Consider the following 476,481-nt stretch of genomic DNA (forward strand, 5'->3'; position numbering starts at 1 on the left):
TCCGACTACTGCTCGACATAGGTGAAAAGCTAGACAGCAGGAAATTCCCAGAGAATTGGAAGTTGCAACAGTTAAGCTCAGAAGTACAATAAAGATATTATCACTAATGGTATCAAGTCCCTGTCAGATAAGAGTCTTTGATATGTTGATCTTCAGAGAACTTGTGGAATGAAAAAGGACAGAAGTCAGAGCAGTAAAGAAGGAAAAATATGTTATGAATAGACAGCTTTGAAAAAAGGATGCAGAGATAATAAGACTTCATCCTGTAATGAATGAGTCACAGAAATAATAAATAAAAATAAGACTGAAAACTTCTTAAAAAAACTCAGAAAAAGTTTTTTCAAGTTCCTCTTTCTGTATTACATTTGAAATAAGGGAAATTTAAAATTACAGCGCATCTTATATTGAAAGTGCTAAGAGATGGCTTTTGTAAAAGAACAAAATTCTTTTGTAAAATTCTCTACAAAACTGTGAGAATCACAAAACCATCTTCACTTGTGCATCTGCAGTTACATGCTAAAATGTCATGCACATAGATGCACATCAATATCCACTGCTTGTCCACCTTTCATCAGTTTATTGGGATGGAACCCATCTGACACAGAGAATATAAAATAGAAAAAAAACGTTATTTGAATTATAGAAACCAAGCTTGTAAGGAGTCAGGAGTAGGCAGCTCTTTAAAGTTCATTTTATGCAGAGTGCAGTAAGGAAGGAACAAGGGACAATGTAAATGAGACCAGTGACTAATTTTCCCACTGATGGAACTCCTACACATTTTAACTGCAGATCAGTAAGAATATACTTAGAAGAAAAGATACCCATGTTAAATAATGCCAATGGAGAGGAAAAAGTCCAACTGTCTTCAGAAGCAGTTATGGGAATACACAAGCTAAAGGGAACAAGCAGGTAAGAGGGAAAACAGAGCTGCTAGCATTAGTCCAAAACAGGAGATGCAGACACAGAGGGAGTCAGTAATGAGAGACTCATATTCCCCTATTTAGGTTGTCTTATAATGCCAGCAATAATTATTGAGTCCATCCTCCACTTCTTTTCATTTTTAATAGCCAGTAAACTTTTTTTGTCTGTGTGTGTGTATTTAGTTACTATTTTATGGAGATATTCACTTTTCCCTTAATATATCACCCTTCTATATATAAAAATTAAAATATTTAAATTGAATATCAGTCTTGAGCCATGATAGCATAAAATGTATTGCCCCAGCTGATAGAGCAGGCCCCTGGATCAGTTTTGGGTAAACAATCATCTCTTTTCTGATCTAAAACAAGAGCAGCAAAACTGAAGCTGCTTTTCAAGGTTAGGAATATTTCTTAAAGATGAACCTAATTAGGCAATCATTTAAGAAAAACTGACCAAAATGGCCACAATTACAGTGCAGGAGTATGTGTCTCTATGAAACGTTTTGTAGCCACTAACACCAACATTGAAGACAGTGTAAGAAAGCTTTTGTTCAATGTAGATTGACCATATTTAAGAGGTAAGAAGGACCCAGATTGAACACTCCCATAGAGGTGAACGATGTAGCTCTTCCTCCTGAAGAAATGTTTTTATTTTGGGAAATGCCTGCTTCCTTAATTCCTTCTTCTTGCTGCAGAAATGAGATACTAATCCATTTTATTATTATCACAAGTATCACATGGGGTCACATGAAGTTCCCTCTAGTCCTATTTGAGGAAATGTGAGTAGCCCAGTGTGCATCTGGTTAGAGCTCTTCATATTTCATTGAACAAGCGTATCGTGCACAGCTAAAAGGAATTTTTACTTAGTAAGTGATGCTTCTCATGTAATTGCTCTTGATAGATCCATGCAAGTTCAGTCTCCTGTGCTAAACAAAGCCCTGTTGCAGCAATCACAGTACATTTATAATTAGCTTAATAAAGTCCCTTTGTTATATTGTTCTGCAGATAGAAATACTGTCCTGCAAAATGACAGACGGTTTTGAGTTGCAATTAAGAATTTAGCAAAATCTTGATAGAGCAGATGGAGGACATTAATATGAATTTACTGTGAAAGAGTAGCACAGTGATGGTGACCACATGGAGAAACAATTAGCCATAAACTGAGAGGGCAGTGACATATATCCTTTGGAAAGCATTTGCACATGCTGCACTGCACGTTTACATTTTTGTTGGGTGCTGATAAAAATGTAGTTTATTGTGAAATACGTGGTATAACTCCCTCCCCCCCCATGACTATTATAAGGCCATCTTCTTTTGTGAACCTGCAGTTATGTACAAAAAAATTCACAAGCATATACACACAATGTCTATCATTTGTCCAGCTATCATCGATTTATATTTTCCAACTATGATGACAAACACAAATTTTCAAAAATAAGACCAGCCCTCAGATCAGATGAGGAACCATGTACATCCATCTTTAGTATGTGCTTAAGAAATTCTTTTGTGAAATAGTCTTGCATTATAGACAAAGCAATGTAGTCCTAGAGTCTAGGTTACATGAAAAAGAGAACCCAAACCCTCTAATGATTCACCTCCTACTTCACCCCCTCATCGCTTTGCTTTACACAAGTCAGCAAGAGCTATTTCCAGAGTGCTGGCAGACACATCAAAGTGACATCAGCAAACACTTCATTATCACTCTAAATGTAAATTGTAAAACAGAACAATGGTTTGGGTTGGAAGGAACCTTGAATACCATCTAGTTCCAACCCCACTGCCACGGACAGGGCACCTTCTACTAAAACAGGTTCCTCAAAGCCCCATCCAGCCTGAACTTGAACGCTTCCTGGGATGGCACATCCACAACATCTCTGGGCAACCTGTTCCAGTGTCTCACCACCCTCACAGTAAGGAATTCCTTCCTAACATTTAATCTAAACCCATCATCTTTCAGTTAGAACTCATTCTCCCCTGCCCGGTCACTGCACGCGCTTGCAAAAAGTCCCTCGCTATCTTTCTAGCAGTCTCCCTTCCGTACTGGGATGAATAAATCGTTCCCTGGAGTAGCTCAAGGCTATGTCTCTCATCCTGTCACCGGTTAGTTGCTGGAGAGAAGAAGCGGGCCCCACGAGGCTACACCCCCCGCAGGAAGGTGCACACACTTGCAGCTTCAGGTCCCTCTGCCGCCCCCCGCCGCCATCCCGCCCGGCAGGCCCGGCACCCGCGGCGGGGCGGGAGGCGCGGGGCCTCATGGGAACTGTAGTTCTCTGTGCTCCCGCCGGCGGGCCGCGGGGCGATGAGAGTTCCCGGCGTGCTTCGCGCGCAGCGCGGGGCGGCGGGCCCGGGGCGGAAGCGGGCGGACTACATTTCCCGAGGTGCTCGGCGGGCGGCTCCAGCCGGACGGGCGGGCCGGCGCGGCGGTTGAATGCGGCGGGCGGAGCGGCGCGATGGAGCTGGCGGCGCTCGTCAGGAAGCTCGGTAATGATGGCTCCTCTCCCTCCCGGGCCCGCCGCCTGCGGCCCAGCAACGCTCTGCGGGAGCCCTGCCTCCCCTGCCCGGCCTCCGCCGCCCCTCGCCGCTCGTCTGCCCGCTGCTCTTCCACTCCGCTCCCCGCGGCAGGCGCGGAGGGGGCGGCGGCGCTGCCCTAGTGGGACACGCTTCCATAAGGAAATGCCAAGGGCTTCCCCTTCAGACACGCTGTCTTTCCATTCAGGGGGCTTGGGTAACTTTTTGTTCGGTTGGTGGGTTCGGGGCAGCTTTCCGTACCCACCACATACCCTGGTAGAGGTTCCGGTTCCAGGGTAAATCCGTAGAGGCGCATTTGGCACCGGATTGTATCAGTATATCTTATAATGTGTCACTGCTTTATAATCATACAAACACTTCATGAGGTTGTTGCTGACGAGTGCTAATCGTATTTGTTTTCCTGGTAGGGATAATACTGGCAGCTTGTAAGCTGGCTGTTTTTCACTGCATTTCTGGCAGCATTCTGTTTCTCCAAATAAGAAAAAAGTTATGTCAAATAATTTTATGGGTTTCTTAATCACTTTTTTTTTGGGGCAGGTCATGAACTGACAGAGATAAGAGAGCGATCTTTGAAGGCTATTCTGTTTAAACTTGACCACAACTTGATTTCCTATGCTGATCTGGTCCACGAAAAAGCACTTTTTCGTAACCTTTTGGAGTGGTTCAATTTCCCAGTCGTACCAATAAAAGAGGAAGTGTTAAATTTTGTGAACAGTTTGATCAAGGTATGACATACTAGCATTCATTTATTTTTAAACTGTATGTTTTTAGAAGGCTGAAGCTACTTGGATATTACTTGACTTTGTATCTCCATGTAACGAGATTTTCAATGTTTTACAAAGACAGGAATAATGAAGCCCCTGTGTGTAGACCAAAATTAAAACAATTACAGTGACTTCAAATGGATGAGAGAGCTGAGAAAAACGTTTTTTCTGGATCTCTGCTTCAATTTCTCAGCTTCTTCAGTTTCTCATCTAGTGCTTCATTTTAAACTTGGAGCATGATTTGCAGCTAAGCATTTGCATTGTTCCTGGAAAGTAAAGATTTGAACATTGTTGCAACTAATTTGAGAAAATATTACAGAAACTTCAGATAGCTCAGATTTTTACATGCTTGTGTTTTAATCGCTAAACTGCAACTATGCAGAGTTAAAAAAACAACTCTTCCTTGATACTGACGGACAGATGTCAGGATTTAACCCCAGCCAGCAGCCAAGCCCCACACAGCTGCTTGCTCACACCCCACCAGTGGCACTGGGTTGGGAGAGAATGGGATTGGTAAAAGGGAGAAGACTCATGGGTTGAGACAAAGGCAGTTTCATAGAAAAAGCAAAAGCTGCACGCACAAGGAAAGCAAAACAAGGGATTCATTCACCACTTCCCATGGGCAGGCAGGTGTTCAGCCATCTCCAGGGGAGATGGCACCCTCACATGGAATAGTGACTTGAGAAGAAAAAGACCATCACTCCACATGTTCCCCCTTCCTCTTCATTTCACCCCCTTTATAGACTGATCTGCTGTTGGAACAGCTGATCTTTAAGGTTGCTGACAGATGTTCTTTAACCTTCCAACCCAGGCCTTTTTGTGATTGTGTAATATCCCTCCGCTCAGCTGGGGTCACCTGTCCTGGCTGTGTCCCCTTCCAAACTCCCCTGTACTCCCAGATCCCTTGTCAGGACAGCAAAAAAGCCTTTGGTTCTGTGTAAGCCCTGCTTAGCATTAACAAAAATATCTCTTTATTATCAACCCTGTGTTCAGCACAAGTCCAAAACACATCCCTGTGCCAGCCACTGGGAAGAAAATGAACTCTACCTCAGCACAATGGTCTAAATGAATGAAGGCAAAATATAACTTAAGAATTTCAATTTTTTTTCTTTCTTCCCCCTGCTGTTCTCTATTCCCTGCCCCCCCCATCCAAAGACCTTAAGACTCTTCAAACTAACTTGGTCAGTTATTTATCTTAATGTAGCATCCACCTGCTGCCCAGAAAATGATTGGAATTGGTGCAGTGGAATTCTTCTCTCAGCTTCGCTCCGACGTGGATCCAAATTTGCAGGCCATAATTGATGGGATTGTGGACAGACTGTTCTTTCTTTCTTCTGAACTCCCTTCTAGTTCTTCAGTATGTTATCAAGCTCAGTCTCAGACTTCAGTAGATCAACCAGGTAAATTACCTCTTTTAAACTGTAATTTATTTTATATTAAAATAAAGCAAATGAAAAGACTTTGAGAAGCTGATGTTTTCTGGCATAGCAGGCGAATTATTCCTGAGAGATCAGTGAAGTGTGTGCTAATCAGATTCTGCCAGAGACAGTGTGACCTTAGCTAAATCACCTGGTGGCATTCCTGTAATGGAATTCCATATCCATTTCCTCAGTGTAGAATATCTGTTTTCTATAATGTACAAAGAGCATGACACAACTTTCAAGGACAGCTTTATGGCAGCAAGTCTGTAGCAACTTCAAATAAATCTGTAATTTAGCTGGTGTGCTTTGCTGCCGTTCTTTGTATAGTGGGCTCTAGCTTGGAAAGCAATTCAAGTCCTATGACCAAAGAAAAAGAAAAAAAACAATAGTTGATCCTAATAGAATGATTTTTGAACCTACAGTAGCTGTATGCTCTATGTACTTAGTATTGGATAAGCATTTGTCATAGAAGAATACATAAACTTTCTTTAAAATGTCACATTATGTGTGAAGTGCTATTGCTTGCATCTGTTACCTAGCTCATTATCTGTCTGTTACAATGATTTACATTTCCTTCTAGATGCAGTCTAACCCATTTGGCTCTCCTCTTCTGCCTTAAAAATTTTGGAACACAGTTTGGAGGAGAAAATTACATGTCATATTACATTACCTCCTGCTTATTGTGGGAAAGAGAGTGCTGTTACACAGTGTGTGTAGCACTAATGACCACACCCCTGTCACTCATCTCTGCAGTCACAGAGATAAAAGTAATTTTTTGGTGGTTTCTGCCACCTCTCTAATGCTTGGAGATTTAGTTCACTAGACTTATGTGCCTGGTGATTAATTTTTAGTATTTTTTCCCTCCTATGCCCACACAGGGGCAGATTATAACTTAATTTTTCTACTGTATGGAGAAGAATAATCTTCTACATGTGCATTCTTAAATTATATCCTTCTGAAACTACTCAGTTGAAGTTATTTATACTGTAAATTGTGTGCATGTGTGGATGGAATAATCCTAATGGTTCCTAGCAGGAGTGTTGTATTTTTCTTTCTGATTCAACTTAAGTTACTGGAAAAAATTACTGTAAACTAATAACCTGGCATTATCTAGTTTGATCCTTTGAACCAAATATTATGGTCTGGAGAGATTGCTTTTAGTGTTAACATTTCTTGTGTATTTCTTTATACAGTTTGCATATGAATGACATGGGGCAAAATACATTTATACAAGAGGGCAACTTTCTAGGTGACCTAAGAAGACAGCAGTTTGGTAGAAAAAGATTTTAAGTAATTAATTTAAAAAGTTAATTTTATTACTACATAGGTAGATTAAAGGAAAGCCATTTATTTGGCTGTCAGTCCTCTATCAGGCTGTGTAATTGTTTCTGCTATTGTTTGGATGGTATGCTAGTTAGTATAAAAAATGGAGAAAAATGCACCCTTTACAGTTGCAGAATATGATTTTAAAAAAAACAAACATGGACACACTCTTTTTGCTCCATTTTTCTGATCATCTGAGACCATTTTAACCTATTAAGGAAACTGCTTTAAAACTCAAGGGCAAGAGGGAGGTAGTTATGGAAAAGCATGAAAATAAATTCAGGAGTTTTTTTGTGCATGTGCATTTTTTAAATTTACCCCTTTTTTTATTTTAGTTCTGCCTCAAGAGGAATTATTCACTGGATATTTTTGTCAAAGTAGAAGTCATCTGCCGCAGTTAGAAATATCTCCCAAAAGAACAGTTGGTATGTGTAGTTATAAAAGAGTATGGTAATTACAGAAAGAACTTGGAGTTGTAATTCAGATGGAATTCCATTACAAATGTGGATAGCAAAATTGGCTCTTCTTTTTCCTTTTGTTATTCTGTGAAATCTAACACCACAGAAGCTACAATTATAATGCTTTTAAAAATGACATTCATCTTAATAGATATTTCCCTTTTCCAGTAAATACTGTAACTCTTTGGAATATCTAAAGTACATTAGAAAGTGCTGCAGTTTTAAAAATTACTTAAATTGCCACTGTTTTCCAGATGATCTGTGTTTCATAATCAGAAGTGGCTTAAAGGATTAAGTACGTTTTATCGTTTTATTTCAACAAAACTTAGTCTGAAATACCTTTCTATTTTTAGAAAACTGGTTTAGGTGCTAGGGGAATCTTTGCTTTGTATTTAAATGAAAACCAGTGTTATGTTTTGATTTTTGGTTTGTTTTTTTTTTGTCAAATGATATGGAGTGTTTCACTGACAACCACAGATCAATAATATTTTGGCAAGTCTTTGCCTGTACCAGTATACTAGTAGCAGCTCACAGGAGAGTTTCTTATTCAGAATACAGTATGGTGCTGAGATCTAGATTTTAAAATGTGGCTTTGCAGTTACTGTAGGTAAATCACCAGTTGAGTTTTTAGTAGTGTATCAACTATCTTAGGAACTGCACAATAATTATTACAAACTTTTAGGTTAGAAATAGCTTTAAAGATATTTTCATTACAAAGTTATTATGTGTCATAATTTTGTAAGAAAAATAATTTCTACTGCTTGAAGAGTATAACCATGAGGTGAATTTTCCATTTTTAGAGATCATGCTAATGGATAAAATATTCTTTAGTAGCAGATAAAAAACTTATGATTTGATTGAAAGCATGATGTGGCAGATTGAGTATTCTTCCACTAATGTGTTCATTATTTGGTAAAGCTTTCCCCAGTAAACATATTTCATTAGGATTTGGTATGACCTTGGTGATGTTTCGGTATTTCTGAAAAGTCTAAAAGCATTTGAATTTCTGCAAGCCTGTGCTTACTAAAAGATATCTCTGTATAAGATAGTATATTGTTTATAGGTTTTTTATTTTGCCTTGAATGTATACAATATAATATTTCTATAAAATATATTTCAAGACATCTGCTCTGGTTTTTTTTGCAGTGAAATGTTTGAAATTTTCCACCTTTCCTTGGCTAACTCTGACTTCAACAGATAGACATGTTCTTTCATCAAATGAAAGGTGCAGTAATAGAAACATTACAATTTCCTTGTAGTTTTTCTTTTTCAGGATTAATGGCTATAAGTTTCTGTCCTTCTGCATCGTGAGCTTGTTCTTGTAAATAGCCCAGTGAGCTAATTTTTGATAAATGGTCATAAAATCTGGGCTGAAGCTGGGCAATATCACTCTCCATTTTTTGTGTTTAAATCAGAGTGTCTTTGGGTCTTTTGTTCATGACGCTTCAGTCTGTATTTTAAATTTCTTAAGTGGATCAAAGATTTCCTTCAGCTGAAATAAAATAATTACTTACTTTACCCCCATGACCAGTTGGTAGGAAAATCCCTACTTTTAGTAGTAGCTTTAGGCCAATAAGTTTAGGTACAGGGCCTTATCCAAGCATTGAGTCATTCCAACTGACTTTCTGCAGTGACTTTTTTTTTTCTTTAATTTAGAAAAAGTGTTTCAAGTCCCCCAAGGGAGAGTTCTGTAGTTGGGATTCCTTATGCGTTGTCACAGAACTCTGATAGATTTCTAGCATAGTTTTTTTTTGTGTGTTTGTTTTTTCCTTTTGAAAGATCTCTGAAGCTGGAGAACCTGTTTAATATTTAATTTCCTTTATGCTGGAGTATAGAAGAGGAACACAGATCTGTAACACTGGACATATTTGATTTTTTACAGTGATTTCAGAAACAATGGTTTCTGAAACAATTGGAAAAAGTGAAATAGACTGTCCTAAAGATTCTTATAATTAACTAATATTCATCTTAGAGAATAGCTAATAAATTTCTCCCTTTTATGGAATTTCCCACTTATGTAATGCAAGTGCTTTGAAGTTATACATGAACCTTAGTAATGAAAGAAACTTTCTTACTGGTATGAGTTATATTACTTGCTATATACCATTGAGATAATCACTAGCTTCACAGGGAATTTCCAGTAGATCTTATTTTAATTTCTAATTCAGAATCAATAAAGTTATTTCTCCTCTTGTAACCAAATTTTACTTGTGGGAATTGAGTTTGTTCTTTATTGTATATATAGCTAAGGAATAATTCAACTGAAAAAATGATATGACAATAGAATTACAGAGATTTTTTTCTTTAGATTCTCCAGTGTTGTGATGATAACTTTCTTGTAAAGACTTGTTCAGGCTAATAATTACTGGTTGGTTTTCTTTTCATTTTAATACATATTTAAATATGAACTTGTAGCTCTTTGAGAAGTAACAACCAAAGTTTAATTTGGAGTACATGTGAGCTTCTTCAGGATGTGATTATGCAAGATTTTCCTGCAGAGATCTTCCTTCAAAGGCCAAAGATTGTACAGGCAAGAATTCACATAAAGTTTTTATTGGTATAAGCTGTGCCAAGGATGAATTGATGCAAATGATTCAATTTGGTTTTAAACAAAATAGTTAAACAGAAGTACCTTCATGCTAACTCCAGGTGCATAGGAAAGGACATTGTCTATATATTGCAGTTTTAAAGTTTTTTGCTTCTAACAATGTATATTGCTAATCACTAATTAAGTGCTTTCTGAAGGAATACTTTGTTTCTTCTGAATAAGATAAATGGTGTGGCTGTTGTCTGCACACCCTCTAATGGGCTCCCATAATGAAAGTGGTGACTTTATTGGAAATATAATGTGAAACTTGGCTTCTTCCTTAGGCCTGGTAGTCTTGCATTCAGTAATGAAACAGTAGTTGAGCCTATTTATTCTTTGCTGTGATTTTGAAAAACACTTGGAAACATTTTTGAACTATATTTAGTGTAAGACTTGCTGGCATGGTTGTTCATGATGATGATTAATGTTCAGGTCTTGATGTTGGTGGTTTTGTCTTTGCAGAGCCTTTTATCTCTTCTAAACTTGGCTTTTGGAGGAGATGGGAGACACCAGTTGGCTTTGCAGGCTGTGTCATGCTTGCAACAGCTCTGCATCTTTTTGAGAACTAGGCTTAACTTCCATAGGGATCCAAGTTTTTCTTCCTCAGAGCAAGGTAGGTATTTTTAAGTATTTGAGATACTGTTGTTTTTACTACAGATAAGATTGTCTAAAATGACAGAAAAAACCAAAACCAGAACCTTATGGCAAATGTAATCTTGTGAAATTGTTTTGGTGTTCAGTGCTATTAATATTAATTTAAAAACTTGGAATACTTGCATTGTTTTAATGTACTTATTCAGTTTTACTTTCCTGTGATTCCCCATTCATCAACTTCTCCCAGTATCCAATTGTTTGTATGTCAGCAGGGAAGGGATTTTTAACTAAAACGAAATTGAATCTGTAAAATCAAAGTGGGCAAAGTTTCAGAAAAGCTTTCAAGCTATTAGTACTTAACAATGTAGTTACTAATTTCATGAGCTCTGTGAACTTTCTTTTTTTTTATGCTGATGGCTAAAAATAGTTTAATCATTGTTTTTAATTTTGCAGTCATGAGGGATGTTTCACAATGCTCTTAATGCTTAAATGTTGTAGCTTTAATGGTGTAGATTACTTATAATGGTCTTCTTGTTTCTATTCTGTCATCTGAATTGAGTCAAAGCTTCGTTTCTATAAATTGGTAGTCTGGTTCTCTTCATAAGATTGCCCCTATATTTGGTGTCTTAATAAATGGTACTGGCTGCTAATTCAGTTATAACATCAAGTCCAATAGCCTTACCCAGACACTGTGTTTCTATTTTTAAAACTCAAGATTGATGATTCCGCTGGAATCTTCAGTGGTGTTTGCCTTGGAATTTGGTTTCCAAACTCTGCTACTTGCCAGTTCCAAGTCATCAGTATTTACCTGGTGTTTTTTTCCATATCCTGCCTTAGTTACTTTTACTGTTTACTACGTAGTATCTTTCAGAATTATGGATACTTCTAAGGGAAACTATGTTCTTTATGTTACATAAAGGCACAGCTTCCCAGAATTCATCTATATCTTACTGTCAAGAAGCGAGGGGTGCTCCTGGTTCTCAGAATCCGTCACCTGGAAGCAGCAGTCCTCGGCCCTCTGTAATTGGACGGACAGTTCAGCGTCCTAGAGGAGATGGTCAAGATTGGGATGCAGTATCTTCTAGGTGAATGAAACAGGAAATAACTTACCCTTCAGTTAAAAACATTTTAATATAGGATTATATTATCAGCTCCTTGTCAGTATGTGGATTGATGCAATGGTTTTGGTAACTTGTGAAGATTGAACCCATGTTTATGAATTAAACCTTTCTTGAAGTGGTGTTCAGAATACATAAAAACATTGCCACATTTTGTACCCAACCACCATTTTAAACAAAGTCTCTTCCTATCAACTGTTATTACTTGTGCATGTATTTGTAAGACACAGAAAAGCATATATTCAGTCTATTGCTGGAGAGTCAGGGATTTTTCTTTTTTTCAGCAGATGACCTCATAAGTTCTTTTAAGTGGAATGGCCATCCTGTAGGTAACAGTATATAGTATTGTCAAAAATGCTCTACTGTATAAAGATTTCTATTGAAGTCTTTAAAATTTGTTGTTAATTGTGGCAACAAATTTCAGTTCTATAATATTTGTGTAAATATTTGATTCTTATATGAAATTATAAATAATCTGTATACCCTCAAAATGTAGAAGTTTTTGTGTGTGGTTTTGTTGCTTGTCTTTGCCCAACTTAAAGACTTAAAGCTGCTGTTCAAGTACCAATGTCTTCTAGTATGTGGGATTTTGAAAGTCCTTGTAAATCTGTGTGCTTGTTGGTAGTTCATTTGAGTCTCTGTGATGTATGGGCTTAGTGATTGAGCACCTCCTAGGTATTCAAATAGGCTGTGATGAGAATAGCTCAATTGTAAATACGTCTTGACAGTCATATTAAAAAGTTACTTTTATTGAAGTCTAATATATTAATTTTTATCATGTAACTAATATGGCACTGCCAATGAATTCCAGGCTTTATGTCTTCTAGGCCCTGGCCATTTTCTGAAGCTGAACAGTTAACAGTTTAATAGCAGCTGGTGTATATTGTACAAGAGAGAGTGATGGCCTGGCTGTCAGTCTAGAAATGAAAGCTGCATAAGAATAAGTACCAGTTCAGGTAGTGATGAGACTTCTAGAAACCAGGGAGTGCTAGCTAATAGGGGCATTTTATGAGCTGTTTATGACTGCACACCTTTATCTTCTTGCATCCTGTGTGCTGCAGTAGACCTACTCACTGCCCAGAAATCTCATTTCTTACAAAAATATAATTTAGCCTAGAGGTAGCATAAAGAACAACATGATGTTGAATAGAAGATTTGATAGAGAGAAGTGACAGTAGTGTTGTTGTTCAGACATTTCTTTTTGATAAGGAAGAGCTGCTTTTAGTGAATCTTGTCTTTTCTTACAAAATTGTTATGTAAATTTGTTTATTGCTATTTATTTCTATATTGTTATTCTATATGTAACTCTTCTTTTCCTTCTTCTTTAATCTTGAGACTCTTCAATCTATCTGTTTGTCTGTTTCAAATTCTGCCTGGAAACTTAACCTTTCCTCTTCTGAATTGTTTTTGTGATTGATACCTCTCCTTCCTTTTCCTCTGGTAAGTTCAGCCAAACCCAAACTACATATTGGTGAACTCTTCTGTTTTGATTGCAGGTTTTCTGTTGACTTCTTAATCAGTCGGGATTTAACTTCTTACACATTTTTACATCTTTTACATTTAATTAGACAATAGAATGTAACACAGTCATACTACAGTTTCTTCAGCTTGTTTAAAAATAAAAAAGGGAACCAACCAAACCCCAGTTATTAGTCATACAGGTTTTTAAAGGATATCAAAATTGCTAAACATTATTTGGGATAAGAAAACTTTAAAAGTATGTTCTGATTTTTTTAATTATAATGCTGATAGTGTAATTAGATTATTGTTAAAAATTAATACAGTTATGAACTATATATTGTTCATAATATATGAACCATATATACTATATTTAATGATATATTCATATACTATAGATCAAATATTTCATAATTTAAAAAATGTCTATAATTTAATAGCATTCCATATACTTTGTAGTATATACTTGATTACATTTAAGGATTTCTTGGACAAGGAAATACTTCCTGTTTTACAGTGGATGCGGTAGTCCTAAGGAGTAAACAGAGCTCATGCTTCTTAATTTTTCTTCTAAGGATTCTTGTGGCTAGCTATATAGAATGGTTTTAATATAGTAAGTATAATTCAGGCTGAAATTTGATTTAGTAACTTGTATTGCTTCAAGCAAGTGATAGATTTTGTTCATAAAAAAAAAAAAGAAAAAATAATTTCAAATCAACTGATAATTCTCGTTATATTGTGTTCATTGCATGTGTATTTCTTCCAGTACACAGTGCTAAGTGATTTTGAAGATGATTGCCAAAACATTTGGCATTCACTTGTTGTGATGCTACCTGTTCTGACATTTAAAAAACCAATGAAACAAAATCTCCCTCTTCTTGCAACACTGGTAGATAGCAGAGAAAGTTTGGGATGGGAGGAAGGATATGCTTAAGGCAGGAGTCATGAAAACACTAAATGCTGGTTGTAACATCTGTACATATGTGTTTTCTCTTTGCAAGAGTTTATTATGTTTCTTTTTTTTTTAAATTTCTGTTTTAAGTGGAAACAGTACTCAAGCAAATGCAAACTCCAGAGTCTCTCTGCATTCCCCATTTGACGTAGGACGTACTGACTTACCAGATATTGAAAATGAGGACACTTTGGAATTACAGATGAAGCAGCTTAGCCTTCCTCAGTTTTGTGTTTCCATCTTGGAAAATGCAGTACCTCTTCTAAGAACAGGTAAGAAAGTTTTGAGTTAAGTGTTTAACTTGCATCTCTTTCCCATCCTTCATACAAGATACTCTTGAGAAGTTGGTCAATGAGGTGACTACCTCAAATAAATAAGGCACAGATGACTACTGATGTACTGTGGCTAGTTGCAACAGATCTTTTCTGGAGACTTTGTTCAGGTCACAAAGCTTGAATCTTCTGATTGATTTCCAGAATTGCTGCAGAAATTTTAAGTGTTTTTTACTGACAGTGGCAGGAAGTCAGTGTTTGGTGGAAAAATGGTGTGTCAGGATAAAATGTCATTTAGGAAGATGGAAAAATAACCACTTTTAACCAGAGGCATTCTCCAAAGGATTTGTTTAGGCATAGAGTTTTCCTCCTGTTCAAGAAATAATAAACAAAAATTCTGGTGAATGTCTTTTTTTTATTCTTATGATGCAGTAACAAGTGGTTTAAGGAACATAAGTAATGATAGTCTAATTGTAAATTTTAATTTATAGAGGTTCTAAATTGCAAAGCCCTTTTGGAGGACAATCTTTTTGCTCCAAGGTTGTCTAAAATTGTATTTAACTGTAAAATGTTATGTAATTCAAAACAGGTATTGGTAAATGCGGTCAGGGTTTCAAATGTAGGAGCTGGAAATGTGCATCTGTCTATGGCTAGAATACTAAAAGCTAGAGGCTTCGACTTATATATATATATATATATAAAATTCTATGAAATGTGTGTGAAAATTATTCAATTCTTTTTGTTTTGTTATAAACCAACTAAAATGAATTAAAGTTTTGTTTTTCCCTTTCATAATAATGGTATTTAAATATTAATTAGTCACAAGCACATTCATGACTTCTAGCATCTTTTATTTATAATGTAAAACTGCAGAAAATGTATTTTCTATCTTTTCCATTTCTGGTGCCTGTCACTTCAAATCTGCAGAGTTAAAAGACAGTTTTTCTACATTTCAAGGTTCTTTCTTTCAATCTTATAATAGAATTAAAATAGTTTTACTTTCTGGAAAGGTGGACCTGTCTTTGTTTATCTTCTCCTTAGGTTTTTTACACTTCTTAAACTCTCCTTGGTGATATTTCTTCATTCTTCCACTATGCTGTAATGAGACACAGATTGTAGAGAAGCTAATATTTTTATCCTGTTCCTGTTGATCTGAAAGCCTGTGATCTGAAGGCACACTGTGAGACAGTGTGATACTGTGAGACAGTAACACACAGTTTCTCATGTGGTTATATTTTCGGTTGTTATCTTTAGTGAAATCAACAGGCGTTTTTATGAAGATTATTATCAACTTATATGGTAGAGTGTAGATTTTAATCTAGATGTTTAAATTACTGGGTAAAGGAAAAACCAGTAAGCTTATTGTAAAATTTGCTGCCTTTTATTTTGCAAAATGATGTGTATTTTAGTTAAGCTTAAATTCTGCTCCTTGTGGAGATGTTCATTGAAATTTTTCTTCCTTTGTGCTGATCTGCCTTGTAAGCAAAGTCATTGCAGAAATCAGTAGTGGTGTGGGCTTGTTTTGGTTTTGTGGGGGGTTTTTTGGGGATTTTTGGTTAAAATGGAGAGATTTATTAAGTTAAATTGGCCTAAAACAATGGAAAACAGAACTTCCGTGAGAAAAGTAACACCAAGCTTTCAAAAAGACTTTGTGCCATTTTCTGTCATTTCTCACCCAAAGCAGATCACTGAAGCTACAAATTGCAGAAGCTGTGGTCATAATCGCTACACATCTAGTCACATACAGAGATAAATTTTTTTTCCTCAAGTATATCAGCAAGGTTTCTGCAGTGTGTAAAATTTACAAGAGATAGAAAAATCCACAAAGAAGTTAATGTTAAATTATAACAAACAAGTAGAACTTTATCTTTTTTAAACAGATTTTGTTTTGAGCATTTTGAAGGATGCAGAATTTTTCATCTTAGTTAGAAGATACATTGAAAATTCAATGCTGTTGTGTGAAATCCATCTATGATTTTAAATAGAAACATACCATCAACAAGTAACTAAGCCAACAGTTGCACTACATTGATTATTTAAGGGAAACTGTCACCGTATGGTTCCTTAAGATGTCAGACAGTTTTGGCATCTTCACTTGTGTGAGGTTGAAAATATTTGGTCTGGCTCCAGATATTCTGCCTTGTTCTTCATAAAACCTTCTAACTCCTCTGTTTTCTCATTATGTGGGTACATTAGGAGGAGGTTTATATTTGTAGTAAATGTAGGCTGTAGATTTCTAAGCTCAGGCCAAGTTTCTTTGTGGCCACATATTCAAGCTTAAAATTGTACAAAGGATAAAAGTTGCTAATGGACCAGATTAGCCTTGTTATTAAGAGACACTCAGAAGAAGAAATGAAAATTAATAAATACCAGCCTACAAGCAAAGGGGAAACTGTTACAGAGAATTGTGCAAATAGCTCAAGTGAGTATTCATCTCTTTGTTCTTTAAAAGATCTCAAACAAAATAATCTGTGAAGAAAGTCACTCCTATACCAAAAATGCAGATCAATGGGAATAGGTAATATATAAAGAAGATTTGTAACACTGCTGTCTGGATCGGGGAAATTAGTGACTTTATTATGAACTTTAAAAAGTTCAGTAATCAGATTTACAGCTGTAGTAAAGTTCATTATTATTTTCTTAAATAATTTTGCAATAGGTTTTAAGGAAATTAATATTTTTTCTAAGTATATAATTGTTTTAATTTGTTGTGACTTGGCTAGTTGTTTTCTTCTCTGATTCAGAGCTATTAGTTGTTGAGGATAGTTAGCATTAGTTTTGTAGAAGCATGTAGGAAAATTAAAATACCAGAATTCTATATAGGAATAATCTCTTGTTTACAGTGGTGTCTTCTGAATATCAAAACATAATATTTTGTCTATATTTGAATTTATCCTCTCATTTGTGTAGGCAGTAGGAGAGTGACAATGGAAGTTCTTGAATTGCTTGTTGAAGATATGTCCCTTATTGGTGATGCTATTTCTGAAAATGTTTGGGAAGATGACAGCCTTTTTGCATTGGAATTGGTAAGATTCTTCAGGTTTTGATCAGCCATATTTGTCTCCTTTGATAAGCTTCTGACACCTTCTGCAGCAATTCATGTAGCTAAACTTCTGCTGAGCAGTGCATTTGAAAATTTTAAGTAGTTTTTTACTAGTTGAGATGGCACTTTTTAAAATGTAAGTTCTTTTACCAGACAATACTTGGAGTTTCACCTCAAGAAAGTAAGCAGCCATTGAGAGAAACACATGTAGGGAAGGGAAACTGAGGGAAAAGCACTGGCTACAAATGTTGGACACCAATTTGATGTACATAACAACTTTCCCTTTCTTTACTCCTTATAAACTATCTGTTTAAATTAGGGAGATAACTGTTCAGATCCAAGACTGGAGTTCTAAGATACATGGTATCCATTTCCTACACAGGAGTTGTAGATCCCTGCACAAATTTTAGATATCTTAACAATTTTGCTTAGGTGGGAAAGAAAGGAGAGGCCTTTTTGGCCCAGCAGAGATTCAAAGCATTAAGGTGCTGTTGACTAAATATTTTAAGTTGCTGAGCACAGTTGAGAGTTGTTATGTACATGAAATATAAAATTAGTGAAAACAGATAAAATTATTATGACTTGCTCTTTTGAAGACAAGTGAAAGCTGAAGCATAAGCTGGCATGGCTCAGGCATGTAACAAACATACCAGAGTTGCAGACTGAAACTTGTCTAAAGGCTTGAATTAAATGTACTCTTAAATGCAGTTGACTTGTTAGAATTTGTGGAAAATACCGCTGAATATGAAACAATAACAGCTGCAATATTAATTAATTAAAGTATTGCTTTAGGCTTTCCTGTTCTCTATTTTATAATTGTTAATATTTAAATTTATAAGACCTATTAGGGAATGAGAATTTTTTCTTTTAATTTAATCTTCCAATCTGTGAAAATCTATTATAATTGATCAGCATCACATCAGTGCTCAAGATTACTTGCAGAACATTTAATCTCAGAAGCTTAATATCTCTTCATCTACTTGTACTATGATCTGAATCAGTATATTTCATTGCTTATAAATATGTATACCATACTGATTATTATTAGTAGGATAATGTTTGTTTCCAGGCTACTAATAAACAAACTCCTGCAAATAAGGTGAGTAATAGTACACAGTTATATTGATTTTTTTTTAAATAGGGGAGAGACAGAAAAAGGTTTTGCTGTTTCCTTTGAAAATCAATAGGGATAAAAACTTCATTGATGTTTTCAAAGTTACTGTGAATTGGTTTGGGAAGTTTGGTTTTTTTTTAATTTTAAGGTAAAGCTTTATTAGCAGGTTCAAAACAGGACTTAATATTTCGTTATTAAGACTGAACTTCAAAACAGGCAAAATTTCAGAAGGTAAAAAGTGTAGTGAGCAGAAATAAAGGTGGTGGGGGGAGAGAGAAAAGTGGGAGAGGAAAGGGGAAGGAGCAACCAGGAATGGGTAATTATTGAGCAAAGTATTCAGAACTAATAGTGAAAGTAGGCTGAGGTCTAGGACTAATGCATAGGTGACAAAAACATTGCTATGTATTTTGCAGGATTTATCCAGTTTTAGCTTATGTGGCATAATTGTGCTGATGATGCTGCAGGTGCTGTGTAAACACTGTAAACAAACAGTGATGTTTCATTTTTTTCTAATTATTGTATTTCTGATTTTGTTTTCAGAGAGACAAATTGCTTCTGGTCTTGGGTTTGCTTGGAGAAACTATATTATATCACAAAAGCAATATAAGTGCAGAACAGCCTAAGGTGATGCTGGTGCATCACAGGATGGCATTTATTAGTATTTCACTCTTCACTGTTAGGTTGCTCCAAGTACTTCTCCCTGTAGAAAAGGTATGTCATCACTAATTGTGAGTGATTGTCTCTTGGTTTTGCATTTTAAGAGGGCAGTAAGAGATACTTTCCTCAGGGATGAATACTGAGAAAATAGGCGCTTGGACAGAGAAATTAATCTGATTTGCACTGGGTGATATATGATCACAGATGGCAACTTTGTCCATTCTTCAGTTACCAGTGTATTCTGCAGATTACAAATATTAAAAAAAAAAAAAAAACAGAACATTTTTAATACAGTTTTTAAATGAATTTTTGAAATTCAGTATTCTTTTTCCTCTTGTAGTGTTTTTTTCTGATATGATGTTTGGTTTGCAAGGCTTTGCTGCCCCCTGCTTTTTTGTAGTATGCATGCAAGTAAGAGTAGCATTATGTAACATGTAAAAGTCATTACTCTTATTCTGATGGAATGTAGTAATCAATTACATTTTGTAAATTGGAGTGATTATAACTATTCTTTGCTTCCAGTGCTCTTTTAAAATTCTGTTGTAGCTCTTGGAGTTCAGGGGTTTTTGTTGTTTTTTAGTGGGGAGGTTTTTGTTTATTTTAATTTCAGTTGGGAAGGTCTGATGAAGTTTTTGTGAGATGGAAAGTGTTAGATGTGTAAACCTGAATCAGTTTTAATTTTTTGGACCAGTTTTTAGTGGAATGTAGCTTTTTGTAGACATTAGTTAATCGGATTAGACAATTAATTTTCAGTTACAGGGTTTTTGTCACAAATATTAAGTCTTGTACCTGAAAATAAGTGTAGATGTACGAATCTAATGACTTTTCAGAGTTTTTGTCTTTTATGTTCTTGTGTACCTAATACAAAGTTCCCATACTGTGTATAACAGTTCGAACAAAGTTACTGTATTTGAGGTCAAAATACAAGTTGAAAGCATGTACACTTGCAATTAAAAATAAAAGAAAAAAATCAAAAACAACGAGAAAAATCCCAGTCCTTAGTTTGCAATATGACCATGTGGAATTGTAGACAGCTTTTTTAAATGCAGAAATCATTTTGCTTTGTGTACTCTCTGCCATCTCGTGGTCAGACAGTGAATTGACTCCGGCCAGCAGTGTGCCGTGCCTGGCTCATACACAACTTTTGTGACTGGTTATCAGACTGCAGGTCTGATATAAGAAGTGACATCTAAATAACTATCACTTTTAATAAAGAAAAAACAATTCTTCCGATAAAACTCATTTAATGAAATGTGTTTTCTAAATTTTAAGTAGCAGCAATAATGATTGTACTTGTTGAATGACTGGAAGTGCTACTGTTGGTTTTACTGTATTTTCTGGCTCTTATTCTGACAGTTGCTTTTTTTTCCAAAGGCGAGTAAAGTTACACAAAAGAGTTTGCTGAATGCTTTGTTCCTTCTCTCACTGGATATGTCATTCTCCTTGGAATATCCAAGCATGCATGAATCCATTGCAGCCTATCTGGAGCAGATGAGTACTGAGAACTACAGTATTTATAAGCAAGTTTCAGAAGCTGCATATTCGATTGAATGCACTTGTAGCTTTATGGTTGAAGTTCATAAGGAGGTGTGAAACTTTATTATATAAAATATTTCCTGTAGGCAAATTTCTTTCCTTACTTTGTTTTCTCTCTAGTAAAAATTAAAGTCTGTCATAGCAGAGGAAGATCCCCAAGTATAAGTATTCTGTATGATGCAAGGTGTAGTTAATTTATATTTGTTTTCATTAATACTAGTCAGGATATTGGTAAAAAATCTTATCTGAAGTAAAAACAAAGAAATAAACAATTGGAAATTGGAAATGGGCGCAGGACCTCTGATGGGCAGAGAAAGAAGCAGCAGCAAATACTCTGCTTATTTATACAAACAGATACATATATATCGATTTATATCTTGACATATAATACATGTTTATTCATATAATACACTATTTAATAAAATATAATAATATTTTTATATCTATTAAAATTCATAGTATGGTTGTATGTATGTTATCCAGGAGTTAAATATATCCTTCTGAAAATTTTAAATCCCAAGTACTTTGGCAATTGCAGCTTTAATAAACAACTACTAGACCGGCTGAGGTTTGTATTTCACTTTGTTATGAAGACAACTGCTTTATTAGTTAAGAGATTCTAGCACAGTACTGAAATATTCTTCTCCATTATCCAAATGGATAAGCAATTTTGCACAATACTGGTTACATTGATACTAATACAAATGAATAACATACAGAATATAAATATAGTGCTGTCTTAAATCAGAATTAATCTATCCTTTGTCTAGGCAGGTTATGAAATTAATAGAAGCAATACTTTGCTCAGAAAATGCTCTTTACAATGAAATTAACTCCATCAAATTTAAATGGCTCATGTTTAATGTATTTGGTAACCAATATGATGAAGACATATGTACTCAAATTAAAAAAAAAAATCTAACTTGTTTATTAACAGTGGTATGTTTAAAGTTTAATAGTTACATCTTCTTTATGCTTCTCTCACATAAAATGCATATTGATTAAAAAATAGTGATTTGAATAGTGTTAAAGTGTTCGTGCTGTGAAATGTTGGACACATTATTCCTACTGAGTTTAATAGAAGTTTATCTGGACTCAGCGGCTGAAGGGCTTTCAGCTCCCCAGAAGAGATTCTAAATTTTTTTTTGTTGGAATGTATTGGATTAGTTAATTATAAACTTCTCTGTGAAAGACTGAACAAAAACCTACTTAGTATTCAATTATGATAAATTTGGAAATATTATGCAGTAAAATTGGATACTCTTAATTTTTACTAATTTTGTTAGTTTCATTCTTTCTCTTCATTTTACTTCACAGGGGGACAAGAATCTTTCTGAATTACTAGAATTGGCAGATCAGGCTTTGAGTAGTCTGCCCTTCCACCTACACTTTCCCTTGCTTCAAGAATGCATTCACATATGCTCAAATATGTGAGTACATAACTATTTAAAACTCTGCTTGAGAAAATGTGATTTTTCTTTCTTTTTTTTGTGGATAAAGTTTCTCAAATAGGACCTCACTTCTTTATTCCTTGTAGGAACAGTTATTTTCTTTTAGCCATTGAACAGGCTGATTTGTGCCGTTCTCTGGTGGTTTTCTTGAAAACTAAATTTCAGTTGCTAAAAAGTTAATTGTATTCTATGTATAAGCTTTTATGATTTTGTGTGTAAAGTATGTGATTTATAAGGAAGCAATCTTAAACACTTCAACTTGTCTTTCAGTTTTCTTGAAAATCCTTTGCCCTGAGTATATTTGTATCATTTACTTTTATTTTACTTTGAGAAATCCTAAAGGACTTCCTTTATTGTAGATGCTTTATATTGCAGCATGGCATCTCATTTATTAAACAGCCTATTTTTATTGCTTTTGTGATTTTTCCATGTCTCCAGTTAGACAATATGTTACCTTATGGTGCCTGAAAAAGTTCTTGAAGAACAAAAATTTAATTATATACTGATTCAGAACTTGACTGTAAGGTTTTTTTCCAAAGGAGACTGCATTTGAGAGCTGTCCAGTAAATGTTCTAAATGATGAAATTTATAGATGTTTTTCAATGTTCTAATACTTTTAGAGTTTATCATCGTTTGGTTGATGTTTCAGGCAACAGGAAATTAAATTTTTTGACTAATATCAATTCCCTTCACAATAGTGAGATGGACTTTAACCTCTATACTGAAAAAATTCTAAAACCACAGGTGGTTTTTATAATCATATATATGGTCAAATATGTCTACTGAAGCTCAATAGAATTTTATGTTTTCAGATGAACATTAATGTATTTTAGGCTCTTAATTTTGATGAGAGAGTTTTGAAAAACTATCATCTTTTATTACCTACATGCTTAAAAGAATAAAAATAAAAATATACAAACACAAAGATCGATACTATGATTTTGGCAAATATGTTGTCATCTCTGAACTTTTTACTGTTTTCCAAAATGTATACCATTACAGGAAGTATTTTTCAGAGATTATCCTGAAATGTAACAAGAAAATTTCTGTAGGCATCCTTACATACTGTAAAATAAATTGGTTTAATTAACTATTTTTCATTTTTAGTTGGAAGTCTGCTGAAGCCAACTCATTGCTTCAGGTGGAGGGTCAGAAGTTGCTTCTCCATTTATTGTCTCATCCTTTGTTGAATATAAAAGCTGAAGCCTATCACTGCTGTTTGGAAGTGGTTAAGGTTTGAATTAATGCTTACTTAACACTCTTGGTGTTGCACTCAATAATGCATGTTATATGGTTTTGTCATTAAAAACTTTTTTAATACAAATTCTCTTTACTGTCTTATATGCTGAAAAATCAGTGTAAGCCTGGGCTTGTAGTTTGCTGTTACATTGTTGGTATTAAATCTACTTGTTTAGGTTAGACTTCAGGTACTGCACTTAAAAATGGTATGTAAAGAACATGTAAATCCTTTTATATATTCCTAATATTGTTTGCTGTTTTGTTTTCTTTGGGGTTTTTCCCCTGTTCTGGAGCTGTATTGTGTGTATCTTGGATTTTTTTTTTACATGGGTATTTTTTCATGGCCTTAGTTTTGTGTAATGATAGCCCAAGGGATAAAGAGCATGAACTTCCTAGAAGTATGGCATGAACTTCCTAAAAGTGTGGCTGTACCCTATGCTGGGAATGGCAATGTCATATTTATCAGGTCATTTTGTGTATTCCATAATATTGGCTCACGAAATAAAAATTATTTTTGTATTTTGATATAATACTTGAATTAAACTTTAATTTCCTATAACGGATATAATCTATACCTAGTGTGCTTGTAGCACAATCCACAAATGTATAAATATGCCAGAGCAAGTCTCTCTGGAAAAAACCCTATCTCCACTGAATGGCACTTGTCTCTTTTTACAAGATTTTTACCAGCCTGTTTTACATTTTTCTTATTCTAATCTAATGCCAAACATTGTCTTATTTAATGTAATATACAGGTTTTCAAATTTATTTTCACAATTATTCAAAATAAAACCAAAATTATTTTCTATTTCTTAGTCCTGTGTAGTAACAGGAGTTTTCAATCAGTGATCCAAACAGATTGTGTTTGTTCCAGGGTTGTCACATTTAGCTTTCAAAACTAGTCTTCCAAAGTGCATGGAAAAAGTTGTTTACTGCATGACAACTTCAGTCTGTCTGTAAAACAAGATGTGGTAGTGGAGACTGACTTGAATTTTTAACTAACCATCTTTATTTTTACTGAAGGACTGTCTAGGTATCCATAACATTGCAAAGCCCGTGCCGTCAATCTGCCAGGGAGTGCATTTTCTTCTGCACCCTAAAGTGTTGTATGAAATCTGCACATTTGGCCTTCAGGAAGATAAGAGTGAGGTACGGTGTTTGCTGGCTGCGTTTGTAAGTTGGTGTGCACGCAGAGTAGGTGTTGGTATTCTCCATAGTGGTCTAATGCTTACCTGAAGTTTTGACCAAATATGGTTTCTTGCATACAGAAAAGATACGCAAATAGTAAGGTTGTAGTAAATGGAAGGATTTTTTTTATACAATTAATTCAGAGACAAGATAATATTATGTGAATAGGATGCTATTGACTGTAATAAAGACCAATGAAAATTTAAATAAGATATGTTTTTTTTATTTTTCCTGTATTATTCAGCCCTAGTAAAATGGGTATATGATGAAAATGTATGTATGGTGCTTCACATTTATGGGAAACATGAACTTTGAAGTCTCAAGTTTTGTAAAAGTGGGGTAGCTTCTGAAATAGCTGAGGAACAAAAAGACAGTTTAAATCTGCAAGTCTTTGCTATGAAATTATATTTCACCACCACAAACATCTGTGTTTAAATATAGTTACTGGAGCATTATAGAAGTGTTCTATAATGTTGTAGAATAGGACCAAATTTCCATTGAGTTCATTTATATGCATGACTGCTTAACATATGTCCACTAGCCTATAGAGCTAAGTAGGGAGTTGTGAGAGGACAATAAAGTTACTTATGTTCTTTATGACAACTACTTTATAGCTGATCTATAACATCCCTACAGTCAGAAAGAACATTGACTACCAAATTATTTATATATTTTTAGCTTCTCTTCTGGAATGAGATTTTTTTTAATTCAGTACTATGCACAGTTCCGTTTAAAAGTGATTTTTTTAGATGTGAGCATTTTAAAGAGAGAAGTAAAATGTCTTTGAGAATGTGCTTTATGTTTATGCTTTGAATGTAATTTATCTTTTGCAAGGAAGGCATTTATTTTGGCTAGTCTATCGGATATGTTATTAAAAAGACTGGGAGTTTTCTGTATTAGTGGTTGTTCAAGCAAAAGAAATAGATTTCAATTGATGCTGAATTAAAAGAATCAGAGCTAGTGCCTATTTACAAATTTGTCACATTTTGTTTTCTACCTTATAGTGTATTTTTATTATATTTCTAACAAAATAGATAACGAACATTGTATCCAAGTATTTTTAAATTTATATTACTTCTTGCTGTGTAACTGCTGCTTAAGTGTTCATAAAGTATCAGTTCAATCTTTTAGGCATGTGACATGGAGAAAAAAATTGACAAGAACCTTGTATTTCAAGTTAGGCTTGATATTTGCTATATGATTCTATAAAGCCAGTCTCTCTCTAAAGATAGGCTAAAGCGATATTATTAAAGGCTGTCCTTGTTTCCTGGGGGGAGAGGATTTTTAGCTCTGGCATAAAATGCAGGGTTTTAGCTGCTGAAGGTAGGTGTTTTCACAATATATAAGAGTTAATTCTGATAAGCTGGGCTTTTTTCCTATGTTCCCATTGCGTTAATAATCTTAGCTTGTAAATACTCTAGTATTACATGTTATGTAGATTATATACTGGATATGTTAATGCAGTGTAAATGCTGTATCATATGGCTTTTTTGGTTTTGATAGAGAACTTCAGATGAGTTATGATACAGCTTGAAATATTCAGTAGCCTTTTTAGCTTGATTCTTTGCTTCAAGAAAGTGAATTTGCCACATAACAGGCTTTAAGTCTCTTGTCTTTCTGTGTCTTCAGAAGCATATCATAGACTGGGAATAAAATGCCCCAGAAAGTCAAGGTTGGGAAAGAAAAGAAACAGAATTTCTTTTACCTGCTGGATAGAAGGACTGATGGGTGTAGAAGTTTTAAGTAATGATTTATTTTATTTCAGAAAAGACAAACCAGTGTTCTAAGGAGAAAATTATTATGTGCTCTTTAGGCAGAACTATTTGTGTGTTTTTGCTTGGAGGCTTTTTGAACAACTTAATATGGAGTTGAACTGATAATTTAAGTGTAGCATTCTGCAGTAGCAATATTTTTTCTTTGAGACATTTTTGTATAACATCTCCAATTTTAGCATTGACAAACTAACTTAGACACATCGGTGGTTGCATTAGTGGTTTTGTTCTTTTTGTTATTGAGCAGGTGAACTCTACAGCCAAGGCCATTCTAATACATCTGTTGCAAGGACGGTTAATGATGGAAGTATTGACTTGGAACAAATTTATTGAGGCTCTCTGTCCCGTAATTCCTGTTTTACAGGTACTTCCAAGTGCTTTAATCTGAATTTGATATATGCAATCATGTATATCAGGTTAAGTAGCAGATGGAAAATAGATAAACAGTAGCATACCAACAGATTTGTTCTGTTGGGTGTCAAATGGAGAAATGTTTTATAGTACACATATAAAATGTACTAAAGTTTGTTAGTACATTGAATTTGTAGACACATTTTAGCCTGGTATCACTTGTGCATGAAATTTGAAATGCTGTAGCATAAATGAACCAATACTGACTGGGGCTTAAAACGTTTGAAGATATGAGGGGATAATGCAAGTACAGATGAAAGTATTCATAATTACTGAAATGTCCCCCATGTCTTTAAATTTGAAAACTGTAGCTTCTCTGTAATAATAGTTTTCTGATCAAATACACACTCAAAAAATAGCAATCAGCCTAAGCTATTTTTTTAGTATATGTAGATATTTGTTTTTGGTGGTTTTGTTTCCAATATTATAGAAGTATTCCTTAAGCCTTAATCTTCATGTTTCCAGCAATGTACAGATTTAATTTTCATTATTTTTACTCTCAGCTTGATCTAAATGGAGCTTTTGCCTTTCTCAGTTGGATTTTCAGCATAATTGCTTCATCTGGATTCTTTACTGTTCTTTTACTAGTACTTGGAATTTCCTTATTGTGGTCTGCCCTTAGTCTTCCAGATTAGACATTTTGCTGCGTTTGCCTAGTATCTGTTTTTTTGCCTTATTTCTCTCTTAGTTAATAAATTCAAGTATACCTTTTGTCTTCATTTTCACCAAAAAATCACACTCAATAATTATACCAACTTCCTTGTTTCCCTGCTGTGTGTTCATTAATTGCCTGCACCTCAGTATTACCCTAAGTTGAAAAAGAGGCTTATATAACTTTATTCTGTATGCAAGTTGCACAAAAATCAAGGCAAAAATGGGGAGAAATTGCAAATAAGATGGGCCTTGAAATAGAGGGCTTAGAAAGAAAAAATATGTAGAGGAAATACACTGAGAATTTGAACGAGAAGGGAGAAGGGTTATTTCAGAGCTTTCTCAACCAGTCATTAGAGCTTTTTTATGTTACCTGCGTATATATCTTACAAACAATTGATAGTCAAGATTAAATAGTTAATAGATTTAATAGGGGTTTTACTATAAGATGTAGGGTAAACATGTGAGAAATCTTTGTGAGTAGAATTTCCCTCTATTCTGTAGCCTATAGTGGCTTTGTACAATAGATACCAGAGTAGGGTATGCCAGAGGTCTGTGTTTACCAGATGCATAGAAAATGCATTGTATTGTGCTCTACTTGTAAAATGTTTGCAATATCATTACTTGATATAACTGATTCCCTTTTGTCTGTGTGTGAAAATGCTTTGATGAAGATCTGAAAATAGGTAGAATTTAGTGTTTTAAAATAATTTTCTTGTAGGGACTAAATTTTGTTTATTGAAATGGAAACTGGTCTTACAGAGCAGAATCATGTTAACAGATTGAACGGTGAAGCTTTGAGTCAAAGCACCTCTGAACCATGTAAAGAAATCTTTAATTTATATGAAGGATCTTTTTTTTTTTCACAGAGGAATATTAATCTGCAGAATTTGAATGTTTTCTTAAAAATAACTGCATAGTTGTTTTTTTATGTTGCTCCTTCCTCACCCTCCCTTAGACCCTAAAATGGAATTAATTATCTTGTCTAATTTGCTAAATTAATAAGTGGATTTTTATAATTCTGGAAATTTTTGTTTGTTGTTTGTTTCACTTAGGGTTATGCTGACACAAAAGATACTTTAGGTAAATGCATCCTCTCTTTGAGTGAAACAACCTCTGACAAAGGAGAGGGCATTCTTCCAGGAACTCCCAGACTACAGGCTGCTCTGCGCCTTCTCTTCTCAAAAAAGCAGCTGTAAGCAATGCTTTGTAGCTTTTCAGCACATCTTCTCATCTTGATGACAATAATGTCTTCTCCTAAAGGTTATGCTTGCTGTGTCTTGATTTGAAAGGTTAATTAATCAAGTCTGAATTGAATTACACCCCATATTAACTTTTGAATTACACCCCATATTAACTTTTAAAACAAATTAATTTCTAACTATACTGCTCAAATTTTCCAGTATGAGTGCTTTATATATTTACTTTAAGTATTTGTTCCTTTAGGGTTCGTTCTGTAGCTGCTAAACATTTAGCATTCCATGTTCTTAATGAGGAAGGGGCAAACCTGAAACGCCCGTGCCTGAATGGTAATGTCCTTTCCAGCATTTCAAACTTATTTATTATAGAGGGAGCTATGGAGCTAAAATTGGACGATAAAATGAACTCAATAATTAAGGTTAGTAAACTCTTTCTAAATATTGCTCTTCTACCTGTCCAGTCTCTGAGTTTCCACTTTCAGAAGGTTGCAATATTTGATACAAATTGCCTTGCTTCATGAAAAGAAGTCTGTTGATGTATTCTTTCTGTGTGCACTGAAACAGTAATTCTTGTGCTACCATTTGCAACACTAAGAAAAAAAATCATTCCTTTTTTCCTTCTCTGCAGAAAAGATTTTATTGCAGAGAACACAGGCCTGGTCTGTTCATAGCAATTTCATTCTGCATGGATAGAGTCTGATTTTTTTCTAGATTTTTTTTTTCTATATTTTTTCCCCACAAAAACAATTTTTACTAAAACAGGCACAAATAATTTGTAATATGAAATATTTTAAAGCAGATTGCAAACTTATGTCTGTGTTTACTTAATATTGCTGCTGTTGCAAAGTGTAAAACAAATCATGAGTGTATGACTCAAGGGAATGCCTCTCTTTTTTTTCTTTCTGATTTCTCATCTCCCTTTTATTATCCTTTCTTCATTCCCCTCAATACTTTCAGATTAACAATATGATAAGCAAATGCTTAGATGCTTGACTCTATTGCCATTAAAAAGTCAGTCCCCTTTATAGACTTTAAAGCATGTTCTAGCATTTCTGTATAGTGTTAAGATTCTGTAGTCCTACATAAATTAGGCATTATTTGTTAGAAGTCTGCAGTTACGATGCACTAGAAACTGTTTGGTTTTCATATTCCATAGATGTTATTAGAGATTTGTTGCAAAAAGATTGTAACCTAATCCGTTCCTCTTACATGTATGTAGGATCTAACCAAATACATTCTAATAAAGAATTAAGATTTTTCTTTTACTTCCTGTTAGGAAATTTGGCTGGTATCCTTGTATCCTTGTTTTGCATCCTGAATACGGGATGCAAATCTAATATTGTTTTACTTTTAGGCAGAAACTGTTGAAAAGCTGTATGATATTTTGACTTCTGATGCTGTTGACCTAGTTTTACGGAAGTCTGCAGCTGAGCAGCTGGTTGTTATTTTAGAAGGTAAAATTCTTCAGAAAATTTGTATTCATGTGCTGGTCATTTGGGAGCTTCGGGTTTTGCTAAGTTGTCTGTATGCTTGTGCTAAGGGTCCTTTTTGTAATTTTTATTTTATTAATTTTAGTAAAAAGAAGTGATTGAATTGCAATGCAAGTAAGCAATCTTAGAGCATTATTTCATTTGGTGCATAACTGTAGAATTTCTAAGACAGCTTGATGTTTTTATATACTCAAACTCTAATTCAATAAGTTTTCTCCAAGGAATGTGGATTCTAATGAGAGCACATAAGTTCTTTACCATGGGAGGGTGAAATCTTAGATAATATTAAAAATACTGTTGGAAAAATTGCCACAAAAATGAGGAAGTATATCTACTTTATCTCATAAAATATATATACTTATGACTGCAAAAATTTTCATATGTTTCAGAATTGAAGCAAAGCATAGGATGAAATTGTGAAGGAAAAAATAAAGTTTTATCAGGATAAATTTCATATGAAGGATCACTTTTTAGCTATTAAAAAACAAACCAACCATCCCAACCAATTCAAATGTCTTACCTTTTTGCTGTTTATGTTGTTGAATATTCTTAAACCAGTTACTCTAAAGGGTGATATCAGTGGAAAATGCTCTCATGGTGATTAAGTAAATACTATTTTCAATTCCATATTATACTGTTAAAGTGTTTTAAAATATTTGAAGTGACATCTTTGTTTGACTAAAATTGAGTTACAGTGGGATTACTGTAATTTTTCAGTGTAAAATTCTTGTGGGAATTTATGGAATGTATTTAAGAATGTGGTAATCAAGAGGCTGCTATAGTCAGGTAAAAATACTTGGAGAAGGCTTGCCTTGCTAGAGATCTATATTACTGTTGATTGATTGGCAATATTAGAAATTTACTGTAGATAGCAAGAGTTTGTAATCTTATAAAACAATATTAATATTAAGCATTTTTATATTAAATTTGTGTGAAACCTGTTATTTTTGCTATCTTTTGCTTTTCCTACAGATACCAAAATGCATGACATTCTGAAAAAGTTAGGTGTGATAGAAAAGATATTGGCCTACCTTAATGAGTGTGTACACGTGGATGGCAAGGTAAAAGTATTGTTAGAGGTTCTTGTGCAAGCATTGCACAGCATGACAGCAACAGAGTCTGCCTTTTTCTAGACTTGCAACACTGGTCTTTGTGCATTAATGCTGCACTGAATACAAGTGTTTAATAACAATTATAATTCAAATGTGTATTTTGCTCTAGTTTTGATAATGCTAAGATTCTCTTAATGAGAGAAGATTGGCTTCCCTACCTGTGAGAAAACATATCCAGAGAATTGTGTACGGTGAGGTTCTGGAATGTACCAAAACTTCCCTGAAAGCTTTCTCAGTAGAGTACAAAAAAATTTTAATGACCATTAAAAAGCAAAATGTTAGCATAATTGTCTCTAAACTTAAATTCTGAAGCAAATTATAATTAAAAATGAAAAGTAATTGCATGACATGCTATTGTAAACATGTCAGATTGAATTTCAGGTATAAATAATTTTCTGACCAATAGAAGATCACTTCACCAGGGAGGGTCTCTTGGTGTAGATGATGGAGCTTTCTGTTTTTCTAATATATGAGTAATCTGATGATTGATTTTTTTTTTTAATTCATTCTTTGAAATCCTTTCATGCAAGCACATTTAAACTATAGTAGGTGCTCAATATAACGTCAGTCGATAAAGTTTTATGGCTTCTTGCATAGTATTGTTACTGCATTCCAGCAGTTGAAATCTTGAGTTTTTTAAGAAATCATGAGAATTTTCGTGTAGTAATGACTTTTTTCCCAAAATGTTCTAGAGAAAAGAGCTGCTTGATATTTAGTGGACTTCCTTTTTTTTTGTCAAACTAATGAAAATTACTTCTTCAGAAATAGCAGTTTCTTCCCCCAGATTATCAGTATCTAAGATTATCTCTATAGCATTAAAGAATGTTTTGTCCAATTTATGATCTCTTGTATAGAAGTACTTCAGTAAACTGTTCTAATACAGTTGAAGAAATTGAAATATTGGGTTCCTCAGGTTTCTGAATGTTGGGTTGGTTTTTTTTATGTCAGTTTTGTTGTACCTTCTTTAGAGAGAGAAAGTAATGAAACTGTTGTTTTGGTTTGGGTAGTGAGTAGATATTGCTCAATAATAAAGAAGGACAAACATGGGAAATACATTGCCAGGAGCAGATTCTTCATAATCAAGTAAGGGTCTAGGGTGAACTTTATAAAGGGCTAAAAATATTATTTTAAAGTTTAATTTAATCAGGAAGGGCTCAGGCAACAACTCCCTAGGGCCTGTGACATTAGGACACTATCCTGAGGGAATCTAGTCCAGATCCTTGGTTCTCCCCTTAAATGATTTTTTTTTATTTAATCATAAAATCGATATCAAAGAAAAATCAACAAAAAATCTTACATGTTCTTAGAAAAGTGGCCATTGAGGAAAGAAAATAAGAAGTAGTAGAAATAGAAATCAGCATCTAAATAAGGCTTTATATATAACTGTGCAAAAGATATTTTTTCCATACTAAATAAGTAGGGGCTTTCATTCATGTGGAATGAAAATAAAATGTATTTGTTGATGCTGTTTACAAAATAAATTTTAAAGGCAGAGGCTCATAGGCAAAGTAATGATACTGTGAAAGAAATACTCTCTTCTCATTCTTAGGAGCTGTGACTTTGGTTGTATTTTTGGCCATTCATTGACACTTTAAGTTTTAGCAAACTGCTTTCCATTCTCATGATCTGACAGGCTGGGACCCAGAAAACTAGTATGATATGATAAACTATTACATTTTTTCGAATGTAAATAAACTTAGAATAAACTTAGATGGTTGTAAATACTTGGTGTTTTTTAAATCCTTCAGCTTACATATATACTTTCTAAAATTCTGTAATTTGAAAGCAAATGTTATAATTCTGTTATGAAGCCAGCCACCAATAAAATTACCATCAATTAATAATAAAATGAATCAACAAGTAAATAATTTTTTTAAAGAATATGAGATTGTCATCTGGCTGAAATGTGCTATTCTGAGGAAGTTCTAGACTTCTCTTTTACAAATGATTGAATATATTGCTTAATAGTGGGACAGTCTGTGTTAAGTGCATCATAATAAATTGTACTGATAGTTGTATTTATTCAATCTCTTTCTCTGTTCCTGTAGCTTATGGAATCCTTAGTGGTACCATGTCTGGCACTCCTACGCAAAATTGTGTGTGCTGACCCAGTTGCTCGCCTGTCCCTAGCACAGCAACCCTCTCTACTGCTTTTGCTGTTCAGAGGTGAGAATTGTATTTGCACTATAATACCCCTGTCAAAAGATGGCTAGATACCTTCTTAAGAACTTTGGATCACTTCATGGTATCAGATTCTGATGTTTAAAACATAAATAACTGTGTGCTAGTTTTCCCATATTGTGGCATGTGTTGAAAGTGTTGGCAGGAAACTGTGGAAAGCAGTTGCTTTTAACTAGTGTTCTTCTATGTATTATTAGTTATCAGTTTTTTCTAACATGTTTTTAAATATCTTTATTTTATTCAGTTTCCCTGATACTCCAAAGCGATCGTGCTGTTTTAATTGAAGCTGCAGTATTGCTTTGTCTTCTGTTGTTTGATGAAGTAGCAAGAACAGAAACATGGTATGAAAATCCACTTATATAATAGCATATTGTCTAGACAAATTTTAAGTTTTTAATAGAAATAAATTTTTATGTATCTCCAGACAAGTTATGCCCCAAACTTTTATAGATCCAAAATTGCATACTTATAGTCCAGATTGTTTCAATAACTGGGTTACGTGCTCTGGAGGCCTACATGGCATATTTTTGCACTCTGAATACCTTAGTGTTAATTTTATTTTTCAAAAAACCTTGATTGGTCTGTAATCTATCTTTTCCATGAATGGAAACTACACAAATCAAATAGCTAGCTGTAGACAGGGTTTTTTAACTTAATTAGAATTCTTCTATTTACTTTTGATTTTAACTGTCGCAGTTGTTTTTAAAGCAACAGACCTCAGCTTACAGTATTTTATTATTTAAAAGCTGCATGTGTGTGCAAAAATGTGCTTTTAGAATTCACACATGTGAAATATACTGAAAATACTTATAATGTGTGGTTTTTCTCCAACAGAAAAAAGGAAACAAGTATGTGGAGTTTTTAATGTACAGTACATCTGCAATAAGTACTCCATATGTGTGTGATTTAAGAAATATCTTAATATTGGATAATTATGAAGAAATATTGTTTATTAATGCAAATTATTCACCAGTGGGTTACCTAAAGATCTAGCTAAAGAGAGAAATAAGTAAATAATGTGTGTAGTACTAGGAGAAAATCAAATCTTAAAATAGAGCATAATAGCTATGACTTAATCTCTTGCAGGGCTGATGGCATAACCAGTAATAATACTGAGGCACCTGCCTTCAGTTTACCTGTTGCTGTTGTTAGAAGGTAGGTGTGGGTGCTGGCTGATTGGTTGGGTCATTGGTTTTGATTGTTTTGCGGTTAACTGCTGATTTCAATTGTGTGTCCTTCCTGAAGTATGGAAGTGGTAGAATGAAGGGAAACCTTGATCAAAGCATTTTTATGGTGATGAAATCAGTGTTTTTAAATAGGGAATTTTTCTCTCCATGTCTTTGTTCTCTGTAAAAGAGTTTCAAAAACTTTATTTGCAAACTTACAAGCTGATCATAATAGAGCATTTTTAAATAATGCAATTTAAAATTAATGAGCAAACAAATTTTCACCAACCACTTTCAAAAAATTGTTATTGTTTTTTGTGTATTTTTAGGTACCATCTCCCAGTCAGGATCACTGCTCATCACGTAGTAAGCCCTAATACTGTCGTGGTGCCATTGTCTTCTGAGTGCTTGGCTATGAAACCTGTGGCAGATATGCTTAAGACAGCTTGGAACCTGTCATGGTACCATGGGATTGAAAACCTACTGCAGCTGGTAAATTATGAGAAGGAAACAGAAACGTGAGCCATTTTATCTTCCATTTTAAGTCCCAATATATCTCAATTAAATTAGTGTTTCATGAAGTTTAAATAGGTTTGCAACTTCAAACAGCAGTTCAAGCTGTTAGTTGTTTGAGAATGCTGTCATTTAAATGTAAAGGATCACATCCCAAGAGGATGAAGGTATGTTGTCACAGCTAATGTTTTACCTAAATTGCATTTTTACATGAAGTCTAGAGCTCAATCTAACTTTTATTGATAGTCAGGCTAATTCCAAACAATTTTAAATGAGCTCTGTGGCTGTTTTTCTTTATAGTCATTAGGGTTGCTAAGGGAACTGACTCTTTTTTCCTACTATGTAGACCCCCAGCTATGAAGTTGCATGACTTTCTCTTGGTTTTCTTGAAGGTTTAAATTTCAAATAAATATTCTTCTTAATGATAATATTAAGAATTGGTATTTAGGTATCATTTTTCCAAAGAACTCAAAACATCTCATGATTTACGTGTGGTGGTGTTGTTTTTGGTTTTGTTTGAATTTTTTGTGTGGTTTGGTTTTTTTGAAGGGTGAGCCAAGAAAGAATTGGCTAACAAAAATAATGTTTTAAGCCAATTTCTGTTTTGTCTTCTCAGTTAAGCAGGAAGGGGAAGAAGTCAACACTCTCTGAAACAGTTTGTAAAGATACTGTTTGTTAATAATGTTTCCCTATGCCTTTTCAGATTTTTAGACTCACTAAAACTTTCCTCAGAAGACATTCTTATATTGAAAATAACTCACACAAACTATGGACTGCAGGATTGTCTTAGTTTGATAATTCAGGCAGCATCCCACAGGGATGTTAGAACTGCTCTCACTAGGCTTAGCTTCTATGTCCTGAATGACAGACTTGCATTAAAATGCAGTTCTGGGCCTTGTGGAACCACTTTGAAAAGCTTTGTTTGGCAGAAAGCAATGAACAGGTAAGATATTGACTACAATAATCCATTAAAGGTTGTTATACTTAAATGGTAACATTTCTATTTTTCATATTTTAACTTTAGGGAATTGATTGTCAATGCATCTCTGATTCTGATATATACACACACACACATCTATCTACCTATCATATGTCTATATATTTATATATTCGATGTCTATGTATCTGTATCTGGGCTGACAGAAACCTTAAGCAGATCAACAAGGGGAAGTGCAGAGTCCTGCACCTGGGGAAGAGCAAGCCCATGCCTCTGGGGTGAACCAAGCTGAAAAGCAACTTTGCAGAAAAGGGCCTGGGGGTCCTGTGGGACATCAAGGTGAAAATGAACCAGCAGCTTGCACTTGCAGTAAAAAAGGCAAATGTTATCCTAGGCTGCTTTAGGAGGAGTGTTAGCAGCAAGTTGAGGCAGGTGATCCTTCTGTTCTGTTCAGCACTGGTCTGGAGCTCTGGGTCCAGCTTTGGACTTGCTAGTAAAAGAGAGAATCATATGGAGCACACATACTGGAAAGAGTCCAATGAAGAACCATAAAGATGATGAAAGACTGGAATATTTTTCATTTGAGTTAAGGATGAGAGGGCTAGGACTGATAAATGTGGAGGAAAGAATACTCAAAGTGAGGATGTTGTCAGTGTGTATGAGTCCCAGAAGAGAAGCTGGGGCTAGGCTCTTTCCAGTGGTGTCCAGTGAGAGAAAGAATGGCCACAAACTGAAACACAAGAGGATCTCTGTGAATGTCAGGAAATACTTTTTTACTGTGAAGGTGACGAAACACCTGTGACCCACACAGTTGCCCAGAGATGTTGTAGCATCTCTATCCTTGGAGTTACTCAAAAGCTTTCTGGACACTTGTCCTGAGCAACCAGCTGCACGTGTCCCTTCATAAGCAGGGTGGCATGACCAGGTGACCCCTGCAAGTCCATTGCAATCTCAGAGATTATGTGATCTTGCAACTTACATAAACAAAGCCATCAAATATTTAAAATTTTATATTTAAAATAAGGGCTATTTGAAATGCATAGGTAAGCTTTCCTAATATTATCAAATAGTAGATTTAATAGATAATTAACTCTTTATTTCCTGTGTGACCTTGCTCAGATTTCTCTACAGTTTACTAAACAGAATTACATTATTACCATATGCAAATAGATTTTTAAATATGCATAACTATTCTGCATAATAACAACAACAGCATTAACAGTATATTGTATATATTTGTGTATCATGGGCTAATACAGTGCCATATTTACTATAAATGTAATAGACATACTTACTCCATATAATTTAACATTTGCAGGTGACTCCAGTCCTATTAGCCTGAAGTTTTAAATGCTCTTTTAAGAAGGTACAAGTATGAAAGCTTTTATTTGTATTGCAGGTTTCTACAAGTGCTTCCAGCTTCAGTGGAGGATGAAAAGCTTTTGGTAGATGTCCTAAGATTTTTAAACAAATTGTTTAGAGAGCAGAAATCAAATCTGGAGTCAGACCATCTAAAGTGGATCTTGAAATCATTGCTTAAAAATGTAAGAATGGGGTTGTTGTACGTACTTAAATGATTTGATTGACCACATAACTGCAGTTGCACACACGTGTGCGTACCTGCAGAGCTGCATGAGGGTGGGCTTAGCTACACAGCTACGAATATTTTACCTCTGTAACATGGAAGAGCATCCATTGTCTTACAAAGGGTGTCCTATGTTAAATACAGTCTGCATGCACTTGCATTTTCCCATTTGCAAATAAAATCTAAGCATTTGTGGAAAAATGCTCGTAGACTTAATTTCAATTACTTATAGACTACTGGTACTTCAATTTATATTGCTACCTGGGAAATCTATAAACTTTTTAAAGTATGACCCATTCAATACATTGATATAAAAAAGCCATTTGATATGAAGTCTTTCAAGCAGCTGAGGAGTCCAAAATGCAGCCTGAACTAATTTTTTTACTATGTTTTCTGGTTTTTTTGTGATCTATTTTTTATTGCTGGTTATTGCTGTAATACTTTGAGTTTTCTTTCATCCTTCATAATACACTGTCTTCTTAATGCCAGGATATTTGAAAGGCCTTAACGGTAGATTCTTTTATGGCATTTAATAGATTCAAGATTCAAGTTAGTGCTAGGATTTATAGGAATTTTTCACTGAACTTTTTGCAGTTACTTCTTAGTTAAGTAATGGAATTTCTGGTTTATAATGTGTGTGATTTGCAAGTTTTCAACAGAAAAAATGGCTTTAATGAAGGCAGTAAAAGAGGATTTAAACAATGCATTATGTGACTGTATTTTTTATTCTTTTCTTTTAGCAGCCAAAATCCCTTGTGGGCCTTCTGGTGCGACCAGAATCCCACGTGCAGGATGAAATGGATGAAACACAGGCTGCTGTCAGGCAACGACTGGATAAAGAACTCATTCGTCTTTTTAACCTGTTGTTAGTTTGTTCCATGTCTGTGACTGACAGGTACAGTGCAAATGGACCTGCCTCTGTCATTCTGAGCAGGCATCATATCACCTATTGCTGCTGAATTTTGGTCAGAATTTGAATGTTGTTACGTCATGGCTCAATTGCTCTGAACCGTGAATATACACTCTTGAAATGAAGATCAACATTGGATATTCCTTTTGACTGTAAAATCAGGAAATTAACCAGGAAATTTGAAAGAGAATGTGCTAGTGGTCACTTAGCAAATGGGTAATTAAATTGATTGCATGGAGGAGAAGGGCTGTTTCTTTTTTGCTGCTGCAAATTTGCATGAGCAAATGGTAACTTCATTGATTTTGTGACATGTATTTATAGCAAAGTAAAACATTGGAATATTGGAAATAGCAATAAATGTTTCTTTTCATTGAACTCTTTTTTGTCCTATTTGCAACAGCTACTTTTAGCATGAAGCTCCAACCTTTTTCTTTCAATTGAGCAAACACAGAAATTAATTTACATTATTTTTTCTTCAAATTTCTCATAAAACCTTTCCCACACTAAATCTCTCCATCCAAATGTATCCTAAGAGTTAATAAAATTTCAGTTTAAGATAATACTTGATTATTTAGTTTCACAATATACCTTTGTAAAAATATTTTCAAAATATTATCTTTTTCATTATTTCCACTTGGTTATTTTCTAAAAGTTTTGACAATGGCAAAGGGCATGTTATAGACATCCATGTTATTTATGTGTCTCATATTCCTGTATTATTTATCTACTTAATTCTAGATTTATTGTTTTTTGCAGGAAATATTTTTAAATATGTCTCTTGAATCAGAACAAACATAAGTGTAACAGGCCATACATTTAAGAGTTGGACTTGATAATCCTTGTTGGTCCCTTCCAGCTTAGAATATTCTCGACACTGTGTGGTTCTGGAGCTACTGAGTTTTGCAGCTCTTCTCAATGTGTCATCCATTGTTTTCAAGCTCTTGCTCTTTGTTTAGCATGCTCCTTAATAATGAGTTATATCTCATTTGTCTTTTATTAGTTAAGCTACTTCATTGTAATCAGATGCAATGTTTTCAGAACCAGGGAAAAGGTAGAAATATCAAATTTGATTTCATATTACTCTTTGCATAATGTAATATTAAATAATTGAGATGCTGAGCCTTACAGGCTAATAGTAAGAAGAACGAGGCATTGGCCATTTTCAAAATGATTCTTTGTAACAGCTTCATATTGATGGTTCATCTGTTTTGTTTTTTACAATTAAACCAGGGAGGGCTTGGAACTTGCTGGCTCATTCAGAACAGAGCTGGCTCTGAAGCTGCTTCAGTGCTTAAGGCTAACAGATGCACCACATTTTTATGGACTCCCATCACTGGAGAGAACGTTACAAGGAATGGTTCATGTTACTGCACTTCCAGGCTGGAGTACCTATTCTGCTGCAGTTGAACCTGTCACAATTTGTAAGAAGTATTTAACAGGTCTTCTTGAGGTGAGTAGCTTGTGCTCTTACTTATCTTTTGGTTTGAATTCTGGTAAAGAACTGTGGAACTAATGACAGTAGGCTTTTTACAATGCACTTTTAGTGAATGTTGTCAGTAGCAATAGGTGTGGGAAAGATGCTTTTTCCTTTTAAGTAAATAGGAATGATATAGAGACTATATTGAGTGATGTGTGTCTGTAGTTGTGAAGATTGGTTGTATTGCATGTGCTTTCATCATTGATTTAAGAGGTAATACAAAGTGACTGTAGTTTTAAGCAAGATAAAAAAGATATGTGGTGTTTTTAATAACTGAAACCCCAAGAGGAAAAATCCAAGATAACTTCCCCCAGGCAAAATCCACATATGAAAGGTGGTCTGGGAGGAGATTAGCATGTTGGTAGGTTGTTAACACAGAGAAAGCAGAAAAGAGGTAATTCAAGCTGCTGCAGTTGTTTGAAAGACAAAATTTCATTCTTATTTTCAGTGTTTTTCTATGTTTTCCAAATGCATGGACATGGTAGACAGCTAGCTTCTGCTCCTAAAATGATGTCTTTTGAAAACTCCAGTCTTCTTAAAAGGAAAAGCATAATGCTGTCTTTCTGTTTAACAGAATTAACATATTCAGTAGTACGCTTTTAAAAGTTTTTAGTTCAAATACCAATACATCTGATGAAGAAAAGATATAGTGTTTTAGGGGCCTTAACTTGCCAAGATGTCTTGAGTAGAAGGAAGTAAGCATTTTAGACCTGATTGATTAGATGAGCTCTGTCACTTGAAGTCTAAACTAAAAATGGCACTAAGATTATAGATTTTGTCATGCAAATGAAAGAATATTACTGGAAAAAATAATAATAAATATTTTGGCATGCAATGAGCTTGTGTGTGTAAGCTCTTGTTCAGAAGAATTAGGCAGTTTTATTTGGCCTAAATATGAAAGGAAATGTGGGTTTCTTTTGGAGAAGAATGGAGAAGGTGGGTATTAAAAAAAACTTCTGTAGGCTGGGACACTGAAAGAAAGAACAAGAACAAAAATGCAGAGGTTTAAATCACTGTGTTTTTGTGGAGAAAAATAAGTCTAGAAGTGTATCTTCTAAGAGGATTTTTTTTAAAAAGTATTTTGGGGCATATTTTGTTGAAAGCAGCATGCCTTTTAATATGCTTTTAATACCTTTAATATGGTTACTTATTTGGTCAGACACTTTATTTTATGTTAGGATCCACTGACCTTTATTTCTGTTTATTAGTATTTGATATAGAAAATGATAAATTTCTTCAAATCACAATGAAGCATATAAATGACACTTTCTCTTGAACACTGAATTTTGAAATGAAAGTTTATTTTTAGTACCAAACATAGCAAAAGAAAACCTGGGTACAATAAATGAACTTTCAGCTCCTTGAAAAGAAACCTTCAGGTTTCTATTCAACTTAGAGCTTACTATTAAGCTTGACTATATTCTTCATTTGAATAAATCAAAAGCTACAGTTGTTCAGAAGTTTAAACATATAGGAACTCATGACATGACCAAATGACTCAGAAATAAAGAAATTCTTACAATTCAGCTAGTAATCTATCAACTTTCATGAGTTTAAATCATGATTTAGTGTGTAAACAGTTTGTACTCTGTGTGCTGTTTACAGTAATGCTGTTATGAACTTGTACCCTCACTCTTAGGTCATCTCATCATTTTATGTTGAGTGGGGGGGAAATGCCATGTCCTTCATGGGAAAAGGTGTGACAAAAAGCACAGTCCTTTGCTTGCTTCACTTATCTCACGAAATGATGGCTCAAGCCAAGGATATGGTGAGTGCATTCCAATTGTCCTTATCTCATCACTGGTAAGGGCTATGCAGAGAGATTTTAACTGCTAAGTTCAAAGATAACTTTCTGTCATGGTTTAGGAATGGTACTCTCCAACTGAGAGTTTAGTCCTGCTAAAACCAGACCACTGCTTACTCTTCCTTCCCCTCCAACTGGAAGCAGAAAATAAAAAAAAAACCCACATTGATCTCATTTGGTCTATAATCTTAGATAAATGTACAGGATAGACTATAGTATACAAAATGAAATTGGTTTGTAAATAATTCTGTGGGTTTTGAAAGGCCTTCTTTCAGAATAAGTGTCATTTCCTTTTTATAAAAAATGAAACATCGGGATTTTCTATAGGATGAATAAATTTAGGAATTTATAACATCGTTATTTCTTCAGCCTCACAGACAACAGGCTTTCTAACCTGTGTTTAAACATTTATGTACATAGGACTTTCACAATTGTGTGTGTATATATTTGAAAGAATGTGTACATACATGGAAAAAGGATTGCCAGATAAAAGGAGCTATCATTATATACTAGCAAAATTCATTTTGTGCTTTGTGTTCATGTACATGTTTGAGGGCTAGATTTGCCAGTTTAGTAAGATAGCCTTTATCATGAAGCAGTTGAAGCAAATTCAACTATTAAGTATTATTTTAAAGAATTAAAATCCAGTCTTCCTAATATCTGTGATAGCCACAAATGAAAACCTTTCTTTATGATCAAGCACACATGTAACTAGAAATTGCAGTATACCTGCTTCTCCAAATTCCAGGTGTCTCTTTCTTCAGCTCCCTACTCCTTTTTCAAGATACTAGGTACTGGAAGAGTTTATTAAAATTGGGAGGGGACAGAGCTTTAAGTACACTGCAGGGAGACAGCAGCCTCCAAAGACTTAGATCATAAATGCATAGATGAAGGTGTGGACTTGATTTTTTTAGTATCATTGCTAGCATAATGATAAGTTTTATTTTCTTGTGTTTCTAAGTCATACTCTGTGTTTATGACAGTTTTACTGTTTGGACTGTACTAATAATTTTTAGTCTCAAAGAAATTTTAAAACCTGGCTGTTGTTTACCATCATGAGAATTAGTGTCAAATCCTTATGGAAAGAGAAATACAAAATTATCCTTCCTCTGTGCAATTAGAGTTACATCAAGCTGTTTTAGTAGTTGTTGGTAGCTCACACTGTTAGTACACTGGTATGGATTGAAAGATTTATAAAATAATTTCTTAATTTGTTTTCTGTTTGCTAATCAGGACTGGATATCTCTTTGGTCTTTGCCGTATGATAGTGGTGAAGAACAAGTTCTGTCTCATCTAGGTCTGGCATGGCTGGTTCCTTTATGGGTAGATAGAGATCCTGAGGTTTGTTACTGTGATATTAACTTCATATCTTATTTTGACCCTTAAACGTTTGAAAATTTTTGATTCATTAATGTACTTAATAGTGGAACTGCTATTCCGAATTATTTAAGATGTTACTAACTCTATCCTAAATAGCAGTAATAATACAGTAGGGAGAGTGTGTTTCCATATAAACATCATCTAAGAAATTCTTCCTTATATCTTGTGTCCTCTATGCTTTCATTAGTCACTCACTATCATAATTTATAGGCAGTTTTCCTTGTCATTGCTGTAACTTAGCTGCAAAGCAGAAACATTTACATGAACTAAAAATTTAGAGCAAATGTATTTAATGGAATCTGTTAAATTATGAGTTTGCTAAATGGACCTATTTTCAAGTGGTAAAATATGAAGAATATTTAAGATTATCTTGCGTACTTTTGAATGCTTAAAAATAATTTTGTTTATTCACTTTGTGAATAAACACAAAGTGAATTTAGTTGTGATTGTGAGTAGAGAGCAAGAGACATATAGGAAAAGAGGTTGTTACTTTTGAAATTATTCCCTTAAGCTCCAGATCCTGTTGATACAACTTAATAATAAAAGTATTGCTAATTACTGTAAGAAATACCACTTTCTGTTGTGCTTATATGTACTAGGTCAGATTTACAGCACTTGGAATAGGATCAGCTCTTACATCTCTTGAAATAGGATGTATTGCTTTAGCAGAAAGCTGCCAGAATATTTCAGGAGGCCTGTGGGGAACGGTGATAAACATCCTTCTGGATCAATCTGAATGTAGCATGGTACGCAGGGAGGTATGTTTCTTGTGTCCTTCTGCTGTGTTAGATTGTCAATTTGTAGATTTTGATTATGGAGAAAAAAGATTTTTTATTTTTTTATTGTATATATCTATTATCTGACAATGCACAACATCTGCTGCTTTGTAAGTTAAACACTACCTGATTAATATAAAAATTTAGCTGCTTATTTAGGAATTGCATAAGAAGGAGCAAATACAGATTACTTATTTCAAAACAGAAATTACATAAACAATACAAGTGAACTCATAAAAGCTTCTAAGGCTTACTCAGTAAGATAAATAACTTGCTAAAGCATAACTAATCAGCCTGATTTTAATTGCTGCTTTGTAGCATTTATGAATGCTTTGGTACAAACTCATCACCTGATCTGCAGTAAATATGTGTTCATTGCAGACATGAAATATCTAATTTGTCTAGGCACTAAGGTTTACTGGTGAGAACTGAAGGTCTGTACTATGGTAGAACTACACATAGCATTGTATATTGATGAATTTAAGATCTGTACATTTTATTTGTGATTTTTTACAGCTCTAGTTGTAAAGTTTTCCTTCTGTTCTAATCAATAAGAAATAAAAGCTCTTACACTTGGTGACTTGTTTTTTTCCCAGCTCTACTGCTTAACTAATTTTATTTTCCAAAGTAATATTTGAAATTATGTCTCAAAATGCCTTTGATAATGTGTCCTTCATTATTTTATTTAACTCCAAATTATTGTCTCTTAATGATATTCTCTTAAGATTCACGTCATTGACAAAATATTGACAAAATATAAAACAAGGAATTTCAATCCATGCACAGACATGTGAAGTGTGTGTAATATAAATTAGAAAAACAAACATGCTATGTATTTGTAGAAAAGAAAATATTTTAAACATGTCTCTGTCCTAATGGGTTCACATTGTCCCAATTATTTTTTAATAATTAAAAACCCCAAAACATAAGGACAATGGAGTGACTAATTATAAACAATTATCTAGGTTTTTCTGTTCAGGAATTTTTCCCCTGGTACTTGTAATGCTTGTTCTGTACAATTGACTTGCTGGAACAGTGATGAAAGTATTTTATAAATAAATTTGTTTCCTTGTGGTTTCCATCCCATCTTTTCCTTGTCTTTTTTATACCAGCCTGCTCTTGGGCCATGCTCTACTGACATCTCTTGTAAGTGAAGTTTGAGGGCTTTGAAGTTATATCCTTCTAACTATTTTTTCCCAGCATGAACATGAGAATTCTGTGTATTTCAACATATATCTGAAGCAGTGGAATAATATGTAGACAGTACTCTTCAATCTAATGTGGCTTTTTGAACTGTGATGGCTAGATGGCAATATTGATGCTTTAATTTCTTTCAGGCTGCTTTTATTCTACAAAATCTGCTTGTGATTCCAATCCCTACAGAAGACATGAAAGATTGTATTTGGCAAGTGAGTGACTATTAAATTTGTTAACAAAAGTCATGGTGTCGTAGAGAGATGTCATTTGATATGAAAAGTTGTGTCAGAATACCTATAAAATATGAACTTAAAAAATTACATGTCTAAGGTTACATTTTGGAAAGAGAAATAAATGAATAGACAAACTTCTCTCAAACTTTCAGCAAGCTCAATAAAACAACCAAATTTAGATTGCATATATGTTGCATTGCATGAATTAGTATCTTTGGGTTGCTAGGATACTTGCTTACTTATATGGTATATATCATTAATGTTTTAGGATAGAAATTGATAATTTTTTTTACTCACACTTGAAATGCAGGTAAAACATGATTTGAGGTGCATGAGGAAGAGGAAATTCTGTTAATGTCATGTTTATAAAGTGTTTTGAAAGAAACATGAAGCATTTTGTCTCTTAGGTCAATTTAAATGCTTCTTGAAGACAACCACTTTCTCAAAGCAAAGGGAACTCTAGACCAGGTTGCTCAGGGCTGTTTCCAGTTGGATTTTGAGTTTCACAAAGAGTGGAGACTCCACAGTCTCTCTGTGCAACTTGTTCTCATGTTTGGCTACCCTCAGATAGCGAGTTTTTTTTCTTAGGTTTAAGTAGAATTTATTTTAGTTTTTGCTCAATGCCTTTACTTCTGTCACTGGATACCAGTGAGAGGAGTCTATCTCTCTTTACCTTCTCTTTTCAGATATTTTTTAAATTTTTAAGATGCCCTGGAGACTTTTACAGTTCTGTTCTGGAGTCAGTCATCTTATTTTACTCTCAGCAAGTCTGGTTCATTGTACATCAGGATATTTGGATCTTAGCTTGCAATTTTTAAATTTTTTTGTGACCTTCATATCTGTTTTTAATGTCTGTCTTGCTCCTTTCAGTGTGTGAGATTACCTATATGGGAACAGTGTATATTAGTTTTTGAAGAAATTTGCAGACACAGCAATATTATTTTTAATCTGTTCCTTTCTGCAAAAGATCAAGTTAGTGCTGAAAGGCATTCCAGCTGTTTTACTAGGATAAGTTATCTATGATTCAGCTGCACCCAAAATTGATTATGCTATTTCTTGGAGTTGAATTGTACAGAATGTCTCATCTTTTCTTTACATGTAATCATAAAAGAAGATGTGGAAGCAATTTTACAAATCTGGCCCTTGTTTCAGTCTTACTACTTCTAATTTATCAAAATAAATAGTAATTGTCTAAATTCATAATCGTAGGGGGTATCAAGAGGGCAGCCATTGTAGCTTTTCAATATAGACTCTATTAAAAGTTGCTTTTTAGCCTTTTATAAAAAAATTCAATTACTATGGTGAGGTGACAAAAATTGAATCCAGTTGCACAATTCTGGATGAATTCCAGTGCAATTAAAAGAAGCTATGAGTCAATGTGATTCTTATTAAGAACTGCATTTAATGGAAATTGCTCATCACTTAAAAAGTGTTCATGCTGAAAGATGTTATCAAACAACACTTCATACTTACTGGTAAATTAAAACTGTTCAAAATAAAAACTGTAACATACCACCAGGATAAAATTTTATATTTCAGAGTAACTTTTTTCCTTTGTATGAATAACATGATTTGTCTGTTTCCTTTAGTGCCAGGAAGAAAAGGAGGGCTATTAAATGGATCTTGGTGAATAGTAGGAATACAGTGCTATAGCCAAATTAGAACATTACTATTTTATTCCTTAGGCAAATAGGACTGGAAAAAGAAATATAAATAGAGTTTGCAGGCCAGTATCTTCATGAGAATGTCTCTAGTGTTACTTTTGTCTAGTTGATCTGCTTCATAATATTTCATTTTGCTATGTCACTTTAAAAATTTCCTACACCGCTCTTTAGTCATGAGTAAAGTCAACCTGTGTAAAGCACTCTAAGAGTGCAGCAGACTGTTGTATAAAGATTGCTGAAGTCAGAGCACTCTGTCAGTGTAATCGATGAGTAACTCTTTCAAGGCCCCCCATTGTACAATAAAGGATCTGGCATGGCTTTTGAAACTGGCAAAGACAATCCTGGGCAGTAAAATGTGGACTAAATTTCTCAGTATTTCCTAAGTTTGCACTTGTCATAGTCAATACATTCTAAGTCTGTTGCTGACAGTGTATGAGTAGAGTTTTATAATTCATCATAAATAGTTTACTTGAAATGCTACATTCTGCCTCAAACTGTTCATCATATCTCATTCTCCACTAGCTGGTGTAAAAGGCAAGTAGTGAAAATAGTTTTTGTATTACAGAAACCAAAGAGAATGAGATTAACAATCTAAGATTTTGGTGATACCTTGTAATACAAAACGGTAATACTGCTTCTATTGTATCTGGTTTTGGGTTTCATTTTTTTTACTGGGAAATAAACTTGTATCCAGTGTAAATGAAGGGTTTGAGGAAGAGTCCCTTAAGGATAAGTGGTGTTTTCAAATTACTTATTTTCAGTTGATCCAGCTCTGTTCTCTCCTGACTGCCAAAGAAAGTTTCTAAGTAGCACTGCAAGTTTTTCTTTCCATAATTTTAACTAATGTATTTTTGAACTACTGCAGGATGCCCTCTAAAACTGCCTTCCTGAATGTAATTGATTTGAATTTTTGAGTTCTTCTGCCTTCTTTGCATTTCTAATTTTTATGGTCAGTCTAAACCAGATTATGTGTAGCTTAATGAAACTTTTTGGGTTTTGTGTTAACATGGAAAACACTGAAGAAATATTTAACAAAGGTAGTCAACTTAAACTGTTTAGTTGAAATATGACTAGAATCCATTATCTTAAGGTATAAATCCACTGCTCTAGCAAGTTTTTCCTGATGTCAGTATTCAAAAAGAAATAATTGAAAACCATACTTCAAAGTGAATTTTTTTTGGTTATGTCTTGTTTTCTACAGTAATCTTTTTTCACAGAAGATTGACATAGCTAGATGTAATATAATGACAGTATACTTTAGGGCAGGAGGACTTGAGGACTTTTTCAGGATATTTAGTCTTATCTAAGTGTTGTTTTTGCCTAAGGAAAACTTTTTCATTGCTTAGTACCTGTAAGTAGAAATAAATGAGACATTAAAATTGTAAAGTCTACTGATACATTTACTGTCTTGAAGCCACTCATTTACAGCTTTTCATGAGTTCTTACTTAACTGTTAGCACACTTATCAGGACATAAATAGCTGTTTGATTTTGCTAAGTCATGACAGCTTTTGTAAAATATAATGATTTAGCTCAACGTTAAAATCTTAATTTCATTTTTGGAATTTATTAGTTACAGTCTGTAAACCAGTGTACACACATATACACAGCATTAGCCTTAGTTAGGGTGGGTTTTTCTGACAGTTCATTCTACATAAAACATTTCTTTAAAGTAATGATGTCTGTGAATTTAATGTCTTCAGGGTCCTTGTGTGCATGATGAAGAATCTGGCCTCTCTCAGACAGGAATACCTGCTCTTAAAGCCCTTTTGTATCACTGCCAGTTCTATGAACATGTGAATCAGATGGTGAAACACTGTTACCTGGGATGTTACATGTTCGATTTGAATTCTTACAAGGAAGACAAGCTCAGCATTGAAAAAGGTGGTATAACTGGTAAGTGATGTTGATGTAATCTTCTGGTATTTGAAACCTTCTTAAATAAAGTTGTTTTGAGTAAATTACCTCCAATAATTCTGTTCTCCTCTTAAGGGAACAGAATGTATATAAACCTTGCACTTAAGTATGTTGTGAAGTCAAAAGATTGCTGTGAGGATTTAAGTAGATAAGTCTCTAATTTAACATAGCTCGGAAGAAGTTCTGAGCTGTTATTTACGTCTTCAGAAAGTTGAAAATGGAAAAGACGTAATTGGTTCTGCAGTAAATTTTCTTGCAAAATATTGGGGATAAAATACTTTTAACAATTTCCACTTTATGACATCCAGTCAACTTTCATACAAGGAAAATTTGGGAAAAATAAATAGATTAACTTTCCTTAGATTCCTGTTTCTTCATGTGTTCAGCTTCAAAGTTACATGAGTAGGAATGGACTCTAATAACCCGCATTCTAAGACATTCAGATATAATTTAATTCCTAGACTGATGAAATGTAATACTCAGATTGGAGTATTATTTGTGTATTTTTAACCTGTATTCCCTTGGAATATCTCAGCTCTAACTTTTATGTTTACTAATAATTTATTGAACAATATTTCTAAGGCTCATTATGATGCATTGCGGAGACAGACTTCCTTGTCCAAATATATCTGATGATTGTAAGTTTAGAAAGCTAGGGGATTTTTCAGAGATCAATTAGTAAAAGCTGTCACAGGGCAGAAAATTAATGAGCGTTTTTTTTTCTTTTCTTACCTATTTTTGTGGGCCTAAGTTTCCATAATTCCATCTTTTAAGGCTGCTGATTTAAATAGTTCTTTTTAAGTCTGTGTCATGGGTGGAGAGGGAGCTTCAGACAAAGTTGTTTAGAGAAGCCCTGCCACTGAGTCACAAGGTGCAGGAAGGACCCCTTTGCTCTTTAAATGTCTTCTTAGAGAGGAACCTAGACCCAGATGTTTTCAGTGGTTTAAATCTAAGGAATTGTAGAGATGTGTTTGAACCTTTGTCTGACTTTATGTTGGGGGATTAAGGGTAGCAAACCAAATATATTTATATAAAAATTAATGACTTACTATGATAAATGACTAGACAAAAAGATCATAATCAGAATTATTTACTCCACAGTATAGAAGGTAAAACTGCTAGTGTAGTATAATGTACTATATGAAAGGAATTATGTTAAAGCAACTGTATTAAAGCTGGCAAAAAAGAAACAATTATTAAGTAGAGATTGATGTTACTCACCCATGCCAATGACCCTGGCAAATCTTTTGCTCAGCCTGGAGTGACTGTGAGCAGCATCCCCAGCCCAGGGAGGAATCTCCACGCACACTCCAAAGGGTATTCTAGAAAAACCTGCTGTTTGTAAGTGGGACTAGACTTATCCAGAGTTTAAAGTGATTGACTGTCAGTCATATGTCTCAGGCCAGCTGGGCCTTAGGATTTTTAAATAAGAAGTGGCAGACATGATAAAGTATCCTTCAATTCTCTATTAGGAGTTTAACTTTTGGGATTGATGAGTCAGGCTGGTTTAGTGTAATTCAACACCAAAAGCAGCATGACACCCCCTTTCGGTTCACCACCTTCAGCATTGCAAAATAAAATATTGTTTGAGTTGTTTTGCACATTCCAGGCCGAGCATCCTGCTGGATTCTGCATTTATAAAGCTGTTCAGAGGCATGAACAGAAGAGGAATGTTACTTCCCCAGCTAAGTTAGGACTTTATGACAGACCCAAGGAAAAGGAGCATTCTTAGTTAACTAACTGAGAGAAATACCTCACCAGTACACAAAATTCCAGCCATAAAAGTCCTCAATTTCTTCAGTGTCTGCTTTTTTTATCTATAAGTGTAATTTTTCAATCCAACCCATTTTACTGCTCCCATGGTCCTCTAATATGTGCCTTTTGGTAGTTCTCTTAGCTCCTGTAATGTCATATCTAATAGTAACTGAAAATGTAGAATGGTACAATTTTTCAGTGAGCAGTTGAGATACATTTTATTCAGTCTTTGCAAAGCAAAGCCAGAAAATACAGTATTTCAGGAATAAGAAACAGTATTTTTGTTTCTTAGAAAGGGGACAACAGGACCTAAACCTTATTGGGTTTTTCCCTATGTAGTTTTCTCATATTTTTTAGGAATGTATAAAAGTCATCTTCAATGTAATGTTAAAAATAAGATAGTTCAGTTTAGTAATTATTGAGGATACATAAAGTACATCTACTTTTGCAGGTTTGCACTCTGTGTAGTCTAACTTTATTCTTTGTTACTTTCTTTTCTAAATATACGACAGCTTCAAAAGTATTACTGACAGATTTGTGCTATAACATTTTTGGCACTTTTTATTCTGAAACAGATTTACATAGTAATTCTGTCTTTGTTGTATTTATGAATATGGGTCCTCTTGAAACTATTTCTCTTGAAATGGGAATTTGAAGTTTTTTGAAGACAAGGACATCAGTTTATTATGTGTTCTTGAGACCCTAGTAGAGTACTTCAATATTTTGTACTCTTCCATTTTAACTAAAATGAAATCTGAACTATTTGAAATGACTGAAGGCTATGCAACTGCAGTTTGAGTGTAGTTTTTTTCTAGACTACTGTAGCTTGGACTGAAAATTTTTTATTTCTGTTTATTCAGGGAATTTGATGTGTAAGATTTCATAGATACAATGTGTGAAAACTTGTGTTCTGAGATCTTCAGAAGGATAGCTGTGGTTGGCGATTTTTTTCACTGAAACAGTCCTTTAGAAAACTTGTTACAGTAATTTTGATTATTATTTTTTTGCCCTACAGATTTTGATGATTCTCTCAATCTTTGGAAGGCTCCACCTAGTCAGAGAAAGTCTTCACATTCTCACTCAACATCTGAAACTATGGTAACTCGCAGAGTAATTATTCGTTTGAAATATAAAGTTGTTTGTGAACCGCTTTCAAGAAAATTAGCACTCTTAAAATTGTTAAAAAAAATTCCAGCAAAACTCAAAACCTGAAATCAGTCAGAAATTAGCTGTGAAATTAAGTTGAAATGTACTCCAATATAGTTTTAATATGCTGAAAAAACCCTTTTGTGATTCTTAACCTGAGCAAAAATAAATAAGGTAGCTTGCCTTGACTAGCTAAATGCATAAGGCAGTATTGAATTCTATAGCTTCCCACAACAAGACATATTCTCTAGAGATTACTCTGTAATTGGCTTTATTGACAAAATGCAGTTGTCTCCATTTCTGGTTGTCACTTCTGTTGCTTTTATCCAAATTGTCTATTCAGAGTGAACCTGTGTTTACACAACACAGCTATAGAACTGGATCAATCAAAGCCACATAAATACATTAGGTATTCTGTGCCACAATGAGCTCTGGATTCTGAAAATGCTTTTGTAGAATTTAAAAGTGGCACAAGTGCTTGCAGACATGGAAAACAGAAAGCAGGTGGCTGCTTGAAAAATTCATTTCTGACTATGGCAATGTAAAGCTGTACACATGTGCTGTCTTTCAAGATGGCAAATGCAGAGGAGAAATTGAAAGACATTCTTTCAGATCCAGAGTAGATTTGCAATATTAGTTCAGGCTGTGAAGGAAACTTTTGTAACATTCATTAGTTACCTGATAAAAATAATGTATTTTTCAAAGACTGCAGTATACATCCAAGAACACTGACATGTTAGACTGACATTTATTTCTTAGTTTCATATTCAAAAATTTTTCATTTATGAATGACCATCTAATCTATTACTGAATCCAGAATATCATTGTTTAGAAGCTTCTTTTCTCTTAAACAAATGCATGTGTAGATATGACAAAAGTTGATAAATCACAAGATCCTGTATTTTTTCTTGACAAAAATTTCTATGCTCAATTTTGCTGTGGAACATGATAAAAATAAAAACAGAAAAACCAGTATTGAAATTTTGTCTCAAAAGTATTACACAAGTATAATTTCCATGTTCTTGTGATTCTCTGTTATAAATTCATTGCTGTCTAGTACTGATAATGCTATCTTCCATGTTTTTAGCAATTGAGGGAAAAGTGTACTTTAGTTGTAAACTTATTTCTCATTTTCAGAAATTTTAATTAATTAATTAATTTTATTTTCTATAATGAAGAACAACAACCCCCCAGCCCCTTAGGGTTATTTTATAAACAAATATTCAAATTTGAAGATCAAAACTAAAATAAATGGAAGTGCATGTAAATCAGGAAGTACATGCAATCATGATTGCTCCTTAAAAACTATTTACATAAGAATCTCAGATTTTTTAAAAGCAGTTGTTCCTAGATCACTTTTTACTGAATAAATTGAGTGGCACTTACTTAGAGGAATGAAAGTTGACCAAATTTCATCTTGTTTTGTTCACATTACTTGAAGACAAAATTAAACTGCAGCAGTTCTTACTGTGCTTGAGTTTTTATGAAGAATTGGAAAAGTTCATAACGTTAAATTTCTTCAGCTTCAGTAGTTAAAAAAAGATAAAAGAAAAAAATAATTTGGAATCTACTCGATCAAATTAATATATCATACTTTTTTATATGTAAAGTGGCAACATAGTTTAACACAAAGACTTTAGCTCTACTATTCCATTCACCAGACACATAACTAATTATTAACAGTGGAAGGTACAGTGTAGTACTAAGCTACACTAATTTATATTAGTCTTCCACATATTGTAGACTTCATACTTGCTAAGTTTAGGGTCTTACAGCTAACCATGTGAGTTTTATAGAAGTTTGTATTTTGTTTTGTTTTCCTTCTTTCCCTGACATGTATGAAGATTCTTTGTCACACTAAGACTTTGATTGTCATTTCTGGAAGTTAGTTTTATTTCCCTTTATCCTTCAGTCCTTCATGGGCATTTTTAGCAGCTGTAAACTTCATTTAGTTTTTTTTATTTACTAAGTTTCTTACCTTTAAAAAATGCCAGTACTGACTTGATATATTGAAAATGTCCAAGCTGCAAGATGTAGAGGTCTGATGTCCCAATGCACTATTAATTAGGAGAAAAAAAGGTGGATGAGCATAACTTTGATGGAGGCTGATTGTAAACTCTATTTCAGAGGGCAGTTAACTAAGTGTGTATCTAGTGAAATTAGGAAATACTTCTGAAAACTTGTCCTGAAATCTCAAGCATTTGTAATTTACTCCTACATAACTTCAAACTTTTGGGTCACAGTTTGGCCAATGAATAAAGAAATATATTTATGAAGGCAATACAAAAAAAAGTTTGTAGAAGTTTATTGCTATATGTTGGATGTTGATGGTGCTGGGAAGAAACTGTTATTCCAAGCCCACCAGATGGCATGCTTTCCCCATCACAGATGGAAAGGAATCTGCAGGCCTCACTGAAGAGACAAATGTGTTTTAGGTGTGTGGCACAGATTTGATGAAAACACCTGCAAATACTTGAGAACAATTTTTTTATGTTATTAAAACATGAGAGAAGAGTTTTCAATAGAAACAATTCTACTTGGTTTGATTGATTGATCTAGATATGTCCATATTGTTTCCTATTCCTAACATTCTATTAGTTTTCTCTTCTTCTGTAACCAGTACTTTATTTGAGCTGTCTGCTATCATGAGCTGATTTCACAGAGAGCCATATGACCGTAACTGAAAGTTGCAACTAAATTACTTTTCAGCTTTATCTTTTTTCCTCCATCCCCAATTATTTTTCCCAAATTTGCAGAAAAAAAATTGATAGTCAGAAATTTTGCAGAGACCATAAGTAAAATTTTGATCATTTTATAGAGTAAAGAATAGTCATGTAGGGATGAAATCAATGGTTCAGTGTAATAGAAAAAGACAGAACTGGATTGTCTGTATGGTGTTAACTCGTATGCACTGTATTTTGTGTCTTTAATATCCCAGTGGATTACAGATTTTTTGTCAAATTTACCTTTATTTTTCTGTGAACTGGAATGTGGATACTGCAAAAAGGCTATCACTCTGAGATTATTAATAATCTTGGTCTTTTATGGAATGAATAGTTTAAATGTTAACTCAGGTTATCATTAGAGAAGACAAATCCTTACTCTTGTTTTAACCAACATATTTGGTTTATGTTTCATAGATATGATAAGAGATCACCAATGTGCATGGAGATACAAACTTGCTTTACACTGCATAAATATGCTAGGGCTGTTCTGTGTCCAGGAAATCTTAGCAAAATGAGCAGTTATTTAAAAACTTGAGCTAAAAATGATGTGGGCTAAAGATCTACAGACATCTCCCAGACAGCTTTAAGTCATGGCCATTCTTTCCTGTGAAATCTTCTTGCTATTTTCTATAAAAATGTGTGCTTTATTTTCTGGAACTGTGGTTACCAGAGTGCTATACAGTTAAGTGATTTAAACCTTTGAAAAGGGAACTGAATAGAATTAATCACTGCAAGCCTATTAAAGCAATGCCAGAGGGATTTTTGTACTAGAGGTTAAGAAAAGACCTTTTATTCCTATCTAGCAGATAAATGGCAAAACCCTCAGATTTCTCCTGTGTTTCCACTCTGACAATTTTTGTATTCTTTTGAATTAGTTCTAATCTGCACTTGTCATCTCCCTCTCCACACACACACAACCTTTTCCCCTATTACACCCCTTCCAAAGTTTCACTGTTAAGCAACACAATGCTTCATTGCTCCCAGGAACAATATGGTAGCAGTAGTAAATATCCTTTACTAAATACTGTGTGCCAGACTTCCAGTTTATCCTTATCAAAGGTGACTTATAGAAGTGGCAATTTTTTTTTTTTTCCCCTGGAAGGCAGAATAGTATGGAAACAACTTCATTGTGTTACTGTATGTTTTCTGTTATGACAGCAGAAAATGTTGGGGTTTAACCTATTTCCCACTGTGATGCAATTAACAATAAATGTTCCTTTGGTGCAAGAAGATGATATTTTTCTAACCAGCTAAAGCTTTTGCTGATTTTTTTTAATTTTTTTTTTTTTTACGTAACTGAGAACTATTTGTTTTCTTGCCCAAAGTATTTGGAGAGTCTTAGAGAAAGAACAGTTGTATGAGGTAGCTGGTGCTTTTTACTAATATGTGAAAGGTTGTATAATTCATAATTGTATTTCTAAGATGACTCTCAATATAGTTAGTATAGTTACTTGTTTCAGAAAAACCATATGGACTGATAGAAATTGCATTTTGGGTTTGTATTATTTAAGGAAAAGTGTTATGGTTTTTCTCACCTATTAGAATGCTTGGAATTGATGTGTAGTGCTGAAAAAATGCAGAATTTGCCATGTGTCATGATAGATTAGCTTAATAGAAATAATGGATTTTAGTAATTATTTAAATTACCAAGCATAGAACTTCAAGTAACTTTTTTTGAATTGGCAAATATGCTTTTTAGTTGTGCAGTCAAAATTGGATTTGAATTTCAATCACTCAGTACAGTTTGGTGCTGCATTTTGCTAATAAGAAAATAATTTAGCCAAGCATTGTCCTAGTGTTTATGTGATCCAAGCTCTATGTGTTTTGGACATTCTATGTGCTCTATATGCTCTATCTATGTGCTCTATATTTTGGACACTCTATGTGCTCACTCTGTGAGCTCTATGTGCTCCCTGTGTTTTGGATACACCCCCAGATCTTACTGTAGCTTTTTTATGTGTTACAATAATCCTCTGACTTTTCTTGAGGAATGACTGAGCAGACTTAAGAAGAAAGACTCATGGTTGTAGGATGAACAATAGTGAGACCAGAGGAAAATGCAGGAGAAAAGGAAGTTGCAACGTGGAGGTTGCAAGGATACAATAGCTAGGAACAGAGTGATCTGTGATTTCCTTCCCTGCACCCTTTTTGTCTGTTAAGTCACTTTTAACATTTCCTTGCGTAAAAATATATTCCAAGTGTCGGAAACCTTTTGATATTTCAGTCTTCCTTAGAAAGCTCACTGTGAGGAAAATTCTAATAGCACCCTTCTTCAAGTTGTAACTCTGTTAGGATTTCGTTGGATTCTCCTACATTCTGTATTCTCTTCTTTATATAGTTACACTCTTGAAGAATATTGTCTGATGTGACTATTCCATCTAGAAAATAAAAACCAGAAGTGAAAGAGTGACTTGACATGATAGATACTTGTCCTGTGCTCTGAAACAAGTTACAGGTTTTGTTGTGTCACAAAACCACATCATCTAGGTGGATTCTGGGTCTTCTGATCTCAGGCTTGTGGTTTTAAACACAGTAGCAAGAACGTTAGGAGCTTTTGAAAACACACAAAATTAATATTGTAAATAATGCAAAATGGTAGGGGGAGTGTAATATTCTGTCAGTAAAGTTGTCTACTGTCATTTAAACATCTCATAGCTGCACTATGAAATGAATACATTTAAGGATCACAGGATTAAGGTTAAGAGAAGTACCCAGAGTTCAGAAGACTCAGGGACATCAACTTTGACTGATGACAAATGCACTTGTGATATTTTTATCTGAGTGTGTTCTGGTACAAAGGGACAAGCGCTGATGTTCTCAGTAGAGCAAATAGTCCATGAAAAATTTGAGTTTAAATGCTTCAGTAATGTCTTGCTATCTTTATCCAAATGTAGGTTGAGTCAATTATATGGATGAAAAAGAAGGATGGAGAGAAGGAATTTCCAGTAACATGGGCATTGATCAGTTTTTGAGTGAAATGTTTCAGACTGTTCATATTGCCCATCTTTTAATAGTTTCAGTTATTGGGGTTTTTATCATATATATATACACACATAGTGGACAAAATATAATCAAATTGATTTTGAACGGTAATGTTTACATTGTATTTGGTTTTGTTGGTTATGATGTAACCTAAGCAGAATATAAATAAAAGACTAGTCTGTAAAAGCTGGAATCAACTGGTTTCCTTTTTATGGCTTTCTAGATTCTGTCTGCATCACCATCACTGGGGAGTGTTACTGAGCTTCAGGCAACAGTTCCAAGCTCAGCCAGTTTTATTCCGGAAGCTGTGGTTGATCGGCTTACAGCACAAGGTAAGTCAGGCTTGAGTCTTGTACCTGATGTAAATACAGTGTATTAACCTGCCCATAATTCAATGTTTGTCCATGCTGTGCATTGTACAGCTTGCATGTTGCTGGAGCAGTTGATGCTTCTAGTGGTTGTTTTAGAAGACAAATATTAAACACTTCCTTTAATATGAGATTTCACAGAAGCAAGTGAAAATGGTACTGCTTGAAATGCAGCTCAAGACTTCGGTTCTCTTCCTGGCATCTAGTCATGCTTTCAACACATCAGTCATGGTAGAGCTGTCATATACATACATAGGAGTGTGTATGCACATACATGCACAAAGATCTGTATATAATTCTCTTTATATGTAGAAGCATAAAAATTAATATAATATTAAAAATATGTTTATAATCATGTATGTAGAGAGAGCTGTGTACAAATAAAAATAATATTTTTCTTTTAAAGAAGGGACTGGTAATTTGTGTCTTTCCAAATTTGCTAGTTATCTTTATTTAATGCCTGGTAGAGGGAACATTTTATTTGGGAACCATTTCCTGTATCTGATTTCGTGGAGTTTTTTTGTTTTGTTTTGGTTTTTTTTTGCCATTCATTCTTGAATATACAATTTAAATACAGGGAGGACTTGGATATTTTATGAAAAATACAAGTAAGCTCAGTTGATGTAACTGCTGTAATTTAACATTTTGGTTGTTTTCGGGGTTTTTTTTTTCAATACACTCTAGGTCAGAGTGATACAACCATAACAGAATCTCCAAGTCAACATGATTCTGCCATGTCTGCTGCTCTGTCTAAACAATGCACTGTAGTCACACCTGCCCTTTTGTCAGCTGTTTGCAGCCTTCTGCACAATCTGCTGTTTGTCATGCCAAAAGATACTGGAATTGCCCTTCAACAAACACATTTGCTAACAACTCTCAGCAGGTATGAAATCAATAACTGTTGAACTACAAACAAGTTGTAGCAATAGATGCTTAAAAAATCTTCGAATGAGATCTACCCATGTTTCTTACTAAAACTGTTAAACATATTGGTCACTTCTTGCTCCTGAAATGTTCAATTTTTTTTTTTTATTAAAAAGATACAATCAATTGAAGAAATTAATCAGAATTACTTCTTTTTTTTTTTTTCATAGAATAGGTAGTCATATTGGTGATTCCATTTGTGGTGTATGTCTTATATAGGACTACTGTGTTCCTCTCATGATGGTTTAGGGTTTTGTCAGGTAGTTGGAATTGCATATCATTTCAGCTCATTTTGTTTTTCTTCCTTGAATTGTATCAAATATTTTGAAGATGAGCCAAGGATTTTCACACTGAAAGAGAGTAAATAGAACTTGCCAAATTTGGATGATGGATCCTAGTATTTTACTTCCTTTTAAAAGGAGGAACCACTTCAAAGAAGTCTTCAGATTGTATGCCATGTTTCCATTTCCATTGTAGCAAATTCTTTCGTCTATAAAAAATGTTTGGAAGTCCTGAAGTGTAGCATGAAAAATTAGTTCAGTTTTTGGTAAAAATTTTCAAGAGCATTTGAAGTTGCTCTTCATAGTGCAATTAATAGAAAAAACGAAACACAGACAAACATAAAACCCCAACAACCCTGGTATGAATACAGCTTATATTATTGCAGAGCTGTTTATTCTTCTAGAGGAAAGAAAATAAGAAATCAAATAGAAAAAATTGATTTTTGCCAGTGCAGTAGCAGCTATTGGAATTTATATTAGTCTAGCTATTTTGAAACAACGTTCTGCTGCTATAGTTGCCATTGCACTAGACTTCTTTAAAATAGTGGGGTTTAGCAGTAAGGGCATCTTACTTTATTTCTGCTTGGTTTGTTTATATTATTCTCTTCTATGGAATGTTAAGTTAATAGACTGTTTAATTACTTAACCATATTTCTAACCAATATATTTTGTTTTAGTCTTGTTGGTGCTAATCTGGTTGAAAGATACATCTCGGAACTGAAAGCTCCATTGGGTCATCAATGTCATATGGAACATGTAAAAGCTCAGGTCAGAGAAGCATTTGTTACTTCCTAATTTTTTGAAGTTTTGAATTCATTTATGTTAGCATAATTTATCTTCATTAACATAGTCCAGACACACTGTAATAGGCTACATTCATGTGAATCTTTGTGCTTTTGACAAAGCTTAAATGAAAATAAACTATTTTATTCAACACAGAAGAATTAATTTCTGTGTTAGGACTGTAATTGGAATGACCAAACCGAAAATGAATTGTCTTTTAAAAGTATAAGTTAAATTTAGCCATTGAAGAAATTATGTAATAGAATTTTTTGTATGTTACTGAAGTATGAGCCAGATAGAGTTACTGACACATTGGATATTGTCTGTAACAAACCTGGCTGCTTTGCTTTGTCTCTGATCCTGCAGACACTTACATAGTTCTCAGCTAATTTTGATGTATGCAAACCATATAGGGTTACTGCTGATAGAACTACCTTTTTATCAAACTTGACTCTGTATATACAATCTATAGAATATGCTGTTTCGTGACACAGCCATTTTGTAGCTTCTGCTGCTCTGCATTCACATTTACTTAGAAGTAAATTACTCTTCTAATTAAAGAAATGTGTTTCTACAGAAAACTTATGAGAATAAATATATAAATATGTCAGCTTCTTTTTTTAGGAAGACACATGTATTCTTCAGTATTAATGACCATTTTTGTGTTTTCCTTTGTGACCTTCCAATGAGTATGCTGCTGTAAATGTAGCAATAGTCATGACCTTCTCACAAGGATCTTTTGTTTTGCTTCTAGAAAATTGATTGCACATATGTGTTTCCAGTCTAGGGATTCTGTTTCATCTTCTACAGTAAAAATTAAGAGAAACATTTTAAATTCATGTCCTATTATTTAAATGGTGTTTATTAAAACATTATTAATCAGTTAAATGAATGTGAGTAAACTTAAAATAATGTGGAAGGTGTAAATATATGGCTTTATTTCATATCTCTCTACAAATATTTACAGGTCTTGTTACTACTTCAGTACTTGTCATCTGTGTCCAGGCTTCTAAAATCTTGTTTGTTGGTGGACTCTGATCTTGTAAGCCAGGATGAACTGCTGAAACCCCTCTTAGGGAATACCTTCAGGATTCTCACCATACGTCCCAAAGCTGGCTTAGGTAATGAGGTACTTTGTTTCCTTTTTAACCAGACAGAGGCAAGTCTTCATTTAGGTACCACCTTGAGGTAAATGGACAGGTATGGTCAGGCTCAGCTTTCCAGGTCTGTGCACATTTTTAAGTGGTTTGATTTTTTCCTGTGTTATCTTTGCAGATCCCGAGTTAATGTCTGTGCTTCATGAGACGTGGGTAGACTCTTTCAGCCTTCTAGCTACATTACTGTGGAAAAATGGCCAAATATCTTTTCCATCTGTGACAGCAGCCCTTGCAAATCACTGTACAGCAATAATTGGTAATGACTATTCCTGCATGTTTTTTTTCCTAGCAACTAATAAACAAATAGAAAAGAGAGTCATTGCTCTTTAGATGCTATTAAGTAATTACTAATGAGATACCCACAATGAAAACCAATGTGTCCAGAGCTTGACTGACTTGCTTTGTTTTCTTCACATGTATGGATGAATGATTTTAGTTGTAAACCTTAACCAAATGTGGCATTTGTTAAATGATCCATTAGCACTTCATTTTTTTCCCCCTTCTTTGTTTTTAAATATCATGCATGAAAGGAAAGCAAAATTTTGCAGGAAGATGAGAGATCTAGAAATCCAAGATTATTATACAGGAGGGTTTTTTTTGTATTTTAATTATTCTAACATTATTTACTTGCATAGTTAGGCAAGATTCTGTGACATGCTTCAATACTCAAGTATGAACATAGTCCAGACAAGCTTGTGCATGTTAAGAGATCTACTGAACCCAAATCCAATTGCAAATAAAGCAGCTAATGCATACTGTTGGTTTTATGATGTAAGCTGTTGATAAAATAAGGAGAGTTCAAAAAATTACTGGACAAATAAGGGATTTGAGTGAAATGGAGATTGCTTTTTTGTTTTATAGTCAAATGAATGCAGAGCAATTAATTCATTCAACCATTATAAAACTCAAACTTTTCTTTCTTAGATTATTTTGAAGACTTACAAGCTGCACAGAATTTGTAGAATTCCTTGTACAGTGCACAGTACAACTGCTTCTGGTTTCATGTGCTTTCTTTGATAAGTCTTTCTGTGTTCTAAAGATTACTTGAGCTTTATTCATAATGAAATGTAAAAATTTTCATTTTTTTGTTTAACCTTTTAGATACCATTTCTGATTGTATTCATCTGTCTACCACATATCCTGCTTTATATGTGGGTAGTTTACAGTTCCTCTCTGTCCTTTTGAATGAGGAAGGAAGAAGACAGCTCCAGGATAAACAGAGTGTGTGTCAAAATCCAACTATTAGCTTTCTTCTGGATCACACTGAAGAATGCCAGGCGCCAGTAACTCAACTTACTGCTTTAATTATTCAGGTATTTAAAATTTGGCAATGTGATTGCAGGATATACTTTTGCATTTTTGATTCTTTTACTTTCTTTATATTTAATCCTTCCCTTATTTACAGGTTGGTAGAAGTAAGCAAATTATAAATGAAATTTGTGTCTTATTTTTTTTCCCTCCAACTTAGTTCTTTTATCTATATTCTGTAATTTATGTGCAGTTTGTCACTGTAACAATTATAATGATCTATGATTAGAAGTGTAGGGTTTTTTTCTGAATGATGCACATTATATAAAATGTCACTTATGATTTCTGTTGTTCTGAAGTCATTGCCTTACAACTATTTTTAATAAGTATCTTATTACTATTTTACTATGTAAAGCGTATTTTTTTGACATTTATTGGTCATATATTGGATGGTGTGACCAAAAGAATGGTCTCTTAGTATTCATCTCCTCTCTTCCTATGGATGCTGAATTCTTGTTGAATAACCTTACTCCTACCAAGACTTGTCCTGGTATCTGTCACAAGCTTTGTGCTTCTTTCCTGCTCTGTTGCAGCACTGTGGCTCTATTGTATCTATTGGGGGATGGTGTTCTGTCCACTGAGAGCCTGATGTCTTTCAGGGAGGAAAAACTTCCCAGTAGGGTCTTTCTTGGTCATTCTACAGGCCACATAACCAGAATTCTCTACATTTTTGGCAACTAACTTCAGATAATTTTAGGGCACAGTGTGAGGACGTGATTTTCAGGGACTCAAGCAAAACAGGGGCATTTTGTTCAAACCCCATAGTTTGCTAAATATCCTGTTGGGTTTTTGTGTTAATGCTTGCATATGTGCCTGAAACAAAACTCCTTGGCTCTGGCACAAAAAGTATGGTTGCATGAGAGCACGTCTGATAAAGACATGTTGTAACATTCCTCTAATTTCATACAAGTGTACATAACTGCATAACCATTCTTATGCTGAGAGCAGAAAAAGTTGATACAATGAAGAATGAACTGCAGCCAGTCAATGAAAGGACATGAGACATAGTTTGAATATTGTAAGAGGCATCAGCTTTTAACATGCTTTTTGACTGTTCAGAGATGTAGACAGACATTGCATTTTGTTCATAAGAGTTCAAAAGACAGACTATGCTCTCTGGGTCCTTACAGGGCTGCTATGATCTCCCCAAAATGATAACAGAATTAGGAAAGAAACAGCTTCAGTTTCTTAGGTCAAAGTACATGTATTTACACCCCCTTACAGTGGTCATTGAGAGGTCAGTGGAATGAGCCCATGGGATGTAAAGTAACCTATTGAAACAACAAACACCTAAACAAAATTGCCATTAAAAATGAAAAAAACAACCAAAAAGGTTTTGGACTTTCTTCAGGAGAAGCACTTTCAAAGAGAAGCAGTCAGGCAAATAATTGGCTAACATAGAAAGGGATGGGAGACTTTTCAAACAAACAGTCATCTCCATTAATCATCCTAAATACATAAAATCTGCAGAATACCTGATATATGCAGTGGCAAATGCTAATTTAGTACCCAGTGTACAGGTGTGAATATTAGAAGACCAGGTCTCAACTTGGAATTCATTATCACATACAAGAAATCTAGTAAGTGCACATGCTGACTTTGAAAGGTTTTGATTGTTTTGTGTATATAAATGTTATTCTTTCTGTTTGTGTGCTTAAGATCAGAAATAAAATTAAGAAGAGAATCATAATCTATATATAAACTCTCAAATTTTGGCCCTAACATTTTTTTCCTAGGTGTAAAGCTTACAGTATAATAGACTGTGACCTCCCCTGCAACTAACTTGCAGTAGGTGAAGACTAACATAGCCAGATTTATGGGACATCTTAAATTTATTATTGAACATAATTTCAGAAAATAATTCAGTATCTATTCTCATTTTAATACTTCTATTATAGTTTTAAACTATAGAATCTTTTGGCACAAGGCATTATAAATTTCTGGAGTTATTTTTTCCATTCAACTGGTAGTTAATCATTAATTAATTCTTAATTACTTGTGCTCCCTATGCTTGACATAAATTTTCTTTTTTTATTATCAACTGCAGTTCTTGATGGCAGAGTAAGAAAAAATGCATAGAAGAGCATGCTTCAAGAAAGAACAGAATTTTGCTAGTGTTCAAGATAAAATTTAGAAAACGTAACATGAAATTAAAACTTTTGAAAAAGATACAGATATAAGACAACTCACCTTAATTATTGGATCAGTTCTAGTTTGCCACATAATACTTACAGGAAAATACCCAAGAAGCTGATAGGGAAATATGTTTGTATTATTAAAGTATTAATGAATATTAAGAAAAAGTAAAAACATTTAGAAATTTACTAGGGCAAAAGCCTTTCAGGGGATAAGTGACACAACCTATATCTTAGGCTATGCAAGATCGCTGGAATTCAACAATTTTTTCTTTCCTGGCTTGTGTCAATTAGTTTAAAGTTTAAGCTTTTAAGTACTCAAACATCTAAATTTTTTAATTTGAAAAGAAACTATGTCCTATGAGAACAGAAAAACAGTTAATTGACTTCTTATTGACTTCAAACATTCTTGTGTTGCTGTTAGATTTGAGATTTCACACCAGATCTAATAAAAACTGTTGTAGTCTAAATGTAAATTTCTTTTTTGTTGGTTATGAACACAGAACCCAGTCCATGCTTCAGTGCTTTTATTTGGTGCCAGTTGTCCTTATCAATGAGGTGTTGGGATTTTTCTAGTTATTAACTTACTATTCTATATCCTTTGACCTTCTCACCCCTAGTTACAGTGAACAGTTCAATAAATTATGACCTTAGAGTGTACATTGATATTTTATTGCATATGAAAATCTGAAAAAATTATTAGTCCATTAATACATGGTGTATGTAGAATTAAAATCTGTGAGATATAGGTAGATATGAGGATAGGTACTCATGAGATTTCTGTCTAAAGTATTAAGGTTTTCTTAAGATGTTATATTTTTGGCTAGCTTCAAAATATGTTTTTCTCTTTACTATGATCCAGCAACTGTTCTTGTTTTCCTATATTTTTCTGATTGCAGTGGATGGTGTTTTCTATTATCTTGGATGTCAGAACTGGCATGGTGTTTTAGGAAAATTGCTAGATAGACAAAATTCTGTAGTGAATAATATATGAAGCACAGAGTGCTCCTTGTCTTTCAACTATCTTGTTATATGACTCCAAATAAATATTCCTTTGAAAACAGAGATTATACTTAGGTTATTAGAAATGTGGTGATGCTCACAAAGGCCTCACCAAACTAAGACAAGCTACCATTTTTCACTGGTTAGTAAGAGTATCTAAAATAACTCTCAATGATTTTTTTTGAAGGAATTTCACTGTATTTGATCTCTTCATCATCATTGTGTAGAAGGAAGGTGAGATTGCACTAAAGGCATATCAGTGAGTTGTCTGCAATACCAAGCCTATTCCTGAATATTAAGAAAATAATGAAATGCCAGGATTTGGAATCTAGGCCTTAAAAAAGTAGAATATTAAGAAAAGAATAAGAGGAGTGGGCTTAGGAGAAAAAGAAGAAAGAATTAATTTTAAAAAATGAGTTTAAAAAAACCTCGAAACACTTCAATGCAGACTGACTATAAACATGAATATAGAGAGGGAGAACTCTATTTAGAAATAGAGTGATAAATCATCCAAATGAAAATATAGACTCTGACAATCTACTTATAGCTGTGAATACTACTTTTAATATGGTCACTTCATTTCAGTAATGAAATTGCATTTTTGTAGGTCTATGAAAGAAAATCTTCAAAGGATGTGCTGAAAGAAGTTGCTACAAATGCACTGTTGTCTCTGTTAGCTGTCAGTAAAAATGCCCAGAAATGTGCTTTGGAAGGTGAGCATTTCAAAATGTATGTTTAATTGTATGTGAATCAAATGCTTGCAGGTGTTTTACGTAGTACCTTTAGATTGTAATTTTTTTTCAAAGCAGAAGACCTAGGTTTCAGTGGCAGGGTTTTTTTTCAGATTTTCACTAAGAAATCTTATTAATAATTTAAGTTTTCAGCTACAGATGAACTATTATGTTATAACCAGTTTAAAACCCTGTGGTGAAGTCACAGGTCTGTGTTGGAGTAAGAGACCTGTTAGCTTTTTGCTACTAAAGTTATATTCATCCATTAGAAACTGGAGATTTTTCACTGGCAGTATCTTCCAATACTTGGGTAGGTGAAAGTATGCCCTGTGTTCTTAGTTCTGGCTGTACCTGGACAAGAGGAGACTTCTTTTTCTCAGCTTTGTTCTTCCCTGGTTCTTTGCTCGCATTTTACAGTTTAAGTAGGACTTTCTTCCCTTCACAGTAGTAAGCCAGCTTCTAATCACAGGCTTCTTGTGCCCTCTAGAACATGGGAGAATTGTGAATTTGCATTTCTCATGCATCATGTGTTTTACACCTTTTGATCTGTCCAAGTGCACTTTGTCTTGGGTGCTTTCCTGTAACTTACATCTCTGTTTTTTCCACTCTGTAACCTCCAGTACACTGACATTGATTGCTTAGACAGATCTGTGCAGTGTCTGATCCCTATAGTGGTAGAAAACTCAACTTCAGGTCTTACCCTTTCTGCTCTTTCCCAGTGTATTTGTTCTGTACTCAGCCCTTACTTCAGTCAGGCTGCTTCTTCTGTTGATGACTTACTAGATCATCTAAGTTCCAGCTTCCTGTGGAGGCACTTCCACTGCAGGAAGTGCATCATTCTGTGCTAGAGCAGCCATCAAGTCATCCTTGCTGTTGTGCAGCACAGACCTTAGAAAAGAGAAGACAACTTCTGGGGCTCAAAGCAGTGTTCTAAAGATACCTGCAGCTCTAGCATCACCCGTTCAGCTCTTAAGGGCTACTTTAAGTTAAAAATGCAAAGTCCTGCACCTCAAAAGGTACAAGCCCTTACAGCAGTTGAGGCTGACTGGAGAGCTGAAAAGAGGGCCTGGTAGGCAGCAAACTGAATGTGAGAAGACTAACAGCATCCTGGGGTCTATTAGCAGGAACACAGCCATCAGATCAAGGGGAAAAGTTTCTTTCCTCTACTTACCACTTGTTAGACTAAATCTAGAATTGTGCATCCAGTTTTGGCCCAGTACAATAAATGTCAACAAACTGGAACAGGTTCCCCAGAGGTCCATCAGGGTGGTTGTATTCGCTTGTCATTAGAGAAGAAGCTGATGGAGTTGACTTATGTTCTACCTGGAGAAAAGAAGGCTTTGGGAGGACCTATGAGATTTTGAAGAAGTTGGAGATGGGTTTCTTACAGCAGTCCATGGTATGGGAGGATGGAAAGAATGGGCATAAATTGAACCATGAGAGTCAAACTGCCTGTAAATAAACATTTGCCCTTTGGAGGCAGTAAAGTACTGCTAGACATAGTCTGCTGTCTCTGTTCTTGGACATTTTCAAGACCCAGCAGGGTAAAGCTGCAGGCAAACCTTGCCTGCTTAGAGCTTGCTCTGCTTTGAGGAGAAGATTGGGTGTGTGACCTCTGGAGGCCATCTCTTCCAACTCGAATTATCCCAATATCATGGAATCATTGAATGCGTTGGAAAGGGCCTTTAAACACCATCTAGGTAGGTCAAGCCCCCTGCAATAATCAGGGACAGCTTCAACTTTATCACATTATGCAGAGCCCTATCCAAGTGTTTGCAGGGGTAGGACATCCACCATGTCTCTGGACAACGTGTTCCAGTGTTTCACCATCCTCATTGTAAAAGATTTCTTTCTCATATCTAGTCTAAGTTTGTCCTCTTTTAGTTTAAAACCATTACCCCTTAAAACAGGCCCTGCTAAAATGTTTGTCCCCATCTTTCTTAAGCTTTTCCTTTTAAGTGGAAGGCTGCAACCAGGTCTTTCATCAGACTTCTCCTCTTCAGGCTGAACAATACCAACCCTCTCAGCTGTCCTCATAGTTGTATTAGATCCTTCTCAGGATTATTGTGATCTGCCTCTGGACTTGCTCCAACAGGTCTTTCCTGTGCTGTGGACCCCACAGCTGGATGCAGTGTTCCAGGTGGGGTCTCACCAGAGCAGAGCAGAAGGGCAGAATCTCCTCCCTTGCCCTGCTGGCCACTCTGCTTTGGATGCAGTCCATGATGCACTTGGCCTTCTAGACTGTGAGCTCACATTACCTGGCCATGTCCAACCTTTCATTCACCAGTGCCCTAATTACATCTTGGCAGGGATGTTCTCAATTCTTTGATCTCCCAATCTGTATTGATAATTGGGATTCTCCCAACCCAAGTGCAGCACCTTGCACATGACCTTGTTGAACTTCAGGAGGTCCATTTGGACCTTGAGCTTGTCCAGGTCCCTCTGGGTGGCATCCAAGACCTCAGGTGTGTCAATTGCCCTGCTCAGTTTGGTGTCACCTGCAAATTTGCTGCAGATGCACTCAATCCCACTATGTTATTGATGAAGACATTAAACAATATTGGTCCCAATATGGATCCCTGAGGGACACCACTTGCCACCACTCTCCATCTAGACATTGATCCATTGACTGCTGCCCTCTAGGTGTGACCTCATCCCTATCCAGTCCACCTGTCAATTCCTTAACTCTCCAATTTGGAAGGATGTTGTAAAGGACCGTGTCAAAATCCTTACAGACGCCCAGACAGATAATATCTGTAGGTCTTACCTTCTCCACTTACATAGTCACTCCATCATCTTATAGTGACTTAAAGACTCTAGATCCAAAGAAAAGAGCCTAACTCGACATTTTGCCCTTGAAGTCACCTGAATGGTTGCTTTGCTTTGTCTCACAAAGAATGCAGCAGATCTGCTGTTGTTAGGGAAAGCTTAGGTAAAATCAATGGATGCCTTAATCTCTTGAAGTTTCACGCTTCTAAGGAGCATTGTTGAAGATATCCTGAAGAGTTATGAGTTATTAGCTGCTCCACCCAAATCATCTTCCCCTCTCAATCTTACTAGTCCTTCCTTTGGGCATTCCTCTCGTGGGACTTTGTTGCAAGAGGACTCAAATATGTTCTTGCTTCTTGAGAGCATTCAGCTAGATGCACTTAATCTCAGAAAGTGTTTGCTACTTCCTGATATCAAGTAGAGAACAAGAAGATCATTGCCAGAAAGATATTTTGGTTTTCAAAATAACATTTTTGATTGTGAATGTAATTATAAATGTTACTGGTTTTTGTCTTCCAGCTGACCTGATAGACAGCTGTATAGAAAACATGAAGAACATCCACACACAGCTGAATTTGGATTCCCTAAAGCCTGGGAAAGCACAGAGAAAAAAGGTAGCTATAAAAACCAGAAGACTGATAGGATAAGGCACTTCCCAGCTTTCTTTTGTTTGTTTGTTTTCTTGAGGCAGGTGCTGCTTGTCTGCGTCCTGGATGAGACAAAGTAAATGACAGCTTGTAGTGGATCCAGATACTGGAGTTTCTTTAAAATTCAATGATTTTAGAACTTTTACCAACTTAATTATCTCACACACTCTTCCACCCAGAGGTCTCACCAGGTCTCAACTACCTTTTCCAACACAGAGATGGCTGCTACTTCAGGAATGTCAGACAGAAAATCACTTTGGTTCGTACTTTGCAGCTGCCCAGTCTTGGTTGCTCACTGGACAAAGCCCCTGGGCATATCCTGGTAGTGTTTTTCCATGCATCTCTCTGGTCCTCAGGATCTTCTCCCATTTGCCAGATTGTTCCTCCAACTAGATCTTCACATTCTTCTTTTGGGGCCCATTTCTTTCCGTGAGGGGCAATCTCTTTTCAGGAATCCTTCTTTTTTCCACTGACTTTTCTTTCCAGAACTCCAAGCTTCTGTTTGCCTAAACTCAGTAGCCTACATGCAAAGTACAACATGATCAGCCTCTGAATTACTGGTTTTGATTCAAGATTTCCCACTTTTCATCCAGGTTATCAGAATTAGCAACTAGTCCATCCTGGCTGAAAGCAGCAAATAGCAGGCTGATTGAGAGTTCAAAATTCACTTTCAGACATCCACTCACATACACATCTCATCCTTTTGTAATCTGTCATGTTTGTAATTTATTATATTTATCTTATAGCAATATCAGAGTATTGTTTTCAAACTTAGTTGGACTTTCAGTCTTGACTTTATGGCCCTATCTAATCCAGCTAATTTTTTCCATCTTGTTTCCACAATAATATTTTTTGGTTTTCTTAAGTTGTTTTTTTCAGTGTCTTTCAACCAGTGCTAGCTATTTTGGTTTTGTCTGTTCTTGCATCAGTCAATCTCCCTCCCATCCCAAAATTTGTTTCATTCTGCTCGTGCATGTAAATAATAGCTTTTTTACTTTCCTACTATCTGGATTTCAGTTTTATTTCTATTTCTTTTGTCCTTCAAACTTGGTCTGGACATCTCAGTTTCTTGTCATCAGACTCAATTGTCCCTGGTTTTTTAACTTCTTGTCAGTTTTGGGTCTTTTTAACTTCATGCTTGTAGTCCTTCCACTGCCTGCATTCCCAGTAGTTTCTCTCCATTCACAGTTTATTTATTTAGCCTTTGTTTTTCAACCTGCCTTCCAGTTCTTCCAGACTCTCAGGTCCCCCAAGCCTTCTTTACCACATATAGATATAAATTATGTCTTGCCATCATACAACAATTTCATAAGATTTTTGTTGCAATTTGCTTGTTCTCTGCCACTTCATCTAAGAGAATTAATAAAATACAGACAGTAACCTCTGCTGTCAAGTTTGATATCTTGTCCACTCCCACATAAATCAGAAATTGCAGAACACACCTTCCTGTAGGGTATTTCTGCATTGCTGTAGTGTCAGCTAAGTAGTATTTTTCTCTGAGGTTTTGATACAGACATTAGCCTTGGTTTGTGAGAGTATGGAATTGTGTTTTATGACAATGAACTCTTAAAAAAAATTTGAGTTTGACCCTGAGATTTGAAGGCTACCGTATTTTTTCTTGAGATCTCCTAAAAACATTCATTTTGCTTTTTCAAGTGTTGGAGGCTGAAAGGTGTCTTGCCCTAAATATGTCCTATAAGGTTGAAGTCAGCTGGTTCTTTGTAGTTTTTGGGTTGAGGAGAAATTTAAAACTTGAATGAAATTGGAGGAAAGGAGCCTCTGAGAAAGTTCATAAAAACAGTTTATGTTTAATTGAAAATTCTTTGAAAGATTTGCCAAAGACTTTGTGACAGATTTCCTGCTTAGCTGGGACTGTAGGTTGCTGCATCATATGTAAGTGTGCTGTTCATCATATGTGGTACATAATGACAGTTTCATGTGGGGGACACTGAGACATTGCTCTCATGGTAGATTTACCTGATCATTCACAAAACTGCCCCTTTGCCCACTTCAGGGCACAACCCTCAGAGGAAAGTTACGACAGCTTCTTTTCTTTTTTCCTTTCTCTAACTCTTAACTATTGGGAAAAGCGTGTTTTACCTAGCTTCATTCTCAGGTCAACTGAGGTGTTTTACTTGATATTCCTTTTCTTTCACAATAATTAGTGTGATGCTAATAAAGACCATGAAAAGTATTTAGAAGTAGTCAAACTTTCAAAAAATCGTGTCAAAATATTATTGTAGTAAAAAGCAAGATATCCTAAAATAAATAAATCTAAACAGTGCTATCAATGCAACCCATAACTTTTTCAACCTCCTAGAAGTTTGTACACTAAATATGAGTTGTAGGTTGTGGCATTTTAATGCTATTTTACTTATTAACTAAATTAATACACACAGAATTCCTTGAAAGAATTCTTGTCTTAAGAGTCTTGTCTTAGTGTTAGCATTTTATTTGACTAGAGGTGAGACAAACCACTTATAAAATGTATTTGTAATAATGACTTGTATGTTTCTTCCTGACCTACTACACCTGGCTTTCATTAACCTTTTTGCAGTGGGCTGTACTGCAGAGTACTTCATCTCTAAATGGCATCAAATATATGATTTATGATATATAAGCGCATTAGGATTTATAAGCATGCATTGTTTCTTCACCTTGTCTGGGATTAAGTATGAATTCTGTTTTACATTTTTGTTCCTTTATGCTTGATAAGACAGGAATAGTATCCTGTGGTGAACAAGCTTGTTGACATTTGATAATCTTTCAGAAGTGGTTTAGTGTGTCACCCTTAAAGGAGTTAGGGCAGCCATCACTGCCCTGTAGTGTCACAGCTCTGTCAAGAAGATAGATTCTTTGTTCACTTGTAATTTGAATCTCAGGGTAACACCTCACTGTCCAAAGGTCTGTATTTATTTTTGTAATATTCTTATCAGGTTGGAAGTTATTTATAGCTTCTATATTTATAGTTAAGGATAGGAAATTAAGATCCCGGGAATATAAGGATGGATTGGCCTGACCTGCTGTAGAGATCACAGAATAGTCTGAGTTGGAAGGGTCTCCCAAGGATCATCAAATCCAGTTCTTAAATGAATAGTCCGTATAGAGGTCAAACCCACAACCTTAACATTATTAGCACCATGCTCCAACTGAGCTCATCTCAGGGTCTGAAGACAAAACTAATTTAACCTTGTTTTTATCCAAGGAAGAAAAATAAATTCTTCTAGGCAATGATTCATTTGACTTGTTTTAGATGTGTGCTTTAGGATGGAACAAATACTCAGGAGGGTTTCACCCGTTCTTTATTAGTCGCAAGAGAAATGGAGCTCAACATTACAGATTTCTGCATTTGGTCACATTGGTGCCCCTAGAAGTAGTTTCTGTGGGTTATAAAGAGAGATAAGGATAATAAGTTAAAAGAGAGATAAGGATAATAAGTTACTGGTTTTAAATGTCTTTTGTAAACGTGCTTGAAGCTAGCTGAGATGAATTCTACGTGAAATCAGAAAAAAACTGCTGAGCAGATGTGATCCAAACACTGATACATTAGATTTGCACTTCTTTTGAAATATCTTTCCTCCTTGTACAAAATTCATTCTGTCTTACATTGATGATCTTCAATTGTTTTTCCCTGGATAGGAGGATAACCTTATCAAGGAGTTAAGGTGTTCAATGCAGCTCCTTAGAAACTGCCTCTTTCAAAATGAAGAATGCAAAGTAAGTATTTTTATACTGAAGTAATATGAGCACATTTAGTTACTGAATGAAGATAATTTTTTTTTCTGCTTTGAAGTTATTTTCAAACTGGCTAAATTTAAGTTTGATATTAATGGCAAGAAATACTTCATATTTCATTGTTATTCCCACTTCCTAAGAATACTTCACCCATCTATTAGGAACATAGTGTTCATATGGAAACATGTTCTGGTAGAACTCCTGGTAGCTACCAATGTTTTCAGATGTCTGTTATTTTTTTATCCACTTCTGCTTTTTATAAGTCAATAATTCTAATTTTCAAAGCATACAACATGAAAAATGAATGTGGAGAAAAGTGTGGGGCCACCAGAAAGGTGCATAAAGATACATTTCAGATATTAGAAAGTTACTTCCTCTCCTTACCTTTTTTGCCTTTCTGAAAGACAAGAAAACCCCCAAACCACCCCAACAAAACAAGCAAAACAAAATAAAACTCAAAATCTAAAAAATAATTTGATACTTATTTTTCTTTATCTGAGTGAAATTGTATTAATCCTCCAAAAGACAATTTTGTTTTCATATCCATTTATTATAAAATCATTTTTCTTGTTAAAATCTTGAAAGTCTTTTCATTTTATTCTTGTTTTTTTCTCTGTTCTTTTCGATTTCTTTTCAACTTCCATTCTGCCTACTTGTTTTTAACTTGGGGAAAATATAACATTACTTGTTTTCACTTTTTCCTGTGTTCATTTGTTCTGATCACTGCTCTTTGTTATTGCTGATACCATTCAGACATTTATTTCCACTTTCACAGTTTAATTTTTCTTGGCATTGTTTTACTTGTGCTGTTTATACAACAGGCTACTTTTAGCAAATGCAGTGGTAAAACTACAAGATTTCTTGACTTTCCAGGAGTACCCCTTTTCCAGGGTTTGTATTAACATCCTTTTTGTATTCAGAACCCTTGGGGCTGAATAGGGCACCTGAAGTCCCCATAACTTGTTTGTGCCATATCTCAGCTAAGATCTCAGCTAAGATTATTGTGGAAATTTTTCTTCTTTTGATCAGGATCTGCAAAAAGAATTACTTTGAGGATTGAAGGAGGTTGATAACTGAAGATTTCTATCATTTGCTCTGTATACAACTGCACTCTTGTATTTCCATGCTTTTTGAGTTCCAATAATTACTGTAGAAGGAGTTGAATAAAACTTTAGAGAGCTCTTGAAAAAGAACACTTGGAGTGAATAAAACTTTACTTTTGTTTGCATATCTTTCAGTAATTAAGATATGTGCTGATTTTGACTGGCGTAGAGTTAAATTCATTGGTGGTTGAAATGATGGTGTCAGTTCTCCGTACAGTCTTTTAAACCGTAAGATAAAACATAAGATAAAAATGGTTTTCTCATTCTACATTTCATTTTCAAAGGACTGATTGCATTTGAAATTCTTCCTCATGTTGTTGTAGATGGCAGCACTCAAAGCTCATCTTGTTCCTGTTCTGCATTCTCTGTGGCCGTGGCTTTTAGCAGATGATTCCTCAATGGAAATAGCTCTGCATTTGCTTTGTGTCTACACTGCAAACTATCCTGCAGGTATGAAAGTCACTCTATGGTGGAATACATCAAAATATTTTACCAGAATAATTAAGACAGAAAAGCATAATAAAGGGAAAAGAATGTTTATTGCTACCATGAGAGGAAAGTGTAAAAGCACTAGTCCATCGAGAGTTTTGATTTTAATACATTCCAGACTTTTGTTGAGATCTGGTTCAAGCTGTTGGGTTTAGCAAGAGTGTAATTGTACTAAAGGATTAAATAGCATTTAATTCAAACCATTACATTTGAAGGTTTTGCTGAATGTCCTGCCAAACTGAGTAGTACATTATAGAAGTACTGTTCTAGGAATTCTTTAATAGAGAACAGTGTATCAGCACTTTGTATGGGCTGTACATCCTTATTGAGAACAATTCTGGTTTTGAAATAGTCAATCAAATTCAATTTTGTATTACGTTTCTTCAGTTTATTTATGCCTTGGACTCAGTAGTTTGCCTCTGTATATTTTTCATAAGCAATCTCCTTTTTATTTGATCAAACCTTTTATTTCCATTGATAATTGTCCCCACTACTAGAAGCCTGAACTTTCTTCTAGGATGGATTTTTTTCTTTCCATATCCTGGTTATTTAGATTTAGCAAATCATAAATAATGATTTGCAAGTAGCTTGAAAAGACAGAAAAGTGTCTATTCCTTTCTCCCTGTCAGGATACCATAACCATTAAAATAAATAGTTAATGGTTAAAATATGACTCTTTTTTTAAGTTAATGTCTCCAGACCTTAAATGAACTTGCAATTACTTTTTCATAAAGAATTTTTTTTTTAATATGGGCTGAAGAAGAGTATTAGTCAGCTACAGAGTTAAAAATAAAAATGTAGTGTCCTGTCCATGTGCAAGAAATCAAGCTGACGTGACTCTAGGCTGCATTTTTATTTTCCTTGCTGATAAGAGCACGTGCTCTCTGATCAATCATGTTTTTTCTTTCTGTTCGGAACAGCTGGCTTATGAGGTGTCCCAAATTTACCTATTCTGAACTGGTTAACCACTCCTGCTTAGTGTAGTCAGAGAAACACATGTAAATATTTGTCACAGTTAAACATTGTCTTGTTTTTGTTTACTTTTGCCATGTAAGAAATTACCTGCTGTTGCTGATGGCCAGTGCCACTAAAGAACAGGACATATATCTATATTTGTGCAGAAGGCATTTATCTGTATTAGGTCAGTAACATGGCTGTTCCCTGCTGCTGTATTAATTCAAACTTGTAGCTCTGTAGCATAGGATTGTGCATTCTTCTGTTGTACAATGTAATGACAGCTGCAGACAGTGCTTATATTTCTCAGGAAAATATTCTAAGAAACTTATATTAATCCTTTCAAATTATACAGAGACCTCTTTTTCTGAGCCAGTTTCAGAGGATCCCTTCAGATTCAACCTCCAAATAATTGTATAATTAGATATATGTTCTGGTTTTTAAGGAGACTTTCTGAGATGGAGCAATGGCTTCTATTTAACAGCAGAATTACCTCTTACATTCTAGAACAATAGAACAGTAGATGCCTATTCCAGTAAAGTGCTACGTTCAGCCACAATTCTATTCATAGCATGTCTGATTGACTTCATTGGGGTTCAAAGAAAAGATACCTAACAAATTCTTTGAAAAGTTCCATCTCAATGTTTGAGCAGTTGCACTGTTCTTTCTATAGATTTTTCTTTTAAATATATATCTGCATTTCTAATATGATAAATATCTCATTGCTTTAAGGTTGTGCTTCACTTTGTTGGGCCAGTGGTGGACAATCATCACTTCCCTCTGCACGAAGTGCAGCTGGCAATTCATTAATGCATTACATCTTGAAATTGGCTTCCCATGTGTCAAATGATAACAGCCCAGTTCAGCAAGTGGTCTTTTGTCTACTATCTAACCTTGCTCTGTCTCATGACTGTAAAGGCATTATTCAGAAGGTAAGTAAATTGTAACCTGTATTTTAGCAATGGATGCAGTTTCCTTTTTCATAAACCCTCATATTTTAATATGGAGTGTCCTGTGATCATATATGCATCTGCGGGAATCAAATCCATTGTATCTTCTCAGTTGTGTTACTGTTGCCTAAGAGCAGAGTGTAATTCAGTTATATTCATAGTCTGGACAATTTTTACTAGAGCTTTTTGTAACCTCTCTGTTTCAGTGGGTTGTACCATTTTTAATACCCACATATATTGATAGCGATCACTAGTGGACCAAGCTGTAGAACAAACTGCATGTGAATGAACAAGAAATTAAACATTGTGTAAATCATTAGGTATGCTGTGGGAAATATAACCTTTGTAAAAGTTCTAAGAAAAAAAGCAATGATTGGATGTTGAATAAAAATCTATTCTTATTACACAAACATATGTAATGTCTTTTCCTTTTTATATTTTGTATATAGAATGATCCTTACTCTGTTTTATGAAATGTGCTTTGAAAAATCTGTTTCCCTTCAACTTTGATCATTTAAATACATTCAAACCTTGAGAAAGTCAACTGTAGTAGTGATGTGATAAGATGAGCTAATTCAGTAGAAATTATAAAAAGTGAGTTTATTTCTAGCAACTTTTATAGTAGTTGATTAATTGCAAAAATTTGTTTTGATCTCTATTAACAATGTTCTGTTCTTGGACCTAATTACCTGTTAGAAATGCAGGGAGAAATAGGTCTTTTTGGGATGCTAATTATGTAAAGCATGGTTATACCATTGCAAAGTGGCTAATACTCAAACTTTTTGATAGAAACAGAGTTTGAGATCTCTTCTGTAATAGCTGTTGTATTCTGTGAATTGTTTTTGCTTTTAGACTCTTCAGAGTTTCACTCTAGTGTGATAGTACTTCCTTCTCTCTCTTGGGCTCTGCTTTCATAAGTGTAAGCAATACTGAATAACCAATTCCCTCTGTGAAAATTAAATTACCAATATTATATTCACATGAATAAAACCACAATGAGTTTGTATGCTGGGTTGCTTGCTTTCAACCAGATGCTTGTATATATTGTCAAGATTCAGTGAGGCTGGGAATATTTAGTAAAGGACTTTTTCATTAGAGGAATTAATGTCAGAACGTCTCCCTCTTGCAACATGGGAATTGATTTTCATCTTCTCACAATCTCCTTAAAGTGGAGGCAAAGCTGAGATAGTTTGTCATATCCAGGCACAGTTCTTTTTCTTCAAAGCTTACAAAAATAGAGGACATTCCTCTGGCTGGCAGTGAAGGGAGGAGTGGTGCTGTAGGTTCTTACAAGTCACTTCCAACTCTAGACATTCTGTGATACCTTTAACATTTGTCCATAGCATGCAATAATAACTAAGGAATCAAGAATACATTAACAATAGTGCATTGATTCACTTAAAATGTCACTAGCTTATTTTTGGGTATAAACAATGAGTACAAAGCAAAAAGCTTATGTAGTGTGGGAATTAGTCTTTAAAGAAATATATTGTCTTGGATCAACTTTTATGTATCTACACTGCATAAATTATTATAGAAGAAACTGTATGTTACCATACTAAGTTTTTAACCATGCAGCAGATTCTTTTTCATATGTAATTTTTTTCAAAAGCGTTGACTTATAATGGGTTGCCTTTAATGTACAAATCTAGTAATACTAGGTCAAGTATGTGGATTGGAGGGTCAGACAACAGCAAACAAGCCATGGAATACTATAAATTCTGAAACCCTTTTTCTTTTTGACAGAGTAACTTCCTGCAGAACTTTTTATCTCTTTCATTGCCAAAAGGAAGTAATAAAAATTCTGGTAACGTGTCTACTCTCTGGCTAAAGCTGCTACTGAACATATCTTTTGGAGAAGATGGACAACAGATGGTTATGAAGATAAATGGCTTTTTAGACCAGATCATTGAAATGTGTAAATACAAGCACAAAAGCAGCCAACATCTAGCACTTCTTATTCTACATAACATATGTTTTAGTCCAGCTAATAAACCAAAGATATTAGGTAATGGTAAGTATCTGAAGGGTGTGCAAACTGTTGTTCTCTGAGAATATCATGGCTTCCAGAAGACTATATTTTCATGGCAGTTTGGGTTACTGACCAAGAACTCAATGTTGTATTTTAGAAGAGCATTTTTATAAAAAATTAATTTTTAGAATTACAGAATACATATTTTGGCAGAGAGACAATTACAGTAATACATAATAAAAGGAAAACCAAATAAATAGTTTTCAAAAGCAAATCAAGATTCATTGTTAGGCAGATAATTTGGATATAATAACAGATTATGCATGAAAGGATTGTTACAGTTTTCTCAAACAGCTAGTTTTTCAGGGAGGGTTGAAGGATTTTTTGTATCAGTCAGTTTGAAATAATTGAAGTTCCTATCTTTCAACTGGACAAAACTTTCTTGGCTTATGCAAATCATTAATGTTGAGACAAACTATTTTATATCCTGTCATGTACAAAAAATGTTTATGATAGTGATAAAGTTATGTCATGGCATATATATTTAATGTAACAATATTCAGAATTTTTTTCTTGGTTGTTTGTAGAAGGTATTAAATTCCCTCATTTAATTGCAGAGAGAGTGCTTCTGTCTTTGTTTCAAATTCTCAGCAGGTTTTCCGTAGTGTCCATGCTTTTTATTTTTCTTAAGATGTGGATTTACTGCCTTAATTAAATATACATTATTTAGTTACATAATCTATGAATTTTTGTTCTGAAGTGAAGAACCAAAGTGGAAGAGTTTGGCTTCAGAGCAATTCTAGAAAATTAAAGCATTTAAAGTGGGGTGGCAAATATTTCTCATTGGTTGCAAATCATGTGCATAATAAGTATGAAGGGAAATAGAAACATCTTAATATCCATCCTGATGTGGCTCTAATTGTGGCTACTGGGAGTTATAAAACAGTTTCACAGCTTACTTAGTCCCTAAGCATAGCTGATAGCTATACATAATGTTCATGTTTTATTACTGGTGGCTTAACTTTTTAGCATTACTTGGTTTTGTTTTGCTATATTGTTTTTAACACTTCTTTCAATGTACTGTGCTGATTTTATGAGCATATTGAAATTTAATCGATAATAAAGTTTCTGTAATTCCTCTGCCATACCAGTACTAGTCATAAAAATAAGTATACTCCAAGCATCAGTCTACTGAAGCATGTAAATATATTTGCATTGCTCTTGATTATATTTTCTAGATGCATTTGGTTTCATGTTTTTTTATTTGTCTCATTAGATCAAGCAATTGCAGTACTGTCTGCCTGTTTGGAAAGTAACAGTCCCACTGTTCAGAGAATAGGAGCAGCTTCACTTTGGGCTTTGCTTCACAACTATCAGAAGGTTAGTATTTAAGAAATCTGTGAAAAAACTGTAATGTTATACTTTTATGCTGTAAACAATACAGTAATCTCTAAGTAAATAATAATAAAATTTACAGTAGTCATTCTGTTTTATTTTAATTGCGTAGCTGCCGAGGCTGAGAGATTTAAACAACATGGTATAGAAGCAGTTTGTCCTTCATAATTTGTGACTACTTATATAAATGCAGTCTATATGGTGATACAGTTATATTAATTCTAAAAATTCCTACATCTCATGCTCTGATGAATTATTGTAATTTTTTAAACTTTGCTATTAAGGAGTGATCATGCGGGCAAGAAAGCTCATTGTGTTTTGTGTGTTTGTGTGTGCTACAGGCAAAAGTGACTTTGAAGAATCCATCCATAAGGAGAAGAATAGATGAAGCTTATTCTTTAGTGAAGAAAAGTAGGTCCTATTTCTACTTAATGCCAATTCTTAATTTTTCCATCATTAAAGCATTTCAATTTATATCATCACAGTAAGCTTTTGTTGTGCTACAAGTTTTTGAAAGGATACTTTTGTCCCTAAAATCACAATTAGCAATGTGGCTTATGGTTAGGCATCTTATAAATAGAGATGGAGAAAAATGCCTTAGGTGAAAACCTTAGATAATTACCAAGGTTAGTTTTGAAGTATAGGTCTGATCATGCTTGCAATAAAAAGCCTTTTCACAGTACAGTTGTGTGAATCTTTAAATCTTAAATTTAGTGATAAGAAAAATTGTTCTTTTAGCAATGACTTTGCCTAACCGTGCTCAGCCTCAGAGCTGAGCCACACAGAGAAGGGATCAGAACAGAGCATTGTTCCCACATTAAAGTATTCTGGCATGGGTTAGTGACATTCTGAAAGCTTCACATTTTTGCTTAAGTAACTGAACATAGCTCTTGTTTGAATGGCTGCACTACAATAGATTCAGCTGAAGAACATTCAGTATGGAAAGTGTTCAAACACTGATCTGGAGTTTCGGTAGCTAATAATGGGTTTATTGGTTGTTAGTCACATCAAGTTAGTCTAATCTTGAAAGGACATGATAATGTCTTTTTAAGCTAATGAGCTTTACTACTAATTTAAATTGTTCTATGGATGTACTCAAATAGGTTTATTGATTAAGGGGCTTATAATACAAGGTTTCCATAGTATTTGCATAACATATTTGCCACAAACTTTCTCTCTACATTGACCATTGTTGGTATCCTAATAAGGAGGAGGTGTATTTTTGATAGAATATCTCATCATTTTTCCTGTGCTGTCACCCAAATTCATTAATTTTGTGAATGTACTGTTGTTTCAAATTCAGCCATTACTAAGTCAATCCTTACACATAACAATACCACATTTCATATACTGATAATATATTAACAAGTTTGTATTGTTCCTTACAGCAGAACTACCACGGATCAGAGACTTTGCTACCTTGTTGAATCAACAAGGTAGAAATATGTACCTTTTACAGATTAGCACCTCATAACATTAATCCCCATTTATTTATGTACTGCTATAGAACATGAAGTCCCAGACTGAACTATTGATTTTTAATTCAATAAAAATGTACGTATCAAAATAAGGAATAGAAAAGATTTTACACAACTGTCATTATTATGGTTTACAGTTCTGTAATATGTCATCAATATTGTCACTAAAACATTCCTGCATTAAGGATCCCATCTAGTCTGTACTTGTAAAGCTTTGATCACTCAACAGCGATAATAGGGCTAAAATGGTAGATTGTTATTCTGAGCACACGTGGGGAAATATTTCAACATGGCTATTGTTATTTTACATTACCCAAGGGTAAAACCAAAACAGACTTTGCAACATAAAGTAAAAGTATTTGATTTGCTACTCATTAATACAGAGGTTAGGGTCATAAACCAGCATGAATTCTTGCAAAGCGTTTAATGCAATCTTTGGAAAAGGAATTTTGTATTAAGAATCAACTAGAAATTCAAATCTTGGGTTTTTTTTTCCTTTTAGGTTCTCCCCAGCCAGAAGAAAATGAACTACATGCCTACCATTTAAAATGCTTAGAGAATGTAGTGCAGCTTCTTGATTGTTAATGGTCATCAGTCGATTTCTCATGTTGAAATTGAAAAGCTTGTTCAATGAGAGCCTGAAATTTGAAGAAAGCACTTCTGATTCACAGATTTGTGACAGCAGCAGATTTGCTGTGGAAGAAATTTATGAAGCCTTTGAGGAAGGAGTTCATCTCTTTGAACCAAAGAAATTGCACTGTTTCTGGTTCAAACTGTTTGTACTGTAATCCCAATGGGAAATTATAATTATGCTACTATGTAAAGTATGTACACAGAAGAAGGAATGTACAGGGGAAAAGATTTGAAAAATGAGTAATTTTCTTAAATTATGCATTGAAATTGTCACTGTAAAGTATTAGAATTTCTGGTTTGGATTGTTCTTAATAAAGGGGTTTTTAACTGAGATCAGCATTTGCTGTGAGTGAAGTGGAATTTTTAAGATCACAGGTGTGCACAGTGTATGCTCATTCAAAAACTGAAAATGTTGGCAATTGTGGTGTGTTACACATATTAGATGCAAAACAGCAAGGTGTGTGTTGTGGTTTTGAAGCAGATTTCAGTTCAAATTGCTGCATGTTTTTTAAGATGCTAACAATTGAAAAAGAGCTCTCAATTGCTGATATTAGAGGTGACAGTTATGTAAACGTAGCAGTTTTTTCAGGGTATGGGGTGTGTGCATCCATTTTAGTTACATTACAACAATGTAGAAAATATTTGAGTCAAAATCTGTTGGTTTCTAAAGACTTTGAATCTTTTGCTTGGGGCAAATTCTCCCCTCTCTTTCCCCCCCCCCATTATCCAGGCTGTGTTGCCTTTGAAGTGCTACTATGTAACTATTGCTCTAACTTTTTCAGTATTCTATGCTGAAAGAGTTTGAGAAAAAAAATACATTGCTGTCTGAGCACTACTGTTTTTCTGGCTGTGCTTATGGAGTATCTAACAGGGTGTTTTAATTTCCCTCAACACTTAGGCCATGTCTACCTGTAATTAGTCTTTCCTTCTTAACCAGGTGATGAAAGTATTTTCTGCTGACAGAAGGGATTGTGGTTTATTCGTTTAGCGGTGCTTGTAAATTATCTGTGACTTGATATAATTCAGCTGACCATAAGTGTGTTGCTTATGGGTTAAGTCATTACTAGAAATGTAATTATTGGCTGATCTCCTGTCCCTCCACCAAACAAAGAGCAAGGATGGACCACCAAAACTTGATTCTTTTCCACTTACTGTATTGTGTAATTACTGTGTTTTGCAAAGCAGTTGTTAAATGCTGACGTGCTCATCCCATGGTATTTATTGCAGAACACTCAGCTGCAGGGCAGGAGACAGCTCTGCAAGTCAGCATTTGCTGACTGGGCTTGAAAGTGTGAGGTCTTTTTCCCTCAGATACCAAGTGCTGAGTCTCTTCAGAGACTTATGTTTCAGCATACTCACCCCAATGATCTTTCTCATAAATCAGTCACTAAGTCAAAATGCAGATTGTTTGCTATTTTTTCTGTTTCAAAAGGACAAAAAATGAGAGCACTCAATGCCAAATGAATTCTAACAGAAGTAACCACTCCTGCAAGGATGGCAAGATCTCATTCAAAGCATGGATACACATGGATCTCATGAGGAGAATGAGGACTTCAGTTTCACGACTTCCATGAAGTGCAAGTACAATATAATAAGGCCATAGAAGATCTGGATGCTTGTTTACTATTAAACATTTCTATTTTACTAAGCTGTGCTTGTTCTTGAAGAAACTATTCACATTGAAAAATCTGGGCAAATTGCTAATACATTTGTTACAGTAAGCCTTAGTGCTGTGCTTATCCCAAAATGAGTTATTTTCTCAGTATTCTGCAACAATTTATAGTTGTGCGAAGCAATTGTAGCAATGTCATAAGTAAATACTTATATTTGGTGTTGCTATTCTGGAAAATCAAAACAATTTTTAAACTCTGAGGGCTAAAATCTATATTCATATTGTGAATAAGCTTTCCTCCTTCAAGATTAAGGAAAGGGCTTTATGTCTTTATTTAAAGGACAGCACTTCCTTCCATCAAATTTTCTCTTGAAAACTGGGAGCATAGAGTGGCTGCATCCTGCCTTCCTGCATGTTAACAAAGTGAGTTATAAAATGTAAATGACCCTATATTTCCTATTCACTGGCACTTAAGACTACCATAAATAGCCTCACAATAACCTTTAGTCTTAATTAATTTCATGAAAAAAGATTTACATATTTAGACTTCATTCACAGTTAATTTCCAAATTTTAGAGATCCATCTATCTTGAAGGATGGGGTATTTGTCATGTTTGTGTTTTCAAAGAAAATTAAACCCTTAAATACCTTCAAATTCTAAGAACTGTAAAATAATTTTTTATCTTGCAGAGGAAAGTGCAATTAAAGTGGAGATGGATTTCCTGAATAAGCTACAGAATTTAAAAGGCAATATTCAACTTTCATCTAGTTTCCCTAATAAAAGGCACAGCTATGCAAGCTAGGAGTCTCTTGAAAATCCTTATCCAGGAAAATTCAATTACCATTTGTGCTAACTGCAGATATATCATGCTCTTCCTTGGTTGCTTTATCTTTTATGATAAGCTTGTAATCAAGAAAGAAGTTATTAAATTCAAAAGAGGTAAGGGCATAAAATCTACTAATAATGAGGCTTTCAGATTCTTTTAAGATGGATGTGTCATCCAGTGCATGTTCAAAACTTTCACAGAAATAATTTTCACTTAAGAGGTATAGTATTGTAGATTAGGCTTAAATAATTTCGTTTTGATTGTGTGTGTTCATGCAAATAGAGACATTTAGTCATGACTTACTGATGAAGTTTTCAAACCTTTGAGTAATAGGTTTTCAAGCCTACTTGAAAATCCTCAGGAAAAATACTTCATTTATGAGAAAGGGACTATTTTTTGCTCTTCCAGCAATTAGGACTTACAGATTCTCCTCACACAGCAACTATGCATCCCTGGATGATGTTTTTCATTGATTCCCCTCCATACCAAACTTGCAAATTACAGCAATTACGGGCTTGTGGCAGCAGTACTGGCCAGACTGGGGAGGGGAGTTTTCTATACTCGAGACTTCAGCCCAGCTTTTTTAGGCTTTCCCTTCACAGTAAGGTAGAAGCTGCTGTGACAGCTTCTCAAATCTGCTTTTCCTTCAGAGAAATGTTTTAATGTCTTCTAGGGGAGAAAAAAAGTGGTTAATAGCCACACAAAGATTGCTGTCCACTGGGGAGTCTGAGGCCACTCCGCACTTCACTTGAGTTTTCTTCTGGTTCAGCTCTCCAAGGTGGCTCCTAAAGTAATCATTTACAGCTCCACTGCTGAGATAACATCATGCTGCCATTGCTTTAGGATAGAGAAGGAGTTGTGGTAAATACAATTTCACAACACTGCAGTCCTTGTAGGCTCCTCTTTTGGCTCCTGGGCTGCCCTGTGGAAGATGTGCATTCTACATTTATCACTTCATCATCATCATCTTTTTGTGATTACCTGACCTCATTCAGGACTTCTGTGTGGTCTCTGAGCTTCCTAAGATCTGATTAGTGTCCCTGTGTTGTAACCCATAACAATTTGGCCCCATGACTGAGGGTCAGCGTGTGCCCTCTGGCCTCAGTTCCAGCTATTCTTGGGCACATCTTTATTTTTATAACTGGTATTTTAGGTGCTGAACATTAGGTAGTAGGAATTTTATAATTAAGTTTGGTATTCAGGATACGTTCCCCTCCACTCCTCCTCCAATCAGCCACCACAGCCTTGAAAAAAAAAAAAAAAAAAAGAGAAAATGGGAAAATTGGTTGCATTTTCAATGGAAGAGGAGAATTCTTACAGCACCCACTTTCATGCATCCAAAATGGAGTATCAGTCTGTGTTGAATTTACAGTCAGCCTACAGGCTTAGGCTCACAAATGTCCTCATTCCTCATAAACAAAACACATAGACCTGCTTTGAATGGTCAGTCTGGATGTTATGTCATCATTCCAGCTTCTTGATTGCTTGCCAACAGGCCTATAATATAAATCTGTATGTTTTTAGATCCCAGTCCTTAGCATTTACTATGTGCATGTAAATATTTGCTGAGCAGAACACAGGATGGCAATTCCCAGTGCTTCACATACAGTAGGTAATACATTATTTAGTTCACATATGTGACTTGCAAATTTCCACTGTTGTTGCAGATGTTTCTTTAAAAAACTCAGTTTTAGTGATGCTTTCTAATTGAGAATATCTTCAGAATACTGACCTGGAGTTGAAATACTAATGAGGTCAGCCGCAACGGAGGGAATGCATTTAAACCCAAATACTCTCCCTCACCAAAATATACTCCACTAACCCTAAGAGGCAGTGCAGAGCTTCAGAGAGACAGAGCAGAACAGGAGACTGGGAGGATGTCAGCCTGTGGCCCTCTATCTTAAACATACTGGGAGTTACAGGATCACCTGTGTCTGTGTTTTAGATCCAGGGGGTAAAAAAATGCATGTTATTGAGAGCTTTCTGGCCAATCTAGCTATGTCTGCTAACTGAGTTTAACAACAAGGTAATAGTTCCTCAGTTTATTTTCAGTGTTATGCTGCATCACAGGCTGCCACTGACTTCAGACACCAGTTAGTTATCTGAATAAAAAAAAAAAAAACAACAAAACAAACAAATGAATCCACAAAATATCTCTTTTGAGAGAATACCTTGTCATCTGTCATTGTCACCTTGACATCTAGGTGAGTTGACTCTCAGCTGGGGCAACACCAATTGAGGTGCAAGCGTCAGCATAGTAGTGCTCATCACATAAATACAAGCTTAGTCTTGTAGGCAAGCTCCAAGTGATTACACTTCTGAGGTGGATTTCACCAAATCAGGATAAGGAAAATTGTCTTTCTTCTTGGTTTCCATTCTAGGACTCTGTAACTGAGGATTTGCAGAAGGACTTTCTCGCATTGCTGTGGCAGCTGGAGAGTGACTCACTCCTTCTCAGCCAGAGTTTTTCTTGCCCATTAGGATATTTTTCCAGAAAGATGTCTTTCACAGTTGAGCAACAGTACCTGAATAAAAACTTTTAGCTGCTTCCAATTAAAACTACTTTATCTGAACTTCAGAGCCTTCCTGAATCTGGAGTTACATGAATGGGGGTTGGACTGCATGATCTTCAGAGGTCCCTTCCAACCCTAACAATTTCATGATTCTGTGAGTCCTGTAGATCTACTAACAGGCTTTAGTGCCTGTATGATTAAGTGCTCTGCAGTTTCAAAGTTTTCCATAAAATGGCAAATGACTGTGAAGTTTCAAGGGCTAACACAAGCTGCTCTTGCTGCTCTTGCAGGTAGCAGCAGTGTTACTGGAATTCTCATATTTTCTGAAAGTTTTGGTGAGATTTTTCATCTGTTTGTGTAAATTCAGACATCAGCTGCTCATTAGTCCACAGCTCAGGAGATTGTTCCTTAGAACCTCTGGTGTTGTTGCTTCATGCCTGCAAGATGCACCATTTCCAGCATTAAAAATAAGTTTAAAAAAAGAATATTAAATTCACCTGCATGCTGGTTTCTGACCTAATAACTGCTACTCTAGAGTGAAAAATCTTGCATTGTCCAAAATTATTCTGCAATAATTAAAGGTTGGCAAAGCATCCCTGAAAAAAAATGCTTATTAATACAAGAGAAGGAGTGGAGCCATACAGCAGGAGGTTGCTAGCAGCTGGCACAGCCTGTGGGGAGCTTTTGGGGTTCTGTGCAGCCTGTCGCTGTCTCTCTGTCTCAGGAGATTTATAGGAGAAAAATTCTCTCTGCTCACTTTGGGTGTTTGTTGACAGTAATTTGGCATTGTATTTTTTCTATTTATTACATTTATCATATAATGGCAGCAATCCTCCCTCTCTATTTTGAATAAAACATTTTTACACAGTTTTATGGGGCAATATGATTGAGTTGTCACAAGAACACCCTAAATACTGTTTCTAAAGCTAACTTTCTTAGCTACAGAAATTTTCATACTGTAAAAATAAAATTATAAAAAAATGTAGCGCAGCAATGGATTATAAGGTTTTGTATTCTTCTATGAGTATTACTGAGTCTCTATGTGGTTAAACATGCAGTTTAACATTGTGAGATTTCTCCAATATGCTTTTCAAAATATAGTATGACAAACAGTGTGAGTGGAATTATTTTTTTTTGGAAGTAACAACAACTGATTTTAAGAAGCAAATGACCATAAAAATCAATAGAAAAATCTAATTTTAGGTGGTGTTCGACTAGGTCCCAGCAGGGGAAACATTATTGTATGGACAAAGTCACTAGGGAATATAACAGGAATTGAGGTCAAAATGTAATCACTCAGAACACAGTTCTTTGGGGTGGATTATTTTATTCTCTCTCTGACCTGAAATACCTTTTAATGGTAACAAATCTCCTTATCCTGTGCTGGGAGTGTATTTGCCATAATGTATTAGAAGAAAGATCCTTAACAGCCTACGCACTTTTTCATATGATTATCAAAAATGTACCGTGCTTTCTCTCCAACGTGCTGGAATAACTTTCTTTTCAGTTAGAGACAAAATGGCCACTTGGAAGGAGTGGTAGGTGGTAAGTGCTAAACTAAGGCTTTGAAATCTAACTAAAACTGAACATTTAAAGAAACAGAAAAGAAGAAGTAAGGGAGACAAAGAGAGAAAAAGAAACATTAAAACAGGTAAAATAGCCTGGTACTGGAGAAAATCAGTTCAAAGGGCCATAGTTATAAACACCTGTAAAAACAGCAGTTCACTGTGCTATCATTGCTTCCTTGAATTTCAATTATTTAATCTTTACTGTCCTTTTTTTTTTGTGTGTGTGTGTGTGTTTAGCAACAACGTAAGAGATGTTCCACTGCTGCTGTTCTATAAACTTTTGTTGCCTCTTATTCTAAGAATGCCAGTTTTGTGCCAACCCCTTGAATGTTGCATCTTTTTATACCAATGTGGTTATAGTAAGTTAAGGTGGGTTTTTTTTAGGACCAGTGTAGCATTATTAATAATGACACTTGTAAGAGCCTAAATGAGAGATGTGAGACTCCAGGCGTCTCTTCAAAATGCAGTTTATTCCATCCAAGACTTTACAACAGGGTCGCGGGTGACAGAGCCTGTGCCTTCAGCTGGCAGCTCCAGCTGCAGGCAGGCCTGGAGACCCTTTGGTTTTGGTTATATTGCATTATATAATTTTTTTTTGCTTAGCATCTTAATACAGTAGAACCAATCTATATCTTAACTATTATCTATAGCCGATCGTAACTACTATAATTACCATATTCATATTACTATTCTCCAGTCACTAAAAGTTAGTATATTACAGTTTAAGCTAGAAGTTGTTTTTCAGTTTTCTTGCAGTGGAAAATTCTGAGACCTTTTTTCTACTTGCCACATTTGCTGACTTGTTTGCCTGTGCTATCTTTCTGCTTGGTAGAAATATCTTGTTTGGGGTGGGTTTATCCTTTGCTCTAGGTCAAAAACCCCATCTAACTAACATACCCTTTGCCTTCTTGGTTATCCAGTAAGACTGGCTCAGGAATTCTTTTCTTCTATATCAAAACTTGCTTCCATCTCTATTCCTTCATCTGACTCTACATTTAAAATCTTTCTGTCATGCATACATAGCTGTGAGACTTACTTGTCAAACTTTCATCCTTCCCAACAGACACTCTTACAAACGTACCACAAAGAGGTGACTTCCATGTGTGTGTTCAGCTTCTCATACATGAATGAAACAGTGAGCCAGGCTGGCTCCTCATGGCTGGTTCTCTCTTGTCGTGAGTGCATGTTATTGCTGCATTCCAAAGTAGTTCATTTCTTCATACAGAAATCCCCCCTCCCCCACCAAAAGAAGTATAATCTATGTTTTGGTGAAGTCATTGGAAATTCTTACTTGTTAATGTTAAGGGTAAGATTTTTTTAGTTTCATTTAATTTTGATTCCTGGGATTTTCCTTGCATACATCAGTACACCTACCATGACAGCCTTTTTCAAATGCAGTAGAAGGTCATGTAAGTGTCAGAAATTTCTGTTAGCAGAAGTAATTAACACTGTCAAAATCATTTCAGAAAAGCAAACTGAGCTATTTAAGATGCTTTTAATGCTACCCATCCTGTACTAAGAAAGACTAATAACAGAATGCCAGAAAATTGTGTCTGTGTTCTTGGAAGTACTTATTCACCATTTGCAGAATTCATTCAGCAGCCATTTTCTATATATTATTTTATATGTATATATTTGAAGCAGTAGAATTTCTGCTTCACTGAAAGGGGGACACATATGCATTCGTCTCAGGCTTGGTAAAAAATGCAGTTGATTCAGTTGTGTAAAAAGAGGTCCATGGAGACTGAGAAATAATGTCCAAGAAATATAATTTACTGTTATCTACAACAGAAACAACAAAAACAGTGTACAAAACTTTCAATCCCAGGAATCCAGGAAAAAAATTCAGCTATAAAAGTACAATGTATCTTTCATTTTATGTTTTGAAAAATAATAAAACAAAATAGTAATTCTGTATAGTCACGTTTCCCATTACAAAAGAGATATGGGTTGCAATGGATACAAACACTGATGCAAGTAAGCTGAAAAATGCAATTTTGATCTTGGACCTTTGGATCCGGGATGTTAATTTGAATGAACCAAATACCTGAATATGTGTGAGTAACAGCCCACCATGTGCATGAATAGCCCTCCCCATAAGATATTTAGGAATTAACTGCCTGCTAAGTCAAGGTCTCTGGTTATTTCTGATCAAACTAAATGCAGACAACCAGCTCTTTATCCTAGCAAGGTTTACCTCAGATTATCTGTTGAAATTCCTGTCTGTCTAATGCATCAGATTATTCTGGTAAGCCTTTGAACACTCATACATTATAAATTCAGATCACTACCTTTTAAAAAAAATCTCTTTCACTTTAATAAAAAAAAATACAAAATCCACTAAAAATAGAAATATTAAATTGTACAAAAAGAAATATCTGCAATTTTTCCACTTTGAGTGATTCAAAAGCACAGAATCATTTAGGCTGGAGAATACCTCAAAATAATCAAGCCCAACCTCTGACCCATCACCACGCTGTCGATTAGACCATGGCAAGTAAGTGCCATGTCCAGCCAGTTCTTGAACACTTCCTGAGATGGTGACTCCACCACTTCCCTGGGCCATCTGTTCCAATGCTTAACAAGCTTTTCCATGAAGAAATTCTTCCTAATATCCAACCTGAACCTCCCCTGGTGCAGTTTGAGGCCATGTCCTCTCATCCTGTCACTTGTTACCTGGGAGAAGGGGACGACCCCCACCTGGCTACATCCTCTTTTCAGGCAGCTGTAGGAAGTGATAAGGTCTCCCCTGAGCCTCCTTTCCTCCAGGATAAACACACACAGCTCCCTCAGCCTCTCCTTGTTTGGTTTAGTCTCTGGAAGTCCTGTGTGTTGTATTTAAACTGACAGGGGCTTCACACATGATTTTGACTTAGGGGAATTCAATTCAACCATCAAAATAAGAACATAATACATTTGACTGATGGCAGCATCAATATGTTAGGATAGTTATGTTGGGATAGTTGATAAGCACTTTTTGAGCAGAGATGCTACTTCACAGGAATTTTATGATTCCTATGGATCGTAGAAGTAATTTCAAAAAAATCTGTTGCAGATCAGTGCCTCTTGTTATGAACATACCAATGAAACAAAAGATCTATGCTGTCACAGTAATTCAATTTAAAAGTTAAATCTGCCTAAAATAACTTGTGATGATTTTTCAAGGGGTGCTCTGAAGCCCTATAGCTGTAATTAAACTTTCAGCTTCTTAGAAATCGGTGAACAAAATTACAGGCTAAATTTTGGAAAATCAAGAAAAATCTCTGATATTCCTTCTCAAACTGAAGACACTAATTGAGCATATGACTCACCACAGCTTTATGTCAGTATAAATATCATTGATTTCTTTGGAACTACATTAGCATAAAACAGATGTAATGTGTTGCAGTGGATAAGGCAGGAGTTTATGGCAAAATTATGCTACTTCTACTAAAACAAATGATTGCAGCAGATATTCCTTGGCTCCGTTTATTCACAGTTGACTGTGATACCTTTCTTGTAAAAGCTCTACTGTTTTGTTTGGCTTTGTCTAAACAAATGAAGTTCTGCAAAGCAACAACACGCATAAGAAATATCTGTTCTGGATTTTAGTAGGAAAGGGAATTTTACTTGAGGATTGTTATTTAGCAGTGTTTTGGGGGTGGAAAGATAAAGAAAAAGCCCAAACTAAAGCCAAAAATATCTAGTTTAATTCATTACGATACAACAGAATTTTGATTTCTTCTTTAGATTTTCTTGTTTGTTTTTTTTTCATTTCATTGCATACATAAAGATTTGGTAGGATATAGTTGTTTTTACATACTTTCTGTGTCATTCTTAAACCTTTTCCAAGGTTTAGATTGGGCAGCATTTAGTTCATGATTAATTCAAAAGTTTCCTAGCAAATGTTTTTTTGTGTTCTGTTTTGAATATCTCTAAGCAGGACAGTTTTAGGAGAAGAGTTCACTTGTTCTGAAGAATGCCTTTTTCAAAGAGTGGTTTGAGTGGTTGGTTTTGTACCTCTTTCAACACTTAAAGCTAGTCCAAGATGAAAAAGTGGAAAAGAAAGAAGTGGCCATGCATTCTGCCAGGGCATTTGCCTGGAAACCAGGATATTTGTGTTTGGCAATTGGTGTTTGGGGTGGTCTTATTTGCTTTTCATTTTCTCTTTGTGTGTGTGTTTGTGTGCGTAGAGGGGAGATTTTAGACAGCATTGCCTGCTTGAGTTGATCTTGTAGGGAGATGGGCACTATCAGAAAATGATTAACTGTCACTTTGCTGTTTACCAAGCTTCTTCCCAATAAAGATCCACAAAAAAGGCTTAAGAAAAAGAAGATGCAAGACATAACTTTGCTAGAAAGGTAACTTGTCAGGTCCTGGATGCATCAACAAAAAAGAGTTAAGGATGCCATATAGGAAAGATGCATTTTTTGCTCTCTTTAACTTTCTGCCTCAATTTTGAAGGCCATTTAAAAACTCATAAGCTTCTTTGCCTTATAAAAGTTAGAGGTCTTTCTTGGAGAAATTTTTGAGCTGACAACATCCTATAATTAAGGACAGCCTCAACCTTAAGTGAACTGCCTCGGCAGGAAGTTTTCACATTCAGGCTGTGTTTGAGGGCATTGTTTAGGAAACAGCTCTGTAAGCCTCTGCCAGAAAGAGAAAAAAAATCCAGCAACATTCATTTCCTTAAACAGACCTTTAGCAGGGTTTTTTAGCAGCACGATGGACATAGAAATAAGAGCTGAACTAGGAAAAGAATAATTCAGGAAAAATAGTAGGTGTACGAGGATGGCTGTACTCTGAAACAGAAAGTTCCTGTACCAAAACCACATTTTTGTGAGAACCTTGAAGTCTTTCTGCTTTGATTTTTCTTTCATTAAAATTAAACTTTCATGTCACCGCAAAAAACATCACTTTTTGCAAACTAATAAAATGAAAGATTTCAGCAAGAATACAAAAATTCAAGTGAAAGAAATAAACAGTCAACTACACAGAATTAGTACATTAAATACTTTGAGACCCAAATGTACTTTACTTTCTTTTGTGAATTAGGTTTTTTCATGTTTTTCAAATGTTTTCTTTCATATTATAACTGGATAGAAATTCTTAGATGACTTGTCAATAGATTTTGAATAAAAATCCAGTAGTATCTTCCTATTAAAAATAGAAAAGTTCATAAAATGTTTCTAAGGAAATTTCTGATACCATATTGACCTAATCAGTAGCAAATATTTACAGCCAAGATCATTGAAGAGAAAAGGCTTAGACTGAAGAAAAAAGAGTTGTGATAATTTTTAACATTAGAAAATCATGTAAATAAAAATATAAACAAAATAAATTAAGAGTATATTTTATTTGTTTGATTTGTTGGGATTTTCTCTCTCTTTTCTAAGTAGATCAACTTGGCTTTGTTAATTGTCTTCACAAGTATCTTCACTTTTCCATCCTATTTTTCACTATTGTTTTATATAAACGCAGAGGAATAATCCGAATGGCTGCTTTAAAGGTTTCCCCTTCACACTCAGACACATGAACTTCCCTCAAGTTTGACAAGTTCTCACAGGCAGACACTGCGGCCATGAACACATCAAAGGAACTTTCAAAATGAATTTGAAAGTTCCATGAACTTCCTTATCTCCTACCAACACTCCTTTCACTCGAGAATTGGTAGCCGTAGTGCTTCAGGGTGTTCAAAAATTGCTCAGCAGTGGTGCTTCTTCCACTGCTCAAATCAGATGTTTATACCGTTGGAACATCTCACCATTAGCCACCTGTCACTAAATGTATCTTTTACAGGTTCAGAAGACACTCATTACATAAATATAATCTCCCTGAAAAAGCTGTGAAAATGCTCTTCTCTTAGTGCCCTCTAACCTTGACATCACAGTGTCATAGCTTAACCCCATCCCGGAGCTCATCCCCACACAACCTCTTGCTCACTCCCCAGCCAGTGGGATCAGGGAGAGAATTGGAAGGGTAGAAAAGCTGGAAAACTCATGGATTGAGATTAGAGAGTTTAATAGGAAAAGCAACAGATGTGTATGTGAGCAAAGGAAATCAAGGAGTCCATTCCCCACTTCCCATAGCAGGCGTGTTCAGCCATCTCCAGGTGCATTGGGTCTGGCTGAGATGGAGGCAGTTCTTCCATAGCAGCACTCACAGAGCTCTGAGGGACTGATGGTGCCTCCACCCACCAAACCACACCCTCTGGATAGATCTCTGGGGATACCTGGAACTGTGAGCTCCCTGCCGTGACAGGAACTAGAGGTGACATAAAGGCGCTGCTATTGTCTGAGTGCTACCTCAGACCTAGGGGGAGGCGCACTGGTGAGCATTTGCACGTGAATTGCTCACCTCTCTTGTACACTTTTGCTATTAATATTGTTACTGCTACTGTTTGTTTTCTTATCTCATTGCTGGTTCCAGTAAACTGTTCTTATCTCAACCTGTGATCTTTACCTCTTATGCCTTCAATTCTCTCCAGCCCAATGCAGGGGAGGGGGGGGGGGATGAGAACACATTCTTGAACACTAAATTGGAGAACACATTCCTAAACCACAACACTGACACATTGAGGTATTTATTCAGTGTTATGCTATGATGAATAGCAAAAAATATAAGTAATTTTCCAGTTTCAAAAATGCAGAAGAATCTACATTTATTTAAGATTCCTGAATTCATATCTTCCTGCAAATGTGTGGGGTTTTTTTTTTGTTGAAATATATTATCATAAAACTATGATTTATATAACATTACCTCTTGCAGGCCAGTATGTTTAGGAATAAAAAAAATATTGAGAAGTTGAGCAGGTAGATTCTCTTTCTTTATTTTTCTACATTTGGAAAAGTCTTTAAGATTCAATTTTTTCCCTCTCTGAATCATCTTTTTCAAGATATCCCCAAAATGTGACCATATTTAATTTACAAATATTTTCTTTCTCTTTGTAGGAATGTTTTTTGTCCATTTAACTTGTCCTTTGAGATGAAAGAATACATACTGAAGAATCCTATCCCTTATGTTACTGAATAAGGGTGCCTATAGGTTAATCCTGTTTGGGGTGTTTGATTGTTCAATTAAATTAGATGCAGAATAGGAAAAGGCAAATTGAATTATTGTGCCTTTATCCATCTGTACCACTCAGCCATCCCACTTAAAGGAACAGAGAATGCTGCATGGAAAAATATTTTTCTTGACTGTGGACCCTTATCCATAGAGAAAAAGTAACATCCCTTGTCACTGAATTTTTGCTCTGGATTAGTTAACCTGGCTTCTGCAGGGTCAGGGCTAAACTACAGGGGTGCTCACAGCAGGTGTGAAATTGCTAAATCCTCCCTTCTCCCAGCCCACTCGCTTCATTACCTTCACTGAAAAGTCAGTGCAACTAAAGAGCTTTTTAGCCCTGGCCATTTTCCAGTTGGTCATATTTGCTGGTAAAGAAATGGTAGCTGGGGTGGTTTGTTGCCCTTCAGGGTGTCTCCTACTTCACTGCACTGCCACACTCAAGGCCTTTCTTTCTGGTGGTAACATTCTTCTGCAAGAATATTCACCACTCTTTCTGCATTATTGCTACAGGCCTATCTGTTAAATCTTAAATACTAATGAATCATTAAAAAGGGTATTAACATATTTGCTGCCCTTATATGTGTGTCTTATTCTTCACAGTTTTATAGCAATTTCTATTAAAAACCTCATTACAGAGATTATTGTGACATGCTTTGAAACAGCAACATTCATTACATATTATCTATGTATTGGAATTTGGGAAATTAATGCACCAGGAAATGAAATTACTCACCCAGGGTCTCTGAAGATATATGTAGAACTCATGATTAAAATCCAAGCTGTATATCTGCATTGTGTTTGCTGCACAATCTTTTTTGCTGTTTCTCTTTTTTTCTTTAAACCACATCAGTTTTACATTTAGCTGGAAAATTCCACTGTGCTGCTTCTGTTGTCAAACAATAATTGGCATTTAGCCAATTACTTTAGTTAAATGTGGCTTGTTTGTGAGCATTCCCTCCTTCTACTTGGGAGTTCAAAGCATGGAGAGAAAATGGGATAACTGGGAAAGAAGAGCCAGGCTGTGGGGAAGGATGGGCAGAGAAATGGAGAGGCAGAGACCAAAGAACTGTTCAGGTGATGGATTGACTGTGAGATGTGCTGCTGCTGCTGTTGTGAGTCTTGTATCCACAAATGGTCAGGGTGACGTGGATTTTCCAGCCTTTCTGTTTGGGTGGGGTAGGGAGAAAAGAGGGTTAGAGGTAAGGGAGGAACGAAGAGAAGCTGTGAGGCAGCTGCACATTGGGTTTTTCCTTACATTACCCGCTCTGGTGTGTCCACTGTCCAGGTGGAGATGGTAAATACTTATTTTCACAGGCTACACCCTCTGTAAAAATGATGTTTTATGTGTCTGCTTCCAAACTGTATGAGTGGAATCAACTCTCACAATGCCTACAGCTTTCTGATTTGTGTCTTGCAGATGTGTCGTCCTTGTCTCTCCAGGGGACTTGTAATGGTGTCTAGAGGGGATTTCAATTGCAGCCTTTAGTGGGGAGACACAGCAATCCCCTGGTTACAGGGTATTTTTTTATCAGGTATGATGAGGGATCCTGTCCTTGGGGCCAGCTGCCCAAGAATTCTTGACATTTTCAGTAATTTTGTCTGTTGTAGAGCAAATAGATGTCCTTAGACATCAACGTATCATCAATACTTAGTCATCATAAGGAGTTAGAAATTTATTTCTTAACTTCTGTTTTCCTTTCAATGCCAGATGGAGAGAAATGAACAAGAAATTCAGAGCAATAAAATTGCAATTTTCTATATAGACAGATAAGTGAAGAATAATTTTCATTTAAGGGAATATGTCTTCATTTTGGAGATATCCTGAATATATCTTAGCTTTGGTTTGAGGAAACAGATGTGTGGAAAAAATTCATTTGTAATAATAATCGTAAAGAAATTAACATATGCTTATATTTTTCATTCCACTTTAGATTTTGTGGAACACCACTCATCTGTAAACTACTATATGCACATGTATTATTGCATAAAGAATAATATTTCAGGTTAGAGATGTACTTTCTTTTTTTTTGCCTCTTCTGCATCTGCAATGTGAGAACTGCTAGCCAGAAGGTTGAAGATTTAAATGTGGGATCCATATAGTTCCAATGTAGCAGATTTAAAGGCTGTAATGCCACAGAGCATCCAGGAGTCTGACCAATTTGACTCATAAATCCTTTCAAATACCAAATCTGCACTATAGTATCTCAAGCTTCCCATTTCCTGCTTTTCTTATCAGTAATGCTTCTGTGTTTCCTGAGACAAGCTAAATGTAAGTTAATCTTTTGATCTGTTTGAAAAGATAACTTTGTCATGCAAATAAAATGAGGCTCAGTCTCCAGTTCTATTCTCATCCATTTAGATTTTTATACTGAGAATCAGAGGAACTACTGACTATCTAGGTGTATCTTGTGAATCCAGATTTTGGATTGCCCATGACAATTTCAATTGCTCAATTAAAATGTAAGTAAGTATTACTCTTAGGAAATAGGAAACTGCTTTAAAAAAATTGTGTCCTATCATAAGACTTTCTTAATCCTCAAAGCCTGCACTGCTGCGAAGTTCCTGTACTTGAGAAAATTCCCAAAATATTGAAGTAGCAATAAAAACAATATACAAATGAAGAACAAAGTCTGTGAAAATTTTAATAAGGTGGTTGTGTTTAAAATAATTTGGAAAACTAAGCTCATGAGTATAACAAAATATTTTGCATAAAATACTTTTCTGTATTTTAAGAATTTTTTTTTTATTTGTAACATATCTGGTGAATCTGTGAGTGTGGTGAGGCACAGGAGTAGTTCTCCCTGAAAAGTTGTGGATGTCCCATCCCTGTAAACATTCAAAGACAGCTTGGAGGAGGCTCTGAGCAACCTGGTCCAGTGGAAGGTGTCCCTGCCCATGGCGAGTGGGTCAGAACCAGATGGTCTGTAAGGTCCCTTCCAGCCCAAAGCATTGTATGATTCTGTGGTTCTATGATTCTATGAATTCAAAGTATACCACTTCCTCATAAAACAGAATCCCAATCCTGTTTAGACAAATACAGTATCTGCCACAATTTCACTTACTACAACAGTGAACATGATTTCCCACACAGGGAAAAATAGAAAATCACTTGCAAAAGCAAATAAAATCACAAGGAAAAAAAAAAGGAAAAAAAAAAAAAGTCAAGGTTTATTGACATCTCACACTGAAATTCAGATTTCTTCTTCCCCACAGAGTCACTCTCTGTAAGAAGACAATTTAAAAAATACTTGAAATTTCTGTGAAAATTGTTGCAGATAACAAGAAGACAAGAATCGTGACAGCTTAAGAGATTGAGAAAAGTAACCTTTATAAGTTTTTTCTAAATTTTCTAATAATATATTTATATAAGTATATTAGCTTTTATTTGTTTCTAAAAGTAAATTCAGGTAGTACAGCTTTTTGAGTTAAAAAGTTGCACAGAGTAGAATTTCCTTATTCATCGTTTGGTGGATTCTGTTTGTTGGTAAGGTGAAGTAGAAATAAGTGCAACTGTAATAATGTGGAATTACAGTTGCAAAATGAAGTAATTGGAAAAATGAAAATCATAGAATCATTTAGGTTGGAAAAGAACAGTCTGTTGTATTATCCTAAAAGAGGCCTAATTTTGTACAGATAAATATATGCACATTCTGATTTCCAGTTAGGTTGTTGCATTGTGGAAGGTGTTTTGAGCAGCTGGGATGATGAGTCCTTCTCTAGCTTGTGCAGGCTATTATTCACCTGAAATATTAACTTCTGTTGTCAGCTTTTGTTCAGATTACACTTATTTATTCATTTAAGAATTTTAATGGGTTGATTCAACCTTACTTTTGAACTTCAAATTAGTCATATTGTTCCAATTTCAAGCAGCTCCATAAAAATGTGGTTTGCCGAAGTGCAAAAAATACTTGCAGTTGTCCCAGGAAAAATCCATTAAAAATGTAAGAGTGAGGCTTGTTTTGACAAATTTCAACATGAGTCATGAATACTCAGGATTCTTACACCTTTGAACACGAATTTTCAAGCTGCATAATTTTGATCCCAAAATAATACCTCATGACATATTATCACAAATAAATCCTCCGACCTTAAGATGTTACTTTTTATAACTAGTCACCAATTTATGACCTATAGAAACTGTTTTATCTTTTCTTTAGATTATTTTAATCCCTGAAGAATAGATAAATGTTGAACTGTGGTGTCTGAAAAAAAAAACCCAGTCCATTTTGGATACATAGCCTGGAAAATTTGTGTTTTCTTCTGGTGATAAACCCTGAAGATCTCTGCTTCATCACTTATTATAGTATCCATGCATATTGCAATAGATTCATTGGTAATGAAAACTTTATTCTGAGATCGATTTTGGTGGGAATTAGACAATTTCTGATGCAACTGCACTGAGGCCTCCAACTTGGTGTTTCTCAGAATGTGAAAGTAAGAAGTACATGGTGTTTTTCATATTCCAAAAGTGAAAATATCCTGTCGGGGGGCACTAGATGTGCAGAGATTGAATAAAATCATGTCACACTGTAGTCACTGATTCCACATTCTTTGAAAGGGACTACACAGTTCTTTTTATTATTGGCCTGCAGCTTTGTGGAAGTAAGGTTGCTTTCTTATTCCTAGTTTGCATCTTTTTTTTTTTTTTTATCATATCACAGCAGATATAATCAAAATTCACTAGTGGGGCTTGGACAAATTTTAACAGTTCAGTCACATTCACAAATTAAAAGTAATAATAATTCGTAGGTTTTGGGGTTTTTTTCAGCAAATTTTTTTTTGCAGAGTTTTGCTTGTAGTGGTACCAAAGTTTTTTCTGGGTTTCTCTATGAATCTAATTTTCAGTTATGTTAATACTGAAACTGAATTTCTGTGTGTGCTTTAGCCAACATGGAAGCATAGTTTGCAGATTCATCTGCAAAGCTTACTGAGAAAGTGAAAATGCAGCGCATATATCCAGAAAAAAAGAGCTGTGATAATCCAGACATCCTGGATGAAACTTAATGTAACTCTTAGAGAAAATACAGCTGTCTTGAATCCAATCTATGGCATACATATCAAAGACAAATACAATAGAAGAATTTATTTTGAAAATAATGCCCTTCATCAAGAGCACTTTGGAAGATGATGGTCTCCATTATACCCAACATTTTCTCCATTGTAACTAATCCAGATGGAATTTTGAAAAAGGTAATAGAAACTACTCAGGTCATCAAATATCTCATTTTTTTAAAATTTCAGATATATGCAAGACAGAAATCTATGCCAATTCAAGGAGCATCTGGCATTGCAACTTTTTCTTTAAGAGATTTTTTTTTAAAAAACGGAAAAGGGAAGAAGGAAGAAAAAGATCTCTCTATGCCCATGTATGTTCTGTGTAGCTGTCCATGTACTTTCCAAAAACCCTGTAATTACCTAACCACTCATCCCATTTGGTTTCCCTTTCACTCCTATGACTAAGAGGAGAAAGAACTCTTTTCTAGTAATTTTCCATGCATGCCTAATCAACATGGGTCAACTGAAAACTTAGAAGAATCATTATGTACATATGACAGAATAACCTTTAAAAAATAAGCAATTGGCCTTATTGTTTTGTTGATTTGGTTGTCACAATGTAGAAAATTTATACTCTTCTTTCCCATTCCCCTGAGTGAAAAGAGATGCCATTCAACATTTGATTGTATTTCCCAGCTAGGAAATAAGGATCAAAAGGAAATTTCTGTTCCTAGCATTTGAAAGGCAGGTAAAACAGATCTCTTTGGTTCAACCCCACCTGACTTCTGGCAATGCAAAGCCCTTATACTCAATTGGGTCCATTTTCTATATAATTCTGGAAGTTAGATGCAGTAGAGGTCTGGAAGTTCTTGTAGTCTTTTTTCTGGCCAAGGCAGCACTGATACCAGCTGTTTGTTCCTGGATGCCTCTGCTAGAGTTAATCTGAAATGATGCAAGAAACAAGGCAGTCACCTTCATGTGGAATGATCCTCTTCTGTCCAGCACCTCTATTAGGCAATCACCTTACAGATTTGAGTACCCTGTAAATCACACAAAAAGTGGATTTAATAGCAGAGGTAAGTTTTCTTGGAAATGATTCTGTAGGTTTTAGTATTCTCAGCATGTGGGATTTCTCTCCTGGTTTTAGCACGCTAAAAATGAAACCTTAATCAACAGCAAACCCCTCATGTTTCAAGTATGTCTATTTAAATCAACTACAAAGGTAGGCAATGATTTTGAATAGAAATTAATCCTTTTCCATTTAAAGAATCAAGATTTCTGAGAACAATCCTGTTCAGCTCCTGGTAGATATGTATAAACATGATCTGATCTGAGGAAAATGGAGTGTATTGCCAGTAAAGATAAATATTACAGCTTTAATCTACACTGCAAATGAAATATGTTATTAAAACCAGAGTCTATAGAATGTATTTATTTATGAAGTAGTCATAGTAGAACTGTTTTCAGTCAGACTTTATCTTACTTTACCAGCACCTTTGTCAGTACCAAGTATTTTAACTCCTGGACAACATGTTGCTGAGACTAAATAAACAGTAAAATTCATATCCATGCAGACAGTATTTTAGCTTGCTGCTGACACCAGATACCTATTTTTTCTTGTCTTCCAAACTGTAAAATTAGGACATTGATGTTCATCTTTAAAGTCTTTTTTTTTATCTGCACCAGGGTAAGAGTATTGAGAAAGCTGAGTGTTAGTCTCATATTTTAATGTGTATCAATCTTGTTCTAAAAGATTCACATAAAAAATAATTGGGGTCCTGGTATAGTAAATGCTTTTTAAGGTATCTTTTTTCATGGAATAAAGAAATCTGGCCAACATACAATAATGATCCTTTTATAGGTAATTAAACTTTTTCCAATTACAGTGTGGGTTTTTTTGTTTGGAGTTATACGTTGATTATTGATTCCCAATAGACATTACTTTTCTAAAAGCGTTAATTTATCTACAGTTCTCCAGACAAATAAACAACTCACTGCAAAATCCATTTCTTCTTCTTCAATTAATCAACAAAAATTTAATAGACTAATTTCTTTTTCTTGTGATTTGCATGTGTCTAATGCTTTGTAATTCATGTTTTCAGTTTTAAATATAGATTGGCTGAGCTAAAGTTGTGAAGTGTGTGCCTGAAAAACCATGCAACTGTGTGTGTAACTTTTTCATATATTCAAGATGAAACTTAAGCTTGCTCTATGAATTGGCACAGTGAAGTTAAGTAAGTATTATTAAGGTTTTTGTGTCAATCAAAACTGAAGCCTGGTTTATAATTTAAAGCATGCCAGCAAGGCATTGAAAATTGTTAGGATTTATTTATAATGACCTGTTACTGTTGGACACAGAGACATTCCAGCACCAACTTAGGCAGGTAACTATGCCATTGAGGAATCTGCAGTGCATACTTCAATGAAAGCTGACAGCAGCCTATAGATGTAGAATATATGACTGGCTTTCAAAATTTCCATTGAAAGGAAATAGCAGAAATAAATGAAATAATGCCATATGGCATTATGCTTATGATGGAGACTTCTTAACTAGACTAAATGTGAAATGTTCTTCACATGTCAATCATATCTGCTGGCATTTACATAAATTTGAATAAAGTATCTTGGGTTAACTTTTACTGTCTTGCAAAACAATGAATGTTTCTGCACTCAATCTTTTCCAAGTTGCTCTAATGCTTCATTCCTGGTAATCAACAGAGTTCAGGAGTCTGATTCTGCTTTCCCTTGTTCTTTGTAGAGTTTTTAAAAGTTCTAATACAAAGTGAGTAAATTTAGCGTGAGTCTAAGTAAAGATTTCAAGCTGTATCCAGTGGTGACAGCAGTGCCTCTAAATCCAGAAACTCACGTGGTAACAAAACCCTGACACTACAAGATCAAGACATTAAAAAAGGCTGGGGATCATGACTTGGTTTTCAAAACCAAAGCAGAAAGAGAAGAAAGAAATCAGGTTTTTGAAAACCATTTAGCATGTTTTTCTTAGTATTTTGACAATATCTCTATTTTCCTTTAAAGTAAAGGTGTCTTCATAAAAAGAATGTCTGTGGTGGTTGCACTCTTTCATGTGGAGTAAAGATATATTGAATGAATAAGAGACCACAACAGATTTATAGTGTCTGAGGTTTCAAAACAGTACTGGAGAAACTCTCCTTAGGACTCTTCTTGTGGCTCAGTCTCTGGTCTCAGAACAGCAATTCACCCCACCATGGTCTTGGTGGGGTGAACACAGCTCTTTTTCAATCAAGGAAAAAAGTGAGGAAAAAAAAAGAAAAATGATGGCTGAACTGGCATAAGGATCTGAGATCCTAGGAGACACAGGAGACTATAACTCTCATTACAGAGATCTCTTGATGTACTGTCCTCCTTGTTGGTAGATGGAAGACCCTAGAATTGGTGATAAATCACCACTTATATTAAATTTTTTGATGCAATAATTCTAGTGATAGATTTTTTATTTTTGTTTTTACTAGATGAGGTCTTAACTTATTCCTGGAGATTTATCAGAATATATAATAAAATCATAGACATATATTGTTCTTTTGCCATGAATTTCGGCTGAAGGTTTCCTATGGAATTTGTGACATAGGTGAGAGAGAACTCTTGCAGACTGCACAATGTTATCCATGCTTTCTTTATGCCCAGTGACTGAAGCAGTTACTGGAACAGACTGACAGAAAAGAAATAATATTCAGGATATTATATCAGAAACTTGACAGGTTATGTAGCTACAGGATATTCTTACATGTGGATGCAGTGCTGAAATCCTGCACCATAAAGGAAGAACTTGAGAGTTCGTGCTGCCTCTTTTACACATGAATGTATGGGTAAAGAACACTCTAGTTATCCCACAGGAAGATGCTTGCCAGCTGGGTGAATCTGAGGCTTCTTTTTTTTTTTTCTTTTTCCTCCTTGCAGAGTGAGCATATATCCAACAGTTTTCAGAACTGAATTCAAGGGACTTTTTTTATCTTCAATGTTCCCACATTATATGAGTCACAATCACAAATCCTCCTGCACTAAGCAGACAAAACACTTACTTTCAGAGAAAATTCTTTACATATTTTCTAAGATACACTGATTATGTAAGAATAGTCAGTATCTTTATTCCATCATTCTTAATGAACAGTTTAAAAGTGATCTGTAGTTTCTTAGGTACAATGCTTAGGGATGTATGTCTGAAGACTGATTTCAAGTTCAGTATAAAATGTGAGAAGCAGAGATTGAAGTCACTATTAAGAGAAGAAGCATTACAATTGAAGACATCACACAGGAATCGTTGATCATTGAAGAGATGTTAATTCATGCACTTGTTGACTGGAAGAAAAGGTATTTGAAGCTGCAGATGTTGAAACTAATTTTTTTAAAATTTCAAATGGAAGAGAGCAGTGCACGGGGACAGTCCATTGGACAGGGCTGTATGGAGGTACATCTTTTACTTTTCATCCCAGGTGACCACTCAAAACACATTAAACAACAGTGACATTTCACCAGTTGCCAGACACATATCTAACAGCAGCAAAGCAGCAGCAGGAATTCCTGCAATCCTTCTTTCTTTTGTTTTAAACTATTAACTTTTGCAAAGAAAGGTATACAGTGAAAAAATATTTCTACCGTCTTTAGAACATAAAAAGAAAACATTGAATGACTTTAATTTATAAAAGTGTTGGAAGAAGTATTGGGAAATTTCCTTTATTCTTTACATCATGTGCATTGTCTTTTTCTGGTTTGTCCGGTATTTGATTACCTCTGTCCACTTGAGGTATGGATACATTTATTTACTTTATCCTTTTCCAGACCTGTCCTTAATCCTTTGGTTCCCTTCTGCTCTGTTAAAGCCATCAGTACAAAAGTCACTCATCTGTGATGGTTTTTTAAAAAGTACGAATAAAGTATCAATTTACAGAAAAAGAGTTTAAGGAATTATTCTGGCCAGGAAATTCAGTTTTTTTCATGTCATCTACATATCTGCCTTAAACATCTTAGTCTGTTGTTTTTCAGCTGTACTTGACTTCATGGAGCATTATAATAAGGGCATATAAACAGAAAAGCTAAGATGTCAACAGACAAATATTGGGTTTAAAATATGATTTCCATCAATATCTGTGCATCTAGAACTTAAGAATTCTCAAACCTGAAGTGTATTCCTGTCTTGTTCCCAATCTGGCAAAATAAATTAGTGATAATTTACATGCGAAATATCTTCCAGGTCCAGGGCTCTGTTGAACTTGACAGATATATTTTAAGCTCCCTGTACAGAAACTACACAAAACTTTCTTCCTCTTGCACTCTCATATCTGTGATGATACATTATGTACCATTACTGCTTGGTTAGAACTTCCTATTGTCATTGCCCATAATGATAATCTTACCCTTTTCTACCTTGCCCTTATTGAAAGCATGAAGATTTTCTTTGTCAGCTGCTGTTCAGTGCAATAATTTTCCCATTTCCAGACCACGACATTAATGCCTCCTACACAACCACAAACTATCCTCTGACTCATGCTGCATTGAGAAGTACTGGTAAGTTCATCTGGCTTCATGTGCTTCACACCTCCTTCCAGAACCTCTTGGCCTTATTAATAGTTAGCTCTCTAGGCTGCATTGCTTCAAAATGCAGTAGGCCCTGAGTTTAAGGTTTTAAAGATTTCATTGAAGTGTAATTGGGATGTTGATTATTTCAAATTTAACAGAAGCAGAAATGATTGAACAACTTGCAAAGATCTTTGTGATGCACAACTCAATCAGCTAAAATTGGATCAGAAATCTTAAAATGGACGATGAGCAAATTTGCAATACAAATTTAACTTAAAATATAAAATATAATAAATATCATTAGAGAGATCATAAACTGATATTGATCTACTATGTACCATGCATTTGCTACACATCTAGATAGAAAGTTGGAAGTCTTCAGTAGTGAAAAATTATATGATATATAAACTGATTAAAAACTGTCCTTTATGGCAGAACAGTGTTGCATGTTTATTTACATTAAAACAAATGAAGTTATAATTACCTGCAATATTTTTGTCCTGTGTTTGTGTTTGCCTTTTCAGAACTGTTAATTTTAACAAGAATTTCTATATATTTGGAAAACTATGTTTATTTTCTCAGGAATTTTATTTTGGTTAGGTGTTAAAATAGTGTTAGTTTGACTCTAAAATTTCCATGCTATGCTCTGAGTAGAATCAGAAAAAAATATTTAGATGTAGTGGCTTTTATATCCACAGTGTGAATTAATCAGACTTGCATAATTCATTGGGGTTTTTTGTTGATTTTGGGGGACTGGGGGATGGGTTCTGCCCCCTTTTTTTTTTTTTTTTTTTTTTTTTTCCCCTGTTCTTTAATTGGGAATTGTCGGGTTTGGGGTTTTGGGTTTTTAATTTGTGGGTCAATTGTTGTTTCTGTCAATCAGTGAAAATGGACCATTTTCTCAGGGGATGTGTTTTGCTAGGAACTCAGAATAAGAATGGAAGTTCATTAATAGAGTATTTAAATGCCAGATGTACCATGAAGTACTCCAAATTTTTAAATAGAGTGATCAACCTCTTCTGTGATAGCAGAGACAGAGCTTTTCTATTCTTGGCTAGTGTGATGATATCCATGCCACTCAGCACTTACTTCTATATTAATGCTCTTCTGCCTGCCAAAAGCAGCACGTTGCATAGCTTTTTTTCAAGTCCCTATTCACCTGAAATAACTTGCTTTCTATTTATCTCTGTCTCAATTTAGAATGTGATTCATAGGTCTACAGTGAAAAATTATCAGACTTTTAAAGCACATGGAAGCAAGAACTAATCCAGAGGGGCCTTCATTCTTTGGCTCTTAGATGCTGAGCTCCCCAGAGCCAGAATTATCTCTGTATCTTACACGGTGTCAGCCACATTGTCAGCACCTAATTAGAAAGCAAGAAGATGGAGACAAGTGAAGATGCCTTTTTCACACTTCTGCTGTGATTATTGACCTGTTAAATGCTGCTTTTCTTACCTTTAATCTTTTATGATGAACTAAAGATTGGATGCCCCTTCACTATAAAACGCTAAAAGGACAGAAACCAAGCCAGCCCTGTTGGGAGTACAAGAGATATCTCCTCTTCCTTTCCTAAGGAAAAGCTTAGATCAAAAGCAGTTATGGAATTGTGGAAAACTCAGGCTGGAAGAGACATTCCAAATTTGTCTCATCCATCTATGCCTTCTGAGGCAGGAGAAGCATATCCTTAATGTGTCTGAGAAATTCCCATGTTGGAAATGCATGCATAAAACTCTTGTGAGGTCATACTATAGCATGTAACCAGCCTTACAAGGAGATTTTTTCCCATTATATCTAACCTAGATATCTCTTGGCTAATAGTGACTTTATTAATCGTTGTTCTCTGAAAAAAAAAAAAAAAGAGAAAGAAAGTGTCATGTTACCAGCCTTCATCCTTCATTTTTTTGCCCAGAGAAGTTGTGGATGTCCCATCTCTGGAAATGTTCAATGTCAGGCTGGAAGGAGCTCTGAGCTACTTGGTTCAGTGGAATTTGTCTCTGCCCACTGCAAGGGGGTTGGAATGAAACCATTTTTAAGGTCCTTTCCTACCCAAGACATTTATGATTCTGTGCTTCTGTAATACCTCTGTGCTAAACAAACACAGTTCTCTCAGCTTTTCTTCTCAGTTCATGATTCTAAATTTAATCAGTTCTTGTTCTCATCTGAATTTTCTCCCATTTGTGTAAAACCTTATTTTAATAAGAGAAATAGTATGAAGGCATACTCCATTTAAGGTCTTACCACTTCTAAAGGAAGCAGAAAAATATCTCCTTTGTCTTGTATGTAACTCTCTGTTGACATACCTGAGAAAATTTGTCTTTTGGAAACAGAAAACATGATAACATTTTCAATATTATCTGGCTAGCAATCAGAGCATCCAGATCCTTTTATTCATCTCTGGGGAGATTTTTTTACTTTTTCTCCTTTTTTTATTTTAATTCTTTTCTTCTTTTAATTCTTAACATTCTGAACATTCAGTTAGTTACTAAGAATAATGATGCTATTAGGTACTCTTGGTTACTTTGTTTGCATTGGAATGTGCTGTGTTAAAGAAAAAATTTTAGTATTCAGTACCCATGAGGACTGCTGTGCTTTTACCAAAGTAAGATAAAATGAGAAGGTGTGTTTTTTATGTTCCATACGAGCACTGCTTTGATGAACATGTGTCAGATGGCTGCTATGGCTATGACCTGACCTTTATCTGTTTTGTGATAGTTTGGGGATGACCCTCACGTCTTGTCTGTTCATCTGCTGGCACATCCTGCTCTCTGGGGAGATCTGCTGCTGCCAGGGTAGACCTCAGAGTGCTGCAGTGAGACTGCTGAGGCTTGCCCTGCTTCTTTTTCTCATGGACACCAAAGATCAGCCCAGGAGAGATCTGAAGCACATCATGGTGATCAAGGACACAGGCACCTTAGGTGGTGTCTTCTTCATTCTGCTAAGGAAGGGAAAAGTCCTGGGAAGAAAAGGACAAGTCCATGGGCCAGGACTGAGTTGCATGGCTGGTGTTAAGAACAAGTTGCCTTTTATCACCATGGGCTCTTTTATTGATCAAGGAATCCTAGAAAGAGACAGGATCCGCCTGAGGACAGAGGAGAAAAGCATCCTTGACAACAGACTGGTGAGGGGAGCTCCAACAGGAAAGCGAGATGACGACCCACTGTGAGCGAGCAGTGGACTGGGCTGACAGGAAAAACGTGTGCAATTAGATGGACAGGAAACACCTTGAAAACAAGAAAACAGGGTACGAGGGTCATCATTCCAATTATGCCTACACAAGCAGGGAAATGCCAAGGGGGCACAAGTGGAATCTAATGGGTTAAACACTTTTTTTGAGGGCAAGTATTCTGCTACCTCCATAAACCAAAAATACTTCATCTTCTCAGCTACTCCTCCATAATTTTATGCCACTGCAGCCACCACTTGGAAATTCAATTTCAATAAAGTATGGTATTATCTCTATTATCCAACATAACTGCTCTGACACCCAGTAGCTAAATCCAGATCCAAGAGTTTTGTAACTTTGTTTTTTGTTCCCCACATAGTAAATGTAATGGATGAAATTTTGAGAATAATGCAATTTGGAAATCATCCCAGGATGGAATTCCATGGGAAAATAGAAAGTCTACAGTGACAGCTTTAAAGTGTTCACAGTTAAGGAGATAGTTTTGTCTAGGACAGATGGAATAATATTTTATTTGGGGAAATACAAGTTAACTTATTGAATTAACATAGGCAGATAAAAAGCAGAGGATAAAAGGAGTTACAGATTCAGATATTTAAACTTCCAAATACTCCAAAGGAAATCACTAACAGGTGATTACTATGTAGATGTAGATGTCTGAAATGTTCCTATCTTCAAAAGCTTCTGCAGCTGCATATATTTCTAATGATGAACCTCTCTTTCAGCTGGCCTGTAAGACAGGAATAGAATTTATAACTTAATAAGGACAAAAAGAAATGTGAAGAAAACTTTTACTAAAAAATACTGATGATTTATTGATTTTTTTCTGTTTTCCTACCAGGTACCAAGCTGCATAACAAACTTATTATGAAACAAATTAGGCATTTCTTTCTTCACCAGTATATTTTCAACCCATAAAACAATCCATTCAATGAATCTGAGAAGTGAGACAGCAAATTCCCCATAGTGTGTCCCCATGCTCAACTCCTGTCCTATAACACTTCTGGGGCTGGGCAGACTGGGTTTGTACCCTGCCCTTGGCACTTTGGACCCTTTGCCTTGGTACCTGTAGCTTTCACTCTTGAGAAACATTGGTTCCGATAGTCACCCTTAGGATCCAGCCTGATTTTTCACACCCCTTCTCTTCCCCTCTCCCCTCCCTGTTTTCTTCTCTGTGGCTTCAACTGTGCCATCCTCTGCTCTGCCTGTTGGACAGCCCTGAAGAGCCTTGTGGCAGGTGCGAGTAGCTGGGCACAAATGCACACAGACACACACAGACACACAGACACAGACACACACACACACACACACGTGCAGGCTGTGACATGCAGTGTCTCAGCACAGCATTTCTCTCCCTTTTGCCCCTGTGAGACAGCACAGCCGATCAGCAGTAGGTGAAGGCTGAGCACAGTGGCCGGCGTTAACTCCTGTCTGCTCACTGAACTCCTGTTGCTGCTAAAATTCTCTTCATCCTGAACCAATGAAATTCCTGGACAGGATGAAAATCTGGAAATCTGACCTCTCAGATCTTCAAGACCCTTCTGCAGGTAAATCTTGTCATAGTGCTCTATATGATTTTAAGAGATAACTTCTTCCCCAGCAACCAAATTCTCCTTGCTGGAAGTTCATAACTGTTTGTACCTGAAGAAAGAATGATTTTTTCATTCTTATTAGAACTGTACTTTCTCCCTCCCTCTCTTTGACTTCTCCCTTTTCTTGCATTCTAGGCAACTAAAGTTCAGCTTGCAACAGGAAAAAATCAACAAAAATAGAATATATACAAATAACTGCAGTTGGCAAGTGAATTACAATTTTGTGCTCAATGTTTAGTTTATAATGCAGAATTAATAATTTGTAGAAAAAGAGTCACCAAATTTTTCACAATATGATTTAATGTATATTTAAAGGTATGTTTTAAGGATACAGGAGTATAAATACTTTCATTTCAACTTTCATGATCTGAACAGCTGTTATTAGTAAAATGCAGTACTGCTGGTTTCTGGTCTAATTGTAGAACTGGTGTCAGTAACTCATTTAAACTGAAAAAAAAAGGTGGACCTGTGTTTTTAGAAACTTAACAAAATCGTAGTATGTGCTAATACAGTTGGAAGACATTAGTTTAGGAGCAAAATATAATGTCTTATTTAGTCTATTCAGGAAGGGTGAAAAGGTCACTCAAAATATTTTCTCTTCTGAAAATTGATTTTATGGTGAAAAGAAGAGCCCCAGAGAAAGTTTGTCCTCCTAAAATTTTAAGCCTCCTTTTCGTGTGCAATTATTTTCTTTTGTCACTGCTTATTACAAGCAGAAGAAGAAAACTCTGTTTGTGTGTGGAGCTTCAGCAAACCGAGTGGCACCTAGGAACCTCTCTGCTGTAGAGCTGAGATAGCTTTGCAGTTTTGAAAAGTTTGCTAAAGTCATTAGTTATTTCTGATAGAGAGCATTACTTTTTAAGGGAATGAAAGAATCTCTGAAGAAACAGTATCAACTAAACAGTGGAGGCCAAAACAACAGCAACAACAACAAAAACAAAACCCCAAACCAAACAAAAATGAAAAAACTGAGAAAGTCTGAAAATCTCTACCAATGAATGGGGACTAAACTCACATAAGAGTTATTTTGACTTCTAAGTGTTTGTAGCAGGGGTAGGAGGGGATGGGGAGAAATTATACCATTATTTTATTATTCCTTCAGAAGATTTTCTCAACTTCGAATATTTCCCTGCTGTAGAATTTCAGTTTAGTTGCTTGATTTTTTAAATCTTGGACAGTTTCTTTACACTCTTCTATGCTTCTATATTCCTGATATTTGCTTTCCAAGAAAAATATTGGAAGATAACATATTTTAAAAATATGAAATCTTGTAGTTTTTTCTCCTCTAAATACCTTATATCAGATAGGCATAGGCAAAATATGATGAGCTAACATGCTGCCAAAAGAGGCTGGTGGAGGATAACAAGCATGTGAGCACTTCCCTTCTAAGGAGAGGCTTATGGACCTATCCTGAGTGCTGCCACCTCCTCCTACTTTCTGTTCAGGAAGCGAGATGATGTGACCATGGGCAGAGCAGACAGCAGTGGCAGTGTCTGGCATGAGCAGCAGAAGGCAGAGTCTATTTTTATCAAATGCAACGATAAATTTTTATTTAACATTTCTGAAAAGCTCACACGTGGCGTGTCACCCGGAGCCATGCAGGGGTGAAGGAGTGTGGGTGTGATTTTTTTCCCGTAGAAGGGCTTCTGGGAGAGGGAGGTTTTCATCCCACACATACCAGGCTGAAAGCAAAGAAACTGTGTTTAGAAAGGTGCTAAATAAAGTAAGTGATTGAACAGAGGAGAAGGAGGATGAAAGAACTATGCTGAAGCTGCTGTCAAAATAAAATGGGACAATTGCTTAAAACAAAAGCCTGGAATACTGTAGCGTACTTAGATGATTTAATTAGAACTACGTAGGCCTGATTTGCCATTGTTTGTACCTTATATAATCATATGAATTGTTTGAGGTACCATATTGTAATAAGGGGAGATATTTACATTATTCATCAAGAGTGAAAATACATTAATGTTGCTGCACATATTCAAGTAAAATATATATGCAAACAAATAAAGAAACAAAAAAAAGTCATGATGTCTGTGTTTGAAAATGGTCATGATAGAATGTAGAGCAGCCAAGAATCTCCAAACTTTCTATTTTAATTTGGCTGTTTGTACCTTGTTCTCATTATTAACATAACATTTATTATTTGTATGCTTGCAAGTTATACAGTTGTATCAAGATTTCTATATGGAAAATCCTCACTGAATTTGCAAGGCCATGTTAGCTTTGTAATGTACCTGTTATAGTATATGACAATGTTGTAATATTATATACTATCAAGCAACTGGGATATGTTGTTTGGCAAATATAACACAGGATAATTTTAACACAGAATAAATTTTAAGACAGAAGGGATTTTCATCTGTTTGGTGGAAATGTTTTATCTCTTTGTTCCCAGTTGACCGTATGTGCAATGTACAATTTTCTAGCAAATATATGGCAAAGCAGCAGGGAAGAAGGCTGGTTGTTCTAAGGTCCTATCATTTGGGTCAGGGGGAAATGCTCTGCAAGGTGGGCAGCAGCATCATCATACACAAAATTCCCTCTATTGCATGTTTACATAGGAGAAACACCTGGAGTTCAGGGTGACACTGTAATGAAACAATTAGGACAGCAGGGATGTACCCAGGAGAAGATGGGGAGATGTCAACGCTCCAGAGGGGAATGTGGGCAGCAGTAAGGGTTGCTCTACTGGTGGAAAACCAGAGCAAAGACTGCACAATGAAGGGCAAGACTTCTTTGGCAGGAATATTTGGTCTATTGTAAAGCAAGCTGTTGCTGGAAGTTAGTGGTCTGAGGAAAGAATCTGACCTTTAAGAATACAGTGTTCCAGGGAGAGGATGGGTTTAATTGCTTTTTCATTTACCCCTCTTTGCTAGCAAATCTGAATGAATCTGCTGATCTGTATCTGCAAGGTATATGAAAAAAAAATTAACCTGATTTAATGTAGTAAATTTTGAGGGAATGCACTTTAAGGAATCTATTTTATAAGTGTAGAGTCCCATCATAGCAGTCATTCAGTCTAATAATACTTAGACTTTCAAGAGTAAATTCTTGCTGGAATTTTCATGATAACTTAAATGATTATCCAGCCTTTGCAGTCAACTTCAGTAATAGAGATTTAGCTGTCTTTGGCAAGCTGTGTAAAGAGTTAATTAGCTTCACTGTGTTATACCTTCTGTTTGGTTTAGTGAATTTATCTCTCTTCTGTCCTTGGCTGTCATTAACTTTCAATCTCCTTGATTGCAGTCTACATGGATTTTCAAGTTCTTCATTAATTATTTTAGGTAAACTCATTAGACAGTGTTCCTTTTGTCTTTCTACATTTCAACATTTTAATCATATTTCAGGTCTCCAAAGGCAGAGGGAATGTAATTTTTCTGTGCTGTATTCCATTGATAAAAAATTGCAGGCTAGACTTTTTCACTCTCTGTTTCACAGAGACTGAGAGGCTCTCTGAAGCTACAGACTCCCACAATGGAGTCTCCATCCTGTCTACAGGAATCACTTATTCCTAGGTAGCCTACTTACATTCCAGTTGTTGCCACGGAGAGAGAAAAACACATTAAAAATATATTGCAGTGACTTTTCACTTAAAAACATCTAATTTAAAAAATCTCATTGAAGAACTTGAAAGATTGATCCTTTTATGGTGTAAGAAAAACAGAGTGATCATTAGTCTTTTCCAACATTGAAGTCTTCAGCAAGGCGACAGTGCTCATCCTAGATGATGGGATACAGGCATTACAAAGCTGACTTTAGAAATCAAGTGGCTGTGAATGCCAGAGAAATTGACAATCTTTCTATGGCAGACTTTTAAACATTTATTTTCTTAAGTAGAAAACAGTAAATTATCTTAATAAAAACAGTAACTCAAAGGGATTTAACTCAAAATTATTTAAGATATATCTAATGTTTCTGTGTGGTTGAAGTCTTGAATTTGTCTGGAAGTCTTGTTTCATACCACAGACAGGCAGGCAGACAGACCATACATATTTTTCCCAAGTAGAGTGTATGAATAGGTAAGTTTTTGGTTTTTTTTAATTTAGGTGATAAGAGTTTTGTGAATGGGAGAATTGCAGCTCTTAGGTTGGAATGTCTTTTAACATAACTTACTAAAGCATGTCCTGAGGGTCACATCAAACCTTTTTCTTATTATAAGTAGTGTGAAAGAAGAACAAGATTACACCAAGTTTAATTAGATTGGCCCCATGATTTATGCTGCTGAATATTTGCTGAAACTGTTAACAGAACATTCATGTGCTCAAAGTTTACAGAAATAGACTGCTTGCCATGTCATCACAGACTCAGAGTTCCATAAAGACTGTTTTGTCTAAACGTGCACAAAAATAAAGTCATAGATAAGTAAAAAATATATTTTCCAGCATTTCAAATTATTTCAATATCATTCTGCAGTAAGTCAATTTCATTAATATTTGCTGTAATGGAATTGTGGATACTAAACTTCCCTTGAATTAATTATAAGCAGGTTTTTGCTGGGTTTTGTGTTTTTCAACAGATGCTTTTGAAGTGTCTGAGAAACAAAATAATCCCATGTTTACCAAGCCAGGAGGAAATGTTGCTTTTACTTGCACTGATAAAATTGGAGATTCAGTGTAGCGAGCGGTGTGGGAAAGGATTAAAGCAGATTGGGTAGATTTTGTCATTCTGTGCAACTCATCAGGAAAGCAAAGTTCTTTTTGGTTTAGATTTCAAAGAATGTACACCAGTGGATTGCTCTGATCAGGAAAACTCCAGGATTATCTTTCAATACATTACAGCCTCTGACTTTGTGATATACTTCTGTGTAGCTGCTGGGAGAAACAAAAACTATATGATGAATTTTACTGTGGCTGGTAAAGTACAGGAGAAAATGGTAAATGTTTTCAAAATAGGACCTTCTGAGGCATTAGCACTTTTAAACAAATAAAATAACTCTTCAGTAACAAGTGAGGATTTATTTGAATACCACATTCCAAGTAGCAGCATGTAAAAGATAGCAAAGTTAATGATAAATCTTTTCTCAAAAGTAAGCTGGGTTTAAGCTTGTCTGATCTCATTGCAGGACTTTAGACCTGTTTGTGAGAAACTGGTTTGATATTAACAATCACAGAATAGAATAGACTCATGGAATTATTTAGACTGGAAAAGACCTCCAGGATCATCAAGCCCAAACTCTGACTGGGCACCATCTTGTGAACTAAATCATTCCCATTGTTTCTTGAACACTTCCAGGGACAGTGGCTTCATTGCCTGCCTGGGCAGACTGTTTCAATGCCTGACCACCTTTTTCTGGTGTCCAACCAAAACATCCCCTGGTGAAGCTTTAGGGAGTCTCTTGTCCTGTCACTGGATGCCTGGGAAAAGAGACCAACCCCCACCTGGCTACAGCCTTTTCAGGAGATTGTAGAGAGTGATAAGGTCTCCTCTGATCCTTCTTTTCTCCAGGCTAAACAACCCCAGTTCCTTCAGCTGCTTCTCTCATGTCTTACAAGAAGGAGATGCTTTGGAAGGGGAGCCTGAGCTTGCAGGAAGAGGTGGGCATTCTCCCAGAGAAGGCTCAAGGAGAATTCCCCATCAGCACATTATACTGCAGGGTCTTGGGGATGAGACCTGTCCTCCAAAAAAGGCGAAGACCACACTCATAGTTGTATTTGTCGTGTAGAAATTTGTAAACTGGGCTCCACCTTATTCAGGTAAGGGGTTTCCTCATGGAGAGCTGAGAAGCTCTCTAGGTTTTGCTGTTACTATTGTCACAGCTTGCTTATAATGGGACCTACATGTCCCAAGACAAGAGACTCTTGAAATTTCTCAAACTGTGGGTTTAATTCCACCTTTACTTCTATTTTTTGTTATGATCCTCCCTCCCCATCTAGAAAAAAAGAAGACTTGGTTTTGCTTCTTCTCTATAGAAATAGAATGCATTTTGAAGATCTAATCCTCACACCACCCCAGACCTTCTTCTGTTGCAGCATTTGGTCCAGCTTTTATTGCTCTATCCTTGTTCCTGGTGATACATGAGTGTTTGGCAGTGCTGTGGTATGGTCTAAAACTCCAGAATAAAACTCCAGTTTAAATTCTGATATGGTTAATTGAGAAGAGGAGAATATGCTTGGGAAAAAAACCATGATGACCTGCTTTACTTTGAACACTTGACACAAAAATCCATGAAAATGAGCAGAATGTGATAAAAATACAGAAAACAGGACAAAAAGTCCTCACCTCTAACAATTTTAAACATTCAAATTTCAATATTTTGACTATATTGATATAATCAAGCATGTCTTATTTGTGGAACAATGTAGGTATTTCCTTCTAACTCCTAAGTGCAGCACTCCTAACACCAAAATGAAAACATATAGTTGCAAAAAAACCAGTAACCTTCAGAATTATCAGTTCTACCTATACAAAATATTTCTTCTCCAAAAGTAGAAAGTTTAGTTTCCATGCTTGAAACAACTTCAGTTTCTGATTTTATTCCTAGCAACAGTAGCATAGTTGTGGCTGTTTATTGGAGAAAAGAAAATGAAAACATTGAAGAATATGAAGTACAATATGATTCAGAAAACACTCCATTGTATCCTTTTTAAGCCTTCACCCTCTATTATTGAGTGCAGTTTGTTAAGTCTTCATTAATTTCAAAGAAAGTGAAATATCAAGGATTTACTATTTTTTCTCTTCAACGTTTGGAACTTTTTCATAAGATACAATCAATATTTTTGATGTGATATGGAAAAAACAGTAAGTGGAGAGAAACAGCAGGTCAGGCATGAGCTCCCACTGCACCCTGTGGCACAGACAGTGAAGACTCTCACAAACTCTTGAGTGACTTACTCTACTTGATCCAACAGTTGTGGCTAGAATAAACAATCTGCTGCCAGAAACTTGCTGCACAATTTTTTTTTTTTTTTGTGTATGTTCTACCAGCTCAGTCATGCCATTTTCTTTGGCTTAGCATTAGAGCTAAGCCACGCTCCAGCTCGGATTTTCTACCAAACTCTTCCAACGCTTTAAGCCTGTTGGTGTGATTCTGCATGGGTGAAGTGATTCTTCTCGCCTTATCCAGTTCCAGAGTTATTTTGAAGTACTGAGTCTAGAAGGTGGGAGGAGAGCAGGAGAGCTGCTGTTTAGGTTTTAGGTTGAGAGAGTAAGAAAAAAGATAAGAACCCCTCTTTTTTTTTTTTTTAAGCTGTTGCTGAGAGGAGCTCAAGAACTTTTGAAGAGCAGGAATCTTAGGTGAAAGGCTGTATTAAGAGCACAGGATTATTTTCAGAAGAGCTGGCAGTCCAACAACTGCTGATTCTGAGAGGTGGTATGGTAGAAAGAAGCAGTATGCTTCTTGTCTAGAGGTGAATGAATTTTTACAAAGAAAACAGCATGGAATTCTTGTTAAGAAAAAAGGGAGAGAAGAAGGAATAGATATTCAAGTCCATCATGAAAACACTTCTTGTATCAGTAAAAGTCAGCAAGCTGCATTTAATGTTTTTGAATGCTAGCAAAAATGAAACCATGAGATTAATTCAGTATCACTAAGTTTATCCACTCTATCCCACTAATATTGTGACTGTTGTTTTCCAGAAACAGGAATTTACAGGTTAAATTGGACTTCTGCATATACTTTTTGACCTCAAAACCTGGAACATTAAAAGGAGTGTATTTGTAAAATAGTGTAGTTCTTGTTGGACGACTCTTACAGAAACAGCCAAATATTACATATTTATACAATGTGTTCAAGAGATTTTGGATTAATTTCTGATGCGTTCTTCACCATATCTCTCCTTCTAAAAATTCTTTCAATTTGGAGATCAGTCACGATACCAGATTCCACATCTGAACCCATTTTTCGTGCTTTTCTTACCACGCTTTTTCCTTTGAGACAGTCTTTGAAAAAAAGGAAGCAGACTTGCAATCCACATATTGTTTTGGTTGATGATTGGGAAAGAATGGGACATGTCATATGAAAAGAATGAAAAATTAGCAGGGCTGAAGAGAAGTACTAAGTAGTACTAAGAAGTACTAAGAGAAGTACTTATTCCCTCCTGAAGACACAGATGTTTTCAGAGATTTAATAAATTTTTTCTCACTTAGCAGAAAACAGAGTAGCAAGTTCTCTTAGGCAAAGTAAAACAGAAAGATGTTTTTGTGTGGTCCCACTAGATCTGAAAAATGGGTTAGTGGTTGTATTTACATGCATGTTTAGGGGGTTACATTACAGGCTGTACTAGTCCTTTCCCTAGCTTTGTTGCCCTCCTCTGGACACATTCAAATACCTCCACCTCCTTCTAAATTTATGAGGCTCAGAACTGCACATAGTGCTCAGGGTGAGATCACAGCCTGGATGAATACAGTAGGATAATCTTCATTAGCATCCAGATGAAAAGCAGGGAAGTACTTGTACCGTCACTGGGGTTTATCATACATTCCTTGAGAGCTGGAAGGAGACAGCAGGGCTTCTGGGCCACGGGACACAGACAGAAAATAAGAACTGAACTAAGGGGTGAGGAGAACAAGGATAGGAGTGAAATTATCTTCCTTCTTCCTTCACGAAGTCATTGAATATAAATACTAGGTATCAAACCATCTCTGTGGGTCTCCACACAACCAACCACCATTCCCTGGGCTCGAATGCATTCGTGCTGGATTTCTGCCTTTCAGCAATGGGGTAAACTATTTCAGTGATACCCAGTTAGGATATCATACATGCCAGTCCAGCAAGGCATGTGACAAAATACACAAAGGTCTTGACAGAGCAGTTCAAATGTCTTGCTAAGACAACTCTCTGGCCCATCAGTGCTTCCTCCTCCAAAACCAAAGTTAGTACACTGAAGGTTGAAATGTGTCCTGCAAAAAAATTTCCCAAACTTGCAGGGAAATACTAATACTTGACAGAAATTGTACTGATGCTGAAAATATACTTAATAACCTCCTGTCAGCAGAACACCTTTGTTGAGAACATAAGAACTAAAGAGACACATGACAAGCCTCTGACATGTTTCTGCAAAATCTTGACTGGGATGTTAAAAGTCAGTAATTACAAAAGGTTTTGTGTAGTTAAAGAAAACAAATGCCTAAGGGAGGTTTTCCTCACTTCAAATGAGAAAAGGCACATGGGCTTTCAGTTGTTGTTAGTTAAAAGAAAAATAATCTAGTGATTTTTCTCATCCATATTTAATTGACAGTGGATAATCTCAGCTCTCAAACTCATTAACTCAGAGATTATAACCGTAACCTGATAAAACTGAAGGTGAAACTTCGGAAAAAAAATTAAAAGTCTGGAGCAGTTAAACTGAAGGGTGGGCATGCTGCTGAAATCCACAACTGTATCCAGAGTCACCCATCCTTGATGACAATCAAATAAAATATTTAATTTTTTTTCCCCTTGTTACTTATAGGATGGGGTTTGTTTGATTTACTGTAAGTACTCCCTGGCACAGACAGCAGCTTTCTCTGGTGGGTAGCATAACAGCTGGTCAAAAAAGACATTATAATTTTTCCTGAATTTGGAGGTAGGTATATGAACCATCCTGTCATTTAAAGTACTCATGAGCTGAAAACATTCTGCAGTAGAGTGATTTCATACATGGTTATAACACAAAAGGTGTTGGTTTGTGTTATCAGGCAGTCTTCTCTAATAGTGTCACATACCTTCACTAGTGTAAACTTCTGAGAGAATTTTCTTTCTTTGTTCTTTCCAGTAAAATAGCATTGGATTCAAGGATAAGACTCTTCCGTAATCAGTATTTTTTGTTATCCTTTTCAATGAACACATGAATACTAAAGAGGCATGCCTGAGCAAGTCTCATGTGGAATTCAGGACAGCCAGATAAGAAGATGTGAACCTTTTTGATCCTGGAGAGGAAAGCCATCTGGTGATGGCTCAGCAGTTGGTTGGCTGGGATTACTGTCATTAGTGACACTGATTGCTTTGCTTTGCCTGTGAACTAAGCACATAACTTATCTACCCCAATGGAAACACTTCAGGGCAGCTGTGGTTTCATTGTAGAGTAAGGAGAACATTAAAGAGAGAATACACCTGAAGACAGAATTCAGCTCCCATTCACCAGTGAATAGCTGAGAGCTTGAGCTGTGGATTACCTGTGTGACTTTGATAATATTACCTCTGTTCTTTTCTCCAATGCTTTTCACCTAAAAAATTAGTATTACCTCACCACAGACTTGAGCACTATAAGAATAAATCGGCTTATACCTCGAAGCCATTTTCTTGTCTGTCTCTACCTTTAGTTATTACAGGTTGTTATTTAGTTTCATTTGAAGATATGACTCCATTCCAAAGAAATCAATGCATTTCAAGCAAAGTTACTATAACTTTAACTTTTCCTGCCTAGGTTGCAGTTTTCAAAGAAAGCCTTTTTACTTAGGCTAGAACAAATGGGGCAGGTTTCCTGATATCTGTCATTGATACTAGGTGATTAAAAAAAGGTGGATGATAACAGGAGAAATTTTTGTGAAAATTTTTTGTTAAAAACAGATTTTTTTTTTTTAATTAGAGCAGAAAATAACTGATACCATTGCGTGCAGTACTGAACAGAAAATCTCTTGAGCATTGAGATGATCTTCTTGATACTCTGAAAAATAACTCGCTGCGCATGGAAATACTGAATGATTGTTCGGTGTCTCCTATGGGACTGACTTTACAATCACAGAACCAACAGGGTCAGGTTGGAAGAAACCACAGTGCTCAACTGGTTCAACCTCCCCACTCATGCAGGGTCATCCTGGAGCACATGGTACAGCACTGTGAATATCTCCAGTGAGGAAAACTCCACAGCCTCCCTGAGCAATCTGTCCCAGTGCTTGGGCACTCACACAGTAAAGAAGTTCTTCCTCACATTCAGGTGGATCTTTCTGTGCATAAGTTTCTGCCCATTGCCTCTTGTTCTATTGTTTAACACCACTGAGAAAAGCCTGGATTCGTTAATTTTCTTGGCACCCTCCCTTCAGATACTTACGGACTTACAGGTTGGACTTGATGATCTCAAAGGTTTTTCCCAACCTAGCTGATTCTGTGATGCCATGACATTGATGATGTCTCCTTCTCAGTCATCCCTTCTCGAGGCTGAAAAGGCCCAGCTTCCCCAGCCTTTCCTCATAAAAGGGACTCTGCAGCCCCTAGATCTCCTTTGTTGCCCTGTGCTGGACCCACACCACGAGCTCCATGTCTCTCTTGCATTGAGGAGTCCAGAGCTGGACACAGCACTCCAAATGTGGCCTCACTAGGGCTGAGTAGAGGGGCAGGATCACCTCCCTTTACCTGCTGGAATGCTCTTCCCAATGCACCCCAGGATCCCATTGGCCTTCTCAGCCAAAAGATCACATTTCTGGCTCATGCACAGCTTGTTGTCCACCAAGACCCCCACGTCCTTCTCTGCAGAGTTGCTTTCCAGCACATCAGCCCCAGCCTGTACTGGCGTGTTGAACTATTTCTCTCCAGGTGCCTTTCTCTCCAGGACCCTGCATTTGCCCTCATTGAATTCCAGACAGTTCTGTGCCCATCTCTCCAACCCACTGAGGTCCTTCTGTAGGGCAGCTTTCAGACAACCCTCTGGGGTGTCAGCCACTCCTCACAGCTTTTTGTTAGCCAAGAACATTCTGTTAAGTAGACTGAGAACTTTCATTAACCATATATTGAGTAATTTACGTATGAACTGCTTTCTCACTGGGGAGGGAAGGAGATAGAAAAGGATTATTCAAAGTATAGCATTTTTTTTTTCATATCACTGTGCTGTGTTCACTCACCTTTGGTCATCCGAGTCACAACTTTGTTAAGAGCTGCTTCGGCATAACAAAGGCTTTTTAGAAATGAGGAAATTGCTGTAAAGTCTGAATATTGACATGAGCTGTCATGGAATAATGTCTTTATATAATCATTGATTTTTCAGCTTAGTTTGTAACAAAAAGTTCATGCTGATTTATATTTTTACAAATTACCAATTCTATTTATTGAAATCATATTTTAGCAGCTTGGGATCACAAATGGTTTATTACCTACCTAGCTGAAAGGATTTCTGCTGCTGTTTTGGTGTTAGATTTCTTATTGATCTTCTGCATCACCACTGCTTATCACAAAAAAATGAGTAACAAATCGATTTGCATAATATACTGAAGCAGGTAAGGATGGATGTGTTAACAGCTCATCCTACTATCCCGCTCAGAACCAAAAAAAAAAGGTATACGTAAAAAATTTAATTTTCTCACCAATATTTTAAACTTGAAAAAACCTATCACTTCTACAGCCTGTGAAAAAGTAACATTTACTGGGGTTTTTTTCCATTTTTTCACACTGGGGAAACAAATGGCATACTCAAGTTCCCTTGTCAGCTAAATGCTTACTGTGGTATTAGCTCAAACAGCATGTTAAGGGTGATTTGTCAGGAACAACATCAAGTTAGGCATTGCTATGCCTATTTTGTGCACAGAGGACAGGTGATATCTTCAAGTTTTCTAAATCTTCTAACATTTTTTGTCTTCTGATTTAATGTTCCAGATTTACAGCTGGATCCAAATTAATGGTTTAAACCATTATGTAAGTTTGCTGTATTCCCTGCCGAATATCTCTGGTGGTCTGATCAAGAATCTCTCTTCTTCCAAAGGAAATAAGTAGTGAGCAGAAAATGTATTCCTTCCGCTACCACAATGTATGATGTAGCTGGAATTTCAGGCAACATATTAGGGTTTCCCCAAACCAAAGGGTGTTTTCAGGCTTTTATGATACAGTGCTAATCTCATGCGTATTGCAGTTTGCAAGTCTACCTGTATTTTTATTGTATTTATTGGTTTCAATGAAAAAGTCAGCAATATCAGCAGATTATACTAGAATTATACTAGAATTATACTAGATTATACTAGAATTAGATATTTTAGACTATACTATCATGTATGGTGCAGTTTCCTCCACTATGTTTCTGACTAAATGTATGTCTTCAGAAAGAAGAGGAGGATCACAGATACTTTATCAAAAGTACTCTACTCAGATCTGGGTAAGGTCACCTGTTGAGATGAAGCTTCCTCATGGTTTGCCCTGTTAATATTTATTAACCTCTTTCTCTTCTGTGTCTACTCTTCATATCCCCTGAATCTTATAGTCTAATCTTAAACTATATAGACAGGAAAAATTGACGATTTTAAAATATGATTACTACCATTTATTATTTTTTGATTAATACCCCTTAGTGCTTTACAGCTACATTTAGAGACTACTCTGGTAGTCTCTAAATGCTATTAACAAGTTACCTCTTTTGGTTTGACAGCCCTCCTTAGGCGCAGTCCCAAAGACCGAGGGTGGGACAGTGCCCCCCGGGCTGCGCGCGGTGCTGGCCAGCTTGCCGGGACGCTCGAGAAGGCCGACCCTGCTGCCCTCTCGCCTCGCAGCTTCAGCGCCGGGCACTCCAGGCCCTCCACAGAAGTTTCCAGAGAAAAAGGGGGTGGCAGAGAGTGACTGGCAGGCCACCGGGGAGGGGTTTGGAAAAACACACATTGGTCTCCAGGGAAACCGGGGAGGAACTGGGGTAAGTGACAGTAGCAGGGAGGGGAGGGAGAACCAGGGCAGAATCATCACAAAACATGGGGGAACAGAACATACCAACACAACACAACAATAGCCTTTTTATTAATTGTGTCTTTGTTTTTTTCCTCAAGTCATCATTTGTAAAACTAAGGCAAAAAATCATATTGTATGATGCTCTTTGTCTAATCTGTTTTTTCCAGTTCCACTTCACTACAATTCTTTAGGATAGATGTTTCAGTATATCTCCTTTTTTTTGTGTGTGTGTGTATTGTAGCAGTCTATGTTTTGGAACACTGAGTATTTTTTTTTCCCCCTTAATAATCCTATTCAAGCCCTGAAGTTTAGAAGTGGAAATTTCACTGCTTCTGTCTTGTCCCTTCACACCCTTAATCAGGGGTGTGTTTAGGGAAGTGAGTGTTTCACGGTGGATGTGAGACCCCGTTTTCACAGTGGATGTGAGACTCTGCCTTTCCACCTATCTCCTCTCAGATCTCACTCCTGTATGATCCAGTGACAAGCTCCACTGTCAATGTCACTGTCAATGTGTCCTGATAAAGCAGATTTCTCTCATTCTGACTGTTGGGTCACTGTTTGTACTGGGATGAAGCTCTTCCTAGAGTGACCAGGGTTAGGGACCAGTCTTTTGCTTCAGAAACCACCTTTCCTCCATATCAGTTTACGCAGGCGCTGTAAAATTCACTTGTCTTAATGAAATGACTAATTCTTAGCATAGTCAATAGCTTCAGAATAATTCATGTTTTAAGATGGGTATAGGAGAGACTGCATCAGTACTTGGGAAGTGTGTGTGAGGGGAAGGGAGCATTTCACTGGTGCTTTATCAGGGGCCAGATGTGAGAGAGCTGGGAAGCATATTCAAGCTGCAACTTCTTTTTTTCATATGACTTGGATCTGAAATGTATTCACAGAAAACAAGAAGACAAAACCCCATTTTTATTGATGGTTTCAAACTTCTGAATAATAAATCAGCATCTGAAGAAAAATTTTTCTGCTTCTTCAAAGCAGTAGCTGCTTTGAGAAAAGTCCTTCAACATTTTTTTTTCTTTTTTTTTCTTTTCTTTTTCTTCCTTTTAATGTTCTTCTAGCCTCCTTCTAACAGTTATGGAAGATCCAATTTTCATGGCATACAGAGCAGAGAAAGAAGAGGAGAAGAATCATCACTCAGGCAGACAGAGGAGATTTATGTCAACTGCAAAAACGTCTCACACAAACATAAGAAAAGATCATTAAGTTCTTTCTTAAGAATGAAGCAATCAAAGCACACGCCTTTTATTTACAGAATAGACTTTATTTTCTCTGTGCTGGCAAGATGTGGAAGGTCAAACTGGCTGTGCTGGTACGGCCTGAGCTGCTTTGGCAGGACAGTGACGAGACCCCGGCTGTGCTGGTGTTGTATTGCAGCCTGCAGAGTTACCCTATCCCTTAATTCATATGCAGGATTAGAGACTATTTGTCCTTCTGCAATAGAAACACTTTTTCCTAGTAGGTGGACTCTTAAGGATCAATTTTAAAACAGCTCTAATATGCAGAATGGAGCTGCATATGTTTACATAAAGTTAATTTGGTCTGAGAAATCTATGTGTATGAGAAGCCTATGTGACAGGGTGAGAAAGAAAATGTGTTTGATGTTGTCTATGTTCATGGTTTTTGCATCTCAAATTGAGAGCTCTATGGAATAATAAATACCCATGATTTTCCACACAGGAGGTGTTATTTTGCTGCCGGGCAAACAGTGCTATTCAGCTGACAAAAGCAAATGTATCAGGGCTCCTTGAACCTAGATTTAAAAGTATGAACAGCAGCTTGGTATCTGACAGCTTTGTGGTTTTACAGGCTTCTTGCCACTCACCACAGCAATTTCAGTGTTTTCCTTTTGGGGATGCAATTGAAGTGTAGCCCCTGCTTTCCTCCCCAACTCCTTCATCCCCTTCATTCCCCCCCCCCCCCCCCCCCCCCATGCCCAGAAGAAAACAAAACAGGAAGACTCTGTCACTGTCAGGTTATATTTAATAATTTATTATAAGGTTTAGTTGCGCAAAAAATAAATGAGAACATGGAAGGTATATGAGTAAATGGTGCAAAGCAGAAGAAAGCATGACTGAGAACATTTACAAAACAATACACATACATATGTGGTTGTATGTGTGCATACGTATATATTCTGCTGAAACCTACAAAAGAAATCACACAGAAATTGAACAAACAGACAAAAAACTAAATCCTTAAACAAACAGAACTAGAAGGCAGACCTGAGAATTAGGATCTATGCATCTTTTGACCTTTTACAAATCTGCTGAATTACTGAGGACAGAATCCCAGTAAATGAAGGTGTTACCATGACAGCTGATAATCATGTCAGCTTACTGCAAACTGTGTGCCTGGCCCATCTATACCTGATTCCACTTTTCTCGTGAAGCATATGTAAAAATGTTGCTGGATACGGTATTTGGGGTTTTTGTTTGGTTTTTTTTTTTGAAAGGGTTTAGTGGTAGAGGCATCATGAGCCTGCCTACAAATCAGGTACTGGTTCTGCTTGGCTGGCTAGGAAGAGCATCACAGCCTGACAGCGAAAAGCACATTTTGCACAGCCTTCTCCAGTGGAAAGCTTTCTTCACGTGCACAGGAAAATAGGAACCTAGTTTCTTCTGAGAATAACATGGACACAAGGCTTCTCTTCACTATCTGAGCAATAACAGCATCATGTAGTTATCCTAAACTTCAGCTAAAAATCTAAAATCCTAAACTAAATGTCCTTTCAACTTATGCTGAAGACTTAACTTGTTTACAATGTCATATACCATTAAAAACATCTTGTTTTGGTTTTCTGTACTCCTGAACAAGGACACGTTGCAATGGATGTTTGGTTTTTTTTAAATTTCACTTGCTGAAGGTTTTCAGATATACAAATGCTTGAATGTGAAATTCATGAGGATACACAGAACTGTACTACTAACAAGTTGGTTTATTTCCTGAGTTATCAAATGTCATAGCAGATAATTCTAAGTTGTGCACAGCCTTACAAATGAAATCTTGTAGCATTAGGTCATTTCTTATGGTCCCCCTGATAGTAAAATGCCAAAATAACAATGTAATGGACTTGATTACACAGAAGGTCTCATTTGGAGAGACAAACTGGAGGTACACAAACATCCATAAGCTGAGAAGATGGTATTGTTTTACTGCTTTTAGAGACCATCAGAATACATCCCTGCTTTACTGAGGGGGAAAAAAAAAAGGGAGAGGTTGAGGTTAAATATCTGGAATACAAGATTGTTTTGACTATTTGTGGTATTGCCCTTATTTCTTTTCTCTCTTGGTATTTTCAGCTTGTCTTTTTGAAATAATTGCTTATTTTTGAGATTTGAAGACAAAACAAAATCTATAGTGCACTCCTTTGCAGGTATGTAATCTGTTTTAATTCAAATACCGTAAACATATTAGTTCTACCAGTAGGATAATCCACAGGGAAAATCACATCACACATAGCATAATAAGAACAATATGTTATTTTTTTTTCAAAAAACAATCTCAAAACAACAGCTTCATTTTTGTACCATAGTAATATCAGTGAACAGCAGCTGAACAAGTGACAAGATAAAACCAAAAAGAAAACAACCCCAAACTTATCAATATTCTTATTGGTTTAAAAACTAGCAAGCTACACAAAAGAGAAACTTCCAAAAGCTCAATTTGAAATGCAATATTAGAACTCTTTAAATATTTTATGAGTCTGGCAGGTTGGGACCCAATATTTGTTATTTGGATTATGTAAATAGACTTTCCAGTGTAAACAAACCATTGTTTATTGCTGCTTAGTTTCAATATTTCCCATAGATTTGTCCTTTCCTTTTGGAATTTTAAAAAATTCTTTTGAATAAACTCCATCAACTGTAATTTGGAAATTTTATGTTGAACAGTTACTGTGCTATTTCAAGCTGTATCACTTGCTCAAATAGTTAAGAGGGAGGAAAAAAGAATCAATGAAGCAAAATGACACAACCATGGATAGTAACAAGCTCAGCATACCATCTAAACTGTAAAGTAGTTCTGTGGGTTTTTTAAGGTCTTAGAAACTTTGCTGAAAGGAAATAAATGTAGTAAAATATATTGTCATTAAAAAAATGAGTTTTGAGTACCTTGAAGGGTATTCTAGGGTAACTACCATCTGTGTGATTTGAAAATGAATATATGAGATTAAAGAAAAGTAAAACCTTTTCCATAATAATAAAAATAATCTTTTTCATTGGGTCAAAAAGGGAAATGTTTAAATTCAATGTTCAAAGGAATATTCAATGATCAATAGTACAAAGTCTTTCAAGGGTGTAAACTCACATCTCTTTGAAAAAGACTTCTGAATGTAGGAAAGGCAGTCACCAGAGTTTGAATCAACAGGACGAAAAAGAAACAGTATACGAAAGAAGGTGAAAGTTAGAACCTATTATTTTCCTTATTCATTTCAGACACATTCATTTACCTGAAAGAACTTCTCTGACTGTAATATGTTCATGACACTGCTCCTTCTGCTAGTCTTCTGCTCTCCCATGGCTGTGTGTCTCGGGGTAAAAAAATGATTCAGTGAGGAAACAGGCTGTTCTAAGGGCTGGACCCACCAAGGAACACAAGAAGCTGGGCACCCCCTCCTTTGGCAGGGTAGTTCAGCAATTAACCTTCTTTATGACCTCCACCTACCTAAATTCCCACCCACCTTCTCTGTTAGGCACCTAAATGTTTTGGAGAATGCTCAGAAATAGCTTGTTCTAACGATACTGTGCAACTTAACCGCCTGCCTCCTCTCCAGGTCTTATCCCAGGACTAGGGGACAGGAGGAGAGGACCAAGGAAACACAGCAGGCAGAACAGGTGAAGTACAGCTGCTACCAGCATTTGCTAGTTTACTCCTGAGAGCTCCAAATAAGAAACCTTACTTCAGAAAAAGGAAAGATTTAATATTCAGAGGATTGTTCAGAGGATTGATCTCACTACTGGTTTCAATTCTAGGGGTGGTTTTTTTGTTTTGTTTCTTTGTTTGTGTGCTTTTTTGTGTGTTTTTTTTTTTTTTTTTTAAGAATGATGATTATTATTTTTGTAATCATAAAGATATCAGGGCACCAGGACTCTGGTTTTTCAAATTTACTTTTAAATCTTATGTGCATCATGCTCCTTTAAATATGCTCAGTTACAGAGCTCTGTGAAAGCCCAAATCAATGGTATTTATTTACAGAAGCTGAAACTCTGCCTCCGTGAGTACTCCCTAGTGCAATTTCCTTCAAAGCTGAGATGCTCAATAGGAGTTAATCCTCTGAACAGCTTTGTAAGTCTGACACTAAAGGTTATTTCCAAAACCAGCCCGTCTGTCTGCAAGATAGGTGCTAAAATGTTCTTTTAGGCTGCAGACCCCAGGAGTAGAAGCTGTTTGCCAAGCTCTCAGACTGTATTGTTCAAGGTGTAAGGAAGGCAACATAAAATACATTTCCCAAACACACACATTCCTGGAGAACCTTGTTGGGCTAGAGCACAAGGCACACCTTCACAGCTGTGCCTTGCTGGGGTGTGGTGGCAGGGTAAGTGTGGGCTCAGGGTGAGCACTGCTCCTTTGACATCTCAGGCAAATGGTTCCACCCCCAGGCTAGAGACCCACAGCAGTCTTCCAAACACTAAACTGGACCAGGCTTTTCACTGCCACCTGAAATGCTGGCTCATCCAGCATCCTTCCTGCCAAATCACTCAGGAAATGGGAGACCCTTCCCAGTTCTTTCCCGGCCTGCATCAGACAAGTAAGCACACTCTCTCCCCTGCCCTCTGAAGCTGGGCTCCTGCACAGAAACAACTCATATTTTTAGGATGAAGAAGAGCCTGCAGGCCTTGGTAGGACACTCTTCTACCAAGAGGGTCCTTGTCTCTGCTTTTGTCCATACTTTTTTTTTATGTTGTTATTCTTTTCTAATAGTAAAATGCACTGGGAGTTATGAGAAGAGGACAAGCATCTGGATAACCATGGCATAAATGAGTGATGAGTTTGCCTACATCTCCTTTAAATCAGGGGAGTCTCAGGAACTGTGATATAGCCTCAGCTGTGTGTCAGATACTACTGGGGTAGGCTGCCACCATGCCTCAGGACCGACTAGTGCCACTGCTCTGACTCATTTCTTGGCCCTGATAAGGCTTGATTTATAAAGCTGCAGATTTACCTTACTATCTGTGCTATAGTCTTATATATCCCTACATATAACTTAGGATATAATGTTTGAGCTAGAAATATCAAAGGAAATGTACAAAGCTATCTAACACACATTTCAAAAGATTATTTCCACACTATCCAAATTTTTAGCCTGTATAGTTAGATAAAATAATTAATATGAATTACTAGCCGTGGCTGACACATTTCTTCTAACCTTATGCTTATTTAAAAAGACAACTTTGTAATTTTACAAAAAAAGCATCTCAGTGGCTCTAAAGGGTATTTAACACCTGTCTTAACAGTTTATTCAATTAGATTGTTACACTAAATAATTAATTTGTAGCATTAACCAGTAAGTTTTATAAAATTATTTAAGTGATCAATAGCTTATCATACTAAGATATAAACAAAAGCACAGTATCTTTCTTTTTTCTTCAATACTTTTCTTTGTTTGTGCTGATGTCTACATATGTATTTGAAAAGAGGAATGTATGTTTGAAATATTTGCATGTATTAAAATTAATCTCTTTTATTACTCTTTTTTTCCCTCTGAAATAAAACTGTCTTAAGCAGACATTTATTATTTTCTTTGAAATGTCTATAATTTACCCAACGGTGTTAGAATGGGAGGAACCTTCCGACAGAACTCTGTCAGAACATTTTGAAATTAGAAGAAAAAAGGTTGAGCACCTCTGCATGTATTTTTATGGATCATAAAGGAAGATATCACCCAGAACTCAATGAGCTGTGAAATATTCTAAATTCTACTTTTGACAATACCTGGCTGCAGTGAGTTCCACAAAGCTGTGTGATAGCATTGGTGGTGCATTATGCAAAATACTGGTTTTTCTATATTGCATAATGGGTGTCAGGCAGACTGGTACTCTGTTCTTGCAGCCAGGCTAGGGAAAATGAGCCCATCATGCTTTGTAAAGAAGGTAATGTAGAGCAGTGAATCAGACTGAGCACACGACATCGTTTCCAGCTCCTGATGAAGGAGAAGTTGAATGCCATGGGGAAGTGTTTTGTGCTCAACATGGCCCACTGCTGTGTGCTTAAGTGTTTGCCAATTTCTCCTAATCCTTTTAGAGATTACAGAATCTGGTTTTATTTTTGTTGGTTTCTTACCCCATTCTTCACTTCCTTTCATAAATTTCTCTACCTTTTTGTAGTGATGATTTTCAAAGAAATAAAAAGTTAGCATGTATCATTCTTTGGTAAGAAGTCATAGCACTATTTTTTTTCATGTATTTTCTGTTTTTCCTTGCAACCATCTCAAATCAGAACAATTTCAAAAAAGTAGTTCTGGATATCTCCTGCCACAGCCCATCATCTATGGAAACTCAGGAAATGCAACAATTAACATCCACAAGGAAAATTTTATTTTATGTAATTTATTCTGTTTTAAGTATTGGAGCAGTGATGAGAATAAATGTTTAACTGAAACCCTTATTTTGGTTACTGGTATGGAATTGCCAAATCAGCCAATTAATTTTGTGCTATTTTCTATTCCATTCTCACTTGCTATCATACAATTTTTAAAAAGACTGAAAACAATGTGTCAGCTGATTAAAAATTAACTTCATTCATGTCAAATATTCTCACTGGAAAAAATCTCCTGTAAAATATATTAATGCACTTGACAATCTCAGGATTGTAAGAGAACGTAGTAAATCTGTTGAACCTCATGAAGATTTCTGTATCAAAGCAACAAAAAACCCCAATGAAATTCATTCTTTGGGACTTTAAATGTGATGTTTAAAAGATTAACTTTTTCCTATTAGAAGAAGCCTATTACTTTCTGAGCTTGCATTCAATTTAAAAGGAAATATTGTCTCCATTACAGCTAGCAATATTTATAAGAATATGGCCATTGTCAAATGCTTTAATGATATTTAATAATACTTAAACCTCAGTTACTTTCATGTGTGTTTTACATGTGTCTGTAAAAATCTGTCGAGCTGCATAAGCTTGTAAAAATCTGTGCAAAGTGAAACTTCCATTTTCTTCAATAGCACCACTTCGCCAGCGGATACTAATATTTAGGTTTCTAAGCACAATGCAATTTAATAATTGCTGAAAACACAGGACCTTCACCCATCACCTTTTACTGTCTTTTAACGACCTGAAGAGGGAGATAAACTTTTTGTTACAACAAAGGAGTCAATATTCTTTGAGGTTTTTTTCATTCCACCATAAGCTTATCCTTGTTTCCAATATACCTCACCTTTTTATCTAAAATAAAAAGTGAAGAGCATTTATTTATAATATCAAGAACAAACACAACACCCTTCATGTAGAACAAGATTTTATAACTGCAGAATTCATATATCCAGCCCTTTGATTTTAAAATTATGTCACTACAGTGGTGTTGCACAGTCATTATCTTCTACTTACAAAACACAGGCAGGCATTTTGACCAGTTCTCTATGGTTAAAACTGTAAAATTCTAATATATCCTGTTGTGTAATAAGTGTGTTTGGAAAGAGTCACAAGTATTTGAATGATGTATGGAAAAATGAAATTTTCCAGTGCTATTGGATCTATTCTCGTAATCAAAGAGCAGCTTTTCACACTTTTTCCACTGTTCACTCCATTCCATGTGTGGATAAAAGCCACACTTACTCCTTTGCAGTAGGTTTAAAAAAGAGCCAAAATACACTGATATTAAACACTAAAGCAGAGATTAATTGGAACTCATTACTCCTTCCTTTTTAGCATTTTGTAAATAATTCTTTATTTCATGCTAAAATGCACAGCCATTCAAGACAGTTGTATTTTCTAATGGAAAACCACCCTGCAGTTTCTAGGTTACCAGATGAAAACTAGCACATGTGGCTGGTGAGCTAGTCTGGGTAGAGGTTTATATGCTACAGGCTGATGGTATTTGTCTGTTCTAGAGATCAAATATCTCAAAAAACCCTACTCCTCATAGTATTGCCTTTTAGACTGGAAAGCTGAGCAAGCATGAAGTTAATTCCTTTTCTGATAAATGCAGTACATAGATATGATTAACGATTGACCTTTTTTTCTCTTTGCCGTAAGCAGGTAAGGGTCGTCACAGATTGTCTGCACTTTAGCAGCTTCTAAATAAATGGGTGCCTGAAGGCTGTATTTTGTACTTAAATTATTGCTATAGAGAGCACTTTAAAACACTTTTGCCCTCAGACACTCAATTTCAACCCTTCTTCCAGCAAAGTCTTATTAACTTAGAACAAAACTTGATTATAGTTTTCTGCATCCCAACAGGATTTCTATACGTGTGTTGTGGAATGAAGTATTTTTCCTGAAATATCATGGTAGACTTCTGACAAAACAAAAGAGAGCAGCTATTGTCAATATCTTGACACACTCCTTTGGTTTGTCAATACATTTTCAAGTTTTACTTGTAGCTCTTGTGGAACCAAAAAAGAAGAAAACAAACACATCAAAACCTCCCAAGGACAGAACTTGATACATGTGACCACCTGTCTGCCACAAAAAGTAATGTCTGAATATTTACTCAGTAAAACAGCAAAGTCCCTGCTACAAGAGATTCTCCTTTTTCTTTTACATGGGCAGATGAAATTGTTTCAAAGGAGTGTGCTCACAGACAGTTTAAACTATAAATAATGACATGTGGCTGTTTAAAAAATGGGACTATTCAAGTTCCTTAGCACCATTTGATGATTTATTAGCAGTCTCTTTCAATTTCACCTTTTCTCCACCGACTGACTTCAAAATCAAAAGTACCAGCATGCATCAATCTATAATATTCACAGTAAAGATATATTAGTAACTATATTTAGTAATGCCATGTGTTATTGGTTCATAGGGGTGAATATATTGTTATCAAAGGGTGATTTCAAAAAAATGTAAATCACAGTTACAATTATATATTCATATCACATCCTCTGATACAGAAATAAAAGCAGAAGCTTTATTTTATTTGTTTTATTTTATCATGTACTAATGCAATTCCATTTGTACCAGCTGTACCTGGTTACCACTGAAGACATTTTGTTGCCCTCCATCCCTTAACAGCTCATTAGCTGAAAACAGAGAGCAACTCTCGGGTCAGGAGTAGTCTGTGTGCCTTGCACAGGAGGAAAGCCGAGACTGGAACAGGGTCCCATGGGGTCCCTGGGTCTATTTAAAAGCCACTGTAGTCTCTAGGCAGGCAGCTCTACCATGTGCTCCAAAAGAGAGTTTTCCTTCTGGAGGAAGCACTAGGAGCTGTACAAAGTAGTCTCAGTGGCCATCACTTAGGTTATCAACAGGCATGTGCCAGGAATTAAAGCAACTCTGTGAAAACAGAATTTTCTGGCACACTGCTGTGACAGTGTCTGCCTGGTTCTCATGGAGCTTTTCTGAGGAACATTTGTGGAAGCTGTGTGAATACATCAGTGTTACAGTGGTATCATCTGCTGTTCTGGAGTGGCACTAATGGCAGCGTCCACTGGCTCCTGAATACTTTTGTGCTTCAGGTTACCAGTTGTCTTAGACTGTGTTACAGTACATTGTAAAGTTGCATCCTCATTTTCAAATTCTAGTGTGCTTGTGTTTAGTCACTACAAGAAATAGGTTCCCAACAGGTCAGATTTGCTCTAGATTGGTTGTGTTCTGAAGCTTTGTTCAATTTTCTGTGTATTGTATGAGACCTCACAGGTATTTTATAAATGTATGAGTTGAGAGGATGGTTGCATTATGCAATGAAAGCAAAATATTTAGTAAAACTGCTAGATATGGCCATATATATAGCCAAAACTGCTATAATGCCCTCTTCCCTCCTTTTTTTGGTGTGTTTTCTTTGAAAATAGCATCTACATTTTCATTAACTTGACAATACTCAGGTACTTCATTGGAAGACAAAGCCACAGACAGCAACTGCTCCCCAGGAAACAAAAAGAACATTATCTAGATCTTATGCTTTTTATAGAAATACTAGTTGAAGTACTTCTAGTTGAAGTACTAGGTTGAGGATTTAGATAGGTTATTAAAGTATATGGACCCTGGACCTATAAAGCATATTCTGCTGATTTGCTTTTTCCCCACTTTTGGGCTATGCAGAATATGTAATTATTAAATGACTCGTATTTAAGTCACAGAGGAAGAAAGTTACTTGGACACAGCATTGAAAACTGTAGAACATATTGAAAACTTAATTTAAGGAGTTTCAAAGAAAATATATTTAATTTTAGGGCAAATGGAAGAATCCCAGTTGCAAATGAGTAAAAATAACTGACCATTTCCCCAAAAGGCAAATATTTGGCAAAGCTGCACTGAGTAACAAAATTACATCATCATCGTTTTGTATCAAATTTCACCTTTAAAGTTTGCCAATTGGAAATTTTCCCTAAGCAAAATGTCAACTGAATCTTTTTCTTAAATGAAAGTGTGAATGAAGCTTCCTTGATGGGTACAGCTCTGAGAGCACCCTAGGTACAGTGCCCTGACAGCGTGGGAGAGCAGTTTTACATTTTAGCTCATCAAAATACTCTCTGCAGGGAGCCATTCTATTCCTGAGTATGGCACCACTGTGAGAAGGAAAAGAGGTAGTGAATGAGACCAGGAAAAACAGAAAAAATAAATAAAGATGATTTTGGTGGGGTAGAACTGTTTCATTCAAGTGGATCGCAAAGCTTTTCTTATTCAGCAGCCGTTCACTGAAAGCTGTAAGTCTGCAAGGTCTCTTAGCCAGGAAGATGGTTGGAGAAAAGCTGACCATACTGTATCAGTAAATGTTTAATCAAAAGCAGAAGTTTCTTCCATACCTTTTAATACATATATATATATATATAATGTGCATATATAAAACAACCCAACAGCACTTTTTCCGTTAAATTATAGTACATAAAACCAATTGTTTCATTGGAAAAGAGTCTATGTGTCTCCTCCTTGATACATTTCCTCAACCTGTCCTGAGAAACAACCAATGAACTGAATCCCTCTGGTAATCATGGCAATAGTTTCACACTGGGAACAGAACACAAGGCTCCTCAGATCATACAAGAGGGCAAATTTTTCTCCTCACAATTTCAAACATTTCAGGGCATCACGAGAAGTACATAAATATTTGATAACAGTTACAAAAATCTAAATGTTCAGGATAGATAAAATTCATTCCCCACCTACAGGTATGCCTTCCAACTTATTCCCTCATTACTGATTACAAACATCTACTACAGTTCGTTTTTTAAAGACGTCTTCCAAAGACAGAAAATCTCCATTGAGAGGTACTCATCCTCCTTTTGAGAGTAAACAGATGCTTGACACATGATCATACAAGATACAATGTGCATCTAGAACAGAAATCTGAGAGGAAAACACAGAAAATAAAAGTAACACTGACCAGAAAGACAAGACCAGAGCTCAGTTCTACCATGTCTGGCCCAGCCGTGGCACAGGCAGTTGCCAGCGGGGCAAGTGGCCCACGTTTTTCTGTTTGAAGAACAGTTTTCCCACTTTTTAAAGTTAGGCTTGCAGGGATGGCTACCTAAATAATTTGCAAAAAAAGAGGATTTTACAGCAGTTCTGAGGACTAGACTGTGCTGCTGATAGGGATGTTCACAGCTCTTAGGGGCATGGTGAAAATTGTACGTGTAAGGGATGAATTTGTGCCCCAGGAATTTAAGATTAGAGCTGGACCAGGCAATAACCTTACCTTGATGCACCAAACCCAATTCCCAACAAAACATATCAGTCTGCTGCTCCAGTATTTGTTGGTGCCTGGCTCAAAAAACACCCAAACACCCTCTAGGGCAGTGGGTGAACCCACTTGTATCTGGAGGTGACCCTCACAGCACTGATGCCACATCTTGAGTAGGTGACATTTCAGTGCCTCCAGCGGGAATTGTAGGCTGTGGCAAGGACCTACAGAGGTTGTGGGTGAAGACAGGCTGTCCTGCTGGTGGGGGCGGGAAGGAAGGCCCCCAGTGTCAAACGCGCCATTGCAATGGAGCCCCAGAAGGGACCTTCTCCGGTCATGCAGAAACCTTCACACCAACCAACACAGTTTCATTTGTTTCCACCACTTTCTTACAACACAGACGTGTCCCCCTTCCTCCCTCCCCCCAACCCCCCAACCCCCTCCTTTCTGAACATATCGACAAAAGGAACGGCAAAATAAATAAATAAAGACTTAGCCTCTGCTTCGGGGAAGCCGCCTCTCCAGGTTCCCGCATCGGCGGCGCCCCGGCTGGAGCTGGTCGGCATCAGTTTTCACGGCAAATGGTGGGTGCAGAGGGGGCCAGCGGCTCCCCGGTCCTGGCGGGAGGCTCCAGGCTCAGCTGTCCATGTCCAGCCCCCGGCTGTCATTGCACCAGCCCCGAGCCGTAGCTGAAGGCGTAGCTGCTGGCCAGCGACAGCGGCTGCTGGTGCTCCTCACCCTGCTCCGAAGGGTAGCTGGGAAATGTCTGCGCCCGGGACACCTTCGCTGAGCCGAGGTTGTGACCTGGAGCAAGGAGAGACATGAACACACAGGATGTAAGTGGGCTTTGAGGATTTTCACCACAGACACAGACTCCAGTAGATTAGCTTCCTACTGTCCCACAGTGCCAAGGTGCCTGGAGAGCAGAGTTGCTTCATTGGGTCCTTTTGGGGCTGCAGAAGAGGGTATTCCCTGTGGCTAAGGGCACAAGTGGCTGACAGATTCCCAGCCAAGGCAAAAGGCCCCAGACCCAACTCAGATATAATTTAGGGTCAGAATTACTTTTCAAAATTTCAGTGTCGTATTTGTGCATTTTCTACTTAACAAGTCTTTTAGGGCTGTCTCTCTGTCTGTCTGTTAGGGCTCACAAATAACTAGTGCACATCTTTTTTACCTGAAGCGCTTCCCATGAAGGTAATGCCAGGGGTTTCAAAGGGATTAGTTCCACAAATCCCACTTCATTTTCTTACTGTCTTTTGAACATGATGCCAGTTTGTCAGGTAAGCACAGCACCACTGTAATTCCAAAAGGAACTGGCAGTGGGATATGGTGCACACGGCAGAATACTGTTTGGGATGAGGATGTGCCAGGATGTGCTCTTTTCCAGATGGCCTTGTGAATCTCATATAACCATTGCTTTAATCAGTAAGATGGGAAACCACATGTGAAAAGCCAGTGATGAAACTCAGGTAACCCTGATGACCCAATTCTGTAACCTGATAGTTTTCCTAACTTATATTTCCTTTCAAAATTGTAATTCAATAAGTAACAAAACCAAAACTTCCAAAATGCATATCTTCATGCATTTTTATTTTTTGTTGTTGTTTTTGGAAATGTATATTGGAATTTGGATTTAAAATGGTTTTGCATAATGCTTTAAAAACTATCTTAATACACTTATTACCTGTAAGAATGCAAAATCATATTTTTATGCCAACCACAGAGATATTAAAGAATAGCTGCAATGGTATAGACTCAAATACTAAAGAATTCAGCTCATGCTGACACGTTTCAGAACAGTTAGCAGCTGGCCCAGTAGTGTTGAAACCAAGGATGATGTTCACTGGACTTGGGAAAACTTTTCCTCACTTGCATTTGGAAAAGTTTGATCATAACACGTTACTGACTTTGTCATGAAAAAAACTCCATGGCTCCCCCTGAACATGATACTATCAGACCAATGCTGGGACCAAGAGAGAAAAAAAAATCCAACTAAATGAAAAATAGAATAGAAGGTACACCTTAGTGACACTGAAGACAGTAAAACCAGAATCTGAATTCCCAGTGGCATGTTAATGATCATAAAATCAGTTTCAAAGCACAAGCAAGCAGGATGAATTTTTTATGTGTATTTTTACTCTTTATTCATGGGGTTAAATTGACATTGGCTACCAAAACTTGACTGAGATGAAAAGTTTAGATGTTTTCTGCTTCAAGAAGCTTTTGCATCAAACTGAACTAAAGCTTATGGTGACTGTGAGCTCTGAGCTACACAGTAGCTGATAATGTTTGTGAATAGTCTTAAAGGTTTTATTGCTTTAACCAACTTTCAATCATGATATTATATAAGGCCTTTATTAGTTTTTTTTTACTTTCATTTGGGATTACATCACAATTACTGGTACTCTATTTCTTAATCTAATGCAAACCTAACCATGAGCAGATGCGTGATTCTAGATTTTAACTTTTTGTTGCAAATCTGCTGCATTTCCTTCTCAGGATGTAAGATCTTGCTTTCCCTTTACCCAGAAGCAGAATTATATGTCTTTAAATGCCATAAGGAGTTGCTAAACCAGGCCCATGATTTCCATGTAAAATTTGTCTCTTTCCTACTAATAAAGATAAATAAAGTATGTCAAGGTATAACTTTCCTTCATTTTCTTAATGTATTTTATCCAAAGAGTATAAAACAATCCCTGTGACAATGACCACTTAGTAAAGAGACTTACTAACCACAGAGTTCCCTAAACTCAGACCTATTTGTGTCATCTGCTGTATCTTGTATAATTAATTTTAAATCCACTTTTGTAGAATAGTGTAGCTTTAATACAGTGATGAAGAATGCCCCTAATGCACTAATTTCTAGTTAAGGAATTTAGCCAGTGTCTTGGAATGTAGAAAATGAATTTGAATCTATGAGAGTTAAAAAGGAAATTAAATTCAGGTCTTTCATTTCCAACAGCCAACACATCCCTTGCTGTTCTTTAAAGGAAAATTTGTAGATGCTAAATGTCACAACAGGGCTAGTTTTTGCCATTCTGTAGCCAAAGATTTTAAGAGGAGAGTTCTTCTCTCCTAACTGCTAGGATATGTAGTGAAATAGAAGAGAGACAGACAGGTTGAAAAGATTAAGGTACACTTAGCAGAGCCAAGAGGTCTAAGATGTCTGGTTGAGGTTCAAGCTGAGCACTATGATATCAATCTATGAAAATAATAACAAAAAGAGTAGAGGACATTGGTTCAAATGAAATGGGAGAGCTATGGGTAAGAGAAAAGTTACAAGTTTGGAAAGAATGGATCTAGGCAATATATTTACCTTCAACTTATATTAAAAAAAAACCAAACCAATTAGCTATATATACTTCAACAAATGAATAAGAAAATGATGGTGGCAAAATAAAAAAATAGTCCAAAAGGTTCCAAGTTGACTTAAGACTGATAAATAGTAAATTTCCAAAATTTAGGGCACTTATCAGCTTTTTGTTAAAATTCAGCATATCACATACCGGAAATTCTATATTATAATAGACTCTTTTATTTTCATTCCCAAATATTATTTTAAGATTCATACAGCTGATCAGTCTTACGGAGCCCTAGGTACTGCAGTCTCCAAGATTACACTTTATGTCAGCAGTCAGGATTTTGAAACTAAAGATACAGGTAAAGTTTTTGCAGTGAAGGATTAAAGTTCCACAGCTTTCTAAGTTTCCTGCTTCAGTCATATTTGGCCCTTAAAAGGCTAAGAGAGAAGAAGAAGAAGAAGAAGAAGAAGAAGAAGAATACTGTTTGTGGATTTTGCAGCTCTTTGATACCACAGCTGCTTTTAAGAACACAAAACTAACTCTTCCCTACAATTCGTCTGAAGTCAGCACAAGATGAATTTGATTCACCCAGATTTCATGACCTGAAGACAACAGTGGAGCTGGGGGAGTTTTTTTCCCCCCATGGCTTACAGAGGAAAAGTTGCTTTTTTTTCTGTTCCAGGACAGGACCTTGGAAACATAAGTATTACTCAGCCTGCTTCATCCTTTATTCAAATTTACTCTCAGGATTATAGAATGCAATGAAGCTGCAGTCCAAAGCAATTAGGTATGAATGATCCATCAAGAAAATTTAATGTAACCCAGTAAATTACATTAAATTAGATTTTTCCTGATCTTAATTATGTTGGAAGCAGAGGAAGTATACACAAGGATCTTATTTCATGGCATGGTGCTTATTTATAACAATTCTTTAGAGGAAAAACCCAATGGTTTCCTAGTAACAGCAGTGACTGATGTACATATAAGTAGATCGATTACAACTTCTGAGAAAAAACTTGCAGCACTAAGCTAAATGAAAAGGAAAAAAAAATAAGAAGAGAAGAGATCCAGGGATAAGCTTTAAAAGCTCCCTTACTGCTGCTTACTGGGAGATGTTTCTGTTTTAGATTCAGAATTCAAATTCTTAACCAGAAGGCAGGTGCCAACCATTTTTCTTTTTTAAATGAAATAAAGGTCAGTCTTTTCTTTTCAAATACAAGAATTCAAGGGATTCTCATCTGATGTTCATTGGTTAGAGCACTCATCTCTGATGTACAAGTCCTGCGTTAAAATTCCCCTTTGCCTGTGGGTGAGGTTCAACATTACACTTTCTGTGGAAAATCAGCTGAAAATGTTCCCTTTCTGCTCTGTACTGACACTGCTGCTCACTGCCCCTCAGTTGAGCCATTGAGACCGCAAAGCTGCTTTGTAGACGGAAGCACTTTGGTCATCTGGTTTGCAAGAGCCCTACAAATCTCTGCACTGGCAACGCTGAGGAGCAGCAACAAGCAGCCAAGGGGAAGAGATGGCAGGTTTTTTCTCAGGCTGGTTTCCATGCCAGATGGTTTGTTTGGCAAATGATGACCCATGAGCAATGTGCCACCATCGCCACCAGACTGCTCACAGCTCTGATGCGGGAGCACTTTTGAAACCCCGTGACTAAGCTTTTCCCATCCAAGATCTAATATAAGTTTATGTTTCTGCAGTACAGTGATTAAAAATTAATAGAACCAGAGGCTCCTGTGTTTCAGCTTCTGTTGCAGGCCTTTAATTACTTTATATGAGATCGCCATTAGGTAAAAATAAAGACATTTGCAGCTGCACAGCAAGCTTTCATCTGGGATTTCTTAACCTCTGAACAGATGACTTTACAAACAAAAGGATGTACTTCTAATGCATTTCTATTTTTCTGGGTAAGAATAATAAATTTATTTTTGAAAATAAAATTTTGTATTTCCATTTCCAAGATTATGAGCACAAAATTGAAGTAATTAAATTAAAGCCACTTGGATATCTTTATTACTATTGTGTTTTGTATTTGGGAGTCTCTGAGACTTTACGATTCCAAGAGTTCTGCAATTGCTATAAATATTTCTATAAATGCTACAGAAAAACTTGTGCTCAAAAGAAATTTCTATGAATCAATCAGTGCAAGCTAAGAATAAATAAAGTGAATCAATTGCTCCATTGTAAAGCAGTTTTTTCTTTTTAGAAATATTAATTGGAAAATTCTATTGTTCACAATAAACAGAACAGTCTGGGAAGCAGGGAAACAGAGACAGATGAGATTTTATCATTGCAAAACAGGATAGTGCAAGAAGGTGGAAAAAACCCAATTAGCTAACAGATGTTTCAAGAATGAAACGTTAGTAAGAAGGAGTTAGCTCTGTGTTGTTTCCTCACACAATTCTCACTGGACTAAATGCAACTCTTGAGCCAGAAAAGTTCCCAAAACTAGTACCAGTCTTTAATCTAGATGTGCATTCTCCAAGGACTTTCCCAACAGCAGTGAAAGCTCCTATTTATACCAGAGGAGGCCCAGAGATTGTACTGAGGATATTGTTTGAATGGGGAAGCTTGTCTCAAAGTGCTTCAACCTCTGATATTCTTTGCAGCATTTTTGTTAGGACAGAGGACAGAGTGGGAAAGGCACTGTAGCTATGCAGTGAAATCCCACCAGGGAAAATTAAACTCTTACTGAAAAGAACTAAATTTTTATGCTGCTTATTTCAGATGGAAGCTTTTATCCTCTAAGAGCTTTTGTTGCAAAGAAAGAGGCTTCATATTTTATTCTGGATAAAGAAAAAAAAATTCTCCAAAAAACCCCCCTACTTCGGTCTCAAATCAGTTAAGTGGCTATTATTTCATCAAAAAGGATACGTTCATTTAAGGCAGAAAATAAATGATTGCTGCTATCCTATTTATAAATTGATACTGGTTAAAATTCTGCCAAGTCTCTGTATTGAATATACAGTGTCTTCTATTGAGCTACTGATGACAAAGCAGCTTTTCCTTTTCTGCTGTTAGATGATTGGAATAACTAAAGCAAAGTTTCATAGCAGGACAAACTGCTACAAAGCAAAACATTTATTTTGCAGTAATGATGCAGTTGGATTGGAAGGGCATTAATTGGTACAGCAATTATTATGCTGTCACTCACAAAAAGATGCAATGGAAGGCAGCAGATGGAAACTGAAAAACAGCATAAACTACATTACAGCATATTGATTTCCATATACTTATTGAAAGTGAAACTCTGGGCCTGTTTCAGTTCCAAATAAAGAAAAACAAATTTTCCTTTGAATTTAACTGCAGTTGGAATAAAAACTCCAGGGAACACAGCTGGGCTCCAACTTTCATGTATTCTAAAATAATTTTGGATTTAATTCCATTAGATACATATATCTTTGTGAAGGGAGAAAGAATATCAAAAACCTAATTTTTGGGACAGATTTTTAAGACAATGGTTTAGTTTGTTTATTATAAATACTTTTGAAGAAAACTAATTTAAATTGAGAATAAAATACATAGGAAATATATGAAGAGAATGAATGACAAACTCTTACCCTCCCCCCTTTCAAAATATTTATTTTCCATTCTTAATTGAAAAATAGTTTCATTTTCCTCAGAATTTGAGGAAAACTTTTTAACTGTAGTAAGTAGTAGTAACTTTTAAACTGTACAGCATCAAGATTAGTAAGTACCTGAGTAGATACATATTTGTTAAAGAGCCATATCACTTCCCAGAATTGGAAAACTATTATTTAACTTAAAAGTCTTTGGCATTGTCATCAAGTCCTCCTCTAGAGAAGAAGGAGCTTTACTATGCATGCAGAAGAGACTGCAGGATTGCCAGTTTAAGACCAGTACATTTACAATATCCTGATTTTCAACATTCCAATTTTGACACAAAAATGCCGGAGTTTTGTGAAGACCATGTCTACATGTCAATATTTTGAAACACAGAAAAATTGTTTCAATACCTACAATGTGAATTGCTTGTAAATATTATGCACAGGGAAAACAAGCATTATTTCATCTGTATCCCTACCTAAAATAGCAGCTGTTTAAAAGCAGTATATTGAAAGGTGTAATTAAAGCCAGCATATTGACTGAAGGCCAGGTTGGCTTAATTGCTGCTGTTTTTTTCTGGGAAGTGTTTTTAAATACCTGCTGTCCTGCTGCACTTAACCTGTGAATCACCTACCTAGACTATCACAAGTTGGTGTAGCTCCTGTGGTAGAAATATTAGAACATCAATCACATCTTTCTCAAGAACGAGCAGGTTTATCTACTTTAAGTTGGTTTCCATTGAGATTTTTTTTTTCCTAATAATGCATTTAGGCGTGTTTATAAAGGGAGGAGACATATTTAAATTCTAATACCTAACATCTCCACCCAGGGCAGGGAAAAGAAAATTATTTACACATCTCACATTACCCAATAGTCTTTTCTGTTTTTGCTCATGTTTCTGCTGCCAAAATCTGACACATATTTGGAAAAACTGATCTATTTTACATATGATATCTCTTTGACTGCTACTCTTCTATTTATTATCTGTAACTGTAGGCCTGTGTGCCTGAACTTCAAGGAGATTAAGTAAAAGAAATTGGAGCAGCAATTTTTGTAGTTTTGTGCTCTGAGCCAATGTAAGGTAAGCATAATAAGCTTGTTGTTAGCTTTCTTATATTGTCTTCCATATAAAGACTACACCAGTCCTTGCAGAGATTAATTCCTTTTGTCTTTGCAGCTTTTTGCACTTGTGCTAATGTTGGAGTACTAAACCAGCCCTCTCTCACCCTCTGTCCTGAGTCCAGCTCTTCAACTATGCCAACACAGTCAAAAATGGTTCAATCATGTTCCCACTTGACACTAAATTAGGCTTAGGTCCAAATTTGCTACAAAACAAACATCATTTACCAGCTGAAGACTCTCAAAAAGAAGGATTTCTTAGTTTGGTTTCATGGATTCTATAGAAGAGAAACTTTCTGCAGTGATAATTTGAATTTTTAGTTTATTGATTTTAAAGTTTTTTACAGGGAACCCTGATAGCCTGGCATTGAGCAGCCTCATCTTGCAACCCAAACCATTCTGTAATACAATGAAATCCTTTATTCTCAGTAATTTTACTTGTAAGAGAAAAAAAATCCCCTATTTAAAAAAAAAAAACAAACAATTAAAGAAAGTGTTGAGCTGCTCTTCCCGACTTGCACTAAGTTAGGAGAGTTGCAGGTTTCTCTGAACCATTACACAGATGATCCAAAATTTGTGTGTATGGAGAAGTTACCATGGTCAAGGCTTTTGTTTTGTACTGAAAGATACATCACGACCTTGAGGAAAAGCTTTTGAGAGGAAATGTGCGCAGTTTAGCACTAAAATGTATCAAAATGCCAGCAAGTTAATTAACAGCAAATAAAATCTTGAATGAGTGCCCTAACAAAGGTACCTGAAAAGGCTGAGTACTTTGTCCAAGGTGGCCTAATTCATTCTTTAAACCACAGGCTCAGTCAACCAGAAACTAATATAAAACCTAATATAAAACATCTCCACATAAGCTGTAAAATCAAGGTTCATAATGAGAATACTAGCTGTTTCTGAACTTGTGCCTGTGCCAAGTAAATTTATTTCATTCACCACAAAAGTAAACAAAGACTAAGCATTTTTATACATAATGCATATAGTTTCACTTTCCTATTCAAGCTCAAAACTCAATGAACTTTTTAAACAGAAACTTCACAAAGCAGACTTCACAAATACATACATAATGTATGTATTACCTATGTATGTTGGTAATACTAAGGAAAAAAAAAAGGTAGAGGAGAAATTTCTGCTAGTGACAATTTCCTTCACTCCAAGGAACATTTGAATGAGATTCAATTGCAAAATGCAAGAAATAACAAGAAAAGAATGCTCTGATCCTAAGTGCATATGGGAAAGGCTAAAGTAGGAGGAAGAGACAACAGCTAGGGAAAACTCCAGCAAGGAAATTATTTTAGTGTTTATTTTGTATCATGGAGACATAACAAACCAACAAAAGAAAATACTCTGAAAAATTAACCTGCTCCTGGAATAATTAAAAAGCAGGAAGAATATAAAGCTAGTAAAAAACCCAAATGTGAAGGATAGATAAAATTGTGTGGGCTGAGTTACTTTTTCTTAAATAATTTTCTGCAGTGTCTAAGTAAGTAGAGCTCCACACTTGGCTATCTGCTTTTGACTCCTGGGTAGAGCATGAAGTCATTAGGACTGCCAACTGATGGTAGATGTCTGGGCAGAAATTGGAGTATAATTTTATTTTACATCTTTGCAATGTACATGTACCAGAATAATTTAAAGCTGGTAGCTATGTATGTAGTGTCATCATCCTGGTTTACCAGTTTGTTAGCTCAGTGTTCACTTTTCCCTTCCTCAAAATGCTGTGTTTTTATTACAGCCAAACTAAATGCCCCTTCAAAAGAGAGATTTTATCAGATAGATTGTTAAAAAAAATCAATGCCTAAATTTATCACTGATGTAACAGAAAGCATCTTACTGAAAAATTCAACGTAAAAATGCAAATTTATACATTGCCTATCACTTTGATGATAGGAATATGTCACTGTTAAATATTTATTGCATTTCAAATCATGTTGACATTTCCCCTTGGATACACTATTCCAGAAAACTCTATACAGGCGTGATGAAATTCAACTGATACTACAGAGGTGGAGTGAAACAGTGAAATTCTAATTTAATATTAGAAAATCTAAAGCAAAATGAAGGAAAAAATTACTTACATCCATAAAAAGTGTGTAGTGTGGAGACAGTATACTGCCTCTGAAAAGGGGGTACTATTGCATGTACTATTGATTGATCAGTACTGTTTAATCTTGTGGCTGTTATAATTCTGCTGATCTTTATAATGACCAATATTTCCTGGCTGGTAGTATTTTCATTATAAACACTCCATTCACAAAGATTCATCACTAGCCTATAAAAAATATTGCCATAAAATGAAATTCAGCACATGAGGTCTGAGAACACAGTCAGAGAGCAAATTTGGTCTGACAGGATGGAGGGAATATGTTTTTCACCACAATTTATGTAAGTAAAATACAGCCTTGATTGGAAAAAAAAAAATAGAGAAAAATTGGCAGGCAGTATTGCTTACATTGCTTAACACAGGGAAAAATGGGGATAAAGGATTTATGCCAGTTGAAATGGGTATTTATTCTACAAAAACTATATTTAAAAGACAATTTTATTATGTGAGTAGAACATGAGAACTAAACACATCTAAAACAAAGTCTAAGACATGCAGGTGGTACCTCTGAGCCCTTCCTTTTGCACTCCCAACCAGTTTCTTTGCACACCTGAAGAGCCAGGGAAATAGGGAGATTACTGTCAGCAAAACTAACCCTTATCAAAAACAAAGACACAAAAAAGGCAAATCAAATTGCAAATCATGTTTTTTGAATGTTTGGTTTCCACAGTGGAGTCAGATCTGCTCCACTTCTGGGCTGTTCAGAGAGGCAGGAAATGGATATGAGATGTAATGGGACCATCAATTTAGCATCAGCTGGGTGTGAGATTACCTCAGCAAATGGTTGCACTGCAGATTCAGTCCTGTTTGAGCCATGCTAGAGCTTCTCACTGCACAAAAGCAGCAGAATTCATCATCTGCTTTTGATCATTTTCCTCTACCTCTGCTATAAAACTCAAGAGTCATCCCATTACTGTGCTTCCATTGAAGGAAGTTCCCTGAGGACAAAGTGCCATTCAAACTGTAGACAATGGTGTCCAAGAACAGGAAAAAGTCTTGGACTCTGGTAAAATGCCTCTCCTTCAAGGAACTTTGGATTTATGTTGTAACACAGGGAATTAGCCTTGCTTGTGTGTATTTTGCTGGGAATAGAAGGAGGAGGGTGGTTTGTGGGAGATAAAAAGTACCTGTCCCAGTTTGATAAAATGAGCTATTTAAACTGACTAAAGATTTTCCTTTTTTTTTTTCTGCCACCAATGAGAAAATTTCAGAGAAGTTCTCACATTAATATATGCAGGGATGAAACACAGCTTTCAGAACTTCTACCTTTCCCCTTTCACTTTTTTACCCATATATTAAAAACATTTATTAAACCATTTGTTATTCAGATTTGGGGTCTCTGTGAAATAATTTTCTATGAAATTGTCCTTAGAAGTATTCTCTAGAAGATCTTAATGTTATTTCAAGCTGCAGCTAGATAGTAATAGTAGATGCCATGCAAAAGTGAAATATTGTATTAGCTGATAATTAGCTCTCTGGAAATATTAAAAAGTTTCCTGAAACACTTGAAGGCAGGAAGACATACCTCTCCATCAATTCTAAAGGAGAAAGGGTTTTAATTTTTTTAAAAGTGCAATTTGAAATTACAGAATGTCCTTAATAAGACTTGAGACAGCAGGCACAGTGCACAAAAAATACAGAAATGGATTTTATGACACGCATTTGAGGTATATTTTGAGGTGTTTGGTAGTAGCCGTTGCAAGTGGTTGAACAGTTTATGACATGGATGAAATAAAGGAAAGGTTTCTGTCTGTACTGACTGTAACAGCACTCTGAGTTCGTTCTTCTGTTCCTTGCAGAGATTGCATATATAAAATATGTGGCAATAAGGCAGTTCACAGAGATGAAACAAATAATTTTTCTCTATAATTTATTCTCTAAAATAAAGAAGTTTATTGATTTTTAGATTATACAAGTTTAATTGGAATAAAGTAGATGTCTAAAACATCAATGAAGCACTCAGGAAAGTTAATCCATTTTTCATGACTCTATAAATAATTTCTTCTAGCTGTAAAAGCCTTCAATTACCCACCAGGAAATCAAAAACAATGGCTCTAATTCACTGAGGGATGCAAGTGATGTTCTTTTGCTTTTTTTTTTTTCCCTGAAAGGGAATTCACTGTGATTCAGTGTGAACAAACTGTGCCATTTTTATCACACTTGTGTAACAGTGGAGGAAATGAGTGGAGGTAAATCTGGTAAGGGGTGTCAAGGAACTTGATCTGCTTGTTTCTGGAGATGGGAGGAGTCCCTTTTCCAGACAACAGAAGAAACAACTTAAACCAATGCACTTCCTTCCACACCCATATCCCTCAACAACAAGCAAATAAACAGAATATGAAAACCAGTGGTAATAGTAAAAAGCACAGAAAATACCACCCACGTGCCTTTCCTGGAAAGATTATTATTAAAATTGTAAATATTCTGTCCTGTGTTTTGCTTTTTCCTATTCCTTAGCTGAGGATGGTTTTCTGTTAGCATTCCTTATGTGGCCTCTCAAATCACAGAAGCTGTTTGAGCAGCTCAACAGCAGCCCCTTCAAAAGATTTCCTTAATTCCAGCTGCTGGGAAAAGAGTCCTGACAAACCCACTGGAACGATCTGCTGAAGCAGAAGGGGTAGAGAACTATCACCTCTTAAATGGCATTTATCCTGTCCTCTCTCACTGCCTGTTAGTTAAGTGTTACTAAAGCAAGGCAGGAAATGACAAAAAAGCGTGCCCACAGCACAAGACAATAAGCAGCAATCATATCAGAACATGGCATGTACAAAGTAATTACACTTCCTTACAGACATTTGGAGAAAAGAGTGTGACATCAAAGCAAGGCACTTCACTGATGGCAATTTTGCCATTGGCTTTAACTGGAAAGAACTGTAACACAGGTTTTAAATTCATTATGAATGTCTGCAGTTGTAGCACACAGGTAAGAGATGCTGAGGTGAACAAAGAGCAATTAATCTCTCAGAAGGGTTGAATGTCACAGATGTTGGTGGTTGGTAGCAGTTTAGCTAACAGCAAGATGGATAGCATGGAGCCATCAGCAATAGAAGGGAAAGAAAAATAATATAGAGATCCACTTCACAGTTCCTGAATGAAATCTCTGGAATTTTTTACATGTGACTACACCATCCAGTGCTCCAGTCATTTTCAGCTATTGGTGGTCACACAGTGGCATGCGAAATCCAGAAACTGGAGCTCAGACACAAAAGAGATTCAAACCAGCTTCCACCACCACAGCTTGCTGCCTTCTGTGCTATTATTTTCCCTTTCAGTGCCTATTATAGCAGAGCAGCACATAATGTGGAAGCATACAGTATGAGACAGGATTCCTGAGTTATGGCACTACTTCTCCGTGAACACTGCAAAAATTATTACCTTGCATGTAAATTTTTAGGTTTACTAGTACAGCTCTAAAAGGAGGGAAGTAAATAAGAGAATACAAGTAGCTTTCTGGCCGGACAGAAAAAAAAAAAGGGAATTTAGAGAGCTGAAAATCAGCTGTGATTTAATAGGAAGGTAAAGTATGAATTCAGCAGAAATGACAACTCTGCAGGTACCATACCTGGTGAAGCATGATATCATACTTTTACACTAAGGTAAAATGGCAGCTTGCAAAACTGTGTTGTATGAGGTACCAGCTTCAGGTTGTAAGAGTAAAGCCAAAATAAAATTAAATATATATATATTCTCTATTTTAAGAGTAAAATTTAAAGGGAAACAACTAATAAAACAAATGAAAAAAAAAAAACAAAACAGAAAAATTAAAAACCCAACAAATAAAAAAAAACAACCCCCCTAAAAAACAATTTCATAAAGAAAATGACTTTACCAGTTTTTCCAATTTATGTCTTCATAGCATACTCCTCCCTGGAGCAATAATAATTAAAAATTAGAAGTTGTGAGGACTTTTACTCATTACTTTTTATACAGAACAAAGCAGTAAGTCTGTTTGATTCCTTAGCTGAGTCCTCAGGCTGAGGTGTGAGATAACTCTTACAGAACAGGTATGCTATTAACAAAATATAGATGGGTATTTATTCCCCAACCAGAAAAAGAACTAAAATCGTTTATGTTATAGCTCACACCAGTGATGACTGCACTATCCTGATTATTCAGGACACTGATTCTGCATCACAAAATCACCATATTTACATCCTATTGCTAGAACTTGCAGTTAAAATTATTTTCTTTATATAGTGTTGCAGCTGCAGACATGAGCACCACTAAAACACAGAACAGGGAGCACTCTGTGATTCTTGGAGAGCTTTGTCTCTCCCATGATCTTTGCATTCTTTTAAGGTTTTATATTTTTCTTCATAAGTGGGAGAATGGGATCCAGTTAGTTATGTCTCTTTGCAAAGAATATTTAATAAAACACAGCAATGGTTACAGAAGCCTCTAAAGCAGCTCAGAAATTGAGGTACTACCTCAAAATGTCTACCAGTCAGTACAACAATATCTGGCTTTATAAATACACTTAGAAAAAACAAAATGAAAGAAGCATTTTTTGCCTTTTGAGAACAACCATATATTAACAAAGGAATTTTTTTGGGATGTGAAATCTGTCTGTCCATTTACCTTAGAGGATAATCTGGAACTGAATTTAAAATGAGACTGAGGAGCTATCTAAATTTTAGAAGATATTCAGACCTGCTTCTGAGGGCTGTGAACCATATGCTTTGTGCCTATAAATGTGTTTCTCAGACAATACCATGGGATTTCCAAAGAAGCAATGAGCAAGGGGAAATCCAATTTTTATGTCTTTGGTAGAATGACTAAATAGCAATGACTCAGGCAACTGGACCATCATGATCCATTACAGAGCCATCCTATCCCTACTAAATTGTTACTTTAAGAGCAAAAATGAGAAAACATTAGCAGCAAGGAACACAGAATGCAATGTTGCTGTTTGTACTGACCAGCTATTATTTGTCTTCATTTTAATAATTAATTGCCTTGAAAAAGCAGCAGAGGTGTATTAAAACATCTTGAATTTCCTCCCCCCCAAAGCAAAGACAAAGAGGAGAGAAGAGAAGAGAAGAGAAGAGAAGAGAAGAGAAGAGAAGAGAAGAGAAGAGAAGAGAAGAGAAGAGAAGAGAAGAGAAGAGAAGAGGGAAAGGGAAGGAAAGGGAAGGGAAGGGAAGGGAAGAGAAGGGAAAAGAAAAGAAAAAAGAAAAGAAAAGAAAAGAAAAGAAAAGAAAAGAAAAGAAAAGAAAAGAAAAGAAAAGAAAAGAAAAGAAAAGAAAAGAAAAGAAAAGAAAAGAAAAGAAAAGAAAAGAAAAGAAAAGAAAAGAAAAGAGAAAAGAAAAAAGAAAAGAAAAGAAAAGAAAAGAAAAGAAAAGAAAAGAAAAGAGAAGAAAAGAAAAGAAAAGAAAAGAAAAGAAAAGAAAAGAAAAGAAAAGAAAAGAAAAGAAAAGAAAAGAAAAGAAAAGAAAAGAAAAGAAAAGAAAAAAGAAAAGAAAAGAACGAAAAGCTTCTACATGCTGTTTTATGCGACAGCACCTTTGCAAGAAGTGGGCTGGGGAAAAGGAAGCATTACCTTAGTATTTTAACTTTGAACTGAATAAAACAGGCAAATAGCATTCTTTCTAAGTTTAAGAACAGTGGCACCATCTGACAGAAAGCTTTTCCTCCTTTCCTCAAAGTAGAATTCAGTTTTTGATTTACTGAGCATCACCTTTTGATCAAAGACTTTACATCTACTGTAGTCACTTCTGTGATTTCACACAAAATCCTTTCCAGTTCTTTTGATGCCCTATTTTTGCCTAACAAGAGCCTAATATGCACATATCTTTAACTTACCAACTGGAAGCTATGAAACCAGTGAGAATAATTTCAAATTATGATCAATATGAGATCACTAAGACGGTCTGCCCCTTGCTCAATCCACCTGTGATGTAGGAGGAATAGGGCTGGGAGAATTCCAGCTTTCTAATCTTTCTGCCTGGGATGCCATGCAGAGGGTAAAGCTCTCTTTTCATTATTCTGCAGTAACAGCAATCACTGTGCTACCTGCTTTGTGCTCAAAGGTAAAAGCACATGGATGGAGTACAGTCCTTTTCTAGTGACAAAAGGGAGCACCTCTTCAAACAGAGCCTCTCTTATTTTCCTCCCATTAGCATCATCTTGTAATGGCTGTAACTCCTGCCTAACTAGAAGCAACTAGAAAGCAGTAGGACTCATCTGCAAATTAAATGACATTAAATGTGCATTTCCAAAGAGAGGTAGACTTAATGACTATTTTTTCAAATCATGATGGCTGTTATAAAGCATTTATTCAAATTTTGTTTCCTGTGTCTCCCTAAATTCTGCTATTTAATTTCTTTTTGTCTCTATATGCAACATTTAATATTATATATTAGCTTAGGAAGGTTGGTTTTCTTTTTAGAAAAAACTAAACAGCAAATAACAAAACAATTTAACCACCAGCCTCTGCAAATATTATTTGCAGATGACAGTCTTTTTTCAAATAATTTTAATTTGATAAATAATAAAAAGACATATAGTTGATTTTTAAAATTTTGAGAAATAATAATTTTAATATTAAATTAAAATATTATTTTATTTAAAAATTAATTATTGTCAAGCAATAGATGGTGCAAAACTTTTTGATTAGAAGATCAGATATAAATTTTCTAAGGCTTCCTACAAGCCCCATTTCCATATTTCCATATCATGTTTTTTAAGTTCATCAGCAATATCATACATAAATGTTTTTCATTAAGCATTAGAGAGTGATTTACAGAAAATGCAAGATCTAATGTCACAAATCTTAAAAAAGTTGTAGTAGATCTTGAATGTTTTTGAAGTTTAGTATTTCATTTTTTTTACCATAGAAGGTAGGATTTATTTCTTTGTTGGATTATTTCATATACCTAGACTGTCTCAGGCAAAAAAAACCCCTCTTCCTCTACTATGTGTTCCTCAAGAGCCCATACATTCTAAAGGGGACTTGATAAAAAAGGATGCTTTATAGAGCATAAACTAAATATTATTGAGGAAATGAAGAGAAATATATGGAAGTATAGCAAGCTGTGACACACCGTTAACCATTTTATCGCCTGTCATGTGTCTTGCTGGACTCCTTAGGCTGTTTACCTGTCTTAGAAACTCGAAATAAATCCATTTTTTTAAGCTGGTGCTTTATCAGCTGGAATACCATTGCTGCTTAAAAGATTTTAATATCTCAGCTCCATTTATCACAGCTGCTGTCATGTCACAGCACTCAGCAGAACGTCCTACTGTCATATGAGAAGTTAGCACACCTGCTGAAAACTGTGAATATTAATTGACTGTATCACAATCAAGTTTTTTTCATGCACCAGAAAAGTGTATAATTTGGATATAAAACATCTGGATGAGAACGACCTAGTCTGACCTAAAAACTGGAATTTTTTTTCCCCCAAGAGATTTAATTTACTGATTAAAAAAATACTCTATTATATTTCACATTCAGTTGCACTTTTTGCCAGACCGAGTTTTGCTGAGAAATAATTAGCCAAAATCCCTCTCTTGTTTAAACATTCTTGATGCACTGAATTACATTTTTTTCTTCCCACCACCAAAACAACACTGAAGCAGATCACAGCTTTTTATGCACCCAGGCATCACTCCAAGCTCCATGACTGTCCAGATATCAGCTGCAGACACACGAATTCACCTCCTTCAGGGGGATTGGTCCTGAATGCCACCAAAATGACTTTGAAAGAAAAAGCTGATGGAGGCCCCAGTGCCTTGGTCCACCCCCAGGGAAGGCTCAGAGCCTTAGGGTGCTGCAGCCACACCCCGTGTGTGCTGGGGTCTCTGGTGCGCAGCGTGACAGCCGAGTGCGGGGCCAGCAGCATAAAAAACCTGCTCAGCCTCATTCGGTAATTGGGGATCTGGCTGCAGCTTCCCAGAGCTGCAGCCAGTTTTCCTGACACTGTCCACTGCCCAGATAATTGGTGTGACATTTCATTTCTCCCTTCGCCAGAAGAAGACACTCGGGCAGAAAGTTCTCTCTTCCAGCCTGTGCCTGCGGCCCCGAGGAAAAAGGGCAATTCTGTTTCATGGTTCAGAGGGTGACACCTTTTCCAGGCTGGTCAAGAGCAACCTTCCCCTTCTCTATCACCCTGCTGACAACGAGGCACGACAGAAAAAGAGACCGAATGTGTTTCCTGCAAATTCGTGCCGTTAGGTAGTTATATGCAGAAAAAAACCTGCCAGTTGGATAATTAGGGATGATGCCTGTGGTGCCTTTCCTTCCTGCCCATTTTGATGCCTAAGCAGAATTTCTTGCCAAATACGTAGCCCGTAGGTTTAACTATTTCAGATAAACCAGTGGGTTAATACTGACCTTCTAGATTAGAAATTGTAGCACTGTTTGCTGTTTCTCCCTTTGTCATTTTTGCTTTTTGTTAGGGAATAGGACAATTTATATCACTGCATTTCAGTTTCATATTTTGGTTTATATCTCGAATTTCTGAGAATTTTCATCTCTCTTTCACTTTAGGAGAATCTCTATATTCAAATAAAAATGTAAAGGACTACAGAAATACTGAAAACAGAGTTAAAATATGAAACACAAAAAAGTTATTTTAACTTTGTACATTAGATTTAAGTCACAATAAGATTTGTTGGATGTGAAACTGCCATAGTATTCCTTTTTTTAGCATTCACTGGCTGCAACAGAAAAAAAAGATTACATCTTCCACAAGACAACAGATTCAAGTAAGAAACAGAGGAAAATTGTTCTAACTGAGCATTTTTACAGTCAAGACATCATAAGAGTGATGTGATGAAATTAAATAAATAAGTAGAAGTTAAGGAGTACCAACTTTATGGGAGCTGCTGCAGTGTTGTCTTTCACACACAGCTTCCCTCAAATAAAGAAAGAAGAAATAAGGGGAAAGGCTTTACCCTGTAAGCTACTATAAAATGTACAAAGACAAGCTACATTCACCAGAGGGCAACCCAGCACTTTACACCATGGCAAATGTTCTGTTTTATAAATATTTATATATCTATAAGCTGGCTATAGTCAGATTCTCCAAAGCTCATAAACAGAACAGCAACAAACATGGCAGCTAAGCTATTTCCAAGTGAAACAAATTGAGAGCATCTCAGAATAAAAAGAAAGACCAATAGGAAATGCCTCTAAGGTTTAAAACAGCATAGCAGCATTTAAAGCCTTTATTTTCTTTATTGTTGCAGATATCTGTAAGAACAGATGGTTTCAAAAAGATGTGTTTCCATTTAGGCCTTCAGCCGTACTGTATTTATGAGAATGCATAGTCACAAGACATATGCCACCTGGCTTTGAGCTGTGATTTGTTCAGCTGCAGAACTGTATTAGGTGAAAACCTTTTGCAACACTGAAGAGGTTGCTGGAATTCTGTAGGAATTGCAGTCCTGCAGTTTGAAGCATTCTACCCTGTTTCAGGAAGGATAACTATACCTGATATTGTGTTCAGAAGAAAAAGTAAGGAAGAAGAAGGAATAAGTGGTTCTTGTAGATTGAGGAAGAAGTTTGTAACTTGGTTCTCGTGGACAAAGACCAGGGGAAAAAAATCCCACAATCCATATAAACAGTGAGAAGAAATTAGCTCATAAGCTCATGAAATCTAGCCCTGAAGTCTCATCTCTAACCCCATATCTAATGCACGGTCCATAAAAGTTACTTCTTTCCTTCTGAATACAGAAGGAAAACATATACTTGAAATGCAAATGTAAGAGACGGTAAAAGCTCTGAAAACAAAGTTAAAAAATTGACCACACAAAGATATTTTAACCTATACAATAGGGTTGGCATTCAAGATTTGTTGGATGTGAAATTGCCATAGTACTCCTTCCACTACAGCTCAGCACCTGCTCAGTTGCTTATTGCTACTCTTTATATCCTATGGTTATCTTCTTTATGTACAGAAAAGCTGTAAGTGCATTTTAAAGCTATGTTCTCTCCTTTCAGCCATAGGTTTTGAACGATCTTTGTGGAACATATTAGCTCTGTTTGAGTCCTGGAAAAGAGTAGAAGGTGGCAGAGAATTAATCAAAGACTTCTTTTTGCATTAATCCACTCAGGGTCTGATACATAATTTCTAAGGGCTGAAGCACAGAGAGCCACATGAAGTAGCTGCAAGATAAGTTCTGGATGGATACAACCACACTGGTGACAGAAAGAAGCAAAAAGAGGAAAGTGACCTGTTATTTTAGTCCCAAAACAAGCTGCCAACGAAGCTTTCTCCCCTCTCCTGCCCAACGCTCCTCTCTGGGAATCCTGTGGTCACACGCAATGTACGGTTTAGGAAATATTTAATGTAAGAAAAGAAGTTTTTAAATTTCTGTATTCTAATGAAAGCTTCAATTTGATGACACACTTAGACAAGCACAGGATTTCACCTCTGTCTATCCCACATACTTACTGCTCTGGACTCCTTACAGAGTCAAGGAAAGCAAACTTTTGGGGAAAACAAAGCAAGTTGGAAAGGTTAAATTCAATAAAAAATATCCTTTGCTTATCAAAGAGTGAAGAGTCATCCTTCCCTCTGAAACAGCTAGAAATAAAAATTATTGTTTTATATCTGTCTCCTTTATTCTGGTTAATTTCCACAGTCTTGCAAAAGATTTTTGCCTAATATGACTGTGAAATTTAACAAATCACAGCTCAAAAGGGGGAAGATGTACTGACATTTTTTGACATTGTTACATGTACTTGACCACATTCCGAAGTGAAGAATGTTTTCACTTTAGAAATACTTGAAAACATACTTCTTTAGAAGCTTAGCTTGCAGGAAAAGTGTAAACAGTGTTTTGAGATTCAGCAGAGGTATTTATAGCCATTCTAAAACAAACAAACAAAAAACGCCAAACCCCAACTTCTTTCTGTTTTGATACCAAGTAAATGTACAGACAGCCTACATGGAGTTTAATGGATCAGTTATTGACAAGGGCATTTGCTTAGATCAGTCATATAGGCAGGTCTTGGCAGCCTCTGGACTTTGAATTCCTTTCTAGATACATCATACAAGTAATATTCAAGGAATTAGATAATATCTTTCCAAGAGAGGTATACATATTTTTAAACAGTTGTGTTATTATATAGAAATTATTTTATGTTTTTCCTCAGTAGTCTCCCTATGACCTGGGAAAAGCTCCAAGATATGTTAGTAAAGAACACAGAACAAATCTCCTATTGCAGGGCATTTCTCTTTAAATGCAGGAAGACTTTTAAAAAGAAATTGAACTGTATCTTCAAACTCTTTACAAAATGTTCATTTATTTGCCCAGACTTCCAGCACATACAACAACTATTGCAGATATATCTCACACTGATGTATCTTGTGGGAATTTTCACTTCAGAAATTGAGGTGAGCAGTCACCTGTATTTCACACAACCCACTGAATGCAAAGGAACACTTTTTATTCACTTAGCTACTACATGCTCAGACTACTAGGGTAGGTGCAGAAGTTTGCGTTTATAACAACAGCATCAGCTGGACTCAATGCTACCCTTCCATCAGGAATAGGCTAGGGAGAATGGTATATTTGAAATAATTCTGGAAATTTCGCCAGGGGGAAAAAGTACAGTCTGAAAAAAATCATACATCTGTGTGCTAAAGCTATGCCATTGCAGTACCTTGGTGCAGCTGGCAGCTTCCCAGGGATCCAGTTTAATGAAGATTCCCTCAACACAGAAAAGTAACAGAACAGGGAATATTTTACTCTTTCCTGGCCAGCTCTGCTGGTTCAGGGAAGAGACAGTGCACTGACAGTGCTACGATTCCAGCTGCCATTTTCCTCACAGGTTAAATAGTGAGCATGCTCAAAGCTTTGTGACCATGCAGAAAGAATATTTGCCATTCACTCATGTGGTAATTCCCAAAATGCTGGTCACTGCCTCGACAAAAATACAAAGGGCTTGGGCGTGCTTTATTTCTGCGGCCCCCCCATTCCAAATCAGCAAATCATTTCATTTACCAAACCTAACTCACACAAACTGAAATTGCATGGGAGTACAGTTTCTTGCTGTAGGATTGTTTTTAAAGACAGCAGATGCTGTGCTCCAACTTCTGCTTATGTCAAGGATACTTTCAGATCTTCTCATGGTGTCTTGTACTGAACAGCAAATCTTAATTGCCTGGGTCTGAAGCCACACCATGTTTAGGTGGATCCAATAAAAGAAAAAAATAGGTCTAGAAAGTATTCCTTTTTTTCTCACATGACAGAGTATTCCAATTTAAAATGTGTTTATGTTTCTAGGACACACTCTCTCATCCAGGCATATGTAGATTCGTCCACCATGCATAGTCCCAGAAAGATGTTAAAAAGTCTGAAAGTGTATTGAATAATGAGGACATTTAAACCTACTTTTCTAGTATTAATATTATTATAGTATTAATATATAAATTAATATTTATATATTAGTTACCCCATTTTCTAGTATTAATAATGAGCAGTATGGCCATATGACTTCAGATATTGCATAAAAGTACAGATTGACAGCATAAAAATATCTATTTTTTACTCTACCATTAAACAAGCAAGAAGAACCATTAGAATGAATTGTGTAATTGGAAAGTAATGAATGGCAGCATAGATGTTTTCCCCCTACATACTTTGCCTTAGAATAACTCTGAAGCAGGAGCACCGTATGGCTACAAATACAAACAAAATGTTACAACAGTGACACTGTCTGCTAACAGTGTAGGAACTAAAAAAGAAAACACTTAGCAATTCATGTGAGAACTTCACAACAACTAAAAGAAATCTAATACTAAGAAATTAAAATTATCATTTTTATGCTCTGTTTTTCTGAATTTAAACCAAAACATACATTTGGATTTAGACTTAACAAACTGTAGAAGAAAGAAATTTTTAAACTTCTGAAGGTTTCACTAGCAAATTAATGTCTCTACCCTGCTGTTATGTTAAAATTATGGAAAAGGAACCCAGCACTGTAGGTTTAATTTTGCCAAGGAAATAACAGATCTCCAACTGTCAGGACTACATGCAGAACTATGATAAGCCTGCTCTAAGAAATGCTTAACTTCATGTAAAAATGCACAGTAAATAATTTCTTCAGGAAAAAGGAATTTGTGCTGCACTTTAGACCATCACTGTGTCAAAGAGAAGAAGAAAAGTACAAAGATGCACATTGGAAAGTTATTCTGAACCCTAAAAATATGTACAGACATGGGACAAAGCCCATCTCAACAGATACTCTTGTTTCAATCAGCTGAACGGTCTGGATGGAATTTTGTTAGACCACTAACCCTGTTTAAAATGCTGCTCCTCTGTCACAACATTTTAGCAAGAACAACCTGACTCCTCTTAGACAGTATCCTTGTGCTAAAGCATTCCTTTGAAGTTTCCTCTTGTCATTGGGAAGGGGCAGACAGAAAAGTTATTTGTACGCACTCATCACCACAGTTTTTTTTCAGCATCCTAGATAGACAAATCCAATCAAGTTCATGAATTAGTCTGATTAATAATGATTCATATGGAATCAAAGTAGAAGTTTCAGAAGTTTCTGCACTGCAGTATTTCTTCTGCTATGTAATAGATCTAATTTGTGCTTTGTAAATGTATTTGTGTACACTTACACACACAAAAATCTGCTGTTTTCCCTCTGGCTTATCCAATCCAATTTTCTTTTAAAGAACTAGTGCCTAGTGGCAATAAGGTATGTCTGGAAGATTATTTAGGTCACTTATCTTTTTCTTTAACTGTGTCCAGGGATGCACCTAAGTAGTCTTGTAACTCTTGTGGTTTCTGACCACAGAATGGCATTTGATCTACAAGCCAATTAATTTTACCAAGTTAGGCTTCAGAAACTGTTTCATACATTGTTCTGGTGGCTAAGATATTTGACACCACTTAGGACCCTGCCTTACTGATTGGAGCAAAGGAAACAACTAACACTTATTTAATAAAGCTCTGGTAGAGGGCTGAGACCAGCTGAGCTGATGAGAGGGAAAATAAAATCTCTGAGAAAAATATAACCCTCTTAAATATGAGAATGAATAGTCTACCCCATTGCTAGCAAAAGTAATATGATAAACTATAGACTAAGAAGTTATACTGATCCTGCATTTTCAAATGTTCCTCTTATTGCACTTCTACAGCTCTGATAGAGGTTATTCCTTCTTATTCCATCAAAAATCACAGAATTTCCACCCAAAGTATGCATATTCAGGTCTGACCTAATATTGGCCTTTTTCTATTCACAGAAAATGTGGTCTCCTGAGGGCAAGAAACATTTTCTTGCAATGACAGATACTTCTTTGCAGTTCAATGGCAATAACAACAATAAATACAGCCCTTAAAGACCTTTAATTGTAGTCCATAGCTACATACTGTGCATGGGACAGTGAAACTAGATTGCCTCCTGGAGGTGTTCAGATAATTTCAGCTAAAATGTTCCTTTTTCTAGAAATAACTCATATCTACTGGTCTCATGGTGAGTGGAGAATGTCCCTGTCCTTTAGGTAAAACCTATGTGTCACTTGTTTTAGCCAATTCAGCAGTATAATCAGACTTAGTGATGAAAACTGATGTTCTCATCATATGTACCCTCTATATTTTTGTCTGAAACCACAGAGATGTTGATGACAGGTTATGACTTTATGACATATAGGAATCTATTGTGCCATCTTACTGTAAACTTATATTTAGAATGACAGAAATGCATATAAAGTAAAATAATTAACTGTTTCTTCCATGGCTATTTGATGTGAACAACAACAAAAAAGTATGCTTAACATGAAGAAAAGGCTAAATGCTAAGATAAAATTTGCACATAAATGAGCGTGACTATTCCCACCTTCATTCACCCTCTTATCTGAGTACTTTTCTATTTCCTCTTTAAAAGGGTTGAATGTGCTGTGACAATTCTAAGGTTTGTCTTTTTTATGTTTATGCCAGTGACTTTGCCTGAATTTTCCTATACACAGTAGTGGCCTTTGCTAACCAAGTGAACAGAACTATAATTCTACAATGAATTATATTTACACTACCAGGAAATTACAGATTATATTGGTGGACCATGTGTCTAAATTGATAGTGAGGACATATTTTGGAGGTCAGTATGACTTTTTCTCCTTTCTGCTTGGAAATTTCAAGTGGAAAGCAAAATAATGGAAGTATTTTAACCAAAGCTGATTAATGATCCAGATGTTCACTAAAATCTATGCGTGTGATCTAATCCTTTAAGAATGATTACAGATAAGTAATTTGTTCACAGACACAGTTAGTTGCTCTTGTCTGATAATAGTGCTTAATCTCCTTGGCATGTTAAATGCAATCCTGAAAGTAACAAAGAGGTTATCACCAGAAAATATACTAACAGAAGATTAAGTATATCCATCTGAGGGATATACTTACAGAGGGCCAAAATTGGTTTTGATTGCTGTTGCTAGAAGAAATGAAAGATAAAAAAATGTGAATGAAATCAAAGCAAAATTATACAAGGCCACTCATATATGTACTCTCTTATGTCAACAAACAACAAAATGATGCAATATAACATGTCTAGTCAAAAACAGATGCAGAATTGAGTTAGTTTGTGCATGCACTGTAAGAAAATAAGGTTGTGAGCCAATATATATACACAAAGTTTTCCAAGTTAAAAAGCAGTTTTGAGTAAACCTTCTTCAAATTTATTAAATTAGTTTTATTTTTAAAATTAATAAATGAAATTTGAGTCAAGCAATCAAATGGTATTGATAAAAAAATCTTTGCCTAGATTTTTTTTTCTCTAAAATAAAACATTTTAGAAAAGTATTATATCATAATTCATCACTATCTCATAACATCAGGGCAATAAATTAAGGTCTCCCAAACAATGAGGAAATTTAAAATTCTAATTTACTGGAATAGATCCCATAATAGTTTTTAATACTCAAAACCTTCTATCAAAATGGATCAATTTAAGAGTGTCTTAAAAAAGCCAACTTCTTCTTTGGGCACCATCAATATTATATACACATATTAAAAACTACTTAATATTTAGATAATGGATATAAAATCTATTTTGATATTAGATATGAAATCAATATCTCTGATGTTCTTCCATTTCCTAAAATCTACACATATTCTCTAGAATATGTTTTCTGTTTTCATCAGTTTTGGTTTGTGGAGCTGTTAAATTAAATTTCCCATATTTCGGTACACAGATACCATGTTTCTGGAAGCCTTGCACATACAGATAGATTTGACAGATAAAATGCCTCACCATTGTTCTTGCCAGAAGGCAGAACATACGTTTCTGTTCCTTCCATCCTGGAAAAGGCTATATTATTGTCACTACAGTGCTTTTATTAACATTCCAGGGCAGAGAACAAGATGCTTCTTTTTTTTTTTTTGAGCCACTAAAAACAGAACCTCATCTTCTTCCCTCTTTATTTTCCATAGGATTGGAAGAATCTATGATATTAAACACACTTCCTCCTCTAGGTCAAATAAATAAGGGACTATATGGCCTTGCTACAGTGTGATCAAAAAGTAAAGCTGCTCATTGTTAGTACCTATAAGATAACCTGCAGGTACAATGTACTGCTTTTAAGTGATTGATAATCAGAAGAAGGAAGAGTTTAATCATTTCCTCTTTCTCCTAAAATGCTCAAGCTCAAGACCAAACTGAAACTCTGAAGACATGAAAATACAGCAGTTATTTAAAACAAGTTTAAATCCTGGCACACAGCTTTAGTGGGAAGGACAGTCTTCAATACTGATTATTCACTTTTTGAAAAGTGAACTTTCCTGATAAGAATCTCAGATCACATTCTCTCTCTCCCACCCTCCCACCCTCAGGTATCTGTTATTTTTTTGTCTATTTCTGGCTTCTTGAAAGGAAACAGATTTTCAAGTAAAGTGATGAAACTGAGATTTTGCATTAGTGAAGGAAGTGTGAATAGTAAAAATGAAACAGCAAAACCATTAATATTAACCATTTTCTGAGGATGTATGATAAGAAATTAAATAATAATTATTTGCTTGATTTCATAATGAGACATTAGTAATGTTTAATGAACAACACCTTTATCTCAGTCATGTAAAAAAATACAATGGCTGTTATGTATAATATTTTTTCCAAATCATCGTGTTTCTCAGTGAGGAAAAACCTAATTGCAGAGATAAAATAGCTATTCCAAAGAATTTCCATGGGACCATATATACCACTCTCTTCCATAATACAAGAAATTGTTTTATGTCTGTGCCAGTTCAGTGATCCTGCTTCACAACATAAGCTTCGAGAGCTGAGAAAGAAAGGTTATCACAGAAACCCCTTATTAGGGAAAAAAAAAAAACCCACAAAATTTTTTTAAATGCTCAAATCTTCCTGGACATGGTCTGTAAATACACCCCATAAATATGGATATCTGGAACTACTCACATTGTTTTATGAAGCCTTTGCTGAGACACACGGTCTCAAGAAGGACTGAGAGCTTTGTTGCAATATTTAAAGCTTTCCTGCACTAACAATTCTCATAGCTGGTGTGAATTCTGGGCACTTATCTGCTTTCCCAGGAGTCACACCTCCAGCTTGCATGAACTGCTATAATCATACCAGTATCAGCGCTGACTTCTATTTAAGGGCTTGAAGCTTCCAGAGCCCCAAGGAAACATACCCCCTGCAATATTGAGGAAGCAGTAATCTGCATCTGGAAGGAAGACTGACTGATTTAGGCCAATTTAAACGTTAGATTGGTTCAGAGCCAGGATCCAATTACATTTTTGTTCCAAAATTTGGGTGTTGTCTCTTGCATCCCTGCTGGGCGTCTCGTTGCTGAACACTGACCCGAGCCCCACAGCTGCCACAGCAAGGAGAAAAATTCAAAATGGAGATTTGGGTCATGGTGCCACTGAGGCACAGATGCACCAGTTGACCACACAGACTGAATCTAGATCAGGCCTCCCAATATGATCTTGTTTATAGTGAGCAGGTAAGAACACAGCAGGGTGTTCATGCTAGCCTTGAACTTGGCATTATGCCCGAAACTGGAGACCAGACAATGCCTGGTTTGCTATAATGTCCAAACCTTGACATAAAGGTTGCTCTAACAAAGCTACCTATCAAAATATTTTGAACAAATGTGAACTATTTTAATGAGCATGTCCCAGCTCAGCATTCTGAATCACAGAGCCATGGCATTTCTTTTTAAGCAGTGGCACTTTCAGACTGGACTGACTTACTGTTTTGTCAAATCACAATTGTCCTATTCCATGCAACAAGATGATCATAAGGAAAAAAGACAACATTTTAATCAGGACTACTACTACTTATAATATATTATATGTCTATGTTATGCATCCAAATCCATGCAGGGATTTTTCTCCTTTCACAAATGAGCAAGCAAAAAATCCCAGACACAAAAATCTTTCATTGAATTAGAACTTGAAGATATGAAGTCTTTCAACTTAGCAACACTCATTAACACTACTGAATGTGGACTGCTAGGCAGACTTTCTTCTTGCCCTTCATTTCACTTTTCAGTGTACTGATGGTTATAGTGAATATGAAAGACCAGAATTGTTTATCACCTTATGGAAAACTTGTAAAAGGCATCTACATTTTGGTACAATGGTGCAATAGTGTGTAACCATAATTCTTCCACTGTGGCCATCCAGGCCAGAAACTGCTCCTTTATGGAACTGTCTTTGTGGCCAAAGTGTCTGCCCTCAGGAAAGAAGCTTCCAGTTATCATGCGGCAGCAAATGTGTCTATTGCACTTTCCAAAGACACTGAATTTAGTGCACAGCAAACACTAGTGATACTGTTTTGCACATAGCTCTGACGTCAACATTAAAAAATGAAGTCACAGCTTGGGATAAAAAATATGCTAAGCAAAGGAAACTTTAGAATGATAACAATTATCTTCAAATGAAAACTACTTTTAGCACATTAAAATGGTAAATATGAACCACTGAATTTATGATATTAGATCTTACAAGTACAGAATAATAACTGTGGTGAAATAAACACTTTTGATATCTTATGTAGGGTAGGCATAAAATATGTATCTCTTCAGCAAAAAACACTTGGAGGTCTCTTTGGCAAAGCTATGCTGACCTAAAACAGATTGGGATCTGGCACTCATTTTGCTCTGACACATGATCAGGAATGCTGGACCTAATTGTCACCAACTATTTGTGTATCAGAGGCATCTGAATAATAGGGAATAATAATCTTGTATGATCTATAAGAAATGAAAACAATATTACACAGGCAAGAATTGAGAAAAAAATTTAACAGAAATATAATGTTCATTGGGCAACTCAAAAAAGAGAAATGTATCACACAGATAGTGTAAGGAGATTTACAAGATGATGTACATGGTCATGTGCTTTACAAAATAAAAATATGTGATAATTTGATAGGTAGCATTGCTTTCTGCTTAAGGCCAATTTTGACAGAATAATATTTTTTGATCTAATACACATTTTTGTGAAGAAAAACTGTTTTTTCCTCACATAACTCCTGGATGTGAGTTATTTAAGTTTGCAGACATTTAAAACTGAATATATAATTTACAAGATATATAATGAACACATGCAGGGTTTAGCACATTTAGAGGTATTTCAGGTACAAGTTTAGAAGAGATTTCACATTGAAATAACATCTTTGTTACAGAAGTTGATCCAAATATATTGTGTAGTAATATATGAACTCAAATCTTATCTATGATTATATATTAAATTGTGATACACACAATATTTTTAAAGGCTTTCAAGGTTTAAAAAATCCTGTTAACAGGATTTTTGTATGACCTTATTGTATAAGATGTTTGGGGATATCTATAATGAGTGGTACACATATCAATGAGCTTTGTATTCAGTTTCTGTTAGAAAAACTCCCAACAACCCCCCACCTCCGACTGTAACTATCTGGAAAAGTAGAAAGTCCTCTAAATAAATATGTGTCAGCAAAATGCATAGAAGTATCTCCATTTCAGACAAAATGCTATGAACTAATTCTGAATAATTTTGTCCCAGAAAAAATCTCTGGAAAAGTAACTCTGGGTTGATGGCTTTAGTGGCCACTTAAAGAAACAACAAATTTCAAAGAGTAGGTACATAAACTGTATCATCTTGGTTGAAGACCAATGCTTGGCTGTCAGATGAGAGCTGTCACAATAATTGCCAGATTTCAATGATTCCTTCCCAGGTAGGTGAAAACTGCAAGTGCTGTGCAAACAGTCAGACAGTGAGTCATGCTGCCTCAAAGTGTAAGGTAATTTACTCCTCTGAGGTCAGCAAAACCAGGGTTCAAAGCTGATTCTATCTATCACTTCAGGATGAAAAATAGCTTCAAGCAGCAGCTCACAGAGTTTGGCGTTAGAGCTCCTACTGACTAGGGGCTGCTTTCAGGGAGATAAGGGCATCATGACTCCCCTACTGTTGAGGCTGAATATTGCTTTACTGACAGTCTAAAGGTACAAACCCATTCTCTAGTTATTAGTCTATACTGCAGTGCTATATGTTGGGGCAATTTCATGCTTTGTGATGGTACTGAGAAGGCTTTATTAAACCATTTAACCATTTCCACAGCTGCAATGATATTATCAAAGGTTTTTTTTTGGTTTTTTTTTTTTTTTTTGTTTTTTTTGTCTAACCTCACTGGTGTAAAAAAATAAGACAAAGATATGTCTTTCATAAAGATAATTTTTAAGGCCAAAGCAAATGTGCAAATACTGTATCACATAAAATGCATTGAGTTCCATAACTATTAGGATCAATATTGACTTCCATCAAAAAGGCTCTACATAATTACATGGGCCACAAGAAATGCACAGAGGTGGGGATTCGCTTTATGCTATAGTGCTTGTAGACATGAGATATAGAGGGAAGTTGTCATCCTGTAAGGTCTGCAGAATTTGGCTGGTTTTTTTCATGAGCAAGGATGACTTGGCAGTAGCTGAGGACCAATGCTTTAACAAATTAACTTCTCTTTCTTGTCTAGTTAGGAAGGTTTTCTTTTACATCTTGCATGGTTTTGAATATTTAAATTAAAAAAAAATGGGCAAGCATCTTATATTCATAGCAATGATACTATTCAATTTCTCTGCACATTTTCCCATTTGACAGTACCTATGCACTAGCATGTCATTCATGTCCCTGGCAAGATTCCTATTTACTGCAACATAAGCAAAAACAAGTCACACTACAAAGTCAGAAGCTTAAATTGTCCTCCTCTGTGGTGTTTTACTGCATGATAAACACCATTGAAAAATATATGATTGATTCCTACAGTTCTGTACAAGATTTGAAGTAAAACTAAGGTAATAAGACTATGTTAAGAGGGAACTTGAGCTGTTCTCTATATTTCTTCAGCAATAAAACACCTTAGTGCTGGTCCAGTCTATCAGCATAAGATGGAGAAGTTCTCTGCTTTGAAATACTGGCCAGGGAATCAGGTATAAAATTATAAAAAAGCTCAAGAAAAATTCATTTTCCTTATTCTTATACTAGATGAAGAGAAGATCTATGGCCTAGAAGTTACAGGAATTTTGCAGCCATAGGCATTGAGAAGAGATCTTCTTATTGGTATCCTGGAGAGTCAAAATGACTAGCTCATGAAAACAAGTATTTATTAGGAGTGAAGAATCACACACTGGTACAGATAATGTCTGGCATTTGCTGTCCATGACCCTGTTCCCAGCCCTTCTCCCTGTTTATTTGTTAAAATTGGGTTATGTTAATTGATACATGGTGACAGGAGAAAAACAAGACTCTCCAGAAACAGATTGACATTTAAACCAAAACACACATGTTTGATCAGAGGCAAGTGTTTTTCTAAGAGGCATGAAAGGGATGAAAAACTGCTGAGCTATGTCTCAGAATTAAATACCTGCTCTGATGAATGGGAAATGAGACAGTTGACAAGACTGAATGAAACACATTTCCATTTCCTAACCCAGTGCAGGTTATCTTTTCCATCATAAAACGTCTGTGACATCAAAAGTTTGGTGATGATAGAATTTTCATCTCACAAAGAGAAGCCCTGCAAACCTGCTGAGATGTCCTGGAACAACATAACAATAACAGATAAAAATAAGTGGCCACAACCTGTCAACAACCAGGCATTTAAACTGATGTATTTACAACAACTACCATGAGAATTAGATTTTTAAAATTAAAAGGTTTGACACATGTAAACTGAATCTGAAACAAATTTTCAGCAACACCATTGCTTATGATTATTCCCAAAATCTGGGATGTCCACATATTAAAAGAAGAAATAGAGAGCACATTTGGATACCTGCATTCCTGGTTTGATGCCTTCAGCTCACAATCAAGAAACTAGGAAATCTGACAACCTCCCATTAGAAACCATAATACAGCATACAGAAACTTAATAAGAAAACCAAACCTCATACCTATTTTAGCAAAAAGGCAGGCAAGTATATGGAGACACAGGTGCTACACTGGCTTGTGTGTATCAGTACTTAGGAAGAAAAGATTTTGTTATCTATTTATACAGATATGGGGAAAAGTGGCAAAATGAGGTAAAAAAGAAAACTTGCTTCATGCAGTTTTCAGAAACTTACATGGAAAAGATCCATACCCAGTAATGACAACTTTACAGAATTTCAGTAGAGAAAAGAATAAGGCTGTTAAGTTTAAATGCTTAATTAGTGAAATGCAAAAACAATGAGTAGTGTTGCAAGCCAGGAGAAGAGAATTTTTCTTGGAAGCTGAAACCAAACAGCTGATAAAACTCCTATTTTAATTACATTTAATTCAGGAAAGATAAAAAGTGGTATAGCTATAGCTAACTAGCCATGTGTCTTTTTCACGTTGAAAACACAGCTTTGCACAATTCTCAGCTAAATATTCAAGTCATAATGTTGATGTTTTACCCCAAGTGCATGATAATAGTGACTATAAGCAAGTGGCACCAATTCAGCTCATATCAAGCAGCTTTGGAAAATCCTGCACTGGCTGTATTAGGCTGAACAGAGTTTGGAGAGAAAAAAAAGAATTATTTCTGACTTTCTTGCTATATAGTTTTCTTTCACTGAGGGTGAAAGTACAAGAAGGACAAGTGGCAGATAGAAGATGTGTCTTTAGCCACAATCAACACATCCAGTGTAGAACAGCCTCTGAGGCAAAAAGCTGTGCCTCATCACCACAGGCTGCTGGTTCCCTTCATTTCCTTGTGCTGGGCTGAGCACAGGGGAGGAGACAGGACACTGCTGGGAACACAACCACACCAGCCATGTTATATCACAATCACTACAACCAGCTCAGAGAAAACACCAATGGCACTGCACCTCTGCACGTAAACTTGACCTACCAACAATAACATAAATAATGGAACCATTAAAGAGAGTAGTAGGCATTTTATCTTTAGCCTGTTTTGATATTTATCATGTAAATTCCAGAGTATGCAAGTCTGGTTTCTACCAAGTCCTTTATCTCTTATCTCTCTCCAAATCTGGTATTGTATTTTTTTTTCTTCCATGTAGCTTTATAATGGAATATTTCATTTGTTAAACTCAAGGAAATGAACCTTTCATTAAAATCATTCCCCAAAAGGAAACTTCAAAGAATTTTGAAGGATAAACTAGTATCCAGCAGCTAAACAGCCAACTTGCTTCTAGTATTTAAACACAGAACTGCAAGGAGCTGCAGACTTCAGTTTTTGAAAAGATAAACTTTTTACTTTGGTGGAATCTTACTAACTCTGCATTGGCAGGATATTTCCTTTGTTATTCATAGTTCTTACTTCTGTGAAATTTATCTTAGTTTCTTACAATGTATCATTTTGATCAAATAAAAAGTTGGCAGGATATAAAAATTCACCGAGATGAAAAGGCTTTTTATAACAAATAGAAAATGAAAGACGTTCTAAGATTTTTGAATGATTTTTTTTGTCTCTACTGAATAATACTATGATTTTTTAATCAGTTCTGCACAGCTCAAATTCACTATAGAGTTAAAAGGAACATATTCTTATGGCTTGATTAAACTGAACATACTGAGTAGGGCGTTCATTGTGCTTAAATTGGCCTTACCAAGAAAATAAATAGGTCTGTACTAGCAACAGACCATATGCCATGTGCCACAAATGTTGTCACCACAATTTTTTTGTCCGTTAGCAGAATGAGATACATGTGAAAGAAAGTCTTTTAGAAACGTAAGGTAATGTATTTGAGATCTTCTGATGCCCCTTCTATAAAAATATATTTTTTAAACTTCATAACAACCAAACAAGAGTCAGTTAGGTCAATGTTATGTCAATTTAAACCGGCCCTTAATTATACATTTATAGGTTCCTATTTTATGTCATACAGTTTATAATGTGAAGGGAGTTTATAATGTGAAGGGATCTTTTTTCCACTGAAAGCAGAACACAATCAATTGCACTTGACATCCTTGGGCCTGGATTCTTTCCTTGCTGCAGCTGGCAAAGCTGGTATTATTAACATTCCCCTATTCTTCCTGTTACACAGTCTATTTTCAAGTTTACACTGTTTCTAATTTTTAAAACATTTTATGAACATGTTCTATTGAAGTGACAATTTCAATAATTTCTTTGTTTTTTGTACAAATATTTAATGAAAGAAAAATAACTATAAACAGCTCCTGCAAAGCAATACTAAAGAAAACACATCTTTTTGCCAAGGCGTTTTTTTCACAAGCGTGCAGGGTTCCCCTCACCCAAGTTGTCTGAAAGGGGGTATAACCATCCATGATTTTGAGTAATAATTTGAGTGATTTTTCAGCATAAAAGTATTTCAATTTGTTTGAAATTACAAAAATGAACTGACAATCTTTTTGATTCTAACTATGATAACATACTTAACACAAAATCAGATAGTGATTGCTAAAGCAGTCCAGATTTATTGGTGAAACAATTTAATAGAAAAAAACAATTTTCACAAAATTGATCTTTGACAAGTATTTCAATTTTCTCTTTGATCTAGTAGTGCAAATCCTTCTTCTTCAGACAACCCAGTACCAGCTGAAAGCATCCATGGAACTGGTTGTGCCAATTCTCCCAGTGCACACATTCTCTCATTGCACTGCAGCTCTGGTGGCACACTGCAAGTCCTAGAATCTTACAATACAGCAGAGAGATCAAATGACTGTAGCAGAACTGTAATGAGTCTCAGGCAAAGTCAGAGTAAAGATTCCTGGTGTCACTTACATAAAGCTGGGGGCAAAGCTTCATTTGCTTCTCAAGCTAACAGTGAGTGAGAAGCTATTGTCATCACATACTTATGAACTCATTAAGCTAAGACATAAGAAGAGATTTATAGCTAAGAATATGTGTAGTTTGCACTGAAGAACTTCCATTTGTTGGGTTTTGGAGGGGAGAGGAGGCAATCAGCCAATGTTTAATTGCTCTCCTTACACCGTTTGGTCTTTCAGTTTTAAGTCAAGAGTACAGTGACTTCTGTGCTTTCTGGTCTGGCACAGAACACCTTCATTGACAAGTGATCTCACTGAAGGACCATCTCCTGAGAGAAAGGGCACCAAAGTATTGGGCTTAAATGAAACCAGGAGGTCTGAATTTGACAGCGAAATATGCTTTATTAATCGTATTTGGCTTCCCACCTTCGTCTATTTTTCATGGCTCATAATTGAAACAACCTCTTAACTCAGCAATGATTTATCAGAATGAATGGGAATATGTCAAGATACTCTTTAGAGCTTGTCAGTAATGCTCTTGGTTAGAGGCAGCAATCACTGTTGAGCAAAATGAAGTTCTTTACTGGTTTCTGAGTAAGACATATCCCACTTCCAATATGCCACTTTAAAATCAGTCCAGTGATGCACTACTTAGCACAGAAATTCAAAGCTCAAAAGGAAAGCATCAAATCTACTGCATAAGACTTGAGAAGACACATAATACAGTCATTTTAAATAATGTAGCTCTTATGTAGTTTCTACTCAGTAAGTATCTTGTTCCAGGTGTCCTTTATTCATATCTCAAATTTTATAGGCTTCATTTACTAATGTGAAGGTCCTGATGGGATTCAGCAAAGGAAATGGGAATGTGGAAGGCTATAAAGCATTTCAGCTTTAGCCGCTGGTAGACACTTACTGAAAAATTACTGAGTGATCAGGTTTATATAACAGATATATTCTAACATTTTGTGTTATTCACGTTGCTCAGGCACCAAGATTAGATGGGGAAATGGATTCCATACTCTATTGCTGGGCATATGAACAAACAATGGAAATGCCAAAATGACGAATGCTCTCCCATTCATTTTACATACTTTAATTTGCAGAAAGTTGCAGAAGCCTACATCAGAATTTCCTGCAGGATTAACTTAAGGAAGGTTGAACAGGATGATTCAAACCCCTCTAAATATTTAGCAACTTGAATATTCTCTGATTATTTTTAGTGACATATCAGAGTTTCTACTTCAAAAAGGCTGGAAAACTGTCTAGATGGGTTTTTCGTATGCAACTTTGTCTCCCTTTTATGCACAAAACCTTTTAGCTGACCAGATTAAGACTACATGTTATCCTGCTTAAAATAAATTAAAAAAAAAAAGAAAAAGAAAAAAAAAAGGGTGAGTTCTCACCTAGTAAGGCCAAAAGACAATGTGCATTGCAGGCTTGCTTACCAAGGCCACAGAGGTACCACAGTTTCCCTCCATTTTGGTTTGCAAAACCAACCTTATGTTTCTGGCATCTTTATTGTGATACACAAAAGGCAATTGTATATTAACAGCAAAATTCCTTCAGACTTCATCAGGGCCATATTTTATTTCTGTCTGCTAATGAGTTTGGCATGTGCTTACAAACTGAAGTCCTATTTGTTCAAAGATGACAGTTTTACTTCTCAACATTCCTCACTACGTTTAAAAATCTGACTCTTAGTGGGCTTCTTAGTATTTTTCCATGTAATTTAATTAATTTGATATGGGTTTACAACAAACTGTGGCAATAATTTGTGATAGAGCAAATAAAATTTATTATAAACAAATTTTGATAAGCACTACTGTGGAAAAAAAAACCCAACCCTTTAGTGTTCTCTTTTTGGAAGAAACAGGTAAGATGTTACTGGTGTAATTCTTACACAAATATGTGCTCTTTCACATAAGCACTCTCATGGAATGAGTAGCACTGCCTTTGTGGGTAGGTGTTCATTATTTTGAGTACAGATAGCAAAATCCAAGTCCAAAAAATGAGGACAAACCAGATCAAACACAACAGAAGTGACTGAAAGCATTTCTTAATTTTGAATTTCTTGGAGAAAGGCCAGGCTGTAATTAGATTTTCTGAACATAATTTCCTCAGGGATTTCAATAACTGCAATACAAAAAGCTAATTAATGTTTCGATACCAAAATTCTATTTGGCCTTATTTATATAATAATACACAAACTGACTGTGTTTAACATTTGTATCATCCAAACTCTAAAGGGCAAGAACTAGAGTTCTTCAGATGGATGAAAATTCAGACTGCAATCCTTTTTTTATTTTATTTTAAGCAAATTTAAAGCCCTAAACAACCCCCCAAAAATGAATTCTCCTTAATATCTTTTGTTGTATAAAAAACTCATGAATTTTGTTTGTCAATTTAAAATATCCTGTCTAACAGTGCTAAATTTTATGGTAGGTATAAACAATAAACACCGAATTACAAGGAAACATACAGGGTATTTTTTTACATGCCTATATGGCTCTTCTAGTTTTTTCCCTCTTAATCATGATTTCAGTTTATAAGGTTACTCATGGCTTCTCATTTTTATCATTTTTTTTTTGATGTGTGATAGCATAACATATCAATGAATGTTTATCTTCTGTTGGGCTCAAATTTTTTTTAGAGCTGTCAATTATTTATGAAAATGTACAATTCATGTATGTCATACTCATGTATGCACAAAAATGGTGCAGAGGTCTTTTTCCTCTGCTATTTAAATTACTCTTTGATAATAAATATTAAAGGACACTATTTAATTTCTAAACTGTAATTAAAGGCAAACTTGGATTATCAATAGAAACTATCCCATCTCATTTGAGAATATTTTGTGCAACTTGTGTTACTTTAGCTCTATTATACTATGTTTTAATTTCTACAGTTCTTTACATGTAAGTATTTTCATGGGCTAATGGAGCATAATAGACCCAACACTCATTTATTGAAGGGCCTTTTTTCATCTGAAATATAGTTTTTAAAAACCAAAAATCACAAAACCCACTACCTTCTTGCTCCATAGCATATTCATTATCAGATCAACACACACTACTAATTAAGTTAAATTTGACTGCTAAATAACTCCCAAAGAGCCAATTTATCTAAGGTAATATGAACACATATTCATTTCTCCTTATACATCACCAGCTGCTATTAATTAAATTCTAGTCACCTCAGACTACAAGTTTGCAGTAATTGCCACTGTGGAAGCACTTGTACTTAGCAGTGAGCCTGGTTACTACTACTGGTACTGACAGTCACCTGGATTCAGGTAGACATCACTCTGCTTATTTCACTTTACAGTTTGTGAGATGTTTAGAAGTATGTGGGGAATTTTCAAATTTGTTTCCTGAATGTTCAAAGCTTTGTTGCAGATGCCCATGAAGTGCAGAGCTAAGATCAGTGTCCCGTTCTCTGAAGAAAACATCTCGACTCCGAAGGTGCAAGGCACCTTTAGAAGCTCAGAGGAGATGATGGCAGCAGAAGGTGATTCTTCCCTCTACACCAGCTCCTCTCAGCTGGCTGCTCTGCGAAGGTGAGGGCTGAAGTGATGCTTGCAATCTGCTTCCTTGCTGCCCACCTTCCACCCACATCTGCAGAGCTTCTGTGGGCTGATGCTTTGACAGCCCTGCAGTGCAAAGGCTGTCGGAATGACAAGGTGCGAGGAGGAAAAGGTGTACTTTGCACCCGCTTCACTTTCTGCACCAATTCATTGTTTTTAATTAGTAATTGCAGCAAATTCACTGTTTTTAATTAGTAATTGCAGCAGAAGGTTCAAAGAGATTTTCATTCCAGATAGTGAATGGTAGTCTTGCATGGAAAAATTTTGCAACCAGTCTTCTGGATGCACTTCCTTGCCCACTGGCAAGACTGAATCAGTCTCTCCTGAAGTTAACTACTTTTTCTCAGGCTTCAGTCATCATAGAAGATGTAGGAAAAATGAAAATCTTAAGTTCTGAAATATTTATTAGCCCCATGTTGCAGTGGAAATGTGAATAAAATCTGCATACTTCCAGAAAGAAAAAGTCTTACATTTTTAATAATACACTTCCAGTATGTTGAATCCTGCACAGCTTGGTGGTATAGATATTTTAATTGTTACTTTATATATAAGTTTTGCTTTTCTTTATTTTGAAGGCCATTTATATGGAAGAAAAGATTGTCGAGAGTGAATATAACACATTTACTGTCTTGCTGATGAAGAAAAGACACATCAAGAGCACAAGAAGAAGAAATCTAACATCTCTACAAATAAACTTCTTTTTTGCATTCTTATTGTGTCCATTAAAAAATATCAGTGATATGATGAATATATGTAGGGTGAGGTACAAGTATAACTTTTTTCACAAACAGCTTCTGAAAGATTATTTTCTTTTTTCCATTACTGGTATTTAAATGTAAGACCACAAACATGATTAAAAATTAACTTTGCTCTACAGAAAATGATGGGAAACAAATGCTTGTACCCTTTAATGACTCACCCACTGAATGCACAGTTCACCTGCTGATTTTAATTTATGTGATAATTCACAAAACAAAGCATTTAATGTCCTTCATCTATATACTGGATTTATTGGAGTTATTTAATTGAAAATATGTACTGTCTTCTTGCATTGGGTACTCTTGTTTGTAAGCAGTTTCTAACCTCCTATTTAAATGTAAATTGTTTATGCAAACAGATTATTAAAAGTGAAGAAAAATTTCATTTAAGAAAATGAAATCCTTAAGGCCTTTAGAAATAATACAAAGCAAAATGTTTACAAAAGGATATTTTTAAAAGGTCTACATTTTAAATGTAACAATAATTTCATTTTCTTATAAGATACAAATCAATTTCAGCTTAAGAGCAGTGAATCATCATCATCAAGTTATGCTAATTATAGCATTTAAAGGCTTTAGCAAATCCAAACATATGAAAGAAAACCATAGACAGAAGATGATTTGTTGAAGGTCTGTAAGTTAGTTGAGTCAACAGTTCACATATATGATTTGCCAAGCAAATTTACCAAGAATAGCTCTTCTTCCTAGAATTACTCTGTTTTAATCTTGCAACTCATATAGCCACTTTATGTAGATTTAATTAGGCACCCTGAGGTTGCCCAAATACTTGCCCCCTCTCATTGGTAGAAAATACTAAAACAACCTGACATTCATTAGCTACTGAGAAGCTACATTGAGCCAAATTGTCTATCCAGCTTTATGCGGTGATTCTAGAAATAATTTTCACCATTTGTTTACAAAATGACTGTAAGAAACCTGTTTTATGTAAATTTGGGAATCCTGCTGAGGTTCCTGACAATTGATAAAATGAAATGGAGAGAAAATAACCAGTGCAAATACAAAGCAATTTGCATGAATTCTGGTGAAATGGAAAGAAGCTAATGGAGATGGCATTATAAGCAACTTGCCTTGTAAACTGTAGATTTCTCCAACGCTGTTCTGCCGGGTGATGTGATGCCAATATGCACTACGAGGAAGGGAGATCGACTTGGATAAAGTCATTGGTTCAGACAGACTGGTCTGGAGCTAAAAGCCAAAGCAAACATAAATGGAAGGTCACACATGAGCATCCTTGATTAATAATCTCAAAACTGTAAATTGAATCTATGTTGTCATGAGCATACCATTTTGTAAACTACCACAGGTTTTACACTATTATTTAAACTGTGTTACAAGCATCAGCACTGTGAATGCTCAGGAAAAAGCTGCAAAAATGTATCTGGGCCTATAGGTTTACTAGCAGTGGTTAATATAAGGACATCAGAATATGTCCCTATTTACCACTATTCTTCTTGCTTGCCAGGGTTTTGTTATTTTCTTCTTTAACTTTATGATAACGATGGATTAACATATGCCTGAATTCTAAAATCCCTCTGCAATCACATTTCCTTTTGGTCATTTAGCCTGCATACTGGATTGAATACCCAGAAAGATGCTAAGAGTGAATCTGAGACAACCAGCAGAGAATTGGCAATGGAGAGTCATTAATCTCCTAATCCTCCTTTGAAGAGGAGGCATCTCATCACCAGTAGCAGGCTCAGCTTCAAGAGCAGATTTTCCTGGTCTGGGAGACTTTATGTGACTGAAATTGGGAATTGCATGGTAAGTGTCCCTGTGACCAAGACCTACAGTACAGAGACCTGACCGAGGGAATGTCAACTTTATTACAGAGGTCTCTGCCTCCAACAAACTATTGATGTGAGTGAAAGACAAGACAACACTACAGAGAAAAAAGAAATATGAAGGACTGTGCATTCTGGCAACCTCTTTGGATATTCCTGTTATGTTTTCTGTGTCTGGAAGAAAAGAGAATGCAGCTGCAAATATTTCGTATCTCTGGCTTTACAGAATATAAAATGTGATCAATAATTTTTGGGATCTAACAAATCACCATAACATTGCGAACATAATTTTTTCAGAGGATGTCTGAAAATGTCAATACTGAAGGATCAATTATGTCTGAATATTTGGAATGAAAAATCTCTTAGTTTCAGGGGAGGCACCAGGATGGTACTCTGAGAGGGTGTGCCTAGAAACTTACTTGCAGAGAGTCCAGCTCCAGAGCAGAAGGTATTCAGGGTTTGGATCATTTACTACAGGTTTAGTCATTAGTTCTTAGGGATTCCTCATTGAGAATCATAATGCCAAATTTAAAAAAGCCTTTTTTAACTGTACAAACTCATATTATTCTGTAATTTAAATCTCTTCCTTCCCCCGAAATATATTTAGAGACAACATCCACCCAAAGATCTAAAATTATTTAAATTTTGAGTATTAACACAAACTGATGCATGGAATATATTTTGCTTCAGATCAATCTGCTGTAATTACTTCTGTTGTTTTCTTGAGAACTGTCATCAAAATAACTCCCAGTCTACAGCTAATGTCTTTTCTGCTCATTTACAGCCAAGTATTACATTTCATTTGTCAGTGGTGCAGATCATAACTAGAAGCTATTTGATATGAAGTAAAGAGTTTGCAGAAACATTTAGTTCATTCAAAAAGAAGTCTGAAAGCCTTATCACAAGAATTCCAACTTTAGGGAGGCTTGGAGGTTTAAATTTTATTGATATACAGAATTTCCTTTATTGTAGAGACCAGGACAGTAACAAACCCTCTATACTGTTTTACCATGTTTGTATAGCAAGGGTAACAAGAGTAAATTTGCCAAAGAGGAAAATTATATAATTTATAAATATAATATAAATTATATATAATCTTTAAAATTTAGTTTACCAATTATTTATTAATAATTTAATGACTCAAAAGGTAAATTAAAGGCAAAACATTTCCTTAGTATGCATTCTGAAATAAATAATTCCAGTAAATAGAACCACTTTGACTGCAGTTTATTATCTCAATGCTAAATCCACAGACTGAATGGAATATGTGACTAATCATTCCTGATCTGACATGATTAGCTCCTGCCTTGTCTGACCAATAGTGATGTAGAAGAACTTTATTTGCACACATTAGAGATTTAGGAGAATAAAAAAAAATCTGTTCTCATCTTAAAATAAGGTAAGAACTGCTTTAGTGCAGAAGACTGCACTGAAAGCATTCACAATACTTTGTTTCCTCAGATTCTCTAACTAAGGAACAACTTCTGATATCACCTTTTGGGTAAGAATTATCACCATATGCCAACTGCAATAAGACCAAATGAACCATATTTCTCTGGAGACTCCATAAAGAAAAAAATGCAATTTCTAGTTTATTACAATATCATCCTCAGAAAAAAACCCCAACTTTAAAATAAAATATCAATTTTGTTTTTCATTTGCAACTTTAAAATAGAAACTTAAAATAGAAACGTTAAATAGAAACCTTACTACCTTGTATATCATATAAGGGATGATAATATTAATTTATCCATGGAGTTATTTTTACTGAATAGTAGACTACCATCAGATATAATTTTTCTTTTAAACTGTTTTATCCATATAAAACTCACATTGTTGATCAAATGTAATTGACAATGACAGAATGCTTACTTCTATGAACTGCTGCTAGTAAAAATATTCCTCTGTTCAAAGAAAATTGAATAATATATTGACTAAAACCCATTTTCTCTGGAGAACATCTTATATGGTATACTCTGGGTGTTTCAGATAAAAAAACTTGAAAACCAAAGTGAAGAAAATACATAAAAACATCCATATTAGCAATTGTTCATATACTACTAGATTGCTCTTTGTTATATTAATAATTACAAGCTAAACTAACATTTAAAGTACAGAGATCTACTCTTTCAGAATTCCTGACTCCCAGTTGTAAATTAAATTCTGATAGCTAATGAAGTTAAACTAGAAAAACAAAACAAACAACTTGTAAATCAGGGAAGATTTACAAAACTGTCTAACTGTTAAAAAATTAGATGCTCAGGTTCAAGACCTCTGGTGTTCCAGACCAGTGAAAGAGAACACATTTATAAGTTCAGAGACTTTGTCCTCCATGCCCTTCCCTTTTGTCTTTTTATTATGCCTCATTAAAAACCAACTGGCACTCTACACTTTTTTTGAAGCAGCTAATGCAAACAGAAAACTTTTCACTGTTGAAAATCAAGTAAATAACCTTTAAATTTTCTTATTTTCTCAAAGCAGGTAGATCATTCTGCACAGATTTATTACTGTCCTTCATTTAACAGAAATGTAATGGTTAAAAATGTATTTAAAATTATTTCACCTATCTCATTAAGTCTGCTTACCATGCAGAAAATTAAAACATCTCTGGGTCTGGATTTGTTCTTACATAACAGGCCAATATTCAGCTGTTGTTTCCAACACCAACACATTTTTCTCAGGAGCTGGCAAAACAGGCTCAGATGCATGAGCATCAGCTGTACAGAAAGGGCTCATCATGACAGAGGTAGCAAAGACACGGAGAAGAAGTAAATGTTTCAATTTGGGAATGAATTTGAGATGATTCTGCTCCTCTACTTCATTCTGGTGAGATCCCACCTGGAGGACTGTGTCCAGCTCTGGGGTCTGTAGCATAAATACAGGAATTTGCTGGAGCACATCCAGAGGTGGGACTCAAAAATGATCAGAGGGCTGGAACGCCTCTCCTGTGAAGACAAATTGAGAGATCGGGGGTTCAGACTGGAGACGTTCAGGGAGAAAGTTTCAGGGAAACCCTACTGTGACCTCTTGGTACTTTACGGGGGCCCGTAAGAAAGATGGGGCAGGCTTTTTAGCAGGGCCTGTTGTAAGAGGACAAGGAGTGAGGGTTTTAAATTAAAAGAGGGTAAATTTCAATTGGACATGAAGAAGGAATTTTTTATGATGGGGGTGGTAAAACACTGGCATTGGTTGCCCAGAGACGTTTTGGATGCCTCATCCCTGGACACATTCAAGGTCAGATTGGACTGGGCTCTGAACAACCAGGTCTAGTTGAAGATGTTCTTTCTCATTGCAGGGGTGTTGGACAGATGGCCATTAAAGGTCCCTTCCAACCCAAAGTATTCCCTGATTTCACTGAGGGTTGCTTTGCTGTGTTGCATCTGTGTTCTGGTCTTGATAGAGGAAAGCAAGAGCAGCATGCCAAATTAAACATGCATCTAGAATGATTTGGCTATAAATATTTCTCAAATCTGATGAGACCTCCTTAGGAAATAAAAAACATAACCTAGACTTTTTTTTTCCCAGTTTATGAGGTAGAAAGTGAGAACAGAATTAGAACTTGGGTGAAAAGTAGAAATGCATATATCAAAACCATATTAACTCAGAGAATTTTGTGGTGGGAATATAAAAACCCCAAATATTACTGAAGCATTTTTGTTACCTGACAGGAAACACATAGTAGTTAGGCTTCATCCATTTCCCCCAGAATCTGTCTGATAAAATAACCTTTCATACAGTGAACATTACATTTCTTTCCTGTATCCAAATCTAATATCCAAAGCCATAATGTCCAAAATATTGAGCTCTATGAAGTTTTTGCTTTTCCAGTGACAACTTTATTATTCTTACAGGTCTATTTGATTAAAATAGAAATTAAAAAAAAAGAGAAAGAAGTCTATTAATGTGTCACTGTAAGAATTTTCCCATATTTTTCATTATTGCTCTTTTATGAAAGTCTTAAAGAGTAAATTTTCTTTTAATTCCCATAGGCCATCTCCATTGACTTCAATAGATTTGTTACTCTGATACCAATAATGAATACAATTCCAAAAATGGAGCCTGTTAACTGTATTAGGGTTCTGAGCTTTGATCTTTTTAGCATATTATTCTCTCTGTTTTATTTTTTTCATTAAAAAGTCAAAATACTGAAGGTGACAGAAAATACATTTGGCTTGAGGAGACAAACTGAGCAATTTATAGTTCATTCCATATTTTTTTTTTAGTCTGCAATAAGGACAGTTTGCTTTTTACAGATATGCTCTGAAAATAGGTTAGTTTATTATGGATAAAACCCTCTGTCTCATTTCAAATTCTCATTAGTGTCTTTAAACAAATAGCAAGAGAACTAGGTCACAGAAGACTAACGAGAGTAGTAGTCTAGAAATATGAATCTAATATCATTATTTAGATTTTTTTTTTCTTTCTAACTCTAGAGAAGGTTACTTTGTGTGTTATGCCTTGAAGAGAAAGAGGGCTTAAGAAATATATTTCACCTCACAAGTGTCAGTTATCTGGCACAGAGTTTTCTCATTTTCTTATCATGACCATAAAAAAGGGTATCATGTTTGTCTTTTTTGCAAAAGCAGCAACTGTTGTCCTGGATTCAACTTTTATACTATGACACATAGATCTATTTTACAAAAACAGTTCTCATCCAGTACTGTGAAGCAGACTGTTTCTTCATCAGCACAGGTTTGCCCAGGTTTCTTTTTAAATCAATTCTCCTGCTCCAAACAGTTTTCCAATTTGTCATTTTGAATTCTGTGTCTTCATTGATACACTTCCACATTGTTATAAGTGTAAGATCTGTAAGTAAAATGACTAGACTGAGCCTTGATCCTTTGAAAATACTTAATAAAACTGGATGCAGATACAGTCCTATGAAATAGCAGTGAGAAAATTCTTTCCTTTGGTGGTGTGTTACTAATACTCTTTGGTTACAATTTTTCTGTAGCCCTTTTTTCTCAATCACTTAGCTTGCTTAGAACATAGTTATGTTCATTTTTATATATGTTGCTTGGACTGTGTTAATTATTTAAACATGTCAACTATTAATATAATAATTTATAGGTATCAGCATACTATTTATTTGCTATGCACTGCTTTATATTTATTTTTACAAGTTTATCCAACTTGCTGCTCCTGACAGAACACATAATATTGGCAAATCTCCCACCAATATATGACCTCACAAGTCTCCTGAAAAAGTTTTTTTCTTTTATTTTTTCTTTCCTCTAAAAGAAGCTTATAATAGATCAATGTTGCCAGACAGAAGGGATTGACGTTAGAGGAAAATTAGATACATTTTACAGCACGTTGGGATTATATTTGCTGAATGCCAGTAAGGTGCCTGTCTTCACCCATATTCTGTCACAAAATTGTGGGCTTCTTCCTTTTGTGAAAGAAGTTTCCCTGGAAACTATAATAATTACTGATTCTTACATTTTTCAAAGGTTTGAGCCATTTTACTATAAATAAGAAATACTTTATCCATTTTTCATTACATAAAACCATTCACTAATAACATGGGCGATAATGCCAACATGGAAAGAGCTGAGACTATTTCAAGCCTGGCTGTACTGCTGGTCTTAGAAGAAACAAACACAACTGAGCTAATTTCTTCAAGAAATACATGTATGTATACATATATATATATATATATATATATATATATGGATAGTAGAGAATCCAGTTTTGCACAGAAGTTATTTGCAGATATTGATTGTCCTTTCTATTGCCATGAAATAGGAGACAGCTATGTATGCCTGCAGCCCAGAATGCCAGCCACACCTGAGCCAGCAGGTTGAGGGAAGTGATTCTCCCTCTCCTCTGCCTCGTGAGACTCCACATGGAGCACTGCATCCAGCTCTAAGAGCCCCAGCACAAAAAAGAGAGGACCTGTTAGAGCAGGTGCAGAGGAGGCTGTGAAGATAATCAGTGGGAAGGAGCACCTCTGCTATGAAGACAGGCTGAGAGAGCTGGGGTTCTTCAGCCTGGAGCAGGGAAGGCTTCATCTCATCAATGTTTGTAAATACCTGATGGAAGAAGGCAAAGAAGACAGAACCAGGCTCTTTACAGTGGTGCCCAGTGTCAGGACCAGAGACAATGTGCAGCAACTGAAACACAGGATGTTCATCAGGAATCACCTTTGCTATGAGGTTGAATAAGCACTGGCACAGATTTCCCAGGAAGGTTGTGAAGTCTCTCACATTGAAGATATTCAAAAGACATTGGGACATGTTGCTGGAAAACCAGCTTTGGTGGCACTGCTTCAACTAGGGAGGTTGGACAAGAGATTCCTTCCATCCTCAACCAGTCTGCGATTGTCATTTCCAAAATTATAGATAAGGTTTTACTGAACAGGGAGAGTCCCAGATCTGTCTTCTGAACAGTGTAAGGATAAGTCAGTTGAGGTGGAAAAGAACAAACTGAAATGCATCAGTTAGAGAGATCAAAGAAAGAGACCCTCAACAAAGATTTGTCTTCTTCATTTGGAGCAAATATTTTCTGGGTAATTCAGCCTGAGAGTTATGGAGTTCCAGAAGTGGCTCTTTCATGAGGTTTGTCAAGCCAGGGCTAAAAATAGTGAGGCTTGCTATGAGTGCTGACATACAAGTCCTTCCTCTGTCCTCATTCCCCTATCTGTTTTTCATTCTCCTTGCTCTGCTGAGTATTCCTCCTTCTTACAAAGCTACTAGAGTCTGACCTCAGCCTGAAATGCTCTGGCAAAATCTTCAAAGTATGAGATTTTTTTCATGAAATTACTTGCCAAAAGACATGGCATATTTTAAACAGATATTCGGGACACTTGAAGTCTCAGTGTTTTACCTGGGAGTACTGTAAGGACAGCCTTTCTGACCTCATAGAAGTTTGCTTCAGAACTGGTGTGGTAGAAGCCATGGTATGAAAAATGTCTCTTGGTGGAGAACAGACTCAAAAACCTCTCTCTAGCATGTGGCAAGAAAGGTGAAATAGGGATGAACACAGACTGTCCTCAGCTGGGAGAACCCCAATTGAATAAATTTGGGGCTGAAAACTGGATTTATAAAAAATGCTGCAATCTATATTCACTGTTCCCCACACAGTTATTTGACTTCCATTATTTCTGATAAAGCAAATTACTTTGACCTCTTGAGATTTCTCAAGAAGTTTTTCTTCTATTGTCTAAAACAAATCAGTAGTTTCCAATTACATATATTTGTGGAAATCTCATTTCTTTTAGCTTCTTCATTTCGGTATACAGAAATTACTGACCAATGAACTTTACTAAAATGACAGGAAGACAATTTTCTGAATACTTTCTGAAACAGTAATCATCAATAACTTTTCATGAATATTCCTCATTAAGCTTATCAGTGCATGACTCCAGTATTCAGCAACACACATAATGTGGCTGACCTCTACTTTCTGACATTTTCAGAAGTTAGTTTTATATGTCATACAAAGACATTTCAATTAAAAACAAGAAATAGCAAACCTAGAATGCATTAAAATTACTACTATGTAGTAAACTCTTCTCAGATAATTCTTCAATATCTTCCAAAAAACACGGTTCCTTCCTTTTAACTATTTACTTTTAGACATTTGAAATGCATCTTGAATCACATATACTGGGGCTAGTTATATATATGCAATACACATGAATGTAAATTAAGTTTTAGCTTTGAAACATACTGTATTTTTGCGGGGGGGGGGGCAAGAGGGAGGCATATGCCTGCACATATGAGCACACATTAATTTAATTTAAGAAAACCTATTATTAACAATTAAATATTTGCTTCAGGGGCTGCATAGCCTTTAATGAGTTTTTACAGATCTAAAATCAACTAAGAAGCTGGTATATAAAAATAAAGGGCTATTCCTTTCCACTGTGTGTTCTTGCACACAGGGACCACACCATGATCATGTATATAGATAGATACAGCCAGAGATTTCTTGACATTGTTTTTTTAAAATTGAAATAAGCGATCATTAAAAAGCAATACATACACTTCTAAATAAAACTATATCATGTATATTTGGAAGTATTTGGGGTTTTGTGGCCCAGAAACAACTTGTAGTGAGAGACATGATTCTCTGAATTGCAATTCAAACTTCTGCTTATAAAAGAAACCAGTGAAATTTTTGCTTCCTTACTGATGTGTATTTACTAATATAGCAAAAGTAGGTGCAAATCAGGAATTCAGTTTGAAACGGTGGGAGACAGAGAAATGTTCACAGATTGCTTTATCTTTCCATATACTTGAATCAGCCCAATAATCCTACCAATAGCAACCTTTCTTCTCCTAATTTCATTTTCAGACAAAAACCAGGTGTTTGTTTTTTCTGCTGGCAAAAGTTGCTTGGCACAGTAGAAGTTGTACATACATGATCACATGCCATATAACTCAAGCCTTTCCAAATCCATAGTTGTTATTTAATGAAACAATCCTTTGCCTGTTTCAGCTTCACAAAACAAAGGAAATAGAATTATACCCGTTGCCATGGAAATCTGTAACTCCATTGCTTTTTTTCCTTGTAAAACAAAATGTATGGAAAACTGAACAACAAACAATATGTGGGAACACATCACAGAAATACCAGCATTTTACAAAGGATTCTACAAAATCTCAGGAAGTAACAATTGCAACTTTTACCACTATATTCTACAAGGAAATGATTAAGATAATGAAGAGAAGAACCTTTGCTGATTTATCAACGGATTTTGAATCACAAAGACTGTAGAGATGTGCATTCAACAGCCAGTCATACAAAACCATATGAATCTTGCCTGGCAGCAGTCTTTATGGAAATGGATTCTGACAGACTGAATATGCTATGAGACTAGCAGCTTTTACCCTGAGACAGTCATAAGAAACAGAGAAATGGATGCTTCTGCCATAGCACGGAAAATCTTCATTAATTCCTTGCTGCTGAACGCTGCAGAACTGAAATATTTTTGAAAAACCTATTCCTGCAGTTGAGATGGAAAAGTACTTCATTACATTTAACATCTTCATCACCAGCGTGGGAAATGGGACAGAATCAACTCTTAGAGAATTTGGGGATGACATCAAACCAGGGGGAATAGTCAAACTCCCAGACAGGAAGGCTTCGATTCAGAGGGATTTCAGCAAAGCAGAGGGAAAGGCTGACAGGACTGCCATGAAGTTCGGCAATGAGAGATATCAATGCTGCAACTGGGTCAAGGCAACTGCACACAAATACTTCTGGGGACTGACTTGCTAGATAAAAACTTTGCCAAAAGGAACTAGCTGTCCTGGTGATAATGTGAATGACCAGAGTATCTATGCAGTGATGGAGGCTATGGATGACACACTGGACCACATTAGCAAAAGCATGGCAAATACAACCAGAGAAGTCACATTTCCCTCCTGCTTGGCAATTGAGAAACTACATCTGGAAGTTTAGCTATGTTCACAAAATCTTCAGGTCTGGGCCCAGGCACAAGAGGAATATCAAACTGGAGAGAGCCTGGCAAAGAACCTCTAAGAAGCAGAACATGATCAGTGACGCTGGATTAAATGTCTAACGTTTATTCACCATGAGAAAGCAAAGGCTAAAATAAATCTAAACCCGTTTTTTCTCTCTCTTCTGAAAAATATGTTGCAAAGAAGACTGTTATCAGAGATGCACAGTGAAAGAACAAGAGTCAACAGGTCACAGGCTGTGGCAAGGGAAATTTGAGACAAACTTAAGGAAAAAATCCTTCACAGTGTGAACAGCCAAGTGCTGGAATGAGCTCCCATAATCAGTGTCATTGGGAGTATTCAAAACTTGACTGGATAAGACCCTGGCTAACTTTATCTAGTTCTGATGCTATACCTGCTTCGAACAGGCAAGTAGGTGAGCTGACCACCCTTACAATGTTAGTGTTTTTGATCCTATGTTCAATGGATTTGAAAATTTGAGAGCTAATGAAGTGTGCAGTGCCATTGAGCCAAACTGACATTCTGCTGACTGTAGTAGCCGCACATCTTTGTTTCACAAAGCTACTGTGGTCAGTGAAATAATGTCAAACCAACAGCACAGGGTCTACAGTCTCTACTACTGCCTAACAATTCTCCTCAACTAGATGCCTGCACAGCTGATAAATAAAAACCCTTAGCATGGCTGTTATCATATAAGACATCAGTAGCATAAGAACAACAACCCACAGCTGAGAGGAAAAAAGACCATAACCAAACTCTATCTGGATAGGCTCTAAATAAATCTAATAAATACATATTGAAAGACTGCATGTACTTGCAGTACAGGAAAGTTTCTGCATATCAGATATGGCTTTTTTAGATACTCAGTATCTCTTGTCTTCAGTCTAAACATAATCAGAGAGATCATAAATAATTTTCACGTTAAAACCCTTGTAATCTTTGTAAAAAGGAACAGAAGAGGAGAAAAAACACAAAATTAAGGCATAGGGTGAACTTCACCTAATTTTTGTCCTACCAACAAGTACCTGATGAGGCAAAGCACAAAAAGCACAGGAGGGAATTACAAAGTAACTTTAGAGCTGTTATGAGAATTTTTGATCCCTTCTCAGATTATTACTTTTTATAATTCTCCTATTCTCTGAAAAGCACAGTGCCCTTCTATAAATCATCGATAAAGAAGTTCTCTATTAATTCGAGACAAAGCCTTAACTATTCCCTTGAGTGATATAAAGAACTCCTAAACAGAGTTACTGCAACAGAGGAAGGCCTTGCTTGACAAGAGACACAAAATGATGATATAATTCAAAAGACTGATGAAAACCATGTGAAAAATACCTTTTCCAGAAGATCGTTCTGCGAATCAGCAACTGACTATGATTCAGGGTTTGTTTTGTTATTGTTTTGTTTTTGTGCTGTGCCTAGCATACAGCTGATTATTCTATGACCTTGGGCAATTCATATACAGCTGAGTTTGGCCTTAATCTTTCTGTGCCTCATTTTACTCATTACTATTAATATTATAATAATACCTGTCTCCTGAGAGCACTGGATAACTTCATCAGCTATTATTTTTGCTAATAATAATAGAAGCTCTATAGTTGCTTCATTTTATAAGAAACAGTTTTCTGAAAATAGCAGATATGAGATTAATACTAAATTAAGCCCCCTGGTGAGGTGGTTTGAGGATTATTTTTTAGTAATACTTCATTCAACTCAACCTGCTTCTCTGTTGAGAGAGTTCAATGACGTGAACCTACCAGCACAGTTACACAAGCAAGCTTGTTTAAAGGCACACAATACAAAAGAAAATTTCCCTTCCATATTAAATGCTTCTCTGAGGTTAGTTAAGGGGAGGGCTGGGCTTTAGTCAGACATGCAACAACCACCACATAATTACAGCAGCTATTCCTAATTTATAGCTCATAGCCCCCACAGCTTTTAGCAAGCAAAACTGCTAAACAAATCATCAGTTTTGTTTAGAGAAAAGTTCTTTGGCTCTTCATTTCCTGCAATTCTGCAAACAAATATGAATTTTAGCCTGACAGTGTCTTTCCAACTACTTTGTTATCTCTATAAACATGCAATATTTTGCAAAGCACAAGAAAAGTGAAAAAAAAATTACAAATTTGCTCATGTCACTAACCTTCAATTCCTCTTATATTCAAATGCAACTTTGTAAAGTTGAAATAAATGATATCTGACTTTTAAGAAATAGCTCTTTAAAAAGAGCCCAGAAATGTAGATAGGTGGCTACAGGGATTTTTAAAGTGCTTAGACGCTAAATTCTCAGGAGGGTTTGCATCTTTGGATATCTCACTATGAAAACATCTTTGCCCTGTTGCATTCAAACAAGCTAACCAGACTGCGGTGACCTAAATAGAAACGCTCAGAGTGCAAACATGTATGCAAACATGTAACTGAGGTGAGCAGAACAGGGAAAACAGCGTTCGTAGGCTTCATGTATGCAGCTTCAGGATGGATTCATAGGATGGAGCGGGCTCCATGCAGAAAAAAAATTGTATCATCTCACTTGTAAGACACCTTTACAAAGCTTTTCATACAAACTTTGGCTGAGCTCATACTTTATATTAGCAGGAAGGCAGATTTCAATCTGAATCTTAGGTAGCATGATGGACAAATAGTTAAAAGAACATGGTAACAGCATAAAAAGTATTCCAGAAATTTTTAATGAGAAAAGAATGGGAGTAATTTCTCGGTAAGGATGCCCATCCATGTGCTAAGGTACTTGGGGTTTAGTCCACAGGAGAGATTTAAAATACCTTTTTGCGTTCAAGATCATCCAGCCCTATGGCTATGCAAAAGAGAAAGTTCAAATATGTGTCGGACAAAGGAAGAATTTAATTTTTCCCATCACACTCTGAATGAAAACCCTCATGATTACTATCATTTCAAAAACATTCAAAACTCCAGGGCAAGTTTAGTTTCCAAATGGCAAAACGGCATTTAAATTACATCACCAGCTACCAAAATATTTGACACACTCTTATGTAAGGATTTCCCAGCTCTGCTCTCACACCTACCCACGCCACTTACCTACACACCCCACAAACCTTTATGTTGTCTGCAGTGTTTTTGACATGAGGAACAGCTTTGTCCCACCCCCACCACTTTGTAGGAGCAGCTGCACAAACCCTTCGTTGCCATAGTAAAGATTTTCCCTATTTCTGTGGTTTCATTCAAATACACAGCAAAGATCCAGGAATGCCAAAAACCTACAGAGAATCTGGACTTTACATCTCATCTTTACACCACTTGCTGACTGCAAGGTGTCATAGAGGGGCACAATGAAACCCTGCAGTTCACAGAGGAAGAGGGGTAAAAAAGGTCTTCACTCAGGAAAGAAAAAATAAATGGGAGACTAGTGGCTGTGGAAGTTTGAATTTCTTAGTAGGATGAGGTATTTTCCTTTAGGAAGTGAATGACACCTTCTGCATAGTTTTTGAATGCTGCTGCACTATTTGGATATGACTAGTAGCCCCTGAAAAAATGCCCATGAAATAAGTCTACATTAACGATAATATTTTCTTTAAAATCAGAAAGTAAAAGCAGTCCAGTTGAAAGAATCATTAACTATCACCAAGTCTGAATATCCAAAAATTTCCTTCGTTCTTATGAAGTGGTGAATGTTGAAAATAGACCTGCAATGTAAGTTTTGGGACTACTTCATCCGAGCACACACAGTTTTCTGAGCCTAAAACCTAACAGAGTCTGGAAAAATTCTAAAAAAAATGCTCATAGAAATCAGAGTAAAGAAAAATATCATTATATACTTAATAATGAACTTAATTCTATAGAATATACTTAATTCTATAGAATTCTATAGAAAATTACCACTACCTGTGGGAATTCGGTTTATGAAATTAAAACCAAAATGTACACAGATTCTGACTTATGAGGAAAAAAAACCAAAACAAATTCAAAATTCCTGGTGCTGTTAATCTTGGCAAAATTTATAGATAGTCGCCGACCGACTGACCACTGGAGTGTCCGCTGTGTCAGGGGAGGCTTAGACTGGACACTAGGGAGCATTTCTTTTCTGGGAGGATGGTCAAACATTGGAACAGGCTTTCTAGAGAAGGAGTCAATACCTCAAGATGGTCAATCTTTTACAGGCATTTGGATAATGACCACAAAATTGCGCTTTAACTTTTGTTCAGCTTTGAAGTGATCAGGCAATGTGACCATTGTAGATCCTTTCCAATAGATATATCCTATCCTATCCTATCCCATTACAGATATAAGCTTCACAGCACCCATGAAAACCAAGTAAGCAACTCACCATCTCTGTATTGCAATAAAGCAGCCAGGTTTTACAGGGTTATAAAATCTCTAGGCGCACATTATACAGCAACACCATACATAGTTTCAGATGGGAAGTACAGAACAATATTCAGCTAAGTATGCATGAATAGCTGACCTGAGGCTATGCTTTAACTTGAATGAAGTACATGAGTTCATGAATCATCATATGCATTCAGAATCTCAGTACTTGAGCTCACACATAAATTGGAAAGAGAAGAAAACATACTAAGAGACCAATGTGTCATGGCATGGGATAATCTTTGGACGAACTTAGAATTTTCTTTTCCTGTTTCTCCTTCAAGAATTGAATCAACTTAAACACACTTAGGCAGAATTACAACATAAAAGAGCTTTGTTATACTAAGTAAATTACAATGGTGAAATTAAGCCCAAAAGATATATAAAATGTATTTAGCTAAATATTTCATATATTCATTGGGTCAGCAGTATCCACTAGTATCTCTTTGAAATTCTCCTACTTCACAACTTGAAATAGTAGGTGATAGGCACACCATTGCAAAAAGACATCAATATAAACTGTAAAAGCTCTGAAGATGCAGTGGCAAAAGTAGAATTGAAACCATCATGTTAAAATTTAGAATATTTGATGTGTCTGCTAATATTTGATCCTGTAATGTTTGATGAGTATGCATTTAGCTTGTGACCAGGTTTGAAACACATAAAGATAGTACAGACTTACAGGACAAAGAAGAAAGTTCATTAACTAACTCATGCTGTTATTTCTTCCAGCCTTACAGGTTTTTTCCCCTATTTCTAAGACAATTCGCATTAATATTTTTAACTCTATTTACATTTTTATTAATACTCTGACAATACTGTAATTTATATTTATCAGACCAGTCTTGTGAAATACCTTCCTCATACTGTTCCTTATAAGAAAAATGAAATTACTCGCAGTCTTATTTCTTAACTACCTTTCTCTTCTAACATCTTCTTAAGCCCAGTTTCATTGCCTGATATTTGTCTTTGGTAGATTCATTATTTCCCCTGCTAATAATGTATTTTAAAGAAATAATACATAAACTCATTGATATTATCTTTTTTTTTAATAACAGAAATCTATCATGATGACTCTTGCACTTATATTAGGTTGAATTTTAAAGACAAGACTTGTAAATAATGAGAATAGAAATATACCGAGGCAGTGTTTCATAAGGGTATTTATCTTCTGGGAAATGTTAAAAAGATCACAACCTAAAATGGCTTTTAGCTCTGCTGTCTAAAGTAAAATAGATGTTATAGGAAAGTTCCAAAGATAATAAGTTATGAAACTTGGGCCATCATAATTTATTCCTGCATTTACACTTCCGTCTTACTGATGTTTGATTAAGTTCAGCTGGCTAGCATCAACTTTAGTGCTATCTTATTTAGGCTTATTGTTTTACATATTGTAAATTTTTATTCTTTTGCAAGTACACAATAAGTTTTTACTGGCAGCTCTTGAAATAAGTAATTTGTAGAGCTACAAATGTATAAGTATTTCCTCAGAATTCCTCCCTCATACGTGTAGTCCTAACATAGGAAATCTACAGCTCTTAACCTCCCATTTTCTATCCTTCAACAACAGTGAGGGCAGAAGCTACATAAGAAGTGTTTTCAGTGAAGTTAAATGGCAGAAGATCAAAGCTGGCATTAGAAAGGAAAATCAGAGATTAAAATTCCAATGCCATGTTGTCATCCTGGTGTCAAGGTTAGACAGACAAGTGCTGCTGAGAACAACTGCTCATATGCTCCTGTGTAAAAACCATCTGAATACCAATTCTTTAAAAAAGGATCACCAAACCCAGCATCATCTCCTGATGGCAAAGAGGAGGATACTCAGCCTTCTTTTAGATGAAGCATTTATAGGGGATGAATTATTCTTTTTCTTTCTCTCCTTAGGACAGGACAACTGAGAAGATCCAACGGTTTGCTGCTGCCTCTGTAAGCCAATTCAGTTCGGTAAGCCTGAAGAAGCCTGCCTGTTTTAGATAGGTGTTTGGTTTTTTTTTTTTTTGGTGGTTTTTTTTTTTGTTTTTTTTTTTTTTTTTTAATTTTTATTTTTATTGGCTCAGTCAGATAAGCACCTAGGTTAAGAGAAAGGAAGTGGAAGGAGCTTGCAGTCCAGTCTGGGGACTGGGGAGGGGTGATGGAGCTGGCTGTTAGACACCCAGTCATGCATCTTTCATGTTCAACATCAGACTACAGCCAGTGGGGGGATAGGTGGTCATTCCCGAGGCTAACACTTTTTTTTTTTTTGCACAGTAATTTCAAGACCAACAATCCAAACAGACTTCCAAGTGCTAGAGAGAAGAAAATAAACCAAACAAACAAGCGGTCAGAGGGCAGAAAAAGAGGGGGACAGAGGAAAAACCAGGAGGTTTGTTTAGGTGATAAAAGGAAAGTTACTGATACTCTCATGTGGGTAACACAACAGCACAAAATAAAAGCATGTAAACAGAAAGACTGTCATTGTTCTTTCTAATTTGTTGTCTTGGAACTAAAATCGCTAAAAACCACTGCAATATTGCCCTCTCTCCCACAAAAAAACCCCTACAAAACAGAATTATCATCTGTATTACAGTGATCCATTGAAAAAACAAAGACTGAAAGAAAATTAATATACAGGTAACAATTTCCCTGAAAATAATTTCAATTTAAGTACTAGCATTGACCCAAAATTTTTATTGTCCCAAACAAAGCAAGCACAAAGCACTATCACTTTGCCAATGCAACATTTCAAATTCAATCAAGAAAACCACCTGAGCTAAATTAGATCAATGTCCACTTTGCTGGATTTTTGGAATAAAATCCAGTCTGCTTTGATCTCAGCAAAACCAATAACCAGCTCAAATCCACACCCATACTGGTGACTACTGTTCTCATATTTCAGGTCTTTCTTCCAGTGTTATAATTCAAAAGGAAAATGGGCAGAAGATGAAAGTGTGCACATGACTGCCTGCTTAAACTGGCTTGGCTTCTCCTGCTAGAGGTGACAAAGAGGCAGATTTGGAACTGTACAAGCTGCCACAGAACATTTTTGCTTCCAGCCCATGCACTTTCAAAGGTAATGGGAAGAATTAGTTTTCTTCTAATGTCTCTCTCTTATTAACAGCTATCCAGCATGTTGCTTGGCCCAAGCAAAAGATTTTTTAGCATAAAAAGGAATTTATTGTTTAGCATTCTGAAACAGGATTTTTGGATGGAGGGACTTCCATAAATAGAGCAAATGTGTCCTGTGGCTCAGGCACAGGCCATAACTAAATACCTGCATTTGCCTAAAGGCAATACCTTTATTCTTCTACAACAATTTGTTTCTGGGCTTTTTTTTTGTATTTTTTTTTCTGTTTTTGTATTCTCATGGTGATGTACTTTGTATATTTACTTCAAAAGGTAATCATAATCTATATTGTTTATCAAGATTTCTCTGGTAAAAAAAAATCACTTTAATTTCTTTTGTAATCTGTATTCATTTTTTTATACTAGATTATACTACTTTTTATCCTAGATATTATAATCTGATAAAAATTAAATGAAACTTCAGTGTATTCATTGCTTAAAACCTATTAACATTTAAGACAGAACATAAATATTCACAGGAGTATTACTTCTAATGATTGGAAGGATGAAGTAATGATTACTGTTGCATATGTTTTCTTTTTCTGATTTGTACAATAATGGATATAGCATTCACCTTTCTTAACTTTTAAAAAATTCTCATATATATATATATATCTGCATCTATATGCAATTTAATTCAACACTTAATGAGTGTTAAACTTGAGCTGTTAAGTTGAACTTAACAGCTGAAGTTAAACTTGAGCTGTTCATTACAGAAAGGGCCAGGAAAGAGCAAAATTCCCCAAGTGTAGATCTGTAGATAAAAAAGATCAAATGTCAAGCTTTGGGAAGACCCACTAAATCCCTGATTTAAAATATTCTTTTGCTTGTATTTCAATTGCAGATCTTATGGAAAAAATACACATAGGTGTTTGGTGAAATTGTTTGAATTAGATACAATAACACTTGATAAATGGAATGTAACATGCACTTAGTCTATTTGATATTTTAGATTTTGTTTCTAATATGAATAAAACTCAAATGTCGCAGATGACACAGATGATCCCTTAAATGTTCAGCCCCCTACCAGTCAGAAGCAGCAGAGTTTCCAATTCCAAACCAACATTAGTTTATTAGCTGAAGCATAAAATCAACAGGTTTTTCAGCCTCTCTTACACAGCAGCCTGTGTGAGCCTCTCCTGATCTCCGTGTGCAGATCACAGTGCAGCTTTGTCCAGGAGACAAGTGCATCACACACGGTGTGGCTGATGAGTCATTTCTGCTTCTCAGCCTGCTCTCACTCGGAGCTGGATATTGCGTACCATATGGCCACAGCCTTCATAAATATGGTTTCAAGGAAGTCATCTGATGGCAGAATGGAAATGGCTTTGTAAAGCAGCAGAACTGCTAATTGATGGGTGGAAGAGCTGAAAGTGATGGTTCTGTAAAAGGAAAATCTTGTATGATCCTGGTCTAAGCATTTATTATGGCAGGATGAAAATGTTCTAATTTCCGTTACTGGTGTAGACACTTTAAAAGCAAACACATTATAAATAATGATGTGTTTTTCCTGCTTTTCCTCCCTTATTCAATAATTTTCTGCCCAGCAGAATGCAGTGGTTTTTTGCCAGCAGACCTACTTCTTCAAATAGTCTTCCATTTATTCTACCTTGTGTTGGACTTCCCAGCAATCGAGCCTTGATTGTAAACTCTTCTCTTCCTGCATTTCATGTCCAAAGTTTGTCCACCTCAACTATTATGCACAGGCTCCTACTTTGTCTAATTTTATGGAAAAATCCATCTTCTTTTTTCATAAAGCACCAAAACCAGGCCTTTTTTATGGCTTCCCAGTTCAGGTTCTTCTAACAGACATGGAAAATCTGAGAGGAACATTCAACACAGCAGACTTTTGACATGGAAATCTAAGTCTTTTTCTAATTTATTTTTAAGTGAATAAGGAAAAATTTGTCTCTGCCCACGGGGGAAGTTGGGACTAGATGATCTTTAAGATCTACTTCCATCCCTTAACATTCTCTGATTGGTTCTCTGACTTCTCTGAGGAGTAATTAAGAAATTGATGAACATTGGGGGTCTTAGTTTGGTCCTTGCAAGAGCCTTTGTCTCAGCAGAGTGAGAAAGGTATTTTGACACTGGTGGAGTGTGGGGGATAGATCCATATAAGTCATGTTTGCATGACTGGAGGCACGTACAGTATGGATGAGAAAAGAAGGAAAAGCCACAATTAACCTGAATCTGTCTGTCTACAGAAGAAGGTATGCAGAGACTCACGGTCATCTCAGAAGAAAAGCATGCAGACTAGGCTCCCTGGCCTGAAAGTCAATTTTCCAGAGCAACCATTAAAGACTATTTCTACTTCTAAGCAAACAGGGAAAGCTTTTCTCTTGCTGTCTTAAAAGATTTCTAAATTTTTCCACAGTAGTCAGTTAAACACAACTTGTGCAAACTGGAAATTTTGAACACAAAATAATAAAATAGCTCCATTTGAACTCAACTGTGTGGCTACTTATAATGTAGAAATTATAAAATAATTTCTTTCAGGGGTTAAGAAAAAACAAAACATGTCTGCTGTCACCTAGAAGTGTTTATACTGGGTTTTTTTCCACTTGTGAGGCCATGAGGAGCAATTAAAACTCATTCATCAGTAGTCAAGAAAACAGCCAAAGGTTTAATCCTCGAGTAACAGAGCCCCAATTTCAAAGAAGGTGACCATGGATCTCTTGTCTAATGGTATCCCCTGATCCAAAAAACACACCTACAAAAGATCATTGTACAGAACACACCAAGGATCCCTAACCATGAAAGTACATAAATCTGAAAGTCTGTTTTGTCTTAGCCACACAGCTGACACTATCATTACAGGTGAATCCACTGACTTTGGTTTATTACCAATTTTTATACGTTTAAAGACTTTTGGTAGAAGGACCTTACCCTTGCCTTCTGCTCCATTTCCATCATTAATCTTTCATGCTGCTCAGCTATTGCCAGTGTTGCAGAATGGACCTTCTGATATATCATTTCTCCTTCTCGTGTTTGAAAGGTGAACAGCCCTTCTCCTGTGTCGCACATCCTGCAGGGAGATTTAAGCAGAATGGAAAGAAAAAAAATGAGTATTGTGTAATTTTTATCTAACTATTACAAAAAGTGAATACCTTACAGTAGCAAATGCCAACTTTAGAGATGTAGTTAAGCTCTGAAATTCCAAACACTAAACATCTGCAGTTATTTTTAGCATTGGAAAAAAAACATATTCCAAGAGATGGGCAGAACTTCATTAACATATTTTTTAAATTCAGTTTTAATCAACATCTGGATAGTGAAAAAGAACCTTTAGCATGGAATAAAAACTTGAGGTAATAGAGACAGTTATTTCTGTCATTTTTTCCAAATGTCTGCACCAGTAAGTGTGAGCTAAATTTAATTATTTTAACCAGTTGATGCCAGAAATACATAGTACATTGTGACTTTGAAAAGCTGACATTTTAAGAGAACACTGACCAACTAAAAATGCCATTATGGTTAATCACTACAAAGATGATGCATTGAAAGACAGCATTAAAAGGGTTAAATTATTACTACCTCTGTCAGTATATTTATGTGAGGCAGCAGCATCCAAAGTTATCCTGGTAATAACAAAAGCCATTCAGTCCATTTGAGAATAAGAACAGTTGTGAAAGAAGATTAAATAATGAAAAAAAAAGCCCTCCAGAAATAAAATTTACTTTCTTCTTTTGAGGGAGCAACTGCTGCAGCATTATTCAGAGAAAGAAGAGTGGTACACAGTAAATACAATGACAAAAAGGTCTGGGAAATACAGGAAATAGGAGTAAGAAATAATGTTAGATTGCTGTGTGACCATTATTTGGAGGATGTACATGCTGTTAACCAGTGGTGCAATGCAATGTATTTATATTAGTAGTTCTATTATATTATCAGTATCTGATTTACATATTTTTTTATAGACTACTTGCAGTTTCGGAAATGGAATTTCAAAAATCCTTTTTATTTGGTCTGATACCTCCTGAAGAGATTTTCAGTTATCTGTGACAGAAAAGTGTTGACTTGAGTCACTGATGCATAACATGCATCAATAATAGAGAGATTTTGATTTGCCTTAAAACATCAGATTCCTTTATTGTTTTGGATGTTTACATTATTTTTAAAGAAACCAAATTTTGTTAATAGCCCAGCTCCTTCAGCATGGTCCCATAAAGCCCAAAACTCACAGAATTAAAAAAAAAAAAAAAATAGAAAAAGGTGTCCCAAATAGTTCAACATTCAAATGAGTTTTTAAATATTATCTTTAGAATTTGCATCCCATATTGTGTATGATTATTTATGCATTAAATTTTACAAAAAGAAATTCCCATCAAATAAACATACAGATCTATATTACTTTAATTAAATAACAATTTAAAAATATATCCTACAATATTATATGCACACACACAATTATACTGCAGCTTTTTGAAAAGACAATACTTTTTTTTCATGAGTCTTATGTTTTTGTCAAATTAGGATATGGCTTCCTAAACAATTTCATTTAAAAAGTTATCTGAACATGGCTGTTATGCTATATTAGGGACTTCTGAGAGTTCAGCAATAGCCTCTGACTTCAAGGTTGACCAGTGGAAAAAAAAACCTTATTAACACAAAATCTTTTCCTGTTCACTGGAGGAGACATGCTACTGTGAGCCTTGTACAAAGAATTTATGCATGTCTGTGTTCAGGAAGAGCCAAAAGTATTGGAGGCAGAAACAGTAAACAGAGGTGTTTCTGAAAAATACCTGGTGAAAATACTTTGTAATGATCAGCTGAAGTATTGAAAACAAATTCATATCTTAAAAATACATGATTAACAATATTATCCATAATTTTGGAATAATACCAGTTTTCTTCACTGAAAAATAGAAATAAAATAAAATCCATTTTATAGATAGGTATTATTTAATCAGTGTTAATGTAATGTGCTAATTAAGAGATTTAAAATAGAGCTTTTTGTATTAAATTCCAATGGAGATCAAGATCCCTGCTGTAAACATTTAAGACATATTATATCCTTAGACAGAGTCCTCCAAAGAGCTTCTGGTGGAAATAAAATGTCCCCAGAGTTTTGTGACATTATGGCAACAGCCTTTCAGATCCCTCAGGGCATCATATAGCCAGTACTCTGCTTTTGTGTAAAGAGATCTTAATAAAATTCAAACAGCGTGAAATGGAAAGTCTGGAAAAAAGGATGGGGTTTCAGAAACTGAAGGAAAATATGATCTTTTTGTTGGTTTCAGAGGATGAAAAATCTTTTACAGAGATAAAAACAAGGAAAAGGGGGAAAAAGTAGGCAATGGGGCATGATTAACATTGATGGACTTAGCTGCCTGTTTTCACCACACAAACCCCAACCACCCCCACTGCCTGCCAGTGCAGGGTCTGTGCCTGGCTGGGGGCACAGTGCAGGCGGTGGCACTGCCACCTCACCCCCTGCACAGCACACTGCCCTGCCTCCCAGCCTCAGCTGTGGTGGACATGTCACACCAGGGGTGGGAAAGCCATTGCCAGCAGCCGCCCCATGAGGGCTTCCCTGGCTAGTGATGGATGGTCTGCACACAGCTGCTCAAAATTGGAGGTGAAGGAGAATTGTGGGCATCATTTTTTAAAGTGCTGAATTCCCCTATCTTGACTTGAAGTTTAATACGACTTAATGCCCCAAAGAATTAAGTAGTTGTTACTTGGCACATCTGAACCAAGTGAAAGCAGCAAAAATTGTTAGCGTAAAACATTCTTTTTTCCATTTAAACTTCTTATGAATAATGTCTCCCAAGGAGATGAATCCCTTTGCCATAGTAAGGTTGTCCTGTTCATCTCCTCAGAGCATTGTTCCATTACTCTGAAGTAAAGTGAAAATCTGAGTTTAGACCTTCTAAGTCTAGTCTAGTCCCATCTATTTTTCTGTTCTATTCTATTCTAGTTATAAACCAAGATGAGTAGCCTCATTAGGGTTAGGTTCAGTCTTTCCTAAACAAGGAAACATAGACTAACACAGAAGCACTCCTAAGAATGATGAAGATGGGGACAGGGAAAGGGGGCTCTCTGAAGCTTAAGGGTTTTGCCATAAAAGCAAAACCTTTACATATCTGGCCAACAGGAACAGATAAGCCCATGAGCTGAAACAAGACTTGTCTTGTTCTATTTATAGTCCAAACAAAGTCAGTAGGACAAAAAGCTATTATGTCTATGGCCCTTCTAGTTGTCAGATAACTATCCCTATAAAGCTCCAGTTTAGGAGGTTTAGCCTAGCAAATGTCTTGTTAACTTCTCTGTGTTCAAAGCATACATGGTTGATCAATTAATAACCAATTTAATAACATTTTCATAACTTTTACATGCCCTAAAATCACCTTTGCGAAGAGGCAGGACAAAGGTCTGGGCCTCCTTTTTCCTGGTACTGTCTCAGTTAAGCAGCGCAGTCCTACCAACTTGGTATGACCTTCACTGTCAGAAAAATGTCACTGATTTTGTATGCTTCAATTTTTTTATGAGATACTTGCAGTCTGCGGGTGCTTGAAAAATGCCGATCTATTTCTGTGTTTTTCAACTTTGAAACAGAGATGTCATTAACCTATGCTTTAAGATATTTAAGGATTCAATGCATTAAAATGCATGAAGTGCTTTTACTGAAACAGGAAAGTGCATTTTTTTTCATAAATTATTACAGAATGATATAACTGGACAGACAGTGACACCACTAGCTAAACAGTTCTGCAAATAATTGCCATTTTTAAAATTCTTTAAAAACTGCAGCAGCTTTCCACAACTATCACCATCAGCAGATCTGGCTCAAGAACCAGGAGAGAAAATACAGAGGAATGTGGGAGCTCAGCTTTTGGCCTAGGACAAGCTGGATTCAGAGATCAGCAGTGAAAGTTCTTGCTTTCATTGAAGGTAGAATTTCTGTTCAAGTCATAGAGATTTTCCTACCACTATTTCCAGACATTTTTCAACATGTCCCAAATTCATACAATGGTTTCCCACTGCCTTTGCTCAGTATGCAATTTCTGCCTTTTAGATAAGAGTCAATACTGTATATTAAACCATGTAGAATTCCCTTCAAAAAGGAAACTTCATTGACTTGACCATCATTTATAAAAAGTACTTTTTCCCAGATAAAAGTTCATGCTGTCATGTCACTGGTGAAATATCTTAAAAGTTTAACAGTGCAGTATTCAGCAACTGCATGAGAAGACAAGAATTTGACATATCAGCTTCACTATTTCCATTAGGGGTAAAATCTATTTTCACAAAAATGAAGGTTGAATGAAAACTAAAATGCCCAGAAAAATTATTGTCTTGTTTTAAAATAAAAGATAACTTACAATTACAAGTAGAAAAAAAATTTAGCTGTTCATATATCGACATTTAATTTTTAATGAATTTTATTTATTTCTTTTTATCAACAAATAATTTGGGATTAAAGAAATAATGGCTGATTTATAGACTCAAACTTGTATCAAATTACATACAAATAACTAAAAAGAGGTAATCATCCTCAAATAGAAACTGAAAATACATCATAAAAAAAGTCTACTCTTAATGATTAATTGCTACTAATAACTATAAATATTAATAACTTATAGGTAATAAATATCTTACTTTAGCATTTCCAGTTCTTGAAAAAGAAATAGACTTTAAATTCTTAAATGAGAACAGATCATGACTACGTATTGTCCAGTAGCAAGTACCAAACTGGATGTAATTGTTGTTGCATACTCCACAGCTAGAGTTTGAAAAATGCTTTCATTAAAAGAATGGAGCTGTTTACTCAGACACTTCAAGGCCCAAAAATTAAATTAATAAAATCACAGAACCACAGAATTCTTAGAATTGGAAGAGACCTCTGGAAATCATCTGGACCAATTCACCTTTCCAAGGTAGGGTCACCAAACAGGAACTTGTCCCAGTGAGTTTTAAAAGTCTCCAGAGAGAGAGACTTCATGACCTCCTTGGGCAGCCTGTTCCAGTTCTCTGCCACCCTCAACGAAAAGTTCTTCTGCATGCTGAGGTGGAGCTTCTTGTGTTTCAGTTTATGGCTATTTGCTCCTTGTCCTGTCACTGGGCACCACTGAAAAGAGTCTGGCACTGTTAGCGTTCAGAAACACATAATCATGTACGTGATTATATGCAGGTGCTTTTATTAAGAGCTCTGGGAATCAGGGGTGTTTTCCACCCAAATCTGACTCCGACCATACATTCGAGATGATCGTGTTTTTATATTCTATCGTTATATAACTTTCATGTTAATTATTAAACTTATATTGTTCTATTGTATACATAGATTTCAGCTAAGCATAGCCCCCCTAAATTTCCCACAGAGCTTCTCATGATTCTTCTTATGATTATATAATAATTACATTTAATTACTAAACAAACATCACATCTAGCAATTATATCATTTATCATACTGCTTATGCAGGTGCAGTGATCTGAGAAAACACAAAGCCTAACATTTTCAAAGTCTATCTTTAACATTTTCCAGGGCTTCACTATCAGCACCACCCTCTTGGCACCTGCCTTAGAGATGTTTGTATGTATTGATGTGAATGCCTCTCATTCTTCTCTTCTCCAGACTAAGCAGGCCCAGCTCCCACAGTCTCCCCTCATAAGAGAAATGCTCCGGACCCCAAATCATCTCTATGGCCCTGATGGACCCTCTCCAGTAGCTCCTTGTTTTTCTTGTACTGAGCAGCCCAGAACTGGTCACAGCACTCCAGATGTGGCCTGGCTAGGGCTGAGCAGGGCGGGAGGATCAACTCCCTCAGCCTGCTGGCCACGCTCTTCCCAAAGCATCCCAGGATCCCATTGGCCCTCCTGGCCACAAGGGCACTGCTTGGCTCATGGCCAGCTTGTCACCCAGCAGGACTCCCAGGCCCTTCTCTGCAGAGCTGCTCTCCAGCAGGTCAGCCCCAGCCGGCGCTGGTACCTGGGGTTATTCCTCCCCAGGTGCAGGACCCTGCACTTGCCCTTGTGGAACCTCATTTGGTTTCTCTCCACCCAGCTCTCCAGCCTATCAAGGTCCCACTTAATGGCAGCAGAGCCTCCAGCTGTATCAGCCACTCCCCCAGTTTTGTATCATCATCATCATCATCAAACTTGCTGGGGGTACATTCTCTCCATTAGTCCAGGTCATTGATAAACAAGCTGAATTAGGCCAGTCCCAGTATTGATCCCTGGGCAATGCCACTGACTGCAGGCCTCCAGCTGGGTTCTACTTCTCTGATCATGACCTCTGAGCTCTGCCTTGATCCACCTCACAAGTGCTTAGCTAGGTAATGCTCATTTCCTGTATGCCAAAGAAGCCTGGTCATATGGGACCAGGCCTGTTACTTCTAAGATGAGTAATAAATAAAAGTCAGCCTTTCTTTAAAGCCTTGAAGCTGTGGCTGTCAGTCATGAAAAGGAACTAATTGGTATGCACTATCTAACTCTGAACTGAGATACTTATTTTTTATGTTGCTACAGCTTTGATTTTTTAAAAAGTGGTGGAAACTAGCAATTTTGCCTCCAATTTAATTAGATTATCAGTGGAGACACACAAACACTATCTCTCTTGTGGATATATAACTTTTGTTCTTTCCTTGTTTGTTGTTATCTTAACTTGAGCTAAGCCATTTTGACAGAAATCCTGTTTCTTCTTTGTGTGCAAGGACGATACACAAAGCATACACTAAAGACAAGCCAGCTAAGCAGCAGACCTCACTATAAAATGAATGCTAAGCTTCCCTGAGGGTCCAAATTCTTTGCTCATTCCAGCCTTCAACACATGCTAGCTTGCTTCCTGCCAAAGTTGGGCTTTTCTGAGAAAACAAAACAAAACAAAAAAAGCAAGGAAAGCAAATAAACTCTTTGTGGCAAGAACATATTTAGATAAAAAGCTCCCTTTATGCCTAGGAATGCTTATCAAGATGACTGAAAAATAAACTATGCATGCTTTTATGAAATTTTAAGTCAACTTCTATGTTGAACGGATAGAAAAACAAAGGCAGAAAAAAGGAAATCCTTATAAAAATTCCTAACTTGCTATGGAACAGGCAAAAAAGGGACACTTTGCAGGGGAATCCATAGGAAACAAAGGTATCTTCATAAACAGAATATGTATGGAAAGTTCTATGGGTGGAGCAGAGAGAAGAAAATTAATAGAAAATGTGCACAAAGTGTAAATGATCCAGGTATGCAACTTTGGCAGCAGACGTGGTCAGAAAGACTCAAAGCTGAGACAAGGTCGGTGAAAACAGGGAAATAGTCCTGTGAAAAATCTGTGTTTGGGAAATGAAGATCGTCAAGGTGAAGCACAGAAATGGTGCAAAGTGCAACATCCAGAAGGAGTAAACAGAGAATCTGAGTGTGCTCTGTTACACATTCCCTATGGGAATAAAGAGTTAAACTGCCATGCCTTGCTGTCAGCATTTTAGAGTTTTATCTGGAGTGTCAAAAGGATAACCTAGAAATTTTATGATCTGAGAAGCAAATAATGAAAATGTTTTGATATATGAGGTGTCTGTCTGCCCCCCTTAATCATGGTTATTTACCAGCAAGAATATACAAGAAGAAAAAGCAATTATGCATGCTATCTACTAATTGCTAGCCATAGGCATTCCTCCATCACACTTATTGTCATATTTTTGCACTTAAGCTGAGGTGGGAAACTTTACACTGCTCTTGAATATGCTTGAATATCCTCGAATTTGGCCTGAGTTAATACAGGGAAGCTCGAATATTATCAGACCTTTGATATGGCTCAGTAACTTGATCATGGAGCTTAGCCCCAAAGATTTGTTCAAGGTCAGATCTCGTGCTTCTTGAGTCATCCACAGTGTTTTCAACTAAATGCTCTAAGGGATCTCCACACTATCCGTGTAGCTTTCCTACTAAGGCCATTTATAGAAACATTTTGAAATTCTGAGAAGGAAAACATTCACAGATGGAGTGGAAATGATTGATGATGATTGCTGCCAGGTAGGTGGAACACCACCACTCAGAGGAATCCAGCAGTCCTTCTCTAATATTACCTAGAGGATCTTAATGCATTCTGAGTTGGAAATCTTTTAAAGACCTTGTATGCAGCAAAATCTTATGTGCTAGTCTGATGAATACACTGCTAGTCTTTCTGAGCAGAGACGTGATACCCTAAAAATTTTCCCTGTTATAGGGAGACTTATAGGGGGACTCATTTTGTGAGTGAATAGTATTTTTTCATTATAAGATTATTTATTTTTCTGCCTAAACCAGAAACCATTTAAGTTGTATAATATACCAGAAGCAAAAATTTTCTCATTTTTCTTTGTTTTAAGGACACATAGGACACATTTCTCTACAGTACTGGTGGTAATTACGCCTCTTGGGATACTTTTTCTTTCATTGACTGTGCTGCCTCTACAGCCACTGTCTCTGATGCCCCATGTGATAGCACATTTAGACCACCGGGGCATATGAGGGTTACCAACCTATTTCTGCATGCCAGATATTTCCACTTTTTGCTTAATGGAAGTGCAGAAAGTGGCGTGTGACTTTGTCTGGACTACATCAATGATTGTCCACTAGCATTATAAACCTCTATTTCATTTCCACAGGGTTTACCCCTGTCTATCATAGGACACAGCGGAAAAATATATACTTTAGTTTTTTTCCTGAGTTTCAGTTTTGATAAGAAGGAAGATTCTATCTGGGGCTTATTTCAGACCACTTTTATTTGGTTGCTACCAAGCCATCCGTACTCCTATCATTAAGATGTTCTTGTTTGTATTAATTACTTTGATATATCTGAATAAAATTAGCTAGTGCTGAAGAGTTAAAGATAGTAAATAATTCTCAATGTTGGTTACAGTATAAAAAGCAGCAAACTGGACTCAAAGTCAGGCATAAGAGGTGGAATGTGGAGATTGATGTGCAATTATGAAATATGTCCATATGTAATATCAAACATGCTGTGCAGAGGCTCTGTTTTCTATTTCCTAGATCCTAGAAACTAAGCTGTGGTGTGAAACTAAGCTTGTCCACCAAGGCTGCTCTATCACTTCTCAGCTGGACAGAGGAGAGAAAATATGAGGAAAGGTGTCTGAGTTGAGATAAGGACAGGGAGAGATCAGTCACCAGTTACTGTCAAAGACAAAGCAGACTCAGCTCAGGGAGAGTATTTGAATTTATTGCCAATCAAATCAGAACAGGCTAATGAGAAGTAAATCCAAATCTTAAGAATATCATCCACCCACTCCTTCTTCTTTCCTGGGCCTTAATTTTATTCCTGATTCTCTACCTTCTTCTCTCCAATGGCACAGGAGGATGGGGAAAGGAGACTGCTGTCCATTCATTTTTTCTGCCCCTCCCCTCCTCCTCAGTTGGATGACTTCTCAAACTCTTTCCCTTCTCCAGTATGGGATCTCTCCCACAGGAGACAGTCCTCCATGACCTTATGCTACATAAGTCCGTCCCACAGGCTGCAGCCTTACACAAACTGCTCTGGCATAGATACCTTCCAGAGCGTTTTCCTTCAGGAGCAGACTGCTCCAATGTGGGTCCCCAATGGGGCCAAATGTCCTTCCAGCCAATCTGTTCCAGCATGGGTCTCCTCTCTCCATGGTCCTTCCAGCCAATCTGTTCCAGCATGGGTCCTCTCTCTTGTCAGGAGCCCACAGGTCCCTGACAAGAGCATATTCCAGGCTTCCCACAGGGCCACAGCCTCCTTTGGCATCTACCTGCTCCACTGTAGGATCCTCCACGGGCTGCAGGTGGATCTCTGCTCCCCCATGGACTTCCAAGCTGCCTCACCATAGTCTGCCGGCAAATCCCAGCTCCATGCCTGGAGCACCCCCTGCCCCTCCTTCTCCCCTGCCTTTGGTGTCTGCAGGGCTGTATCTCATATTCTTACTCTTCTCTCTGGCTGCAGTTGCTGTTCTTCAGGGTTTCTTTCCCTGCTTCATAAATCCATTGTCCCAGAGGGCTACCACTGACCCTGATGGGCTTGGCCTTGGCCAGCAGCAGCTCTGTCTTGGAGCTGGCTGGCACTGGCTCTGTCAGACATGGGGGAAGCTTCTGGCAGCGACCCCTGTAGTCCCCTGCTACCAAAGCCTTGTCACACAAACCCAATACACCCAATACCAAGACATTGTTCCTAACTACTAGAAGCAATACTCTGGAGTCCAAGAAGTAGAAACTAAGTAATTTACCATATCTACATTTTTTGTCTCTTCCTGCTTTATGGACTATTTTCATAAAACATGACCTAGATGTTTTGATGGGGGCAACTGAACTATGCTGTTTGTGCTTTCATCACCTCTAAGTAAGAAATATTCTAAGTTGCACATGCAAATTACCTTCTTTCATTAGTATTCAGTTCATATTATTTAAGAAATCAGTGCATGTAATTAATGCATATGTATATATAAAACAACCCACTTTATGGAGACTTTTGACACTGCAACATTTTCTTTACAGAAAAAGTCACACTTATTAAAAGAAAGAGAAGATAATAAAGCCAATTGTTGACATGTTTTTAAATATACAACACATTTGCATTTTTCACAGTTTATGTAATAGAACAGACATGAAAATGCTGTTAGATAATTAGCTCTGTTAATTTGAAGAGCTCGGGTTTTGTTGGTAATGGTGAAATACTATTTAACACCATTAATTAATACTATTTAACTACTGGACTAGCATCTATCCTTACCAGCTTTGTGAAAGATAAACCAAGCGCTCATATATTACTATTTTCATTTTAGTACAGAAGGAGCAGTTATGGCTGGCTGTACAACACACCAATGTAAAACACTGGTCTGATAAAGAGTTTGAAAGACTACCATAAGCTAAATTTGTCTGACTAAACCTTTTCACTCACCATGGTTTGGCTATTATTTTTCATCTCACTTTTGAACAAGAAAGATACAAGTTCCAGGTGCTGGAATCTGGGATCATATGCAAGTACAGATATTTCTACAGGACTTCTGCAATCCTGTTAAGAGCTATTATTCCCCAACAAAGACAAATATCCCATAACAATACTATTCAGTTTCTTTCTGTATCTTTAGGAGCAGTACACAGGGGAAACAATGTTTAATCTACATTAATACTGTTGACTTTGACAAATAAAAAATGTGAAATATAATACCCAAATAAGGCCGTTACTGGTTAAAATAAATGGCAGTGTAATAGTACAGGAGCCCTGTGGCAGCACATCACTACTTGCTATAAGAAAAACAATAAAACTTAGTGACTCAAGATCTTTATTTTCTCCCTTTTTATTTTTTCTTTTGGAGCCCTCCAGGACTGTTATCTTCAGGACTATTCCTCACTCAGGGTGCTGGGGATGGAAATTTTGTCAGATGATAATCCCTAGAGTCTGCATTAATTCTGAACACAATAAGATATAATTCTGGAGTTAACTCAATCCTCTCTCAGAAAGGAACTGTTGTTTTAAGAAGACATTTGCCAGTTAACAGATGTTAAAACAGTAACAGACAAGGATTGAATTTGTATAGGTATATCTGTTAATTTTATTTAATCTTTGAGAAACTTGAGATATTTAGAAGCTGTGACACTGCACATAATATTTGGAATACCTGATGATGCTCAACTTAAAGAAGGTGGTCACCTCCAACTTCACCCAATCTGTGATCCTGGGATTCCAGTTTTGTAATAATCCCCAGTTTTGCATCTACACATACCTATAAGTAGGATACCATGAATTTAACATTTGAAATCATCTACAAGTGCTTTTCTTGTATAATGTCTCACTGACCTTTTATTTGTGGATTGAATGGTATTGGAAACAAACTGTGCCTTCTGTGAAGCAGGCAGATGCTGTGTTTTTGTCATTTTATTTTGACAGCCAGCATGCAAAGTAGGTATTTCCTGATCAAAGTATATCCACATAAGGAGAGAAAGAAAAATTTCTGGAGGGCTGAACAGGAATGAACTAATGCAATTAATGTGTTTGATTGATGAATAATAGCAGAAAAATAGAAGTAAAAATTATGAAGGAAGTAATACAAAGCCATGTTTAGAGCCATAGAAACAGGAAAAAAAGATGAAGTAGTCGCAGGCACAATTTTAACACGCATCCGAAACATCAATTTTCCCAGTTTATGAAGAATGAATGCTGCATTCTCTCATTTCAAAAGTGGGACACAAAAAGTGTGAAGAAATGATGAAAGGAGCACCCTGAGCATTCTATGTTGAGTTTTTTGAGTATTTCAAAATAAGCACTTCAAGTGTTCCTCCCACCACTTCCCCATTTAAATGCACCATCAAGAGTGATTTCAGCCATTAAAGCATTTATGGTCAGTCATTTCTCTGAAGCTTTCAGCACATTGTGATTTTATTGTGGTGGGGATTTAAGCACTGCTGACTTCTCTCAATGTCAGTCCACCTGCAAAGTATGAAACATGCTGCTTTGACCATTGTGGCCATAGAGGAATTTTCAGAAAGTCAAATGCAAATATTATGGGCACGCAGGGCTGTCCACTCACCATGCTATGTACATACACTAATGAGTAATTAACATATACTAATGACATTCAAGGACTCATCAACACTAATCTCAGAAGTGGTAGGTTGTCAACTCCAACAGCAGCGACCCCAGGGGTAGGCAACAGCGCCAGGTATGAAACAAGGCCGGGATTTGTTTAAAAAAAACAAAGCTGTATCTGTCAGACACTGAATTAGAATTGAATATCTTGGCTGAAGGCTGTGGTTCTGGCCTGAACTTTAGCTAGACATGTATGCTGACACCAGTGGTCAAATAGTGCCTTCATTGGGAAACTGAGTGTGCAGTAACATCAAAAAGTAATCACAGAAAATGTGCAACCCCCACCACAAGCATTAAAAATTCACTGAACTTGCGCCAACTTGCTATGTGTGGTATTTAATTTAGTGAGGAAACATGACTTCACTCCCACTTGCTTTAACTTTTCCTCTTTGACACAAGCCAGGCAGAAGTGAAGTAGACAGATTTTCCCTGTTCTCTCAATTGCAAACAGCAGCAATTCTGTTATGGATCAAACAACTCCCACTGCATTCGCCTGGCATCTCTGACTCCAAGTTTGATTGTGTATAAGACATTCTTGTGCTAGTCCTTTCCTGCAGTGGAAAAACTCTCTGTAAGGTTTTCTCATTAGTCTGATAGCTAAAATCAATTTTAGTTTGTGTTTAGGTTAGTGGCAGCATGATAACATCTTGAGAACCCTTGAAATATTTCATATCTTCAAAATTGTTCCATAAAATTTTGTTCCATAAAAACAGAGACTTCTTACAATTACACAGGTAAGTGGGAAGGAAAAGGTATAAGTGGATAAAAGAGGTGTAGAAACAAAGAAATGGAAGAAGATAGTCCTGCAAAAGAAAATCATCACAAATAATCACATAGCTTAGATCATACTGGAAAAGGACAGGAAAAGAATATGAAAGGATGAAAAAAAAAAAAGCAGAAAGCATTATTTACAGTTTATAGTTACATACTTTGGGCTCCCTACATATTTCCCTATAGTACCATATATAATATCTCCTGTCTAAAACTTCATGGGATGCAATGGCCATTTTCTGACATTTTGATAAATGTCCATTTCCACATAATTAATATCAATCAGTTATGCTGATTATATTCTTTTTGTTGAGTATCTACTATGAGTCCTGTGTGAAACTACTGATTGGCTAAAGACATATTTAATGCTATCTTTAGTGAGGATTTTGCTTAAACTGAAGAGGTTTTAGCAAGAATGGTGAGAACTGTGGTCATTGTGCTCACATGCCACCATTTAATATTCCCTCAGACCGGTTCTCTGCAGAGCACTGAGTTACTATTAATTGACAAGAAAAGCACCTTAACAAGTCTGCCAGAAAAGGGGAAAAACAAAGACTGAAAAACAAATTTGGGATAGTATAATCTAAAAGTATGAAATCCATCTTGTTCAATGCATAAAATTTTTAAGCACAGCATGCCTGCTCTCTGCCCAGGGAATCTGGGGCATTGTTTGAAAGCAAAATGAAAAAAGCAATCATCCTTTGCTGTGAAAAAAAAAATACTAACAAGCTTCTTTAACACTGGAGTTTACTTGTCTAGTTCAATATTCCAGAGTTTAGGCTTCTACTGTTCTACACTGACTTATACTTAGACACTTACTGTTCTACACTGGCGTTTATAAGAAATTTATAACATGGAACTGCTCAGAACACTGGAATGTGCCAATCCCTTCTGTCCACGATTCTGTATGCCAGGTTTAAAACCTCATGAACTATAGTTGCAATACCTACTGCTTCACCAAAAATTTATATACAGTTACCCAAACAGAAATCAGTATTGGGAGCAAAAGAGAAGGGGTAAAAATCCCTGATGTGCAGAATGATACATAATGTGTATTCCTGGTTCTTATGTAGCAAAAGGTGACCCTGCCTTTACCAGACACTTACACATAATAGCTGGGGCATGTTTGTGGCTATTCCACATATGCCATTAAAACATTTTGAATATCCTTAGTAACACTGGAAAAGTCTTTTACAGTATTTCCACATTTTGTCAATCTGGAACATTTATATTACAGGTATTCTTTACATCACAGACAGATTCTTAGTCTCCAGATGAATGCTAATATACTTTTTCATTTTTTGTATATTGCTATTTCTACTTTTATTTCACTGATGGTGCCTTTTACCAGCTTTTGACACTACTTCCATGTGCACAGAACACTTTTGCTTGGCTGTCCTCCATTTCATCTGTGTTTCTAAAGCTGAGAGCTAATCATACATTTTTTCTTTTTGTTTTTTTTCCTTCCTCTCTGAGAAATTGGTCTCATGGGCCCTAAAGAAGCATCTGGTAAAAAAGGCAAAGTACCTGTGGAATGAAGCATTTGAGGTTGTTTTGTCAACATGTGCTAATGACAAACACTTATCCTGGACAATGTCTTCTTGCTACCTTTGCTCATATCTTCCCCACTTTGTGATTACATACTGCTCCTTAGGTGATACACATTTCCAAACCCAGCTACCTTCTGGATTTTTTTTAAGAAGTCTCTCCCTATCAAGTTCTGTCTTACCAGCCAGTTTAATTACCACACTCCTATTTCCTATTCCACATGCTTAGCCCATTCTGTTGTGCCATCCCCACATACTTTCCCTTCCATTTTCACCAATCTCTTCAGTTTCTCTTGGTCCCAGCAAGCTCTTTGTTTTATTGCTCTTTGTTCTCTGATGGCAGAAGCAGAATCTTAGATGAGCAGAGATACACATGATCAAGCCTTCATTAAATAAAGGGTTGGCGCCCTCATCTGAAAGAATTTCAGGGTTTTCCATTGAACCATCCCCAGGACTATATAGTTTTCTGCCCTTAATCCCATTCCTGACCCATAAATGATACTTATGGTAAGACAGTTTCAAATGTTTTTGACTTTTTAAGCATTGCATACTAGTAAATGCAGTAAGTGATGATAATTTATATTTACCGTCATAATCAAGTTGATGAAATTTCAGCCATTTCAGGTAAATAAAATCCCTCCTGGCACTCATCTCAAAATGTTGTTTTCAGAAAGTGTATCAGGAACCATTTAAAGTATCATTTTAAAGAGGGGATATTTTTCAAGTTGGACAGAGAATTATTAAAAAAAATAGTAAAGAAATGTGAAAATTTGCTTAGATATACTGGTTCAAGCAAGCCATGCGAATACAATGTCATATTTGACTTTTTGGCCACTGACAGGATAATCAAGTAGATGAAAGATTTCAGTGAATTATAGCACTGACTGAGTTTTCTTCCAAAAAGTCAGAAAGATCAAATGATGTTTGGAGCAGCCGAGATTGAGAGATTCCATTAGATGCTAGTTCTCCCTCCCTTCTTTCTAATAAGATGGAAGCTTTTTAGAAAATATGTGACAAATGACCACTCACAGCAGAAATAAATCACACACCACAGAGTACAGCATTATTAATAGTGCAATAATAGTAATAACTTACTGTGATAGCAAAGAAGTACCATTAAGAGGGACACAGCAGCTAATAGCATTTCCTCTACAGGGGCTAAGGGGCAAACCTTCCTTTGGTACCTTATAAATAAGTGGAAGATTAAAGGAGCCGGTGGGACCAAATAGCCTGATTTTGCCAGAATGCTACTGGGTAGGCACTGCCTGTAAAGCAAAATGTGCTCTCCATCTCCCCTATGTGACAATATTTTAATAGTTCTTTACTTAATTTAAATTAGAGTGAGAGGACATTTAGTTGCAATAAAAGACTTGAGGGGGGTATAAAATATGGTAATGCTAGGAGGGCTGTGACATGGTTTTCAATTATTAGCCTTGTTTTCTCCTTAGCAAAGTGCTGTGTGAAAAAAAAAACCCTTGAAATTTAGCACATGGATTTGTACTCAGGCACTACTTAAAAAATTAAAACAATTAATCATGAATGGTCAATTGGATAGTTCTTTCAGGTCTTAATATTTAGTTACATACATATTTCGGGAAGAAAACATTTATATTATTTTGCACATGTTATTGAAATACTTCTCTGTGTGTGTAAGTGTATTTGTCTTAGTACTAAAAGTTCAAAAAAGTAAATTGGATTTCACTAATGGTGAAGCTGTTGGGAAGTGGTGAAGAATATATATTATCAGAATTATTTACCATGTTTAGAGGTTTTAACGAAAACATCCTAATTATTCACCAGTGCAAGAAAATTGTCAGGTTTGCAAACTAATGTTGTCTCCATTTGTGTTTTTTTTTCAATATTATTGTCCTGGTTTTGATTATCAATAGCTTTTTACAGAAAAGCAGATTTTTTCTAATCAATAACATGATGAATGAAATTAATAATTAATAAATAGATGGGAGTATTATTTTCATGATTATTGATTGGTTTTAAAAGCAAAAAATGTAAAAAAACCTGCACCAATTTAAAGAAAATGTTAGTAACCTCCACAGTTATTGACACATTTCCATGCAGCCTTGGGTGCCATGAGATCACAAATACCGTAAGTATGTTGGGAAATGTGTGTAAATATATGTGACATACATATAAAGCTCTTGTTGTTAAGGACATTCAACTTACTAATGAAACTAGCATGCAGCTACTGAAAAAAAGAATCACCATGGAAATTTCTAAGCTAGAATTTCTGCTCTCACACAATTACTATGTCCGGAACACAGAAGTATTTCTAGAACTGCTGTCCATCTGTGACTGACAGTAATGGCCAAAAACACTCTACTGACCTCTTTTGGAAGCAAAGAAGTTACTGGGTACCCACATTTTCCAGAAATGCATCTTAATAAAGCAAAACAAAAAGATGCCAATAGGTATTTTTATAGAATAATAGAATATGCTGAGTTGTGAGGGATCCATCAGGATCATAGAGTCCATCTCCTGACCCTGCAAAGGACACACCATGTGCCTGAGAGCACTGTCCAAACTCTTCTTGAACTCTGTCAGCCTTGGTGCTGTGACCAGTCTCCTGGGGAGCCTGTTTCAGCACCCTCAAGGTGAAAATCCTTTTCTTGATATCTAACCTAATCCTCTCCTGACTCAGTTTCTTCCTGTTTCTTTGAGTCCTGTCACTGGTCATGAGAGTGAAGAGATCAGCACCTGTCCCTTCTCTTCCCACTGTGAGGATGTTGAAGACTGCAAGTTTCCTCAAGGCTGAACAGACCAAGTGGCCTCAGCTGCTACTTATAAGTGAGTTTATTATTTCTGAGAACAATGAATCAACACTGCCTGAAAGAACAGGGGGAATTTGGCAGATATTAGGCAAAACCTTCCAAAACCAGACTGCTAAAGCAGCTTTCTCAGTTCAACAGTAGTGAACAACTGTCAAGCTGTACTCAACATGATTTCATTGTAATGAAGACTCAAGCCTGAGAGAAGAATAAAACTTCCATTGCAATTGCTTTTGCATCTGATGTACAAGAGACAACTGTTCAACACTAAAATGCCTTTAGAATAAACCTACGTGCCATCAGAGGAACCAGAGTTCCTGACACAACATATAAAACCGTGCCCCTTTATGCTTCTGCAATGCTCCACGTGTGCATGTGCAAGCACGGGTTTGCACAGGTCCCTACATATTCATGAACAAGCCTCTTTTGTTGTGCAAATTCCAGCTCTTGCATTTTGATTACTTCCTTCTATGTTTGTACAGTACACAGCCCTAGCATAATGGATATTTCAAACCTCCTCCTCAACTGATGATCCTACATTCATAAGCTTTGGAGAAAAGAAGGATTTATTTGTGCTTAGCATTCTTGCTAGCTACATGGTTCTCCGTGCAAAACGTGGCCTTCTGGATTGCCCTTTGTGAAGCATTTAACACTCTTCCACTGTTGGTATAGATAATTAGGCATCAAGTTTCAGCATTTTTAATTAGCTCATGCAAATAGCCTTGCTGGGGGAGAGATGCAACAGTATTTCAGTGCTAAACCAGACATTTTATTGTAAATGGCATCTATATATTAAATGAAGAACATTGCAAAATCTATTAGTATTTTGTATTTAAAAGCTTTGAGTTTTGACATCAATTTCTTTTTTTTGACTAAATTGTTTTGGGTTTCAAGTCTGAGTTATTTTAGCCTTCCTGTATTTTCTGGTAAGAAGTTAAAGGTTATTATGCCTCTTGGAGATAAAAGGACCTGCTGCTGGGATATTTCAAATTATCCAGACCTGCCATATGAGATTAATTATTGCTGTTGCTGACTGTGTAATTCAAAGGTTAAAATGCAGAGTTGAAACATTAAGTGAATCCTAATGTGATTAAGAATGTATGAATTATTTTGTCTGCTTCTTCTGCATTCATACATTACACAGCAATAACCTTGTTAGCCATATTCAGCTTCAGGAATATTAATCCAACAATGCAAGCCTACAGGAGAGCATGGGTATGAAAAAGAGACTATTAGAATATGGTAAGTAAGTAAATCTTTTGGGCTCACACGTGGACATAGAACCTCCTGAAAGCTAAATGGTAGCTAGTCTCAAAATATTTTCAAACAAGCCCTAATTTGACTATGAGGTGACTGTTTTATGAAGGGAGAAAGCAAATTAGGCACTTCAACTGAAAGGTACAATTCATGTTATGCCAAGATCATAGGAGGAACTTAACATGCTGTCTGCTAATACTCTATCAAATACAACACCATTCTTATTGATTCCATTAAAAAGCTTTGCAGCATTTCAAATAAACAAATGATATTGGACAGCTGGTGATCAGCTGACAACTCACACTGATCCCTCTGTGATCTGTAAATATAACCCACTTCTACAGACACCTCAGAGATGTTGGCTTTCCTTCTCAGCTGCATATCAGCTGTGTTCACTGCACAAAATTTGGGTGATTGCTTTTCTAACTGCATGTCTTTCACTCAGTACAAATTCATAAGAAAACAGCTTGGGCAATGCTGAATTAATTAGCTAGTGATGTGCTCATTGCTATCAATTTAGTATTTATAACTTTATCCATTATTATACTACAGAATGTCATCTATGAAGCTTGGTGCTCTGTCCTAAGAGTCACTGACTTTTCAATCTATTTAACTATTTCTGTTAAAATTAAAAAAGGGAATTCTCTCAATATAGTTCTTTTTAAGATGTCAGTGTTTTTCTCATAAAAATTATCTTTCAGTGAAGTGAAGTGGATCAGGCATTCTTTGTCAGTTGGAGAAAATCTTTTGTAGGTTTGTATATCATAAGAAAATTTTCAAAAAAGGGTTTAGAAAAGCAGAATGCTTTAGAAGGTACAATGCAACCCTCTCTCCTCTCTGCTTCCCATAGTCAATTATATGATGAAGAATTTCATTGCTATGTGAGTTTTGGTGGAACTTGCTCTGACTTATCAATGCTAGAGCAGTCTGAGAGGAGCCTTGGCAGAGGGAAAATGCAATGAGCACTTTATAAATCACTTACAATGATCTATATTAGCTTCTGGTAGTAAAACAGTTCTTAGATTAGGTACCATGATCAAAACCAGAGTAAGGGTCCTGTAGATGAGTTAAATACTCAACTCCTTTTTAAGTAGGGTTTAAGTGAATCAAGTAGGGTTTAAGTGAATCAAATGACTAACACAGAACTTCTTCCAGGTCAGGAATTTGGCAAGAGGCAAACTGAGAGCTGGAATGGAAAAAAAGTAGGAATGGAACTACAATTACAACATATTACAGTATAACCTTGGCACTGCTAAGTAACAGGAACTAATGAAACCTTTTCAGTGCTAAGAAATGCCACTTTCCCTAAAATGAGAGCTGCGTCATTACTGAGGAAAAAGCCAGGGTAGGATACATAAAAGAGATTAATGTTTCTTTTTCAAGAAAGCTTTTTATTTTCAGATTTTAGAGATATATGCCACTTGTGGAAAGGATATGAGAAAGAAGTGAAGGGACCATGAGGAAACATAAAACCACAGAAAATTTATATCGCAGGTAATTTGGCTTTTTGAAAATATCACAAAGGTGGAAAAGAAGGAAAAGATCCTAGCAAACTTAACTATTTAAAGTGTGGGATGCTGAGAGCTCTGTGCTAACATTTATGTGGAATGATAAATTATCTACTGGAGCTGCACAAGTGCTCATACTGATGCTCAACCCAAAATGACTCACAAATTCTATCACAAGTTTATGATTTTTAATGATATTTAGAATGATTTAAAATATATGGTTTATTATTCTATCGTAAACCCAGGATAGATAAACTTAATCCACTATTTAGATAATCCACCAGCAATCAAGAATTGCAGGTTTGTCTTCAGGGAGGTACAGGCATGTACAGCAGTTTATGAAGTCCCATGACAGCTGTCTCACGAGGTACATGCATAAGGGGTCTCCTCCCACAAAAGCAAAAAAGAGCATGTTAACTGTGACTGAGCTTTAAGGGTTAATTGACTAATACATTTCATATTAACACCAAAAATCACCACAGAGGACTGACAGACAAATGAAACATTTCAGTCAGATGTAGTGCCTGAAGGAAACAGTGAACTTTCTGCTTCAGATAACCCTAGCATCTGTGTATGTACCACAGAGAAAATGAATGTATCAGTCTTGGGAAAAAAAATCTGAGAAATTCTCATGTCACCACTGTGTAATGCTTGAGCTTAATATTTTTCTTAACCAAAGAAACAGATTCCAGATCTTAGAAGTGATAGAGAAGACCATATTTCATTAAATTTTCTCTGATGAACAAAAAAACTAAATCAAAGGCAAATAAAGAAGGAATAGTTTAGTGTGGTTCAATGAGTCTCTTTGAATGCACAGCATGAATTACTTGGAAATACTTGAAATTGCTTAAATTTCAACATCTTGTCTACAAAGTAAAAGAAAATGTATTTCAGAAAAAGGAGTATGTAATAGATTTGAGGCTCCTTCTGCTCTCAAAAATCCAAGAAAAAAATCTTCTGCCTCAAAGTCTCTGCTGGAAAGTCACAAAATTTGACAAATTTTGGCTGGAGCTTCCACAGCCCATCCCCTCATTTTCTCACCATGTTTAACTTGACTTCAGCTTTTTCTTTTTTTAATATTTCTAGCCAGTTAATACACTTGACCAGACAGCTTCCATACATAGAAAATAATGTAAAAGACAAAATTACAGTAAAGTGAAAGAAAAAACATTTCAAAATGAACAAGGAGTCCATATGTGCTTAATTTTCTCTGTGTCTCAATTCTGAATTCTTGGGAGTATCCTCTTATGGTCCTAAAAAGATGTCTCAGACAGCTTGTTTTGCCAAAAGGAAAGATTGGACAACTGCCTTTTGTAGTTACCAGAGAGTGGAATTTAAACATTGTTTATGGCCTTTATTATGGTAAGGATTTTTTTTTTATGGTGATTGTTTGGCTTACAATATCAGCAAAAAGAATCCTGTAATTTGGACAAGAGACTGAAAAGGATGTCTTCACACCTGATCAGGACTATTAAATGTTTCACCTGTAGCTGTTTTACTACTTTTCTGGCATGTTTCTTAAATTGCATGTACTTAATGCAATCCCTTGCAAATTAAGAGCAACTTCATGTGGACAGTTAGGGAGGGCAGCTCTGTAAGGACACATCTCCCATTTCAGAGGCTTAACATCAGAGACAGTCAAAGACTAATTTAGCCCATGTACATGGAGCAGCACCACTAAAAGTTTGAAGAGAAGTAAGTGCACCTATGCAGATCAACTCCACAGTGCCTCCAAAGTATCCAATATCCAAAATAATGAGAATGAGGTGTCTGAACATATTACATACAACCATAAACTAAGGAAATCCTGTGAATCATTGATGATTAAACATTAAAACTCCTGTTGTGGTTTAATCCCAGCTGTCAACAAAGTATCACACAACCATTTTCTCACTCCCTCGCTGGGACGGGGGAGAGAAGCGGAAGGGTAAAAGTGAGGAAAGGCAGTGGAATAGGTAAAGTAAAAGCCTTGTGCACATGCAAAATGTCACAAGGAATTAATTCACCACTTCCCATGGGCAGACAGGTGTTCAACCATTCCCAGGAAAACTTCTCTCAACCACACATAACAATGACTTGGGAAGACAAACGCCTTCACTCCAAATGTCCCCCTATTCCTTCTCCCCCCCCTGCTTTATATGATCAGCATGATGCCATACAGTATAGGATTGTCCCTTGGGTCACTTGGGTCAGCTGTCCCAGCTGTGTCCCCTCCCAACTCCTTGTGCCACCCCCAGCCTGTTTGCTGGTGGGGTGGGGTGAGGAGCAGAAAAGTCTTTAACTCTGTGTAAGCTCTGCTCAACAACAACTGAAACATCCCCGGGTTACTAACCTGTGCTCAGCACAAATCCCAGACTCAGCCCCATAACAGCTCCTGTGAAGAAAATTAACCCTTCCAAAACCAGAACAACTCCCAGATCCAGAACAAGACTGGTTAGTTGGAAAGCCTTGATGCTTAAAACGTAAATGCTATGCTCTTACCTCATGTGCTCTGATCCATTTACTGTGTTAGATAAACAGCATGAATCCATACAAAGCTATTGTAGTGCCTAATGGAGTTGTGAACGACTGTTTTCTGATAGGTGAAGAGATTTCATGGGATTAGCCCTAATCAGGTACTTTAGGTAATGAGAATCTCTCCATCCAGCATTGAACAAAGCCACACAAAATGGTTCTTTCCCCATATCTCAGCAGGGTTTGGATAGACGAAAAGACAGATTAAGGAAATGTCTGAGCAAGGAATACTTACTTTCATTGCTTCAATAAATAATAAAAAAATCAGGACAAGTCTAACTTCATAGATAGTGCAAAGGCACATATTTACTCCAATTCAGCGCAAAACTATACAGAAAAATCTGGCAGATTAAAAGAATTCAAAAGAATCTGAATTCATTCCTCCCATATTTTAGACATTCTTCAAATTGTGTAGTCATTGCATTTCATTAGACAAGTGAGCAGTTCAGTTTTATACATCCATATTAACATTCCATTTAAATGAAAAGCAATATATTCATTAAAATATAAATTTGTCAAAAAGCTTAATTCTGATCAATTTATTTAACATAGTATCTCTTTGTGAATATGTCCATTTATGTTATTGAAGGGATTTATTTTCTCAAACAAAGTAATACCAAAACTCAGGATGTAAATTAAATATATAAAACTGAGCTTCTAATGTTCATGCAAACCTCATACACATATACTGGATATCTGCTAAAACATACTAAAACATAATAACCTATTCAAAAATATTTCCTTTAAAGCAATTGCCTACATTTAATATTTAGGCCTTAGGGAAAAATTAAAGCAACAACATTTTTACTGCATAACATTCTCATAAAACATGGATGAGTGCTTCACCTCTGATAAAACAACATGCATCAGGAATTTATTGTATTAAGGCACTAGCAGATCAGGGGACAAAGAAAATCATGTTCAGAAAGAGGAGAAAGATGATTTGCTGATTAAAAAAATAAAGTAAAAACCCAAGCAAATCAACAACAGATTTTAAAATGAGTGCTATTATTGCCCTATATAGCCTTCAGATGTTATTGAAGATACCAACTTTTCTCTAGCCCTTTTTTTTTTACCTCTATGCATTTTCAAATCAGATAGATAAAGTACTCCCAAGCAAGCAAAAAGGGAGGAATCAGATCAAAGACAATAAAGCATGACAGATAAAGGCAGAGCTATCTCATAATAATAAAGCACAGGAAAACAATCCACTTTTCATCAGGTCATGTGGTTCATGGACTGTAGGAGCAGATGATATTCAGATACTAGCATGGAATTATAATACTGTAGGAGGCTTGAAATGGAATTAAAATACTGTAGGAGGCTTGAAATGCTAATTCATGCTAAAATTGTGTATTTGAATAAGCCCCTCAGCTTAATCATTGAAATCAAGTTGAAACATGGGTCAACTTTTGCTATTTAAAAAAAAAAAATAAATAAAAAACTCCAGTGATGTCTTCATGTGAACTCATCACAGAAAACTAACAGAGAATCAAAATGGTCTAGTGACAGCATTCTGGATATACAAATTACTGGTAAAATGGTAGCTCCCAGCTATAGAAATGGCAGAGGAATTTTGGCCATTATCCCCTTAGACAGTAGGGTCCATGTGATCCATGGTTTTGTTTCTGATCACAAACTGTACTTTTGTGAATATTTGTTAATAGTATTGAATAAGTAAACATCAAAAAGCATATAAAGATTTTTTTTAACAAGACAGTGTGTCTAACTCAAGAGTGTAGAGATACCTGTAACTTCAGAGATTGTTTCAGAAAATTCAGGCTCCTCATAAAGGAGTATGATGACCCATAAAAAAACCCAAACCAAACCATAAAAAAATAGTCTAGAACCATAAAATACTAGTTGAAACACAACCAGAGGGAGAGTTAAATGCAGAATTATTTTTGTGCAGAAATGCAGAAAAGGCAGTGAACCTAATGGCAAGGTATGAAATGCATTAAAGAGAGACATAACAGAGCTCTAAGGAAATTTAAAACTGATCTGAAGATGGAAATGGCAATGAGGATTAAAACTGCAGGCAGGAAAAAGAGCTAGCCTTTTTATGGGTTCACAATGTTCTCTGTATTCCTGCTTGCAATTATACTCTAGGGTGGCAATCAGTCATCAGGAACATCCAAAAAGAGTAATATCCACTGTAATGGAAGTTATTCCATTCATACTTGTGTGATGAGCCTTTTCCATGATCCAGAATTAATTTCTTCTACATCAAAAGTACTCAAATCATACCACACTACTGTTTAAGCACAGTGAGACTCATAAAACTTAAGAATGACATTTCAATCACAGTTAAATAAAAGTCAGAGGGAGCTTAAGCTCATTTTTAATATGAGACATATTAACGTTTATTTCAAACACTGGCCTGGATATATTGAAAAGTAATATTCAGCAAAGGGAAGTCTATGGAGAGGCCATGTATTCTGTCTTGCTTTATAAGGAGAGGCATATTTAATTCATCAGACTGCTTATTAAAAAAAAAAAACAAAACACTGTTCATTTATTCTTTTTTTGCATCTCCTTAGCTCTTACCTTCCAGACTCAAATGTAAACCACGTTGAGTCACGTCCATATCTCCTCAAAGAGCTCAGAGGCCACATGACCAGCTTGACCTTGGCATTGTGGATGTCCCAGAGATAGATGTTTTCATGTGTGATCTGCATTGTACATTCCCCATAGATATCTAAATTTGGTGTAGGCATAAGGTATACATTGAATCGTTCTGGAAAAAAAACAAAACCACAAAGTAAGATACCACAGGTTAAAGTAAGATTTTATACTGGGAAAAAAAAAAAGAAATAAAGTTTTTAGTTCTGATGATCCAGAAATCAAAGCCAAATTTCTGGCTTTAACAGAAGTGAGGATCCACTGGTATTGAAGCTGTCCTGCTAGTGAATAAGAGAGGAATAAGAGGAATATAAGCTTTGGTTCGTTTCCCTTACAAATGATGCAGCAGTCTGAAACATCTTTCACAGATGATCTGCATAGTTCTCTTGGATATATGTTGCAGAACTTTACTGAAGTTCTTTTTTACCCTGACATTAAGGTCCATGACTTTTTACAAATCAAAACTCACAATGATGAGAACTCTGACAGAGACTCCTCTCTCAAAGAATAGAACTAAAGGTATCCTGGCAAAACATGTATGTGCAGCCATCACCTCTTGTAAAAGCTGTCCTTGAAATTGCAAATCCAAGTTTACTTGTTGAAGCTTGTAAATAATTACATTCCTTGCATTCAGTTTCTGTTTATTTGCCAAAGTAATTAATATTTTCAAAAATAATAACAATTTTAATCATCTGTTGCTTTCTTGAAACATCTGATTCAACATGATATATTATTATGGTCATGACATCAATCACTGTCAGCTGCACTTTGCTTGCAAAGTGCACTTATTGCAGTAGGAGGTCAAGGGCATTAATAATTTTCTGAAGTGCCTGAATTGCATGGGATTTAATAAGCAATGCAAAAAAAATAATCATAAAAAAAGGAAACAAAAAAAACCAGGAGAACCAAGGTGATGTAAAACACCATTAACTCATATGGAAGGAAGTAAATATTATTAGGAAGAGAAATTTAAATACAAATGCAATTTTCTTTGAAGAATAACTAATGTTTCTATGAGTTGCTTCTACAAAGAATGAAAAACTCAGTTAAATTTCTGGTTGTACAGTTGGAAGTGCCAGCCTTCATGCATTGCAATATTAGGGCTTAATAGCATCATATGGGAGAGAGTGCAGTACACTCACAACTTTCCTGTCACAGTTTTTTTTCATCTTTGAAATGAGTAAAAATGCAAAATGTCAATTCTACTGCCTGAAAGTGTTGACAAAAAAACCTAAGAACAATTCCAAGTATGAGCATGAGCAATGCTTATTCAATAACAATATTAGGAAAATGTTCTTTAGAGGGACAACTGATAGGAAAATTGCCTCCATTTACTTGATAAAGTAAAAAGGGTTAGAGGGTAAAAAGGGTGGATTAAATATTTTTAATCCATCATTGGAACTAAATTTTCTCACAGTGTCCTAAAATTAGGAAAGAATTTAAATTCAAGTGAGAGAAATTTACTGCAACACCCAAAATTAGCTTCCCATTCTGTTTGAAATTCAGTATGATAGGCATTATGTCTCTAATTTTTAAACATTTTATATATATATATATATGTTTTTGACAAAACAGTTAAAATATTGCACGTGAGTTGATATAAAATATGAGTGTGTGTGAGTTTGTGTGTGTGTGAATAAAGTGGCAAAAGTTTGAGGAATTAGAGAAAGCCAGGAACTGCTAGCTGAGCAATAAAAATTGCTGCATAGCTATAAGTAAACTTGTCATCCCTAATGTTGTTCTGTTTCAGTCAATTTAATTTTGTCCTATTAATGGCTCCCCAATTTATTCATGTAGTCACAACCTCTTCTCCCAGGCCCAAGTTCTCATTAGTCACACTAATGGGTTTTAGCCCTAAAAGTTTAATTTTATGACTAGGATCCCATGTGTGAAACCCCAGACATTTTGTGAAAGTCTTGTGACACACAGCAGAAGTAGATTAGCAGAGGCTGCTGAGATCCCTGAGGAGAATTCCCCCTAATGCTCAGAGGAGCGCATGGGGCAGGGGTGTAATGTAATGCCTACTAAACTAAATGGAAGGACTCACACTTGGGAGTAGTGGGTCAAAGAGCACATTGGGAAGGGAATGGTGGTGAACAAGATAACTTTCCCTTTGCACTGCAATTATATACATATATATGCATATGTATGTATATGTATGTATATGCACCCTTTCAGTATCCATATGTCATTGGGATCGTCACACAGAAATTCCTCACAGCTGTGCAGTGTATCATCATACTTTTATCATGTATTAGACTCCAGCTTTGCATTGCTGTGCTGTCAGTTATTGCCACTTCCCTCCTCCATTTGAAAGAAAGATGCAGTAACTGGCCTGTCAGCTCTTTCTCTCTTGCATGACACGAAATAACACAGTGTATCTATGGGGGATGGGGGTACTATATGAGAATGAAAATCTTTCTCTTTCCCCATCTTCACTGACAGAATGCCTCAGACAGCAGAGAAAATGAAAAGGTACAATTATTTTTTGAAGTTAACATTCAACTGCTGTGTGGAAGACACAAAATACTTCAACTTGCTTTAGATGTTACCAGGTTAGTCATGAAATGCTCAACTTCTGTAATGGGTTTGAGGATATTATTGCATGAAGGGCATTCAGGACATATGGTATCCTCAAACTGTCAGGAGACATTTGCTGACTTTGCATGGGAGGTCAGTGTCTAAGGTGAGATGTCAGGGATTAAAGGAAGTATGTCTGATTAAAGTGAACATCAGCTGCAGGGCAAAACGTGGCACCCTTGGAACTGAATCAAATTGGCAAGAAAAATGAGTGTACAAACATACGTGCTGTAGAAGATTGAGGGTGGGATAGTTTTGCTTTTGGAACAAAACCTATATGTTTGAATAGTGGGCAGCTGAGGACATGGAAAGCTGTAGATTAAATGGTTTTAATTAACATGCAGGGTCAAAATTTTCCAGTTCAGAAAATATTTGAGCAGGTATCTAGTTAATGGTAATACAGTCATTCCATCTTTAATGGCATGTTTTGCCCTTACACTCATCCAGGCAAAAACAAAAACTCATCATAGGTCAGATTTGGGGATTCCAGCTGAATTCTGACACCAAATCTTCTGAATGACATTGAATAAGTTATTTTGCTTCTCTTTGGTTCAGATACCATCTGCATATGAGTAGGATGAGATAATAACAGTCCATTGGCTAGTAAAACTAAGCAAATAGAAGTTAATAAGGGGCTCAAAAAGTAGGGAGATGGAAGAAACCAAACAAGATGCAATGTTGTTGGACAAGGTGAGACTGGGATTGAACAGGCACAATTCCTCAGCATTCAGGATTCTTATCCTCCTCCCTTCTCTAAACAGGTGAGAGCAAAGTTCAGGGAGTAGGGGAGCCAGGATGAGAAAAAAATGCTGCTATATTGCTACACTTATTATTTCACTCAATGTGACTGCTCTTTCCCATCTCCTTGAATAAGCAGAGCAATGCTTCATCACACACTTAGTGCATGTAAAGGTGTTTAGCATTTGGGCTTTGGCAAGAATAAGACATTTAATAATGCTTTCCAGGGCATAGGAGCACAAGAGTCTTTATGAAAATGAGCATATTGACTGAGACAGAGACTTGGCAGCAACTCCAAAATGCTCTTGGCCTTCCAGCTGTACTGGGGGAGCAAAGTGATGGGAGCCCAGTGATCCTGATGCTGCCATTTTATCACTGGATTCCTTGGTTAAATCATCCCAGCTGGAAAACCAACCAGATGACATTGCAATCTTGCAATCCAGATGCTTGGTTTCATTTCAGCTTTAATGATGGGTAAAAAAATTACATATAGAAGGTGACAGTCAGGTTAGTGGCACCTATATAAATAAGTAGAGGATTTGAAAGCAAATATTCAATTTATATGTGAAAGAAACTCCTCCACCTGTGAGACTTCTCCTGCTGACCAGCTGTGGCTAATTTTCAGGTGGAAAGAGAGCTTAAAGTCTGGAAGGGGCAGCATTTTGTGTTTATTCATATCTCAGGGCTATTAGAATGTTTCCCTTCTTCTGTATGCAGTGAGGAACCAGGATTTCAGAAGAAATTTTTTTGTCCTTTGCTTATAAATATTCTGCTTTGCATTCACTAAAAATGTAAGCATATCAATAAAAAAGTAGGTAAATACTTCAAATTGTTTCAGTGGTAAGTAGTAAGGTAGAGAAGAATCTGAAGTCTCACTGGATTAACATTAAAACTGTAAACACCTTGCTTTTCTGAATAAAACTGTCTGTGTTTCATCTATTTAAAAAAGCCCAAAAAACAAACCTATTGTATAAGAATGGATTAAGGATAACAGAAGATGAATAAAAAACCATGCAAAGTGCTTTTATGTATTAAATTACAGATATTCTACAGACCCTAGAAAATGCCCTAAAACAAGTCAGCTCTGTGAATGTAATTACAAAGTCTCTATGCTTTGGCTGCCGTTTGTAATCTCAATATGTAGCACAAAGAAATGCCTCATAATCCTCTTCTGAGGATTCAAGGACGTTGTTCACTATGAAAAGCTAAATTTTTACTAACAAGAATTAATGACTTTCTTGCAATTAAAATCCAGGAAGCAAGACTGCTGCTCCTGTGGAAGGTTTTTAAATAAAAAAGGAAGGTAAAACCAATGAAAGAACAAAAACCTTACAAAGGAAGTAATTTATTAATACTAATTAAATATTAGGCAGGGAGGAAAAGCAAAAATTCATTTATCTTTCAAAATTTTCCAGACTTTGAAAATAAAAATTATGTTTATCATGGAGTATTTTTTTTTTAATAAAGCCTCAAAACACATAATTAAAAAGCCTTTAATTGATATCACAGGATTGAATTAGGAGTAAATAAGATATAGCAGCAAAGGATGGATCAGGTCTTTTCTTCAGTTTAAAAATTTGCATTTTAACATTTGCCCATTTTCTTTAAGTTTTACATCAAGTTTACAAGTAAAGTTTAATAGAAAATGGTTTAGTACAAGAAAAGTTTAATAGAAAATTATTTAGTATGAGTATTCAACTATTTTAGCACTATTATTTAGTATTTAAAACAGATAGAAATAGAATCTTCACCAAACAGATGCACCTGCTCCTAAAAAGTGAATTGATTAATAGTCTACACATACTGCTTTTTTAACCAACATTATCTTGAATATTCTGATTTCTTTTTCACATTAAATGTAGTCTGTTATTGTATAGTGTCCATCAGATGACATCTTTCAAATTGCTTCATTTTATAAAGAATGAAAATAGTGACACATTGAACACACTATCCATTATGAGAATGGAGAAATTCTAGATATGACATCACCTGGAAAGATAAAAGTCAAAAAAGAACCCCAAAACTCCAAAATTTGTTTTTGTCATTATGTTTTGGGATGTATCGCAAATGCTTCCAAATGCATCGAGAGCTGGAAAGGAAGCTTCCAGTTCTTCCAAATGAAGTCAACACTCTACATTCACAACTTCTTCATCTAGCAGCAGCTTGAGAAACCTAAGGATTATGAAATGTGCATGCAAGAATCACAGCACATTGCTTACACTTGTCAACAGTGTAATCAGATCCAATTCAGTCCAGATTTTCTTTCATGGAGTTATAACTGTGTATTACTATTTGCATATAAAGCTTCACTGTCATTATATGAAATAAATTACCTGAATAGGATTCTGAAGTGAGGTCTCTACTGCTTTTGCTTTTATACTGTATTTTAATTCTTTAGCAAATAATCTAAAGGGAAATTCACAAGTGCTAGAGACCATGTTCAGTGTGAAAGAAACTAGCAGCAACAGAAACAAGGTTGCTGCTACAGGGCTGAGGTACACCAACAAATCACTTAGATTTGCAGGAGAGAGTAGGTAAAATGGTTGGAGAGCAACAGAAGCTTCATTTCACATCTCAATTTAATTGGAATTTGTGCATCATTCCAAGCTAAGCAGCCATTAGTTGTGAGCCTTAAATTTCAAAAGAAAACCACCTAATAGTCATTTTCTGCAGCAGAGTTTACGCAGCAAGACTTGTGGTAATACTTCTGGAAAGCAATAATGGAGCTGAAATCCAGTGAGAAGCTTCCTGTTACTGATGTGCTTTGCACAAAAGTAGCTTAGATGTCTTCTCTCACCTTCCTACAAGACACAGCAGCAGAGCCCTCTGCTATAGGCAGAGCAGCTCTACAGTTTGCCTCATTTTGCTGTCACCACTGCAGAACTGCTTGGTGCTGGAGGCTCAAACAACAGCTCAGCTATGCTGAAACAGATCCCACTGGCACCTACTGACCACTCCAGAGCTATAAAAGAATGCCTCTTTCAGGTTTAGATTTCTATTTCTTTAGATTCCTATTGTCATGGGACAGAACTGCCTTGTGATTGTACGGCCTTTGCACACCAAACAACAGTTTTGCCAGCCTTTGGAGCAAATTTTTTTTGCAAACCATGTTGTTGCATTCCTGCCACAGAGAATCAAGTGTCTTCCCTTCTCAAATCTAAAGCTCATCTCAGAAGGACCACAAGAGTGAGACTGGGGGGATAAACAGGCTCAGAAATAATAAAAAAAATGTATTAAAAAGATGAGAGAAACCATGCATATTTTATTTACCAAAGGTTTTCTGAAATTTAATTTTTTGTGTATAAAAATATAAGTAGCATGTAGCAATTTTAGTGGCCCAAGGGCATATACAATAACAATTATGAAAAATTATTTCAAATGTCTCAAACTGAAGGTAGTGGCTTTGGTGGTCACATACAGGAAAAGAAACTACAAATCTACACATCAGAAAGTTGGGGGTTTTTGTTTGAAAGAGAGCCAATTTATTTATCTGATATGTTTGGTGAGTATCCTTACTTACATCATTAAAATGTCCTTTAAGAACAAGATTGGGCAAGTAGTTGAATACATGAAGAACACTGCATTTTAAAAATATTATCTCTTGAAAAAGGTAAAGCAGTTCATGAAAAAACCCCCACCTTATTAGGTTAGTTTTTCTAGTCCAAAGAGGTATCTTTACCAAATTTTACACATTTCGGAAAATCTTTAGTGAAAAGTGACTATTTGAAAAAACCTCAATGGAATGGGATGCAATTAATGCTTAATACACCTGTTCTTTTGGGATTAATGCATTAGCACCTCTTATATCATAGAGATCTGAACAGTATGACACCATTCAATGTCTTTTAGCCTTTAAAAGTGCAAAAAAATTATCCAAAACTGAAAACCCATTAGCACTATAATATTTATTACAATCTGTGGTCGTGCTCAAACAATAAGAGACATCTTATTTCAGTGATCTGAAAGAAAGCCTTTGTATGGGTCAGGCAACAAACTTGCATAACTAGATGCTGAGGCTGTGAGACTCTGTTACATGTTTTACAGACTGTATTCTCACATCTCTGTTTCAAGTAAGCATTAATAAATGGACTAACTCGAGAGGAATTCTATGAAGTTGACACACTCGCAATATGTTTTGAAGAAATGACATTCAAAGATACTACACTGGTATTCAGTTTTTACAGAACACAAAAAAATAAAAAATATCCAGAGAGTGACACAGCTGCCATTTTCATAAAGAGCAAGATTTTAGATGCTTCATACACATAGCCACTGTCCATGAATTTTCAGTTGTAAAATTAACTTTGACCTTTTGGTTTCAGGTCAACAAAAGCTCAACAAGAGTATTTATAAGCAAAAACTCAGTATGTGCAAGAAAATAAACTGAAAATCTGAAATGATGCCACCCAAATCACCAAATGATTCCACCCTGGAACTAGTCACCTTCTCAATAACACTGTCATGTGGGGAATGACACTGCCAGGTTTGCAGGATAAGATAACAAGTGTAAACTGAAGGCATGGTTCCACTCAACTGAAGAAATCTGCTACAGGAATTTGAGTGCAACTGCAAATTCTTACAGCATAGATAAATGAACAAAATGTCAAATTTCATACCTATAGTAAGAATCTCTGCACTTTTTCCTCCTTCCAGTTGATTAAAAGACATCCACAACAGAATTTGTTTTGCCTCTGAACGAGACAACTTTGAATTTCAAACATGCTTATTAAAATGCAAAGTTGTGCATCAAGGGGATGAGGGAAGGATGAGGATAGGTATCAGAATTACTTGTTTGAGATATTGTAACTAATGATTTAGCAGAGCATGCTCGTCAAATATTGGATTATATGTATTCAGTCACTTGTTTTAAAAGAATACAGCTAATGATACCCTCCATGCATTATTATTCATGTGATTTGTACAACAAATACATGCTTTGCCTCTTTGTTTCCTTTCATTTATTTACTTAGAACAATAAAGATGCTAATTATGTTCATATATGCTGGTTGGTAACACTGCAATTAATTTCTAGACTAAGGCAATTGAATCAAGACTAGTTCATACAACAGAACTAATATATGCCTCCTGGAGGTCATGTGTGTCTAAACTGGATCTCTTTCAGGAGCATGATAAAATGTAATATTTTCCATCTATGTCCAAAAGCTGCTGGAGATGAATGACATGAATTCACTGCAGAAAGAGCTTGACAAATTTCAAACTACTTTCCTGTTCACATCCCAGGCTTTTTGACGAGCTTTATTTCCTTTCACATTTGTGAAAGACCTCCACCTGTTCACACAGTTCTCTCTTCAGTAGCATGCAGATGAGTTTTATACCTATAGCCTATGAACACATAGCAGATGGGTGCTTTGAGTGCTGTCTGATCATTATCACTTTCCTACAACATTAGTAGCTCTCCCTTTGTTAAGTAGTTTGAGACTACAAATTGAATTCTGTGTCTCATAGCAGGTAAACAACTTTATGAACATTTGAACTTCTTTTAAATCCCATTTCAACATGTCTGCTTTTTGAACAGAATTCCTTAAAGATTTCTGTATATTTCATGCTGTGTGCTATTAGGTTCAGAGAAATAATATAATAAATATAGTGCCGTACATTCTATAATTTAATTACGTAATTTTGTTTATAATGATAGTTGGCTTGATATTTTATGACCATTGAGGCTGTGTGTGTTATTACTTTGTTGAAAGCTATTGGATCTTACAGAAGCATCAAGACAGTAATAATCATTGAGAGCTGTAATTTAGGGAGGACTAAATGAGCACATTTTGTGTTGCCCTTGTGTTCATTAATAGGAATTAAATGACAGGGTAATCATAGATTTTCTTTTGTTATTGCCTATTCCATCCACCAGCATTCTTCCTGTGCATGTGTCTAATCCAAATAGCCTTTAGATGAAGACTTACAACTCAGGCTTAGTGCTGACTAACATCTGTCACTGCCCTTTTCACCCATATTTGACAGGATTTAGATGATCCTGACTTCAATATTCAAGACAGGTAGGAGTTTAAAGCAAATATGTGTTTTATAGTCCAAATTGCTGTTAGTATGTTCATCGCTGTCCTTAAAAGGCTGCCAAACAACAGCTGCTGCTTTATTCTTCTGAATAGAAGCCATCATTTCCAGAAACAGAAGGGTCATGGCCATCATTTCCCATGACAGGGAAATCTGAACACAATGAAGACACAAAGTCACTCTATATGTATTATTTGGCATGGAATTTAATAATCTTTATTTGTAAAAAAAAATAATATAAATAGGCTTGAGCTTCAAAAGCACATCCAAATGTTTATTTACTAATGATGTGCTTCCAGCTACTAGCAAAAGTCCTCCCAACAACAGGCACAAGCAAAGATGAAATGGGATATCACCTAAGAATGGATCTAGGAGTAAATAAAAAGTTACTTACCATTTTGTTCTCTCTGGACTCCAGCAGCAAGCAAATCTGGTTCCCCAAGACTTATATCATTGAGCCTGGCCCCTAGACATTCCATGCAGAGATGCTTGCACCACTCCTCTGCCTCTAATTCTGAGGAAACAGAAAGAAATCCATTCATGTTGATATTAAAAAAATAAAAGAAAAAAAAGACGCGAAGTTAAATCAATACTTTCTTACTGACAAGGTTTATCACAATATGTTTGTGTTGAAACATGAGTTATTAGCATAAAGTCCCACAATAATTTCTTTGCCTCAATTTATGAACTTTTGAAAAGGGTTACACCATTAGGACTGCATCTTCCATCCTCAAATTTGAGGATAGGAGGAGGAGCTAATAGAGAAGAGGAATAGTGAATTTTCAAGGCACTGTATTTATAGTGGGCCCTTTTGAAAGAAAAAAATGCAATTTAAAAAACTTCATATATAATAGCTGAAATATACTGCAAGTCTGAACTCTTAAAGGTAATTTCTTTTTCTAAAGGTGTTAGAGCATTTTTCTAAGAGCAAAGGAAAAATAGTTATAAAACGCTCCTCAAATGCCAAACTTCACTCTCTGCTGTAGTGAAAGACTATGCCTGCCAAGGTATTCTGAATAATTAATTTCTTCAGTTCTGTTCACCTTCTTTTGGTCTCAGGGCAACTTGGGCATTAGTTGAAACATTTATAAGAAGATTCAAAACCTCCCAGTCCTTTTTGAGTTGACTTTCCCATTGACGCAAGATGAGAGCTCTGTATCTGCCAGTCCACCAAAATGTGGATTCCACAAGGCATAATTCCCCCACACAACCCAACATCCTCCCATTCAACTTCAGCTTCATCCTATCCACTTCCCAAGTTTAACATCATGAAATCCCTGGCATTGGTCAAACACGCATCATCTCAAGTTGGAGCTAACACAGTGTGAAACTACAACCAAGAAAAATCATGCAACTACCCTGACTGTCTTTTATTTGCAGGAAAAACTTGACCTAATGGAAAGGTCTCCCAGAGAGCAGGCTCAGCACCATGCACTCACTGAGCATCCATGGTCACAGTCAGTGTCTATCTGATCATATTCAACAGAGAGGGATTCCAGTAATCTAGAAATGTTTGCATTAAACTGCCAGTTTTTCCAATCCTTTTACCAGGGACATTGGGAAAATAATTTTGTGACAATCTCTCCAATGTACTGCTGAAACTGGGAGAGAGAAAAGTACTGCATGCAAGCCCCAAAGCAGTTAGTGATGACGAATCTTTGGAATTAGTGAGATTTTTTTATCTGAGAAAAACTCCTCTAAGCCTAATTGGTACAGTCCCCAAATCCTTGCCTGGTTAGACATAGATTTCATACAAACATTTGCTGGACAAGAAAGGGCGACAGGCACACAGTTCCAGGTCTTCAAGAACCTTTGGATACCTTCTTTTCTTCAGCGTCTTGAATAATCCAGGAACAGATCCATATTGTTCCTGAGTTATTCTGGCTATCAGCTGACTAAGTTCCCAGTCAAACAGCTGAAATAACAGAGCCTATTTTGTAATTTTTGAGAACCAAATATGGTTGTTGTCATAAGATTTTGGGGGTGCTTCTTCAGAGTGTTGTGAGGAAAGTGGTGTCCCTTAACCCTTCCTGCTTTTTTGCAGTCTTTGTCTCAGGACACAGATTCCCAAAGTTGGTCTTCTCATAACATCCTCACGTTCTAGTGGTAAGAGCCAGAACATTATGTCAGTAACATATAGATGACATTTAGCTTCAGAGGTGAAAAGAAAATACTGAGGTGTTTTTTCAACACTGCTATGGATGTATCCTCCCTGATGGAAGTAAGGAGAGGGTAGGCTTATCTCTAGACAGCAGTAAATTTTTACCGTTTTTAAAAGAAGGAAGATGAGTTTATTCAAACACCTACTTCCAAAATTATTCTACTCATACATGAAGAAATTTCCTGTATATTTTCCCTTCCCCTCTTTTAGCATTTGCCATTTCCTTGGATACTTGTGAGGTCTTTTGAACTGAAGCCACACCTTATAAATCCCACTTTCCCATGGAGAGGGTTTCATGCCAGAGACACAGATGATAGAACTGGACCCCAAGCCACACTGCCCTATTCTGGCAGCATGTGGATGGGGCGAGGGAGCAGGGCACCAGCACATAGGTAAGAGAGTTGAGGTGCCATTGAGTTACCCAACATCTGCTCCCAGTTATAGATAAAGGCAGGGCAGTCAATGGGCGAAACTGGTAGCACAAAGGTGACAGTGCAAATCTCAGCAAGCGCTCCCATGGGTTTTTTTTGCTTCTTTTCTGCCTAAACTGTGTCACAGAACAATATATATGCTGACAGAATGCATAGCTCTATAAAAGCCTGCAATTTTTCCTGGAGTGTGGCCAGGATATAACATTTTATGTATTTTACAAAATCTGCATTTTATTACTTTTTTTCATTGTGCTTGCACCCAGAGTGAAAGGGCTTGTACTGTAAATGTAGAATGAGATGATGGTAAACAAACACTTATCTAACCTTTCTAATATTACAAATATCTGAGAAGAAAGTGAAACATACTGGTAATCCCATAAATCCAGTTTAAGATCAATATATATTCAAAAGAGGACTCCTGTAAAAGCTACACATTCAACTTATATGTATTCTCACACCAAATTTCCAGTAGATGTTTTTGGAAACAAACAAACAAATGAAGTGCTCTAGGAAGCTGTTTCTTCTATGTGTCCTTGTTTTGTCTCCACAATCTACTTACTAATCTCTTTTACAGGAACATCTAGGTCTTGAAAGTTTGGATGCAGAAACCTCCTTTCAGGGTGTTCAGCTGGCAGTTTATTTCAAGCTGCTGCCTTATTGCTGCCAGACACTGATGACTGGGCCCAGATTAGACCATTCTCCAACTGCCATGCAGAAGAAACTTATCTTGGTACGAGTGTTATAAGATCATGGCTATATTTTGCAAAGTGTAGGCTATAGCATGCATTGTACTGCTGTACAACTCAAAATTTCTGTCTTACAGAAATGATTGAACTTATGCTATGGGAAATACAGTTTCAATGCAGAACTGAAATATCTGCCCACAGAACTGTGAGGATTTGTGTCTGCTGTCAGAAGAATCATCGTTACCTACAAATGTGTCTGGAAGGTCAAGGGTGTGAAGGTAGTGTATGAGTTAGTCCTGCCTAATGCATTCTGATAGCTATTGCTTACTTGCAGGGAATTGCCTTCCACCTTTTCCTTGATGGACATGTTAAACTTTTTTTTTTAGGAGCAGGTGAGTTACTTTTCAAAACCAAACCCTTGATTGTCCTTTCACCATGTGCATCAATAAAGCCATTTGCCATTCTATTGTAAAATGTCTGTAGAATATCTTGTGTCTCTGGGTAACAAATTAAATATTATTTATGATACAAAAATTATTTATTATAATTTGCAGCAAATAAATGTGTCATGACAAAAATCTTTAAGAATGCCAGGTACCATGTCAGAAAACAGAGATATCTCAGTTACTTCTTTATTTTGATTACATGCATATACTGAAACAGATGAAATATTACAGTGGAACCAAGCAATAAAAAAGTGTCAGCAAAATTGTCCTCTTTAATGCATGTAGATTAGATTTATTGGTGGTAAATGCAGAGTTTTTAGTCGTAACTGGTACTTGTCACTGAAAAATTTATTTTCCTCTTAAGATAACTGAATTCCTGGACTGAATGATAAATTGTAAAGCATGCTTTCACAGCTATAAATAAAATCAAAATACCTGCATTTTTATCTTTACTGTTATTTAATTATAAAATTCTACAATACAAATCTCATGAGCTGAGATAAAATGCAAAGAGATGGGCGACCTTAAATAGGCACTGTTTACTGTACCAGAAACATTACTGGGAACAAATTTGTAAGCTTGCTACTCAACTTGCTATTGGCAATGTTTTCCTGCAGCTGATCTGAGTTTTAGGTCATGCCTGAGGCTATGTGTCATTTCTGCTTCAGTTCTCAGGTGATTACAGTGGTGCTGCTGTATCTAGTCTGACCACTGTCTTGGACATAGGTGATACCACAGGATGATGTTGGTTTGCTGATAAAATATCAATATGAAAAAATGTCAGCAAATTGTGTTAGAGATAGGAATTTGTCATAGTAAAAGTGTTCTTTTGCTACTTAACACCTTAAAAGAAATCATTATACACAACATTCTCTACCGAGAGGGGGTAAGTGGCAATGAAACATATAAAATGGATGCATTTCAAATTCACTGTCCACAGAAACCCTCTAGATCTCTTTCTATCTGGCCTCCAGATCCTCTAGATCTCTAAGACTAGAGGAGAGATTGTTCTCACACTCCTAACTTAGGAAGCATTTTGTGTGTGGACTCAACCAAACAACTTCTGAATCCTGGTAACTTCATGCTCTTTCACATTTTCCTTGTGTTCACATGGCACAATCCTACAGCAGCATTCCATCTCCCACCACCACAAGTTGCCAGCACAGTTGGATGCCTCTAGGCTGAGATAAAGCCCTGATGTGCTGACCCCTCCTGCTCAGTCCAGTGCCCTCCATTTTGGGAGATCCACTCCATCACTATAAGCATCAGTTTATTGAATTTGTAAATAATAGGGCTCAATTTATATGCACATCCTAGAGACAGGCCTCTTCCCCTTCTCTTGCAGCCCATATAAAGTGATGTGGTTAAGAATTTAGGTTGGAAATAGCATGTGTACAATATTAGAAGGGGATAACAAACATAGTCCTTGTGCAAATCACAAAATCTCAGTTATGTCTTCATGTTTTACCTGGTGTCAAACTGTATAAATCTGAAATGTTAGTTTCTTCATTTCTGAAATATTTGTATGTATTTGCTGTACAAATTGTTTAGCTCTTCCTTTTCAATGAGGTCTATAAGAGGCATAAATCCAACTAAATATTGTTACCCTGAATGAAATTGAAGGATCTTTCCTGGATAGATTAGTAGGATTTAGACCTGATATTCTCTACCAAGAAAGAAAGATGATACTGAAAAATGTGGCAGTTTATCTCTTCTAAAAATCTCAGGCTTAATTAGAAGTTAATAAGAAAAAATATTATAGAATTCCCACAGGATTGATGTGCTATTATGCTGCACCACATAAAATATATAAAGCAACTTAATCCTTTTTTTTTTTCACTAGCAAATAATACTATTGCCTGCAGGCATGTAATTTCTTATCAAAATCAATAATACCTTAAAAAACATCTATCCTTTATCAGGATATAGATCATCCTTTGATGATTTGAAAATAATTTCATTTTATAAATATTTAAAATATGTTATCTAACCATGTCTCTGTTACTTTGGGTACTTTTACTAGAGCACATCACATACACTCAAACACAGATACAAATCTAAAGAAATGTGGCTATTTCATATCTTTGCCCAGAGGTACAGAGGGATAGATCTTATTTTGTATAATAATATATTACTGATTAACTGTGACTATGCATGAATTTGGCAAATTTTCATTAAGTGATAGCTGGGAAGCAAGGAAGGGGACATACATTCTATTTATTTTGACAGAAGAGAAAATCACTCTGTATGTATACTAAAACTTGCTTTCAAGTAGAATGGAATAGAGATAATGGGCTGCAACTCTGAGAGCAACTGGTTTATAAAAATTATTTTTTAATTGAACAACTATATTTGAAGGTATTTTTTGATATGTGGGACTCATATATAGAATTTTTCCTAGTGTTTCAGATAACACTACTTCTAAAGAAACTTTCTTGTATTTTTCTTGAATGGTGACTTTTGAATATTTCACCTGGAGTAAAGTGTTTTGCTATTACTTAAGTGTAAATCATTGAACCACAAGACAAAGGAAAGTTATATACGGAAAACCACATGCACTGTTGAATGATATTAACTCACTGAAAATGCTACATATTCTAGCAGTGGCAAAACAGGTTAAAGGAATCCTGAAAATATTCTTTGGAAATACTCTTGATGAGTCAAGTTCCTAAAAAACTTGCCATTTCCATATTTTAATACGATAACACCCTTACTGTTGAATGAATAACAGCTATTAAAAATCATGCATATTTTTGACTATACCATTAGTTTAAACACACACCTTTCATTTGAGCATTATTTTTTTTCCTTGAACAAATACTGAAAATGCATTAATCAAGATAAATGAAAATTATAGAATATGAACATACTCTGTAACTTTATACTTTATCCATTGGTACATTTTGCTAATGCACTTTTTTTTAAGTGAGGGAAGATAAGTACTATACAAAAAAATACAAAAAGAAACTTTCATTTCCCAATTATTTGCTATTTTAAACTTGAGTTGGCATAAGGGCAGTACAATTAATTACAATAATTACCAAAGGACATTTATTAGCTTTTAAAACTCTTATTTCTGCCACACTTATCTGGAGATGCAAGATTTATCAAGAACGGGATTCTGATAATTAATCTAATTATGTACTTGTGTTTGCAAATAGCCAGCTGTATATGTCTGTATTTACTAAGATATAGCAAAGCTGACATTTTAATGAAAATACCCCATTTGTTTCTGCAGGTCTGATAAGAAGTTTCATATAACCAGCACTCAGCTACTACTCTGTCTATTGTCCTGTCTATAATATAAATATGCACAGTGGTAAGTCAATCATTTTGAAGGCAAAAAAAGTATTTTAAAAGATTTGTCATATTGGTGTTACTGTCCATTAAAGTCTTGTCCATTAAAGCAGTAAGAAGCAAAGTTCCCCACATGCGATGCTGCTTGAGAATGTAGTTTTCATACAGAAACAGAACTCTGACAACTTGTTTGAAAAACGGAGAGTATATGGGAAAATGAATACCCTAAAAGGAAGGAATTTCCTTTGCTCCATACTACTGCTAATTTAACTATAGGACATTTGTCTTCCTTTTTTTCTTCATGAAAATGGCAATTTCTGCTATTAAAAAAAAGTGTATATCACCTTAGTCTGTGATTAGTCCTACAGAAATGAATGATGCCATTCCAGGAAGAAAATGTGATTCAGTGGATAAATTAGTCCTTGAGGGTAGATTTATAAGTATTCTTAAAAATTATGTATTCTACTTCATGCTGGAGACTAGTGGCTCTCATTAAACCACAAATGTTTATCAAGTCTTAGTATGTCCAACAGATCGACACTGAGCCGACATCATTACCCAAAAATATGCCTGGCAGAATTTCACTCTCAATTTAAACTTCCTTTAACTTTCAAACTTTCTTTAAAGTGCAAAGAAAGAATTATGAAAACCTGCCTAAACATAGAAGAAACATTTACATTTTGTCTGAAACTAATGGGCCAGTAACAGGAATCTGACATGGGAATTATACAGTTCCCCAGGCCTGTCAATTCATACCTGTTTCAACTGTTATTAATGTTAAATTGCAATGGCATGAAAGTAAAATAACCTCAGGCAGCGTGTCAGTAGTGGGAAGGGCATAAACACCATCAGTCAAGTGTCCAAAAAAGGTCTGTCACCAGGAACATAACACAAAGTGGATGTTTTCACATCAACTTTTGCTGCTACCCCATTACTGCAAGTCAGCAATAGCCTTTTTCTATCTTAAAAATTGGTAGTATTTCAGATTTAGTCTGCTCCCACAACATTTTTATTCCTCTTGGGAAAGTTATAGTGCTGGTTTTTAAATGAATGGGAAATTTAACACCTTGTGTGCAAATACAGAGCATGCCTTCTTTCCATTTTCAAGTGTTTATGTTATGGTTTAGTATGAGAATCTAATACCCAAATAAATGGATACAAATCCTAGGATTCATTTCACTTTTCTTTTTCAATATGTTAAATATTCAGTTTTATTTTTGAAGTATTGGCAAATTTTGTCACTTGAAGATCAGAAATATTGTTAGATTAGAGAAATAATTTTAAGAGTATTAGTTTCCTTTACAAAATCAATGTGAAAAGGACTATTTTCAATAAACAGAAGAAAAACTGCATACTATTTCCACTACATGCTTCATTGCCCTTATGCCTTTGAACATATGACTTTCACTCCAGTCATCTGAATATCTTCTGCATTAAATCAGTAGGAGCAGACAGTAACTAACACACTTGGATATTTTTGCAATCTCCCTTTTCTTTGGCCAAACACGCCTAATTAAAGCAAGACCTCAAGCTATGAATACTTAAGATTTATTAAAAATTGTGCAATTTTGGTTGAGCACAGAGGGCAGTGTTATTGTTGCCCTCTTCTAATGTAAAGAGGTTAGGAATTTTTTCCTGCATGGTACTATACATGACTTTCATAATAATAAACCTCCTGAAAGAATATATTTTTTTCTTTCTGTGTCCAATAAATGCAAAAATTTTCCCCCAAACTCTGTTGTTTTGAAGATGTGAGTCCTTGCTACTATACCAGTCAAGTAGGTTTTTATGGCATTGGAAGTGTAAAGAAACTCATTCAAAGCAATTACTGACTGAAATCATCTGTAAGATCATAATGCAGTATGTGCTCTACTTGATTCTCAGTTGCATAAAACTTTACTCTGAGGCAGAACAAAGTATTAGCTCAAAATGACTCTGTGTCTTCCACTTTATTCTTGGGGGTTTTTAATGTGGTGCTACTGCAAAGAAATAAATCTTAAAATTTCATAGTCTGGAGTTAGTACTAAAGGAAATATAATTAGAAAAGTATTTCTCAAATTTCACATCTACAGAATTTAAACCCAAAGGTGATTACTTCTTCATTATCAACTTCTTACTCTCATTTTAAACTTGTATCTTTTATTCCCAGTATAAAGTGGAGTTTTACCTTTGATACATGTAAACATTATTTAAATTAGAGAATATTTAATGAAAAGATACATTCTTTGAATGTTTATGAAAAGAGAGGCTTTCCAATCAGGTAAAACCTCCTGTAAACAACAGTCTTCTAAAAAAAATTGTATCTAAAATATTTTTGATTACTGGGTTTTTACTATATACCACTGAGATCTCTACATCATGATCAATAAGTAAGAGACACAAATGACTACCTGAGAAGATACAGTTGCTTGAAGCTGAAACTCATAATCCATACTTTCATTACATTAATAGGACATTTTTTCTTTTTCTTTTTTAATTCAGTAGACTTCTAAGATTCAGAACAGTAAAACCATGTTGCTGAACCAGAAAAACAGTAAATAGATGCATCTTCAATTATGTGTCATTTTTCTCCAAGAAAATAAGTTGTGATGAATGCAATCTTACAGAAAGCACCAAGATTAAATCATTGGAAACTTCAAGAGCTCTGCTGAAATGGTTTAAGGCATGTTAACTGGAGACTTATAGATGAAAGATCGTTTTATTTAAAATCTTTCATCTTTATTTAAGGGTAAACAACTCACCGTGAAAGTATAAAAATTGTTTAAATTTAATATTTTGATCTGTACAAACCAAGAACTGCAGCAAAAGATTAGGATTTAGGTTTGTAAATCAGAGGGGCTGATTACAGTGAGAAACAGCATTTACAGAAGATGTATCTGTAATTAATGCACACTGGTGATCAATTGCCCACTAACAGCTTACTTGTGAAGTGAATTTTAGGCACACACACAACTAGAGGGGAAGGGAAGGATTATCCTTTCCTTTACAGAGGAGATGAAGTCATCCACTGGCAAAGACTGGCCTTCTGTGCTCCTTACCGAGACTCTAGGCAAAAGATTCCAATTTTTCATGACTTAGGCTAAATGCAAATCCATGGCTGATACCTTTTAGTGGAGAAAGCAATCTAGAAAATTCTACAGAGAAATGAGTTTTAATGGTAGGGATGAGAAAATTGATCACTGTCATTTGAAAAGGAGTTACTCAGCACCATCAGCACACTCAACTAATGGGCAAAAGTATAATTCTTATGCTGCCATATGCCTTTCCTATTTTCTGCATTAATGATTTTAAACGAGAAAATGGCTGACTTAAATGTTGCCTTTCCTTCTGCTTGGAGTGGCCTCCTCCAAAGTTCCACTGCCTTAAAAAAAAAGAAAAAAGTGCCTCTTGATTTTGTGATGAGTGTGAGCAGGGGTTTATTAATTTAGTCAAAACAAATAAGTATGACTTTAGGGTTTTTTTCCTGGATCATAGTGTTACAATGAGATTATAATAACAAGCAAGTAATAAAGAGCAACTATATACATAATTCTGTCCTTTTTTTTTTTGTTCTTGAATTGGATAAAGGCAGGAAGACAATTATTATTCTTTACATTTTCACAATCAAACCTAACATATGCCTTTGCATAGAATTGTGATAATATATATAATTAAGAAATCAGTTTCCATGCCCAAAACTAGTATTGCAATATAATAGATTGAGGCATGATTGAAAAAAACTTGTTATACAAATGACAGTGACATTTTGGACAAGTAATGCTTTACTGAGCTAGAAAGAGAGAAACCTTTTCTTTTTACATCAGAAAAAATTGACAACTTCATTTACTCCCTTGATTTGATCCCTCATGAAGCACAAAGTTTATATCCATAAATACATGTATACGGTTTATAAGTACAAACTCCCAAATCTGAATAAAGATTTTTACAAATATGCTACCTAGAGTTATAAATCTGTAATTTTTCCATCATGACCTCCACTAAAGAAAGCATTCATAATACCCTTTAGAATTCAAAATAGCCTTCATCAACATACATACAAATTTTCACATGCTGTCAGCTATTTGATTCACAAAGGAGATTATAATTATAGCTGTGACAACCTTAAAAAATAAAATTACTTAAAATCTCATAATTCATGGGCTTCCACTATTTTCTTAACTTAGCAGGCATGCAGTTACAAACTGCCTATAAAGTAAATCAACATAATAACATGCAGAAACATACAGCTCTCCTTCCAACTTCTTCCTCCTCATATTTCTCCTACTATGATCATAGACCTCATAAATTAGCCTTTAGATATTAAGATGTTAAGCCTTTTCAGTTAGATTGCTGTCTTACAATATAAATTCTGATTATAATCATGTCTACATTTTAATTAAAAATTATACATATTGATAGGATATGAACCCAAGGATATATACAGACATCAAGAAATGCACAGCAGGGCATTGCATTTGAAGGACTAGTTCATGACACATATGATTTTTAGAGTTTCTTTCCAGCTGGTTCTTAACCATAGTAAACTATATCTTCATTTAAATCATATTTGTACAGACAAATAATAAACACTTCCCAGAAATAATAAACTTCCCAGAAAAAACAGGATGATTGTCAATATGAAATGCCATATGAGAAGAAAACTATTTATACCCAGCACACACTGGAAATATTGTCAGACAATCATAAGGTAGGGTTTACGTACATATCTGAGTATTGCTGATTTCTATTTTATTGCTGGTGAGCATGATGATACAGCAGCAAGGACAGCATTTATTAGCAGGACAGTGCTGCTATATTCAGTGACATATGCTAGGAGCACTGCTTCTTGCATCACACAGATGTCATGGACTTTTAGTTGTACTAAACTTGGAAAAGGTTCACACTGTCACTGAGCAGCAACATTTTGAAATTACATTGGCTTTTTGAGTTTCCTGCATTAATTCATTTCCACCACTAGAGAAAAAATCAGAGATAAATATCAGCCTGTCTATTTAATTCCATTCTTTTTTTTTCAGCAAGGTGATTGCACAATACAGCAAGGTTTAGGCTAACCTCCTTAAACAACTGAACAAACTTACCACAGTAATACTGTTGATGTTTAAAATATAAAGCAGAAGCTACATAGTAAGATATTTTGCCATTCTTACTGGATTCATTTTTATAGGAACATACTTAACACATATCTGTCTTCCTAGATAGGTTAACTTAATAATCTAGAGGCTTGTCTATTAGCACATTCAAATTATATTTAATTTTACATTTATTAGACATAGTTATTTCATAAACCCACAGCAAATCCTCTGATTTGATTATTTGAATTTCTAGGTCCAGTCAAAATGATCAGAAACAGATATAATAGTGACTTCATGTTTTATTTATGGAATATAAACTTCAGATACAGGATTCATTTCTTTCCCCCTTGAAACTGAAACCAAATGCTAAACTACTGAGAGGTTTGGCCAGTGAAGAACTTTGTAAAGAGAAAGGCAAATTCACACTGTCACTGAGCAAGTACCATTCTGAAATTGAGTTGATTGTTTTCCAACAGCACTCCAAAGGGCTACCTTTGGGGGATACCTTATAAAGTACTTCCCATTTATGAAACAGATATAATTTATTTTAGTGAGCCATTGTTCTTATTTAGAAGGTGACTAAATGGTCTTAATTCCCTTTTCCACTTCACTCATTCTAAGCTTCCTTAATTTTTCCACTAGCCAATAGGGTTATGATTTTGTCCTAAATATAGGAATATTTTAAAATATGTCTAGTTTACAAACAAATGATTATTTATAATTGACCAGTTAATATTATTTCATTATTAGGAAAATAACAATAAACATATTATGTATTTTAACTTTAAAACTATACACATTTTTAAGGAAAGGCTTGGGTTAAAAAACAAACAAGGAACTTTGGATCAGTTTTTCAACTTTGTCTTACATGATCATGAAAATGCAGGCTAAATACTCCTTAATGCTACCCAATAAAATTATAGTCTCACAAGAGCTACTAGTAATTTTATGTTGTTGGTTTAAAAAAAAAAATCAGTGCAAAATTAAGTCCACATACAGATCCCTTTTTCTTGAAAAAGTAAGAAATCTCCCACATTTTCAAAATGTACAGCTGTCCTGAAAGTTAATAGATCTAATGTTCTATCCTTAAGAAGCAGACCAAGATTCCTTATAATTCCAGTTAATATGGAGATTCAAAGTAAAGCTCTAATCTTCATAAGACAGTAGAAGACTAGTACATGTCATATAAATTTTATTGAATATGAATCTTAACCCCCTGACATATGCCAGAACACTATATGAATGTGTTATTAATATACTTGGACACATTTGGAATTATTTGCATTACTTTTGTGAACAGAATTGTTGATTCTGACTTCACTATGGCATGAAGCGAGGGATCGGTCAATTTGAATTAAGAAATAAAGAACTCCATCTAATACGAAGCAACCCTAAACCTGCTTGATTTGTAGTAGAAACTGTCACAACAGATGGTCATCAAAACCCATCAGACAGCACTGCAAGTTTGATCCACCAAACACGTGCAAAACTCAAACCCAACACGATGTTTATTTTGCCTTCTGGAACACTTACAAATTGATGAAAACTGAATCTAAAGCAAAATGCAAAAAAGTTCTCAAATCAGAACACACATTTTCTCTATTATTATGTAAATTTTTCATAACAATTGTAGCTGTTTCAGCAGGAGGGGAAAATAATATATTTGTCATCATTAACACCTTACTTGCCTTATTTTGAAATTAATACAGTATTTTATAAGTTTAAAAACAAAATGAGAAACTGAGCTAACTAAATGACTAAATGCTCAAAGGCAACAACAGCTTCGCTATGAATGTTTTCCATTGAATAATTTCAGTTTTAACCTCAGATTTTGCAAGAAAGATTTAGAAGCAGTTTGAAGCAGTTGAAATAATTTAAAACTTTAAAAGGAGATCTGCTTTAGAAAAGGTATTGGAAAAAAAAAGAAAGCTGTTCTTAAAGCAAACAGAATAATTTATCTGTATGGATTGTGAAAACATTGTATGAATGTACTTGAACTGCAATTACAGAAAACACACTCATATTTTCCTCCTTCTTATTGTAATCTTCTTATAGAGAAGACTGAATTGCATTAAATCCCATACTGATTTGAAGAAAATCAACATATTTGGGGCACTTTTTAAAGCCCTTTAAAACTACATTAAGCAACAATTATGACTGATAAATTTGGATTATTTAATTAAACTTCTTTGCACATCTGTAGCACAATTTGCTTCTTGGCCTTATTTAAAATAAGAACTCAAAGAATTTAAGGCTGAATATCCCAAATTGACTCATACAGTAAAATTAATACAGGAAATAATTTTTATTTATTTACCAAGGAAAAGGACAAGTCCTGTCTGAGAAATTTATTATTGCCTTGCTTGGAACTGACACCCAGGATCATCAATTACTGTAAACAGAGGAATCTCAGCTGTCTGGGAATACACTAGCTAGTAACCGGAATATCTGAAATTAGTGTACTAGTGTACCATATACATGGCAGTCTTTTAAAATATAGGGGAAGTAAACAACTTGAATTATTGAAATTCAGAGTTATTTCTACCTAAAATTAATTTACTTATGTTCTTAAAAGTAAGTCATAGTTAAATATGTTTTCCCCTTAAATATTGGCAGAGAGATTAAAAAACTGAATGGGCTGTGACAATGCATTAAGCAGCTTTGCTCTGCAGGTATAAAAACTGGGACAGCTCTAGAAAAATCTTACAAGAATCACATAAAACCTTGTCTTTGCCTATCACTACATACCTGCAGCTGTCCAACGCATGGTTCAATCTTAAAATTGCTTTAGTTCTCAACAACTAGACAGCAGTGAAATCCCAATGTAGAGGCTTTACTGATCACCCTGGCTGCAGCAGCCATTCTGATTGCTCAAAAGCCCATGGGGTTGTCCTAATGCTGGTACCACTAGAGGTTGGGGCACACTCTCAAAATGTTATGAAGATGGATGGACAGTGAACACTGAATGCTTACCTTTAGTTTGGTTATGGTCTGGTTTGATTTTTTTGAATGTACGCAAATTTGCCCAAGGTTTCCATGCCTAGACTCTATGTGAAATAGAATATCCAATGCTGAATACATGGTCAAGTCCACGTAAGTAGCACACAAAAATTTCTGTGCTCTTTTACACACACTACTCTTCTCAGGTTGCTTTCATTCAGTGACAAAAGTGTTTCAAAAGACCTGAAACAGTTAACCTGCCAACAGACCCATATACTTTACACACCATAAGTAGCCAAATGTAATGCAAGCTGAATAGTGACAGAGAATGAAAAATAGATTGTGTGTTTTAGGTTTGGAGCAGTAAATTATCATGTTCTTCATTGAACTCTCCCCAGGCTCAGCCAACCATACATCATTTGTCAATACTTCAAACTCAATCTATAAATTAAAGCCATGATTTTTGTGCTGTCACTAAACGTATGCTGTTCTCAGGAGAGGTCAGGAACTGCAGAAATCATCTAATTTTATGAGTTGATACATATTCACAAATCCCAGGAGATCTGACCTATATTCCATGTAGATGATGAGAAGCCTTTTTATCTCAGCTGATACCTGGATTCCACTCCAGTATGAGAAAACTTGTGGACATCAAATGGGGTTTTACACTAATCCCAAAGGGAAAGGAAGTAGAAATATGACCAAACACAATAGCTATGAGTTAAGTAATTGTATCTTCTATTACCTTTAGAGAAATTTTTAATGTGGAAAAAAAAGTGGAAAAAAGGAAACAGTCTAGAATTTCACCACCTATGTACATCTCCACTGGCATATTAGTACCAAGTCAGTAAGGTCCAATACCAGTACTTTCCAGAAGAGAAGACTGAAAGGATTAGGAGATTGAGTGAGTGATAACCAAAGTAAACAGGTACATAAAAAACCTGAAAGCCTTAGTACTGCTAATCCCAATAATAATAATAAAAAAAAAAACCAAGAAGGAATGATGGAAGGCAGGAGAAAGAAAGAAAGAAAGAAAGAAAGAAAGGAAGGAAGGAAGGAAGGAAGGAAGGAAGGAAGGAAGGAAGGAAGGAAGGAAGGAAGGAAGGAAGGAAGGAAGGAAGGAAGGAAGGAAGGAAGGAAGGAAGGAAGGAAGGAAGGAAGGAAGGAAGGAAGGAAGGAAGGAAGGAAGGAAGGAAGGAAGGAAGGAAGGAAGGAAGGAAGGAAGGAAGGAAGGAAGGAAGGAAGGAAGGAAGGAAGGAAGGAAGGAAGGAAGGAAGGAAGGAAGGAAGGAAGGAAGGAAGGAAGGAAGGAAGGAAGGAAGGAAGGAAGGAAGGAAGGAAGGAAGGAAGGAAGGAAGGAAGGAAGGAAGGAAGAAAGAAAGGAAGGAAGGAAGAAAGAAAGAAAGAAAGAAAGAAAGAAAGAAAGAAAGAAAGAAAGAAAGAAAGAAAGAAAGAAAGAAAGAAAGAAAGAAAGAAAGAAAGAAAGAAAGACAAAGTCATACTCAATCACGTACCATTAACTTGCTAACAATTCCTTGATACATTAATATTTTTTTATATACATATTGGGTTTATATGGCAAGGTTTTGTTAGTGAGGTGTGTTGGAGAAGTAATTTCTGTAAGAAAACAACACTGTCTGCCCTAATGTTGAACAGAGACAATTCCAGACAGCTCTAAGGCAGACTTGCTTCCAGCCAAAGCTGAGCCCATCACCAATGTTGGTAGTGCTTGTGTGAAAAGACATTTAAGGAATGGTAATGTATGATAGGAAAGAAAACACGAGAGAAACAGCCCTGCAGACACCAATGTGAAAGAAGGAGAGGGAGAATGTGCTCCAGAGCAGACCCCTGCAGAGACAAAATATTATGAATTGACTGCAATCTTCATTCCCCATCCCCTTGTGCTGCTCAGGGAGCAGCTGGGAGATAAGTTGAGCCTATGAAGGAAGAGGTGATAGAAAAGTGTTTTCAGATTTTTTTTTTTTGCTTTTCACTATCCTACTCTGTTGCTAGTTAGCCCAAGTCTGTTTTGCCTATTTTGTTACCTCACAAACAACTCCCTATACTTACCTTAACTCATTAACTTTTTATTGTGCCTCCTCCTCCTGTCCTGCTGAGTTGTGGAAGTGAGAGAGCAGCTTAGTGGGCACAGCCAGCCAAGGTCAAATCACTACAACATGACCCCATATCTTCTCTGTTCTAGATATGAATATTGGATACAGAGATAGTGCAGATTTCTTTTACCCAACAATTCAGCCTGGATATTGCCATTGAACATGCCCTGCCTCCTTGCAGGTCTGTCATCGTGTTTCCCAGTAAGAGCAGGCGATGATGTTTTTGTATTGACTCTACTGCAAACCAGATGAGAAGCACGGGGAATTTGCAAAGACCTGACGCTTCCCTAACATAAAGCTGCACTATTTACAGACTAGAGCTGGCTTGCAGCCAAGACTGGTTATCTCTAGGCATGAAGACAAAACCAAAAAAATAATTCTTATTGACTCTTCTCATCATCAGGCAATGAAAACTACAACCCTTTGCAGATGACACACCTTAACGAGGTGCTAACATTTCTGCACAGTTTTAAGGGATAAGTCTCAAGACAAGTGATGATTTCCTCTAAAATGTGTTATTCTTAGAGCTGGTTGAGACTTTTCTGAGTAAATCCAGATGCATCAAGACCTAAATACATTGTCAGAAAACTACCCATCTGCCTGTCTGCCTGGGAGGCTGATGAAGAATCCACAATTTCAGCATCAGGTGCAGTAGTATCATGTTAATGGGGGTCAGAAGCCTAAAGATTGGGGAAGAATAACTACTCTGATGATCCAGCTTTGTAGTCTTGCCTGAATTTTGAAGGAAAACGTTTTGTTTGAATTTCCCTTTAACAAGAGCATTAAAAAAATCTATTTTTATATTGCAGTCTTTAGAACACAGGAAGCTATAGATTTGAGAGCATACAAATATACACTATTACATTTTGTAGTGCTGGGTGCTAAAAAGTATCAGTCTAGGAAAGAAATTAAATCCATTTGTTCTGACTTTACAAAAAAAACCCCTACTTAAAATACTAACTCTCATTCACCTTTTTTCCCAAGTAACTACCACAGCAGAGGCCCTTATAACAAATTACTCAATTAAAGAACACCACATGCATAATGCATGGGACAGACTAACCAAGATGGAAAAGACAGGCTTTTGTTCTACCTTCAACTAGACGCACCATGCCATTCTCTTTTCAACCTGATATAAAACTCCTGATATGCTTTTGTTTCTTTTAATTATGTCAAAAAACCCTAAAGAGGCAAGGCACAATCCACCAGGAAATGGCTTCAAGTTGCACCAGGGGAGGTTTAGATTAGATATTGGGGAAAAATTTCTTCACTGAAATGGTGATAAAGCAGTGGAATATGCTACCCAGAGAAACAGTGGAATCACCATCCCTGAAACTTCAATGTGCTGTTTGTTAAGAATTCACTTCTATGATCAGCCTAATAAAATCAGAGTAAGGTACCTAAAAACCTGAACAGCATGTGGAAATAACAACCTTAAATACAATGATGATGAGAAAAAGTCTTTCAGAAAATCCCAGAAAAGCCTTTTATGTTGTGGAAAGTAAGAAATTACCTTGTTTCATGTACAGAAACAAACACTTATTGTAGTTTGTTCTACAAACATCATAGTGTTTAGTAACATGGATGTCTAAAAAGTAATTTTAAAGTGAAAACATAAAAGTTTGCTTGTAAACTTCATCCTTATAAAGCACAATGTGTTGTTTCATGGCATGACTCCATATTACAACCACATACATGGATATTTTAATAATATTAGATTCTATATCCACATATATATCTATAGTCAATGTTTAATATAGAGAAAAGTTGTCTGCCTGAGATTTTTTCCAGACTTTGACACATTCATTTGTCATCCAGTTAATGAAGTTATCCCAGTCCTTCATCTGCAAACTACCAATTACATCTCAGAATATGACGAAATTTTATGCCCAAAACTCATCAAGATTCTCTGACTGTTTTCTGTAATCCTTTAATTATTGCATGTGAATGCCTTTTGGCAGTGTAGAGCAGGCCAGTATTTTTATAAACCAGGTGCAGAAAGCATGAAGGCATGTTAAAATAGGTTGTGTCTTATTGCTTTACCTTCTAATAAAATGTGTTTACAAGAGAGGAAGTACATTTGGACTTTCACACTTACAACATGATTAAAAATTATTCTAACTTAATTTATGGCATGAATTATACAAAGCAGTCTCCCTATCTTTGTTTCATAGGACCAGAAGCTATTTATGGCAGAGTACTTTTATCAAAACGACCAAGATACTCAAAATGAGATCAGAAAGAAATCCTGTTGTGTAGAGATATACAACATACTAGCAATTTCAGATTTCAGTTTAAGGTAAATAGCTAGAGGCTAAGGAAAAGCTCTTTTTTTTTTTTTTTTTTAGCCAAACGTTAGACCACGTTGTTCTGCATTTTTATGGGTTTCTGTCATCTCACTGACATGTACTTTGTTCTGATATAAAACATATAAAACATAGAGCTTGCAGATACTAAAATGTTCATTGATTTTTAACAGATTACAACCCCCTCTCTCCAGTACAAAAATCCAAACCAACAAGTGAGCAACTTTCTATTAAAGACCAACAAACCAACAACTAAGACACTTTCTATTGAAGTCCAACAAACTATTCCACAACTTCACATGCCTGAAATCCTAGACTTCAGCATCACTAACCCACCTCCATTCCATGCTTACTTGGAAGGACAACTGTATGTTGAACTTCTAGGCTTTGAGACTCATGCATTTCCCTTAGTCACTCTAAATTCACTATCAAGATGGTGCTGACCTTGCACCATCTACCAGATGAAGCTGAAATCATCTTGATCTCTTCTCTGTGTCTTCTGAACTTGCTGAGTTTCTGCAGGCAGGAAGATTTTTTTCCTAATTTTTTACTCTCAAGAAGTTCTACATGCACTCTAAAAGAGATAATTCATCATTATCTTAGCTATCTTCTTTGTCTTTTGTTCCTATGGAAACAATTTATATTGCATATAGATTTCAATACCTTCAAGTAAAACTGTGATAAGGAAAGCACTTATAGTGTCTACACTTCAATATATTTGTCCAGGACAAATGAACAATGCTTCTCTACTTAGTATCATAGAATGGCTTGGGTGATCAGCAGCTACCAGGATCCTCATTTTTACCTCATATTTAACTATATAATCAAAATTTAGGGAACCAAAAAAAACTTCAGTCTCCAAAGGTTTTGACTTTTAAAGTCTAAACTTTAGGGTTTCCCATATTGCAATCTTAGGTCAAGTTTACCTTTCCCAGTTCCTGCATTTAGAAATGTTACAGCTTTCCTACTTTGTCACAGCATCAACTTCATGAAATGCCTGTCTTTTGACTCTTTTTTAGATCTCAGACAATGTGTTACATATGGAAGTGAGAGCATGCATCTGATCTCCAATGAGCCATATGCTTTCTGGAGAGTGCAGGTTCCTTTCTCTCTCCATATAAACAAACAAAACCAGAAAATAGAAAACCTGCGGTCATAATTTTTCATATAACAATCCCTGAGATGTTAAAAGTGAAATATACCATGTTTCAGAATAGTTTCAACTACTTGGGTTTATTTTTCTGCATCCAAAATGCGAACTCTGTATTCTTCTTCCCACTGCCCAAACAGTATTTAGGATGCTGTTCTCCACTTTCACTGCCTCCACGATCCTGGAGGTTCAAGTCACAAAAATAACAGCAGAAATGGGAACTTCAATCTGGTTATTTTAAAATATCAATAATAATTCTATTTTTAAACTTTATTTCTAAAGCTTATATAGCCATTTGTATTGTTAGTCATAACAGCAAGTATGAGCACTGATGCTTCATCTGAAAGTCTCAAAGTTTTATGGTAATTTTAATGTAAAACCTCCAGGCTTCTTAACCGTCAAAGGATACAGTAATATGAATTGCATCTAATACTCCACTGATATCTGTTAAGCTCTTTCAGCACATAGTGGTTTTGCTTTTGAAAACTATCAAGGAGAAAAAGACCAACTCATGATCAGTAGTAATTTGCTTAATAGTCCAAAAACTTTTTCAGTAAAAAAAACATGAAATGAACTTGTTCCTTTTCAAATGATTCCACCACTGTATTTTTTTAAGAAAAGAAAGCAACACAAACAAATGGCAAAGACAGATTTAAAAGGAAAAATATGTACAAAATAAGAAAAAACCCACATTGCCACTTGACACCAACAAACTTTCAATTTCAACAAAGTAAAACTTTTTTTGGAGAGTTATGACAAAACTTGATTATCACAGTTTGACTGCACTCAAGCTGAAACACAAGAATACAGAAGAGAAAGCCTGTTTATGCTGCAGGTGTATAAAAGAGTTTTATCAAGGTAACCATCACAGAAGCAAGACATTCAAGAAATAAAAATGGTGAATTGAGCCAAAACAACCACATGAATGGATAAACCCCTAAGCCAGAAGTTTCAAATACAGTAACTGGTAGACCCTTTGCAATAACCCAATTCTATTTTCCCCAGGACTTGAATAGCAAAAGTTTTAAGGAAAAGCCAAAGTATAACCTCTTAAAAATAATGAGGACGTTTCTTTGTTGTAATTACTCTAGAGCTGCAGTTCATGCATGCCTGGGAAGAAAGAAACCCCTTCAATTAATGTACTTCTATACAGAGTGGGGCATTGTACTGAAGAGAACACAGACAGAGGTCAGTATCCCAGGGGGTGTCTGCTTTGCTTAACAGTGGCAGTTTAAACATTTCTCTTAATTTTGCCCCTTATGTCACAAATATGATTTTGCCCCTTATGTCACAACTCATTCTATTCTCAAATCACCAGAATCACCTCTCAGCTCTATTTGTCTCATCTCTATCTCCATAATATATTTAACTCCCCTAATTTTAATTGGTTTTTGTTTTTATTTTTTTAAGAACTAGGTTTAAAAGTTCATCAGTTTTCATCACATTCTGTCATTTAGACATCAGAATAGATTTTACACAAACCTGTGCTGGAGGGGCGACTAAGCATAAAATGCCCAGGGATTGGTATCACTTAGTATTTTACTGTCATCACTAAAGGAAAAATCAAGCCCCCATATGGTCTGTCCCTGACTAGCACAAATCAGAAGCAGCATTCCTTAAAAGCTAGCTATTATTCAGGCACAATCATCATCATGCTAGCATCTTCTGAAACAGCACTATAAAATCCTAGATTAAATCAGTACGCATGCCCTCCAATTTCATTTTATTGCTGGTCCTGCACAGCCACTATTGCTCACTGCATCACATCTAGAAGTTTTGTGAGAGTTTAAAGGGCATTTCAGAACACCTGTCTCAGTTCAGACACTTGTCTTACAGTCACATTACAGATACCAGGCTTGCAGGAAGAAGGGCATCTTAACAGATACATGCATCTAGGCATGGCTGTAACTACACAAAAAGTGAGAGCCACCTATCTGAAGGAAAAAAAAAACCTCAACAATAACAAAAGGTCCCCAACCAAACAAGACCAAACCCAACAACTTTTTTGGCAGAGGTATCAAGGAAAGTCAGCATGTCAAACGCAGCAGCTAGAATGCAGAGCTAAAAAATCTTCTCCACTTGCTTGATTATACACTTCAGAATGAAGACAAAACCCCCCAGAATTTCATAATTCTTAATTAAAAAAAACAAAACCAAAAACAAACAACCACACAAAAATTCCCTTAATGGCAAACACTTTCACACAATATTCAGGAAGACTCAAATTGAGATCATAGCATGTTCCTTGTTAGGGCAGCAGCAATTTCCCACAGTTTGAAGAAGAATTCCCATGCTTTAAAGTCTGTTGTAGGTTCACTGAGTTATAGACTACTTTTCATGTTAGTTAATCAGCCCTGACTTCTCATTAGTTCACTTCTACTGAAATAATTCTCATAGTAATGGAGAATTTTAAAATGTTGCTTGCTAATCACCAAAGTCACAAGTTTCTGCCCCTTAGAGAAGATGTCAGAAACAGATATAGTGAGAGCAAGAAGCCTCCTTTCTTCCTGAAGAGGGATAATTCTTCTTTAAAGACTTGTTATCCCGTGCTTTTATTCAGGGAAGGATAATATATGAGTTTTGCTCTTCAAAATTTTTCAGTAGGGCTTCAGAATGGAGCACATTTCTACAGCTGTTGTAGACGTTGGGAGCACTGGTAGTGATGGGTAGGTGATAACAAAACATATGGAGGAGTCTGATTTGTTTTTCTGTAGAACGTTTTCATTAGCAAATGAAGATTACCAACAATTAGATGCATCTCAGATTACTAATTTGCTGAAATTCTAATGGAAATATAGGGGTTACAGCCCACCCAGAGCTCAGATTTGCCAGTAGCTGCCTTGAAGACAATAAGCAAGATGAGGGACTAAAAGCTGCAGGAGCTTGGGAAAAAAACACAGGCTCTGAGCCAGCACACCCAGTGGGCTGGTATCACAGCTCTCAGGCTGTCTGTGGAGAACCAAAGCGTTCTGCATCTTTAGAGACCTATTTTAAAACAGAATAGTATTATATTGTGCCTAATTCCACAATTAAGAAAGCTATGTGCCAGAAAAATGTGCTGCTTTCTGGCACTTTAAGACAGCACAGAGAACAAGGCATCAGCTCATGCTATCAAAACCAAAATGATACCTTCATTTAAAATCATTTTATGGTACAACACTGACAAAACCCCTCCCTTACATTGTTCAGTCCCTAAAATCAACTCAGCTTTGAGTATTCCTTTCTCCTTGTCTCCAAAAATTTGTTGACTCTATGCTCAGCAGACCTTTTGCAATGGGTTTAATGTTACTCTCCTTCCATCTGCCTCTAGAAGTCAAGATGATAAGAAACAATGCATCTGCTTCTGTATATTTAGAGGCTTCATGGTAGAAAAATTTCCACATTATGAAACTCTAGAGTCCTAAAAAAGTAAGGTCAAGCAGTTATGATTCTAGAAGATTTTTGCCTTGAGTCAAAACCACTTGAGTGTTTTTTTGACACTGAAGCCACCGGAAAGAATAGGGATTAGTAAAGTTTTAGAATCAACCAAAGAAGTGGCAAGAAGATTTGCCAAAATAAACACCATTGTGTGTACATCACTATACACTGTGAGGCTATAAAAGTCTATGCATTTTTCCATATAAACCAGTGCCACTAAACAAGAGCAAAAAATGAACCCATTTTAAATAAGAAGCAAGTTCTTCAAACCTTCCTTAAATTTTGTTAAGTTTCATACAGGAAAGCCAAGTACTTGGCACATTTCAGCAGCAGTAAAAATGGCAACAGTTCCTTGTGAGAAGACAGAATTCACTGTGGAAATGACTTGGGAACTAAATTTGTTTTCCTAGTTCAGAAAACAAAAGATTTGGAGTTAAAGAGAGTCAGATTTTAGTGAAACAAAACTGTGTATCTTTCTCATCTGATAGATGTCATGCAGTCTATACTGCTTAGACAGACTGAAGGCATGCAGGAAGGCAAACTGACTGAAACTGCACTGTGCTCACAGCCAAAATTCGTAGTCATTCAGAAACAGCCAGATATTTGACGCTTTTATAGCTCAATCTTCTCTGTATTCTCAGATCACATAAGCAATAAGATCCTCTGAAATACTTTTTCTCCAGGCTGAATAAGCCCTCAGTCTCTCTTCATATGTCATGTGCTCCTGACTCTTGGTGCCCTCCCCTGGGTTCACTCCTGTATGTCAAAATTGTGCTGCATGCACAAAACTGGACATGGCAGTCTAGATGTAGTCCTACAAGTGCTGAAAAAAAAGGAAGGATCACTTTCCAGTACCTGCTGTGAAGACCCTTACTAATGCTGTCCAGGGAGTGTTGTGCACCATGACCTCAGAGCCTTTTCTGCAGATCTGCTTCCAACAGCTGGCTCCAAGCCTGCCTTGTGGCTGGGATTACCACAAACCAGGGCAAAGAGCTTTTGTTCTTGCTGAACTTCATAAGGTTTCTGTAAGCCCATTTCTCCAGCCTGTCCAGGTCCCTCTGACAGCAGCCCTGCCTTCCCAAATTGGGTCACCCCTGCCTGGTGTCACTTGCATACCAGATGAGAGTACCCTCACCCCATCATGCAGATTATCAATGAAGACATTGAATGGTATTGGTCCCAGCACTGACTCCAGGGATCCACTACATCCTGGCTGCAAGCTTGGCTTCACAACCTTGGTTTTTTAAGTCTGGCCTATTTTCTGTCCACTTTATAGTGTCTTTATCCATCCCATGCCCCACCAGTTTGGGGGGCTATGTAGGAAGCTACAGAGGGTGTAAAAGACCATTACAATTAAGGTATATAAGAAGCACTGCCTTTCTTTTGCCAGACACCTCATCATGGCAAACATGATTTGCATATGGGAAGTTTTATTTTCTTCTCCCATTCACCTTGCTGTCCTTCATGTCTTTACATGTAATTTGCTCCAGCAGTGTTCTCAGGGACTGAGCTGAGCTGACTGGAGTACAGTTATCTGAATCCTCCCTCTTGTCATTCTTGACAATCAAGCTCCACTAACTTTTGTACGAAATCCAGGTGATTTAAATGATGCCTCACTATGCCTTCCTCTGCCAGGGATACTTCATCAAGCTCAGGGGCTCAGGGACCTGGAAGGCCTCAGGACAAGTCTTGCAAGTGAAAACCACAGTAGAAAAGGTATCTTAGCCTTTCTCATGACCCTTGTCACTATGTCGACTATTCCAGCAAGCAATAGGCCCACGCTCACTTAGCCTTTATTTTACTCCTGACGTACTTTAAGAAACCTTTTCTATCTTGCATTTCCCTGAGGTGGAGCTTGCTGAACTCCATTCCTATGTAAATAGACAATGCCTCTGTATCCCTCCCAAGGAGGCACTCTCTGCTTCATTGTGGGTTTTTTTGTGTGTATTTGAGCGAGTCAGGAGCTCCGTGTCCATTCATACTCATCTTCTGTAAAGCTTGTCTTCTGAGAATGGGAAGAACAGTTCTTGTGCTCAGAGGATGCTGTCCTTGCAGATTGGATAGCTTTCCTGGGCTCCTTTGCCCTTCAAGGATCCACAGGATGCTGCCAAGCACGTCCCTGAACAAACATCTCCCTCATCACACTACAATGATCACACATTGATCATCTGTATCAAGAAGTTGTCTTCAATCTGTTTCAGAAATCTGGATTGCTTGTGTTCAGCCTTATTGGCCTTCCAGTAGGTTAAAGTCACCCAGGAACACCAATGCCTGGGACTATAAGGCTTTTTCCACCTGCCCCAAGATTGCTTCATCTGCCTTCTCTTGTTGATGAGAAGGTCTAGAGCAGACACCTACTACATCACCTATCCTGGTCTGAACTTTGTTCTTTGTCCACAAGCTCTCCACTTGTTTGCCACTTCATCCAGGGTTCTGTCCACTCAAAACACACTTTTGTATAGAGCATAAAGGGAGAGCATCTCATACTGACACCCTGCTAGCACCTTATGGTACTACATGTGCCTTGTATTTACAACTGGGTTCCAGGTTAAGAAGAAAAGGAGGAGCGGGCCAGACATGCTGAACTTCCTTAGGTGTGTCCCTTCTGTGGTGAAAGAATTCTGAAGTCATGACTTGCTCTCACTCTTTTCAAATATACCTGAACCACAGTAATTCTAGGGGAAGAACAAGATCTCATTAAGAAGAAGGGGAATGCATGCATAGGCAAATGGAAAAATTTCCACAGGACTGACTTCAGTGCTATTGGAATATAATTAAAATGTTTTTATTCAATTATTAATCATAATATAGAGTCACTATCAATTCTACAGATTAGAATTCAAAATCTTTAATGTGGGCTACTTATCTAATGATTGCTTAAACCAATTGTAGACAGACACAGATCTTATATGTGTGTCTCTAAACTTAAATTAATTAACAAAAAAAGTCAATCTATCTTTCATGATGGAATATACATATTACTGTTTGCAATATCTGATATAAAAGCTACATAATTCATGACCTCGCACACCTTTAACCTCCTTCACATTTCTCAGATTTTGTTTCACTGAATTTATTTATTTAGATTGTCCATTATGCAATGTTTATAAGATAATATTGATAAAGAATCATAGAATATCCAGAGTTGGAAGGGATCCACAAGGATCATAGAGTTCAACTCCTACCCCTGTGCAGGACAGTGCCAAGAGTCACACTATGTGCCCAAAAGTATCTTCCAAATGCTTCTTGAACTCTGGCAGGGAGGTGTGGTTATCACTTCCCTGCAGAGCCTTTTCCAGAGCTAAACTACCCTCGGGATGAAAAACCTTTTCCTAATTCCAACCTAGAACTCTCTTGACACAACTTCAGGCCATTCCCTGGGGTCCTGATCACCACAGAGAAGAGATCAGTGTCTGTCTTCTTCCCCTCAAAGGAAGTTGTAGACTCCAGTGAAATGTCCCCTCAGTTTCTTCTTCTCCAGACCAACTTCAGTCACTCCTTATATGGCTTTTCTTCTAGGCCCTTCACCATATATACATAATGTTACATATATATTTAAAAAAACCAAAACCAACATATATATATATATATATATATATATATATATATATATATATAGTATTATCTATATAAACTTTTAAAATGTAAAGTTTCAAATATGTCACTAAAAAAGCACAAACTTTATCATTAAAGAATTTCCCATTCCACCCAAAATATACCCTAGGACACAGATGCGTACAATTGTACTTTAAAATAAGAAAATAGTACACTTTAATTGTGCAGTGCTCAGTGTCTCACAAGTAACTGCCTGCCATTGTGTACTCTAATGCCCAAGTCTTGTTCTATGCTAGTCTAGTCATTATGCTATGGAGTCATTCAAACCACAGACTGCTTGACACGCTGCTTTAAAATATCCTGAAGTTTTAGCTGGTATTTGCTACTTATTTGCAATGGCATGATAATTATTAGTTTAGTAACTGCCTATAGCAAAGCTTGTTAAAAAAAGAATGCTTCACATCTTGACTTAATAACATCTTACAGGTTATTTTTTACTAGGATTTAAAAGTTTAGCTCAAAACCTCCAGTCTTTAAAACATCTGCATGCAAAGAAAAATAATAGAAAAAAGAGCTCTGTAACACCCCTAACACCTCTCATCATGTATTAAAAAAACCCTACCAAACCCCAAAAGACCTGAACCCCAAACTCCAAAGTTTTTTGTTTACCACAAATTTCTTTAAGCTAAGAATTTCTCTCTGGCACTGTGAGTTAATTCATCCGAGTCAGACTTTGATGTGCAACTTGATTTCTTCAAGCTAGAGATGAAGCACCAATTACTTACCTGACTCACACGCAAACGTCTTTGATGTCTCATCATGAAAGATAATTGCCACAGCATGCTTCTTTGTCTCTCGAGGCAATCTGGTTATATTTTTGATATTGTGCAGCTCAGTTACCTTAAAATGAAGAAAAGTATTTTAGACCAGTGTATAAATAGTACAAATAAAAATATTAACCTTAACTGCTCAATTTTTACTATAAACTGTTTTTTCCCCTGTCCTAGTTTCAGCCAGGACAGGGTTAATTTTTCGCAGCAAGCAGGAGAAGTGTGTGGCAAGGCCCAGATGTTATTCCACTCCACCTCACTCATTGCCAGGGGCAGGAGTAAGGAACTCTCTCTTCTTCCACTGGGGAGAAAGCCTGGTGGGGAAGAGCCGGATATTGTTGCAGGCTTTTCCATGTAAATTGTTTCTTTGTGCTGCTGGTACTGTTCATTTTTCTGTCTCATTGCTGTTTCTAGTAAATCATTCTTATCTCAACCCATGATTTTCAGCTTTTGTGCTTCCAATTCTCAACTCCATTCCAAAGGAGTGGGAAGGGGGGGGGGGAAGGGGGAGTGAGTGAGCAGCAGTGTGGTTTTGAGTTGGTGGGAGAACTAAGCTGGGGAGTACCATTCCTAAACCCCTAGGGTTATTTATATTTATAAGCTTGGTAATTGGTTAAAAAACCCACATAAATAGGTAGAGTCTTAAGTTGTAAAACTTAACTCTAATAACTCTATTTCTCTAATAAATTTCCACAAAACTATGTTTCTTTAATAAGTCCTACATGCAAATAGTTTACAATGACATCAACTCAGCCTTGGGATTTTGTATAATCTATTTTTCAATTTCTATACTCATACAACTTGGATCAGTTTCAGAATCTGATCAAATAGAAAACGTAATGTTGGAAGAACAGTGTTTCATTAGTAAAGGAAGGTAACTCAACTAATATGTCAAATAGTATCACTACATTTATAAAGGTAGATCCTCATGTGTCTTTAAAATGTATATCTGTCATCCTCAAAAGAACTCAAAATTTCATTTTATTTTCTAAATATTTGAAAAGCTTATCAACTTAAATCAACTAAATATTTGAAAAGCTTATCAACTTTGAATGGCTTATCAACATAAAATACTCTTGCAGGAAATTTACAACATGAAAAATTCAAACTATTTCCGTTTTCTTTTGATGGATGTATATAACTACAATTAACAAAAATGGAAGAAAAATGTTATTCCAACCTGGTGGAATATATTAGACTGATTAACACTTCATATTCTGAAATATTTTTCTCAGTTTCTTCGAACTCTGGGCAAACTTTATTCAGTTAGAGTTAGTTTTTCTCAGGCAGGTCATTTGCCTCAGGCAGAATAAATTTCCAGAAAAATGTCAACCATAATAGTTTGGACTTCTATGACTACAGAAAAAAATGGACTGAATGTAGGTGGAGTTTTTTTGTTTGTTTTGCTTTGTAATTGTTATGCTCCTGGTGTACAGTTCCAGCATTCCTTTTCACATGCTGAAAATAATTTTAAAGCAGAAGAGATTTTATATGGTGCATTAACAAATGGAACACGTTGGGGCAAAGACATTTCAATACAAAATTGATAGCAGACGAGCAGTGAAAGGCATCAAGCCAACAAAAGGAACTGAGACAAAGCATGAAGAGGAATGTGGTGTGTGCTGACGAACTTGGGAACAGAACTGAAGACTTCTCTAGAGTCTGTCTTGACATCCTTCAGCAAAACTCACTCCAGTTTGTCAGTATCTTTGTTGTAAGAGGTGGACGAGAAATGGATCTCGTACTATAAACACCGTCTAATGTGTGCTAAACTGAGGAGAATAATCCTCTGTACTGACTGGCCATGGTTCTGTCCATAGAGCCCATGGAGCTTTGCTGGCTGAGGCACCAAGATCCAGGGCCCTACCTGCAGACCTGCTCCCAGCTTGCCAGTGCCAAACCTGTGCCATCGCAGGGGCTCTTCTATCCCCAGACTGGCACCTGGTTCTTGCCCTTATCCAATTTAACAAAGTCCATGTCAGCCCCTTCGTCTAGCCTGTACAGGCTGCTGAAAGGGCAGCTTGACTACCAAAATCCTATCAACTGATCCTTCCCAATTTGCTCTCTACACATTGGTGCAGCTCCCTTATTTCCTCTAGGTCCCTGATAACAATATCAAGACAGGTCCCAGTACAGACTGCAGCAGTTCCACACTTGCTACAGCCCTCCAAGGAGGTGACCTACATTGACCACATTAATAACCAACCCATTAACCACATAATAACCAACCCATTAACCACAACTTTCTGTGTCTGACTAGCTGACCATCTTCACATCATCTGGACATCCACCTGCGTAAATAATAATGTCCCAACTTCAATTTGAAAATGTCATGGGAGAAAATGTGGAAAGCTTTGCTAAAGTTCTTCTCATAACATATTGTAGATGGTGGTCATACTGGTCAGGCATGACTTATCCTTGGTAAATCCACGCTGCCTTTCACAAATAATATATTTACTCCACAGTTCTTCCTATAGGCTGAAGTAAGACTGCCAGAAATTCTCCAGGTTGACCTTTGGTTGATTGCCAAATTCCCTGTATTCTCCAGGTTGACCTTTTGACCTTTTTTGGACACAGGTGCATTTGCCTCACCCTTTGGCTCATAATCCCTTATAATTTTAACTTTTGTCATGCATTTTCAGAGCTTTGTAAGAATCCATACATGCCACTACTTTTTGGCTTGGGGGAAAGAAAAGGGCTGAATTCCACAAATATCCCTGTCCCATTAAAGAAGTTACTGAAATATCTATTGATTTGCCTTGATCCATGCATGGTAAATGAACTAATGTGTGAGAAGGCTCTTGTAATCTCAAGGAAATCCCCCAAAAGAGAGGAAAGAAAGCATTTGTAGGCAGAGGAGAGGGCAGACTCTAGAATTCAAAACCTGAGGGAACAATAAGAAATCCATAAGTCATCACTGAATTTTGAAGACACAGAAGGCCCCAAAGTCAGAGGTACAGATCTACCAGTCTTACTAAAGACAGGGTACAGATCTACTAGTCTTGACAGGGTACAGATCTACTAGTCCTGCTAAATAAGAAGATATAGGAGCAAAATATTTAGGATTATTTGGGACACAAAAATCTCAGGTTACTATTAAAGAAAATTTAAAAAAAAAGCTGGTGGTGCAATAGGAAAGGGAAAACACTGATAGGAGGAAAAAGCTCCAGTGATTCTTACACAAGCAATTAATACAGAAAGTGACATTTTCATAAGTGTGTGTGTCCGGTTGGCTGTCTGTCTCTGCCCGGACACGGGTAGGGTGGTTCTTGGGTGGCACGCGTTTCAAAGGACGAGTCTGGACTCTTCAGCTTTTCGATCTTCAGATTGTTTATTGTTTCTTATCTACAAAATTTTCTGTCTGCCCAACAGAGGTCTGACCTGCAAGGCAGCCAAAGGCACTCTGACCACCCACAGGGCAGTCGTGTCTTTTTATACTAAAATCTACGTACATGATATTTATCTTTATTTCCCAATACCTTTCACCCATATTAGCAAGTGCACCTTCACCATAAACCAATCCCCAAGTGCCAACATCACCACAGAAAATGAATGACAAGAAGAAAGAAGAAGGACGAGACACGCCCTGATCCCTCCATCTTGTCTCCATAACCCCCCTGTACCAAAAACCCTAAAATCTATATTTCACCCTATAAATGTGTCTTCTTTGCACCCTTCACTCCCAAGTGATTCTCACGTCCTCAAACTGCTGTCACTTCTGTAGATGGATCAAAATCAAGCCACCAAACACTCCTGGCAACATTCCAGGATTTCCGAGACCCCCAAGGGTTCTCTCGGTAACTCTGGACATCCAGAGTGATGTGCTGAGTTCCCACATGTGTGCATGTGTGTGACACTGCACACCATGCATATAAAAGTGCCTTAAATCTTACAGTACTTAAAAGGAAAAACTTCTCCCTCTGGAATAGCAGAAAAAGAAATAGAATTGCTTTGAATAGTAACAACAAGGCATATTAAGCCTTCTTCTAGTCTCTGTTATATGGTAGAGATCTATTCTTTTTTCTTAATACTTGAGTGTTACAGATTACTGAAAGATCCTGCAATGCTTATAAAATAATAACAATAATAGAGCCAAAAATCTTATATTCCTAGCACTAAAACTACAAAATTTTGATAGTAATTTATGTTTGAAACATAAATACAGACATACCTGCGTACACACACATGGCTAACTGTAAAGATGGTTTTTTGGGTCATCTTATTGATCAGTACATTAATCCTGCCTTGTTTAATATAGTCACATATGCAATATCCCTCACACACTCAAGAATATTGTCAGCAAAAACTGTACATACAACAGAATTCTTTTTATTTGCTTGTGGGAATTTAATGTCTGAAAGAGACAATGAGAACACTGCCAAATTCTTATGTGCTGCTTTTTGGTACTCATATGAGTGATTAAGTTGAACAACATGCAGGGGAAGTGAAGAAACATAGTCTCCATGCAGGAGAAAAGGGTATTTGTTTTAAACACACTTTGATTTTCTTTGTCTCTGAAATCATAGGACCTCCCTAGACAGCACAGAACTTCTTATAACTCCTATGTGACAAAGTTACATAAATTGCCTCTTCCAAACTCCCTGACTTTTACCTTCTTTCTTTAAGATAAACTTTTTGAGCCATTTGTAGTCTCACACAGAAATCATATCCCTCTTGTCTACACCTTTCCATGAAAAATGGACCTGTTTGAAACTACTATGAGATATTGTGAGACACTTATATCCTTGTCAAATACTTTAGTGGTTTAACATGCGTGGCCAAAGCATTTCTGCCAGTTACGCTTTTTTTCTTCAAAAATCATATCTTTCTCATTGGAACACTTTGCTTTACAAGCACTGAAGGAAATAATTTTAGCTACAACTTTTGAGGACATAGGAAACTTATAAAGATTTTAGGTATAATTTTACTGGGCAAGCTAACAGAAAAAGAAATGAGAACACTTCGGAAACACAAATTTACACTAACAACTAGAAAGGCCATATTATCAAATAAGCCCCTCATTATTTCTATTGCTTATATAATTTTCAATATCAAATAGAGATGAAATTTGCTTCAATGTTCATCTTTTCAATTGTGCTGTATGCTTCCCTCCACGCTCAGAGTAGAAAGAGGCAAAACCTGTGAAAGTCTATCCTCCCATTGATAGAGAATTAAGTTAATGAAATTCTGAATTCTGGATTTAATGCCAATTAAGCATGAGTCATTTCTCTACTTGCTGAACATGTGCAATTAAAAAAACACCTGAGAGTATATTATCTTGTATGAAGGAAAAGATGAACTTTCCCTTGGCAACCAGATTGCTTTATCTCCGTGATTTTTAAAACTGTGGATTAAATTTTATCTAGTATTTTTTAAAAAAAACCCACAAAAATAAATAGGTATTTTTAAAAGGGAAAAATATCAAAGCTACTGAAAAGGAAAATAGAAAACTTATAAAAATCATGCTACTTTGAAATAATTAAAAATATCACTTAGCAGATTTTAAGAATGTTTTAAAAGACTAACAAAATTTTTAAAAAGTACAAAAAGTCCCCGTTTTTTATGAGTAGTACATTAGGTAAATCTACTTTTTTAAGCAAGGAACACTATACCAAAATTTGCTCCCTCTGGTATGATAATGGACTTGTTTACAAAATTCAGTCTAATACATTGAAAATATTTTTGTTCTTCACAACAACAAAATATCATACTGAAACTACCTATACCATTGATAATCTTGCATCAGTAATACAAACATAAAAAAAGGAAAAAATTTCTGTGCCATTACATATGTAACAGTCTTAACCAGATGTTAAAAAAAATAAAATAAAAGAGCATTTTCCCATTGTGGGATTATACTTCACCTAAAACTTTGTTAACATTGAAAACAACTCAAACCAGCAAAAACTTTGTAGATCAGTTTTCCTATTTCCTCCAATTGTAACTGTCTAGAACAAAATTAATTCAAACAATGAATAAAATCCCTAATATTGCCTCCTTAGTGAGCAAACTTGCAGCTAGATTTTTTCTGATTTTTTATCCTTTGATTTCTTCCAAGAGGTGAAATAAATCCTTTTTTATTAGGCTATGATTATGTAGTATACAAATTTCCACTACCATTAGCATGTTAGCTTAGACTTTCTTTTCTCTACTAGACATTTAGTGCTGTTCTCCATATGTTGCTCAGTGTGGTATGTGCTAGGGACTCTTAGCACCTGGACCATTTCTCAGTTCTCCTACTCCTCATCAATAATTCCTGCTTCATATGTCCATCACTCAGCAGCCCACACAAACATTTCCTAGTTTGTTTTTTTTTTTCTATTTCTTGATTTTTTTGTATCAGTCTTTAAAACCACTTTTGCTTTTTCTCTAGAAAGATAATTTAACACTGATTGATGAAAAGATGTGGAAGAGTTACTAAGCTTACATGTAACCAAAATTTGCCAAGGTTTCTTTCTTTCTTTTAGAATTTTTTTTTCATCTATTATACAGGGTTTTTTCTTTCTTGGTGGAGGGGGGATGGGGCTTGACATAGCTGTATCAGAGGCATCCAAGTCCTCTACTTCTCATTAATATTTGATAAAAGGACATAGCCTTGAAGGGCTGCTAGGTAGGATAACTTCTAGGATTGGTAAAGGCGTAATCTCACTCCTGCAAAATTATACGAGGCTAGACTTGCATCAGGGTCTCAAGGCTACACATCAGTGTTGGTTACTGTAACTTGGTTCCTCTCACAGCCAGGAATTTGCTTAATCTCAAAGATTCCTTGTAAGCACAGATGAAAAAAACACACTTGATCTGGAAACAAATATTTTTGGATGTTTGGATTGTTCACCAAAATGTAATAGTTTTTTACAGATACATCAAGCACTGAACAAGAAGGCAAAAGATCCTACAATAAGGTTTCTGACACTATTGCTCATATATCTTGATCACTCATGAATCATTTAAATATTGATTCAAGTAATGCAATGCACTTCCTCTCATCCTTATTGTTTTTCTTTATTTTGGTCTGGAGATAAGCCCAAAAATTTAACTTGTTTCGTGTTGGTGTAATATCTTATCTGGAAGAAAACCACATTCAGAGCTTCCACTTCCTTCCTTTAGTAAATGTGACATAGGAATAATAAAGTCCATAACTATCAACACCTTGTAAATACTGTCTAGCCACATCTGGGTGGATCAACAATCAAAACAAAAACCTAACAAAACAAACTCAACATAGAGCAGTGCATCAACCTTAAAAACAAGAGAAGAAAGTGCAAAGGACTCCTCTGAAAGAACCAACAGTAAACAAATCTCATGCTATATGGTCAAAAAGACAAGATGATCAGAGGAAGCATTTAGCTTATGTCCTCACTTTGAAAAAAAAAAAAAAAATCTTCATTTCCTTGAAGTCTATGATAGTAATATTTAATGTGAGAGGTTCACAGAAAATTGAAGTCACCTTTCTGCATGAAGATCCTAAATTTGGCACTAATACCAAATTCCTTCAATTCCCTATTCCCTACCAGAATGCACAAGCATTGTCAGATGCCAGGGGACTGAGTTACAAGAAATAATAAACAATTGGTCTGTTTCAGTTTTAGTGCATGTCTGTGCCAAGAGACTAGGAAAAGCATCCTAATAGATTTCAGAAGTCTAACTCCACTTGTCTCTAGCTACACCAACTGTAATTTAATTCCAGTAAGGCCATGCTGCAGATATCTGGTAAATAATTCAAGTGTAGGAAAACTACTAATATAAGAAAGCCTTTGGTGCCATGTAGCCATAGCAGGATACACAGGTATAGGCTGATGATTAAGGAAATTATTTAGGATTTTTACATGGAAAATAAAATCTCTGAACAGCACACACAGGTCAATTACATCTGTCTAGCCAGAAAAGATCAGGAAATAGATTTCTAGTAACAAACCTCTGGTCTCTCAAAAAACAATTTAGCCCTTGCCTGTCTATCAACCTTAAGTCTTCTTTTTGAAAGAGCATTTGTTACCCAGGTAAATAACAGAAAATAATTACAGGCTCACAATTTCATTATACTAGCAAAATATTTTATATTATGAAACTGTTATTGTCAATGCATCTTAAAACACCTATCATTTAAAATGTTTGGGTGTTTTGTTATTACTTCAGTATCTTGGTTATATTCCTAGATGTGAAAAGCTATTAAATTCCAAAAGACACTTAATTTAAATAAAGGCTTATATTAACTGAGATGCATTGCTTCTTTACAGTATTTATGTATTTTTCCTCTTTTCTGATTACTTTCTTTGTAACTATGTTTATTTCTTTCAAAGAGGAAGGATTTTAGGAACAATTCAATACACTTTCTCTTTAATCTACAACACTTCACTATTGACAAACACTGGACGTTTTTTGTTTGCTTCTTGTACTAAAAATCTGTTCTAGTCATGCAGCTGAAGGGGTAGGATTTCCTTTTGTATTACATGGACATGTAAAGACTGTATATATATAACACATTGTGGGGTCTGGTGCTCAAATTGTACATTTAAATAGATAAATATTCCACAATTACAGAAATATTACTTCCAAATCACTTATTATATTTGCATCTCTACAAAAATTAAAATTCCATGGTAAATAAGAAAGGAGGTCCGAAAGAGATGAAAACCACAAAAATCATGAATAAAACCTTAAGTGCCCCATTCTGGGTTATATCTTATTTGAATTCTTCCAAACATGTGCCTCCCATACGAAACTGGGAGGGAAATGATTCTGCAATTCAATCTACTGAATGTTATTTCCACTGTGCAGAGTCCTGGAAATTGCATGGGCAGAAGAAAAGGTCTGAATTTACATAAATGGGTTTCTGTTTTGCATTGCACACTACCTTCCTGTCATTTAAGTTCTAACTAGAAAAAATAGAAGCAGAAGAGAAAGCTACAAAATGCAATCATTTATCCTCTTATTTCTTAATAATGGCCCACATACGACCATCTGTTGTGTAATACCACGCAAGCAGTAACGTGACAAAGCAAAAGCCAACACAGGGACAAGGAGCAAGGACTCCAGTGAGGGATGCCCAGACAGTAAAGAACCACCCCAAACCAGAAACAGTATGGCAACAATGAGAGAGTGATTTAAAAAGCAAAGGCCGTGTCAACTATCACAGCAAGAAAAGCGCAAAGGAGGCACCAATATGCTGCTTCCAGTCTGCAAAAGGAGAACACAAGATGTTGGCTCAGTACAGATCAGAGGATCACAGACAGGATCTCAAAGCATCTAAACATCTGCCTCCAGCTCAGCTTTCAGTGAGCAGCTAGCAGTGGCTTCTCTGACATTGCTAAATCCAATTGCCACAGAGTAGAATTTTGTTACAGCTTTGGATGGAACTGGATGTGATTTGGGCTCTTAAGAAAAGGCAGTGTGCTGCCTGAAAAGCATAAAGACCTTTGAGACTGGGGAAATGGCTGCATTAACAGAAGCACAGGCCATTAATCAAGAGAAGTGACTTTTTTTTTTTAACTCAGTATTCATTAGATCACATCTCTAATATCCTGCCCAGTTTTGGGACTTCAATGAAAAAGTGACTCCAATGACAAAGTGAGTTCAGGAGAGGCTCCCCAGGACAGTCAGAGCTGGACCTCTTGCCCTGGGGTGTAGAGGTTGAAGGAAGAGGCTGCTCCCTCCTGCAGCAGGGATGGCTTTGAGAGCATCTAACTGTAGTCCCCCCAGTGCCAGCAGGGAGATTATTGAGGAGGCAGAGCAAGGCCCATCACAGCTGTCCCTGGGGGGAGGAAAATGAGCAACGGGCACAAACTGAGACAAGAGATGTTCAGGCTGCACATGAGAAGTGATGTTCGCACCATGAAGACAGTCCGGCAGCGGGACAGGCAGCCCAGTGAGACTCTGCAATCTCCATCCTTGGAGACTCAACTGGACACTGCCCTGTGCAACCACATTTGCTCAGACCTTGGACCTCAGAGGTGGCTCTGCTGTGAGCAGGAACTGGACAAGAAAACTCTTCATAAGAAATAACTTGTAAGTTTAAGAAAGGGATGCTAACAGACCTGCAAGGATATTTGGACCTTTGTGGGTTTGGACAAACCCTTATGGTATTAGGCCATTCAGAGTATTTAAGATGAAACACATTTCCACAACATCAGCATATATTGCACAAAACCAGCAATAGGACAAGGAGATGCAAGAGACTGGAGAACAGGACCTAAGGTTAAAATGTAATGAGGCAGAAAAAAAGGAAAAAAACCTATTTAATGAAAGAATAGCAAATCTTAAAGCATAAGATGACAAGAGAAACATAATAAGGAAGAAGAGAAATCCCAAGATCAGAGAAGTGAAAGAATGGATCATAAAAGAGGAAAAACAATTCAGAAAGAGAACAGAAAAGTTTTCCCCATAACTGCATGTGGATTTACCCTTGGAAGAGGAGTTGTTATGGCAACAACACTCTCCAGGACTATTGCCAAAGAGTGGCATATCAACCTCCGCATTACACCTCTAGGGCAGGTCTCCAGCTACTTTTTCAGAAGAGTAAGTTTTTAAGAAACTTCTACCAAGTAAATGTTCATTCCTCTAAGTACTAAAAGGAAACCACATCTATAACAACAGTAAGAATCTTGTCTGTTAACCGAAAAAGTACATCATAAAAAAAACCCAAAAAAACCAATACACAAAACTGGGCAGAATTAATGAATATATTTAAAATAAATCAGGCTAAGTATAAGGCAGTAATGTCAGGGCAAAAAAGAAAACTTTGATGGGAAGAAATATGTGTAGATCTGACAGTAGAAGGATAATGAATAATTCCTTCTTATCCTCCAGATAAAATTGAGATTTAAAAAAATGCATGTTTGAAATTTTCAGCCTTTTTAGAAAACCTAGATGACATTATGTAAATGTAGACTGAATACAAAATAAAATAATGATTTTAATTTCTCCAAATTTAAATAAATGGAAAAGAAATAAAAATTATTACTATTTACAACTGTAGTGGGTTGACCACTGGCCAAACTCCAGCGTACTCATGAAAATCATTTACTCATCTTCCTCTCCTATAACTGGAGCAGAGGAGGGGAAAAATCCAGTTAAAATAAAGCTCATGGTGTTGGGATTAGGATTAGGAGAAGGGGAAAGCAGGCTCAAAATTTTAAAGGGTATAAAGAAAACTTCTCTCCATTCTTAAGTTTTAACTATTTCTAAGTATTAGAACATCTGACTTTCATATGGGCTACAGCTTGGGTACCCAGTTTCATGGTGTGCTATAACTGATCACTCACCACATAAGCAGTTACAAACTCTTAATTTTGTCTCAAGGAACTTTAAAAAAATTAAGGACGCAAAACAATCTTCCTCGACTAGCTTTTGTTATGCTACTTTAAATTCTAAACTGGTTGACAGTGTTGGTAAATCAAACCTACCAGGGCAGAGGAAGTGTATTGAAGTCATTTCAGCTGCCTTTACCAGGCAAAGATGTAGGGATTTTTCCAAGCCAAGTTACTTTCTCTCAAGCCGTGCTGCTGTAATGCTGTCAGGATTGAGCTGCTGCCTAACCCATAAAATCAACCAGCCTGCTGGGATTATTCTGGTTCTGGCTGGTAGCCTGGTGTTTGAAAGTGATAGTTGAAATCTGATCAGTTCATGTGCACATGGACCTATTCCCTTAACAAACATTTTAATTAGGATTTTAAAATACATACTGAAAAAAATGCATTCACACTTCATGGGGTAATTGTACAGACAGTCGTTGGCAGAACAAAAATCCCAGTTCTCCTCAATCCCATTTCCTTGCTATCCTAAAGATCCTTTGAAATATGTTTTTCAATCTAACCTTTCATTTTGAAGAGCAATCTGAATACCAGGCTACTATGCATGCATTAAAATAAAAGGGGAAAAATACAGCCTTCTGTAAAAGTGAGTGTTAACAAAATTTAAACTAATGCCTTAATACTAAAACAACACAAATTTTCTAATTTGCAACCCAGGTGCACACTTGAAAAATAACATCATGCTAGAGAGAGATGGCAGAGGGGGAAGATGATTCACAACTGAAATAAAATAGGTTTCACAATTATCCTCTCAAATTTCAGCTGCAATTAAAAAAAATGCTTTCAATATCAAACTTCCTGCCAGAGTTAGTAGGCGTGCAAACCATATTTATGCAATATTTCACTGTGAACACTAGATCATTAGATGAGTGCTAATATCCTTGTGGAGTGAATAAAATACACTGGACACTTAGAAATCGTTTCCAGTTTTCAGAGTTTTCAATTTTGACATTCCCAAAATACATGATTATGTCCAGATCTGCTCTATCTTTGACCCAAAGGTATTGGTTAATTAAAAGGAATACGTTCCTGGTCTTTGAGTGGAAAGGAAAGGAGTAACATACTTTTCCAAAACTTCTTACATTTTCCTCTTGTTTACTTAAATCAGCTGACTTGCATTAGTTTCCAAAATTATCTTGTTAGATCAGCTCAATTAAAAATAAGTGTTTATTAACATAGACTAAATTTGAAAACAAATGACTTACATGCAGTAATCACTTGAACGCAGTAAGTGATGTGTATATATAATTCTTCCTGCTGAACTGCAAGTTAAAACCCTAACCACAAAATCTCTCACTGCACTGCCAAACTGGGTCAGGAGTGTTGGAGGATCCCAGTAACCGCAGGCTTTCCATGCACATCAATTATTATGCCTGTATCTATGCTGTGCATGATGCCAGTGGCCGAGCCCCAGGTGTAATTCCTCTTCCTATCTGTTTCAATCTGTGCAAGCCTTTAATTTCAGCTGTAGCTCCTTTCAGCCAGATTTTGAAACCATGGGGGAGGCTGGGGTCAGAAGCAGGTGACAAAGGCTTACCTCTAACATAACACAGGGGAAAAAAAATCCCAGCTGAGAATAAACTCATGATGCAGATTTTAAGGACTAAAATGCTGACTATCTGCTGAACGATCAAGAGGAACATTCAGAAAAAAAAAAAAATTACACTAGCCAGGAAAAGAGACATCCTTGTCTTTGTAGTCCTTATTCTTGGCTTTCTCACCTTATTCCAAAGGGGAGAAACACACACACAAGCACAGGACTCAGCTGGGGCTTGGATGCACTGCTGGCCATGGACAGCAGCAAGTGGTGCAAGCCCATGTGTGCTCATCTGCAAGCTCAACCACAGACATATCCACTAGCTGACAGTTCCTGGCTTGTCTTGTTTCTAGAAAACATTAGTACTTACACACCCACCACAAAAGTAGTACTATTTAGAAAAACTTTCCCCTCTGTTGATTTTTAAAGGTTGTAAATATGCCTCAGTGTCTATAAAAATAACTCCCATCCCAATCCAACAATGCCAGAAGTGGCATTTTGATGCTGTTTTTAAATATAAACAACTATATTAGAGCCATTTCAGATATTCCTGAGGAAGTATTAACAGCACCAGTCTACCTATGAGATTCCTCATCAGAAAAATACATCAACTAGATGAAAAACTACCAGGTATAGAGGGAAAATGAATGAGTTTAGTTTAATCTAAATTCAGACAATGTCTGTACATATGTGTGTACACACACATTCAAAGTGGTCCAGACATCTCTGGAAAAAAAGGTGAAAGAGAGAAAAATGCCATAGAAACGGAGGTAAAAGAAAATTGCAAGAGTGAAGTAATTTGCACAAGAAGAAAAGGAATTATTCTAAACAGAAATGTAACCCTTCTTTTAGGATTATTTTAAAATAGTTTTTGATTTTTTACAAACTTTTTAAAATGCTTTCATTTTATTTGTTTCTAAAATTAACTGAAGTTTGTTAGCTGATAATTTGAAAATTCTTTTAGCTTAATTGTCATTTGGGATAAATTAATTTTGAGTATCTATTATGACAATTACACACAGCTACATTTTCAACTCTAATGCATTTTTAATAACCTTCATCAGCCAGTGATTTGAATTTCAAATTTCCCTCTATGAAGAAGAAAAACTTAGATAGTTTTGTGCTAATTTTCATAATAAATTGCTCTTTATTTACATTGCAAAGCCTCCCTTACTCCAAGTAAACCATAACCTTAAATGAAACTTAGTACTCATAAGACTTATTATATTTCCTCTCCCTTTATTAATAGAAAAAAAATTACAGAGACAAACCTGTTGGCCCTCCCTCATACACCATAACCTTCTGTTTGTACCTGTCTGCTTCCTTTTATAGTGACTGCAGAAGGGCCCGTGCCTCTTCCTATTTCCACAGCAATATGGTAAACATTCCCCAGCAACACAGACACATAATTCTGAGTAGCTTCAAGGGAAAATGTTGTCATTAGGAAAAAAAAAGTCCCCACATAACATATTTTTTTACTGGTGTTGTAATAAACTGCAGTCTAGATAATTAGGTCCTTTAACTTTCATCACGAACTTTTATTATTTATGTAGTATACCTACTTTCTACACTTGAATAGTGAAAATAGATGCACAAAATATTGGAAAAAATACAAATGCAGAGTCAAGTGCTGAATGCTAGGAAAGGAAGATCTCAGTGTTTGACTGCTAGTTCCATAGGCCTAGTTTACCATTTTCCTGTTGTTTACGGCAGTGGGCCCCACTGGGTTTGATTTATGGCCTTCCTACTCTGTATCTCATGACAAATAAATACCTTTATGTTTATTGGTACCTATTCTATACTTATTATAATACACATTGTCATAAATATATGATTGCATTTGATTTTCCATAACTATTTTTCACCACAGTAAGAACAAATAGCAAATGCCATTCTGCTAAGCAGAGGCTAATTTGTTTAAATTTATAAATTTAATATAAATAAATAAATAAATTTGTCATAAATTCATAATGTTTTTCTGACTTAATAGTATGATCTGACTTCTCAAGGTTCTTCTGTAATGGTCGTCACATGAGTACATTTCACATATGTAGTTTCACAAATATTAATTTTCTTTTACACCTTCCTTGCTTCTGAGATGTGTGGATTATATTGGCATGGAAGAAACAAGGAATTGCATGGTGAAAGCAAAAGAAAGTAAAAAAAAATGTCCTTTAAACTTTTTATTTGAATTTAAGATATCCAGATTTCACTTTCATTTGCATTAAAAAGGGGAGTTTGGTTGGTGCAAATCTCCACAGCAAGCCCAGCTGTTTTGTATTATAGCTCAACTCCTTCCTCTTGATTTCTCCCCCAAGGACCAATAAGGACCTGCTTCAGAGACCTCAATTCCAGTCTCTCCCCTCCCAAGTGCCTATCCCCCAGCTTCATCAGGGTCTCTGCTACTGAAACCCTCTCTTCCAAACACATGCTCTTCCTATTGTGGAACTGGCCTCTCCTGGGCCATGTCTGAGAAGTGAATATCTCCCAGCTGCTGGAACAAATGAGGTAATGTTATTGGAGAGCAATTTACTTGGGTGTAAAAACCTGAACAATCTCTCCTTGCTTTCTGGTAATGTGCACCTGCCCTGCTGCACAGACTTTTTTTACTAGGAATAGTCGAGCTGAAGTGACAGACCATGTCCATGCTCTTTGCTTGCTTGCTCACCTCCCTCTCATTGTTGGGATTGCTATCTCTGCACCAATCTCCCTGGCTTTGTGCAGTCAATTAAAAAAGATTTATTACTTTTAGTAATATTTATTTTCTTCAAAATCTCCCCATCCCATTCTTCACTTCAGCATTTCTCATAGCAATTATTTGAGCAGCCAGCTTTCCATTGACCTTGGAGTCTCTCACAGCTTTCTAAAGGATAAGATGCTTCATAGAGTGCCAGAACATTTATTCCTCTATTTCTCTCCTACGCTCTAATATTTGGTCTATTTCTTCTCTTAAGTTTTATTTCAACCATTTTCCTTTTCATGTGACCAAGTGCCAGAGAGATACATACAGAGAATTGCTCCATGATCTCACCTCAAATACCTGTCCCTGTACTAGTCTATAAAAATGATAAGTAGTTCTTACAATGAATAGCAGTCTTTAGCCCTGAATGAACTGAGGGAAACATATTCCATTACTCAAGAGAGAAAATTATCTGAATTTCCATCATATTCAAAGTTTTACAGATGACACAAAACATTTTAGCTGTCAAAGTCAGAAGTGCTTTCAAAAAATATGCACAAAATAGAGGTTTGCAAGGCTTTGAACTTTGCCAAAACATGGCTAGGTTTCCATGGCAAAACCAGAATATACATAGCTGACACACAGACCACCATATCCTCTACTATAAAGCAATAACACTAGAGCAGTTCAAAGAAAAGTTCTCCTGAGACTGTTTTAAGAGACACTAGTAAGATTAAGTATATTTTTTTCCACCACTGAAATACACTCAGGAGAGGACAAGACCAGTTTGGCTCAATACATGCAGCACAGAGTTATACCAAGAACTATAGTAGCAACTTTAGTGACATAAATTTCATAGGTCACAGAAAAGTCTGCGTTGGATGGAAACCCTGGAGATCATCTGGTCCACCTTGAATGTAGCCTCTTCAACTAGGTTACAAAAGGCCTTGCCAAGCTAGGTCTTCAAGATTTCCAGTGTGGAAATACTGACCTCTCTACTTAGCCTGCTCTCACGTTTAGTTGCTCTAAACATCAGTTGGCTCTTCTTTTTTTATTCCTTGTATCAAGCTGATTTCCCCTGAAGCAACCTCTGCCATTGCCTCTTGTCCTTCCCCTGAGGATCCTTGAGAACACTTCAGCCACTCTATCAAAATTGGAAGGCTGTGATTAGATGCCCACAGGCCTTCCTTTCTCACTAGTGCAAATCTTGTTCCTTCAGTCTTTCCTCAGGTTCTCCAACCTCCAACTTCCTCACTGACACTCTCTGGAGATTTTTTCCTGTCTTGAATAGAGCAGTGAGGGGACCAGAATCAGACACAATATTACAGGTCAGGCTCAATATGGAGAAGCTTCCAGGCTGAGAGTCCTCATGCTGCTGCCCATCCTCCTCCTGAGGCTTTCCAGGACATGGTTTGCCTCACGGCTGCCACGCAGCTGCTCAGCTCAGCTCACAGCCCAATGGGATCCTCGGGGCCTTTGCAGCAGAGCTGCACTCCAGACAGTTAGTTCCCAGCCTCTTCTACTGCTTTAGTTATCAGGCTGCAGGTGCAGGACTTGTTGTTTAGCTTTCTAGAGGTCACGGAACCTCCAGCCCTGGAGGTACTCAAAACACAACTGGACATGGCCATGAGCAATGTGATCTGACTGATGCTGCTTTGAGCAGGAGATTGAACTAGATGGGTTCTAGAGGTCCTGAATTGTTCTGTAGTCCAATAGCATTTTATATTTGGTTTCACATTATATTTTTTTTTTACATTATATATTTTTTTTTCCTCCGGCTGAAATGTTCAAACATTGCTCTCCTACCCAATATTACTTTTTCCAAGACAAAGGTTTAGTCTTCCAGCTTCTTTTAATACTTTATATAATGGGAATATATTATTCTATTTAAACAGCTGATTTGTAAGAGCAGACTGTCCCTTTTGCTGCAAAACTGTACACAGAAACTCAACTATTACTACGAATTTTCTGTACTAAACTGTACGTGGCTCTTCATATAAGAACCACCACTAACAGGTCTTGGTGTTGCTTTGTGTTACAAATAAAGATTATCTTTAATTTTCCTATTCTTATTTCATTCCTTGATACTCAGATTCAGCCACTGATGCCACTTTTGAGGAATTTAACACCACACATTGACACTTACTTAACCTGCGAATTTACACTTCAAATTAATACATTGTGACTTAAAGGTTTAGATGGATGAATGGATACAGGAAGGGACTCATAGGATCACTTATGCATTTTAGGCCCATATTTGTAGGATTTCAAGGTCCTGTCAGCATGCTCAACTTGTAGATTTCTTCATTACATTGTTAAGGAAAGATGTTATTGCCTTGATATAAACTTTGTAAAAAATGATTTTATTTGTTTGTATGCTGCCCTTTGATGTGCTCAGACTCTATTAACAGCTTTATTACCAGCACAGCTCAAATTATTCCTGCAATTTGCTTTCTGGTACATGGAATGCTTGCTTTGAACAACCACGTTGTTCAAATAGTTCTATATTTTAAGAGGCATCTGATAATTACTGCAAATCTTTTTGTTTGGTGACAGGACTATAGCTATTTTGCTAACAGTTATTCATTTAAATAGGGTTCATTTTAATTTCATTGGCTGAGTAATAGCAGCCTATGGAAGCAATGTCCTTCATAACCTTCCCATACCAGCCACATGATTTTGCTACAAGATATTACTTGAAAGTGGTGTAAACAAATATTTGAAGATAATTACATGTCAAAATGTGGGAAAATAAGGATATAATTTTCAGGAATATTTAGTTACCTCTGCTGTGGAAGACTTGGCAAAATAGGGATGTAAAACCACACAAAGTACATTTGGGCACCTCTTTCAACTTCAAAGAGCAAAGAATTACAAAAAATATTTGTTAAATTCCTAATTATTTGCAGATAAAAACTTAAAATATATTATTCAAAACTAACATAATCACACACACACTCATTGGACTCATTAGAAAATACTACACTGACATCACTATTTTGAATTTTTTGAAAGAAGTTCTGGAAAAAAAAAATTACCATCATTAATAAGGGAAGAAGAGGGAAAGGAAAAAGTGTTCTAAATCTGGGGTGATTTTCAAAGCAAACAACATCTGTGAATGTGACCAGATCTTCATAAGGTATTCCTGTTTAGCTTTCATCAAATACGATTTTTTGAGAGAATTGAACCAGATGAGAAAATAAAGACTTATTGAGGAAGTTTAGATCAGCTAACAAATAGTAGAAGCAGAATGGTCAACACAGCAAAACCAGGTAGGGTTTAATTTAAGATTGTGAAAAACAGACAGCATAACAATTATACCAAGAAAAAAAAAAAACTGCAGAAGGGGAATTCAAATATTTAAATTTATTGGCAAATCAAGTGTCTCAATATATCTTATCATAAAAAGCACAAGAATTAGGCCTAACACTTACATTTCGGTAGCTGTCCACCTTTCTTTTTAAGAACACCTTTACAGCTGAGAAACCATGAAATATTATGAGAAATAGTAGTAACATGCCAGATTATAGAAGTCCATAAGGAAACTTGCACAACTTCTGCTTTGTAGTGAACATGAGCAACATAAGAATCTGAAATACTCCACAGCAAAGCAGAACTTTTGGGCTAAACTAGAATAAAAGTAGAGTAGTTCACATTTCTTTAGCAATAAGAATCTTTATTAAGTCAACTTGGCAATGGCTAGAGAACATGAAGGAAAACAACAAACCAGAATAACCCAGAGGTAACTAAGTGGAAACAATGAGAGAGAAGTTCTTATGATTATGATTATTATAGTATATATATGTATATGTATACATATATATATATATATCTACCATATACAAGCATTTTTATTTTTCATGTCAGGGCTGTAATTACATTTGAGAATTGTGAGAGCTAGCACCTATACGACTGTGGCAAAATTCAGTGGTTTTCAAAGTTATCAGGAAGTCACTTATCCTGAATAAGCACCTCATGATTTAAGGTCATCTCAGTTAGAGACCAGGAACTGTGCTGTAGAAGAATAAATATCTCATTGCTCCTGCATTCTGTGTGTTACTGGACAAAGAGAACCTGTCCCATCCTTCCTCCAACCAAACAGGACTCTCTGGGTGTGCGTTTGTGCACACGTGCACACAGGAGACCTTAATGCCAAGAAGTGTTCAAGATGCTGCTGCAGCTGGTACATGAACTTGCCATGAATCACTGGATTGCATTCTACAAGTTTCTTCAGGACAATCGAACTATGAAATAAAATTGTAGGGTATCTACCATTGTGTGGCCCTGGTCACAAATTTAATCCAGTAAACTACAGTTAAAAGGCTAATGCTGTTCTTTTTCTTGATTATTATCTATTTTTGTGGACACATATTATATAATGTGCTTAACACCATCTGTCCCATACACATTTTTGAGTATCAGAAGTTGTTGCTAAAATGTTTTGCAATTTATTTCCTTTTGCACTTGCAGATTTATATAAAGCACATAATAATCGAGCATAATGACAGGAAAAACAACATAAATCTAAAAATCTTATCCTACTTTAATCTTGCTAACTTAAAACTCCAAACCTTGGAGATAGCTGCTGTTTACACAATCTTAACAGAGCAATCTCTCATATTGGGAGGGATTAAATCAGTAAGTCTTGATCTCTATGCCAGATGTCAGCTATTTATTTATTTGAAAGGTAAGCACTCTAACACTGACAGATTCAAGCTTGTCTTGCTCCAAGACAGCTATATCTTGTCAGGGACAGACACAACCCCCAACACCTTCACTTCATGTGAAGGCTATTTAGCTTATAAGTGAAGAAGAAGCATGCATGAATGGAACTGGACATTTTACAAGGAATGGAAGAATCCTTATTTGTTGATTCCCATTTTGGTATTTATGGACTACTATTAGTAATTCAGTAATTAAGTGGCATTTGGGCTCTTGAGTAACTCTGTTCTCTGTGTAGCTGGGCCTGAAGTGCCCATGATCAAGTTTATAACACAAAGATATGTCTACAGAACCCCTCCTCACATACCCACACCAGAGCATGCCACTTTTCTCTACAGTAAACCCCAATGTGAAAGTGCTCATTTCTACTCTCTTTCTTGCACATTTGCTTCATACTCTGGGGTCTTTGGAAAGGTTTTTGATCTTGATGGGTCAGAATCTATTCTGTTTAGTTGCTCTTCAAGCTCTACTTTGCTCTTTCTAATTCTGCTTTAACAATTAATTGGCCAACTGTGTAATGCTTTTTCTAGTTCACTTGGATACAGTCCAGATTTGGACTTATTTCTAGTAATCTTCATGTTGATTTGCTGCATCCTGAAAGCCACTCCTAATGGATTACAGGCACTGGTACTGCCTGATCAGTATGTCTCCAAATCATGAAAAACTCACTTTTTATATACCTTATATCTTCTATTACAGGAGTGAGAAACCTTTTTTTATTTTTGCTTTCTTTTAAGTTGGTAAAGCTGTGGTGTCTATTTTTGATCATTTCTGATAATGCAGGGGTGGCTACCAAGAACATACCCACCCTTGGCATGGATGCAGAGCTATTGCTATTTTGTCCCCTCTTTGGAGGGAGCAATGGGAGTCCACACAGCTGTTCTGCACAACCTCCACAATGAATGTTCAAGGGAAAACAGAACAGCGAAGCCATAAACTTACCTGAGCAAGACTGCAATGGTCTAAATTTACAGTAATGAGAAGTTTTAATTTGATACCAGAAACTGCAAGGAACAGATGAGGTCACGTTTTGGCTAACGAATGTAATATGCACTGCTGCTGTTAGGAGGCACTTGTCTAGGACTAAGGTCATTACTGTTATTTACAGTAAGAAAATTACTAGCAAAAAAACCCAACACCAAAGCAATGCACAACAGCAATTTACAGAATTATAGAACAGCAAATAAACCCATAAATAGTCTGGATACTTGGGGGTGGGGGGTGGGGGAATCAATTTTCTTAAGAGGACAGCTTTTTTACTCATTAATGACTATTTATTTAGCATATGTAAACCAGAAAATCTCTATTTTTAATTATCCTAGCTTTGTGTTACCAGTTCTGGGTTTTTTTCCTTTGTTTAGCCCCTTCTATAAATCATATTGCCCAGCACACAAGTGTATTACATAAGTACAGGAAATATATATAGTCATCTTGGTAAATTATTTTTAAGAGGAATTTCATTTGAGCCTCATTTCAAGCTCAAACATGGAAAAGTGGAGACGTTGATGAGTTACTTATATTGGGGTACTGTTTGTCCTGAATATTGATTTGAACACAGATAAATCAAAGATATTAATTTTTGGCATATTCCCACTTGAGATGCAAAACTTTCCTCTATATCTCTGCATAAGAAAGCAAAAAAAAATTGCAAAATACCATCTAACTGTGCTACTCCTAGGCCTTCTTCCAGGGTAACCCAAACAGATATGAAAGTCTGAAAGTGAAGGACAAAAGTTGCTAGAGAAACAGTGCAGTTTGAGTACCCCTCTACACCAACCTCTTCTAATACTTACAAAGAATTTGTATAGGGGAAAGAAACTCAGGGTTGATATATATAGTCTTATATGAATATTAGGAAATGAACAGAGCCTTTTGTCCCTTTATGCATGTTGTCCTTTCATAAGGAGGCAGGCTTGCAACTTGTATTTTAATCTTTCTTTAAAAGTACTAAATCTCAGTTCTTCAATATTTAATACTTTTTTCATTGATGCTCAGTTTTCAGAGTTAATCTTCAACTTTTTATACCATATACCCTCTTTATATTTTGTGAGTGAGAAAGGAAATGGAGAATTTCAAGACAGGGCTAATAGTTTGCACTGACTAGAGATAAATATGCATTTTGAACAACTTCAGAATATAATGAACCAACAAAGAGCTCTAGAAGAGAAAGAAAGAAAATCAGGGTATTTTTGTCCAACACTAACAATCAAATAACTATATTTGATCCTGTAACAACCTGTACTGTTCCCTCAATAGTCACACTTGACTATTCACAACCCATGCACATCTACTTCACCATTATTTTATTTATCAGAATGGAGGCAAGTGAGGAGAATAATCACTATGAAATAATAAAATATCCTTGGGAAAAAAAATCAAGCCAGGGAATAAGATTCTGGGTTTCTATTTTGTGATAATATACCTTCAGAAATGATTTCATGGCTTTATTTGAAAAATGGATATAATCCAAGTGAAGAGATACAATTCCTCTTTCTCTGCACCCAGAAACACATTATCCTTTTAAATAGGAAAGAGTATCCATTTCTTTTTCTTTTCTTCCTATCCTCACAGAGGAGAAAAAGAAGGGGAAAAACAGATAGCAAAGAGTAACACCCCTCCTTTCCATTTGCAAATGGTGACTCTTCCATCAATACTATAATATGCAGCTGCATTGGTATCAACATTATTTTCCTAGCTTCTCAAACAATTCCTGCATTTCATATTCTTTTTCTACAATGATGACAGTTGAAAGGCAACATATAAAGTCTGAGTCCTTTAACTCCTTTAACACATTAAGTATGCTGTAGGCATAACAAGCTCAAAAAAGAATGAAAAGAAAACAACACAAAAAACTTCCCCAAAACCTTGCAAAAGAGCTGTGGCTGCATCAGAAGCTCACGTTGGAGCAGGGTCCTGGCCTATGGACACATGGAGAGAGGAGCTCATGCTGGATATGGTTAGCTGTCAGGACTTGTGTCCCCAGAGGGGGACCCATGCTAGAGCAGTCTAGCTACGGGAACTTAAAGGCCAATTTGTAGTTTTATGGTAAAAACCTCACACCTGCCTTCGAGAGATCTAGGATTACATTCACACTTTTTCACAGCTTGCTGCGTGGCCCTTGGTTAAGTCATCTTTGTGTTTCAACTTGTCAGGTTTAAAGGAATATCTAACTTTGATATGTCATAAAGCTAACAGTGACTTGATAGAAGGCAATAGTACAAGCATAGATCCCCACCCTGTTTTAGGATTAGGCAGTATGAAGTCTACTAACAGACTTAGGGGGGGCTGATAACAGTAACTTATGGGGCAGAAAGAAGAACTCATGCTCAAATATTTTGTTTCCCATCACAGAAGTGCGAGTGATAGAGAAAGCAGGGAGTACCTCATTCAGCGAATCCTGACTTTTTACTGCTAAAAATCTTTTTGTTGACACAGCTTGTAAATCTTGAGTTCTGGGAAGAATGTTACACATTTTAAGAGTGCCACCATTACAACTGAGGCATTTAGCATTTTCAGAATTTGTGTAATACTTAGCTAACAACTATTGATTGAACATTTGAATAGGTAGCCAATTTTACACATTTCCAAACTATGAGTGTTTAACTAAAAAACCATCATTCTGTTGCTTCAAATACATTGAGGGTTTTGTGCTCATCTGGAAAAAAAAACAGTGTGATATCTCACCTGCATCACTGAGACTTAAGGATGTTTTACTCTGCTTTATTGCCAGGATTAGGTTTTCAGCAAGGCTTACACTGTACTGTTTGCAAACCAGGCATAGCAAGAACACACTCTTCCCAAGGAAGAGTGGTGAACAGGCAATGCTTCAGCTCACAAGAAGGCATGACTTACCTTGTGGAAGTTCCTGAAATATGCTGCCTTCTCATCTGGAAATTTTTCTAGCCTCCTGGGTCCTTTACTGGAAGCCTTCTTGAAAACCAACCAACAACGCCTAAAAATCTGTGAACAAAATCAATGGATTCCATTACTTTTTCTTTAAAGGTGAACAGTAGTACAAATGCATTCAGTTACAGAACTGACTTAGGAAGAAATTTTAAAATGACAGTGTTTTACCTTAAGAGTAAAATTTGCAGTTCAAAGAGAAGCTGATTAATGATAATCCTCTAGACTATATTATGCAAGTAAGAGATTAGATATCAATCTAGTTTTATAATCTATGACAGCAGTTTACTTCATTCTTCTCTCCAGTACTTGGACAGCTCTATAAACAATACCACAAGCAATTTTATGTTATTAATTCAAGGATACATTGAAAAAAGTCCCAAACCCAATATTACTCAATGATTCCACTGGCTATACATGAAGAGCCTCAATTCAGTACAAATTCTACAAAATTTATTGACACATAACAAGAAATACAGTACTGTTACATTTGGATCAACCCTACCTCCCATTACCAAAAAACGAAGTAATTAAAAACCCAAGGAAATTAGAGCAGGAATAGTTTTCCCCTCGGTCTGCTGTCTAAACTGAATATAAGCAGAAAATGTAGTGTCATTAAAATAATTAGGCTTAATTAACTACATTATGACATAATACTATTGACACTATCCTGTTGCCGCTATCTAAGATGAATGTTATCAGTCAAAGTAAGTGAATTCTTTTAAAACCCTACCATTGGGCTACAGTATCAATATGTTTAATTATGAAGACTTTTAGAAGAATACATGGTATATAATTAAATCCTCTGCCAGTATATGTATTGCAAAGTGTAGAACTTTTAGGCTTTTTCTACTAAGGTTGTAAAGTGGCAACTGTACAACTGTGCTTTCTATCTCAGAAATTACTTCACCTATCCTGAGGGAAAGCAAAGACAATATCATATTTCCTGAAAAAAAATGACATTACACTTTGGGACATCATAAACCATCCTTATTAGATAGTACTTTCTTCAAATAACATCTTGGCAGTGTTGCAACTTGACTTTACCCAAACTACAGCACTGATCCCACAGTTATTCCTTGATTAAACATATTAGCTCAACACAATTTTGTGGTGTGAAAAGCTCCACACACAAAGATATAGAATATTCACACTATTTTGACCTTACTAAAAAACAACAGTACCAACTGTCTGAAAGGGACATATTAATAAAAGTGTCACTTTTAATAATACTCCTGGCTCTTCTGGGATCCTGGGTGTTTTTTGTCTATGTGTAGTTTCAGTTAATTTCTCTTCCTCTGAGGAAAGTTCTTTCCTAGGAAGTGCTTTATCAAGCTGAACACAACTATCTTAATTTCAAATGTTTTCTTGATTTCCTAATTTTCATTATATGCCTTTAACATCTTACAGTCCTCAAAAAATTATCTTTAGAAAAGCCAGACCAACCCAAGTCCTCATCTTGGTGGTGGGTTTTAGCATAGTCATGGAATCTGCATTTTGCAGATGACCTGAATTTTTGACAGCTGGTGACAATAAAACTGATAATTTGTGTTGATTAACAGAAGGTTTTCAAAGGCTGGTGGAGGGTTTTGTTTGTTTGTTTGTTTTTTCTTTGTTTGTATGTGGTTTTTAAAATATATTTTTATATGTGTGTATATGGGAGAGTCATATTTTGTTGCAATGAGAAGTATCAGTTAGGTCCAGTACATTAGAAATATTCCTAAAAAAGGCAAACTATCCATCCTAGGGAGAGGTCTGACTCCATGACTATGAGGATGAGAACATTTTATAGATCAAAGGTCATCTAATGCATACTCCAAAGCACTTCCTTTAGTGACAAATGAGCAGGTTCAGATAAATGATGGCTTCAGTCTTTTTTTCACTGGATATCAATTTGGGGACAGTGTGAAAGTGAGTTTGAGGTTTTGCAGATAAGCTGATGAAATTCTAGAGGAAGGGTTTGACCTCCTTATTACTGGGAACTACTATCAAATACCAGGGCTTGATGCTAGTTATCTTTAAGGATGCTCATCAGCCTTCTCACACATTTCAGAACCAAGATGAATTCAAAGGCTTCAGCACACAGATTGCAGGAATGAACAGCCTTTGCTTTTAGAGAACACTGAATAGCAAGAGGAGAGAAACATAAGTTTGTCCTTTAGACTGCCACTGCTTCAATTTATTGGCATCTGTTTTTTCCAGACCTTTAAGAAGAGAAGAGATCTGAAGAATGAAAAGGCCCAAAGAGGACTCCTGATATTCTATGTACTTATGCCAAGATACATCCTTGCATTTGGATTTTATTTTTTGCAACCTAATTTTTAAACTGGTATAAACATATACAGTTCCATTGCATTTCAGCAGCATTTTACCTTATTATGCCAACAGACACTTTGTATCTTAGTGCTTGAAAAAGCATTAGCATATGAATTTACCTATAAATATGAATAAATAGGTGCAGATGTGAGCACACAGCAAACAAACATTTGCCTTTCATAAGGCACCTCATTGTTATACAGAAGCCTACTCAATTATTCACGAACTGTGAGATACTCTTTTATCCCTGGCCTACTTTAGGATGCCATTGGCTGTAATCAAAACTTCTGAAAGACTTCTAAAGTCCTCAGATAATTGGGTAAGCCATTGTGAGAGAAATCAGCATCAGCCCTTCCAGAACTGAGAGAATTAGAACCACTTGCTGTGTTGTCTCTATAATACTCAGTATTTCCTGTGAGACTGTTTTCCACATGCGCTTAGTTGAAGAAATATCAAATATTTGATCATTTAATCAGGGTTACATCCTCGGATGAGCACTCAATTGTTCAACAACTATGATTTTAAAATTTTGTATCAAGGGCAAACAACACAAAGTCTTCCCCATGCCATTGCATTTTTTACTGGAGAAATTCAGGAAGATGGCATTAAGTACATGCTTGGTTTAGGTTTTCTTTTCTTATTGTATCAATTAGAAAAAACTTGTTCATTACAATCTTGAGAAGGATTCTATTGAAATTACCTGCAGAGCCTTAGGCATAGCTGAACCTCTTTAAAGAACATCCTTCCTATCTCAGTTTTACAAGATGGGCAAAGCACAAAAAAAATATTCTTCCAGATTCTGTTACCCATGATGTTGTGCAATTGTGTATCAGTAAGCCATGGCAATAACTCAGCACGCTTGTGGTCTGCTGAGAACTGATTAGGTTGCCCCTTGTGATAGCACATGGGAATGATTTTGATTACAATGTACGAGCTTGAGGGGGAAAGGAGCCTCTTTCAAGATGAACCCTGAGCAGCCTCATCTTGTTACAGACAGGATTCCAGAACCTGGAACAATATTACCTTATCACCACCCCATCAAATGATTCCTGAAATATTTCCAGTTAGAAATTTGACTTATAATGCTGATACATATCTTCAGTGATCCTTTCTTTTATATTCTACTTGAAACACTGCAACAGACCAATTAATTAGGAAATCTGTGCATAATCTTATTTTGATACTTTTTCTTCTGCTTAATATAGTACACTGCTCAGCTCACATTTGCAGCATGATCATATTTTTTAATATTCTTGACTAATATATGCAAAAATTTGGCCTCTGAATGGGCCATTACTTTTCATGATCACATCGTACAATTCTGTTTTATTGTTGCCATGGCTCTTCATAACAAATCCATTAAAATACATATTGCAGGAAATCCACTGGCTAGATATTTTCAGAAAGAAGGAAATATTTTCCTCTTTTCTAAAATAATTTAAAATAATTGGTTTATAGTCGAAATCTTATGTATGACTTTCCATTTTCCAGATATTTCTAAGGCTTTTTTCCTAGCCACTTACAATAAATGCTTTTGAGATTCACATTTCTTTTTATCCACAGCTGTAGCAAATAAAGCTTTCCCAGTCATCACTAATATTTAGAAAAGGGACTTTTATTGACAATTTTCTACACATTACTCCAGAAATTTCACACTCAAACAACCCAACAGAAAACAGAAACAACAAAAAAATCCCCCAAGCTTTTTTTTTAATAAAGTTACAATACTATAAGCTTTTTTTCCAAATCACTTTAGATGCTCTGAAGTCTCCCTGCACCTATCCAAAGGACAGTACAAATGGCAGCTTTCTTGGGTATATTGGAAAACCATCTAATTTTCTGCCACTAGCTGTAGAAACATTTGTCTCTTGAGAGAAACAGCAATGAGTCAGCTCCTAATTACTAACAGAAACCATCACTGACCAGGACAGGCACTGAAGCATCACTCATGGAGCTTTTTGCTGGCATAACCTATCAAATTTTCTCCCAGGAAGACAACAACATAATAATATTCCATTCAGCATTTACATCTCATTATCTGCAGGAAAGGCTAGTTGATTTCTCATCCCTGACTTGCCTTGTGTTTCATGTCTCTCCTGTTTGACAAGACAACATCTGCAGTATATGCATTAAAAACACCAAAATATGAATGTGTTCAGGTTTACCTCACTAGTTATCTCCATTAAAAATGAATATTTCTATGGGATATGTGAGAGAAATGCAGTTTGCTGTGAGATTAAAAAATGTAGTCACAACTTAAAAATATAGCATTCATAATGAGAAAAATAAAAATAGTTGTCACAGTAAAGTCATGTTTAACCACTGTTTTGACACCCACCATTTTTTGATTCTGTGCATAATTTGACTAAGGGAGAAGAGACAAGAGGTGACACCTCACTGCTTCAATGAAACTACACTTGTCACAGATTCAAGTAAAACTTAGAAGAAATTGAAACAGAGTTATTATCTATAAAAAGGCTCAGGAGGAAAATGGGGATCTATACCTCAGCCCAAAGAAAAAGTTACAGGATCTAAGCTACTGCTAAGTGAATTCAACAGAAAAAAAAAGGCCTGAGCTACAAACCAAAATTCCTCATGGCTGCAATCCACTTACCTGAGCTACCAACATGTGAACAGCTCTGATTTTGCTGTCTACTTTTTTGACAACAGAAATTAAATACAGTTCCCACTGCACTAATTGGGTGCATTTTGGGTGCCAAATTTGGATTCCTGTGAAGAAGCAAGAGAGGCGGAGCACCGCTGCACAGCACTGAGCTCCCAAATTAGCACAGAGGGTGCAGAGTGGCAGGGAATTGAGGCCAGCTCCTGCTCCTTTACCACCCTGCTGGGAACTCACCTTTCTCCAGCAGCAGGGCAGAGACACACCACAGCCATCTGCTATCCAGCACCCAAACAGGAGAAGCCAAATGAATCCATAGCTCTACTCAGAAGCAAGAGCTTACCTACTCCTGTCAGAAGCTCTGGGATGTAGGGCTGAGAATTTACCACAAGATAAAATAAGCCTGGGTAGTTTCAATTTCTTTTTTTTTTAATTGAGTCTAACTCTCCACCTCCTCTTGCCTACTTCAACATATTTTCTTCAAATGTTACCAAACTATCTACCACAAAGCAACCACAATAAAAGCAAAGCTGTTTAAGCTGTCAAGTCAGGATTAAAGAAATCCCACAAATATATACCAGAAAAAAAGACTAGTAGTGTTTCCAATGAGAAATACTGTCTGAAGGTATGCTGTGAATGCTATCCAGCAGGGAAACATTCCTCATATATGATAACCTTGCATATACCCTTGAGCTTCATTTCATCATCCAAATTACAGAGAAAGGTTAAACTTCTAGATTACAGAGCTTGGGGCATGACCTTCTGCAACAATACAAGTAGGTGTTAGATAATTTTAGTATCATAGTTCAAATCCTAAAATTCCTGATAGCATTTTTTATTACTAATATTTTGCACATTGCAAATCTGCTGGCATTTAAAGTTAGGAATTGAAGAAATAAAGAAACATCTGCTACAAACTGTTTCATCTAAGATTAGATCAATCCTTGTGGGCTTGATTGCAGTCTGACAATTAGGATGGTTAGAGAGAGATGATTAGGGACAATTCACCCAGTTATAGTATACACACGTCATCTTTTTGCTGCCATAACATGCCATTATAGATTCATATAGATGCTTATAATATACTATAATTTATGGTGTTATAGTCACAGGCTATACATGTAATCCATAAAAGGATTTATTTTATTATTAGGGATTTATGGGAAATCAAAGTGCACCATAGCAATTTTCCAACTATTCCTTTACTAGCTAAACTACTCTGTGCAAACATTTCATTTTAGTTATGGAATCTGAAGGCTTTTTATTTTTATGTGTTTAAAAGAGAGCAGAGGATACATATCTGAACAGATCTGCACCTTGTATTCCTGTGAAAAGTGTTAAATGACTCCATCAATCCTTAAGCACCCCTAGCTTAAAGCCTCACCACTGCTGCTTTGTTCTGAAGTACCATCAGGGCAATTCAAGGGCAGAAGGACAGACTACACAAATAACACACTCTGACTCCACAGCAGTCTGCAGGTCAGCAGAATTTATAACTTACATCTGAATTGATCTTACGGTTACTTAAAAAAATCAGTTCTAGTAGCCATTTCTTTTGGCTTTCTGCATATCTGACTCAGTTTTGGCAAGACTAACTGCAGTGATCTTTTTGGAGGAAAACTAATACTGCTCACTTCATGTCTAGCCTCTGAGCTGATGACAAAAAAATGTCCTCAAAACCAGAAGGAAAAAATTTGGTTTCAAGAGTTGTAGCGCATATCCAGCAGAAAAAAAAGTATCACAAGCTCTGGGATTTAAGAAATTATTATGCTCAAGAAATGTCAAGCATTTCACAGAGCTTAAGCTGAATGTGCAGCACCTGCTTAGGAATAATTATGTACCCATGTATGTTGATATCTCCTCCTACACATACTTTTCTCAATGTAATCAGAAAAAAAATACCAGCACAGAAAGTTATGGTTTTGCAATATTTTAATATTGAGTAAGTTCTCAAACTGAACTGGAGTAGTTACCTTCCTTAACTCATCTGAAGGTTTTTTTGGTTTTTTTTACAGTTGAAATCTCACTTATTAAAAAATGTTTTACCTAATTAGTTACAAGTAAACATAGCCCACTTGAATTTTAAAAATCACAAAGAATGGTTTGATATCCTGAATGCAGAGTAATATTTAGAGAAGAAAACTAGGATTCCTTTATTTTTACTACTATAAATACTTATACAAATAATAGAAATATCACTATCTTTCTTCCACTGAGGAACTTATTAAGCTGAAACATGGTATCTTTTACACATATTTTGTAGACAGTTATCACTTCTTGAAAAAATTAAAGGTATTTATTGTACCACCAAGGGAACATAATGCTGAGAAACAAACAAGTTATTGAGATAGAATTCTTATTTATGTCTCTTGAAAACAAAATTCAGACTATTACACACAAATTGAAATAACACACTCTGAAAGACGGTATCGATCACCTCAGATCCTCAGTACTTTATGTTAGGAAGGAAGGGATTTGTGAAAGTAAGTGTTAAAAAATCAAACACGTGCAACTGAGTACCTTAAAATGAAGCTGAGCTTCAGAATAAAACAGTAATCACAGACATCTGTTCTACACTACCAAGGGGAAAAAAAAGAAAATTATTTTTACAGCTCCAATTTAAAGGGTTACAAGCTCAAATTTATCTTCAGAATCCAAAATTATTCCTCAGGTTTACATCAGCTAGGTTTTCTAACACACCATGGAATTGTAGAGCAGTTTGGGTTGGAAGGGACCTTAAAGATCACCTAGTTCCAACCCACATCTCACACACACCCCATGGGGGGCAGGGACCCCTCCAACCAGACCAGCTTTCTTAAAGCACTGTCCATCGTGGCATTGAACACTTCCAGGGATGGAGCACCCACAGTTTTTCTGTCAATGTGCCTCACCATCCTCACAATAAAGAATTTCTTCCTAGTATCCTAATATCAAATCTAAACCTACTGTCAGTTTAAAGCCACTTCCCCTTGTCCTATCATTGAATGTCCTTGTCAGAAGTCCTGCTCCATCTCTCTTGAAGGCCCTCTTGACCTCTTTAGGTACTGGAAGGTTCTCTAAGAGTCTCCCCAGAACCGTCTCTCCTTCGGGCTGAATAACCTGAACTCTCAGCCTGTGAGAGGCTCCAGGAGGGTGCTCCAGCCTTCTGATCATTTATCTTTTCTCTACATTATTGAAGAGAAACTCTGCAATAACTTAGCAAAGGCATCAAAGTGCTCAGGATGCTGTTGTTTTGACTGGTAAAATAAGTGAAAAGTTTGCTTTGCATGGGATTTAACATAGCTGAGCACAGCACTAAGTCTGAAGCATTTTTTGTAAAGAAAAAACAATGAGAGCTGACTGTAAGCACCACTGTGTATTTATGTAGGAGTATAAATTCTAACAGCAATTGATCCTCAGAGAAGAATAGGAAAGTTAGAGCCTTTTATTCTTTGGCACATTTTGTCATTTCAGCATATATTCAGAAAACCTTGCAAATCCAACCTCACTGATGTAAATGCGTGAAAGCTCACTGTAACCTGTAAGTGACTCTAATAAATGCCTGGTCACTCCCCCTGGCACACAGGCATGCATGAAGTGTGTGCATCATGTCTATACAGGGAGACTAAAGAATATACAAATTCCATTGTAGAAGAAAAGCTCTTCAAACATATTTTGATACACTGTACCACAGAACAGGAACATTTTAAAAATTGCATTTATCTATGGCATATTCAATAAACCTCTGAAATACCAGGTTGCATGACTCAGTTGTGTTGGTTTCCTACAAAGCAAATTCATCCTTTTTTTTTAATGTAGTTAGATATTCCACTTTGAATCTGCTTTAAGTACTGTGACATGGCCACTAGATTTTATGGAGAAATTAATCTTAGAGAGAAAATAAGGTGTTCTGCAAAATGAAGGCTGCAGCAGGGTTTGAGCAGGACCATACAAATAGTAATGCTCAAGAGGATGATTAATTCCAGTGCTGTTTTCCTGGCATTTGATCACCGGCATTACTGTAACCTATAGGTTACATCTCCTCCTGACAAAGAATCATAGTTGTAAGAGATGCTGTCATGCCCCAAAGACCTTCATTACTTCTTATGTTTAAATTAACTGAAGGGGAGGAAGATGAATTCACAGCTTGTGGTAAGTGGAAATAGTTAAAAGCTCAGAGTTAGCAAGAATACGCTGTGACAGAAATTAAATTGATACTAAAATTGAGTAGTTCACTGAAATTTCCTGCAATATTTATGCACAGAATTACCTTGAGTAAGAAACAAAACAAAACAACCAAATAGAAATCAAATCAAACACTCAACAAAACCCCAACCAGGACTTGCTCTGGGTGTAACTTTCAGACAAATGAAGACAGAAGGATACATATTTCAAAGTTTATTTGATTTCTGTAAGTGATTTGCTTTCTGCCACTCTTGTGCTATGTATTTCCAGAAAATCTCTGCTTAAAGATGTTACCAGTCTGCTATTACAATGCATCAATACTGTAATGAATAAAGACATAATCCAAAGCAAGAAAAGGATGAGAAAACAAATGCTTTTACACACAACTAAGAGGATTTGGAAGAAAAAGCTATAGCCCTTAGCTGTTGTAAATACCAACACCAGTTCTGTTCAGCTGTTGTTGCAACAGCAAATTTTTAACAGATAAAGACAGCTTTTACTCAAAGAAAAATAGCATGAAATAGCTTCCCTTAGATCACAAATGCAGCTGGTATGTTACATTCCCAGACAGCATGTCCTGTGGGGAAATAGCTACTACAGGGGATTAGGAACCACGTTCTTATGACCCCAGGGAAATAAAGCAGAGGAAAAGCAGATGGTTTCTAAACCCAAACTTCCTAAGTCCAAAAGACCACTCTGAATTCCCTGCTCTGTACCTGTGATGGGTCTCCAAAAAATCTTCCCTGAATAGTTTGAGAGATTCACCCAAAATGCATTCAGGTGAATCCACAGAAGCCATGCTTTAGGATACTTTGGCTCAGACCCAAACTGGTAACACTCAAGGTCTCATAGACCAAACATGAATTTCTTTGTTAAAGGAGTTATGGTCATCCCACTAAGCTAGTCTTTTTATCTAGAGGAAAAAACCCTCTCAAAACAAGTTTCCCATCCATCCCCCTACTTTCACTGATTATGACCAGCATTCCAGAGCTTGCAGGAGATAAGACCGTCCTTCTACAACTATTTCCCATGGGCAGAAGAGAATTATTAGTCTACTCAACTGATGCTATTTATTTTTATAGTCTCAACAGCCATTTAGAAATAGAAAGCACATTGATTTTCTGTGCTCTGGGGATCACCTGAGGGCACGAGTGGCTGGAAGGAGAGGAAAAAAAAAAAAAAGTTGTAGCATTTCTGGTCAAATTTAACAGAGTATAAACATCTAGAATGTTGGTTCAAGAGTACCTAACACAAGTACCTTTTCTCACTTGCAGTATTAGATGTGCATATAGGACTAGAGGAGAAGGCTGTGTTGCTCCCTTCTCACTTCCTGACACTGCTGAGATGGACTCAGATGTCAGATGTGAAGCTGTAATGTGCAGTCTAATATAGAAGAGAAGCAGGGTGGTAATGCTGTGCGCTTACTAGTGTTAATTTTACCAGAAGCAACATCTGGTTTTGCAGTAATAATTTCTATCTTAGTTGTGAAATCCTAGTAAGAGTTTAAGTCAAAAAATATAGGTAGCTTGTTAAAAGCTTGTTACAGATACAGCTTTATTATATAGTGACGGTAGTGAGTGAAATCCCAAACCACAGCAAGTCAGCTTCTTGTTAAGCAACCTTTCCATGTAAAAAGTCAGCAGAAAACTATGGTTACAATATAAAATATGCAGATTTTATGGAAAATACCCAGTAGGTTTAATAGAATGATTACCTTGATTAATAACTACTCTGAGTAAGAACATGCTATGAATCATGAACTACAAAAAATTTGCCAAATTCTGTATGATACAGAATTCTCTAAATTGAGATACTATGAGAGAATGGACTAACACCTTTATTATATTTTTTAGTATTAGAACAGCTAAATAAGCAAAGTATTATGACCAACCCTTGGCATCTTCAAGAATTTATGCCTATGGTTGCTTTTGAATAGGTCACCACAGTTGCTGTCTTACACATCAAGAGTCCACGGAAAGTGCACCTTCTTGACTGATTTTTATTTAGAACAAAGTCAGAAGAGACTTTGAGAGAACTCCCAAATGTTTTTTAATGCCTTAAAGTTTCTGATTTGGAGGTGGGGTAGGGAGGAGAGACAAAGAAGTTTTCAGTGTAAAATTGAATAAAAGCACTGGAAATCTCAGTCATTCTCATTGAAGCATTAGAGTTTGAGAAGAGTTTTATATTAGGTATATATTTACATTATCTATATATCAGATAATACATGCTGACAGCAGCAGATAGATTCTGTCTCTGCATGTTAATCAACACATACTAGGGCCATTCCCCTACAGATGTATATCATAAATAGGTTTCTAAAATCACAGGTGTATTTCAGTATCTCAAAAATTAATCCAAGCAACTCTTTGTATGTGATCATTAAAACTCTTGCCTCGATACAGACAGGTCTAAGTCCAGCACTGCAGAGCAGCAATGGCTACACATTCCTTTTTGCTTTAAAGTGTGCACTTAAATGACCCTTGCATATGAACCAAGAGAGAGTTAGGTAAGAGTTGGGCATAGATGTATGAGAGAAAATGTGCAAGTCACTGAGCCCTGCCTCCTCCAGCTGCAGAGAGCCATGCAATAGGTGCCTGCTACTCCTTCTGTACTCATCACACAATTTATATCTAAGGAGATATTTGAAGTGTGACAGTTTTTCTTCTTGTCCTTATGGTACTGGCTCACTAGGATAGAAATAATTTCCTTTCTGAGGAGTCACAGGGAGAGAAAATACTGGACATTTCACATTCATGATTCTTTTTCATAGGTGCTCAATGGCTAATACATAGCCACCATGCTTTGGAGAGAGTTTTTGTTGTCAATTGTGATTTAATTTATGAGCCTTGCCCCAGAGCAAATTCTAATTGCTGCAGCTAACATCTGCATGAACGGATTTTTGCCTTTTACTCCAAATCACTTGTTATAGTACATCACTGGCTTTTGTATTTTTAACATATAAGGAATCTATCAGCAGAGGGCTGTTCAGGTGAAGATATGTTAGATAAATGTAGCATTCACCAGCGAACTCACAGCATCAGGTCACAGCCAGACAGCCACTGTTACACTCAGCAGTTGAGGATGCTGCACCATCTTACTTTTTGATGGCAGAGGCTTTTGTTCCATTTTTCTTTAGGAGGATCTAGCTCTACTCTTCTCAGCACACAATATGTAATTCTTCCTTTGGCTCATCTACCTTTCAAATTAACAAGTCCCTGGTTCCTACTGTTTTCCCTGTGGTCTCCTTAAGTCTGCCCTGCTGGACATTTAAATATCTTTCAATAATCACTTCAAATTAGTTCAGTCTTGGTTTAGGATAGATTTAAATCCTAAGACTTCATAAATTAATAAAGTATTACATAAACAGAGAAGGCTTATAATTGGAGGATCAGCCCTATTTACAGTGATTTTTTTTAAACTTGTTCACAGAATTCTACCTCTCTCTACGGTTACGTTTCTGCTGTTATTTCTATTGTTGCATACAAGAGGAATTCCTTTCTTCTGTGAACTGTCCCTATTCTTTTATTATTAGCAGCACAGCAACTGAAGAATATTATTAGCATTAGTAATTGTCTCATAGGATATGTTCCACCAAATACACTGTGCAATGCCATAGAGGAGTCTGATTCTTTCTACATACACTGCTGAAGTTTCCTATTCTTAATCGTTAGTAAACATCATCCTACAATGCTTGATTTAGTGTAATGTGCTTTAAAATATTTTGTAGATTTTTTTGATGCTCCTATCCTTGTTTCTGAAGGCTGAAGAAACTAAAATGTAGTTTTCAATGGTACAACCATTGGAGGACAGGAGGACTATAGGGGTTTTCATTATTTCAAAACTTGGTCTTTGTGGAAAGTAATAGCAGAGTTCACTAGATGGTTTTCATATCTTATTTATATTAAATTTTTCCAGACATCTTTTGCAGATGAAGGGCTTGCTCAAAAGGGAGTGAGAACAGTATTCCCACTGACCACAGGCAGATACCAGAAGAAAAGAGAGCAATGGTCTATTTCACAAAACTGAGCCAAGCTTGACTTCAAAATACTGCCATTAAGTTGGGTGGTCAGAACTGCTCTTAACAGGTCTACATAAATATTTTCCTGGTTTCTTATCAGATTTTTCTTTTTTGATCACTGCTAACAAAAAATTCACAATCAAAACATAGTAGAAAATTAGGAAAAAAATGTTTTTACAATATATACCTATACAGATCAATACTAGAGCCGATTTTTGGGACAAATTCTCTCTATAGGCACAGTATTATTAATATTTTAGAAGCACTAGAATTTCTCTGACAGAACTTACACCAAGTAGTCCACTTATTTTCAGCTTGTCTTTCTGTGGTCTTCAGCATCCAGAAATTTTAAGAAGGCCACACATTTTTTATTCTAATCTCTAGTTCTAGAAGTCTTTAATTCAATTCCAATTAAAATTGAAGCTACATAATTCCACCTAGGACTAACTAAATAATTTTGCCTAGGACTAACTAGAATATTTTTAATTGGTTAAGATAATGGTTTCCTTTCCAGCACAAACTTTGGACCATGTTCTCAGCTTTGTTTTGAGAGTCTTATTGCTTATTTACAATGGGATTACTTTAAAAGAGAAGTTATAAGTTCTCTTCCTTTCCCCCATGCCTATAAACAGAAAAGAATAGTTTAATTTATTGAAGTAGAAGTCTTTGACGGTTTTTTCAGGAAAAGCAAGGCAAAATATAAAAATAAAAATCCCTCAGTGACCATAAGATAATTTAGTAACACAATACAACTGATATTTAATTCCTGTAAGGTTGAGCATGTTGTGTCTTTCTACTTGTCACTGATCTTTTTAACAACACTACACAAATCTCCAGAGATTCAAGTCAATTATATAAGTGGCTGTTTGTTCTAAAAATACACCCATGATTAAATGTCTCAGTGTGTGTGTCTATACCTTTATACACACCTTTATACATTAGTTTACTGGGGGGAATGTACACCCTGAAAATGAAAGTACAGTAGATGTCAAAATTCAAATAATTTAACTCATTTATGGGCACTTAAAGAGGAAAATTAATTAGCACAGAGAATTTAAATGAAGTATTCATTATTAAAAAAAACATAAGAACCTGCAAGCATTGCCGGCTGAAGTTCTTAATTTCTAGAGCAGTACTCCCCAATTTTGCTACAGGTGATTAGAGTTTCTTAGAACTGTCATATGAGATGGTACATGTGTTTTAAGAGAGTGCTTACATTAAGAAATCTATTTTAGTATCCTTTTCATTTCTGCTGCAGAGAATTCCTGCAAACTGTGAACAGCAAAACTTCATGTGATGGCTGAGATTATTTTAAAATCACATACCAGTAGTTAACAGTCCCACTCTGGGGTGTTGGACTAGCTGACCTCCATGATCCTATGAATAAGTGAATTAGTGACTAAATTCAACATAAATGCTCAAATTTTCTCTTAGAGTTATCATTTTCTCTGCAAGAAATTTCTGAGAGAAAAAACCTGGAAATCTCTTTCTCTAAACACACAGCCTTTTTCTTCTTCTCAGTTCTGCCCTTTGTTATTTTTAAAACTGGAATTCAATGAGCTGAAGCAAAATTGGTCCATAGAGCCTACGAGAGGTTTTTCCACTTACACACCCTGAAAGCATAGTTCTCAAGCAAAGGCAGTTGTCTATCAAGGACTACTTCTGAAACTCTAGAAAGCATTAATACAGTGTGCTTTTCCCTTAATTTTCTCTTTCCACTTCCTTAGTCTTCTCTTCCCATTTCCCCTCCCCATTTTTTATGTTGCTATATAAAAGCAATATAAACTTTTCGTCACATTTTTGAAAAAGTAATTTAGGATGGGAGCTCTTTCTCCTCCCAAGCTGAAACTCAACTTTCTCCCTTCCAAATAAAGGATTTCCTAAAAAGCTGATGTATTGTTAAGTTTAGTGAAAACAAGGGTCCTTTAACAATGGTTTTGGCCCACTACATAGAGGTAAAATATGATTACAATGTCTCAGGGTTAAGGTTCAGTAATTCCTAGAGAAAAGTTTAGTGTTGCTTTGTCTGAAGTAAGAATATGAATTTTCTTTTAATCCATCAGGCTTTATGCTTCCAAGTTGCATAATTCTCTGCCCTTATCTCTTCAGTCGAAACATAGCACAGATCAAAACATGCATGCAGATGTCAGGCTCTGAACAAAAGCTGAATAGAAATTAGACTGCAAACACTGGAATGGTGGTTTCCATTCTTCTGAAATTATGAAGGAACAGAAATAACCCTGTATCTGGGCTCACACTATTATAAAAATGTGTGCTTCTACTTTCCATCACACAATGTACTCTTTGTTCACATGTTTTTGAAGTTTTGATCACATCATCAAGACATTTGTACCATGAAGTTCTCGGGGGAGTCCAGAATTTGTACCTTTTACTACCAGTCTAGGATAGCCAGTATCCTGCACAGATTAAGTATGGCAATTTTGTTAAATTTTAGAGAAGAAATACTATATGGCAAACATATGGGATCTTAAATTAAGTGGGGTTTTTTCTGCAATGGCACCTGGCTCCTCTTTTTCACATCAGGTTTTAAGTTCTGCCACTGCTGCAGCAGTGGTTTTGATGGCAGCATCCATCACGAAATCATATCACAACCTAGGCTAGAGGGACCACAGGCTCAAATCAACTGCTTTCTGACAATTTCAAAAACATATTTAACACCTTGCAAACTACAAGGGACATTGTCAAAATTTCATTGATCTTAAAATCTTCTTCTGTTATATTTTACACATTTTCATTACCAGTCCAGGAGTCCTAAGTGTCTGAGACTGGTGTAATTCCACAGATGTAAATTACGGCTCAAATGGAAAATGGAATTAACTACTAAGCATTCCAAAAATCTGATTTTCTGCACATCATCTGCAATTAATGCTAGCTGAATGAACAGGGCAAACACTTCTTTGTGATGACACCTAGGAAGAATAACTAGACTTTATGTCTTTCAATTCTTATCTAAGCAACTACAAGTACTGCTGAAGACAGACAGAAGAAGTTGCTTCAACCTACTGACATGTAGTCAGATACACCAGAAGCAATAAAAAAGTTTAAAAAAAAATCAATTTTCAAATCCCAATAGTAGATTCCTTGAAAAAAAGTGATAGTGGTAAATATATAAATAAAGTGAAATTTACTATCCTTCTTGTCATGTTACCTTGCTTCTTTTCTCTTGCTGTGGTATTCACCACACCCCAGGGAAGCAACTATTCGATATTAAATACAAACTCAAAAAAATAATTTGATTTCTGAGAATTGGAAGGAAAGGAGAAATAAATTTCTCTCTCATGTCACTGAAGAACCATTTTTTCAGATAGAATGAAATAATTAGCATTTAGTCTCCAAAGGAGACTCCTCAATAGTCAAAATCTGAAAACAAGGGAATTTTACCAGTGAAAATGGCAGCTGTGATTTCAAAGCTCACACTTCAGTTGTCTCATTTATGAGCAAGAATTTCACCTCTGCACCTGAAACTTTGCACCTATTCAAGCAGCAATGACTAAAACACGGAAGAGAAAGAGAGGTCCAAGAAAGGACAACCTCTAAAAATCACTCATCTCATACACGAATGATCCTGTTCAGACCCACAGGACAGATATTTCCTGTTTTGCAGTAAAACAAGCGGAGTGGGAAAGTCTCAGAAATGACAATTTCTCTCCCCTTCTGGACCTTCTCCACCCCACTGCCAATTTCTTTACTTAATCCTTCCAAACCCAGCAAAATAAATGTCTGACAGAACCTTTCTCCCTGCATGTATATACAGATACCCAACCAGAAACTTCAACATGATTGCTGGCAGTTCCTTCATCAATTACCAAGTTAATTTATTGAATTTAGTAAAGAGACTTTGCTTACAGCTTACTGGAGAACAATAACCTGTTTCAGGAACTGAAAATGTAGGTGTCATGGTTTAACCCAGCACGTAGCTAAACACCCCACACCTGCACACTCAGTGTGCCCCGCCAGCAGGATGGGGGTGAAAACTGGGGGGAAAAAAGTAACATTTGTGGGTTTACATAACAACAGTTAAAAAAGATAGAAATGGAAGAGAAACCAACAACAGGAACAACAATTTGAGAAATTTTTTGGAGCACACCAAATAAATGATGCACAATGCAATTGCTCACCCACCACCCATTGGCCAATGCCCAGCCAGTTCCTGAGCAGTGGTCCCCAGCCAGCTTTATTCCTGGTTTATATACCCAGCATAATGCAATAAAATATGGAATATCCCACTGGTCTCAACCAGCTCTCCTGGTTGTGCCCCTCACAAATTCATGTGCACCCCCACCCTCCTTTCAGGTGGGGTGGTGTGAGGAGCAAAGGCCTCAATGCTGTGTAAACACTATCCAGCAAAACCCAAAACATCCATGTATTACTAACACTGGTCTCATTCTACCCATTCTATAACCCAGCATTCTATACCAGCTACTAGGAAGAAAATTAACTCTATCCCAGATGAAACCAGGACAGTAGAACAACAGAGTATTTATGTAAGGTCTGCTGTAATTTGACATCTATGTTGGGCACCCAAATTCCTGGGCTGAAATAGGTTTGTGTCCAACCAGATTGAATCAGGCACAGAACCTGAAGTTCTCAAAATTTAGGCCACTGCTTTACAGATCAGCCATAGGAAAAAAAAAAACCTGAATGTCATGATGTATTAAAAACACCTCAATTAACTCATAGTTAATATTTGGTGTATTTTATTTTTTTTTCCTGTATAGAAACAGTATCCTAGAGATTTCTCTCTCATTTATATCTTTGCATTGGATCTAGCAATGAAGCATAAACTGGTGGTATCACATCTATTTCCATAGCAACACACCAATTTCCCAAGCACCGTCATGGCTTCTACTTTTACTGAAAGCTGAGAGAAAAGCAAGGCTGAGGAAATGTTGGTTAAGCATTCAAACGTGGAGCTAGTTTCAAGTACCTTCTTAAAGTGGATCAAACTATCTTCAGCTAGAATGCTAACACAAATACTTACAAAGAAACCAACAAATCCTTGGGATTTTGCTGGGGTTTGTGTTGCTTTGGTTTCGTTTTTTTTAAATCAATCATAACATCAAAGTTCTTCAGTTACTTCCAGTAAATCTCAAACAGTGAATGGATGTATACTTCACAATAGACACTTGATTTTATTGTCCATTCCCATTCCTTATACCATTTGTATGAAAACACAAATGATCTAAATAAAGGATGAGCTCTTCACATGCCTTATCACAGCAGTACTCAATACAAAGCCTTTAGACGATAGAGGAATACCATGTACACTACATTTTAGACATGAAGTTGATTGAAAATTTTTTGCCTACTGCCACCATTTATTACTTACTAAACAACACTAATAGTAAATTCACATTCACAACAGCATAGGTTTCACTATTGGTTAACAAACAAAAAAGGTCTGGAAAAAAGCTACCACATTAATAATGGTCATAATTCATGAAGAGGTAACAAGCAAAAAAGCAATTAATAGAGTCTTTTTTAGCAAGATACAGAACTCTGATGAAATTTTAGAAGGTTTTTTTCCAAGAATGCCCCATAGAGTATATTTCTCAGAACAGATCTTAAAGCTGACGAAAGAAATAATTTGACTACAAACTGTTATGCCTTCAATACAGCCAAGGCAATTAGTCACTCTGCTCCTATCAGAGAATTTCAAATGTATTGTACATTGACAAGCTGCCTACACAATAGCAGCCTTGTGATAGGAAAGTAAAAAGCAAAAGGAGGAAAAATTAATAACACATTGAACACATGCTCTGTCTTCCAGAGTCTCCCTATCTTTGACAGAACTGCTCTGAATCAAACCTCCATGCTTTTCTTGTTCACTCGCATCTTAACAACTCCAGCTCACCCACATACCCCAAGAGCCAGTATCAGCTTTTTTCTCAAATCTTGTAACCCTTTTAGGCATTCACAACAGAAATGTCAAGTCTTGACAGACTTTTACAAGAGCCAAATCTTTCTAGCGGCACCCAGCCAGTTCATCCTTAACAGCCATCCCACACCTAGAGGATTTAATAAACTGCAATGACTAAAGGAAAGACCTATATTATAAGATGGGTCTATAATCAAATTAAGATATTTCAGAACAGAGTCAGAAGAAGGCTAAAGAACAGCATGGATCATCTTCCAGTATTATGCATCACACAAACTCCTGATTAGTTCTTTGATTCACAGTGTCTGGTATCTATCTGTGTGGAGAAAAAGAGAACTGGTATGATGGCTGAAGTATTTTGAGATGCAGGTGGGTCATAATTTACAACCCGTGTTTTATCTGATAGCGATGGAACCTCAACAAAAACTTTAAGTGAAGCTAAAATTTATTTTTAACTTATCAGAAACATGTCTGCAAGAGATCTGAGCTGTGTTATGAATCTACTTGTTTATTGCACCCTTCCTATTCCCCTTATCTGCTGAGCCCTGCTTCTCCCCACCATCTCAGTCTCCTATTTCTTCCAGTTTCAGTGCATTAAGAACTAGTTCAATTTCATGACTTTTGTTCTCATTGCACCCAGGCTCATATTTCAGGCATGCATTCAAGGTCCAAACTTTACCAGCTCATCCCCAATTATTTCCAATGCATTTCCAGTCTAGGAAAGAAATGAGCAGCTGTCCCTCCTTTCTTAATCGAAATACCAGGTCCTTAGAACCCCCCTCCTTTCAGACTGCACAAATCACCAAAGCACCCTTTAATAATGTACACTGTGCAGTGAAATTTCTGAGAAGTTTAAGTGTTTACCTAAGAGATTACAGCAATACTGTCAAAGGACTAATGTTTCCAACCATTTGACTGTAAATCCATGATCTCTAACCCTTTCCTCTTCTGTCTCACTGCGCCATTTCTGCTTTTTATTTGCATGCTTTTAGAAAATTACCTTCCACAGGAGGGGGCCTAGCAAGGTTTGTTGATGTGAGGTAATTTCAGAGAATTAAAGAGAATAGTTCACTTTTCAGTTAGGTCTCTGTACAGAGGATTGATTGAGATAACCTCACTAACATGAGACATCTCTTTTATTGACTATCAATTATTTCAGTAATTTCTATGCTGGCTGAAAGACTCAGGGTTAGGAAAATGTATATCGCTTCCTTAATGTACTTTGAGAAAAAACATTGCAAAAACTGCTCAGCCAAATAGCCTTCTAAGAGAAGAGTCTGCACTACAGCTGAGAAGGGATGAAATTTTCTTGTAGTACTGGTCCAGACTCCACAGCAGCTGCCACTCCCCCCCATCACACAATGCATACAAACCACTGGATGCAGAAGGCTGAAGACCTGTCATGCTCCATATCTATTTTGTGATTGCACACTTTTCTCATGAGACTAAACCAACTCTTTGCCAAGCCCTTGTGTCACATAATTTCTTCCTGGCAAATGGGTAGAATTGCATTTGTCCTTTCTTTTGTTATATCTTTCTGTCTGTTGAACATATAGGATAAGGCATGCTTGCTTTTACTATCTCATACATTTGTTGCTGCTATAGCACTAGATTTAATTTTCTATTTTAGAGTATTCAACCCTGGGAACAGTAAATGTAAAAAAATAGCAGTAAAATCTTCAAAAATTAGCTTTGGTTGTGCCTCAAAACTATACAAAGGCTCAAATATTCAGCTGCTAAAAATGCAATTGTAAATGTTCATTCATGTTCTTCTTTTTTATTTCAGTCTAAGATATCCCTGACCCAACAGTTGTGGTCACCCAACAGCCTGAGAAGGAAGTTAGTATTAGGCTGTTAGAGCAAAGTAATAACTTTATGCAAAATGATTCTCACTGTTCATTTTTCTAAAGAGCAAAATCATTAAAAGTGCAGCATAATGCTCTGTAATTATAATCTAAGTCATTTCCCCTGTTAAAAATACATTCTAATTGCTTTAAGTGAAAACACATCATTATAACTTCTCTTGAAAGGGGAACTAATAAATAGATTAGTAAAATCCTACAGTCAGTACATTAAATCATGTTTGTTCATTCAGCTGAGACTGGAACATGTAAAGTACATCTTCTTATGGAAAGACACAATTAGGGAGAATGGCTGGCTCATGGGATTAGCCAAAGGATTTTGAGTTTTCCACATCTTGCTTGGTGGTGTGAATCCTCTCCAGCTTGATGTTGACTGAAGCTTATTACCATCTGCTCCCTGTTCAGTGCCCTACATAAAATGAATTGGTTGTCTTTGCCTAATTCCAAGCTCACAGGTGTCCAGTATTACAGCAACTGTCAGTAATTAGCACACCTTTAAGCAATGTCAGCAAAGATGCAGAAGATTTAAAAAATACAACAAAGATGCTTATGTAATTTGGTATAAGAGGTCTACCCAAGCCATGCTTGGAGAAGAGAAAGGATGGTGGAATTATCCCCTACTTTTCACTGTGCTTCTGCCAAATCACTGAATATGGATGATTACATGCCTGCATAAAACTTTAAATCTCTAATTTCAATAGATCTAAAAATCCCAAGGAAGTAAAACGGCAATACCATTTTTTAAACTCTGAAAGCTTATGTTTTCATATCTTAAAGGGGAATTTTAACAGTTAAACTATAGTTACTATATGGCTGTACTCAGAATCTAAGAGAACCATTTTGGTGTGTACAAAAAATTACTGCAGTTTCTATAATTCCTACAGCAGCTGTGCAGGCAACCACTATAAGAAGGAAGACAATAACAAGGAGAGTTACAAATTAAATTAACCAGATTTCTTACTATTAACCTTTGGGTGAACAGGCCTGCTGCCTTTGGTCATCTCAGTTATTGCAGATATATCTTTGTTTTGTGAAATAAGCACTAACTTATGTAAAGAGCAAACTGGAAAAGTGTTGTAGTTTCAAAATAGATAAAAACTGGAGTTTCTTTAAGTTATATAAAGATAGTTTTGAAGTAAACAACCAGAAATCTCTCACTTTCCAAACACAGACATTCAGAATTAATTCCCACTAGTGACGAGCTGCTTCTGCTGCATTTAAGTTGCATTTCAGGCTGCTACCATTTTCTCCAAAGGTCAGAATCTGCCTTTCATGTGACTCCCCCAGAAACATGTATCTATTTGTGAAACTGAACTTTGTATTATGAGAGATGAATTTTGAAAATGAAATACAGGACAGGAAAAATATAAATGATTTCTTTTGATGCCTAACACAACTTTATATTTTTAATCAACTTTTTAATTAGAAAGATCAATTTACAGCCATTCTTTAATTTCTTATACAAGCATAATTCCTATAAGAACTGTATTTCTTTAAAACTAATATTAGGAGAAACTTTCCAGCTGACCTCTAATTGTTGTATCTGTCAGCTCCATAAATGTCTCCCTTTAAGCATTTAATTTCAGTAGTCTTTTATGAAGTAAATAAGCAAACAAAACCAGCCAGATTTGAAATCTATTTTTTTTCCTAGTACTAAATTTGAAGTTTTTCTTGGGTTTTCATATAGGTTTTAAATATTCAAACTACTCAGTAGTTTTCCTTTGGTCTCTTGCATAAGGATGTGATTTTTATTTTTGCATTATCTCCATTTAAATCAACTTTCCATTTATTCCAGAAGAACGCAATCAAGACCTTATTGTTTGTAAGCAGAAAAACCCTCTAAGAATGGGTTAGAAACCCTGAAACCTTCTAAGAAAGGTTGACCCTCCAAGAGTTTTATTCTACAGAGCTTATGAGTGTGGTTTCCTAATGAAAAGGAAGGAAAAGCCAAGCTTCATTTTTCTGAAGCATTAATAGGAATCATCTTGTTCTTCAGATCCATGTCCCTCTTTGGATGATAAATGACAACTATTAGGACTCTGGTTTATCATGACACAAGCCACAAATCTCTTCACTGAAAACTGAAAAATGCAGATTTTTCAGGACAGGACAAAGAATGATTGTGCCAAGTTCTTTGAGAGTCCAGTCCAGAAACTGGCACCATGTTTCCTACATATTTTTAAAATATAATTCAAAATAATAAAAAATGCACACAATAAAAAAAGTATATATATAATAGAAAGTAAAATACAGCAAAGGAGCTGTTGACTTCCTGCATTTGAAATTACTTACTCTGTCTTGTGAAACTTAGGTCCAGATGAAACAAAAATATTGAGTACCTGTTCACAACAGACAAGCCTTGTGGAAGAATACACAGAATTTATAGTTCACTGGGTATCTTTTTTAAAGAATCAGCAAAACAAAGACAACATCAAGGAAAAATGACTATGTAAATTCGACTGGATTTTAGTTAGGCATCTAATTAGTGAAAATGAAAAGTAGAGATGACAACCTGATTACTTCATCAATTTGATTTACTCTGACCTGGGGTAGCTTCTGCATATTTTACACGTCACCTCTACAGCAGAAGGTTTATCCCACCGACAGCACTTGGTGTTCACAGACACTCCTCCTGCTGTAACTGCATTAAAGGCTTCCGCCGTGTATTCTTCTGCTTCCCTTTGACACAGGGTTAGCAATATATTAAGTATCAAGTTAATAATGTTGAACAGTTTCAATACCTGAAAAAGTATCTGTATTTCCTATTTCACCTCAGACAATGGAACTCGGGAAGCTGTAGAGAAGTTCCCTGTCAATTTCATCACTCAGTCTATCTAGCTACCTCATTCTTCTCATATACATATATTTGCATACAGAACCTCTTGACAGACATAAGCAGGCTCCATTTAGCTTCAGTGAGATTGACTGTAAAAAGCAGCTAGAGCTATGCAAATATCTGCTGACTCAAACTTTCACCTAAAACGCAAGAAAATGTCATGGCAGAAGCAATTCATACTTCAACCTGCTGTAATTATAGGGCAGAATCCATCTCTATGCAGAAAGCTAACAGTTCAAGACTCTTTGGTCTCACTTTGACAAGCATTTTGGAATGTTAAGTTCTTGCACAGACTTTCATTGCAGTTCTTCATAGCAGTTCTTCACAGAATTCCACTTTTGGTCTGAAGAACTGTATACTTTTGTATAAAATTATTTATGCCTAACAGGCTTTGTAAACTTTGTAGTCCAGTATTTATATCCTTCTTAAAAAAACCCCCAAAACAGAAAGATAACAAAATACATATAAGACACTCACACTACTAACAAAATAGTCTGTAATTTAATGAGAGATTCTATCTGCTAAGTATTATATTACTGTGCTGGTTTTGACTGGGACAAAGCTAATTTTCTTTACAGTTGGTGGTATGGGGCTGTGTTTTGGATTTGTGCTGCAAACAGTTGATGTTCTCATTACCGTTGAGCATCATTTACACAGTGGCTTCTTCTGCTCCTCACCCATCCCACCAGTGAGGCAGCTGGGGTGCACAAGGAGCTGGGAGAGAACACAGCCAGGACAGGTGACCCCAGCTGAGCCAAGGGACATTCCCGACCATATGGTGTCATGCTCAGCATATAGAGCTGGCAGAAGAATGAGGAACAGGAAATAGAGATGTTTGGAGTGCCTCTGTCTTCCCCAGCAACCATTATGTGTCACGGGGCCCTGGTTTCAGGGGATGGTTGAACATGGGCTGCCTGTGAATTCATCCCTCGTTTGGGCTTGCTTGCCCTCACTGCTTTTGCTCTGCCTATTAAAGTATTTTTATCTCAATCCACGGGTTTCTGCACTTTTACCCTTCTGATTCTCTTCCTCATCCCACTGGGAAAAGTGTGTGCGTGATTGTGTGTGGCTTAGCTGCTGGCTGGTGCTAAACCAGGACAATTATAAATTGTATTCCATCAGGGAAGGTTTAATTACATATTTTCTTACAGTTTAATTATACTGGTAAGATGAAGTCTTATAATTAAGATAGAGCACGTTCATGATTAAGAAGACACAAATTATTTAGTAGTTAGCAAATATTCAAATATTGCTGTAAACAAGGTACTTTTAAAGGAAGATTGAAAAGAAAAAACGAAAGTCTATGATAAGACAGCATTATACAATGGATTTGACTAACATCTTCAAATAGACTTCATTCTTAAAATGAAGATAATAAAACAGTTTGTATCAAAACCCAAATGCTTTTAATATAGAATTTTAAATTGTATCTGATTCTAACACATTTTTACCTGTATTTTGAAATTTTGGCCTGTATTTTGAAAAAATACAGAGTTCTAGAAAATTTACAAAGAAATCCTAACAGTTGCACCAAAGATGGAGGTTGTGTTTATGCTCATTATGATAAAATAAAAAAGGAAAGAGAGAGAAATCATGAAGAACTTCCATAGTCAAAGCTAATTTTTTTATAAATAAACTTAGCATTGTATGCTAATATTTTGACAGGTTTGAGTATCATTTACACAGAGTCATGGCTTCTTCCAGGCATATCCATCCTGAGTCGCAAGGAAAATATATATGGGTCAATATAAGTAGGTTGGAATAGGTGCCTCAGCTTTTATTTTTAAAGCAATTGAGTTTGGCTTGTGCAAAATAGTTTTCAAATAGAAAAATTACATTCTACATTGTAAGAGGCCACTGGCTTGCCTTTGCTTTGTGATTAAATGGCACAGGCACCACTATAATGAGGCAGTCTATCAAAGTCTTCTACCTGGTTGTTTACACTCTATGAGGCTGTATGAATGAAGGATTTAAAAGTTTTCATTAAGTCCTTGGCTGCTGTGCATGCACAAACACAAAGCCAATTATTTTAAAGGTACACAGGATTTTACTCGTTTTATCTTTCTTGAGAGCATGATTGCTGCTGCTTATTGCTTCACTGAACAATAGAAATAGGGACAAAATTCCTGTCTTTTGAGCAGTCTGCTACAATTACCTTATTTATACATAAAATATATTCTCATGTGTAGGCATCAGCACCTGAATTTGAATTTTGAATTGCAATAGCGAATTTGGGAGTACAAGGAATTTTTATTTGAATGACATACATTTTCACGTAACAATTATTAGCTGGCTGAATATGTACATTCCAGTACCCTATTTCTCTTATCTAAACCATTTCTGCTTGGGCGGAGAAAATCCTACCTTTTTTATCTGAAGAAAAGAGTTCACAATAGACCAATCTAAAAACATAACTTTTTCAGCTAATTCATTGTACCATCATTTAGAGAAAATAAGAATATTCTATCTATCTAAACCACAGATTTATGGTTACTATCTTTACCTGAGACACTGAATTTGCATTAATTTCTTATGCAATTGATGAATATCATTCGATTAGGAGGGCACAAAATTTATACTGAACCCATATTTAATTCATTGATCTTAGAGGATGAAAGTAGCGACCCATTCTCTTTAAAAAGAATAGAAAGATTTATTTGACTTGTAAAGTTTTCTGCCAATTTTTTCCAGTTCTAATGAGATAAGAAGTTTGAACTTTGATATAGGCATACAGCTCATGTCATTAATGCATTTTAATGTCCCTGTAGTGAAACTGCATTTCAGAAGAAACGAGGTGCATGACTAAAGAGCATATACAATTACTTCACATTATGACATGGGGAGAAGATAACATACACACCAAAATTCAAGGGCAATTTACCTAAGTATAATTGTCCATATTTATTTAATTTTCAGTACATTTTTGGGTTTCCAAAAGACTTTTGATGCTGGTTATTAAGGAAATGGGGAAATTGCAGCACAGAAACACATCAGTTAACACAAGTCTGGAAATCAGGACCATCTATTTTAGGAAAAGAGGGGCTTCAAGCCTCAGCACAGTATAGAGAGTTCCTTAGAAACACCTGCTCGGTCCTCAGCAGCTGTCAGAAGAGTAAATCAAGTGCTAAGGTTGGTCACGAAAGCAACAAAGAAAAATGGAGAGCATTTTTGTGCCACTATGACCATGATTTACCCACACTTGAGGTCACCCCACCTTTCATTCCTCTCAAAGAGGGAAAATAGGAAGGGTCAGAGAGGAAAAAGGATGAAACATGTCAGAGGAGCAAAAGAGGCCTCTTCAGCCTGGAGAAGGGGTGGAGAGGCCAGCAGAGAAGGTGAATGAAGCACAGATGTCTTAGATCAAAAAGCAATGTGGTGTGAGAGGGCTGGGGGCAAATTATTAACCAACTCTCCTAATAGAGGAACTGAGGGTACGAAAGGAAGAGAGCAAGATACAGATTCAAACAAGTCACAGGAGATGGTTTGTTTGGTAGTGCGGAGGAAGCCATGGATATATTTTTGGCAAAGAGTATTGCAGATGCCAATATAGCAGTGGACTCAAGGAAAGGCTGGACAGGTGCTGGAAGAAGGATCTGTTAAGAACCACCAAGCAGAGAAAGCATGGAAAGCTCATGGGTGAGAAACCACTGGAAGCTGGGACACTGGTTGTGAAAACCACATAAATTAGTTTTGCTTTTAATGCTCACTGCATATCAGCTTATGGGCACTGGTGGAGAAAAACATCTGAGGCAGATGCACTTTTTATTCTTATGACCCATAACAGACCTTCTGTTTATAAACTGGGTCAGTCTTAAGCAGTTGCTTCTCTGCTCCTGGCAAAAGTCTTGAAAGGGACATTAAAACAAAATGAAAACTTCAGGCTTTGTATTAAGTCAAGATTTGTAGCACAACTTCTGACAAAACAGTGGCTGAGTTTTGTGTCCATGACAATTCAAAAGAAGCAGCATCCCATTTTCTGCAGTAATTTATTTTTCTCTTCAAATGCCTTCTTGTGCTAAACGTTACCTTTTGCAGAATTTGACAAGACTGAAGGCAATGACATCGAAAAGAGGGAATGCAAACATGCAGAAATATATTTCTTCACTGACTAGCCTCCCTTTTGAAAGTTGCTGAGGAATACCACTGTGCATACTGTGCATTCTCAACCGAAAGTCAGTGACAACCCTTTATCACTTTCCTGTAGTTAAATGGCTTTGCTGCTTTGCTTATAAATTCTTCTGACATCAAAAAATAAAATATCACTCCTGACACTGCCTCATTACAAATCTATTCATATATCTTCTAAAAACAAGCTGGAAAGCATAGCAAATATAAGGTAACCTCACACCGTAAAAAATAAAAGAAAATGCCACCAGCAACATCAACATAAGTAAACAAAAACATATAATTCTTAAAAAAAATACTGTTAAAAGCAGATCCAAGTAAGTACTTAGTTTCCAACTGAAAATCTCAAATGCAATGAGTGCATACATCCACACCTATGACTTAAAAGATCCTGTCAGCCTCCCAGTCCTAAAAGAAATAAACTGATCATAAAGTACTAAAATACAGTGACTAAAAGGCTGTTTCAAAACAAGTTAGACAAACATTAGGGAATTCCTTGGAACACCTGATCCTACAGAGTCGCTGGACACGGGCAAGACAAACCCTCAAGGCCCATTCCAGTTTTCAACAGGAAAAAAAAATAACAACTCTATGGACAGAAGTACACCTTTTTCTTATAATTAAGGAAGAAGAAAATATAGGAACGGTTCTTTCCTATTCTTATATTTGATTGTGTAGATATTGAGACACCTATCATACAGGAGATCCATGACTGGATCTTCAAAGAAAAGTTTTCTTCAGGATATGGTAACAGAAAACCTAGCTATAGGCTTTTTTAGAAGAGAAAAGGGTGATTTTTGTTTTGGAAGGATTTAAAATGCTTTTTCCAACAAAACATTGTTAAGTTATGTTTCTGAATAACTCTTCAGTTGACAAGCACTATTCTGATGCTCTAATTTTCTTTTCTGAGCCCTTGGCCACTCCTCAGTCAGCATATTTTGGAACCCAGTCTGAGCAATCCAAGCCTCTCAAGGGAAAGCCAGTGAAACTAACTCTAAAATTTGGCATTTCACTGCAGAAGCCAGAGATGAAATTGTACTTTTCCATTGTTTAGAAAAATTCCCAACTTAGCCTTCAGAAGCATGCTACGGTAGAAGTTTTAACCTTGATTCTCAAATTTAAACATGCCCACTGCTACAAGCTGATGCAAGGCACATTTGAAAATCTCCTTGTAAATCAGGAAAAGAAAAAGGTTTGTTAAGTGCTTGGTGGAAATGTCAAAGGAAAAAGGACAAAGTGAAATGAAACAACGGGATATTTTTTACAGGAAAACAAAGCAAATAATCTGATTCTCATTTTTGAGAATGTATTGTAGATGTTACTATGCACATTAAAAGTGTAAGCCTGCCTGTATGGCAAACTCTTCTTCAGCTGACTATACCACTTAAATTAAAAAAGCCTGTCAAAATTGGCATTTATGACAGATAAAATGTTATATCTCTGCATCTTCTATTTTTACTCCAGCTGGAAATATTGTTTGTAAAACTTTGCTACACTCACTGTAACCTTTGGGGCTATGTACAATGTCTTACATGAAACAAAACCACAGGACATGTTTGATTTGGTGAGGAAACAAGAAAAGGTGTGTATCAGGAAGAATGTCCTAGAATATTTTATTCTATAACCTTTACTACCAGTTTTTCTTTCTTTCTTAGCCTACAGTGTCATTAAAAGTGTGATTCTGAATGTAAGCTTCTCTATGGTACTCTTGCACGCCAACTTGTCAACTTCTGCATGAAGGATATTGTAAATTTCTTTTACTTCTGGTTTGTGGTTTGTTTGCTCTGGTTTTATTAACAGATGGCAAACAACTCATGTGGGTCAATTTCGTGCACGAACTTCTATAAAATAATGTTCCAAGAAATTTGGCACAATATTACTTCAATTGTGAAATTGGAAAGTCAATTAGCTTAGGGCTTCACAAGCTTAGCGTTGGCAGAAATTCACAGCATGAAATGAGCAGCATCAGCAAAACTGCAGTTTGTGAATTGATTGAGAAAGTTTTCTTTACTAACAGCTAAAGTTAAGGACAAACATGAGTGACCAGTCACAAATTTCCATTAACAATAGCATCCTGAAAAATACCAGTAATAACAAATGGAACAAAACATTTGTGAGCTGACAGCCCATGAGAAAACAGAAAAACAGTACCTCATTACTGTTACTGTATTTAATGCAGAAAGTTGGTATTCATACACTGGTTATATACAAAATAACCTGAAAGAGAATCCTATAGATGGTTTAAACCTCTTTCCAGGAATGAAGGTGATAAAAACAGATTGGAAAACAGTAAGGCAAAAAGCTTATTTTTTTTTTTTTTATGGAATCATAATTTTCAAGGATATTTTTCTAACTTCACATCCAAAGTGCAGACAGTGTGCATATATATATACATACATATACATATATCTACACACGAGTGTGTGTGAGTGTGTGTGCGTATAAAATATTATAACTAATGCAGACAATTTGAACAATGATAGTGCTGATACCTAAAAGTTGTGACTAGACATGTGACTACTTTAAAGTTCAGGAGAAAATTACAGAAAAAAACCCCACTGTGCATCTTCTTCAAATACAAATTGCCAACAATTAATCCTAGAAAATATCCACATTGAAAAAAAAAAACCCAGCAAAAATTACACCTTCAATCTTTTATAATGTGTTTTCTGTCATCTAGAAAGCAAAGCATTGTGTTGATTCATGCAAATTCGAAATTTCAAGACTTTTGAAAAAGGAGATTTTATGTGCAACACATATATTATGAGGGAATGTTCATGCAAGGAAGCTGATATTTTGCTATTTGTTTCTTCTAGGTTGAGAATGTTACCATTGAATGCATAAACAAAATACTGATTACCTAAAACAAATAAAAACTCACAATAACAAAGTGATTAGAAATGACAAAAATCTTTCTTGGGGAGGAAAAAAAAAAAGGAAAAAATATCACTACTGTTCCAAACTATAAGAGTAGCTATGTATAATTTCTCACAACTAATGAAGGTAAAATGTTACCTTTTGACGAGTTTGCTGAAATTATCCAGTAAGAAAAATGAATATATATTCATATAACAAAATTCACTGCAATTAGGACTATTTTTAGCAAACAAGCCCAGATACTGTTCAGGTAACCTGTTACTGTCTGTATAACAAATTGTTAACCAGATGTTGTGAGTTTTGGCTGTTTATGAGACACAGGAAGTACAGCAACAATGGGGGAGATGGCTTGGCCAGCAAATCTTAATAATTTTCACAGGATACAAAGGAAGAAAATTGAATGCCAAAAATGTCTCAGAGCTTCCTTTGGCATTCTTTGAAATAGTTCAGAAACTAAGCATGTATTTGCATGCTTATTTAGTGCTGAATCATTTCATTAATGTTTATATACCTTTATTTTTCAAAGATTCCTTAACTCCATATCTGAAGAGAGGAATTCATGCCTGTGGAGTTATACCTTGTTCCCAATTAGTCTCTCATCTTTCCAAAACTCCTATTTCCTGTAGTTTTAGCTTAATGATATTGAGGTAATTGATTGGATGATACATAAAAGCCAGAATAAAATCAGGAACTAGGTTTCTCCCTTTGATCTTGGTGTGTCCAGGTTAAGAAATCTCCATGTTTTCAATCTGCACTTCCTATAAGCAGGAATTTGTTTTTCTTTTAAGGGTACATTAATGGTAATAGAAATAAAAGCAGAAACATAGATGTGGGATCTAGGTCTCCAGTAAAAAGGAAATCAGAGAAATGGAAAGGGATAGTGAATCTGTTTGGGTTTTAAGGAGCTGGAACTCCTTCTGTGAGCAAATGGTATCACAAGCTATCTGAAAAGGAGGTATTTGAGCAATGATCTCTCAGTGGAGCAATTTGAGCAATGTCTCAGTGGAAAGAGGAAAAGAAGCACAGTTACCTATCACAGGCAATCTCTCTTCTTGGTAAAAAATAATGACTTTTTTTTAAGGAAACAAAGGCTTTCAACATGACACCTCTGAGGTGACAGCATTAAAAAAGAATTCAAATTAATTAAGTCATTACAAATGAGGACACTGAAATGGTAGGTAACTAGGAAATTGTGTTTAAAATAATTAGTTGAATACATTCTACTATAGAAATGAAAACACTACATAGGAGGTGATATATGGTGTTCTAATGAAGAAACAAGATAATTGAGGTTAATAAATTAAAACATTAACACAGTAGAATTCACTTCAAATATATCAGCTATGTATGTAAGTATCTAAATTAGTAAAAAGAAATTAAATGGAGATGTTTAAAGTTTTTAAAGCATGATTTAAATTTTCATAAACACTATCATAAAACATAAGTGTGAATATATATGACACATGAAGGACCAAATGAAACCCGGCTTTTTAACAGTTAGAAACTGGCAGAAATAATTTTTACAATGCATTCCTTAAAAAGTGAAATCTGTATACAACTGAAGAAAACACAGATGAGCATAAATTTTAACATGTTAAATGTAAAGTCAGGCCAAAGAACATTTTGAGGCATAAAAATCTTGAAAAACAAGAGTATCTGGTGCTAGTGGGAGCCTGCACGGCCAAAAGATTATCAGCATGTTAAAGAAATGCTCAAAGAACATAAGGCTGTAAAAGAAAAAAATAAAACAAGCAATTAAATTAATTCTTTGCATCAATCTACCAAGGAGCTTGAGTGACATCTAAACCACTGTTTTGGTTTTGGTTGGGTTTTCCCTGGCATCAAATAAGTGGCTTTCTCAGTGAAAGCATTAGTAAAAGAGGCTTTGGAAAATAATCAATAAAATGAATAAAAAAAGATTACTACAACCAACACAACAGCAGTTATACAAGAGCTCAACAACTCAAATGCAAATTCCAAAGATTAAGTAAAGTGAATGAATTAGCCTTTAAACTGGCCCTATTACTAGTGCATAAGTAGGAATTGTGACCAAAAAAATATTTTTCCAAGAGACTGGATATGGACTGTGGAAATACAGAGCAGTAAGCCTGGCTGCAATACCACTCAAATTAGTCAAAAACAAAAGAAAAATCAGACTGAATAGGAAAGGAATAAGTATTGTAAAATTGTGAAATGTCAACGTGGCTTTTGGAACCAGAGTTACTGCTTCTCAGAAAAAACATGGTGCAGTAGAAATGTATGGAGAAGGGAAAGGATACCAAAAATATATAGCAGATTCTGTAATGGGATTGACTGAAACAATGGAAATGCCTGGAAAAGGCATGCCTGAGGAGATTGTGCAAGCACATATAATCATGACTGCCATGGCAAAGATGGACAGGGAATAAGTGCTCACTGTTTCATGATGCAAAGAATTAGCATGAGAGGAAACTTTCGCAGTAAATAAATTAATAGAGGATATCCTTCATATCCTTAAAAACAGTTTTGTGGAACTTACTGCTCTAGTAATAAGTACCACATGAAAATGTAGACAAACTCAGAAGGGAAATGCGTACAAAGCACTTATGACCCTACTAATTAATTCCTTAGGTCAGGAAACACTGAATATTACAACCTAAGGAAAGAAGTATCACTCTGAATTTGCTCCAGTGTTTTACTGCTAATAATATAGCAGTCCTCTATTAATTTCACTGGACACTTGAGTTGGAAAGACAGTATAGCCATTACAGAAAACACATTTTAGAACAGTCCCCCTGCCATCCCGCTCCCCAGTATCCATTTCCTTTGCCATTTCTGGTCTTTATTTAGGCATTTCTAATACATTTATACATTATATTAATTTTAAATATCTTCATTGATTCCTTAAGGATTTTGAGTCTTGAATCTAACTGCACTCTTATATGAAATTTTGAGCCGAAAATCTGAGTAAAAAGAAACCACTGAAGCTTCTTCTATTAATCTCATACTGTAACGTCCACACTGAAATTTTCCACCAATATTTTCCAACGTGCAACTGTTGGATTGTATGAATAAAAGAGATCAGTTAGCCTTCACAAGTGTCGTGCTGGAAGCCAGAGGTAATACCAAGGGCTCCTAAATCCAGAAATACAGCCAGAAAGGATAAATTCTGAATGAGGAGTCAGTCTCACAACGTGGAAGAGAAACTTCAGCTTCATTTCAAGTACTGAGGGTGATTCAGTCACTGTCCCTTTTGAAGCCTTCATGAGGTGAAAGACAGCTAGACAGAGAAGCATTTCTACAAAGCATGACCTAGCATTTCATTGGAAGCTCTTTCTCTTCCTCATGGAAAATATGAAGAAAGAAGACATTATTTGATTCCTTTGGCTGGTCAATAATGCTCCTTTATGTAGCCTGAGTATAGACATCTGTGGATTAATATGGTGTCTCTGAGGAAAATATGTTAAATCCTTAAAGCATCCATGCTGGCAAGAAGTAAATCTTCTATAAGGAAACTATCTGAAAAAAATCACATCAGTACTGTTTTAGGGTTTAATTTTTGATGTTTTTTTGGGGTTTTTTTTTGAGAATCAGGTCAGATTTTATAATATTGTGATTCCTAGAGATTATACCTGATAAAAAGTTCTACTCTACTCTCACATCAGGTGCCAAAAATATGTAATACTTAGTGTCACAAAAAATGGATGCTCTGACCTTCTTATAGAAAAGAAATTTACTTTCAAGAAGGTATGTTCACTTGCTCTTGCTCCACAGTTCCAGTATGGCTGCCTTGGAATGGGTGTAAACTGCTCCACAGTTCCAGTAGGGCTGCCTTGGAATGGGTGTAAGGCACAAAAGTCTTAAGAAAGCAAATAGTTACTTCAGATATTAAAATCTTACATATTCAAATGAAATGCCCTAATAAACATTAAGACTGAGACAAAAAATAGCTTTGGGATTCAAGCCTCAAATCTGCAAAAACTGTGATGAAATTGTGTTTTCTTTTCTCTCTCATTAGTTTCAAATGGAGAGAATCATTGATGGTTTCATACATTTTTCTATTTTTAAATTTACTTTAACCAAACACAAGAGAAAACAGATCCAGCTCCCTGCAGGGAGTACAAATATTTCTGTTCCTAATATTATTCTAAGGCTCTGTTTTCAGGTTAAGATGCCCTTGGCAACAAAACTAGTTTTAGGTGCCCCTGGCTCCAACCATTTATTTGTGACCTCTACCTCAGTGCACAGCTGGTGCCAGAATACAAGAATATTTGTTTGTGGAACCAGATTTAAAGCTTTATAATAAATCATTTTGGCTGGCAAGAGAAAGTGGAAGGCTACTGTACTTATTTATTATTTATGTATTGCTAAAGCAGGATTAGCTCCCTCGGCCATCTCTCAGGTGGCACAACTAAATGGCTGCTCTACTGCTTTCTGAGGAGGAAAACATGGGGAAGGTATAAAATCAGGGAGGCATTCTGACCAAAATCAACAAGGCACTGGCCCATTTCTATCATCAATCCACAGCCACAGATTCCTGCACAGCCATTTAATTACCAATTTATCAGTTTCCTCCCAGTCATCTCCCTTCCTTTTGCATAGTATTGAAGACTATTTTATAGTGACAGAGAATATAGAGGTCTTACTAACAAATATGTCTGTTCTGCTGTTCTAGAATTCAAAAAGATGTATAGGGATGACCATCTTTAAGACAATAGTTACTAATGCTAAAATGAACTATTATTTTCTTTTTCTGAAGAAATGTGTGAAAATAGCTCAGAGAGTGTTTGCATAACACTAAGCCACAAAACAAAAAGCTCAAAAGCAAGACACTATAAAGAAATGGTTCTTTTAGAAATCTGTAGAAAATTAAGAAAGGACATGATTCAGATGCACAAGCAGGAACTTTGTAAAATTCATAAATACCTCTTCCACTGTGAGCAGTCTGGCCTTTGATTTTGTGAGTAGTATATAATTGAGGAAAAGAGGGATAGTTTTATAACACAATTTTAATGATCATAGAAGTAGAAATAGGACAGAGAGAAACTGGAATTCTCAAGGGTATTCCAGATTGTATGTAAAAATTATCTATTCTTTTGCAGTATTTTTTCTGTGTACTCTCTGCCACGTGAAACCCTTACAGGAACACCATGTGGATTAAGGAAAAGAAAAAATAATTGGAACTCTTTCTGTTTCTCCTTCCCAAAGGCATTTAAAGTAAACTATTAAGAATTCAATGGCTAAAATATCCCAGATTAGTAAACCAGGATGTGACAGGAGACTTCTGAATTTTTAAGACAGACAAATCTGGGAAAATCATTCTTGAGCTAAGTCAATTAATGCAACCCAAAGACAAGTCTCTAATTCTTTTTGGCATTGAGAGTGTTTAGCATGAATTAAGACTTCAAGTAATTACCTAGCTAGTCCCTGAGCCACGCATGAGGCAAAAAAGAAATGTTAGATCTTTTGCTTTCTCCTGAAGTTGCTTTGTATTACAAACTCAAATAACGTAAGCCTTTCTTTTTGTCATGTGTTGGCCATAAATAATACTAGTTAAAAAATCTGATTTGGAGACTTCAAAAAAGCTGCAAAATAGAAAACAGAACATTCAAAGTCAGTCTGGCCACACTCACTAAATGGCAGTTTGACAAATCTCCCCATGTCGTTCCCTGAAACAATTCAACAAAAAAGTATCCCATGACAGCAAAGCAGAGAGAAATACAATTGGACTACTTTGTCTAGCTATTTTTGAGTAGGGATGGGTAGTATCTACTGATTTTTTGTTTATGTTCAACTGAAAATCAGTCAGCTATTTTGGAAGAGTCTTCTAGAGCTGTTTCCTACCATTTTAGGGTACAAGCAAAAAGCATCTATTCACAGACCAGCTTTCCCACGAGACAGTAACAAGGTGGGATGACAAGGTGCACAGTAGAAAACACCCTGGCAGTTTTCTGTTTTGATGAAGTTTCCTGCTATGACTCAGAGCAGCATGAGGCTATTACTCACATCCCACTCCTGTGAGGAGCAAACAGGGGAGACAAACCTCAGCTGCACTTGCAGATCTGTTATGGTCCCAGCCACGCTGTTTTGCTCCATCGTGCTCTGATAGTCCCACCTTCCCATGAAAACACCAGAACAGAGCAGCAAGGCCACTCAGAAGAAAGATACATTGCTGCATATGAGCAGAGAAAATCTATTACAGAGAAGTGTCTTGCTGTAGGATGGGGATTCTTAGTCCAAGCCAGGTGTAAATGTCATCTTAAATCAGGTGACTCCTATATGTCAGCTAAAATATGTTTCGGGAAAAAAAAACCAAAATCCCAATCTAAGAACTACAGCAAATGATTGGGAATTCTTCAACACAAGGCTGCACTCACCCATGAAATCTGAGAATCTGAAATTCAGAGCAGGAGATTCTATACATAATAAAACACTACAATATTGCCTTACAACTTGAAATGCATGTGTTTGGAGCTGGGTGTCCAAAATCCTAAACTCTAAGGAAGACAAGCTTGCAGCTATTGGTATGGCACTGAAGTTTACCAATAGACAACTAGGTGCTTCTCCTTAAACTCTGAATTTGTGACTACATCTACTTACATCAGACCTTTTTCATACATTAAAAAAAATCAGATAGTTAATAAACTTTACTGTGACCCACTACTGCTCAGGACATAAGGACCTCTGAAGAAAGCTATTCAGTGGACACTTAAGAGAAGAACTAGTGGCCTTTTTATGAAGTATGGGATAATGTAATGTATCTGTGACCCAGTGAGACATAATTCAGTTTTATCAACTGCAGAAGGGAATATCACTGATCATCTCAATCTGACATTATTTTTCACTCCATCTCTCAGTAAGAGAGGAATGTGCTGTAAGTACCATACTTCTTTTTTTTTTTTATTTCCTAAGCACTCCATGAGTAAGAAAGTGATATAAGCAGAATTTTCTTGTGAGATATGAAGTTCTCTCCTTATTCTGCTAGTGAACTTTGGCAACATTCTGGCAATGTTAAAATGTCCCCTATGATATTCAGGACCTTTTCCAAATTGAGTTGTTATTTATGTCATTAAGAAAATTTATCTTTCAGCTTATCTGCCCCAGTGAGAGCACTGTACACTAATAGAATTTGTCTTTTTTTCATTTAGTGCTACTGACAGGTAAGTAATTTGTGGCTCTTGCCTCCAAAGAAAAGGAAGACAAATACTCCAGGTTTTCACATGTGATGTTTCTCTTTTCTTTTACAGTCAAATTTAGAATAAGAGTAACAAGCTTGTTACAGGCAGACCTGCTCTGCAGCTGGTGGTAAAATTGATACAGCCATTTTAAGCATAGCTCAGGCACATAGCTCAAAAGATGAGATGAAAGATGGGAAGTTAGTAACAACAACAGCCATTCCACCTACAGAACCAATTTTCATCCAAACAACTAAATGCTTGCACATTTTAAAACCAAATTGAACACTGGAAGACAGATATGTTGGGATTGCATTGGAAAGACAAAACCACACATTTTAATGTAACAGACCAGTGAGTTTTCTTTGCTTTTTATTTTATGGCTTTTATTTTGTCTCTGAATGTTACAAGATAACAAAGACTGATTAGCTGGGCAGCCATTAACTCCTTTAGAAGCGATGGGATTTATAACAGCAGCAAAGCTGCCAGTTTTCTCTTCTGTCTCTTGGGTAATTAGAGAATAACTGTCTTCCAGATGTGCTGGCAGTAACACTATATCAGTCTCTCTGTCTTAAATTCTTTTCCTCAATTCAGTAATTTTTATGCTAAAAAGGAAGAATTATATTGTTCAGGAATTATAAAAATACAGTCTGAATTTGGACACTATACTGAAAAGTAATCTATGACACAGTTTTCTATGATACAGAAAAGTTGGACTGTTGCCTGTCTTTATACTATGCACCAAAACAATGCAAATAAAACTCTCTAGAAGCCAAAACAGTAAGCCAGACCAAATGTGTTCTGGGACATCTCCAAGCTGGCTAGAGCCGATATTCATCTGATACTTCAGTGCCACCCTACTTCAGCCCCCTGGTTGAACATCTTCTGAGGTACAAATTTCAACACTGAAATGTAGACAGAAGATAGATCCATTTAGTGACAAATCCCCTCCTCCCTTTATTTTCAAGTGGTTTCCCAGCTCTTGTATATTGCCATATATTTTTGCTGAGTGTTCACATTCCTAGCCCTGGGGGCAAGCAGCTGAACACTTAATTACATGAAGTGTCACCACCCTCCTCAAAAAAGCTATCTGTTTGAAGAACTCTGCTGTCTCCCTGAATATGGGCAATTTCACAAGATCACAAACCATTCTAATTCTAGGTAACTAGAATTTAGCTTTCACACAAATCTATTTAAATAAGGTTTTGTTAAATATATATTTTGTTAAATATGCACCATTCCTCAATAGACACTTTCCAAATGACCTAAAAGTTTTTTGTGCTGTCCCACTCCAAAGTCCTGGTCTCAGCTCTATGTTACTGCAATTTTAAAATTTTATCAAATCCTTATATAATAAAATAGGTAAAAAACTATTTCTTGATACAATATGTGGTTTGCTCTCATAGTCCTTCAGATGCTATAAGCTGACAGCAAAATGTACTGCTCTAAAGTTTTGCAGTCATCACTGTGGTTTAGCAAGCAAGGTCAGTGAGGAAGTTCTCATTTAGGTTCATGCCAGAATGTGCATTCACACTACATCAGAGATTTCACAGCTATTTAAAATGACTACATTTTAAACTTTGTTAAGGGCTATCAAATCATATTTGCTTTCTTCGATTCTTTCAAAGTAAGTTTGAACACTTATATTTTTTTTTTTGTATACATGATCCTATTACAGTTCTTCATATTGTTTAAAATACATCTTCAGTTTAAAAAAAATTTATCAAATTCTAATCATACATTACAAGGTATTTGCAGTAGCACACTGCATTGCAAGTCTAATATGCATGTTTTCAAATTCATTTAGGTCACCAGCAAACTTCTTTGGCAGTTTGGATCTCTAACAATTCCAAGGACTTTTAATTCATTACATATTCCCTGAAACACTGTTTTAATCATTTACTTCCCTGCATTATTTTGCCTTCATTTGCAGTTTGAATACTGTGTTCAGTTTTGGGCCCCTTCCTATAAGAAAGACTTTGAGGTGCTGGAGTGTATGCAGAGGAGGGCAATGGGGCTGGGGAAGGGTCTGGAGCACAAGTCCTGTGCAGAACAACAGGGGAAGTTTGGGTTATTTAGCCTGGAGAAAAGAAGGATCAGGGGAGACCTCATCGCTCTACAACTACCTGAAAGCAAGGTGGGGATCAGTCTCTGTTCCCAAGTAATAAGCAATAGGAGAAGAGGAGATGGCCCCAAGTTATGCCAGGCAAGGTTTAAATTGGATATTAGGGAAAAAATCCACCAAAAGTGTTGCGAAGCACTGGAACCAACTGCCCAGGGAAGCAGCTGAGTGATCATCCCTGAAGGTATTTAAAAGACAACGAGATGTGGTGCTCAGGGACATGTTTTAGAGGTGTACTTGGCATTTTATGATTGTAGGATTCTGTAAGCTTTCCTCACTTATGAGACCGCATTATGAAAGTCTAAACAAGCTATCAGCTACTTCTTGTACAATAGCAGCACTCACCAACACAAGAACTGTATCACTCTATCACTGAAACCACACAATTTTGATAAAGGACTAGAGATAACGTGATAACAAATAGATATTACTAACAAATAGTTATGAATGTACTTTGTCTCCATCTATGAGAAATCTCTTAATGACCCTATTATATTTGTAGACTGAATGACCCTAGATTAACTGCAGAATAATTAGGAAATATCTTAATGGCACAGTAATAATAAATGTAATGCTATCAGGAAGCTACATCTCACAGGCTTCTGAAGAAAAAAACAGAAACTGTATTAAAAGATACAAAATAGTAACACAAAACAGGAGAAACCTTGAAAGCATAATGTCTAATAGCATCAATGCAAATTATAAAAGTTTAGTTACTGAGAAATGCAAAGAAAGGTTATTTAAGGTATAATTAAAGCATGTACAGAACTGTGAAACAAACTAGTGCAGCTGCTTTTGATTGACAGCCTAAACAGAAATGTCTTTAGATTGCATAAAACTAAAAAACCCCATCTATTTACAAAGGAAACTTCAGAATCAGTTACAGAGACCTGATCACTCCAATATCCTGAATTGATACACAGGTACAGTAAGTTTTAACCAATTATTATTATATATATCTGCATATATTTGCTTGTGTGTGTCTGGTACCCCAACTTTGGTTGTAACTTGGATGCAATACACTAAGTTATACCCAAAAATGCTTCATAAAATATATGCTAAAACAAATCGGAATATAATTCATAAATATTTATAATGGTGAAGGGAGAGAATGCTTCTTCTGAAAATATGCTAATGATCTGCAGTATCATGCAACTACAGCAGCAAACATAGCTGGATTTCTCTCAGAAAGTATAACTTATTTATATAATAAAATGAATTAACCAAGCATTTCTTCCATATCAGCAGTTCTCTTGTTGCATTTCTGGCAACTCCAATTTCATTTTGAAACACATTTTATTTTACTCATACCTTATTAATCCTGACAGAGTAGCTAGTGAAAACAGTACACCAAATCAACCTAACGTCTGATAGCAAGACCACCTTAGCTTCAAAAAGATAAAAGCAGAGCCAATGAAACAGTGTTTGTCTCATAACCTCAGCCCTTCACAATCAAAGTGCAGTATATTACAATGAAGAAGAAAAAAGTATGTTCAGATTAGTATCACTAATTATGCATATTTTTCAACTATTGTTCAGAGAAAGTTCTGGGCTGTGAGGTATCATTCAAATGTGATTCAATTTTCAAAGATAATTATAACGTCAGTTAGAAATAGAACTGTTTATGCAACAGACCTCAAACACTCCAGATAAAACAGTTATTTTATTTAATACAAAGTGTTGGAAAGAATATTCACACAGCAATGAAAGGATACTCAGCTCAAACTATGCCAAGGGTCCTCCACCACTACAGACTGAATGGTGGAAGGAATAAGCATTATGATCATTTTTTTACAAATGCCAGTTAAGATCGACAGTTTTATGGAGATTAGAATTCACTTATGTTGTTGAAACTATGTAAACTTTAGAAAATAAGTACACATAGAGAATCTTGTCAATCTTCTAAAAATCTTCCAATCATATTATACTTTTTCTCCCACAATTTTCCTGAAGCCTGTCATACATTTCTGAATGGTTCTTGAATTTCTTACTTTTCTTCTAAAATACCATATCCACAGGACTGTCACCTACTAAGATAAAATTATCCAACAAATTGGTGTATGTCAATTATAAGTATTGCAATATTAGGTCTTCCATATGTGTTTATATTCCTGCTTCTTTTAATACCTGTATTCATAGCAATAGTTATCTCAATAAAAAAGGCTACATAGAATGTTTGAGCTACTTGAAATTTTCCAACCCCAAGAAAGGAAATAAAAGATAAACAGAGAAAGAAAACCATCCAAATAAATACCACACAGTCTTTGCTGTGTGGATACAAAATCTGATTGAAATATTGCCTTGAAAATACAGAAGATAAATAACTACTCCTTAAATCCACAATGGCTTTCTAAATTCTGGCAGAAAAATGATTCTATCATGAGTAAATGCCAATTAACTATTTTCACTAATGAAATTATTTCTAGAATAGCAGCACCCCAGGACAGAAATCCATAATTCTATCTGATAACAAAGTGGGCATCTGTATGACACGATGCAGAGGAAAACCATTTGCTTTTTCCTGTTACTTTAAACTCCTATATTTTGTTTAGTCATACTCCCCCACCTTCAAAAAATGAACAAACAAAAAGTTAGGCAATTATATAGAAATAAAACTGCATGTGCAATCTTAAACTTCCATCCTTGTGCACACACATTATGAGAAAGGTTTACCCTGTTTTATGTTCTATTCTGAACTTTCAGCCTCCCTGGTTTTTGTCTCACTACCATTCTTTTTGTCTATTTAACCTATTCCTAAAGCTTTCAAAGTACAAAGCAAGGCTCACTACACACCAGTGCTAATCTCTCAATTGGGAAATCATCCCAGTCTCTTCCTTTTTTTCAGCAATTTCTTTCTGTTTGTTATCCTCCTTCTTCCCAGAACCCCTCTTGCTCACATTCCTCTTCATCCTCCTGTTTCATCACTCCAGCTCCTTGTTTCAAGGTCCTCTACAAACTTCAGATGGTCTACCTATGACCTCTCTGCAGTTCTGTCAGAAATGCTTCCAGTAGCAAATGTACACCTAAAACTATGAAGGCAGAAGAATTTCTCATATTATTAGCCTTGGACACATCTCCTTAAACTCAGTAATCTATGACAGTTTGTTTGTTTTAAGGGAGCTGAACAAGTTTTTCCTTCAACAATCCTTTCCAAAAGGCTGAACCAAAAATGTTGAAAAAATTCATTCAAAATAAGGGCTAAATTCTAGACTGATTAATATTACAAAAATATAAAAAAATACTATAAGCCACAAATATTTAAAACCAATTTTTGTAATGAGAAATTTCAGAAAATCTTGGAAACGCTAACACCGTAAACTAAAATTGATGAAAAACAGTGTCTATATAATACAATGTTCTGATACTTCTTTGCAGTTGCAAAGTTCATTAATTATTTAACAAATAATAACTTCATATATTGATTACCATACTTTATTTGTTTTTTGGTGTCCTCTTTCCAGTGACTTGGACCTTTTCAAAGTAGATGACCAGTGACTGCACAGAAGGCTTCTCTTGAGAAAAAGATCTCACATTTGCACCCAGTTTTTGATTCTGCTAAAAATGTTGGGTAAGTGGTGTTGCTTCACTCATTCAGAGCCAACATAACAACTGCTTTGCTGTTCATAATTCCATAATCACTTGTCTGCATATTTGTATTTGTAGGAGTTTGAAAGGTTTATTTCTCTTCAAAGAAAATTCTTACTACAGGCCTAGCTAAATTAAAAATAAAATTGAATTAATATTTATATCTGCCCTTTAACAAGACAATTTTAATTCAAATCACATGCAATCTTTTAGAATTTCTTTTGTAAGTTTTTGATTAAACTAAACAATTTGTGTTTCTTTCCAAAGGCAAAAGCAAGCATTCAAAAAATTATGATAAATTGAAGTAAGTATAAAAATATAAACTACATACTGGGCCAGATTACCTTCCTTCAGCAGTGGAGAAAACGGCTTTGTAATACATTTTTAATGGAGGGACCCTAAAATGCTGGATTGTTTTGCTTTGTTTGGCCAATGTTTGATATGGCTCTGTGCTCAAGACAAGCTCAACTGTTTCCTAAAAATATATATTCACACATCAGACAGCAGGTAGTCAGGTGTCAGTCTGTATTCTCTTGACAAAATGGAGCAAATATAGCTTAAGCCTGAAGCAAAAGCCTGGATAAAATAATGAACCACGAAAGTTTATGAATTCAAGCATTATGTACTAGAGATCAATATTTCCCACTTTCCTAAATTAAATGATATCTTGACATACTGTCTCCCTGAATGGAAAGATATACCACATCTTTCCTCTTCCACCAAAACAAACCCCAAATTTTATTCTGGCTCCATATCTGTTAAACCATAATGCAGAAGAAATAATGGAGTAGCCAAAGTTCCTGATCTCTTAAACTGTACACACAAGGAATTAGACACTAATTATCTGCCACAAATTTTTAAATCACTTTGAGTATAAGGTTAAATTATTTTAATAAGGACCTCTATTAATTTCCTTCTTTGTTCTTTTTTGCATAATTTCTGTTCGCAGGAATAGCAGAAAAAAATCCACCTACCTAAGGCGTTCCTTTTGTAAGACCTTTTACCACCACACTCTTAATTGAGAAACTCTTTTTGAAAAATATATCAAAGAAAAACTGAACAGCCTGTGCAATTAATAAAGACATCTCTCTGCTAAACAATACTTGTTAGACTTCCTCCTTGTAATGCTAATCCCAATTAGTATTTTGATGCAAAATTCTATTACTTTGGTTTTCTTGTAACAAGGAATAAATCTGTTTGCTACACAGAAATATCTGAATAAAGGAATTTTAGAAGATGCTAAGTTCTCAAGTCAATGTTTAAAAAAGCTATTCAAACAAAGAACTAATACAGAAATTTTTAAAAGTTTTCTAGTTCAAAAAACCACCAACCTTGCAAAAGGAAACACAGGTACATCAAATACAGGCCCTCATTTTCTGGGTATATGGTTTGTAGTATTTTCCCCTTTCTCCCTTTAAAATTTTCTGTAGGGAAAACACAGTTTGGTTTGTAGCTAAAACACAGACTTTCTAAAAACTGAGCTGTTCCTAAATAACTGGTTTCTACGGCAGAAGAGGTCTTCAGAATTTTGTAGCTACTTAAAGCTTTAAAATCAAGGCTTGGGACATGAAATAACTATTCAGAAGGAGTACTGAGCATTATCCCTCCAACATATTCACAACAGCTCCTTTTTTTACTAGTGAAAAATGTTCCATTCAAAACCACATGCTCTCCTTTCAAGACAATGCTTTCAGAGATGCTAGCTGTATCTTTCCACCTGCCAAATATAAAACAGGAAAATCAATAGCAAAATAGTAAAAAGGATGTTATGCTTTGTTTTAAAGCTCGGTAACTTTTTCCATACTGGAGAAGGGTTGTATTCAAGTCACTTTGCCTTTGCAGAACTTGGAGACTCAAACATAATGGAAATGCCAATTTCTGGGGTCTGTATATAAGTTATTTTGACTCACGTATTCTCTTAAATGCTTGTAGAGTCCACGTGGCACATCCAATATCCACTCAATCAACAGAAGAGCAACTTAATACCTTTGTTATCTGAAGTTCTGTATGTAATAAAAACCACCCTCTATAGTGTCTCTATATTTATAAATATGGGTTTTTTCCACTGAGGCATCGTAAGGACTTAGCTTACCTATGCTAGGGGAATTAAATGATTATATTTTCTACTTGCATATATCAAATAGCTTGGACATAAAACGTATTGCCTTGGTATCTTCTGAGATACTATATGCAGAAATATTAGGGACATTAATTCCGTTTGTTTCTCAACAATTAACTCATTTTACTGGAATTTCATGGGTTTTTTGCCATTCCATTCTCATCCTTCACTTCCCAAGTCAAAAATTTCATCCTCTTCAACTTTCAGATATTCAAGGATCATGTTTGCAGCAATCCAACAGCATCACAGACAGTTTTACTTAGACTATGAAAAAGCCGTTTAAAGAGGAGTAAAACAAAAAAGGAAAAATATTACAGTTCAAAATATTAAATATTTCCATGTCCTTTTTACCTTCACTGTCACCTTCCTCTTAAGACAACTCTTAAAGAACATCAATGTCCAGGAAGACTTCATAGTTCAGCTCATCTTTAAATCGGTCTAGAACAGAGATCAGTAGCAGAGATTTTGGACTGACAAAAATTCATTGACCCTTTCTGTCACGGACAAAACTGCATGGACAATTTTTTTCCTCTCCAGAGTAATACTGTGGGAAAGCTTCTGAGGGAAGTCAATGCAAATACGTCCTTGTGAGTCCATAGAAGGTAATTATTATAACGTTTTTGTAATTTGAAATATTCTTAGATGGACACCGAACGTCACCATGACTCCAAATGCCCATTGGAGAAACAAGCAGCATTTCACACAACTTTTGGAACAGTAAATTTTAAAGAAAGATGTTCAGAACTCATTGTCCTCTCCTTCATAAATTCACAGCATCACAATTTGTGATGGCCCAGAAATTGTAACATTTAATCCTGAGATGTTATTTAAAGCATTTCGTAATTAAAGGAGATTTAACAGACTTTCTATGAGCACAGAGGTTAATATTTTCCCATCTTTTACAAATGAAAAGCTATCCACCCTAGTCTAATTCAATATACAGAATTGAAATCAATGAGAGTTCTATATAAAGAGCAAGGGTAGAGAATGATGCAAAATGTCAAGAGCTTCTATTTATAGGTACTGAAATTCTAACAAAAAGAAAAAAAAAAGAAAAAAGAAAAAGTTAGGTTTGAAAGGAACTGATCCTTTTGAAGTAAAAAATATTATCTTACTGTATAAACATAACCATGCAAACACAGAAACTCTGTTCAATGTCTTAGACATTGTCCTTGAAACTCCTTCTTTAAATGTTTAGGATTTGAAAAGGATCTCATTTCATTTGACCCTCCATAGACCATAAACTGGAAAACTACCAGAAATTGATACTATATTTTCCTTTTATGAAGGAGCAGAGACTTGTATTAAACTCAAGCTGAATAACACATATTGTTTATTCATGCTCCTGTAGCAGTACCTGAGGTAAATCAATAACCTAATACACTTCTTAAAAATTACTTAAGTATCTCTTAATGATACATTTCTTCTGGTAGCAAAATATTCTCTCCATCCACATGAGATGGATGTGTCTTCACATCCATCTTCAGTCTTTTCCCTTAAGTTTGGGACGTGGACTTAGCTAAAATTACGCTTTCTAATTGAACTCAAGCCTAATTTGCTACAACACCACTTCATTGCCATTGGTAATGTAAATCAATCAGTGCTATAGTGTAACGACTGTAAAAGCAGAAAAGACCAGGCTATTACTGAAAGGTATTTTTGCATGACTAATAAACTAGAAAACTTACAATGTAAATAATAGAAAACTTACAATGTAAATAATAATTGGGAAATAAAAGTTTAAAACAATGAAAAGGCACTAGAATTGCAGAAACAAGATAGTTTTGCTCTTTCTGTTGAAGTCAGAAAAGATGAATAGCAGACACCAGTTTATTTTAATATGCTTACAACAGAGGAAACTGTATCCCTAAATGCCACTATACTATTTTATGTTATCTTTTCATTGCCTCTAAAATCTGCTATATTTTTCTTAGACATATAAAAATATATATTTTCAGATTTACTATGGAGATACTGCTATTCCATATTTATTGCTGGAGGTACACTGCAATTCTTCACAGACTCTCAAATTCTTCCCTAAATATCTAGGGTCAGATTCCATAAAACAAAAATAGATGAACTTCACCCTAAACAATAAACCATTTTCTCAACAGTAATTATTTTTCTATTACACGCTTTGGCCAGCTGACTCCTAGGAACCACAGACTAACTCTTTCTTTGCTAGGCCTTGTGAAGAACTAATACACACAGAGACACGTGACATAAAATAAATGTGTTATGCTGCATGAATCCCTACTGCAATCTCTTTTTAGGTACAAAAAGGCTGCCATGAGGTCTTCCTGAAGCTTCTCTTCTCCAGACTGAACAACTCCAACTCTGTCAGATTGTTTTTTTACGGGACAGGAGCTACAATCCCTGGCTTTCTGACTCTCCTCTGGACCTGCTCCAGCTGGTCAATGTCCTTCTTGTGTTTGAGATAGATGCAGCACTCCAGGTGGGTCTCACAAGAGCAGAGCAGAGGGGCAGAATCACCTCCCTTGCCCTGTTGATCATGCTGCTGTTGGTGCAGCCCAGGATGCAGTCGGCTTTCTGGGCTGTGAGCGCACATTGCCGGCCCATGTCCAGCTTCTCTTCTACCAAGTCCTGTTCTTCAGGCCTGCTCACTGTTTTAGATGTGCATAAGGCAGGTTCAGGGCAGTCTGCAGAACTGGATGACTTTTAGCGGTCCTTTGCAGTCATTGGTTGGTGGGAATCCATTAATTTTAATTGTCCTGTACTGCCCTGTGACACTCTTACTCCAACTGGTGACAGTGGCAGAGCAATTTACCAAATGTATATAAATACTCTGAGCAAAGAGCCAGAAATTTTCTGCTAGGGATCATCACCTAGGCTAAAATTTTTTAAACTTCAGAATCCTAAAGCAACCACCCTTACTCTATTTCTTATAAAGAGGAACATGTGAAGTGAGCCGTAAGATCTGGAAAATTACACCTGCATGATGTATAAAAAATATACACAAATACAAAGGATACATAACCACTATAACTTGTCAACATTTCTTTCTCCAGACCCAGCTACAGTCCCCCCTCACCCTAGCCAATCCTCACTCCAAACCCCTGGTTGTGTACCAAGGATGCAAGGTACGAAACAGGTGACTAAATTTAGCTGCAATTATAAACTGAAGTAGGGTTATTAATTATGAGTAGGTCAAGGGCTTAAGGAAGTAAATGCCAACACAGGAGGGCTTCATATCTTGAGTCATCCATATCAGTGCTGACAGTATAGGAAAGACATAGGAGCCATGAAGAACCTTTCCAGGGATTTGCAGGTACCAGCTATTCCTCTCCAAAATGCTGTCTGACTGGTCAACAAAGACATAGGAATGGTGAGCACGCTAGTGCTTAAACTAAGAACTCAATAGGTCCTACCTCTCTCTTATGTATCAGGTAAGAAAGTATTGCTTTACATATTCAAGTTATGGATATCCTGATTGCAGAACTTCTTTGCATAAACAATAAGACCCAAAACAATCTCCTCTACAGTTAAATATTTTGGCTGCATGAATAATATTTGGCTGATAATAGCTTGGGATAAATTTCGTACGGCTGTATTTGGCAAAGGAAAACATGTTGAGAATTTTATCTATAATGTTATCTCCTTTGTTAAAAAACTTATGTTTTTAAACTCTTTGGCATAGGCTACAATGTAGAACTGCTCCTGAATTTAGGTCATCAAATGATGATAGTTTATACTTTATGTAAAGAAGGTGTTCTATTAACTACAGCTGGTTGAGACAGTGACTTTCATCCTAGCAGATTCTAGACTGAGGCATAAAAAGTATACTTTCCTGCCTCCTGGCTCCAGAAATGCAACACACCTGGGCATGAAGCCACCAACCCTCAGGAATATATAGCACTTCCACAAGAGAGCAAGAAATACAGTAATACAAGAAACTGAAAATATACCACATCCCCACACTGGCCGCTTACAGGACACAGTCTTTTTTCTCATCTACAAGTTCATAAATAAATTAGGTCTTGGACATCAGGGGAATATATAAGGCAGTGGGACAAAGGACCAAGGTCAAAAGTTTTATTTCTCACACATAATGGATACTCTATGTAGGTATATAAACTGCTGAAGGAAGTGAGTTCATCAGAGCAAGTATGATACAAGTCCGGAATTAACTTTGGGATACAAAAAGGAATGAACTTGTCGCCATTTTCTCTTCTAAACATTGTAATTCTTTAGTCATGCTTCTTCTGGAAACTAAAACAACTGAAAAAATTAAAATACACTAAAAATTCTAAAAATTTTTGAGTGATTGTCAGATAATGAATGAACTATGGGAGGACGCACATGCCCTAAATAAAAGGACCTAAGAACCTACAGAGGATGCTTTGGTGCTCTTGTTGACAGGTTCTCCCAGCTCTTTCAGGTTTGTGAGCTCACTTTATGACGTCACTCTTTATGAGACAGACAGTGGAGCCCTCACTGTGCTGTTCCTGCACATGGTTATCAACAGAAGGAATGTGCCAGTGCAACTGAAAATGTCACATTTTAAAAACTGGCCTGAAGCAATAAGAGTTTTAAAGAGATGTTTTTAGATTAAGACAACCTGCATTTCCTACAAAACACTGAAAATATCCTTTCTTATCTATACACGACTCTGAGCTTGATCATTTTAGTTGCCCTTTCTTGTTGATACAACAGAGAGAAAACCATTGATCTAAACAATGTAAACTGTCAATAAGGCACAACAGCTATTTTTTAAAATCTTATGTTATTGATAAAACTAAACTTAATCCCTTGTCAAGTTTATTTTATGACAATGAGCTTCTGACACAGCCTTTCTAACCTTTCATCTTTAGTTCTTCCATATGCAAACCTGAACCACATGCTAAAACACACACTTGTAATGAAGAAAACCTGTGGCGATCAATCAGAGGGAAAACAAAACCATAAAATATGCAACAAAAATCAGCATGACACAAAGATGATAGATCATAATTTAGCATTTGTTGTGTTTCCTGGGAGCTTACACAGGTCTGTTTTTATTTAATTATCACAAGAGGTAATAAAGTTAGAAGCATACCAATGGGGAACAGGCCATTACTGAGAGTTGTTAACTTCTTAATATAATCCACTGCTCTTTTAATCACTCAACAACTAAATTAATTAGCTGTTAAAGGTTAGAAAACTTTTCCCCAAACCTAAGCAGAGTAAATAATTTCTTTCTTATATTCCACATTCTAGACACATTATAAATAAATTTATTTTATTTCAATATATAATAAACTATTCTTTTCAATTACTGTATAAAACTTGATAGGAATGTAACCTGAAAAGATAAAGTATGGGGTACATGATAAATATAACTTTTTTCCATACAAATACAAAATCTCTCACCTTTTCAGTATCTATGAATTCTGTCAAGTAAAGATACAAGTAAAGATATGACATGAAATTTTCATTATAAGTACTCAAGGACCTCCAAGCCACAACTGAAGACTCTTATGTGTCTTGTATTAAAAGCAACTTATACCAATGGCTACCAGCATCCTGGTAGACACATAAGACAGTAACCAAGATTATTTTCTTTGACAGAATGTGCATAAAAATTTATGTATAAAAATTGCCTTAAAATAAAAAGGAATTAGCTGGCTCACACTTACAGCAGAGTAAGAGTGCAGAGGTATTGAATCAGATATAGCTTGTAGATACAGTCATACACAAAATTACATAAGTGTCAAGGATTACTTGCACAAGATACGTTTCTGCATTAAATTTCTCATTCCCCCATTGTCACTTGTTCCCACCTTACTGTCATGTTTAACACCTACTTCTCCTTCTTTCTCCTAAACTCCTACACACTCATACACAAAGATTCTTTCATTGCTATCAACTATTTAGTCCATATGTCCAAGACATTTTTAAGAACAGATAGTAGTTTTGGATAGGATTGGTTACTTAGAAAGCAACACTTTCTTTACTGTGCTACTCAAACAATTGTATTTTTTCAATTTTTCTAGTACTGAACTTGATAGCATGTGTTATTACAGGCTAAGAATGCATCAAGTGCAACACATTGTACAGTTCTGATACAGCAACAGTATCATTTGATACATATGCATATATAACCAGATAAAAATCTAATAGCTGAAATAAAGCTAAGCCTCAGTGTAAAGTTAGAATTTAATTCTGATCCAGACTCTCTCTTTATATGTCATTATAAATAATTAACTACACATATGAGTCAGAAATTGGGTTTAAGTCCAGTAGATGTCTCACAAAGAAGTCAATATATTTTTACTCAGTTTTTACATTACAAGTTGGTAACTCCCTGGTCTTTTGTCCATTCGTAAACACAGTTATTTTTCACAGAGCTGAATCCTCCCTAGAAGACAAAGATATCTGAAAACACTACATTTCTCTTATTAAGAAACAGATAAACATAGGCTTTTATTTGAAGAAAAACTTTTTAAAGAATAGTATGGATGATATTATAATATCAAGTGGACTTCTCTAACCTTCCCATTAAATCAGTTTTAAATATAAATTCTAAATTGAATCTGAAATTTGTTTAAAAACGTGTCTACTGTCAGCTTTTTATAGAATTAGTTTCAGGGAACAGATGGACATTTGAATATCTTCTTAAAAATGTGTATTTATGTAAGACTTTTTGTAGAGAAAAAAAAGGCTGCATTTAGAGAAAATATCCAACAGGAAGGTAGAAGAAAAATCCAAAAGGAGGACTGGAATGTTTCAGGCTACATTTTAAGGATTAACAAAGTATCTGTAACTGAAGAAACCACCAAGCAAATACTTTGGTAAAGCTAATTTTTGCAAACATACAGGAAGATCCACAGAGACCTGAAGTATGCTTTGCCAGTTCCTCAGGATTTAGTTTACCTTAATCTGCTTCCAATTTACCAGTCATACTGAAAATACACAATGTATGTCCTCAGTTACTTCATGTTCTTAGACATGAATATTTATTGGCAGTTCTCTTTTTTATGGTGGTAAATGTTGAAATTTAGGTGTAAGATCAAATTTTTTGTATTCTTGAAATTTTTGGGAGGTGATTTATAAAAAAATCCATTTTTAATGACTTATAAAACTAGTTATATCAAGAACATAATGGACTTCTTTAAATCTCAAGTATGCTTATGTACAAAATAATTATTACCTAAATTCTGCTCCAGCAATGTGCTTGGCAAAAAAGCAAAATTACTATAACAAAGGAGATTGGAATAAAATAAAATGCAGAGCTCAAATCTTTACAATAAAATTAATTTCTTCCCTCTCTGTTGCACAACACAATTATCTTATATTCACTGTGTACTTCATTTTTCCTTTCCTTTATCTTTGCATTTTTATCTGCCTTTGTAAGCTAAAGAATGAACAATTCTAATACAGTGAATTATACATTTTCAAAGAGATTAAGCATGAATTAGAAAAAAAAAAAAAAAGAACACATAAAGCCAGTTACTTTTGGCCTTATTCAATCCAGACTTAAAAACATGACTGTGCTGACTAACACTGCATTGCTGAAGGTCAGCAAGATCTAATGCCTGACTGTACTGAGAAACAAATGAAACCATTCATTGTAAGCTGCCATGAACAAGCGATAGCAAATACTTCAAACAGAAATAATGGAAAACAGTGCAGAATGAGCAAAGATATCTGCAGAAATAAAGCAACTTTTAAAGGGTTGCAACTTTTTCATATACCTCTAACCAGCATTACTTCTATGTAATGTACATCTCCATTCACACCATGCAAACGTGTTATTACCTACTTCTGTCAAGTTCTCTTCATTTCAGATATGATTCTAAAAATGGTACATGATATTCCATTTATTAGTTCTTCTAACAAGGTGTGCTTTGTCTGGGATTAAGTTAATTTTCCTCACTGCAGCCTGCATGATGCTGTGTTCTGGATTTATAGCCAAACACAGCAATGTTTTGGCCATTCTTGGAACAGTGTTTGCACAGAACCAAGGTTTTCTCTTCTGACTACTTTGACTCTGTCTCCAGCACGGGATGGCAAGAAGCTGGGAGGGAAAACAGCCTGGAACAGCTGACCCAAATTACCCATACCATGTAACATAATGTTCAGCAAGAAGAACTGAGACAGAGGAAGGGATTGCCTCCAAATGCAGCTGATGCTGGTCAACAGCTGGAAAACAGTCTGCTTGTAAGAGGTTATTTCTTTGAATTAGTTTCCCTCTTCTTTTCTTCGTCTGTGAATTTGTCTTTATCCAATGAGTGTATTTTTCAGTTTCATTTTTCTTATTCTTTCCCTTAACCTGCTGGGTGGGGGGAGTGAGTGAGTGGCTTTGTGGGTACCTGGCTGCTGGTTAGGGCCAACTCATTACACAAAGCTATGTAAATGTAGCTTTCAATTCAAACTGTATTTATATACTTAATGTAAAACATCAGAACTCTCTTAAGGGAACCTTCTGCTACTCCACAGAGCCCACAGTGACATACTCTCCTATATTATGTGGCTCTTACCACACTCTGTTTTCAGAACAGAGCTGAAAATCACATAACAATTGTACAGCACAAATTTCCATGCAACCAACAGCACTGTGCTTTTCATATCCAAGGATATTAGTAACTTGACTGCAAAATCATTTCTTAAGAACTCTGTCACCTCTCCTTCCTCCAATGATATCATTAGAGCACATCAGCCCTTCTTTCTCTCAGTAACACATTATATGGACAAGATAAACACCACATCTTTAAAAAACGCATCAGTGAATGGCATTAGCTGCTCAGTAAGTGTCACAAAATTGAAGTTTGCAGTAACCAGATGATTATCAGCTGTCCTTTTGTGTTTGTTTATTGTGGGGTGTTTTTTCTACACTACCATCTCATCTGACACTATAATTACTCTTGTACATGAATTCAGAGAACACAGACAAAATTTCAGTATCATAAGACACAGAGGTTTCATTACCATCTATGTGGAATGCCTGCATCATTTGGAAACAGGCAAGACATCAGAGCTCTGCAAGGCTGAACTTAGTACACCAGGCTATATTTTATCCCAACAAACAAAATGCTTCTGAAGAAAAATGCAATACAAGAAAATATTAAATGAAAAACGCATTAATAACAACATCAATAGAAACTGGCTAAGAGAAATTCAAAAGAGAATGAAAAATATATTCCTAATCTCCAAAGGGAATAAACATCAAAAAAAAAAACAGTGAGGCATGATATAGTTCCAACTCTAGAAAATCAGTAAACATCAATATTTAAACCAAAACAAAGCTTTCAATAATTTACCTGTCTGAGGCACATGTTCCCTTATATCTCTTCATTAACAACTGTTCATCTAACAGTAAAAATCCCTCTACTGCTATTTTTCTGTATGTTTTTTTTTTAATTAATAAAATACAAAAGTCACTTTCAAGGGAAGGCAGGAGAGGCATTGTAGATTTCAATACAGTTTTCCAAAAGGAGCTGGAACTACTTGTTTTGAAATGTAGTTCAGCTTAACCAGTAGAGTGTTACAGATGACTGCTTTTATTCCAATAAAGTTGCATCAAATAAGTCCACCAAACAATACCATTTCTTTTATGAATAAAATAATTTCTGGAAAAAAGCAACTGTTCCAGGAGTTCACCACTCTCCAAAAGAAACTCCAGCTATAACTCCAGCTAAGACATGCAAAAATTAAATATATATATATATATATATATATATAAATGCTTTTAAAGCTGTAGTTGTTGAAAATCTCAGTTTTCCTATGATTACATATATTCTTTCCCAGATGACAGTAACAATTGTCTTTAAGTTTATTTAAAACCAATAACTTAGATTATGCCTTTTTAGCCTTATTTACATAAAGAAATAAACTCCTTGGATGTTCTGTCATTTTCTACTTTTTAGACATTTGATCCCACAAAAAGTAACTGTCCTAACTAAAATACCTATTTAGCTAGAAAATTAGGGGGAAGGTTACAATCTTATAATATTTTCTGCACAGAAGAAACCTAAACCAAGTTATTGCCACACAAGAAGCTACCTGATCATATTTGCAGAAATATCTTGCAGAAAGACAAAAGAGTTTAATTTTTCTTTAAATCCACTCCCTCTGTGTGTTAGGCAACTTTCAGGTGAGGTCAGTTTCCACCTAGATCTGAACTACACTAATTTCCTGAAGTACTGCTTTAGGGCAGGATATATATAGTGCAGTGGCTATGCTACAAAAAGAAATTGGCAACTTCTGCTTCAAGCTAATAAAAGTGACCTGAGCATGTCTCATAAATCTAGCTTTCCCAAGGTAAAATGGAAGCAATTTTAATTTCTGAAACCTTAGGACTAAAGTTCTACTGGACATAAGAGAGCACAAGAATTCACACAAAGCAGCTGTGAAAAGGGATAGTGCAAACTACAGTTCTGCATGAGGACCCTTAGTCCTACATAACCTCTGCTTTAGGAATGTGAGGTAACTTTAATGTGGCCTCCTGAACATCATTAACAGTGATCTTTTCTTAGGTCAAATGCTAGGTTTTCGGAAAAACAGCTGACCACCATAAATACAGAGGAGCAGTGATATGTGTAGGATCCTCAGTAACCTAAGAAAAGAAAACGGAGCACACCACTGGCCACTCCAAAGGCCACTGAAGGAAAACAATGAGATGGTTGTCCATGTTGAAGACACCCACTAAAGCAGGTAAACAAGGAAACTCTCACCAGGAAGCCATGCTCATTAAATAGGGTCATCAGGGTGTAGGACGTTTTACGAAAGAATTTGGGAATAAAGCAGAGAAAATATTTGATATTCTGCAACACTTAAAAAGAGATGTTTAGGGACAGGACCAAAGATAAGTAAAAAGAGGGATCAAGATGGATCTGGGAGGGATAAAAGTGGGAAAACAGAAAAGGAGAGAGGTTGGTTGCATGTAAAGGGGTTGCTCAGCATGTCTGAACCTTGTGCTACACTGTGGCCCACCCTATCTCCTGACCCTGTGCGGGTACACCCTCAGCTCTGAGCATGTGCATGTGGGAGCCAGGGAATTTCGAGCTGGACTAGTCTGCAAGCACAGGGTGAGGTCTGAGTGCCAGCAACTCAAGTGGGACCATGAATGCCAGGGCCTCACAGGTCCAAGAGCTGCAAGTGGGGAGATGGAGGTTCTAGGGGTCGTCTACAGCATAGGTAAAGAGTCTAAGACCAGGTACAGGAGAGCAGAGACTTGAAATGTCCTTTGCACATGTTGCTGAACAGCTCCTCCGTGCTCCCCTGGCAACATAAATGAAAACAGGTCTGGGACAGAAGATCATCTATGCAGGTGAACAACGAAATGTTAAGTGCAACCAAAGCAGGGTGTTTCAATACAGCAGTATGTGTGTTCATGAGGATGAAGTTATTCAGATGTTCTACTGTGGTGCCATTCACTCTGGATAGAGAGAAAAAATTACAAACAATGGTAGTTATCTCAGGGCCTTGCTAAAAATTAAATTTGGATAAATATGTATCTAACTGCATTTCTAGGTAATCAAATTACTCACCATATAAAATACCCTGCTATATTCAATTACAAAAGCTAGTTTTCCTTGCTAACATCTCTAGTGTCTTCAGTAATCATTAATAACTCTACTGGAAATGGCTGAGGCTTACTCTTTTGCCAATGACTTGGGTAGAAAATGTGTATTCTACAAGTGTCATGACTTACAACGGAAAATTTCAGTTTTCATAAGAAATCATAATTTTTCTTTCAGAAAACTGTTCCAAGTCACCTAAAAACATCCTACCTGCATCTCAAACCATCCTGAAGCCAAAGTTAACAGATTTTTCAGTCCTTTGAGTCTCGAAGTAGCCTGGTGAGGAGATATAGATATCAAAGCTTTCAAATTCAACCGAGAAATACATTCAGACATCTCAAAATCTCAGGAACAACCTAGAAATCCTGGAAAACCTAGATACCAGGTCTTCAATCTGACCAAGATACTCTTTAGATAAAACTCCCAGGAGCTTGGATTTAAGAATGTGTAGGATTTTCAAGAAGAGAGGGTTTCAAAAGCCTACTTACAAGTTTAAAATGAAACATTTTTTTTCTATAAATAAACTTCTAGAATTTCAATTCTGCAGAAAATGCCAGCTGCTCCTTCCACAACAGATTTTTTTTTCCTTCCTATTAGTTTCTGGTTTGGAGTACCGAGCAGCACTTTCCTTTCAAACTCTGGGGAAATAGAAATCTCTGTAAAGTATGATACTTTCTGATATACCCCTCAAGATAAAATTAGACTGCAAATCTCCTGAAATATTTCCACAGCTCTTTGAAAATTAGCTTAAAAATACTTTAGGTATATGTAAATTCATAAACACATACACCATGTCTATTCATATGACCACTTATGATATGTACACATTTTTGTCCAATGTCTAGTGACTGATCTACCTGAATGACGTTATTCCTCTGCTTTGGCTACCTCCCAAACTTTCATTACCTCCTCCCCTACTTCACCTGATGGAAATATGTAGAGTTAGAGTGAAAAGTTCAATTTCTCTGCATTTGTGTTTGATTATGGTAATAGTTGCAAATACACAGATTGAATAATTTTTTTGTTCTCAGTGGCTAACGTAGAAGAGTGCTGTGTACCTCCATCTATCACTGACATGAAATGTGACCTTTTTAGATATAGTTTCTTCATCTGTAAAATGAAAATTGTATTAACCTACTGTACATCAGAACATTAATTTAATTAACACTTTGGGGAAAGAAAGCTTAGAAACAGATGAAAAGCACTTACAAGTAAAATTAATATAACTGCTGCAAATCAAGAGACATTTGGAATGAATATATTAGTCCAACTGTTTTTAACATCAGGATTCATGTAGAAAAGGGATATGAAATTCCTATTGATTATTCTAGTCTTTTCTTAAAACATCTGGTGATTTCTTGCACTTTTGGCACTGATACTTCCATAATTGTATCCTGAATAATATTGACTATTTGTAGTAGCTGCATTGCTAAATAAATTCATAAATAAGGAGAAGCAAAGACAGCAAGGCCTCATACAGAAGTAGGCCTTCTATTTATGACTTCCTAATAATTTCCACAGCAACACGTGGCAGTCTCATAAGCATAGACATCATGAAATCATAACATCTTGGGTTTGAATAAAAGCCACAGTCCAGAAGTGGAAATGCTAATAAAACCTAACAGAAACATCCATAAAACCTGCTAAAATAATTAAAGGCCACTTAAATCATCTGTAACCATTTCTGGACAAGCTCCTAAAGATTACTTCCACTTGGAGAAATACCACTGCATTCTTACCAATCCATGGTTTTCACACTCATTTAACTGACATTACACAAATGTTCAAGGATGATCTCTAAGTTTCTGACAGGTATTATTTCCATTATTAGAGCCCATTATTGCTATTACATTTATTTCCCAGGTTAATAAAAATAATGAATATTTATTTTAATATTAAGCAATACTAAAACCCAAAAGTTATGATAGTATATTCTGAATAACGTCCCTGGAAGGCTCTTCATAAGAAATGAAGTAAAATTAACATAACACAATAAATTAAAATTATATTTAGATAGTAATGTATTATTTACATCCTGAAGAAGAGCACCTGGAACCCATATATATAGATTCCTAAAGTGTTGCTTCTCTCATTGCAATTATCATATTCCCTTTGTTACTGTCCCTTTTACTTCCACTTAAATTTCACCGTAGTTTGTGTTTTGAATTTTAAAGCGTATGTTTGCAGATATGAAGAAAAAACTGTCACAAACAACAACAGTGTCTGGGTCTCATGCTTTATAAAGAATGAAAAAAATTACCTCCACCTTGGAAAGTAGTTCAGATTGTAAATATATAAATAGCATCTAAATTTTTCAGAACAACTATGAAACATATACTTGCTAGTGCATTTGCACATGCTGTTGGTTGACTACAAGTCTAATAGTAAAAAAAATTAACAATCCAAGGTGAAGGAGCATTAGTTTTTTAACAGAGCTCCGCACTTCAACAAATTATTGATGCGGAATTGGTGGGCTTATTACAGGATCTAGTGAATAGATCTAACAGTGGAAACCTGTCTGGCAGATTCAGCCATTTGGACCTTTCCATGATGAAGAAGGAGGTGACATTGACTTCTACAGAAAAAATGTAATAATTAGTTTCTCAATATATTTAGACCAATGAATCACTTGAAATTATTCACATACCCAAAAAAATTAAAATTAGTATTTTCACAAAAAAATATAGGTAGGATTTGTCCTTTATTTTACAATTTAGTTTCTCGGTTATTTGTCAATATTTTAATTATGCTTTATATAACTTAGTCTAGAACATTTCCCAGTATAATACTTTCAACTGATTTTCCTCTTAGTTTGAATGACATCTACTATGTTAATAACTATCTGAATCTAAAGGGGAAAAGGGGAAGGCGAATAGGGAGGGAAATGTAAAAATATGAGTCAGTAGCTCTAGTAAAGTTTTAATCATCAGTTTAATATTGAAAATTCAAGAGGTAGAAAAGATAATAAATAAAAAATGTTCTAGCACTATCACACAATAATTAATGTGGGCATGCAGTAACTAATCCAAATTTCTCCAGATATCCTAAGGCAGGCAAAAAGTAATACTCAATATCCTTTGATCCATTTTGTGAAAGTTTTACTGTACTTTTTGAGCAGAACTTAAACTTGTGCTCTGCTCCACAAGTAAAATCCAGAAGCCAAAATGCAGGATCTCTTACCCCAGGTAAGCATTAATTAAAATTTTTGAAATAAAAAATAACCAGGCAACCAACACTAAGATAACTTCAGACACTGCCACCCTGCTGAATTTATAGCTACACGCAACTCTGAGCAAGAGTAAGAATGAAGCCTCAATTCATCATACAGTTTCAACAATAACACATTTCTTATGTCATCACTGCTCTGGTTTTAGATTTCTTAAACCATTGCTTCTTCAGGAACTGGAACTGAGTGCTTTTTTCTGCCCAACCAACAAAGCCCCTTCAATTCCACAATGCAGTGGACTGAAACCTCACTGTTCCAAATCCCTTTGGCTTTGTCTGGTTTTGGAAGTACTCAGCAGAGCATGAAAAGTGTTCCTTCTCTCATAGAGCCAACTTCCCCCAAAGAGTGACCATTTTGTTTGTTAGGTACATTTCTTATGACAGTTTTATGTTTACATATACAAATGATAATAACATATTTTCCAGAAGTATCTACAAAGGATAATGAGGGTAAATGATGACAAACTTCATACAGTTTTATTGGGAACCTCGGAACCACTGCTTTGGCACAGGCTTATTACTCTGACCACTGCTGAGATATTTTATCAGAGGTATGCATCTGTTGATGATCTCAATGTAAGGCTTATCATCACTCCTTTGCTAAAATATACATCCCTGTTTAGAAAAAAATACTCCAAAGTACCTATTGGACTATTCAGAAGCATCAAATTGCTTCCATTATTTACCTGCAATTGTGTACAAAACAACGAAGACAGCTAAGTATGAGTCACTCTAATCATATAAAGAGGATAATATTTGCAGCAGTAATGAGACATATGATAAGGAACAATAGGAATTGTGATTTTACTTGGGAAAAAATCTAATAAAAAAGTCTCTCAGAATTAAATTATAGTCTATTACATAGCACAGAGCTTTTCAAAATTGCAAAACTGCTGTCTTTATTTTATTATTCACCCTGAACTAGCAGCTCTCATAAACTTTCCAAATTCAATTGCTCCTACCCCAGCCCAATCTTCCCATCCAATTTGCATTAATCCAATCACAGCACTGAGTGGTTCCCTTGTGAGAATGCAGGCCCTTAAAAGAAAAAGCTAGATGTATTTAAAGTACTTAACAAAGGCATCCCACTTTCCTTAAGGAAATAAAATTAACAATCTAGAAAACTTACTTATATGGTAAAATTTTAGTGACTATCTCTATATTTGTGTGTTTGAAGTCAGTAGACTTGCTATTAATAGTTTAGTCACAAAAACAGTCACATCAGCATTTTTGTTCAAAATTCCTATAGGTTTCTAGCAACCCATGAACCAAGACAAACCATAAACAGCAATGCCAAACCAGCTAAGCCACCAGAGAAAGAACGTACATGAAAGTACCTGGGGATGGGAATGGCCTCAGACAAAGAAAATTCACAAGGATACTATCCAGACACACAGCAAGAGAAGCTACAGTTTCCTGAGGCATGCTGCACCTCAAAACCCCACAGCACTGAACTTCATCCTCAGGACTAAGTCTGACACATGTGATGAAGAATGACAGAGCCAATCACTGAGTTTTCTTCTCCCTTCAGTCACTAATTCAATGCACTTGTATAATAAGTAGAGCTAGAATTTGCAAAAAGTACAACCACATCCTTTTCAAGCAGGCAGAAGTCAAACTCAGGAAAAAAAATGTGATGTGGTAGGCAGTATCATTAAAGGTTCCCTTTCAAACCCAAGGATTTAGAATATCTCTGAATGCAAAGCAGCTGCATGTTCTGCTGGACTCAGACAGAGTTCTCCAGGCTACCCATGGGTCACATCACACTTTGGAATACGTAAAGAAGGATGAATAAACTTCCAGGAATGGCTTTTAGCATGTTTAGCTTAAGTTTTTAACCTTTTCGTATTATGCTGTTGTCTTGAGAGCACAGAAATCATGAACAGTAGTAGTAAAATGAGAAAAAGCAGAAGACACTATAACATCACAAAATTGACATAATCTTGATTGTGCCCATAGTTTGGTTGCTATCTAATACAGGCTAAAAAGCTTTCATAGCTCCTTTCCAAGAGAAATACTAGAGGAAGAAGAGACACTAAATCTTCCTGAATTAAATTTCTTTTTATCCTGACTTTGCATTGTGAATTGGAATGGCCTTTCACTCAGCCATCAACAATGACCTTCATTATGAATTCAATTTAACTGAATTCAATTTAATTGTGTAAGAAAAATGAGTGTTTTTATTTGCTGCCTTGTTTCTATGATATAAATTCCTGGAACCAGTTAATACTTGTAATGAGAGCATCCCTCTGTTCGTACTTAACCTACTGACTTAAACCCGCTCACATGCTTGTACTGTCATCCTCATGAGCGCTCCAGCAGAGAACATGTTGTGTAAGCAAAGCAGCAACCCTGGACTGAGTCAGCCTCTAAATTCTTTATACAATTACCACACAAAAAACAGAGCTTGTATAAACCTAAAATCTCAGGAGAATTTTAGTTTTTTTGAAAGCATATTTCGATTCCATGTAATAAATCTCCTGGAGTCTTGGAGAAATGTAGGAACAAATCATCTGGGACAAGATGAAAGAATATATGAAGTGATAATATGGAAAATATAGTCAGTATATGTGGTCCAAGAAAATGTCCACAATGGTTTGAAAAAAGTTTCCAATATGTTTTCTGTCTTCTAAGTGAGTAATTAATATTTCTGCCATTTCTGTTGCTTCCTGCTACTGAAATACTTTGGTGATGAATAAGTTATGTGCTTAGGGTCAGGTATCATACCTGAGTGGAAAAATTATATTATTATTATTATTATTATTATTATTATTATTATTATTATTATTATTATTATTATTATTATTATTATTATTATTGTTGTTGTTGTTGTTGTTGTTGTTGTTGTTGTTGTTGTTATTCTGATAAAATTTATTTTTAGTTTGAAATCCTGCAGACAGAACATATACTGTACTATATACTTAAATAAATACAAAATTTCATGAGAAATACTATCTTAGCCCACCACTGAATTTATCTTGAAAAGTCTGTTAGTCCTTTAATGCCAAAAATCTTTTATTCCTCTAAATGCCTACAGAATAAAAAAAAAGTCTCAAGAAGAGAATGGGGAAAAGAAAGCTAATTATCTTTAAGTGATTCAAAGGGTATTGTTCTTGGCAAATTTTCTCCTCGGTACAACCATTAGAATTCCTGATAATGTGGGGAATGAACAACCTTTAATTATTACTGTAACAAGAAACAAGAAACATGCAGAAGAGAAGTAAGGAAGCACTCAGCCAAGTATCACATTCCTAAGAGAAGCATGAAGTTCTAAAAATCAGAAGCTTTGAATAATACTTTTTCTTTCCCTATTATGTTCACTTTCTGTCTCACAGTCTTATTAACAATATTTCATCTAGGATTTCATGATCACCCAGTATTACCTTCTGCATCATTGACTTCTACCTGGGATTTCGTAAGCAATACCTGCAGAGGAGCATCTCAGAACTGTGACCCACATCTCTATGGGATCTGGCAAGTTGTACTTTGGAAGTATCCATCTCTAGTTCATTGTGCATTTCCAAATTTACTCGAGTTCCTGACAGGTGATCTACCCACCTCAACTAAATGCAAGTAGCTCAGTGAGAAGAACAGAGGATTGAATATTTAGATCTTTTCAGCCTAAACCTGGGCAATCATGTATCATTTCTATGTCTCCAGGGACAATAAATAGAACTTAAAATTTCGCATTTCGCAAGAAACCTTTCTGGCAACAAACAGCCAACAAAAAACGCATCTGCCTTAAAAGAAAAGAAAAACCACTTTAGTATAACTCCAACTATTTTCAGTGATCATGCATACATATGATCTACCACCTAGGATAAACCACCAACTAATGATCAAACTGTTTTTTTCCTTCCTTTGAAAGGCTTCTAAGTGACCTGTAAAAGACAGCAGATTGTCATTCCAAGTCATTACTACATCATAGTCCAGGCCTAGTGGTATTAAAAACAATTCTTACTGTAAGCCCTTTTGAAGATACTCCTTTCAAAAAGAAAAAAAACAGGACAAAACAAAACACCAAACCCAAAAGCCTCCTATAAATCAAAGAGATTAGTTGAGAGAAAGAATCCATTTGCAAACTCCAATAGAACTGTACACATGGAATGATTTAAAAAAATTGGACCAGTCAGTATTTTGGTAACAAGAATCTAACTTCCACAAAAGTTACACACCAAATTAGATAAATTAGTATCAGTTGAATTTACTTGAAACTTCCCACCTGTTGGAGGCCTTCCTAATCAGAATTACCATAATTCAGAATTCATATCTCAAAACAGAGAATGGTTATCTCTGGATTAGAGATAATTTTTACAATTATACAAAATTTTTACAATTAATTTTTCAGCTGCTAAGCTCCACATAACTGGATAAAGTTGTTATCTACATTTTTAATTCTAACAGATGTTCTTTAAAAATATGAGAAGGGAAGGGTTGCAATCAAGTGAAAGATAAAATTATTCTGTTGTTCATAAAGTTTAGGTATCTGTGCAAACTGGTTGTATACTTCTCATATGAATGAGTATGTTTGGTGTGGGAAGAGCTCTTCAAAATCTGCTTCTAAGAAGCCAGCTGGAAAGAAATAAATGATCAAGCAAATTAAAAACAGGCAATAGTGTCACTCAACCCTCTGGTTTCAGAGAACTTACAGCACATGATTTTTAATGGCTTGGTTTCCTTGGCAAAATAATGAAATAATTGTTCAGGTCCCCAAGAGATCCATGATTTTCAATACCTAAAAGCTTTTTAATCTGCATTTGTTGAATTATACACAGATTTGAGGACATCATAATCTTTGAGGATTAATCACATAATACCTAGCATAAAATGTTCCACAAATATATTGAAACACAGGCATGACAATTCATGGAGTGTTTAAATAAAAAACAAGACTGCACAAAGCTGTGAGGAGGAAAGGCTTTCCATCATTTAAGCTAATACACTGAATAAACACTTTAAAAAATAACCTTGGCATAAGTAATAAAGCAGGCGCTAATTTTATAAAAATGTTCTTGAGAAGCAGAGACTCTCAATTCTCACTTAAGTGCAGACTCATGATCACATATCCAAATCTCATAGAAAATGTCAGCAGCAAAAAACCGCCGTGTGCGATGACACAGCATCCGAACTCCAATTCCTGCATCCCTTCTGTGTGAAGGGTTCACATGTGCCGCCAGTGCCATTTGCTGCACCCTCATTTCAGTGAAATAAGCGATGGCCGCTGCCTCAACAAACGGCACCAGCAGAGTGGGACTCGGGGCCACCCTGTGACATTGTGCAGAACCCCGCACAAGTGGCTGCACAGCTACCAGCTACTCAGGAAATGAACAGCTGTAGGATCTACTCCACACAGGTAGCAGAATTAGGCTTCTATAGAGAAAATAAGAAGTTATTTTATGATTGAAAGCAAGATATATCCCCTGTCTCAAATCTGCCTGATGTATTACGGTAGATGAGGAAGGATTATAGGCCTGCTGAAAGTGCTTAAAAAATTGATCAAATTTTTCAAGATGTAAAGTTATGACACAAGAAAGTGTCCATTAAGGCAGGGAAAAATTTAAAAATCATTGATTTCTGGGGAGTTAGGATCAATCTTTTTGAGTATGAAATTGAGTGTGCAACCCTCACCCAAGAGGCAAGCAATCTCTTTAACCTCACCTAAGGGACAACAGTTCCACCTTGCTTCCAAATAAGAAAGAATTGTTTTTGCTCGTGAACCTGCTGTTTTCCTAATGATGACAGCTTGCTTTTTCTCTGCCCAGCTTTACAGTCCTGAGTTAAGTGAAGATCAGAAATGAATGATCACTGTACTTACCAGTGCAAAGGAAGGATAAGGAATGCTACGATTTATCCCTGACACAGTGGTGCTAAAAGAGAAGCAATGCTGGTGCTATCTTTCTCAAGAACATGACGGTCACATTAAGATCAGTGCACCATACAGGAAGTGTCATTCAAGTCCTCCATCAACTGGAAGAAGACATTACCCTTATACCTATGAATCATAATGAAAGGGCAAGTTGTGCTTCAGAAAAAAAATTATTTTTTCTTACAGTCATCCCCTGATTCATAACAAGCCCATCAATTTTGTGCTTCATAAAGGCACTCTCAGACACCCATTGTTAGTTACTATGCCACATCTTTTCCCCAGTAACTTGTTCAGGAGACACACTTTTAAAGAAAAGAACTGGCAGAGAGAAAAGGAATTGGATCAAATACATGACAGTATTTGATCTTGAAAGACTGCTGTATAAGTACTTCTCATTGATCATTAAGAATGGGAAAGACTTATTAATATTGAGCTGCAATGATATTCATAATTTCTTCTGTAAAGGAAATTCTGGTTTAAAATGAAGAACAACCTTACACTATGATAGTAGTATATTGATAAGCATTATTGACTACACCAGGAAATTGAAATGGATTTGGGTTTGTATGGCTCCATCCCTTTTCTAACAGTTCATTCTGACATTTGCAAAGACATGCTATTCCACTTATTTTTTTGAATAATTTTTTGATTTAAAATTAATGTTGTGAGGCCCTCAAGAAGTGTCATAAAACATTTCAAAGCCAGCAGAATGATATAATTTTTATGCAGTGAGCCCCGTAGCACTGCATTTCAACTGTCTCGATGATATCTTAATATTTCATAAATGTTCTTCCTTATTTTATGAATTTCAGGCAGTAATCTAAAAAGCAGTTTGAGTAAAAAGAGTATTTGTTGAATAACATGTTTCCCTGGCACATGCAAGTGAACTTTGTGAATCAAATCCTGCAGAATTATTCAAAAGTTTGTCTGCATTGTTTATATTCTCCAATTCCAATATATTTTCCTCTCAAAATTGAGCTGTCCAGGTTTCTACTTTTATAGACATCCATCTGATAAACATGAAAGTTAAGCACACACTTTAAAACAAATTCTTTTGTTTCATTCTAATTCAGAACAATGAGAATTTTAGGACTGTGTTTGTCACATTCAAAACAAGTGTCTTGGCTTTCTGACCACAGTACTTTATGTGGAAACATTAATTTGAGGTAGAATACTGTTACATTATCACAGAAACCAATTGTTACCAAGGTTGAATAGGTGTTAGGCTTGCTGGAAATGTTTGTTAGTTTGTTAGTTTTGTTTTATTTTTTTTTTACTCTGTAATTAATTGCAAAGTTTTTAAAGACACGGTATAAGATGGGTCCCTAGTTAAAAGCAGAACAGAAAAAACTGTCTGAAGCTTCTTCCACTAATACAAAGACCATAACTAAGGTTATCATGTTTGTGTGCTCCTTAAAATGATGGAGTTGTCTGAACTTTATGCCTAGATATTAGACAGATGCTTTTATTCCTAGCTTTAATTAATACTTTCTCTGATTTTTTGCAGTTAATCAAACCAACATTATATATTTCTGTTAAAATAATTTACTTTTAATCTTATTATATCCTAGAAATCTTATTTTTGTGTTTGCTTTTTTCCCTACACCAGAGACTTGCTATATTTATGCTACCTTAAAAGAGATATGGAACAACAAAAATATCACCACAAAAGTAATTTTATAATCTGTATGTATAGAATTCAGCAGAAACTGAAGCACAGACTGTTTCCAAGGACAATGTCAGATTTATTTTTTTTTAATTCTTTTGGCAAATTTTTATAACAAAATAATGGCAGCATTCTCTCTTCTTAGGCAAACAGTATTTTCCCTTTCCATACACTTTCAGTGTCTTGTAGCTTATTCACTCTAGCTCCCAAACACTACAGAGAAAAATCATTTGCATAATATTTAAACTGTGAACCTTGTAGCCTATCACAGACTTGCATTTGAAACCTTTCATCAATACTATTATTAAGTATTTTGTTACTATGTTATTGTCTTTTTTAAATGTCTGCCTTCTGCAAACATATTTCTGCTACTATTCCTCAGCTGCCCTCTAACAATGAAGCAAATGACAGGGAAAAGTTTGTTTTGTTGATCTATTATCCAGAACAAGTACAAATTGTAAATGATGAGCAATTACTAAACTCGAGGAGTTCAAAACTAGAATTCTGCTTTAGGCTTATATTTGAAATATTGCCCCATTAAATAATTAGACCACTGAAACAAAATAATTAGAGTCATAATGCTATAACTCTACACTTTTATCAACGTATGCACAGCTGGATTTCTACATACTACAGAAAGTGTAACTTAAGACCTAAGCTATGTAAAGAACCTAGATTGTATTTTCTGAAGGGAAAAACACATTTACAATGTGAAAATGTATAAATACTCAGTATTTAGCACACCTGAAATTGTATTGTCCTAATGATGACTGGAATAAACCATTAAACAGGACTGAAATACTTTGTCTAACCATGACACAAGTGGCATAATCCCTTAAGAAGATTTTTCTCCCCAGGAGGATAAATTTTAATTGCATTTTTTGTCATACAAAAAGTTATGAAAAACAATTTGTAGTTACAAAAGCACTATAGACTGCTAGAAGATGTCCATTCCCAAATGTGACTAGTGGACCAGACTCTCTGGCAGTCATGAGTGAAAGAATTTCATTTCACAATTTAAAAAAATCCAACATATTATGTCACTGATTAGCATATGCACCTCTTCATTAAAAGGGACTGAGTTTGCCCTATCACAGTAAATTTATTCACTGAATTTTATGTGCTTAAGTTTAGACATGAAAATCTGCACTTCTAATTAAAGATGTGCAGAGGGTTTAAGTGAGCCAGGCACTCAGGATTTTTGATATAAGGTTCATACTGTAAGTACAGGTCCTAATTGTGTTAAAGACAAAAGGCATGTTATGTGGTTTTTGACTGACATAATCTCCATTTTACCAATGAAAAATAAAATGGAAAGGTGAACTCTGGTGATCTTACACATCGTGAGCAAGCCATAAAGTGGACCACAAGGGCTTCAGGATAAGTTCTGGAGTAACTATAGAAGAAAACAGAGATAAAATGATACAGAGTTCTGGTAAAGAAGGTATGAAATCAGTTAAAGCATCACTGAGAAATCAGCATAAAACAAAACAAAAAAAGAGTGAGAAATTAAGTCAGACTTGCTAGAGAAGTTCTACACCACTCTCACAAAAAGTCACCCTTAAAATAACCCACTTTTATTAGTATTGAAGCAACTAATTTCATATGAAACAGTAGTATATTAAATTTAATCTCAAGTGTGAAGATGATAGTTTGATTCCTATTCTTCTGTCAGCATCCTTACTCTTCTCAGGGCACCTTACCCATGCTAAAAAAAAAGATTCAGTCTCATGTGAATGCATAACCAAAGAAAAATTTCTCCAATTTTTGCAAGAAAAATTATATGTTCAGCTATTAATACAGTTGCTATCAATGTAAGGCCTACTCTCCCACCTTCAAAGCACACCTTGATGACATTAATCCAGAATTATTTCATCTGCAGCCAGGGATAAGCTTAACATAATGGAATCTTTCTGAAGTCAGGTTGATTAAAACAGCCCTATGAATGCTAACCAAGCTAAAAATAGGTGCTAAATTATTTTAATCTTGTTATTGAATAGTAACAAGACATCACAAAATGAAACCAATTTATATTATACAAATTGGTTTCTCTGCTCTAAAAGATCCTGGGAAGGAAATGGCAGGGCATTTCATTATGGGTGTGAAGGAAGGAAAAGAGTTGCAATATGTGAAGACTTGTTTCATACAACTGTACTTTTCACATAAAAACAGGTTTTAAAAGATTTTGAGCAAACATATCCTATAGATCTTAGAATTTGGGTTAGACCCTCTTGAAAAACCTGAAGAAAAAGTGAGATTTAACCCAAAAGAACATGAAGTCTTAACATCTTTGTATGTTTAGGCTCAGCCACCCCTGTTGAAAGCAGCGCAGAGGATTGCCAGCTATATGACATGCACATGCTTAGGAATGATGTCTGGCAGATAAACACATCGTCACATCCAGCATCCACTGGCACCCTCAGCACAGAGCTCCCTGCCCAATTCACAGCCTGATGCCATGGGGACAGTGGGCATCACTCCCTGCAGCCTCAGGTACGTGGGAATGTGAAACGGTGCACACAACAGCTCTACAACAGTGACAGTGTAAGAACAAACCCTCGGACAAAAATGCTTCCCAAAAATGAGCCTTTCCCATCTGACTGCCATTCTGCTTGCAGGAGGACCTGCTCAGTGCTAAGGCAAAGCTTCTAACATATAGACACACAAAGAGGTTATTTACTGCAGGACTTGTTGCTGAGCCACACTGTACTACACACAACACATAGAATTGGTATATAAAACATTTTCCAGCATAACAGTTTGTGCAAGCAATCTTTGAATGCTGCAGCTGTAGGCCCTTTAAATGTCTGTCAGAGAAGGGATGGCCAAGCTCTCTCAAACCAGGAAGACTTTTAGTTATCCTGTGCAAAATTCTCCATGCAGCCTCACTGTCACCAAATCTGTTGTACAGGAAGAACAACCTCTGACCCTTTCTGTATGGTTTCTGCAGGACCACTAACAGTGGCCTGGCATTAATTCTACATTGAGAGCCTTCCTCATACTGCAGAATATGTAAAACAAAAGATACCTTTGTCCTCTTAGTGCTTTGCTTTGCTATGTGCTTGGATATGTACTGAAGTCAGCTCAGCTCTCCTTTAATGCCAGTGTGTTAGACTGATGTATTTATAAGAAAAGGATAGTGAAATAGTATAGAGAACCAGAAATGGTGTATAAAAACCAGAGTCTGACATAAGATTGTACTGCATCATTTCATAAGCTTCAAGGAAAATACCCACAAAACAATTTCATATAAGAGACACATTGCAGGAGCACTTGTCTTCCAAGAATTCAAAGCCTGGATAATACAAGAGAGTTGCAGGCCAATACTGCATAGAAATTGCTCAAAGGCCTTTCAGACATAAAATTGTGAAGCTGCTTTATCTAAAGGCCAGGAAATGCCTGAGGTCTCAATACTCCTCAAGTAAATGCAGAAAAATATTGAATCCAGGCCTACAAGTGTACAGCACATATTCACATAATTGTCAGTGTTAAACACACATAATTCAATTTCTCACAGTGTTATTTAGTAAGTTCTTAGATTCAAGTTTCTGTGAGAAGATAACCACACATGATCCCATTTTTGATGGAAAGATTAAAGACTGCATAATATAAGGAAGGAAAATCATATCTTATGTAAGATAAAAATAGCTTAAAATCCCACAGACTGAAATCAAGATTTTCCTTTTATATTGGGATCTGACTCTAAGCTACCAACACTGTCATTCCTGTCATTCCAGAGGTGACCTCTCAATAGAAGTCCTGAGAAACACTACAGAAGCATGCATGGAAGAAGAAGCTTCTGTCATAGTACATATCATAATAACTTCAAATCAGTATGACACCTTGCTATTCACTGACTGACAATTCAGAAATACTTTAGATAGGTGAAGCTCTTACTATGTGGCTTATGCATGGCCTTCTAAGCAGAGTTGCAGAGACATATCTTAGAGAATTTTTCAAATAAATTAAATTGCATTCAGCTATTTGTCTAAAGTAATTTTGGTGAAATTAAATATATTCCTTTACATGATTCCTGCTCCTTTGTCATCTCTTTCACAATCTAGATGCATAGCTATTATAGGAAGTAACTTTGGAGTTTAGACAAAAATGTCAGGTAACAACTATCTAATGGAACTATTATTCACACAGGTAATTTCTCTTTTTTTTTTTTTTGCAACAAAAAATTATTATTTTTGTTTAACTCAACTACAACAAGGAATTGTAAATGTCAAACACTGTCCTTTAAATACTACAATTATTTATGCTTTTGCTAGAAATTACACAAAACAATTGAAAGAAGTATTCATTTAATAAATCAGCATTTTATTTAGGTATGAAACACCACAGACTATAAGGCAAAAGGATAAAATTACTTTTATATTCACTAGTGTAAATGCATGTTCGGTTGTGCAACAACCTCTCCAACAATGTTACTAGTAAAGAGAAACATTCAGCTAATTTACCCTAAATTAAAGTATCATGAAATCTGTCTAGGAACTTAAGAGGGAGGGCTACAAAGATCAACAGACTTACAGAGTGTTTGAACTGGTGTGAAAAACAGTCAAAGTTTTGAGGATGTCTGCACTTACATACCTTCTCAAAACAAGCTGGGATTTTAATGTTGTGTTCAATCAACCTCCTGCTTGCTTTTCCATCAGTGTAGCATCATTGCATAAACACACAATCAAAAAAAAAAAAAAACAGAAGAGCGAATTTTGCTGAGCAGCCACATTAACTACATGAGAGGACACTGATTCTCAATTCCATAAATAAGCCATAAATAAGACTGTTACTCTTATCACATGTTTCTGCACTTTACAAATAAAAAGCTTGGCATTCTTTCACTCTGCACGGGTTGTCTTCTCACTCAGCACTTAGTTTTCCATCAGTTCCACCTGCTGGAAGCTTCTTATTCAGATTTAATCTAATACTGATGATTATTACCAAGACAACAGGCAGAAAAGGGAGTGTGAAATATGAACACAGAGCTTGAAAAAGATTATTCTCATCACTGATGAGACAAGAATCACATAGCAGGAAATCAAACCATGGGACCACCTGTGCCATCAAAAGGCTCTTAAACGTTTGATTGGAGAAACTAGTTAGCAAAAACTGTCCAAAGAGAGGAAACACATTTGAACTCTAACACTGCTGAGAAAGCAGCACGTGAGAGTTTCCCAAGGACTGATAAGCTCTGGAGACCAATTGTCCCACTGAGACTGCAAGAGCTGCTACACCCATGATGCTGGCAGGCTTGTTAGAAGGACGAGGCACACAGGCCCACACAAACATCAACAAGATGTTGTACAGCTCATGCCACCCAAGAATGCAGCTCCTGGTACACACAGATAAGGGCTATGGCATCATTTGCACACCTGATAAGTGAACAGCCCCCTGAAGCTCTTCCTCAATACCCAACTAGAAGCCCCTCCAGGCATGCCTGCACAGTCCCCTGCTTCGGGGTACATTGTCTTACTGAATGAAAGGTGTCCAACCAGAAATACTGGTTGTGATTTGTGTATCACCTCCAGTACTACTTCTAATATGAAAAAGAGAATTTACAATGCTGACAAAGAGGTAGTATGAGGGCTGTTTGCAGAGATGAAACCAAGAGAAACATTATCTTAATTGTCTGCAGTTTTCAAGGCCTCCAGCAGAGAAGATATTAGCTAAGAGCAAAGCTTGAGCAGTGTGCTGGCATTAACTGGGCTCCGAAGAAAATGGTCATACTGCCAAATGTAATTTTTCCAGCTGCCAAATCTTGATAAGTCCAAAGTTCTGTGACATTGGATAGAAATTAAATCTTTGCAGACACATGGGTAGATTTCCATGAGGGAAAAGATGAAGAACAGAGGTAAGCAGGAACAGAACAAGAGGAAATGGCCTTAAGCTATGCCAGGAAAGGTTCAGGTGGAACATTAGGGAGAATTTTTTCAGGGAAAGCATTGTCAAGCACTGGAATGGGCTGCGCAGGGAAGAAGTAGAGTCACCATTCCTGGGAGTCTTACAGAACCAACTGGACATGGCACTTGTTGCTATTGGTTAGTTCACATTGTGGTGTTTAGTAAAAAGTTGGACTTGATGATCTTGTAAGTCTTTTCCAACCTTAATAATTCTATGATTCTATAAAATGAAAGGAGATTATCTTGACAGAAGCTGCTTTTGTGGGGCAAACAAAAGCTGAAAAGAAATTTTTTAGAGTTTTGATTACTGGAATTGAAGTTAGCTGCTGACTCAACAGCACTGACAGCAGATGTGTAAAAGAAAGAGGTTCCGAGAGTTTGAGAGAGCAAAACACAAATTGTAGCTGTTTATTTTCTATTATTCATCATAGATGACTGTTGAATTGCCTTAATGTAGGTAGTAAAGGGCCAACTGAAGCCTGGAACTAAAACATGAACCTATCTTCCCTAATCTTTCCCTTTTATGTTGATACTGACCATATATGATTGGCATCACTGAACTGGATGATCCCAGGCTTGCTTTATCTTCCTGACATCATGTGTTTAGCTGTGTTTTCAAATCTGACCAGTCAAGTGCCTGAAATTTTACAGGATTTTTTTTCCAGTTACATCAATAATACATTAGTAACCACTGCAGTTGCGAGAAAGGAAATTCAAAAGGCAGATCTAGCCAAACATTTAAAATTTAATGACTGTATTGCAACATGTGTGCAGCTTATATATTATCCTGTTAGGACATGCTGTCATATTAATGTGCAGTTAAAACAGCCCCATGGTAAGCAATCAGGTAGGACCTCTTCTGCAGCAAAATCCCTCCTACACAAGACTACCAAGTATTGCAGGCTCAAAGTCCCATTATAACAAGTGTAACAATGCTGGAAAATATAAGCTGCAATTTTAGCTACCTAGCTTATATTCCTTTATTCCTCATTTAGAAAATGTTTTTCCTACATTATATTGACAGTTTCTAAAGTTTCCTTCATTTGCTCATTCCAACAGCTACTTCTGTTTAACCACATCTATTTTCTGCTTGTCCAGCACTGTCTGAAATCTCTCTCCAGAGCAGCAACAATGTATTGTGAAAGAGAGTGAATGAAGTTAATAGCCATGCTTGCTACATTTATGATGCATCAAAGAGTTGTAAGGGGAAAATGCAACTATGGAAACAAACTGTTTTTCATTTCAGCCTTTTTTTCTTCCCCTTTTTTAATTTTTTTTTTTTTCTCCCTAGACTGCATGCCTTTGTTCACAGAAAGTTTGGAGAAATTCTCTTGGAGTAGCAGAACTCCTATTTGCTTAAATCAGATCAGATGTCTGCCCTAAAACCAGACATGACAGAAAAGAATATAAGTTATTATTCATTCTGTTTGCCTTATACAAATGACAAAAGCAAACAGAAGAATATACTGGACAAGAACTCACAGGAAAGTTTGTTAAAGGAATTGAGGAATCCAACTGGAATAGAGGCATGAAAATATAAATTGTTTCATTCTTACTAAATCTCTTATTACTATTATTATTATTATATTCAAATTAAACTATATAGTCCACTGCTTTTTAAAGCAGGAAATTCTCTTTAGTCCAAGGTATTTTGCTGAAACATATACATACAAAGTAAATGAGTACGAGATGCCCCAGCATATGACTTTGTCAATCACAGGAGTGCAACACTTAAGTGCAATTAGCACCTAAAATATCTACCTTGTATGTCTTATCCACGAGTTTTCTTCTTAATCTACATGGGGGAAAAAAAAAAAAGCTATCAAGAACCTCCTTCATCCCAAAACATCTTAACTACTCACTCAAATCACTCAAATGCCCTCAAATCAAATGCAAACACCATGACCAGAAACTGACTAGCTAGGTAGAGCCCTCTACTGATTACAGAGAGGAAAGGAATAATAACAAACTATTTATCTCACCGCTGATTTCATCTTAGGCAAATATATAAGTATCAATTACTGACAAAAGCAATTTTCTATTTGAAATTTGTTTATTTCTGGAAAAGCAAATAAAAGTTCTGGACAGCTAAAGCCTAATAACAGACCAAACTGTGGAATTATTGTTGTAGAATATAAAGCAAATAATAATGTCCATTAACACACAATTTTAATGTGCATTAAACTACAAACTTTATGTTTCATAACTTTGATTTGCTATTTACACAGAATATTGGAATTACCATCTCTCTCAGCATTGTGGCAGGCATAAAAAACACCATCCTCTTTGTGCTAATATATGCTATAGAAAGATAAAAACAAGTCACATTTTATTCAGCTAAAACTTTGTCCTCCAAATTTTAATTCTGGATCACAATTTATAAGGGGAAGAAGGTATGCAAGAAAAGAATTGGAACAGGAGATAACACAAAAACTTACATGACCATTAACAGTAAAGCACTATACAGGAGTTAGCACAAGTGGGATTTACTTCATGAAGTTCATGCAGGAAATGCTATTTCAAAATTACTGGTAGAAAATTAAAGACAGAACTGTAATGTAATGTTACCAACACTCAGATCCAGATTAAGTGCAAGAGTTAATATGTCTAAAACTTTACCTAGTTCAATAATGTATTAGTTTATTTCCCCCTTTAACTTAGTAAAAACTTATTATCTTATATTGTTTGTTCCACACTTCAGTGAGGTGAAAGGAAAAGGCAGAGAAAAGCTCATGACTTCCTGCCACTGGTATTTGACAGAAGACCCTTTCCTATGCTAAGGGAGTAGATAGATGCATTTCTGTAACTGTTTCTTGGCAACAGAAAGGAAAGAAAGTGACATATTTTTTCCTTTCTCATTGTTTTTTAGAGGTCTTTTTTTCTATTTTTGGTTTGTTTTTTGGTGGGTGGTTTTTTGTTTGTTTGTTTTTGTTTTTGTTTTTTTTTTTAACCCCACAAGGAAGCACACAGCTTTGGAGTTAAAGAGACAATGGATCTGTGCTACTGCAAATTATTTTGCATTTTCCATAACTCTTGGAAATACATTGCTACTCAAATTTTAGTAAAACTAACAGGATTTAGATAGATTTTGCTGCATCTGTGGGTAACAGAACATCAGGAGACATTAGTGGATTCTGAATCAGATTGCTTAAAGAACAAAGTGCTACCCATTCCATGGATTTCCACACAAGTCTGCCAAACAGCCTGGCAAGAAGGTCGTTCTTGTAAGAAGGTCGTTCTTGTGAGCCAGACTTGCAAACCCCCAAGGTTTTTAAAACTAGCAGAAAGACATAGCCCTTGTTGACTTGGGCTTGGGAGCTCCTCTCACAAATGCATAGATAAGTTTTAACCATGGCCTCGCTGATGATAGGTTTGTTTTGTCTATCAGCCTTTCAAGGCTAAAACTACTGAACCAACAAGGACTACTACAGAAGTGCAGAGCCCTGAGGAAACTCAAAACCAACCTGTCTGGTTACATGTCTAAACAGCTGTAAAGCTGTTTTGTTATGTATCTAAACCACAATGTAATACAAATCTTAATATTTTATACTGTCATAGATCCACATGGAGTTACAACTCACTTAACCAAATACGGCTTGAAACAAAATTGGTCTAAGGAGTAGAGAAAATTTACAATCATAATTAATGTATGTTTAACATAATTTCCATTTAAACTGCAGAAAAAAATAAATATAATGCTAATTACTATCAGTTTTCTCAGTACACTTGATGAACATGACGTTTCTCATTTCCTTAACATTAACAAATATTGGATTAAAGCACTGTGCTAAGGTACTTCCAATATCTGCTCTTCTATACACATGTAGATGCACATTTTATGAACTATGTGAGATGCTTGGAGAATACACTCTAGATACAGTATGTCCAGTAACAGTTTTAAATAGATCTTAATCATATGCAAGCACAAAATCTCTTTGAATACTGTCACATTTTTCAAACATGAAAGAAAAAACTCATTAGGAGCTCATAGCAGCATCTGGTTTTCACTCAGCTAGCATCTTACACTTTACTCTGCTCTAAGCTATGCATGAAGTATACAAAAAACATGCTAAGACACAAAATAATGGCACTTCCAGAGTGTTATGTTAAGTACAAAACACATTTCCATTTATTTTCCCTTTTAGCTTTTTGGACATAAACAGCCATAAAACATCATTACTTGGTATTTTTATTACTACTACATAAACTCAAATACCAGTAACAATGATTTTTAACTTAATAGTTCAGAAATGAAAAAGCAGGTTAGTAGCTCAAAAGGCCATTGTATTATAGTGTAATAATAATGTTAAAAATAAAATGTGAGGATATCTCAGTTCAAGAACTAAAGGTCTTAATGTCTAAATACAATGGTCCTCCATCTATTCAGAACAGCACCATCATCTCAATCAGGGAGGTGAACACTATCACTTCAACTATAGGCTTATTTCAGCACTAGCTGTATGACACAAAGTTTTTCTTACTCTTCTGCTCAAAGAAAGGCCTTTCAAGAGTCTCAAAGGACAAATCTAATGATTCCACGTGCTGAAATACCTTGTTGTCATTTGGTGCTTCAGAAAAGCCTGCTGTTTGTCCTCACACTCTTCACGAAAGTGTGACTGTTTCTCTCCAGTTAACAAATTTTAGCTTGCATTAAACCTTATCAGTAAACATGGCAGTACTGCAAAATCAGCAATTAAGGCCTCAATAGCTTCCACCAATTAGGGCTGTTGTGTGCCAAGAGCTACAGCAGAGACAGATTGTGTGCCGGGTTTATTAACTCATTCTTTTTGCAGTGGAACAGCTAAGTGCCTCTTTTCTGGCCACATTAAAGTACATATAGTTGTTTTACAGTGACATACGCCTCTGCCTTCAAAAACAAAAACAAACCCCCCAGAAGGCTGTGAATTTTTCATCTGAGAGCCTTCATATCTATACTGAAGGGACTACTATCTCTATAAGTGAGATATAATCTAGCATGGCTATACCTGTTGCTATGCAGGCAGCACTTATTTTATTGAACCATTTAAATGAAATTGGTTTTCCACTTCTGTACCCTCATTACTTATCATTGGTCCCAAAAAAACCTGTACTGATGGGGACATCATTCAAATGAGTGACCACTTCTTCATCAGTGTGAAGGAAGACAGGAACTGTTATGATCAAGCTTCAGAAATCCATTTGCATAGACAGGATGGCAGAAATGGATGATGGATTTAGGTTGAGAGAAATCTTTCAGTGGAAAAAAAAAATGCCATGAGACTTTGAAGGATAGGTTTAACATCTCAGATGTTGGAGCATAAGCTCTTTCAGGCAAAGACCACAATGCTGTTAGGCATTTCTGTTCTCCCCAGCACAGTTCCACAATGATTAATTTGCACTGCAGCACTAGAAATCATGAACCGTGCTTTTCCAAAGTGCTGCATACCTTCAGCAACTTTTTACTTAAATGCAGATAAAGAGGCAGAACTACAAAGAAACTCTGTTATTAAAGTCAAGATTTCCTTCAGCAAGAGAACGTGCATTTAAGTCTAAATGTTAGAAAATGTCATTCACTGCATCTGTTAAGGATAACTAGAATGCAATATTAACAGCAATTCACATAATGAAGTCCATTTAATATGATCATTAATATTTCAGACTGATTTTGAAACTGAAGAAAAAAGAAGAAACCAAGATGCATATGTAACAAAATTTATATTTCATGGACCTTAATTGCTGTAACTAGGGCACAGGGATTAAAGGCCTATGCCTAAGGCATCTGGTCCTGAGGACAAAATATTACACAAGCATTTCAATTTTGGGTTCAGAAATTGAGTTTTTTAACCCTCTTGATTCTGAAGAAAAGCTGAGGCATGAAATCTGAACAAATCCCATTTACATGGGATGCAGCCCTAAAACTACCTGCCTACCTGGAAAAAGAATTTTGAAGATGAGGATCTGCTCTGCCCAGCTTAGGTTTTGATAGCATTTGCTGGGATTGACAGAATTTTATGAAATTGCTGTAACAAAGGACTGACTGAATGAAGCTTGGTCAAAGCACAGCTATGGTGAGCCCCAAGGCTGGTGTGTGATACCTGCAAACACACACACTTTCAGAGACACTTGCACAATCTAGGGAAGGTTTGGCCCTCTTTACCAGAGGTCTTTCCTCTGTATTTGTTTACTAAGTCACTGCAAGCCTAACTTAATGAACAAACACTAGTGACAAAAATCAACAATCTCTTGGTAATTATGTATTGCTAGTTGAGCTTCCTTTCTCACTATTTCAGTCACGATCATCTTAATGGCTATGCAGTCAGCTCTGCTTTGTTTTATAGCTCTCTAAAGCTGACTTCAAAGGGTGGCTAGCAGCATTTCCCATTTCAGATCTCCTGCTTAACTCATTTCATCTATTGTGCATTCGGCTCAGCCCTGAGCACCAGCGACAGTGACGCTGTGCCACCACTGCAGGTTAGCTCAGGTCAGCAAAATCAATGTAATTTACAACTTCTTACATTTTCCTAAACTTAAAAGCCTGGCATGTACAGAAGAACACTGTATTCCTTCATATGCTTTTCTACCCACAAGCAGATATTTGGCCCATTAGTTCAGTCCCTTTTAATCAGTACAAGTAAATCGAGAAGTATTGTTTGTTTAAATGAGAATGGGTATATATTCTTTCCTGTAACTTCCAAAGTACAGAAAGAAAAACTGTTAGTTTTGCTATCTGAAGATCAATTATTTATCCTGGTCTAGGAAATGTTTCAGGTAAGCCAGGGGTGGAAGAAAGAAAGAATTCTGAAGAATTGAACAAGAGGCACCACCTCGCTAGTTTTAAATTCCATTTCATTTAGATTGCAGCATAGGATAGATTCATCTTGAATATTCTTTTTTTTTAAGTGAAATGACTCTAAGCCATAAAATAATATTATACAGAAACACAGCAGAAAGCACTGATTTTCCATTTGAGAGAAGAGAGAAAAAAAAAATCCAGGCAAAAATTATTTTCTTAAATCCAGAATTCTGGAAAATACACTTCTAAAACCATATTGAAACATATTTGACCTCTGGGTTGTCTTGGGACATACACTGCATTATGGTATAATCATGTCAAAATCATGTCAAAAATATTTAGAAGTAGCATTTACTTTTCCAGTTTCTCCTTCTGTTCAAAAAATCCCAAAGCAATACATCTAAACACTATAGGTATATTATTGTATAAAGGCTGCTACAGCAAAGTTTATCCTCAAATAAATGCACTATGAGGTCCACCAGTATAAATTTTCCTCTCATTGGCCATAAATCTCATATAAATCTATTCCATAGCTGCTCCACAGATTCCTCCTTACGTCTCACTGTGAGGTTTCCATTTTCAATGTACCTCAGATTCCTAATTCCGATAGTTTAGCCAATGTTCTCTGCCAGCTGCTAAGCTGTTACCATTAGTTACAGCTCCCTTTCATGATTTGTAAGCATTATCTTCATCCCAAATGATTAGGAAATGTCTGAAAGGAGTCATCTCTAATGATACACTACAAGCATTCAGACCTAATTCTTCAAAATAACCTGAACCTTCTGAAATGGTCGTGACTCCGCAATATTCCATTTGGCCCCTGGGTCTTGGACAACCCCTATAATGTGTAGTAGTTTATATTCTAGAAATAGAGCCTTTGCATTAATGGATCTACTTCACCTTTAAAAAACTGCAGTGTTCTTCTTTATTAAGACCTCTGGGACGATAAAATAATTCTATTCTTGTTTTTCTGCAACAACATCAGACTACAGCAGACTGCTTCCTTCCTTTCACTTATTTCTTCTGCTATATTTTTAAAAAATATTTATCAATTTACTACATCACATGTCATTACTGGGAATAACAGCTGTCAGAGATTCTGCTCCATTGGGGAAGACAGAGCTCAGAATTTTTCACTCTGCTTTTTGCAAAACTAATTTTCACTAATTCTCACCAGCCAAAATTTATGTACAAATGCAGATTTAGTGCTGAGAAACTTTTTGTCTGTTGCACAGCTTTCCCTGTAAAAAACATTTGATCTTACAACTCATCAGAAGAAATTAAAGATGTGCCTACACTGAGCAGTGAGATCTAATCAAGGTAACTATTACCTACACCTGAAAAAGATGATATAATTCATCTACATGCTCACACTTAAAGCCAAAAGTAGCTTCCTTTCTCTTATTTTTCTTTTGGATGGTTCTACATTAGAATTTTCATTATTAAAAAACTCCAGACATCCAGATTATTCAATAATTGGAAAAATGCAACATGATACATCACCACCTACGTGTGTTGATAATGAAAAAGGTTCAACAAATACTCTTATTAGCAAAGGCTCCCCACTACATCTTCAACCTTTTTCTTTAAGCTATGACACACTGAAGAAGATACCAATCATTCAGTGATCTCAAAATTACTCCTTTTGTGCAGAAAAAAAATACTTTTTTTGTTATAGGCAAACCAGTATCCTGACAATATTGAATGCTACAAATCTTCTGGAAGCTTTCAGACTAGTATTACTATTTCGGGCAAACCATAATTTGACTTATCTCTTTTTTTTTTTTTTTGCAACCTAATATATTTCCCCTGAATAAATGCTTCTATAGTGCTCTTTTATTGCACATATTGTGGAGGTAGAACTCCTCAAGAAACAATGCATTTTGTTATCTCTAGGCTCTGTGAGGGGACTCAACCCTACAACCTGCATAAATTCCCACAGACCTTCCTCTGTAGGACCATGCAAATACATGTTCCCCTTGCTGGGCTCCAAGATATGTTTTACTATAGGTAAAACATACAACCTAAGGCTAAGTACTAGCAATTCTTAGCAGAATGCTTCACATAAGCCTACAGAGTAAGGGGTATCCAACTTTTTTGTGGAAGAATATGCCTTTTATAAAACTTGGAGATGAGACAACTGATGTCACCTCAAAATCTGACCAGTAATACACTGCACTAAGAGAGGAAAAATATGTTGCAGTAACATCTTTAACCCATCCCCCTGCTTTAAAATAAGGATGTTACTTTATGTGCCATATATTTGACAAAGAGAGCTTTTCTGAATGGCTAAGGTCAGAAATCTACACTCGCAACTGCAGACGAGCAACCCAAGCAGTTATGAAATTGTCTCATGCACCATATTCACCTTTCAGGATTGTTCTGCCAAGTGAGATGTGAACAATTCTACCTTAAATATTTCAATATCCACTTTAAAAAGTAAAATTCTCCAATACTTTCGATTTTGTGCTATAATTTTGTCTCAGGGCAAAAGAAACATAGGGCCTATCAAAGTTACCAGCTTCAGACTTCTAGCATTCCTATTCCTGACACTTGCTTCTAAGAAGAAAACTGAAAACTGATAAGTAGTCATTTCTATCAGTAAGATCTGGGTAGAAAATGCACAAAATTTTCTTTCTTTATATAAGAAAAATCTAAAATAAATTACAGAACAAATCCTGACTGTAAAAAAAAAATCCATAGAAGAATTAAATGAAACACAACCAGAAGTTTCTTTTCAACCAAAAACTCTTCAAATCATATTAAAATAGACAGTGACCCTGCCTGAGAAAGAGGTTGGATCAGGTGGCTCCAGAGATCCCTTTCAACCTCAGCCATTCCACAGTTATGAAATTCAAAAATCAAAAACGAAGTATGAATTATTCTGGTGTTCTCTACAGAGTTGTAGCTCCTAAAAATATTTTGACCACAGTCAGCATTAACCAACATATTAATTTTAAAGAACTTAACATGAGTTTATAGTTGAGACAAACAAAATAAAGTAATCATGGATGAGAAGAGATTATACTAATTGTAAAAACAGAAAAGTTGAGAAATGTTTCCCATTTATACTAAAAGCTTTCACTATGCTGGTATAAGGGGCTTTAACACAACTTTAGATTTAATTTATGTAGTGTACAGTGGGCTTAGTATAATTGAGAATAAGGCTGGAACGAATCAAAGTGCTCAAGATTACAAAAGACTAAAATTTAACTTTTCTGAGTCCAACATATCAGTACAAAGATTTTTGTCTTCTCAAGAGAAGTTATTTCATCCACAGTGCAAAAAGCTCTAGAATTCATTCTGTAGATTAAGATACTAGAACTACAGAAAATAAAACACAGTAAAATATCTTTTATTTTAATAACCTTGCTACAGCTATGAAAATTAACCTCCACCCTTTGCTGTTCGGGGATTTGTCATAGTATTTTATATATATTTTACACATCATACACCTTATTACCATCATACCAATCTAGCAATTAATAACTGAACATGTCAACTTCAGTTAAAATGAAGCTTCCTCTTCTTTTTAGGCACCGTACAAAGCCAATAATTATGACCACTCATTCAGAAAACTCCTTTGTATTCTTGTTTGGTAAGATTTCATGCACTCTTTTTCTCTTTGCAGGAAAAAAAGATATATTTTGTTATATATATTATATATTGTTATATATTATATTATATATATATATATATATATATATATATTATATTTTGTTATATATATTGTATATTCTCATTCCTTTGCATGAGGAATGAGAATATACAATTCACTCTGAGGGCAGGGTACCACAGAGCAAGACTGTCTCATATAAAGAAAAAGTCCAGGGACAAACAAAGAGTAATGGAAGTATCAAGGGTTTCTTTCTCAGAAATGGTAGTAATTTGGTTCTACAGCGGTGACAGCCTTTCGATATTAAACTTTGCTATTAATTCTTTTTGCCATGAGCAGGTAGGGGAAATATGCCAAAGAGCCCTTCCTCTAGCAGACACAGTGTAACTTTTTTCTCCAAGTCTAGTCAATGCTGTGTGCTTCTAATTCCTCACTGACACGTTAATGAATACAACCTTTCCAAAGTTCAGCCCAGATAAGCCGGAGATGATGAGGGACATTTTGGCAACCGAACAACAGAGAGAAAGAAGATCAATCTTTTAAAAGATTTACACACTTCCCTTAATTATCTTCCTAATTTATGTGCATCTTAAGTGAACAGTAATTCCTGTGAGGTTCCATTTGCATGGGCTTGTAACCTCTCAGTATGACAGCGATGCCACGTTTCACACATTGCAATTGTTAAAAAGTGTCAGAATGTGGAAGACTTATTTTGCAGGAGAGATCACTTTTGAGAAGAAGCATATTTCATAACTACCTTACAAAAGGCTTTTTTTTCCCCCTTAATTTCTAAGTAGACTTCAAAATTAACACTCATCTTCAAAACTCTTTCCAAGAAAGCTATCCTACCCTATCCTAGCCAGTAAGAGGACTCCTGGAGACAGCAGATTCAATTCTGATGCCAGCTGCAAGTCTCACTGTTTGGAACTCTCTCGACTTGTACAGAGTTTTCACATATAGTGGTTTATGAGCTGAATCTATCAATCACACAGATTTTTTTTCTTGGACATGATGTGTGGACATGTTTTCTGAATACTAAAATAAACATTAATTGAAAGCAAGCATTTATGTGCCCAAGTGTCAAGACAGTTACTGCACACACTCTACTCTCACTAAAATCCTTTTTCTTAGTTTGCAATTTTGTCCTACCACATAGAAACTTTCTCCACAGTAGCAAAAGGTTTCCTTGTTTTTCTTCAAGAAATTTTGTATTATTTACAGTTGAAGTCTGTATTTTTTCCGGAAAAAAACTTTCAATCAAACTATAATTCATGACAATAATGCACCACAATAATTTTGAATCTTACAGTTGTACTGCAAGTTGCAAAGATTAAAAACAAAAATTGCAGTGCAACATTTGCAATTATTATTTCAAATATAGTGTACATGAAAGGCTACAGTACACAGCAAAAGTAAAAATAATGTATTATTGGTTCAATAACACATTATTAATTTAAAGAACTGTGAAGGATATAATTTAGCATCCATACATATAAAATATTGCTTGCCTTCAACAAAGAGAATATTTTACACTGCTTGCTCACACTGAATGGAAGTATATTAACTACATCATGACATTTGTGAAAAGCCATTCAGCTAGCTGATCTTTCACATAACCTAAAACAAAAGACAAACTTTCCAGGGTAACATAGACCCCAAAACCTTTATTTGAACTTTATTATTTTTTAAAAAGAGCATTTCACAGCACGTCTTTTTTAAAATGTCTCATTAGTATCTATCTAAAATATATGCTCTTTACACAGCCACATATATAAACATATAACAACTGACTCACATACGCTGTTGCCTGAATATGTTGTTGCCAGGCAACAGCTATAAAGCATTTTGCACTGCTTGCAAAAATCTGAATGAATGATTCGAAGAGAGATTATTTCTAAAAAACTAGGAAGAAAACTCACTACTGGAATTACATGAATAATTCCTTGTATATTTCAAGGATTCATAGAGCATGTTCCTTCCATAATTACCAATTTCAGAAAGGACAATTCCTTTGAGTAGGACTTGAAAGGCATTTTACAACAAGGAAATTCATGTTCTATGCATGTGGCTAATGTTCCCACATGGACACTGAACCAAAGCCACCAAAGTTAACGGGTTCCTCAAATTGACTTCAGGGTCTTTTCGCTGGGTCTTTTCATCAGGTTATAATGTCCAGTATAAGACAAAAATGACAGACTCCTAAATGAAAAACAGAAGTCCTTGCAGAAGATACAATAAATTCTCAATAAAATTTTACCATCTCACAATATGCAAGTGAAAGAGAGAGAGTCTGTACAAACACTTTGTGTAAGCTTCACATAGCTAAGGTGCAATCTCACTGAGGCCAATGGTATTACACACAAGAGTAAAAATAGAAGCATCTATAATCCATTGATAACATGGATGTGATATGCTATCTACAAAAGAGAACTATTTGACTCTATGTAAATGCCATTACAAAATTACAAATCCATTAAAACATTACTAGCCTTTTGGCTATCACACCTCTTGGGAATTAAAAGGTGGAAAAGCACATCAAGAAAATAACTGGGAAGCACAGCAACTTCAATGTTTTTACCACAAACCTGACCCACAAGTTGCTTTAACACAAACATTAGCATAAAAAGTTGTGGGACTTTTTGTCCTTGTTTGCCATGGCTGCAAGATATTTCTTTCAATTTCCTGTACAATAGGATAATCAATAAAAACTGGTCAGAAGCTCAAGATGATTGTTCTTTCCATAATGACCAAATTGGAAATCCATGTATTTTCCTTTTAATTCTTCAACTTCATTCACATAACTGTAGCAAGAAGAATGAAAGGAGTAGTTATTGGTATTTTAAATGATACTTTCAGTATAAAGTAGGAAACGTGACTAGCTTCTTTAATGGATTACGGTGAAATCCTTTTAATTCCATATCTCAGGTTGCCTTGAACTATGGTGAAAAAGAAACTCCTTTACAAGGAAGGAATCCTGTCCATCTGGAGCTTTATAAAAATTAAAAGAATTTATTATAAATAGGAAGTAAGGGTTTATAGTTTCATTTGAATTATTTTCATACTTCAAGATGTAACTCACAGTTAATATCACCGGTCAGGATGCAGTTATACAAATGGCAGTCTTGGTGCTTACAATCAGGCTGAGCACCTTTCCCATAGATAATAATATAAAACAATCTATGGAAAGGTTATCCATTCCAGGTGCACTACTTGTTTGTACTTTTCCATGTGTTTGTCTGTTTCTTTGTATATGCTGTGGCAACTCAAAGAAATAGAAGAACGTTTACTTTGCCCTCTGTATTCATCATGACCCACTTGCTGAGCCACTGTGATCAATCAATGTAATCTCAAATCCAAGAAATTTTGCAGGTTCCTTTTCTTTCTTCACCCAAAATATACACACAATATCAATTGAATGTCAGGCTTTTGTAAGGCACATACAGCATTATTTCAAGAGGAACAAAACTGCAATCAGTGGTTCGTAGTCATAGCATTGTTAGTCCTGATTGATTTAAGACAGGGTTAACTGCAGATGGAGAAACACTGTGTTCATTTACAGAAAAGGTACCTGTAATGATCTAAAAGTATGGTTAAAAATAGGGGGAGGTTATATGGTAAAACTTCTAATTTGGTGACTAAGAGCAACCTACTATTTATTACTCAATCAAGACTGACTGGCAGGTACAATTTTCTCTTCGGATAGGTGTATTAGAGTATAAACTGAAGCACCCAGAAAATAATTCCACTTAGTATGTGGAAACATGGAAAAATTAGCAATTATTAACAAATGGAGTGAAAATTTCCAAGAGATAGGATTCTTTCATTCTATGGCCGAGGCATGACAAAAAAAAGACAGAAACAAACAAACAATAAGATTATGACTTCGAAGGTTGATATGGGTCAAAACAAGACTATCAAAGTGACACAATGTTCATTTTTATTAGACTTCCTAATGTGACATCAAATTGTTTTTTTTCTAAGAAACAGCACTTCAGCAAGGCATGAAATCCTCACAGCTTAGTTTATTAGGAGGCAACAAAGGAATTCCAATCTGCTACAAGAAAGTTTCAGCCTATAAGCACAGCCAGTGCAGTACAAAATTGTGTCATATGAATTTTAATGTGACACAAGTATGAAAGATTCCAAAAGAACAAAGGCAGCACAGTCCTGTTCCACACTACACAAATGACCTATTCTGATCTGTACAGCACACCACATTACAATCAAATTTATTTCAAAGAAGGGTCACACAGATCAAATGTAATGGCTGCTAGAATGAGTATTTCCTTTATGTAGTATTAGAGAAAAGCAAAATATCAAACAATGTGGGAATGCCAGGGCACTGAAAAGAAAGGCATATTTAGGCTGCAGGGAAACAGATTTTATAAAGATATTTTAACTACAATCATCCTCAATGACTACAGTTTCTAAGTCTCAAAGACACTGTGATACCTTGATGAAGACATGACGAATACACATGATCTTGCCTACTGCATAGCCTTGAACGTATATTCAACATTTCAAGGAACCAGAGAAAAATTTCATGTACAGTTCATGACTAATGAAAGTAAGGAGACAGACTAAGTGTTCAGACTGGCTGGATGTCTCTTTGTGGCCTGACATCTCCATGGCAGAAACCATGATACTCCCAGAGTCAGAATACAACAACAGAGAGGCTGGTAAACCTCCTCAGCTAACTATCCAATCTTGCAACAAAAGCAACTTTAGCATCATAAAGGTATCAAAACAATGAGATCTTTTTGAAAACACTGGACTGTCAGAAGAATATACCATCCATTTTACTTATTAGTGAATTTCTGTAAACAAGCACATAAGGATTACAGTGAAAAGCAGGCAAAATAAAAGTTAATGATCAAGTATCACTAAACAAAAAGTAAGGACAAATTCTTGTAGTTCTCCTTGCCATGTATTTCCATAATTTAGGCATCATTTTTGTCTTCAAATCACTTTTCTGAACAGAATCAATTACTGACGGGAAACCAGCCTGAGTCGTCACTTCATGAATACAATGAATAGAATTTGAAGGTATGTGGGGAATAGGCAGAAAGGGTAACAAGTACTTAAAGCAAGGTATAGATGTAAAACAGCAGAAGTAAACATCCTTCTTCTTAAAAAAAAAATCGTGAAGATTTCTATTTTACAATTAGATGAAGATTTACTACTTGGGTTTCTGTAAATTAAATTCTTAAAGAAGTAAATTCTACCAGAAAGGTCTCCCCAAATGAAAGCTTGTTGTTGTGGGTTTTTTTGAATAAAATATAAATATACTATTGAAGTATCTTCCATTTGATTCCTAGCCAGGGCTCCTTCAGTCACAAAACAAAACAGAATAAAAGCTGAATTGGAATAATTTCCATAACAAATTGGCTACCAGCCTAAAGGTTAGAATTAGTTTTATTGCCCAAGTCTAGCACTAAAATTGGTATTAGACACCTCAGCTCTCCAAGTTTTAATCAATCTGCTTTTCAGGAGACTTTGAAATATTCAAAGAATGTAGACTATTATGCCCAAAAAAACCTACCCAGTAACTTCCAGTGTGTAAGAATGAAACATAACATAGCAAGAGATAAAATTCTATTGCCATGTTTAAAAATTATCTTAGCTTTAGTTTCCAGAACCTATAGCTCTCTTCCCTCTTCTCAGTATTTTTGGAGGTTAAAAATATTCATTTGCTAGCAGACATTTATATCCCTGAAAACTGATGTATTCACCTACATAATGATGGCTCCAGTGTAAGTCATTAAGGTTTGGACTTGGAGACAGACATAAAGGAAAAAAAGACACACTTTTAATGTTTCACTGGGTGAATAAAAATTGCATTAATTTAGATATTCAGTCACAAGAATCCAATTAGCTATGGATATATACACACATATTCATACCTTTCAACCATCACATTCATTTGAATTTTGATGCTATTTTCTATAAAATATAATCTCTTTTAAATTGTATTTAATAGATTTATTCAGATGTGCATTTCCATATGTCATATTTAAGCTTATACTACCACCTGCCTGAGGCTGTATAGTCTGAATTGTCACCCTCACACACTTCAGTAGGAGAAAAACCTCCACAGACACCATATAAACTATTTCCCTTCTGCCTAGTGTAGAGGTACCACAATCGTTATAACCATGGAAAGCATCTACGCAAAAAAAAAGTTTTATGTTTCTCCCTTAAAAAAATCAGATAACATCTCCAAAACAAAATATTCAAGCTACATAAGACATTCTGCAATGAAATATCACTCTCTTCACAATTTTTTTACACAGGTCAGCAAGTGTCATCCAAGATTACTGCGATACGAACTCTACATTTGTTGCACGTATGACATAAACATAGATATATAAAAGTATCTGCAGACATTGAGATATGCATATACATAATTTCACACTTAAAGGACACTTGAGATGGCTTCAAAGCCAGATTTGCAAAGCAAATAGATTAACTCTTCTTCCAAATACTAACATCAAGGTGATGGGATACCATCATCTCTCTGCTTTGTGTTGGGCCCATCCAATAACACTGCTGAGCAGGAGAAAAACCGATGAGCAAAGGTTAAGCAGAGGACTGCCAGAAACAAACTGAGGCTTAGAAATTGCTTCTTCAGATAAGATTAATGCTTGACTGATGCACAGAGTGACTTTGGGGCTGCAAAATCATTAAGAGCATCCATTCTCTTTGAATTTACACCATCTCTCAAACATTTGTAGTTGAGGCTATTAAGGGATTGGACCAAACTTTCCTGTGCTCTTTTGAAATTAACAGCCCTGCCAAGTCACCAAAGTGCTCCAAAGGTCAATTCATGATTAGTCTCCCACCATCCTGCACACTGTGTCTGCATGCAATGCACAGCATCTGGGGGGGGAAGGGAGAGAGGGGGAGGAGGAGATAAATATTAGCACTGTGATAAGCTCACAGAGCACGACTTGGAGGAGGGCAGACTTCACATGGTCCCTGCTGTTATGTTTCAGGGGAAGCAAGGATCACCTCCCTGGAAGGCAGAGCTGGTAGAGACCCTGCACTTTTCTGCACACCTGAAGGAAAACTGGAAGAGTGAACACAAAGAACCTCAGACCTCCTCCCAGCCTCAGGCCAACAGGCACTTGGACCTTACGGGATTACTAGCAACATCAGTAGATGTGCAAGCAAGCAGTCCTGTTCGCTCACAAAGGGTAGGAGACAGCCCAAACCGATGATTCCCCACATCGACTGAAGTTTAGAAAATCCAGACCTCTGCACACACTCTGCTCCAACTTCACTGCCTTTTCAAGATCTGCTGCACCCCTTCAGGGAAAGTGCCCATGGCCAATCTGATAGTACACGCGGTGTCGCTGAGCATCCCGGTGGGCACTGCGAAGAGCCACCCCCACCTAAGAGACTGCCTCTAGTTTTAATCAGTGTCAGCCTCTGTATCTGCCTTTAGGTTCATGAGGCTGTCACCCCGCTGCCTCCCGGTCCATCCCCGGTGCGCTGCAGGCTCCCATTCCCCAGTCCCCCGTGCCCTAGGGCAGAGCACCATCACACCTCCAACCCTGCTTTTCTCTGTTACTCCTGTATCAGCAGAGTGTTTTCTGACCCTGCCCTGATTGAAAACATCCCCCTCCGAAATGGGAGCGATAGAGAAAGAGAGAATCTGTACACAAAGTTTACCGCTCCTGCTTGCGCCTTTCTCTCCCCATCCAAGCCCTTGCCGGAGGCAGCAAGGCGAGGGACCGGGGAGCGCAGGGACGGCCAAAGGGGAGCGCCAGCCCTGGGCTGGGGGACTCGAGGAGCACAGGGGCACGGGGCGCAGCTTTCCGCGGACAGTGACCCTGGCGGGCGATCGCTGAGAGGGAAGGGAGGAGCGGCGCCTTCCTGGAGAGGGGAGCAGCCGGCTCTCTCCGAGGCGCAATGGCAGCGCTCCCCCACGGACCCCTCCGGAGCCGGGAGCGAAGTCCAAGCCCCAGCAGCAGCACCGGCGGTAGCAGCACCGGCGGTAGCAGCACCAGAGGCAGCGGCAGCAGCAGCCCCAGCGGCAGCAGCCCCAGCAGCAGCAGCCCCAGCAGCAGCAGGTCGCCGCGCCCCACGCTGGCAGCCCCGGCCCGGGGCACCACCGCCCCCCAGACCGGCGAGGCGATGCCCAGCGCCTCGCCCCCACCCCGGGCAGGGCCGGCGAAGGGAAAAAGAACTCACCCCCAGCTTCCTGCTGCGGATTTTTACGTAGCCCTGCTTGACTATATCGTTAAAGTTGGAGGCCATGGCAAGCGCTGCCTGCTTCCTCCCGTCCGCGCCCGGAGTCCTCCGCCGCCGCCGCTGCCGTCGCCTCCTCCTCCTCCTTCTCTCCCTGGCCCTCCCGGGTGCCGCCGGCCGCTGGCTCCAGAGGCGCTTCTGGCATCCAGGCAGCGGCAGCCGCCGCGCTCCGCTCCGCCCGCGCCCCGCTCCGCCCGCGGCCGCTCCGCTCCGCTCCGCTCCGCACCGCCCCGCCGGGCGGGTGGCGGCCGCTCCGCCCCGCTCCGCCCCGCTCCGCTCCCCACCGCCCCTCGCTGCCCCGCTCCGCCGCCGCCGCCCCTCGCTGCCCCGCTCCGCCGCCGCCGCCCCTCGCCCAGCTCCGCTCCGCTCCGCCCGGCGGCGGCTTGGCGGCTGCCCGCGCCCAGGGCCGGGAGCGGGGCGGGGCGGAGCGGGGACACCGCCCCCGGCGCCGCGGCCGCGGAGCCGCCCCCAGCGCCGGCACTGCCCGCCGCCGGGGCCCCGGGGAGGGGCGCGGGGCGCCTCGGCCCGGCAGAGCCTGGGTATGGCACGGGGAGCACGGAGGGTGCTCTCCTCGGGCGCCCCGGTGTTGCCCACTTTTCTCCAGGCTGGCGGGTGGCTGCGGCCGCGGCATCCCGGCTCCGGCGACAGTTCCCTTCGGGAACACGGCCCGGGAGGGCATCTTTCAGCCTCGTGCATTCGGGAAGCCGCGTAGACAGACTCCTATCAGGAAACGCGGAACTGTTGTGTGTCAGTGCAACAAACTTAATGAAACAATATCTAAGCTACAGAAGTGAAGGAAGGAAAAAAAAAAAAAACAAACAAAAAAACAAAGGCACAAATCCATCTGAAGTTGAAAAATTAGTTGTCACGCACAGGCTCTCCTCAGTGATGACCATGTGTTTAATTACTGCTCAATGTCGTGGACCTAGCAGAAGAATGACTTCTGAAGAAAATATAATAATATAATGTTTAGGAGACATTAGAAAGGGAAAGAAACCCGAGGAAATTGTGTTTGATTTAGTTGCACATAAAGTAGAAATGGACAAGAATGGATCCAAGCTGCTTGAGAAAGACAAACTACAGATATATGGGATTGACGAGATAGTGCATGACTATTGTTACATAAAATTGTGCTCAATAAACGCCTTCCATGGAAAATGTTTGATTGGTATGATAAGCTTAACGAAAGCTTAATGTGCTCTTTTGCTAGATATCTACATTCTACTGCACCGATGCCCTGAAGTTTTCTGAAACAGGAATTTGCAGTATGTGGTGTGCTGCAGGCTGGGGTGATAGAGCATAATTCTGTAGTTGAAAGTTTGTTAGATTTATTTCTGATTTTCAAAATCAACAGACAACATTAAAGATTAGCCTTGCAGCAAATAGGAAAGATACAATCTAGAAAAATTATTACAGTGCTTGGGTGATGGAATTATAAGGAAAAACGTTGTAACTTTATAAAACTACCTGTTTTAGACCTAAAAAGAGCTGTGTCCAGCTCTTGAGTCCTTAGCATAGAAAAGACATGGACCTGTTAGACAGGGACCAGAGGAGGGCCATGAACACAATCAGAGGGATGGAAAATCTCTCCTATGAGGAAAGGCTGAGACAGTTGGGATAAGAGAAGGCTGTTCAGCCTGGATAAGAGAAGGCTTCAGGGTGACCTAGTAGTACTCTTCCAGTACCTAAAGGATACTACTGAGTACAAAATTATGTTTGCTTGTCCACTATCAACTGGGTACAGTATCCCATTTAAAAATAACAAAACAAAACAGAATCTTAACATCATGATCTTGCATCTTCATTGACTGCTTTTAGATTTACGTGCAAGTCTAATGAGTGTGAAAATTACAAGACTATGCCAAGAGAATTCCCTTTCCCTAGAATTACCCTTATTATTTGTTCACAATCTTTTTTCCTTAATTTAATAGCAATTAGTGAAGCATATGGAAGTTTACCTATCCATTTATTTTCTAGCAACTCAGTTCCCAATTATGCAAATTCTGAAATAACTACTAGGAATAGAGACTCTGCATTATTTTTATCCAAACAAAAACTTCTATATAATTATGCATTTTTAAATAGAAGATAAGGTCATCTGAAGGAATAGAGAAAAATTACTTAGCCTATATATAATTGTGGTTTCCTTGGTATTTCTAGTGACATGTCAAAAGGATGAGTTTGAACTACTTTTGGGCAGAATATTACTTCCTCCTTAATTTCTTTTTTAAAGATATGTCAAGTCAGAATATTCTGTGATTTTTAGGGAGAAAACTGGGTTATGCCTATGAGAGAATTCTTTCAAGACACCTTACCACATATTAAACAAAAGCTTTGTTCAAGATGAGACTAGTGATTGTTTAAAGTACAGAAAGCTCTTGAAGGATCAAAAAGGAGAGGAACATTTCCTTTCAATTGCCAACCAGAAAAGTATATAATCCTATTCAATTAACTGACAAAAAGACATTTTCCTTACAGATTAACCCTGAATGATTTGTAAGTTTGTAGAACTGGTTTCACATGCAGTCCCTGCCCCCTCTTCAGCACCTCTCAGCTACACAAAAATGGATTTGTAGGATCTGAGAAAAATGATATGTGTTCTCAAACAGAGATAGAACTAATGCAATCTTTTTATTTTTTTTTCTAATATGATTGCTCTGTTTGTCATTCAGAAAGAGCAGCAGTTTCAGATCACACAGCATTTCTGGGCACTCTTTAGTTTTCCAATTTCTGCAGTAAGGAGACAGCAGAATCTGTGTCACCTCCCTAACATGCAGGTCTTGTCAGAACTCTACAGTGGAAAATTTCTTGCCAATGAAATTGAAGACAGTGCTACATTTCCAAAGGTAATCATCCATTTATTCTTAAGTATATTGTTTTATCATATAACAAAACTGGAAAATTGTTTTGATTTATAATAATCATATAGCTAATAGTAATTTTCAACAGATTTTTCTCCAATTATTTATTATTTTTTCTGTATTTTTCTTTAAAATCCATGTATGAATTGTTATGCGTTGTTATTACTTGTTTTATTACAACAAAATACAACAAAAATACAATAAAGGGTAAGGAAAATATGTGTAAAAACGAAGCATTTTCATTCCACAGTCTCCAGAGTGTAAATTAGCTAGCCTGAGCTTATAAAATCATCAGTCTGATATTTATTTTCAGCTGCTTTGTATAGCACCAGACAGAATAATCAAATATTCATTTGCATATGAGTCCCATAGGCAGCTTGGGGCACAAATCCATAGCAAGGCCACTCTGAATCACAGGAATACAGACAAACTGCCTTGTTACTTCTCCACAAAAAAACTTTTGTGTTCACATGACATGCATACATTGTATTTGCTGAGAAAGTCACAACTTACAAAGGAAGATTCCTCAAAGCAGTCTGCCAATGCTCTGTCTCTTCAGAAATCTCAGGAAGTCAAATGGTCTCAGAAACTCAACAGGTACAAACTCAGTGGGCAGTGTCGGGGAAGACAGAGTGTGATTCCTTCTGAGGAATACATTGCCATGAATAAATGACTTATATATTTGCAAAAATATGATGATTTTATCCATGGCTGCTCGTGTGAAATCATCATTTGGAAAGGGAAATGATTCAGCAGGTAATCAAGTCACAAATTATTTCAAGCAGAGAAGTTAATTTCTGATCTACCTAACATAAGTGCAATCAAATCTAATACTATTTTGGACAGACAATATGTATTGCTGTTTGCCTCTGACAGAATAATTAATTTGAATGAAATTATCTTCACTTGTGCTTACTTGACAAAATGAACACATTTAGGCAGTATATATTTTAAATCTGAAATTATATGTCCACTGTTTGTGGATGATTCACATTCATGAATAATTTTCCAGTGATGGTTTTCATTGTTTGAAGCTTCTAGCCAGGGTGGACTTTTGCCACACTTGTCAAAGAGGAGCACAGAAAGGTCCTCTCAATCTCTAGCTGTTTCTCCCTCTACTTCCCTGACCAAATACCAGCTGAGACTAAAGGAAAAACTCTGGTTAAAAGTTTATCAGAGAATGGCAGTTAGTATTTATTCAAGACACCTGATAAAAAGCATGTTCTTACCTAAAGGCTGTTTCCAATCTAAAATAAACAGTCATTTTTATTATGATAATAGAAATTTGCATAGGCAATGCCAAGAAAGAAACATTAGCTAATGTATTATTAATGTGTTGAAAGCATACCTTCAGCTAGGCTTCAGACAATTATTTTGCTCCAACCATAAATCACATACTAACCAGAGTCCTTTGTGAACTAGCATGAAATATAAATCATGTAGATAGACAATATTAAAAAACTATTGTTTTCCATGGGCATTGTAAAAAGCAAAGCCATTAGTTCCTGCATGAAACCACATACATATTTATTACTGGCTTTCTATCCAGTCCAATTGTTCCTGGTTTTTTATCCCCCAACTATAGGGTAGATATCTAGGTTTGTACCTTACCCTGTTGCTCCCAACCAGAAAGGTAAATTTTAAAAAGTGTCATCTCCTCGTTTATAAAGTGACATATTATAGCTGATTAGTCTGGTTTTGGAGATCAGCAAAGGGAATATTTTCACCTCTGCTTTTCTGTCAGAGACAAAATCTCTGCTCCTCCAAGACTCTGACTTTGGACACAAATCATAATTTATGCTTTTGTCACTTTGCCCCAAACCAAGAAGTACTGTGGGTGTGACTGGGGGCCCCTGTGACTGTGTAGGCAAACTATCTTTATCTTGGCAGATGTGCTCTCTCAGACGTAACTCCACCAGCCAGAGGCATTTCCCCAGATATCTGCCTCAGTCTGGTTTTAGAGAGCAAAACCCTGCAGCAGTGATATAGAGAAATTTGTATGCTGACTTTATCATAAAGGGCTTAGGCTGAAATATTTGACCATGAAGTGTAATTATCCAAGAGAAAGGTGCTGAGTTTCTGCTTGTGGAGAAATAATGTTTCAAATTAAGGCAGTTAAATCTTAGGCAACCCATTAGACCTAATCCCCTTGCAAACAAATATAGCTATAAAAACATTAATTTTCTGACTGGCTTCTGCCAATTTCTAAACATGAAACATGGTGAATAGCACATACGCTTTCTATTTAAAATAATATGTTTGGTATTTTACCTAAAATGCTCCAATAATCTTCAGACAGAGCTCCATGAAAACTTTTAGGAAATGAAATCCCATATTGTGTAAAAAGAACTATTTTCCATTATAATTATCTTAAAAGACTTGAAGGTTAAAACTTAGTGCACTTAAGACTTAAGACAAACTTGAATTCTAATTCATCCAAGTTTTCTAGCATGTCTGCCATGGGAAGTCCTGCATTAAAAAATACTCCACCTATTTACTACCTTTCTTTTTGTTTTGTATGGGTTCTAGTCTATAAACAGTCAGAGTTACTGTCTGTTAATGAAAAGAACTGCAGTGGATCAAAAGCTACCAAATACATTCTAAGCATGTTTGCTTCCTACCTGTCTCATAAGGAAGTTATTATATTTGATTTTCCTATCTGGTTTTCCACCAATTCCATCCTCTCAGGTAGCATTTCAACCTGGTCTTCTGATAGAGTCTTCAAAAAGATACATTTCATTGCAAGCTTAACCTTGTGATATTGAGAATGAATGTAGAAAAGGGGTCTATTCACTTTATATTTCTTTTAATAGAAAGAACAATCTTTTAAAAATGTGTGTACAGAAATATGCACAAGGGGAAAAAAAAACCAGCCTACACCAAAAAATGTGGAAATAAAAAAGTAGGATAGAAATGTTAGTGGAAAAACCTTAAGAATGAGAAGAAAAGGGAGTGACACAAGGAAGTGTCTCGGTGCCAAATTTCACAGTCGAAGTCTTCCAAAACACAAGTGGAAGCTAGGACAGTATATCTCAGAATATTTTTGTCTTAGAGTTGACCCATCCGTTCCCCTTCTTACCCATTTGTGTGAGAGAAGACAGCAAGGGCCTGAGAAAATAGGAGGAAGATAGATCTGACTTAAATTCAAAAGAGACTTCAGCTTGACCTAACAAAAAGAGAGGTGGAATCTAGCCAAAATTCTAAGCAACAAAATGTGACTATTCTTTAATATAGCCTTCATCACAAATTTTGTTGCCTTATTCTTTTTCAGTGTTTTTGCTGTATTGTTGCAACTCCGTGTTTTAAGGAAATTGTTCTTATAGCCTTCAATTTTGTCTATTGAGAAGGCTGACTTTGGTGGTGATATGCAAACGAATGTATTGCATTATGACAGCTGTGGTGGGTCTTTTGTTAAAACACAGGACTTCAAATGTTTTATTATCCAGCTTTTACCCCTAGTGCTCCAAAATATCCAAACATTGCCTCCTTTTGTAACTCTCGACCAGCTGGGAGGTGCCGGTGTGGAGATCTGAGAGAAATAAATTAACCAGAGTTGTGTAGGAAAGGTTTGGATGTGCAGGAAGGTCCTGGGAACCATGTCTAAGTAGGGACCATCCTTAAGAACATGCACAGGATCCTTGTGCAACTTGACACAGCCTTGCAGGCTGACCAGTCTGGTGGGAGTAAGAAAAATTGAAAGGTGGGTAGTAGCTTAGATATTCTGTGAAAACTGATGTCAGGTGAAGAACACAGACTGTGACTTGTCCTGTCAGTAAGGGAAGGCAAATAAATGTTCAACTATCACATATTCAGCATTGCTGTTATCTTCCAGTCAATCCTTTTGATCATACTTCTGGACTATATACAGTGTGAGTTTCCTATGTCCAGATGCTGCAGGAGACAGTCGGCAAGATGTAATTACTGAGGCCAGGATGTCTAATAGAGGAGAAAAATCACAGATTTCTAGCAGTTCAGAGTTCACTGGTTTTGTTCACTAAATGGTTTATTTAAAATCTACCTGCACTGATACCAGCCCCTAACACTGCAAGCAGGCCCTGCAGCTAAGAAAGGTGTCAGGATGCATTGCTTTTCCAGGTATTCACAGCCTTCACTAGTTCAAAGAGTGGTCTTGGTGGATATCACATATTTCAGAATATTGCAGTATTAGTGGCAGTGGAGGAGGCAAATCTCTGCCTCAGCTTCACACCTCACATTATTTACGTTACCACAAAATGTACTGAAGCTTTTGGGAGCAGGATGAGACACCTCCTTCAGCGGAGTGTACAAATGTTTGTTGGTCTGAGAACGTCCTGGGTAACCATACCCAAAACCTGTGCATACTCCACTGTTGTATGAATGCATCTGGATTGACTCTAGGAAATAGATGTCAGATTTGCAGAGACATTCTGTGGTTGCTGTCAGTAACTTTTGCAGGAAAAGACGGGGACTCACAGAAGTATGAGATCATAGGGAGGTCTTACTTTTGTGGGAATGGCCCAGGATTATAATCTGGGGATTATACAGCATTTACATAATCCTGAACATGGCTGTGCCTTCAAATCCAGAGAGAAACCAAGCATCACTCTTTTGAAATCTGCAGAAATCATGATTGCAGTCTGCATTTTCCCTGGGCTGACACTGGCTTGTTCGGCTCTGCACAACCCCAGCAATTCCAGCTTGGGTCCTTTGCGTGGGTAGGTGGGGAGTGGCAGGAGGGAAAATCTATTTCAGTCTTCACAGCCATGTGCTTTGCCACTGGAAGTGGAGCTGTTTTTAATGTGTTACCAAATCGTCATCATCACCCTCCATTGCCTGCAATATCAGGTAGAGGAGGTGGTAGGCACTCCTTCAGGGAATGCACAGTGTAAAACATAAATATTTCCCTGTTTATCTTCAATCACATATGTGTATGATTTCACCACTTCATCTTACCTGAATACTTTTGCAGAATGGTTGAATATTAACATCACAGACTTTCTGTAACTCTTTAGAAGTACTATGACATTGTGTACATGGCTAATTCCCAATCCTTTATCCTTTAAGGTTAACACTTATTACTATTTTATTGTAGTTAATGTATTTTTCTTCCCTGTATAGAGCAGTTTAAGATGCAGCTTGAGAAAATAGAAAATGGATGGACATTATTTAAAAAAATTGAATTTACAATTTTTTTTCTAGGTCAAATAGTTAAAAAAAGGCTTTTCAGATGATATAATTTTTCTCTGAAAAATTGCTCTCTTATCACATTTGAAAGAAAAAAAATTGTGACATTTTAGGCTGAATGAGAAAATCTCTCTAGCATGCATTCATTTGCTTCTAAATGTGCATGTTAGGATGTGTTCATGCACAAATAAATATAGGGTCCAAAGTGTAAATTATAATAAAACTGTTATCTGCTCTCTTGCCCTAACAGTGCAATAAAGCTCTTGTGTCTGTCTGTAAAATGGAGTTAAACATTTTATGAATGTTTAAATATCATTCAGGAATCCATCAGCATCTGACTTATTTGACTGCAATTTTTTTGTTGTTTTTTTTAAACTTCAATTTAGTTATACAGAGCTGGGCACCTAGCTCATTCTTTTGTTCCAAACATAGTAATTTTAAAGGAGTACTCTCCATGAACCTACCAGTTTGAAGCACTAAATGTATTTTCAGGCAATGGTAATAATTTGATAGAAGCTTCTGGGTTGACCATTTGTGACTGTCAATTTGTGAATTCTATTACTTGCCTATCATCTTTTATTAGAAGGTGATTTTAAGGTTTGCTTTTTGCTGCCTGTATTTTTCTTTCTTTTTTTTGCTACAAATGACCTTAATTTTACCTTTTAAATATGACAGACTATTTTAATCAGGAACCAGCATTATTCTTCATTTCCAAGTTGAGATAATTGCAAATGTTACACAATTTCCAGTAGCTATTACCTTTATTGAAAACTGAGATTTTTTTTCTTCCTCCTATGGATCTGAAATTCATATTCTAAGACCAGCACTTTCTGGAATTACTCCTTTCCTGGAAGTCATTTTCAGCTAGAAAATATTTATTTATTAAAGTTTGATACTCTTTTATAGTCCCCAGCTTGTTAATTTTAAACATACTGAAGAAGTTTGCTACAAATAGCATATTTCTTTCATCCTCCATGAAGGTCATGGTGGTTTGAAGTGACAACAAGCACAGTGGTGGTTAGGCATCTGCCAAGATTAAAAAGAAGGGGAACTTAAAACAAGGCTTTTGAATTACATCACTCTTGATCTTTTCCCAGAATTCAATAAATAGATATTAATAGTGGGTATGAGATTGTAGGTGGTGTTTTCAGAGCCTGGTGGGCAGTAGAACAACCCTAAGTGTGGGTGACATAATAACCTTAACAACTACATGACTTTACATTGAAAAGATCCCAATTAATTTTTCATAGCTGCTTTGCTGATTCCATTACTGACTGGTCATGCTAAGATTATTAAGGAAAGTTAAAGCAGAAAGCCACCTAAGCAGAAATCAAGTGAAAAATTCAACATTCTCTCTCCTTAGAATCAGAAAAGTTATTTGTTTACCTTCTGTGCTTTAATGGAGACCAGAAAAGATGGGCGTATAACCCCCAGAAATATCATTTTGGTGAAACCTTTGAAGAAAGACCTTCAAACTCATTCAGTGTATCCTCTAGATCTTATTTAATATTCCTTTTGTAAGAGTATTATTTAATACATTAAGCTATCAATTTTACTTGCTACACACAGGCACAAAAATATTAACTATAGATCAGCTTTGATTGTAATGGCTTTACTATTATTGCAGCTAAGTTTTGTGTTTCACTTCCAATTAAAAACATATCTCACAACCAATAACATTCTACCTTTGACAAAATACTATGTTTTGGGATTTTTTTTAATTTTAAACTTAACCAACAAATTCCCTGCTATTTATTCTGAGGGAGTCTGGTACTCAGAATAGTTTCTATAGATAAGTATGCTGACAGAAAATTACCTTCTAATAATAAAACATCATAGACATCTGAAACTAAATCTTCCCTGCTCTGCAATATGAAAACTTCTAATTTAGGTCCACAGTAGGTAATTGATAAAGGCAAGTTTCACACACTTTCTTCAGTCCAACCCCATGCTCTTATTGTCATCATACCATCCCAACCAAAGAAGAGAAATGGAAAACGAACTCTCTTTTTCACTCCTACCCTATTTAAAGGAAAATCAGTGAAATAATTTTGTTTGCTGCTTACTATTAGAAGCACTGATTTTTTTTTATTATTTTTTTTTAATGAAGAAAGGTGAAAGATAGCATCTTGACAGAGCCCAATAGAAGCAGACAGAGATGAGAAGTTATCAACAGTCTTAGGAAACTTCATGCCTCTGCATAGAGCTGGGTCAGTCTAGAAGTGAGAAATACACAGTCTGATCTTCAGCATTCCCTTACAAAACCAGTGACATTAGGTTTTCATGGACAAAGTACACGTAATAGTAGGACATAGGAATGCCAGTTGAAAACCATAAAAATATAAAACCTACTTATGCATCATCAAAAAGATGTACAGTGCTACATGAAGCTAAGAAGAAAAACTCACCATTTCAAAATCTTCCTGGAGATATGCTCGTGCTCTGGAGAGAGACTGACCATAAGTTTTAATTGCTGGCATTTTTCATTCTAGGCTTTCTAAATCAGGGAATGTCTAACAAGTGTTCAATGGCTCTGTGACATTGGGTCAAACTCTAAAAAAAGGTAACAGAGGATCTCCTCTGAATACTCCCAAAAATTGCTTAAGATCATTGACATGTAACTAGCCCGGTGTTCAGAAAACCTAGAGGTAGATCCTCAGAGCAACAAAAAAAAAAAAATCAAACCTTTGTTAGGATGTAGTCACAGTGTGGTGTCAGAGGAAGGAATCTCTTCACACTTTCCTGTTTTCTTATAAGGCATAAACAGTTTGGGTTCTGCAAAGGACTGAATGGGCAGGTCCAACGTATGAACTCGCTCTTTTACTAGTTTTTCTCTAATCTTGTAAAAAAGGTTGAAATGTATAAGCTGGCTTTCTTCTTCTTATTGCATTTTTTTATTGTTTCTTCAATTTTTTTCCTTCTATTTAACAGTTATATAATGCTTTGACATAATTTTCCTGATGCATTTTAAACAACCTATGTACTTATATATAGATTTATATGTGTGTATATATTTATATGTATTAATACCTTCCTAAGGATCACGTTGTACTACAGCTCAGCCATACAGCAGCAGGTGAAAATCTCTCTCTCTCTCTGCTCCACAGCAGTTACAAAGCCCTGTAGTGCTCTACCATGTCTCTTTCCAATAAAGCTGTGCATCTGGAGGCCTATTCTGCTGTCACCAGTGTGTATGAATGCATTTGGGTTTTGAGTGGGTCTAATGTATAACTTACAAAAAGATAATTCCACTTACATGCTGAAAAATGTGCAGTCCCTCATTTATGTCCTATGTAGGAAGCTACTGAGGACTTTTGCCTAGTAGATTTCCCTTTAGGTTATGGGATTTTTTTTGCCTTGCATGTTTGCATAAGAAATAAACCTATTTTATAGAGATGCTTTAAGAAAGAAGGACTTCTTTTAATCTATTGGCACTATTTTTTTCAGCTTTTCAATGTTTTTTTATTTGTTAGTTGCTTTTTAATAGTGAATGACATATTCTTTCTTGTGTCAAGGCCTGAGTTCAGAAAATCTTTTCCTGAATATTATAATAGTAGCTTGTTAGAGCTTATATATTCAAAATGTCTGATGCTTTCCAATTTGAAGTTCTTCAAAATGTCCACATTTCTGCTATTTGCTGCAGACTGGCAAGCATGAAGGGAGGAAATCTGTGAAGCTGACAAGGCTGAATTTTCTCTTTTTGTGGAATCACATTCACATTTGACTGAAGGTACAAAGAAATGAAATGTGTCTTCTCTTAACTTGTGTTTTTCAGGCAAAAATCTTGGCTGCACGCTAAATTCACCCTGGCACGTTCCCAGGCCAGGTTTATACCACTGCTAAGCAATGTAGAAAGCAGCCACACCAGGCTGCCTGGAAGCACCCCATTACTGCAAAAGCAGGAGAAGGAAGAGAATTGAGCGAAGGATTTGGAGATGACAGAATTCAGATTGATTACACAGTCCTCAAGCCACCTCTTTCCTGAAGTGCTTGGTAGTGCAGCCTTCAGTTACTTGGCATGTTATGGATTTTCATAGGGGGTTTTGATTGTCCTTGGACTATGTGCAATGACAGGGAGTTGTACCTTGCCTTAACTTTCAAACATTTCAGTCTGTAACCTGAAGAACACAGGGCTGATACAGAGCAAATGAATACAAGCATTGGCTTAGGTTCACATTTTTAACAAGGCTTTGAAAAGGAACTCTGAATCAGTGCATCAGATACTGGTGCAAAATAATATAATTATGATTTAAAATTTTTTCTGCATTTCCCCCGCTTTATAGTTTTATTGTTTTACAGCTCTATAGTCTATAGTTTTACTGCTAAGATTTTTTCCAGTCATATTTTCCATGAAAAAGCATTCCAGAAACTTCTGCTTCCAGTTTTTCCCCCAGTGTGATGAGAGAACAAAAGTCCACTATTATTCTTCCAAAAATCTATGTGCAAAGGAAGTCAACAGGATATTAAAGCATGCATAAGAAATAGAAAAATTTCTTCTGAGACCTAGGGATTTGGGTAAAAAGTTGAGTTTTTAAGAGCTTCTGTTCATTCTCTACTGCATCCATTCTAGATTGCATTTACTTTAAGCTCTGCCTAATTTCGAGAAGATCAAAGCATGAACATTAATTACCCTACTGCATAATTCAATTGAGCATTACTACAGAAGTTTTTTTTTTGCCTGTATTGAACTTACTAGTGTGAAAGAAGTGACTTAAAATCCTAATTTAAATATGTCATTGGTCAGTTTAAACATAGAATAAGACACCCTGAAGTAACGTGAAGGAATGTGAAAACAGAAGACTTCTTAATTTGACTTCTTTTGTGTCTCTTACACGTTACATGTTTTGACTTTAATACTGTCTTAACCTTGAACAAAGTGAAACTTGTACAGCAGCATAGGTTAATATTAGCCACGCAGTAGTACAATAAATCACAAAAATGGGCATGGACTTTCATGTTCAAGGCCTAAAACTTTTCATTTCTCAAGGTGAACAGTCAAAACAGAACAATTCACCTCTTAAGAATTTATAAAAAACTTATAACAAACTTTAAGAACTTTTTAAATGCAAATTTGGCAGACAGCTCTGCTCTCTGTTCATTATGTGTATCTGATTTTAAAGCTTTTATTTAGGTGCAACATCCATTTACTGTGATAACTCAATTATTTCCTATAGAGAGAGTAATGCAAGAAAGTGTTATTAGAAGTTTTGATAAAAATAAGCATATTTTCTGATTATTTACTTTAAATATAGAAATAACACTTTGGTGGAAAAAGTCTCTTGAGAATAACTACTGCACTTTTCACAATACAAAACTTGTAACAAAAGGGTTATAGCCAAAATAACGAAATTTTAAAAACAACTAATCTTTTAAAATGTTGACATTTTTTACTTTCAATCTGCTCCATCAATAGCAAGCTGGGAAAAAAACCCAAAGCAATCAACCAACCAACCAACCAACCAAAAAACCACTTTGTTCCAAAGATTTTCCAATCCTTCAGGTTTAGCCCCAGTGGACCATGATGTCCTCTTCATACTAAGGAAGATTGAGAAAATGATACTTTGATATGTAAACTGAGTAGACCCTACCCAACAAAGCAACGTTAAATTCAGTCTTTCCAGACCTAAGAACACAAGCCTTCCAGTCTGTTGGATAAAACAAGAACTGGTATTTAATTTTTTTGGAGGTTGGGGTGAGAAAAAAGAGAATAACTGAAATAGCATTAAATTGATTCGTTAAGTTAATTGAGCAACTTGGATAAGGATTCATTCTTATTTTTGTCTGGCATAGCTTACATTCATAGCAGCCTGCCAAGAACCACAGGAATAAGCCTTTATAATACAAAAACAAGAGTGTTTATTTTCTTAATAAGAATAAAATATGACTTTTTTATTTAAATGATTGTATGTAGATAACACAATTAGATTGGTCTCTTTCAGATTACTGCACCCATTTAACATCCCTTTTAACATTTGGAGGTGGGAGGGATCTTGCAATGACTTAAATCTGAAATAGTGAAAGTAGACCTGGAAAGCTCCCTGATAGTGCCACTTAGGGATACATTGTGGTGGAGCTGAAGAGAGCAAGAACAGAAAAGCTTTGAGCAGGTAGATGGAAGAAAAAGAGACATGCAAACTGCAATAGAGTCATATTGTCTAGAAAGTATTCAGAATATAATGTTAGGAGAAGTGAAAATCAGTACCATCACAGGACGCCCTCAGAGAGCCCACATTTCAAATTTGTCCAAAAAAAGAGAGAGTTAACTCTCAGTATATGTGAAGTCCATCTAGAGCAGACAAGGCACATGGAACTGCTGCAGTGGAGATGTTCCCTCTGTCTCTGTCAGGTGTTACTGTGTTCAGACTCACCAGATATTCACACAAGCAGTGAGTGCCAAGGTAACCAGAGACTCTCAACAAACCAACATGGAATGAGAACTGAGCAGAAATTTTAATAATATTAATGGTTTTGCAAAGACTTCAGCAAAAGCATGCAATAAGCATACCATTGTTGGATGGACATTTTGGGTGCTGCATTTCTTTGAATGGCAATTTGGCTTTGTTTCAAAAACAGTCCATGATGCCAGAGTCGTCTCTATGACAAAAGGAATGGGACTTTGCCCATAATTTGATGACAAAGACACAAGAAAAAAAGAAATTGCGTGGAGAAGAAGGTTTACTGGGAGTACTGACTAAAGCTGCTTTTGAAAGCCAAGTGTATTTCTGAGAGAAGTTGATAAGCATTGAATGTAATTTTCTCTTTCTCATTGGACCATCTTCTGTAAATTTCTTCATGTAACTCAGCTACAGACAAACTGTCCTGGAGAAAGGGATTTAGTGTGTGCCTATAGGATAAGAGCAGTGGCAGTTTATGAGAGAACCTATGTGATTGGCAGGCTGACCAGCACATTTGGAGAAGGTAATTGCTTAAAAAGAATACGTGCTAATATTTTTTTTGCTGTGAAAGAGGAGTGGGGGAAGAGGGGAGAAGTAAGTGGTTGAAGGGGAAAGCTGAGAATACCTTCTCTTTATTAATTCTTTTTCTCTATTTTTTTTTGGTTCTGTTTTGACCAATAGTACTTTGATACCACCTGTCATATGACAGCTATGATTCTCTGTTTATGTATTGTCTATTCCAAGTGCATTATACAAGTAATTTGAATCTTTTAGACAGAAAGATTATCCACAAGACACTTTCTAGAAGAACCTTGAAGAAAATTATAGATGGGTAAACTACAGACAAATAAAACAATTGATGGGGTTTTTTTCAGTTCAGAGGCCAAATGCAAGCAAAAAGAAAGGGGGGAGGGAGAAATCTGCTTTGAGTGAAATGAAGTAGGAAATTGCAATCTAAGGGATGGAATTGCCCAGTGGGAAGGCTAGACTGAAGGCAGACATGTTACGTACTGACCCTTCACAACATTCCAAAATAAAATATATAATGAATTCTGCCTTTACATGAAGAAGCAGTACAAGGAAAAAAAAAAACCAAAAAACAACCCAACAAGTTATAGGAGAAACATCTGAAATTTGCTACATTTTACAGGTCCTGAACTGGTTTGTTGTGTTGCTGGTGATGAGATTTGAGAGTATTTTATTGTAAAAATGAAACTACGTTTTCCTTTAGAGGAAGTAATTATTTTCTTCTTTCAGAAGAAAGTTTTAGGCAGCGTTTTTTTAAACAATTTCAGAAACATATTATCCTGATGTTGAAAAGTTACAATTGGAGTCTCTGAAATCATCTCATTCACATCCCTCTCTGCTTTTTGTTAAAACTCAATGCAGGTTCAACTTTTATCAGCTCACAAAGGTGGTGTAAAATGAGAACAGTACACTGAGCTACCACCGTAGCACTGAAGGTATTCAGAAGTGAAAAAGCAAGTGTGCTAGTTTTTGTACAGACAAGCCTCCAACACTGTCTTCCTCCTCCACAACTGAGAGCAAAGGAGCACCACATATTTCAAGGGTGCTTCCTACAGCACCATTCATGCCACCAGACTCCATTAAGAACATTTGTAACTCATTCCTTGTAGGGAAGTAATGTACAATGTTACTCAAAATCTCCATGTAGGAAAATGGAATAATTAATATTTTTGTTCTGACATCATACTTATCTGCAAGATCTATTGCATTCCAAGATTACTGAGTGGTCTTCTATTAAGATTCTCAGCTTTTTATTGGAAGCTAAAGTAACTAATTCCTAGTTAAGAAAAGCATAAAGAACAGTGTGAACCAACAAGATACAGTCTTATTATACAATACATATACAAATGCAATTTCAAATACAATACTGTTTGATCATATGAGATCTTTCTTGCAAATGAAGGGATTTTTGTCATTGTATATCCCAGCTGACTTTATTTTGAACATCAATGATAACCTAGTGTAGTACCAACAGCTCTAAATAACTAACTACCCTTAGAGTCCTCGAGGAAATTTGTACTTTTTGCTTTCTAGCTTTCTGCAGCATTCAGTCTGGGCAGTGTCTTTGGTCTGCATGCACCTCTGTACTCTTCCTGCTTGGGGAGCCATATCACCTGTCTCATTCCCCATTGCTGTCTTAAAGATCTCACACAAGGCCCCTTTTTTCATTAAGAAAACTCAGTCAAACCTGTAGGAGACTCAGAAAACCTATACAGCTTACCCTCTCCTCTAGCCTCTGAATAAGCAGAACTCAGGTTGTTCTTCATAGATAGCTTCATAAACACATTAAAAACATAAGAAATGTTTCTCTACATAAGAAACATTTCTCACACAAACTATTGTAGCCTCCTAGTACTGTGCCTTTCAGTACAACCTCAGAGCTTATAAAAAAATTTCCAGAAAACAACTGACAGAAGTTACTTTACACTGATCCCTGATCACCACTAAAGAAAAGGCTGTCTCTTGCAATTGCATGCATGTCCTTCAGTAAAATGGTCTCTCTAAAGACAGATAATGTCAGCGAAGAGGTCGAGAAGGGTTAGTTATGGTCATGCAAAATTAAGTCAAGCTCTTAAAATTCCACCATTTTCTGATGCAGGAATCTACTAAAAGAAGAGTTAGGAAAGGCGGTTACAGAGACCCCGTAGGTATTCTGTGAGGTGTATTCTGCTTTAAAAAATTACATTTTCTTTTAATTGTAAAGAATTTAAACGAATAGATGCATAGTTGCCTTTCAAGCACAGTGTTATCCAAGTACATCCTCATAGACTTTAGTCTCCTAACTGACTACAGAAATTCTCAATTTTTTGTGTGTAAAAATAATAGTACTAATTAGAACTGTTTCAAAGATCAGAAAATTGTTCTTAATCACTTTCTGAGGAGCACATGAACTCCATTATATATCTATCTGCAGTGCTAAGACACAACAATGTCTGCTTTACCAAATTCTTTATATATGCCTCCAGAACATTCGTAGGTTCAAGACTTGGTCCCAAAAGTATATTAAGACCTAAGTAAATATTCCCTTTCATTCTCATACTGTTATAAATAGATATTGTATTTTGTGCCATTTAAATTTTGAAAAAAATATAAATTATGTATTTTGAACAGAATAGAGAGAATTGTAGAGGGAGAAAATGACAAGTGAAGTCATAAATACTTTTTCTATAAATTTTCATTGTTTCTTAATATATTTTATTTGTTTTTTCACTCCAAACTCTTAGTCCTGTACTTTTCCACCTGCTGAGAGGCTCTCTGCGTTTTTTAAGCTTAGCAACTAGGCTATTTTTTCTCAGAAATTTTGTTAAAATAAAAACAGCTTCTGGAATTCACAGTAAATGCTTTGTCATTGACCTTGAAAGCACTTTGGCAAGCAAGGGATTTCTATGCTTTGCCAAAAAAGTACTGGCGATAGCAGAAATTTTGTCACAGTGGAAACTACAATAGTTACTCCACTGTGTTGTTGGTAGCTTCACCTATCAGTATCCCCAATGGCAATACTGTATTTCAGGTGTCAACTGACAGGCATTTAATGTTGGAAGAATAGGGATTTTAGAGAAACAACATCACAAGGAGCCGTATAATGCACTGGAAACCTAATATCTCGAAATCCTTATTTTTGTCATATTTCTTATAGTTCTGTGAGCAAATAGTGCAGGGTGCTTGAAAATACATTTTATTTTACTAAATAAGGAAACTTAGTACAATGAAATATTTTAGTCATCAATCTCAGGCATGCTTTGAACTAAATACAGAGCTATAAATTAACTCTTATTTTTCACCAAAAGGTTTTGGTTTTTATTTTGGTTTTTTTTTCCTCCTTATGGGTATAAATTTTATGGAAGAAAAAGGCAGACTATCCAAGAGTTAAACAGGAAGAAAGCTGTTTTTCAGAGCTCTCTTAGTAATTTAGTTTGAGTTAGTCATAATTTTTGGCCTGAAATCCTTTGCTACAAACAAAACAAGTTTTGAGGCCATACAGTATGACTGATGGGCATTATTTATATTTAAGGAAATTGAACTTGTCTATCACCTCCGTTCCTCTGCCTCTTTGTTTAAGAATTAGAGCAGTATGGTTGAAACCCTCAATCACATATTTATGTTTGCAAACAGCATAGGGAAAGATTTTGACACCCTTTTGCAGGTGTGGGTCCAGACTTCTCAAGACTGATAACCCACCTGTGCATCAGGTGACATGACACGTCCCTGTCAGTGGAGAGGAAGTTACCTGGTGCTTCCAAGGGCAGGTGCTGTAATGAACATTTCAGCAGAAAACTTCTGTGCCCATGGCTGCAGAGCTGATGAGTTCCTTCAGCGTGGAAAATCTATCTCCCTGCTCAAAGGCTCTGTTTTTTTTCCTGCTTGGGAAACAGAAGGGACCATTTCAGTGAAAGCTCTTCTATGAAATGCACAGAGAGAAGTTCCCTTGAGTAAAGAATCATGCTGAAGAAGAAAGGTAAGCTTTCCCACATGGCAAGACCTTGAAACTAGAGCAGAGGGACGTGTCCCAGCTCCCCTGCTCCCAGGAGCACAGTGCTGGAGTCATGACTCAGAGGCAGCTCTGAAGCAGCTGAAAAGGCTATGTCTCAAGCTGCAGAGAGTGCCAGAGCCTGGTGCCACTCTCTGAGGACAGCAGGGACAACAGCTGTGGGAGGCGCTCTCAGGTCCACAGTCGGCCCAGCCTAGTGGAGGAGCTGAGAGATGAAGTAGAAAGACTGAAAAGGATTAGGGGCTCTGAGGAGGAGACTGACTGCTGGAGCCATACTCTACCATGCCTTAGAGAAACTCATTTTCCATCTGCTTCACAAGAAGCAATGGATCCTCTACCCTTTCACCACCAGGCAGAAAGAGGGGACCTTGAGAGATGGAGGGGAATGAAACCTGGTGTCTGCTTGGGTTACCAGGTGCATCCCTTTCCAACCTACCTCACATTCACAAGTGAGTTTATACAGTAGGTGCCAGGCCCTGGAATCTGAGGACCGGGGAAATGAGAATGTGGCTGAATGTCCATTTGGTTTGTAAGGGTCACCTATGGCAGAACAGCCGACCCCCTGCATCACAGCATCCTCAGTTAAGGCAAAAAGAAGGGAGTAGTCATTGTTGACTGCCTTCTGAGGCAAGCAGAGGTCCCAATATGCCAACCAGGTCCAGTCCATGGGAAGGTGTGTTGCCTTCCTGGGGTCTGGATAAAGGGACATCACCAAGAAATGGCCCAGCCTGTTATGGCCACTGATTATTACCTGCTACTGCTTTTCCACGTGGGCAGCATCAAGAAGGCTTTGAACAATCGAGAGGGACCTCAGGGCCTTGGGACTTGGCTGAGGGCCCTGAAGCACATGTTGTGTTCTCTTCTGAGCTGCCAATGGCCATTTCACATTTTGACACCACATCTTCTGTTTAAGGCCAGTTTTCAACAGCCATCAGAAGTTCAAAGAAATGGCTTGTCATGCTCACATATGCAGTACAGGGTTATTCTTCCCTCTATCAAATAAAAAGGAAAATTTTTGTTTGTGAGAACAAATGTTTTTAATACTATACAGATGAAAACTAGCTTAAAAATAAGAACTTAGTTATTTCCCATTTTGTCTTCAACATTTTATATGTTTTATTTTTCTTCTATAAAACAGTAAGTGACAAAGAATTCAGTTGGTATAATACAAAATTTCTGTAATGCAGTCATTAACTGTTACATTTTGGGAGCAAAATACTGCTAATTCAGCCTGTTCTGATTTCAGGCTATTGATTTAGAAATAAAACTAAATGTATCACATTAGCATGAGAAGCCTTCTATATATATAGCCAGCTATAGCTGACAACTAAATCAAGAAAGATGGGAAGGGAAGGGAAGGGAAGGGAAGGGAAGGGAAGGGAAGGGAAGGGAAGGGAAGGGAAGGGAAGGGAAGGGAAGGGAAGGGAAGGGAAGGGAAGGGAAGGGAAGGGAAGGGAAGGGAAGGGAAGGGAAGGGAAGGGAAGGGAAGGGAAGGGAAGGGAAGGGAAGGGAAGGGAAGGGAAGGGAAGGGAAGGGAAGGATGACCTATACTCTTCAGCCAAATCTGGTAGATCAGAGACACGTGAACAGACCTGTCACGTATGGCTGAACACCTTAGGAATCCAGGATAGACAGTTTTAATGAGTTTTTTATGACTCCATAACTGAGTTAGTTCTAAGGTCCAGAACGTCTCTGAACAACCTCCTTTTCCATACTCCATTATTATTGTCTCTCACATCCATCTGGAACCTCCCTTGCTGGAGTTTAAACTTCTTATTTCTTGTCCTTTGACTACTGAGAGCTGTAGTCTTTTAAGCAATGTTTTATGCAGGAGAAGATTGTTGCATCTCCATTAGATTATTATCCAGCTTTTCAAATATCTCTAGTTAATTGGAAAGCCTGCTTCCCAGAGCATGCTCAGAGCTCTATAGCATATAACCATGACTTCCTTTGGTCTCTCTCTCTCAGGCACCACTTTCCTTGAACTGGAATACTGATGTTAGGATGTGGGTACATCTTCTCCATCTTCTTCCTCGTAAAGAATATTTTCCTTTCTCTGTGGCCATATTATTCTTTATGCTTCCAAGGAAGACATATGCATACTTGTCCTTTTTTGCATAAACATGACATTACTGGTTCATAGAGGTTTGTGATCCTGTATCCAGATTTTTACAGGTAATCCCCGTGGTATCTTTATGCAGCTGCTTTGTGTTCATCATATAGCACTGTGCTTGTCCCTGCTCAGGACTGTCTTTTCTTTCTACCAGTCAAGACCACTTGGTATTTTTATTAGATCTCTTTAGTTTTCTTTTAGTCCATCTTATCTTGCTCACAACTTTGAATTTCATAAATAAAATCCAGTACACCAATAAAAATAATTAAATCTAATTGCTAACAGAAAATCATTCTGCTGCTCTATGTACACTCAGTCTGTAGGCATCAATATTGCTGCCTTTGGAAGAAATTTATTTCAAGATTTTTTTCTATTTTAAGAAAGTACATATTTTAATTTAACAGATGGAATGAACTTTTCCCCTAAAGCTTTTCTTAATTTCAAAGAGAAAAGTTATTCAGAAATATTAATAACATTTTTTTGTCTCATCTTTTTTCCTCTCCTATGTTTCTTTTTTGTCCTCAGTGCAGCATAAATAATAAAATTCCGGAAACTTTTAGCATTACTCTTGCCATTACTTGTGTGTTCATGCAGCTGTGTTAAATAAAGAGCAATGATTTTGCATAATCTATATTTTGTATTGTACTTTTGAATTGTTCAATGTTATATCTACTCTGTGTCCAGCTACCCTTTCTCTCACACTGAAGCAGGTAAAAATGCCAAATGGGAATCATGAGATATCTTTCTTGGTACTACTGAAATTTCCTGCAGTTGTAGATTTTTATAAGTTCTGTCTCAATAATGGCTAAAGCTTCATAAAGAGAATCGGGAAATGTATTCTTGCATCACAGAGCTATGTCTCTTACTAAAGTATAACATAGTTGTGATATAACATTAACTTGTCACTGACCTTGGAACTTACAGACTAGTTGACAAAATGAACAAGCAGAAAAGCAAGGAGCAGATTTCCCGTAAGATCCATTACACACACTACCATTTTCAGTATCCCTGGCATATCAAAATATGAATGAATGTGGCTTCCCCTAGATTGTTTTCTACTGCAATGTGCTAAAACTGACATTAGCACTAAATTTTTGCCTCATTCAAACTGATCTTGTTCTACAAAGAAAAAAACTAATATCATGCCTGAGAAATTATAGCGGATGATGCATTTGTAAACTTATTAAGAAACAAGCTATTATCTTAAAAGGTTTATTTTACTTTATAACATGGATAAACATATAATTACTGCAGAATTCAGCAGTAGGCAATCAGATGTTATCTTCAGATTAATGGATAATTATCCACTTAAAGTGGTTAAATACTTCAAAACTCTAATGCCCAGGTAATTGCACCCTTTATATTATGACAACACTGTATCTTTGGTGGTAAATGCAGAGCCACAGATTAACTATTGAGAGAAGTGTCTGACATGGCTAAAGGAATATTAGCACCTTCTGGTGCAGTAGATGTGTTTCACATCCTGAGACAGCAGCAGCTGCTTATCTTTACAAAGCAGCTGCTGTCGTTGACATGGCTGCTGTACCCATCCTCTATCAAACACGTATGTATGTGTAAGTGAATGCACAAACTCATAGATGCACATGCCCTCATACACTCAAAGGCATAGAGATATACACAAGAGTTTGCCTATTTCTTGCCAAATGATGGGAAAAATTGTCCCTTAAAAACAGTCTGTGATATGTTACTTTTAGTTCCAGATAAGCAGGTACCAAATATTGCTGTATAAGACTAATAAGTGATATATTGTTTGTTCTTGTCTCTACTGAGCAGTATTTTTGACAGTTTTCTAACAGGCTAAGATACTGCACTACACATATGTGATACTTCTCCCAGTTTGTCTTGAAACTTTAATCCTCTTATTTTGGTTTAAGCTTTGATTTGTCTTTGAATCACTTTTTATTTGCTTAATTGCTAGGGGATTTAAGCAGCTGCTATTCTACTACATCATAGAATCATAGAATGGTTTCCTTTGCATGCCCTTGCAAGAAGTTGCATTCAGGTCTACCCTCTAAAGTACCGAAATGTTGCAATGACATCTCACTGAAGCCTTCTGCAGACCTGTGATCATCTTAGCACTGCTCTTCTGGAATCACTCCAACATGTCCAGGTCTTTCTTGGCTGAGGACCTCAGAGCTGGAGCAGTACTCCAATGAGGACTCATAAGAGCAGAGTAGAGGGGCAGAATCAGCTCAATCTGCTGATCACACTGCTTTTGATATAGCCTAGGTACAGTCATCTTTCTGGGCTGTGCCTAGAAATTTATTTTCCCAGTGGGCCAGGTACAAAAAAACACCTTTGGAAAACTGGCATTTTTTATTGAGTGTCTGTGGTGAATCAAAGGCTGATCTCAATCAGTCACAGACCAGGGTATTCTGGCAGTGTGAGGCCCTCAGTAGAGGTTAATGCCTGGGGTCTGTACATGCACCCATCCCTGGTGTGTGCTGCCACACAATGCTCCCTCAGGATGCTGTACAAGCTCAGAGCAGCTGCCATCTCTGGGGACCTGCCTGGTGCTAGCAGCAGGATGTTCATGGTGTTCCCATGATACAGGGGCACCAGAGCACCCTGCATGTTAGAGCCCTATGGTCCCCTCTCATTTTATTTGAGATCAAGGCACTGATACTTTCAAGACACAGAAATGAGTAATCAGTTCCAGTTTTCCAGTTTTCCATCACAGAACCACAGAATAAACTGAGTTTGAAGGGATTCTCAAGGATCATCAAGTCCAACTCCTAGCCCTGCACAGGGCTGCCCCCAGGAGTCACACTGCATGCCTGAGAGCATTGTCCAAACACTTCTTGAACTCTGTCAGGCTTGGTGCTGTGATCACTTCCTTGGGAACAAGGGAGCCTCTTCTAGCACCCAGCCACCATCAGGGTAAAGAACCTTTTTCCTAATATCCAACCTAAACCTCCCCTGAATGAACTTCAGGCCATTCCCTTGGGTCCTGTCACTGGTCACCACAGAGATCAGTGCCTGTCCCTCCTGTTCCCCTCACAAAGAAGCTGTAGACTGCAGTGAGGTCTGCCCTCAGACTCTTCTTCTCCAGGCTGAGCAAACCAAGTGACCTCAGCCACTCCTCATCCAGCTTCACCTCAAAGCCCTTCAGCATATTTATTGCCCTCCTTTGGGCGCTCTCTAATAGTTTAATGTCTTATATTGCAGCACCCAAAACTGCCCTTAACACCTGAGGCGAGGCTGCCCCAGTGCAGAGCAGAGCAGGACAATGCCCTCCCTTGCCTGGCTGGTCATGCTGTGCCTGATGCCCCCCAGGACAGGGTTGGCCCTCCTGGCTGCCAGGGCACTGCTGGCTCATGTTCAATTTGCCATCGACCAGGACCTCAGGTCCCTCACCACAGTGCTGCTCTCCAGCCTCTTGTTCTTCAGTCTCTATATACATCTAGAGTTTCCCTATTCCAAGTGTAGAATTGGGCACTTGCCCTTGTTAAACTTCTTACAGGTGGTGATTGCCCAGCCCTCTAATCTGCTGAGATTTCTCTGGAGGACCTCTCTGCCTTTAAGGGAGTCTACAGCTCCCCTCAGTTTTGTGGCAGGGTGCATGATGCACAGTTTTCATCTAGTTCTGTGCATTCTATTGTTCTGCTTTGTAGATGAATAGCAAAAAATTTAATTTCTATTTAAATATCTCAGTATCAATATCTGTACGGCTGAGAAGCAGTACATAGGTATCTGCTTAAATCAGAAATATACATTTCCTCTTCACCAAAGGGAAATCATGCTTGACCAATCTAATAGCCTTCTATGATGCCATGGCAGGATGGATTGAGGAGGGGAGAGCAATGGATGTTGCCTACCTTGGCAACTGATACTTTCGAGACACGGAAATGAGTAACCAGTTCCAATGCTTTTTCATCACAGAACCACAGACACTGTACATAACATCCGCCTAGGTAAGCTCAGATAATGTGGGTTGAATGAACAGTGAATCAAGGCCTCTGGCTGCATGGCAGAGCTCAGAGGTCATGATCAGAGGAGTAGAACCCAGCTGGAGGCCTGCAGTCAGTGGCATTGCCCAGGGATCAATACTGGGACTGGCCTAATTCAGCTTGTTTATCAATGACCTGGATGAATGGAGAGAATGTAACCCCAGCAAGTTTGATGATGATGATGATGATGATGATGATACAAAACTGGGGGAGTGGCTGATACAGCTGGAGGCTCTGCTGCCATTAAGTGGGACCTTGATAGGCTGGAGAGCTGGGTGGAGAGAAACCAAATGAGGTTCCACAAGGGCAAGTGCAGGGTCCTGCACCTGGGGAGGAATAACCCCAGGTACCAGCACAGGTTGGGGCTGACCTGCTGGAGAGCAGCTCTGCAGAGAAGGGCCTGGGAGTCCTGCTGGGTGACAAGCTGGCCATGAGCCAAGCAGTGCCCTTGTGGCCAGGAGGGCCAATGGGATCCTGGGGTGCTTTGGGAAGAGCGTGGCCAGCAGGCTGAGGGAGTTGATCCTCCCGCCCTGCTCAGCCCTAGCCAGGCCACATCTGGAGTGCTGTGACCAGTTCTGGGCTGCTCAGTACAAGAAAAACAAGGAGCTACTGGAGAGGGTCACAAAGGTGATGAGGGGTCTGGAGCATCTCTCTTATAAGGAGAGACTGTGGAGACAGGGCCTGTTTGGTCTGAAAATGACAAGTCTGAGAGGGGTTTGCATTTATGCATATAAGTATCACAGAGGTGGGTGCCAAGAAGATGGTGCCAGAGTCTTTTCAGTGGTTTCCAGTGACAGGATAAGAAACAAATGGCCATAAACTAAAACACAAGAAGTTACACCTCAGCATGAGGAAGAGCTTCTTCACACTGAAGGTGGCAGAGCTGGGCTGGTTGGGGCTGACCAGGGAGATTGTGGAGTCTCCCCTCTGGGGACATTGAAAACCCACCTGGACATGTTCCTGTGTAATGTGCTCCAGGTGACCCTGCCTTGCCTGGGGGTTGCACTAGATGATCCCCAGAGGTCCCTTCTAACATTAACAATTCTGTGACTCTGTGATTTTTTCCAAATCTTTTATCAGTTCAAGAGAGATTTATTTCCCCAGACACCTGTTCATTTCTATTAGAAGAACCAGAGTAATAGAAGATGTTTTATGGATCCAAGCTACATATTGAATGTTTGTGCCAGGTCTGTTTAACTAAGATTTTTCTTTATAGGCATAATATTGTTTATTGCGCCCCTCAAAGCGCTTGCTAGAAATATTTGTTCCTATTAATGTCTCAATTTATTCAGTGGAAATATTCAGATTAAAGAAAATCTGATGAGTTTTGCTTTCCATTAAGAGCAAACTTTTTCATTGACTTAGTCTTATTTTCTTCATCTGAGTTGAAGAATAAAAGTTTTTGATATCTCTTGTCCTAAATTCTCTGGCTTCCCTCACTTTTTATTCAGACAGATAATTTCCACAGTTGTTTCTCCCTCCTGACAATTTTTTCCCGCATTCTTTATTCAGGTCCCTGTAAGCAAGACATTCTTCAAAGCTTTCCACTAATTTAAATTTTTTTCTTTCTGTCTCTCCCTTATCTATGACAGTGAAATTGCTGATGGTTCTTCAATCTGATGTGTACACAGAACTGAATTTCAGGATCTTTCAGATGCTTTGCAGCTTTTCTGGGTGAGCAAAAATATTTTAAGTCCAGCTCTGTGGCTCTGCAATCTGTCTACAAGCCACTCCTCAGGCATATGACTAGTTTAAATCTCATTTTAAATTCTTCCTCAGTTCTCTTCATAAATTCTCTAAGATCGTTTCAGATACTCTTTTAGGTTTCTCTCCTTTGGGAAGATTTTATCAATATTTGGACAGTTTTAGTCTTGTGAAATCTTATCTGTTTTATAAATGAAGTAGAAGCTTCACAGTACCTTCCACATGAACACTCTCCCTCCAACTAGATGAAAGCAGTCACAAACTTACTTTTCTATAAACAAGGAAAAATAGGTGCCAGAGGCTTTACATTACTTTTTAATTTTAAATTATCTGCACAAATCACTCAGTAAAGCAGGTCACAAAAGAACACAAAAGTAATCCAATGTCTCATCAGGAATGTAAGCAGATGTGGGCTTAAATCAGGGTCTTGCATATTTCCTTACACTGCAACATGAGAATTTATTGGTATTTCAGCACGAGACATATTGATACTAACATTTCATCTATTTTTTTTTACTTGCTGTATTTTGAGAATAGGCTTATATGTTGAAACTAGTTACCCACCAGAGAATTAATTGCCCTGGAGACTCCTGAATTTTATGAACTATCTGCTTTAGAGGAAGTTTAATAATATGCAGTCTTAAGAACTAGAGAATGCATTTCAAATAAAAAGAGATTTACATTGAATTCTGAATGTTAACATTAATATTCCAGGTTTAAAGCACAGGTTTACTTTTAAGTGCTGGTATTATTTCAGATGCTGCATTTGCATAAAAGCTATTGATTTATTGTCTTTGACTTCTACAGAATATGAACTGCACTAATAACTCATTTAATATGTTTCATAAAACCATATCTAACAATTCAATATATTTATCAATTCCACTGGCGAATATACACTACAAATATGACATATAGGCTTAGTTTCAGAGATGCAATTATGAATGCATTTCAACTTTTGTAGAAGCCTTCAGGAATCACTGCTTTACACTTAGCTGTGAGATATATATACATATATATATATATATATATATATATATGTATATGTATATTAAACACAGCGGTGACCTGGTGACCTATTTGTATAGGTCTTGGGCTAGAATTTATTACTCCATATAAGAGCTTTTGAGAATTGAATAAGGTTTTAGGGAGATTAGCATTGCATCTATTTATTTGATTTTTTTATTAATTGAAAAATCTAATTTAATTTAAAAAGTTATGACAGAATCAGACATTATGTAGGACTGCTGCTGATGATGATGAGTTTCTCCAAATTCTACAGATAGTAAAAGTATTAACTAATGCATCTATTTATTTTTGGCTTACAGAAAAAAATCCACATGCTCTGCTTTGCCTTTAACTATTTATGGTCTTTCAGTTGCCATTACTTTGGAGGTATTCTGAAGTGATCTTTCTGAAGGGCTTAACTGGGAATTTTTAGAAGCTCCCTACTTATCATGATAGTGGTTTTGCATTTATGGTATCTTTATTCCTCCCTACTGCTACCACTGTTGTGAACTTATTGCTGAAATAATTATTCATTCATTAAATAAAAACATGAGGAACCTACTATTCTCTCATCATAGTTATTAGGGGCTATAAAAGTCAATATTCCCTAGCCCATTGTGTACTAGGACTGGCTTGGTAGATGAGGTGACAGCATTGGATATTGTCTACCTTTACTTCAGGAAGGCTTTTGACAATGCCACCCATCAGATTGTCACAGGAAAGCTGGTGAAGCATGGGCTGGAGGAGCAGTGGGCTGAAAAATTTTCAGCCCAGTGAAGTGGGCTGAAAAAATGGTTAAACAGATGTTCTGAGCCCATGGTGATCAGCGGCATGAAGTCTTGATGAAGGCCAATGCAATGTTCCAGGGGTCAATACTGGCTCCAGTCCTGTTCAGCTACTTCATTCATGCCCTGGATGATGGGTCAGAAGGTACCCTCTGAAAATTTGCCGGTGCCACAAAACTGGTGGGAGCCCCTGACACACCAGAGAGCTGTGCTGCCATCCAGAATGTCATCAGTAGGCTAAAGAAATGGACTGACTGGAACCTTGTGCAGCTCAACTAGGGGAAGTAAAATGTCCTGCCACCAGGGAAGAATGACCACAAGCACCAGTACATGCAGGAGATTGTCTGGAAAGCAGCTTTCCAGAAAAGGATACTGGAGTTCTTGGTGCTCAGCGGGAGCATGACCATGCAACATGTATGCTTGAGGTAAAAAGAGGCTAATGTTATTCTGGGATGCATTAAGAAGTGTGTTGCCAGCAGGTCAAGGTAAGTGTCCCTGTACTCAGAAGTGGTGAACCACACCTGAAGTGCTGTTTGCAAGGTTGTAAACAGCTGAAGGGAGGGTACAAAGAAGACAGAGCCAGGTTGTGTTCAGTGATGTCCAGCACAGGACCAGAGGCAATAATGAAGCACGGGAGGTTGTGTGTATACGTGACCCTGCTTGAACAGCAGGTTTGAACTAGAGGGCCTCCAGATGTCCCTTCCAGCATCAACCACTCCATGATGGTATGGTTCTGCCATGCATGCATTTTTGATACTGTGCTCTGGCACTAGCTTTGCTCCTGCTTTAAAATCTGAGCCAATATTAACTTTCATCTAAGTATGAATCACAGGCAAAAACTACAAAAATATGCCCTTTATGCTCCTTCCATTTTCTACCGAGAGACTAAGAAATGCTTTGGAAAAAAAGCCACTTCAGAGTTCATAATCTGATGATACATGTGGCTGAACTTCCCTTTGGACTGTAAAACTTTTAAATTGAACTATGAGTAATCGAAATAGTTTGCTAGACCAAATCACCATTTCTAATGAAGTTCCAGTTTGAGAAGAAGGAACATGGAGACACAGAACTAATTTCCAGGCTGCAAGTTTCTCCAAACAAATTGCATCCTTCAAATTAATCTTGAAATATGTTCAAGTTCACTGAATAGTGAAAGCTAATGAGACAAGGAATAATTTTGTCCCATAGAAATAGTTTGTTAGAATAAATTAGGGCTAGCCTTTTCAGCTCGTACATAGAAGACAGATATTATTCTATGAAAAAAAGGGAAATCTGGACCATCTCTTATGAATTAATCTGATTAAAAATTTGGATTTTTCTGAAATAAATTAAAACACTTCAACATTTATTTTTGTCCTAAATAGTATTGAATTGTGTCATTGTCCACAGAATTCCAAAAATATAAGCATCAAATATTGAGATATCCATTTCACATAAGCATACAAAGCCAGATGTATGTTTTCTTTAATTTCTAGGATTTAAGAAAATGGTTACCTTTACTTAATGCACTGAAATTTTTCTACCAATGGTAAGATAAATTCAGGCATGTCATTTTGTGTTTCTTTTTCCTCAGGAGATGAGGCTACCTGATGAAAATGCCACAAATTAACATTTAGATCAACCAAAGGCGAGACCAGTGTGTCACAGAAAATACATTTCAAATGCAAATATTAGCTCAGAGGAGAGCCTGGAAACATGAGACAGAAGCTGGAGTGCTGTGGCATTCAGGGATTCACTGACAAATTTCCATTTGATTAACTCCAGCATATTCAAATTTAAAAATAAAATGTCTTAAACAAAGTTAACCTTATCAAAAATTAAAGAAAGTAAAAGACTGAAGAGGGGCAGAAAAAGTATTAAAAGAAGGTAATAAAGCATTGAGATGTTATTTTCTAAGACTTTGGAGCAAGTCAAAACATGGGATAAAAAGATAATTCTACCTTTTGATTTTCAGTTGAGTTTACTTTTTCACTCAGTTCAAATGACTCTTTTACATGAACTTCATACTGCTTCAAGTTAATTAACTGCATCTTATTGCAAGTGAAGTCAACATTTCAATGCAACATTATAGACTGATTGCCCTTCTAAGGAAAACTGACATTCTCTGCATAATTGGAAGCAGCTCACTTCTCATATAGAAAGCAACTTCCAGTTTTCTTAATATTGCTTAAAGTAATCAATCAACAGTACAACTAGGAATATAAAACACCCCTCACCCCAAAAACTGGCCATTAAAAAAGTGAAGACTGATACATCATTTGCACTATATAAAAAGTACAAAGAGATGCAGAATTATCCAAATTCAACTTTTGTACTGCATGTTGCATACCACATGGTTTATCCTATTATCCATAACAATTTTTGGGGATAGCTGTAGTCCATGCCTAAAAAGTGGTTCTGTTCATGTTTTCTTCTCAGCCCAAAATTTTCCTATGCCTTCTTCTTGTTCAGATACAGAAGGTTAGGAATTTGGCCATTTGACCAGTCTGAGAATTCAAATTCTGGATGAAACTGTGAATAGTAAATTTATAGATGCGCTCATTTGAAGTCCAGAGTGCTTTTGTTCTACTGTTCATTGATGCACTTATATTCTAAGTTTCTAGTGAATGGCCAGATCCATAAACTTACATGTAATATATAATTCCACTAAAATCTACTTTTGTATTGATTCTTGCATTGATGATTATTTGGGTTACATGCAATTAAGTGGGTGAATAAAGCATTCAGAGATTACTAAACAGCCTCTGCCCTTCTAAAGTATTTACAAATGGAAATATCACTTTTTTTATTAAAATAATTTCAGAATAATATTTCTTTGGTTTTGTTTTCCCCATGGACACTTATAAGGAATAAAGATTCTCTAGAAAATGAACTCTTTCTTTAAAGTATTAGCTTTCTCTTTCCAACACAGGCAAGTTGACAAGAATGCAGCAAGGGACAGTAAAAATACTAATGAACTATAATAAAACCACTGATTATATTCAAAGACAACAGGACAACGACATTTTATAATATGAATTTTGCTATTTAATGACTAGGGTAAAGGTTTTCCATACTTTTACAAACACAGCTCCAGTATTTACCTAGTACTTAAATTAAAATGTATCATGATTGATTGAGATTAATCATCACTGTTGTTATAAATCTATCATAACAAATTTTGAATTCTAATTTTGTTTTAGTTACAGAAGACCAGTTTAATGAAGTTGTAATTTATGCTTAATTTAGCGGTATTTTCATTTTACAGTCTTTCAGTTCATAGAATAACATAGAGGAAAAAAATTCAGTGACTGAACAGTTTGCAATAATGATAATCTATTAATTTTAATTTTTTTCTTCTCTTTACTCATGAATTTGTTAAAGCATAATGTAACAGTCTCCATAGATTTTTCTATCAACATTAGTACTACCTATCCAAACCACATAAAATATTTTCTCACTTCAAATTTAAAAAATTTCTAATCTGAAAATTTTAATCTAAATCACAGATCTAAACTCCTTTGACCTTACTGCTTAAAACTTGCTATATGAGAGAGTGAAGAACTTCAATATTGTAAGGAAAATAAATTCTTGTAAAATGCAAATTCTTTAATTGCTTATGATTACAATTGGTTATGATTAAAATTGCTTGTTAAAGAAGGAGTAAATAATATAGGCCCTTGCTCCTTGTAGCATAGGGAAAACCACTTACTATGTGGCAAATGTCAGTAAACACTTGATCTTTCTATTATTTCACCAGAAACAACCATATTAATCTCAAAGCTACCTTTCCATTACAACTTTCTGGAGAAGAGGAATGGAGTGCCTGAAGAGAGCTCGGATAGTGAAGTGACATCTCTTGAGACTTTGCCCTTATACTTCCAACAAATGAGTCCAAACAGCAAATATGAGGAAGACTTCAAAGTTTGTTTCTGAAGCATGTTGTTTCTTATGAGCTCTTGAGGAAACAAACTTACCTTTCTACATTGAATCTCTGAAGTGAAAAACAGGAAGGTTTAAGCAACTCAATGGTCATGAAATACACACACCTTTGATTTTGACATTATTTGTGCAAGTCATCAATACTCTACACATTTCTGGAGTCTGTGATGATCATGGAATTAAGTTGGAAAAGACCTCCAAGATCATCGATTCCAACCATTAACCCAACACTGCCAAGTCCACCACTAAATCACATCCCTAAATACCAAGTCCACATATCTTTTAAATACCTTCAGGGATGCTGACTCCACAGCTTCACTGGACAGCTGGTTTCAGTGCTTGACAACCCTCTCTTTTTGATATTCTTCCTAACATCCTATCTAAACCTCTCCTGGTGCAACTTGAGACCATTCTGTCTTGTCCTGTCTCCCCCTACCTGGAAGAAGAGACCTCTCTACAACCTTGTTTCAGGTAATTTTAGGGAGTGATAAGGTCTCCCCCAACCCTCCTTTTCTCCATGCTAAACAGCATCCTTAGCCACTTCTCACGAAATTTGTGCACCAGACCTTTCACAACCTTTGTTGCCCTTTCCTAGACAAAATTCGGCACCTCGATGTCTTTCTTGTAGTCAGGAGTCCAAAACTGTACGCTGTACTCAAGAGTGCCAAGTACAGAGGCTGATCACTTTCCCAGTCCTGCTGGCCACCCTGTTTCTGATATAGGCCAGGATGCCATTGGTCTTTTTGGCCACCTGGACACACTGCTGGCTCATGTTCCATTGGCTGCCAACCAGCACCCCCAGGTCCTTCTCTGCCAGGTTCTTTTCCAGACATTCTGTTCCCAGCCTGTAGTGCTGCAGGGGGTTGTTGTGACCCACGTGCCAAACCCAGCACTTCTTGTTGACCCTTATATGATTGACCTCAGCCCATTGATCCAGCCTATCCACATCCTTCTGTAAACTCTTTCTGCCCTCCAGCAAATCAAGACTCCTACCCAAGTTGGTGTGATCTGCAAACTGACTGAGGGTGCCCTTTAATATGGGGCAGACTTCCCTAAGTGGGTTCAGGCTGCACATTGGGCTTTCTGTTCTCTTCAGAAGGAAGTTTCTAATGGAAGTGACTCATTTAATTTTCTTTATGGGAATAGATTTGACACAATGCATAGGCCAACTTAACCTCAGTGACACCTCCATGCTAAATGTACCATCAATTCTTTGGTTCCACTTGCAGAGCCACATACCTACAATGTGAGGGCACCTGAATGGTCACTGGAGAGCTACACGTGCTGCAGTGGGAAGGAGCTTGTCACCATTGCCCCTTGTGATGGGAAGGAACTTGTCACCTCTACCCCCCGTCCCTTCAGTCTCTCACTGTGTTTAGTCAGGCAATGGGACAACTGGGAGTTTTCCATATCATGCATCCTGTCTGTCTCTGGGATGTGTCCCAGGGAAAGCAGGGTGTGGTTTCAGAAGTCTCTTTATCTCTCTCTCAGTCCTTGATAGCCCTCCTTGTACTCACTCACTCCCTGAACTCCTAGAGCCGTGCTCCCTGCTGCCGGCTGAGTCTCTCCCTACCAGGCTATTCTATGCTTTTATTGCTACTCATTACCTACTTCCTAATCCATAGTTGAAGAATCAACCTGATGATTTCCAGAAAATCTGTGAGTAGGAGTTGACTGGTGCATGGTCATAATTTTTCCAGTCAATTTCTCTCAAATCTTAAAGAAATCTTTGGAAATAACTTTTCCAGTTTTGGGAGAATAACCTATTCATCACAGAGGTCAGGTTTTTAATCTTTGCTTAGGGTTTATCAACAAAGTGAACCAAGTTTAATATTGTCACTCTGAGAAGTAAAATGTTGAATTAATTTTATTTTCCTTTTCCCATTTAATTATTGATTATTTTGAGTTCCTGATTTCCTTTCTCTAATTTTTGAAACGAGAATTTATTAATGTGCCCTTGTCTTAAAGCATTTTTAATTTTCCACATAAAAATAATTATATAATGAACAAGCAATGATTTTGTCAAAGTGTAATGCAACATAAATCTTTTTAACATACTTTTTCAGAGGAAAAATGGAAAAATGTTGTTCTAAACAAAAATTTTTAAAGTGTAATTAATCTTTTGTGTACATAGAAGAAATTTATTTTATATATATACACATTTTTATTTTTATTTTTTAGGTAGAAGAGGAAAATATTCTGGTCTAATTATTATTATGAATATATACTGTAGGCTGGAAAATAACTTACCAGAATTATATGCTTTATTTGTCTTGATATTAGATCCAAAGATAAATAGTCTGGCATTAGAGGTTTCATGTGTTTGTTTTGTTCTGGTTTTACTGTTAAATATTCAGTAAGTGAGCAGAATTCTGTTTGAGAATGAACTCTTAAGGATTTTCAAATATAAACATAAATTTTCTGCTATTGGCATTGAAAACTGAGAGGACATTCTGCTCCCACTTTATGAGATTCAGTGACTGTGATTTTCAGGACAGAACGGAGGTGAAGGAACTGGGAATTTTGGGAAGCTAAATGCTTTAATTTATTTGTTATCTAATGCTTAACTTTTACTCTGCTAATGAGCTCTTCACATTAGTCCTTCCTCTCAAGCTTCCTGTTTACCACCAACTAAACAACACTGCATAGAGACAACTCTGAAGATGTTGAGAGTTATTTATACATAAATGTTATTTCAGTCCAAATTCAGGTCTTCTTATAGCAAAAAATACATTTTGTAATAATGAAGTAGGGACCAAACCTTATGATGACCAGAAGATGGCTGTCTGTTGTATAATCCTAGGAACCAAACATTGTAATGAGCACAGTTGGCCTCTGGATGGCACGCTACCGTCACACTGAAAAGGACAAAAATCTTTTCCCAATCAGCCAAAAAATAGTTTAAAGAAAATGTGCGGAGAATGAATTCTAAATTGGGTGATCAAGTTATATTTCACATGATACCCTAGAATATTACAGACTTATTCTATATTTGTCAATTCTTTCATAATTGGAAATGTTAAATATTTTTTATTTTTGTAGACTAGAAAGAGCCACCAGCCACTAGTGCTTATGAGCTTAGATTCAATCCACTTTAAATATTGCTCTTCTTTTGTATACTGTTGGCCAACATTATACTACACTGGACTTTCAAGCTAGTCCTAGATAACACTGCATTTTGTCTAAACCTAGGAGAATAATTTAAGAATGCTACTACTCTGCTCTATGGACATTGCTCATTGATGATATGACTGGAGAATATTTTCTTCTAACAAAGGGAACTTCTCTATGAGAATAGTAGACCCTTAAACATTTTTCCTTTTTTCATATCCAGTATTTAAAATACATATTTCATCCTAGCTCTGTTTCTAGGTGAATTAATGTCATATGTTGCTCCAAATAAATCCCGTTTCTGCATCTCCATGGAAATGTGCATTTGCAAAAGCAACATCAGGTGATTTACTTAGGTTTTTTGTATCATATTAAAATTGCAGTTTGTTGCTATTATTAATTCAATGCAGCTGCTTTTAAAGGCAGACGACTTTCCTCTCACATCTGGTAATAAATAAATGTTTTACTGCTTTGGTAGAGGTGTACAACTATTTTGCCTTCTAAAGATATATAAGCTTGAGGTAGCGAAAAGCTGTGGGCCATTATGAAAATGAGTTGGATGCTTTAATTTCAGCAAATCATATAACTTGGATGTCAGGAGCTGGAAGGATTTTAGTAGCTCTACAATTTGTAGGCTCTGATATAAATCTGTATAACTATTGCTCTGTTATTTAGGTTTGCCTTCTAAATCTTACTGTAAATCTTTCAAAACTGGCTTTTATTTGTGATTTATAAATTTGGAAAGAGGTGATTTAACTACACAGCAGACACTGTCTCAGGTTCCTATGGGCCACACTACCAAGCAAGGCTAGAAATGTGTGACTTTTGTTCTAAGTGCCATGCATGAAGTGAATGATCTGGTAGTATTTCTGTGGCAGGCAGAGCACTAGTGAAAGGTATAAAGTCACCAGGCAAGTATATATAATCTCTGTTCCTTGTATAGGACTTCTGAAACCAGGGGAAAATTAGACAAGGGGACAGGGGACCCAGTGATATTGCTTTCTAAGTTTACAGAACTATGCAAGCACAGAGAAAACACCAGTTATTTTTCTTGTCAGGTGACTAGTGGACTATGGTATCTGCCTGTATTTTAGTCACTTCTCCCATTTGCCTTGTTCATCTTTTTTCTGGGTCTCTATTTATCCTGATCTTCTTCCTGTATCTGCTGTGAATTCAAGAGAGACACAGTATTGCAGACCAGAAGAAGAATTTCTTCTCTATGGAAATTATAATTCTTCAAATAATCAGTTGGTAATTCCCCCACAAGAACTGTACTGCTCTCATTGTGGAGTGCTCTGGCTGTCCAAAGGCTTTGACATGTATCTCCAAAAGCAAGCTGAGTTGCTTTTCATCAGGATACCTATTCCAGCCACTTACGTGGGTCCTTGTCAGCCAACAATCACATCATCATCTTGCTAAAATTTCTTATGAATCCATTTATTTGCCAAACTTTAATTTTATAACTTGGGATGATGGTGTGTCAACTTCACAAATTGCAATTAAGAGTATTTATTACTCTGCATTCCTCACTGGTTCTGCATGTTTTCTTACAAATTAGGGTAAAGTCAAGCAAACTTAAATGGAATATTCCTTATTCCAGTGAATGTTATAAAATTAGAATATTAGTTCACAACACTATAATATAATCAATCTTCATGCAAAATGCATGAAAAGATTTAATGTATTAAAAAGATAATGTGTATATAGGTATTGAACAGTTAGATACTGAAAAATCAATGTAATTTTTTTTCTTTAAAGAGAGCAACTTTTTTTGCAAATTGAATATTAAACTAATCAGAATAATTACAGAAATGCTATATTTTTATATATGATACTATAATTTGCAAATGCCTCATAGTAATTCTACTGTTAGTCCTCTAGTCATATTTTTTGTGGTCCTTTTGAAAAGCCTGCCAGACTTCCGTTTATAATGATAATTCTTTTGCCATAATTTAAAAAGAAGATAAAGGTAATAACACAGTCAGCTGGAAACAAACTGGACTGTCTGATTGTGCTCTGCTCAGCAAAGTTGTTTACTTTGCCTTAGACCTTCTGTAGTCAATCCTACGGCATTGACTGCAACTTATTAATCACTTCCATGATGTGACTTGGGCAGAGAAAAATGAAAAGAGTATATGAAATTCATGCTTCATGTTCACACTGTTCAGTGCCTCTAGTGACCTCTAAAACTGGTTTATTGTGCCCATAATTGTTGCTCAAACAGTTTGCTCCAGATCTATTTTGAGCAAGATGAAGTTACCCTGTGCTCTAATTAGTGTTTCTATTTTGCACATTTTGTACTTGTTATTTTCAACAAATACCTAAGGTGTCCCATTGTTTCTATTTGTGCTCAAGAAACTGCTGACAGAATTTTCCCTCTCTCCCATTATAAGAGTTTACTTTCTTCAGTGTCTTTGCAAAGACACACTGACTCTATCAGTTTGTGGGATCTAAGTTGCTGTCATGTTTCAAAAGGTTCTTGTTTGTTTGAAACTCACCTTGTTACTAGTGCCTTCTAACAGCCACATCAACATAGAATCAAAATTCCAGTGAGTATGAACGTTCATTAAAATGGGCTTCGAGTGATTTTTTTAATAGTAAAAGGTAGAATCAGTAGAAGGTCTCATGTTCAAAACTGGCTGAAAGTGATTTGAATCATATATACATTACAATGCTTACATTCCTATAAAAATAATCCCAGAAGGTGAAAAAAACCTTCATTTAACAAAAACATCAGGGAAAATTTCTTCAGGAAAGAAAATTTCATTCAGGATCCAAGGTTGGGAGGTTAATTGCAAAAATGGGAAACTAATAAATTAAAAGAAACAGATTTCTAGTTTAGTTGGACAGGTCGAAGCTTCCCACTAAAAAGAAGAGGAACAAAAAAGAAATGGGCTTTGATGTTGTACAAAAGCATTTGCTGATGGAGACAATTTTTCACTTAGATTAATTGCAGTGGGATCAATGTTTGATGTGTGGCACATGGTGATAACCTTTGTCTGTGTTATCACTGATAAGGCATTCAGCATTCACTTATTCTAAATACTCATCAGATGTGCTATTGATGCTATTATTCTGAAACATATTTAGCAGCATTTTAGGGTTTTTTTCCTCTCACACAAATAAAGCCTGTCTCACCACTTTTTTTGCAGCTGTGGAAGAATTGCCTGAATGAGTTTCTCATCACAATAACTATGAGGATCAAAACCTACCAGATGGTTCTTTCAGGCTCCTTAGGCAAATAAGATATACCATACTAGGGATATCCATTCTATAAAGTCAGTTTTACAGATAGACATTAGACATCTCTGCTCTCATTCAGAGCTGGCTAGGAGCCACTTTACTTTGTTTAACCTAGCACTGACAAGGTTTGGAAATTCCACATTCACAGCCAGCCTGTGGAAAAGGGCCTGTATACGAAACTGGCAATTAAGAATTTTCACAAATATGTTCATTCTTGAGATAAATGCTTCTGAGGCACCATCCAAATCCTTCAAACCTAAGGACCCTCACCAAGTGGACATGCTGGAACTAGAGAGGAAGCTGACCGACAATGTCAGGAAAATATAATGACAGTTTTATTAACTCCTTGGAGAGGCTCAAAATTCTGTTGGTTGAGGGGCTTAACAACCTGATCTAACTTTATAACTAGATCCAACATCCAAATTAGTCATATTCTGAGCTAGCAGGTCTTAGAGACCTCTTTCAACCTAATTTTTTTACAGATCCATGGTTAAATGATTTGGCAAGCTTAAAAATTCTGTGTTTCAGTAAGATTCTGTGAAGCTTTTTCTGAGTGTCTTTGGAGGAACTATTTATGTAAGAAGTTCCAATAATAAAATTTCATGTCTGAAATATGTGATAGAATTTAGGCCCGGACTGCTCTTTGCTTGGGGCTGCAGACAGAAACAATTAGGCTGGAAAAGATCTCTGAGATCATGAAGTCCAACCTTTGACAGAACAGCACCAGGACAACTAGAGCATGGCACTGAGTGCCATATCCAGTCTTTTCTTGAACACCCCCAGGAATGGCGGCTCCACCATCTTTCTGGGCAATAATCCAATATCTAAGCACCCTTTCTGTGAAAAAAATGCCTCCTAATGTCCAACATGAACCTCTCCTGGTGCAGCTTAAGTCTATGTCCTTTCATCCTGTTGCTGGTTGCCTGGGAGAAGAGGCTGATACTCATCTGGCCACAGCCTCCTTTCAGGCAGTTGTAGAGGGTAAAGAGATCACCCCTGAGCCTCCTTTTTTCCCAGGCTAAACAACCCCAGCTCCTTCAGCCACTCCTCATAGGACTTGTGTTCCAGACCCTTCACCAGCCTTGTTGCCCTTCTCTGAGCATCTGGACACCTTTTCAACACTTCCAGAGAGGGTGACTCCACCACCGTGCTGGCCAACTTATTCCAAAGCCTAACCAGTCTTTCAGTGAAAAAAATTCTAATATCGAACCTGAACCTCCCCTTATGCAACTTAGAGCCATTTCCTCTGATCCTTTCACATGAGACATGGCAGAAGAGACCACCGCCCATCTCACGACAACCTTTTTTCAGGAAGTCTAGAACAGGTTCTTCTTCTGTGATTTACAGATGTTAAAACAGATTGAGCAACCTGGTCTAGTGGAAGGGGCTTAGAACTAGATGATTTTTAAGGTTTCTTTCAGCTCATACCATTCTGTGATTCCATGATTATTGTTCCATGGAAAAGACCTGAATAATTTAGACTGGGCTTTGGAATGTTTAATTCACAGATAAAGTTGGTTCACAGGTAAATGAATTTGTAATTTAGAAACATAAGTATTAGTATAAAATTCATGTTGCTCAATCATTGAAGCATTTGAAGAGGTTTCAAATAGTTTACAGATTGTTCCAGACATTTCAAGCTGGACTCATGTAAATTAACTATGGGCAATTAAATTTCTTATCACTGTATGTTGTTTGTGGTGATATAGATTTTAGCTCATACCCTGGTTACCAGGAAACCTATTTAACACTCTCCTGTTCTAAGATAGTTCATATTATATTAGCCAAGCATAGAATTTTGTCCTAGTTCTCTTGTAAGAAACATCCTTTCTTCTCTCAGCATTGTACAAATTCTAGTAAATTTCTTCACTCTGGAGTCAACTTTCATTCTGTTAGCAACTTTGATCTGTGTCAAAGAACAAAGAAGGCTTTGTAAAGGTAAAGATTAGGAGAGTTTTTTCCAGTTTTCTGAGACTGAATGGAATAATACTGCTGCTCTAGTTATTCGTTGCTGGGAATTGATTGTCCTCAATGATCATGAATAGCAAACTTTTTGCCCAGACTTGGTTAAACATCAGCTTTTTAGCTTGTGAGGAAAAATTTGTCAGATCACTTTTCTCAGAAAATGTCGATTTATCGCAATCAAATTCAGTGATGGGAGAACACACTTGCCATCCAACTAAATGCAAAAAAAATCCCCAAAAAACTTGACAACTTTAATTTTTATATCTTCAGATTAATCCTAGTCTAGTTTTTGAGTGAAAAAAAACTTATCCCCTGATGCTTCCTTCATACTCCAAATTCATTAAATTAAAATAGTATTTTAAGTAATTTTAAAAATTGATCTTTGGTAATTATTTCCATTGTTTCAACAAATGCTTCATATAATTTATTGCTGGGTGGATAATTTGCAAATTTTAAGAGAATAAAATTTATCTGCTTAATCTCTTCTCCTAAATAGTTAGCTTTAATGCCTTAAATTGTAGTAAATGTCTTAAATATCTTGCAATATTAAGAACTTCCCAGCTTCTTTAATCTAAATAAAGAATAGTTTTATACTAAGAATGCATGACTCTACTTCTTAAAAATGTCACCACGATGAATTTTTCCCATTAAAATGTTTCAGGCATGCCTGAAAAGAAATAATTGGCAATATTAACTGCTTTCACAAGGATAAAAATAATCTTTAATTCAAGGAAGCGAAATCAATTTCTTCAAAAATTTGAAAGGATCACAGACATTAAAAATAAGGAAATTTGCTTTGCTATTCTTGTCTAATTTGGTGGTTAAACAAAAAAGCTGTGAAATGGAATATTTCTGCTATTTTTTACTGGCTTCTTTTTGTGCATTGTAATGAAATCAATGAGCAAATGTGAATTAGCTTTCTGCTTCAGGTTCTACTAAAATAGAAAACAGATGATTATTTAGGGCTTTGTTCCTGCAGAGTGCTCAGTTTCTTCTTAAATCCCAGGAGTCACTGATAACATTTATGTAGTGTATATAAAGTATACAAGCCTTAAATCCTCACTCAGCTGGAGTGACTGTGGGTATCACTCAGGTTTTCCTCTGGCTGGCTATAACAATGATGGATGACTTACAGGACTAGGATAGATATGCCCATGTCGACTTGTGGTTTTAGGACTGAGACTGAGAGACACCTTTTGAATTTTACTAATGGTTCAGTTGTTGTACACATAATCAATAATTCTCCTAGTCTTCACTGACCATAACATTCTGTTAGCTCTTTAATGCAGCAACATGAACTCTATCTCCTTTACTTTTATCAAACCACTTTCTGTCAAAATATGTAATTTATAATGTCAGCAAGGTGTTTTTTATTATTTCTTGACATTATTTCTTGGAACAATGGCCTCTTGCCTTTTTCTCAGTATCTGCTGTTATTCCTAGCTGTTATGACTAGTGCCACTGTATCTCAGTATATCATTGATTATTGATATGAGCTGCATAGCCGCTGGTAGGACATGGATCAGGTTTTGGTACTTTGATTTGTTTTAATTTTTCTTTAGAAAGATAATGTAGTATTTTTTCCTTCAGTGATTTCCACTGTCATTGCTACTATAACTGATGAGCTGACTTCAGAACTAATGAAAGCTCATCTAGTCAGCAAGCAATTAACTCCATGATTGCCTAATCTGAATGAAGAGCAAGAATGTTCTAATACTCTACAGCACAAACGGCTTTCTAATGAGGTAGTAATCTATTCCTAAAAATGGTCTGTTCTGCATGCTCCCTGGTACTTATTTCTTGTTTGTAAAAGATAAAAATAGCAAGAACATTAGTTTTGATGGATCCATAATTGCTTAGAGGCAATTCACTTTGTAGTATCACTGTGAATTCAAGAGCAGAGTAATAAAAAATTTATAAACACGGCACGAATCTGGCCTTATCTGTGGAGGTCAACTACTTCTTTGTAGTCTTCTAATTGAACTTGAATAATTCCACAAAAATGGCAAGTGAACAGACAAAAACAAGCTGGAACAGTCTGGAAAACTGGACATCAGAAGTTTAGGGGCCTGGTTATCTGTGATGTTTGCATCACAGTAATGCCAGTACTACAGCAGACTAAAGAGTGATGGCATGAGTGACAGAGCAGAACACAGGTGGTGGCACAAGGAACAAGCAGCAGGGGGTAACTGTTTCCATGCAACACATTTTCTCTCTTCAATTGTAGGCTGACATACTGAATTGACAGAGATGGTGTTAGGTACTTAGGTGGACTTTCTTTGCATTGATCATTTGTGGTATTTTTGTGGTCCCCCGTCATGGGGAGGAAAGATGAATCTGACTCCATGTTCTTAGAGGCTAATTTATTATTCTATTCTATTCTATTCTATTCTATTCTATTCTATTCTATTCTATTCTATTCTATTCTATTCTATTCTATTCTATTCTACTATACTAAAACTATACTAAAGAATAGAGAAAGGATACAGATAGAAGGCTAAAAGATAATAATGAAAAACTCGTGACTTTCTCCAGAGCCTCGACGCAGCTGGCTGTGACTGGTCATTAAGTTAAAACAATTCACATGAAACCAATGAAACAATGACCAGTTGGTAAACAATGTCCAAACCACATTCCAAGGCAGCAAAACACAGGAGAAGAGAATCAGATAATCATTGTTTTCATTTTTCTCTGAGGCTTCTCAGCTTCCCAGGAGAAGAAATACTGGCGAAGGGATTTTTCAGAAAATTTGACGGTGACAAACATTCAAGTAGACCTCATCTAGAGATGCTGAGGATCCAGAACTGAGAACAAGGCTTGGAGAGATCTTTATAAAGCACAATGACCTTGCTGCTCAACCTCACCAAGACAGAACAGAAACAAATGTAGGGAGTCATTAATACAAGCTATATCGTTGGACAGAAGGATTAGGAGTTAAAGTGGGCATGATATTAGACAGTACAAGTCCAGGAAGGCACAGGTGAACAGCTAAGAGTTCAGGTAAGATGAAGGACAATTGGGGTGCCTAGATAAAGACAAGAGAGGTCTGGTATAGATTTTGTTATATGCTTATGGGGTGGTGGTGAGTTACAGAGTTTGTGGTGGTGAGGAATAAGAGAAAGACAACACTGAGGGAAGTGAGGGGAAGGAGAGAAGGGAAAGGAGTAATAGATTTATTAGAGAAAATTTACCCGAAGTCTACAGCTTTGCAACAGTTGTGAGTAGAACCTTGTAGTAGGTAGAAGTATCCCCTTGCTAGAGAAATTCAGAGAAAAGTAAAGGTTAGAGCTGGTCTTAGCCTCCCATCAGGGAAGAGATGACTGCAGCCCAAAAATGACAGGTAACAGCAGATAAAGAACTTGAGTAGACAACACGGGCAACCCATAGCAACCATGCTGTTAGAAAGTCTGCTCTTTGAAGAAATCTTAAAATGCCAGGGAGGTGAGAATAAGGATATAAAATAAGTATATAAAGGCATCACATAAAAACCCCCAAAACAATAGTACTTCTCTTTGCTTGAATATCACCTGCTGTATTCTGGACAGTAGAAGGTCTGAACAAGACTGATACTGAGCATGTATGACGGTGTGTTTGCACACACATACGATAACTATGTTCATAGAATAAAAATACAAAACTAAGTTTAAGTATTAATTGTCACAAAGAACAAAAAAGTCACAACATATGGAGAATGCTACTCTTTCTTAGCCCAAATTTAATTGAAAAAGAAGTGTGTAGAAAGTAATGGCTGAAAGCATCAAAAGGACATAATTCCTGATTTCCGGATTGTCTTGCCACAGACATGGTTAAATGGTAATGAAGAGGGATCACAGAAGAGGCAGTTGTGCTCTAGTAAATTAAGGAATGAGACATTTTCTATTGTTGTGATTTTTAGTTTTCTTTGGAAAGAAACACATTATTGTGAATTATTATTTCAAATGAAAAATTTAATATTTATGGATATGCATCACAGATCACTTTAAAAACACAGTTAATTTCTGTGTGATACTGAATGTAATATGTTTACTTTTGACAAAGATGTTTTATGCTGTTTAAGTCAGTTTAATTTTCTCTTTTTTTCAGATGTTATTGTGAAATGGTTGAAGCATCTCAGAATCTTTACAGAAGAAATTCAGTATTACTACTCAATTTTTAAGATGAAATAACACCTAGTTCTTTATTCAGACTTCTGAAAATGTTTCATTTAGCAGTAAAAATTCAGCAAGATGACATAACTGCCAGACTTCTTTCTGTGATGTATGAGTTTTCTGTTTGATGCTGCCAAATAAACATAATGAGCAAAGTGGCTCATTAGAATTTTCGTCACCACCTAGCACAAAATAGAGTGAATTCTCTTCAGTGGAAATGCAGTTGGCTTTATTGCACTTTTCAGCATCGAGGAAGTAGGGAAAGGAACAAAAGATTCCTATTAAGAGCACACAGATAATCTGCAGTTCTATTAAGAGATTAGGCTCCTTGAAACTCAGCAAAATTGCTTCTGAGACTCTGTAACACAGTGCTTTACGTATACTGCCATCTGGCTCAGCACTGTAAGCACAGGAAGAACTGAAGTAGTGTGCTCTCATACAACGATAGGGATTTGTGCTTCTTCATGTAGCATTTATTTTCTGTCTCAAAGTTAGTGGTTCAAAACAAGAAGTTCAGTTTTAAAAATGGGCGCTTTAATGTGTTTTCAGAATCTCACACTCAGGACCGGATTCAAAGACCATTAAAATCAATACAAGGGCTGATTCTCACTGACGTTGATAGGCTTCACAGGTCATCTTTGTACCTATAATCAGCTTCAAAGTGTTCCTCAATGAAAGAGGGGTTTTTTTTTTCTCGTGTTTTCAGACAGGTACCGAAGCTATATGCTTTTCCAGAAGCTTCTTGATAAAGAAGTTTCTATGTAATGAGTCCTATAGAAATGTACTTGCCAATGATAATATTACATTCACAAATTATGACATTTTTGAGGTTAACAGAAGTGGTTAGTCCCCATTAAATGCTGAGATAGACTTGAATGACTTTGGTACCATTTACTAATAAACAATATTGAAATATTATTGTATTACTATTATATGCTGATGGGCAATCATTTGATAATATAACTGCTATAAGAAATATGTTGGTATTTCATATGCATTTCTGCTTCCAGTGTGAGAACTCTTTAGACAATCTGTCATTTTCATGCACAGATGACAGGTGATATCAGAGTGGCTGACTTCCTGCAAAGTTCAACCTTGACCGTCTGAGAATTTTATGGGAGAATAGGTGGCTTAAAGCTATTTCAGTCTGTGACTATTCCTCTTAGACCAGAAAAGGGTAATTTTATGGGGTTGCTTTTCAGAGTTAACCTGCATCATCTTTGTGAGAAACTAGCATGAAAAGATTTTGACAGTATATGATTAATGTCATGGGCTGAAGAAACAAATCAAAATGTGATTTTGCCACTGCTCGTTGTGCCACATTTTAAACGAAGAATGCCAAGTGTAATAAACTGTTATTTTGTTGCTGGATGAAGGTTGCAGAAGGCCACTGTGTCATCACTATTAAATTTATCAACCAGGGTTCTGCAGGTGGACATTAAATCTCTTGTAATGTCAGCGTGAAACATCCATGATCTAATTGGCTTGACTGCAGACACTCCATGTAGCTGCAACTTGGAAAGAAAGGTCAGAATTCAAAGAACAGATGGCAACTGGCTAAAGTAATTAAGTGCTGAAAATCCAATGCTTCTTTACACACTTTGCACAGAATGTTTAATCGGAAGTTGGACCAATGAAAGCAGGAACTCAGCATTTTTTCCCTTTTTCTGACTCCAGGAATTCAATTTCTACTAGAAATCTAGCATTAAATGAAAATGAATATAAATTTATAGCATTAAAAAAAATTGAATATATTTAGAAAATCTCCTGAATAGGTAAAGAATCTTGATCGGCAAAAAGCAACCATTTTAATTTAGAATGTTGTTTTCATTATGCAAAATATTCCTGCAGGGAATAGCAGAGATGGAAAAGGAATTATTCTGTTATCATTTGTCCTTAGCACCTTGTTCCTCAGTTCAGATACAACAGATTATGGTTCTACTTATAGCCACATGGTCAGCAAAATAAATTGTCAAATTACTGAGAGGGGAACTAAGTCAGGATAATTTAAATCAAAACCTCTATACCACAATATATCTTAAAACACCAGGGACAACTGGTCATGTTAACACATTGCTTTGGGCAAAATGGCCTTAGAATGGATAAGTTGGCAATTAATGAAATGTTTCTTTATTGATTCAAATATAAAAAAGACATAGTCTGTTCAATAAATATTTAGGAAGACTCTTTTATCCCCATTTCCACACGTTCAGCTCCCATTATTTTTGCTGCATTTTATACTTGAGCCTCCCCCTAGGACCCAGTCATTCAGGGGTGTTTCTGTCCCAGCATAGATTATCTACAACCAAGGTGGGTACATATTAGACATAATATAGTGCCTTTCACAGTGACTTCAAGAAAGCTCAGTTTCCACAAGAGGTTTTCAAACAACATTTTTTTTAAAAAAAGAATGTTGGAAGGGCAACTTACTGCACAGTTTTGAGCAGAAGCAGAAAATTTACTCCTTATAGTTTAGATGCTTCTATCACGCAGCCCCTGGCCTACCATTGTCCTGTGATTAATGAAGTGGAAGGCAGAGAGAACAGTGTGAGACAGCAATTAATGGCTGCTAAAAAATGCAGGTATGCAGGTTTCATAACACCAAGTAAACAAAGCTGTTCAGACTGCACAAATTTGCATTAGAAGTTTTGAGGTAGATTTTTACCAGAGATGAATGTATGGCTTTTCTGCTATGACAAATATGTATTTGTCATATGCATTTCATGGCAGGGTATAGTCATAATCAAACACACCTGACTGACTCACAAAACCTCAGTAACAGGAAAATTTCAAACTCAGATTGGTTTTGTGAAGATGTAAAAAAAGGGTATCAGATATTCTGATGACTAATCACTTTGTGTAAATCCATAAGGATTGCACAAATACACAAGACATCTTTTTTTAATTCTTGAGGTTATAAACCTGTGTTCTGTAATGAGTTCTGTATTTTTTATATTTGTTTTGGATTTGATAGTGTATTAAAAAACTAACTTAATTTTTTAAACCCTAAACTTTAGCATAAAAGTTGATCAAATTCTTGCAACTTCAAAACCTTTGAGTGTTTTCTTTATAGCTATTACTCCCTATTGAGAAAGGGAGCATGCATGAACCAAATTCTCATCCCCTTTTCTTTGTTGCTTCTACTCCTGAAATGAAAGAAAAGCAAAAGAAGATGGGACCAAGTGTGCATACAGGAATATTTATACTGCATAAATGGGTTTATATTTATTGCTCACACTCAGCTGGGAGTGATTCCTGATTACCTTATGCCTAAGGGGTGCAGTTCTTGCTTTTTTTACCCTAGTGGACGGCATTGCTTGATCCAACAAATTACTATACATCAAATACAGATTCATTATAGTTGATCTGTAGATAACTTTCTGTTCGTACATTGAGGCTCAAGGACCTTTCAGCTGATACTTTTGGTTTACTATGACTTCACTTCTAAACACATAAACCACCACAGTCTTGCCAAAACACTGCTGAAATCTTGGAGAGCTCTATAAAACTCAAAAATGTCTCAAAAATACAGGGAGTAAAGTCAGTTAGTTTCATACTAAGAAACCTATCAGTAACCTCTTATAACACCTAAACTGTGAACTACAGACTTTGACAGACAATTCTTATGGTTCGTTCACAGCTTTTGCTCTTCTTGACATAATCTTACTCAACTTCTTTTAGGTGAGAAATGAGAATTGTTTACTCTTGGAATCTCACTGAAACTTAACAGTTTAAAAATAACCAAATGTTCTTTACTTTTTAATTAAATTAGAAAAAATGAACACTTAGGAACAACATTTTGTCTTTTCAATCAATCAGTCACTGTCTCTGGCACATTTTGCATGAACATACTTCACACTTCTTTTATTAGTTGACTGTGTCTGTTCTTTCCAAAGCTACGTGTTCTTGACAGTGAATACAATCTCTCAGTATCATAAACATCTTCAGGAATATGAAAGTCATTCTTGGAATAAAATACATAGGAAAATCAGTCTTCAAATAACGTTTATAAAGAAGCCAATGATACTAGGTATAACCAGACTACAATTAGAAACTTTAGTATTCTCTCCAGGTCACAGCATCAGTTTAATACTATTCTGGTTATATTTATTATTATCTTAGTCCTTTGGGCCAAATCTTGCAATGAGGCACTTTTAGGACACATTCACAGTTCTGAAAAACAGAATTAACTGGAAGGAGAGAAAATGAAAAACTTGTGAATATGGAACAGAGGAAAGACTTAGCAGCTGCTATTATCTAATTCTGTGGCTCAGAATCTACTGTGAACTGTCCAAGTGACATAGTAAATATGAGATTATAAAATTGAATGGAAAGAACCAATAATTTGGTGCCTCAGTATACTGGCTCTTATATTACTCTACTGATCACCACTTCTTCCTCAAGGCCATGTGGCCCATAAGGTGGGTGCAACAGGCGGCAAATTTCTTCTGTGGGACACTGATCTTTGATACAAGTTAATTAAATTTATTTCTGGGACAGGCCATTTTCAAAATGCATGAATCAGTATAGCTCCACTGAAATCAGTAGAATAATGCTGCTCTGCATAATTTGCCTCTCCCTAATCTTATCTTTTTCTATGGAATTCTTAATGTTGAATGTATAAAACACACATTTTATTCGTTGGACTCATGTATGTTGAAACACAAGCATATGGAAATAAACAGAAAGTCTGGCAATGACATTCATTCTCTTTGAAAGAAATCCAAGACTAAAGGAGAAAAAAATTTCATAAGTATATTTTTTCATAGGACTCACATACTGGTGTTTTAGTTTTGCTTGGTACTGTAGATAAAGTACTTCTGAGGAAGGATTATAGACAAAATTGTTGAAATCCTGAAAAGAAGAGGTTACCAAAGGGTCTTGCATTGTCAGACAGAAGTATGGAGAGGAGACAGAGTTAAATAAGATTGGAGAGCAGACGTAGAGGCTAGGCAAAGAAAAATATAAATAGCAGAAGTGTAATGTGAGAAAATCTAAAAAGAAGAAAAAGAGGAAGAAAAAGTCATTATATTATAATATTAGACTACAGGATGTGAGCACTCTTCAGGTAGAAGAATACCACTGCTGAAGGAATGAATCAGAACTGTGATCACAGAATCACAATTTCCAGCTAGGCTGGAAAAGAGCTTTGCAATATTCAAGTCCAGCCTATGGCCAAACACCACCTTTTCAACTCGAGGGCTGTCCTGGACTGCCTACTCAGAGGCAGCTGACATTCCAGACCTCCTTGAGCTAAATTAAGGTAAAACAACACCAAACAATCATTTAAAATTTTTATTTAGGGCACATTTCTAAACAGACTGGAGGTTTACCTTCCTGAACAGCATGTGGTAACAGAGATTCTGAACTGCTCCTGGCAGTAGCAAATTAAACTTTTAAGAAAAAGAAAAGAAAAGAAAAGAAAAGAAAAGAAAAGAAAAGAAAAGAAAAGAAAAGAAAAGAAAAGAAAAGAAAAGAAAGAAAAGAAAAGAAAAGAAAAGAAAAGAAAAGAAAAGAAAAGAAAAGAAAAGAAAAGAAGAAAGAAAGAAAGAAAGAAAGAAAGAAAGAAAGAAAGAAAGAAAGAAAGAAAGAAAGAAAGAAAGAAAAAGAAAGAAAGAAAGAAAGAAAGAAAGAAAGAAAGAAAGAAAGAAAGAAAGAAAGAAAGAAAGAAAGAAAGAAAGAAAGAAAGAAAGAAAGAAAGAAAGAAAGAAAGAAAGAAAGAAAGAAAGAAAGAAAGAAAGAAAGAAAGTAGAATAAATCCAGGTCATCACCCAGGGTTCCAAAGCCATCCCCAGTCCAGTTCCTCCTGATGATGGGTACATCCACAGCCCTTCTCAGCTATGCTATTTATAGACTTGCCCTCATGCAGGTGAATCTTCTTATTCTCAAATTTTCAGAAGGGACTTGGAGGGTCTCATGATTTCAGTTCCTCTCCCAAAAATAGACTGAAATGCACTGTTGTCTCTAACTTGTTTTTAGCTATAGTTACCCAAGATAAGGAAGCTGGTCCAAGAAAAGCGGCGTCCTGCCTCCACAAGATGCTCTTTTCAAACCATACCTTATCTCGTTGGCATGGTAACATTCTCTTCTGCCAGCGTTTGAGACATTAAGGGTTTCACGTTTGTATTAACTATTTCAGGCTTTCATTCTCTCACACCACCCCACGGCTCAAACATTCAGCTGAATCCTATTAATATTTCCATAAAACACTCATTTTAGAAAATGTTCAGTTTGAATTTTGATCAGCCTTGTAAAGGAACACATTCCTGTTTGCAATCCATAATAAATGAAATAGTATTAGACCTGACAGTGGAATGCAGTGACACATCTTCTAGGGGGTTTTGCAACAGACCTTTTGAAAAAAGGTAGTTATTATCTTCAGCATGCATAAATGCTTCAGGTTTCTGTATCGATGTCATATACTATTTCTACAGGGTATTACTCTTGAACTTTGTAATGGACTGGAGGCAGTTTCACCTTTAATGATTTATGAACTGATGGGATTGTTGCCTTAAATGTTCTGTTGTCTGCACCTATAAACACTTAAATCACTGCGTTGTCTTGGACTTTTTAGTGACTTGTGAATGCTGCTGTAAAATAGCCCTTATAGCACAATATATCACAGGAAGGTTACACTGTAACTGCTTCTGTGATTTGTACTCAGCTTCTGAAGAGCTCAAAACTGTCTGCACATCACAGGCAGAGAAGTCCCAGAACAGAGACAAACTCATTCTTGTCTCAGGTGCATTGCAACCAGGAGTTGCCTTCACACAGCTTGTTATGTTTCCTTAGGGGCATTGGGAATGATTTTCCAAACTGATGTCTGACTGATGCCTCTCACACAAGTCAGGGCTTGATTCAGGAAAGCATAAGGCAAACCCCCCTTATTCAAGGCTTCTATGAAAGCAAACTCAGTGCACCACTGCAGGTAGCTGGGCCAGCATGTGGTCTGAGGGCAGGGAAGTGAGAGTGCATTTAGGTACTCCAGAGAAGTGCAGATACTTAATACTGGAAAATGCATTAAATACCTTTTAAAAGTTTTTTGCAGTGTGGAGACTTGCCTAAAGTTCCTATGAAAGAGTATTTTTTTTTCCTTTTCAACCTTGTGTGAAATTCTTTTTCTATGTAAATGCTACATTGCATAAGCATTAAAAAGACTGATGGCAGAAACCTAGAAAAACAGATCTTTGCATAGAGCAATTGTTTTTCTATTGCTGAGGTAGAAAATCAATAGTGCATCAAATCTGCTTTGTTCTTGAATCATTAAGGGCTTTGGTTCCAGATGGGTACATAAAAAAATTACTTACCTCAGCTTGCATGTATATATTACAAAGAAAAAACCTCAACTAGGTTAACAAGCCTACACTATAAAGTATGTTCATTTTCTACATTATACAGATCAAATCTAATCTAACCCCAGAAACACTGCTTCATTTTCCATCAGGAATCTCTGCCCATTTAACAGTGGCATATAATCTGGTATTTATGTTTGAAGTACTGCTTTTTTCTATCATCATTACACACTTCAAAATTTAGCATGATTATAGTAGAGACACTGAGAAGGCTATCCTTAATTTTTTCCAATTCTTAAATACTGTCTTTCATAAATATGTCAGATGGAGGGACAGAGAATGTAATGAAGAGGCTAAGGTGTTGTAAAACTGAAACTTGATTTTAAATTCATGAGTCTGTGTCCAGTTGCTAAAATATTTATTTTTATCACCTTGGTTAATTCATGACTGATTTGAAACATCTAACTGGATTTGAATTGTCCAAAGTAATGTAGCTGATCTTTAATGAATAGGCCAGTTCACTGTCCTAAACTGGGAACTCTGCTGAAGGGACTTATATTTCCAGTCACTTCTGTAAGTCTGATCCTAATGCAAAAGTTTCAGTTTTGAAAAAAAGGCCTAAATATTTGGCTTCTTGTGAATATTTTATACTTTATTTCTATTGAAACTTAACTGCCATTCTCACCAGTGCTTCTGGTAGTGCTTTTCAACACCCTCAAGCAAATTTGCTGAAGGAATGTGCCTCCTGGCTGAGGAGACAGCAGGATTTTTTTTGTCACATTAGCTGTAGCAAGGGCAACAAGATGGGATCTACTTCTTGTCTTTCCAACTGAGATATAAATTTCATTTTCTTACAGACATTCTGTCGGTACTGTTACTCTGCAGTAACAAAATCAGATGCATGCTCTCAGGTCACACAGCTCTATTTATGCACTAGTTGCAATAATAGAGAACACAGCTAGAATTGACTTACCCCTAACATAATCTGCCCAGCAAATGATCTTCCTGCTGGGTACTCTATCTTTCACATTTCCTGTGATTCAGTGTACAGCAAAGAAAATTATGGTTAGGTTTGCATTCAGACTTCACACTACAACATCCAAAGGGTAAAAGGGCTATTGTCCAACTGAGAAGCAAGAAATTAGTAATCTGACATTTTATTTTGTGTGTTTGGGTCATCACTTGCTTCTCAAAAACCCTTGTATCCCATTTGAAAAATCTATTTTTATAAGAAATCCATATTCTTATGTATGATACTTTACTGCATCTTAAAGCCTAGCATTTGCAGACACTATAGCTAGTGATGAATAATTGAAAAAGCCAGTCTGTGTGAAAAAATACAAACACCCTTGCAGGAAGGTGAACAAACACATGGGGAGGAGAGGATGGGTCACCACAGGGTATTATGTGAAGGAAGGGAAAGCCCGAGGAGAGGGCAGTAAAATCCTTCTGCTGAGATCAGAGCAGAGGGAGGAATTCTTATGCTTATGTTTATGAAATGTGAATGTGTATTTTTATGAAACACCCTCCCTTCAAATATACACATCTTGCCATAGTTTCTGACTCCCACTTAATTCTTTCTGAAACTCTAAATTCTCACTAAGATACCCTAAAATCTTCAGACACACTTCAGATACTCTTTTCCTTCTTCCCATCCCTTAGACATCTCCACTGCTGGCAAATCCAGCCTGCTCTAATGATGTTATTAAAATGAAAACAATTGGATGAAGGAATAAAAATTATGATGGCATGTATTTGGTTAATGGTCCAGAGAATAGTGCTAGGGGGTGTGCAGTTAGGTCTACTTTTAGTATTTGGATAAATGTCTGTCTTGACAAAGATCAAAAATTTTCATGCACATCTCATCTTTACTTTTTTTCTAGGAATAAATTAGTGAAATACAATGGAAGTTACCAGTTTAAGGACACTCAGAACAAGAGATCTTGATTAATAAGCAAATCTTGCAGTAATTCAAAACACAGCGAAAAGGGTATCAGAATATTATAGAAACAGAAATGAATTCTGGATTTCCAGATAAAGATATATTTGTATATATTAGTGGATATTGGTCAGTTGGAACATAGACATAGAAGAGGGTTACACATGTGCATGCAACAGACTTTAGACTGAGCCTTCAAGTAGCTCAGAATAGAGTCTCATGAATCACTACCGTGTCTGACACATAAGAACTGACATGTCTGTGAAAATACTGTTAGCAATTGTATCTAAAACATGGGCAAGACTAATAAAATTATAAAATAAATACTTCACCCTTAGAAAATGAAACAATACAAAGGTTTTTTTGCCTGATACTGAGAATCAGAAAAACGTTTTTGCTAGAGTTGGGAACTGATTATCTTTGTGGATAGTGAAAAAACCCTGTGATTAAAGATAAATTAAAATTTTTAAAATAAATTTTTAACTGAAAGACAGAGACATAACTCAGGTGTCATGCATCAAGGTTAAAGGCAGCAGTCGATTTCTTCATAAAAGGGAATCAAAATTGCATATCTATGATTCAGCACAAGGAACTGGAGTAGAACTGAATGAAGTTGGACCAAAGGACAAAGACAGAACAAATGATAATGTAGAGGAAAAATTTTAGGAAACAGGAGTACTTATTACCCAATGATGAAAGTACAGCAGGAAGACCTAAAGAGGCTCAATGCTTGCACAGATAGAGGATGCAGAAATTTCCAGTGAAAGGGAAGATAACTGTAGCATGCTTGCAATCTCTTTCATGACCCTCAGGGTGGGTAAAGGACTCTCTCATTACTCTCAAGAAAACTAAGATGTCATTCATTCCACTGTTGTAATTCCAACTGGGTGCAGGTAGTCTGTCAGTAAGAAAGGAAACATGAGATGTTATCCCTTTGTGTAGCAATTAACACACAGCAGTGCCACACACCGCTGACAATACTTAATTGTCATACAGGGCCAGAATATTCTCAGTGCAAGGGAAAAAGATGATCCATAATAATTCAAGTATGCAATGCGTTGCTTTGAAAAACAGTTCAGGTGTGAATGATACAATGGCATCAGCTCTCAGGAGGAGCAATGCTTGTAGGGAAAAAAGAATTTATTTCCACACTCTCTGTAATGCCTGATCACCTAATCATAATTAGGATCATGAGGTACACGCACTCCAGACATGCAGATGTAAGCCATTGGAATGAAGATGGAACTGTGCATGCACATGACTGCATTTAATTCTGGGAGTCCAGTGGAGGAGCTGTGACATGAGATATAGATGAGGAGATCCATGACTGCTTACAGGTCTATTATGTAAGGTAGCTTTAAGTCTAGCATCCCTTCTTAGGAGAAATACATGTGTATGGACAAAGAGTCACAAGCTAAGAACCAAAACTAAAGACTAGCACATTTGGAATAATTTTTCCTTGAAATAACAAAGACAAATGTCATTGGACCTTAATACTCTTCTACAAGAAACCAAATGAACTGCAAGTAAAACTCAATGATTCCCTTTAATAGTTTTGCAAACTTAGAATGTGGTAATCTGCTTTCATCACATCTGAAGAAGCATGCTGGACTAAGATGTGCAATAGCTGTTCAAGAATTTATGTCATGTTCAACCATATCTATAAATAATGAAAAGTGTTCAACAGAAGAAGACAGTTTCATTGCAGTGCATAATATTAAAATCTTTTTAGGATAACAGGTTTTCTAAGGCAAAATGTTACAGAAATTAAATTTCAGAAATTATGCTGGAGGAATAAATATTTTCACAGCAATAGACAACACTGCATAAGAACTCAGAAATAAATATCAGTGGGCCAGTTTGAAACATATAGTCTGCTCTGAGTTCTAGCTGCTGCTTAACTAGGAAAAGATCTCAATGCTGTTAGTGAAGGAGAAAGGGCAGGCAAGGTACAAATATTTCTGGACTGGACTATCTTTCTAATGAGAATATAAAACTTTCACTACTCCTTGACTAATAAGCACGCCCAAGTTGTATATTAATAACCTTTATTGCTCAGAAGAAAAATCTGATTCTTCATGGAAGACTGGCCATTTTGAAAATGGTCGACAGACTTTTCTAACTATACTCCAGTTGACTTTCATTTCAATGAGTAATATAAATGACATTGAAAAGTAAAACTTGCTGCTTAATAAGATAAAACAAGCATATCACATCTTCATAATTACTTAGAATAGTTCCATTTCAAATTCATTCAATTAATTTGGAGAATTTACAGATTTGAATGTTTTTACAAATGGTGGCAAGATTTCCTCAAAAAATGTTTTTGTTATTCAAAACAATTGAGCAGTTTTGCTTATTTTGCAGCAAAGAAACCAATTTCAGAAGAATGTTTTCCCAGTAATTGTGAGTTGTGATAAGGAAAATAACTGCCATAGAAAGGAATTAGAATTAAACCTTGAAAATAAGCAATTGGATCTGCTGAGCAACTTCTTGGAGCCAGAGAAGCAACTGCAATATTTGAATGGAGGAAATGCTCCAATATTGCTGATACTGTTGTGCACTCTGAGCTCTGAATTGTAGCCTCAGATTTCAAAGTGATGGATGCCACCTCCTTTGCTCCATATCACTGCATGTTATGCTGCTTATACACCCATAAAGAGGTGGTGTTAGATTTCAAAAAGTATTACTCTGCTCAGAGTTGGAATGAAGGTAATAAAATACCCTCTTGGGAGGAAGAAGCAAAAGGAAAGATGCAGACATACTGAATACTTTTAGGACTAAAGTTCAGGACCCAGCAAAAAGGAACAGAATGACATGGAAAATATCTATGCAAAATAGGTTCCAAAAGTATTATACTTATTCATTATTGTGCATTCCAACGAATTACCTATTTTGTATGCACAAATCATAATTTACTTGCATTGATGGTATGACTTGTGTTTGATGCTTTCCCAACCTCATTAACTACTTCACTTACTTAATGGGGACTTAGATGAACAGCAATTGCATATGAATGTAATTTGCTAACAACATTCATTTCCATCCCTTCCTTTCAAGAAGATTATTTTACAATTTGACATCATGAGAAAGGTACTCTCAGAGTCTGTGAAAATTCTGTTTTGTGAAATTCACTTTTGAATCGGATCCACTTATCTTCTTGTAGTTTGAATAGGACTATTGGATTTAGGTTCTTTCCTAAAGTTAGTAGTCTTACTCTAGTAATATTGTAGATTTGAAAGGGAGGACCTTTTAATTTTACATAGATCTGTATCATCTTCTCTAGTCTATGCAACACCTCTTCTCAGTGATTTCCCATTAAAATCATGACATGTAGTCCAGACAGCTACATTTTATCAACTGTCCAGTATTTTTTCCAGGAACATTCCTTTATCTTTGCTTTATTTCCATTGGTGTACACTTACATGTTTAGTTTCACTTTGGTCTTCAGGTCACAATATTTTGATTACGTGATTTCTTCCCTATCTCTAAGTCTTTTCAGTTTATTTCAAACTGAAATAAAAAACAAAAGCTAAATAAAACATCCTAAACATCTCAAACCAAATACTTTTTTATGTCTTTAAAAAAATAATCCCAAACTTTTTTAACTTCTGTCAATTTCTGTCTTTTTTATTGGATATTTATTTCATTATCATCAAACCAGTTTTTAAAACTCTTTCAATTTTCCTTTTGCCTTTCAATTCTTATCAATTAATTAACAAAATAATTTTCATTTCTACATAAGGTTTACATTGTTCGGCTCTAATTTCATAGAACAATAAAATTGTTTGGGTTGGAAGGATCTTAATGAACACTTATGACAGGGACATCTCCCACTAGACCAGTTTCTCAATATCCCATTGAACCTGGCATTGAACACTGACAGGGATGGAGAACACACAACTTTTCTGGGCAAGCTTTACCACCCTCACAGAAAAGAATTTCTTCCTAGCATCTAATCTAAATTTCCCCCTTTTAATTTGTACCCATTACTCCTTGTCCTAGCACTACAATTCCTGATAAAGAGTCCCTCTCTGTCTTACCTGCAAACCCCTTCAGATACCGGAAGAGTGTCCTGAGCTCTCCGTGTAACCTTCTCTTCTCCAGACTGAACAGCCGTAACTTTCTCGGCCTGCATTCTTAGGGAAGGTGCTCCAGTTCTTTTATCAACGTTTTGGCCCTCCTCTGAAGTTGCTCCAACAGTTCTGTGTCCTTCTTATGCTGGGGACACCAGACCTGTCTCTGGGTGGGGTCTTACAAGAGCGGAATAGAGGGGGAGAATCACACAACCTACTCTTCTCCAGAAAATAAATTTAGGAGAATTTTAGTTTAACTTTTCTATTCACTCACATTCAGTCTTGCATTGTCTATTTGATACCTGCTTTCATGGGATATTTGCTTGTTTTGTTTTCAAGACTCCATCAAGAAAGGAAAGCAAAATTAAATGATTAAGATGCAAAAAGTATTTGCCTCAAATAGCAAAATTTAAAGTTTCATTGACACCTCTGTAAAGCAATGGAGAGAATCAGTGTTATCAAAGGTCGCTAAACTCAGTAACAAGTGGTAGGGACATTGCTTCTCTGTCTCAGTATAATCACTTACCCACTTGTGTCCTTTTGGCAGTCATTAATACATAACCTGTGGGTATGTCTCATTTTGGAGAGTGGAGGGAGAGTAAGTATAGCTGAGTTTCATCACCCACTTCATTGCTGGAACGACGCATTACTGGAAATAGGCTGGTGATCTCTGCCTGAGGCAGGGGACCTGCCCAGTCTCATTTACCTGGCCTCCCCTATTTTGAAGGTAGCATCAGGGGGGTGCAGAGGCTCTGCCATCACAGCTGAGTTGGTGCAAGCTGGATTCAGATTCACAGCTTTGGTTTCTTCTTCATTTGATACCTTTGAGTTTTCAGTCCACTATTTGCCAGGTATCTAAATTGCCTTCACTAAAAAAGCTTCTCCCACCACTTACAATGAAGCTGTCACATCACATAATCCTGTCATTTCCATACTACACAATTACATTCCAACTAATGTCCACACATTCAAACAAAATTTTTCCATTCTCTGTTCTTATTATTCCACAATTATGTCACACTTGTTATGTTGCATTTCTTCCTATTGCTCTGTGTATCCTTTCCCTACTCTTTTAAGTTATTTTAATCTGGGTGGCCTTTTTTCTTCTTCTCCTTGCCATGAAAGATATCGTAAAATTAAGAGTAATATTAGAAACAATATTATAGGATTCAATATCATTATCTCCTCTTCTAATTTTCAGCTTTGTTTTACCCTACCAAGGCATCTTAGTTTTAATGTCCAATGAGCCCTGGACTGCCATCTAGAAGATGACACCATGTTCTGACACCAGCACTCTAATTTTTGTCCTACTCATTAAATTTGATCATTTATTCCTTGCAATTCTGAAAACTAGTTCCCAGCCAAGCTAAGAGATGAAGTTCTTTCTTTAATCAGTTTGAGTAGGTGCTTTGCTGAGTTACCTCCAACCCCAAAAAGAAATGGAGAAAGGAGTGTGTGGGTTGCAGCAGTTACACTGTCTGATTATGTGCATATCTGGAGTACCAGCAACAAGGCCTATTGAAAATAGTACACCTAGGGATTGTTGTCACTGCGAGATAATTTTATTAGGACCCAAATCTACAAATTAGCCATTCAAACTTACCATTCTTATTTATTTTCTCTCTTAACTTCATTTTTATTGAGTTCAATAGCTTCCCTTTTGTATTTCAGATGATGTTTAACCCAGATGAGTTATCTATAAACAGCACTTCCCTTTTTTTCACATGCAATTGACTTTATGATTAAGAGAAGTATGATAACTGAGCACGTGGCTATGTGCTTTCACTACAGTTCTCTGTAGTGAACCAAAATGATAGTCTAGTTTATATACTGTTAATAATTCTAATGAGGTATTCATTAATATTCTAAAGTCATTTTCCAACACTTTAACCATTTTGACATTAATTAAATTTATAACCACACAAAGCCTGTGGCATCCTGTACCTTTCATAGTCAATCTTCATCTCAGATTGCATAACAAATGGAAAACAATGAGATGCTACACAGTCTGTAATATCACTGATATAAAAGGTAGCATACTGACTTCTAAAGCACTGAATTAATGTTTTAATTATGAAAAAACATTAAGAACTTTCTCTTCTTGGATTTGATAGCGTTAATACACAAATTTAGTTTCTGTCCTTGACAAATGATAATGGATTTTCTCCAAAGGCCAATTAGCATTTAACAACAATTAAGTGAAAAAGGTATGTAATGATCCTGATGGAATGAAACTACTTGTTATAGGCAATTCATAGGTTAAATTGATATATGCTTGCCTGAAAATGTTAAAGAAAATTTCCAGCTCCTCTCTTTCTCACCCAAACTTATTTTTATTCCAAACAAATGCTTATTTTTCTAGCGATTGGCATAATTTCACAAATTTATATCATATGCAAAGATTGCATACACAGTAGAGGAACAGTAATTTTTTTTTCAAAGTCCAGCTGTTTTCCACTGAGTACACAGATTATTAGACATGCTAATACATCCCAGTCTGTTCTTTTTTTCCTTTTTTTTTTCTTCCTCGAGGTAATGAATCATGTAGCATTTTTATTTAGCAAATGGCAATGACAAAACACAAGTGCAAAGAACATGCACCCTAAACTGGAAGAATTTGGGTGTAGCATTGTTGTGGGTATTATATGTGGAGGCTAATATACCTGTAAGAGCATAAATGTTTAATAAAATTGAAGGTCATTTTTAAGACAAGTGAGGTGCTGTGTCTGCTAATTACTCTGGGCTGGTCATATGTGTGTCTCTTTGACAGGAGTATAAGTCAGGTCACTGTGAAGAGCTCTGAAATTCCACTCCTCTCTTATTTGCATTGGACATCTGCTAGACATTTATAGGATTTAATCAATAAACTTTCAATTCCTTCTTGTTCACATTACAGGTCATAATGACATTTACAGAAGCTAAATGTCACTTGATTTCTCTTCATATTTTGGAGAGATAAATGTAGAATGATGAGGGAATGTTTTTCCAAAGATGAGAAAATAGAAAATGTCTAAAGTATAAATAACAAATAAACTTTCCTAGGTGGCCTTTAGGTGATAGCATTATTCTAAATCTATTTTAATTATGTTTTTAACAATCCCATATTTTGCATACAAGATGAAATGCCAATGAAAATCACAACTATTTTATATGTGCATATTGAGACACTGTTAAATTAGCTAATTGGCCACTGAGCACCAAAATCTGACTTTTAATCTTCTGTAACAATTGTTTTCATTGCCTTCAATGTTCTTTTCCTTTTTACTGGCCTTTATTCTTAATTCAGTAAGGATGTGTATGAGTAGCTCCCAAGAATGTTATTAGGAATTACAAGAATGATTCTCATGCAACAGGATGAATACATATCTTTAAAAGTCATTATCCTCCAAAATAAACAAGCTGAAATAGTCTGTTAATAGCAAGTATAATAATGACAGGTTGGCTCTGAATGGTAGGAGTAAAATTTTATGAATACTAAGAAGCATGTGTTGAAGTACCACTCTGTGTTATTCATAGCCAGATGTTTAAGTATCTATCCTAAACTGTATATTCAGCAGAAAAGAGTTCATTTCTGCTAAACTAAATATTTAAATAAAGTATAATTCAGGTCAAATTATTTTTGGCATGATGAAAATATAGCACAATAATTTCCTGATAAGTTTGCCTTTTTTGGACCTTATAGGATCCTTCTGTAACATATAATAAAGAGACAAATGCACTGTGATATGGATAAATGGCAGCATTCGACCATCAGGTCCTCATATGTTCAAATGTCATGTTTAGATTTTATTATTATAGAAAAAAAAATCTTATAAAAAACCCAAAATATCTGCACTATCTGGATAATAACTATCACAATGTAAAGATTACAGTGTATACATTTTCATTTAGGAACTAATATGCATGCATTGCTAAGAAGCATATTTCATTAAGTACAGTCATTAAAAATGCTCCAACTTGCCCAGCATGATAATTCTTTTTTGTTTGTTTGTTTTGTTTAAGACAAAAGAATCAGAAGTCTGAAAGTAAATTGAATTCCAGTATTTACTTGCTAATAGAAAAGTTCTGAATTTCCATTACAGATAAAGAGAGATGACATTTGCAGGATGGAAAATGTTGAGATAGCAACCAATTAAGTGCAAAGAATGTGTACTTTAATTAAAGATACTCCTTTTAGTGAGGAAAAAATGAAAGTTCAAATCTCTTGTGAGAGGATAACAGCACAGACAGACATTCAGCTGTGGTTAAGATCCTGTTGTGGTCATTGCAGTAGTATAAAATGAGTATAAACTGACATAAAAACACTGAGGCACAAACTATTCATTAAGCTACTGAGTCCACCAGGCTGAATTCATTTTCACTTTTTGTTTCTCCAGCATTTATGGCACTTGGCAATCATCTTAAATTCCCTGGAGATATCAGACACTGATCAAAACATCTGTGGTATCATTTGCTTTTCAGTATATGTATACAGGTATGTATGTATGTATGTATATTCTTTCTATTTGGAACAAAGATGTGTGAAAGTACTGAGGTCAAATGTTCTTTCTTTGGTAATTTATGTTTTCCTGCAAGCTGGGCTGTAAAATGAGCATTATTACAACTGTTTGATTAACTGCTATGTTAAAACTATTCAGCCTGGAAAGGAAAAAGCAGAAACAAAATCTTAATCTTTTGACTTTAGAAGGAAATGAGAGTCTTTCTCAGAAGGACTGGGCAAGATGTCTGCTGTTAAAGGAACAGGGAAATAATTCTCTGTCATCCAAACCTTATTTCTGTACTCTGGAGGATGTTTCATGTGAACAAATGAGTGGGAACAGAGACTGCTAGTCATTTATTTATGTGTAAGGAGTAAATAATATGGTGAATGATGTACTGTATTTATCTTTCAACTTACTCAGCACAATGTCACCATTTCTTACCTGCAACTACTTGGCTACTTGTTGAATAAAGGCTTAGGCTGTCCATACAGCAGCAATTGAAGTACTTGCCTCCTGTGTGGCTGCTTCTTAAACAATAAATGAACTAAAGTTGCATCTGTGAAGAAAGAAACCCTCATATCAGGAAATGTTCAGAGAAACATAGCATTATTGATAATTGGAATGGATGTGAATGAGTTTTTACAATAGGATTAGATTTACGGTGACATGTCACTAATTTTAAAGCTATAGGCTTATCTGTTTTTTTGATTTTAATAACTATTTTTCAGTCATAGTTTGTCTACCTCACTGTTAGCAACACTGCAAATTGAACTTCCAGCATTTTAATAAATTGTCACATAGCTGGAGTGAGCAGCATTTAGATCAGAAAGGCTGTTAACAATGGGATGAAGGTACTGTTGAGAAAGAGTGCTAACTTTCCTATCACTGATGCGATGTCAGTGACTAATACTTTGAGACAAATTCAATTATCAGTGCTAAACCAAACTCCCCAAAAAGGACATATGGAAAATTAGAGTTGAAACCTGGGAAAAACCCTAAGACCTTTTTTATAACTAAAAAGGTAAGTGACTAGTCTTTAACAGAGTTAATCATATATTTTTTTTGTAATTTATTACTGCAAGAGAAGCAGCTGAGGTTAAATATATTTATAGTGTGTGGTACTAGAAGAATAGGACTTTTTCATCTCTTCTGAACAAGTCAGTTAATACTAACATTGTGCCAGATTAGAAATTTGTGTTGCCATTGTAAATCAGATCTAAACATACTTTATAGAATTTTAATTTTAGTAAAGAGAAGAATAATTTCAATGATCTTCAATTTTATTACTTCTTAATTCTTGCCTGCATTAAAAAAAACCAAACACAACTTTATGAGGACAGAAGAAAGAAGGTATCCCTTTAAGCTCTAGTGCTTAAAAACATAAGTTTGGGGGTTTAAAAGAAATTTTAGAGCTTACTTAATTTTAGCAAGTCTTAATATGATGCTACTACAGTTAAAACCAAGAACATTAATGTATCTAGATTAGCTGGTCTGTAGCTAGGTGTGGAAAATGGCCAAGCAGAAAGGGACCTGGCAGTGCTGGTTGGCAGCTGTGCCCCGGTGGCCCAGAAGGCCAATGGCATCCTGGCCTGGATCAACAGCAGGGGCCAGCAGATTTGGGGAAATGATGGTTCCCTGATGTCAGCACTGGTGAGGCCACACCTCAGATCCTGTTTTGGATCCTTCAGTTTTGGGCCACCCAATTCCAGAAGGACATTGCTGGAGCAAGCCTAGAGAAGGACAATGAAACTGGTGGAGGGTCTAGAGGGTAAGTCCTATGAGGAGCAGCTGAGGGAGCTGGGCTTGGGAAAGCTTAGAAAAGGTAGTTGGATGCTTCAAAAATTTTGATGGAAAATGAGATTTCTTCTTGAACTGTGTAAATGGATGTAGATATTTGCTAAGAACACTACTGTAAAACATTACTACCTCCACTGAGCCACTTGGTATGACTGTGAGCAGTACTACCACAATGATAATCAAACAAGAAAAAATGGTAATTACCTTAATACCTTGGATATATAGACATAACCCTAGAAAGGTTGTAAATCTGAGGAATGGGTATCCATCTACTCATTCTATGAAATAATTATTGCCATTTTCAACTCGACCATTGCTCTACTGATTGCTGCTCATTTAGCAACCTCCTTTCTATGTCAATCATTGTAAGCATAGAGTTTAGCACTAGAAGCTATACACATTCTTGTCTGTGACATTCCTTTAGTGAACACTGTGCCAGAAAAGAAGTATTTCTGAGCCTACACAGTTTATTATGAAGTTGTGAGAAATTCTCATTCATATTTCCAGCAGGGATCAGTTGGAAGATCAGGGAAGGCAGTGACACTAGCATCAGCAGGGACTGCATCTGAGTCACACTTACAGAGGTGTTTGGAAGAGTGGGTGTTGTGTTTCCTGGTTTGATAGTAGTTTGCCAGCACTGTCCTGAGGGAATGCTTACAATCCAGTACTGTTTTTCAATCACAGCCTTCGAACAACTTGGAAAAGAATAACTAAATTTTGACTCCTCTATTATATTCAGCTCTGCAATATTTAATTTATCCTTATCACAGTCTGGTGCATGGAGCAAACACTTCCATTATATTGATAGGAAAGCACAACACTGCCAATTTCCTGTGAGCTGCTGGCTGGAAAAGAGCAATTGTGTCTTGTTTACAGTGGTCACCCTTTTTGGAGCTTGGAGGTTTCTTTGAAGTCAAGGAGACCTACAAGCCTTTAACCTGGAGAAAATTATTGCCTCTGGGACATTCAATATAAAGCCTATCTTCCTCTAAGATGGAGCCAAGCTCTGAAATTTGAATCCAGATTTCAGCCATTTGCTCTCAGTTGTGAGGGGAACAGAACAGAAACAAAAAATGCAAAAATGTATGGATCAATTTTGTTGGTCTCATTCAGATAAAAGAAAAAAATCCAGAGAAATCAAAACCAATATATTTTGAAGGACTATTCAAAGAGCTAGTATTTTTCAAAGAAAATATATTTTTGTTGAAAACTTTTTAAAAGCTCCAATTATTTAATTTCCACTGTTTCATTATGTGATTTTATGTGGCACTTCTTTATAAATTCTATGCAGCAGAAATACTTTTATCTTTTTCACTGGTGAATATATATTCAAAGGCATTTATATCGGAAAAAAAAAAAGTGGTTTAGAAAACAACTGCTTTCTGAGTATCAAAAAATAAAAATTAAATATATTTTTAAAAAGGCTTAAAATATGCATTTGAACAGATAACTACACATGTATACTAAGAGTCAAAGTTGACTTCAGTCCTAGATAAATGTGGATTCTTTTGTTGTGCACCATAAGACTGATACTGGGATGCAACATCTATGGGCTCCTTAGGCTAAGGTAATGGTAATGTCCTGCTGCATGTCCAAAGTTAGACTAACAGAAATAGGAAAATCAGCAGGAAAGAGTAGTGCCAAGGCTTTTTGGGAGCATTTGGATGCTGAACTGCAGACCAGTATATCTCAGGCTAGCAAAGTTTGACTTTTCCAGACTAAGCTTGGGATACAAGAGCAAGTAAACTGGAATGTAAATTTCTAGGTACAAATTGGAAGAAAGACACTGAATATAAATGATGAGAGAGAATGTAGACAGATATTGCAATGAGCAATCTGCTCACTTCAGTATAAAGATGCAAATAAGTGGGCTAAAGGGAATACAAAAAGCTTTTTTGGGAAAAGTAAAGAGGAGAGCTTATTGGCTTGTGCTTTCATGCTGTGGGATATTTATTGTGAAAACAATACATTAGTAGTCTATTCAGAACCTGTCTACTCGTAACTTTAATCACTCTGTTGTTCATAAGATACTGAAGGGGAGAAAAAAATTAACATTTGTGAAAAGACTGCAATGCATGTTCATTTACTTCATGTAAAACTGTGCAGTTCCAGATTTAAGGGAAATGGAGGCAGTCAGATTTACAGTATACAGGCTTAAGATATATTTGAAGGAGCCTGACACCTGTAAAAGACAAAAAATCTACAGCTAGTCATCTGCAGCTCATGTCTTGTTCAACTTTTGAGCAAAGAGTCAGAACAATTTTTTTCTTGCGGGCAAAGTAGTGTTTTAAAGAGTTTTGAAAAGTGATGTAGGGACCACTGCTATTACTGTCATTAGTGTTATCATGGCATGTACTTCATGCTGTCCATAGACAGTAGAACTGGGACCTAAATTGCACTCTTCTGTGTTTTCATAGTTCAGACAGGACCATCTGAAGACTATCAGGAAAAAAATTGATGAAGTAAAAGGCAGCAACACTAACCTGTTTTATTAGATGTTGTCTTCTAATATTAAAAATACAGAATACATTCCAAATGATATAACCTTGCAGGAATTTCCTGCCTATTCATCCAAAATCCTACTGGAATTCCAGCTGAAAACCAATTTGCAGATACCTACTAAATAGGTATGCAGTGTTGATTGGCTCTCTAAGATTTGTTTTCACACCACAGCATAGTTCTTCTGGTTAATTCTTTGCAAACATTTTTCATCAGTGCTTTATAAATGAAAAGAAATAGAAATGTATTTATATAAAAGCATGTATTAAATCTTTCTGCACCAACATTTTATTTTATCACATCACAACAATGAAAATACCTACAAAAAGAAATATGTTGTATAAAAAGGAGTAATTCAAAGGGGGAAAAAAACCCAACCCTGATTTCTTCAAGGCATTGTGTAAACCATTCAAAACACTGGATAGGAAAGGTAAACTTCAACTTTGTCCCAGAAGTGAAAGCTCAGCAGGTCTGTCAAGGTAGTACACAAGGAAGAAGTAGATCAAGGGAATTTTTCTATTTGCATTTACATCAGCTCTTTAGAATCTGTTTTTTTTTTGTTAAAGTTAGTTGCAGCATCTGACTGAACAAAATAATGAATTCTTTCTAGTTCTGCTGAAAAAATTTGAGGCCCTTGAGACCTTATGTCAGCGCAAAAAGTGTTGTAAGTGGCTACAAATCTCCATCTTGATTTCTGTTTCAGTGTTTCCCTTCTTTCAGTTCCAATTTAAATTTAAAATTTCCATTCTTGGAGTAGCAAGTACTTTTGAGTGCTAACAAGTAGGATGAGAGTGGAGGGGAGGGGAAGAGAGAGGAAGGATGCAGAAGAATAGCACTGCTGCCAAACTTATATACCTGACAGTAATTAATGAGGATAAGGGCTTTACCAGTGATTGTTTCAAATGAAAAACATTAAGGAAGTTCCAAACCAGTGGAAAAAACCTGCTAAATTATATCATGAGCATGGTACCTGGATTCCCTCTCAATGAACTCAAAAGATACCATTGGCTGTAGGCAGTATTGGTGTCCACTGTGAACCAAGCCAGTCTCTTCCTGTACATAGATCAGCATACTTGGGAATGTTATTTTTGTTCTTCCTATTCAGAAATTTTTCTTCAGGGCATAAGGAAGAAAATTCTGTACCTCAGCGATGTGAAGTAAGCCTCAAGGCCAAAGTGTCACCTTCAGCCTTTTAAAACTTTCTTTGAGAACTTAAAAAAAAAAAGAAAATGTTGTTTGATTTGCAGCCAAGTGTTCTGACACTGCACAGTAGCACTGAGATGAACTGCAGGATGTTCAGTCAGTGTTCAGCAAGGGTCGGGAGTTCAAAAAGGTACTGGTGCTAGGGGATGCAAAGGCAGATAACTGAATATTTTTGTGTATATTCATTTTTATTTGTTTACATATATACACATACATACTTACATGCATATGTATATATAGTGCTTTAAAAATAAACAACCCATCAACATTTTTTTGAGATTAATTACTGTAAGGAAGAAAAAAAAATCTGATTCTAAAATATTAAGAAAATTAAGAAAAGGTTAAGAAAAATGCATGCAAATTTTTCTCTATGAATTGGACTTGCCCAAATGGTTAATGTAAGGAACTCCCTCATGGTAATCACAAGGAGATAAACAGCAGCTCTATAGTGCACAGGTTATGACACACCAAATTTTGAGACAGTTTCTCAAGAGCTTCAAGGTATAGAATTGTACTTTTATAATCTCTGGTGGACAATAGCTCAGTAGTTCATAGAATATGCTGAGTTGCAAGGGACCAGTCAGAATCATCGAGTCCAACTCTTGGCACTGCACAGGACACCTGAGAGCATTGTCCAAATGCTCCTTGAACTCTGTCAGCCTGGTGCTGTGGCCATTTCCCTGGGGAGCCTGTTCCAGAGCCCAACCACTCTCTGGGTGGAAAATTGTTTCCTCATATCCAACCTAATACTCCTCCAAGTCACCTTCATGCCATTTCCTCAGGTCCTGTCACCAGTCATGAGAGTGAAGAGATGAGCGCCTGCCCCTCCTCTTCCCCTCCTGAGGAAGTTGTAGCTGCAATGAGATCTGCCCTCAGTCTTCTCTTCTCCAGACTGAACAGTGCAAGTGACCTCAGCAGCTCCTCTTGTGGCTTCCCCTCCAGAGCCTTCCCCACCCTCATGGGCCTCCTCTGGATGCTCTTTAATAGCTTAATCTCTTTCCAAAACTGTGGTACCCAAAACTGCACACAGGACTCAACAGAACATTTACTCTACATTCCTTTAAAATAGGAGAAACTTGTTTTGGTGAAACTCCCTAAAAAGGAGAAGCTTATCCTTTTTTCCTTTCCTGGAAGGAAATGAATAAACTCAGTCTTTTAGACAGCAGATTTTAAAACAGGAAGATCTAATGCAAGGAGTTGGAAGTTTGCAGCACAAAGAGAAATTGCTGGAGAGAGCACACAGCAGCTAGGAAAACTCATAAGTGACAGCAGGGGCTTTCTAAAGTATTTGTTGAAGTTTGTACTAGTAAAGTTCATCAAAACTTTCTACTCTTTCTTCCCTTAGTTTGAATTTTCATGTTTTAATTTAAATTCTAATAGAGATTCTATCCATTGCTTAATTATGTCATTTTGTCTTGGGGATTTAAGTATGAGGAAGAAGTTGAAACACATTCATCCCAAAATGCCAGCTGACCTTATTTTAGTCAGCCCATACCTTAAGGATTTACATGAATCTGTGACTGCCAAAAAAAAAAAAAGTTTTAAATTTTCTGATCTCCCCTACACTATCTTTCTAGCCATATTCTTGTACTAAGAACCATCAGTAGTATCTTTGCCCCTCTCCCACTTCTTGCTCTAGTTAGTATAATGGTATGCAAATAATATAAAGATGGTCTCAGAAATATTCAGGAACAGCAGTTACTTTGGGTACTTGAAATTAAGGAAGAAAAAATACTTGCAGTTAAACTGTGATGTGCCCCTTTGTGTTTATACCAAAAATAACCCTTCTACAGTGAAATGATTAATTCTGGATTGGATGAAAAGTTCTGATATTCCATGATGGCAAGTGTCTTACAGAACAGCTAACAAAGGTACTAAAACACTTAATTCCTGGGTCTATATTTTGCTTACACTGAACATTGCTCAAGAAATCAACAATATAATTTGCATAGGAATATCATATTTTTTAATCCTAAAATTTAAAAATCTGAAAAATCCAATGTGGGTCATTAGAAATAACATGAGCCATATGCTAATACTATAGACAACGCTATTTTTCTCCAGTCATGAGCATTTTAGCTCTCACTTTAAAATTTCACATCTACAGAAAGTATAAAAAAATCCTCACTGTTGTTTTCTGGGCTAGAATAAGATTACAGATGATCAGGATTAAAAGGATTAAAGGAGAATCTGTTCTCTGATCCCTAGGACAAAATGTCAATATTAATGAAATGAAATTATATTCCTTTGCAAATTTAATGGCACTAGACTTGGAGAAGTTAACACTTTAAAGTGGACATTGAGGGTTTAACAATTACATCATTTTTCTTAAGTAGTAGTGTAACAGTCTTGCTCTAGGGATCATGGTGGAGCTGAAAAGAAGAAAAAAAATGTTAGAGCTTGCAGTTTTCTAATTCTTTATGCTATTTATTTGTTTTATGTTTAAGTCTGGCTTCCTGCCACATGAAAAAAAGAAATATGGTAGTTATCAGTAGCTTAAGAGGTATGAGAGTACACACCATCTATTGCAGGGCAGTCAAAGTGATAAGAATGTGGTAGCCTGCCAGAGGGTGAAAGGAAAGGAAGGAGACACTAAGAAGATAGTGAATTAAAGAACATACGAGGGGAGGAAAAATGGTAGAAAGGTTAATGTAGGTTCAGCACAGTGTCAGAAATCAAGTCAAAAGGCTAAACAGTGAGTTCACTACCAAAAAATGAAATCCAGTAGCAAGTTAGGCAATCAAATGAAACACTATTAGAAAGCAAGGGATATTTTGCTACTCAAAACATTTGGGAAGGGATCCACCATTGGAGCTGGATAACCAGCTAACCAAGGCTATTTTAGCTGATCAGTCAGCTGTAGTGCAGTCAAACATTAAAAGAAAAATAAGAAGAAATCTATGAGGCATCAGCGATCTGTAGAACAGGTCCTACCCGACTGGCAGACCAGGTAGTCACCTAGGAGAGCAAAATATTAAGGGCAGCAAATAGCCTAGTGACCATTTATTGTGCCAGTGGAGATTCACTTGTGTGAATGTCTTCCAGACTGCCTGTGGCAGCATAAGTGTGAAGTAGGTGTTCCTGGTTTCAACCAGATATCATTACTAAAATCAGAGATTACTTTTTCTGAAATGAGGGGAAAGATGCTTAAATGACTCATAAAAAGTAGAGATGAGAATTATTCCCCCAAATCCATTTGGTATGTCACAGCTGTAGCTGCCACCATGTGCACATGTGTGGGGGAACATGTGCATGCGTGTGCACGTCCCTGTTTTGGTTTGTGTGCTTAGTTAGTTATTTTTTAACAAGAGCTACTCTGATTCCATATCCTTGCTTATGGAAAGGATTGTGCTTGTCTGAGTGCTCTGCTCTCTCATAAGTGCAGCCATCCTCAACAATTTTCAGACCTCTCAGTAACCTTGGAATCAGATCAATATAGGCTGAATTAAAGCATTTAGGTTTTTGCATCACACTATTAAGTGTAAAAAACCCTGCTGCTTCCATATGCTGCAGCTTTGGAATTTGGAAATTTTATATGCAATGATTATGTTCAGAAATGTTTTGGGTTCTAATTCTTTCCGAAGTACTATATTTCTTATTTTCATAGCTGTATGTGAGAAATTGCCCTTTATGTTTGAAAATTAGTTTCTAATATTTTATTTCCACTTTTTTTTTGCTGCCTTATTTTATTTTCTTCCAAGTTCAATATTAGGACTTTTGCATTATTTCAGATCAGAGACAGAATTTCTGGCTTTCTGAAATAGACTTGAGCTATTTCTGCAGTAGATTGTTGAAGATCATTGCAATAATTTTAAGTTTCAATCTCATAAATTATAGAAAAAATACTTAATATTCTGTTTATCTTATACTCTGTCTTTATCAGAAGCAAACTAACCAGGAATAAGCAGAGCCATCTCTTATAATGACATTTGTTTGTCAAATGACAACTACATTGATCATGTCCATCAAACGGTTTCTCCTCACTAAGTCTTTGAGGTTTTTTGTGAATAATTACAAGTTTAGGCCACATCTTCTTTCCTGTCCAATTCTATAGTCTGCACAATTAAATTAAGTAAACATGAAAGACAATTGCTTAAAAGAAAAAAAAAAGAAGTTGGAAGAAACAACAGCTCTTATCTGTCATCAAAACTGTCAGTTTGATGCACAAAGAGAAAGCAAATGCTTCAGAGCTGCAATAATGACCTTCAACATTATTTCTTTGAACTGTGAGTACTGCCTTTCTGAAACACTGTCCTTTGGTTCCACGCTGTAGAGAAAAAGAAAAGAAGATAAATAATGTGTGAATACTTAACTAATGCATGTTCAAAATTGATAAGGCAAATAAATACATGAATTTTTTTTCCTCTTTTCCTGTGCTGTGCACATTTTAAGTCTCTTTAGCAAAAGGGAATCTCTTTCTTTCCTTACAGAAGATTGATATTGTATAAAAAATGTAGTTTGGAAGGATAGAAGTCTGTGTAAAATTTAAACACAGCAATCAGTTAAGGATAGAAAAAGAAGCGCAGGAAGTGCATACTTGATGAAAGGAATTGGTAAGATCTATCTTTTATATACAAGGCAATAATGTAGAAGAGTAATAACTGAGAATAAAGTAAGAATGTTTAGTACAAACACTAGAAAATCATCATATTCTGTGAAAAGAACATTGAGGGGTTTTTTCCTACCTTTTCTTTTTATTTTCTTTTCTAATTAGAATGCCGTGTGCTGAAGCATATTTCATGCAGAAATGTTTTCTAAATTATGTGATTTTTGTGTGCACCGATGTACATACTGTGTTAATATTTGGTGTCATGGAAAGAAAAATTCAACTTCTCTTTTTTTTCCCCATCTGTCAGATTGATTATGACATCGTTGTGTTTCATTATATAAGAAGAGATTTCTCAGAGTAAGTGAAAGCATCTGAAACCTGTCTTCAGTGGTATAAATATGTCTAACTGTTCTATGCTTTTTTAATGAAAGATTAATTCATTTTAATACCATTTTCTCCCTTCTCTTTTGAGTCCTTCACCATTGGCAGACCCTTGTACATGATCAGTTGGAATTAATTTCTGATTCACTGAAGTTTGTCCTATTCAAGGAGGAGCTTTTAATCAGAAATTATATCAAAGATCCTATCACAGGTGCTGTTAACAAGCCTTACATGTTTGTTGCATCCTAGAGGCTGGTCTAAATAGTGCTGGGTTCTGAAAAAACCTTTCTGATGACGCACACGCTGGCCAGACTCCCTGTGAAACCAGTTGGAGTGATTCTGCTGATTCAGGGAGCTGGAGCATTGTTGGAGACTATAAACAGCAATTTGCTGATTTTGCAAAAGTTTTCTGCTTTGGTTGCTTTTATGGAAGCTAATGAGAATGTCTCTGCTAACATCCACATAACTAGGCTAATGGTCCCTGGTTTGGGAAACATAACCTGACTGAATATGGATCATATCAAACCCAGAAAAAATCTTGTGGAAGAAGTATTGCCAACTGCAATATGTAATTGTTAAAAAGCAAAAATACAGGCCAAACCAAGATCATTTATCTGAAATCACATAGAAATCTTTAAAGAGCTTTAGAAATCAGACAAAATATGTCCTGCCTGAAATTCATGGGCCTTGATTGAAATGACATCAAGAAAAAGAGAAAAAGTTAAAATCAAAATGCAAATCAAAGCATATCTAGTTTAAACACAAATAAAAACATATAAATCAAAATCAACAGTGAGATCCGCATACAAATTTGAATCCCAAACTCTCAGTTAATTCATTCATTTGGATAAAAGGACAGAGGGCAGCATTGTGAGCAGGTGCAAGATGGGAAAAGATCTATGGCATAATTTTAACAAAACCTGTCTCCCTGGAAAGTTATCAAAATTATTTCAAGCCCAATATAATCTCTAGCAGAAAAAGTTCTAGCTAAACAAAGAGAATAATAGCACTGGTGTTCTTTAATTATCAAGAAATGTCATACCACACTTGAAGCAATTTTGAGTAGACTGTCAGTTCTGCATGTCAAAAGATGTATATAGTTACCTAACAAATCAGGTCAATAGACTGAAAGAAGAATACTATCACCATTCTGTGCATCTTAGTGTTGTCATTTGAATTAATTTCTAGCTATTTTATAAGCAGTTGGGCTCACTGCAATATTTCATGCAATATTTCAATTCTTGTGTAATAACGCATTAACAGTTTTGCTGCTGCTAATCCCATTCTGCCTTAATAAACTAAAAACCCAGCTCACTGCTTTCCTTCTCTTTTATGCCTTGTCTCCTTTGAAAACAGTGGGTGGGTTTTCACCTTTAAGTGATACCAGATCAAGTTATGAAGTCCTTGGATAGTCTTAAATGATGATAATTTAAAGGTAAGTTTTTATAGACACTTTTTTTTCAAATAACAGTAATCTCATTCTGATCTGTGTGTCCAAAAAGTCAAAAAAGGCAAACTATCAAATGCATAAAATCTTCGTAATTGCTACATATTCCAGAATTTTTCTTATTTACCTCAGACTAATCCTTTGATGTGTGAAAACAAAGGAACATGAATCTTTGGGTAGTATCATGAAACTTCAAATATTTGCCATTAGGCAAGAAAGCTGAAGAAAAACCCCATAGTTTCTACAAATCACTATCCCTTTTATTTCTTCTTCTTCTTTTTTTTTTTTTTTGGTGTTAATGTGTCTATAAAACATGCAGCAAAAAAAGAAAAACCTCCATAGACCTTGAAACATTCAGGATTATTTCTCTGATGAAAGCATTATTATCCTCAAAATTCATTTTTGCATCTCTCCTAGCAATCTCTCTCTTTACATCTTAATTCTATTTAGCAAACAATTTAGTTCAATATAATTGCAACTTCATCAACAACAACATGGTTTTCCCATTGAATCTCAAAGCAAATTTTCATTAAATGCTAGCCTGCTATTTCTTTCACAGATATTTGTAAAAACCGGTGATTTTTCTGTCTAATATAATGACAGCCTATTTTTCTTTTCCTTCATGTGGGAAAGGATTTTATTAGGTTTATAGGTTTTTGTTTTATTTAGGTTGAATTTGTGCCCCCTGAGGTTTGTATTTTGTTTGGAATAATGATATAGTAGCACACAAAACTCAGCGTTAGCTGACAGACATAAAAACCATAGAACTACCACAGACAGCCTCAGTCAGTAATTCTCTCACTGATCACTGTATTCTTTGAGTTTGAAAATCATTTCAATCATTATATTGAAGATATCATAAGGTTTTGTTCAAAGACTTCAATACAGAGAATAAAGAAAATACACGGAATGTTTCAGGATCCCATGAAGAAAAAGCTAACACAAGCTCTTGGCAAAAAACTTGACTGTGAGAAACTGGCTGACATTAGAAGGAATAATTCTTTTCAGGTGCTTGCTTTTATTCTAGGCTTGTTCAGCTTCAGAAGACAACAAATCTTTCTAAATTTCTTACCAGAAAAACTATTATGCTGTTGCCTTTTTCCCAATCTGGAAATGAAACTTGAGATAATTTTAATAATGAGGTAATAGTATAAAAGGGGATCTTTATTTGATCTTCAGGGGCAGTTATGGAAAGATGTCCACAAAAGCTCCCCCCCCCCCCCCCCCATCCTCCAGGGGTAAGTATATTTTATAGGTTTTAGGAAATTAGAATAAATTATAAAAAGCACCAATTAGGAGGACAAGTGGTGATGAAATTCCCGCCCAGGTCAAGCCCTTTCTCTGGAGCCCCCCCTTCAGCACTAGTTGTACTTGTCCATGAGAATGTATCTCCAAGACTTGTTATTGTTCTCAGCCTTGGTTCCCAAGAAGGACCAAGATAGCACTGGGGCCTTGTAGCCCCTGGGGCTTGGAGATCTGGAATTTGTTTTGTCTTTCTGCTTAAGGAAAGGCCACGGAAAAGTACTGAGAAAACTAGTCATTAATACATTACACTACAGAGCTACAAATATATGTGTGAAGAATACAGACAACACATAAAAGAAAAAAAGACAAAACCTAAATGACATCAGTGCATCTCTCAGCCCTGGCAGTGAATTATTTATCAGATTTCCCAGTTAGATTTAATTGTCTTTCATTCTTTACCAAAGTGCTATGACTACAAATTCAGTCAAACATTTTCCTATTTGTAAAGGTAAACAGAGATACTACTTTTCTTCTTAGTAATAAGAATCTAATTTAGAAAAGCTTTTGAAGAAAATTTAATTGAGATCCTGGTGAGGACATAGAGCAATAAGACACAGAAAAGCTGAAAATGGATTTCAGGTACTTTGAAACTGGAGGTTTAAAACTCCATATCAGTAGCTACCAAACTTGGAAGACTTAAAAATATCTTTAGGGCCATAAGTTTTACATTACAGTAAACTTCATATTTTATCTTTGCCTGCTGTGAAGAAAGAGATTCTATTGCAGGCTGAACTATCTGTTGTGCTAGCCTGAATCATATTTAGGAATTCAGCTCTGAAAATTTATTTTTGAAAGATGCCCATGGAAGTTGGAAAGAAGGGCTTCCCTGTGTTCAAGATCCTGGTAGATCAGGATTTATTTCAGCAGGTAACAGCTAACTGATGCTTTTCTTTTTCTTTCTTAAGCACCTTTTATACATGCACACAGGCACACACACATAAATACATACTTAAACATGTATGTTTTATGTATGAATATATATATATATAATATAAATAGATGAGATGCCAAATTAACATTCTGGATTTAAAAAGCATGAAATTATTTAAGTACCCCACCTCTTGAGGTGCTACTACTTTAGGCCCTTCTCAGTTGGTTTCCAGAGATTGTAAAGTATCTCTAACTCTATAAATTTGAGATTATGTTTCTTTATCAGGTGCATTATTTTTATAATTGAGCTGTTGTATTTTAAGAGCCTTCAACTTCGGAACAAAATCTTACCATGTTTCTATATGTGTTTATATTTGAGTTCCAGGGTTGCACTCACAGAGAATAAACACATGCATGAGCCATTCCAAATGTAGGTCTCTATAGCTCCATATTAATATGTATCAGTACTATAAAATTATATTTTCTAGGAATATAGGCAATACCTTCCATATCACTCCTGATAGCTTGTGGAGAAACCAGGGAAATTAATATCAAATGTAAGTATATTTTATATAGCAATTGTTTTGCAATAACTTATCCTATCGGCATTAGTCAAGAGCAAAAGCATTCCTGAGAGAAAAAAAAAACGAAGCAAAGATAACTGGAGAGGAAGGAAAGGTTTAATGAGTGCCTTATTTCAGCTGCTGCAAAGTTGCAGGCAATTACAAATATTTACAGCTCCAAGTTTGGGGAATGGTGTATTAAACTAAAACCACTGGATCCCAGTTCTAGCTGCTTTGTGTGGCTTAAACACAGCTAGTAGAAAGTTGCCTTAAAAACACATTCTAGGTTATATCTGAAGTATACAATTATGCTGTACAGACGTTTTCTTCAAGAGGCAGTGACAGCTCTAATGCTTTTCAGCTAATAGGAATTAGAGATTTTTTACAGTAGATGTGTGTGTTTGTGTATGTGTTTGTACGTGCACAGCAAGGAGAATATTTAAAGAAAAACTATTGCATGCAACAATTAAAGCCAGCAGGAAAAGAATATCAGGCTTTAATACTTTGGAAGTAAAAACAATTAGATCACCATTACCTTTCTGTTTTCTCCCATGCACTGTTTTTTGGATTAGCTTGAATTGTCATATGTTCATCCCTGACACCTTGGCCATAGCCAGAAAATTCCTGAGTGATGGCTACTGTGCAGTCACAAAAAATTCAAGAACTTTGCAATTTACTAATCCTGATTTTTAAATCTGAAAAACCCAGTTCTTTGTGGTTGTCAAAGGAGGGCTGTAGCATACATTTACATAAGAGGCTTATGCCACTCATCCCATGTTCAAAATCATAGGAAAGCTGGGATGCTGGAATCTTCTTACTTTCCACTTCGTGCTCTTTTCATCCTCATGCTCAGTCATCCCATGTCCTCCTCTCTAACTTTGGGTATAACCAGAACACACCTCCCACCCTTAAAATACAACTGTGTAAGAGGGTGATGGACTCAGTCAGGCAGCATGTGCACACTCTGTGCTTAGCAGGAGGGAAATAAGGCCCAAGGAGTTGGAGAAGTGTGTGTGTGTGTGTGTGTGTGTGTGTGTGTGTATGACTCTTACTGTCCTGAGAAGTCAGCCCACATGAACCTCATGAAGTTCAACAAGTCCAACTGCAAGGTGCTGCAGTTTAATTGAGTTAATCCCAGACTGGGAGAACTCACTGGGACCAGTCCTGTGGAGAAGCACTTAGGGGTTCTCGTGGATGAAGACATGGACATGAGTCAACAGTGTGCACTCACGGCCCAGAAATCCAATCACTTCCTAGGTTACATCAAAAGCAGGGTGGCCAGCAGGTCAAGGGATTCTGCCCCTCTGCTCTGCTCTCACAAGACCCCAGCTGGAGTGCTGCATCCAGCTCTGGGATACTTCCCACAAGAAATACATGGTCCTGTTAGAGCAGGTCCAGGGAGGCTGTCAAGATGATCAGAGGGCTGGAACACCTATGCAGTGGAGACAGGCTGAGAGAGATGGGGTTGTTCAGTCTGGAAAAGAAAAGGCTTTGGGGAGACATCATTGAAGCAGTTCAGTACCTTTAAGGGGGCTTATGAAAAGTGTAGAGAGGGACTTTTTATATGGACAGATAGTGGTGACAGGACAAGGGGCAATGGTTTTAAACTAAAAGATTAAATATTTAGGTTTAGATTAAATATTAGGTGGAAGTTCTGTACTCAGAGGGTGGTGAAGCACAGGAATAATTGCTCAGAGAAGCTGTGGGTGTTCTATCCCTGTCAGTGTTCAAGGCCAGGTTGGATGAGGAGCATGAGCAACCTGACCTGGTGAAAGGCATCCCTACCCATGGCAGGAGGATTGGAACTAGGTGATCTTTAAGGTTCCTTCCAATCCTAACCGTTCTATATGATTCTATGTCTAAAGTAAAAAATCTGGCAGGGTAATGGCCAAATAAACTGGTGATATAAATTGGCTGTAATCTTCCACTGGCAAGGGTATCTCAATTCCCCAGGAGTGTCCCAGCCACTAGACTGTAGCATATTGAAGACAAGGTGAAGGAGAGGATTTGTCTTCTTATGAAGAAAAATTGTGCCTGTTATTTTATGTGAAATATTTTCTCTCAATTATATCACCCTGCGTGCTCCTGAAGAGGGGGATGAATCATCAAAGATGTTTTATTCTTAAATCTTTCCCAGAAGAAATAAGCCAAAGGGTTGAAAATGTGCCTACACAAAGTAGGGTAGAGTTCTCTACAGCTGAGCTTCTAAGTCACTTACATGTATTGAACAATTTTCTTTGGACCCTCTTTCTTTCAGAGTCAAAAGAGTATTGATAATTCATAATACTGAGAAATTTGACGCTATGGTTTCTAATTGTTCTAATGGCATAATTATTAGGATATTTTTTAAGTATCCATGCTTTGCTGAGAATTTTTTATGTTTTTGTATTTTAAGTGTCTAGTTGGTGCCTTAAGTTTAGCTTTCATGTTTTTTTAGATTCTGTACTGCCCTAGTGTGACTCTGAACTTCGTATAAAGTGTTAGCAAGTTCTCTTCACGGGGTAGTTAGACAAAATAATCCTTTTCCAGCCTGAGGACCAAGGACACTGTTGCAGTTTTAGGCTCAAGAAGCATAAACAACAGCAAATTGAGGAAATCAGTCTGAGCAGACTGGGACTTCATAACCTGAAGCTGTATTTGGCCAATTAACCCCAATATGTAAATCGACCAAAACTTACAGAAGTGTGAAAACTCATGACTGGTCATCCATCTTGGCTCCATCTTGGGTCCATCTTGGGCAGAGCCACAGCCAGGCTCTTGTGCTGTACAAGGTGTATCTTTTGAAGGCCTTTTAACAAATACTTGCTTTATTCCTCTGGTTTTGTCTAGCCTCTGTTCCAGGTCAGCCTCTCTAGGCATCAAAGTATTTGCATAGGGTATAGTTATCAACAAACTAGATATGGGGAATAATGCTTGCTGTACATAACAGACTAAGGTGAGTTACAGATTGATGCAATACATTTTATCTTATAGATATTTATAAAATGTTGCCCTCAATCAGATTTTTGTAGTCTTTACCTATTAGAGTTTTCCCACCTGTGTAATCTTTATGACAAGAATGCATGATCCACAAAGCCATTGTTAATAAACAACATGGTGATTTCAAGTATTCTGTTCACTTCATCTCAGTTGTCTCAAAGGTCTTTCTTCCTTCATAATCAGAGCTATGAGATTTAGATAATTGCAAAAAAGTAACTGAGAAAGAGGAATACATTGATTAATGTAAATCCCTGTACTTTGACTGACTAATAGTAGCTGCCTGCATGTCAGAGTATGGGAATTTGCATACTATGCTAAGTTGCTAAGATAGAACTCTTCTATCATCATGCAAATATTAGTGCAAGAGCATGACTGACTGAGACATAAGTACACATACTAAGCTGCAAGGGTGAATCAGTCAAAACTGCAGCAGCATTCCTGGATTCTTACTGGCTGAAACATTTCCAATTTTGAAGCAATAGTGCCAGGATAGTTAAAATATGCAGAAATATAGACTAGGAAGGGAGGAACAGAGCCTGAAACAGTGACTTTCCTGGGAGATAATTTTCTGTCACTATTCCTATTGTAAAATGAAGATAACATTTGTTCACCTTATAAAGATGCCTGGGTTCTTAAACTAGTAATGAGCTCTGAGACCCTTAAATGAAAGAGATAAGCTGGAAGTCTTAGGTGCTATAACAAAGATTATTAGAGCTAGGAATGTGTTAAAAATTGCAGTTATTTTATTCATCCTTGCATTTAAGTTTTTTTCTGAGGAAAACTTTATTTTCATGACATTTGGAAATCATGGAATTTTGGCTATGTTTTGAACTTAGACTTATTAATTTTGGCTATAAATATTATGGTATGGACCAAAGTGTATCATAGCAACGAGACTTTTCTTATTCTTTACTGATATCCTGTTTAAAGCATATTAAATGGTATGTTAAACTTTACAATGGAGTCTGGATATTCTAATTATAAATGAGACCCTGCTCATCTCAGATGAAATCATGTGCTAACTATTGCTAAGATGATGTCAAACCTGTTATACATGAGAAAATGATGGGTTCTAGAAAAGAATAATTGTGTTGACTTCTGTATGAGATTTTCCTGACATTTAAACAAAATTGTCATAGTATAAGTCTGCTGTTTGAGAATACATAAAAAAATTGACCATTAATTAGACTGTATGATTCAGCATAAAGTTTCCTGGCATCTAGACTGAAGGACTGCAAGGAATCTCAGTCTTTGGGAGATTCTCCCCTCATCTATTTGCTTGTTTCAGCAGCAGAAAGCTCATAAAATCTCCTTGGACACGTTAGCAAATACTGAAGGAACCAGTTATGGAAAACTGTGGAGAAATACTATGGTTTCTGCCATTTACATAATGAACATTCTATACTTTAAGTCAGACTTGCTCTGCTTTTCTCTATCCACTTTTCAAAACAGCAATCATGATTTCACTGCCAGGAGCTATAAAATACCACAGTTAATTTTTCTTTGCTAGAATTGTTGTCCTATGCCGCACTCTACAGGGACTTCTCACACTTTGTATCTGCATAGTCTCAGTTTCTAAGCATCTTATTGTGAAAGGATTTCCTCTTCCAAGGAAGAAACATTATCTGATCTCACCAAGAGGAGAGGGAAAGAGATAGAAATCAGGAGAACCAAAGATCTGTCTGTGCATCACAGCACCCATGAAATGCAATTGACTAGATCCTGTTCCAGGTCAAATCTGTCAAGTATTTTGCTGTCAACATGACTCTTTACTTTCCTGTTGCTTCTTACTTTCCTAGAGAAAATGACAGACCCAAACAAGGCATTACTACAAGCAGCACTCACAACTGTGAAATGTTGGTGTGTTGTGCTACCAAGAATACTTCAAAAAGCAGTAGCAGAACCTGGAGTCACTTACCAGTGATTCTTCCTCCAAAGGCCTTAGTCTAAGATTCACATGGTGATGTCAGGGTTTTAAACAGTGTTCTTTTTCAGCTGAAGTATTAGCAGATGGAAATGATAAGGACATTTAGACTTCAAGGTTGATTTTTTCTCATTCTGTGAAATGAAAAGATCTAGCCATATGCATAACGATGAGAGAAATTATCAGTAATAATTTCAGAAAGCAAATGTGTGAGGACATCATGTGAAAGTGAGGGTGGCAGTAGATTGAAAGCAAGATTAGAGGATAAAAATGTTGAATATGAAAGGTTTAATTCCTTGTCATATGTCTGTCTTGTCTATGCTGCTGGCCAGGATAAGCTACATGAAATAGAGACCATAAAAAATAGGGCACTTCAATTATTAACTTCCCATTCTGGAGTGTTGCAATAGCCCACAATGCAATTACAATATTAACACATTTGAAAAAAAAATCCTTATGCTGAAATATCTCTTCACAACTTTTATTTTCTAAGTTATACTGGAGGTAGGATATACAAGAAAAAATACAACTGCAGACATTGAAATTCAGTGTTATTTTAATCTGAATTCCATTGAAAATTTAATCTGAATAACAGAGTCAGAAATTATGTCATCTGCAGAAACCTTCAAAGATAAGATTTTGGCATGTTGAAGTAAGCCAACTTGATTGTTAAATGTTAATTTTTAAATAATATGATGTTTCAGATTTGAAGGTTTTTTAGTTTGTTTCTTTTTTCATTTGGTATTGAAGAGATATATACCCCTATGATTACTTTTATAAACATGTATCTGTAAGTAAGAATATGACAAATTAATGAATTCAAAATTATCTGAAGCAGGGTTCAGTTCTAAAATACTTATCTTTCAAATACTTGCTTCTTTTCTTGTTATTTTTTAAGTTCAGTGTTGACCCTCTTCTCTCCTATCTGATTTTGGATTTGGAAAGCGTGGAGAGAGAGTATAAGAAGATGCTGTGTTTTGGGTAAAACCACAACATTTTTCACATATATTTGTCACTTCATCTCTTCAAAACAGGATTCAATGCATGTTGAATAATGTCAGGGCAGTGAACCATTGAAAGCTTTCCTGTAATGGAGACAGCTTTTCCTAACAGTATATTAGATTTATTTTGACACAAAAGAAGAAAAAGCAATTTTATTGTCCTTTATTCTCACACATCACGGTGATACAAAAATATTTGTGAGAGAGTTGTCACAGGCATATTTCCTTTTTTGATGGCAAGATGAAGTAATAACCACAGTAATTTAATAAGTAGTGATACACAGTATTCTGATCTACAGCTCAGTTAACAGCAACATATAGATAGACAATAGGCAATTTTTAGACAAGCAGGTTGAAGATCAGGGAACTGTACTCAGTGCATAGGTTGAACTAGAGGAAAGAGAGAGTAGACAGCAGAGAAATAGCTAGCAGAAATAAAACCAAGGAAATTTTTTAGGAGACTCAGCTGGGATAATTGCTAAAGACATGTGAGAGCAGCCTTCTTCGACACAGCATGGTTGTAAACAGTTTTGAAGCCAGAAACATTATGTTCCTGACAGTGATGTAACTGGAAAGTTTCTATGCCATATTTTTCAGAGCTGCAAGTCTGAGTACAGAAGTCTTCAAATAAGTGCTGTGTGAGAGAAAGAGTTGTTTTGTATTAGCACTTTCATGAAATGAAAGTTTGCCCCACAGGGCAAAATGTAATTGGCGTCTTTCATATCACCAGGACCACTCTTTCTCTGGCTAGCACAATCCATCATGCCTGCTATTGATCATTCTTTAAAGTAAGGAATAGCAATAGCAATCCAATGTCCTACCTTCCAACATCTAGGAGACAAACTGATGGCTTGATGAAATTAAAGCACAGTTTAGGCCTATATTCTGGCAGAGACTCACTAGTTTGACAGTGCATTCCCTTTGTTCCTGCAAAAATGCATGTAAATTTTTACTACTCCAAGCAGCTAACATGTTTAACATAGATGGCTGGGGTTCTGAGCAACCTAGTCTAGGGAAAGGTGTCCCTGCCCATGGTAGGAAGGTTAGAGCTATGTGATCTTTAAGGTCCTTTCCAACATAAATCACTCTGATTCTATGAAACATTGCTAAAGGACCAATTCATATTGTGTTTCATCATTCTTCAGTTACTACTCATCTCATCATGTCCCTAGGAAAGCTCAAGAGAATTTTTAGTAACTCAAGTAATAACTAAGATTTTTCATAAAGATAGACGATGGAAGTTTGCTTGATATCTCTGTGTTGACATCTTCAGATCAAAAGGGAAACATGTTTTTATGTAGTATTTTTAGGAAGCAATACAAAATAGGACAATCTTCTCTTCTTTGTTCTTTGATGGAAAGGAACAAAACGATAAGAATTTCTGAAAAAAATGGTGCTTCTCAATCAAGGAGATATTTATTGCAGGCTAGAAAAAAAAACAAAAAAACAACCAAACAAAAACCAAACACTACAATTTACTGCATTTTTAATGCCACTGAAATACAGGTAGAGGATGTAAAATGTTCCCATTTGTTTATGCCAATAAAAAGCTGAAAATGCTAGGAGAATTACCTGCAGAGTCTTTGTCAATTTTAAGAGACTTTATGAAAGCAATATGTCATCATTTTTGTACTGAGACATCTATTTCATGCTGCAAAAAGTCAATTGTCATAAATGGGAATCCGCATGTGAATTCACACCCTACTGACACTGAGCATGGTCTGATTTTTTATCTCCTAACCTCCTGTTGTTCAATGAGTTTTAGAACTGTGGAATTCAGATCATTCAGCTTACTTGTCCTAACCAAAACTCATTTTATATTTCTGTGTAGTCATACCAGAAATAAACAAGACTATAACTTAATTAAATAAATGTCATGGAAGATATCTGGCATTACATGTTTAAGGAAGGTCAGTTTTCTAATTGAAATTTATTAGATAATTTTAATAGTTTCAAGGGACTGAAGCAGTCTTCACAATCAGTATAATTTTGACTTAAGAAACAATAAACTTAGGCTTACCGGGGGAATAAAATCAACTGGCAAATATTACAGATACTTGCTTTATGCATTCTATGAGATTCTTCATTAATATACAGGCTTCACCTGAATAATTTCTAAAAAAACCCTCATATTGTTTCTGTCAGGAATTGTCATTTTAACAGTTAGACATTGCCAGCAGTTTAATCCTATTTAATTCATGTAGCAGAGACAATGTCTCCTGCTTCCTGCCTTGAAAATGCTATCCCTCTTCATTGGGATTTTCAGAAAAGAGTTCATTTACAGGGCAGAGAGGGAAGCATTAACTTCTGACTCAAGAAACAGGCTTCAAACATTTCACATGTTCATGCCAAAAGTAAGTAAGGAATATCGATATTATCTCCTAAGGTCTTGGGAATTAAAAGAGAATTCTATTACAAAACCCTAATGCAAATCAGGCTTCATACAGATTACTGTAATGGAGAAATACTATATTACTGCAGCTGAAGACATGTTCCACAAATGAATGTAGCACATGAAATACAAATCAATTTTCCATCTCCTCTTAAATCCTAGAAGCTTGAGAGTATTTCAGAAATCAATCTAGGATCAGCTCTTTCTCTCTGGACAGAATTATTTCCTATCAGGGGAACACTGAACTCTAATAGAAGGTGAAAAGGATATAATACTGTCATTCTCCCTGATTTATGGTTTTATCATTAAATAAAACAGACAACAGTGTAGGATTACTAGCATTTCTATATTGCATTTTTCATCATGCTACCAGCAGAGGCTTGGCCAGAGAGATGCTCAGGCAGCCCTGAGGTGTTGCCCTGACTCTGAGTGGAAGAAAACTGAATACAGATCTGAGGGGTACTGTGGGCCTCTGGCTGCATGTGATGCCGTCTCATTGTCCACAAAATCCTCTGCAAGTTGCCCCTGACCTGATATATTTAGAGAGATGTTGCATTTTGACTAACAGCCCCTGAGGAAGTGTGGAACTGCAAGCTGCTGTGCAGCCTGTTACATCTGCATCCTCACCCTGTGACTGCAATAAACAGCCCACATGCTGCCCAAACCTGCAGAGCACTAATGGCTTTCAATGATGGGAATGGCTTCAAATGATGAGAATGGCTTCAAATGGCAGAGGATGGGTTTAGATTGGCTCTTAGGAAGACATTCCTCACTGTGAGCTGGTGAGACACTGGAAAAGGTTGCCCAGAGAAGGTGTGGATACCCCATGTCGCTGGAAGTGTTCAAGGGCAGGTGAAATGGGGCTTTGAGAAACACGGTTTAGTGGAAGGTGTCCCTACCTATGGCATCAGGGTTGAAACTAGAGGATCTTTAAAGTCCCTTCCAACCTCAGCCGTTCTATGCTTCTATGATACTAGAAAACCATATCCAGGCTTGTTGTGGTCTGTATCATGCCATGCTTAGAAACTTAGAGGTCCTGTACTGAGGTAAGTAGGTAATTTTTGCACATGAAAACTGCCCAGATATTTAGGATGCATATAATTTTAACTTTTAAAGGACATGTACTCTGCAGAATTTTCCATTCTTATGAGTAATCACCTGGCTTTAAAAAGCAGACAGTTCTGAGTAATAAACACAACTTTGCCATGTAATACAAAATAAATGCAACCATTTTCAAAGACACCTGATGTAATATTTAGGAGCTTAAATTATTGTATGTGTAATAGGAGTATTGTTTTCATAATGAAGACTGAGTACTATAAGGAATTTTTTAATACTACAAGAAAATAAAGCCAAATATTCAGTTTTTTAATGTAATTTTATAGATAATTCAATAAAATAAAGGAGTAAAGAATTTCATAAATTCAGAGAGAGAATATAACAAATCAGAGGATTTCATCATTTAAAAGGAATAATTCTCAAAAGAACAAAAATTCCATCTGATGTTTTTTTCCTCCCAGGTTATACATTGAGGAATAACACGAGAAAATAAAGTTCTCTTAGAATTTCTACTGTAAATTTGATACCTTTAGCAATAGCTTTCAAAAACAAAACTTGACTGAAGCTCAAACTGGACCTCAGTGATACCAGACTTACATGGGAGATCATAATCCTGAAATGTTTCAGGTACAAAACAACAGAAATGTGTAATTATGGCAGTTGTCCAGGACAAAGACTGAAAAGATTTTCTGAGTTTGCTCATCACACATAATCAGCTCTGCAATATCATTAAAGTATTTAAAACTGTATTTAAAACTGTATTCTTTTGATGTCAAAAAAGTGGTCTTACAACAACAACAAAAAAAAGAGTACAAATGTAAAAAGATTTTAGAACACACTGTAAATACTGACACAAAAAAATATGTTTTCAGAAAAATCTTATGACCAACTACGTATAGAGATTTTCAGGTGTTGTAATGTCACAATAATACCTAAACTGAATCCAAAGAAAACTCTTAAGAAAAAAATTTGCTACAATGATTTTGCATTGTTCATGTATCTAGAAAAAAATACTTCCCTTATCTTCTGGTGAACTTTGAGTAAATCACACAGGGTGGTTTAGGACTCAGGTTTTGACTGGCACTTGAAGTTCCCATCTGGATTGCTGTTGGGGAAAAAAAATTAACCACATATATTTTTTTTAAAAGTAAGCAATGTTTTCCTTACACTGCAATTTTTTGTGTTTTCTTGGTTGTGTTCCAAAACCTGATGGGCCGTAACTTGCTTTGATATACCAGCTGGATTCAAGTTGTTACGTTTTACAAGACATGGACTTGGCAACTCTATTTACTTTGAATGAAAACATTAAAATGGGCAGGTTTCTTCAGTGATCATTTGCACTTTCTGTAAACATATTAATAAAGGTAAAATCTGGCTAATAAGTTATTATTTCCATGAGGAATAACTTTATGAACTTCAAGTCAGTTCAAAACTTTAACTACAGTACAGAGTAAAAAAATCTATTATGTGGCTCTTTTGCTGGTATTGATTAGGGCTCGAGACATATTCTTACTCACTCTATTGCACCTCTACTATATGTTATTTATGCTAATGTATAGTTTCTGCTTCTCTGAGTCCCATTCCATTCTCCAATTTTCCTGTTTTCAAAGATTAAAATAGGCTTTTCATGATGAGTTGAGACTACTATATATGTCTTTCTGGAGAAGAATTTACTCCTGTTCTGTCAGTCAATAAGGAAGACATAAAAAACCCCAAATTGCTAAATAGACAGAAAGGGGAACTTAGAAGTCAAAGCAGGATTGGTGTAACTCAGGAATTTGTTGCAGGAAGTAGTAACCTATGCTACCCTGGTGTGTGGGGATTGTAATCCATTTGTTCTTCTGTGAGACTTACCATAATTTTAAGTATATGGAATGATGAGGCTTCCTTAAAGTGGAGCCTCAATAGCTAATGAAAGCATGCTTTTCAGAACTCATCAAAAATGGTGTAGGATTTTAAAATTCATAGTTCTTGTAGAAACAAGAATGCAAAAAAAAAAAATTCAAAGCACATTATAATCTTTCCATTGGCTTTTATCCTATTAATATTCTGCAAATATTAAGCACCTTTCTGTCACAATCTCACAGGTTTCAGAGGTCTGTCTGTACAAAAAAATAAAACAGGGCTAGTTTTGAGATGGCCCCACAATTATGGTCTATGTTCTACCACGGCTGCAGTCTGCTATGGCTGCTTTCTCAGTCGTTGGCGAGGTCCTTTACAGCTCTGGCTGCTGTCAGGTGGCGCTGGGCCCAAAGAGAGTTTGGCACAAATAGCATATCAGAAAGACCAGCCACACTGGCAGCTGTGATGCTGCCCACTTCCTTTGGGCTACAAGAGAACATGGATATGTGAATGTGAGCTGGGCTGTGTTATTTTGATCTCAGAGCCAGTGAAAAGGTCTTGATACCCCATGCACGTAGCCGCAGGGACCAATGAATGATCTCCATCTTCACATAGGAGAGATCAGTTGGCTTCTCAAATCCTAATAAAGCCTTTCTAATTGATTAGTGAAAATAAAACCATCTATGGTTTCATGTATCTTTTGCAGCCAGCATTAGAAGTTCTCAATGCCATGTCCTGCTTTTAATACAACTGTTAGCAGCTCCATGTTACAGACCCATAAACTGAAAATAAAATGTGACCATAGTTATAATAATGCTATAATGTAAAGATCATTTGGGAAAAAAAATTACTTTTTCTGGGTATTTTTATAACGTGTTGAAGATTGGAAAGGATATATGATCAGGCTGCACTTCTCTAACATGTAAAGTTAATGCATTATTTTAGAGTTCTGAATGAAAAGGATAATGGTTGAATAAATAAAAGTCTGAAAATTAATTTAGATTTTGAATAGAGCAGTGGCATTTCTGTCAAAAAGGAAGGATATATATTTGTATTAATGGTGCTTTAAAAAGTTATGCTATAACATAATTTATTCCATTGTGACAAATTCCTGTTTGCCAACTAAGAAAGGAACACTCTGCCAAACAGCACACTGTTCTTTCTTCATTTAAAGTGAAGATGATATGAACAATTACCGGATTTGGCAAAAAGGAGGAAATTACATTTAATCAAAACCTTTACGTTTAGAAAACAAGTTATTTTCTGGGGAGTGGAGGGAACAGAAGGTGTGCTGAGAAAAGACCATGCAGAGAATATAGCTCATGGCCTGGTGCTTATGGCTGTCATCGACTTTGGGCATGGCTGAGGTCCAGCCCCGATTATGTAGGAAACATGCAGAACGGTTCAATGGATGAGCATATGTTGAACAACTCCCAGAGAGCACCAAATGTCTTAGTGGTTGTTCCCACACAGAGATCAATTCTCCTGCTGTTGTCTAAGAAGTAAAATGTCAATTTGCTGTTGGGTAAGGTAGGGTTGATGGCACTTCACTGCTCTGGAATGAAGAGACAGAAGACAAAATTATGCAAATCTTTCCTGTCATCAGCCCTGTTGTTGGAGGGGCAGAATTCAAGTTTCTGGTGTTTCTAGTAACTTTAAAAAATGTTAGAATATTATGTATTTAGATAGCATTACAACATTTGTCGAGAGAGTGACTGTATTCTGGATTTAGTTAAGTCTGAAACTGTGGATTATTTCAAAGAATAGAAGCACTGTACCATAACAGGTTATTATACAACTTTTTGGGTTTAAGAGAAGGCCATTGACCTCTCTAACAGTTGAGAAAGGCCTCTTCAGCCACATGAAGTACATTCTCCTATTGTGAAAGGCAGCAAACCTCTTCTGTCCCCATGGAATGGAAGGATTTCTTCAGAGTTCCCTGCACAGCCAGGGAGCAGGGGTTGTACAGCACACCATTGCCAGCACTGCTCAACTTGCTCAGCTGCAGGCTGAGCTGGCAGTGGCAGAGCCAGCTGTTTGCTGCATCTGGTGATTAATCCTCATCTGAGATTCAGGGACATTTCAAACATGTCAGGAAACCTTTTCCATTCACTCAACAAACTCAGGTAAACAATTTACTCCTAATATCCCAGAGGATACAGAATTTCAGAGACAGTAGATGCAGGATCCTTGTAGTTAATAGAACCATAATACCACACTTTCCCCTCACTTGGATATAATTTAATATTATCATTATTTCTACAAGTTTAGCTACAATATTTCTTAAACATCTTGGAGAACAGGAATCTTGGAACAGTGTGATCAATGCTTGCATTACATTGTTGCAGCAGGAGCACAGCGTTACAGCGTGCAGCTGGGTTGATGGATTACTGTAGTCATTCAATCACTTTCTGTCTTTCCTAGTACATCAGACTAAGCTCCCACATTAGACTTCAGAAGGTTTTGCAGTCCACATTTTCATCCCTATTCTAACACCATGTAATACATAATATTTAAATTTCAATTGAAATTTTTAAAAAATTTGATTAAATCATTGCATCACTCACCTTGTATCATACATAGCATGACTCCACAAGAAAGGGCAGACACGTGGTTTTAATTGTGAAGACAAATCTTTCATAGTCAATTGACAGTCTTAGGGTGTGACTCTGTCATTGCTGCGTGGCCTATATTGTTGCTTTTGCTCACATCTAGTGTATTTCTGAGTCCTCCTCAGCTTTACACAGTAAAATAAAAGGAGACAGCTCTTCTAGTCAAATATACCCATATTCTAGTCTATATCTATCTTAATAGCCCTTGACTGCAAGTTTTCAAATTTGAATTCTATTTTACTGAACAACCAGAGTTCTATGTATCTTTATTATGTATCCTCCAGTGCCTCTCATTATTGTTTCCTCTACTTACAGCAAAGTACTTCTGAAACCTTCTCATGGCTTTCTGTATATTATAATATCTTTCAAAATTGTGCTATAAAACTTTGCAAGTCAGTCTATAGTAGTTTAATTCTGTTTTGCTAACTGATGTTGAGTCTAAAAATAATTACATGGTAAAGAAAAAAATGTATTTTAAGTTATGTGCTTCTGTAAGCACACAAACACACTCTCTCTTACACACACAGTGCTGTTCCAAAAGCTTTTTTTCCACATTTCTCATTGATGGAACCTTTGTATGAGTAAGAACTTTGTATGAGTAAGAGACAGATAGGAGATTTGTGAAGATAACAAGTATATTTTGTTACATTTAGGTTCAGATGCACTCGTTGATCTTTATGCTCTTCATCAAGCCTCTTGATACCAGTGCCTTATATTATGCTAAAAGCAGTCTGGGATTGCATGGGACATGCTGGCTGCTGGAGATGATGTACATTTCAAATATATTTTTAGCTCTAGCAAGCCTTTCTGTCTTCCTCCCTACAACAAAACCCTGTTATTTCGGCTTGAACTGCTACTGTCCTTTGACCCATGAGTTACCAGATTTTTATCTCTTTAGTACTTTTCTTCCATTTTAGTGTCATGCCTTTGATCAGGTAGCTTTGATGTGTATAGGAAGAAGTTTGAATTTTTGTATCATTTTGTTATGATCTTTTCTACTTGCATGAAACAACACTAATTTTTTAAAATTCAATATAAATATATTACAAGAATAATTTTCAGTGATAAGTTTCAGTGATAAGTTTATTATTTAATAGTCCTAAATCTAAATGTTTAGAATAGAGAATATGGAGCTTCTATCTTAAAAAAGCAAAACAGTGAGCTACACTCTATGATATTCCCATTCAGCAAAAAAACTGTCACATCAGTTTCTCCTGGTCACAGAACTTTTTTATTATATCTTTTCTAGCTTGAATAAAAAGTGCAATTAGCAGAATATTTTCATATTAAAACTTCCCAGTTTTTCTGGCTTGATTTTTTTAAGGGCACAAAAGCTTTCTAGATGTATGATCATGATGTAGATACATTATTTGATGTACATCACATTAATACACTATATTAGTTTGATATGCTCAAACTAGTAGCTGAGATGGTTACTGCATCAAGATCTTAATTGGAAACTAACCTTGAGAAGAATCTATCTTTTGAAAATATTATAGGGTCAATATACTTTTTGCCAAATCAAACAAATACACCAATTAAACAGTGCTTCAGAAAATTGTGCTGTAAAAATAAAAATATATAACAAGAAAAGACTATTTTTGAGCTCTAGCATCTCCTTTCTACTGTGTGGAAATTAGTTAGGAGTAAAAAATAAGTCTTTCCTTGCCTCATCTCTCCCACAGGGCACCATCTAAGGAAAATGGTTAAATCTTCAGCAGCCAAATATATCTTTTCCTATGGGTGAAATGTTTTATTATGGGAAGTCAGGCCTGAAGAAATGGCAATTAAGGAGGACTTTGAGTTATACTGTGCATTAGTTCTAAAGCAAAATGAAGCTATTTTTTCCCTTTAGGATCAGCTTTGAGAGGGGGATACCAGTAACAGTAAAAGCTTTTTCACAAAGTAGTGATAGTACTCTTTAGTCAGCCCTTTTTATGTGACCTTTACCCAATGCTCATGTTTAGAAACTACTTGTAGATATATAAGAAAATGTAACTGACTTAGCCAGGAGTCTTTTTTTTTTCTCTATCATCCTGAATTGCTGACTTTAAACACAGAAGAAATTGTTTCTACATGACTCAGATCAGTTTGGAAAGAAATATCTAGTAATGCAACAAAGACACAGAAAGTTTTCAAGCTTCTAAAAAAAATTACATGGAAAATGGAATCTGAGATTTCTATCACCTGTGTAGACACAAAGGCAAACTACAATGCTGAGTTTTGAAGGATTAAACTGCATCTTGCTGAGAGAATTGGCAGAACTGAAATGGGAAGTTAGTGCTTCCATATATACAAAAAATGTGAACAAATGAAAGAGTGGAAAGAAAATTCATAAATAAAATATATCTTTATTATTACTTTTGTGCCAGTATTGTACCCAAGAATCTTTGTATTTTTTTTCCCTGAACAGTCTAGAGTGATCTTCTATTGAAATGTACTGTGAAAGTGAAGTCTCTTTAAGAACATATTTTCAGTTCTATGAGCAGTATTTTCATATATAAATAATTACAGAGCAGTCACATTTATAGTTTCTGTTCATATTCCTTAATGAAAGATATTGTAAACCAAATTTTAAATAGTCTCCCCATAGCCATCCAGTTTCCAAGGTTTTGTCTTTCCCTGATGCATTAAAAGACTTTCATGGAACATGTAGGTAATTCCCTCTCACATAGGCTGGAACGCAGATTGATGCAAACTGTGAGAATTTAAATGAGTCGAATTATTAAAAATAGAATGTTTACTCCATTATCATTGAAGATCGTGGTGATTTTTAGCTCTGAGCTATCTTGAATGGGCCAAGTCATATGTCTAGTCCTCATTCTCATTGAAGTGCTGGTTATATTCCAAAAACACTCCTTCATTTTCTCATATGTTTGAACACTTTTTTAAAATTTAACCCAGAATATGCAAAAAAACCATGTCTGTTAAAAACATAGCTAAGATCTGACTACTGAGATGCCTCTGCCCAAATTAAGGTGCAAAGAAGACCATATGCCAAAGTCAATAATGTGGATTTTATTTAACAGTAAATGTGATGTAGAGAGAAAGAAAGAAATAGAAAAGAAAGTGAAGAGAGAGATCAAGCAGAAGACAGTCATCACTCACAGATTCAGCGACATCCTGTTGGACCTTCTTCAGCCTGGGCTTCTTGGTGGTGAGGGTCCTGATGTCATTCAAGACTTTTCAGCCATTACACATTTTAGCAAACAAAAGAATTAATGTTCATTGGCTACACCATTCTCTAATGCTAATTAGAGCACGTGCTCAGTCTTTCTCTTCTTTTGAGTCAGTGGTTTCTTGGGTCATTGGGCTAGGAGATGGTAATTGCAATCTGCCCGTGCCAGAATTGGATTTTGGCCAGTCTGAGCTGACTTCAGCATAGCTGATGAGCTGGCTTCCCTCAGAGCCCATAAATTCCTCATTCTTTGTGTTCATTTTCAGAGATACATTCTCCCTCAGTTATGCTAACCTCCTCCTAGGTCTGAGGTAACATCTGGACAATAGTACCCCTTTATCTTATCTACAGTCTGTGTTCCAGGTATGCACAGAGGAATATTTGAGGGGCATTCAGTGGTCATTGGTAGCCACAGATGCCATCTATCCCATAATCTGTGGTGTTCTTTCTTTGTCCATCATCCTATACATGGGAACTTGTGGCTCACAAAGATGGCTAGAATTGGGGATTCTTTGGCCTGGAGAAGAGGAGGCTCTGGTATGACCTTGTTGTGGCCTTTTGGGACATGAGGGGAGCCCAGATGAAATCTGAATAGGGATGGTTTGCAAAGATATGTAGTGGTAAAACAGGGGTAGTTGGCTTTAAATTGAGAGATTAGACTTAGATTGGATATTAAAAAATTCCTTACTGTGAGGTTGGCAAGGCACTGGAATAGGCTGTCCAGAGAAGTTTTGGATGCCCCATCTCTGGAAGTGTTCAAGGCCAGGTTGGATGGGGCTCGGAGCACCCTGGTCTAGTGTAAGGCATGGCAGGGGAGTTGAAAGCAGGTGATTTTTAAGGTAATTTCCAACCCAAACTGGTCTATGATTCTATGAAATCTTATGAGTGGCCGTTTTTTTATTAACAGAACAGATATGAACAGGATGGTATTTTGAAAGCAATTTTACTTTGCTAACAGTAAACTAGGTAAAATTTCCTATGATTTTTAATGAAATTGTGTCCTTCTTTTACTCTATCTTTTTCATTAATTAGTATAATGAATGACAGCATTGGAAACAGCTCATCACCATAGAGAAGAATATCAAATTTGACCTCTTTGGAACAGTTCACTAGATTGCTGCATAGCCAGGGTTGTATTGAATACACTGGTTTATAAGAAATCACAACCACAGAATAATGGTCGATGAAATCTGTTTAAATAAGACAATGGGGTAAATTTACTCCAAGTTATGCTCTTTCCACTGTTAAAATTACCCCAGAAGGAAGTGTTTTACTATGAGAATAAAAACTGGTGCTTTGCGGCAAGGTTTTGGTAGCAGGTAGGGGGCTATAGAGGTGGCCTTCATGAGCAGACAACACAAACTGACCCCATATCAGACAAAGCCAGTTACAGACAGCTCCTAAGAGATCCTGCCACTGGCCAAAGTTGCGCCCACCCGCTCCTCTCTGATATCATATTTAAGAATAGGTAAAAATGCTGCTCAGCAATGGTGACAAAGAAGAATGAGAAAAAGTGAAACCAATAGCTCTTGAGACATCAATGTCAAAGAAGAAAGAAGGGAGAAGGTGCTCCAGGCACTAAAACAGAAGTTCCCCTGCAGCCTCTTGGAGAGGAGCATGGTGCAGCAGGCTGTCCTCTTGCAGCCCATGGAGGTCCATGGCAGAGCAGAGATCTATGTGCAGTCCATGGAGGACCCCAGGCTGGACATGTCAGGAGGAAGGTGCAACATGTGGAGAAACCATGCAGGAGCAGATTTTCTGGTGGGAGCTGCAGCTCAGAATTCATGCTGGAACAGTCTGTTGCTGAAGGACTGTGCCCCATGGGAAGGAGCCTCATTGGAACAGTTCATGAAGGACTGTATCCTGTGGAAGGGACTGCAGGGGGACAGTGTGACAAGGAAGGAGTGGCAGGGGGGAGCTGTTATGGGCTGATATACACCCCATTCTCCATCCTCCTGTGCCACTGAGGGAAAGAGGTACTGAATTCAGGGCTGAGGGACTGAAACTTAACGTGGGAAGAAGAGGAAGGGGAAAGCTTTTAGTTTAGTTTTTTTATTTCTCATCATCTTACACTGTTATTAATTAGCAATAAGCTGAATTCCCCCAAGTCAAATCTGTTTTGCCCATGAAACTAACTGGTAAGAAATCACCATGTTCTTAGCTTTTTTCTAAAGTTCTTTAATATTTTTTCTCCCTCTGTCCTATGGAGAAGGATCTTGGTGGGCGCCTGGCAGCCAGCCATGGCTAACCCACAACACTGCAAAAAGAGAAAATTATCTATGATTATTTATATGTAATTACCTGCAAACTTTCATAGGGCATTTAATTTGTAAAACAAATTATTTTTCCATTAGATGAAGTAAAAGCCTTTAAACTTCCTATTTCTCAACACAATTTAAAACAAGACACCTGAAAATATTAATAGGAATAATGGTGCAGAATTAGTACACAGTAAGGAAAGAAGAAAATAGGAGATTATTTATATGTTTATATTATTATGTAAAAAATTTTGGATTAATTTCTTTGTTACTTGTGAAAGGGGATTTTTCAAAATACGTGTCTGTAAATTAAAATTTCAAGATACATGTTTGCAAATTAAAATAGTGTTTTCTAAGTGCAAACACCTAAAAGCTTAATATTTTTCCTCATTCTGAATTGTTTTCTTAGAAAATTACCATGTCACTACTTACTCCACACAGGAGTCTTTTTGTTTCATTTTCTTTTTTTAAGAGAGAGATGCATGATTTCATTGAGCTCTATTCAATGCCCACAGGTCATTAAGAAGCTAAGAGTCTCCAGAAATATGCTGCCATTTCAAAACTGTCAAAACTGTGCTTTTTAAATTCTACTTGTGGATGCCAATAAAATTGTGCAATGTGTAACGAGAAGCTTGTTTATAAATTGCCTTTTAAATCCATTTGTATTTTTATTGATTATCTAACTGGAAGAAAAGCATTCATTTGTTAACAGAAATAGCATTTTGTTCAGTTAAGATGATTAGTAAATCCAATTTTATCTTCTGATGCATTCACTGATTGATGGTATGCTAAAATTTCACTTTAAATTCTCTTACGAAGATAAACCCCAACGCTTAAACAGTAAATAACAGGGTATTATTTGTCCTGTTCTTATCTACATTTTCTTCCTTTCAAATGTTAATAGCCTTAAGAATTATTTTATCCAAGCTTAGCATAAGCAGTCATTCATGGCCCTTTTCTAATTATGATCAATAGATTCCTGAAATGGCATTGCCTGGAAAATATTCTATTCATGATTAAAGGAGGCAATTGAATCACATTTGCAGTCTTACACAGTTATATTTGTTGAATATATT

The 476,481-nt window shown here is 36.2% G+C and overlaps 3 protein-coding genes across 3 annotated transcripts; 2 read left to right on the forward strand and 1 right to left on the reverse strand.

Annotated features, from left to right (window-relative positions):
* Positions 1-3,362: 3,362 nt before the first annotated feature.
* On the forward strand, positions 3,363-82,760 carry RTTN (rotatin). Its single transcript, XM_036379093.1, has 49 exons — positions 3,363-3,401; positions 3,987-4,174; positions 5,418-5,613; positions 7,293-7,382; positions 8,562-8,640; positions 9,831-9,945; positions 10,465-10,615; positions 11,516-11,681; positions 14,215-14,396; positions 17,307-17,422; positions 19,094-19,264; positions 20,585-20,797; positions 22,064-22,176; positions 23,305-23,431; positions 24,460-24,585; positions 26,644-26,760; positions 28,514-28,653; positions 28,905-29,076; positions 30,012-30,111; positions 31,120-31,208; positions 33,308-33,425; positions 33,685-33,781; positions 34,527-34,595; positions 34,936-35,124; positions 35,823-36,062; positions 37,456-37,600; positions 38,382-38,536; positions 39,782-40,001; positions 41,668-41,796; positions 43,066-43,173; positions 43,812-43,970; positions 45,326-45,397; positions 48,785-48,977; positions 51,769-51,851; positions 57,831-57,939; positions 58,660-58,858; positions 59,858-59,948; positions 60,931-61,084; positions 61,239-61,376; positions 62,222-62,433; positions 66,173-66,278; positions 69,585-69,679; positions 73,352-73,429; positions 74,874-75,000; positions 76,726-76,925; positions 78,690-78,957; positions 80,192-80,295; positions 80,652-80,721; positions 82,291-82,760. Exons 1-49 carry the CDS (start codon positions 3,371-3,373, stop codon positions 82,371-82,373), a joined length of 6,693 nt encoding a protein of 2,230 aa, XP_036234986.1. The 5' UTR covers positions 3,363-3,370; the 3' UTR covers positions 82,374-82,760.
* An 18,115-nt stretch (positions 82,761-100,875) lies between these two features.
* Positions 100,876-126,360, forward strand: CD226 (CD226 molecule). Its single transcript, XM_036395892.1, is given in 10 exon segments — positions 100,876-100,944; positions 100,946-101,079; positions 101,081-101,123; positions 101,125-101,192; positions 115,818-116,001; positions 116,003-116,162; positions 123,285-123,397; positions 124,250-124,304; positions 124,585-124,832; positions 125,935-126,360. Coding segments are annotated over 10 exon segments (1,500 nt in total).
* An 11,739-nt stretch (positions 126,361-138,099) lies between these two features.
* Positions 138,100-379,051, reverse strand: DOK6 (docking protein 6). The gene is made up of 8 exons (XM_036378992.1): positions 378,798-379,051; positions 286,284-286,391; positions 262,142-262,256; positions 234,177-234,296; positions 224,354-224,543; positions 198,784-198,922; positions 178,307-178,424; positions 138,100-138,458 (listed from the first exon to the last, which is right to left on the reverse strand). The coding sequence occupies exons 1-8, from the start codon at positions 378,861-378,863 to the stop codon at positions 138,319-138,321; spliced, it is 996 nt and encodes a 331-aa protein (XP_036234885.1). The 5' UTR covers positions 378,864-379,051; the 3' UTR covers positions 138,100-138,318.
* Between the last annotated feature and the right edge of the window lie 97,430 nt (positions 379,052-476,481).

This window comes from Molothrus ater, chromosome 1 (assembly GCF_012460135.2).
Source record: "Molothrus ater isolate BHLD 08-10-18 breed brown headed cowbird chromosome 1, BPBGC_Mater_1.1, whole genome shotgun sequence".
Classification (NCBI taxonomy): domain Eukaryota; kingdom Metazoa; phylum Chordata; class Aves; order Passeriformes; family Icteridae; genus Molothrus; species Molothrus ater.

Excerpts from the sequence above, each read along its gene's own strand:
- RTTN (XM_036379093.1), top strand. The coding sequence starts at position 3,371 with ATGGAGCTGGCGGCGCTCGTCAGGAAGCTCG. Across the intron at positions 34,596-34,935 it reads CCTGTTGCTGTTGTTAGAAG|GTACCATCTCCCAGTCAGGA; the intron begins GTAGGTGTGGGT and ends GTGTATTTTTAG. Across the intron at positions 75,001-76,725 it reads CACTGCAAACTATCCTGCAG|GTTGTGCTTCACTTTGTTGG; the intron begins GTATGAAAGTCA and ends CATTGCTTTAAG.
- DOK6 (XM_036378992.1), bottom strand. The coding sequence starts at position 378,863 with ATGGCCTCCAACTTTAACGATATAGTCAAGCAGGGCTACGTAAAAATC. Across the intron at positions 224,544-234,176 it reads AGTCCAGAGAGAACAAAATG|AACGATTCAATGTATACCTT; the intron begins GTAAGTAACTTT and ends TTTTTTTTCCAG. Across the intron at positions 178,425-198,783 it reads AAATGGAGCAGAAGGCAAGG|CTCCAGACCAGTCTGTCTGA; the intron begins GTAAGGTCCTTC and ends TTTGGCTTTTAG.